The sequence below is a fragment of the Dicentrarchus labrax genome, unplaced genomic scaffold, assembly GCF_905237075.1.
Source record: "Dicentrarchus labrax unplaced genomic scaffold, dlabrax2021, whole genome shotgun sequence".
Lineage (NCBI taxonomy): Eukaryota > Metazoa > Chordata > Actinopteri > Moronidae > Dicentrarchus > Dicentrarchus labrax.
In genome coordinates this window covers 9,368,536-9,925,230 of record NW_026136701.1, presented here as the reverse complement: position 1 = coordinate 9,925,230, position 556,695 = coordinate 9,368,536, and the positions used below count along the sequence as shown (strand labels likewise).

Below are 556,695 nucleotides of genomic sequence, written 5' to 3'. Positions count from 1 at the left end.
TATACTGTGTGTTTGTGTGTGTATGTTTGTGTCTATTATGTTCAAAAGCTGTTTGAGTTGTGTCTCAGTGAATAAATGCAATATGACAGACTGCGGATAGATGATATGAGATTATTCTGCTATTATACTTTATATGAAATCCCCAAAAAAGTGTGTGAAGTGGGGCTGGCAGTTTTAGTATTTTGGAGATATTAGTGAGGGGGATTTTACAGAAAAAGGAGATTCACACTTCTATTAAAATTATGTCTCGTGTACTTGTATTCTGGTATTTGTTCCAAGAGAAATTTCCTCATTATCATCCTCATCCTCAGAGGAGACCCTGTCCTCATCTCTCTCTCAGTGGAGATGATGACTGGTTCAGCCTTTTCAGACAGAGTGCAGCCATCAGTGCTAATGGTCCTCCATACTGTGTTTTCACATCATGTATCAGGTGGCTGCAGGATATTAAACGTTTTTATCATGGGAGCAACCTCTAATACAACCACAAAGATGAACACACTGGCAACACAGAGCTATACACCCGCTCCCTTCCGATATGAGTTTTTGAATAAAAGATGAGATGTTTATGTTGTTGCAGTTGCAAGTCTAATTAATGTCTTCGTTCCTGGTCTGGGAGTGCAACGCAGTTCTGAGGTGTAGAAATACTCAAAATGTGTGTGTATGAGTGTAACTTTTTAAGTTTTAATTCAGTAACTTTGAAGATAGTTAATACTAAGAGCACAAGTTTTATAGTAATGTGAGTTTTTCAGCAACAAGAAGTGAACATTTCAAATTTAACAGGTTGGAAGGTGTGTGAACCTTACAGCTTCTTTGACTGACTTCAGGCTCGTTTAGACACAACAATGTCACTTAGCTCTGAAACACATTATTTCCAATGACTTGAAGTCTATGAGCGCAACACACACCCAGGGACGCTTGTGCCCACATAGGTTATACTTGCACTGTTTGCAGTGTGCACTGAACCCAGTGGCGAGGTCAGCTGTAGGGCCTTTCTGCGCTAAGGTTACTGTTAGGCTAAGCTAGCTGTTGATGTTCAGTAAATAGCCTTCCTCTCAACTGAAGCTTGACATCTCCTCACATTACACATGAAGAACAGTGTGAGTTCAAGCAGGAGGACTTTCTCATTAAGTCTCATTCATTCACAATTCTCTCACTCCTTTCTAATCATATATGGAAGTTTACTCTTTCAGTTAATCCAATCAGATTCAGCCACAATCTCCTCCAGCCAATCATGTCGCTGCTGTTAAACTTTAAATCTGTTCTTTAAATCGTTGCGACCCTCCTCCACCCCATTCACCGCCAGTTCATCATATCCAGTGACCAGGTTGAAGTCCACTCCTCATCACATCCAGATCTTCAGCATTCCCTTCATTCCTTCATCAGAGAGTTTCCTGTACTTATCACAGCTTCAGACTTTCTCATCTTCATTCTCCATATATCAATTAACTGTATTTTTTCATTCAAAAAGTCTCCCCATATGTGTTATTGACATAATCTTCTCTTCTGTTTTTATTATTTCACTTCATGCTTTGTAACATTTGTAAGATAGCTTTTGGGTTAACTCTGTTTACAGTATGAATGTGCATTGATCCTGTTATAAACCAATTAATAAATGAGTACATTAACTAATAATTTCAACTAAGTCGTGTCTAATATAAAACAGGTAGAATTGATTACATTTTTTCAAGTAACATGTCCAACACTAAACTGTGGGATTTCCTCAAAGAAAATTAAATTAAATTAAATTTGGGGCAAAAGATTCAAAAATCATGAATTAGTTTCAAAGGAAGTCCATCAAAGAAATTACCTAATGGGTTAATGTGATCTTGATGCCACATATAAAGAAGTTTCCGGTAACGAACAACATTGTTTTTTTTCCTTTTTTAACATGTAATTTCCCAGAAAATTCTGCATCTGTTATAATGGATGACAATGGACAACTCATGCTTCTGTTATCTTTCTGAAATCTTAGTTTTACCTTGAAAGTGTTAGACAATACATGTATGAGACTACAATACAAAATGCACAAAACAAAAGTTTTAAAAGTATGTCTTCAGTGTCATAATGAGTTCTTCTGTAAGAACAGTGAGGACTGCACACTTCTCGCTCAGATATTATTACTGTAATGTGACAATCACTAGTGTTATTAGCCGTCATCTCGCCTCATCATTCCTCCAGTGGAAAACAATATGAACTCCCTCCACAGTTGGGTCTGCATTATGCCCCAGTGTTTAATGTTAATCCCATTATGGTGTCTTAAAATATCAGTTTCACTTAATTCAAATTGGTTGAATACTGAGCTAGTGAGAGGAAGAAATCACATTATCAACATGATTTTGAGAGGTTTGTTGAAACCACAAGGTTTAATAAAGCCTGGCAGAGGAGGGATGAATATTTGATATCATATCTGTGTAATATAGCAAATGGTAACAGTCACATCATCTTTCACTGTGTGAAATGAAAACAATATTAGTATTTTTAAAAGGGCATGTCAACATTATAGAGGTAATTGCTGAAATATCTGTCTAATTCAAAGACAACACACACGCACACACAGAGATACGTTTAAAGAAGGTTAAAGAAGCTACATCAACAGCGGGCAGTGTGTGGGATGTCGGCATTGAAACATACAACATTCAACGCGAGAGTTGGAGGCTAGAAGACCTGAATTGTGGAAGAAATGTTCAGTGATTGTGTTAAGGTGAATAATAGGTGTGTGTGTGGGAGGGAGGAATATCGTCCCAGAAGTACTTGTTTTCACCCCCTGGGTTAAACACTCACATCTAATGAACAACAGACTGGGTTCAGTGTTTCTAAGTCATCCAACCACAAAATATCTTTTACAACAGGTACATTTATAATGCTGAAAACAACATTATTCATTATTATAGATTATTATGAACTTAGTTGTGACACTCACATCACAAAAAGATATTTAAAGCTGCTCCTTCCTTATATAGATAGATAAATAGATATATAGATCCATGTAGATAGATATAGATAGATATATATACACTTATTGGCTTTCGTATGAGAAGATTGATACTACTCTCATGTCTTTCCATTCAATATGAAGCTGGAGCCCTTTAGCTTAGCTTAGCATAAAGACTAGAAACAGGGTGAAACAGCTAGCTTGGCTCAAATTCAGCCTACAGCACCTCTAAAGGTCACTTATTATCATGTAAAAATCAAAGTGATTTTTCTGGCGTCTCTATTGGTTGCCTGGCAACAAGATTCTGAGAAGTTGCTGCGTCGTGTCCAAGAAATAGTCCGATACGATAACTTGTCGTTTTTACACCTTGGTTGTTGTACTGATAAATCAAACAAGATATATATAGTGTAGTATAGTGTGTTATTTAGAGCTGCTGCTGATGTTGTTACCTTAGTAACCTGGTTTCTAGTCTTTATGCTAAAGACTAGAAACTAAAACTAAGCTAACTAGCTAAGCTAAGCTAACTACATTGTCAGTACCTTCACAGACAGACTCTTCTCCCACCTCCTTATAAAGCTCACAGGTAGATAAATAACCTCGTTGTGAAGGTATTAAACAGACTTCCTAATTGGAAAGAAGTGATGTGAGTCGAATCAATTTCAAAGGCAATTAAAATCTATTTGAGACATCTATTGAACAGATTGAGAGAGTAACACCAGAGACAGAGATATGCTGCCACAGGCAAACTAATTAATTGATACAAAAATAAGTTGCTTATCTGTCAATAGGTGCGCCCCCCCCGGTGTCATTATCATCTTCACCACCAAAGCCGCCATAGAACCATTTGACTCAACTCATTGAAATATTTGAACTGTGAAAAACCACAAACGAGAGACGCAGTTTGACTTCTCTTTTTTATGGGGGGGTTCTACTCTTTGTTTTCCCTTCTAGAGTAAGTCAAACAACATATCTTGCTCTTCTTTTCCTAAAATTGTTTTAAGTGTTAAGGTTTTTCTGCCTAAGTGTGTTTACTAAAATCTTGACAACCTAGCAGCTCATTACTGCGGACAGACTGACAGCCCCTCTGACTCCTCACAGGCTGCTAAGCATGTGATGTGACAGCCATCTGTCATCAGTTCTTCATTAGGAGAGAAGAAAACACTTTGAGATCAACTGATCTTAAGTCACAGTTTTGACATATCGAACATGGTGCAACATGAGAGCACAGAGCTCTTATTGCAATTTATTATCAAAATTATATAACTGAATTACAATTTATTTCTTTTTTTGTGTCTGCGAGTCTAAATTGCCAAATGACAAGAGCAGGCCATTATTGCAGTTGCCATGGTGATGGTACAATGGTTTACAAAACTAAATGTGTATTTCACAGAAAGTAAGAGGGATATTTTTCCAATCAGGATTTTAAATGGGATTATAAAGTCAGAGGTCAATTAATTTTAACACCCTTAGAAGAAAATTAGTGTGAACGTCAATTCTTGACATTGGAAACAGTAGTTTGACACAAAAATCATAATTCTAGTTCCACTGATTTTGAGTCAAGCTTTTTGTGGCCGAGCTAAGTTTTTTACATGACAACAGGAATATATAATCATGTATACATTGTAATGTAAAATATAAGCCCTTTAAAATCACAGTCTGTTCAGAATGCCATTTACTAACTTTTAGCGTTAGCTGAATACTTCTGGTACAATCACTCTTTGCTATTCTTTGCAGTCCATATTTTTTTTATTATTTATATAGACTTTTGAATCTCCAGTTGCTTCATTGTGATGTCAGCACTAATGAGAAGCCTCCCTACGTCCCACAGGGTGAAATTTTACATGACAATACTTAAAGGCCTGGCATACCCAGCTGGGTCCCTGCAGCCTGGTGTCGGTGTCACAGTAAAGGAGGGAAGACGTGCCCCACTGACAGTCAGTGCAGAGCAATCAGTAAATAGTATGATAAGTCTGTGGGGTTAATGTGAAACCTGAAATGAATAAAAATATGGGGAAGTCACCTGTCACCGCATGCTGCACACATTGCAGAAAATGGCAGACATCTGCTTTTTCACCTATGTGAACCACAAAATCAATAAATCATCTTCACCCGAGTAATAAGTAAAAGAGGTGGATGTAGGTTCACTCGGAGACAGACTTCATAGCGTGAGCAGGGCTGGAGGTGAATACTTATATATATTTCTTTTAAAGAGGGCTGCCTTGCTGTTCTCTTGTGCTGACTATTATCATTTAGTTTTGGGAGAATTTAACAGTTTTATTTCCAGTCATCTGTACCTCAATAGGGTTATACTCCCCAAAGGATGCATCCTTTAGATTCTGATGACATGACAGTCGCTCCTCTGTTTTTACACAAAATGTCTCATAATATTCGAAAACAACAGACAATAATAATATTTATGAAAATTCAAGCTTCCCACAGGAACAACCCTTTTAAATTGTGTGGCTCATACTGACCAAGGGTGCTCTGGAGAATAAATACATCCAAATGTCATTAACCTCCTCTCAAAATCAAACGTTCATCTTCAAGGGACCTTTTTCAAAGGACCTTCAAGAGTTCAGTGGAATAGTTTGACATTTTGGGACATTTTCTTTCTTGCCAAGATTAAGATGAAGATATTGTTGCCACTCTCATGCATGTGTGTTAAAAAATTAAGCTACAGTCTGCAGCCTGTTAGCTTAGCTTAGCAAAAAGACTGGAAATAGGGGGTAACAGCTAGCCTGGCTCTGTCCAGACACAGTCCACCAGCACTTCTAAAGCTCACTAACACATTATACAATTGCTGTTCGACTGGCAATGGTGACACCAAGACTCCAGAGGTGCTAATGGGTGGATGTTGTTATTGATGGACAGATCGAGGCTTAACTTTTCATCTAACTATTGACAAGATAGTGAATATGTGTAATTCCCAAATGCCAAACTATTCCTTTAATCAGGTGAATAAATGACATCAAAACATAAATTATGAGTCTTGCTGGAACTTCAGTAGTGTTGTGACAAAGCTTTACTGTCCAGGTCACTGTAAATCCTCCAACAGTGCTTGGCAGCAGCAAGAAGTATTAATATCTGTCTGCTGTGTTTTATGGGCACAGGGGATTCAGCTGCTTACCTCTCCCCTCTCCCCCCTTGGAATTTATATGTACTGTATGTCTGTGCTTTTTGATATCATGGTGTTTGCTAGCGATATTGATCTTTCACTTGCGTTGGCCAAGTCATACGGGCTTGTGAGAGGTTCGTACATGTGAGTTTGGTCAAAATTACAGCCTTTCTTCAAAAATATAGTCAGATTTATAGTTTTAGAACTCACGTGAGTGATGTTGGTTTCAGTTTGGTTTGGACGTCATCTTCTACTGATACATCACCTGGAATCAGCTGCTTGTATTGTATTTTCTGTTCTTATATGAAGTGGCTCTCTCTGGTAGGCCCGCATCTTAATATCTCAATTTATCCTAATTGACATACCTTCCATCCCTTTCAAGAAATGTCCATTCCCTCAGAGAATCTAATTGCCTAACACAGTCCAAGATGTAAGTAAAGGATTGGGTTATTACTGCATCAGGCAGACAGACACAGCAGGGTGAGTCATAGGCTATATTGTCCCAGTTCAGAAATAATGAGCTGCTATTCTAAAGGAGATCTTATCTTCCTCTGGGCGTTATATCAAAGAGGTATGTAGGGTTTTAATGCATACAGAAAAATACAATATGTGCACAAATTGCATGTGTCTTGCATGCATCCAGGACCAGCTATATTAAATATGCAAAACCCAGTTTGAAGTTTAATTTTCAGGGTTATGTAGCACATTGTCTGCTAATTTGAAAGTGCAAATGCAAAGTCCATCTCACATTAAGTTTGGTTTTACATAATCTTGAGTTACAGTATGTTGTACACTATATGTCTGTTTTTGTAGTACGTTGGAAATTAAAAATCAGTTCATTTTATTCACAATAATCAGCTGCAAAACAGATTAAAAAGAAAATGTATTTGCCAAACCTCGACTGCCATAATGCAAATGCTTTATAGATATAACACATGCTCAGCTTCTAAAACTTAAGAATATGATCATTTCTCCACTCTTCCTTTCAAATTGCCCAATGAATACATGCAACGAAGCAGAAATGCAATCATTGATATAAAACCCTCTCCTCCTTTTAACTGCAATTTTTAGTTTCTTCCCTCTTTTAATTTCTGTTATTTAATTGCATTCAAGATAAACAGACTGTTCTCAGATCATTTACTACTAAGTAGAAATACCATCATATAAAAATACTCTGTTATAAGCAAAAGTCCATTCAAAATGTTGCTTGAGTAAAGGTAAAAGTATTCCTCACCTGACTGGCAGACCAAGTCTGTACTGCAGGGTTCGATTCCAAGCTGTGGCCATTTGCTGCATGTTGTCCCTTTCTCTCTCCCCGGTTTCCTATCTATCTCTAATGTATCACTATCTAAGGCATGAAAACCCCGCCCCCCACAAAATTAGAATAATTTCCCTCTGAAATGTATTGAAGTACTATTTTAAAATGGAAATACTAAATATATTTAAGAATAGTACCTGAGTAATTATACTTTCACTGCAAACGAGCACTTGATAAAAGCTGACAAAGAGATAAGCTTTAGACCCCTTTGTGGTCTCTGCCTTTGGCACTTTGGAAAGTGTGTGTTTTTATGTGTGTGATGTCTTGCTGAACCACCTCCATCCACTCACTTCTTCTCACTCAAAACAAAAAGACAAGATAGAGGGGTGGGACTTGAGTAAAACTGCTTGTTATATACAGATTAAATTGCATTCAAGAAACCACTTAGCCGACCATGAATGATCTGTATTGGTCGTACTTAAACCCGAGATCAGACAAGATCAACCTACAAGGAGTGAGTCATACAAGGAAAGACAGGAAAGTCATTTGATTTACTTAAGAAAATTCTTTCTTCTCTTTGCCCTCTTTCTGGAACATGAAGTGTTTACTGAGATAAGCTCTCACCGTGTTATCCCGATGCATAAATTAATCAACTACACACAAACTACATACAGTGAAAGCCTCTAACTAAAACCTGCTTCTTGGTTCGTAGCTGCTCTTTTCAGCCTTGTGCATATTAAAGTGCGACACGCCATTAGCTGTTGAGATTCTACACCCTACACAGACATTAGTTAGCGAGCATGTGTGTGGGTGGATGGATAAGTGAAAGGTTGGGTGGATGTGCCCTTTACTTTGACAGGATACACCTAAGGTCTTTTTCTGTCTGTAGCTCTATTACTGAACAGAACCATTCCACAACTAAGGAGAAGGAAAGAAAGGAAGGGAGGAGAAATGGAAAATGTAGAAAGAAATTATGCAAATGGTGCTCTCATATTTCAGCACCTTTGCTTTGTGTTTTTATGTTCTGGGCCAAGATGAAACCTTCATTAGCTCATGCCAGATGGGCCAGCAGAGTAATTCAATACACAACGTAATTGTCAAAATTATGTCAAGAACACAACATCACCCCAACAATGCTACATAATATTTATCTTGTGAATTATTGTTGTTAATTTTATAAAGTCTCAACATATTTCCCATGGGGCTCAATAAGGTCACTATGGGATTGTGGAAGGTGAGCGGCACCAACATTCACCATTTGTCCACTAAATGGTGAGAGTGTTAAAGGTCAGGTAGAAATTGCAGTGTCCTCTCCTGTGCCATCTCAATATATAACACAGTCAACTTTAATGAAAATGTATTAATGCGTATTACTGCAGACTGACGTTCTGTGGGCTCTAAAAGCATTTAACAGAACACTGTGCACCTTTAAATGCCCCTCCTGTAATGCACGTTAGATGTATCTTTCCATTTTCACATATTGCTGGGAAATCAATGTTGTTGCTGTTCATTTTCTGTTTATCAGGAATACAGAGTCTTAAAAGCTGTTGTGGTTTCGACAGAGCCATGTGATGTGTTGTGCTCTTACTGACCACATGGGCCGGAGTATCTGCAGTAACATCAGAGGCTAGTGTTTACTATAAATGTACCTTCTGTTCAGATCATACAAGCACAGTCAACTTTAAACCCACATGTTGGAATCCACAGCCCGCAGGGGAACAAACCACCTCGGATTACAACTCAAATGTTAACCAATTGAACTGTTGGTGACGCAGAGTGTGTTGCTTTTCATAACAGGAACGTTCTATCCCCATGAATTTTCTCTGAGATGGAAACTTTTTAATGCTTTAAAAAATCCTTCTGATTCTGCTGAGCACATTTTAACTGTAAATTTTATTACCAAGGTTGAAGGTCTGCCTTAGAAGAACACTGATTAACATTTTGCCTGCAGTAGAAAGACCATAGCCACATTTCAAGGACATAATCGAAGAACAGATTAATCCTTAGACCATCTCCAGTACTCAAAATAACAAAAAAGTATTAAACCACATTTTCTTGATGGAATGTAAGAACATGAACTGTATCTTTAATACTTCTTGGGCCAAAAGTATGCATTGTTATTCCATAAAGACTGGCTGAAAAGATAAAATGATCAAATATTGAGGGTAACATGTCTGAGGATTATTTTAATTCAGGGCACTGGAAGTCAGACAGGATATGATGGTCATGAAATGACTCTAGAAAATGTCTTTGAAGCTGCATTACTCAATATTTCTTGGATTAACACTGAATGAAATAACTAACGTGAAGGGGGGTTGCAGACAGACAAAGTTAGTGATTAGCTGATAAAGAAACTCTAGTAAGATGATAATGTTACTCTGTGTCTGGTCAGAGTGTGTAGGTACACAATTGCTTGCTAACACATTTTTATAATATATTATATTATAATATGTCAAGCTTGTGTCTATCAGCCTGTTTAGGAGATTTTCTGCCCTCTAGTGGCCAAACATCAATTCATGCGGCTTTAAGATACCATTACTCTTTTGAACAATATTTTCCACATAAAAAAGGGAATAGAAAGTTTTTAAATGACATTTTTATGTTATTTGTTTATTATTTCTCTATTTAAAGTTGGTACATTAGAATGTTTATAGTGCAGAGTAGCAAAATATGCAAAGCCTATACCGAGGGCATGAGATTATTATTTTATGGAACTGCAGCTGTAAACATAAGAACCTTTTTCTATTTATCTCTCTCTGCATGTCTGCCACACCGCCTACCAGTTCACCCGTGACAGGAATCTAGTGAGCAAATGACTCAAGATGCCAAAACTGTAGAATATTAATTGAAGCTTAACTTGTGATTCATACTTTAACACACAATTTTTGGTTCAAGAAAGTTGTCCACAAGTAGCCCACAGAGACAGAAATATCAATAATGCATTGCTATTGTTTTAAAACATATAAAAGTTTAGGGTAGGTCGTGATCATGTTTTATATGTATATATATTATATTTTATGAATCATCTTGCCTAATTACTTTTTCATCATCATCACCTTTTGGTTTTCAGAGACATCAGCTAGATCCTGACTGATGATTGGTGTGAATGGCAGTAATTTCTCCAGACTCACTGATCACCCTGCCTGTCACAGTTCATTGCCCCCCAGCTGAAATATCAGGCTGTTACATTAAAGTCACATTAGATTTTATTGGGTTTGGTCAACCTTGTCTAATGACAGCTGCTCGACTGTGGAGCTACGTTCTCTCCCTTATCAGGTTCTGGGAAGTATCACATGGTCTACAGTGTGAAAAAGATTTGTTTGTTGTTGTTGTTGTTGTTGTGTGTGTGTGTGTGTGTGTGTGTGTGTGTGTGTGTGTGTGTGTGTGTGTGTGTGTATTATTAAAAAATAATGAATGTGTGATGATGACTCATCGCTGGGTTTCGACATGAAGCAATTCAATGAAGGACAACCCACAAACATATCATCGTCTGTGACTCATTTTGCATCATAACCTCAATCACTAATAATTATGATCACAACTGAATGGGGACATCAGAGCTGCAGACTCTGGACTTGAGTCTCCAAAGACTTAAAAAGAAATATTCCAGTTTCGACCCAGTTAAATTAAAAAACTGTAAAAAAATAACCTTGTAGTTCTTCCTATTGCATAATTAATCATTAGTCCTTTAATCCAGAGTTGGCTGAAGTAAGAACATTAATAAAAGGAATTAAATAGTCATTTTGTAGTATTTACGGAAACGGCACCACCAGCACAAATTACTAATGATCCCAGAACAGGTTTTGTTCGTTGCAGATTATTAGTTTTTCATTTTAATTTGTTTATTAAACTGATACATTTGAAAAAGGTTTACATGCTGATCTAAAACAGCTCACTGTATACTGTAGGATATTAAGCCTTCCTCTCTTTCATCTGTCTCCGTTATTCTTTCCACATGGGCAGCAGCTGGGTAGCAGTGGATCATCACCGTGACCAAAACAGTTATTAAAAAATGATAATGTTCTTTATATGCTGAGTGTCCTCCAGCTGGATTTATATTATACTGACTAATATTGTACAATGCTGAATTTTGACTTTAGTTTTAACTTTACTTTGAGTTTTACTTCAACAGTCCGTCTATAGTTTATTAATTTAACTTGAGAAACGCGTTGTTATTGCGAAGTTGTTCTCCACTTCCGGATAGCCATGCGTATTTCACACAAATATGACGTCGCTCGTCACAATACCAGCGATTGGTCGGTGTAGCCACGGGGCGGTCCATTCTCGTCTTCCATTGGCTGCTGTGTTAAAGCTCCTCCTTCTGATTGGTTAGGAGCGTCGCTCAGCTATTGGCTGATTTCAGGCACCGACAATTTGAAAATCGGTGGTCACGTTCACACAGACGGTGGATCAGCAGCTGCATAGAGACAAAGATTACATAGTTATTTAAAAAACAAAACAAAAACAAAGGTAAGGGCTGAGTTAAAACGTTTCCTGTTCATTTAAAGTTTATGTCGATAAAGCAGTAAAGTTACATAATAGTTACATTACGGGCTTTGTGTTGATTGAATGAGACACAGCTGCGCCGGTGTTACATTGTTTCCGTTCAGGCACTTTTGTTTATTTTATTTATTTGTTTCACGCACCGTCGCCGTGTAATGTTTTGTCTAAACCTTCAGGTGAAACTGAGGTATTTATTCACAGATATGAACGCTTGTATTTGGTAGAAAGTTGCTGCGATGCAATCCGCGGATGACGGGGCCCAGCTGCAGTGCTGTGTCACGGTGGAGCAGCTGAACACCTCCGGTCAGGCCACCCGGAGGCAGGTCATCCGTAAAGCCTCCGTCATCCTGGGCCGGAATGAGTTCCAGGAGATCTTCCTCCGGGTCCACGACGGAAAAGTCCCGCAGAATTACCGCCTGAAAGAGTTCAAACTTTTTACCAAGTTCGCCAGAGACGGGAAGTGCACCGTCAAACTTCTCCCTGAAAACATCCAGGTGCTCATCTCCAACTGCCCTCCCGACCAGCTGAACCTCTTCCTCAAAACCCTGAGCATCAAGCACCAGGCCTGGCTGAGCAGCAAGCCTCTGAGCGACAGAGAGAAGCTCAAAGCCGCTCTGCCCCGCAGATTCGAGGCCATCAGTCCCCTGCAGCAGAAGGACATCCAGAAGGTCAACGAGCTGAGGAGTAAAGTGGCTCCCAAAGGGCTGACAGACCGCACCAATAAGACCACTGCTGCAGGAACAGGACAGCAGGTCAAAAGGCAGAGGAGTGATTGTAACTTCAGCCCAGTGAGTTGAACACACACATAAAACATCACAGTGTCTGTATCTGTGGCACACTGTTGCATCAACACTTTCCTCCCCGGGTAGAGGCCATGCTCTCTGTCTTTGGGTCTAATCTGTTAAATGCTGTGTGTTGATTATTTAGGTGAAGGCCAACCCAAGTAAGAAGCCCATCCTGTCTCTGCCATCACGTAAGCTGAATAAAGAGCAGGCGGCTGTTCTCAGTGCTGTGCTGAGTGGCAGGAACGTCTTCTTCACTGGAAGCGCAGGTAAGTTACACTTTGATAACAATTGTCAGTAACCATCTGTCTAACATTTCAATTTGGTTGATAAACAACTTGTATAACTGTGTGAAATTGTCTGCGTTATGCTCAATTGGATGTGTGTTTTTCAGGTACAGGAAAGTCCTTCCTACTGAAGAGGATCATGGGATCTCTTCCTCCAAAGAGCACCTTTGCCACAGCCAGCACAGGAGTGGCTGCATGTCACATCGGAGGAACAACGCTACACAACTTTGCTGGTCAGTCGTTGTGTCTCTGAGGAGATGGAATAGATTTTTTTTTATGCAAGACTGACACAAATGTGTCTCTGGAAATGGCACATAATCAGTGGTGAGAGAGGTTATTTCCCCCCAACATTAGCGTGTCAAATTGTTATAATTACCTAAATAATTGGTCAATTTGCCAGTTTCACCAACGGCCAATCCTTAAATAAGGCTGTTCTGTTCTACTGAGAGACGCCTGTCATAGTGAAGAAGAAAAGAATAAAGCAACTAACAGGTATTTTAATTACTGAATCATCTTTTGATTTATTTTCTTGATTAATCATTTAGTATTCAAACAAATGTATTTCAGTTCCCCAGAGCCCAAGGTTTCACCTTTTTAAATGTCTTGTCTTGTTTCATCCAACCAACAGCCCAAAAACCCAAAAACATTCAGTTTACAAAGAGACAAAACTCCTCAAAACTGAACCTGTGAATGTGATGTTTTCTTCAAAAAATAACTGAATAAATAATTCAGATAATAAAATAATAAATCACAGTACAAATATGAGTCGTGGTATCAAGGCACAAAAACATCCTTTTCACTTCATAAAATGAAATATACATTGTTTTGCACTGTTTATACCCAACCTCAGAGATAAAAATGGAAATTTAAGGATTCTATAAGTTGATTAAAAAATGATCTTGTAGATTTTTGTCTGAGAAAATCTTCCTCAGTCATAAAAAATATTTTTTGTTATCAAGTTAATTTTTCCATACTGGAGGTTAGTTTGAGAATCATCAGCCTTTGCATAATAGGCTGATAAATATGAGTCTACATACAATGGCTTTATTTGTCCCTCCCCACCCTAAATGGCACAGGGGTAAAATACAAAATAAAAATAAATTATATAAATTCATAAAAAAATCTTGATTAAAATGAGTTGAGTGTATTGTTACAGTCCTAAAAATGACAGTAAATGATCAAAACAGTTATTAACTATTATCAACTTAATGTTTCAGTCCTACTTATCAATGTCTTAAATAGAAAAAGGTCTTTGTATCTTGTATCTAGCTGCAGCCTTAGACTCTGTTACAATGTCTGCGCGATGGCGTATTTCAGATTATGAATCTTTCATATAATGAAGCAGGAGGTGTCTAATGTCTTTCCAAATTAATGGTGAGGTTGTTAATTAAATCTCAATATACAGTCAAGGGAGTAAATAGATTATTTGCATAGATGTTATTCATCTGTGTCCCCACTGACCATCTGTCTTTCCATCCTCTGTACTCTGTGCTCTTTCCAGGTATTGGCTCCGGCTCTGCGCCACTGGAGCAGTGTATCGAACTGGCTCAGAGGCCCGGGGTGCTGCAGCACTGGACTACCTGTCGACACCTCATCATCGATGAGGTCTCCATGGTGGAGGCCCAGTTCTTTGACAAGCTTGAGTCGGTGGCCAGGTGAGATGAGACTGAAACATAAATTACAATGAGATTTACAATAGTGTTGAAGCTGTGAACATGTATCATAGATTATCTAAACCAAAAAACAATCTTCATCAAAGCATAGTGATGACTGCATGATAAGTATTTTATATCCAAAGTTTTCCTGAAAAGATTTTCTATCATGTTTAGAAAACGGCGTTAGTGATTTCAATTGGTCCTAACCACAGAACCTAATGATGAATTTGACTAATTTAACATTTCTTGACATCTTTACATAATACACAAATTATACAAAGTGTAGTCGCTGGTGATTGATATAATTTAATTCATTAAAGCTCTGTCAGACAGCTGGTGTTGGGCATAGTCCTCCCCATTCATAATTCATACATCTGAAATCTGTTTTAAAAGGTTAAAGTAAGATTTGAAGGTTCGAACAATAGATTGAAACGTTAAGTAGAAGACTTGAATGTTTAACCTGAGTTTGAAATATCTAATAACTGATTCATACCATGTTTCAGCGCTGAGTTACAAAATCTTAAATTCAGTATGTCCAAACACACCCTGAGACACTTATAACTGAACACACTCAAATCACCTCTTTGATATCAGTTTAGGCATGGTATTCCTCCGACTTTTACTGACAGTGTCTGAGCACAATTGTTGATATCACTCCTATTGTGTATTATGGTTTTTGGTTCCAGCTAGAATAATCATTTCTGTGGTTTTCCCGCGCTGCTCAGCAGCACTCTGATGTGAGACATGTACAAATGGACCAAAACTAACAGGTTAGGGTTTTAAGAGGATGAAGGAAGCGCTGCATGGCTCTCATGGCCGATCTTACAGGCGCTCTTTAGTTAGGCAGGTGAAGATATACAAAAAACAAGAACCCAGGAAGTCTTGCTCAATGTCAAGTGGTGCAGAAAGATTAAGGAGCTCTGTCTATGGATTCATTTATATAATTTATTATTGGAGTATGGTCTGTTTTATTGCCCATGCTCGAATCTTACATTTGTAAATAGTCAGCACTGACTCATGAACTGAATCTCCTGTGGGTCCTAAACGATACTGAAATATTATGCATGAAAATGAACATATGGATCAGGTCTTATAAAGGTCATCATACATGACAGAACAATCAGTTATTTGATCGACAGAAAATCTGCAACTATTTTTGTGTAAACATTCATTACTTCCAGTTTATTCAGTTATAATAGTTGAATTTTTTTTTTTTTAAACTAAATGGTCAATTGAGAAAATAACTGGATGATGATAATAATGAAAACTGCCCTTAGTTGAAGAACAAGATATATTTTATTAATCCCCTAGGGGAAATTGTTCTTTTCACTTTTCACTACACACACACTGAAATACACACTTCATGCACTTGTGGAAATGCAACAGGGAGAGAGATGGTGGAGTGATGGCTGCCACAACAACAGCCCCATGAGCAGGTTTGGGGTTAAGTTGTACCAGTCCACACTCCATATTTTGTGGTCTGTGGGACTTGAACCGGTGACCCTCGGGTTCCCAAGCCAAGTCCCTACACACCACCCCAAGCAGCCATATAGAAGTTGTAATCACTGTTCCCCCACATCTCTGCACTCGTGCAGGTCAGTGAGACGGTCTACTGAACCATTTGGAGGCATCCAGCTGATCGTGTGTGGGGACTTCCTCCAGCTGCCTCCTGTGTCGAAGGGAAAGGAAAAGGCCAGTTTCTGCTTCCAGGTCAGACCATCACGGATGCAAGAACCTCTCTATTTGTTGACATAACAGAACATTTTAAGAACTCTAATCTACTGCCAATCAGCACTACTGCCTGCAATAAATCCAGTTTTGTGACGTGCCATTGGTAAAGGCAATCGTAATGTTTTGTGTACTCCGCGTCTAGAAATGGTTGTGTGAGTCAGCACTGTAATAAGTCATTAACATGTATTAAAGATAGTGTATTCTCTTCTCATGAGTCAGCATCTGCCCTACAGACTTATCTGCTTATTTCCTGAAGAGCATAAATAGATGTTAGACAGAAGACTCTTTCCCCTCTTCAGGCCAGGAGCTGGCGTAAAGTCATCCAGCTCAACATGGAGCTAACAGAAGTGAGGAGGCAAACAGACCAGTCCTTCATCTCCCTCCTGCAGGCAGTGAGGGTGGGCAGGTAAATCAGTGAACACTGTCCAGTTTTCAAGCACAACGTAATGTGTTTTTAAAGCTGATGTGATCAGTGTGCAAACTTTTTGTTTTATTAGTTTTATGCCAAATGTACATTATATAACGTTGTCCAGTTATGTATGTTCCATAAAAGCATTTAGAGCAGTTACAAGCTTTTCAGGCAGCAGACAGCAGGTCAGTGGTTTTTCTAAAGGAAATGTTTAATAAAGTTGTGTCTTAACACTGTTCAGGGTGACAGAGGAAGTCACTGCTAAGCTGATGGAAAGTGCCTACCATCACATCGAGAAGGACGGCATCCTAGCGACCAGGCTGTGCACACACAAGGACGACGTGGAGCTCACAAATGAGAACAAACTCCTGCAGCTGCCAGGTGTGAATTCTTCTGTTTTTGATTTTTGTTTTTTTTTTAGTTTGAAACAGGTGTTACCTCGTTTAACTTGGATTCAGGTGAAAATTGGCAAAACTGTCAGCTATGGCTTGCGTCACGTATGGCAACCTTGTTGAAACTTGTTTCCTCTCAAGGTAGTTTTTACCTTTGTTTTCTGACTCCTGTTGTGGTATACTTTTTAATTTGTAAGCTCTTACTCCATCAGGAAACAGTGGAGAGTGTGTTTTACCTGCTGTGGAACAAGGTTCAAAGTTTTTTAGACAGATTTTTGGGCAATAATGGCTGAACTAACAACATTTGTCATGATATACTTGGTTTGCCTGTCCTCCATCATATTTTATATATGAAACAGACCGCATTATTATTATTATTATTATTATTATTATTATTATAATCATAATCATCTGTTCCCTGTTCCTTAGGGTCAGTGCGTGTGTTTGAGGCACTGGACAGCGATCCGGCCCTAGTGAAGACTATAGACGCTCACAGTCCCGTCAGCAGACTGATCCAACTCAAAGTGGGAGCTCAGGTAGGCGTCTACTTCTGCTTCTATTCTTTATTCTCCACAATCTCTACAGTCTGGCACACAACATTGCACTTTTGATATGTATTGAGAATACTGCGCTCAGTTTGCTTGAAGACATGTTTTTTCTTCTTTTTTTCTTGATGATTCTTTTTAAGGTCATGCTGACAAAGAACCTGGATGTCGCTCGAGGTCTGGTGAATGGAGCGCGAGGGGTTGTGGTGGCTTTTGAGTCTGGAAAACATGGCATGTATTTTATTTATTTTTAATCAATTTGCTCAAATATTTGCTCAGAAAAGCCTGAATTAATTGAAAATCGTATAAAATATATTGAAAATATATCCATAGTGGCAAGAGCATTGCAGACGATTACTTAAAGGACTTTTTTGACATTTTTGGGAAATGCACTTTGTTTCCTTTTTGCTGACATTTAAGAAATGGGTGGGGAAATGGCTAGGTACAGTGAGCAGGTCAGACAAAAACAAAATGGCAGATTCCTTAATGAAATTTTGACAAATGTATGTCTTTTTCCCCAGGACTTCCACATGTGCATTTCCTTTGCGGAGTCACAGAGGTGCTGAAGCCTGAGCGCTGGGTGTTTAAGTCCGGCAGTGGGATCCACCTGAGTCGACAGCAGCTGCCACTTAAACTGGCCTGGGCCATCTCCATCCACAAGAGCCAGGTGAGTACAGGGAAACATTGTTCAGTGTTGCCATGGGACACCAGTGTTTTATGTGGGTGTCTTTTAAATGAACGAGTCTCTTGATGAACAGCTGTCTTAATTTAGTTGGTCGGAAATGAATTTGCACCTCTAGACTGCAAAATACTGTTTGATTGAAAACATTGAGATCAACAAGAGAGGGAAGAGGAGAGCAATGTCAGATATACAGACAGTGTTCGGATAAACGCAATCCTTTCCCTATAACTTATTGACTGACCTGCAAATAAGATGGCTTTCACTGATGTCTGATATTTATTTGTTGTGTTGCATCAGTTTTGGGTTGGGTTCCAGCTTTATTCTAGATCAGAAATAACCAGATTGGATTAAATCTCAAATTTGGGTATTGTGGGATGTGATCCTCATCCTGCAAAATTGGGATATGGTTTTGTTAACCTAACCCTACCCAGAATCCAGATCAAATGTTGTTTTGGGTATTTCAAAACTCTATGGATAGTTTTGATGCTAAAAATCGGGATGATCCTGATCCCACTGTAAGGGTGGATGGATTCAAGGTGTAGAGAATATTATGGTGAATTAAATAGGTGTGAAAAAACATTTTAGTTCACTGAAATAAGAATAAAAACTAGAAGAAATGATACACAACTGATTAAAAATAATAATAATATACAGGAATTGTCTCTAGTTTTAATCATTTGATCAAATGTGTCAACACAACAAGCATAAGTATTTGTGCGTATGTTTGTTGAGACTGACCTACATGGCTGAGAGTCGGTGTGTTTGTATTGTAATATCTACTCTGAACTTCTTAAATCTTGCCCCTGACAAACCCGTAACTATATACACACGTCACGTCGGTGTTAATGAAATGTTGTTGTATTACTTTTACCAACCGATTAAAGGCCTATCCGAACCAGATCAGTTTTTATCTGGGATAGCAAAAAAGTACAAATTACAAAATCTGTACAATTCTGATCTAAATTAAAGGTTTTGAAATGCTGGGTCCAGAGGATAACCCCTAAGATCATGAACATGCTAAACATTATACCTGGGTCAGTATTAGCATTGCTGTTATTAGCATGTTGATTTCAGCATTTAGCTCTAAGCATCACTGTGCCTAAGTACAGCCTCACTGAGCTGCTGGACTGGCAATTTCCTACTACATATGGATTCTAAGCAGGTTTTGAGCAGACAGCATGCATACTAAATGTGGTCATTTTTAGTGCGCTGCTGATGCACTCTATTATCCCATAATTCAATGCACAAATGAAATGGAGGAGTTGCTCATAGCCAGAAAATGATTGAGTTATAGGTTGTGGTTAAACGGCTCCAAAAGTATGAAAAAAACATTTTTATATTATATAATATTATATATTTATTTGATTGACAGCCCGTTCCTGTTTAGAATAAAGTGAGTGTTTTTCTGTACTAACTCATAAAACGGCATACTATGACGAGTGGGTATGTAGGATACTGTATCTAACTGGTTTGGAGACTGGATTCTGGACACAACATAGTCTTGTTTTAAGGAGTTTCTCTGTTCAGTGAGCACACTGCTGTTCCTAATCCTACTTTTCATTGTGATGGATGGCCAGGCACTCTCTCAAGCTGTGCCATTTAACAGAGCTAGAGCATGTTAATCTGGTTTCCAGGTGAACACGGGTTCCCCTTGTGCGGTATTTATCAAGCCGCACTGATCTACAATCAGTCTTTCCTTCTATATCTTAAATCCATCTCCAAACAAACACCTGTGGATGTTAAACTAGTATGTTTTTTACTGGTAAGTGATGAAAAAAGATGCTGTATTTATTTTATAAAACCTCTCAGGATGCTCAGTTGCCTCCTCAGTGGCAGCCCTTTAGAGAAATAAATAACCACAGATCAGGGCATCATTTGGTTTAAAATATGTTCTGGGGGCGTGCTGATGGTCTACAGGGGTTTAAAGATGCTGATCAGGTAATCGAAACATCCCTCATTCAAGTCTGGCCATTGACAACCCACCCTTTCTCTCCTCCCCACTTCCTGTCATCCATCTGTGTGTTATCTAATCAAGGCCGTCACCAATCACTCAGCTCTCACCAACAGCTCCCCCTCTGCTCCCACACAATATTCTATAGCCTGACTTCAGACTCTGGTTGGTTAGAGAGGAAAGCAGGGTCCCTCTAGGTAATTGAGTTCATTGGTCATGACCAATGTGTCACCAGTGTTTGATCTACAGCAGAGGAGCTAAAGCACAGGGAAATAAAAAGGAAATCCCAAACCTGCATCCCTTCAGAGGAAATGAGGGCATCTGAAGAATTACATGCCGGATTTGAGATATTACCCGTGTGGCTTTAAATCTTGAAATAATTGCCCTCATTCTCTCAAATGTATACGCTGAAAAATAATATTTTCTGCAGGAAATTGTTGAAAAAGCAGGTCAGTTGTGTTTAGTGCTGATGAACGGTTTGTGTTTATAACTCACACTTGCCATAAGCTTAATTGGCATCACCAGTACTAAAGGTGTTTTAATATACTAATGAGCTGTGAATAAATCCTTGTTTTTGGAGATTTTATGTCAAATACTGGAATATCAATCAATATTGAATGTTTTATTTTGAACCACAAAATAAATATAAATGAATAAATGCATGCTAGCCCATCAGTCATTGTGATCTGTAACCAATAATTTTTTTTTTTTGTTCATCGATTTTTAGGGAATGACACTGGATTGTGTGGAAATCTCTCTGGCGCGTGTGTTTGAGAGCGGCCAGGCTTATGTGGCCTTGTCTCGGGCTCGGAGCCTGGAAGGTCTGAGGGTCATGGACTTTGACCCCCGCGTGGTCAGGGCAGATCCAGATGTTCTCGTCTTCTACAGGAAACTGAGGAAGGAGAGGCTGCTCATGCAGGTGAGTGCGCAGCTCTTCCTCATGTCATTATCATAACCTGTAGACATTATCTGCAATAGATCTTTTTTTAATTTATTTTTTTAAGAAATACTTCGACACACTATTTAATCTTATAAAACTGCTTCTTCCAGGCCTCCATGGATGATTTTGTTGGCAACCGCAACAAAGAAAACTGTTGGTGAGAAGGTGAATTCATCTACACCTGTAACATTATGCACTGTGTGCATGAATGATGTGCAAATGATCGTCTTGTTTTATTTCTCTTGGGACTGTTTGGTTTACTGGAACAAATACAACCACAGACATCTACATTTACCATCTACCTCTTGTTTGCTTTTTTAACTGGCAGTACCAGAAGTCACACTGCCACCTTCTGATCAGTACTGTAATTTCATTTTTAAGAGCTTATTTTTATAATGACTTGATTTTTAATTTATTATGATTGCTGACATGTATTCCAATAAAGTTTTAGTCAACTTACATCTCTGCATCCTTTGTCATATCAAACATCTGTTTACCCTATTTCATGTCAAAATTGCAGATGTGAAAAAGGTAAATTTGTCCAACATGTCCATATTACCTAACTGTGTGCCTGTAACATCTCAGATCTTTAGATATTTCCTGGCCTTTTCAGTGGACAGGACAAGTGAAGATAGAGGGATGGGGACAACATGCAGCAAATGCTAGGACTCAGCCTACATTGGGCCAGATCAGATGCGGTTTCTTAGTCTGTCAGGCAATCACTTCCACTTGTACCACCGAACAATCAAAAGCTTTAAAATGATGCAATACAGGCAAATGGAAACAAAATAAGCTTTATTTTCCGGTGAGGACAATGAATTCATGACTGAAGCTGAGGTAAATTCTCCCTTATAAGAGCAGCATACTTTATTTTGCATATGAACTGACCACATTGTGAAGAATAGAGTCCTTTCTTTGCACAACCTTAAACAACCTGGAGGCGCCCATTATTACCTATACAACCAGTGACTCCTTTTACACACTGCTTCTGATCCTGTCTAAAGGTACTGTATGCACTGTATACAGAAAGAGTGGTGTTTATTTAGCCCATAAATTCACTTACATTAATACACAGGAGAGCAACAACAAAACTGTCCTGATTATTATTTTACAGTTTTAGCATTTAAATAGAATCTACAGCTGCAAGTGGTTGGACAGTGGTTGGTCATTTCACGTTATGGAACAGCTTGTGTGCTACCTATAAAGACAAAGGAGAACACAGTTAGCATCTTCATTAAAAGGCAAAACCAAAAAATCAATTCACAGGCAGTTTTGTTGCTGTTTGGGCAGTGAAAGGTAACAGAGGCACACACTGTATTTTCTTGACTTCTACCCCTCTTTGTGTCACTAATACACACACACTTACACAATGGTCCCGTGCATGCAGGAAGTCAAAGAGTTCTTCTGTGCAGTCCTCCAAAGTGGTGGATCTGGAGCTGACCCGGGCTTCACAAGTCTCCAGACGCTCCCTGGTGTGCACACAGTGTTCAGTCTGCTCACACTTGGCTCGTATTGTATCTATAGGGTCCTGGGTGGGACAAAAAGCAAATGTGGTATATTATTCAAAATGGTTCGTCATGAAGACTAACTTTAACAAAATGAATCAATCCCATATTTGGCAATAAATGCTGCTACCAGGAACTTTGCTCCAACATAATTCATTGTCTGATATCGAAGCCCAAATTTTGACTCTCACTCGACATTAATACGTTAAAGTCTGATGCACAAAGTCATGTTTGCTGATTGTGAATGTGATTTTGGATCCAATGGTGGAAGAAGTATGCAGATATTTTACAAGTACCACAGTGTAGATATACTTTGTTACAAGTCAAAGTCCTGCATTCAAATGATAAAAAGCTTTTAGTATTAATATATACTTAAGTATCAAAATCAAAAGTATTTTAGAATAATGTACAATATATTAATTGTAATTATTGATGCATTCATGTGCACAGCAATTCAGAGTTGAAGCTGGTGAAGGTGGACATAATTTTAGATACGACATTTTACTGGGAGGCAAGTTGTGAATTTCCCTCAGGATCAATAAAGTATATCTAATCTTAGCCTAAAACAACTGCAATGTTAGCCTTTGAATTGGAGTGGTATAAAGTAGCAGAAAATGGAGATACTAAGTTATGTATAAATGCCTCAAAATTTTCATGAGACAACAAACCTCTGTACTGTCTCATAGTAAGACTAGTAGAACTGTATTAAAAATAATGACTTCTTGCCCACTTCTGGCATTGAAAGGTGTATTCCTCTAAGGTTATCTAATGTGACTTGTGTCCATACTTTTAGAGTTTTCTTAAAACACTTTGTGTGTGATGGCAGTTAAGTCCCTTGTTCATACTTCAGGAATATGAGTAATAATGTATGAACAAACTTACCACCATATCTTCCTCTTCTTCTTCCTCCTCTTCCTCTTCTTCCTCCTCAGCAGGCGCATCTTCCTCCTGTCAGTGACAATAATGTGATAGGCATTTAATTAACTTGGTCTGAAAAAATATCTAATCATAAAGATAAGGGTTGCAAAAAAAATCCACTTCTGCTAAAAATAACAATACAACTAAAACTCAAATAACAAGCCAACACATATTTTAGATTTGAGGGGCTCACAGTAAAAAGTAGCAAGTTTAATGTGCATGTCCATGTTTGATGCTACTAGTAAGCTCATATTGAAACGTCTAAACCAGCTGACACTAAAGTCGACGTTACAGCGTTCAGAGTCGGGGTACTGAGCCGGGTTAGGTAAGCTAACTTGGCCAAACATACACAAAAAAGCCACATAAGAGACAAAATATCAATATTTTCAGTACCTCGTCGTCGGGGTCTCCGTATGTGAGCATTTTCCTCTCGAAAACCATGATTACGGCTCTGAAATTCACTAAACTCGGCAGAGGACAGGGGTCCTAGCTCGTCAGTAGCACTGCTTCTCGTTGAGGACGTGAGGTCGGTCACACGCAGGAAACGACTAGAAGGATCACCAGATAAAGCTTCCTATTGGTTAAAAGCGATTAGTGAAGTTGCTCTGGTCCAATCATCTGCCTAGATTCTGTTTAAGCCCCGCCCATTCGATTGGGCAATACGTGCGGAACCTTTGTTGTGGCTGTCGGAGTGAGAAGAAGACGGACCCAGAAAACTGTCGCACGGCAATGATGGCACTGCTCTTGGACGCCAGACTTCTCGTGAGAAAAGTGAAAGATTTAAGTTGTTTCACGCCAAGACGACACCGAGTGAAAGGGAAGTGGGTAAGTTGTCCGAGCAGTTATTGATAAATGAGTTGTTAACGGTCGTTATGTGTAAAACTGTTGCCAGGAATATCTAACATTAGCCACAAAGCAACATGGAGTAACGATAGGTATTACCAATGAATGTCTAATAAGGTAGACGGGCTCTGGTATTACTACTAAAGAGAGTTGCGTTTTGACAATAACTCTGTATATAGAGGTGTATGTGATTAATGAGAGCTAGACTTAAGAGGTTCGACATAAATTAACTTCATGATGATTCTGTTCTCTCATACAGTATAATAACGTTTAGATTTTCATTCAACAATATAAAATGTTACACTAGTCTTTGTCAAATCTTGACCCAAATTCCTTGTGTTTAATGTGACTAATTAAAATAAACATTCAATCTGTGTGTGTTTTGACCTCCCTACTTTTGGACAGGCTGCCACACTTGCCAAGCAGCCTGCCACCAGCCTAGCCCTGCAGCACTTTGATGCCACCTACAGCGGCCAGCTGGGAGAGCTGTGGCCATCAATCCGAGTCGCCTTGCTGTCAGAGAAGAAATACGGAGCCCTGTTCAATAACTTCTCCCACGAGTCTACTCTGGCACAATTAGAAGCCCAGGGATGCAGAGACTTCATCAGTGACACAGGTACAGAGGGTAGGTGTGCATCCAGTGTTTACGGTGAACCTGCCATTGTTGGCTTTCAGGTTTTGATACTGAGAGCTCACACATTGTTTCTTCTTCAAAAGATACATTCACATTGTAAATAATATACAGAATTAATTTTATAGGGAAAGAGTTGTGCAGAGGTTCAGGTAATATTAGGGTTTTTAAAATCAACATGCAGTAGGTAGATTGAAGAGTCAGTTATAGCCATTTGTATTATAATAGAAAACATAACAGAGCATAACATTTACTGATTGTGCACTTACATCTCCACACAAGGCCCTTAACTGAAAGAAACCTATTTGCTAATGCTATATTGAACATTGCAAACTAACCCAGAACATAAAAAATGAAGGTGTCATGGTATTGGTGTGGTTTTCATGAAATTGCATGTAACTGTCTAATGGCAGCCCCTTTATTTTGTGCATATTGATTTTTATTTAATAAAAAATCTTCCCCAGAGACCTTTTCTGATGTTCTTCCTTAAGATAAAGGACCATTGGTGCATAACACTTTATTTGTAACATTTAGGTTTATTTTGGTGAACAAGCCATAACCAATGATGCAGGGAGGTGGTGTACAATTTGAAATATATATTGACTCATATTGTTATTTAGTAGAATTATGATTCAGGGGGTATATACTAGTGATGCAATCCAGGTTGTCACACAACAATGTTTGGTTTTAATTACATGTAACTTGTACATTTTTTCCTCAGAAGTACTTTAAGAACAATGGTTGATCATTGTATGTACGACATTGTGTGTATGATACATGGAAGAAAAAAAAGCTACTGTCTGAAAGCCTTCTTATTAAACTCTTTTTTTTTCATGTAATTAAAAAGCACAATCTCTCTCCTCATATCAATTCTGTATTCTTCATTTCTGCAGCTCAGCCATCTGAGGTTGCAGTTGAAGAGGAATCCAACTGTGTCTCTATAAAGAAATCTGACATTGATGGTCAGCTACTATCTCCTCTACAGCTTAGTCCTCACATCAAGTGCTTAGTGTTTCCAAGAGGGGACATCACAAGATTCAAGCCTGCAAGGTGAGAGTATTTGTTGGCATGAGTCCTGTTTAACGTCTTGTACAAGTTTGATCATTTGTAACTATATTTTAAGTTGTTTTTAGAGGACCATTATCTTTCAAATGAAGTCCAGTTTGATTTTCTCTGACTTTGTGTTTCCTTGTCCTCGAAAGACCAGACATGTACGGGTTGTTGGGTTACTACCTGATGGACGCAGCATCTGTGCTGCCTGTTCTCGCATTAGATGTTCAAGAAGGTCACAGTGTGCTTGACCTCTGTGCTGCTCCAGGAGGCAAAACCCTGGCTTTACTTCAGACCCAGTCTATAGGTAAGAGAGCCGCTCTCACCTGTCTGTTTTCCACACTGCCGAAACCTTCTTGTCTTCCTCGTCTGTGAGAATTAGTGCTCTCAGTTGTAGTTAACCCTTCAAGCCTGTGTTTATGTCAAAGGTTTTTTGTGCGTGAATGACTCATCGGTGTCCCGGACGTTGCGACTGAGAAGGGTTCTCCGCAGTTTCGTTCCTAAGCAGTTATTGACGGACGAGAAACTACACATCAGCTCCCTTGACGGCACCAAGTGGGGGGAAGTCGAGAGTAACACTTTTGACAGGGTAAGCCAGTGTTGTCATTTCGTTTATTCTTTTTCGAACAGAATTTGCAGATTGTCAATGCCTGTATTAATGATACAGTCAACCAAATACCAACCCTTTGTCCACGTCCTCTTTTCTTTTGTGTATTCAGGTCCTTGTTGATGTCCCCTGCACCACGGACAGACATTCCGTAACGGAGGACGACAACAATATATTCAGTAAGAGCAGGACCGGGGAGAGACGGAGGCTGCCACAGCTACAGCTGGAGCTGCTACTGTGAGTTCTGAAGAAACTATAAAGATATAAAGTTTGGTTATTACAGTTCATGTGAAATACATTTTGTCACCTCAGTATACAGCGACACAGTCCACTTTACAGCTACAAGTGAACAAACTCCCTCTATCCTGCAGGGCGGGAATCGAAGCGGCTTGTCCAGGTGGGGAAATCCTCTACTCCACCTGCACACTTTCTCAAATCCAGAACCAGAGTGTGGTGGAGCAGGCCATCTTCTTGGCTCAAGAGAACCACGGCATCCGCCTTCAGGTCAGTCAGTACACACTGTAAACTGTGTATCAGAGATTCAGTGATAAACTCAAGAATAGTGCAAGTTAACTATTGCTAATGTTCTGACCACTGGGAACTAAATTACGAAAAAATAATTAACTCTTTGTTCTCCTTTTTCCCTCTTTGTCCTGATCAAATCTACATTCAGGTTGTTGACCTGAAACCGCTCCCACACATGTTTAGGAAAACCTTTCACTTCGCTCCCAACCTCCACCTGGGTGAGATGGTCATCCCACACTTAGCTGCTAACTTTGGCCCCATCTACATGTGCAAGCTAAGGAGGCTTTCATAGACTTGTGGACTGCTTTTCCTAAAAGCTTGTTGACATTTGAATGTCTGTGTCACTGCTTTATGGACTGGTGGAGGCGATGCTCTGGACTGGACTCTGGACTGTAGGAGCACAGTTGGAGAAGATTTCATTGTGGTGGTTGACGGTTGAAACACTGGACTACTGTTGGTTAAATGTGACAGAAAACACAAAGAATCCAGCTGGACCTGGAACATGACATTATAACTGGACAACACCAATAGAAACGTCAAGTGAACTGCTATCAGTTAAACCTCTGATTTGACTATTTATTTGGACTCTGTAGATGTGCTTATGATTAAATTATGTCTTTTAACTGTAGTTTCATTTTTGCCCTGTAGGTGGCAACATTAGCCAAAGATTAAAGTGTCCTGTATATTCTGTGTCCACTAGAGGGCACTAAGGGTGTGAGTAAAGGAGCTCCACTATGCATGTTCTCTTGCACTGTGTCAGATGCACAGAGATAAATATTTCAGGTTGGGGAATGATATTACTGAAACACAAATTTCCATCAGAATTACCTGCCCTCTTTAACTCTCCAGTGAAAATGGGTCTGGCTTGTTCTATGGTTATTCATCAGGTTTGATGTCTTTGCCTAATAACGCGATATGTGGGTATGTGGAAGGAGGGCATAATGAACAGGCAGGTAATGACTTATTTGACCATTTGGCTTCTCACATCTGAATCTGTGCAACTTTCATTATGATAGCTGGGATTGACTCCGTTTTGCATTGACATCACTCAGAGGTGAAATGTTTCCTCTTATCACAAGCTAATGTGAGCGCAGAGGTGCCTCTTTTCCCCATCACACCGCCGATGACCCTTTATGTTGTCCTGGCCAGGCAATGTAGCGTGAAAAAGGTGTGTGTGTATATGTGTGTGCCTAACGAGTCCACCATCCACATCCCACTGTCATTAAGCTGCTCCAAGTGCAGGAGCTGACTCCCATCCCCATGCAGGGATGGACGGCAGCCATGCGGCTCCCAGATGAACATTAAAGAGGCAGCAGAGAGCTAAAATGGGACGTCTCGCCCTGTTTTGCCCCTCCGCTTTTTTATTCCACAGATGAGTGCAGATAATTTTCTGTGCGATTGTGAGTGATTACTGCATTACTGCGGTAAAAGGGGGATGTATCTGGGAATGCAGAGGGAATTAATGACACATAAAAACTATTTTTGTATTGACTGCTTTCGTCTCCAGGGCCTTGAATGCCTCTTCGCACATCGTGTGATTACCTAAACGTATTGTAAATATGTGTTTCCTATGGGCTCTTACATAAATTTACATGTTTTAACACTCAGGAGACGGCAGACTGTTAGAGATGAGTTACTCTCTATTCTGCCTGTCTATAGACTCCACTGACTGTCTGCTTTATTATTGAATTAGCCAATGAACCGCTGTGCATTTGTGTCCCTGTGTGTAAGCCTGTGTTAGGAAGACGTATGCTGTGTATTAGAAAGATGAATCTTATGGATTTAACTACACAACCATGCTTCTTTTGTGTTTTCAAATATAATTTAAGTGTTGCTTTTTTTTCCTAATAAACATGCAAAACACTGTAATAGTGTTATGTTTTCACCTCCTACCTCAAAAGCTACTGTATGAACACTACAATAGGTTATTAAGTGACTGCAGAAGGGTAAGGAAACATGTCTTACAGGTTTAACGGGTCCCTGTTATGTCTAAATGAGTTGATTGTGTGTGTGTGTGTGTGTGTGTGTGTGTGTGTGTATAGAGTGTAGTCTGTGTATTTAAAGCAAATGCTGCTGTTCCTGCTGTGGTGTTTTCCAGCCCACAGGTGAAGATAAGACGTGTGTCCCAGTTGGCAGTGGGAGAGAGGATTTCACCGGTGGGGGTCTTTGTCGCAGATGCACTGTGTAGACTGAGCCCAGCAGGATGTGTTCTCTGCTGCTTTCAGCCACAGGGCAGATAGAAAATGCTATGTGGCCTTTTTTTTTTTTTTTTTCAGCTGTTCATATCTTGGCAGGTTGTACTTGAAGCGTATTTCTGTTTACCTTTTTACAAGCATCCATTGTCATTAGTGAAAGGATCATTTGTATCATGTGTTTCACTCACACTCGTATCACAGTATGACAGATGGCAGACCGAGGAGGTGGAGAGTGACTGAGAGCATGTGACATGCACAGGTTGACTTTGTCTCTTTTCATTCTCTTCAGGTTTTTTTTTTTTTTTGCATAATTCATAATTGATGGATGATTTCCAGGAAGTTGATCTACTACCACATCCATCAGTGAAGTTTGCAGACTCTCATACGATACGCTACAGGCCCGTTTACATTCTGTTATAATAGAACTTTTCTTCATAATGTGGTTGGGTTGGGCTATAATATGGAGGTAAATATTTATTTAGGGAATATTGTATTTTTATATGATTTTTGCCTTAATATAAAGATGGACCTTGATTTGTCAAGTATTTTAATTGCCGGATTACTCATTCATGTCAGGGTTTTCTTTTAAATTTGTTAAATCAAATCTGGAGAGGACAATCTGGTGAAACAGGCTTGAGGAGATATCATACATCCCATGCTATAGCCCAGTCTTTCTTTTATGTAACATTTAATGATATAAACACACTTTTTGTTGCAGCAGTGTTTCTACTCAAAACTACATACTGGCCTGTAGAGTTACTTCAAACAATCTCTGTATACCAGCCCATATAGTCAATATGTGATTTAAGCATTCTCCGATCGACTCTATGAACTGTCTGAGAGCAGTCCCGAGCAATGCGGTGAGGCCCACATTGGAAATGCAACCGTAGGTTTAGACTGCAGCCAGATTAAGAAGAGAGAGAATGGGGTTTTTCTTCTCTCTAAGAAGATTACCCGGGGAGGGGTGAGATGGCAGTCAGTGTCTAAGAAAAAAAGGACAAGAAGAAAATGGAAGATGAAGTGGAACTAAAGGAGGGTGGCCCAGGATACACAGTTTAGCCACCTGTTGTCTGCCTTTTGATATCACTCTTTCTTTGTTTCTCTATCTTTATAACATCTATCTTTGCTCTGTCTCTTGTTATTAAACATTAAGATAAAAGTCTGAGTTTTAAAGGTCTTTGGTATAAAAGGGAAAGGATTGTTGCCATGTTACATTTTTTTAAAGAAGTTTGAACCTCAAGCTTCATGTATGTGTTGAATGTCTTTCGAGGTAGTTTCTTTTTTTTTTTCTTCTTCTTTTTTTTTGCATGTGTATGTGCAGCTGTGAGCGTGATTGTACTTGTGCTTTCGTCTCTCTTAAGTTCCTGCTGGTGGTTTCCAGGAGGGCTTTGATGTGTATCTGGGCAATGCACTATTAGAGGGATTTCCCTGGGCCTGACAGCTCAGAGAATATGCGGCGAAATGGCAATGCCAGTGGGCTAAAAGAATGCTGGAAACAGGATTAGGATCATATTCTGGCAGACCCTGTCACCTCCTCAATGGGCCGAGGTTTCTAATGCTGGCACTTTTCATTCTCGCCATGGTTAAAACCTTTAAGAGAACCATGGAGAGGAGGGAGAAAAAAGCACTGATTGAATGGTACACTGTGATTTTTGTGTGGGGGTCTTGCTCCGTGTGTGTGTGTGTGTGTGTGTGTGTGTGTGAGAGAGAGAGAGAGAGAGAGAGAGAGAGAGAGAGAGAGAGAGAGAGACAAAGCAAGAGATCCAGGAAACCAATGAGCCTGTGTGGGTGAAAACTTTTATAAAATACCTTGTTTTTTTGAGAAGTTTGGACAACTAAAATCGGTCTGACCTGAGTTTGAAAGCATTGGGTTCATATCCTCGTATCACTGCTACAATTTATTGGGTGATTTTCAGACCTCTCTCTCTCTCTCTCTCTCACACACACACACAGTGCATCATCATCATCACTTGCTTAAAGGAAAGAAGATGGAGATGCTTGTGCAGCCATAAATAGGTGGTTATAGTGGTGAATATACAGCCCTGAGAGATGGAAGCACCTGATCCAGCATGAAGGGCTCAACACACTTGACCCTGCAGCAGTACAATCTAGCAATCCCTGTTCAACCCCCAGGGTGTGTGTGTGTGTGTGTGTGTGTGTGTGTGTGTGTGTGTGTGTGTGTGTGTGTGTGTGTGTGTGTGTGTGTTTTGGGGGGAGGGGGGATGGGTGTTAAGAAAAGAGAGAACAAGAGTATTGTGTTATGTTCTCTGGTCCAGATGGCCCCATGGGAGGAAATCTTGCCATGTACCTGGACAGATTCCTACTCTGGATAACAAGGACATTCACTGCTGCTGCATATCCACACCACAATCTTATCAGTCACACAATCAGGACGCCCTTGGTCGAGGACACACACACTTACTGAATGTGGTGTAATAAAAAACAACAAGGTTAGGGTGAGGTGTTACACCCACATTAACACTGCTAATCTGGTGAGATCATCATCCTCCTCTATCCGATTTTTGGATGGCGGTCATTCATAACGGTCGGATACAAACTGCTCAGTGCAGCAGCCGAGGTGCATTTGTTATTTACACACGCTGAGGGGGGAAAATATATGTTAAAGGGCAATTCAATTAACAGCAGAGCAATGTCACACAGCTGGGGCGATGCACTTAACAGTACATGTAAACTTTACTGTGGGAAGAGCAAGGGCACATTCTGGAGGAGGCGGCAGAGATGCACATTTGCTACGTTGTGTGTGTGTGTGTGTGTGTGTGTGTGTGTGTGTGTGTGTGTGTGTGTGTGTGCGTGTGCGTGTGCGTGTGCTCGTGCGTGTGTGTGTGTGTGTGTGTGTGTGTGTGTGTGTTGTGTGTAAGTGTGCGTGTGTGTGTAAGGGCAGGGTTGGGTGGGGGTCTGTGCGTTTTGACAAACCATGCTGTTAAAGATATAATAGCAGCATAATCACCGCCCCGGGCCATCATTCTTCAGGATAATGGCCTGCTTATTCATTGGGGATGGCTTATGTCTCCATGCGGCTTTTTTATTTTTCAAATTTTTCAGATTATGTTGTTCTTTTTCTGCCTGTTTTGCTCCCGTACTCTTTGTCTTCCTGCAAGTTCTCATACATTTAATTTTTTTTATTGCTCTCTTAATTTGACCTTCCCATCCCTGCATTGTCTTGATGCTTTTCTTCACCTTGCCGTTTCTTTTTCCTCTCACCATCACCTTTTCTCCCTTACACTCATTAGTGAGACAGAAAAAAAGCCAAACTGATGTCACCTTATATATTTTACTTTTACTTTTACTCATATTTTACATTTGCAAGTATGCAAACCAACTCGATCAATAGGTTTTCCTACTCACTGAAATTAACAACATTCAAACATAATATCTCTAGCTTTTCTCTACTTCTAAATTCATGCTGTTTAATCACATTTGTGTCGCAGATCTGAATATCACCCCTGTCAAGGTATCACCATCACATCACTGTGTAAATATGCAGCACAGATAGAGAAGTCTTCATTATAAACATCTCCAAGCAAGGTTTTTATTTGAGATTATTTTACAACAACACTATTTCAAGTCTACATTGTTAGGGAGGAGTAAAGAAACAACACTGCTGATGGTCCGCTCACTCTCTCCTCCACCATTATAAATCTATCTACCACTGGACCAAGTAGTTTGACAGAGACAGTGGGGGGGGGGCAGCATTAGAATAATAGCAACAACAGAACTCAAATAGAGTCAAGACAGCAGTACACAGAGGACTTGGGTCAATTATTCACTGAAATCACTTTCTTTGACTTCAGGCTTTTCAGTCTGGATTGCAAGATAAAGACGGTGGCAGTCTTCCTTCTTTCCAAATTTGTTCAATTGCTTCTTTCCAGACACTTCCAGAGAAGAAAGTGAACACATAAAATATTAATTCAACCCAGGACCATTACACAGACAACCAAGAGAGGAGGGGAAGACAGGGCTGCCGGTGAGCTCAGCAAATACAATCTTACAATCTGACAGCTAAAGGAAATTTTATCTGAGTCCATAATCAATTATACACCATAATAGGAACTTTACAATTACCTTACCAGTAAACATTAATAGATAGAGTTTTTTTATTTTACATACTAAAATAATGTGCTTTTTTTTTCATATGAAGACATTAGCTTCCAGAACACATTAACAGAAAACATCAGAGACGTGTGTGATTCTCCTCATCAAGTGCTAACAGTCAGTCTGACTTTCAATGAAAAGCTGCATGTTTCCTCAAGAGAATATTAAGGCGGGAATAAAATATGGGCCGAGACATTTATCCAAACGTCCAAATTTGTTTACCATATCATTTTGTATTCAAAGGAAATTTATCAACTCATGGTAAAGTGATGTCAGTCATGTTGCTACCTTAATTGACCGTTTTAGTGCACAGGCCTTTTGAATTTATAAAGGCGGTCTTAAATGGTATGCATGTTCATAATTGCATTTGCCCCAGCTCCCTCAGCCCAGGGCAAAATGTAATTAAAAGCTCTGAGAATTTAGTCACTGGAATCATTTTCTCATTATCAAGCCAGCCTCTGTACAAAGTGGAATATTGCTGGCCATTAAACTGGTAAATTAGTCACTTTTAATTATGCTGTTGAGGACAACATGGCTTGAAGTTTATTTTTATTTATGTGCTGTTATGTAGTACATGCTATGTACATAACCAGTGCTGCTTAATTGAAATGTCAGTGGTCCTGTGACAATAATGGTCTCTTTGCTGCACGACCGCTGCCTTTTTCTTCCTGGCCAACAAGCCTAATTCCGTCAAAAGTGCCTCATTTATTCACATTATCCTTGTAAACATTGTTTGTATTGTCTTTTAATCTGAGTGCATCCATCGTGTGTGTTTGTGTGTGTGTGTGTGTGTGTGTGTGTGTGTGTGTGTGTGTTCATTATTCTCAGTGATTCTTCTTTTTAATTATTTCAGATGTGAAGAAGGTCCAGCATTACATGTCTGTTGGAAACATCTTTATATGAGTCACTGTCTTCTGAGTCAGGACATTCAGTTGACCTGTCGCATTATTCGAGTTTAATATCTTGTGGGATTTCTATTCCCGAGGTTACACTTCTGGATGTTGAGCTGCAACTGAAGCTTAGAGGAGTCAAAGAAGCTGTGGACGTGTGGTCTGACTTAAAAAGCTGTTAAATGGAGTTCTGTAGGTCCAGTGCATGTTGTCATGTTTTATTTTTGGACATCTCTTCATGTCCTGTGCCCATGGCGTCGGGAAGGGCTCAGTATATGGTTCCTAAAGAACTATCACAGTCACACAGACACGCAGTAGGATGGGATGACGTGTAGGCCGAGTCTCTGGCCTACTTTACATTGTCCTCCATACAATGTGATGCTCAGTTAGACATTGTGTCCAGTCCCAGTGAGGCAGCATGCTGCTTGGCCCTCAGACGCAGGTTCTCGATGCTGGTGGTCTTGTTGTTGTGGCTGGTGAGGCCGCCTGCAGCCGACGCCTGCAGCAGCGGGCTGTTCCACACCTGCTGAGCGTGATGGGACAGGGACTGGTAGTAAGACTGGCAGGGCAGAGAGCCCAGTGGCGCAGGGGGCATGTTGACATTCATCCCCAGGTAGGGGAGAGAAGATGGGGCAGAAAGGTCAAAAGCAGGGTAGTGCACCAGGTTGTTAGTGGCGGCCATGTGCTGGCGAAACTGCTCCTGCAGGCGAAACAGGCTGAGAGGGGAGGAAGAGTAAGAGTGGCCCTGAGAGAGAGGGCCGCTGCTGGCCAGGCCACCGCTGGAGGAAGAGGGGGTCACGGATGGAGAGACCAGGGGAGAGTCTAGGGAGGGAAAAAAAGAGATACATTAATACAAAATTATTTATAGTATAGTATTATAGTCAGCACATGAGAGAAGACATTCACAAAGTTTGTGATGGATAAGGAAAGGAATTCCTTGTCAGAGTAAAAACCAAGTATCCAATGTTCTTACCTGGTTTAGGGCTGAGTCTTTTGCAAGCCGGAGAGACGTCCCCAGGAGTCATTGCTCTCTCACACTTCACCTCCTCTCTCTGAGATTTACTTTCTTCTTCCTTATCAGTCGCATTATCCTCTGTTGCTGACTCGCTGCCAGAGTGTTCTGCTGACGTGACGTTCAGCTCCATGTCCAGCGGTACGGGACGGACTACAGGACCCTCTGTCTCCAGAGAAGAGGAGGAGGAGGAGGAGGATGAAGGAGGGAGCTGGGTGTCAGGAAGGATAGTTGTAGAGGGAGGTGCATCCTCCTTCTCACTTCCTCCTTCCCCTGATGCCTCCTTCTGCTTTTGGAGCTGCTCCTTCTGGAGGCTGCGCTGCTTCTTACGGAACTTGGCTCTGCGGTTTTTGAACCAAACCTGATGGCAGAGGGATGAAGAGGGAGAGTTAGAGGGAGAACGAGCAGAAAAGAGGTACAACAGTGGATGAAAACTGTAACAGTCAATTTATTTCAGTGAGCATCAAATAATTAAGCAGCCAATGAAAAGCCCAAAAAGTCAATACAGCAATAACAAGCCTGTATACAAGGCTGTAACAGAATAACTTACAGTTTAAAATGATTAAATAAACTTAAACTTAAATCAAAAGCAGCATTTGAATTGATACTTTTTATTTTTTTGTATTCAGATGGATAACTTCCATTTTCTGTTTTGCAGGAATAAGTTAATCTTCACCAGTGTGACTAAGGCACTCCCTAAAAAGTTTTTTTTCTAAATAGTGCAAGCATCACTGTTTTCAACTAAAACAATGTAAGATTTTTTTATTAAAGCAGCAGACAATTAAAGTAGGCATATTGTTTTATTTTCTTTCTCTATTATTTTGATTAATCCCACAACTTTTTTACAACCAATGAAATAAGTGACATCCCAAAATAACAGACTAGTCCACCCCCATAAATATCGGTTGATACTAAACAAATACTAGCCTACATAAAACTGTAGCAGTTCCCATAAGATAGGAAAACTGCATTAAAATTGCAGAAATAATACAAAAGATGCACGTAATAAAACCACAATTAAACTAACTATTTACTGCTACAAACAAATATACATATCACATATATATATATCTGTGTACTGCACAGTGTTGTACCTGCACACGGGCCTCGGGCAGGTTGGTGCACATGGCCAGCCGCTCCCTCATCACCACATCCGGGTAGTGGGTCTTCTGGAAAGTCTTCTCCAGCGCTTCCAGCTGCTGTGCGGTGAAGGCCGTGCGGCTCCGGCGCTGTTTGCGGTGCTGAGAGCCGTAGCGAGCCTCCAGGATGATGTCTTGAAATGCGCAGCCGTTGGAAAGGAAAAACACACGGCAAGTTTATTTTACTGGGAATGATGGGATTGCTTTATTTGCATGAAGGTCAGCTGCACCTTGTCTGTAAATACTGACAACTGAGGACGTAAAATAGTACAATTTGACCGCAAATCAGCAGCCTATAACACTTTTTAATTACTTTCTTATTCTTTAATTATTATTTAATTAATAGATCGTCTGTTTCCAAGATTATTAGACATGTTACAAATACTGAACTACATACAGTCTGTATATGTGTGTGTGTGTGTGTGTGTGTGTGTGTTAGCGTGCACTCAATTACCAGCAAGTCTCTCGGCCAGTGTGAGCGCGTGCACGGATGGCCGGTAGTCTGGCGCGTGCTGCGCCTGTTGCGCGGCCTGCTGGTGCAGGTTGTACATGGCGCTGAGGGAGTTCATGGCGTGCAGAGAGTAGCCGTTCACCCCGTAGTGCTGCATGGTGAGAGGTCGCTGCCTGCGGAACGGGAGAGGGGATGGTTGTGATTTTCAGATAAAGGAGGGAAGGAGGTAAAGAGGTAAGGGGAGTTCACACAAGGACATTTTGACAGTAAGGGCGCTGATGGACCCGCTGTGACTGTGGAGATCTCCAACCAACCCTCAGTTCTGATGAGATGAACAACATCATCTATTTATGGTAAAGCAACTCTCGAGCTTTTTATTGGTACATGTCAGCAGGTCCTCGCGCTCAAGGGCCAATAGATTTTAATGTGCGCACTCAGACAAAAGTGTTATCCATTAACATCCAATTATCGCTTTGTTCAATCCATTAATTATACAAAAGACTTTTAATTGGGGTAATTATCACTCGTTCTCATAATGAACCGTGACGGATGCCTTATTCATAAATTTATTCACGTCGTTTCTGTGATCCCGGAGAAGCCAAATCCCCATTGAAAACGTTGCTCTGACAGATCAAGGCGTTGATGAAATGTGTTGGAAAATGAAATAAGGAGATTTGTTCCGGGTCTCGGTGGCAAAAACCTGCAACCGGATAGCAGGATTATTTTTAATAGGCAATGATTAGTCTATACGGGGATGTTATTCTCAGTAAGTGACTGACTTTCTTACTTCTGAAAATTCATTTTCTTGTAACATTTAACAGCAAAACGTCCTATTTATCCCGCTGTAATTTCATCCTATTTATAATTAACACATAGTCCTCCATACTTTTATATTCACACATAGCTTTTAATGATACGAACAGATTAATGTCAGGAAGGGAAACCACCATGTTAGAGTCTGTCAATTTCCCAAACTCTATTTCTCCTTCACGACCGAGATCTTCATAGATGAAACGCTTGAGGACACGATTAGATATGTATTAGTACGGAGGAGGCTGACAGGGGGGAATATCTCGGAGGCCCAAACAGTTATTATAACTATTACAGAGAGACCACCGGGAAAAGATATAAATCGTTCTGCTGTATGACAGCTACAGTATCCAGGGAACCGGCTAAGTTCTCGGACGTAGGTACAGATACTTTTGAGATAACTTTCAGGTTATCCTTTTACTAATTTGTTACTGTTTTATTTCATTTGACTAATTTACAACGATTTATTTGTGTATGTTGTAGCAAAAAATAAATCAATTAACATTGGTTGTTATTAATTAAAGTATCTGAACCGTTTAAATTGCTCTGTGCTCTATGAATGTATGCAGGATATTTGACCAAGGTAATGGCCTACTGTGACCTATCATTACTGGTTCACATCTTTTGATTATGGCTTCATAGTTCAAATGATTGGATTCCAGTATAATACTACTACTACTATTACTAATAATAATAATAATAATAATAATAATAATAGCCTACTACTACTACTACTACTACTAATAATAATAATAATAATAATAGCCTACTAATACTACTACTACTAATAATAATAATAATAATAATAATAATAATAATAATAATAATAATAATAATTAGGCTGTTGTAAACCTGTAAAACAGAAAAGACTGGGTGGTCGTTCTTGTAAAAGGCAGTTTTTTCCCTATGTCTGAGTGTGTGTGTGTGTGTGTGTGTGTGTGTGTGTGTGTGTGTGTGTGTGTGTGTGTGTGTGTGTGTGTGTGTTTATGCCCGCAGTGCCCATTCCCAGCCTATTAAGTGGCTGCGGCGGCTGATGAATGTGATCAGAGGGCAGTGGGGAATAGTTTAATTCGCCGGGACAGAAGGTGCTTCGCTAAACATTTACTTTACTCCCCCAAGTATTTGAGTTGAATGGGCCCCCCTCCCCGTCTCCCCCCCTCCTCTCCCTCTCTGGCGGCCTCTTATCCCATCGCCCCGGGGCAACGTTTTGGCTGAGATGTATGGCTTCTCCGCGGGTAAAAATATGCATGTTGATCCCCATTTGGCTCCCCGTCTAATGGAAGTGCAAATAGGTTTCGACTGCGAGGCCCTCCATTTATCATCAACGCTGACACGGACGGACGTACAGTGGGACTGGGTGGTTAGCTCTGGGTTGGCGTTCCCGCGCGTGCGTTTGCGTGCGCACGTGGGCTAAGTGTGCGTGCGTGCGTGTGTGTGTGCCAGTAATAGGCAATTTTTCTCATCTGCGGTCTTTCTCTCCTTTCCTGCGAGTTTTCTCTAAAAATAAAGGTGTAGATTTTAACTGGGCAAAGCCTCAAAATGTACAAATGTGTCTATTAACGTTTCTAATAATGCACAGATTTGTATTTGTTTACACCTGCCTGCAAGCGCCGATGAAAGTAAGAAAGAAAAATATCAGTCATTGATATTAATCTCACTTTTTGCACAATAAAGCTGCAGAGAAAAATGCGGCAGGTTTTTTTGCTCCCCTGTTTCGTCCACAAGTAAACTTTTTAGCTTGAAGCCTGCCCTCTCGCCAATACCCACCTTTTATATTTACCACTACATCTCTGGTTATAGCCTGTATCCTCCTGCCCATATCAAATTCAGCACAATAGCTCATCACTGTGAGCCTGTCAGCGCTGTTATTGTCATTCATAAGCCTCTCTCTGCTCCAGGCACTGGGCCCTCCTGGCAGCCCTGCTCAATGCTTCGATTATCAAACCGTCATTATGTAAATTGGCATGTACAGTGCAACTCTTTGATCCGACTAAATTAGGAAAAATGTTATTTGCTAACAGCCCCCAGGGGCCTGAGTCGACCTGACAATCTGCTCTTTGCTGTGTCAGAGTGTAAACTGTCAGAGGGCGAGCGACATGTATTTGATTTTTCTCTGAGCTGTTATTATGAAGAATATTTGTTATGCGGAAATCAGATTACATTTTATACGTATTCAATGTCTGATATTTTATTGTCAGCATATATTAAGTTTGTTAAAGCATTTTAAGATGTTAATATCACTGCGAGAATGTGTAGCTTTATTTTGTAAAAAGAATATATAAGAAAAAAGGAGAAAACCCCCAGTATGTTCCTCCGTACGTTACTATCGCTTTAGAATATTTTTTAATGTTAAACTCTTTCAGAAGAGACCAGGGTCACGAGTGAAGAACACGAGCTTTTATTTAGGGTAGGTTATAATATTTTTGGGGTTTTAAATTTTGTTTAATTTTGTATTATTTGTCATGTGAACGTTATGAATTTGAGCCAGGTTGCATTTTGGGTTGAAACTTCAAACTATACCAAATACATTTCCACCTAAATAAACTGCTTTAATCTCCACTCAGTTGAAAGAATATATATATATATATATATATATATATATATATATAATCATATATTTCAACTTTACAAACACAATAGGATCAACTTCATTCTGGCGACTTTACTTAAATTACTTCAGAGTATGGCTGATAAAAAAAAAGCGTTTCTCATAAACATTAAAGCATGTTTACACCGTTTCTGTTCAACACAACATGTGATTTAAAAAACAGAATAAAGAGCTGTTAGAAAGTTTTTACCTCTTGCAGAGACAGTTGTCACTTCGTATACGGACAGCTCAGACACTCCGAGCTCCTCCACCTCTTCACTTTCTCTTCTGCTCTTCCAGCTGTTGGTGCTTTTAAAGCCCACTGTCTCCCTCCTTTTGTCCGACAGAGAGATAAACAAGTCGGGCAAATGTAAAAGTCATCCAGTCTTGTTACTTCGCTTCAAGTCCGTCCGCTCGCGCTCCACCTGCTCCTCTCGTGATGAATTCGCCGCGTCTCGCGCAAGAGTGGGAAGCAGCCATCTGCTGGTGCGCGAGAGCCCGTTGGAGGGATTTTAAGGAGAGCTTCGCGGGGGTCACGCTGGCTTTCTATTGGCTCTCCGTGCTGTCAGTCAAGTCAATCAGCTCGCTGACGGTCCGGCGGCCGACTCCGGCGCACTGACTTCTGCAGTTATTTCCAAATATGATCAATTTAAGCTCATTAGGTCCGTTAAATCCCTCCGTGTCTGTCTACACGGGTTTCTTTTTTTTTCATTTATTGAAATTGATAAACATTCCCGAGTTGTTAAGACTGAAGCTTTCTAACTGATCAATTTTGGCCATATTTGCGGTCAGATTAAAAAATACTTTTAATTTCTTGACAAATCTGCTGTAATTTATTAGGTTAAAGATTGTTGTAGGTTAGCCTGTTTTCTTTAAGATTAAACTCTAGACAGTGTTATTTTCAATGCATTTCAGTGTAATATAAATTACAATCAAGGAATAATATATCACACGACAACACATTTTAAACATTCACAGCTATGAGGTAAGCCTGATTTCATGTGTATACAAACTATTTAGTTTTTTTCCAATCCACTATCCTCTGACTGCTTGTATGCACTTGGAGCATGAATCCAATTGCCTCTCCTTAGTTTTTGTGAGGCAAAGCAACCAACCTTTAGTTTGTTTGCTCTTCGGCTTTTCCTCCATGCCACTGGAGGAGAGAGAGACTTTAGAGAGATGGCTAATAGATGCCAGGGCGCTGCCTTTAGACTCTCTCCCGGCCTGGAAGGATTTGGGATGGGATAGGGAAGACAAGACGCCATCTCAGCCTCCAAAAACCCCTGTCTTAAAATGACTGCGGGTAAGAGGATTAGGGCAATAATGCCCTTCTCTTCTTGAAGGGTTTTTAGAGAAGATTTCTTCTCCCGGAGCAAAACCGTTTAGGTAGGGAATTAAGGGCAGCGCAAAGTAGCCTTTTAATGTAAAGCTTGCATATTTTGTTGGGAGATTCTTTGGGAAAGTGCTTGGCCTATAACGCAGCGTTATCTCTGACCATGTTTCTCACTCCGAACACATTTTGAACAGTAGACAAAAGATTTCATGGAATAGAGAATATTTATGTCCATGCTCACATTAAAACACAACTGCACTCAAATTCATATAAAGTTGAAAGTTATGGCTGTATGTGTGTGTGTGTGTGTGTGTGTGTGTGTGTGTGTGTGTGTGAGAGAGAGAGAGAGAGAGAGAGAGAGAGAGAGAGAGAGAGAGAGAGAGAGAGAGAGAGAAAAGAGGGGGGAGGTGTTTTTTTTATTATTATTCTATTTCTGGGGGAAAAAATATTTTATTTAAAAAAATAGTGTTTTAAATCAGTGTTAAGTAGCAGCCATTACAATGATTTTGAGTGTTGAAATACAAAAACGAAATGAAGAGCGGTGTAGCCTAACTCATAATACTGAAAATCACATCCAATAACGTGAATCCTTATCGCTGTTATTAAAGAGCCTTCTGGAAACTTGAGACGGATTAAATATTTAATGTATTTATTTGCACAAACTTTGAATTAAGTACAAAAATATTAATAAATCAGTGTATTTTTAACTGTGGTGTTTGGTTGGCTGAACAAGAAACGTGTTTTTTTTTAAATTTGGGCCTTAAAAGTATTATTATTATTATTATTATTATTATTATTATTATTATTATTATTAGCTGCTGTAATTGATGTAGACGAAATCCCATCTCCCTGATGCATCTTTCTTTAGAAATCTGTCTTTTTTCCAACCACCTAAAACTTTTTCCATGTGTCTCTTTCCCCTCGTAAAAACTCGTGTGCCTCTCTGGTTGTGTCGCCTTGGTGGAGGCTCCTATCACTCGGTTTTTCTGCGAGGTCTGAGAAAGAAAGAGGATTAACTTGTGAACCAATGGAAATAAGAACTTAAACGGGAGGTAAATCTGGCCACTGTCTCTTTGTGAGGACCGTCTCTAAAGCAATTAAAGCGAGAAAGAGTTTCTTCTCAGCGCCTCTCCACCTAAAGCTCCTTAGAGCGACTAGAGCTGTCCAGCGCATCTGAAGGGCTTAAACGCCAAAAACAGCTCCCCTTACCCCTGTATACCCAGCCATGCACTGCTGAATACAAGGTGCGTAAACAATGACCTCCAGTTGACGAACAACCCCAGAATTTAAAAAATGTTAATTTGGAAAAAGTCCCATGAACTCATGTAGATTTTTAAAAAGTGAGTAAACTCTTTCTTCTTGAAAAATACATTTCAGTTGTTCCTGTCAGGTTTAACCCCTTTTGGTCTCCTCTTTTTTTCCTCTTTTGTACACATATATCTGAAGTGAACTCTTGTCTCATATTTGAGGAACAAAATTATCTTTAATGCCAGTAAATTCAGCTTTCTAATAGCTAATTAATACTCTTAATGATGTTTCTGCAACTTCATGAATACATTAGGTCTGCAATCCAGCAAGCCTCAGCCTCTCCGGCACCATTCAAGGGTATTTCAGCATCTGTTCATCCCACAGCAATTAATCATTTTGATGTGTAGTTTAAAATCGACTTCTTGCAGGAGACCTTTTTGACAAGAATAACAAAGCAATTTGCCAGGAGCCACCTCTTAGACACGTTATTAGCAGCACTTCCACAGTAAGACCCGCTTTTCCTATTTATTTATTTATTTTTTTAGAATATATTAGATAAATGAATTTAAAAAGACAGCCAGAATTTTGCGGTTTATTGTCAGCACCACGCCTCTGAATCCTCCTGAAATCCCTTTTATTGGTGACAAGATCTCAGGATCTCCTCTGCAAATCCCTCCTCTAAAAGTTTTCAACCTGTCAGTTTCCTCTTAAATCTGTATAATTCCCCCTCTTTTTCTCTCCATCCATCCCCTCCTCTCTTTCTTATTGCCCTCTTTTTCTCCCTTGTCTCAGTCCTTCTGTCTCATTTCTTTTCCTTGCCTTCTCTCCTCTCTCTCGCTCTCTCTGGCCCGGATCCCTCTGCACAAGGGGCCCCATTGTATAGTCCTAATCCAGAGGCAACACAGCTTTAGGGACATGCAGGGATAAAAGGCCCATTAAGCCCACAACTTTATGGGGGCAAATCTCTCCCTAATCCTTCGCTTTATCTAAACAAAAGCCCCTCTGCCTTAATCCACCAATGTGTTGAAAAAAGGAGAGGAAAACTGGAGAGAGTGGCAGAGAAGGAGAGAGAAAGAAAAGGAGACAGAGAACAAGAGATTGTTGAAGAGAAAAAAAAAATCTCACACACTGCAGGATTGAACGAGGAGAGATCATACGGGGAGGGTCTAAGTTTCCTGGAAGAGCTAAGTAATACTGACAAGCTTTCACCTGCATGGAGGAACTTTCACGTGTTAACTGTTACTGCGGCAGAAATGGACCATGATCCTCTCTCACTAAAAGATTCACCATGTGTAAATGATACGAATGCGTGCACGTTGTTGAAGAAATTGTGAGTAATGTGATATTAAAATGGACAAATAGAGTTCTGGTCTTATGTGAGGTTTATTCGGACAAGCACTTAAAAAGAGAGCCTGAGGGTCTGAATGCCAAATAACAGGAAGGGCACAGAGTAGACTCACATATACAAATATATGCACATATATGTCATTTAACAAACTGGTAAAAAATTTTACTTTTCCAATCTCAATATGTTTTAAAATGTAAGTAACAGTTTGGTGATTTGGATTTTGGTTGTGGGTTCGGCCTTTTTGTTTACATTTAGGTTACACATTTTTAGTTAAAGTTTTCCTCATTTTTAAAATCAATCTGAAAAAGATCCTGTTTGTCTAACCGATCCCAGAAAATGTTCACATCCATGTTTGTACGTTTGCTGAAACACTTAAAGACTAACCTCAGCCTCAGTAGCACAGTGTAATTCAGGTTATTTCTGTCTAGATTGACTTGTACAGCTCTTCTGTTTCTCCTGGGACTAATGGGATATGTTGTTTTTGAATGCAAACAAAAATTCTAATTCAAATTTCACTCACCAGTACAATAGCTGCTACACATTTATCTTACAATATTGGCAGAAAGGTCCATTACCATGTTTCTCCATGAGAAAATACACATGCACAGTTTAGAACTCCTTGATCATTTAGTTTCATGTCTACAGTTTAATTATCTTTTATTTCAGTAGTTATATATTTAATTATGTCCTTGTGCTTTGATTTTTATCGGGGCATTAACAGTAAACGTCACAGTCAAAAATTGCCGTAACTATCCACCTGTGATAATCCCCACAGGTTCAAATCAGCCTCAAATCTAAATCCTGTTTGTCTCAGGTGCCCTCTCGTACTCTCTGCCAATATTGACACAGGGTGTGGCCGGCTTTGCCCAGACTCCAATTAAAGAAATGGGTTCATGAGGCTAAATCTTAACAGGGATAACAAAGCTAAAGCCCCTCTGTGGAATCAGAATCCCTTTACTTCTTCTAAAACATCTGTCTTTACTACAGAAAATCCCACTGTATCTGCTCCGCTGCGGACAATCGGACCCTAATCTGGAGCTGGGTTTAGCAGACTGAGAGCTCAAGTCTGATGGTTTTAGTCAGAGCTGTGAGGGATAGGTGGTGAGCCTAACTGATACCTGCTGCATTAGGAGGTAAATACTGACACTGGAATTTGTGTTGAATGTGGAATTATCCTGTTAGATTAGGAAAAAACATTTATTTTACTTTAAAATGTATTTTGTTCAAGATCCTTTCAGAATAAAATGCCCCACCAAACTGTCAAAGATGCCAAAAGCATCACACTTGTTTTACTTTTCCTCTCAGCATGGCTCTCATCATGTTGCCTTCATTAACACTCTCAATTACCGTCTCCTCCTCGGCTCCGTTCCTTCCTAATAGAGCTAACACAAAGTTAATGAAGCAAATAGTTGGGACAATTTAGTCATTAGAGACAATTAATACAATCCAATGCAATCCACCTCAGACCAGGAGACAAGCAGAGTACTCAGGGAAAAATCCAACAACCAGCCACCCAAACTAAACGCAGTCTTCTGCCGAGTCAGCCAGTGCAGAGAAAGCTTTAGACTGGATTGAAGGAATTTTCCCTCTGGTGGTATCACTCGTAATACTTGAACCATTATAAGGCTGATCAGCAGTTGGCTGAAGGCATCTCTGTTTCCTCCATGCAGGGATTACACCTGGCCTCAGGAGGAGGAAAATGTTTCCCAAAGAGGCACGCAGACGGAGAGGCAGACACAAGGCAGCCTGGATGCATTCCACCACAATAAAGTATAAATCCTCCTCTTCACAGCGTATTACAGGAATGAACATAAGGGATTGTGGCATTGTTGCCCTATAATCTGGCTTTAAACTCCTTGTTTTACAAATGGTCCTCTTTAAAAAGCTCTTTCTTTTTGTGTGGGTCTTTTCCCCCTCTCTTCATCCTGTATTAACCTGCTGTTTCCTCATCAGCAGTTTCTTTTTTTTTGTTCCTATGCATGAGTTTCGAGTCTTATAACTATCTATATTTGCAGGATTCCCAGGTAATGCTGTTTAATTGGACACAAGGAAGGTGGATCTACTCTCCTTCTAAAGGTCTTGTGTAACATCATATTTCTTATTAGCCAGGAATGATAGTATGCTCCTATTGTGTGTCACAAAAATAGAGCATCCACACTGCAAGATGCAGTACATGCTAGGATATTATAATTTTCCAAATGCCTTTCCATGTGTCCTTGCCCTCAAAAGCTAAGGGTAATATCCTATCCTGCTTTGGAAGTGGAGATGGTGGCACTTTTTTCTGTTCGCTGAACAGGCAGCCTGCATGAAATAACTCCTGATAGAAATACTCAAGCTGACATCTTCTCTTGTGTCTTCACCTCTTCTATCTTTACTGAGTCAGAATATATTGTATGTAATTGGTACCCATGACTGAAAGCAAAACATCTTTACTGTCAGGATGAGTAAAGTAGCATTCACTCTTCAAATAAAGAGAATTTTTGGTAGGCTGCCACTTTATTGCCATTTATAAAAGGTTCATAACTAATGGCTCTTTAACAGTTTGTAAATCAATACTTTATATGTCAATTATAAGCTATTAATAAGGGCAACTTTGGTGATACCGGGTTGTGTGTGTTTCTCTTTCTGGTAATAATCCAGAGTATTCATAGTGGATTGATTAACACTTTTTTTTATAGGTATTTAAGTCTGGAATTATAACAGTTAATAAGTAATTAGTGAATTACATTTTACTTTTACACATTTTTACAATAGTTCATCATGGAGGAGGATAATCAAGTGGCAAAATTCAGTATTTATTCAATGAATAGCTTATTAATAATATATAAAGCGTAAGTCAATTATTTATTAACCATTGGTGAAGGTTTTAGTTACAACTTACAAACGCTTTGAAAGGGCTAGCAACAAATGAATGAATTCCCATTAAACTGTGTTCATTCATGGTCTCCAGACGATTGTTGATCCCCTGACTTTTCATCTAGCACCATCACCACTCCATGTCCCTGTAGATATAACGACATTCCCATCAGCCTCAGCTGTAATATGTGTTTACTGCTATCTAGCACGTTTTAGCTTGCTAACATGCTCGGCTCAGACGGTGAACATCTGCTAAACATCACCGTGTTAACATAGTTAATGTATTAACATGCTGATGTTAGCATTTAGTCTAGTAACAGCTACTATGGCTGTAGACTCTTTTATTGTATAGTTAGCAGTTGAGACAGACAGGAAACATAAAAGAGGGCAATAAGAATGACATTGAACTGGGTCTCTGATATTTATGGTATACATGTTTGACACCACTAGGCCACAAAGATGGCCCTTACGTCTTCTTTTAGTCTGAGATCTTTCTGCTTACTTTGCCTATTAGGCAGTAATCAAGTTATTTTGACAGGCATTCAAGACAAAAGAAGCTCTTCATCAGTTTCTTATTAAGACGCGTTAGCTGTGGTGATTGAGCTTTTAGAGGAACAAGCAACTGTGACTGATAAGAGATGTGGCTCAGTGAGTGCCGACTGAAATGATTTATAGAATATCAATGTTTCGGTTAGCTCCAAGCTCAAGCCTCTTTCCTTAAAAAGAAATAGAAAATTAAAGTTTGATGACTTTGTTCTTTAAGACTGGACAGAATTATGGTACAAACTCAATTTAATCGCCAAATTAGCAGTTTCTTAGGGCAGTAATTAACAGTTACATCACTGTTGAAACACTAACGATTCACCCACCCACCCACCCACCCACACACACACACACACACACACACACACACACACACACACACACACACACACACACACCCTGACAGACTGGGGTGAGGTCAGGCAGCAGGTCTGGTTCCAGCCCGCTGTCTTCTTGTCTGTTCACTCGTTCTCTCTCGCTTGTTTTCTTCATCCTGCTCCTTATTTGAGTCTCAGAGTCCGCTCCCTCCTCCTCCTCCTCCTCTGCTCTCTTCATCGCCTCTGAAAGGAACCTTGCTGGGCCCAACTGTCTGTGTAACGAGCTGGGCAGGACTGTCACAGTGGGGTATGCAATTGTGTGAGCCAGTGTGTTTACACTTGTGTATATGCGTTTGCAGTGAGCACTTTGTGTGTTTTTTAAGAAGTCTCCCCATGAAAACATACTTTAGGCTGTATCATGCCTTTTTCTCATCTACACACACTCACACACACACACACACACACACACACACACACACACACACACGTTCTCACCTCTCAGTGATCCTCCAGCACTCTTCCACAGCAGGGAGCAGAGGGAGGAGGTGGAGCAGGAGCCTAATGGATATGTTTGTTTACCTATTTGTCCTTGACATGATCAATTGATCAGGAGGCTAATTCACTGCCACCATGGGCTCATTACATTTCCATTTAAATTGCAAATGGATTTCTTCGAGGCTTCATCTTCCATTCCCATTTCCACTGCGCGTGTGTGTGTGTGTGTGTGTGTGTGTGTGTGTCGGCGTGGGTGTACAGTAGAGGTGTGTTTCCATGGACACCTCTGGAGCTCAAACACCTCGCCTGCATTAATTTAATTGTGAGCATGAGACAAAAGTGAAGACCCACCTCGGGTCACCTGTGTCTTTGTACTCCTTATTTTCCATTTTATGTGGAGCACAACAGGGATAATTACCTTTAATGTGAAGTGCTTGTCAGTCATTAAGTGGCTGTCATCAAGTCACACACACACAGTCCCCTGGGAGCAGTGTGAGCTAATTCCTGGGCAGTAAAAGCCTGTGATTATGTGTTGCTGGGAAGATTACAGTGAACAATTACTGGTGTGGAATTTAAACAGTGGGGAATGAACAGCCAAATTGAGCAGCAGCAGGAGACTGACATTATCGCAGATAAGATTCTTGTAAAGCCGTTTGCGCTGCAAAGCTGCATTTTGATCACATTTAAACAACACTTCTAGACGTTTTAACACTGTGGGATGTAAAGTTTTATTTCTATTTCTTGGTGAATTTATGGTACTGGTCAATTTATTTTTTAAACTATTTTAAAGTAATAGATTTTTAAAGTAATAGATTTGTGCACATACACTTATTCTCTTTCTTGTTGAGAGTTAGACGAGATGATTGATACCACTCACATATTGTCCATTTAATATAAAGAAGGAGTGAGGAGACAGTTAGCTTAGCATAAGGACTTGGCCTACACCATGTGGAACCACCTAGCCTGGCTCTTTCTGAAGATTAGAAAATCCACCTACCAGCATCTGTAAACCTCACCAATTCACACACTGTAACAGTTTTTGTATGAGTTGAACATAAAACATTTGTTAGTTAGTTTGTGTTGGCAGGTGGGTTTTATTACTATTATTGTTATTTATTTCAAACGACCAGACAATCATGTCTGGTCATTTTCTGTGTTGGGAAGGGTGGGAAATATATATCTGGTCCAGATATATAGAAATATTTGGTAATTTGCAAGCTAGTGTATGTGTGATAGATTTTTGGGTGGGTTGTACCAATGCTATGATCTTCACTGGAACACTTGTCTGTCCTCACAGCCGCAGCAGCAGCCACTTTTGATAATGCTTTGCTTTATTGGGGAATGTTCCTGCAGGTAGGCAGCTGTCAGGCCGGTTGCCCCACAGCGGTGTGAAACAGCCTGAAACGTCTATCACAAAATGTGGAACTGTAACTTCAAGTGTGAGAAGATAAAATAAGCACACTTTTTTTTACACAATTTCTATTATTTTCTAATATCCTTTTGTACAGAGCTCTGGCATTATTAAAGTTGAGCTTTGACAGATAGACAAATGGACGGACGGATGGATACATGAACGGCAGGGTCTTTACTATGACATCTCTTGGGATTCATTTATTTCATTGGCTTGTTTGGCCATAATGGGCTTTATATGATGACTCCTCACCCCTGTCAGATTCCACTATGATCCAAACAAACACACACATTCATCACCATCTTACACACACACACACACACACACACCGCTCCGATCAATGGTCATAAATTTGATCCCTGACAAGCCTGACACTTGCACCCACGAGGCCTTTGGTCACTCTGTTTCTCTTGACCACTCCTTATGCAACACACACTCATATACTCTCTCTCTCTCACACACACACACACACACACACACACAGACACACACACACACAAAGACAAGCACTTTTTCCTCTCTCTCACTCCTTTCCTTCCCCTGACACACTTGTCAAGGACCTCGTTGACCCCTGACCCCGCCCCACTTGGCACCGTTATTGATTTTTCCTCCGACCCTCTCAATCTGGGATGAAGAAGGGTGAGAACGGGAGAATTAGTCGCCATAGTCAGGTATAACGGAGGGGACGCTGAGGATGAAGGGGAGCGATCAATGCGCGCTGATGGCTGTGCTTGCAGCAGCAGAAACGACAGTCAGCCATGGAGAAAATCAAAAGGGCTCGAGGCAAGATGTGGGAGCGACACTGATGGGGGTGAGAGAGGGGAGAAGGGGGAGGCTGGAGGGAGAGCTTGTTTGTTGTCTTGTCATGTTTGGCATTTTACAAAGTATTTATTGACACAAAAGAATAGCAAGAAATAAAGATGGAAGACAGAAGAGAAAAGTGACATAATTACAAAACTGTAGCCTTCCATAGATTTTACCATCAGTGGTGGAAGAAATACTCAGATCCTTTACTTAAGTAAAAGTACTAATAACACATTGTGAACATATTCCACTACAGGGCTGCATTCAAAACCTTACTTATAATACTTAATATCAAAAGTAAAAGTCTATGTGCTATTATATAGGATGTTTTCACTGCTGCAGTAATGTGTTTTCACTGTTATTTTACTGCTGTAGATGTTTAAGGTTGCACTAATTAACTACTTTATTGTTGGGTAGTTTAATGTATAGCAATGCATCATATCCTGTAAGATCAATTGCTATCCAGTGAGAACCACACATCGTCCTGTTTTCAGCTTTTAACAATGTATTTTCCAGCTAATCTAAGAGGGTTTGTTTACAAAGGAAACCTTCCGTTTATCAGAAAAAAATCAAAATCACCAAAATTGGAGATACATGTTTTCACTGGACAAGACGGGAATGGAAACTAAAGCTGTGAGAATTTAGTTGAACATGAACATTTTCTTTTGAGATGTAGTGGAGTTACATCGAAAACTCTACAGCTCAGAGTACAACTTTCCTAAATTACTGTATTACTGCACAGTTTTTTTCAGAGGATGGATGGTTTTCATCATTAAATTATGCACATAATAGACCTTTTTCAGTCATTTTGATATAATTGTAGGGTAAACACAGGTATTACCACTAATACTAATTGAGGTTCAGTTCCATTCATGTCAAACAGAGTCAGCATGCTGCTACTGTGCATGTTGGCTCACTGGAAAGGCTCTGCTACACTGAATGGAAAAGAACCTTCAGCAGTATCATCAGTAACATCGTTGTTTGATACTAAAGATCTATTTCCTTCTCCCTCCTTCTCCCACGCTCCTTCTTTAGGTGAGACAAAATGGTCACGAAGTCTGATTAAACTAAGGTCAGACTACAATACTGTCCAAAGTGACAGGAATGGACCCTTCTTGTAGTTCAGGCAGGGCATGAAATATGTTTTATATTTTACAATTACAATTTTAGAAATTGAACTAATAAAAGAATAAAACATTCCCGAATCATGTACATCAAATGATCTACATGATTTGAAGAAGTTTTGAGTTTTTAACTTTTTTGATGGCCTAATGCTGTTTATAGACTGCATAAATATCATCCTGTGACCTGATCCTCTGAGCATCACAAGCTGCTAACATTTCACTACCACTCATATTGTCGCTGAGAATGTACGGAAATGTGGAGTATCTTTGTGTTTAGCTGATCAGAAGTTAGATTCCCAGCAAGATGACAAGTTACTTCACTTTGTCTTTGCTTGTTTTTGCACACACAGACACACCATGCTGATGTCTGATATGTGTGTGTGCTCTCTCTCTTAGTGGTAAGCAAAAGCTTTTTAAGCAACCATGGGTCCTTTTTTAACGCGGCTTGCAATAATCCATTCTCGCTCCTCCACTCCACTACCACCTCCTCATGGATCAGGTTAGAGATTTCACAGCAGTGTTCGGAGGTGACACACTTAGACATAATCTTTTTTTTTTTCTTATTTAATTTCCCACCATCCTCTCAGCTGATTCTCCCCCTGTCACTTGAGACGCAGCTGAGAGACTGATTTGGCTTCCGTAATCTCCTCTTGCATTCCCCCCTCCTCTACTTGAAGAAACCTCGGAATATCATAAGGAGATTATTTCATTCGTAATTGATTGAGTGGCTCCTCACCACAGACCAAGATACTTCAAAGTGCCTGAATTAAGACTTGCGGTGGGGGGACTGAGGAAGGGAGGGGATGCGAGGCGGCAACGTGGCTCCATGAGGCTACTGCCGGGGTCGAGCAGCTGAGCTTCTTTGGCTGGCAAATAAGAGTTGAGTCTGATCCTGTGATGGCATCTAATTGGCTAAAGCAAAGACGTATCGGTCAGGGGAACATTTAGATGAGACTCCTCAGCTCCTACAGACTGGTTTCCAGGCTACAACTTGCTCCACTAAAGTAGACACTTATGAGGAAGAAGTTTGTAAACTTCAGATGTCTTTGGCCTTTTCCAGAAGAGGTTGTGATGCAGTTTTCAGTTTTTTAGCACATATTTTTATTTTATTTTAATGTTCCCAGATTTTGGGAAATATGTTTAGTCACTTTCTTGCCAGGGTAAAAAAAAATAATACAGCTCTCATATCTGTCCATTAAATATTAAGTTGATTTATTCAGATTGTATAATTCAGATAAAAACATCAAGCTGTGGTTTTGCAGAAGTTAGCGGTTCACTACTTAGCTTAACTTTGGAAACTCTGTAAAGGACCTCAGTATAACATTGTTGTGTGTTCAATCCTGGGCCAGTCAGGCTGCTGAGCCCAGTTCTGTTGTAGTTAAAGCTATCTGTTCATCAGGAAACTCTGTAAATCTTTTTATTTCATAAAATATGATCAATTTCCCCCCCCATATCCGTGAATAAAGTTATAAAGTGTTTTGTACAGACATCAGACTTTGCCAGATGTATCTAATACATCGGCCCCCAGAAACTCCAGCAGCATCATGAGCAAGAAAGCATTTTATTGGACATAGGATAATAGACCTATACACCTCTGAGTGTAGGATGGGTACACTTTTCAGGAAATTACAAACTCTAAGATACCATTAAGAATACCTGAACCTAAAAATTACTTTTTTTGTCCTTGTTTGGCCAGATACTTACGTATAAGTGACGTATAGCACAAGACATATGTGATATTAACACTTAAACATCAATTTTGACTTCACAGGGACTATAAAAGGCAGGTGGGGGCCAGGATGGGTCTGTTACTGACCACAGGAATGCAAACTCTGTTTCTCAATATCAAGTTATTTGTAAAAGATACATTTCATCCATCTCTATCCCCTTTAAATGCTCAATCCTGCACATTTCGGGCTTCCTGAGTGCTCAGTATTTGAACAAACAGCCTGCTCATACCTTCTTGCAGCCTTCAAGCCCTTCCCCTATCAGCGGAGATGTTGTAGACCCCCTGGAGTCAATCCAAGTATCAGGATAAGCATTATCTTGCCGGTCCCTATCAGGGGGACACACAGATCCCAAATGATCACTTATGAGTCTGGGACAGTTCCTCAAGTCTCCATTTCATATCTTTTCACCCCAAATCACCCACCTCTGGCTAATTTTCTCTACATCCCCCTTTTTCTTTCTTTCTCTCCGCTCCTTTTCCCCCATTTTCCTTTCTCTTCTTCTTATCCTTTTGTCCCTCCATCACCCCGTCCCTCACTATCAGTCCTGACCCAATGCTGATCTTAATCCTCTTACCTCACGGCTCCATTACCCACTTCAGCCATTTTTGCATATACACCAGAGAAAGAGGGGCTCCTCTGCTCTTTCTCAAACCCCCAAAGCTCAGTCCTCCAATCCCCCCAAATATAGATCTCCCAAACCTCTGCCACATATACCATCTCTTATTGTATATGATTTCATTTTCAATCAAATGTGGATGTTTCTAAATCTGAGGGGGCAATTTTATGGGGGGCAATAAAGCTTTGGAGGAAGGGGGTAAATTATTCGTGCCCCTTTTCTTCTTCCAAGCCCTCATCCAAATTGAAAATGGCGTAAGTCAGTTCCCAGGCGGGTGTGGCCGAGCTATGGGATTATCTCCTGTTTTGTGTTGTTTTTAATCCCTAAATGCCACTTCTGGTCCCACCACTGCTGATAGGGAAATGCAAATGTAGCGCTACGCTGCTCATTTGCTGTATAGTCATTTACATTTACAACGTCATTGTTGATAACATAAGTGAACAAGGAGTCGTCCTTCAGGCAATTTCTTTATTTATCTGAAACATGCTTTTTCATGCTCTCTAATTCATCATGTCAGCTATCTCCCTTTATGATCTCTTCTTTTTCTCCCTTTTCCTTCCTTTCTAATTTACTGTTTCTCTCTCTCAAGGGAGAGATTAACCCCTAATCCCCTGATGTCCCATGGTTAATTGATATGATTTAACTATTACAAGGCCCTGGGTGGTTCCACACTGCTACCTCAGAGAGAGCACACCCTCCACTGAGAAACACGACCTTCCCTCGTTCCCCCATCCGACCCTCCCCTAGCCTCCCCCCTTTCATTCCTCCTTTTTCTCTGCCGCCTTTCCTCCCATATATCTCTTTCATCTCCCATCTTGTTGTGCTTCCCCTTTCCCTCACCATGTCCCCAGTTCTGTTCTCCCCTGACACCCCTCTCCCAAGGGTCACCATTCAGAAGCAGTGAGCGGAGAACACTGAGGGTTTGTCTGCACCTTGAGACCAAAAGTTCAGTTGAAAGACTTTATTGCCCGAAGTGCCTTGGGATGGTATGTATTGTATACTGTAATTGGAATTATGTTCATGAGTAGGAAACGTTTCCCCTTCCATCCCCTTTCTACCATTTCTGTTCAACAACATGATCAAAAATTAGAAAATCTTTTCTTTGTATACTACATATTCAGTGTAAGAAAATTTAAATGACTTCCCTACATTCATTTTATGTATTTTTAAGCCTACTATCAAAAACATTTCAAAGCTCTAACCCTGGCAGTGTTTATGTCATAGCTTTACCAAATGAGCTCTCAGGCAGCTCTTCAAAAAATAATTAATGCTGAAACTTTCATTAATGTATTGCCACATGCTGTCCATATCCTCTGATAGCTTAAGGCCATGAAGGTAAAAAGTGAAACTGTTGTGTATCTCAGAATGGATTTAAGAGTTGAAAATCCCAGGATTTTTGAGCATTTCCCACAACAAATCCAGCGATTAATCTGGGTCTCTGTTGCTTGTAATCTTAAAATCTTGTTTGTGCAGTAGCAAGATGATGACATGAAAATCCCATAAAAAGAGAAAGACACTAAAAGGTTTCCATACGTCTTTTACATTTTCTTTACATTTTTTTGTTGTTTTAAATAAATAAAATAAATCACTTGTCTTTTGCCTCCCTCACACTGCTCTTTGAAGTTCTTTGTCATTCAATAACTCCTGATAAACATATGTTATTATGTTGTGCAATTGTGCCACAATTTGGAAAATGCACTTTCTTGCTTGGAGCTCAATTAGAAGATTGATACGACTCAGTCAATATAAGTCTACAGCCAGGAGATAGTTAGCTTAGCGTATCGTAAAGAGTGGGAAATAGCTAGCCTTGTCGAAAGGTCCAGTGTGTGGTTGGAGATTACAACTCCCTCGCCTCACCCTCCCATTTGAAGTGTGAAGGGGAAAATACGGTGGCCACGGAACTCACGAAAAATGCAAAAGCCCCTATCTGGAGCCAGTGTTTGATTTGTCTGTTCTGGGCTACTGTAGAAACATGGTGGTTCAGAATGGCAGCCTCCATAGAAGAGGACCTGCTCCCTTTGTAGATAAAAACAGCCCATTTGAAAGTAACAAAAACATGATTCTTATTTCATACACTTGTGAAAACATACCTATGAGTATTAGTTTCCAATTCTGCCAATAGATCCTGCTAAATGTTACACACTAGACCTTTTAGTAAACCAGCTGTATTTTCTGGCCACTCCAAGGTTTAGTTATAGTTACAATGTCTTGAAATTAGTTGAAAGCATCAAAGTAACTTTATGCTTGTGACTCCTCTTGTTGCCTAAAATGTCGATCCTATGTAGTATTCCTCATTATTTGTGAAACACAGTCATGGATACTGAATCCAACACTAATGTGTGCTTGACTCTTTTGTCTGTTTGAGTAAACTGTATTTGAGTGAGTGTTTGTGGTGAAAAAGAGCTTTTATTTGACACCCTTACATTCCTCATATACATCCTTTTGCCCCTAAACCTGTGCAGAGTGTGTTGACTCTATTATCAGTCCGGTGCTGAAATGTTACACCCTGACAGCAAATACGTAGCCTAACAAGAACTTCCTTTAACCACATCTCTCTTTCTACTCTCTTATTTCTTTCTATCCTTCCTCTCTCACTATATATATACATGTAATAATTTTCTGGCATTCATACGGACACATCTGTCCACACACACACACACACTCACACATCCCTGCCTACCTGCATTGAAACCTGAGAGTGTGTCGGTGAAATCACCGTCATATTTCTCAGGCTGATGGAACATTCTGCCCAGGTCCGAAAACATAATAAATAGAGGGCCGCACTGTCTGCTCTCGGCTTTAGCATGTATTCGTAATGTGATCATTCTCCAACCCACAACCTCCTCGTGTGCTTTTATCGTCGGCTCAGATCACAAAATCCTTCCCTCAGCTTTTAAAGAAGAAAGAAACATCAAAGACAAAAAAAATAATTAGTTCTCCTAATTCTGTCAAAGATTTAAAGAAAAGTTGTCTGCAACCTGCCTACGTTCAAAAGTACAGCATTTGCATTACATGTATGTTGTCATGTGATGAAACAGAAAGTAACAATATAATGAACAGGGCCCTTTGTTTGGGTGTGTGTGCGTGTGGAGACATGTATAACTCATGTTGTGGGGACATAAATCTGTTCCCACATTCACACTGTTGGGACTCGCCTTTCTTTTGGGGACAAAACGCAATATTGTATCATTACATTTTAGGGTGAAGACTTGGTTTAAGATTAGGTTGAAAGAGAGGTTGTGTACATCCCAGTGGTATAGCTCATGATTATATAAAACATACAGAAACTTAAAATAGAAAATTTTAAGAAGATGTTTGTTAAGCTTTATGGGTTTGGGGAATAAAGTAATGATCCCAGCCTGCCCTCTACAGTATGTTACCCTGTTATCCTGCTTAGTCTTGTTCACTTGCTTGTGAGCTGATGAGCCTATACGATGGAAAGACAGAGGGATTAAGGTGAGGCTGGGGTCAGGATTTGGGTTAGGTATGAGAGTGTAGTTAGGGTTAGGGTAAGTCTCCAGGAAATTAATGTAAGTCAATGTAATGTCCTCTGAAGTGATGTGTGTGTGTGTGTGTGTGTGTGTGTGTGTGTGTGTGTGTGTGTGTGTGTGTGTGTGTGTGTGTGTGTGTGTGTGTGTTTGGAGTTGTTGTGTCAGCTGAGGACTTGGCTGTATTTTCCTCGGGGAGCTCTGTGTAGGTGTTGAGGGAACATGTCATCAGAGGGATAGAGGCGTTTGGGGTTTGGAGTGTCAATGGGGGAGGGCTAAGACGGTATCAGTGTGTGTGTCCATTTGTGTATTTGGGGTTATGTGTGCGCATTGCCCTGCCGTTTACCTTTTGGCTCACCTAAATGTCTGCGTCCACTCGTCTTTCTTCTCCTCCCACTCATCCTCCTGCCCTGCTCCTCGTAGCCCCTGTAAGTCACTGAGGTATTTCCACAGCAGTGTGTCAGTGTTAATATTTACTCTGATCTCATGGTTGGACACAGGAGATACTCAGTTGTCGCCCAGCGTACACCTCTCATAACTCGTCGGCCATGTTTACAACACTGAATGCCAAAACTGGATGTATGAAAATAGAATTGGCTGAAATGAAACTCCTAAAATGAAACATTCACCTTCAAAATGAATTTAATATTTATTTTTTTTACAGTAATGTGCATTTTGTGGGAGTTATGTTTTGTTCCAGCTAATAAACAAAAAAAGTAAGAAATATGTTGCACTAAAGTTAGCAAATAGTGACTGATTTCAGCCACAGCTTTTGACCTTGATTTAGTCAGCCACATGTTCAACTAATATTAAAAACTATTGCTCCATTCCATTTTGATGTTTGGTCTATGTGCATGATTTGGAATGCAGCCATCATTAACATTATTGATCACACCTCCTATCACACAGGAAAACCTGCTTATTGCCAATCCAGGTCCATATTTCTTTTTGGCAGAATTTGAAATATGGATATAGAAACTAAAACATCCTTTATATCATTGTCGTCCTGTGAAAACCTTGTTTTCATATAACAGAAAAACAGCCCTGTTTTCAGTTAATTTTGAGATCCTCAAATGGTCTACAAAACAAAACAACCCCCCTGCTACTTTATACTTCTGCTCCACCACAGTTCAGAGGCAAATATTGTATTTATTACTCCACTACATTTTTTAAAAAACTTTATCTGTTACTTTACAGATTCAGATTAATGATACAAAATAAAGATTTATTGATTCACAGTCACAATTTTACAAGCTACCCAGCAGTAGTTGAATTAGCTCCACCTTTACCAGCTGCAATATTTAAGTGATGAACATATGAGTGTATCAATAATTAAAACAAAATAATGTATTACTTACTTTATATATATTTTTATTACAATACAAAGTCAAGTTTTACTCAACGGTTAATCAAGCAATTTCTACACTGTAGTACTTTTACTTAAGTACATCATAGATTCCACTTCTGAAACTGTATCGTCTGCTTCTTTAGTTAGCAGTTACTTTTTCCAGGATACCTTAAGAACCTGTTGCATTCAGCAGCTGTGAAATACTGAAGTAAAGCAGTTTCTAAAACCACTCCCCCATTCGCTCATCATTACTCACTGTATACGTTCTACATACATTCATCAAAAAACACTTCCAGTCATTCCTTTCACCCAGCATGCATTGCACAGACAAACAACGTTTTTCCACTGACATTAAATGTGATAGTAGTTAGCTCTCACTCAGTGTCCACTGAAACATTTTGACACAGCAGGAAAAATACTAATAACATTACCAATGGCTCCGTTCTATAGTGATGTTATCAGGACCCTGAAACTGAAGCAACTAAATGGAATTTTGACTGTGCAATGCATTGTGGGATATTTTGAGTCCACTAAGGATTTAATAATCCTCACTATATTTGGGCGACACATTGCTATTGTCAATACACTTATATGAAGTAGTAAACAATTTAGGACACATCATGTATTCAGAACACAACCTGACATTGTGACTGCAATGCATTGTGGTCCTTCAGCCTTTAGTAAAAAGAGTTTCTTCATGTATGATTGTTTAACATTGAAGTGAAATTGGAAAGATATAAAAAATAAAAAATAAGCCTGACATTCATATTGACATGTTTAGAAATTGAAAGTAGAACAAAAATCTGATATCTTAACCAAGTAAATCCACCATAACAGGTTTTGTGTTTTACGGTGATTTTCTTTCTTTATCTACGTGTGTGTGCCTGTGTCTCTCTGTGCAGTACTACGTGTGAAGTAAGAGTGTTTATCTTTTCAAAGCGGCGTCTCCATGGAGCTGAGTTGTCTCGGTCAAACCTCTGGGTCACAGGGTCTTGAACCCTGGGCAAACTTCAAGCTGCTGCCTCCCAGCAGGAGAGAGAGGCCCAATCAGTCTGTCCATCAGTTCAGCTGCAGATCAACTATAGTGCTGCACTGAACATGAAGGGAAAACTCACAACAACATTTTTTCTTTTTTTTGCAGCATGTTTTGATGTTCAGGTAGAACTTCATTCCTAGAATCCTGTTTTTATGTTTCATTCACAACTGGGCCTTGTCATTATTTTAACCTCGTATTCAGGCATAATGGTGGCAGACCTGTGGGTTGTAGAATTCATATGAAAGCCACAAATCCCTTGTTAATATGATATTTTTTATTGTTTATTGTCTATTATGCCTCTCTAACCCTCATCAGAGAGAGTTTAAAAGTACTTTATCGTCTTTTGGTTCTTGTGTTTGTCCCACTTCATTGTTTTCTTTGCTATTACAGCGGACTATCAGACTTTTAATTGGCCCCTGGCAACAATTTGACAGTCGATAGAGCAACGACCCTCATTAAACACCTATTTCACTTCCATTTGGTATCAAGAGAAAAGACGGGTAAAAAACATCAGCAGAGTCTGACTGTTGATTGAGAACAATGATGATTTAGTTAAACTGAGAATCCAATGCCTCCCTCTCCCTCAGCCCTGCGATCAGCAGAGAAAAACACCTTATCCAGTCGATCTTACAGAGAAAGGAGGAAAAAAAGAAAAGCTGGCTCCTTTTCTTTATCCCCAAAGCAGGATAACAGCCCGCGTTAGGGGAATATCCACGCCTGCCAATTGCAGTAATGGCCCCTAATTCCAAATTAATTCAGTCTAAATGAACTGTCAGAGGGAGATTGATTTGTTGGAGCTGCTGTCTTGATGAGTGCTGTCGTGGGAGGGGGTGATTAGGCGCTGAGGCCTGCGTTGCTCTCCCACAGCCTGAGGCTAGGAGGTTGGGGTTTTTTTTAGCAGGCTTGGACCTGAGCAGTGGCAACACCAGCTGTTTCTGGGATGACAGGTAAGGGGACATGTGGCCGCTTGGGGATGACGTCCACTGAGTAGGTGGAAGTGGGGACCGAGCGATCTGGGGCAAATGTTTAGTTTGAATTGATGGGCCAATCTGACACTGAGGGGGAGGTTGATGAGGAATAGCGTGTGTGACTTGTATAAAGACAGAACTTCCCAATAAAAGCTCAGAAATACCCCAAAAAGCAACCCCCATTTCAATTACTTGCACATTCTTGTGTGTTTCTTTGTGTTTCATCGATAAATTGAATTCCAGCCTCCTCCACAGCAAAAAGTTCCTTCTGCATATAGTTTCAGGCTTTTTCTATGAAGACAACCTTATTAATAGGCTCTCTTCAAAGTTAATTAGCTGTGGAAACGAGGCCAGGGGCACTGGCGTTTCTACCCCAGAGGACTTTGCTATCCCTGCTGATTCCCGGGCTAGGCTAATTATTTCCCAATAACCTTACTTACTGGCCATGCTCCCTCCTCTGGGCCTGAGCCTAACAAGCGTCACCCTGCGAGTCGATAGGCTGTTCTGCTTGGAAGTTTTTAGCCACCTGCCTCTCCGAATGCCCGCCACCCCGGAGATGATTTCCTCCTCTTCCTCCCTCTGAGAGGAGGCGAGTTCAGAAGCTCTTAGAGCCCCAAACATGTGGAGGCGAGAGGGTGGTGGTTTTCTAAAGGCGCTGCTGTTTGATGTTGAAAATTAAATTCCTTTAAATTCGCCATTAACGCTATTACTTAAAGTATTGGACACACTCCTAAGTATCCCAATGGCATTATGTCTGCTGTCATTAATTTTGCCCCCTCCTGTAGCTCTCTCTGCAAATATCAATATCAAAAAAAAAAACCTAAATAGTTAACCTTATTACTCTGGCTGTTTATTTTGACTGTTTATTTACTTCCTTATTTATATATTTCCACTCCCTCACCCTAACCAGAATTGTCGGCTCTCATATACCGCACATATGAATAAATATGGGCCACATACATATTCTGAGGGCTGAAAAGCTGTTTATCATGCAAAGAGGGAACATCAGAGGCTAAGAGGGGAGGTGGCTAAAATAGGCTGAGCTATTAGAATAGATATTAGAATATATTAGAATATTGGAAATTAAATGTGAACTTATGATCCTTTGACATACTTGAAGATGAAAGGAGAGAGAAACTAACTCTTTAAAGACCAACATTTAAGATAACAGTTCGGCTAACCGTATAAAATAGCATTTTCAAGGTAAAAGTTATGATAATTATTGAAGTGTAGCATCTCACCATTTAGAGCAGACATAAATAAAGTCAGTCTTTAATCTATAGCACATTTTTCTGACCCTTTATACTGTATTTTCGTATTGATTACTGCATGTGTTTGCTTCTACAGGAGTGTTTTTGTCATTCAGCCGTAGTGCATTAATCCCCCTTTAAAGCTGCCCCATTACAATCCTCACTAAGCACACAGCCTGAGGCACTGTACACACTCACACACCACACACTAATGGTCAGAGAAACATGTTTTTCTTCTTCATTGACACCGATCATAACAGATTAAATGCCAGGTTTCTTCATAATAACTGAAGGATGCATGACATGTGTCTTTGGTAAGTTGGTTGTTTTTTTCAGACTTGTCATGCATCCAGCTTTGAGTGCTGTTAATTCCCGTCAGCATCCAGAACAACACAATCTAAGAGATGTTTGTCGGATATGAAGAATATCTGCCTTAGATATGAGATGTTACTTTGTTGTTCTTGTAATCTTCTGCAACTACAAATATTTTCATCAGATCGAGCACAAAGTGGGTTGGGTGTCAACTTCTTTAGGTTTTAGTTGAATCAATATCAGATATTCTGGAAAAAAAAACACATTGAGATCATCAGCTGGTATCAGCAAACACAATCTAATGAAGATCTAAAAGGATCTTGACTGTTGGTGGCCTCTGTGAAGACTTGTGCTTTGTCCAGTGTACAATATCAAAATTATTATATATATATTTCTGTTCTTCATAATATTTTTTTTCAAGCAGTTTTATAATGTTTCTAATTCACACGATCATATTTCATAATCACAGTTACTGAGATGAGGTAAAAAGGAATTGAATGGTACATGTTGAAAATATTTGCTCTTGTTTGAAATGACCAATAAACATACAATGCACGGTTTTGAAATTAATTGGCTGAGACATAAGAAGCACCAGTGTGGTCCTGTAATGGTGGGCAGTAATTAACAGTCTAATCCTTCCTTATGGTTCTGTGGTTTGATGAGATCTCATTTATCTGTTTGACCTGTTTATACAACACTGCAGCTTGTGGTGAAAACGGCTAAAACATTTACATTCAATGGTCTGATGAAAGACAGAATGCACCTCAAGTAATAATCTTCAAAAAATAATTGTTCTGCATTAAAACTGTTTTCCCGTGGAGACCTCTGTGTGGTACAGGTGGTGTCAGCTGTTAGAGGACAGTTTAAGATTCACATCTGCAGCCTACTGCAGGAGGAAATGATTATTTTCTGTTCTTTGTGTTAAAGAATAAAACAGAAATAAATTGTCTGGCAGTTTCATACTAGTTACTTTGCAGTTCAGGATTTATGCGAAATAAATATGAAAAGAACATCATAAAATATGACGTTCTGTGAATCTACTGTACCTAATATACAAGATTTGATGCTTTTCTTTTTAATTATTTTAATGTATTTATAAAAACTTTGAGGTTTGGACTATAGGTTGGATAAAACAAACATTGAGAAAGTTACACTTTTATCTGAAGTTCTTCAAACCAAATAATCAATTGAATCGATTAATGCAGAAAATAATCATCAGATGAATCCATTATGAAAATAATCATTAGTTGCTTTCCAAAATAGTTCAAAATTAGCTCCACCTCAACCAACTACGACAGTAAAATTCAGCTTTTACATTAATTACATTACATTTTCATGATTATAATTTCATACTTTAACTTAACATTTTTAGTGCTTACTTTGTCATTTTACTTTGTGGTATTATTACTTTTAAGTTCCCCTCCATTAAAAAATATGCTTTTCTTGTTCCTACAGTGTGATGTTTGAATGATGTCTGTGCAGAATTTGACACTAGACGGATGTTTTTACATTCATCTGCTGAAAGTGGAAAGTTTCTCTGTAGGCTACTCATTGAAAAGCAGATTTTAAGGGGCAGGGCCTACTAGCATGATTTGTGACATCACAAATAGTTTGGAAGTTAGTCCTGGTCTAGTATGCAACTTGTACAGTGTGATGTGATGCCTAAAATGTGCATATTAATAGATTTCTTTATTTTTAATGAGGAAGAAGGAGTAGATGCCTTTTTAATACATGTCTAGAGGGGATTTGAATACTTTCTGTAGCTGGTTGTCTGTGTCGTACAGCCGGACACAGAAGCTTGTATGTGTTAAACTGCACTGCAGTATTGACTTGCAGTCTCAGCTTGTACTAACCATGGTGACGGCCTTTTGTGACGGTTCAACTGAATTAAAAAAGTGACGTGACCACGTTGTCTCCCTGATTTTGACTCACTGCTCTTTGCTTTCCACTTTTTAACAGAAAAACTGATTTGATTATTACATTTACTCATGCTTTTTACAGATGTTTCTAAATGAAAGTCTTCCAGGGAAGTGAATGGATTAAAACCTCTGAACCACTGTAAGTTCACGCCAACTATATGAGAATCTGTGATCTCATACTTTATACTCTATTTATTTGGCAAAAAAAAAACAGATTCAAGCATTATTTGTGCATCAGTTGCTTAAAGTTAATCATGATCATCACAAGACACCAGACTGTCCACTTAAAAACAGATTCAACAGACTCAACATGACACAAATCAGTTCTGGATCCATAGAAAGACCAAAGAGATTTTTAAATAGATTATTAAGTAATGGAAATGAGCAATTCAAAGAGACTTTTTTTCTAAATTGAAAATAAAAACCAACATCTTGGAATAAGATAAATACAACATGAATTCTCTTCTGTTCTTTTCATGGTCTATAATCTATTTCCACCAAAAATTTCCTTTTGTCTTCCCCATAATGCACCTGGGGCCGTAATAGAAGCCGGGCGTCTCATTTCCCTGATGGACCTCCGCTCTATCTGACACCACTGTCCACACACTCGTTAACAACTTTACTCCTCCTGTTGCCCCTGGCGATACGCTGGATGGATGGACGGCCCCGTCGTCTCCTTGTCCAACTCTCACTCCGTTTCTCTCCAAATCATTCCTCTTCCTACTCTTCCTCTGCCTCCTGCACCATAACACCATCTCTTCCTCCACAGCTCTACGCCATCGCTCCCTGCTGCTATTCTTCTGTTTCCTTGGTTTTTCCTCATTTGTTCAAGAACTCAGAGCTATTTTGCTTTAAGCCCGTTCTTTGATCAATACAGAGTGGGGCTTTCTGACTGCATACATCCTACACCATGGCAGCTTAGCCTATCAATACTATTTAAATTCTCCTTATGGCCCAAACAAGCCACTGCATTATTTAGCAGGCGTACGGTCAATTGCACATTATCTACACAACATTAACAGGTAAATGGTGTTCGTGTGGAATCTGTCTAACAGCAGTCATTGAGGGATGTGGCTACTTGCATCTTTGTCACACTGGACAGTCAATATGGTGGGTTTAGTCTCTGAATCCAATGTGTAGATCTCCTTATCTGTCTCTAACTTATATGACATTTTGTTAATTCAGTAAGACAGAGAAATACTTGTGTCTTTAAGAAGAATAACTAAGAAAAAAGACTTCAGAGTACAGCTATTAGAGCTTTTTTTATAGTCTCAGTTTCCTTTGTTGCATCCTACGAGATGGTACAACCTTGTTCAATCCAAAGCAGCAACACAACCATAAGCGTAATGTACTTCTAGATGTAGGAAAGAATGGGCTACAATAAAAGCCGGGTCTCATTTAGTGTGGAAATGTTTTCCCATCTCCTGAGTTGAAAGGGGAAATATTCATTAAGGAATAAATCAAATGAGCCGTGACTGCGACAAGGTTGCAGAGGAAATTCAATTTGTATTCATAAACAGCCACAAGCAAGGAGGTGATAATTCAGCGGAGTTGGGTTACTGAAGCTGTTAGCTACTTGTTATTTAAAAGACCCGTGTTGTGTGTGTGTATATATACAGAACGTCCATATGTGCGGTTGTGTCTGCCTCTGTGTGTATTGTGATGATCATTTTCCAAGTATTGTTTAAACTCTAAACTCAATCACGCTAAAGAAGCACCCAAGCTAAAGGTCTTTCATTAATGTAATGAAACAAGGTGTTTGTGAATTGTTTTGAAATGATTCTTCATTAATGACATAAACTGCACAGAGGTGCCGACTTCATTATTAAAACTATTGTAACACTGGTTTAAATGAAAGTTCTTCACACATGAAAAAACAGTTTTTCTTCTATTTGTGAAAATTAGCAATTAAGCACTCAAAGAAAAAACATTCATAACAGAAAATATTGGTGCGAAACTAGAAAAGTGTGTTGTCACATTGGGGGAAAGAAGATGTGGCTGTACAGCTCAGGTGCCTGAGGAGGTATGCTATTAAATACAGGGTTGGTAGATCAATCCCTGACTCCTTCTGTCCACATGTTGATGTGTCTTTGAGCAATAGCTTCATACCTCCATTTTATTTTTGTGAGCGAATTGCTTTCGGCATTGTCAGATTCCTGGCAATAGGAAGGAGGGGTCAAAAGTTGGAAACTTTTAACTGTATGCAATCAAAGTGTCTCAGCAGTCATTTGCTGACAGAAAAATGAATTCAGTAGTGGGTCAGGACGTGCTAATTGGTACAATGTTACATAAGTTGTTGGAGAGCATTGTAGGTTGCTTATTGAGACAATGTTTGCTCAGGCTAATGCTTTTGAGTTTTTATGCACCCGTAAGTAGCAATGAGCGAGTGGACGTGGAGGCGATGTGTTAACTTCAAGTGGGTGTTCATAATTTTCCTTCCACACTCCTACTGGGAGAAGTTTGTTCAATGGAAAAAAAGTTGGTTTGAATAAAAGCAGTCATTGATGCCTGCATGACCCAGAACTGGTCGGTCCTAGCTCTACAATAATCATATCTTCATCCCTCTGCATTTCCACATCCCACAAACAGGCCTGGGAGCTAAATACACTCAGAAGTTACATTATGGGGTAAAGTAAATGCAATAAAAATGGTGGTGGCACCACAAATAAATTACCTAACTGGGATGATACCCATATGCATTCCAAAACAACTATTAGTTAGATATGACAAAATAATAAAACTATTTCTTTGGGATGGAAAAAAAACACGAATTTGTTTGGATAAATTATTTGAGTCCAAGAAGAGAGGGGGTTTATCATTATCCAACATAAAATATTACAGTGTTGCCTTTGAGATGTCCAAGCTAACGGGACATTGGGATGAAGCTGGTGCTGATCTGGACTGGGTCCTGATTGAGCGGGAGCTGACCTCCCCCTTTAAACCTATGGAGGCTCTAGCACAAACAGCTAAAAATGAGAAAAATAAGGTGATTAACCCTATTCTAGGACATTCGACAATGGTTTGGCAGGAGGTACATAAGAGATGTAAAATCTCTCAGTATACTCAAAAATATTCATCCATATGGCACAATCCGAAAATAAAGATAGAAAGACAGCCTGTCTATTGGGCTCAGTGGTTAAGAAAAGACATCAGAATAATAGATGATCTATTTGAAAATGGCAATTTTCTTTCGTTTATTAGACTTGAAGAAAAATTTAATTTAGAGGGTAGAGGCCACTTTTGGAAGTACTTACAAATTAGACACTGTATTAAAGAGGTGGTTCCTGTTGGTCAGGACAGAAGTCCTATCGAATGCTACTTACAATTACCTAAAATACATCATAAGGCTTCAAGATGGTATGAGATGTGTCCTTGGACAAGTAATAATGGTTGTAGTAATCTCAAGATGATATGGGAGAAAGATCTGTCTTGTACACTGGATGTAAAAACATGGGAGGGGATTCTTTCCAACACTGAAGAATACATAAGAGAGGCCAGAGGCAAGTTTATTCAGTATAAAATAATTCATAGATATTATTTTACCCCATCAAGACTTAACAGAATGGGTTTAAAGTGACACATTTATACATGCATTATGGGAATGTTCTAAGATCCTCCCCTTGTGGGAAAAAGTTATAGATTATATGAGTAAATCATTAAATTGTGAGCTTCCCAGGTCACCAAGACTATGTCTCCTTGGAGACAGAACTATGGTATCCCTGTTGAACAAATACAGTTTTAGAATATTAAAAACTGGCCTAATAACATGTGAACGGACTATTCTGAGGTGTTGGAGGGAACCCCATGCTCCCACACTGAGTATGTGGAAAACACAGATGATGGGGACTGTGGCAAGCGAGAAGATGTTGGGGAGATTAAATTGTGAAAATGATATGATAAAAGAAAAATGGGATAGTTTTGGCAGACAGATGTGTCAATTTGCCTGCCTTGCCTACTCACCTGCCTGTTTTATTTTTAGTTAATTTATTTTCAGATTTTGTATTTTATTTTATTTATTTATTTTAGTTTTTATTTTATTTCATTTATGTGTTTCTTTAGGACCTCCATCCTGTCTGCTTTGTTCAATGTTCGTTTGTTGTAATAACGAAAATATAATAAAAACTTTGAATTATAAAAAAGAAAAATACACTCAGAAGTTAAGATATTTACATTGCTCAAGTGTCACACACACTAGATGGATTTGAAAGATAACATATTACACACTTCATAGTGCACACACACACATACGGACTAATCACTCTGCATCCTCTAATCCATACCAGCTCTGTTTTTCCTGTCAGATGGCTTTCTTGTCTAGTAAGCACCTTGAGTTTCTGTTTGTCTGTGTTGGGCTCAGTATAAATAAACCACGTCAATATCTTATTTTGAATTTTTACCCTGTGGCTATTTCTTTTCTTTTCTTTTGGGTTTGGGGAACACTGTGTTATACTACGAGTGTGTGTGTGTGTGTGTGTGTGTGTGTGTGTGTAGGTATGTGGTGTAGTGTGTGTGTCTGATTATGTCTGCAGATTATGTGTGAGAGGGATGAGTGTCAGAAAAATAAATACAATATTTGACTTAAAATAGAAAAAAACAGAGAGCACCTCGTGTAATGTAGAGCAATAGCAACCCCACACTTGGGTTTATATATTGTATACATTTACAGAACATAATCTTCAATGTATCTGCATTCATTTGATATTGATCTGATATTAGATTATATTGGCATGGAAGGAAGAAGAGTTTGATATATATGTTCCCTGTTAAAGATTGTCTTTGTTTGCCCCAACATAGTAGTTCTGTAGAAGTTCTTCTGCAGGTTAGAAGAACTGCAAATCCACCTACTAACACAACACTTAGGCCACCTTACACATAGCCTCAAAGCACATTAACCCAAAGGCCAAGGTCTGGTTCGTGCAACAACTCCTTTGTTACTTTTAAGCAAACCCCTCATCCTAAACAGCGTGAGCCTCCTCTGCTCTCAGGAAGTGTCTGCTAGAGAAAAAAAAGCACAACAAACATATTTAGAGCAGAGAGAAAGGAGTAGAGATGAGAGATGGAAAGAGGATGAGTTCTCTGCTGTGTTGGAGAGGCCGCCAAAATCCATTACCTAAGTGTTCTTTATCTTTCCCATATGCTTTTGTTGTTTAATCTATCTCTGCAAATCCTGGATTCAGAAAACAAACAAATGGATCAGTCCCACCGCTTGCTGCAACCAAATGCAAACACCACAGAGGCACACTGCTGCAGCGCTGCCCAGAGGCCGGGGGCAGAAGTGCAGGGAGATGTGAACAAAGTGATGGATGGATGAATGGATGGATGGAGGAATAGCAATAAGTGGAAGGGTGTTGAAGATAATTAGAGACAGCAGCTGCAGGACTTTGAGGACAGGAGACGGAGTTGCTAACGCTACTTTCTGCTCTGTCGGATCCTCTACTTTGGCCCTCGCATCCTTGATCCTCTCGGGTTTTACTCCCCTCCCTCAACACCTCCCCCCTCTTCCCAGCTCTCTTCTTTTAAGGAGGATTGGAGTTTATTCCAGACAATCCACCCCAGTTCAGGAAGTGGAACGAGAGGGACTCAGGGAAATGCAGGATCATGGACGGACTTCCGAGGGGGAAAATCGTATCACAATAGTGCTGGGACTCTTATCAGATTTAAGTGAAGGGGTTTGGGGTTTATAAAGCCAAGAGCTCGGGCTCAGTGGTAAACTTTTAGATTGGTGGGGGGGTGCACTGATTATTTAAATGGGTTTGAGCCATAAGGAAAAGAGAGCCTTACAGGCCTCTAAGTTTCTCAAGTGGACGGAAAACATAGAGGCACATCATGCGTCACTGCAGCACCCACATCTTAACCAACAGTGAAACAAGACAAACTGTGCTCTGCTACATGCAGACTCCATAGAAACAACATTAAAGGACGAGTTATTATGAATCCCACTAGTTGCTGGCAGAGATGGAAGTCCCTCTGAGATTCTTATGCTAACTTTAAATACAGCAAACCTCATCCCAGCCTTTAAAGAAACAGGCTAGAACAGTTTGTGGTTTTTGTGGGAGCTAAAATGAGGCAAACTGTTTCCACCTGTTTCTATTCTATATGATCAACTAATCACACCCCAGCTTTCCTGACTCCAACATTTGTTCAGTATTTTAGGAAATTCACTTTGTTCGCTTTCTTGCCAAGAGTTAAATGAGAACGTCGATCACTTTTCATCAAACATGAAGCTACAGCCAGCAGCCAGTTAGCTTAGCCTAGCACAAAGTGACAAACAGGGGAAACAGTTAGCCTGGCTCTTTCCAAAGGTTATTAAATCTGTCTACCAGCACCTCCAAGACTCAGTAACTCTTTGTCTAATCCGTACAAAAACCAAAGTGTAAAAACTAGAACTACTGTCTTAATGCAAAACATGAGTGAATAAGGTGACTATATTTCCTCATATGTGCCAAAAATCCTTTAAACTTAACAATCCTAAACATAACCATTTTTTCATCTTGTGCCTAAACTCAACCTTCTTGATTAGCACTGATGACATTTATGATTTTGGTTGCATGATGTCAAAACAGCCTATAGATGCTCTTTTTGCTGTGTTTAATATCAGTTAACTGCAAACAAATGACTTGCTGGAGCACAACCTCACAGCCATACACTTCTTTCATGCTTCAACCCTCCTCCAACCTCCCCCCGTCACGCTTTAGGCTAAACTAGCTAGTGATCAGTCCCAGTCATTAAGCCCAGCAGCAGCAGCAGCATGCTGTGTGAACAAACATCCCTAATCACAGCCTCTTAAAGACTCCTAATGAGTCTCTGCTAATTAGGCCTCTGTCTCTGAGTCAATCTTTTCTCTCTCTGCCCCACTCTGTTAGCCCAGCCTCATTTATCTGCTATAGATTAGTGGATGGAGGGGTCGGTGCGTGTGTGTGTGTGTGTGTGTGTGTGTGAGGTTGGGTTGAATCAGGCTATTGAAAATCATCAGTAGTTAAAGTGAGGGTTTAGGATGGAAAGTCATCAATAATTAGAAGTGAGGTTTTGTCATTTTAGAGATCTATCATCCTTAGTCAGTTCAAGTTTTTTTCCAGATCAGATCAGATCAAACATCTTGACATTGTCTTGTTTGGTTACAATAATTAAAGTAAACATTAGCTTTTTCAACATTAAGGCTTTATCCGTATAAATAAACTTTTCAAAAATGTATTATTTTTGCTTTGGTCTAGTGGAAAGAAGGTCACAAATCAGACCAACAACCAGTCAAAATTATTAATTTAAAATTGGAGCCAATGTAGTTAAATAACATATTTAATATATATAATGTAAAAAAGTAGATGGTAGTTCATGTTTGCAGTGATTGAGAACTGATGCACTGGGGTTAAAATACAGCTTCTAATACTTTCTAAACTCTAATATTTTTTTCTCCATACATCACCCAACTAATCAATTGTGGATGTAGATAATCAATAGATATTTTTATTCATATGAAGACTGCACACTTTAAAATGTCGTATATATGTTTACAAAATAAATCAGACAGATAACAATTAGAAGAGGCTTAAGTGCAGCAGACAGTCCTTGTTTGTTGATGAGCATCTTCTACACAACATGTCATACAGCAAATACATTTGTGCTACGATTACTACCACAGTGCCAGCGTATCTAACAACCCTGCATAAGAATCAGTTATACAGGTACTCAATCACTTTATGATTCATCTGGACATTTTCAGAAAGCGTAACTAGGTCATCATCAGCTCTCCCTCCACAGAGTGAGGGCTTCCAGCAGCTGCTGCTATATATCGACAGACTCCAAAACCCCCGGATTCACATTCAGACTGAACAATACAAATCCTGGCCAGCAGTCACTAGAAGAGAGACCTCATCATCTGCCAACCTATGAACCGTGTGTGTGTGTGTGTGTGTGTGTGTGTGTGTGTGTGTGTGTGAGACAGTGAGTGAGAGAGAGAGAGAGAGAGAGAGAGAGAGAGAGAGAGAGAGAGAGAGAAAGAGAGGGAGGGAGAGAAGAGATCTCAGAGGATAAGTTTGGAGATGAAGATGATTTGCCCAGGGCTGTCACTGACCACACTCTCAACTGTTCTACGTCTGTCTATTTTTTTCTTTCTCCCTTCATTCTTTCTTTGTTTCAAATCTGTGTCTGTGTCTGCTCCTCTTCACCAGCTGAAATGGGGACGAATGTGGCTATCACTGAACTAGCGCCAAAACCACAAACTTAGTCTAAGAACAACTACGTACAGAAGGTCAGAATTACTTTTTACCAGCAATCTTTAAACAGAATGAATGAACACGTTGTCACAGAACTCAAATCAGTTAAAGTTTGACTTCCCTAAATTGAATGATTAAATGATTTCATACCTGAAGATTAGCGTAACATTAGTAACAGTATATATATAATTCTTCTTCTGTGGTTTTGGGTTAGGGTTCAAGGGTTACAGCCAGCATTTGAAAGGATTTTAAAAGATATAATTATCAGGAGGCAGTAATGAGGCTATGGAGCTGCATTGTGGGAATTGGAGGATCTGCCGTTTTTAAAGTGACCCATTTTAGAAAAAATAGTTTTGACCAGTTTTGAATTATTTTAATCTTCCTCTTGCAACTCCCCCAACTTCATGGACACCAAAGCCCTTTTTGTTTCTATTTGTGGTCTGCAGGTTTTCCAGCAATTGCCATTCAGTGTATTTGCATGCTGTTATTGTTGTTGTAGTTTACTAGTTTTCATTGTTGTTGTTGGTGGATTCAGGAATATGAGGCTTCCACGTACTGAACATGAAGAAGAGAAAAGCCTGCGCGGGGCTTTTGAAAGAGGAAGCTCTTTGGCTTTCTTCTTTATCACAGTAAAACATTTTATTGGGTTGATATTGATGTGTGAGCTGCCAAACCAAACCGATTTCCTTTTGGCAGCTTTGAAAACACACACACAAACACACTCACACACTTTAGCACACACAAACCCTGGCTCTGCACTGCCCTGTGAAGGAAGGCGGTAATGGCTTGTTGAGCTGCTATAAGGCCGGGCCTCGGGGCTGGTCACAGCCATATCTCACACAGTATCGATCAGCTCAGAGCTAAGTGTGGCCCACAACCCTTCCTTCCCTTCCTTCTTCATCTCCCTCTCCCCCTGTTCTTGATCCTGTAAAGTTATAACTGTACTCATGTCAGCCGGGTAATTATCATTGATCTGCTGCTGCACAAGGTGACAAATTCCACTGTTGCTCTACCAGCTGATCTGTGATCTGTCACGGCCCACTGCCCCAACTTCACCACAGTGCAGATGGGCACTTGCTGCCATGACACTTCACCATAGGTGGATGGAGGGATGAAGGGGTTATTATATCAGATCCATCATTACCCAAACCCCTAATTTGTGCATGTTTTGTATTTTCATCACAGATTGATTTTATAATAACTGAATTATTCTTATTCTGGTACACTCAGACGTTAAAGTAAATGCTCCAAGAACACATCAGCGTTCCTTGAGATCAGATTCTTGTTACTTAATTAGATAATTATTGACAGCCATATACAGTCTATGGGGGCAAGCTCCTTATTTATTTTAATATTGGTAGGGGTTTTGGCTTCAGTGTATTATTATGTTTCTATAGATATAACAAATACATTTCCAGCCATATTATAAATACAAACTATGATGTATCCACTCCAGTCTTGGCGACCTGCGTTTCTTTGTCTCTCAATAATAAGTCATTATAGGGACAAGAAGGGCCGTAGCCACGACTGTAAAAGTAATGAGATCATCCAAAAGAAAAGTCTAAGATATGTTTTTATATATTCTGTTCTCTTAAGTTATATTGGTCACAAACTTTATTTCCCAACATAAATTTTGGTTGGAAAATATAAAGATAATTCATTGTTAACTTACTTATTAGCACAATGAAAGTAGACACATTTTAATATACCAAATCTTAAAAATACCTACCAAGTGTTGTTTTTTCATATTTATCTAGTATTTACATTTCTAGATCTTCTCACACTCCGGCCCAACAAGACAGTTGTCATGTTGTAGAACATAAACTCTTCTGAGGTTGCTAAAACCACCAAATATCCACAGTAAACTAAAAGGATGTGACCTCCTGACACCTCCTGTTCTTCTACCCTCTGAGTTCTCTCCATCATCATCAGAAGCTGTTCTAACTCCTTCAGTACCACTGAGAGCATAAATGAGCTGGTAGGAGCATGTTATTTCTTAGGCTCTGCTTGGGGTACATCACAGTTAACATAATCTCTGTTAACACAAGGTGGTCGTGGCAACATTGACAAATGTGATCAGGTGCCTCCAAAGTAGACTGAGATGATTAACTTCCACCTTCTTTACAACTTCACTTGGATGCAATCCCCCAAAACACAACTAGGTACCCTGAAGGGGGAAAAACAGCTTTGTATGGGGATGGGGTCTCCCTACTGTACCTGAGAACATGTTTATGGTATCATTTTGGTATCAAGTGCTTCACTGGCATCATATAGCACCCTGGCGTTTTCATCCCACTTACCTGCTGGTACACACTAGCAGCAAGTTCATCATCATAGAAAAGAGTCTAGAAGGTGTCACATCATAACAAATTAGGCGGACAGGGCAACAGGGCAGCAGATTGGTACATTCATCACGGGAGAAATAGATCATGTCACCGTTGTCTGTTCTGTGGAGGCCTATCTGCTGCTGCTGTGGGCCTACGGACGAGGCAGCCGAGGTACTACATCAAACACAACTGTAGGAAATGAGGCCTTCATGACAAGTAATAGGTTTTATTGAGTGGATGATGAGTGTGTTTGAAATATATCAGGACAGTCTGAGTGTGGCACACTTTGTACTTTCTCACAAAACACAAAAAGTTCAAGTTCTTTCTCTGGACAGCTGATGGATGACTGATTACTGAGGTGAGTAGAAAGATTTATTAGTGCTTATCCGGTCCTCTGCGGCTGAAAGAAACCAAGCAAAAAGTTTGAGTGTGCACAAGTATTTTAATCTGTCTCTAGTGTCTTTTAAAACATCTCCCTTCAGTCTGTGTAAGCATTTAAGCAAAACAAAACCAGCTAACAGCATTCTCAAATCAAAGTCCATTATAGAGAGAGTGTGATTGCATGTGTCTCTGTGTCCCTATATCCTTTTGTAAAACATGACTGATAAATTCCCTTTTTGTAACCTCTGCAGGGTTCAGTGGCCACGTTCAATGACTGTGAGAGAGAAAGAGACAGAGAGAGGAAGAGCGACAGGCAATCATTTCTCTGTGCGAGCGGCAGAGCGGGTAGGCGAGCAGATGAAAGCCCATTTTCCTCTGATTAAGTCCTCTGAAAATATTCCATTTGTCAGTGCCACTGCAGCTGAGACAGGCCCTGGCCTGCACAGCCAGCCGACTGTATCTGTTGACTATGTAGCCGCCGCGATTTACATCGCTCACTGACAACATCATCATTTCCTCCTCTAATGTCCTTCTTCACTTCTGTCTATACCTCCCTCCCATCCCTCTATCCCTCCACCTTCGCCACTGCTTTCCCTCCTTCATTCCCCCTCTCTCCTCCCATCCACAGTGCTCAGCCCCCACCACCTCGCCCCCCTCCTCTCCCCTCCCATGCCCCCCTAACAGCCTATTTTTGTTTGATCTGCCCTCATTGCAAGGTTGACTGCTACCAAAGAGGGGAGAGCAAAGCGGGACCTGACTCTGTCTCCGTCATAGTCATTTTCAATGTCATAAATTTCAATTTCCAATCTTTCTGCCCCTTTTTTCCTGTTCTTCAACCTCCCCTCCTCCTCTCATGGCATACCCATCATGGGAATTTGTCAATTCTGTTTCTCTCTGTCTTTTCTCTCATTCATTCTCACTCCCTCTCTCCAAACACCTATTGGCTATTATCCTGTCTCATGTCTTCCCCAGACTTCTGCCACACAGAATGCAATTTTCCCGCGGCCGCATCCGTGATGAGATCCAAATGAAAGATCATTAATATTTTGTTCAAAAAGAAATGGAGTTGTGTCTCCTATTTTAAATATTGTCATTTTCCCTCCCCGTGCTCGTCTGCCATTGAGATGCTCTTTCTCACCTCCACCACATCGGGGGGATGCAGATGATCACATTTTTTTCCTGTTACTGCACGCTCTTCCCCCCTCAGCCCTGATGAATGCATATGTGTGCATGTGTATGTGTTGGCCTGTAAAAGCTGCGGAAAACCCAACAGGCATACAAAAAGATATTTGCTCTTTGTCTCTTCAGAAGGTCTTTAACTTGGAGACACTGACAGGAGCAGATGAAGCAGCTGTGAGTGTTGTTGTGTCAGAGAAGACGGAGTGGCACTATTAACGCAGCCCTGACCGAGTCTCTCTGACAGACTGACTCAAGTATAAAGAGAATAACTGTTCAACTCAAGTTTATTTATTGATGGTATTGATGAGCAGGGTGGGCTTTGCTAGTTATTTCAGTTAAATGAAATAGAAAATGAAATACACTTTGTATTATATCGCCCTTTATGTCATGAACTAATAGAGTAAAAGGGTATCTCAATACACACAACATAAACTGTTTGGTATAGGCAGCATTAATGTTGTGTTACTATTCTGTTTTCTGTAAAGCGTGGTTCATTGTATGTGTTTGGTCCAGGAACTTGTACTTCGCAGCAGATTTCAACGTTTTTTTTAGTACTCCCAGGTGGGATGGGCTCTTTCAATGGTAATACGTTCTGTCATGTCAGCCCCAAATTAAAATACAACACTCTATATAAACAGATAACACACATAATGTTGTTTTAAACAGATTCGAGGACAACATACATGTGTTTATCAATGGTTTTGGTGACAGCTTTAACTCCTCATAACTGGTTAATGAACATTTGATGACAAATCTGTAAATGTGTATAAACTGTGACTAAATGCCCTAAAACACACATATATATTAGTGCTAGTATATAGTTTGTATACACTGCAGGAATATTACCTGGCCCTACATTTGATATATGGTAATATACAGTATGTACCATCTAAGCACAACCACCACAAACACCTCTTGAAGACGAGACCTTCAGTAACAAAGCAGGACTCCTGATGTCATGTCAGCTGATATTGTGCTTTAATGCTACAACATATTTTTCTAATAAATTAACACAAATCGTTTTACACGCAGTACGACTGATACAACAATAATAAGGAACACAGTAGAAGCCAACAAAGGAGGACGAGCTTCCCAAATACAGCAAACAGCAAGGCCAAGCTGAGGATTTCCGTTGCTGAATAGTAGTTGTTGCAGTATGATTGGGAGGCTACTGCCTGAGTTTAATGGGGCTTTAAAAGACAAGCAAGTACAAATTAATGAGTAAAGTATACAAGTGATTTAACAGACGGAACGAGGGTTTCGATGGAGAATGTGCACCACAGGAAAAAGAAAAGTTGTAAAATGTAAACTGGGAATTAATCAGCATTCATTAGCCCACAGGGCCTTTCCTCCGAGTCTACCTCCTCTCTCCGTCTTTCTATCGCTTAATGTTCCCTCTTTTATCGCGGCATCATGGGTAGCCCGCTCACTGCTCACCCAAGCATTGCCCATTTGCCTGCTGTCTCGCCAGCTCGCTCTCTAACCAAACTTTACCTCCTACCTGACACTCTCCCCCTCCCTCCCTCCCTCTGCTCATTAGCATCACATTAGCATTTCATTTGCATGGCTCCAATCTGATTCAATTCAATCTGCTCTGTTCCTCACCTCCTCCTCACCTTTTGTGTTTCTTAATCACTTCTTGGACCTCAGTAGAACTTGTTCCCCTCCTGTGTTGTGGATTGTCTTCTTCAACTTGTGTTTTTGTACGTTTTAGTTGTGGAAATTTTATATATGTTCAAAGGAATGACACCTTTTTTCGACCATACCAGTGTTTTGTCATGTTTTTCACACTTACTACAAACCATGCTGAAATGAGTTTTGAGTTATGACACCAGTTAATCAGTTGAACAAGACATGTCTATTATCAGCAATGTTTGTTAACCAGACAGCGATGAAACTCTTATAGTAAAATATCACTAGAAGGACGAACCTGCTGTACTGTAATATTACAATGTCAGTAACCTCACTTTTCATGCCAATGAAGCTTGAATGGAGTTGAAATTCATTTCAATCTCTTGGCTGGAAAGACACAGTAATTAGCCAGGTGAGCAGAGCGGGGCGGGGTCACACTCAGGCAATTAAGAAAGTGACAGCCCATCCAGCACAGTGACAGGCTGAGGCCTCACACACACACTCACACACTCACAGACATTCACAGAAATCAAAATGTATGCACACAACCAACATCCATGTAATAACCAGCTTCTTATAAAAGTCATCTGTGAGCAGCCTAATTAACATAAAAGCACTGGATCTCTGTCACGCATTCTTGTGTCCTCGTCCCGCTCAAAAGTGGAAACAGGAAATTCACCACTGAGTCAGGAGCCGGAGCCTATTTTCATTATTTTACTGGTTATCACTCGTATCACGTAGAAACAAAAGCTTTTAGCACATTTAGCATATTTAATATCACATAGGAACTGACACTTTGTGAAGCTGCAGCTAGAAGTAATACCACAATGTACATCTCAGGTCCCATTTTACTGATACCTAACATGTTCATTTCTGCCTGTGATGAAGCTAAAGAGGAAGATCCCAAGTTTTTCGGAGTTGTGCAGATCCTCTGATGATTCATCTGATACGATCTCTGAGTCATTTGATACAACCACTGATTCTTCCGGAGGAGAGGAACAAGAGGAAGAAAAAAGCCAAACATGAACAAACCTTTGGTAAACGAGGCAATTCATTGATATTTTATACTTCAGGTCCCAAATAAGCCTTTTCTGGCAGGAGGTTCCACGAACTGGTCAGTTTGCCAGTATATGTCAATGTGGTGTAGATACTCCTGGCTCCTACAGAATGAATTCTGTTGATTTTGTTGACTCTGTGAACTGTTTCAGTAACAAGGTGGTGCATCGGTACAAAACCTTTCTGAAGCATTTTCAGTCGATGAAGAACGTGAGAGAGAGTGCTACTCTGACCGTTTGCCTGACTGCTGCCACAGTGGAGATCACTGCTACCTCGCTGAGCAGGAGGATATCCAGACTTTAAGGATGGAATTACTTTGATGGGCTATGCAAGACTTTGGACTTGGTGGAGAAAAATGCAGGCCTTTCTTTGTCTTTCAGTTACTGTTGGGGTAATTCTGGTCAGACCAGGAGGACCCAAAGTAAACAGACTTTCCATTTATGTTATTGTATGTTAGTGTAGTCATCAAGTTGTATTTGACACACAAATCAAAAGTCAAAAGTTTCGATTTTACTTGCAGGTTTAGAAGCACTTAAATGCAACGTATCAGTGGGTCCATTCATTTTGTTTCACCTGTTGATTGTACAGATATCTTAAGCAGGGAAAGTATTAAAACAGTTGCGAACAGCTTTATGATTTTTTTTCCATTTAATTGGTAATAAAAGGCTTAATTAAGTTGAATTTCTCTAGTATTTACAAAATCCTCATTGGTCATTGGCAGTGACATTTAATGGTACATACCTTGACTTTGTTTACTATGTCAACATTACTTACATATTTCATCCAAATAGGAGGCTACTGTACTCTTTACAAGTCAAGGGAAAGTAATTACAATGAACGTTCTTATTACCATGCTTATTTATGTTAAAACTACCCATATGTTTCAAAGAAACAGTTTCCACATCTACCATTCACGTTTAGGAGACAACTGTTGCAGTGACTAAGTATTGTCCAATGTGCTCCAACCTTTCCACCAACTTCTTAAGTCTGTAAACTTAGTTCAATGTGTACACATGGAAATGAAAAGCCAGAATTACTACTAACAAAATAAAACATTTATTTTTTCTGCCACTTTAGACCAAATTTTGTAATTTTCTGTCTTCACCCCTTGTTCTGAATAAATTGCATCCAGCCATGAAAGTAACCAAAGTCTTTGAGATAATTAATGAGGGTTCTTCCAGCAAACAGCAAGCAGTTTGTTTACTGCTGTCAGAAAACACACTACCTTGTAACTGTGATAAATTAAGCAAATAATCATCATTTAGGAAACATTTTACATATAATATTAGATACATCTGCGCTTGCTACTTCTTGGTTTTCCCAAACCATGTAATAATATGTCCAAATACGACCACTGGAGCAAATAATAATAATATATAATAAATAATAAAATAATAACATAATGTTTCTGAAAGAAAGTTAAACTTTAATGTAGTTACTGTATTGTATCCTTTCTCCAAACAATACTAAGTGTTAAATGTTTGATATATAGAAGAAGATACATATATATAATGTACTGAATGAGTGAATCATTTAACCTGCTATGTGCATGGGGCCAAGTGGTTGCTCACAAATAAAAAAGATATTAATGTGTTGGAGGATAAACTGTTTTAGGTGTTAACCATAAGCACCCAAATGACACTAGACCCTTCAATCATCAAGGACCAAACCATGAAACCTTTTAAACCACATGATCTATCACACTGCGTATTTGTTAAGTGTACATGCGCTCAGTGTATGTGTGGATGTGTGTGTGTGTGTGTGTATCTGTGTATGTGTGTGTGTGTTGGGATGAGAGCCAAGTGTCGGACAGTCTCAGTCTGAAGAGCTCACCTCACCTGTCAATGCTGAGCATCTTAATAAATTGATGACAGTGATACGATGTTTGTTTTCTGTTATCAAATCAAATCACTCCCTCGTTCTGTGTACACACACACACACACACACATACACACACACACACACACACACACACACACGTCCCACAAGAAACACACTGTTTGGATGTGATGTGACACTTTTACGCAGTGCTCATCTGTGCAGTGTTAATGTGTTTGTGACATTTGCCAGGAGAAGGGTGCATTCTCCCTTTGTCTCCCATCTCTCTGTCGCCACTCCAGCACTAAACTCTTAGTGTGTGTGTGTGTGTGTGTGTGTGTGTGTGTGTGTGTGTGGTGGGATACAGCGTCAGGCAGTTATAAATGGCCATCATTTCCCAAACCACTCTGTTCTCCATTGTGGAGCGCATGTCGCCGTGGGGCGTAAGGGAGGTGATGTGTGTGTGAGTGTGTGTAGGAGGATGTAAGGATGTGTGAGGGGGTAATAGAGGAAGTGAAGGGGCTGATAGTCCCAGAGGAAAACTGTGACGGTAGAGAATAGCGGAGACGCACCACTAGGTAGTCTGGAAAGCTGTGCAGAAATCAGTGTGTGTCGAGGAAGAGACAATTGTCTAAATATAAAGACACAGAATATACATATTGTACCAAACATATGTCCTCATTTAATGACTTTGGAAATACTAAGGTAATTGCAGCCCCTCTAAGAAATAATTAACTATCCAACATTTGTACACTATTAGATTTTACATTTATTAATTCATGATCATCATTAATGTCCACACTGACAGGACTATAATTCTAGTGGAAAAACAAATCTGTTCATTTTATAACAATACATTTTTTTGAAGATATTAACTCTAAAGAATATGAGCGTCAGCCTTCAACACCAACAATTCATTTGTGTGTAATGTAAACACCTCCTCAGATTGTCTCCGAAATGCCCTGAAAAAATCACTAGGACATGACCTGAGTGTACTCAGTGGTAGTTACTGTGCAGCTATTACAGTCAGCTAATCCAGAGTTTCTCACAAATTCATGGATTTTTCCCGTCTTGTAGAGCCGAAATGCAACCAGAACTTTCAGGTTTTTTTTCAGAGGTAAGAACGCCTCATACCTCATATGAGTGAGTCGAGGACCCACAGTGAGTTCAGACATGGCTAATAACAGAGAGGACTGAACCTTGTAGAAGTTTTTAGACAGCAGATATCACAACTAAAGAGTAAAAATGGTATTTGAAGAGTTATTTTTTTTCATGGGTATGACCCATAACCCAAGTTAAGATCACATGAGCAGGTACATTTTCATGGGAGCTGTAGTTTTTTTCTGTGCTCACAAACTAATAATTGTTTAACTTTGTTAAAATCGAAGGTTTCAACTTACTGTATGTTTTCACAGTCTTTCTGGCAATCACCAACGCTGGTTTGGTAGAAACGAAAACCCTAATTCACTGAGTTAGATGTGAAAATATTTGTGAAAAGGGCTTTAATGGCCGCTACGTAAGCTAACGTACATCCTTGGTAACAAATGTACCTGTCAAAGTATAACCACCAAAAGTACTTGCTTTAGTGACTGACAGTGACAAGGATCCCTACAAACAAAGACATTTTGTTTCAACAGAAACATCCATACTATTGTTAATGCTTGGCACTCACTGTACCTACAAAATGAAACTCACCCAAACCATCTTTGTTAGTCTTTCTACTGTTCCAACAATCAGTAACTCTGATTTGGTTGAAATAAATCCTTAATTCACAGCAGTTTCAGTTGCTCTTCTCTCGGGCTGTCCCTGACTAAAGATTTTCCTGGTCGACTAGCCGATTTATAGTTTTCAGTCTATGAGGGCAAAACAACGTTATGGCGACTTACACTGAAAACTCTGTAGAACCGCAAAAAATACATAAAGAAACTTTTGGGCACTTGCCACTGAAAACAGCAAAATCCCTGCCAGTGCTCCAGTTTTCTGATATTTACATCTATCTTGTGGAGAATCTCTCCCCTTACACTGCCGCCAGAGTGAAAGCATACAAAACTACAGACTAGGGATGTCCTGATCCAATCTCAAAGCTCGGTGTCTGCGCCAATCAAGGCATTTTTTTAACTGATTGGTATTATATTGATACAGTTGGTACTATATTGAGCTTTATTGATCTGATCTGATCTTTTGTTTTATGTCAGCTGTTACACTGCTGCGTTTACTGGTGAAGCTCTCATGCACATTGCAGCTATCATGACACAGAGCTCAGACTGGAGAGGCAGACAGCGAGAGAGAGCAGGAACAGCACCGGAGAAACAGCATTAGAGATTCGAGACAACCACACACAACACGCCACTGCAAGCGCAACAAATGCCCCACAAACAAAAAGCCAATAAGAGAAATTAATTCATTAATTAATGTAATATGTAGACAGAATACAGACAGTTTCAGGTAATTTGGGTGATTCCGAGCAACCAAACACCAGAGAGAGAAACTCCCTCCAGTCAGCGACGAGGCAGAAAGATTACTGTTACTTTATTCTTACCATCTAACACCTCTCACACTCTCTACCCCTTCATGCCCCTCATGTGTTCATTTTAATTTGTTTTAAACTGGATGTTATTTAAGATATTTAAAAGCTTCTAAGACTGGATACTGTTACAATAACTGTTTTATACAAAACATAGTGAGCCTGCAAATGTCTATGCTTTGTTTTTTTTTTTTTTTTTTTGTTTTTTGTTTTTTGTACTAAATTATGGTTTTAATCTTTCTATGAATGCTTTGGTCATTGCACAAGTACCCCATGGGTTAACCTACCCCTGGATGGAACCATTAAACTGTGATAATAGATATTACCAGGTATTCTTAGACCTTCCTTAATTGATGTTGGAAGAAAATTCTGAGCATTTCATTTTTGCTGTATTTGAGAATAATTTCCCTGCTAACTATCTGCTCACTGCCATTGTTCAGCTTGTGTCAAGGGTTCATTTAAAGTGTTACTTTCATAATAATGCAGAGGCCATTTCTGGTGCCAGCTAAACCTTAGGATATAATTGTCTTTTGTTTTATTCTTATATCCCTCTTTTCCATCTTGCCTGGAACGCTCTCCAAGCATTTCAGTCACTCTACTGTACATCTGCATTCATTCTTATAACTTAAGAATCTTTTGTTAATGGTATTGTGTTTTCTTTTGGCAGTCATAAAGTTTAGGATTTAAAATTGTTAATGACGTTTGGCTGTGCTCGCCCATTGGGAGCTTATACTATCCTCTTTTCTTAAAGCAGTTTGGTTACATACTGCAAGTCCAACCACTGGGATTAAATTGGTCTATCAGAAGCAACTCTTTGAAAGATAAGCACTCGTGGCCAGGTTCATCCAGTGATTTGGATTGGCATCAGAGGATATAATGTAATAGATTCTAAGAGTTATTGTCTTTCTGTGAAATCTTTCTCTTTCCTCAAAGCTGCACTTTGCTTTTGTTTTTTTGCTTTTCAGTTTTTCTTCCTCTCTGACACACTGCTGTAGCATACATTTCCTTAGTGGTGCTGGATGTTAAATCATTAAAACACATTCACAAAACCCACTGAGATCCCTGCTAATGATTTATTTATTTTATTATTTATTTCCCCAGTGTCACTCTCAACCAGTGTCACTCAGACACTGATGATGCGACACCTTTCCTCTTGTTCTCAGAATTGTTATAAAGCACAAACACTCCATCTTTCCCTCTTGTCTCCGAAAGAGGTTAGAAATTAAGTGGCAAGAACAGCATGGGACACTGTGAGTATATGTGTGCCCCCGCCTCAGTATATTACAAATGTCTTCCACTTAGGCCTATTTCAACCGGGGGCCTGATATGGTTTTGATACAAGAGACAAGTGAGGAAAAAGAGAGGGCCAGTTAAGGAGGGGAAACGGCCAGTGTTTGACAGGAGGCCTTTCTAAATCCCACACTCATCCATCATAAGTGGCATTTGTGCACTCTGAAGGCCTGATAATAGCCTTTTGCATTTTCACACTGCGCTTTGCCTTCTGGATTTGATCGGGAGGGGGGTGAGATGGAGGAAAAAGAGGTGAGGAGTGTGGGATGGGGGACACACATATACTGTGGTTTCATTCATTCTCTCTTTTTTCCCCCAACCCCTCATCACAACACCCTCGCTCCTTCAAGGCTGCTTCTCTTCTCTTCCCCTCTACATTTTGGGAAAATCACTCTCTGAATTGGAAAAGGGACCCTGGGGCCACAGGCGCAAGGTCCGTGTTTTTTTTTTCTTTGGATAATTGACTCTCGTTGCCTGGTAATTCATCGCTTGCATATGCCAGCTAATTCATCAGGAGAAGAGAAGCTGCCGACCTCACAACCTTGTGTGCCCCACACGCCCCAAACACACACACACACAATTCATATCTTAACACTTCTCACACCTCACCTTGCTAAATCGCACATATGCATGCACACATATACAAACACACTCACACACACACACACACACACACACACACACGCCATGCAGTGTTGGGTTTATCCCCACTCCACCCCCACCAGCCCCAGAAGAGCCAGGAGCTTGGAATGAGAGGAGGGAGCAAGCGGCAAGTTAGCGGATGAAAAACCCGAGATGATAGATGGGGCGCATTGTGGCATTATGAATGAATTATACCTCCCAAATACCTTGAGCAGTGCAGACTGTCAGCCTGTATCTATACTAATCTGGGAGAAAATATAGCTGTTTCCACATTAAAGGCGGCCAGCAAAGAACGGGCCGCAGAATTAATTGAGCAATCAGGCCATTAGAGAGAAACATCATACTGAGCCCCATTTCTGATGTAGCAACATTTATCACTGCTGACCAGGAATCTGCTTCCACTCCTGTATGGGTTTATTCTTCTTTTCTCTCTCGTTCTCTCTAATGTGGCTCCATCTTCAAACAGATTAGGATTATTGTGACAAGACAAAGGTATCTTTTGTCTTTTTCCATAGCCGTGTCAGTGCCGGCTGCATTTATCACGGTTGTCACACAGTCTTAAGGCTTTCAGCTTGCACACCTTGTCCCATTTTTCTCCCAGCGGTGGGTCCATGTTAAATTTGCAAAGAAAAGTACATTATTGGAAAATGTCCCCAGATAAATTGTAGGCCTGTCAGATACATGAGCGTTTGTTTTGCACCCCCCCAACCTCAGTTTTATGTTTATCAGGTGGATCTTGAGAAAATGTGATTCAGATTTTTCTTCCTCAAAGTCGCTGTGACATTTTATCACTGTATTGGGTCTCGGGAGATGTTAGTAGGTGTAGGTGCTCAGTGATATCTAAAATGTGACATAAAGTTCAACAAACAGATAAATAAAAGTGAAAAGGCACATCAGTTTATTAATGTAGCACATTTAAAAACAGTCAAGGTCTCGATACCTAATGTGATAAAAAGAAATAGTACAAAAAGGCAATAATACATAAACTACTTTACCTACCACAGACACAGTCAAGATAAAAGTCAATGCAATCCTTTTGGAAATGTTTATGTAAATTCAGATATTTCCGATTAATGATGCATTTTACAGAATCATACAGTAATTTTTTTGTTCACTTTCATGATGAAGAATGACGTAATGGAAGCAAACTTTTGTAGATGAATAGATTTTTACTTGATTATTTATAATTTTGTTATTATTATTTCCTCTTATTGTCAAATAGCATTGTGGTATACTATATTGACCAATGCCAGATGCCATAGATGCAGGTATTTGAAGCTTTACTGACTGAATCTCCTGGGAAGTGTTAATTATTATTGTATTGTGTATACTGTGGTTTTTAAAAGTACTGCAAAGCACTAATATTTTTTCCTTTTTTTAAGGTTGCTTCTTTTGTCCCTCTGGCACAGTAAAGGCAATGTGCCAACAGTCTATTAATATCTGGCTCTAGAGGTGAAGTGAGATACTTTGTGTCTGTGGTTCTCAGTGTATTTGTGTGCTAAAAGTCCACCTTCATAAAAGTAGACCCTTTGGGAAGAATCTTTCGCATTTTTCAGCAAAAACTAAAATACTGTATATCTTCCCGCCGTTTACAGTAACATGGCTTTTGTTTTAATCCTCTAACATTTTTAAATATCTGTTTGTGTACAAGAAAACAGATAAGAACTACAGTGAATAAACCCAGCAATATGTCGGCTACTTCAATCAAAATAAACCCACTAATAAACCCACTGAAGTAGAGATCTGTGATAACATACATAATAAGATGTGTCCCCTCACAACTACTGACTGGATGGGACAGTTGCCTCTGTGATCTAATATCAAACATCTATCTCCCTCTGCTGGACAAATCAGAGAACTGTGCCAAGCTCAGTAGAGGCTGCAGATGATTTTTCTGAATTCAGCAATTGTTAATAATGCTGAATAAATTGTAAGGCAATTGTAAATATAGCAAATGTTCAGAAAAAAGCTGTAAAGTAGTTTTAACTGATTTTTTCCTGTAAAAAGTATTTGATTTTGTCAGTTATTTCCCTTTTTTATTCGAACTGCCTCATTTTTACCCACAGTGGACATGAAGTTAATACTTACATTACTTGATTAATTCCTTTCTTTGTTAAAGGTGAAATAAAACAATGTTTCTATACACATCTTCAGAGTACTGGTTGATATACTGGATGAACCAGTATACCGGTTTTAATGATATGAATTTTTCTTACGGGTACATCGCTAAAACAACTACTGTAAGTCATTGTTACCTAACTATCTGCCACGTCATGTTTCTTACTTGTGCAATAGAACATTTAAGAAATATCTGTTTGTATACTTTATAGTGTTTTTACAACTATTTTTTGAAAGGGAGGCAAAGTTGTTGGCATATCTTATTTATTATTTTCAAATTCTGTTTTTGCTATATTGCAGTTTAAACGTGTTTATATTCTGCTACCATTTCATGCATATAGTTATTTTATTGTATCATTTGGTTCGGCCAAGAAAACCATATAGTAATCAAAGCTTTCAGTACATACATGATGGCATTAAACTGTTTTTATAGTCTATGTACTCCTGACAGTAGAATAATCCACTATAAACCTAAATAAAGGTACAGTCATGCAAAAAAAAAAAAAGAAAAAAGGAATATACTGTGAAACTGTCAGAATCTTAAAAAATACTGTGATACACATTTTTGGTCATATTGCCCAGCACTAGTTCAAAGAACACAGTTCGTGTTCTTCGTTGGGAGGACAGGTTTCAGACCTGAGAGTTTTCGGTGGTGCTCTGAACAGTTCCTCTGCTGGAGTCGTTGTCACCTTCAGTCTCTGTGAGGAGAGAAAAGGAAACAGCCACCATTAATCCACCGTAACAGCACACCACACTGACAAAACAAGTTAACTATGTGTGGGATGTGTAATATTCATATTACCTGTCTCAGTGTTCCTGGAGTTACAGCCAGACTGTAGAGAACCCACAGCGGTGCCATGAGGACTGAAGAGAAAGAAAGAATCAGCCCGAGGACATGGCTCCACCAGGGGTACTGGTAGGTGTTATTGTAGCTCAGACGGTTGAATTTGACCAGAGAGAAGAGTAATATGCCCTGTGAAAAAACATACACAACTGTCAAATAAAACGGAAGCCACAGGAATGCAACTTAGTGATGCAAAAAAACGAGTAAAAGTCAGAAAATTGTGTACACGTTCATATATTTATGTATATGTGCACACATTATTAATTCATAATAACTTTGTTAGGCTTAGAGGAACAGAAATTCCCTTTATTTACTCACTGTAGCCACACATGGAGTGACGAACCTCCAGCAGTATTTCATATACGGCGATGGGCGGTAGTTAATCATGTCGGTAATATTATTGTAGTAACGATCAGCACCTTGGAGACAGATATTTATATTAAAAAGTATAAATGCTTGGTTAGAGCTGATTGACAGGATGACATAATGAATGTAGCTCACCATATACCCATCCTACACAAATGCACTCCAAAATGCCAAAAATCATCAATGGGATTCCACTGCAGGCATAGTAGTCAAAAAGCTGAAACACATAAAGTCCTCCCTGCAGGGAAAGAGAAGGTTCAAAACAGAGAGAGAGACAGAAAGTGAGTTATTGTGAAATAAATATCTGTTTAATTGTATCTGCAGCAGGAGACCATATTTTCTTTGCATTTACATTTGGGGCTGCAAACACTTTCAACACATGAAAACCACAGAACAAAAGATGTGAACATAGATAGAAGTTATTTTCTTTGCTTTTGAAATCACACAGAAACCAAACGACACCCACCTCAGTGACCATAGAGAGACCAACCAGAAAGGATACAACACAGATGAACAGCGAGAGTAGTTTACGTCGATGACCCATGAAAAAGAAGGATGGATACATGTCTGATATGGAAGTGACCAGGCCTTCCAGACACACAAACTGTGGGTAAAAAAAATTATTAATAAATTAAAGCTCCACATTGACACAGAATAAAATGAGTCATTGTGATGTCAAAGGTACACTGGCAGTTCTTATCCCACTGGGAATTAACCCATTAAAGTGTGAACCTATCGTTACGTCATCCATTGGTTTGTGGAATACCGATTTGAAGTCTCGACTTCGCCACCATGACAGTTAGACGGAGCCAGCACGAGCCAACAGACTGACGTTCTGCGAGTTGCTCTGCGCTCATTGGCTGCACAGTTTTGTTGTTCTCATTCTCCATTCGAGTGAATTGGATCCCTGTGTTATTGCAGCCAATGGAGCACCCCCTGCTGGCCTTTATATAGAATGCAAGTTTAAGACACTTCTGCTTTGGCTTCACTTTTCAGACCCGGAAGCTCTTTCCATTATATATATACTGTCAGTGGAATTAACACTTAACTCAGCAGCTCTACACAAACTTTTGCTGCTTTTAGGACATTCTTCTGCTTTATGTGTCTGTGCTTCAGTCTGTGGTTCAGTTTCCTGGCTCTAACTAATCTTCATGATCATTAATCAGGTGGCTTCAACATGGTGCCCATGTGTCACTGTGTCTGCTGGATGTGCAAGTAGAGAAGTAGTTGCTAAACATGTTAGCCATGCTGACTCAATAAGCTTGTATATCAAGGTTTTCTTCTTCTTTTTTTTTGAAATTCACCCTCAGAGGACTTTCTCTCAGCTTTCATTGTCAAAACTGTGTGGAAACGCAAAAGAGTTAAAAAAAACCTGCATTGCAGAACCGACAGAACTACGTCAAACAGACAACAACAGAATGTATTCCAAGGCAGTGTTTTACTTTAAATTCAACACAAAGAAACAGGTTTCTCTGGTTATGTTTCCTAATTTCATATCCTATCTATGATTATTTACCACAGTCTAATTGTAACACCTTTACCTCACTATCCAGTCCAAGGAAGATTATCATAATGAAGAAGAGCACAGCCCAAAGTTGGGGCAAAGGCATCATGGCTACTGCCCGAGGATAGGCAATAAATACCAGGCCGGGACCTGCAAGTGGTACAAAGATTTAAAAATACTTACTTACTTACTTATTTACTTACTTATTTACTTGTAATGGAAAATTCATTTTAAAAGTATAAGAAACCTTAATGTACAATAAAGCCCACACAGGTGTGTTATTATTGTGGTATTACGTGCAGTGTCACACCTGATTCAGCTACTGTTGAGATGTTGACACCAAACTCATGAGACATAAAGCCGAGGACAGAGAAGACTGCAAAGCCAGAGACAAAGCTGGTCGCACTGTTCAACAGGCACAGGGCAAATGCATCTCTGTAATTAAAAAGGGTTAAGATTTGTATACTGAGACATAAAAACTCATTGTATAACAGAGGGGACAAATATGTATTGTATTTACTTGTAGCAGTTGTTGTTGTATTTGTTGTAGCTTCCTAAGGCTTGCAAACAGCCTAAGCAGACAGCAAAGGAGAATAATATCTGGCTCCCAGCATCCATCCACACCTTTAATGAAGTTGGGTCAGGGTAATGGGGGGGGTATTGGATTGTTATATGTCCAATCTTTGTCAAGTATTGTTATCTTTTGTCTTCTCGTTTACATGAAAACAAAAAACATCACGGTTAAAAAACAACAACAAAACAGTTGTAACTGTTGCCATAACTGAGAATTAATTGAATTTGGTATTTACAATTACCTACTGTTATGTGAAGTCTCATCCTAAAGTATCTGGGTTGCTCTCGCATGACAGCACCAGCACTGGCAAGCTAGCAGTAAGCAGGGGCATTTTCACTTTGATGTAATGTGAACGAATATAAGGAAACCTCTGAAGACTCGAAGACTATTCCCTGTTTATAGCATGCTGCCAACAAGGTATTTTGTTTTGTTTGTCTGTATTTCACTTTATTAATTTATTTGTTATTTCATATATTATGCATGGCTTATGTTAACTTGGCTAACATGGTCTAATGTTATATTTTCTCATCAACACTGTGTGTTTAAGCTTTCATGGTGGATTTGAGGAGCAAGAGAAGCCTTCAAATAAACTAGTAACAAGAAAGCCACTTGTGTCTCTCTGTGCTTCAAAGGAATTACTGAAATTAGATTTAGCATGTAGTTGTTTTTTGTCTTTATTGTTTAGCTATAAATCTCCTTTATTTTATCATTTATGTACAAAAAATGTTAATAAAATGTCTCAACATTAGCTCAGCAACTCCCTCTAATGCCTAACTTCATTTATAAATAGCAGCTTTGTGTTAGCCAAACCTACCAGGCACAGATGCAATATTGTATTCTAGCTATAGAAACGCCTCTGTCATGAAAGTTTGGCTGTCTGACTATGGTAGAAATAAGCTGAATCTCCTTTACTGTAAAAAAATAAAAAAAAAAAAAATAAAAATAAAAGTCCCACCTGACTTTTCTTACAGGAACCCTGAACATGCTCATGTTAAACAGCTGGAGCAGTGGCAAGTTTAGAAATGTTTTTCCATGGGATGTCCTACCCCAATAATATGTGACTTTTGAGAAGACCCATTGCTAACGTAGAAAGTAAAGTTACGTATAGTAGAGTTTAGGGTTGTTGTTGTGAGATATTAAAATGTGGACAAATAATTTAAACAGACTCACTAAACACCCATACGTGTGCCTCACCTGAGGATCAGTTAGACGTGCTGGGTCAGGATAGAGGTAGAATCTAATACCGTCTCTGGCTCCTGGCAGTGTCACACCACGGATTAGAAAAGCAAATATCATCACATAAGGGAATGTGGCTGTGAAGTAGACAACCTGAAAGAGAAGCAGCAGTATAGATAAAATAAAACTGAAGGTTGACCAAACACAGTAAGAGGCTGCGCTCTACCTCTGTTGGGTCGGACAGCATCAAGGCTCCTCCGAGGGGCATTGATCTCTCACGCGACGGCATCTCACACAACTTTTATTGTTTATTGACAATGTGAACTTGTTCTAGGGGCCCAATTCGGAATCCATCCCAGCTTTGAGGGCATGCGTGCATGGTCAGCAAACGTTCTGCACCAGTCTGACCTTCCTCAGCTCATACAGTAGTTTGAGCTATTGTTGAGGATGTCAGACAGGAATTAATTCAGTCTCTCGTTGTCTCACTATCCAGTGTGTTACTTCTGCATCTGGAAAGGAGTCAAGTCTTCAGGAAAGGTGAGCTACCAAACAACGAGAGACTGACGGAGAACGGAGCTCAGCAGAAGACATCCTGCCAGGTCCCAGCGGATACTACCTACTTCTTCAATTCCTCCAGACAAACCTAGGATTCTCCTCCTAAACACAACATACTGTATGTTTAGAAACATTTTCCTTTTCTAAGTCTGTAAAATAACTGCTTTCATTTCAGTATCAAGTAGAGTATTTGGGAACACATACTGCCAGAATTCTTCAACTGAAGATGTTGCGTTCTGAGAAATGTGGCCATTAGATGAATGATTCAGTTTATAATCGACACAGTCCTCTGTGTGGAAAATAGGATTGAGAAGAGTTAGAATGGCATCTTGTGATACAGGAAACTTTGTATGTATTGGCAATTTCTTCCTATTTTGTTCAAATCTGCACAACAATGGAGCTCTATGTTGTGGCTTCACAAACATTACTAACAACTTTTGGTAGAATCTGGTCATTTTTTGGTAATTACATGGGATTGACAACACCAAAAATATAGGATATCACCCAAATTATCTTTTATTTATGTCACACAATATATTGTATAATTTTACTTGTGTTCCAGGTGTTATTACAGCTGGCCCAGGGGAGTATAGTGTGGAAGGTGGAGAAGAGGTAGCAGGAGGCCCAAGCCAAGATGACAATATAATACATCGCATAGTATAGCAGAATCACCTGACTGCCGTAGCCTAAGCCTGAGGCACAATAATGTTAGCGTCAGCAAAATTATTTATTTTCAACACAAAATTGTAACATTATGTCAAATAATTAATTGAGTTTGCAGTACCTTCAAACAACGGACATATTTTCCTCCAACATGTAATTCCACCCTGAGCAGTCAACTGGCCCAGAGACACCTCCAGAAAGAAGATGGGGATTCCACAGGTGAACAGGACCAAAACATAGGGAACCAAGAAAACACCTCAAGGGAAGAATTTAACAAGGTCAGGATTTACAATGAGAAAAATACGAACATAAAATGTTAATGATTTAAAACCTCTAACTTTCTGCTGTACAATACAGCAAGACTTTTTTTTTGTAGGAATCTATTGCATACACAATCAAACAAGGTAGACATAACATGCTAAAACCAGGTCGACTAAATACAAAAAAGGGGCATAACCCTTGCACCCACCTAACAAGAGGGAGAGAGAATAAATAAATAAAAAGGGGGGGGGATAACAGCTAACAATAAGTAACAAAGATTAATAAATAAAACACAGCTAGGGCAATAATCTCAATGATGTTTTCCAACTTACACTGCTTAAATAGAATAGGGTACAGAGTAGCATTATACAAAGAATGGATCGTTTTCTCGGTTGTTCACGTGTTGAAACCATATATACATCAATGGTTGAAACACAAGGTTTCATGCAGGGGTATGCACACATTTTTTAATGGGTGTGGCTCTTACTTGGCAAAAACACAAACATTTTGCCACCATGTTAAACCAGTTAGGTAAGATGGGTTCATGTGACAGCATTATATATGACAATGTTGTGCAAAGTGATAAATACCTGACAAGCTGCTGCTCTGAAGCATATGTGGAGATTTTTATTCACAGGGCATCCAGGGCATAATGTTCAACGTTAATCAGTCACACAACAGCAACAATACCAAGTTTAAATGCTACAGTGCCACAGACATTCTGTGAATTAACACAGCCACGACAACTACATTTAAACTTTAAAGGGAAACCCTACTGTAAAGTATGTTATACATACTGAAAGTCAAAGTCAATTACTACTACGGTTAAATAATAACTAAATAGGAGGGGGGGGGTATGGGATTAGGTCTTATTGAAACTTGAGGGATTCTTCTTTTTTTATTCCCCAATGAATTGCATTTTTGGTGGCGGCAACATGCTCTAAAACTCATAAAACGAGACACAAAATTTCCCATGGCAAAAAATGTCCACATTATGTAGGTCTTTATTGAATTAAAATATTGATTAGCTGTTGGGCAATATGGATGCAGATCTCTCAGTAAAAAATCAAGTATCCAGTCAAGCCATAGTATAAATAGTATTTTATATTTGAAAATGTATAAAAGGAAATCTTATTTCTCAAAAACCTCCTCAAGTATTGAATTCTCATAACTTGGCCCCCGAACTCAGTTGAAGAACAGACGTCTGCTTCATCGTGTGTGCTCAGCCCACCCACTGTCTTACCTCCTCCATTTTTGAAGCACAGATATGGAAATCTCCAGACATTGCTCAGACCAATGATTTCTCCGACTAATGCCAAAATGAACTCCCTCTTGTTGGCCCACTGTCCTCTATCATACTTTGCTGGAACATTATTTTTCATCAGATTCCTCTCCGGTTTGCTTGCTGGATGCATCGGAACAGGTTTTCTGTGCTGAAATGTCAGTTACATAATTCTTAGTGTAGGTCTGGGCAAACAGATACAGGAAAAAAAATGAACGTTAAATTGAAAATAAGATGATTAACAAATATAAAACTGAGGTATGGGAAAGGATCCAAGTGCAAACAATGCAGGCTGACTGTAAAAGTACAATGATTTGGAGACAATATACTGTCTCCAGATACCCTTACAGAATCGTGAGGCAGGTGAGGTTCAGCACCAGGAAGGCAGTTCAATCAGGTAAACAGTCTAAATCCAGGTAATTCCAGATAAAAAAAACAGGGCAGATCAGTTACAAATTGTTTATATAGGGTGTGTCACAGGAATCAAGAGGTGGGCAGGGGGAAAAGTTAGGACAATTCCAAGGGCCCATGACTGACAGGGGCCCCAAAAAATAGGTAAAAACTAATTTTTAATGAATTAATTCATTAAAAAGAAAAATTAAACCATCATCATTCAGTATATATATTTCAAATATAATAATAAAATTAATGATCTCTTTGTTTTTACTTGTTTTTGGCAGTAAAACTTAAATATCCACATTGACCAAAAAGTAAACATCCATATTGATCGAGCACCCCCCTGTATCTGCATGAAGTGGTTTGGTCCTGCCTTAGCGCAATTATCAGTGACAGTCATTTGATGCGCCAGAACTGGTTTTCAAAAAAGGAAAGAGAGAAAAGAGAGAGAGAGGAATGGATGTCAAAATGTAACCCAGTTTTTCACCAAGAAAGGAGCCTATAGTCTGTGAGTGCTATTAACCTGTTGGCTTAATGTCCATAGGGAAATAAGATAGCCAGCTACAGACTAGTGTTAGCCTACATTTAATCACCATTTAATCAGTTCAGGGAAATGTTTAGCAACATATTCATATTAAATCATTGTCCCTGCCCCTTTTAGCTGACTAACAGATGAGTCAGCAGCACCCCAGTCTCCCCATCACTGTACCCCTCCCAGTCCCAGTGAAGAAGCTGAGCAACATTGTGTTCAATGACAGGCCAGTTAGCATCATTGCAGGGAGTCTGTGGGGATTTCTCTGTCTCTCTTGCTCTTTTTACCATTACAAAAAAGAAAATGAAATATTTATTAATGACAGAAATTCAAACACATTAATAACAATTATTTTCTCACACAATGATCATTATGAAATAAATAACAAACAATTAACAAGATGCAGCTACACAGTATTTTTGGAGAAGTCTGCATTGCTTTACGTATATTTTGTAAGCTAAAACTGATTTTAAAAAAAAACAATTTGAGGTCCACTATATCTCAGGACAGGCTTTGCAGTCTTGCCATGTTGTCCATTGAAAGTCAGTTGGCTAGAAAGCTAGACTTCAAAGACTTATCAGTGACTTTGCTAGCAAGAAGGCTCGGCGCTGGGCTCTTGGTGAGTCAGGCTGAGCGAGGGCCAGTGATAGCTGCCAAATGGCATGGCTATGGAGATTGGATATTACTACAGACATAATGCCCACAGCCTAAAAAAACTGAGAACAAGATATATGGCTGGACTGCCAAAAAAGTTTGGGTTTCCAGGAGTCCTTTGTTCTTATTTATACCTTTTTAATTTGATGTCACTGGTACTGTCAGTTTGTCATGACCATATTCCAAACCTCGAAACCTTTTGATTTGGTGATCACTTGATCTGTTTTATAGCACTATAATAACCCTGGTGTGGAAATTCCATTTTACATGTCAACTTTATTTTCTTGTTGGCATATATGTGCAGCTAAGTTCAAGAATCTGATGTTTTCATTGTTTTGAGAGGATGATGTTAATTTATTTTGATTGAAAAGTTAATATATATTTAAGTTTGTTTGTTTTTCTTTTTTTAAATCTTTCATTAATAATTATAATAATAATTAATAATAATAATTAATGATTAATTTCACTAAGAGAATTTTCCATTTTGAAATTTTACAATAAAAATACATTGAGACTGTAAAAGATGGCCTTTAGCACATTTTTTATGGTTGCTTTTAATCTTGCATCAAATAGTAAACTCCATACTGTTTGCAGACTTGCATGCATGTACAAATCACCAGCAGTAAATATTGTGCTAGTACTAGTATTGAACTACTAGAAGCAAGACAGTTGCAAGCCTTTAATTACAGTTATGTAAAGCTTTTGATGGGACAGTTAGGTCCTAGAGATGTGGTGACAACAGCTGCACAGAGGGGGCCCAATTAGATTTTTTTGTCATGGGGCCCAAAATTCCTGGTTGACCTGTTCTCTTCCTTAACTTACTCACTAATATTAATATCACATCTTGCGAACACCTTTTGTCGTTCTGTAATATTGCACATACAACTCTTTTAAGATCTACCCACAGATTCTCAATGGTATTTAAGTGGACTGTGAGGACCATTCCTTCAGCTTGTGTCTCTTGAGGCAGTCCATGGTAGATTAGGAGGTATGTTTATGTTTATGAAATAAAAACAAACAATGCATGAATGTTTGCTGCATTGTGTTGTCTCATTCTTAGCTAACAAAAACACAACAATTCTTATTTTCAGGTGATTATACACTAATGAAAACATACTTGTTAACAGGTGGGAGGAAAGGGGTCATGTGGTTCATGTGCATGAGGTGTATAGTGCTGCCTCCTACTGGACAGTCCTGGAACAGATCGGTTCAAACATGAAGTCTATACAATGTACACAACCACAGAGGAAACATCCTTAAGGTAGTTATTATGGTTAATTATGGTTATTAAAATAAGTCAAGTCCAGGGGTTTCCAATCTTTGTCAAGTCAGGGACCCCCACAGTAAATGGGCATTAGACCACTGACCCCAAATTTGAAAGGATTTTATCTTAAGGAAACCCCTCTGAATATTTTTTTTTTTGTGTTATGAATGAATATTTGGTATTTTTGCTTAGGAAAATTATTATAGTTGCCGGTTTAATAATGAATTAATTGTTTTATTTTTTAGAGTAGATGGATTCAGAGAGCACAGTTCAAGAAGAAAATGCTACAGTGCAGTGAGTGGATGTTTATGGGATGTTATGCTGCCTCTTGGTGGCGGCAGTCAGAAATCCCTGAGAGAAGTTAAGGCTGCACACTCAATCACAATACATCAATAATTCATGATGATGTCTTCATAGTCAAACTAGGATCAAACTAGGATCACCATAAATTACAATCAATCAAGACTCCCTACTTTTTTCCTTGTTGTACTTCCAAATAATGTGATAAAAGCCACTGAACTACCCTAATACCCCCTCAGGAAGGTTGTAGTCTGGAGCCAAAGGGCCCGAACAGCAAACACTGTACGTGAAGAGAGACTTTCTGTCATGTTTGATGCTCTGTACAATCATGAATTATTGATATATTGTGATTGAGTGTGCAGCCCTAACTTTTCTCAGGGAGTTCTGACTGCCGCCACCAAGAGGCAGCATAACATCCCATAACATCCACTCACTGCACTGTGGCATTTTCTTCTTATCTTAGAATGAGAGTGATATGAACTGGCCTCTGTGAATCCATCTACTCAAGAATTAAAACAATCAATTTATTATTAAACGGACAACACTTTTGATAATTATTTCAAGCAAAAATGCCATACAAGAAATCACCTTGGACCGAATGATTAATCGATGAGGCTAATCAAGAAAATAATCATCAGATTCCGTGATTGATACAAAATGACTGTTAGTTGCAGTCTAATCGTCCTGAACTTCCAAATTTTAGTTGTTCCTATAAATAATATCATGAAAACTGAGACCAGGAAATAAAAAATAAAACAAAATACTGAGCGCTGCTGTTGAAATTAGCTTGTTTCAGTTTGTTCATCAGATAGGCCCACTGAAGAAACAGTAGTGTTCAAACTACTTTAAACATCTGCAGTGCCATAATGCAAAAATCACTCCAGTCAAATGTTAATTGTAAGGGCTCTGTCATAATATGCTCATCAGAAACAGCTGTTTTGACACAGACAAGACAAATATGTTTCAGAAGCTGGCATTACTTTCAGACACTATAATTTCACTGTTGTAACTGTTATTACAACTTGTCTCCTAGATTTGTCTCAGCCTACTGTTTCAGTTGATGTATATTGTATTTAACAACTTTAAATTATTCATGTTTGCATGATAATGTATATAGTATTCTAGATACTTTGTCTGTGCATCTGTTCTGGCCTTCTGCTGCTGGGGCACAATTTCCTGTGTGGGATCATTAAATTTGACCCTGTCTCGTGTTATCTCAGTTTATATTAACATTTATATTATATTTTTATATTAACTTATTCATGTTCATCACTGAGGCTAGATGGACCAGACCCAATCAGAGCTCCCAGCAACAGGAGTAAGTGCTATTATATTAACTTTAAGTATTCAAATGTGAAGTGAAATTAAAACAGCACTGAATAAACCCTATGAAGGGGAATATAGTGAAGAAGAGGAGGTACACTGCAGTAGTACAGCACGTTGGGGTTGGCTCCACGCTCCGGTCTTTCTCGCGCCAGTCCTTTGGATCTCGCGCGCGGTTTCGGTGTGTTTTCGCACGCTCCGCAGCGGACCAATCAGAGGGCAGCGTCCCCTAGAAGCGTCCCGTTGCTATGCAGTTGTCCTGAATCCTGCCCTGTCCTGTCCGGCAGCGAGGGTGAGCTCTGCAACAGCTTGTTCATTCATCACTTTATTTAATGCTTTGTACAAACGGAGATTAAGTCTCTTTGATGTATATTTCTAAAATGTGTATTCCTGTTTATTTTCAGGTGGTTGTCACATTGTTGTAGGTGTATGTTTGTCCGGGGGAGGAGGAGGAGGAGGAGGAGGAGGGGGGTTGTGGATGTTAGCTGTTCACTCTTTATAGTTGTGCATAAGTTATTATAACATGGCTGCGGTGCTAGAGATGTGTTGCAAACAAGCTACTGAATAGATTTATTTTTTTTAGCCCAACTGTGGAGGCCAGCAGGCGGCTGTAGCGACGGTAGTGACCCGGTCGGAGACGGACACGCCTGTTGCTGTGTCTCTCCAATCCCACTCGAGAGCACACCCTAAACATTAGCATACGACCAATGATCGCTGCTCTACGGACAATGAGTTGTCCAAGACGGTTTTAATGTGAAGTTGCCAGATTTATCTCTCTGTTGCAGCATAGTGGAGTACAGATAAAGTGTGTTCAGTCGAGAAGACACGAGGATAACTCGCCACTACTATCACGTTACCCTTCGCTCTAAAGTGGATTTGGATTTTATGTACAACATGACATTTGAGGAACTAAGTGGGGATTATTCTCAAGAAAGGTAAATAATGGATTAAACATTTATTCTACTATAACGTCGATGCATGTGTAATGTTAACGTTACCGGTGTTCAGCGACATTACATGCATTCAATAGATTAGTGCACGATAGACTGCGGTCAAGCCAGCCGTAACTTCGATCTCCGTGGTCAAACCAGCCGCACGTAAATTTACAAGTGTGTTTTTTTTTTTAATTTTAGTTAAAAAGAAGAAAAAATGTTTTTTCTTTTGGGTTTTCAAAAAAAAGGTATTATGAATATTAAGGTATAATTCGAACCTACATTTAAAATAAAATATGTTGCATTAATAATTTTTTTTTTCCCCCCTTTAAAAAAAAAAAACCCCCTTTTTTGAGTATCTTTACTGCGCCAGTGTGGATAAACGTAAAAATAAAAATCCCATATTTATGCCTCCAGAGATTGCATATTTAACTATATTTTATTTTTTAAAAAAATATTTCTCTATAATTTATAAATATATATAATATATTTGACTTCCACACGTCTAAAACTACACACACACTCAATATCAAGCACTTTTACTGCAGCAATTTGGAGAAATTCAACAATAAAAGTCCTTATTTTTACCTCCAAGTGGCACATTTCACCATATTTGAGCTACTGTAAAATAATATTGCTCAATATTTCATGGCTAAGGATGGTATATCTGACTTCTGCACATCTAAGACTACACACACACTCAATATCAAGCACTTTTACTGCAGCAATTTGGAGAAATTCAATTATAAAAGTCCTTATTTTTACCTCCAAGTGGCACATTTCACCATATTTGAGCTACTGTAAAATAATATTGCTCAATATTTCATGGCTATGGATGGTGTACTTGACTTCTACACATCTAAGACTACACACACACTCAATATCAAGCACTTTTACTGCAGCAATTTGGAGAAATTCAACAATAAAGGTACTTATTTTTACCTCCAAGTGGCACATTTCACCATATTTGAGCTACTGTAAAATAATATTGCTCAATATTTCATGGCTATGGATGGTGTACTTGACTTCTACACATCTAAGACTACACACACACTCAATATCAAGCATTTTTACTGTACCAATTTGGAGAAATCTAAGAACAAATGTCCATATTTGTACCTCCAAGTGGCACATTTCACCCTATTTGAACTACTGTAAAATAATATTGCTCAATATTTCATGGCTATGGATGGTATATCTGACTTCTGCACATCTAACACTACACATATACTCAATATCAAGCACTTTTACTGCAGCAATTTGGAGAAATTCAACAATAAAAGTCCTTATTTTTACCTCCAAGTGGCACATTTCACCATATTTGAGCTACTGTAAAATAATATTGCTCAATATTTCATGGCTATGGATGGTGTACTTGACTTCTACACATCTAAGACTACACACACACTCAATATCAAGCACTTTTACTGCAGCAATTTGGAGAAATTCAACAATAAAGGTACTTATTTTTACCTCCAAGTGGCACATTTCACCATATTTGAGCTACTGTAAAATAATATTGCTCAATATTTCATGGCTATGGATGGTGTACTTGACTTCTACACATCTAAGACTACACACACACTCAATATCAAGCATTTTTACTGTAGCAATTTGGAGAAATCTAAGAACAAATGTCCATATTTGTACCTCCAAGTGGCACATTTCACCCTATTTGAACTACTGTAAAATAATATTGCTCAATATTTCATGGCTATGGATGGTATATCTGACTTCTACACATCTAACACTACACATATACTCAATATCAAGCACTTTTACTGCAGCAATTTGGAGAAATTCAACAATAAAAGTCCATATGTGTACCTCCAAGTGGCATATTTGACCACATTTGAGCTACTGTAAAATAATATTGCTCAATATTTCATGGCTATGGGTGGTATATCTGACTTCTACACATCTAACACTACACACATACTCAATATCAAGCACTTTTACTGCAGCAATTTGGAGAAATTCAACAATAAAGGTACTTATTTTTACCTCCAAGTGGCACATTTCACCATATTTGAGCTACTGTAAAATAATATTGCTCAATATTTCATGGCTATGGATGGTATATCTGACTTCTACACATCTAACACTACACATATACTCAATATCAAGCACTTTTACTGCAGCAATTTGGAGAAATGTAAGAACAAAAGTTCATATTTGTACCTCCAAGTGGCATATTTCACCATATTTGAGCTACTGTAAAATAATATTGCTCAATATTTCATGGCTAAGGATGGTATATCTGACTTCTACACATCTAACACTACACACATACTCAATATCAAGCATTTTTACTGTAGCAATTTGGAGAAATTCAACTATAAAAGTCCTTATTTTTACCTCCAAGTGGCATATTTGACCACATTTGAGCTACTGTAAAATAATATTGCTCAATATTTCATGGCTATGGATGGTATATCTGACTTCTACACATCTAACACTACACACATACTCAATATCAAGCACTTTTACTGTAGCAATTTGGAGAAATTCAACAATAAAGGTACTTATTTTTACGTCAAAGTGGCACATTTGACCATATTTGAGCTACTGTAAAATAATATTGCTCAATATTTCATGGCTATGGATGGTGTACTTGACTTCTACACATCTAAGACTACACACACACTCAATATCAAGCATTTTTACTGTAGCAATTTGGAGAAATTCAACAATAAAGGTACTTATTTTTACCTCCAAGTGGCACATTTCACCATATTTGAGCTACTGTAAAATAATATTGCTCAATATTTCATGGCTATGGATGGTATATCTGACTTCTACACATCTAACACTACACATATACTCAATATCAAACACTTTTACTGCAGCAATTTGGAGAAATTCAACAATAAATGTCCTTATTTTTACGTCAAAGTGGCACATTTGACCATATTTGAGCTACTGTAAAATAATATTGCTCAATATTTCATCGCTATGCATGATGTACTTGACTTCTACACATCTAAGACTACACACACACTCAATATCAAGCATTTTTACTGTACCAATTTGGAGAAACCTAAGAATAAATGTCCATATTTGTACCTCCAAGTGGCACATTTCACCATATTTGAGCTACTGTAAAATAATATTGCTCAATATTTCATGGCTATGGATGGTATATCTGACTTCTACACATCTAACACTACATATATACTCAATATCAAGCACTTTTACTGCAGCAATTTGGAGAAATGCAACAATAAATGTCCTTATTTGTACCTCCAAGTGGCACATTTCACCATATTTGAGCTACTGTAAAATGATATTGCTCAATATTTCATGGCTATGGATGGTATATCTGACTTCTACACATCTAACACTACACACATACTCAATATCAAGCACTTTTACTGTAGCAATTTGGAGAAATTCAACAATAAAGGTACTTATTTTTACGTCAAAGTGGCACATTTGACCATATTTGAGCTACTGTAAAATAATATTGCTCAATATTTCATGGCTATGGATGGTGTACTTGACTTCTACACATCTAAGACTACACACACACTCAATATCAAGCACTTTTACTGTACCAATTTGGAGAAATTTAAAAACAAAAGTTCATATGTGTACCTCCAAGTGGCATATTTGACCACATTTGAGCTAGTGTAAAATAATATTGCTCAATATTTCATGGCTATGGATGGTATATCTGACTTCTACACATCTAACACTACACACATACTCAATATCAAGCACTTTTACTGCAGCAATTTGGAGAAATTCAACAATAAAGGTACTTATTTTTACCTCCAAGTGGCACATTTCACCATATTTGAGCTACTGTAAAATAATATTGCTCAATATTTCATGGCTATGGATGGTATATCTGACTTCTACACATCTAACACTACACATATACTCAATATCAAACACTTTTACTGCAGCAATTTGGAGAAATTCAACAATAAATGTCCTTATTTTTACGTCAAAGTGGCACATTTGACCATATTTGAGCTACTGTAAAATAATATTGCTCAATATTTCATCGCTATGCATGATGTACTTGACTTCTACACATCTAAGACTACACACACACTCAATATCAAGCATTTTTACTGTACCAATTTGGAGAAACCTAAGAATAAATGTCCATATTTGTACCTCCAAGTGGCACATTTCACCATATTTGAGCTACTGTAAAATAATATTGCTCAATATTTCATGGCTATGGATGGTATATCTGACTTCTACACATCTAACACTACATATATACTCAATATCAAGCACTTTTACTGCAGCAATTTGGAGAAATGCAACAATAAATGTCCTTATTTGTACCTCCAAGTGGCACATTTCACCATATTTGAGCTACTGTAAAATGATATTGCTCAATATTTCATGGCTATGGATGGTATATCTGACTTCTACACATCTAACACTACACACATACTCAATATCAAGCATTTTTACTGTAGCAATTTGGAGAAATTCAACTATAAAAGTCCTTATTTTTACCTCCAAGTGGCATATTTGACCACATTTGAGCTACTGTAAAATAATATTGCTCAATATTTCATGGCTATGGATGGTATATCTGACTTCTACACATCTAACACTACACACATACTCAATATCAAGCACTTTTACTGTAGCAATTTGGAGAAATTCAACAATAAAGGTACTTATTTTTACGTCAAAGTGGCACATTTGACCATATTTGAGCTACTGTAAAATAATATTGCTCAATATTTCATCGCTATGGATGGTGTACTTGACTTCTACACATCTAAGACTACACACACACTCAATATCAAGCATTTTTACTGTACCAATTTGGAGAAATCTAAGAACAAATGTCCATATTTGTACCTCCAAGTGGCACATTTCACCCTATTTGAACTACTGTAAAATAATATTGCTCAATATTTCATGGCTATGGATGGTATATCTGACTTCTACACATCTAACACTAAACATATACTCAATATCAAGCACTTTTACTGCAGCAATTTGGAGAAATTTAAAAACAAAAGTCCATATGTGTACCTCCAAGTGGCATATTTGACCACATTTGAGCTACTGTAAAATAATATTCTTCAATATTTCATGGCTATGGATGGTGTACTTGACTTCTACACATCTAAGACTACACACACACTCAATATCAAGCACTTTTACTGCAGCAATTTGGAGAAATTCAACAATAAATGTCCTTATTTTTACGTCAAAGTGGCACATTTCACCATATTTGAGCTACTGTAAAATAATATTCTTCAATATTTCATGGCTATGGATGATGTACTTGACTTCTACACATCTAAGACTACACACACACTCAATATCAAGCACTTTTACTGTACCAATTTGGAGAAATCTAAGGACAAAAGTCCATATGTGTACCTCCAAATGGCATATTTGAGCTACTGTAAAATAATATTGCTCAATATTTCATGGCTATGGATGGTGTGCTTGACTTCTACACATCTAAGACTACACACACACTCAATATCAAGCATTTTTACTGTAGCAATTTGGAGAAATTCAACAATAAATGTATTTATTTTTACTTCCAAGTGGCACATTTCACCACATTTGAGCTACTGTAAAATAATATTGCTCAATATTTCATGGCTATGGATGGTGTATTTGACTTCTACACATCTTAGACTACACACACACTCAATATCAAGCACTTTTACTGCAGCAATTTGGAGAAATTCAACAATAAAAGTCCATATGTATACCTCCAAGTGGCACATTTGACCACATTTGAGCTACTGTAAAATAATATTGCTCAATATTTCATGGCTATGAATGGTATATTTGACTTCTGCACATGTAAGACTACACACATACTCAATATCAAGCACTTTTACTGCAGCAATTTGGAGAAATTCAACAATAAAAGTCCCATAGTTCTATCTACAGATCTAGATATATAGAGCATATTTTCCCATGTTTGAACTACTGTAAAAACACATTGCTCAATATTTCCTGGCCGATATACTGTATACTGTATCTGTATTTTATACTTTCAAGAGTAAAATGTTTTTCGATAAATACATAACTTTAGAAAGTAACTTTTATTTATATAGTTGAGTATGTCTTGCAGATATCGTTAATAAATTACATTTATTTTTAAGCCATCCTATCAAAGATGGGCTAATTATAAAAGGTTTGGATAGACCTGTAATGATTTTTAACTTCAAGTGGAGCGACAGATCTTGGTGTTTTTTCACACCTACACGAGAAATCCCCCATAATACCTTGAGACAGGTTGTTGTTGGAGAAGACATCACACAAACAGAGTGATACGTCCTAACGGATAATTTACTGACCTGCTTGTGTATTACACGTTTATTACATGAAAATGCCTGGAAAGAGCGGGTAAGTATTGCTTTACTAATTATTTTATTTTATTTTATGAAGAAACTCTGAATTTGAACTTTTTACTTAGCTTTTAAATTGCTTAAACTCTGCAAGGTCATCGACGTCCTTGTCAGACATTGTTTTCTTTATGAGGCCGAAGCGTAGTTTATAATGTAATGATATAATATTGAAATATAAGACATAAGGCAACCACTAGGATCAAGAATGTAATGCTTACTTGTCGGTAGACGCTACATAACTTTGGGAAATGATGCCACATTTTAATGATGAACAAGCATGCATGGCCATTGTCAAAGGTCCTTTGACTTCTTACCTTAAAATAACAAATTGGTTCTGTGGCTATCCACCACTCTCATCTTTGTTGATATGACCATTTCACACTAATTAAATGCATTAAACAGCATTGAATTAGCGTTACATACTACGGGAAGCATATTTACAGCTAATCAATAATTAAAACACAGCATATTTACAGCTAATCAATAATTAAAACACAGCATATTTACAGCTAATCAATAATTAAAACACAGCAACGTTAAAGCTGTTAAATAAACTAAAACACAGCATATTTACAGCTCATAAAGACATTAAATAAAACAATTGATTAGCTAACTGCTCTTCTGTTGAGGTCGCGAGACAGTCTCCACTGTTCGATAACTAGCTAAAGTTAACACAACGCTGCACACTGGCTGAAGGTGAACTAAAAGGACCAGAAACCCTGACACGAGTCTTCAATATACCGTTTCACTTTCCCACAGCTGTCAAAACATATTTTTGTGTTACAGTCAGATTTTTTTTACGTGGCGAAACCAACTTGTGCACATCTGTCAATTAGCTAGCAGCCCGGCTAACGTTAGCCAGAACTACAAAAAAGAAAAAAGGACGGTGGAAAGTTTTCGTGGTAAAGTTGTTACGATGTTAACACCAAAGCATTTGTCTCTGTGTTGCAGAATGGATTCAGTGGCGAAAGCTTTGGAAGAAGTCCTCACCTCTGCGCTACCACAGGGCTGCATTACAGTCGGAGTCTACGAGGCTGCCAAATCCCTCAATGTGTAAGTACAAGGTTATATGTTAGTCACTGACCTACTGACAGTTGTTAGACATCTCTCACACATCCTCACGTCTGTTTGACTTATGTCTAGCAGGAGATATACTGTGCTTTGTTGAAATATAAATAGACTAAATATCTGTTTTCTCTTCCTTCCCTCCTCAGAGACCCTGATAATGTGGTTTTGTGCATCCTGGCCACCGATGATGAAGATGTTAAAGATGTTGCCCTGCAGATCCACTTTACTCTCATTCAGGCTTTCTGCTGTGAGAATGACATCAACATCCTGAGAGTCAACAACACCCGGCGCCTGGCAGAAATACTGGGTGGAGGAGGAGGTGGAAAACAGAGTGGGGGTGAACCTATGGATCTGCACTGTGTCCTGGTCACTGTAAGTATCAGATCAATCTACACGTGTTATACTTCAATGAATCTTGTAATGTTTGTGAGTTAAGGCCAGGGATGTTGCATGTGAGTGAAACTCTTATTCAAGGAAAAACTTGCCTGTACTTGTTCTTGTACATTTGGTAAACATGTGTATGACTCCTCCCTCATATGACTTCTCAGGAATTTCAGCAGAGGAAAAAACCTAGTAATTGCACAGACATACAGAGAGACTATTTGTATCTTACTGCAATGTATACCATGTAAATTGATATATTATATAGATAATTTATTCTCTTTTCTTTCATATTTTCAGAGCCCACATTCGACATCATGGAAGGACCCTGCTTTGAGCAAAGTAAATCGATTCTGCAGAGAAAGCCGCTGTATGGACCAGTGGGTGCCCATTATCAACCTGCCTGAGCGATGAACATCTAGCTGCAAAAACCTGTGAAAGGACTCTTCTCTGCACAGGAAGAGTGGTGTGAACCCCAATGGACACATTACCATCCAGAGATCAAATTCCAAAGCGCTGCTGACGGGAAAAGAAAAATTTGAAGGAAAAAACCGACCCCGCTGTCTACTTGGGGTGTATTTAAAAGAGAAAAAAAGAGCTGGGGGATGGATTTCCACTTTGGACAGGACTGTTTGGAGTTGCGTCTGTCAGCCTCAGCAACCAAGATGAGATAGCGAGGCACTTGTATTGTCATAAGGTGGAAATTCAAAAAAAAGCATTTGTGTGCTTTTTAATGTGAAGCCGGACTCTGTACAGAAGGATTATATCATGTGTGTTTGGTTAAGCCTCTGACGAGTCAGAGAAGTGGGGAGAAACCAGAAAATGGAGCTGTTGAGTGGACCAAGGCCTCGGCCTCTCTCTGCAGAAACAAAGCACTTGTTGAAACACTGGACCTTTTGCAATTTCACTTATCTGATTCAAATTGTTAATGTTGACGTTGCTACTGTCATAATTTAAAAAGGGAAGGGCTACACATCCAGTGAAGACATTCTGTGTATTTAGTGTTTCCTATGCCAGCTGGTTTTTTGCCACAAGTAAAATAATTCATTTGTTACAATTTAAGTTATTTCGAATGATATTTAAGTGTATTTATGTTTCATTTTTTTACCTTAACTATTTGCAAAATCTGAATACATATGTATTGCTGTCAATAAAAAAAGTATTTGTTTTTGGAGCCAGACCTGCACGTGTTTTCTTCTTTCATTTCTGGAAATTTTAGCAAAGCCGAGCCGAATTGTGACCTTTAGCAGTTGCAGTTGTAAAGAGGAGTCACGTGCGGATCACAGGGGTCATGTTGGCCTCTGTGGCCTCAGTGCCATCTCTGAGCTGAAGAGAACAATAATCCTCAGCGCTCTCTCTGCACCGGCTTCTGCCTCAGTCAGCAGGACCATGTTCATTCATCCAAACAGGTTCCCTTTTCACCAATTCTCAGTGATTTGTCGGACAGTTAAGTTTGCATTTTTACCAGCTGACTTCATAGTCATGTGACAACTGCACACGCTGCACAGTTCATAGAGGGAATAAGGTCACAAGATTCCTACATTTATTGCATTACACATAATATTCATAATAGAAGTGAGGTGTCATCAGGTGATTCCATGCTATTCGTGTTGCCAGCTGCCTCTGCCCTCGGGACCAGAATGCGGGATGTAGCTTATTGACAAGCACATGACTGGAACTGCTTGGAAAATTTTGTAAAGAAGGCATTGACATGCAATCTGTTGTGCAAGCCAGTCTGAACTATTGCCTCCACTCCCCGCTCCCTTCCCACACACACACACACACAGGTGATCTCTCTGGAGTTGAATGCTGGTGATGTCACTGGGTTGATGTAAGGCGGGCAGTCCCCTCTGAAAGTGCAGAGTCATGATCACGAGAAGAGAGAAGGCAGAGTCTGTCCTTGAGTTGCACAACACGGTTCAGCTTTACATGTGAGAGGGATCATGTGACATTATTTAATATTGCTCAATGAAAGGCTTAATAAAATCTGGCAGTAGTAAAATTGTTTGTACAATAAAGCAGCATTCATCTTTACTGCGCCCCTGTGGTTATTTAATGTTGTTTGCTTGGTTAATCTAGTCACAGTGCATTTTCATTGGTTTCCAGACACACGCAGGTTAAGTGACCCAGAAACTCAAAACCCTGAACAGGATAGGCAAGAATACAAAGTGGATGGATGATGGATGGGCGCAGCAGTGTAGAGGTCCAGGACCTGGTAAAGATTCAGTGTCCCACTCAGCAGATTGGTTTCCCTACTCACTACATTACCCAGAAGCCCCCACTACAGACAGTAACACTAATAAGTTAAAGGCAAACTAAATGCACTTAAACTGTCTATTTCTCTGCCATAATAGTATATTAAACATAACATAACCAGGTTTATTAGGTGTACTGTAGGAAGTCAAGAATGAATGAAGGATGCAAACTAAAGAGTTTAAAACACACTGATACATTATGAGATGATGTAAAAATGCTCTTGAAACAGCCAATGTACCTGAAGTGTTCCCCTGCCCAAGGAAAATCCTCTTAGCCGTGGTGGTTTCAGTTGGCGCTGTGTGAAAGGTTATCTGGCGTGTGACTGTGGGGTGTGACGCTGACTGATGTAATGTGGCATTGTTGTGATCGAAGGGAAAAGGTTATTTTAAGATTGGTGCAGTGGAGGGCTGATGTAAGTGTTAAAACGCCACTGTGGCCTCCCAAGCCCAAAAAAGGTTTGAGGTTTTGCATACCCTTATTAGAGCCTGCTGGCTGTGCTCTGTTGTGGGTCAAAGTTCAAGTGCAGCATTATCTATGTGTTTCTAAAATAGAGCAGAATTTGATGACCTGGTAAGTCAAGGTGCACTTTGAGTTTGTAGTGCAACCTGGGGAACATATATATAGAACTGTACAATACTCGCTCATTGTGCCAAAGATTAAGAACATACAGAAAGCTATGCACTAAACTTGGTGAGAGGTGAAAGGTAAACATCAGGTTAAGATAACAGTATTGCAGAATAAAGAGGAAATCCACCATAAAATAGAAGTTATACAGTGTGATATTCAACAAAATGCCATCTCTCTTAATAAGCTGCAAATCAAAGACATGTTTTGTAGTTGGTTCATTGATTAAAAGCTATACATTCATTGATTAAGATATACCTAAATCAGGTTGATTTTAATGCAGCTGTAAGATGTCATTCAGAAAATGTACCAACAGCTAAAATGTAAATATTCTCTAATTAAATGCTCTGATCAAAACTGAGCTGAATGTTACTGTAGAAGTAAAATACACATTCTAATTTAGGGTGAAACTTCCCTTAAAGGTTGTAATTCATAGCTGCAAAAAGCTCATTTACGGGCATCAGTGGACTAATGATTAAAATCCTTTACTTAAGCAGCAGTAGCAATTTTATTATTGTGTATGAAAGAGGACATAAGTAATAGCTAATTGTAAGTAAAGTATAAAAATGAAAGTGCTTATTGTGCAAAATGGCCCCTTTCAGACTGTACACCAGGTCACAAAAGTTTATATTTTACAAAAACCCTAAAATGCTTTTTATTGCAGGACAAGTTACAAATGTATAATTCTTATTAGCACATGGTGAATACGTCTAATCAGTTGACTCTTAATAAAGTTGCAAAAAGTACAAGTACCATGGACTTAAGTACAATACTAAATGTACTCAGTTACTTTCCACCACTAGCTCTGGGTGGAAAATTTAAATGAGGTATTTAACTGGGAATCGGTGGCAGCACTGGTTGCAAAGGCAGTTGAAGAGTTAAATGAGCTCAAATGTCTTCTTTGTATATTTCTATATGCAGCTGAGTCTACCAGAGGAACCAAGGTGCCACTGCGGTCCACCCTGTCAGCCCACACCCTCCACCCTCACCCTCCGCTCCTCCCTCCCCTTCCTCTCCCCCACATCAGCACATTCCAACACACTGACACTGTAACTGCCAGGACAGATTGTCACAGTGAGGCACATGGTCAGTGAGCCGGCCTGCCAGCCACTGATCATATGCCCCCCCAACCCGTGAGTCTCTCATTGATGCACAATGACTAACTGGGATTACTGCATTACTGGAGGGGGGGGATGCTTCAGGCCTTCAGGGGCAGTCATGCTTACAGAGAATACCATGGCTGTCTGTGTCATATTCATGCATTAAACAGGAATGCCTCTACAAAAAGTTAGCTAAGAAGCATGCATTATGATTGATTTCACTGTGCGTCCCATCTTTGGGACTCAATGAAGGTGTTCTTCAGTCGACACAATGCAAACGCACCTGGCACTCCCTGCAGCGACATTTGATCTTTCAAAGAAAACAGCACAATCTGTGAGAAAAAGACATGAGGAAAAGCAAAGCCTGTTCATACTTTAGACCTTAACAATAAATAATAGGTGACAATGTCTATTCATCATTTGTCGGTTTCAAGTGTGAGAGCTGTCAGGTCCAGTTCAGTATGTTTGCAATTACAATAGGTGACGATGAGTATTATTCCTGTCTGATCTTCCTATTGTGTGTGTGAGAAAATTAAACAAGCTGTTTATCCACCAGCTGGCCAGAATCAAGGTCAGACAGACCCGAGCGGCCACCAACGGAGAGTGAAAAAAATAAAACAGACTCTCACAGACAAGCAGACATTTACCCAAAATAGTTACTCCACTCTCCAAGAGCGGAAATCAGGGTTTGTACTTTCTATATTTAGCCCTCTTGTGTTCTCTGGTTTCTGACAGCCATGGTGAGAGGCCCGAGGTCTCTCCTATCCCCAAAGAGATATAAATAAACGACTAATGACAGGAAATGGCTCCAGATACACTGTGGGCAGATCCATCTGAACAATAAATGAGCAGCATCAGGTTTCTATATTAAAGACTGTGGATCTGATCACAAGTTGCAATCTTCCGACTGTGCAGCACAACACATCTTTATTGAGATATTAGTACAGTATTGTACTGTAGGAATGCTTCACTTTATTAATCTTTGTTAAGTCTTCATACAAAGGTTGGTATATTAATAAAGACATTTATCAAAAATGCAGATTCTGACAGTTAAATTAATCTATCAATGGTACAATAAGGCCGTTACAGAGTTGCTGAATGGACAGAAATTATGACATGGCAGTGGTAATCTGACCTTTTCCTTAAGAGGCATATTGGAATGATTTATTTCAAGTAAGAAGAACTGATGGCTAGAGACAATCATAAAAAATACAACTGGATAATAACACCAGATCTCGCTGATTTGAAGACCTGAACGTACCCTTTGGAGAAGGCAACAATACCAAAAACTGCTGAAAAGTGGAGCACCAGGTAAGTGAAACACGGTTTAACATTTTCTGCATGTGGACAAAAACAGATGGCACAATATTGTTACAAATCACTTTCATCCCACAAATAAAAACATTCGACAGAATCTTCTTTTTTCTTAAAGAAAGCACTCCCATTCAGAGTTGTCTTCATGATACAAGGCAAACATAAGTAAGGCTTTAGAGTGAAAGAAGTGTTTTATTTATCTATTCTGTTTTTGAAAATCACAACATGAAGGACATGTTAGACTGAAGATTGAAGACCCGCACCGACACCAACGTTATAGTGAAAATTGAAAAACGTGAAAAAATTTGAGAGCAGTCTTGGGAGACTGGTTTTTATCATCAATGCACACTACCATTCACACCTGTACCTACAACACTTGTGCCAAAAACACTTTAAGACAACGAACCATGTGCACATTCGCTCAACTAAGACACTTGTGATGAGCAAGTAGGCGTGGCTCACAGAGTTGCGTAACACTCGTGGCGCACATTGTGCCGTCAGTTTCCTAAAAATAGCGTACCACAGAAAGTTTTCAGTAGGAATGGCTAAAAATAGTCTTATTCAAAAGCATATTTAGATGTTTTGCAATGTAGTCCATTGGTTTAGCTTGGTCCCAGGGTCTTCATTACACAGTGTTGCCCAACACACAATGGCAGCTGACGCTTTAAGTAAAAAAAAAAAAAAAAAAAAAAACATAATTCTGCACTGCATTCATGTGATAAAGCATTTTCATTTTCGCTTCATTATCTGTATTTTACATGTACAGCTGACAGATTTCCAAAAGCATCACAGCACTGGGGTCATATTGTCCCAATGGCTTGAATCTGAGCAAAGATCTTGGATTTAAGATGCTTATAAGGAACCCTTCTCAACATGATGGTTCATTAAATAAGCTAAAGACAACACTGTATTATGGTAATCATACTGCAAATACCAGACAGGAATACAATGAGTTAAATGGCATGTGGATTGTCATGGACCAGTGGGTTGCACAATACTTTGAGTATCTGAATTCTAACACCAGATAAGGCGACATTACCGCCCCAATCAAAGATACATTGTGGTAACATTTGAGTAGAAGCTCAACGTAAACCCAGACCCCTGAATCCAGTGATCTAAACTGCACAATATCTGGAAAATACCGGTGGAAATTAAGTCTGAAGCCACATGATAAGAGCCATTATTATCCATCTTAAAACTTATATGCTTTTAAAGGACTGAGGGGTAACTTTGGCTGCATGAATCCACTTAAGGCAAACCAGCGAGACAGTAACAGTCACAGCCCAATGGAGACTGTTTACATAGGAAGGACCAAATCATTGACGAGTGCCAGTGCTGTTACAACATATAAACAATAACATCTGCTCATTATTATTTCAGGAACATCATGTACTTGATGCCATCACTACTCATGCAGCCAAAGTCTTGTTAGTGGTCGGAGCTCAAACTGAACAGTGGCACTGCCAGGGGAAATATCAGAGAATAGTACAGGTTGTAGGTTTTTTTTTTTTTTTTACTCATTACAAATTGCTGTTTTTAAAGAAAATGGTGGTTGGATTGCTGAATTGTTAACAGAACAGGTGAACACATGGTAATAATACGATCACAGTCCACCCCTTACTCCTCCCAACAAAAAGAATACAGCAACATTAATAAGCAAAAAAAAAAAAAAAAAAAACACATAAAGGCTAAGTGGCGTCCACTACAATATAGTGCAGGGTTTTTTGTCCTTGAAGGGATTGTCTGAAGTGGGGATGCCCATAAGGAGAGGGTCGTTTCTGGCGTGTGCACTGCAGTAGTTCATAAGGTCCGCAGAGGCCTTGGATACCTACAGAAACAATGGAAGACAATGACACGGGGGGGGTTTATCCAGTCCAATTTTGTACAGGGCCTGTGTTTATCAGACGTCTAAGAATTAGGTTCACACTGCACAAAGGGGCCCAAATCAAAATTTTTTGCTCATATGTCAGTGTGAACAGCATAAAACACATAATTCTGATCAAATCATTCGGATTTAAGCCTCTTTTTATATGCAGTCCAAATCAGATACCGGTCTGAATTTTTGCAGTGCGACCTCAGTATGAACAGTCACATAATAATTCATGTGAATATTAATGTCATTATAGATCTAAGTTCATCATGAGGGTCTCTTTAGGACCATGACCTGTTCACACTGGAATCTGAAATGGGCCACATTTAACAAATGCTGTGAACAGTCAAACACACAAAATAAATCAGATCTGAGTAATAAATCAGAATTGAGCGATAAGGCTTGCAGTGTAAACGTACATAAAGTCACGTGTATGCTCAGAGCAGGGGCAGCCAGTCACATGCCACAATTTCAACATCTGTCACATGGTTTTAAAGAAATCCTTGTATTTTCTCAGCGATATGTTATTCTGCAAAAGCAGAAATGTACTTATTAAACAAATGAATTTTATATTTTAATATAAAATAATATTTAATAATTTAGTATCTCCAGTACCATTTAACACATAACATTTACAACACTGTAATTTTTATATCTATTATATATTAGTGGGAAATAATAGGATTTTGACTGAAATGGAAAACAAAAAACCTGGAGCAGGGATGAAATTCTGCTGCTGGTAGATAAGGTGTATCACACAAAACAGATTATTTAGTATCACGATGACAAGTGCAGACAATTGAGATTGATGGGAAGTAGATGCACTGCCTGGTTTCTTGTTGCACTGTACCTTTATCCTCTCAAGGCTCGCCTCTATTCTCAGCTGCTGCACCGTCCGCCGGGCATGGGCGATGTTATTGGAACTGTGAGCTTTCGAAGACATCCTGGGCAATACAACACTGTAATGAAGAACAACAAAAAGAAGCTTAATACTACTGAAGATCATTATTTTTCTTAAGAACAGATAAAACATGGACGTAAGCCTCCTAAGATCAATCTTTGTTTTCAGCCCCTTTCAGGTCAAACTGGAGACAGGCAATAATGCCCACACTTGATTCAGATTACAGTTTAAGAACTTGGCTGTGATGATGACAGCTGCTTGGCAGATCACAGAGCAGCTATGTGCAAAAACCACCTTGTGTATCAGATAAAGGGGACAGAATGAATAAGCAGACAATATAGGAGCCTGTGTCACGCTGTGCAGGGAAGAGTGTCATATTAACATTCATATAACTACAGTTCCTGCAGGTAATAAAACTGCTGGTTTAATAAGGACCAACGACTCCTCTTCCAAACTTCCTCTTCCTCTGCAGGGTTGTTCCCAAAAGTGACATCACCAGCTAGGCCTTTTATCAACAAGTAAACATAAAGCTGAGGTACATCCATGCAAATTTTTCTTTTGCCTTTGTGCAAACATGTAGCGAAACACTCGAGTGGATTTAGATTTTTCATTTTTCTTTGGTCCATTTGCACGCTTTTAGGCAGTGCGGTATCCCTGCTGCCAGACATGGCCCAATAATGCCACATTGTGTCAGTGTGTACACTATGAGCTCAGCTGATAGGTGCTTAACTACAACAATGACTGAAAATCTGACACTGCAAGATATCTATATTTGAACAAAAAGTTAAAACAATATAACGATTTCAGTGTTGAAAAGTGTGTGTGAATGAGGGGCTGCTGTGTAGGAGTGAAGTGTCTGGGGGCTGCAGTGGGTCGGAGTTGTGATTCCACTTCCTGCTAATCATTGACAGACTGGATGGGAACAAGCCTAGACACATCCTACAGTCCATGTGGGAGCTCTGGCTCCAGTGTCTCTCCCCTGCACTCTTAGTTCCTTTTTAATGCCATTTGTCTGTTTTTCTCATACAAACACACACACGCATTTCCCTTTGCAACACACACATGCCATCTTGTGACACACCTCGCTTTTGCCAAAACTTTTCTCAGTAGGGAACAGGAAGCTTCAAGTACAGTTTCTCAGAAGTTTATTGTGAAATTGACAAGAAAAGCTCAAAGTTTATTTCTTTTAAACAATAAAAATGAGGAAACGCTGAATTTGTCTGTTACATGCCTTAGCAATTAAATACCCATTTTGTTTAATCAGCATATTGTCATAATAATGATTAACTTCAATATGGTGCATAAATGCTTCTAATACTTTAGTGTACAGTACAAGTGTGCAGTGTTGTGTAATCAGGCCTCAGTAACCGTAAAGAAAAGGATAATACGGGAAGGTGCAACAGTTATTAGCCAACAACTTTATGCTTTCTTTGTTCAACCCTATCTGCACCCCGCTCACCCTGCAGGATGTAGCCCCCCCCAGACGGCCTCTGATCCTGGATCGCACTGCTCTTCATTCGCTTCAGGGACAAAGAGGGAGGAATAAAGACAAATAAACGGAACTGGGAAGGGAAGGAAAATCTCAATTTTCTGACTTTTTGTAGGGAGCGCCTGATTAGAGAGTTTTTCCCCCGAACTAATCACTCCAGGAAACACGGCCAGAGATGACTCAAAGAGCTAAAATGTTATTGATAACATGAAAGTGAGACATGAAAGGGCCATGCATTACAGTAGAAAGCAAACAATCTTACTAAGGAAACATTCTCAACTTAGTCATAAAGGCGAGGCACCACAGGTGAAGAGGGCAAAAAGATTCTTTTATCCATACATGATGAGTGAGGGCATTTATTTCTATAGTCTGGAGGAGGTCTTTAGATGGAACTAATGCGTGTTTATGTTGCGTTTGCTCCCACGACAAACATCAGTTAAGCTTTAAATGACGTGGCGCAGTGCTTGAAAATGACTACATTTTCATTACAGTGCAAGAGGGGTTTATCACCTCTGGTAAGTAAAAATAGTGTCTTTTGAAAGAGATGTGAATTCAAGCAGATCACATAAACTTTTTACAGCCACCTGTCAAAGTCTACAGGAGTTGGGTTTCAGACTAAAAAGATAGATTTCTGATGGTATCACCTTAAATAATCATGTCAGTGACAAGGTCAGTCATTTGTAACCATAATGAACTCTGCTGCTTTCTTGGCTGACTAGCAATCAGTATAATAAATCTTATTTGTGGCAATCCCTCAACTGGAGCACAGAGTTAGTCACCAAGTTAGTCTTTGTGCTCTGCTTCAAATGCTTCTCCAAGCAGATCATTTACTGCTGCCAGGTAAAAACTTGGACCTCCTGGCGCTACAGAGAGTACCAGATTGCGTAGTTTATAAATTGTGCAATATGCAAACACAGTACAGAAGCTGCTGATCAAGTACAACAATGAATAATGAGATAACATGAGAAATGCAAACAGCCTTCACACGGCAGGGCTGCGGTAACAATTCACTTAGAGAACTCCCTCTTCTTGAAATCCATCCATTGAGCTAATAATCCAGGACTTGAATTTAACACTGCAATCTTAGCTGACTTAAACATTCTGCAAATAAAAACAGAACAGAGTAATTACACCTTTATCAACTGAGAATAACTATGAGCATATAATGTATATAATGTTTTTTTGTTTTTTTGTTGTTGATTACATTCAAATCAAATGTATAAAGGTGCTGCTTTCTTATTCTACTAATTGCCTTTTTACAGTACAGACTGACAAGCTAGCAAGGCTGAAAAGCAGCCTCCTGATACCTGTCCATCCGTCACGCGATAAAGCGAGACATGCTGAGACACCCACAGTTAAGATAAAGTAAGGACAGAACTAATAGCCTACTACTCTCAGGTGCTGAAATATCAGTTCAACCAGCATGTGGAGTAGAAGAAATAGGTAGGAAGAGGCACTTAAACCCCACTGGCATTCAGAAGTGATTTTTCCCGACCTCACCTCAGTCAAACTGCAGCCCCTGTGATGTGATGCCAGCTACTACCAGCAGCACCGGTCTGACTGAAACTCTATGGGAGGGCACTGATGTGTGGCATTAAGCACCGCCATGTACGCATAGGAGCCTTGGAAAAAAAGTTACCTCCAAGGATCAGAAAAAGACCACCCCCTTCACAGCCCACCCTATCACACCACACACACAGACACAGACACAGACACACACAGACACACACACACACACACAGCAGCCAGGACCACCTACTGCACAGAGCAGCCCCCAGGCTCTACTCTACCTTATACACACAAATACACCCGCACACATGCAGTTCATTAAGACGGTGTTCAAAGTGCCAAAAACAGGGAACCATTATGACTCAGTGCCATTAACACCAACACTCAGAGATGAAAAACTGTGTGTGTGTCTTACACTGCTACTATACTGCAGCTCAGACCCAAAGAAAACTCTTAAATTTGCAGCTGACGAATAAAAACGACATCCATTAAAGGCTGAAAGAAGAGTCAGTCCTGTCAACTGTACAGTATGTGTGGTCCCTTCAGGGGGTATCTGAGGCTTTTCACACTCAAGTAGCTTTCAGGGCTTAAGTATTGCCGGCTGCACTGAAGATTTGACACAAGGTGATGAGAGGTAGGCCAAGGTTATGCTTTTTCCACATCCAAAGCCTTCTATTTAGTTCACCCCTAAATGACAAGTCAGTCATTCTTCACCCTCTCTTTTGTGGTTTGTAGGACTATAAAAACACAGTAAGTTAGCACCTACAGTTCACTATCTGAGAAAAAAAAAAAAAGATTTTATAATAGACATTGTAGAGGATTTCGCTGCAGATGTTAACAGCTGGCTTTATTAACTTCAATAACTTGGAGAGGTCTTGGGTAGAATTTATGTAGACTAATGCTGAAATTATGTATCTGCAGGCCTACTTAGAGGGCATTATGGGTAACTGTAGGTTGAAGGGGAGCTGATACACACACCTCCAAAATCTCAAAAACATTTGTCAAGCAAGCTGACTGGTTGATTCACCTTGGGGACACAAATTTGAAACAACAATACAAATAAACAAGTAAACGTCATACTCGAAATGTGTACAGGTACAAAACAAACAAAAGCAAATGTCTGAAAACACTCATTCGTTCACTTACACACAGCCCAGAGAAGAAGCCTTAACTCAACATGTAAGTGGTGCTCTCACAAACCTGCACTGAAGTTTATCACACAGCAGTGAGAGGATGTGAGAGATTATTCATTTTGCTGTGAACACCTTTAATGTGATGATGGGTGGATGAAAAAGTCTTCACAAGATACAATGTTCCTCATACGGTTGTAGTAGTCCACTTTGGTTCAACTGAAATATCTCAACAACTGCTGGATGGATTGGTGTTGACTTTGATGCAAACATTCATAGTACCCATAGTACCCCACTAGTAAAAACGTTGGATATCTCCTGACTTTTCATTAATACCAAATAACTACAAAACCTATGGCATTATCATCAGCCTGAGTTGCCCTTTGTGTTTACACACTAAACATTATCCCTGCTTAACATCAGCATGTTTTGTCATGTTTGGCATGCTCGTTGTCATTGTGACCATGCTGATGTTAGCTCAAATCACCACTGCTGTTTCTAAGTACAGCCTCACAGAGCTGCTACCATTGCGGCAGACTCATACGTTTTCCTACTGAAACAATGGTCTTCGTGCACATTTGCAGATGTATGCAAACTTTACTTTCTTATCGGCCAAATTAAAGTTGACATTTTATTGCCAGTTACACTTCTGGTGATCATGTTAAAAACTCCCTGACATGTCTACTGCCTGGCGTCTGTCTGATTTTATATTACCAGCTGAGAAGTGAAGAACAGTGAATTGTGGAAAGGCGATATTTGGAGTCTAGACAGATGTCTGCTGCTTTGAACAAAAGAGAGTTCAAAGACTTGGGCCCCAGCCACAAGCGAGTATATTGGTTGTTATCCCTTGTGTACTTGCACACATACACACACACACAACTCTGTCATTTGTCTCATGTACCCCCCTCCCCCTCGCACTCTCTCTCTGCAAGCAGGAGTTTCCCAGTCTGCAGGCGAAGCTAAAAGTAGCCTTCTCATACTCTACTGCCACTCAGCACTTTTCCAGCTGAATGAAAAACCGTCTCTTGCAACACCTAAAACATGACCCCGCACTAGAGTTTGGTGCTGATCTCAGATCTGATCAGTGCCACTTTGCAGCCCCCTCCTGCTTTACTATAAACACTGGCCTGTTCTCACTCGGTTACTGTGCTTATCAAACTCAGTAATACTCAAGTCATCAGTCCTGCTGCTGAGTAAAGTGGGATTGTGTTTATGAGCCAGAGGCTGGCTGAGTGTGGTCTGTGAAAGAGAAAGGGTGAGGCAGGGAGGAGATGGTGAGGGCTCCCACTTGTTCATTCTGTGAGAACCATCAGAGTGACATCACCACTTTCCCACCAGAAAAAGAGAAAGAAGCTAAAAGGCCCGGCTTTCTTTGGCAGTCACTGTCATGCAGTTGACACTGAAAATATCACGATGATTTTGTTTACCAGGATAAACAGAAACCATAGAGACACGAGGACCCTGAAGACATGACAAGTCATCTGCACCACAAACTCTATGGAATTAGCCCTAATTCCTAATTCTTAAAGGCCCAGTGTGTAAGATTTAGAAGCATCTATTGGCAGAAATGGAATATAACATTCACAGGTGTGTTTTCATCAGTGTATAATCACCTGAAAATACGAATCATTGTGTTCTTATTACCTTTGGATGAGCAGTTTTTATCTACAGAGGGAGCAGGCCCTTTTCTACAAGATCTGTCATTTCTACAGTAGCCCAGAACGGACAAACCAAACACTCCTCCACGCTCGAAAGATGTTTTCAAGTTGGTTGCAGTCTGCAACTTCATGGCTAGATTCTCATAATCCTACACACTGGACCCCCCCCCACACACACACACCACCTTTTTAATATAAGAGCATTTATGGGCCATGTTGTAACAGGCCAAGAACCATTGCAACTCCACTTTATTCTCCAACACATTGATAATCTCTCCAATTTAGTTTGCCTGAAAAAGTGAAAGTGGAGCTGTAACAATGAATGGTTTCAATTTAATCAATTGTTCAATCAACAGAAACAACAATTAACAATGGCAACTATTGATTAATCATTTCAGACTTTTCATCACTGTCAGCTTTGGGTTATGAACTGGTGAACACACACCACGAAAAACATAGAGTTAAAAAAAAAATCAGAAATCTACAGTGTGTGCTTTAAGAGGAACTATGACGAGACACAGAGCTGCAACACCACCCCAGAGCTGCAGGTATGGCCACTGAGATAAGGGAAGCTGACAGGACCCCGCCCAGGCCACTGGCTGCACACTCAGTACAAATACTGGGAAATTCAGGCCCCTCTACGCTGGTCTGCAAGACTGCTTGCCTGTGATTGGCTGAAGGGTATCCATTATTCCTGTGTAAGCAGAAATTTCCAGGAAAAAAGCTGTGCAAAGGTTAATGGAAAGTTGTCTAGATTAAACATGCGGTGCTACAAATAACACAACTGTTTTGTCTGTTTCCCCACATTTCAGTTAAACTCCCAAACAGTAGCTTCTCAGAAACTGCACAATCCTATAAATTCTGTGGCTTGACAGGATACAAAAAAAAAACAATCCAGTATACTGTAACACAGTCCCACAGTGTCTAGACAGAAGACTAGACTGGACTCATTTCTGCAGCATTTCTAAATCCTAAATTCATGCGCAATTACTCAGGGCTCATTCCTGTCCAAATAAACTATGAATGATTCCTTGTTTCAAGCACAGGCTAGATGGCTGACAAGTTATGCTTTTACAAGTCAGCCCAGTTTATTATGAGCTCAATCCAAAAACACTTTGCCACAAAACAAAAAGCTGTGCATGTCAAATTAGATAAGGTGAGCACATCCATGTGATAGATAGCTAATCATCAGTGTTCTTAAACATGATGATATTTAGAACAGGATTGTGTGAACATGCCTGACTGCACATACAGTGTCTGTTACTGAAGAGGAGCAGCATGTGTGTCTCAGGGACTTAATGACAGATAACAGTGATAACAGTGGAGACAAGGCACTCTATGTAAGAATTAAGCTGGGGCGAGAATTCACACGGCGGAATAAGACGATCCCTAGCCAGGCAACCTCTAATTAGGCTCTACTTCACACAGGGCACAATTCACACACTCATCTAATGTTGCCCAATTTAGACTTGCAGAGTAATGGTGCAGCAGATTCACTGCGTCATAAAAAACTTGATGGTTGTCCTTTTATCCTTTTTTTTCGGAGCTAAAAATGTGTTTAATTTATGGATGAATACACACGGATGGTCACTTGCTTTTGCAGAGGGTCGCATTTTCACAGCATTAAAAACTACAGTCAAAAGTCTGTCCTTGACTTATTTCACCTCCCTCTCCTCACCAGAGGGACAGCTGGTGAAATATGTCTCCTGAACTGCTGAGTAGGACATTTTAAGCAAGCGGGGTCAGCCATCCTGTTAGCCTATTGTTGAGATTGCAAATGATTGGTTGTGTAATCCTAAATGTGGGTGCAGAGTGGTTTAAATGTTATGGGGAATGTAGTGTAAGTGTAGTGTAGGCAAGCGAATGTCTAATGGATACCTGCAGCAGGTGTGGGGGGGGGTTGTTTGGGAACCAGAACACTGAACAACGTGAGTTTTTTTTAAATATAAGCATGGCGCCCATTTAATATTAAAAGCAACATTAACCTATCTCCCGTTCTTCCAAAAGCATTGTTAGATAGTCAGTGTAGGGATTCATGAAGGTTTAGGAGCACAATGCATTACATTTGGGGCATTGTGTTGGTCTATTGGTTTAAGGGCCATGTAAGGTCTCCTGTCCAGCAGAGGATCTTGTGTATGAAATTTTCATCTCTATCTCTCTCTCCTCATTTCCTGTATGTCTCCGTCATTAACAACTAGTGTCTAATGTAATGCATTGTTTGTTATGCCTTATTAGAGGGCAGTCTTGGGTTTGGGATGTCAGCAAGTTTCGTATCAACAGTCCAATTAACATCATACACAAAATGACATAGACAAAATGATTAAGAGGAATCCGGCTAACACAAAGAGACATGCGTTATGAGAAACTGCAAGTGAACAAAGAGTGACAACAATGGCTGAAATATTTCTCCTTTCCATTGATGTAACTGTCAACTGAGCTCCTTGCATTCTTTCCACGGGAAGGTCGGGACGTAATGAGCCAAGTATGTAAAAGGGTTTGTTGATGCTCAGCAAGTATTCTGACACAACTCCATGCTTTACACACAGGATGCAAAACGTCTGAGACAGACACAAAAACAGACACAGAGGTCAGCCAGCGTCTCAGTGATATCATTAGCTGCTAGAGTATGCACTAAAAATAGCCAACAGGTCTGTGTTGTTGCTGGCTGCAGTTGAGCTGGTTTCAACTAAAAACTACTTCAACTGTAGCTAGAGTTACCAAGCTGAACGGCAGCTGGGTTTCAACCAGATAAGCAAGGTTTCTGCAGTTTCCACTGAGGTGCCTATGAGCCTCTGGTTCCCTAGTAATGGGCCATTATCAGGGCCAGAGCAGCCCAAAACAAACAGAGGCCTATGGCAGATAGTGCCCTTCAGACGTCACTGCAGACGCACAGAGGGTGACATGCAGGAGACACGGGCGACCTAGGCAGAGAGGCTGCCAGGCAGCGTCTCTCTGCTCTGCCCCTCGGAAAACAAACAGCATTGTTGTCAAAACCTGCACAAAAGAAAGCTTAGTGCAAGCCGAGTCGAGTTTGCTGGAAATGGATGCAGAGAAGGAACGAATGAATGGTGGGGCAGAGGGCTGTTAGAAAAAGACGTGTGGTTGTGGCTGAGACCGAGGCAGAGATAAGAGTTTGTGTGTGTGTGAGGGAGAGAGTTCAGCTGGGGAAGGCAAGCTGTGCAGCTGTGTGTATGTTGCATTTGGTCGCATGCCAAAAATCTGCTGCCGGCGACAGGAACGCCATAAAACTTAAAGCTATTGTGAGTTTTTTGCCTTTCGTCTCAGTCCCTCTTGCCTCTGAAAGCTACTATTCATGACGAAGGCAGGGACATACTACACAATGGATTCTCCATCTCTCACCCAACACTGCCCTGCCTATATGGAACAATAAACAAAGGTATTCAGTCTTTCCAGCCTCCACCCCTGAGCTGACTCGACCACATGTACGTTAGTGCTGCAGGGAAGGTGGAAAAGAGAAAGCCAAAGGTCTACAGTGTCGCTAGTTGGCCATCATACAGCCCCGCCTAAAGTGGGAGGGGTTATATAACAGCATGCATGGATGGAAGCATTGATAACAGCTTGGACGTCACACAAACAACGTAAAGGTCGTAAAGGAGAGTTTGTTTTTCATGTAAAGAGGAAATAGGATTAGTCAGAAGGTGACATAAATGGGGGTGGAGTGTGTGTGTGTGACAAAGATCGTCTAATTGTGTGTGTGTGTGTGTGTGTGTGTGTGTGTGTGTGTGTGTGTCAGAATGTGCAAAGTCCATTTTATGAGTGGATATTTGCAAGTGCCTTTTATGATATTTAGGGATACACATATTAGTATTTCATGATGAAAGGTTCACAATCTTTGTCTATTAAATCCTGTTTAAATGCATGCTTAAGTGAGGGGAAAAAAATATTAAGAAAAATACAGTCAGCTCTGAAATCAATAGCACCTACCAACCCAGTTAAACAGGACAAAGGGATTAGTGGTGGAAAAATGCAGGCTGCATGATTTCCTCTGTCAGGAGAGAGAGAGAGAGAGAGAGAGAGAGAGAGAGAGAGAGAGAGAGAGAGAGAGCAAACCGAGCTTTCTATAGCACCAGAAAAGAAAATTCCCTTTTCATTTCATATAGTGGTGAAACTGAACACTGAATTCACTAAAATTCCTGTTTGAGACGTCTGCAGGAATGTCCCAAACAGAGCATGTAGAGCTGAATTCGGAGGAATCCCTGTTCTGCTGCCAAGAGCAAAGAGACACAACGCTGTTTGACACATTGTGAGACTATCATAAAGCATTTCTATCACAACAGCAGAATATTAACAACAAGCAACCTTAGGAAAACAGAATGTCTTTAACATGGATTTATAGTTCTATGTGACAGCATTGCATAGATTAGAGCCTACGTGGAGCCACTGTAGCTGACGTGTGCCTCTTCACAAATCCAAATACATGTCAGGCTCACAGCGGCACCAGAGACACCGTGTGGAAACCCCAAGAACTGATTCATCAGCTTGACCTGATTGTGATTTCTCTGGCAAGTTTCGGATGCCAGTGGAGACTCTTGAGAGGGAACGCAGCATTAAGCGCAGTGAAGAAAGGCTCAGGAATTTACTTCTTCTCAGCAACACAAGTCTGGAAAAACCAGAACGTAAACGCAGCGACTACTCTTTCATCTAGTGATGAGAGAAAGAAAAGCTTCCCTTTGTCTCTGTATCAGTGATTTGGTGCCATCAAAGGGGGGAAACCAGTCATGTATAAAACTGGCTTTCAACTTTTGCACACATGATAAGTTGATTAGTCAACCAACAAAAAATGAATCAGAAACTATTTTTAATATCTTTTGACTTTTTAAATCATGTTTTAAGCAAAAATCGTCTGAAATATGGATATTTGCTGCTTTTCACTGTCACATATTGTAGGATGGTAATATAAATATCTTTGGCTTTCAACTGTTGATTGGACAAAACAATCAATTTGAAGATGTCACTTTGGCCTGTGGGAACTTATGATGGGCCATATGTTCTGATATTTCATTTGAAATGATGATGACATTAATGGATAGTAATCGACTACGTGCTCACCTGCCATCAGTTCAGGTAGAACACAGCTCTAATAAAATAAGCTATAAGTGGAATAAGCTCAATGTGACTAAATGTCATGATGCATGAGTGTGTATGAGCAGGTTTGTGAGTTCATATATGTTGTCTATAACGATGTTATTATTACAGTTTGTCAGATATTTGGTATTGCAACAACAGTGACCACTGATAAATGCAAATCAAGAATAACTGCAACTGCATCCACATTTCAGAGCACTCCTATTTCCTGTTGCACGAGACATCAGTCAATGTTTTGGCACCGCGTCGTTAAATCAGTGGATATTTGAGAAGCTATGCTTACTCTAGCGTGTCGCTCTCAGGGTGAAATTTACTTTCCTACAAACTGCTGACCTTTGTCCACACAGGTCAGGGTTCAGCAGGCTGGCTGGGACAGTGTAGGTATCGTTTTCTTTCCAGAGTCTGAGCAGTTTCACTTACTTGTGTGTCATCTCTGTACTAAACTTAGATAAGATGCTAGGGTTGCAGCACAGAGGATATAAGAGAGGTAAAACCTGAAACACCTTAAAAAAAAAGGAGGGCCACTCCAAACACAACTGTAGCGGGTTAGTACTATTGTACAGCCTCTCAAATGTGAGAATTTGTTACTTTTTATTATCATAAACAAGCAGCACAATGCTGAAAAGGAGCAACTCTAAAACACCCAAGCCTTCCTTCAGCCTACAGGAAAGCATGTGATAACTGTATGAGGAATGAACGGTGAGTCACATGATCTCATAGGGTCTTTATCTATAGATTGCTTATAGTTCAGAACCAAATGATCTACATTATCAACCAGAAAGGAGGGACATTTCTGAACAAACAAGAACAGGAATGACAGGCATGAGATTAGTGCACGTGACCACGCAAGACAAGTTGCATGGCGAGTAACCCACACACACACATACACACACACACACACACACACACACACACACACACACACACACACACACACACACACACACACACACACACACACACACACACACACTCAAAAAACAGGAACAAGTTGGAGGAAATTGTCTATAAAAGAAAGGGAAAAGTGCTGATGCTTAAATCCCCGAGTTGCAGTTAGAAAAATTCCACAGTCATTATGATAAATGGAAAATACCCAACATTAATAGGGTCTGGAGACAGGTGAAAGCATTATTATTAGAGTTAATATCTACTGATGAATTGCCAAACTGATTATCAGGTCATGGCTAAAACCCTGCAAGCATTGACTGTGCTACAGTTTCCAAGGCCAGGTGATGGGTTTTATGAACGCTTTATGACAGAGCTTTATCAGTTGAAGGCCTTGGGTTAGTGCTGAGCGGGAAGAGGGACAGGGTGGGGACAAAAGAACAGAAAGAATGAGACTCAAAAAGGGAGTAAAAGGACAGTTAAATTGACTTTCCTGTTATTGTTAAATCTTTCAAGCATTCATTGTATTGTCCTGTATGGAAAACCCCACCTGTGTGACAACTGTGTAGATTGGGAAGAGAATGGATCTGCTGGAACATTAGTTATTTGTTGAGTCATTTATATTTATACTAATTCTGGAGTACACCAGTGATTTAGTGTTAGACTTCCATATAGTCAGCAGACTCAAAAATACATTATTAAAAAACTAAAAAGACTTTTAGTGTCAAGCTGAGAAAATGACTCTTCCTTTGCTATAATGCAACTGGGTGGAGTTTCATTCAGACCTTCAGATGTGAAAGAAGCAGGGAATTTAGACAGCAGCCATGCTAGCTGCTCTGTGAGGCTGTACTTACAGCTAAATGCTAATGTCAGCATGCTAACATGCTCACAATAACAAAGTTAACATACTGATGCTTATATCACGTTTACCATGTCAACCATCTTAGCTTAGTATGTGTGCATGCTAACCTTTGCTAATTAGCATGAAATACTAAGTACAGTACAGTGTTTGGAAGGTCAGTAGTTTTGCAGGTAATAGTCAGTCCTTCCAGGAAGTTGCAATCGCGACAATTAACGCCAATTCAACCAATCCCTCTGAATTCTGTGTGACCTTGCAATTTTGTCCAATCATCGCAACTTCAATGCAAATTTGACCATTTGTAGTTTTCTGCACAAAACGTTGATACTTCACTCACTTCCTTGTTTCTAGGAGTGAAGATGCAGAACATGCAGTCTCACATTTACCCTCCAAACAGTGCGCTTTTATTCTCACCGGAACCAACTGCCTTTTTTTATTTACAATATGTATCACATTTTCTAAAAGGCTGCAAAAATCGCAGAAAATTCTGCAAAACCCTGGATGGATGGATGGATGGATGAATGTGTGTCAAAGAATGTCATCATTGCATAAAATCCCTATAAAATCCCCCAGAAGAAAAGAAACAACCCCAATGTGACTCTCACTCAAGTTGTTGCATGATTGGAAATTCAATGTGACAACACAGCAGAATTACCAGTCATGCTGATTAAGGTCAAAAGTACTTTTGGTTTTGTTTCACCAGCAGATTTACAGAGAAGGATACAGAGAGGGAAAGTGGAGATGAACAGAAATGTCCATAGCTGCTCTCGCTTCACGTCTGCTGGTGTATTCCTAAGAGAGCGCAAATCAAAAGTAATCAAATTAAAGCAACTCAGATAGATTAAGAGTATTCAGCATTGCTCCGAGACATTTAAGACAGCAAGGCATGGAACTCGAAATTATTAGTTAAAACACATCAAGAATAGAAACAGACAGCCTCTCAGACAGACGCATTGACTTACACACCGCCAGATTGACTTACAAACCCCCACCCCTACACACACACACACACACACACACACACACACACACACACACACACACACACACACAAAGGGGTCTGAGTTACTATTAATCAGACACCACATGAATGGCGGCTCCTCCCTCTAACCACTGTGACTCCGTTCATCTACCAGTTTCAAAGACATGTCGGGTGGAGGAAGAGGCTCACACTGTGGGTCACACTGAGGCCACTTCCTCTGCAGCCCACCTCAAATCCCTTCAAACATGGTGTTTGCCTCCTCCTCATCCTCCCTTCATCTCCCTTTACTTCCTTTCTCTTCATGCTCTATTCATCAACCTCTAAGGTCACTAGGTCCACCTGTCTCATTCATACAAGCAGTTTTGTTTATTTCAAAAGGGACTTTGGACACTTTGGAGTTAAAATCCAGTTAATGTCCATAGTCTGTGCAGAAGAAGGAACAAAAACAAATAGTCAACACAGAATAATACACAGAAAGTTCAAGCATAAGGTCACAGAGGGAAGGTAGAAAGTAGAAAATCTCAAACAAAACTGTACTGTGGTTGAAGTCCTCCACATATAGGCATGTGTGTACACAGAGATGTAATCATTTTTTCCAAATGGCGTCAGTATGAAATGTCTGAATTGCAGATTCTGAGGCTGATTGCTCTTGGTGAGGAAAAAAAAATGTTCCACACAATCAGATAACTGTCTAGTTTTTTCTGTGGCCCTTTGCTGCATGATATCCCCTCTCTCTCTACCCCCTCTCCCGTCTATCTTCAGCTGTCCTATCTAATGAAAGGGGGAAAAAGCCCCCCAAAAATATTTTAAAAGTCTGTGAAGGTTAACATTGCCTACTTGTTACAGTTCAGAGAGGTAACTGCCCCACAACCATTCCTGGCCTTGTTCCACCGTGCACATGAACAGGGAAAATGACTATAAATCAAGGTCTAACAAAGCCTTGCAGCCCTTTAAACTTGACAGAGTGTGAATGAGGCACCTGATTTCTGCAACTGAGGAGGCACTGAGACTGTGGAGAGGGAGACAGGCAGTGATTGTGCATCTCTCAGACACCTGTTTCTGCGGGTTTTAAACAGACAAACTTAGTGTGGAGTCGGACAAAAAACTTTGGGGCCCCGGGGGGCCTTTAAGGCAACAAAAAGGGGTGCGGTTTCTCCTCTCAAGCACAAACAAGCGCAAGCACAGACACTTGTGGATGCGAACCCCTATGCCACAGGTGTCAAGCTCCTTTCCAGAGTCCCGACTAAGCGAGGAAGCACACACACTGGCCTTTGTTCAGGATGCCAGCAAACTTCCCCACGGACTCATAAAGGGTGCTAAAGAAATTAAAGAATCCATCAAAGTGACACTGTTTCTCCAGCCCGCTCTCTCTCTCTCTCTCTCTCACACACACACACACACACACACACACACACACACACACACACTCTGATTCCACTACACGCATTATGAATGATTAATGTATGCTGCAGCCTTTAAGATGAGATGCATGCTTCTGCTGCATCTAAAACTTTCCAGTTAGTTTAAAGTACATGCTGAAAAAACACTGCATACTGTCAACATGTACATATTCGGGATTTGTTAACAACACATTACGCTTCAGAGGAAGTCATATTATGCTTCCTTACCTGTCTGACATGAAGCGTGTTTATGCCGATTGGACTCTCTCCCGCACAGGATGTGCCCATATTTGGGCTATGGTCTTATGAAATGTCTGTGGAAATAACTTAAGTGTTTGAGTTTTGAGCGTGTATCCTTACAAAAAGGTGTGTCTTCCTGTGAGTGGGAGTACTTCAAAGCACTTTGCCCATTCCAAACAGACATTAACATACACACAACATACCATTCAACTAAACAGGAAAACGTGATCAAATGTGCAACATCCAGTATTTGTTGAATAGAGCAAAGCCTTTTAAAGAAATTATCCATTATTATTGGTATCGGGTGCAAATACTGGATATAAGACTGATGTCACCAATCCACATACCGATCCAGATTCCATAGCCTGATGTTTTTATGAGAGCGATCTGAGGCTTTTCTGGAGTCAGGATGCCTTATATCACATCCAAGAAAGGCAAAAAGCCCCAAAAATAATATTTAAAAGTCTGTTTTTTAAGTGTGTAATTGTTTTAATATTGCGTCAACCAAGACATCATCTATTATCTTTATAATAATATTTAATTTGTCAAACATATTTATTTAGAAACATATTACAGATGTGTTTTTATCTGTTTTAATTAGCTTTATTTGCTTTATCCGGCTTCATTTCTGTACTGGGGTAGTGTTTGATTGTATCTTAATTCCTTAACTCTAAAAAGCACTGGTCTGGAATATTCAAAAGGCATATTATTATTAATATTACTGTTACAGTACTGTAACAGTGAGTCTGCTAATAATAATAAAGTATTATTACAGTACTGTAAAGTACTGTAACTACAGGTGAACCTTGACCTGCGGGCCCGGTGTGTTAATGACACTCTGCTTGTGTTGGTTACTATAGAGTCCTTCCAGTAAATAATACAGTCAGTAACATAATCTACATAGGGTGCACACACACACACACACACACACACACACACACACACACACACACACACACACACACACACACACACACTAACTGAGCTGTCAGACAAGACAAATAACTGAAAACTGACTCACGTCACAGGTGCAACACACACACAACATGCAGGAAAAGGCCTCTTTAACACACACTCACACATTTTATAGCTCTCTCATGGGAATAAACAGAAATGACTACGTGCAAGGCATCGTTTAATAAAGGCTTACAATACGTTTGAACACCACCTGGCAGTGCCAAGGTGACAGATGGTGTGTGTGTGTGTGTGTGTGTGTGTGTGTGTGTGTGTGTGTGTGTTAACAAGAGAGAAACAGATAAAAGTTAATTGTCATTAGGGGGAGAATGGGTGACACAGGAACGTTGGCTTTCAGCTCAGCATCATGTGGGCTTCTGGGACTAGTGTAAACACTTTTACATAGATTTACACTCTTAGCTGAAAGCACACTGAAGCACCTTTTTGTAGTTGTCTAAGTGTGGGACCACTGAACCTTTTTTAAACAGGCAGCAGCCGAAAGGAGGTAATATGCAGTCAGAGTGCACCACCATGTGGCAGAAAGGAGGTACTGTACATTTGTGGATTATAACTCCCATGTTATTTAACTTTAGATCCAAATCTGAACCTGTGGTGCTTTGTTTCTATGACTGCTTCAAATATTACAACGCTATAACCTTGTTTAGCTTTTGTCTACATAAACCTGCCTATTATTCATACAGTTCGTAAGCACCAAAGAACAAGTTTCATGCTGAATATATTGAAAACTTATAACAGAGAGCACCAGTGTTTCCTCACCATTACTTGAGGGTCTGACTTCAAATTATGTAAGGCATTTAAAAAACGCACACGCACGCACATGCACACACGCACACACAGCTCTCAAAGCAGAACCCACAAAATGTGCTTTAAGGTCTGATGTTCAGTGAGAGAGACACTATTCATTTGTTCCTACTGATAGCTGTTGGGTGTTAAGACATCATTCCAAACATCATCCCCTCCTGACATTACCACTTGGGAGGAGGCAGAGCATCAGACCACAGAGCCAGAGACGTGTTATCCTGCTGATCACTCTTAGGACACTCAAAAGGTTTTTCATACTGGTGTTTTTGTTCTTGAGGAGCAATAATCCCCAGTTATGATTTGGTTGCAATGCAAGGCAAGAGGGAGAGAAACTTGTCTTTCTTTAAAATCTTAACCTGTTAGCTTGCAGCCCCCCTCCCCAAAGTAAAGCTGGACAGCAGGTGGATGACAGAGAGATCTCCCTGCATGTGGCAGTTTGAAGATGACAATGGGCCTAAAAATAGACTTTCTGTTGTCTTCACTGATCTTTAAATATCATCCTTCTCACTCATATACACATTATTCTCCTGTCTGTCCACAGCCCTTATTAACACACCCACACACCCACACCCACACACACACACCTTTTATTATAAATGAGATGCTTATATGGTTGTAATCCTCTAATCTTTATTTCATATTTCTATCATAAACATTTTCTAAGTTAAGCAAAAATTGAATGCTACGATATGCTTGTTACCCAATTATTCATTAATATTTCATAAATACATTTTTACTTTCTTTTCTGTTTAGTTTCAATCTTTTATTTAGCATGTTTCCAGACCACGTTCAGCGATTCATATAGTGATTCATATAGTACCAACACATCTCCTGCAAACACTCCCTGCTCCCGTCTGTAAACGTTGACTGTGAAGTCCTTCATGAAAGCTGACAAGCTGTGAGCTTCTCGGCTCATTTACTAACCTTGACAGTTTGGGGGACAGTTGCAAATCTAACCTCAGATCAGTGTCTGCAAGGAACTTCAACCTTGGACACAGTTTACACTCTAAACACCTATCTTATCTGCTTCCTTCTCTCTGTCCAATCAGAGTTGAGGATGAACAGCCGTGCACAGCACTGGCAGCAAACTGAGGCCTCATGAACAAAAAAAAGTCTTGAAATGTAAATATGTAGGTGTGTAATTATGGAGGAGATTTTAAGGTATTATTCTGTGATGCAAGGGGTTCGTTTTTTTCTTACTGCTCCACTCATTTAAGTGTTGAATCTAGTAGTTTTATGCAGTATTACAAAACTCAAATCATGCAATGTGATGATGATAATGCACAACAGCTAAGATGTATAATAAATAAAGTATAATGCTTGTGCACAATTCAGTATCGCTCTGCTCTGTAGCCAAGAAAAAAAACTCTAAAACAAAGAGCTGCTCACCTGCTAAAACTACACCAAAAAGACAGACTGAAGATGGCGGTGTTGAGTCGACTTGTTAACTCATTCTCACCATAATCTGTTGTGTTGCACCTTTAGAGAGGCATTTTGGACTTCTGTGTTAGCTCCTTCTAACATGCTATCACAGGCCTCAGCACTGGGTAGGCGACGGCAAGTCACAACATACCATAGGCTGTCATGAGTTATAGCTTCAATGTCCCTTTTTTCCCAAAAGCCAGTAAACATAACACAACTGAAACTAGTCTTCATTGTTTTACCTCATTTAAAATAAAAGAATTTGAACAGGAAGGTTGATTAAGTCATTGAGCATTTAAATCACTGATCTAACAAAAATGCCATGCATTGATTGGTTCCAACTTCTCAAACATGAGGATTTTCTCTTTCATATTATTGTTCATAGAACATTTTGGGGCTTTGGGCTGCTGGTTTAGACAAACAAAGCTATTTCAATCATTTGGCTCATAAAAAAATAGTGGTTAGTTGAAAAGTAGCTGTTGCAGCAGCACTAGCTGTTTCCTTGTTAGGATTGAGCTTCAAATCATCCGACATACACCTTTAACCAAACCACATTTATTTGCAAAACATAAAGAAGTGTGTTTCTATCCTGAGCCACAGTACATTGATTCTATAATAAAGTTTTAATAGCACAGCAGCTTTAAGACGAGCTCTGCAGCTGTGAGCAGGAAGCTGTGGTAATAAAGCATTCCATGGTTTCTCCTCCAATGTGGTTTTTAGGTGCTTCTTGTTTGGTTGGGGAGGGCAGTTTCTACTATAAATGGTCTGTTACACTACCTTTCTTACCTATCTGAGATGGTTGCTATGACAACACTTCCTGCTTGACGAACATGTATGTGAGTTTGATGTCAACCTGATTAGTACATGAGCACTAACAGCGGCTTACTTCCTGAAGCCAGCAGTGAAGAATCTACTATCTATCACCTCTGTGCTGTAACATTTCACTCCCTGGAGGCTGTAACCGAAAAAATGAAAAACAATATCTTGGAATTTTTTTTTGGGGGGGGGGGCTTTAAAGTAGATTTCTTGCTGAGTTGGTCTTTTTTGAGCCAATAAAATAAGGATCCAGTAACGCTTGGTTGTTCATGAAAGCAAGTAATTCTGCTGCCAAACCAACAGATGGGTGTGACTGTATATGTGCAATGTCACCACCACTCCTCGCAGTACATCTGCTCCTGGGTAGGGTGGAATTCAAGCAAACCACTGTAGGCTAGGCCTTGTGACTTCTAACATGCACAATGCAGCACGCACAGACAACAACAACTCCTACAAGCCTTTAAGGGCTGCAGTACAGCTTTGCACACCTCTGAACTACATAGGTGTGTAGTTCTGTTTATCAGTTACTATAACAGAAATGCCTGTTTTTGGCTGACCCAGCAAAATAAGTCACAGAGCTTAATCATATTGATACAAAAATGACAGAAGAAAAAATCTAACCCTGTCCGGATGCATTCTTGATCACTGACTGCCAGCAATGGACCGATATTAAAGGGACCACCATATTAATACTTATTTGGTATAGTTAGTCATATTGCTAAACCATTACTAATGCAGTTTACTTATTCTTCGATAATAAAGTTACTTATTGAAGTTTTAGAATGTTTTATTTAGGTATTTAAGAAAGCTATTGCACGTCTGCTTGTGTTTAGATAATATTTTACATTTGAGGACTTCTGCTTGGCTTGTGAGATGAACAAAAATCCAGTTTAGAAGCGAACAACAGCAACTGCAACTAATGATTATTTTCTTTATCGTTTTGTCTACAAAATGTCAGAAATAATGAAAACTGTTCATAACAAAGTCAATTCATGAAGTCAAATGTGATGCGAAGATATCCAGGTCGCTAGGATGTCTTTGAGAGAAAAGCAGAAAATATTCATGTTTGAGAAGCTGGAACCAGAGAATATTTGAGATTTATTCAAACAAATAAGAAAGTTAACCAGCTCTAAACATGTTTACATCTCTTAAACCACATGCTCATCAAAACACTGGCATTGAATTCTAACCAAGGGCAAACTTCCAAAAAACCCTAGAGCCAGTGTTGGATTGTCCGTTCTGGGCTACTGTAGAAACATGGTGGTTTGACATGGCAGCCTTCATAAAAGAAAGACCCGCTCCCTCTGGAGATAAAAACGGCTCACTCTAAAGTGACAAAAACACAACGATTCTTATTTTCAGGTGATTATACACTAATGAGAACATACCTATGAACATTATATTCCATTTCTGCCAATAAATCCTCCTAAATGGTACAAACTGGTCCTTGATGATGAATCTGCCAGTTATTTTTCTGACCTATAAAATGCCAGAAAATAAATGAAAAGTGTTTCGAAGAGCATGTAGTTACAATATTAGTACGAGTGTAAAAAACAGAGGAGTGTGAATGTATCCCTTGATGAAGCAGAAACATATACTCTCTTGCTTTGTGTGTGTGTGTGTGTGTGTGTGTGTGTGTGTGTGTGTGTGTGTGTGTTCACATGTTGAGAAAATATGTGAATAACAGTAAGGAAGTAGTAAGAACACTCAACGCAACACACACACTGATGCAAGCACACACAGGCACGTACTTTAAAAACCAATGAAAGACATGCGGGGAATCCACAGACATGACAATGAGGAAACAGATCCTGGCTGATGGGAGGCTCAGACGGCAGCCACAGCTACGTCTTCCTCCTGTGCCAAACTGGCTGTTTGTCAAAAAGTCGCCAACAGAGCTGCCGATCAAGTCGGGCAGCATTCTGTGTCAGAAGAGATGCACGGCGCTTCCAGAGCAGCCTGTTAGGCGATGGGGTATTACAGCATTGGTTACAGCTGTGTGTGCCACTTCCCTCATGATCCCAACAGTTCATCCATTGTTCCAAAAGTTAAACTCATATGGAGACAGAGGAAGGAGAATAAAATCTCCTCAATCTCAAGATGCAAGGGGAGTCCCTTAACCCGGACCTTCTTTTTTTTTTTTTTAAATCTAATCCTTGCATTGGGCAAGACACTGTTCCCCTCCCGACCACCGAGCCCCCTCCTCCTGTTACTAATCAATTTACATGCATCACGCGTCACGTTAAATCCTGCCAGCAGCAATCCGGGCTAACCTACTCACACTCAACTCCAAATGGAGCCCATGCCACCAAAGCTGGTAGAGCGAGAGAGTTTAAAAACTGCAGTCCTTCATGTCAAAGGTCACTTTTCTTTTTTTACTTCTACATTAAACACAATTCTCAATAAGCTATGGCTGCAACCTACAATTATTTTCATTATTTAAATGGGAGAAAATTGATGATCACTGTTTCCCAAAGCCCAATCTGACGCCCCCAAATGTCTTGTTATATCCACAACCTGAAGATATTCAGTTTACTGTGAGAGAGGACGTAAGACACCAGAAATATTCATATTTGAGAAGCTTAAATCAGAGAATTTGGAATTTTTTTCTTAAAAAATGACTAAAATCAAATAATCGATTATCAAAATAGTTGGCGATTGATTTAATAGTCGACAACTAATTCAATTAATGAAACTGACAATGAAAGGTTCTTGTGAATGTACAGATTTTTGTCAATACAGGGGGTTAGTGTTTGTTCCAAGGAATCGCAGCAGACAGCCTTATGACCACATCTGACAGCATTAGACAAGGCAGCTGTTCATGGACGTCACCATCTTCATTTCTAATAAACCCATACAGTGAGGCTGCATATTCCTGCTATTACCAGTGACACCAGTGTACGCAGGTCATGAGCACGCAAACCGCAGTGAGTACCAGGAGGTCCTCTCATGAGAAAGACACTGACACAGATGTTGATGTGTGTGTTCATATCTGAACATTTGTCATTTCCTAAATCTGAATTCTGACTCTCTTGGCTAGTGTCAGTCATAAAGCTGTTCCTCCATAATGAAACTTAATGCACGTTACACCAAACCAAACCCCTATCATGGCGTGAAGGCAGGAAGTGTGTGATCCTCAGCTTCCAGTGTGTGGTGCGGACCCACTCATGTTGATGGGCGTTGAGAGGAGGCTTTGATGGCGGTGAATGGGGTACTAATGAGTTGGCCTTATCAATGGCCGGTCTGTATTCTGTCCTCCTAATGGCCAGGGGACATCAACAGAGCTGTTGATGCTCCATGTAAACATCTCAGCCACTTCCCCGTGTGGGGGCCTCCACTTCAACCATCTCACCGGGTTCATAATCTAATTGGTTCATGTTGGACTGCACTTGCAATGTTGCAAGCGATTACCTATTGCATAATCGACTAATGTGAAGGAAGTGGTTGGTTTATATATCTATAAAAAGTGCTATTCTGTTCTGGAAGGAAAAAAAACTATTTGCTTTCCAAAATAAGTCATTATGTGGCCAACACAGTAGGTGGGGCCTGTGGGGAATAATCAGGGCAGGAGGCCCAGACAGCACTGTGCTGAGTAAACCTTGAGCTGAAGCTATATCACCTGTTGAGTACTGTATTCATGAGGCGGTATGATACTATATGTGTGGTCACTGGACTCACAGATAACAAGAAACATTGTTAGGGATAAACTGTCTGTGCTGCCAGCTAACTAAGTGTTGCACAAACGGATGAAGACTGTGAAAACTGGCAGCAGTCAAAGTCAATATGTCTGGTAGTAGATCAGACTGAGAGCAACTGTTGCTCAGGTAAAAGCGCGGTTATGTCCGCTGTTAATGTGACAGTTTATCGACACATGGCAGTCTTACCTGGCCGGGGTAATGTACAGTCAGGTCTAGCCGTGTCTCCTTTCACTGAAGCCAAACTGTATCCGTCAACAGACTGGGAGGAGACCTTTCCCTCTGCTCTGTCGCTCACGGCGCAATGTCACAACTACACTAATGTGTTTACACCATAGACTGTGGGAAACCAGCTACCTCACTGGACACTTCAAAGCTGCCGATCCGTACCGCTTCCACTTTCCGCTGACGGTTGCTTGTTAATATTCAATTGTCGTTTACTTTTTTTTTTTTCTCTTTCCCAGTACGGCCAGTCTCCCCCTCTCTCCTTTCCTTTTCCTCCGCCACTTGGACGCTTCTCGTCGAGAACAGCCGAGTTTAGTCGGGAGGAGAGAGGCGGACCAACCGACACAGTGGCGGATGTTCACCAGCGGAAAGCTAGCTGCTGTTAACAGGCTACTTCCGGACGAGATTTTCAAAATAACACCGCCGTTGAGGTTTATAAAAATAAGCCGAGGATCCACCACGAAGAATATAAACAAATTTTAAGTTATTGAAAGTCAGTAAAATATGTGAAGAATTAACCCTGATAGTTCTTAAAGAAAGTTTTACATGTTAATTAATTAAAGATTAATTAAAGGGTTGTTTGCTCTACAAGTTGAGAAAGGTTAAGTTAAGGTCTTATTTAACTTGTTATATTATATATATATTATAATCATGGAAGTACACCGGCCTCATTAAATATGCTGAACTGCCTCTAGTGCAACAATCATCTACAATGAAGCACAATTCAGTGTGTAATTATATATGGATTTTATTGTCAAACTGAAACAAGGCTGAAAACAAAGTTGAAACAAGCCTGAGATTTAGATTAGATTTGATTAACCTCAGAGCAACATTTAACCTAACACTCAATGAGCTGATTTTGTATTAATGTAAAGGATTAAATGGTAACTACAGTGTCAGTTATATGCATTTACAAATGCAAGATATGGATTTTTTTCAGCCAATACAATAACCGATAATTACCTGCTTGTAATGGCCGATACCAAAAACATAACCGATAATTTTCATTTTTGTATTTTAAAAAGAAGTTTATAACCTGTAGTTTATGCACACACAAGGGTAAGAAAGGTTGCAAGAATGGATGATTTAATATTCCACAGCTCTGCTTTAACTAAATCTGACATCACTATAACAAACAACAGTGCTGAGTTTGTTCATGTCTCTTCTTTTGTAAAGTTCATCAAACAACTTCAAATCAAAATTTAAATTGTATTATGATCATTATTATTATGGACTATTAGTTTATTGGCTGATAATGTATCTGCCCTGATAATTGTTCATCGTAAGATGTATGCAGTGGGGTTATTAGCATTTCCCTCTGAAATGTAGTGCAGTAAATGCAAAGCGCCCCACAGATTATATACTAGTAATATTATATGAAAAGTTGTATTTGCTTTATTAATACTCTAATACCTTTTGATGAAGTACTATAAATGCAAAAGAAAGTCAAGTTTGTCTCCCAAATAATTCTTATTCTGAAAGTACTTAAAAACAAAAATAACACAACTTCCTGTTCCACACTCGCTCTCTCTGGCCAGCTTGACTGATGAGAAAGTGAAAGCAGGTCTTGTTGTTCTGTTATGAGCCTTGCAGAGGCGCCCTCTCCCTACATGAGTACATGTTCATGTTCAGTACATGACTCCATCATTCAGAGAAACACTATGACAATACACAAAAGGTATTAAGTAAAAGGTTTTTTTATTTAAATTAGCATAAAAACCAAAACCAAACTAAGAACCATGTATAATGGGTTACAGTCAACTTCAAAAACATTGATAGAGCTTGATGCATATATTTTGTGAAGTTGAAAATAAGCACTTTATAAAAAATAGATATCTACATTGTAACATAATGAACGTACAATAGGCATTTCCCAAAGTGGCTATGTGGCCTGTACATTTCCCCCAATGATATAAAAAAAGATCTCCATCACTTGAAAAACTCAAATTTAACAGCAGTACTCAACATGATCTAAGTTTTATGGAGTAATATGTATGAGTGAAAGGCTCTAAGGCCTTGACTTAAGTAGAAAATAAAACAGAAATGTGGCCGACCATCTTACAAAAGACTAAGTTTCACCACATTTTGCTTTAAAACAGGAGTGTGACAGCTGCCAAATGCAACTTTCTACCACCAAGAAATGGTTCTTTACACTCAAATCTCAAAAGCATTATGCAACATGTACAAACACAACACAGTTTACATAAAGTATGAAATGTAAGAACAAAATTCTACCATGAAATGAAAAGGAGTGTTGATAAGATTCAGCCTTTAGAGATACAATTGGGAACAGGGAGGCACGTAACAAGTCACACAGCTGAGGGTTTGGTGCTGCAAGAGGACAGTAACTGTGGGACTGGTAGGTACATGCAAAGGTGGACTGTTGATCCCGTTTTAGGGCCAGGGGGTGTAAGGAGAAAAGCCTGTTTGATTACATATGCGAGGGAGGGGATCATTGGAGCAGTAGGTAGTGGAGGGGAGTCTTAAAGTCTTACAGTGTGAAATCTACTCCTGGGCCTCTTTGCCAGTCATCTTGTAGATCTCAGAGGGGCCATCAACGTGGGTGATGGTAGTCGTCAGCTGGATGTCCTCTCCACTGTTTCCTCCAGCATCTCCTGCACACACAAACATCACACATCATCAACACCAAAACTACCAGTAAAACAAAGTGAATACAAAAACATGTTACGAACGTATATCTTCTTGTTTGGGTTTTTTTGTTGTGCACATTCCTTCGTATTATTGCAGGCAATGATCCGTAACGTATCAAGTTGGTTCAGCTGAATTTCACTCACATAAATACTTTCAGCTCATTTGAAACAGAAGTGAAACTGATAAAGTAAATCAACACGCTGACTGAAACTTGGAGAGAGGCGCCCCTCCCATGAGACTGGTTGACGCACTTCAGGGAAAGCTTTCAGAACTTCAAACCCTCTTTTTCTCTCCCAGTGTCACTGACGTCAGGAGATGGATGGATGGTTTTCATTACTTCCCTGCTCTCCACCCTGCCTCCCCTCCCCTCCCCCACCCCATCTTCACTGTTCCCTTCCTTTCTGTCTGGAAGGAAGCCTGGTGTCCATTAGAATCACCCTCTTGGGCCAAAGAGACCCTTCTTTCCCCTGGGAATCTGGGTCCTTCTGAATCACCCACCACCTCCCCCTTCCCCCAAAAACAAACTTTGGATGAATAGGCAGCTTTACAGACACTTACTCCCCATCAAAATGAAGTGAGAAGTCCTGGGACACGTATGAAATTTAACCAGTAACTGTAATACAATAAGAAGGCTTATTTATGTAAAACTTATAACTGACTAATACTTATAAAATTATTAATATAATTATAGTACTATTGAGCTGGTTGCAAAAACATTTAGCTATATCTATCTTTATATTATCTATGAATTCTTTGTATAGCTTATAACCGAGACTTAACTTCTACAATGGATGAACATTTTAAATTTCATCCTCACCCACTATAAATCAATAGAGAAACTAGAAAGCTTGTAGAAATATGTAGTTACCAGTGATGCACTGACCACTCGACTGTTCGTCTCCATAGCGTTTGTGAGAAGGTGCGTAGAGGAACATGATGGCGAAGACGTAGAGGTTCCACATGCCGTAGATGCCGGTGAAGAAGGCGCTGTTTACCTGCACTGTGTGCTCTCCCCAGTGCCAGTGGCCTTCATTAACCTGGACACAGACAAAAGAAAAATACATATTTTTATAATCACTGAAATAAAAAATTTGTCCCATTAGTCCTTATTATGAAGGACATTACTTCTGTTTTCATAACATTATGGCACTCACCTGACTGATGATGAAGAAGATGACAGTCATGGCAGCGCAGGTCAGAGTGACCAGCATGAGGAACTTGAACCTAAAAATCAAACCCTAAAGGACGATAAAGAGGATAGGTAAGTAATAAAAAAAAAAAAAAAAACATAAAACATACTCTGTTCAGCAGAGGAATCCTGTACTGTCATGACCAAATGTTTTTTTATTGGCAGAAACACAAGCTTGCCAGATGAAAATACACACCTCATAATGCAGCCGTCTGGCTTTGGACATGGCAGGCAGGGACGTCCTCTTACCGCTGATGTTGCGGAAGACTTGAAAGACCATGAAGCAGAGGAAGAGGAAGTAGAGACAGGCACAGATCCCTGCCACAATTATGAATGCCATCTGAGGCAACAGCAGTCAAGGAAATCACCAAGTAACACTCTCCTTAAAGAGAGTCTGCCAGCAGAGTGGTGGTGCATACAAAGATTACCTAAATTATTTGTTCACAAATACAGACTGAACATCAGCAAGTATAGTTTGTGTGCTGGTAAGCACATTTAGCCTTATATATGACATTAAACAATATATTCCAGACTGAAAAATGAGCTAATAAGTGAGAGGAAATAGACCTGGTTCAATAAATGTAATTGTAAACATTGAAAAACTGTCATCTTATGTGCTTGTATCTACACTTTAATCAGTAACTAGAAATCGTAAAAAAGAAACACTCATTCATAAAACCTTAACAGACTTTACTGCAGTAGAAGGCACGACAGAAACATGTCAGCGGTGGACCTTATAAAGATTTGATGACCCTGGTTATAGACACTGTACCAAATGTCTTCATCAAACCGCTGAGAGTCAGGAACACTGAGCAGGCTTCTCCTTTTGATGGGACTCAGAGAAAAAGAGAAGAAAAAACTAAATAAAACAGCAGGCTGTTTGGCAGTTGTTTTTGTTCAGTGTGCTGATGAATCTTGCATTGCTCGGCTTTGCGAGCGAGACAAACAAACTGTTACACACACATAAACACATCATCTAGAGACCCTGGAAAACGCTTTCACATATGGCATTACTGAATTATTTCTCATCGTATTAGTCTAGAGATCAGTTTCCAGTTCATGCTAAAGCTAACTAGAAGAAGCTCTAATATATGTACTGGAAGAAGGAGGGCGTTCTGTCATGATAACGTGAGTATTGGTTAAGACACAGATTTGTTCCAACAAGAAGAGCAGAGGAACAACCATAAACATGATTATTGGCTGCTAAACTGAAAAACATAATTTAACCATTCACACTTTATTAGCATCATATGTATCCAACAAGTTGTTGGCTCTTTTTCTGAGACAGTCGTCAAATACAGTTGAAAAAGGATACAGCAAGCTCAGTTCCTACATCCGACGCCCAGATGCTGTAAAAGGGGTTCGTCAGCTGGACCCCTCTGGTGACGCAAAAAGAAAAACACCACATTTACACAATTCCTCTTTTTAGGTGTGTCACAACAATTCATTACAAAAATCTGGTAATATACACAGCATGTTAAGCATATAAATAGAAATAAAAAATCTCGCTCTCACCTCTCACACATGTCAAAGATAAAAAGGCAGAAGGAGCCAAACACGATAGGGCCAACCTGCTTCCAGTAGACTGAGAAACGGTTCCTCTCCATCTGGTCCTGAGAGAAAAAGGACAAAAACATTTAGAGATGGGATTATACTGTATTACATTTTGTAGATCATATATGGTCCATTATCACCAAAATCCTTCTCAATCAAAGATAGATAACATTATTTTTACTTTATGGAGCTTTCTTATGTTTCCAGGTACTGAAACCATTCAAATGGAGAAGTTGTAAAGGGGCCTTGACAACAATTAGAAGAATGGTAACAGAAAACTGACTCTCCCACACTTAAGAGCAACTAATTATAATATGCAATGGTCTCATTTGAAATGCAGCGCGGTTAAGATCCCACCACAGTGTACACACCTGACATTTACTGCAATCTGGGTTGATTGGATGAGCCAAAAATGGGTGTAAAATAAGAGGAGTATAAATACAGTCATAAACCGTGGGTCTGCTTTTATAACACATTCTTCAGTGCTGCTAATGTTAGCCATGACAACCATGAAAATACAGTGACTTTGAAGGTATTCAGCCCCTTGGAATTTCTTAATGTTTTAGGGTTTTTAAACTCTACATCAAAGCATATAAACAGCATATAGGAGTCAACTGCTGGGTAGTCGATGTCCTGTCAAACTACATAAGGACAAAAGAAAAATACCAAACAAAAAATGCACAATTATCCCTTCGATTACGTTGCCAATAATCATTTAAAAACAGAAAAGAGAACATTGCACAACTATAAATGCTTCAAGCGCTGCAATGATTAGTTGATTAATCAATTAGTTGTCAGCTATTGAATTAATTGCCAACTATTTGGATAATCGATCGTTTAAGAAACTAAAATTTATATCCATGTCTGTACAGACTCATAATATGTGAACTGAATACTTTGAGAGAATTATATATAAATAAATTAGGTATAAAGTGTATTGTTATGCTATATGGAAGTTATCACTGTACTGATTATATGTATGAGTTTAGTGAATATGCATGTTGGAACTGATTGATGAAAGATTAACATGGATGTATTGGCTGAACAGGTGCACATGTACTTGATAACTATGTAAAGATGGATTCTCATAGAATATAACTATACTAAATGCAGTGCTTTTGTTTTCTCCTGACATTTTTAGATGTGACGTCACGTGAAGATGAAAGCCCATACTGAGCTAGTTATTGTTTACTAATTGTGTGAAATCTGGAATCTGCCAATTCATTGACTTTTGAGTCAAACGTGTCACCAAATCAACATGATCACAATCTTCCCTTCTGTTCCTGAGTTTAGGTCTTAAATAATGGCCAAAAAAGTTGTTTTTTTCCAGGACATCATGATGTGACAATGAAGTTGACCTTTAACCCTAATGTCGTTATCCCATTAAACATCTGTGTGAAATGTTGTCTTAATTACCACATCACTTCTTAAGTTATGGCATAAGACATGTTTTGTGATGTCAGTGACCTTGACTTTTGACCACCAAAATCGAATCAGTTCATCCTTGAGTCCAAATGGACGTTTGTGTCATGTTTGAAGAAATTTCCTTAAGACTTTCCTGAGATAATGCATTCACAAGAATGGGATAGATGGATGGATGGATGGATGGATGAACCACCCAGAGACATAAAGCCTCCGGTCATTGCTATAGCCAGTGCAGAGGCATAAAAATGTCTGATTTCAGCTTCTCAAATGTGAGTGTGTGTGTGTGCTGTGTGAAACTTAAGGAGGTCACCTTGTTTTGTTTTTTTTACCATTTTCTGACATTTGACTGACAATTGTCTTGAGATGATGATCAAGAGATTAATTGATAATCACAATAATGGTTAATTGCAGCCCTACAAATGCACAAAAAGGACACTAGTGAGGAAGGCCATGGTAGAAACTCTGAAAGCTGAGATGAGAGAGACAGCAAACAGCAACGGTTGTCCTGGTGCTTCACCTGAATCAGTGTTGTAAAGAAACAATGTGGAAGGAGGTTCTATGGCCAGATGTGTGCCATTTTGTAGCATAAACAAATGCCACATAGCACAAAATGTATAGCCGAAGCCAATTTGCAATGCCTGTCCCTAGATGGGTTTTTCCTAAATGTCACAAAAGGTCTACTGCGCATACATGCTCTCTCTCGTGGCTTTATGAGACACCTGAATGGAACAGAGCCATCATTCACGTCATTAGTTACACCTGCTGTGAGAATTCAACATGTCAGAAGAAAATGTATGTTAGATCAAGCTTTCTTTCTATTATTGGGTGACCAAAGCAAAAACAGGACAAAGCTCAAGAGGGGATGAATACTGTAGACTGTAGTGTAACATGACATCCTTCTGTGGTTTATTAGCCAGTGGCTCTAATGACAGTAGCCAATTACTGACATCATTGTTCTACTTGTACAGAATGTAAAAGATCAGTGACTCATACTGTAGTGCAGCTGAGATTGAGAGTGAGCTCTAGTGCAATATATCCAGCAGGCAGCCTGTACAAAATGTACAGGCTATACCCATATCTCTACACTTTATAAGAGAAGAAGTGACAGCTACACTACATGTCTAAAGACTGGGTGATGAAAAGAAACTAGAGTGTACAATGAAGCATGCAGGAGTTTATCTCGGAGTGTGTGCCGGGGTGGGACCTTGAGAAAAAGCCAACAGGTTTAGAGATAATGCAAGAAAAGTGTTACTAATCGAGGCATCAATCAACACCAAGAAGCAAATTAAAATAATTTTTGCAAGTGTCACAAGAGATAAAGCCTGCAATGCAGAATACACTGCTTTCCAGAGAACTGAGTAGCAGTAAAGCGACTGACATCCTGTCTGAAGCAGAAATGGAGCTTATCAAAGAGGTTATCAAGTTAATGGTCCCTCCGTTCAGTGAGAAAAATGTCCATCTCCACGACTGCCCCAATCCAGGCCAGATAACAGATGTCACATGAGAATGACCTGTGAGTTTTTTGTGGGATGAAGGTCAGGTTCAGGGAAGATTTTGATGACTGACACACAGCTCTCACACATCTCCACTTCTCCTCTGCCCAGAACCAATGCTGTAAAGAACTGCATTTCCTGGACAGAAATGACACGAGATAAGATGGGCAAAAATATTTTTCCATAAAACATCTTTTTTTTTGTTTTTATTTTAACATTTTAACATTAACTCATAATGGCAACATTTATTTTTTTTAATTATCCGTATTTATGCCTCATTTGGTTTGACAGACAAACACATAGTATAGAAAGAGTTGCAAAAAGCAAAGACAAGTGGAGGTATTGGTGCAAAAATGCTTAGTACCTAACAAATGTATGCCTAATAAATGGGCAACCAGGAATAATTGAACTATTCATAGCTGAGTTCACACAAAGACACAGTCTGTCATAGTTCTCATGTTTTCTGTTAATGGCTTTCTCCTCTCTTCATCTTAGAGAAGAGTTTCTTTTTACATCCACTGACTCAAAACAAAACAAGAAAAGTCCAAAGGGGGTAAATACCTTTTGAAGGCACTGGATATTTGCTTTACAGATTGATGAGTGAAATGCAAAGTGATCTGCAGATATACACACCCTTATCCTCACAAAGTGCACTATGCGGGTATTATGTTTTTTAGAAGGTTGAGAAGTGGTGATTGCTGGGTGGGGCAGCTTAAATACATATGCATAATGGACACAAGCTATCTTGGTAGCTTGTATGCCAATCCACCCAACTCATGGATACTTTTCAAGGTTTTAAGATGTAAAAGTAAATATCTCAACTGCCTGTTTGGTTAAGCTACTAGTGCGCTACAGTTTTTATATTAACCAGGATTAAGGAGGAGAAAAAGACACACAGGCGCTGAAGCATTGCTCTAAGAAAGCAAGTCATTAAGTAGTCCCTGCCATAGGACTAAATACTTTCAGCACGCAATGGCTGCAAGTGAGAACGCAATTAGCGGGCAAGCCTGCAGGTCAGTCAGAAAAACATCAATCATTTAGTTAAATGGTGCCGGGTACAGTACCATGAGGTGCTCCCCGCAGAAGATGATCCAGAAGGACAGCAGCATGGAGTAGAAGATACCCTGCCTGATGTCTCCAAAAAGCAGCATCCAGGTCCAGTTGAAGCCAACAGAGAACCACTCCACTGGGATATTGATGAATGTCATAGAGATACCCAGAGCGAGAATTACCCTGAGAGAGAAAAGAAGTCTTAAAACTATAATTTTTCACCCCCACTACCAACAGTTGAGGGTTGCAGCATATTACATTTGGGATATATATTTTAAAAAAGGAACATAAATAACAGCAAAATTCCTTCAGAATTAGCAGCAATAGTAATATGTTCACAAAAGATAAATGGATGAGAAACTCCTACGTATAACCCTAAGGAAACTTTTTTTTGGCAAAAAATTCATTTTGTGTTTAAACAATGTTGGCTGATAAAATTTAGGGTCACTTTAATTGGAAGGCTTTACACCTGAATCTGGACGACATCTTTCACACAAACACAATTAGTGTAGCAAGGCTACATCTGCGTCTGCTGCAGCAGGCTCATTAGATTCTTGAGACATTATTGATTAGATTATCCATTCAGCTACAAGCACAGTGTGTCCCCACTGACCTATCCAATTCTACATAATTCACTACCTTTCCAAATAAGCCTCATTATTACAGCCAAGCTCCCTCAACCTTGAAATCCAGAATGAATTAAGCACAATCAGCCTACAGAAAGACAGAATAGAGCTCATCTGCCAAGCGTCTGAAGCAGGTCCCTGCATGTCGCCAGTAGATGAAAGGATGATCGTAAAGGGCAAAACAGAGTCTCTCTCTCTCTCTCTCTCTGTGTGTGAGAGTGAGATACAGAGAGAGGAAATAGGCAGAAGATAAAGGTCACCTGAAAACATGTGGATACAAACATTTTGGGTAATAGAAGCAAATCCACTGCAGCTTGTCAGTGATGTTAAGTAAAACCACATTTGACTGGTATGCAGGGAATGTGTCCTCAGTACCCCCATCACAGACAAGAGAGCTGGTATCTATCTGTCTGAATGTGTGTGGGGAAAGACAAAGGGCTAGGTTTGAAAACCTGTTAAGTTAATGAGGTAGAGGTCCTAAATAGACCTTTTACATGGGACATTTTGACATGTGATGGCAGGAAAAGCCCAGGTGTAACTAATAACATTAATTGTGTCTACGTTCCATTTGGTTGAGCCAGTTCCTGGATCCTGTTATTGTGCATGCTAACTCACTGACACATCATTTATGTTATTAATCCTAACTGTGCTTTTCCTGCTGTCACAATGTCTGTTGTATCTCTGCTTCTGCTGAGGACAGGACATTTTTCAGTTTACAATTTTAAGAAAAGATTCTAATGTCACAAAAATAAGATGAATTTAGTGTAATATGTCAGGGTTTCCCAATTTTATGAATAACATCACCCTGGGCCATTTTCCACATTGAGAGTTCCCACTCATATCTGTCCTCTCTGTTCAGTGGAAGTCTGAGGTTTACCATTCTGACACCTCTGTGGACTAGCATGACAAGAGACTCTGGTAAAGCTTTTACAGCATGAAAAAATCATCCGCTGTCCACAAATAGGGTACAAGTCACACTTCCTGAGACCCCGCTGGTCATTTGGGAATAAGAGCTGTGAGCTGGAAAATACAGAGGGAAGGAGAGAGGCATTGAGAGTGAGAGTGAGAGTGTGTGTGTGTGTGTGTGTGTGTGTGTGTGTGTGTGAGAGTGTGTGTGAGTGTGAGTGTGTGTGTGAGAGAGAGACAGTGTGAGTGTGAGTGTGTGCGTGCATGGGGCGTCTCAGTGAGCTGGTGTGCATGCCCTGAATGTGTGTGTATGCAGCATGTGTTGGTTGAGTGCTAGCTTGCAGATTTTGTAACGTGTTTCACGCTTCGCCAGGCGCTTCCTGTGGCTCAGAACGTTGCCTCTTACTGATCTGTCTTCCCAGCATGGCAGGGGGTTAGACAAACACTGGGCTCTCAGCATAGCTTCCACAGCATGGCGTTCAAACTATCTGCTCCAGGCAGAACTACCTGCATTGGCTGCTCTAACCTTCATGGCGTTTGGTCAAGGAATGAACACAAATATCTGCTGTCGACCTTTTTTTTTTTTTTTTTTTTTTTAAACCACGATATAGTAATATATACTCGAATAGAAAATCTGGGAAGAGGAACGTTTGAAATCTGAAACTATGTAACCCTTTCACACATTTGTTTGATTACGCCACATTATTGACAGTTTTACATGCATTCACAATGCATACAATGAGTGTGACCTGCTGATGGTCCTAGATAACATTCCTCCTCAGACACTTGATGAACAATGCCTTCTGATGTCAGTGACCTTCACTGCACAGAGTTAGCATGCCCTATTTCATCCATAGTTAATATATGCCTTCACCCAGTAGACACACTGAAGCAGAGCCTCTGCAGCGTTTAATGACACCATTACTGTAGGTCCTTGCTGTGTTTTGTCTTATCATTAATCGTGAATGTAAATCTGAATTCTTATTTTGCTCATTTTAGGATTATAGCTAGAACTATGTTGCCAAAACATATAATTTTCCAACATTAACAAACAGATATAGATGATGCCTTACTTCTCCAGCAGCACAGGAGGTCTGCTCATGAGGGTGATACGTCTCCAGTACCAGATCATGATAATGAGGATGCTGGGAGTGAGGAACGTCTTCATGGCAAACCACACTTTGGTGAAGCCTCCATTCTGATGGATGCTCTAGCAGGAGAAAGAAACACCATCAGTGTCAGATATTTGTGTTGTGTATGTTAATTTATTGGGAAACTATACACTCTAAATCACTCAATGGTCAGATAGTTGAAAAAGGACCCTTGACTACGTGGGTCAACATGAAGCAATATTCCAAAAAGACTAAAATACGAAGGTCCCAGTCAAATGCCAACTTACAACAAGACGAATGTCTTTGATTTCTCCGATCCCCACGTTAACCTTCTTACGCTCATTGACAGGCAGGCGGATGTTGAGAAGATAGTACTTATGGGCCACACTCCCGACCTCCATGAAGGGCAGCAGGTCACATTCATAGTAACGTCCCTCGTTCTCAAAGGTCTGGAAAACAGACAGCAACACACTCGTTAAAACACATTCATCTGAAGACAACAGATACTTATTAATTAAATTTAAGTGCATTTCTTTTTTCTCTTATCTACCATATTATATCTGAAGCTGCTGTAACAATTTCCCCAGTGTGGGATCAATAAAGTCTATCTTATCTTAAATTTCTTTAATACAGTAATATCAAAAAGGCACAGCCAACAGAACTCAGAGAGTTAATTACTCCCAGTAGTAAAGGTTAAACAGACTTGAAATAGCAACAAGACCTTTAAGATAAAAAAAAACTGATGACGAACTTACAGATTCACATCTGAATTTTAAACATATCAATTATTTTATCATCTGCAACAGCAATAGCATCTGTGGAAACTGATAATCCAGATATACAGACAAACAGACAAAAACCAGGTAATATTATTTTTGCAGTATACTGCATTCCCACACCTTGGAAGTAGTGAAGTTGCAGGTGAGCTTCCTATGTTCAAAAGAGTGAGCCATCTCTGTCCACTCACTGACTGTGTCGTCTCTGTAGGCCAGGCCCACATCAATGGTGGCCATCGATCCATCCTCTGAAAGGAATTACCAAAGTTAAAATTCTTTAACTATGTCAAACTTTCCAAATCAAAGTATAGTGTAATAGTATATGTGCCAAAATCATTACATCCAAAGAATTATACATAAAATGAAGAATTTCTGTCTTCAAGACGGAAGAATGCACTCATTAAAGATATTCATGTGCATCTGTATTTCAATGTTATACCTCCTCACTGCAATACTCTGCTGGCTGTTATTATCCCAGTGACGGGATAAAATTAAGTCCTGATGACAGACAGCCATGGCCTTTTAACTATAAGACCAGAAAAGTGGCAACACTACTAGCACTGACATGGAAACATTTCCCGCTACAATCTGAAAACGTACAGTTCATCATCTTAAGTGTTTCACATGCTTATATACTCTAGAGTGGTACAGCGTCAAGAAGAATAGGACATTTAAAATGCCGGACAGGCTTACTTAAGAATCTGTGTGGCAGTTCTAACTGATGTCTATCATAGGGATTATTCCGTTAAGAAGGCTGTATTTTGAAACTACACAAGGTTTTGGTTGGTATATTCTCAAAACATACATGTTTATACAAGGCCAAATCATTTGAGAGTTAATACGTGGTCCTTTCACCTGTTAACAGGATTATTTCTCAGCATGTAAACATATTCAGTGATTCAGTCTGCTCTCCATGGTGGGCCAAATCTAGGTTACTTCCTACTTGACATAAACTCCAACAGGACTTTGAGCTGGCCTCCAACAGCCCAGCCCAGAGAATCCAACAAAAACATCCAAAGCCAAGCTATTAAAACTGCATCTTTAGATCACATTACAAAGCCAAGTGTTCTCTCCTCCAGCCCTCCAGAGTACCTCTTGTACCGTTATGAAACAAGCTGGAATGAAGAGAAAGAAACCCAGTGGCCTGTGCTGTGAGAAAAAAAAAAAAACAGTAGTGGAGGGGGAGAGGGAGCCAGATGAGAACTGGCAGCCAACTGTCTCTGTAATGCCCTCCACTCTGCCATTGGTCGAGCCAGACGCCCTCCAATGTCAGCTCACTTCATGCAAACATTCCACTTCAGTCCAGCGGCCATCGCCACGGAAACTAAGCCTCCTCAACAGCTGTGTTATTGCTGGACCCTGGCCAAGGGGTGCCTGGTGCCGGGGTGGAGTGGGGCAGGTGGGTGGAGTGGTTAATAAGGGCGAAGCTCTTCTCTGGGACGCACATTGTTACACAGATAAGGTAGTCAAGGAAGAAATGGCCTTGTGTTCATTTGTCATACAGCTGCAGAGCAGAATCCGCCTACCTTTGGCACAGACAGTGTTCTGGTCAAGATCTAGACAGACGAGCAGACGCCATTTTGTTAATTATGGAAGACCTGGCTGGTTCCATTGTTTTGGGGTTTGGATTTAGCATTTGAAAATATCTGAATTCAGTATCCACTCAGTTCAGGGATTTTAAATCCTATCCGATCTGTTTACCAAATGTAATGAATTAAATTTATAATTTATTTTTTAAGAACTGATAACAAAGACTAAAAGTTTTACCTAAGAGAATAAAGTAAAGTACTTTAGCAGATTCTAATTTCTAGCACACCTTGTAGGTGTCATAAAATGTGTTTAAAGTGGCAATCCCACTTCTTCAGCACTAAGCGCATGCAGCACCTAGTGTTCAGTTTCCTAAACATCCGCCTCTTCTCACAGCAGCTTGTGTAGCTCAAAAAGATCTAAATGAGTCTGTAACAGCTGGCAGAGACCTGTCTGTGGTCCAGGCTGATTCACTGACTTGCCTTTCTGGCAGCCAGGCAGTAAACAACCCACAGCCCCCGAACACATTTCCGCTGAGGCCAAGAATGTGAGCAAGCAAATGATGCTGATGACTAGGCTATCATGGTAACAGGACTGTTTAGACAAGTCAGACCAGAAAGGTTGCGTTGTACAGAATTGCGCCACAAACTTTTTGTTTTCTACAGTATTACAAAAGCCTCTTTTACTTTTCCGTTGACTACAAATTGGACTAATGTGGATGTGTATCAAGATTTACAAACACTTCTCAGTGTAGACATGACTTTATGTTGCACAACTTGTTATAAAGCTCAAGTTGACATTAGCCTGCATAGCCATACATTGTAAGTCACAGAGCATAAGATCTAACACAGTCAAAACCTTTCCTGAACTCTACTACTGATCCAGTCACTTATTAGACTCTCGTCATCCCCTCTAATCCCTTCTTTCAGGATCCCAAGCCCCCTACCAGGATACCAAACCCTGTCTTCTCCGAGATACCAGTTATAGCCCTTCCTACATTCCTCAAATTCAAGCATTGAGATGCTGTAAGTCTCTTATTCACCGATACACTTCACAACAGTGTTGTAACACTGGGTGGAGATGCAAAATGGGAAAAGCACTGGTGGAAATTCCCTTAACAATGAAAATTGAATTGATTGTAGATATTTCCTTTTTTCCTTGGAGCTTTAGTGCCACAGTCTATAGATGTAAGTGTATTGTGTGCAACATTCTTAGTAATCTCTATTGCTGATTCATGCAATTCTGTTATTGTTTATCAGGATCCATAACAACTGGATGTTTATACAGGAACTAACAGTACCAATTACTGCTGAAATTGTTATAGAGTGAAAAAACACAAATGTTGAAATGGTGAAATCCACTAAACTGGGATAACCTTATATCCATAGTAAATAAATGTTTGCGGGTCTCAGGATTGGATGAGACATTTTATTGCTCAGAGGCAACCAATAAGAAACGGGTCCAGATTACCTCTCGCTCTCTCTTTATACCTGTCTCAAGGGTGTCTAACAAGCAGTCTAAAAAAGATCCCCATGGGTCTATAGAGAACAAACATCAGGACATCCATCATTGTTTGCTGCCTTTCAGCGTAACAGAAATCCAATCTGCTGAAGAAAAAAAACACTTCTATAGGTTCCTCCAGCATTCACCATGATGGAGTGAATACACAACACAATATCCTACCAGCATGTCTTGCAGGGAAGGTAATATAACAAACATAACAGCGAGTATTACTGGTAAAGGTGGAATGACTCTTCACTTGGATTTATGAGTGATTAGAAGTGACAATGGATGTGAATATTTCAGAGGCTAGCTGGTCACATTCAGCCTCTGCAAATATTTGCCTTCAGATTGTGAAGAAATAACAGACAAAATATTGACACAACTTGGATTAAAAAAAAGAAAAAGAAAAAACACACACAGAAAAATGTTTTGCTAAAGAACTAGCAAGGCATAGTCGATTACCCAAACTTGTACAATTTACGAAGTAATTATAAACCTTATCACCTAAATGGCTTTTGACAACATGGCATCTTACAAGCATGTGCACATTAGGTTAGGCTTTCTTCCCTCTCTGGTTCCTTGAAAACCATATCCTAGGGGAGAAACATGAGTAATGTTGTCCTTTTAAAACCAATAAAGTCTTGACTCTTACCTATCTGGTTGTACATCTTAAATGCAATGTCAAACTGCAGAATGACCACCATAAACTGAAACCAGGGGCTCATCTCCTTGTTGGGCAGAGGAATGTGGACAGCGAATACAATGTTGTTGGCCTCAATCTTCTTGGCCATGGCATCATCGAAGGTCCGGATCTTGTCACACTGGTTAGGACCCCAAGGCATGAACCATTTTGTTTCCTGTCGGTGCTTGGTTGTGTCCACACACTTTGTGGCCAAGTAGTGGACCGCCGTGGTGGGGCTGGGAGCTGGTGAGACAAATGCAAAGTGGGAGATTTTAGACCTGGTGTCATACTGATATACTGCAGCAAAGTGTTTCAAGTTCCTGCCAAGGCAAATTTCCCCTCAAACCAATAAATCACGCAAAAAGTTTGAGTAAAAATCAATAAATAAAACTTGAGCCCTCTGGATTAAACTGTGCATGGACAATATTAATATCTTAGCAACCATTAGGAACAGTCAACAGACTGGGTTTAAGCCAAATCTAGTCCAAACACTTTGGCAATTACTTTTAACAATGTTTAGAAAATGCTTGGTAGCAAGGCGCTCTCTCCCTCTGAAGTGATGGGGAGGGAAAATTCCCGAAAGCTCTCAGCCACCAATTACACTGTTTACGCATTGAGATTCATGAGCTTGACAAGACCGAGTCTCTACTCACAGGACTTTAGCTGTGCTTGGGAAAAGATCTATCATTATCATGCCGGCACAAAAACTTTGGTCTCCTATTGTGAAAGCTCAAGGTCTGATGTGAACGACATCCGAGAGGTCTGAGAGTCGAGGTGTAGCCCCAAGGCGAAGAGCTAAACTCACAGGATTTTTTAAACATCATGTAGTGGCGATGATGTCAAACATTTTGATGATCGGCCGATTTGGTCGACTGCGGGCTGGGATTTCCCCATTATTCTCTATCATCAGGTAGAACAAACAACATGAGGTCAAGTCTTTATGAGTAAAAGCACCGACATATTAAACAAAGCCTACACTACTTCAAAGAGTATTCAAGCCACTTAGTTTTATTTGAATTAAGTTACGACCACAATTCAACGGTAGATTCTCTAAGATTTGGAAGTGACACAAAAATCCATAAAGCCACAGCAGTTATTCTCAGTTGCACAAATTATTGTGATAGTGGTGGCAGTTAAATGTCCAGACTGGGTTAGGTACATAATGTTTCATCAACTATGACTGGACCCAGTGTTGGACCCAGGATGATCACACAAAGGCATAAAAAAGGTAGCACACACAGATCTGCGGGAAAAAAAAGTTTACCAATCTGAATCACATCAATTTATTTTGGCCATGTCAGAAAAATATGCAAACGTTTTAGCCTCATGGCCTTCATCAGGGCACTAAGAGCTAACAACTATGACTGGAATGAAATTATTGTTTTATGTGCAAGTTCCTACAAGCTTCATGTCAAAGCAGAAACTCTACAATAAACTGTGCATGGATCAGCTGAAACAATCAGTTAAACTAAAGAAAACAAATTGGCTTTTTTTGTCAATCTAAATTTAATTTGTCAAGCAAAAAATGTCAAACATTTGATGGTCCAAGCTTCTCAAAAGTGAATATTTGCTGCTTTTCTTCATCAAATATATAATATAGTATATAAAGTATACCCTTCCCAAATAATTCAAATAGACAAAATAATTTGACTGACTTGGATCTATTTTAGCACATTGGCCAATCTTCCAAGAGTCTACAAGTTGCAGATGCAGCAGGCAGGCACAGGGTAACTTGGTCAGTGAGAATACAGAAAATTAAACTGAATCTCAAAGCCAGGGTGGAAGATGTTAGAGCATCATTAGATAGAGTAGATAGTGTTAGAGTCTGAACTGTACACACAAAGACACAGGCACCTGGGATATGTAAAGACAAAAGGTTATTTAGTCTGAGGAAATCACCTAACCCTCAATCATACCCCATTCCTACTGTATGTAGATCTAAAAGAACATACAGCCACTTGGTTCTGTAAAAGGTCTACCTCAGAGGGCCAAAGTCCTACAGTCAAACAGACAGTTATCCTAATAGTACAACAAAACCAGTATACGAAAGTCCTCCTGTAGCCCAACCAGCCTTGTAGCCCACTAAACTTCAGTAGAATGACTTGAAGACAAATTTGCAGATACTTTCTAATTAGTCTGAGCAAATCTCCAACAAACACCAGGAGATATACCATGCCATTTGTCACATATCTAAGAAGACTCCATAAGCTGTAGTTACTGTCGAAGGTGCTTGTGGAACAGTGATGGAAATTATTACCCAGCAAAGGCGGGTGATTTTGTGTGGTGGGTGTGATCTCTGAGACATGAGCATTTACTCACAAGGGATTCTCCAAGCTAGGAAGATCCTGCAGATCACTGTGAAGGTATGTTGTTTAGCATATAACTCAATGATGTCCACCTTTGGCATCAGGCTAGCATCAGGCCAAGAAAGCCAGGATTCATGGAAGAGAAGAGGAAAATTCAGGAAAGCGACACTAAAACTTAAGAAACTGATTCTGACGAGCTAGTGACATTAAACTGGAATTATGGCTTAATTAATCAGCCTATTCATGGTTTGTGTGCATTTTATTTCCAGTATTTTACTTAATGGTTTAGATATTTACGTAATGGAATAACACAGGCAATAGGCTATGTTATTCCTTAAATATTCTAGCTCTAGTTTTATTATTATTTTACACATGCAGTTACACAGTGCCAGTTAAAACAAACTGAGTGTCTGGTAAATTTAGCAATCCACCAGCCACGGTGGGGGTGACCATGAGAGAGTTTTCAGATTTAGCACGTGAAAAAGATTAGTGACTTATCTGTGAAGACTCAGAGCTGTTATCACTGTCAAAGGGGCTTCTAGCAAGCACCAGCTCCTGAGAAGTAATACGTTTAGAGTGGATACTTTGGCATTTCCTAGTTCCCATAAACTAAAAGGTATGAATCAGACCAGTTTGTTAGTACAGAAGGACCCTGTTACTCACCTGAAAATCTGATCATATCACTTGTAACAGAGAGCTTAAAGGCCAAACACCACAAACACTTTGAGTAACAGACACTGCACCCAGTCATAAAACTGAGCCAAGGCCATCTTTAAAGGAACCTTCAAGTGTGTGTTAACAGCTGTGTAAAAATAAAAATAAAAAGCTATACACACACAGTGTGACAAAGAAGACACACCAAACTGAATTAAACCCAGTTATCTGGAACCCCTTGGAGTTCAATTATCTAGTGACCCTGTGAGTCCAGCAGCACACCGGCTCCTCCAGTCTCCATCGCAGTGTGTCCAGAATAATGGCCGTCCCCTCAGCCTGCTGACCCCATGCCGTGTCCCCGGGTTTGTCGGGAAACAAGGGGAGAAAAACCCCTTTCTACTCAATTACCCCCGCTGCCCTCGGCCACTGAGCAAACACAAAGGAATCTGGCTTCATTAAAACCATCTCAGCCAGGAACGAACCAAACAGGCTAATTTATCTCCAGTCATGTAGTGAGTGAGAGGGGACACGGAGACAGACCGACTGGTGTCTGGAGGAGGGGGGCTGTGGATGGTTTCCAGGTTCAGCCCATAGGAAAGATAGGCATCTTTCACTCAATTTCAAATGTGTGTGTGTGTTGTTCATGTGCGAGTGGGTGGATTTGAAGAAACTTGACAGCAACTCCAATACAATCCTAAAGGCAAAATGCAACTTCGACAGCTGTGTGCAATTGTGTGCTTGTTCTCTGTGCACCACTGTCTGTCTCAATGCAAATGAAACGGGAGGGAGAGAGGGGAGAGGAGGAAACATGAAGGCTATGCCTGCAAGGCGACTGGGATTTGGGGAGTAAGGGAAGGCTTCACACAGGGGGGAGAGGAAGGAGTGAAAGGAAGGTAGAGATGCTGCCTGGGGCCCCTCAAAGCAGACAGACATATCTGAGAGGAGGGAGGAGGAGGAAGAGGAGGAGGGGAGGCATAAAGGAGAGAAAGAGGGGGGAAGGAACATTCGAGTTTGGATCAAAGAGGTGAAAAAAAAAAAAAAAGACACAAAAGGTTGTATGTGAAGCGAAGATCTGAAATTAACCCACAAACTATGGTGGCCCTGTGTTGTTTTTAGCCGCAGAAATGAAGCCAGCGGCTGAGGCACGCAGGCAGCAAACACCTTGATACAAAGCAGTGATTTAGCGGAGGTGCACTCCGGCTGCTTTGGTGTCGAAGTGACTGTTTCAAAGCACCGCATTGTTTTCGGCTCGACTCGGTCAACCCTCGGCAGGTAAAACACAGCTAAAAGTTAGCTCCTGTCGTCTTTTCTTAACGTGATAACAGTGATTAACGCTGGTAAAAGAGGATTTTAACCAACTTTAAACTTTGTGCTTTTGCCGTTTAGAGCCGTTAACGTTTAAATCCCCTACAGGCACGCGCGCACAGTCAACTGTTAGCTAACAGAGAAAACAAAAAAGTAAGAGCATTAAAAAAAATGGAAAAACTCACCAATTAAACCGCCGACCATGAAGGCAAACGCCTGGAACAAAAGCAGAATAACTCCCACTATCACCAACTTTTTGGTGCTCATATTTTCAATAATAGCCCCCGCCATCGTGGAGGAAAGGTTGGAGTGAAAAATATCACACCGAGCGAGAAACTAACAATAATGTGGTGGAAAAAAAGGGGGAACGAAAACGTTGCATCAACAGCCACTAGGAAGACAAGCTGGGCCCCCTCCACCGCGCTGCTCCTGCCTTTCAACTTCGGAGGAGGAGGAAGAAAAAAAAAAAACAGGAATCACATGACCGAACAGCACTCAGCTTTATCCCCGAACAGCCTGCACAAGAGCGGGGAGAGATGTGTGGAGCGCCACCGCATTGCAATAGAGGCTGGTAATGCAGGTTACCGTGTCATTGAATGCCGGTAATAGCGTGCAGGGGCTATTTAAAGGAAGGTTTTAGAGGTCCTGTGTTATATGTTCAGTTGCTCAATAACCGTCAACACATTGTCCTTCAATGCCGATTCTTGATTGTGTGTGTCATCTGCTAAATAAGCAGAGACATTATTTTAACAGTGTTCTGCAGTTTTAGTTTGACATAGTGCACATATAAAAGTGTTGTTTTACATGTGTGAAAAGAAGAGGAGATTTAGACTTTTTCACAAATAAGTCTCACCACAAGGTCCATTTATTAACAGCTCTGGAGCTCTCTGTCTCTTCACATGATCTTCATTAACACATAGGGATCACCCAGTTGTCATAGAACTGCAGATGTTTACATTGTTCTGAGCATTTAAGACTTCTTCTGGTCCACATTGGTTCAAAAGCTGAGGTTCTGGGAACAGCAGTAGACAAAACAACCTCTCTGCAGGGTCCATTTAGTGGTTGCTTTTTAGCTTTCAGTCAAACGGCATGATCTTCATCCGTAGATTGAGTATGCCCTGTTGGAGATGCACAGTTTGTAGTTTCTATGATTGATCTCCTTATCGTGTATTTTCCCAAATCCCCCAAAAAACTAATTTTGAAAAAGCTGGAGTTGTCTCACCCCAATGAGGTTGTTTTTACATTTCCCTAAAACTGATGATGTTGAGACTGAATATTATTGTAATATTAATATTAATAATATTTTTGGCATGTTTAGATGAACTCTTTGTCTGTATGTGGTAATTCTGTCTCTTTAAAGTCCTTTTAAGTGTGTTTTAATTACACAGGTAAATGATTAAAATGCTCACTTAAACATCCTTTAAAAACTGTTGCCTGGATTGTTTTCTGTCCCTCACAGAATGGATTTAGGTCATCGGGTTTCCACAAATTACACAACGCTCAATGTCTCAATTCACAAATTTCATTGGAGGATATATAAATATCCTGGTTGTATTTCTGGCTGCTGTTTCTTCTCAGAGAAACCGGTGTGTCTGCACAGCTGTGAACTGAGCTTTCATGTCTTCTTCCTACTTAGACAGATGCTCCGAGCTGCACCAACATCCCGTCCTCTCTTCCCGAGAGAGAAACTCAGTGAGAGCTGGCTGATAAACCGTCTGACAGTTTCTGTAGATTGGACTCAGATTATAAATGCTGCTGGTGCACATTCAGGATTAATTGGATTCCTTTACTCACTGAAAATGTGCAGATACAAAACACAGGTTTGAAACACTGGGAGTTTTATTTAAAAGCCATCCATGTGAGCATTTCAGGGTCAAGTAATAAAGAGTGACACACGTACATACCGCTGTACGCCTTTTTAAAATTCACAAGCACAGAATATGATAAAAAAAAAAGCAGCATGCAGCTTCTAGTAAGTGTACAACATTGTAGTACCAATCAACAACACATGTAGACAGAGCATAGTAATGGGATAAACTGTTCATTATGAAACAAAGACTGAAGACAGACAGAAAGGAACGCATGATGGTGTCTTCTGAACAGTGAAAGCTGTGAAAGAGAGGAACCGGCTGTCTAAAATGGCTTCCTTTCCTAATATCCTGTTTATATGAGGGGCTTAGATAAAGAGCGAAGGCGACAAGCTGTTGGATGCAACAGATCAATCAACCACTTCTATCAATTAAAGATAATGTTGCTACAGGAAGCCATGTGACTACCGATGTGAAGCGTTCCTGTTAACAAAGTCCGATGCACTGCACCGTGACCAAGGCATTGAGGCAGCCATTCAACCTGATAACAGTGATAACATTGGTTTTGGCACTTAGGGAATCGGAGTTAAGATAAAAGACAAAATGGCAACAGGAAGTGCTGGGCAGGTAAGGAGTCAGATTGGTAGAGAGAGCCTGGAGGTCTGTGTTCAGAAACGTGCTCGGATTCTGTCCAATGGGTCCGTCTCCCACATCTTGGGATCCCAAGCCTGGAACCAGCCGGTGAAAGTTGGAGGTTCTGCTCCCTGTTTGATGGTGGTGATGGGCAGTCCTCTGCGACCAGACGGGTCTGAGTCCACATACTCTTTTGCTGCACGACAGGAAGTAGACAGAGGAAGGGATGGATAGAAAGACAGACACACACAGGAGACAGGAAGTGAGAACATGTAGAAATCTAACAGAATAACTTTGCAGGACACAGACTTTGGATGGAAACATAAACATTTTTTGCCACTTGGTTGTAAATAGCCTTGTATGCTTATATGTTGAACACATGGAGTAGTGGCCACTTGGCAAATGCAAGTCTGATATTCACTTTCCCTTCAGATCTAACTCCTGAAGGAAATATCTATAACTCTTTAGCTGCTAAATGCTCCACTGTGTTCACCAGCTGGTCACCACTGTGTCTGATGTTTGGTGCTGGTCGGGTAGTGGTTCTTTGAAAGTGCTTTTATTTTGAAAACAGCTTTCAGCTGCAACTAAAATGGGGTTTATGAGAGTGAATCATAGTAAAGTTGTAATAAGCAATAGCCCAATAAACCTAAAGAGGCTAAAAAGCAACATATTATTTGGGTTGGTCACTGCAAGGGTTTTTTTGTTGATTGTTGATATAAAAATATTGATTAGTGCAGCTTTAGAAGAAGAAGAAGAAGAAGATATACTTTATTAATCCCCAAGGGGAATGATGCTGTAGCTGAATGTGCACCTAATGAGATGTAAATAGATTAATACTGCCCCATCATACATACAATCCTGCCATGTATATTCAGTAGGTGTGAAAAGCCCTCATTAGTGTGTCTGTGTTGGATGTACATGGTTAATACTGTGAGAGTTTCCAGATTAGTAAACATATAACAACATATTTGAATAAAAGTACTCTACTGTCCAGGTTTGACGGATCGACAGCCGCATTCACTACTACTCTGATAGTGTGATGTGTCATATTATAGTGCTAGTGCATTTAAATGGCGATCTTAAAGAAATAAACTGTATTTGTACTGTAAAGTGAAGTTGTGACTGATTGCTTTGGGATTCACATTAAACAGTTTATTGTCATTCTGCTGAGGATGTAGGACCCAACAACTATGACTCTATAGTGCTATCTGAAACAAGACAGTATGATCTTGGTGGTATATTGGTTTCTTTGTGTGGGGTTACCTATTTTGGGAGCTCCAGTCCTTTCCTCTGCATTAGCATCGTTACCGACCCAAAGGAAGATCTGCAGGGAAGAGAAAAACACTCACCCAGTTATGCAGAGTTTTAAGAGTATGTATCCATCTATCTCAACTGTGGAGGAAGCACATCTTACCTGGTCCCAGGTATCCAGGAGCATGACATCATCAGTGGCAAGGTCTGACTGAGTGAAGTCTCCTGGTACTTCTTCAACCTGAGAGACAGTGCAGGTCATTTTATATTACAATGTTAACATAACTGTGTTGATAATCCAAATATCACATCTGTAGCATTGACGGGACTTACGACAAGTCTGCCAATTTTGTTGGAGCAGCCGAACAGACGTGGGGGACTGACCACATTCTGCAGACTCTTAGAGGTCTGGTATTCCTTCTTGCCACCAAGAGCAGACCAGAAATCACCTGGGCAAGAAGAAAATACAACAGTCATCAGCTCCAGGTAGCTTGTCCCATATTTGGTGCTTTGTTTGTCTGAACAGGAAGTCAATCACATCCTCCACTGTGACTGATGCAGCTGCTCTTTGGCCCAGTCTGTAACAAGCTGCATCACGTTTCCAAGGTTAATTAAAGCCAGGCCAGAAATGCAGCAGTTATGTCTTATCAGGCCAATCAGTGTAATTAACTTGAACTGCATGGCAACATACAGCATGTAGTAATTAGATTGTGTAACTCATTTACATATAACTTTCAGCTTTAAATTACAGCTCAGCCATTAGGCTAATGAGTATAATGTTCACACAGAGTGAGGATGCACCCTTCCTCTCTAATTGCATAAATCAGACCAGTGTTGTCTACGATATCCCCTAAAATATCACCTTTGACAGATAAATAAAGGAATAAATACTGTATTATATGTATAAATGAGGGATAAGTAAGTAGTAACAACCATTATAACCTAATAATTTGTCCTCTCCCTTGTTATATTACATTAAATTGCCCCTCAGAGAACACCCACCTGGCTCCTTGCCCTCAGAAACCTGGCTGGCAGTGCCACCCAGGTAGCCTACCACATGTTTGGCAGCCTCCATCTCCTCATCACTGGCACCCACGCCCCGCCAGACAAACAGGGCGTTCGGGGATTTCAGCACAAACACGTCGTTGGTGTTCAGATTGGAAGCAGAGGCCTCAACCTGAGGAAACATGTAGACCGGTGAGAGGTAGAAATCAGTTTCCCACAAGGATTTGACAACAACTGAAGTTCATGTACTGGCAGACAGCTCACCTCCACGGCCCGGGTAGCGCGGGAAGAGCTCTGCCGGATGTGGAAGAGGCGAGTGCTGGCGGCCTGCGACTGTCCACCTTTGCGTGACGTTCCTCCGCTGTGGATGATCATAGGTTTGCCCTGGAACAGGCTCATCAGGTGTGCAGGTTCCTGGCCCTGAGTCACTCTCACCTATGTCATTAAAAAAACAGCATGAAGGTTGGTGACTATTCTAGTTTAGAGCATATCCAGTAATATCAAAAGTCTGTGCGTCTAATTAACAGTCAGCCTGTGTGAAGATTTAAAGGACCGTGCCAATATGTTTATAAGTTTTAGCTCTTTGACTATACATTTTGTATACTTTACATCTCTGATGAACAACAGTGAATGCTTTCTATGTTTTAGATTTTCAAATGTATTTTTCCTTTCTTTCCAGCAACCATTGATTCTATTAATTTCTGTTAAAGAGTTGTGTGATCAATCACATTGAAAAGGACATCTGCATGGACTTTGACTTAAATTAAGGCAGACTTGATGTTACCTGTTACACAACTCAGTCAAGTTTCAGAAACCAATGGATGACCAATGAATCAGAGTACATTTACACAGCAGAATAGATCATGAATAAACGTATCTAAGTGTACGTAATATGTAGTAAAGGGGCCTCCATACGGGTAGTTATGGTATTTTAAGGAAAGAAAAAAAGACATGTCTGATACTGTTTGATGTCATCATTATTGGTGAGGGTTTGTTTGGATGCCTGGATCACTCAGAGTATCAACAATTAACAACATATTAAATTAAACTCTACATATGTCAGCAGGACGCAAGGTAGCACTTGTTGGACAACTCAGTTACGACCACAAAGACGTTGTAAATCCTGAAATTATTATGTGGCATGTCAAATTATATCCAATTCAATTTTATTCGTACCAAATCACAAGAGAAGTTATGTTTGGACACTTTTCATATAGAGTAAATCTAGACCGTACTTATAATATTATTTAGGGACACTCAGTAATTCCCACAACAATTATGAATGGAAGTGCAGTAGTTTGAGTAGAGCGGTATCAAATTGAACATTACAGTGATACTGCCCTCTGCTGGTTGTCTGGGGTTGGTTGTTTTTTTATTTTAATCCTATGTAATAATGAGGTTTAATAGATCTGAGAAGCTTAAATAAAACAGCAGCAGCTTTCTACAGCGCTCCTCTTTCTCTTTGAGCTACTAAACTCATCATTTATAACAGTGGTTTCCAACGTTTACTTTAAGAGACCCCTTTTTCTATTATTGAGTAAACTGATGACCACTGACTAAGTCACATTTTTTCTGAATATTTCATATCCTATTCAATACATAACAACAACTGATAAACTGTCAAATCAACCCAAACAGTGAACACAGTAACTGCAGGAAGGAAATTTGTGTGCAAAGAGCAATTTTTTTTGAGTAGATTATATCCAACCTTAAATACAATTTCCTGTCTGAATTATGTTGTTTTTATTATTATTTATAACATCCATACTTGCTTAATAGGCTTCGATTTTGACAAATGCAGTGTTTTCTTTCCCTGACACTCCCAGCTCTTTGGTTGTTTTAACTGCGTACTTTTCTAACGCAGGGCGGGGCTGAGAGTCTCTGTGAATATAGCTTGTGTTCAGGTCTTCAAAGTTTAGATCATAAATGATAATTTAAACTTTCATTTAGTTTTTTGTTTTTATAGAAATTAATGAAATGCTGAGATATATATTTCTTACACCCCTTAATCTAGAAAGCTGTGTAACCCCCTTAAAGCTTTGGCAACACCAAGTTAGGAACCCCTGATTTATAGCACCTAAGAAAACAACTTTATGTACAAAGCTTTGTGAGCTAATTATTAAGAAGGTAAACATAATGATGATGTTAGCTGTAATAGTGAGAGTTGAAGCTGGTGTGCTGGTTCTGGTAAACTGTCTCGTCCTTTCTGCATGTTAGCTGTGCAGCAGAAACTTTAGCAATAGTTTGCAAACCCACAATATGGCTAATGTTAGTTACATTACTTGTGATGTATTGTTCACTTTATATCACGGTATTTGTCATTATATTGGATTTTTCCACCTTTAATGCTCTTGAGTCAAAAAAACAAGTCCAATGTTTGTTTTATCAAATACTGGGGATTACTGTGTGACTGTACAAGAATCTGAACTTGTTTTTATACAGGATGTAAAGATGAGTAGTGTGCCAGTGTCAAGCTCTGACCTGAACCGGGGCTCCTCCCATTGAGTCATCAAGCTTCACAGTGAGGAACGCTGAGGCTGCCAGCTCATCCTGTGTGCACTTCAGCCCCTGCCTGACACAGAAACACACACACAGTCTGTATGTCATTTGCTGGTGTGTATGTGGTCGTACACCGGCTGTGGTGGGGTAATGTTAGCACACACTCTGCACGTAACTCATACAGTATTACACTGTACATACATGTTTGAATGGCTATTTCTTTTTATACTCACCAGGTGTATATGATGTGTTGCTCGCGGCCACCCACTCTGTAGCTGTAGAGGATGAGGTAACAGTCTCCACCATAGAAGTGACCATAGGAGGAGGGATCCACAGGAACCTTCTCACCGTTGTCGACACGCCAAATCTGAAAGCCAGTCTACGATCTGTTTTGCTCAACTTTACCACAATGTTGTATCCATCTGGCTTTTACAAAGCATAACTCAAAACTTGAGTAGGCTTACTCTTACCTGGACCTTGCCTTTGCCATCATCCACCATGCCGTGGTGGGCTGCCATGGCCTTGTTAGAGTGCAGGCTTGAGGCATCAAAGGGCACTTGTTCCACTTTGGCTATGCGGCCAATGGCGTAGCCCTTGCTGGGGCCTGTAGTCTCGTCTTTGTCCCTCCAGTCGCTGAAGAACTGCTTGAAGAGAGTCGTCTCAGCTCCCGCAGGAAGAACTTGGATCTGCGGGTGAAACAGGTCAGGGAGGGATATTAGCCTTTGTTTAATTTTCTTTACCAATTTCCCAACAGAAGGGAAATTTGCACTAATCGCACTAATTATCTGGAAACAAGATGACAGTTTTACCTGTGTCTTATTGGAGTAGCCTTTGTCTTTGATGAACTGCTGACCTGCTGACATTGCTGCTTTACGCTCTGACATGTTTGCCTTGGGACCTGGGTGGAGTCAGATAAGACATGACATGATGAGAAGGCGATTTGTCTCTCCTTTATGCTACTTAGAGAGAGAACTTGTGTAATAAACTACCCAATGAATATGTATAAGTACAGAGGTTAGTGAAGGCAGGCATGTGGTCGGATTGGCAACAGGGCTCGTCCCATTGCGGATGTTTTATTGAATCTCATCACACCTCCAGACTGATCTCGACCAGAATTACTGTAAATTTGTCCGTTCTAGCTCAGCAGTACCAAAACCAAATTGTGTAAATGAATGCAATATCATCACATCCAGAATTTAAAAAAAACATTTGTGTGTGTTTGAACCGGCATGTTTATAATTTTATGCAGTACAAAGGTGAGGGTAGCGAAGAAAGCTTGTTGGGATTTTGTTTTAAATCATTTTCCGCTGTGTTATTAAGTCTGTGATGCGGTCAGCACCTTTCCAGACAAAGATGTTCTTGTCCACCCCATTGTCCAGGATGTAGCACTCCTCAGGAGACAACATGGCCTGTTTGAAGGGACTGGATGGAGCCACGGCAGACACCTTCATCGAACCAGATGCATCAGAGATCTACGAAGCAAAGCGACAGCATCAGCTACCAGCTCTGCTCGTAACATCCTCAAAAGATTTTCATTTGTTACAATATTCAAACTTGTTTTTCCCAAATTATATATACGTATATTTGGTAATTGTAGAAAGTGGTAGTGCAGACTTTATCATATGAGGTATATACATGGACTCGCAGTGTGGAATTTTCTTTAATCAATGCAGCCCTAAAACCTGGGAAATAGTCTAATTTTCATGTCATATTTAGTTATTAATAACTCAATGAACATCTGAAATATTTGGGCATTTTTGTAATTCATGTGGACTGAATCCAGGCTATAATACTTCAATACCACAAGATTGCAGCACTATTTTTTTTCATAATTAAGTAAAATTTCAATCTGTTAGTGAAATATCCCTTTGTAATCTGGGTTATGACATTTTATAATCCACCCAGAAATCTAGGTCACTTATATATAAATTAAGTTTAATTTTCAGTTTTATGACTCACCATGTAGAGGGCACCCTTCTTCCGGTTGGAGGTGTCCACCTTCTCATCATCGGGAGTACTGGGTGCAATGGCGGTCTTTGGCCCCAGAGCCTGTACAACCAGAGGAATCAATTGTTGTGCTTCTTGTTTTTTTGTCATAATTATCACCTGTGCTAACAGTTACAATATTGTTTTTCATATGCAGATAAACACACAACATATTGATAGTGATTTGTTTTTTAAACTGTGTTCTACAGCTTTTCTCAGATTAAAAAACATCTTGATTAATATAAAATATATTCTGTAAACCGACCCCCTCCCACTCTCCCTCATTAGGCCTCTCTCAAGTTTACCCTCCTCTCTAGTTGTAAAGAGAGTTGTCGTGTTTATAATGCCGCCTTGGCACAGAGTTGGCACATTAACAGCACATTACAAAGGACAGCATTGTGTCCACTCGTTCCCACGATGACTAACTCACCAGCCGTGAAATGCATCAATAACATATACAGCTTCTGCTCACAAGTGGTCACCTTTGAGGTGCAAACTTCAGTGTGTGGGTGAGACAGGGAAGGAAATGAGCTCAGGAATGTGTGTGTGTGTGTGTGTGTGTGTGTGTGTGTGTGTGTGTGTGTGTGTGTGTGGGTGGGTGGGTGGGTGTGTGTGTGTGTGTGTGTGGGTGGGTGGGTGGGTGTGTGTGCATGTGCGCGCGTGTGTGTCACCTCTATGACTGCTGCCGGCTCATCCCCCTCCTCCACTATGTGCAGTTTTGCTCTGCCGTTTCTCTCATTATCTCTGATGCCAATGGCGACCTCAGAGGCCTTCAGCCTCTCAAAGCGGTTACACTCGCTGCCACACCACTGATAGACATCCTGCATGAGATGGAAAGACAAGAATTGGATATCAAAGTTATTATGGTATTATAATTAATACTTAAGAGTTCAGTCCTGTTTGATTTGATGACAACTGTGGTTACTGGTGGTAACCGTTTCTGAATATTTGTGTTTACAGTGCAGCCAAACTACTGAACTACTACCAGCTGACTACAAAGAGAGGTAATTACATGATATAAATACATTTAATGGCTATTGCTGTTGACAATAATTAGTATTTGGGGTGGGGTTTGATTCACTACATGTCACATTCACCCATTCACACACATACACTAATGGCTGCCATGACAGGTGCCAGCTGCTCACCAGAAACAGAAACTGTTTAATGTGTTAACTCAGTAAACAAATCTATTACAGTGCAGATAAATGAGAGTATAGTAGGTGAGCTATATGAGTATATGGATATGACATCAAGCTACATAAACCCACACATGCACCCACAGATAATAAAACAGATCAAATCCAGCTCACCTTGCCCAAGTCAACAATGAAGCAGTCTCCCTTGTTGAAGCTGCTCCAGGACATGTCTACCTCTGTTGCTCTGATGGCCCTCCGACCCTTGATGTGCAGCAGGCGCTTCACGTTCATATCATTGGTCACCACATGCTGAAAACCTGAGGCCACGCCCCCTTTCTGTGACAAAATAATAATAATTAAAGTGAGGTAATATTCAGAGAAAACATTCCTAAAATCTCAGCTCCATTTGAAATGTGTACATGAGCACAGTAAAGGGAAAAGAAAGTCACAAATTGTACATCATGTGCACAGTTTTGGTTTACAACCACTATATGTAGGTCACAGTGAGAGGTCTGAGGGAGGATGTGAGGACTCAGATGATTTCATGAGACACAGAGCTCAACATTTGCTGCACAGTGAGGGTGAAATGATTTTTACACAACAAAAAAACCTCGAAGGACAAAAAGCTGTAAACTGTGCTGCCAAATATTGAGTTTAACATGTACTATAAATCACAGCAAAGCCAATAAACCTTGTCAAATGGGGAAAAATGAAACCAACATGATGCCTGCTTCTGGAAACGGGATCATGTCTGTTCTGTGAAACAGTGGTGTACCTGTGAGGCAGGACTGTCTCGTAACGTGCCGTCCTTGGTGAAGCCATTAAACAAAACAGGTATTTACTAGACATGCAAATAAAATGCTGCAAATGAGCAACAGACACACTTTCTGCTGGAGAACAAACAATGTGGCTGCTATGATAGATGATGTTTCATGAGTTATTCAACATGTAGAAACTCAAGCTGTGATCAACCTCAGTCACGTCATGTGAGCAAAAACAAAGAGGGACTTCCTTGTTCTTAAAATGTCTATTGAGGGCTTAGCGTTTACCCACAAAGGCACAGGGTCTTGTTAGAATCTGGAGGAGTGGCTAGGCCTCAAAATGGAAACCACATTCATTTCGTTCATCTTTGTGATTCTCAAGAGAGAGCCAGTCAAATTTTCCATGGCAACAATGCAGGCTCTGTTTATTCTAATGGAAGGATTGTGTCCTTACAGCGGAGTTACCAAAACTATGAAGAGATAATGAGGTTTAGTTCGGCCTCTTGCTCCTTTTCTGTAGAACACTGCAAGTGTGTGTGTGAACTGTTTCTGCACATGTGCAGAACAAAGTTTCCATCCTCCAACTTTGCAAAAGTAGTAAACAAGACTAATTACATCCAACTAAAGCCAGAAGGGGGTTTGGATGGTTTTCCTGGCAATGAGAAACAGATGCCTGGTAAAAACGTTGCCTTGCCTGAGTCTTTCAAAATGCCCTCTTTTGAACAGGGTGGTTTCCTCGGTTACAGTCAGTCAGACACACCCTAGGATGTGTTGTGGGGAATGTTGTGTCTCCTCTGAACTTCAGACTCATTAGCTCAACTGCATGGCAAAGTTCATGGGATGCAGACAATCATTAAACCCTGTAGATATATTTTGGTCAAAGAGAGTTCTGAGACTGTTGCACCATTTTTATGTTTTGTGTCATCATAACTTTCAGTGTTTATGCTGTGAGATATGTACTGTAAGTGCAACCTCTTCCTATATATTTTATAGTGTATATTTAGACCACAGACAGAAAACACAGTACAAACACATTGCTTTAAAGTTAACTTATTCATGCAGTCATTAATCTAGAGCAACAGTCCCCAGCCCTTTTAAACATTAATACACAGACATGTCTACTCATGACCACTCAACTGTGTGCTGTTCATTTGGAAAGAGATTTCCTCTCTCAAATTGATCTAAAGAGGTAAAACTGTGCAATGTTAGTTCTGTGAAGTTCTGCGAGCCTGTACTTACAGCAGGGCTGCGAGCTGAATGCTAAATTCAACACACCCACAATGACAATGCTAACATGCTGGTGTTTAGTGCATACAATGTTCACCATCTTAATCTGGTGCGTTGGTGTGCTAATAAAAGTTACCAAAGTTTATCCTGAAGGGGAAATTAAATCAGGTGGTGACAATGACACTCCACTTATACCTGGTATCAAAATAAGATCTGTGTTTGCCTTTGCGTTTACCCCTGTTATTTTTAATGTGCTCTCATTTGCCTGTCAAACCAGAGCACATTAAAAAGATCAGATCTCTGTCCACCAGAGCAAAACCTGCGCACAAGTAATTTGACAAATTTTAAATTATTTGTAAATTAAATTAATGAAACTCGTAAATTTGGCAAATGTAATACATTTAGTTATTACTTTCAGTTTGTCATGGTGTGTTGCAGTAGGTAGGCTACTCTACACATTTTCTGCTGTACGTCATTCATTTCCCACCTGTATTGCTTTCATTTTTCATGCAGTTCTGTTGAATAACACATCTTTTGGCACTTTTATCGCACAGAATAGATGTATCAATAATTAGAGGCGTGTCTCTTTCAGCCTTCTCACTGGGTCGCTCTCTATATTTGAACTGCAAAAATTTGCTTCTTATTTACTACCCATGAGATCATCTTGCAACCTCTTAGATTCATATCGCAACCCCTGGCCGGGGGCCCGACCCCCGGGCTGGGAACCATTGGTCTAGAGTATTTTCATTCAGGTAGTGACACCACCTGTTTGAAGTTATTCTACAGTGAAGTTCACCTGGTACTTGATTCCCGACTTGAAGTAACCAAGTAGGGTGTTGGATTCGCAATTCTGCACCTCCCTGTACTGCACCGGCCCACCACCCAGGAAGTCATCCAGCTGTGTGGCAAAGATGGCCGCCGCCCCACTCTCATCCTGGGAACACTCGTCCCCTGCAGGAAACAGACACACAGAGTCAAACTGTCTTTTTTCACAGTTATTTTCATAATTACATCACATCAATGCACAAGGATCTGGTTTCTCACAAAAGCTCAAAGTTATTTTACATTAGCAGAGCAAACTGCAGCTCTTTAGTTTCAGCAGGGACCTTATGGGACCTCTGAGTCAGGACTGGAGGCTTTGAATCACATAAACCACATCTGCAGCAGAGGCGTTTTTGTATCCTGCCATTACCGTCAGATGGCACAAAACATGGATAAAACTATTCTATAATTCTGCATGACTAACATCGATCCCAGACAGAGGGATTAATTATATTCTCATGTTATTTCTTCTTCAACTCACAGATGGTTGCAATGGCAGCAGAGAACTAAAGGAACTGTGTCTGTGTGCTGGCACTGGAGGAGAACTGGCATGGAGAACTACAAACATGCAGGGACTGGTGCCTGTCTCTTGTGGCCTGCAGGGGTAATCCAGATGTGAATCATGCAGTGGTTTCTTTTTTGTTATGTAACTGAAAATTTACAGTGCCTGAGAAGACTTTCCCTTCAATTTTGGAGTAGCTAAAGTTGTATGTCATCGTTCGCTCTGTACTGGCCTGAAGTGAGCCTACAATGAGAGCAGAGAGAGAACTGTGTGGTGGAGAGGAATTTCACAACCTGGTCTCACTTTTAGAGAAGAAATATTCAGCGACTCATACGGCAGAGGATGTTTCAGCACTGAGATCAGATACCTAATTTGATCTATACTCCCTTGAAAAACACAGCTAGAGTGAAAATAAAGTTTTAACTGCTTTTGTTAGACAGAATACAAATAGAGTTTTAGTGCCTTTGTTTGGGTGTTTGTATCAGTGGAAGTATCACAATGCATGGATGTTTAACATTGTATCATGTATGTGCATGCATGATATGTATATAGGCTTTGGGGGAACTGACTTTGGTTTGTAACTGACTACAATAAGGAACAACTGTATGTTTTCACACTTTAAGATCCAATACTTTATTGCCATTTAAACAATAGGAATTTTCTTTGGTGAGCTCATATAATACAAAGCAGAAACCTCAGGACATCACATAACCACAAAGAGACAAGTGGTGAAACCGTTAAATGGCAATTGTTAAACAATAAAACCTTGCATAAAATAACAAACATGGACAAAAACAAGGAATAGCATTTAGGGAACATGCTGCAATAAAATGGTTTCGGCTATCAAGTGTGCTGTTGGTTATTTCTCACAAATGCAATGCGAGACTGTTCCTGTTTTGAAAACAGCCTGATAACAGACTTCATAAAGCAAGATAAACAGGAAGACTTAAATTAGCATCATGTAGTTGAGAAATATCGTTCTGAAATAGTTTCAATTTGAAGTAGCTAACAAACTGGATTATTAACATGTTACCCCATACAGAGGTGCACAATATGAGTCCATGTCTTACCCAGCCACATGTGTATGTTGTATGAGGGGGCTGAGGTGGTGAACAGCAGCAGGTAGGCATCCCCAGTGTAGAAGCTGCCATGCAGGGCCTTAGGAACCGGCTTCAGGTCCATGTTCTCGATACGCCACACCTGTAGCCCCGGCTGCTTTCCTGCACCCACAAACTCCTTATGGGAAACCATGATGGCTCTGAGCGAAAGACAGAGATGAGAGACAATGAGATGAAGAAAGAAAGGAAGGTGGAGAAAGACGGAGATGTGATTTCAATATTTTTGCCTTGCAAAACATGGAATCTTGTAAATCCCAACCCACACAGCAAACACTAAACCAACATACTGTGAGGAAGTTGTGTTTTTGCATCAGCCTCATCATGTGTTTCCTAATGCTATTGTACAGTTGTGGGTTTCAGCTGAGAGACTAACCAACAGTGGATATAAATACATGTGTAATCTTAACAAGAGGCCTCTTTACCATATTAGGCCTTTCAGTGTATAGACCTAACCAGACCAACTAGTTTTTCAACCTGTAGTCTCCTATTGCTGCTGCTGTCACATCTGAAAATTACCTTTGATGCATTAATTGTTGGATGATTTTCTTACATTAATTGTATCTGACAATTACTGTTTGTCACTCAAGTTTTCACATGATGGTCTTTCATGGGCAGGGACATTTCTCCTACTTAATGAACCAGTGTCATAAACAATGCTAGAGATACATGGTTCCAGGTTGCTTTGAACCTTGTTCACGTCAAAGTCCAGAATATATGGTCACACATGTCACAGAGAATAAGCTTTTCATAACATCTTTATTTCTGAAAATAAAGCTTATAAAACCAATAAATTGTCTGAAATAAATTGTGTTTTTAACTAAAACCAGACTAATGCAAGAACTTTGAACCATTATCAGTGGATATATAATCAGTAAATAATAAGCCAACAGAGAGATAACCACTGTACACACAGTGAGACGTGCATGACCTAGTTTTTTAACTCACATATTTGATGTTTTAATAGCTGATAGGTAGTGAAAGCAAAACTTAATGTTATTCTATTACAACTGCCTCAATAAATTAATTTATGAACTAAGTGAGCTGCAGTTACACTCTTCAGTATCTCTGAACCTGGAGTTCAGAGATAAAGGAAGTTAGAATAAATAAATAAAAAAAACTTCACAGTAAGAGTGAGCCTTTGCACCACTGAAGTTGGCAGATTATGGAGATTTACGGTTGCCCCCGATTACATAAGAACCAGATTACAAGTCGGTGTGGCAGCAGGATTATTGCTGCAGCAAGGCTGACGTCAACTTTAATGGCCCAGGATATGGCAATGTCCACTTTCTCACTTGTGTTACAGCTTACACTCACACACAGTGCAGGCTGTGGATCATGGCCTGCACTGTAACATCTGCTCATGGTGCACGGTGTATCATTTACAGTAAGATAATAAAAGATTACACTGTACTGTTTGATTAAAAACAATGAGAGCCATACCAACCACACACAAAGCAAACAATCGCACATCATCACCACCACCTGAAGTCATATTATTATTACTGTGTGTTAGCTGAGTGGCATGCAGCTCAGATTACAGCGCAGAGAGAGAGAAAAAACCACCAATGGACTTCCTGTAACTGGCTGATCAATAAATGCTGCATCATGGACAGTTTTCAGATCGCTTAAGAATTATGGGCTTACTAACACTGGTGTGACACAATACTGCAGGTCTGCAGGGATAAATGCAGAGAGGTCTGCTGGGAAGAGCATCTCTAATGAGTGACTTCATCTAATCTGCTGCCTCCACCAGCTTCTGCTGACTGGTCAGACTAGAGGCTGATGGGATGTTTCTCTTATTTATTTAATCGGGAAGTGCATGTAGAAAATAAAGCCATGAAGCCTTCATGTCGATTTAATATTATGAATCCTAATATTTACACAACTCCATCTCTCTCTTTTTTTTCTCTTTTTTTTTTTTAGTATTACATAACATCCAAGCTACTACTTCCTGCACTTCTATCGCAGGTTTTTGCGTTTCATTTCATTCACAAGATAACAACAGACATCAACAGAGTATCTCCTCCATAATAAACAATGCAATTACAGCCTGTGTTACCATAATAAATCGAAACCTCTCCGTTCCCTGTTTTCGGTTCTTTTCACTGGCTGCTGTGACTCATGGCAGAGAAATGAACGGAGACTTTTTCCACATCTGGAAATCAAATCGCCTCAGACTTTACAATCGTGGGCTCAACTGTCCCCATACGAGCACACAAACACAAAAACACAGCGATCATTAAATCTGTTAACGAGAAACCATCTGCGCAACCTTCATCTGAGCAATCCTGCACGGTTTAAAAGAAAGAGATTTATCAAAGTCCGAAAAGTGGCAAAAAGGGTGCATGCATGTGGACTGGAAGAAGTAAACTCACAGTTTGCAAGATGAATCACACAGGAGAGAGGAACAGAAGCGCTGATGTAGGCTGTAGATGGGGGAGTGAGCTGCGAGGGGAGCGTCTTTATGTTTTAATGTGTAGTAGAAGAGGAGGAGGAAGAGGAGGGAGTGTTCAGGCTATTCATGGGTCTGGCTGCAGAAGGGAGTAAGTACTGATTGGTCGACAGTAGCAGCAAAGATAAAGATGCTTCTGACTGTAAGAGGATTTCCTCAAAGATGAGTCTGAACGGTGTTTGGGCTCATTCAGGAACACACTTGGTTTCTAAAAGAGTTTCCTTTCAGTGTTGTGCGACTCCTTCTTATTCGTTCAGGGGCAAAGTTCATGCAGCCCATAATGTCTTCTTGAAGCAGCAGTTGAATCATGAGTGTGTTTGCTTGTCATTTGCTGCAAGGAATCGTGTGACTGAAAGTAATAACAGCAAGGAAGAGGTGCCTCCCTTTAATTTCCTGGAAAAGAGAGCCAACAGGATTTGAAAAAAAATCTCGGAAAAGGTGGCACAAGAGAGCTGATTAGATTAGCCGAGATGTTTGATTTCTAAACCTTCTCCAGCTTCAAAAACCTCCCCTGCAGACAGTAGACACCTCAAATCCCACTAAAAAGGATGCAAAATATTGACTTCAATGACTACTGTCTCATTACACACACACCAAACACATCATTTACTACAGCTCTGCCCTTTGCTACCACTTTATACACAACCTGCAACGCTGCAAATCCCAGTTCAAACCTTAAGGCAAGCCCACACAGGTCCCACTCAGCCTCTACCTACTGTACCGTACTGTTTCTCTCTCTGCAGACAGTGTGTTTATTTACATGTGGACAGGTTCTTCTCCCGGGGGGCGATGAGCGACATGGCTGTTTATACATAAATGTTAGACACGTAAAAGATGACAATGTGTGTACAACCTGCAGAGGCAAAACCCAGGCAGGAGCTTCAACATGAAGCCACTGCTTAAGGCTACAGGTGGTCATTAAATGTAAGAGGCCCTCCTGGTTTTGCTGTCGGTGGATTTTCTAAATACATAGGGTGTGTTATGTTTACAACTTCTCATTATGCTTCCCTTGAATTCAGAATGCTTTCTTGAGAATTCGGCCCATTGAGAATGAGTAGCTCTTCCTGTGTGCCTGACTCTAACATCTCCAGCTGCCCACTTCTGCTTAAATCTGATTCTAATCTGCATGAAGGTGCAGTACATGGGAAAAGAACAATTTGAGGATTCTCATTAAAGCTTCTGTACATTTTGCAGTTTAAAGGGAAGTGGGTTGGGATGATAAACCTTTCTGACTCATTGCATCATGACCATTTTTGCGAAACAGCTGTGAAACCTTCCTAAAGTTATAATTGACCTGAATGAGGAGTCTGTTTGTCCATAATAACAGCACAACACACTGGAGCAGCTTATAGACATGAGCATGAAAGTCCCACTGTTTGTAATTGATTAGATAGAGATGACTCCCAACAGCTGGTCAGTAAGTGAATCCACATCACAACCACAAACATGTGACATTTGCCTGTTTGTGTTGATGTTGATGTGTGTGCGTGCCGCAGTAACCCAAATAGTCAAATAAAATTTGACTGAGCCATCTGAATGGTTCATTGTTGACTCGTCAGAATTGGCAGTTCACTTTCCTCCTTTCATTTTTGCTTGTGATTACTTTTATTTTTTATAAAAACAGACATATTATGTTCACCATGAACTCAGCTGTTTATCTGTGGACAGCGGGACAACACTGGTGCCAGACTGGGGGTCGGGTGAGTCATCAAACAGGATGTGGCATGTAGGCCGAATAGCCGGAGCCCCATTGTCCCACACACTGACAGCTGACTGATGCACATCCTCAGTGACAATACAGACAACCCAAAATGGATTAGATGCTTAAAATCAGAGGCTACACCGTGAGAAGTGACTCTAGAAGCAGAAACGTTCAACCACTCTTCCAGTGAATTATCAGGATGTCAAGTAAAACTTAAATGAGCAAACAACACGTGTCCCTCTGTCACATCTCAGTGTTTGTATGCTTATAACAAACTTAAAGGAGTGGTTCAACATCTTTGGAGATACATTAACTTCGTCCCAACAGTTAGATGAGAAGATTGATTCCAGTTTCTGATCCACGAGTTGCTGGAGCAGCTTATAGGTTAGCATAAAGACTGGACACAGGGGGAAACAGCTCGCCTGTCCAAACCTCATGTGATGGAAAGTCTCCAGGACGTTACTGCACTCAGCTGTGAAATCCCAGTAAAAACATTTTTGATTAAACAAATTAAATATGTTAATGAGTGAGCTTTGGAGGTGCAGGTAGGTGGATTTTGTTACTTTTAGATCTAGCCAGACTGTTTCCCCCTGCTTACAGTATTTGTGCTAAACTCAGCTAAACTAGTAACTGTAATATTATTACTGAAATGTATTAGTAATTAGTTACACTACTAGTTACTGGTTAAAATAATATTGTTACTGCCCAACACTGCTCCTCATCGCATCCAGATCTTCAGCAAGCCCTTCAAATATGATGATGTCAGGATGGGGTCTAATCGCCGAAGACTTCAAAGACTCATCTTTATCGTCAATTAAATATATTTGTTCATTTAAAATAAAGATTATAGTATTTATATTTTATTTTATTCTAAATATTTTCTCTGTGTGTAGCATGAAGGGGCTACAAGTACTACCCTGTGTTGTAAATGACTATGGTTGGGGCAGAAAAATGAGTTATTAGCTTTCTGTTAGACTTAGATTACTGACTGACTGACTGACTTACTTCTTACTTTTTTGGAAACTCAAATATGTCAAAACATTAAAATATCTGGTCAGATTTGTTATTCCCAGTTCTTTAAAAATTATAAATTTAAAAAAGATTTAAAATTAAAATCTATATTTATTCAAAGTTCTTGTTTTTAGACTAAACTTTACATTTGAGATTTCTTTTTAATTGTGTTAAATTAAAAACATGTTCATATTTCTCAAACTCAGGTATCACTTTATTGACATTATTAAAACATTTAAACAATAAGCAGCCACAGCCAGTCGCTGTCAGACAGAAATGTGACTCCAGCAGGTTTGTGCACAATCACTCGCTATCTTGTTGCTTGTTAGAGAAACCTTCCACAGTGAAGACGTGATGAACTGGTTTGGACTTGGAGGGTCAACAGTGTCACAGATGACACTGAGCATGAACTGTGGGGTTCAGTAACCACTGACCACAAGTGTTAGTCAATCCAAACCAGCTACAGACACAGAGGCAAATGTCTAAAACCTTGGGTTGTCATAAAAACAGTAACTAGGATACAAACTCCCACCATTTCTGTATAAAGGCTCAGTTTAACGAGGGAAAGGTCAAAACCAGTGAGCTGCAGCCTGGTGATTGTGGAGAGCTGTGGGAGGAGATAGCAATGACCTTTCATCAATGTCAACCATTAATGGCTGTTCTGTCAATCTGCACAGCCCCTCCCAGTGAAACAACACTGGCCCAACTCCATGAAAACTCCACTGAAAGAGTTTGACCAATTTGTGCTTCAGATACTGCAGATCTCTGCGCCTCCTCTTGAGGAAGAGTTGGCCTCCGGATTGTACAGCATCATGAATTTTTCATCTTATGTTATGACTGCCTGTAAAATGGAAAAGCTGTCCATAAGTAGCTGTGACCTGAGCTGACTTAACACTGGGGCTGCATGTTTCTACTGCACTGTGGAAAGACAAGCACAGACCAGATTTTTTCCCGGGAGCTCCTGCCAGAATTGTCATTAGGTCACGTGGGTGTGTGGGCGGTAAGATAAAGATTGCACAGCTCCTTGGTGACTGGTATAGAAAGGCATTTGTCACTTTAAATGCTCTGAAGTAAGCTGTCAAGGACATGAGTGCAGATAACCTACTGTCCATCAGTCTGACCCCCACGATAAAGACATCTGAGGCAGTTAAATATTACTTTAAAACCAAAATCAAAGAAATTACATTTTGTGAATCACTAAAGTTGATGGAGTTTAATGACTTTAGATGGTGACAACTAAGGTCCAGAAAAAGGGAATCAATCTCTTGAACCTGATGTTAATCTGCCCGGTTGCATTACCTCAGCAAAGCTGCACAACCCACTGAGCCAACATCCTGATGTTACAATGAGCAAACAAGGATCTTGTTGGTTTCATCATAGTATTATCACTTTATTGTACAGTATATCACTCCTGTGGTATATGTGATGAATGCTGCTCGCTATGGCACCGCCAGCTGTGGTTAACTCGCGTGCCAGGCAACCTTTCCGAGTGAACCCCCCCCCACAGCTCAAGTGTGTGTGTGCACCAGTGTGGTTATCATCTGCATGATACAACCCTGGCACACAGTCTAGATTCTAGTATTGCAACTGTTCTCAGTGGTTTGTGCAAACCGTGCAAATAACTTCTACATTCATCATGAAACTGCTACTTCTTCCAAATCAACCAGCAGTCAGTTTACTTTAGTGTTGAAGGATCCTTTACTTAAGACAAAGTAACATCAGAATTTAAAATATTGCAAATACTATTACAAGTACAGATTTTACTTAAAGGAACTGTTAATAGGGAAATGCACTTATTCACTTTCTGGTGGAAAGCTGATTATCTTCGCTTCACACAAAGACTGAAAACAGCTAGCCTGCCAGCACAGCTCCCTGATCAATAAATTATATCTCGTATATTTAATCTATTAAAAAAAGTGTACAAACAACAAATGGCTGTTTTATGGGGGTTTATGTGTTTTTCTATTTCTTTGCCTGGAGCAGTGACTTACTAGTGTCTGAGTTATAAAAGAGAGGGGGTGCCATTTCCCAAAATGTTAAACTATTGCTTTAAAGCAGCTGTAATCCATAATAATAATGTAACAAATGACAAAGCAAAAACAGTGGGACAATGTGAAAGGGGGTCGCTCGTTGTGATGAACGAACAGAGAATTAACAGCAGAATCTGCAGCTCCCCTCGGCTTTCTAGTGTGTTTCAGCTCGTTGTTTATTTGCCTGTTTTGGTTCACTCTTACAGTGTTGTGTTTGGCCGAGTCAGGCAGCAGCTTTCAGTGAAAAAGCTCTAAGAAACCACAGTACACGACCTGCAGACAGACAGTTATAGTTTTTTTACTTTTCATACACATTATTTTGAAAACTGCAGAGATTGTGCATTTATTCTACTTTCTTTTTAATCTATTATCTGTGCACCTTTTACAAAGTCACTGACAGTACGCCTTGAAACAGGCTGGTGTGAGAGCCTCTACCATTTCTATCTACCAGATTTATCTCCAAGACTGTCAGAATGAAAGTTAAACACAAAAATAATCTGCCTGAAATCTCATCAGCTGTTTCCACACAAAAGTGAGAACTGCTATTTTTTGTGCAAAAACATACGTCGATGTCATGCAGACATATTGCAATAAGGAAGTTCCCTGGAGGAAGTAGAGCTCAGCTAAATGGCACGCAACACACCGCTGATTGAACCACATCCTCAAAGTCAAAAGACAAAAGTTTCTTAATATAAAAAAAAGAAAAAGAGAGCAGGGGGACAGAGATGCTCCTAAATGAAAATGATCAGTCACAGCAGCTTGGACCAAAGTCACACAGACCTCCACTACATCACAGTGTAGGACACACAGGTTGGTGTGCAGAAACAAATGATTGCAGTCTCCAATGGCAACACACACCCCCCCCCCCCCCCCACACACACCCCCCCCCCCCACACACACACAAAACACTCACTAGCTATTGAGGCCTGTGGTGCAGAAATGTAAATATGAACAGCCCCCTCCGATGTAGGCAGGAAATCACTCACTGTGACATTTATAGCATTCAACCTGCCTACTGATGGTCTGGAGGCCAAACCAAACACTTTATATGATCTGCAGGAGATGATTAAATATCAGGGCTGGCCTCTCTTCTTACTTTTGGCATATGTGATCCAAGTAATGTTGTAGGCTCTAATCTTAAGAGGGCACAGACCCCACCCTTCCTATTAAACAGCAACTTGGAAAACAAACACTGAATAGAAATACTTTACTATACTAATACTATACTCATTTTCTTTCCTAGGAGAAATGTTATTAACAGTCACATAAAACATCCTGGGTAATCCATCAGTGTGAAAGACAGTTGTCTTACATCTATAAACCTTCATACTGGTGCTTAATCTGATGAGTCTAAAGAGCCTAAAGGAGCAAACCCGTTCTAAAACTCTGTGCAGACCAAACATGTCTGATGTTATGTAAACCACAGGAGAGTGCCAAATCGCATTTAACCAGCTTGAGTCTGTATTAGATTTCAGCCTTTGCAGTCCTGAACCAAAAAATTCTTCTCTGCCAGTTGTTCTGGTAACATGACCCCGCAGTCTTCAACAGCATGGGAACATCCAAACAGATGTTAGTGAAAGCAGAACTTCACATTTCCCTGGAGAATAACTAAAGATCACAGTGCCAGACAAACTACATATGTAAGGAAACGAAAGTACTTGTATAAAAAAACATATTTTATTCACTTTGAAATTGTGTAAAAATATATAAATATTAGTTAGGAAAAGATGAACACATGCTACATTTATACTACGAGACAACATCACAGTAGATGATCTACAGACAGTAATGATCATCTAGACTGATTTTTTCTCTTTTCCTTGACAGACAATACAGCTTGATTTCAATAACAAACACACCAAAGGGACGGACCTAATGAGGGATGTTAATGAATGTACAATTACATGTGGAGTGACACACAGGGATGACACCAATGTAAATGGCTCTTCTCCTCTCTCACGTCTCCTTGGCAACACAACTTCATGTCTCCTTGACGTCCCCCTAAAAAGGGAAAAAGAGAAATGCATCAGTGTCAAAATCCCTGAAAGAAACCCCAACTCATACATGTGTGGTCCATACTGATGCATTGAATCTGTTTTCTCAGTCAGCGTCTTACTATGAGCGATGAGTTCCAACATTCTGTGCACCAATCAACATTTCACTCAGATTGTGGTGTCAGTTTCGGGGTTGTTTGATGAATAATGACTTAGTATGTTTCTTTTAAAAAAAAAAAAAAGAAAACTTAAACCACATTTTTAAGAAAATTTTATCATGAATGAGTAAAACTATTTGGCCGCAGCAGTGACTGACTGTTCTGACACGTGGGTTGGTAAACTGCATGAGTTTGTGAACGCAGATGCTAACAAAGCTGCACCTCTCCTGTCTTATTAGAAAAGAGCAGTGAACAAAACACTCAGCTAATCGTTAATGGCTAAACTTTCAGCAGTTAAAGGACCAGCGTTTAGGTTTCAGTGGCATGTAGTGGAGAAGTTGCAGATTTCAACCATTTGAATGCAGCTAAGCCTTCCAAACGTGTAGGAGAAACTACGGTGGCCTGCAAAACCCGTGAAAAACACGAAAGGCCCTATCTACAGCCATGTTTGGTTTGTCTGTTCTGGGCTACTGTAGAAACATGGCGGTTCAACCTGGTGGACCCACTCCCTCTGTAGATAATAAAGAATACTTATGAATATTATATTCCATTTCTGCCAAAAGATCCTCCTAAATGTTACACACTGGACCTTTAAAATAACAAACATCCCAGGCAGCAGTTCATATCAACTGTCACTGATTAAAGTTAATGCCGTGTGTAACTTGATGGCAGGTCATAAAGTGTGACTGTAGTCTCTTTGTGGTTACTTGTTATTAATTATTATTATTATTATTATTATTATTATTATTATTAGCTATTAATGCTATTCAGTCTTTAAAATTAATAAAATAAAAAGGTGAAGTGACAATATTTAGATGCTGCATGTTTTTGTTTAGTTTAACATTCATACAACAGACCACCACCAAAGTGGTAACTGAATACGGTTTAACACCGTGTCTGTGCTCTGCCAAAGATCTATATGTGCCGATACCGAGTCCTGATCCGATACTTGTATTATTTCTTTGATAATACAGTACACACTTCTAGTACATTAAAGTTGTTGAAATCAATCCAATGTATATGTTTGACGATTAAAAAGCTCTGTATTGCATCAAGAACAAAAAAGCTGTTCCTTAATGTTTTGTTGTGTTGTCATAATAAAGTCTAAAAATACACCCTGTCTGTAATCTTCCTGGCCTCGCTGCTGTCCAGAGGGAGTTTCTCTCTCCAGTGTTTGATGCTTTGGGGGAAAGCCTTTGCCTGAATGTCTGTGTTCTGCTGAGTGTTTATTTTCGTTGTCTCTTGATGAGTCATTTAGTCAATAACTGTCAGATACAATCATATAAAAAACAGAAATGCAGCAAATCCTCATTAAACTAAAGGTTGCTTAAAACGATTGAAACTATTGACGATCAAAACATTTGCAGATGAACTTCCTGTAAATTGACTAATTAATGAACTGACTGATCATTATATATAAATATATATATCAGACGGGAGTGGGAATGTTACCTGGAGTGGGAGGCTACGTCTGGTGTCCGATAGCCCTGTGGTGCTCCATAAGGAAGGGTCCTCTTGCATGGCTAACGTCTGATTAACAAACCTCAGCATCCCTGTGAGTGAACTCATATCCACCTCCTCCTCCTCCTCGTGACCTACCAGGGTGCACACAGACTCCCTCCTCGACTCACTCATCCGCTCATCGTCTCCCTCCTGCATCGAGGTAGCTTCCATGTTGAGGGTTCTGCCATTTTCCTTGTCCACCATGTATGTGAGGGGGTTGAAGGAAAGATCAGAGGTTGCTGTGGCCTCCATGGAGCTGAGGCCCTGCCAGCAGTCGTCCACTGTGTCCGAGAAAGAGGAGATGGAGGGGGAGGAGGACTCCCAAGGCTGCTTGCTCAAGGCCTCCCTTAGTGTGACTTTGAGGCTCAGAGGGAGGTCCAGGGAGGAGTGGATACTGCTGCTCTGCACCCAATCGCACGTTCTTTGACTCTCGGTTTGGTTTGACAGCTGAGGGGCTGAGGTGGGCTGATAGTATGTGTGAGCAGGGGGTGATGAGCAAGCTCGTGTGTGTGTTGGGGAGAGGAGGTGAGTTGAGTGAGCGTGGTCAGAAGAGGGGATAGCTGTCTGAGGTTTATTGGGGGACGAAGGAGGGGAGTGGGCGGAGGAGTAGCGCTCTGGGGAGTGTGTGAACTGTTGCTGAGCAGGGAGGGAGAGTGTGTGATTGTACAGATGCTGGCGGTCAGCAGCTCGCTCCAGACTGGAGATCCTGGCTTGGAGACGGGTCACCTCAGACTCCTGCAGGAGGACAAGAAATATTGAAGGAAATTCACTGATACGCTTCCCTAATGCAGCTTTTATCTCACACACACACACACACACACACACACACACACACACACACACACACACACACACACACACACACACACACACACACACACACACACACACACACACACACACACACACACACACACACACACACACACACACACACACACACACACACACACACACACACCTTGATGAGCAGGGACTCGTTGGAGGTCTCCATGGACTTCTCAGAGGCCTGGAGCTGAGTCTGGAGCTGGGTGGCCTGAACTCTGGCTTCATTTAACTGGGCACTGAGCTGTTCCAGCTGAGTATGCAGGTGGCTGTTCTGGGCTTTGGTCTGCTCATACAGATTCCTGCTTTGCTCCAGCTGGGTTTTACTCTGAAGGAGCTGGGTCTGAGTCTGGTGTCTCTGCGTTTGCAGGTGACCGACTTGTTTCCGGGTGCGATCCAGCTCAGTCTTAGTTTGGTCCAGCTGTGCCATAGCCTGCTCAAGCTGGTTCTGGCTCTGCTGAAGTTTAGCAGCGAGCTGCTCCTGGGAAGAGCGCATGGTGGAGGAGATCTGCTCAGAGACTTTGAGGAGCTGGCCTCGAGTCTGCTGCAGGGACTCCAGCTGGGGAGGGAAAACAGACTAGATGAGACTAGTTGGGTTGTTACGAGCTGATATGCAGCTTGATATGCTGCTCTGATAAGAACATGATCCACCTCCTTTTGATGTGATCAAGTAAGCCCAAAGGTTGTATCACAACAAAGAAATAAACAATTTGAGAATTAAGGAATTGAGACGTTATCAGCTGCGGGTGGGAGAGATAAAGAACAGATAGTGAAGACAGTAAAACAATAAGGAACTCACAGAGAGAAATCAGACAGGACTCTGGTCTTTCCCTCTTGGTGTCAGTTTCTGAGACCTGCAGCATCAGTTTCCCTCTCATTGATGTTTTCTAATCTACAAATCTACTTTACGGACTTCCAAACTGAAACTTGACCTGTTTGGTAGATTGATTTAGTGCGTTAGATGGAAGAAGGTGACACCTGTCTTGAAGACTCAGTAGTTACTGTACCTCCTTGCTGTGCTGCTCCCTCTCCAGCTCCAGCTCCTGCTCTAAAGAGGTGACCGTGCTCTGCAGCTCAGCCTCCAACTGCAGCCAGCACGCCTCCTTCAGAGCCAGCTCCTCCTCCATGTCACACAGCTGGACCTCCTTCAAAGACACACACACATACACCATGAGCAAATAAGTGGTAGTAGTAGTGAAGCAGAAAAATGTCCACCATGAACACATTGAACACACAAAGCATCCTGCCCATGGTGTGAGATGTTTCCTGTTGTTTCTAATGAAGTCTAACTTATCCTACATACATCTCTAGAATAAAAGGGCAGAATGCTGAAACAAGTCGTAGTGTTTCATAACAGATGATGATTAAATAATAACCTTACCTTCTCTTTGGTGTGCTGCTTGGTGGCGTCCAGCTCTCTGGTCAGAGCCTCACAGCGACATTGAGTTTCTTCAAGCTCTTGCAGTACAGTCTGGAGTTTCTGCTGACAGGCACGCAGCTGCTGGCCGAGCTCCTGCGACTCCTGACACCACAAACACATATACACGCACATATATCAGCATACAGTTCAATGATCTACATTATAACACATATCATTTCAGGTAAGTGTCTTAACTCATTTATTAATTCTAGCAAATGCTCTGAATAAAATAAGAACATCTCTTTAGCCTCTAGGCAATTTGCTGCACTGGTTTTGAATGCACATTTCCAAACCTGCTTATATGACACCAGATAATGATACTGATTAGATTCAAATTATAGGAAAAATTAGGGGAAATAATTTTTTCACAGACATTTTTTTTACCCAAGTGCAAACATTTATACACCCTTTGTATCTTCAGGACAATCAGGACTCAACTGTGATAGTGTTTGATTAACATTTTATAGTGTGTGCTCCTCAGATCTCATATTACAGCTGACAACAACCAGGGGCAGAATGATAAATGTCTACATTTACATATTCTACCTTAATGGACAAATCCCCACAATTTTGCTTTTACTTTAAGTGCATGTACTTTGAACAGTGTTTTGGTCGGAGATGTTATGCTCTAGTGCGACATCTAGTACCAGTGAATTTAGTAGGTGCTTAACAATCTGCACAGCATACACTCTCTGTCCTCAGACCCTTGATTTGGGTAAGAAAAAACTCCCACCAAAACCCTCTAACAAAAAAAAAAAAAGGAAAAAAGGAGTAAACCTCAGGAAGAGCAGCAGAGGACGGCTCCCTTTCTAGATCAAGTATATATACAAATTATAATAACAAAAATACAAACATAGTGTTTGTAGATTGTAAAAAAAAAATGAAAAGTGTGGATCCAGGAGGACACGAACACTGCACTTTTTTTTACAGTAAAAGTTGCTTTCAGCAGCTTTGTGAAAAGCTCGACTATGAAACTGCAGAAGCACTTTAAGACACTCCCACAGTAATAGTAAGATAATCAGTGAAAATGGCCCCACATAAATTGGATAATGGAGATTGTGAGGATAAAAAGATGGAGGGTAATGTGAGTGTGGTGTCTTTTCTTACTCTGTATGTTGTGAAGAAAGATGAAGGTAATATTTGAATACATTGTATATTTCAAAATGTTTGAAAATGAGCTTTGTCAATAAAGATATTTTACTTTTGTTGTCATTTATTTTGAAATTTTATAGATTTTTATTATTTAACATTTATGATTATGTTGTTTTCTCAGTGGTTCCTTGCAATGTCTGTGACGGTCGAGATGACTCAAAGTGACACGTGAAAACATGTTCTAATATGTTCTCACATGTTTGGCCCTCTTATTCTGTGACTGCTCCTGACCTTCATGTTTTTGTCTGTGAGCTCCCTCTGTGTGTCTCTCAGCTCTCTCTCTCTGGCTTCCAGGCTCTGCTGCAGAGACTCCACCTTCCTCTCCATCTCCTGCTTGTGCTCTCTGATGGCCACTTCCAGCTGGCCCAGCTGAGGACAATGGAAACGGCAGTCGGGGAAGAAAAAAAAGGAAATTTAAAATGTGAAGAGAGACAGCAGTAAAACATATTCTGCAAATTAAATGAAATAAACTAAAACATCTGTTTGTGAGAGTTGTACCAGAGTCGCTCTCTGTTGGAGCTCCTCCTGTCTTTCCTTCAATGCATTGTCCATGTCTAAGACCTCGTGAGTTCTCTCCTCCAACTCCCTCTGGGTCTCACTGCAAAACAACATACACACACACACACACACACAGACACACACACACACACACACACACAGACACACACACACACAGACACACACTTTTATTGAATAGTTTATCAGATACCCATCTATTGAATTCATTTTTTTTTTAAATCTAAATAAAAAAAGGAACTGGGAGTATCCTTTGTGTGATTATTGTAGGGGCCATAATACAGGCAGGGAACATGATTTGATGACTTTCTATGAGTTTATTGTTGAACATTTTTAGATTGACCTTTAGTTTGAGTACTTGCAACGTGCCTAAGGGTGTAACTCAGTTCAGTGCCATTTTTGTGTGTAAACACCACTTCAACCTAGATCTTGACAACTGCTGTTGAACTTTTTTAAACATCCGTATGTCCGCACTAATGCCTGTGTTCATTGTGGTCTAAAAAGACAATAACAGCAAAGAAAACTTGACTGGAATGGTTGGAGCGACTAATGGTTAATGAACTAAAAACATGCAGAATGCTGATTTTTTTCCTTTATGTTTAAAATAGTTACAAATATTACATCACCAAACAGAGCATGTGTAAATTAGTCACACATTAGTCAAGAAAACAATGACACATTACACAAGTTCCACCTAAATAATAGGAAAAAACCTTCATATACATATTATTACAGGATTTCCTCAGTAAAAATGCACACATTCACAGTCATAATTTCATTTGACAACAAAGATTAGCCACAACTAGAGAACACACAGTGTGAGACTTGAAGTGGGACACTGGAACAATAACAGGCTCCATGACTGTGTGTGTGTGTGTGTGTGTGTGTGTGTGTGTGTGTGTGTGTGTGTGTGTGTGTGTGTGTGTGTGTGTGTGTGTGTGTGTGTGTGTGTGTGTGTGTTGGTGTGTTTGTGAAACACATGTACAATGTGGATATTGTTTCAAACAGAGATGAGTCCAATACAGCGGAGGATCTCTTATCTGAGCAACACCATGTGGATGTTGTCTCTATCTGGGTCTTGTCTCTTGTCCCTGTGTGCAGAAGGATATTTCACATGAGGGCGTGTCCTCACCTAAGTTGAACATTCAGTTTTTCCACCGAGGCTTGCCGTTCGTCTGCGATGGTCTGGGTTCTTTGCAGAACATCTCTCAGTTTCTGTAGTTGCTCCAGAGTGTCAGACAACTCTCCCCGCACCGCCTGAAGCTGTTTCTCCATGATCTGGACCTGCTGGACGCAGTTGAGCTTGTCGGCTTCACAGCGATGGAGCGTCTCTTCCAGATCCACCACTGGGAGGGACAAGATGGAGAATAAAACAAAAAGTTAAGAGAAGGAGAGCAAGTGATGTTTGTTACCGTCTCTTTTCTGCAAAAAATAAATAAAAAAGAAAACAGAAACTGTGCAACATACCCATGTCAGTCTTGCTGTCGAGCTGGCTCTTCAAGTGTTGCAGGCTTGCCTCCATGCGGCTGATCTGAGCAGTCTTGACGGCAACCTCCCTCCTCAGACGCTGCAGCTCCGACTCTTTAGACACCAGCTCCATTCGACACTTTGTCATCTCTGATGTCAGATGGCTGCAGAAGGCACAAGGAGAAAAACAAAAAAAACAGTCAGCATATTTGAACAACAATTAAAAGTCTTAAATGAACCAAATATGTTTTTAAACAATGTGCTGCAATAAAGGGAAGACATGCTTCAGAAAAAAAGCATTAAGCAGTGTATACATTGCATTATTTATCATTTGAGTGGCTCGGGACATGCAACATGTCCATTTCCTCACCTCAATGTGAGCACTGCTCCCATCGTAGACTTAGAAGGAAAACTCTCCAGAACTGTTAAGAGTAGCTAAACTGAGCTAAGCATACGTGCCTTTTGACAGCACATCTAAAACAACCAACTTGCTTTTGCTTTGGAGCTTTGAAAATGTCACAAAAATTAAACTAATCAGCAGCATTTACAGATGCACATCTGGCTTCTATCTCCCAGTCTCAAACAAGTAAGATCTCCTTTTATATACACATATTCGTGGATCCTAGGGGAGGGGAGGGGAGTGGAGGGGAAGGGAAGGGAAGGGAGGGGATGGGAGGGCTGCTTCATGACTACAGACAAATGGGAAGTGGTGGAATCACAAGACAAATCACTGCCGTTGCTGCAGGTCAAGAACAACAGTATATTTCTTGGCCTGCTTTGTCTTTGAAAATAACCACCAACAATAAGCCCATTCAAATGTCATTAAATAGTTGCAACAGTGAATCATGGTAAACTACAAAACTGCAAAATATTGTCATATTGCCATAAAAAAAACCCTTACCAATGTCATTTAAAAATATCTGGCACTGAATGTAATATTTTGAATGATTCTGTCACAGCACAGGTGACACAATTTTCCTTTGCTCCTCAGAGTCTACATGAGCAGCCGTTTGTGTGCAGTGTTCTTACCTGACAGACTCAGAGAGTTGTGTGTTCTGCTGCTTTAACTTCTGCAGGTCCTTGTCTTTCTCCTGAACGTCCTGCTCTCTGTTCCTTACCTCATCCTGCAGAGAGGCCCGGGTGCGTTCCAGCTCCTGCTCCAGACTGGATACCTACACACAGACACAACATCAGCATCCATCTTTATTTATTTATTTATTTACTTACTTACAACAACATAAAACAAACATCAATTTCATGCACATGCACTCTATTCTAAAGCACAAAACTAGAGACCTGACCTACAACTCAAACCAATAAAAGAACATCTTCCTGACAGTTTATCCCTACAGGCAATCTGATCAGACCTTTATGTACAATACAAAGAAGCTCCATGTTACTGTCCCTGTACAGCTCTGCTCGCCGAATGGGGACAATTGTGCTCTGTTTGTTGTGAAGGACAGAAAGTACAACCAGCTGCTAAAATGTGCTGAATTATAAATGAAATCACAAGCTCAAACTGCTGTTTCCCTCAAGCAATGATGTAGATTTACCACAACTTTGTAATATGTACAGGGTCAGTCAGATTGCATATCTGCATATTAAGAATACAACCACACTTGGGCGCCCAGTTAGCTTAGCCGGTAGAGCTGGCGACCCATGTACAGAGGCTGAGTCCTTGCTGCAGCGGCCCAGGGTTTGAATCAAGTTTATCTTCTGTTCTTTACAAGTCATCCTGTCAATCAGTTCTAAAAACATTTCAAAACAATTGCCACATAAACCCCAGTAAACCTGACTTATAAGACACTTCAATGCCAAAAGCAGACAAAGCTTCTGGAAATGTCTCAGAGTTCACTCAATCATTATCAAACAGAAACACACATATCAAAACTTATTGGAAGGAGATATAAATTGATTATGCGAACACTGTGACTGAGGCTCAGAAAAAACTTGGCATTGCGGGCGCCCAGATAGCTCAGTGGGTAGAGCTGGCGACCCATCTACCGAGGCTGAGTCCTTGCTGCATCCCCTCTCTCTGCCCCCCTTTCCTGTCTATCTTCAGCTGTCACTACAATGGGGGGTACACACAGGGCTTCCTGTAGGGACACCTGCATTATTACCAAATCAAGGCCTTGTGGTGTAGAGGGGCCTCAAGTTAAAATCTACTTTTTATCTATTTTATCTATACTGTGCTTATATGGTGTATTTTCCTAGATGAATGCATACATTGTACAATTACCACAAACAAATTACTAACTAATACACAATTCACAGAAAGTGGGATAAGCATCAATAGCGACCCACAGTTCCTTTTTTAAAATATGACTCAAACACACATCACATGACCACACGTATCTTTAGTAATTAATACCATTAGATATCTATTCTTGTCTATTTTTTGCTTTGGCAACAAAAACATCTGTATTTGCAAATAAAGTTTATTTCAATTGAATTAAAGTTAATTTCTTTATTTCTTTTTGTACACTAAATATTATGGATACATTTTATGTCCATTTTCTTGTTAATCTGGTATTTGAAAACCTTTTAAACTGTCTCTAACTTACCCGTGTCTGCAGCTGGCTCTGACTCTCCTCCAGTTCAGAGATGTGAGCAGTGCTCTCAGTCAGCATTGTCTGCTGCTGATGGAGAGAAAGCTGCAGCTGTAAGTTCTGCTCGCTGGAGCTCTGACCGACCAGGGTGGCACTGTGGAGCTTCTCCTGCAGAGAGGACACCTGAGGAGAAAGAAACAGATAAGATAAGCCTCGGAAGTGGGCTATGCATAAACAACAAAGGGACAATCATCTTGTCTTATTGTATGTAACACTGTACTTGGTCATTCTTCTTCTGCAGCTCGCTCTGATAGTTCTTCTCTACCTCCTCAATCTGCTGCAGGTACACGTTCAGCTCCTCTCTGCACGCTGACAGAGACGACTGCAGTTCACACACCTGATGTGCAAACAGAAGTCATGGATGGTTCATACAATTGTTTATGGTGAATTCTGCCAGATGTTTTTGTAGAGTTATTTGTGTTTGTCTATGGTAACCAGCTCTTTGTACAAACCTTGGTGGCAGACTGCGCCGCCTGCTCTTTGAAACTCTGCAGCAACTCCTCACTGTGTCTTGCTTCATCCTGCTTTTGCTGAAATTAAATCAGTTGTTGTACCTTTAACTTAAAGGGGAACTTGGCAACTCTAGCCATTTCTTCGCTGGTTTTCACTTTTGTCGTCGCATGTTTTCTCAACGATCTCCCCCTACAGCTCTGGGACGCATATTTCAAAACACTGTCATAAAAAAACTCACTTGCGGCACCCTCCTCCCCCTTTCTACCGCTGCTGATGTGCATTTGTTGCCGGGCAACTTCTTCGTGTGGAGCAATGTCTACCGAAATGGGTAATACATTCATCGTCGCTTGTTCTTATAGCCGGCGTAGCTAACCAGTATTGAGGGGGGCATGTGCGTTTATGTGGAATTGCCGTAAAGCAGTTCGTGTTTCTCGCTCGTTCTCACTTCTCACGATACTTCCTATTTCCAACTTAACGGGACGGTAGTCCCAAAGTTGCAAGCTTGGTTTTCTGCCTGGAGACGCTAGGGGGAGCGGGGACAGTCACCATTAACACCAGAACAGGCCATTTAACCATCCAAATGATTTCTAAACGGGTTTATTAAGTTGAAAAAGTTGCCAAATTCCCCTTTAAGTGGCTGCTGTACTTTACACAGTAAAGGTAAAACAAAAAAATGCACATATACGGTCCTACATACTGTCCTGACCTCTGTGAGTTGGTCCACAGAGTTCTGCAGCAGGAGAGCCTCTTTCTGAGCCTCGTCTCGCTCCCTCTGGAGTGAGCTCAGCTCCTGCTCCATCTCCAACAGCTGAGACTGAGCCTCCTCCAAAGACAACTGCAACTGCAGAGGAGAGACGGTTTCTTACTACAGGCAACATCAATTCTGCTCTTTTAAATATATGGTCACAGCCAGTGTTAAATGTAAATGAACTTAAATTATACTGGACATAAATTACTTTTTGAGGTTGGTTTAACAGAGTTGAAATGAACTACAACAGGGAGGTGTGGAAGAATTACAGTGTGGAGGTTCAGTGGAGAGAAAGACAAAGATGTAGTTGTAGATCACCATTTCTATTCTGTGCTGTTGCTCTGTGAATTGCTGAGACTGAGATTTTTTACACTTCTCCAAAGACTGCTGGTACTCTCTTTGCTTTTTGGTCAACAGTGACTGGTAATGCTGAATGGTGCTGTTATTCTCCTGTAGGAAAATTAGAAAAAGGAAAACATAAAATAAAAAAAGGGATGCTATAAGGAGTGTAAATGGAGGACAAAACACAAAGCTTTCACAAAAAACATGACAAACGTGTGTGTGTGTGTGTGTGTGTTTTACCAGTAGCTGATTCTCCAGCTCAGTGTTTGTCAGTGCAGAACGGCTGTAGGCTGAGGTTTTCTCCTGTAACTGTTTCTCCAGCGAAGCCACACGTGCAACTTTTCTTTTCAACTGAAGTGAAACAGAGATGCAAAACAAGTGCAACAATCTGTAAGAACCAATAATTAGCTCTCAAGCTCTGTCAAATATCGTTTATACCACACCAAATATATTTAAAAACTCAAAGTATATATCCTCACTTTTAATGACTGAGAAACATACCCATGATCAATATTCTGATTTTCATTTGAGCAGATTGCTTCAACCAATAAGACAGTTGAGTTCAAAGAAGGAAAGAAAGAGAGATTAAGAAAGGGGAAGTCGGAAGAAAACATCAGAAAAGGGACCTCTTTTTCTGTGTCAGTGGCTTGGCTGACTTTGTCCAGCAGCTCTGTGTGGAGGCTCTGGTAGTGGGAGGCTCTCTGGGCCATGGAGCTCTGCAGGGAAGAGATCTCCTCCTGGGCTCTGGTCAGTCGTTCCTGCAGTCGCTCCACCAGGCTGTTCTGTTTGGTCTGCTGAGCCTCGATCGACTGAAGCACTCGCAGCAGCTGTTGGTAGCCTTCACCTGCAAGGGTTGAGCAACGGGGAAAGAAAGGACAGGAATGCTTCTACTTTTTTAAATCATAGATAAGGGAAAAGCATATGGCACCTGCCCTCTGATATAACTTTTTCTACTTTGCTGTGTAATGAACTAAATTACCACAAACGTACCTAAATGATGTTGCATTACATTTATTGTAAATAATTTGGTCCCACATTTATGTTTGCCTATTGGACTGAGACACCTAAAGCACAAGAAAGGATGCAGAATGAGTTCCTAACTATATTAAGTTTCATCAATCCCAAAAAAAGAAAGATAGGTAGGAAAATTGTGTATAAAAATAATATACATATAAACGGTTACATATAGATAACCCAGGGTGTAATAATGAAGGGGTGAGGTTGATTATAATGAGGTTTGTCAACATACCTGGCTTTAGCTTCAGTAGGTGTGCTGTTCCTGAAAGGTCCATATGGGGTAGCATGCAGGGCCTGACACACAGCTGCCCCACAGCACCCTGAAATAAAATAACATATGACAACAGTAAACACAACTTGCTTTAGACAGACAGTTACTGTCCATCAGACCTGGGCAAACAAATGATGTAACAATCCCTTTGGTCACACATTGTGGGAGACTTAAAACCATGTGACATGGGGATATAAACGACAATGTGACTGTGTGTGTGTGTGTGTGTGTGTACACATTATATATATATATATATATATATATATATATATATCCACCTCTCGTAGATGCAGCAGGGCCAGTATGGCCTCCAGGCTGGCCAGCTCCGCCTGGCTCTGTTGAGCCTCTCTGTTACTCTGGGCCACCCTCTGCTCCTGGTTCTGGGTCAGAGTTCGGACATCTTCCAGCTTTTTGCGCAGAGAGTCCAGCTCCCTGCATTCTGCTCCCCGCTCCATAAGCTGCCGTTCCATATGTAAGGCCGTTTGTGTGGTCTCCTCCAGCTGAGCTTGGAGGCCAGTAGCTGCAGATTTGGCCTGCCTCACCTCCTCCTTCAGCTGGCTGGGAGGCAGACGACACCAGAAGGGAGGCAGGGGGAAGATCAGGGATAAAAATGTATTGATGTGATTGATAATGATAAAATTAGAAATCCTCCAATTTATTTCTGTTTCTACCTACAAACATTAACAAACCAACATAAACAATGATATAAGACAATCTCATGTGCGTACCTAATTGTTTGGCTCTGTTCTTCCTTATCTCTCTCCAGCACAGTGCACTTCAATTCCAACTCCTCTTTTTCTCTGTCACACTCAATAAGACTCTCTTTTAGTCTGCTCTCACTCTCCATCACCTTAAAAACACAAATGCTTTAAATAAGTTATTCAAAATAGATATATATTTAAATAATGAAATTATTCAAATTAATAAACTTTACCCTGTTAAGTTTAATGGAAATGGTAGCCTTATAATCTTTGAAGGCTTCTTTGAGTTTCTCTGCATTTTGAAGTGCTTGGTTCCTTTGTTGCTCCGCCCTGTAAGAGATGAGGTAGTACGTAAGTACTGAAAAATAACTCAATTGTGTTGTGAGTAAATTAGACATGGAATATCTTCTTGTTTCAATTTGAAGCCCAAGGTAACAAACACAATTATAAGACAAAGACATTGGAGATGTAATAAACTGTACTGTAATGAAATACAGTTGTGTGGGGAAGTCAAGCCCAGACAAAGCTATCACCGTTTGCCTAGTGCTGTCTTGGTGTCCAGATCTTCTCTGAGTGTGCTCAGCTGCTCACTGAGAGCCGCCACAACAATCTCACTGTGAGCTGCTGCTTCCTGGCTACACTCTGCCCTCAGTTCTGCTGCCCTGGGAAACACAGACAAGGACAGGTTGTTAGGGATATTAATGCTAGGTTCAGTTAGAGGTTAGTGTAACAGTTTCAAGAAAAAGAAAAAAAAGCAACTATCAAGCCTCCTCAGTAGGAGTCCTAGTATCATGAATGACTGGCCGTGCCCCAAGGCACATTATATATATACACTGGATACTGAATCGGTGTGAAGAGGATTCAAATAGGCATGTAATTGCACACATTACAATTACATAAACAGTGACATCTTCAGAAGTATAAGATGAGGTCACAAGGTTACTTTAGTGCCTTTGGCTTGAGCCTCCAGCTCTGCTTGAAGCTGACGAATCTGCTCACTCATGACTGCTACATTGTTTTTAACTCCAACCTTTGGGCCCCTGAAGCTGGCCTGAAAAAGAAAACACACACACACACACACACACACACACACACACACACACACACACAACATATGTACCCAATACAGTTTTGGTTGGTTTATGTCATAGATTTGTATTATTTATTATCATTATTTTATTATTGTTGACATTTGAAGTAACAAAAAAAAAAAAAACTCAACTAAACACTGAAACAAAGAACACTGACTTCACACTACACTCATTTGCAGCACACAAAGATGCAGTGTTTAAAGATTACAGCAACTTTATCTACACAAATTATCCCCTACACAACATGATGTGTAGGGGATGCTTGTCATACCTGCGATTTGAAAGTGGCCAGCTCATACTGCATAGCATCAAGGTCCCTGATGAGCTGCTCATCCTGTATGGTCAGACAGGCGTTCTCTTGACGCACAGAGCCCACCTTCTTCCTTGAAGAAACCGACTCCATCTCTACTGACCTGGCTTTGGCTGAGGCGGACTGAGCAGGAGGGTAGAAAACAGGTGTGGATGAGAGGTGTGTGTTTATCATGAGGGGTTTACTCCACTAATTTACCTTTTAGATATGATGTTATTCTGGCCTTTTCTATTACCAAGTATCTTGCATTAGACTTATTTGTATTACATGTACAGCTCATTTTCCCTAAAAAACACAGATTGCTGACAGACATTTACATACTTAAAAACTGTATCTGTTATCTATACATGCACAACAATATGCAGCTTTAGACAAAGTGATGTATCTGACTGGTTGTCGCACAATCTTGCCTCTCACCCCACAGTTGGAAGAGGGTGGACTTAAACTACCAGCAACAGCGCGTCTCTCAGCCGTCCCACTGAGAGGCCTCTCCTGACAAACACAGCCCGACAGGGATGGAGGACCATCAGGTCTCTGCAGGTCTTGTATGGTCAGGCGATCAGGACCCGTCTGCTCATACTCAACCCTGTCATCATGTCCTTCTGACTCACCGTAGAAGGTGTACATATAATAATCTGTAACAAGGGTGTCAAGAGAGGAGGATAAAGGGTCAAATACAACATTTTACTAACTCTCTGTAATGTCCTCAACTGGTGGCTGCAGGTTTACTCTGTAGTAAGTGTCACCAGAAGTGGTGTTGCAGCCAACAAAAGCTAGTGCAGACTGTGTGTTCATGTCATGCAGTTATCTCACCTCAGTTTCTGTCCCACACTTTGCAGGCTGAGATCCGTCAATCGAAGCAGATTACTCAAACTGACCACAAGTAAGGTTAAACTCTTCTCGTTCTCAAACATTAGCTAGACTAATGAGAAGTACATCACCTTCAGCTAGGTTTATCAACCACTTGTTTTGCCTTGCTGAGGTTGGCTCAAGCAACATTTCCAACATGTGTGAATGTTTGGAAAGGAATAAAAAAAAAACTATTTTCAATACAACGTTATGTTTTAAACATATGTGCCTATAGTAGAGCACCGCATACTAGCAAGCATAGCTACGCTCGCTAAATGTAAACAAAGATGCTCCTCGCTGTATCAACAGGTGGCTAACGTTAGCTCGTTCACGTTAACATTACCGTTGTCTTCACAGAAAAAGCTAATTAAAATCCGCTTTAAATTAAATATTAATTTTGTCGATTTGGCGCTACCAAAGCATAAAAAACACGTATGTGGGACTTATAGTTAAACAATACTTTCCAGGTTTCCCAGTGTAGATCTAGTAAAAGGTAAAGGAGCCGAACAATTTGTATTTTTTTGTCTCCGCCCATATTCCAACAACGCGGTTTGTGATTGGATAATAGGAAGCTGTCTGTGACGTGATTGGTGGAGAGGGCTGCCAACGACACTGACCGCGAACATCGGCGCGTGCACTGGAACTGTCAAAGTAACCGGTAACTAGGCAGAAGAGGCTCGTGCCCAAACAACGAGGGGCACAATTAAAGCTGCAGCAGGTAATTTACATAAAAATAAAGATATTAACTTGGAGGAGCCTGATATTTAAACAGATTATCAGTCAGGATATAGTGAACATTTCAGCAATATGACATAAAGATATTTTATAGAAGTTACTTTAAACATCGAATACATAAAACAGTTCAAAATATCAACTTTTATTTATCCTTTAACTAAACAGGTTCAGAAGTAACACGTCAACCTATATAATGATGTATAAAAATGTAATAAGAAGAATCTCAAGAGACAAAGCAGACGTTACATGTATGTTCTTTGGCTACAGAAGCCTGCTGGAAGTCAGTGGTAGCATCATGTAGGCTGAGACACTGGCTGAACAGAGGAGAGAAGCTTCAAATGCACTGACTACATCCGCACAATTAAGAGGTATCAATGTCAAAAAGGTCTGTCCATTTCAACAAAAACAGAAACATCTCGAAAAAGAGACATACTAACAGAATAATTACCTCTTGCAATGACATACAGCATATTAGTTTTCCAGTGATTGTTTTCTGACTCATTTTAAACAAGCGAGTGTTGCAGTAAAAATAGACTACAAATGATTTTGCTCATAGAAAAAAAAAAGCGTACATGCATACATATGGTCAAAAAGTAATTGAGCACCTGATATAAAAATACTGACCAACAACACTGAGTGAATAACTTATATCAAGACCTTCAAGACCTCCTGTTAAGCTGCAAATGCTGGCCTATACAATACAGTGAAGTTTATGGGCATATCCTGAGTGTGTAAACTACGAGGTGATTTTAACTGTAGAAGCAAAAATCCAAGAGCATTGTTTGTTTTGTTTTTTTTGCACCGTCACAGGAAATATTTAATGACATGGTCAAATTATCACAATAATGCTGAATCTCCCCATTATCAAGCCACATGGTCCAATTATATGGCTCAACATCTTTATCCAGGACTACTTGCATAGGCAGCACAGAAAAGCAAAATCATTCTGAACTCTAGGTATGAGGACTGGGTACACAACATTCATCTTATGCAGCACTTTATTTTTCTTGAATAACTATCAGAAAAAGTAAAAACTAAATAGGTCCTTAAAGATTTCAGAGTTAACAGTCATTTTATCAATTTCAAATCAAAATGTTATTTAAAAAAAAAAGGTTACTACAAGTCATCTTGGGTTTGGGCTTCTGATCATTTATATGCTGAAATTACACATGATTTAGGGATGTTATTTTTCAGAATCTCCATTTAAACAGAGTTATCACCACCATAAAAGAAAAGTATTTAAAAAGAAATGTATCAATTGCTTCCATGTATGAGCAGAAAAGCTCAAATGATTTGTTCAAAATGAGATGACAGTCTAACCTAACGGATATCATTTGTGAAATTTATGTGCAATCCAGAATTTAAAAAAAGAAAATCAGTGAACTCTTTCCCGCTGAATAGAAAAAGGCATATGAGAAAGTACAAGTGGAAAAGATAATAATAAATGTAGTATAATTCTATATAAAATAATAAACATTTGCAGCAGCACATCTCTTTTTCCTCCTGAACTGCTCACAAATGAGCACACTTTCCAAAACACAACTGAAGGATATGTCTGCCCAAGGCAACAAGAGGTACTCATAGCTGGGACTAGAGAAAGAGGGGACATCACTGTAAAGGGACATGTATTTATTTACCAAATCTGGTAAGAAAACAAATGTTAACCAAACGTATGTAATTGTTCACTGCATGATTACAGTAGTGAAATTGATGAAAATTCTTTAAACAAAACCTCCCCTCTTTCTCTTATCCTCCAAGATTCACCATTTAATGCATGACATACTACATTCTGTCAAAAACACTTACAGTTTCATACTTAACTGATCTGGAAATGAAAAGCATATCACTGGATTAAAAATCAAACAATAAAGAGCACTGAAAGCCTACGGGTGCAGTGCACTGGTCAATTATTTGCCCCTGAATAAATGGGGATTCTGTAAACATTCAAAGCAGGTAACACAAATATGGCGGTGGTACAATGACAATGCCTCACCCTTATTAATGAACTGTAATCTTTAAAACATGAGGAAAAGACATGTTTAACCCTAGACAGCACTGAACCAGTAGGCTTTAAACAGTAAACTTAATCTGCTCCTGTCTTAACCAAATAAAGGCATATACCAAATAATGCTCTGGATACAGGCTGTGTGCACATGTCCTTAGCACAGCCATAAACCTCTTGTAGGTGCTGGTTAGAAGTTAGAAGTGACGTCGACATTCGTCTAGGAGGCAGTGACTCCTTCCCACTCCACCAGGTACTGCACCTTGCCGTCAAGGGTGACCCGTCGCGCCAGGACTTTGTACTTTTCCCCACAAGCCAACCGCCCTGCTGCTCCGAAATAGCTGCTGATGGAGCTCTTGAGGTGGGAGAGCTGGCTGTTGGGGTCCATGCCATGAACTATGTCTGTGGAGTGAAGCCCCGGGAGCGGGCTCAGCACCTCTGTAGCTGAAGGATTTGGGTCTGAAAAGCTGGGAGGGGGGATTCTCTGGGTTGGGGGCTGCAGGGCCCGTCGTGGCCGCCCACGTTTCCTTTTTAAGGGTGGAGAGGAAACAGGCATGATGCAGGCTGTGGTGCGCGTCTTGCTGGAGCTACAGAGGCTGGACGGGGGTTCGATAGGAAAAGAGGAAGTCAAGAAACTGTTTTTAATTCTGAGGGCAATAACAAAAACTAATTATACAGAGGAGACAAAAGGCTAGACTAGAGTCTACAGACATGCTAGTGGCTCTGTATTTAAGCACAGTGCTGCTTTGAGCTAAAGGCTAACTTCAGCATGAAACAGTGAAAACGCATCGCTGGAGCTGATGGGAATGTCAATAGTTTTTCCAAGTATGTAGTAATAAAGTACTGGACTAACCGGAATTATGACTTGGTAGCAGCAGAGTTTCTACAATTCATCCTGAGAGGAACATGAATGTCTGAACCAAATTTAATGTCAATCCGTCCAACAGTTGAGATATTTCAGTCTGGTCCAAAGTGTTGGACTGACAGACTGACAGACTGAACAACACTGCTGTGCATAGAGTCGTAGATTTCAAAGTGACAGAGGGTAAATGTCACAGTTGCATATTGTGCATACCTGGACTGTCTTGAAATGCTAGTTGAGGTAGTTTCTGAGGTGCTCAGGGCTTCTATGGATTCCACATCTGAGGACAGCAGAGACCTGTCACGCCTGTGGAAAACAAGAAAAGGAGAATGGAAAAAAAATATACACAGAATAAACAAAAATGCTGCAGGCAGTTATAGTTACTACACATTGAAAAAAAAGAAAATTAATCAGCAAAACCATTGACAATCCTTTTAGTCAATCATACAAAAACACACAATGTGAGGATTTGCTGATTTTCTGTTGTACCATAGTAATTAAAAATATTTGTTTTGTCCAACAGTCTAAAACTATGGGCTTACTATTTGTATACATTATCTAATCTATAGATTCATCAAAAATGAACGGTTGAATAGAAATTCTGTACCCCAATTGCTCACTTACTTGATAGAGGTTAAGTGATCCAATGTGTGGGGCTCTAGTGGCAGAGGCTTTCTTATTTCCTGTCAAAGAAAAAAAACTGTTAGCATTTCTCAGTGGGTTTCCTTTTAATCTAACAGTTTCTCAATATCCCCAGCAAAAGTTACAGTTTGAGAGAGTGTGTGTGTGTGTGTGTGTGTGCGTGCGCATGTGTGCACACACACCTCTCACAGCTATGTATACACCCAGTTCACGCCCACTAATACATAAACACAGCTACATACATGCACACACACACCTGGGATAAGAGCTCACTGGAGCGTGGTCGTTTAGCCAGAGTCTCCAGAGAGCGTGATCCTTGCTTCCTCTTTTTCTTCTTCTTTTTCTTCTTCTCTGTGCCATTGGTCAAAGCATTGCAAGTCCTAGAGCAACAACAATATTTTACAACAGTTGTGCATTAATAACACTGACTGTTAAGCAAATTACAAGATTCAGGACAAAACACTTCTTTTTTGCATGTTGTCTAGGAGGTGAGACAGAAGATTCTGCATCAATGCAGCGACAGACATGAGATGACATTTTCATGTCATAATCATCTTGGCCAAAATAGCTGCGATACATGATATTATCATTATACCAAATATACTCATCCTTTTAAAATGGCACTAAAACATACTGGTATCACTTTATCTTTTTGTTAAGAAACAAATATACTGTATCACAGATAGGCAACTGTATTTTATTTTATTTTATTTTGTTTATACTATTTCCACACATCTGGTTTAACCTTTTTTGCTCCCCCTTGTCCCTTTGTTCAAAATAATTCAGGAAATAAATACAGATCTTAAAGCTGGCGAACTAGACAGCTTTTTCAAGTCAAGCCTTGTGAAGACAACAATGTGCCGTCGTTGAGCATTCGTTGACAGGTGAACTGTAATTGAATAAAATTGTGAGGTCAGTTAAGATTGACACGTCTAATGATCACTTGATCATTTTATGCCCTCAGTCCAACACAAGCAGTTTGCAAATAATTCAAGAGCTTACAATGAGTGTTGAGAGATACTGGCAGGGTACTGTGCCATTAACAAAGACTTGATTCATATGAGGTTTTTTTTCTGGATAGTGTCCCACCCAGGAATATCAAAACATTTAACTTCAAACTCAAGTTTCCCTTACCTCATGCCAGATAGAGCTTTGGTGGACTTGCATCCCTTGATGGTGATCTCATGTGAAGCCCTCTCCATCACTCTGCTGGTTGGCTCATCAGAGTTCGGGGGAGCAGGAGGGAAACGGAGCCTTAGCCCAAACAAGTGCTTCTTTTTCTTTACCTCCTTCCCTGACATGAACCTGAACGAGGCAAGGGAAAGGAGTGTTTCTTTCATTATCTTCAAAAAAAGACATAGCATAAAAGAAACAATCAACCATTAAAGGAATAACTTACATGCTCCTGTTGCTGTTTAATGCCTGCAGAACACATTCATATCGCTCTGATCCCGGAGTGTTAGCAAGCTGCAGACACAGGGGCGGGGAGTCACCAAACAGGAAAGACAGGGTGTAAGACAAAAGTGGATCTTTCAGAAAACCAACACCATATGGTTTCAAAACCTAATTTGGCAGCCTGGAATAATTTAAAATTAATTATCCCTCTATGAAAGGCTACCAATATGGTTCTCTTCTCCACTAAACTTGAGAAGTGAGGAAACTGCTAACGTCTAACAGGTTGCCAATCCCCAGCATTCTGTGCCAAATCCAGAACATGTAACATTAAGCTACACAAACACAATGTGTCTTTATGTTCAGTAGAAACTTTACATTGAACATAATGTGTTTGTCTGTGTTTCCAGAATTGGCCACTGGTGCATTATAAATGAAAGTTAGTGAACAGTCAAATGTAAGTTGGTTAGTAGTGTCCTTACCTCCCCCAACTGCAGCAGCTCCCAGTTCTCATTGATGTAAGTCATCAGGTGCATCTCAGAGTCAAAGTACTTCTTCTTGTGGATCACGCTCAGGTTGTACAGGCTCAGGTGTGTCACATCGACCCTGAAACATTTGAGTAAAAACGCTAGAAGATACAGGAAGGAGGTACTACAAAGTATCAATCGCTTTTTATTGCCTTTAATCGATAGTGACAGCTGAAGGGTGACAGAAGAGGGGGGAGAGAGGGGATAACATGCAGCAAAGGGCCAAAGGTCAGAGTCAAGGACTCAGCCTTGGTATATAGGGGCCTGCTCTAGCAGGTCAGCTATCAGAACACCTAAAGTCTCTAGCATTTGATGTGAGGAAGTATTGTGTCTAAAAAAGCACTACTTTGGAAAGAAGGGCAATCACACGTGTTATTTTATCAAATAATATAATGTTTTAAAGGGAAAAATTCACTCACCATCTGAGAGAAAGTCGGCTAAGGTACTCTGGTCCACCATTGCAAACAGAACAGATAAACAGGTAAAACCTAAAGTCAAACAAACAAAAAGTACATGAAAGAAAATTTTACACAGGCAATAATATCAAGTGTGCATATGGAAACAGAAAGTGGAGTTTAATACCACAACACCAATCATTTATTTCACTGAATTCATTTCCTGTAGTAGGACTGCTCTGAGTAAATAACTACATACTACTGGCCACACAAAAAAACACATTTGAACATGATGTTTGATCTGAATCATAATTTATTCTTTTAAAATGGTTGTCTGCAGTAATTGTAACCACAATCAGGTTGGTTTCACCCTGAAGAATGAATTGGTGTCGAAGCATGAAGTACTGTTGTTACTCTAAGTACTTTGGTTAAATAAAGGATAGACAAGCAGGGGCTCTTCACACTCATTTTACATTTACATTTTCATTATTGTACGCCTAAAGTGATTCCTACATTCTCCAGTTGTAAAAATGTGTGCATACATTGCGTCCTGAGCTGGTACCGTTTTCTCTATATTTTGCTGAACCTCAATATAGGCGGCTACTAGTCTTGAGTCTCCCTATCTAGGCTAGGGATGGATTAAAATAAATAAAAAAAGTCTCGGAGGACAATCGAGAATTTAATAGTGCGTGGACAGATTTGTTTGCTTTCACCACCAACGCTGCTGACTTCATAAACTTCATATATGGTTTTTTTGTGGGAGGGACCAGCCACCTATGTTAAATAAACTTTGCAACTCCTGCCAGCCAATCAGAAGCTGTTTCCACAGCCTTGGTATAAACATATATCGTAATACAAGTATGACACATAAATAGTGGTATTTGCACCTATCTCCGTAGAGCATGGGCATCTGTAAGCAATGGAGACAAGCCTCGTGGAACCACTGCTGACACCTGTTACACTGCAGCATCTTCAGGTACCAACTTCAAGGAAGGAGAAAGAACGAGGTTAGCTGTACCAGGATATGTTATACATATATACACACACACGATATTAAAACACAGGAAATTGGTTACCCATATTATTTAATGTGTTCTGTAAACTATTTAACCTGCTACTCACTCTCCTGGACCTCCACAGTAGCAGTAGCACTGCTGCATGTTAGTCTTGTGGCCCTGATCCCACACCAGTTCATCCAGGGCATACGGGAAGGACAGGTGCAGCTCCATGTGCTGCTGCTCATGCTGCAGAAAGCCTTTGGCAGACACTCCCCCCCTGTGCGCACCCCCCCTCTGTAAACCACACACAAAAAGCATGTTTACCCCAACATAAAACTACAATATACACAGTGTGTACTCCATATAGCTACCCTACAGAGTCTCTTATCTCCATTGTGCTTCACAGTTAAAGCAGAGCAACTAATGAGTCATGTAAATACATCTACTCAAACAACGTATATATTCAACTAAAGGTTTTATGCATTTATACTCAAAACAAAAGATGTACCTTAGATATAGATGTGAGCTCACACTCTGAGCAGAGCCACTTGTCATCTGAGTCAATGACAGAGGCATCGATGATGGGGGAGTGGCACAGCTGATGGTAACCTAAAACACAATGAACACATTTACATGCAGCTGCCTCTACTGCATCATTCTTTGAAGAGGTACAAATGTCCTTGATGACCAGAGATTAGATCCCAATAGGTAGATTGATAAAGAATGGACAAATAAAGTAAGAAAAAGAGGATAAAATAAGAGAACTGCTTTGATTAATGATAGGTATAAGAGCACCAGAGACGATGAACAGTACCTTGTCCACACTTGTCACAAATGACAATCTCATTAGGCTCCTCTGAAGTTTCATCCTGGCATATGGAGCACACAATGTCATCGTCCTCATCATCCTCATCATCTTCATCCCCTGAAATGGACAAGAAGTCAGGGCAAATAATCACAAGTCTTCCACCAGTAGCTGTTATGTAAGCTAGTTGTGAAAAATAGTACATTTAAAAAATATTTTAAGTAAATTTCTGAATCACTGCAGCAAATTGAGAATTTCAACCACCGGAGGTCAGCAGAAAACAAGGCTTTTAACTTTTCCATCAGCGCTACAACACTGTGTACACAGCTGTGGAAGAAGATGTTGATCAGCTCAATTTGGAATTAGTCAAGATTAAAAGACAAATATACAATTAAATTGTGGATATTTGTCAAAATGTTCCATTTTTAATTAATTACAAATCATTTAAAGCTTTATTACAAAGCACTTCTGGGTCACATTTGGGTTTTAACTGACTGATCTAGAAGTGGATAGCCCCCAGCCTCTCTGTGTATCTTCCCTATGCTCCTGTTCACATGTGGGCAGTGCACTGGTGCTGTGCTGATGATAGACACTGTAGTCCGTTAACTGTCAGCCACAAGAGTAGGGAGATAAGTAAGGCAGAAGGAAGCAGGGGCAGAGAGCACAATCCTAATCCACCAATTCAAGCAAAACCATTTACCTTTATAGAAACTAAACTGCAGAACTATCAAGAAAATAGCAATAATATTTTAGATTAACCGCAAATACTCAAGGATTGCATTTATATTCAATAATAAGATCCAAATATTTAACATGTAAACCTTGAAGTTGAAATAACTTACCTGTCTGAATGTCCTTCCAGAGAACCCAAGACTTCGACCGATCCTCAAAAACCACAAAGCATCGCTGCTTGTACCGATCTATCTGAAGAACAAAACAAAAACAGATTAATGTCTTCTTAAACAGCACATTGATTTAAAAGCCTAAATTTACGGCACAGACAGAGTATCTGGTCTATGTCTCTTGTGTACTGCAATAGAAAACCCATTATAGTACCAAACAGAGTGTTTCCCTCCCACTAACCTTGGTGATTGTCCCCAAGTAGAACAAGCCATCTGACCACCGGGCCAAGACGTCCTGTCCCTCTGTAAACCTGTCAGACATGCTGTCTTCTCCATACTCTCCCCTGGCAGAAAGGCTTGTGGGGGACAAGGACACAGCCTGCTGCTGCCGCTGGGGGTGAGCTCTGTGATGGACCGACAGGTGATGCACAACCCCTGAGTCTCTGGAAAACATTGAACAACCAATAATTACATATATTAGTATAGATATAACAACACATTATACTGATATTGAGAGGGTAAAAATACAGGTACAAGATGAGCCAAGCTTTCACACAGGCCCAAGTTATTTTTTAATAAAAACGTGTCCCCTCCAGTGGATACAAACAGGTGATTGTACTCATAATTAGCCTAATTGGTAATTAACCACAACCACGCAGACTGTTAACATGGCTGCAGGACAATGCTGAGATTTTCTATATACATATTCAACGTTTAAAAATAAATAAACGCATAGGTTACTATTATTATTATTTTAAACATAGTTACATATAAACTGACAACTACATATCATTACCTGTTGTCAATGTACAATTTTAGGACTTCACTTTTTTTTTTTAATCTTTTGCAGCAAAGCGTTACTCATTGAGTTATATTAGAAACTAACGTTAAATTAAATGTTTCTTTTCCCCCTTTATCCTCTGTCCGTCAGACCTTCCCTTTGTTCGGATACTGGGTGAACATGATCAGTCTGAACCAAGCACAGAGGATAAAGGGACAGTTTGGAGATAACGCTGCATGCTGAAATAGTAGTTCATAAAGCGGCTAGCAGCCAGGCCCGGTTGTTGGCATTAATAACCCACATGTAAAGCTTTAACCCCGGACAGGTCGCTGACCGTCGGACCCCCCCCCCACCACCACCACCACCACAGGAGGAAAACATGATCACAACAATACCTCATTCGGTCACCTCCGCTTCTACAAACGACTCGTACTACAAAATAAGAGGATGTGAAGGGCCGCTTTTATCCCGCTCCTCCTGAAGTTGAGTTTATTTCAAAAGTGTATCGCGGAAACTGGCGGGGCTCGTGGCTTCCTCAGAAAATAACAAACGGCTCATTTTCCCCCAACACATTCGCCATTTTGGTTTCCCGCTGATGATCGGGGAGTGCATTGTGGGAACGACTGCTGCTCGCTGCGTTCACCCTAGGTTGGGTTTTTTTTTTTTTTTTTTTTCAAACATTTGAAATTGTAGGCAGGGCATTTACTGAACAGGATACATCCGCCCCCTAAAGTATGCACCCGTGGTTTTTTTTGGTCAAACACACACATCTTGTTCGGCGGAGTTTCCTCTGTCGGTGTGGATGAAAGTAACCTTGTCGCTCTTATTCATTAAAAGTCAGATATTTTCGCAGATGAAAACCTAGCCAGCGTTATGTTTTATTAAACGTTAATAAAAGTTAAACGAGGCAGTGTTTTATAAACGTATACATTGTGACCGCTCGCTGGCGCTGTAACATCATGTGATGTTGTCGCTTTTAGTTTGGATGTTATGGCCGGAAGTCGTGTCGGGCTATCGCTTCAATGCTGCTTTTATTGTGAAAGGTTTAGCGGAAGTGTATTTTACTCGTGTGTGCCAGCTTGACCCGGTGGTAGCTTCATAGTTTATCAACCACACAACACTCTGGATGACTTTACGATATTACCTCAGATAATGCGGCGCCACTAAACACACACACACACACACACACACACACGTCTCAGTCGGTTTGTTTGACCACCGGAAAACTCAGAAACATCTTTATTGTATATACGTCTATGTTTATTGTAGAGGAACACGCTGCGCCTGCGCCGTGAACTAACGTTTTTTTTTCAGCTTGAGGTATGTTGCTTTAGTTGAAAATCAGCAGCTGCTGCAGGGAGCAGGGGCGCAGGCAAAGTGCAATAACGGTGCGGATCACAAGGACAGGATACGAGCTGCAGTCCGGGTCGGGGATCATGGTGCGGTAATATGCAGTCATTTCTGGCTGCTCGGTAAACGGAACGAGTCGTTTTCATGTGGAAGACGCTTTCTCCCTCCTGGATGATCTCCCACAGCCAGGTCCACGTATTGAGATGAGCTATTTTTGTGATGGCGAAGGGTCTGTTTCCACGGGCCTGGGTGAAAAAGTCTTTCTACTTCCAGGTAATATCACTGTTCGATCATTTCTCTGTAAATTAGCGTTGTATCCAGCGGGGTGTGTTTAAATGGACTGTGCGCCTGTGTATAATGGGGTCGTCGCGGTGTCACATCAGACTGACAGCTGGCTGTAAACATACCTGCTCGGCCTGTTCTGATGCGCTGCTTCAGAGAAGATGAGGAGTGTGAGTGCTCATGAAACATTAAGACCATGACAGCCTTTCTGCTGATCCTGAATGGTTTGGTACAGACCAGAGTACAGACCAGAGTACAGACCAGAGTACAGACCAGAGTACAGACCAGAGTACAGGGCTGCCACTCAGACTCTGTACAACATGGGAGGAGAAATTGGTAATCCATGCCAGCATTTATTACCCAGGGCCAGGGAGGAATCTGGATCATTTTCATTCAACCTTTATCTAAATGTAATGCCCTCATTTCCAATGAGAGTACAACAGAGTGAATACACACAAACAACAACAACAACAGATCTAAAACAGCTATATTGAATGTGGAGTAGTTTGCAATCATGGTTTTAATCTCACTTCATTTCAAGTATTCTTCTCCTCACTGAAAAGCTGCCAAGACTTTCAACAGCTCACAGTAGTTTCATCACCTCCAGAAGTGCCAGAGCAGCAGTAATCCCTTTGGTTGGATCATAAGGGCAATCCTTCTGATCTGAGGACCAGTGACCTGCTGCCAGCAACAACCTAAACTACCTCCAGTACCTGTTAAGATAGTGTTTACTCCACCCTCCTACATACATATATATTTTTGGCCCCACTGGTCTTGTATGTGTTTATACATTTAATTGTCATTTGTCCTGTTCCTGTTTTTGTACAGAGTTTGTATGTGTGCAAGTAGCGGAAACATTTTTTTAAAAATACATTCAGTGTTTGTATGATATTTCAGTAAATGTGTGAATTTATTAGTCTACTGATCTTACTTCCAGTTGGTGCCTTTTTATATTTAGGCAACACAACACACCAACATAATGCAGACAGACTGATAACAAATCTAAAAAGAAGTCTTGTTTTGGGACCTGCTTGTTTATGGCGACACACCAAAAAGTGTGTTGGCAGAGGCAGGTTATCCAGATCGGTTACAGGACGTGGTGTTTGGTTTGTACCAAGGTCCACGGTGCTGTTCAAAGAAGCAAGTTTAGAGAGATATCGGAGTAAAATCCAGTTTTTCTTGCTTCAACATTCCATTTTCCAGATTTGAGGTGGTTCCAGGTTTAAGTTCTCACACTCACTAAACCTGTTTCATGTATTACACATCTACAGTAGCAAACTAAACCATGCAGCCGTGTAACATCTGAACATCTGTAGACTAAAGTAGGACAAATGGCTTTTAAAAGGTCAAAGGTTTTTTTTTTAAGTACCTGAGTTCAAAAAGCCACATGAAAGCCAGTTTTAGATTTTGTAGATTTCAGTCTTACCTGTCAGGTTGCTTTGATACCAAACATTACAGTTCTTAAGTATCTTTGTCCTGTTTTTGTGGACTAGGAGGGAATGAATGAGTCTGTAAAGATATTGTTTCATTCTGGGATTTTGTGGCAGCACAGAGAAAGTAGGAGAGTAAAGGATGATGGCTAAGATACTTGGCATCATGGGAAACACCTCCCTGTCCCTGTGAAACCCTGACTGCAGTTTCAGGCTGCTCCATCCACAGTATATGAAGACGTGATCCTGCAGGTCTTTTGTCCCTGTTGTTGCGACTGGACTATAAGAGGTCAATACTTCATGAGGGGTAATGCTCAGTAACTCAATCTAACTGATGGCAGCTGGTAAGCCTACAGTTTCCACTACAGGGTTTTTGTACTGCGACTTCACAGTTTGAACAGTTTTCCTGTGACTGCACTTTTCGTTACCAGCTCCCTTTATCGTCAGTATTATCATCAGTATTTTGCACTGTTGTTGCCATGTCAACTGTGTTATACTACTTTACATCTTAAGGACATGTTGAGCCAACAATGTCTTTTTTGATTGATTTTCAACACTTACATACGCATACAGAATATGCATGCATGAACAAAGTCTTCATACATCAAATAACATAGTAAAAACTATAATAAATAAAAGTGTTGGGGATTGCATTAGAATGATATGCTTTAGTTTACCTAAAGGTTACGTTAATGCACAAATGCTGAAAACAAAAAGAGGTTTTTGTTTGCAGAAGGCTACTTATAAATACTTATAAGTCTGTCTTCTCTAGATAAGATATGCAGGGGCCATGTTGTGCTTTTTTAAAGGTGGATTAGGGTTTTTATTTTATTTTACTGTACTCCACTCTTCTTCAAGTATAACATTTCTATCTCTTCTTGTATTCTGTTTCTCACTCAGTTCAACGTCTTCACCGTTTTACGTACTATAGTACATTTATTACATGTACATTGTATATAATGCCTCTATATCACACTTTGTTTTATACATAGTATTCAGCTCCCTTTTGTCACAATTGAATTCCCTGCATGGGATCACTTAAGGTCGTCTAATGTTATCAGCCAAGGCAAATGCTGCATATGTGGTTGCAGTGAAGAGGAGACGCTGGAATAGACCACACGAAGTGTGTGAAGGATAAAACTCTTTACTGCTCAGGTTTCACTTCTTTAACTCTGAGGCTTCATCATGTGTTTGCACAGACACGTTGAGACAGACGGCGTGCCCACATTTATTCTTTATAGTCCCACCATATTGTCTGTGTGTGTTTTAGGCACATGCATTATCTACGTGCAGTTCCTACATGCATGCCGGAGGAGTCAGATCTAATTGTGATGTGTAGTTCCCTTTTTACTCCCCTGATACCTCCCGTTTCTCCCTCGAGGCCCACTATCTGTTTGTTCATGTCTTCAGGACATAGAGCAGATCTGCAGAGGAGACGTCTCTGCAGCTCTATCATGAAGCTGCTGGTAAAGCTCTAACCAATGGACAATTTGATGAAATGCACCAAAGAGAATGAAAGGCAGGATGATTATGGTTTTCCTGTGTCCTCCCTTTGCTTTTCTGTGATGTCTTGAGCTCAAAGTTGGACTGTGTTGCATATTTAGTTTGAACAAATTCCATGAAAAAAACATGGACCTCATTAAAAATCTGAGACGTTATATTCCTTAATCTGAATTTATGACAGTAGTTAGACGTCTGTATGTACTTGAAGGTGGATCTGATCTCAGTTCTGCTGCACTTTGTATGGACAGAAAACACTTCTGTCCAGATCAGAGCTGTTTACCAAGTACAATAATCACAGCACATCAGAGATAAAAAGGCTTGTGTTTGGTCCCTGCCTCACTGGGTGCATATTTTGTTGGGATTTGGAAACTGTGCTGGAGCTGAAATGAGAGGAACAGCGCGCTGCCAAAACACACACAACATAAGCTGTTCCTGCCATGTGATCAGAGTGAGAATCAAAATCACTTTATCCTCCCCAAGTGCAGTTACAGTCCTTGGAGAAAAACTAAACTGCAAAAGTCACATACTGTGGCTTACATAGCAAATTTGACCTAAATTCTTCTTCACTGCTGCAATGTGCCTTCCAACAACTTGCTTTTCTTCGTGTTTTTAACTAGTTTGCATTGCAGTAGTCACGCACCACTAAAATGTTTTTATGTTTTATAACATAAATGGAAGATTTGAATCTTGTTATGTTCTGTTTTGGCACTGTAGAGTCTATTAAGTTAGTTAAAAAGTACAGGCTGAAATAAATCATTAGCTGCAACTCTTCTATGGTTGTATAACTTGTTCTGTTCTTTTCAACTATGTTGTGTTGCCTTTAGATTCTGGTGTCCAGAATGTGACCTATAGAAAATGTTTTCTCCTAAGTGAAGAATTCTGTTTATATCACTGCCTTTTTGTCTTTTATCACTGTGGAAAATAAGTTACTGACTGCATTAACTTGCACAATGTCACAAGGTGCATTGTGAGACATGTGATGTGTGCATCCTGTGACACGGGCAGCAATTAGATTTTCTTTTAACAAGCCATAACCAGAATGGTACGCTGGAACAACTGGATCGGCACCCCCTAAACCATCCAGCTAAACGAGCCATTGTTGGTGACTTTTCAGTCAGACAGCACCTTGTTATGGGACACCCTCATGCAGTCACCATGGTAACCTATTATGTGATCAGGTTTGATTAGGGAGTGCAAATGTCTTGCTTGGATTGACACCCTCTTGGTGTATTGTGCCTGTGTAACGTTAATACAGTCTGGAGGGTGGATACATAGATTAATAATTTCATAACATGAATGGACTTTGAAATAAGATATGACAAGACATGAGACACTTTCGCAATAGCACAGTAGAGTCAACTGATTCAATATAGATTGTAGTGCAGGTGTATTTTAAGGTTCTGGTGTTGAGAGTTCCTGTTTCTGTTTGCCTCTCGCAGGCTCGGATCTCCTTTGTGCGGGTGAAGTACCTGTTCCTCACATGGCTGACTGTGCTGGTGGGGAGCTGGGTGCTCTACGTGCAATACTCCGCCTACACAGAGCTGTGCAGAGGACACGAGTGCAAGAACGCCATTGTGAGTAATGGCTTATTTATTTGTTCAGACCCTGTTTGGAATGATTTTTGTAATGGGATTTTATTTTGTAAAATAACTGCTGTATGAGGAACACCTAGCCTGTGGATATACCTGGATATAATCTGATTTCTGTGTGTTCTCTGCTTAAGAAAAATAATATTCCTGCAGGACCAAACTAATCTGATGGAGGCTAAACATTAAATCACACTTCTCTGCATTTTCTCCAAGTGTGACAAATACAGGAAGGGGATAATCGATGGCTCTGCCTGCAGCAGTCTGTGTGACAAAGAAACACTCTACATGAGCAGGTGTTTGTCTACACTGCCAAATAACCAGGTAAGTACCACATTTTATTTTCTGTTGAACCTCTAACTCTGCTTCTTGTGTTCACCTTGTTAAACATTTGTTTGGCCTTTCTGTTCGTCAGGTGTACACAGGAAGCTGGGGAGACCACGATGGGATTATCCGCTGTAAGCTGGGGGAGGTTGTGCACTACGAGCTGGGCGAAGAGCCGGAGCCGCGGAGAGAGGCCCCCGTGTTCGACAAGCCCACCAGAGGAACATCGGTGGAGAAGTTCCGAGAGATGGTCTTTAATCACCTCAAGGTAAAGGACTTGCGTCTGAGAGGTTCACACAGAACCAAATATTTTAGTCTGTGACAATCCCCTTTAAGTCCCTGTCCCTCTCTTTCCTCCAGTCCAAGCTTGGAGAGCAGGCTAACCTCGCCAGCCTCGTCAGCCAGATCCTCTCTGTCGCCGATGGCAACAAAGATGGACGGGTGTCCCTGCCGGAAGCCCGCTCTACATGGGCCCTCCTGCAGATGGATGAGGTATAATAACAAGCCTCTGAATAAGAAAATGAACGGGTCTGACCAGTTATCTGTGCCACAAATATAAATATGAAATCATTTGAGTCTTTGGTGAGACACATCTGTTCTTTGTTGTTTTTTGAGGTGCTGCTGGGCCTACTGCTCCAGGACCGTGGACACACTCCTCGCCTCCTCGGTTACTGCGGGGACCTGTACATGACAGAGCGAGTTCCTTACGGGCCCCTGTATGGTTTGTCTCTACCCTGGCCACTAGTCTCCTGGGTGCCCAGTGGCTTGCAGCGCACTATGGACCAGTGGTTCACCCCCTCATGGCCTCGTAAAGCTAAGATCTCCATGGGCCTGCTGGAGCTGGTGGAGGACATCTTCCACGGCACGTACGGCAGCTTCCTGATCTGCGACCTCGCCGCAGCACACTTTGGTTACACAGACCGCCACGAGATCCGTCTGACTAACACCCGAGCGGTGGTTTCTGAGGATGAGTTCAAGCGCACCATGCGGGTGTTGAAGTGTGAGACGGATGCCGACTGTGTGTACGGGGTGGACTGCCAGACGTCGTGTGACGTGTCAGAGAAACGGTGCAGGGAGGAGCCAGTTCAGCCAAACTTGGCAAAGGCATGTGGCGCGCTGAAGGACTACATCCTGCGTGGGGCGCCTTCAGGGCTGAGAGAGGAGCTCGAGAGGCAGTTGTACGCCTGTATGGCTCTCAAGGGTAATGCTGGACAGATGAACATGGAGCACTCGCTTATCCTCAACAACCTGAAAGCTCTGCTGTGGAGACAGATCTCACACACCAAGGACTCGTGACGAGGAGAGGAAGTCCTTCTGAAGTCATGCCAGTCTGCACCTCACTTGGCGCTGAGTATTGATGATGCTGTGATTTAGGAATAGCAAATTTAATGAAGTAATTTTTATCAACTCTTTAACACTTGGAATGGTCAGACATAAGGAGACTCTACCTCCTCTATCCCAGTCTCAGAAGTTCGGGGCCTGAAACACACACACAAGATTTAAATAAACTGAATGATTGCATGATGCCATCAGTCACACTTAAAACAGTCCATGCAACCACATTGTATTGTATTGTTCACCACAGAGGAATGTTATGGGGGGGAACTGCTGGAAAAACAGACTTGTAAACAGATTTGACTGTTTGTCTCAAATAGCTGAGAGACCAAATTGCTGTTTTTACCACATAATCATGCTGATATGTGTGAGCTAACAAGGTTCATCAGAAGAGTTTATTCTGTTTAGACGTGACTGTTGTACAAAGCACCAGTTTAAAGTGTAATGATATTGAACTATTTTAAGATCAGCTCCTTAATTCTGTCAATGTTGCTAATGAGCACTAAAAAATAATCAGGAAGTGTAAAGATAAGGTTGGTGATATTCAAAATGTTTGCTTTCTAGCAAATCTAATGAAAATCCCCAAACCAACAGTGCATTAGTTCTTTATACGTATTGATTTTACTACGCTGTCTGCAGCCCCAAGCCTAGCAAAGCTTGCTCAAACAGGAGTAAATGGTGCATTTGTTGGACACGTGATGAAGGAACATGTCACCCAGTGCAAACTTTATACAGTTTTTGGACTAAAATGGAGAATCTGAAAAAATCCATTATTGTAGGTTTTGGCTACAGGTAGTACAGTAAGACACATTCTTTGTTGGTTTGGGTATTTTCAAGTGTAGAGTTGACTATAAGAGAAACATAGAATATCACCAGACGTTACCTTTAACAAGTGCAGACTAGTGAGAAATTTAAGAAAAAACCTTAACAGCCAGAATAAATGCCAAGGAGCATTGAAGCTGTTCTGGAGGCTCATTGTGGATTCCCCTTTGTCACTCATCTGCACAACACATGATCTACAATGTAATATTGGTTTGTCAGTATTCCACAGAGGTCATATACTGAATGTCAGTGTACTCTGCTGTACTATTCTCCACCTGTAACGCTAGTGATGTCGTCAATGCTGCATCAATGACACAAAGAGAAATGTTGTATTTAATTTGGTTTGTGAATGTTATCTACTTGTATTTTTCACTGAAAAGAGCATTTGTTGTAATGTGCTGTATCACATTATTTTTAGATTTCGTCTCAGTGCCATAGAGATCATGCTGAAATCATTTATGAATGTTTACCATCTCTATAAAATCTTGCAGTCACATTTGAATGCTGTATAGGAGTGTATTTTCCATGACCCCTTTCAGACAATGCTGTTGTGTAGTTACTCAGACCGGACCGACAACCTGACTTGTTTAACCACTTTAAATGAAGAACAGACGTGACCTGTAAAGCATGTCAAGCTTGTGGTCGATGCTGCTGTTTGAATTTTGAAAATGTAAAAAAAAGTGTTTACTTATTGAAGAGACCAGCATGATTTTTGCACAATTAAACTACATACCACTTCACTGTCAACCTGTCAGGTTGTTTCAGGTCTTTCTTAACACTGCACCCTACACTTCATTCATATATTCATATCATACATTGAGTAATTTATGTTTATCTAAGATTATCAATGTAAATATTAGTCATGGGTGTCATTAAGCAGAAGTCAATACATACACCAAACACATAAAATTCATTAAAGAAGGCAGAGAGACAAAAGCTTGAGTTTGAAATAAATTTATTTGTCTGTGATGTGTGTTGTTTTCTCAGCAGAGCGACGTGCCGAGCCCCTAACCGTCCCCTTCTTCTTGTTCTTGTGCTCGTAAGAAGCTGGCCTTTTTCTGGGCGACGCGGTCCTTCCTCTGTGCCAGAGATAACTTGGCGCGATTCCACCTGCCCGGAAAAGAGGCAACAACAACAACAGCTCCATTAACATTCAACACAATGTTTGTCCGCTCAGCACTGGGATCTTCCCAGTGCAGCTATTCAATCCTTAGAAAGGAAACTCACGTTTAATGAGGACAGTTATTTCCCCTGGGTATCAATAATGTGACATGGCTATTTTTAAAAGGTTTACAATCAACCATAAAATGCACCTTTCAACAAAAAACAAACAAAGAAAATATGGATATTAGGAACGCACCTCTTCTTCTTGACGTCTTTTTTGGGCTTCTTTTCGTGTACGGGATTTGCTCTGATAGTGGCGTGTGCTTTTTTGTACATTTCTTCTACCTGAAAAGAACAGAAACAACATACGTGTTAGTGCACCACGTCAAAGCGTTTCACTCTGTGCACGATGGTTCGTCTTGCTTCTCTCAGCCCCGTCTTGAAAGGACATTAAACATCAGCCGGTGCAAATGAAGGACCAACTACATTTTGCTCAGCATGCTTTGTAACATCATCAAGAAGCAGACAACCACAGTGAAGGTATTTTGGTACATTTGCTTGTTCTTTGTCGTTGTGGTCAGGCCCCATATAAATGTGCATAGACAGCCACGTTAAAATTAATATAGTAACAACTTATTGTCTTTTTTTTTTTAACAAATACCTTTCTGCTAAGGTGCCCTTAAACTTGGTATGCGATCAAGATGTGTACTGAGCAGAACATGTTCAAAATGAACTCGTCACTGCTCTCTGGTGGACATATTACGCAATAGAACCACTGTTTCTAAATTACCTCTAACACATTGTGGGCATCAATCTGTACAACAATTTGTTACCTATTGAACAAAGTATATGCTGATAGATATATCTGCAATAAAATAATATCAACTATCCATTAATTCACTTATGTGCCTTTAAAGATTACAACTTTTCAGCTCCACGTGAAGATTACAGGAAATATAATTTAAATATTTTCCTCTTAATGCAGTGTGTACATCCTGACTACAAGGAACTAGGAACCAATCAGTGTTTTTTAAATTTAAGAATTAATTACAACAACTGTTTTTCATTGTCTGTTACTGAACACTCGCAAGTGTAGGTTAAAGTGTATTATTCTTCTGTGTTATTGGCGTAACAAATTGAGAATTTTAGATTAGTGTGACCAGAGACGCTTTACTGTAGTCTCCAATGGTCACATGTTGTCTGTTTACAGGTAAAGAGCCTCCATCTTACTGTGTCTGGCGTGACTCCGTTCTTGATGAAGCGAGAGAACTGTTTCTTGTAGGCATCCTCGTCCTCCTCCATCAGGTACGACATGTAGTCTGCGACATTCATGCCCATGATGTGTTTCCGATGCACCTCCGCGTTGAACTCTTTACTCTCTGGGTCGTAACCGGGAAAGCGTTTTAGACTGGAAACAAGGAAGAGCAGAGATGAGGTTTAGTGACACAGTCAGACAGTCCAGCATTTCCCAACACAAAGGTTCTGGTGTCTTGGAATTACGATCAATCTGCTACAGTGATGGATATTTGCTCTGGTTCATCTCAACTCTCTCAGCCCCGTCTTGAAAGGACAGTAAACATCAGCTAATGCAAATGAAGGACCAACTACATTTTGCTCAGTGTGCTTTGTAACATCATCAAGAAGCAGAGACAAACCAGCAGCGCACAGAAATTATGATCAGCTAATGCAAGAGGAAAAAACATCTCAATGGAAACGATGGCGGTCTTTCTCAAAAGTGACACCTTTCTGAGATACACGAGTGTAATAGTGTGATCACTAAGTTAAAAGGGTCGTCACTTTGTGCAAAGCTGCAAAAAACTGCAACTTCAAGAAAGCCATCTTAAACTCTTATCAGACGGCATGAAAGTAAAACTATTTTTTCATTTGATCCTGTTTCTGCACTTTAAATTACAACCACACATCTGGTGCAGAGGTGAAGTTGCCAAAATAAAGGACGAAATACCCATAAAATAAAAACAGCTCTATACTGTGAGTGTGCATTATTCTCATACTGACCTGTGAGGAATAGCCAACCCTCCGTCGACCGCCCCCTTCAGTGCTCCGAACACCTTGTTTCCTGTGGTGGTTCTGGCCAGGCCTGCGTCGAGGTAACACGTGAAGGCGCCCGGCTGTCCGTCAATGCTCTCTACATTGAACTCATCTCCGGTCACCTCCACCTGGCCCTCGTACACCTGGTCCATACCAAACTTGTGCAGCAACTAAGAAGAGGAGGAAGGTGAAAAAGAGGACGTGAGAAAACTATTACAAAATCTGTTCATGCAGTAAAACACCAACTCTTACAGATTTTGAAATAAGGTGATTCAATAAATCTGACCTCTGAAATTGCTAATTCAGCAGTTTTCACTGTCCTATTCATGTGCAGGCTGCTGATATCTGCAATTTATCTGTCTCTCTGTGTGTGTATGTGTGTGTGTTCTTACCCGGCGAGCCAGCAGCAGCCCAGTGCAGTAGGCCGCAGCGTAGTTAGTAAGGCCTACAGTGATACCATATTTGGGCAGCTCGTGAGAGTAAGCAGCACACACAATCTGGTCTCCTTCAATCTTTGCATAGGCAATCTGAACAACACAGACGGAGAATGGTCAGTCGGGTCATTTTCAAACACGTTGCCACATGACTTCTCTCACAGTCTCTCACAGTCTCTCAGTCACTGACCTGGCAGCAGACGTCCCTGTTGGAGAACCTGACGATCATTCGGTACTTTGGTGTGTTGTACTTGTTCTTGTCCTGCACAACCAGGCGCTTGCGGGCGTAGAAGTCAGTCTTTCCCTCTGTGGAGTTAACATGAGCCAAATGTTTACTGAAGCACTATTTTAATAAACTTAAACAAGCTTAGCGGCGCATGCTCAGTATCACGCTGGGCTGTAGAGAATAAAGTCTTACCTCGTCTTCTCCTGAATTTGACTTCATATCTCTTGAAGTAGGCCTTGTTCTTCACCACTTTGACGAAGCCCTGAGAGGAAAAGAAAAGTCCAGCTGTTACCAAGCTAGCAAGAATTTAAAAAAAAGTTATAAATACAAATAACTGTCAGCTGTTATGTTTGTCCCGATGTTGACAATGCCACATACAGGTGCTTTAATAGGTAAATAAACGCTCGGTGTTAGTGTCCTGAGCTGCAAGCTGAGGTTTCATCAGCCATGGAGGCGCCACGCTGGAGCTCAGCGGCTCACCGGCCCGGTGCCACCGAGCAGCCGCAAACATCCGCCGACATCTGACTCTCAACCCCGCCGGAAACACCTTCACACCGCCGGACACATCTCTACACACCCGGACTACCAGCAATGGATGAATATCGATATATTTACTCACCATTTTCGTGGGGTTTTTGCTCCTCTTCCTCCCGGATTAAGAAGAGGCGTCTGCGCAGCGGAAGACTGACTTTGCAATGTGTCTGTATCCGGATGAGTCCGGAGCAGCAGCGCCCCCTGCTGCACCGGAGGACGGCCGGGAGCCAACAGAGGGCAGCAGCGACACAGACACAGCAGGGCTCCACTCATCTGCTGCGACACTGATTTAATATCTCTTTATTAAAGGTTAGAACAACACAGTGCAATATAATACACGTTGTTACTTAGCTCAATTATGTGTTCATGTCAGTGGAAAGTAAAATGTGTGTGTAAGCAGCTGTTAAGAAAGAAAATGTGTGTTGTTGCCCTTTTGAGTTGCTTTATTTTTAATGCTGAATTCTCTGTGAATACTATTAATATTAATCATTATCTATTGATACAAGGATTATGGCTCTAAGTGATTAAAAAAAAAAAAACACCAAAGCAGACAACAGTTAAATATTTAAAGGAAGTAAAATCAAAAACAAATACAATTAAATAATAACAAATATTAAAAACAAAGGATCATTCCTACAACGGCCATCATCATTCGGATCTTGAATATAAGAATTTAAATTCCTCTTTTACTGGAAGATGATGCGGGGACTTTAAGTTGAATGATTTAGCAATAGTCAGCGTAAATTAGAATAAATGCTTTGATAATCTAATTTGGTGCAGTATCACTCCCTCCAGGAAATAAGCGACACTAGTTCTTCATACAGATGGATTTATTGCTCTCTCAAACTCCACTTCATCGTCATCAATCCACCGTCGAACTGTTACAGGACAATATACAAATATACACGCATTCATTTAACATAAAATTGACACGCAGAAGACTAATTAACATGACGAGCAACGTAAATAAACATACCTCGCTGGCTGCATACAACCCAGGGGGAATGAGTCTTCTTGAACAAAAAAACTAGGAAATACCTTGAAAATTAACTGCGTCCCTTGCGCAACAGTCGACAAACATTAGTTCCTACCCAGTGCACAATACAAATAAATATTCACAAAATAAACCACATAAATAATATATGTAAACAAACACTGAAATGATTGCAAATTATATTTATGGCAGTTATATGCAGTGACGAGGCCGTCGGCTTTCAGACAACCTCTGCGTGTTTGTGAGGCCAGCCCTGTCGATGTATCATCCATGCATGTTGTGAAATTAAAATACTCATGGAAATTATGATTTGGGTTGGAAAAGTATAAATGATGTAACCTCTGGAGCTTGGGTGGATTTTAAATATATATAGAGAGAGGTCATAATATTTGACAACTGAATCAGAATCTGACACAGGTTTTTGTCTGAGCTGGCTGCCCACCTACGCAAAGCCGTCCTGGACTCATATTTGTACATTTCGTAACTTAGACAGCTGTGAAAAGATCACTCAGGATCTTCGCAGTCCACCCGTTGAACCCTTGTATGTGTGTTTGTAAGATTTAGACTTACACTCAGCTCCTCTGACCTCTGCTGGTGTGTTTTAGGGGCGAGTGGGTAGTTTAATCCACATTCTGTGACAATGCTGCAGTAAAGTGGACAGAAGTGATTGATTCAGTGTCAGTACTTATTGATATTAATCTCTCACTTTGTCCTAATGTTTGTTGGGGTCTAGACCTGCACAGCTGTTGTCCAAAAAACATATAAAACTCATCATGGATTTGTTGAATTGGAGGCACCATAAGCCCCAATGTTTTTCAATAGATAATAACTGAAGTGCCTTTCAGTATAACAAATGATATGACCAACACTGTGACGCCCTCACCGCAGACATAACTTCTTTTTCTTCTTCTTCAGGTGTGTACCTGAGGGGATTTTAGAACTTGGCTTCCTGTACACATCAGGAATATCACCCATAAAGAACACAGATATACAACTTAGTGTTTAATCGTGTGGTTCTCTATTGGTGTGTTGCCCTCACCACTCTAACAAAGAGGCAAAGTTTGTCCTAAAATATGTCAGGAAAGCTCCAGATCAGCTAATGAATGGATCAATAATGGACGGATAATCCTATATGAATGATAATTATTTTCTGCCTGAGACACTGCAGTGAGGTCTGACATGAGAGAGAGAAGATAAAGATTGAATTAATTACCTTTAAGATGGCACAAAAAACACATTTCACATTGGTGTTGATGAGGTAATTGTTGTGAGTTAGGCAATATGCTCAACACTTGTCAAAAGCTACATGTGGCCCAAGTGTATAAATAGAATAATGAAAGTGGAAATGTACAACAATGACAATGGCTGCTCTAAATTCTACATTTGGTCACACATCTCTATTTATAGCACAATCGTAGTACGAGCACAACCTGTAAAGATATAGGCGACCAGTATGACTAATACACTGACTGCACACCCTAAGTGAGGTGACCTTCAGAAGCAGTTAGTAAGAGTGACATGAGTAACAAAAAAGTGTAGTAACAGTAAAAGTAACATGCCTCTCTCTCACTGTAGATCCACCTATTTCCAAACAACAGCCCGGTGCTGCTGCCGACCCACCCATGAAGCTCTGCTGTGACTAATGTGAGCGGTGAACGTCACACTGGTGGTGACTTTCAGAGGGCTCGTCCACAAATCCCAAAAGTCATGGACAGGAATGTAATTCGGACGCAGGACGGCACAGATAACGGTCCTGATATCAGGAACGGCCTGTTTCCAAGAAAATTCACACCTGACAACAAGAGCCACATGAAGCATCAAATCAAAGCATTTGTTCAGTGACCCACAAATTATATTTATTGATTCTATTTTCCAGTTTTTGTTGTTTTTATTGTCTGTTTTACTAAATATCATAATCTTATCAGCAGATTTTATTACTTTCACTGTAAAACACACTGCAACTTTGTTCATAAAAGTGCGACAAAAATAAAAAGTATTATTTTTAAATGAGTCCTAACAATGTTAAATAAAGGCTACTCCACATTAATACAGAAGAATATTATGTTATCTCAGTTTGAACAGGAGAAGACTGATAACACTCATGTCTGTGAGCTAAAAATGAAGCTTCAACCAGGACACAAACAGGCTAAAACAGCTAGTGTGGTTCTGTCTAAACGTCTTACGAATTATCACTGTATGTGTTGTTTGTTTCATTTTTTACAGAAACCAAAGTGTAGAAATGACAAATTGTGATTTTTGCAGGGGTGTGCAATTTCTTGGCCCGGTGCAGTGACTAAGCTAACGGCTGTAGGTTAGCGTAACTTCATATTTACTGTACGAACATTAAAATGATCTCCTCAGCTAACGCTTGACAGAAGTAGACTCCAGTAAAACCACAATATGTCAGTTTGCAGAAGTAACACTTTGTTACTGTTCTTAAGTAGTCTTTTCAGGTATCTGTACTCCAGTATTTCTTGTTCTTTTTACTTGATATCTCTACTTTCTACTCCTTACATTTTAAAAACAGGTTTATTACTTTAGTTTTAATGCACTTGAGGGGAACTGTCCATTATTATAATTTTTTGCATCAAGACCAATGCATATCACGACTGACAGACGTAACGTGACTTAAAAGACTTAATGACATAAGACGAAACAGAGAGAGAGGGAGACTCGACCCTGTTTGAAGTTTCAGTTGGTTTTGAACAGAAACAGCAGGTAGAAATGTCCTTCAGAGAAACCAAGGAAGTACTTTTTACTTTTACACTTTGAGTTACATTTCTGAGCCTGTACTTCCAATCTTTTGATTCTACAGATGTCGCTATCTGTACGTCTACTTGACTAAAGAATGTGTGTACTTTTACTACCTCTGTCAGTTTGTATATCAACTAAACAAACATGTTAATTAGTGAGCTTTTGAAGACAGATTTTGTGTCCTTTAAACAAAGCCAGAATAGCTGTTTCCTCCTGCTTCCAGCCTTATGCTAAGCTAAGCTAACCGGCTGCAGGATCTAGCTTCATATTGACCTTACGGACATGAGAGTCATGTCAATCTTCCCATCTAACTCTTAGCAAAAGTGTGTATTTCCCCAAATTCCTTTAAAGTAGCATAAAATTGAATGAATTGAATGACTCAAGTAAAGAAGAAGTACAAATGTGCATAACTACAGGACATACTAGAGTTAAAAGTTAGTCTACAAGCCACCAGTGATTTAAAAGCTAGTTATTTGTTGAGGGGATGTAGTTTAGACCTGAAATATTGTGTGATACATGCAGTTTGAGTAGGACTAACACAGCAGTTGGCTGCATTTCACTAAGAACTGTGTACAATTCTTCATTTCATAAAATGGTCAACTGTCCATTTTCTATAAATTTGCTGTGTTTAAAATAATCCTTTAACGATTACTTTGTCAAATGATGAAGCAGTTGTTCAGCGTTAGTCTATCTCTTAACTCTATCAACAAGCACTGAAAATAGGGAACCAGAATCTTCTGCTTTTCTGTTCAAGCGAGATAGATAATATCCCTCACTGTCACTCTCGGTGCAGATGTTCTCAGTGTTAGATAAGAAAAGTCAAAGTCACTATTGTGGACAGCTTTAACGCAACCGTTCACGCTCTGTTTCTGCAGAACTGATTTCACAATGAAGAGAAGCAACTGTCCAGTCATCCCTCGGCAGCAGTGGTCATCGGTTAATAAGGGTTCACACTGGGGGTGGAGGGTGTGGTGGGTGGATGAAGGGGTGATACTGGTAGCACATTTGTCTGCTCTACTGAAGATGGTGATTTCCTGAGTTCATTCTGAGCTTTACTTTCATGTCCTAAATTTTGATAATTTACTTTTTGATGTAATACCAACAAGGAGGTCCCTCAGTAATCATTTCCTGTGCTGCCTGCCCATGTTTTCATCCGAAAAGTCACAAAACAGAATTGACAGAAGATCACTTTGAGGTTATGGTGGACTAGAAATGACTTGCAGAAAGTCACACATCAACAAATGTGTTCACAGGCACACCACAGATAAGAAGCCAGTGCTCTGTTAACAAGCAACACACTTGTCTTTCCTGCCTGTTTTTCTCACTGCTGATTGCATTTATTTTAATTTGCATACAGAGACATTTTGAAGTTCAAGAAAGATAATATCTGCAGCATGCATATACTTAATTAAACTATCAATACTTTTTTTAATCACACATTTCAGTGTTAGATTGATATGGATACAGTGTTGTTAAAAGTTCTTTGTGCTGCATGACATACAGCGACACATGCTCAGCAAAACCAAATCAGTTCTGCTGAAGCTAAATTGAGTTCTGCTAACTTTAACACCAGACAGAATATTTCAGGAACAGCATAGATGGTGCTGTGATGAAGCTTCTGTGTGAAAGCCCAGCCTGCATTTTTCTCCACCCATGCCACCAGTATTTTACACCCCTTGTAGAAACAAACAGAGTGGTGTTTTCTGTGTGAAAAAATATGTACAACAGACAGATTACAGATTTTAGAGCATCAGCTAAAATAAACTGGCGCTCGTAACAGTGCAAAACATGGGGGATAAATTTGGTTCATTCGGAGTCTGTTGGAGTTGAAAGTGGTCTGAAAGCTGTGAAAGGTAATTACAACACAGGAATTAAATAAAAGCATAGACACATATGAACCACAGGCTTATTAAGGCTTGACTATGCCTGTTGAACTCTGACCTTTCAAACTGCCGCTTCAGCCCCCAGATATGCACAGAGACACAATGACCAGGAAGCACCGAGCAGGTTTCTTCACATCCATGCAACAAAGTCCCTGATGAGACTCTTACTATTTGAGAGGGAAATTTACAACCAGAAGCAGGCTGGTTGCAAACAAGGGGAGCTGCTGATCACAGTGATGGATGAGGAAGGTGATTTGTGGAGTGTTTACAGCATAAATCCAAGCATCTGTTTAGTAAAACGTGAGAGTTTCTTTTCAGTGCGTCTTCCGTTTTTCACACTTTTTTTTTCTTAGAACTTGTAGCCATGCTGACCCTTGACCAAGGTTTTAAAGATCTTTTGGCTACATGATCATACAAGCGGAAGTCAGAGTTAAAGCAGAATAATCACCCTAACAAATAAAAAACATTGACATAAATCAAATCAATCTACAGTAACTCAAACTGCTGCAGGATGACAAGATTTCTAAGCGAGACGAAGCAAGAAAAAAACAAGATGTTGAGGACCCCATGTGTGAAAGAAGAACTGTCTTGCGGTCAGCAGCGTCCAGTAAATCATTCATTGTGTTCACACTCTGGCCCTATCTGGTGGCTGCAGTTGGGGCCAGCTGAGAGCTCGATGAGATTCGGACAGCCACTCCTGCATGCAGTTGAACCCGAGGAAAAGGAGTGAAATCAGATTAAAGCTGGTAGGAAAAGGACGGAGATAGTTAAAAGTGAGAGGGAGGGGGTTGTCACACTGTGGTTTGAGTACTGGAGCCAAAGGAACCTGTGAGGGGATGAGATAGCATGATGTGGTTTTCATTGAGATGCCACAGCAGAGTGGAGGTGAAGAGGTGAACACAGAGGCTGAGTGCCTGGCACTAAACAGAGACATGAACCAGTGGAAGTCAGTTTAGCCACAATTAGTTATTATGGCATGAATCCATTGCACGCAGTATATTGAGCAAAGAAATCTGCTGTATGGCAAATAAAAGGTCAGCGGTTACATTTTTTTTTCTAAAGTCAGAATTTCTGGAACTACAGAAAACTGGACTGAATGACTTTTTATACACATGCTTTTATTATTTTAAGAACAAAATCTGCTTTAGTTCCGCTTTGTCAAGTCTGACTTAAATATACTAGAAGGAGTTTGTAACTGCTTATGAAACAGTTTCAGTTTATTACTTATGCCTCTATATGGTTAACATAAAAAAACAAGAGCCTCAGTGAGAAGAACAATGAAAACACTACCGCTTTTGTCCACAATGCCTTGTTGCTGCTGTTCAGTGTGTCAGATTTATCTAGCGGTATAGTTGCAGATTTGAACTCCCTCGCCTTACCTCCTGTTCCAAGCGTGAAGGAGAAACTATGGTGGCTGCAAAACCAGCGGAAAAAGCTCCCGCTGTAGATAAAAACTGTTCATTCTAAGGTAACAACAACCCAGCAATTGTTTTATTCAGGTGATTTTACACTAATGAAAACATACCTATGAATATTCAGATTTCTGACTCCAATTACCTTTAAAGTGAGACTTTTTATGTTTTCGCAAATTAAAAGTTGAATTCATGAGAAATAAAACACACCTTTGCCCATTTCAATACACTTTATAGCTTTTGCTGCTATAGCCCTATCTGGTCTGGTATGACTAGTAGCTTATGGAGGCTAACGTTAGCTCAATATTGTTATGTAACAGTCATCAGTGCACCAGTTTCCTGTATGCATTTATCACTGTCCCCTTCTTGTCACATATAGACACATTGGTCACCGTTTAGCTAACGTTAAAGTCTCGCTCTGAACTGAATTGCAGCGAGTCAAAAATCAAGACAACACATTGACAAGTTGCCGCGCACTCTGCTCCCCTTGTCAACATTCACATACATGTGGTATGAAAGCTGCAGCCTCAGGTATATTTAAAACTACGAGGAGTCCCCACAGTCTCTCTCTATCCTCGCAAGGGCTGAAAAGGGGCCCGTGTTGAGCTTGAGAAAATAACCTCATGGCTCACCAGCACAGGTCTTTATTTAACACTGTAACTGTGATCTGCACCTTTGACAAGGTAGACAACTGCTGCTGTGAAAAGCAAAAGTACAAGACCACCACCACCCAAAACCTCTTCACCTTCTCCTCTGGTCTCCTGTGATCGCTGCGATTGGGCTTCTATTTCAATCACATACTTTCTGTAAGACTTAGAGAGCGAGAATCAAGGCCTGTGGGGGAGAGGTGGTGGAGGTGGTGGCTGAGGAGGAGGAGGGGGGGATACACAGAGACAAAAGAGGAGGCTGTGGCAACACTGATAGCGTCTTCTCGACTCTGCATTTGGTTTCCTGTTCTGAGTCAGTGTGTAACCCTGAGTTTGAACGTTGTCACATCGACCCTGTCCTCCACGGCGTCTCTCTCACTATAGTTTTTTTTTCTCTTTATGAGAATAATCAGAAAGCTGTCAATCCGCCGCTTGATTAAAGTAATAACTGAAAGCATTTACTGAAATATCTATTTCATAAGTAGTATATTTCATAAGAGGTGACTGGGCAACCATGCTCTATGGGGAACATGTTGAATTTGTTTATATTTGCATACTGTATGTTGCCATATTTTGTAGAGATTTTTTTGTCCAGATTCTCCAAATTCTTCTAGGAAAACTAGGGATGTTTTGTCTTTGCTCATACTGTTTGAGAGATCACTGCTGTCTACTCATTGGTGGGAGGAGAGGTGAGAACTGATTCTTAGAAATTCCAGTATTGTCAACTTTTGTGGACTATTTGTGAGACATTTCAAAATTTCAGAATAGAAAGAAATGAAAGTAAAGTGCAGGCGTGATCAGAGTCATCAGAAAAGTGCCAATCACAGATAATAAATGTGGTCTTACGTTAAATGAGTCAAAGATTGAACATTTCTGTTTATAATTCCACCAAGAGTTAAGAAAATGGCTTCACATGGGAATGAAAGCTCCTAATGAAAGGAGATAAATTCTACAAGGCAACTTTTGATCTGATGTGATCTATTTTTGTACAATGCAAATGTCTAGAGATTCTAAACTATTTTATCAAAACATGAATCAGTGTTTTTGTTTGATGTCACGGCTGACTAACTGAGCATTTCTCAGAGAAGGAGGGAGGGGAAGGAAGAAAGAAAGAAAGAAAGAAAGAGAGAGAGAGAGAGAGAGAGAGAGAGAGAGAGAGATAGTGTGTGTCTCAGTATGAGGGACTGAGGCTTTTGTGGTGTGTCTCTCTGCAGCCTGTGACTGATATTCTGACATTCAGACTAAATGTGGACAGAGTTCAGGACAGTGTGTGTTCTGAGAGCCCGGGTGCCTGCAGCGTCAGTGCTGTCTGTGTGAGTATGGGACATGTGTTTCAGCTTTATGCCTCAGCTATCTGCGCTTTGCTTGTAGGTCTCTAACTTGTTGCAGCTGCATCAAACAAACTGGGTTCCCACATCGGGCAAAAATCGATACCGCTTTGCTTTGGTCCGACCTTGAACAGAGCCCAAATCTTCGCTATGATTTTGAGCCTGACAGATTTCTACTCACAACTTTTTTTTGTTTTTGTTTTTTGCTGTATGTGGATTTAATTGACCTTATTAATAATATTCCACTTGGCACTAATCCTGTATTTCTTTCAGTGGATAGCCTAATTGGGCCTGTGTATGGGCCGGGAGGGGGCTTTAATGATGTAAAACAATAAGGCTGAAGTCAGTGCGGGTAAGCTGAAGCAGTGTAACTGTAAAGGGATACTTCGGCTCCCCACCGGCAGGCTGTTGTGCAGAGCGGCCGTGCGCGTCTCATTAACAGGATCACTTTACAAGCAGTCAAACAAATAGGTCATTATCCATCGCAGCCTGCACAGCCTGCATGGGACCATCCGCAAACACACATTTTATGTCTCATCACACTCAAATCATATCACTACAGGCCTGTTTTGGAATCACCTGCCTTTATTTGAGTCCAAAATGACCACTTTTGTGTAGAGATTGCAATTAATTTAGAGTTTAGGCTTGTTATACAAATCTCAACCATTGTTACAGACTGGTAAACGCACGAATCCAATCTCGGTAGTAATTTCATTTCTTGCGATGTTTAAACGACCTTTAAGGACTATTTATAAATTAATATAAAGTAGAAAACACTCTTTATCCGAATAGAAACATATGATTTAAGAAATAATCTTAGTTTCCTTGGTTTCATCATAGTATACATTGTGATCATTAATTATCAGTGAATTAATATCCCACTAATCAATGTAGATAATAAACATTTAAGCCAACATAAGTCTTTTAGCAAACTCTATAGGTTGTAAAACATCTCGCTAAACTTCTTCTTATGTGATTCAGCCGCCGTCACATACAGCTATACCATTAAGGACACACAATATGTCCTCTCCAATCCCAATCCGATCTTCGAGGGGGGGGGGGGACGGTGGTCTGGCTTTTGGCCACCTTCCCCGCGACACCTGGTAAACGATACAGCTTCTTTGCGCATGCGTAATAGCCTGCCAAAATCCTAACGCCGTCTCGCCTGTCAACCAATAGTGTTCCAATCTTTCCAGAGATAAAGACGGAGCAGCGTGGAGAGGAGTGAAGTGAAGTGGAGGATTTCAGACCTGAAAGAAGGAAAACATGCCGAGGTCTTTCCTGGTGAAGAGTAAAAGGGCCCACAGCTACCACCAGCCCCGCTACCTGGACGATGACTACAGTAGACTGGACACTATACTAGCTCACGTGGGCGCAGGTAGGTTCATTTTTGCGTAATTACGCACGGAGATGGATGAAACAGCACTAAGAAGGATTTGTCCCCAAGGAAACTATTCACATCCTATCTTCTTAGTTAAAATTGAAAACATTTCCTCTACAAATAAACACCTGTTGCACAGTCAGTCCGTTTTATTGCAATCCTCTGTTGTTATTAGAGAGCAAATCTCAGGCGGAGTTTGAGTCCAACTTGGAGCCACAGGAGGATGTAAGCGCCGGCGCTGACAGGCTGTCCCCCGGGTCCAGGCTGCTGTCCCCGGGGTCGCTGTCCTCCAGCTCCCCGCTGAGCTGCGGAGGCAGTGTGTGCGACCGATCCTCCGACTGTGATTTCTGGCGTCCCCCGTCTCCCTCCTCCTCACCAGGTCTGTTCAGATAGATTTACATATGGACTTTTTCTATTGTTGTTTTCAGAAGTGTCACAGGAGTATTTAAAAAAAAACACTGCACAGTACAGCGTTAGGCCTGTGTGAACTGTGTCGTTATTATTAGACCAGTGAGCTTAACTTCAACATGTAGTTTTCAACAGTTGACATAGATCGGCTTTATGAGTTGGTAAAATCATTTTCAGCACTGTTAACACCTCCAGTAAATTCTGATGTTATAGTTTGGATTATTATGAAGTGGAACAAAGATCGAGCAAATTGAGACAAAACAGAGGCATCCAGGGACAGGACATAATGTTAATTGATAGGTAGACTTCCTGATCTGCATTTAATTATTGGTTTTATTGAACGAAGTAAAAAATCTTCCATCAGACATTTTACTTCTTGCACACAACAATCAGTTTAATATATGTAAGGCGCAACATTTTGATGCGAGGACCTGAGAGTTTCCGTTGTTTATTGTAGTATTACGCAGGTCACGTAGTCATTTTCAGTAAGGCCCAATGCAACTTCCCAATGATCACATTTAAAGACACGCCATGAACTGCAGACCGCACTCATACCCACTCACACTAACTCCTAATCAACTTCCAGATTCAGAGAAATGCTCCACTCCAGCAGCGGAGGACGGTCACCACTTCAACATCCCGCTCTTTCCTTACTCCTGGACGGCGTACTCCGGCTCTGAGCTGAGGCATCTGGTTCAGGGACCGTACCATCACCACCTCCAGGGCCACAGGGAGCCTCACTCACCCGGCAGCATCTACGGCGCGGAGGACAGCGGCACCGAGCCGCTTTACGCACAGCGGGGCCCGGTGGCCAGATGCCACCAGGACTATTCTTCAACGGGACACCAAATCTGCAGGATGCGGGACGGAGACGAGCTGTATCGGGATGTAAAGCAGAAAGCCCGCGGCGCGGAAATCAAGACTGAACGTGACTTTATTTGTTCTAACGTCGAGTCAAGTGGATCATTTAAGTGCATTAAATGTTGCAAGGTACGTTCACTGACACATTATTGTTTGAGTTTGCAGAGATACAAAGGGCCTGAGTTAGATTTTATTGTTGATACAACATCAAGTTTAATTAAAATGTGATTTCAACCATGAACTGGCAATGACATATTTGTGGAGGATCGTTCTCAAATGATATGATTACTATATATTTCCCCTCATTTTGAGCTTAATTTTGAAGTAAAAATATCATCCGTCTATTTTTCCAAAGGTGTTCTCCACGCCTCACGGGTTGGAGGTCCACGTGCGGCGGTCGCACAGTGGGACACGCCCGTTTGAGTGCGGGATCTGCGGGAAAACCTTCGGACACGCAGTGAGCCTGGACCAGCACAGAGCGGTTCACTCGCAGGTAACAGACTGTTGCTATATAAACCCACAGGCCTCCGGGCCCACATCCTGGTGACAGAGGCCCCAGATAGCGTGCACAGCCCTACCAACCAGTCCGACATTTTAGGCCCACTGTATTTTAATGCTTTAAGACCTTCCACGTTGACACTTTACATATTTTACAGGAGCGAAGCTTCAGCTGTAAAATCTGCGGTAAAAGCTTCAAGCGCTCCTCCACGCTGTCCACGCACCTGCTCATCCACTCGGACACGCGGCCTTATCCGTGCCAGTACTGCGGGAAGAGGTTCCACCAAAAGTCGGACATGAAGAAACACACCTTCATCCACACAGGTGAGACACTGCGCCGAGTGAAAGTTATCGATAAATGACTCACCGTGCGTAAACGGACATTTCCAACCGTGTGATCTCTGCAGGTGAGAAGCCGCACAAGTGCCAGGTGTGCGGGAAGGCGTTCAGTCAGAGCTCTAACCTCATCACGCACAGCAGGAAACACACAGGCTTCAAACCTTTCGGCTGTGACCTCTGCGGGAAAGGTTTCCAGAGGAAAGTGGACCTGAGGAGACACAAGGAGACGCAGCACGGACTCAAATGAGCACACTCGGATGCTGGAATCCTGCACTTTTAATGTACTCCGACTGTACATATGGACGGTCGTGTTTTATTCTGTTCTATGGTTTTATGCGTTGACCTTCTTTTTCCTATTGTTGAATGTAGTTAAATACTTAGCCTGAAATATTTTGGTTGATTTTATGGAAATGAAAATTTATTTATCGCGTTTGTTTTTACATTATTATAATAATAATAAAAATGTACCTATAGATAGTTCACATGAATTTGCAACGTTGTTATTCTTTCACTTTTAAAAGCCCAAATTCTACTTTAAGACAGTAGAAATCCTGCTTTTTCAATTTAGTCAATTGGTTATACAGTCAGGGATTAAACATTAACTTCTGGAGCTCAGTTGTCAGTTTTTTCAGTTATGAATTGACAAGCCTTTGTTTCAGTCCATCTACATTTAATTACTATTTTAAATAAAACATTTCTCATAATTTCTCATTTTCAATCCACAATCTAGATTTTTTCCCCCCACTTTTAATCCACAATAACAGATTTTAAAAACTGAACACATTTCTAAAAACATCCTCCTCTCTGCCTCGACCCACTGATTGCTGGTACGTTGTTAAAAACGAGAAGCTGTGTTGAGCCACGCAGGCCATCAATCACGTCCCCCAATCTGCATGACAGGTCAAAGTTATATCTCCACTATTAAATAGAAAAACGTTTTGTTGCGTGCGCCACCTGGTCAAAACCAAATATTTTCACACACGCATTGTTAACATACCCATATAACAAATGACATTATGGTGCCATAAACCTGCATGTGAAGGAAGTCGGGAGAAATGGCGTCACTTTTATTACAGCAGAAGCAAAGCAATAAGCAGCGTGTCCACATGGCGTTTTTAACTGGGAAAAAGCTGGGTGTGATTTGTTTGGCCCTGCAGAGGTTAAACACAGAGGGCCCTAAAACTTCAAGGATGTGATTTGCACATATCTCGCCACAGATTGTGCACATACAGTAACACTGCTACACAATATCAACAGTAAGAGAGCCTGCAGAATCCTTGGAAATCCTAGTTAACTCCCATAAAGGCACACTATAAAATGACACAAGCTTTTGTTTTAAAACTTATTATAAGCAACTTTATTTGTGGAAAACACACAGACACACAGACACAGACACAGACACAGACACACACAGACACACACAGACACACAGACACACAGACACACACACACACACACACACACACACACACACACACACACACACACACACACACACACACACACACACATTTATTTCATTCAGTCCGAGATCCTGAGTGTATATTCATTATTCATACGTCCATGTCTGGCTGTGTGTGTCAGTGTGCCGGGGTTTTAAACAGCCGGACTAGGTTCAGAAGGTCCTGCTCCTGTAGGCCGAGCTCCTCCATCAGTGTGTTTAAATACTCCACTGAAGCTGGCACCTTCAAGGCTTCTCGCACCACCGGACACACCTCTGACAACCTGAAACACAAAGTTAGACACAATCACACACACACACACACACACACACACACACACACACACACACAGGCTGTTGTTAGAGATTCCTATAAACGCACCAGACGCAAAAATGGAAGTTGTTTTTAAGCTTTTCAGTTTATAATCAACATCACATCTGTCACAGGATCCACTCTATGGTGACGAGTGCTGACCCGGGTTGCTCTAGAAGTAAAGGTTTACTGAGTCATATCGATAACTTTGTTGGGACAAACATAGATTCGAGTGTGTGCTTGTTTTTACTCAACAAAATTAAACAGAGTGTGTGCACATCAGTATCCATGAGTCTTATTCAGCATTTACATGGAACATGAGAAACCTTGTTATTAATCTACCGGTATACATGATCATAACAGTATCCAGGTTTCTGATAGTCTGTGTGCAGTTGTGTCTTGGTTCCTGAACATCTCAGTTCAGAAACCATCTGGATCATGTGTTTTATCTGTCGCAGCACCATGGTTTTATTTCGGAGCACTCCAGCTACAATATCCAGGTTTCGGAAACACTCCACGATAAACCGAAGGATCCAATAATATCTCAATTTAACGTAAAAACCTGTTAAACTGAGATGAGACAATCTACAATCTATATATTTATTTCTTAAGATGTAAGTCCTCATACAGAGTTTTTCTTCTTGTTCCTACAGTGTGATGTTTGAATGATGTCTGTGCACAGCTCATTGAAAATCAGATTTTAAGGGACAAGGCCTACCAGCATGAACTGTGCACATCCACCGAGAATGGACTTTACAGTGAAGCATGAGACATCTTGTGTCCAGCAGAAAACTTTAGAAAGCACGTTTTTCAATACTTGAATTATACATTTTAAATGAGGTAGAAGGAGTAGATCCCTTTTTAAAAGGATGTTAATGTGGAAATTTTTTGTATCAGACACACATAATTGTTCCAAGTTGATCATTTGTATATACTGTATATATATATATATATATATATATATATATAATATGTCTTAATAAATGTTTGAAGGGGATTCTTTATATGAATCATCTCTGATAGCCTTCAACATTTTAAAAACGCCTCACACACGACATACAGCTAGCTACACTTTCACACATCTAGCCAAGTGTGTGTTTTAGCTGTGAGTGCGCTTTTGGCTGCACATACACAGTAAGTCTAAGTACAAACAGTTCCCACTTTATTAGGTACACCTAACTGTAATGCAACAGTCGTGCAGTCAATCCTACCTTTGACCTTGAGGTTATGTTCAGTTTTCAGTGTTTTAGAGGGGTGTTGATCTGATTATTTTGGAGGCTGCAGTCTGTGGTGTTGTTGGTAAGACAGTTTCAACAAAGAGTGGACATTATAAACTTCATTGAGGTAGGTTGTTGTATCGGACTGCTTCAGCTATGTGTATGTGTCCCTGGTGGTTGTGCCTGCAGTAACATGGCATTTCACATCTGTAGAAACTGTGTCAAGATCTATCAAATCCAGCACTCTTACATAAAAAGTGTTTACCTCCAGCTCTAAATCCACTGTGTCCAACCTTCGAGCTGATCTCCGTCACCTCTCTAACCCTCTCCTCCTCCCTCCCCCCATCCCTCCTCCTCTACCTGTCCTGTCTACCTGTGTGGAGGTGCACTGCTGGTTAATCTCCAGTTCACCCCAGGGTCTAGTGTTGCAGGGGGGGCATCCATTATTCAGCTGGCCTGAACAATAGAGGCCAGACTAGCTCCACAGCTGCCATGCAGAAGATAGATAAGACAGCGCACCAAATTATTCATGATGGAGGAATGGAAGGATTGAGAAGCTCGAAGTTAAATGGGAACTAATGAAATCATAGAGTACCAGTGGGACATGTGACAAAGAGAATAAATGTTTCCAAAAGGGCCGATTATCAAAGGTGGATCAAATAAAAGCCAACTGTCAAAGTCCATTGATGATAAGCTATTACACGCAACAAATAAAGGTTGTTCAGTGGTTCATCGGTTAGATAAAATCAAATCTTAGAGGCAGTGGTTTTAAATGTTTATCTCTCAACATCAACTGTCAATTTTACAAACACCTACAATCAGGTCAAACAGTGCACAGATAACCAATCTCGTCTCTTTTTTCCCACATGGATCAAAGTTTTATCATAATACCTTTTTTGTTTTTCATCCAGAGATATGTCAAACAATTCAAACTGCCCTACTTTTTAGAGATTTTCAACATAATTTAGGTGAAAAGCATCTCACTTTTGCAGCCTAATAATTTCTACGTAAGACTGTTTTAGGGAAGAGTTTGCAGCCCTTATTTTAAGAGTAATCTGAGTCAGTCAGGAATCAGGTGTAAGTCTTCCCAGCCGGGGAAACTGAAAGCATTTATTTTGCTTGGATGTATACAGAGAAATGCCTGTGTGTGTGTGTAACTTGAATGTGTACAGGTCTGCTTGTGTATGCCTTCTGTCCTGTATCACGGATCTGGAGAGGGGCAATCATGTGGAGATAAGGCCATGAGGCGTCTGTGTGTACTTAGACGGGAGCAGCACGGAACTGTCCATGAACTGTCAGACACACACACACACACACACACACACACACACACACACACACACACACACACACAAGACCATATGGTGCCACACCATATAGCATCTTGTCAAATCCAACAGGATCTTCTGAAGTTAAAAGAGAATTTCAGGTGACAGTTGGGAAAGTTTACTTGTTTTCTTCTTTTAATGCAGACCAGAATAGTTGTGCACAAATTTACAAAGCTGTTGTGTAGCTTTGATTTTAGCACAATATGAATCTGTTAATACAACAGAAAATTATAGCATAACATAGTTATAGAATATATAACACTAATATAATGATTTAATGTGGAGTTTTTTCATCCGATCACGTCCTGCATAATAGTTTGGCTGCTGTTTATTTCAGCTTTATTTATATTGGTTTACTTAAGTTTAGCTTATCCTTTATAAGCTACAGTTGATATAAGAAACCCACTTGTGTACTCACACACACACCCAGGAACTGAAAAACTTGAAAAACTGTGGTTTTGAGTTTGCTGACAGGGTGTATTTCCTGGGAAACAATGGTCCTTAATGTCCTTGTCATATAGCTCATTACTCTCTCTCTCTCTCTCTCTCTCTCTCTCTCTCTCTCTCTCTCTCTCTAACATTGGGCCAGCTGAGGAGCAGACTGTCCAGCTGTCGTGGGGCATCCTTTTAACTCTGAACTAACACATTCACATACAGACACACTGTAGACTTACAGATGGAGAAGCACAACGGCTATGAGGGTCCACTCGGGAGTTTTGTGGATGATGTTAGTGTTGGTGAGCCTGTGATGGTAAGAAAAAAAAACAAAGTGAGTGACCTCCTCCAGGCAGCTGTCAAACATCACTTGCTTATGATGATAAGTAAACTACGAAAATAAAATGCATAAGGCTGAACCAACCACTGCAAACCCTGCCTGCAATAGTGCAGTGATGTATGTCTGTGTGACAGCGCTGTGTATATTCTTTGGTTTAAGCCTCTTGTCAGCGGGGCCTCTGACAGCAGAATTCCTGGAAGCAGGTCTGTGGAGGTCTCACTCACAACACAGTGATTTAATAGCACTCCTGTTGAAAACATCCTAACCAGCCAATGGGAACACAGAGTATGTGTATGGCAGGAAATGTTTAATGCTGGTGCAAGTCTGAATGGTTTTTTTAATAAACCACTTTACTGACTTACTACTGCGCAAGGAAAATATGTATCATACTTCTATTATGTAACACATGTTAAATTAAAATGCTATAATGTAAATAATAGCACAAAAGACCCTCGGTACCCCCACACAGGTGTTTTCACTCGTTTTGTCTAATTAGCCTCCTCCTCTGGACCTTGTGGGCGTGTACAGACTGAGCTTGACTGACGTATCACTGACCCTGTTAGTTTTGTTGCACCTCTATCACTGTAAGAAAATCAATGGTGGCTGAATTCCATTTAGCTGCTACAGTTTCAGGGTCATGGTGTTGTGCATGCTGGCTCACTGTCACACTGCGATGGGCTACAGGGACATTTAAACAGAATGGAGCCATCATCAGTATTAATATTTGTAACAGCTGTGCTTTTTCTGCTATGACAACTCAAACTTTCTGTTGTGAAATGAGGACTATTAATGGTTTGTGAAGTTTGGTGACCTTATATAAGACTAATTCTTCTTCTTTAACCTGAGCTGAGGCCTAATCAGTAACACCTGTGTGGGTATACAGAGCCTTTAAACAAAAACAAAAACAAAAAATACAACAAATACTGTTTGTAATGTATGCAACAACACATCAACACAGAGTGCGTGTTTTCTACATGTATCTATATCCAGATATTATATTTATCTCAAGCAGATCGGGCCAAAGTTTTACTGAATTGCATGTTTTTTTTAGATAGTACGTAAAAAACCCACTTGTAGAATACATCTATGTCAGCAACGCATACACCAAAAGTTACCATTCAGTCAATACATGTGTAATGGCACGTAATAAATGAATATGTGTAAGACTGTGGTGAGCATTTTTCACAGAAGTCATTTTGACACGTCAAAATCACGAAAAAGTGTCATTAATCACGTTAATGTTGGCTCTGTTACAATATCTAGGTATACAGTATACAGAATATACTGGTATCCATAACTAATGTTATTAACTTCAACTGTGTTTTTCCTGCCATGACATCTCAAAATGTCTGCTGTGAAAAGGGTCACACAGTCAATAAAACTCCTGTTGTCATGTTACATGCCGACCTGTAGGGGGCACCAAAGTTCTTCATCAAATCTTCCCACATTCCATTAAATGGAATTTAAATAAAATCCATTTACTTTGTTCAACACTCTAATTTCATTTAGAATATAGCAGTGATCCCAAGAATGTATGTATGTTTTAGTTGTTATTGCTAGCAGATGGTTTACAGATCACACAGGACAACAGATGTGTTGGTTTTCTCTGTACCTAGAAAAAAAAAAACAAGAAAGCACAGCAAATGCAATACTGGGGTTTACCTTACTAATCTGTTATTAAAACGTTACTGTGTATGATGTCTCTAAACACTGCAGACATGCAGCAGTAGTGAAGCAGGATACTCTCATTCTGTTACATGCAGAAAGAAATCATGTGTAGTCACTGACTCTAGTACTGTGCCTTTAAATGCGTTGATGCGTAAACCACGATGCCCCACCAATAGTGCTTTTTGCCTTCCCGAGTCGTTAAAAATGACAGTTAAAAAAAAGACTGTAAAAAAAGCACAATTTAGTGACACGTTTTAGACCACGTCAGCATGCTAAGATGATCACACCAAACAAGGAAACTGTGTGTATGTGTGTGTAACTGTGCAGCTTTATGCAAGCGGGCCTGCAGAGACGAGTGTGTATCTGTGTGTGTGCTGCACTGACCTGAATGTTCTGACCAGGTTGTTCAGGTCAGTGGAGACGTCACTCATAGCGAGACGCAGAGGGCCGACAATGTTTCTGAGACTGCACACGGAGAAAAAATATGAGGGACAAAGAGACAACAAAAATGTGTCGTTTTAACTGTCAATACATTTATAATAATAAGGCTAGCTATAAATATAATAAAATATGAAATAAATACTAAGGATATGAATTTAAGTTTGTCTGTGTAGCGTTTATAAAACCAAAACATAATCCTGTAACTGGAAGCATCAAAGGAAAAGAATGACACTTCCAGGAGCAGCTTCATTCACACTTTGCCCACACGTGTTAAGAAGCACATAATATCTAATAAACTGTGGCCAGTTTGAATCTAGTATCAAAGATACAAATATGACGTATGTTCACAGTTGAAAAAGCACATAAAGTGATAAAAGGTTTTTTGGATATACATGTAGGTAGGTGTCCACAAAATGAAACACATTAAACATATGCAAAGATATTTAGAGACACACACATACCAGCTGGTGAGCTTCTCCACTGTGATTCGTTTCTGGATGAGGTGCTGAGCGTGAGAGTCCACGAGTGGCAGAACTGGGTCCTTTGTGCTCTGGTCCTGGACCGTCACCTGGTGGGGGAACAAACCAGATGTTGGAGAGCAAACCTCAGGACATCATAATGTCAATATAGTGGCCATTGACTCTCACAACAAGTCACAGGCCTCCTCTCTTTTCTCTTGGTCCTGTAATCCCTCCTTCACTCACCTCGTCTCCTTTCAGCTCCTCAGGCAGAATCCAGGTCCCCTTATAAAACTCCCTGACTCTTAGCTCCAGCTGCTGGCCCTCCTTCCGCAGCGTTTCGTAATCTGGAGCTGCAGCAGACGCTCTCTTCTGCACCCCAGCTTTAACTCCTTCTACATCCTCGCCATCGGTCACCTCATCATCAAGGTCGTCTTCATCCAGCTCCTCCTCTTCCTCCTCTTTTTCTTCTTTAGCATCAGCGAAAGGAGAGACTTGTGAATGGCCAGCGCCGTACAGGAACTTCAGGGTCTCGTCAGTGCTCCAGTCCTTTAACGATCTCCTCAGGCACTCGAGGAGGTTCAGCCGGATGGATTCGGGTTTGGCTCCAGCAGTGTGGTTCTTCAGTAGATCTCGTAACCCCGCTGCGCCTCTCTTGCTCATACCCACCTGGGTGATATTGAAGTCTGGCTGGCTGGTCGATGCCGTGTTGTGGCTGGTCAGAGTTGAAGGAGGGAGCTGTTTGCCTTCTGTTGAGGAGTTTGAGTCTTTACAAGGTGCAGAGGTGAGTAGATCTGCTTGTAGGGGAGCAGTGTGAGAGACTGTCGCAGATAAACTGCACAAATTCAGTTTAGCTGTAGCCTCTTCCACACTGGCTTCCTCAGGTAAGCCTTTCTCCTCTGGCCTCCCATTAGGTTTAGAGTTTAATGAGTGCAGCTGTTTGGAGTTTTCAGCGTCAGTTCTGACTTCTGTTTTACATGAAACTGAATCCTGTCTATTCTCATCTTCTCCCATTTTTCCCTCCTTCACTTGGTCCCGACATCCAATCTCCTCCTCCTCCTCCTCCTCCTCCTCATCATCTCCCTCTCTCTTCTGTTTCTTTCTCCTCGCTGTCTTCCCTCGCTCGCCATTCTTGTCTTCATCTGTACGTTTAGGAAGGTCGCCCCAGTGCACCCTGGGTCCCTGTCTCTGGGTGACCATGCTGGAGACGAAGTCCTGCTCCTGTTCGCCGTCACTGCTTTCACTGTGGCTGAGGTCGCCTGCGGCAGAACGCTGCAGAGAGCTGTTAGGGTCCTCACATTGAGCAGCCAGCGGGTCCTCGATGTCCTTTTCCAGGAGACGCCTCTCAGACAGCATCACCTCCTCACCAAACCTCCCACTGGACGCACATGGGTTACACTGAATTAGTCTATTCACCATAAAACCTATATTATACTTAGAACATCAAACATTTAGAAATATTGAATGGAATATAAACGCTTAAGCTAGTACATACCCATCTCCTCTCTTCATCAATTTAATTTCTGGAGGGCTGAAAAAAGAAAAACACAGTCTTAATATGTAGAAAATTATCATATTCAATAATCAGTTCATAGTTATGAGCAGTACACATACCTCTCATACTGCCTGAGCCAAAGAGGTGTATTCGATATTTGTAGCTCAAACTCTTTGGAGGCTTTGTAGCAGAAGTTACTGCAAAAACACTAATCACAAGAAAGAGAGACACAAAAATAATCATTTTACAGGCTGTTTTTTCAAGAATAGAAGAATGTTTAAAATATTTATCTTTTTAATCCACACAGAGCAGCACTTACTTTACGCTCAGTGATGTCGTAAACCTTATTGGTCTTAGTAGAAATCTTATACCGTTGAGTCGGGATCTATAAAAATGAAGAGTAGCATTCAGTCTTGAGAAAAACAGGTTAGAAGCATAAAAAATGAGACTCAAGGACATTTATCATGTGCATAGGATTGTAAGACAGATATAAAGGGTCTTACCTTGCCCAGTTTATTTGGACATATGGGATAACCACACATTTTAGCAATGAATCGCTCCTCTATTGCATCTTTGTAATTAGCAAGAGTTATGAACCTTGCCTGTGAAGAGAAGAGACAGAAAACATGTTGTCCACCACAGAAACTACTCAACTCAAATCTGAACCTAAACAATAAAAACAGCAAATGTGACGATTCCATCATAACTAAACAAATATTTGTCTGCCTCTCACTGAGTAAATTATCAGTATTTGATGGGTTGCTGATCAGAAATAGTCCACTTTACAGTGTCTCAAAGAAAAGGAGGTGAGAAAGGGTTGAATTTAAATATAAAATGTTGTTGAAGCATCACTTCAGTTCAGCACAGTTCTTATCACTGTTATTAGCATTTAAAATGTAGACCAACATTGGAAATGGCTAATTCAGGATGGATTTGTATTGTATGTATGTACATTATTTCTGTTAGAGGGGCAACGCGGTGGTACAAAAGAAAGCAAAAACACAGGACCAGGACCAGCCTGTAGTCCGACTGCAATCCATGGACAATCCCAAACCTTGTGCCATGTCTAGAAGATGTCTCACTTATGTTATGATACATACACAGTCAACCAGGAAGTCTTCAGCCACACGGTCCTCCAGCAGACGCTCCACCACCTTCACGGCTCTTTTCTCCAGATCCAACTTCTCCCTTAACTTCTCCTTCACAACCTCTCTCCTGACACAGGACACAGTAGCACACACGTGTTTAAAGAACTGTTGCTACTTGTTGACATGTATTACTAGTTAATTATCTCTAGAAAATGGACTGAAGTGAGAAATATTCAACAACCAAACTGCAATCTTTGATAAGTATTAGTGTTAGACAGACTTGAAGTATTGAAACCACTGTAGCATCCAGTAAAAAGATGTCCTCTCTCACCTTCTTGCTTCTTCTTCAGCAGCAGTCAGTGCTTTGACTCGTTTCCCACCTGACACTGACACAGACAGACAGACAGACAGACAGACAGACAGACACACACACACACACACACACACACACACACACACACACACAGAGAGAACAACATGGTTAAAATGCTAACAGGTCTGTGAACAGTGTGAGCAACCACACTCTGCTCTATAACCTTTTTAAACTCTCCTCTGACATCTGTTAGGATGTACACATATTAGGAAAGCCTCCTTTTTACGTTAAAGAACAAATTCATTCGTGGAAACTAACCTGTTTTAGGTGTTTTAGGTGTTTTAGCGGTCCTTCGTCTCTCCTCTGTCTCCATGATGTTTCTGTTTTCAACTTTGACCGATGACGTATTTCTTTCTACGGCGAGTCCCAAACGGACAAAAACCCCGCCGTTAGCGCAGTCGCCGGTAACGTGGTACTTTCTACCGGGTTGTTTTGGGACATGTAGTTAGCTGAGGAGGGTATCTACCTTTGTATTGTCCTGTGTATGGTTTTTGTGTATTACCCGCGTTTATAGCTGTTTGGACGGAACATTATTGTTTTTAAGTCTAACGGCTGAAAGCTAACTCTTAAACACAAGCTAGCATTCTTTGTAGTCTCTGTTTACAGCAGACTGTCTCTTGTTAGTGCCCACACAGGATTATCTGACTCTAACTCTAACATAACGCACTCATAAACGATAATAAACTCATGTGAAGCCAGTTAGCTCTTCAATTATGAACCACTTTATTATCGAGCAGTGTGCTGTGCATTATATTGACCTGAAGTCTCCTGTTTGTTGTGGAAGGACCACCGTGTGAAGAAAGACCCCAGCTGAGGACAGCAGGGATGGCTCTGGAGCAGCTCAGTGATGTGGTCCAGAGATGTGTGAGTGCTGCAGGGGGACTGGAGGAGCTTCAACCCCTTTACATGCACCCACTGCTTCCACCTTTCACCTTCATGTCTGGGTTCTCCTTTTGATTTATTTGACACAAGTAATCTGAGCAGTGTAGTGGTAGCTCTATACTGGATTTATGCCCCTCTGTTTTAGCTGCGCTTTGACACACACCTCTGCCCTCAGCCGACCCAAAAAATACAGGAGGTAATGTCAGAAAATTGGGGGAAATGCCTGTCACAGCTTTCCAGATCTTTCATTTTGTTTATGTCCAACCAGCAGTCAAAAACCTCAAATGTATTAAATTTACACTGAAATAAAAGCAGCAAATTCTCACATTGAGAAACTGGAAACAGGCATTTTTATATTCCCCCTTTTATCACCCCTTTCTTTGTCTCTCTTTCACACAGCAAGCCCTCCCTAATGACAGCTACACCACCGAGGATTATGACGTCTTCACGATCGCTGGGCGAACCTGCATCGAGGAGGGAAACAGCGCACAGGTCCTCAGTATTGTCCTGGATGAAAAGAATCAGGTATGTTGCTCAAAGCTGACCATTGTTTTCAACTTGTAGACGTGTTCATAAGAGTGCTGCACACCAACGCTCTGTCAACCCCTCTATCCCTCTCTCTGTAGGACATAGTGAGATCTATGGGTTGGAACCTGCTGCCTCCCCTGATTCAGGTTCTGCTGAAGAAAGAAGACAAGAACCTCTCTCACTGTCTGGCCGTTTTCAACCACCTGATAAAGGTCTGTTCATCGGCTCGACAGTAAATGTCACACAGTGTTGATCACAGGGTTTGATATAAGATAACGCATTAGTTAAAATTTAATATGATCCACTGATAAATCTCGCAGTGTAGATGCTCCATGTCTTGAGTGTTCGGATGACATTTTTCTATTAAGGGTCACATTTGTTTTTCCAGACCTGCAGACCCAAAGAGCTGCTGATTGGCCTGTTGGAGCAGCTGGAGCAGGATGACCCTGAACCCATAGCAGAGAGCCTCCATCTGCTGTTGAACCCTCTACAGAAAGGTAAAGAACATTTATTTAAACTTGTAATCACATGTCGGCTCAAACAGAACCGTTTCCATTGTTCCACTTCCTCTGTCGTTTGTGTCTTCCTCTCAGTGCTGCTGTGCCTGGGCAGCCGCAAGGCGTCGTCGTTGGGCATGAGCCTGTCCTCTGTGCTGGACCAGGTGGCCAAACTGCCTCTTCCTCACACCAAGGAGCAAGAGGAGGATGACGTCTTCTCACTTTGTCGCTGCTGCACCGATCTGACAGACTTTGTCAGACCCTTTGTCCATGAGGCCAGGCAAAACAACCTGAACAGCCAAAATGATAACGCAAACAAGATGGCGGGTGACCAGGACAGGGGTAAAGAGGACGAGCTGCGGACAGAACTGCTGAAGTTGTGAGTGACACATTTAAAAAGGTTTTTATGTCAGAATTGCATTTAAAATATCTGCATGTTGTGTCACATTACATATTGGTAAAGAGCCCAACACTGATCCCGAGGTCGACTCCTCTGGTTCTTCTGTTCTGCAGCTGTATGAAGACTCTGAGTCACCCTCTGTTGGAGGTACAACTCAAGGATCCGGACACTCTGGCTGTGTCTCCCCTCAGGAATTTTGCCACAGAGATTTTGGTATTAATGCACCATAATATTCTGGAAATAGTTAATGCTGTCCTGTAAATGTAGAGATTTGACTGGTTTCCACAGTAATATGTCAGTGTGGTTGTTGAACTACCATTTACTATTCTTACCAAATGTTTTCAACCTTTTCACTTCATCATTACACAATAAGTTGATGCCGGACTGGATCTGAAAGACCTGAGTCTGTTTCCATGTGTGTGTTTTGTACAGAACACCCTCAGTGCTATCGGGGAGCCCGTCCCCAGTCTCGTGTTCCAGCCTCTGCTGAAGAGGAAACAGGTTCCAGGCTTTCTGGAGGAGGAGGTGCGTTATCCTAAAGAGTCTTTGGCCTGCCTGGCTCACCTGGTGTTTGTCCACCACCTGGCCGCAGACACATTCCCCAGTGTTTTCAGGTAAGATAGGGGGGAAAAAAATTATATTATAATAAAGTACCAAGACTCTGATATGCTATATGAGTTTTTTCAAACGTGGCTAGAAATTAGCACTGAGGAATACTGATGATGCAAATAATATTCAGGATTTAAATAAGTTGTTAATTCTGCTGACTCTCCCTCTGTTTACAGTCCTGTGTTCTCTCTTCGGTGTAATATGGAGCACATTTGCCTCCTCTTGTCCAGGTGAATATATGACATCTGTTCTCTCTCAGTTGGCTTTAATGAAATAGCTAATATAAAGGCACAGTTTCAGAAACATTGCATCTGATATACCATGTCATTTATGTTGGATACAATTTATAAAGACTTTTAAATGAAAAAAAGAGCACTGATATGTTGTCCACTGAAAGCATATTGTTGTTTGGTGAGTTGTGTATTGCCGCTGAACCCCTCATAAATTATTTCTAAATCATTTTATTGACAGAACTGAGGAGTCCAGGATCCAGAAAGGACTGGTGAGTCAAACTGAAAGTACTTCAGTATTTGTACTGTGGTTTTCTCAGGTGATAAAGTCACAAAAGACAACATACATTTTCCAGCTGTTATGAAGAACTGACTAGTAAAATGAACCGGTTTATTTCAAAGCTTTTGTAGTCTGCCTCATGAAAACTTCCTCGGTAGCTCATAAACTTGGTTTTGATCCTTGTTTTGACTGCGGGTCCTCAGAAGTAGTTGAATGTCACTTTTCCTTTGACGTATGCGTGTTTACCATCATACAGGAGCTGTATGAGAAGAGTCTGGTGCGGGTAGAGGATGGCAGTCTGCCTGCAGATCTGCTGGAGATCAAAACCTTCCTCCAAGTCCCTCAGGTGAGCACACTTCCTCGTACAAACCTCAGTTTTTACTGTGCACTGTGTCACAGTGTGATGCTTTACTGATGTGTATTTATGCCGGGCTCAGTCACTGACTTCACTGTTTGTCTGCAGAACTTAGTGAAGGTCATGACGATATGTTCCAGGCATGATTTGGTAAGTCTTCACATTCAATAGATAATTCAGCAACCTGGACCTTTTTTTTCTATTTTATTTTAGCTTTGAAATTAAATTTACATGTCTTTAATTTGCATCTTTTATTGTCTACATGGACTTATTTTTAAAAATAGATGTACTTAGACATTTGCTTCTTTGTCCACAGAGAACCAGAGGATTGAAGGTGTTCCAGCTGAGCGTTGATAAGTTTGACACTGAAGCCAAGTACAATTTTTTCCAGTGAGCTCCAGCTTGTTCTTCTTGAAAGTAATCAGAAATGTCTCTTTCTGTTCCGCCCGCTCCTATATTGACTTTGTCTTGTTTCAGGTACATGCTGAAAACAAGTAATCACTCAGGGGTCGAAGGCTACGTCATCAAAAACATCAAGAATCAGATCGACTTTGCCCTGCGGGTGAGATGGCATTTTAAATTTCATGGTGTGCCGTTTGCTTTGTCACCATTTTTCACAGGTTGTTGACACAGTAACTCAGAGCTAAATGACAGTGTCTGTGCAGAGTGTGGGCTGTAATTCAAACTCTAAAAATAAAAGTCTGTGTTTGTCTCTTTCTGTCCTCAGCCAGGTAACAGTAACACCTGGTTTGAGGGAGTTCACCTGCTGCCTTTGCTGCGTAAGGTTCTCACCCTGCCAGACGGCCCAGAGACCGACCTCCTGCAGTACCTGGACAGGTCAGGACACATTCCTCTATTTTATAGACTCACAAGTGCTACATGCTTTGCTCAGTAGAGACCGAGGGCTTTTCTACCAGCTTTAGTTGCTAAAACCGTGTGGAAACAATGAAAGAGTTTCCAAAAAACATTTGGAAGCTGTGTGCTTGTAAACACTGTTGACGTTGCTGGGGACGTCCATTTTCAATGTTTTAAAAAGTTCTCTCCATGTTCAAAGTAATTCGCTGTATCTGCAGTGTGTTTCACCTCGGAAGAGAATTAAATAGTACTAAAACCCTGCCTTTTTATTTTGGAGTTTTCCCTTAAATGGATGATTTATGTTATGTTATATATGTTTCCTCTCACACTTAAAACATTACAGTAAAACTAAAATAGAATAAGTAAGTCAGGATTGTTTTGCCAAGGTATTCGTTCCAACGTCTTTTTGTGTCTTTCTAAACAGAGTTATGGAGTCTCTGAACCTACTGCGTTATCTCATCATCAGAGACAAAGTGACAGAGAACCAGGTGAGTTTTACAGCGTTGGTTCCTTCCAGCCAAAAGACCAAAATCAGTGACAGCAAATGATCATTTGATTCATCTTTCTGGGATTAAGTTACCTGCCATTATCCCATGTGGTCAGAAGGACGCCTAAACATTATTATACACATTATTTCTGATTTCAAGAGTTAACTGAACTCCTCGTGATTTTCTGCTGCTGTTCTTCCAGACAGGAATCTGGACTGAGTTGTATAAAATAGAAGATGCGTTCATAAAGCCGCTACGTGTTGGAGTGAACATGTCGAGAGCTCACTACGAGAGAGAGCTCCATAACACCATGGAGACCAAGAGGAGCAAGACCAAAGGTCAGCGTCAACGCTCCTTTTAGAATTGACCCTCAGGTCTATTTCAGCTCCACCTTTCTCAAACCCCTCACTAACTTTTCTGCAAAGATAGAAAACCTTTTTGGCGTTCCTACAGACGACTGGAAAAAGTCCATAAAAGTATTTTAACAAATTTTAGAATATGCACAAAAACATAAGCAGGAGAAAAATATGAATGCCACATATTTGGTAATCTATCTGGTTTCATTCTCATGTACTTTGGTATTTGTTGTGATAAATAAAAATAAAAAAACCTTCTGATAATTAGTTTTACAGGTACAACAGTATTCTGACAGCGTGAATGTGTTTTCCACAGAGGAGTCTGTGCTTTCCGTGTCCGTTGGTGACGAGAAGCTGCCAAACATGACATCGGAGTCGCAGATTCAGGTCAGCGACTGTTTCATGGTTTGATTTCATGTGACAATCCAGTAGCACTTAAGTGTGACGAAGAGCAGCACCTGGTTGAATGTAAATGTGTCCTTTCAGGCTCTGCACTCAGCCCTGCACACGTTTGACATGATCGAGAGCGTGTTGGTGCGAATAGAGGAACTCACCGAGGTGAAGGAGACTCATTAGACGGAGCCCAGGAGTTCTGCTGCCAGAGATCCTCGTGGTCTCAGGACCTAGCAAACAAAAACAAAGCCTTCAACTGTTGATGTAGATTGTTTAAAGAATGAGCCGCAGCAGTTGTGGATGCATTCTTTAAAATAGTTAACAAATCATGCACTGTTAGTGTTGTTTTTTCATGTTTCCATGTCTGCTGCATAATTTGAATTAAGTTTAACTTTAAAATATTGCATACAGTGTAAACATATAAATGACGGCTGTGAAGTTTGTATTACTTCTGTAATAAATTTCAAACTTTTGTACACAGGGAAATTAGGTGCTGTACTGTTTATTCTAATAAGTGTGATATTTTATATTTGTGGTAAAAATCATTAAGTTGAGGTTTGGTCAATTCTGGATATGAAACCTGTAATTTGCCTCTACTTTAATTAGACTCAGTGGTAAAATTAATTTTAAATGAATTAATCCATTTATTAACATCACACCTATCTAACAAGTACTGAGCTATTAGCAGAAAGAGTGATAAAAATCTCAACTGCAAGAGTAATTTGTTTCATTAGTATTAAATGATTGTTATTTTTACTGTCAAGACTTTATAGACGCTCCTGAACCACTGCCCATTGTTGGCTGTCGACCTCACACACACAAAATCTTTTTCAATGATTTTACATCTACATTATTTGATCTACTTTTAAAATTCAGTTCACATATTTGATTTTACACAATCTAAATGTGAATTAATGTAACCCTTTATAAGAGATCTTATTTTGTGAATTATAATACTGAGTATATGTAAGACTACACGGTTTGCTTCGTTTTTCCCTTTATTAGAAAATCCAAAGTAGAGAGGCAAACATCATTTAGTGTTATAAATTACAACAGCTGAAACAGACATCACGTTTATACTCACATTCTTAAAACACAGATGGAATTCATATGCACCTTCAAAATAAAAGCCCTTTCATGCCTCAGGAATAATACAGCAGTAATATGGTGTCATGGCAGCAGGGACAACAGTAAATGACACAGACTGTTCCCTTTTGACAAGAACCAATTCATACAGAAAAAACAAGGTGTTTTTGGAAGTATAAGACAGAATACACTTCTGTAATTTTCCTCTTTTGGTCTTTGAGGTAAAAAAAGCAACATAACCAGAGTGCACAGCTGTAAGTAACTCGGAGGAGATCAGGAACCATCATAGGTGAATATTTCACCAGACAGCTTGTATATGGTTCATTTTAAATTACTGTAAAACTGTCCAATCATTGACACAACAGCCAACAGTCTTCCAATCTAATCCTTTAAATCAATACATTTCCATGCTTCTCTTGGTTATAGCCACCAGTGCACATCTGGAGCCCTTTCAAATGCCCATTTTCACAGTACTTTGTACCATAGCTGCCACAGAATTTTATTTTACTCTTTACTGAAGGCCTGTGAACCAGAAAGCCAAACCTGTCTTGAACAGACACTAATAGTGAAATCTATGAAGCATTTAACGGATCGATAGGAAAGAAAATTGAGAGAAAACTTTTTTCCCTACACAGAAATGGACAAGATCTCTATTCTGTTGTTCAGGCAATTTCTGTACACAGGGATGTAAACCTCTCTCTGTTTTTATGGATTAAAAGATCCTGTGTACAGCAGCAGAATTCTTCAGTCCTCTGCTGGGTTACAACTTGTAAGGTAAATATTAAGTATAACACCCTTTTATCTTTGCATCATCCAGTCTCTTAAGTCTGAATCAAAGCCTAGGAAGCTGGCACTTCCTTTTATTGGTAATGTTGGATCTTGGTCTGGTGACAGTCTGTGGTGTCACAGGTCTTTGAACAGTGGGTGCTGCAGGGCCTGAGCAGCTGTGATTCTGGTGGCAGGGTTCAGGTCTAGCAGCTGGTCCAGAAGATCGTAGGCCTCATCAGGAACTCTGTCCCAGCCCCGCTCATCTTCCTCCACCTTGCGGTCGGTCTCTGAGCTTTGTTTAGCAAGGCGAGTGTTTGCTGTGCTCCCTGAATGTTCCTGGTGGTTTGGGTGAGTCTGGCCTGCTCCGTCTTTGTGTTGCTTGAATGTTCCCTCTGTGGGACGATGTGTAGGCGTATCATCTTGGATCTTGTGACAACCAGCGGTGGTGGTGGAGTCTTTGTTGGTTTCAGGAAGTGGTGTGACTTCATCTCCTGGTGACGGCTTCTGCCCTCTTAGCGTCTCACACAGTATCCTGAGGTCCTGTCGAGGCAGCTCCCGACTGCACACCACTGCCTTACCTGATTGAAGTTCAACACAAAAACAGGTTCATTATCTGCACAGAGCCTTCCTCCTCTATGGCAGGGGTCAACAACCTTTACTATCAAAAGTGCAATTTATGGCCAAAAATATGTCTGGAGGTGCAAACATATTTGAGCCTTATAATGCTAATTTCCCGACACAGATCAAGCATATCGGTAAGCCAGCAACAATGTTGGTGAAAGCAAACAACTCTGTCCACACACTATTAAATTCTCTTTTTTTCTCTGAAACTTATTTTGGGTTTGAATCCATAACTAGCCCAACTAGGGAGCCTCAGGTCTCGTAGCCACCACTATTGATGTTCATGCACATTTTAGCTGACGAAATTTTTTATCTATGGAGATAAATGGTGGATCAATCACAACACAGACGATTGGTTTAAAATATGTATACACACCAAATGCCTTGGCAGCCAGGATGGTCTCTCTGGAGCCGCGTATGGTCATGATCTGAGTGAGGGCGATCAGGTCATCGCTGGCTTTGAAGAAAGGATAACGGCCACTGAGCAGCGAGAGCAGGATCACACCAGCTGACCACATGTCTATGGCTGCAGGACAGGAAGATGAGGCAGGGGGAGGGTACAACAGTGCATATTAGTTTGTCTTTCTTCAGTTTAGGAAACCCATTACAGGTGCCAAAAATACCTCTTACTCAGTGGAGGGAAACACATTTTACTGAAGTATTATTTTGGGATGTCAATCAATCATGTGTAACAGTCATGGTTTGAGATACCAACCTGTTCCTTGGTTGGGACACTTTGTGAGGACTTCTGGTGCTCTGAAACCTGGGGTCCCCGCCCTGGGAGCCACCTGCTGCTTCCTGTAAAGGACACACAAATCAATTAAAGAATAACAAAACTGAAATTAAATGGATCTCTTGTATAAAAGTGGCGTTTAATCATTGGTTTAAAAAAAAAAGGAAAAAAAAGAAGAAGTGTTTCTTCCATCTATTTTCTGATACCTGGACATGCAAATGTTGCAGACACGGTCAGTCAGGTAGCAGTTACAGGTGAGGCCCTGCTGTACGGTCCTCTGAGGTTTCTGACTGCTGCTCTGGATCCTGACGGGTAGCGGGCCCCGGCTGGCTGAAGAGAACCTTCGGCTGGCTGGGTCCTCTGTTTTGCTGGGCTTTACCAGCTGAATACAAGATTGTATCAAGAAAAAATACAATGATTAGACTGAGAAATAAACCTGCCAATGGGTGAAACTTATTTTTAATTTCAATGGCTTTGAGATATACTGTCTGCAGTAACAGAGATCACTCACTAGAACCAAGCCAAAATGTCAGACAAACATATCAACAGACCTACATTTTTAAAACAAAAAATGCTTTTGGGAATCAATACTACACTAAAGATACTGCAATATTTGGTGTTATTACTCCGTGTTCTTATCCCCAATATTAAAAGAACAAGAGCAAAATCTCTTATTCTTCCAAAACTTTACTTTCCACCTCGCCTACCTCTGTCGTTATGGCAGCTGGTTTGGTGGCGGATGGAGCTGGAGCGCAGCTGTTCAGGTTCCTCTCTCCAAACACAGGCCGTGGCACTTTGCGTAGTCTTGTCAAATCCTAGAGAAAACAAACATGGATAGCTGAATTTAGCTAAAAAAACCCCAACACATTAGTGCAGGAAAGTAGAAGACAAACGCAGAGACTTTAACATATCCATACAGGAAATTCTTAACCCAACTTCAAGCTTGTGATGCAAAATAAATCCTAATTGCACTAATTTACAATTCTGCTTCCACCGAACAAAGAAAGAACTCAGAAACACCACTAAAGGTAGAATATTGACACCTTTGTGTGCTTTGTGCGGGAGGTGGAGGTGGTGATGGTGGTGCTGACAGAACGTGCTTTCTTAACCAGTGCTTTCCGAGAGGCTGAGGAGGATGTGGTGGTGGTGGTGGTGGTGGAGGAAGAAGAGGAGGAAGGTGGCAAAGTCGTGGACTGTTGCGGGGGCAGAGGTAGTGAGGTTGAAGCTGCAGTGGTTTTGGGAGGGAATTTAGGTGGTGCTTTGCTCCGGTGTGTGGTGTCTTGTTTCCCTGTGGACCCTCCACCTTTTTGCAATGGCCTCTGCCTCACCACCTTCAGCAGCTCGATCTGAGTGTCTGCTGTTCCCTGAGCCAAGCCGAAGTCCACCAGCGCATACCTACACACATTTTAAACAGGGAAATTAGTATTAGTATTAGTAGTTATACACCATGGAAACAACCCTGGAACTCCCATCAGTTCCCTATCCACTATCACTCGGCTGACATCGCACCCAAATTACACAGGGAGGTGAGAAATTCCCCGTTAACAGATTAATTTAATTAAGTTATTGGTCACCAAATCATCCGCAGAGTAAATGAAACAATGAGGTGAAATTATGCAGCTGCACTTATTACAGAGGGATGTGATTACTCACACTTTGTTGCTCCTGTTGAAAAGGAAATTGTTTGGTTTGATGTCTCTGTGAATGATACCAAACTGGTGGATGTGTCTCAGTGCCTTCAACAGGTGATAGATGTACAGACGGACCTCTTCAAAGCTCAGTGAGCCAATGATGTCCTGATAAATACATTTTGATTGGATCATAAGTTTTCAATAACATTTTAGCAAACAAGGAAACAACAGTTGCATCTAAGCTAATTAAAGATCTATGTTTAGGGGATTACATTATAGATTGTGTCCATGCGGAACTCAGTAGGTCACATACCACAATAGCTTGATGCTCCATATAGGGCATGACAATCACCACATGGTCCTCCTTCCTGAAGCAGTACGTCACCCCTATCACATTCTCTCTGCCTCTGTAAAGAGAGAAAAAACAAACCAAGACGCAGTGAGACGACAGGACTCATTTCAACATGATGTGTGACTTCTCTGTGATATAAATCTTGGCCTGTCACTTCCAAGAATCATAAGAGGAACACACATACAAACATAAATGCACATTAATTTATTCAAATGAGTGTCTTACCAAAACCAGTCATCAATGTATTGAGGTGCGTAGGTTCAGCTGAGTAATCTGTTAGACAAATGAGGAACCCACGCACCAATTTGCTACGGCATGAAAATAACTTTTAACGAAAGAGATGAAACAGTTTTGTTTTTTTTTAAATGACTATAGCCCTTACTATAGCCCTGTTTCCACCAAGCAGTCCAGTTCAGTTGGTTACACATTAGAACGGTTGTTTGTGAGTTTCCATTGTTAAAAATAGTGGATGGTACAAACAGAAAGAGTCTATTCCATCCCATTTTTACATTTTTCCCTCTGTTGAGGTCCCTAGCACACTGAACCAGCACGGTGAGGTAGAGCTAGAAACACTGCAACACACAGAGAATCGGAGCAACCAGAGTTGTCTTGACGTCTGCCCTCTAATGTAGGATTTCCCACTCTCTCCTGTTTTTTTCAGCAGTCTTTTGTCTTTCTGCCTGCAGCCTTTTCTCAACGTGTGTGTCCCAGGTTAATAAACAACCACATCTCGGGTATGCGAAGCGAGAAGTGCATGAGAGACCCAGTGGCAGAGTGACGGAGAATGGAGCAGAGGAATGAGTTAGCAGTAAGCCTGGCAGTAAATGTGTGTAGTTACAGTGTGTCATTTAATAAATGCTCTAGTTACTAGACCAAGAAAAGGCTCTGTTGTTTCCCCAACTGCTGTTAAAGTGAGTAGGGTTAGCCCCAAAGCCCTAGTAACATTTAAGAGTATTGTCTTTGGTGGAAATGCAAAACACATCTAGGATTTAGGTACATATAGGTTAAAAATTTCAAGGGTATGATACTCAAAGTATGGCTTATGTGTCAGCATGGTAACACGTCTGACTGTTGTACATACAGTAGGTCTCTAAGGGTTTTAAACAGCCAGATAACACAAACAAGGACAAAGAATAACTGCAGAGCAGATAAAAAGCATACAAACATAAACCAGTAAAACATATAAATCCATTTTAAGATGTGATTTAAACAACAGTATTCTTACCCAGCAACAGTGAGACACTGAAGCTCGGCAGCGATGCGTGTAGGATGGCTGGTTGGGATGAGGTGCTTCAGGGCAAACATCTCTCTACTCCCATCCCGCATCTGAGCCTCGCCCAGATACACCGAGCTGAACGTACCTGAGGCACAGATACACAAGTCATGAACACATCACCTCTTCTGTTCCAATAAAGTAAATGAGTGATTACCGTATTGATCTATAATTATAAACTCTAAGGGTGTGGAAAACTTTATGCTAAGCATGTACCTTCTCCGATTTTGTCTATGATGCGGAAAACCTTTCCCAGCTGAGGGACGGCTTTGTAGAGAAACTCAATGTCTATCTCCACATCCCCTGGAAGAAAACAGAAAAAACATGCTGTCATATATATGCGACACACTTTTTTAATACGATACCATATTTTCTCACTCATTCTCACTCAGACCAGCAAATGACAATATGTGTTATAGGCTTTCATTTAAGACAATTATTTTTTTCCAAAAATGTATTTCTAATATTAAATGTAAAATAAAGAAATCCACACACTGACAGTAAATAATACAATAATAGGGACCTGCAAATAATAATTCTTCAACATAACAGTACCCATTAACAATAATACACTCACATAATGGTGCATCTATAGTTCAATATTGCATTAAGTCATAAAGTGTCCAACTTACTTGGCACTTTGCTTCTCCTGTGTCCTCTGTCAGATTTAATAATACATCCGTCTGTACTGATACTTTCACTGCAGACAGGAAACAACTCCATCTAAAAGAAACAGGGAGAAACATTTTAATCACTGATACTAAACAGTTTTAATCACATAGTCTATGTTTCTTTTAAACTATACTGCTGTATATATTATATATACACCATTGCCTCCTGATGTGACCTGTGATCCTTATCAGTACAGTTTGTATATAAAAAGCTGAATGTAGTGAACATATAACTCTTATTCTGTTTTATATCTTGTATTTTTCTACTCTATTTTCTTATTGAAGGTGTATTTGCTCATCTATAGTGCTCTGTTGTATCTATTATTATTATTATTATCTTATAATAAACATTAACATCCGGTTAGTCGCTGTTACATTAACTTTAGAAGTCATGTTAAGTTGGACAGTGTTTGGACAGTAAAGTTCCCTTGATAGAGACATTGGTTATTGGTAAACTATCAGGTTAAGTTGGCAGATGGATAGGAAATGTGTACAGCTAATAGTTTGTCTTCTTTATTACAACAACACTAGCGTGCTAGCTACTGTTAGCTACAGTCTGTCAGCTAACTAGAGTCAAACAAAAATAAACTCACCGTTTTAATTGGTCGTCCAGTGCAACAGTTTCTCAAATTAATATTTAATAAAAACGTCGCAGCAATTAGCTAATTCTCCATCGGCATAAAGCCTAAATATATAAAGTCTCATTGAATACTGAATACTGAATACAATCATTAGTTCAGACTCTCAGGATGAAACTGTTCCGCCAACAAAATCCCCGCTAAAAGTGACGTCAGCGAGATCTCGCGTTACATCACACAGATCACGCGATATCAAGAGATCTCCAACCAAACCGGCCCGGAGCACATGGTCGGGAAGAAAGGGACTGTGGGATCAAAATATATAGAAAATTAAAGCGACGCCAACGTCCTCTTGTAACATAACAGGGGGTTTATTTATAAAACATCCTCAAGTAGCTGATAACTGGGACAGAATTTAAAATAACAGGCGTGTCGGTCCCGACTTTAGGACTCAAATAATTCACAAAGCAGACTCAAGAGTCAGTCACATGCTACAGATTATGTGCCTCATTGCGTCAGTGTTTTGGAAAAACATCACAATGAATTTTTAGTTTATATGAGCTCACCAACAAATAGAAACCATAAGATAAGAGTTTGCACAACTCACCACTATTTGAACACTGGAAAAATGTGGTGATCCACATTTGTTTGACAGAACATTAAGAGTAGATTAAATAATATTTTTTTTATCATATATGAAATTTGTGACACAATTTATACAATTCTTCAAAACATAAAAAATCATAACATATAATCAATTAATTTGATCGATTTAATTTACTTAAATGATTTAATTAATTCGATATTTAATTTCAATCTAAGTTTATTATATATATTACTATAATTTTTTTTTTTTTTACTTAATTTAATTATTGAATTTTTATTTTAATATTTTTATAAAAAAATATACATTTATTATAGTCTAATCCAGCCTAGTTGCTTTTCACACTTTTCTCTGTAGACATAAGGAGTAAATGAATATGACTTATTCATAGTCATGTGAATAAGCTTTATTTATAAGTTCTCTCAATCCAATCAGTCAAAGTTGCTCCCAGCAGCTCTGTGAAAAGCTCTTAAAAGGAAACTCTTAGTTAACACGTTAAGTACCATTTAGGAGGATTCCTAATGGTAAGATACAACATGTTATAAATACAGCTCCAGATTTGTATACAGTTGTGATAAATACCTATACAGTATAGACAATAGCTCAAAGGATGCACCTCTCATCTATTTAAACACCTAAAATACTCACAAGGGTACTGATATTTAAACTATGAGCTGATTTACTCCCCAATACTGCACTGAATTATACAATAAACAGAGACTTTATTAAATAAATAAATTACATTGGTAACAATCAAAAATAGAACAGTGTTTCGTTTATACAGTAAGATTACTTTAAAACAGTCTTTTGATGTAAAGCTGAAATATTCACAAAACGTGAACACAAACATAAATAAAACACTTAATGTTTATAACGTATTAATTTCACAGTTAGACAAGCAGTACTTCTAAAATATACCATCAAATATCCCAACGAAAGCTTCCTCTTCTTTGCTGTTCAGGCTGAATATAAAAACAGGGGGAGGGTTAATCAGGTAAAAAAGTATTCTTTATGTATTCAATATAGGATTATTTTCATTGTACAAAGAAAATAATATTAGTAGTAGTAATAGTAATGAGTCAAATAAAAGTATGTAATTATATTTTCCTCTACCATCTGTTGACAGATGAGCTGGTGTTGTCTGGGAAGCTCATTGTTGAGAAGAAATCAAATCTTCTGGTAAGTGGGGCCACGCGGGTCTCAGTCTGTTTTGGGAGATGTTCTGGTGTTTTTACAGAGATCACTTCACTGAAGATCTTTGGTCTCTGCACAAGGAGGGAGAGAGGCGAGCGTCACATGTGCCATACACCATATACCAGGTAAGATTTTAGAAAGGTTACAGGCACCTTTAATTTAAGCTGGGTGACAGTGACCCTTGTGCTATTAATAATAACTAAACAGAATATTCCTGTCCATAAAGAGAAAATCCCATCAGAAAATAGCTACACTGATAGTAAATGCTGCTTTCTGCCATGTTTTCTGACATCTAAATGTATCCATACAGCAGACTGGCCTGTAATACTGTACATGGCCCGGCAGCTCCATTGTATGAGTCTGAGATTTACTGGGTTAAACAAATTAAAAACAAGTGTACGTGAGTAAGCATGTAAACAATATGAAAAACAGTGTTCTCCCTGCATGTAAATGTAGCCACAAAGCTGCAGAAATAGCACATACTCTGATCTCTGAACGCACGCACACACGCACACACACACACACACACACACCCACACACCTTTTTATTCCAGTCCAGTGTGATTCTGTTTTGTGGTCTCACTGTTACCGGTGAGGGTCCCATTTTTCTGATTTCAGGACCTAAAGCTGGTGAAGTCAACCTAAAATACAGAAATATGACAAATGTTTTCAAGTTCTTAACTACAATATTAAACCTTTCACATTTCACACTGTTTGAAACAAATAAAACTGTATGTGCATAATTTTCTGGCCTTACCTCAGTGGTGTTCCAGCACTGGTTATACAGGGTTTGACTTGTGATACTAACACTGATGAAGCAGCTAAACCTACACATAAAACAAATGTATACATATCAAAATCATAATAACCAAAACACACAATCCACACACTGATTTCCAACCTGTGTCTCCTGAACAGAGAGAAGCTCAAACTTCACTCTACCTGGTGTGTTGTAGTCAACAGATGGCTGGACTTGAGGTTTAGCATTAGCTGTATACAATGTCTCGCTAGCACGCACCAAGTTCTCATCATCAAAGTCGTCCCATTCATTTCCAAGGTCAAAGCTGACAGTCGGTATTTGTGAGGATGAAATATTTTTGTAGTGAGCACTCTGGTTCGATACAGCAGTGGACCTCTCTGAGTAAGCCCAGTTGGTTGTATTGATCTGGTTCAGTAGTGGTTTATGGTTCTGACTCACTCCAACACTGCTTCCTGGGTTCATCCACACTGAGGAACCTAAACACAGATTAATTAAATTAGAAGGCGGACAATGTCATCAACTGTAACTGTACTCTGCAGACCATAATTGGTGACTTTGCATGTGTTCTACTATTAACTATGAACTTAAGTAGTGCTTCAAAGTAGTTTTTATATACAATCTCATTTATTGCTGAAATTACATAAACAAACTGTGTTCAAACATGTATTTCCATTTTTCCATGTAAAACATCTCTTTCCATTTTGTGTTCTGTATGTCAAGTTAATTTTGCTTTATTTACCTTATAAAGTTAAATGTTTTCCTCCTTCTACAGTGTGTTCCATTAAATCTTGTCTATTAAATTATGTAGTGTCTTATTTTATTATGCTGAACTTGTTTTTTTCAGGAATATATATTTTACAACAAAATATTTTTAAGTTTTTTTACAAAGTATTTTTGGGGGGGATTACTGAGGCATTGCTACTGTATTTTATACTGTTTATGTATCGAGTCCTATCATGAATTGTACACATAATGAAGTCAGAATGTAGTAATAAATCTGGTGTCCAATGATATCCTGCTCTTTGTCATGTTGTTGGACATTTTCCCGATGAAGACCTCTCCAGATGTGTACTGATGATGATGGTGTCCTCAGTGTGTGTGTGGAAGCAGGGTTGGTCTTCAGTTATTGCAACAATGAAAGTAATAAAAACTAACGTAATGGGTGCCCCGGTTAGCTCAGTGGGTAGAGCTGGCGACCCATGTACCGAGGCTCAATCCTTGCTGCAGCGGCTCAGGGTTCAAATCCGACCTGCGGCCCTTTGCTGCGTGTCATCCCCTCTCTCTGACCCCCTTTCCTGTCTGTCTTCAGTTGTCACTATAATAAAGGCAATAAAAGCCCCAAAAATATACTTAAAAAACCCCCAAAACTAACATATTATGTTTATATATGTAATATAAATATCCTGATACTTTCAACTATGAATATTCATCACCTTTAATTTTTCTATCAAACATGATTTCTCTCTTTGTTCATTCGTGGATGCTCTGACCCCCAAAATAACCATGTTTACATTATACTTTTCACATGTTCATGTGTGCTTGTTGTTTATCTCCTGGGTTTGTTCCTCTGAGAACATGGATTATGAATGCAATGTAATGTGCTGTAAATGTATACAGCTGTATGTAAATGTAAAGATGATTTACTGCTGGTTTACTGAACTGAGCTGATAACAGTGGCTAAGTAATCAAACATATATAGTATGCACTGAAAAATAACTGGTAGTATGTAAAGTATATGAGATTTGTAGTTAATGAACTAAAACATTCAAAACCACCAGTATGGTCTGTCTAGTAATGACTTTGAGTTAAGTTGTTAGATGTTACTTTGTTGGTGAGAAGAAGACGCAGCAGATGTTTGGATAGAGTCCTCCGTCATCCTGCTCATGTCATAGTCATCATAATCTCAAAAAGAGAGAGAATGAACAGAGTGTTAGAGAGAAAAAGCATTTGATTGATAAACACTGCAATGTGTTCATCTTCTTTACGCTGCTTGTTTACCACAGTCAACATCATCCAGATGAACTATGTCTGGCAGGTGAGGTGGGTCTTCTTCTGTGAGATCCACAGTCTCAGTGTGAGGTCTCACTGACGGTTCATAGTGACTCCCTCCATACCTTCATCACATCAAATAATAGGACATGAATATAATTAAGCATCAGACCGTCAGATTTATTTAAAACTAGGGTTATTTTCAAAGATTTTACTGTCACATTTTTAAAGAATTTAATTTTGCAGCAGTTATTATGGGATCTATTCTGATATTGAATCAAAGTAAGTCTATGGTGAATACCTGGAAACAGTAGGTAGCCTCTCTTTGGGTTTGTAAGAAAACTCCTGCCTCATTTTCATCTTGAAATAAAACAAAACATCAAAAACAGACTCATTCAGCTTAGTAATACAGAAATAAAGGATACTTTTACTGTCTGTCAGAGAAAAAATGAGCATAGAAACACACACATTGTATCTAATCTGCATATTCTACACCTAAATATTTGTGATTAATAGCTTTTCTAAGGTACATATCTACATGCTTAAACTATTTGGTATATACTGTATGTTTTGCACATACTTAATGCAAGCACAATTTAATAGCATTTTCATATCCTAATAATATACAGTATAGGACCTGTATGTGTATAATTACATGTATATATTACATATATTGTGCTGTTCCCTTTACTTTTGCTGTTTCTCATGCCTGGTATAGTTCTTGTTTTACTTTGCAGCAATTTAACTTCCCTACTTGTGCCATTGACGTTTCTTAACAATAGTGACTCGTCAGCATTTTCTGCAGACTCAACATGAAGGGTTTTTTTGAGAATTTATGTCTTATAGTCACTTTATGTCACAGAGAACTATTCATTGAACAGTGAAATCTCAATTCAACAACGCTTAGTGCATACAGTATGACGCAGGCTTGGATAGACTCTACTCTGTTTTTTTCCTCACCTTGAGTCGTTTGACAGGAGTCTGCGTGAGTGTGTCACACCTGCTCCTCAGGTCATTCAAATAGGAAGAGAAACTGGATTCTTGATTTGTTGACCTCTTCCGTGCCACAGTTACACCTACTTTACCTAAAAGGAGTAGGAAGACACACATAGTGGAGGAAAAAGACTTCAATAATGTTGGCAGGCAATCAAAGTAATGCACAGGTAGGCACATAGAGTGAAAGATGTGACTGTACTTACAGCAGTCGTGGCCACAGAGATCCTTATTCTTGCAGAAGTGGTTGCACTGCCTTTTATTGTCTAAATCTGATCACATTTGAATAGAGATAAAAAAAATAAAAATAAAATATTAATCTGCCATTGAAAAAATACTATCTCAATACACACTATTTCAAATTTCAGCATGAATAAAGCTAAAGTGTAGTGCCTGGGTCTGTAGCAGATGTTTCCCTCTGAGCTGAAGTCTGATCTGTAGATTGTGGTTTCAGTGCAGAGGGCTGCGGTCTCTGTCCAGTACGATCATATGACACGTTGTATGGATTTTCAGTGTCAACCCTCCTGCCTCCAGAATAGTACACATTGAACTTCTGCTGGATGTCCAGGCCCACTGTAGGAGAAGAAAAAGGCTAAAATGTAAAGCAAATACACTCCCTACATATCACTGACAGTCCAGTCCAAGAGTTATAGCCAGGATGTGCAAAAACAAAATGTACATTATCTATAGAAGTATAACAACTCCAAAATCTGTTTTGATTTTATTGATTGATTTATTAATACGGCAAAAATGCCTGCATATATGCTTTATTTTTCCATTTTCAATGTATTACAATATTGATCTTTATATAAAAAAATGATAAATAATTGCATTATTTAGCTTGACAGACATTTTTTTCTCAGTGATATACTCTATATATAACAAATAGTGCTTTACAACATACTACCAGATGAGATAATTGTTGAACAAAAGGCACAGTGAATTGTTCAATTTATAAATACAGAAAACCTGTACTGAACAACACATTATTATTCCCTCCTATAATACACTGTAGGTGATATACAGGAGATCTGTACATATTGTGGAAACATTTCCATGTGAAATGGAAAGGTATTTTATGGTTTACCATATTCAGAGCTGATGAGGTTGACACTGATCTCCTTTCCTTTTGAGGCCTTTGACACCTCAATTTTCTTCGACCAGCTACCGCTCTTCAACAGCACAAAGTCCCTGGAGAACAAACAAGAGGATGCCTGCTGAGACTCAATATATATACTATAATATACTATATGTATTCAAATTATGTTCTGTCTTTGATACATAATGGTGTATAACAGATAGAGAGGAGGAGCGGGCAAGTGGAAGACAGCAAAGACAACACAAAATTGGTGGGACCCTGGGCCTGGGTTTTGTTTCTCACGTGAGTTTCTGTAGGAAGACCACAGTATTGTCAGAGTTTCCGATGATCAGAGAGACATAGTGGTGGTCAGGGGCTGTTCTCCTGGACAGCAGTTGTGCTTGGTTTTTTAGGTTCACCTTCACCACAATCTCTGCTGTAGCACAGCTATACCTCGGGAGCTACAAAACACAGAAATAACTTTAAAGAAAAACGATTAAGAATAACACAAATACAATGAAACCTCTGACCAACAAAAAGTATTTTGTGACATAATATAACACACTTGACGCTTTGATAATAAAACTCTGCAACATCTTTTACCTGCTCCAAAGTAACTTCATACTTCGGGAGATGTATGACAGATTCTCTGATTTGGTTGCCAAATGGTGGGTGTCTGTTGAGAATCTGAATAAAAAAAATAAAGTTAGTTATCTGAAAATCTTTTTGACATAATATTACCCAACCTATTTCAGGTCAGCAGTATCAGCTGTGAGACATGGTGATTAAAGCTGAAGGATGAGAGCCTGGTCTCTACATTGCGACTGATCCAGCTCAAATAATGGTTAAATCAAATGCTTTGGATAATTAAAAGGTATTTCCTTTGTAAATAGTACACAAACTGACCAGCTCAAGCTCTCTGGGGTGGGTTTGCTCTATTTTGCTGAAAGTGGTGAGTCCAGCGTTCACCATGGCAGTTGACAAGGTCTGGCCTGAAACACACAGTTTAGTTTGACACTGCATGTACATCTGATAGGAAGGAATTCATCATGTGCAATAATCAGTTTAAGGACCACTAAAATTCTATTTTAGGACTATATTTACATTGCTTGGATAAAAAGTGTGCTACTATATGTCTGTATGTATGGAATGTGGACATAGCAATGCAGCCACCTATCTTCTCCAGCTGTTTGGAAACATAGGGCGAGTTTTCCCAAAGCTTGGCCCTGAAGCACTTGGCCAGGATCAGGGAGTTGAGCAGAGCAGAAAAACCTGTCTTGGATCGCTGACTCAGAAACTCTGACAGGCCTGATTGGGATCAAAATACAATTAAGTTTAAAATATATATATAGTCAGGGAGCACTTTATTTATTTATTCCTCATTTACCCAACATACATCTGCTTATGCGCATCCCATTCCTGAAGATCTTTGCTGTGTCCTGGGTAAGTCCAAACTCTTGAATTGAGATGGAACCCAACTGAGCCTGAATCAAGCTAAAGACAAAGCAATAAACACATAATATTAATAGTGGTCAGTCCTTAAGAAATCCATAAACCAGTATTACTTGTATTTATTCCTGTTCAAAAAAGCACTGAAAGAATAAATCTACCAGTTCACTTTCATCTCAGTGGTTTTGATCTTTCCATCAAGGGAAAACCTGGAAAAATACATAAACATCTCATTTACAATGGCTTGTGTCTACCTCCACCATTATGTATTTCCAATCCAAAAGTCAAAATCAGAGGTTATGATATTTGTCAATCTTACAAATGTGTCTGACCTGATGGTGATCCTGTTCTTGTCCCTGTTCAAAGTGTTCAAAGGCCTCTTCTCATTCATTCTCAACTGAATGTCACTGAACTCTCTGCTCTTCGACACCAACTCAATCTGTGCATACAACCACTTTTAATCTGTATGTATACAGCATCCAAATAATCAAAATGATTCCCGTATGCAGGAACCCAGTCTAACCACAAAATGTCACTATATCTGCATTGAGATCACAAACATTAGTATTGTGCAGTCTTATCAGGAAACCTACCAGGTCAGACAGGTTCTCAGTGCCAGACACTTTGCAGAACTGTTTCATAGTGTCAAAGGCAACACAGTACCGCGCCATCGACCTGCCGGCCTCTACGAGGAACAAGAACAAACTATTTTACAGTTTTATTTCCTCAATATGTGGTTCAGGTGGAAAAGAATCATCCACTAAACGTAAGATAAAAAAACTAAAGGGGAGCACATTAAGCTTCCTAACAACTAATTTCCTCTCTACCTGTTGGTTTGATGTTGATATCTTCATCCATGTCAATCAGACCAATGGAGGACAGAGAGTTGAGGTTCCTCAGACACAGTTCTATGAGTGGACAAGAGAAACAGCAACCACCTCAAACTACAATAGTGGGATAGTGTTAGTAATGTGTACAGTTAAGTACAGACAAAAGGGCAGCTTGGCTTCACTATAGGGGGTTAAATTCATTAATGGAGTCCTACTAATATCAACATGCTACTTTAGTGACTTCAGATAGAACAAAAACAGCTGTGGCCCACCTTGCAATTTTGCTTCGATTCCATATCTGTCTAAGTCAGCGGAGAAACCTGAAATTGAAGTTCAGGCACTGATTGGTTTAACATACAGTAAGAAAGAAGCTCGACACTGTTTGTGTGTTTTGATCTCTGACCATAGTGTGTGGGGTTCTTGAGGGCTCTGATGTAGAGGAGGGTGGAACGTATCCAATCCAGAGCCATGTTGACATCGCTGATGGTTTGGAGAACAATCTCAGCATTCAGGTGCTCAACCAGGTGACTGTGTAAGCTGAGGAAAAGAAGTATACTGTTACCTTGCATAATACTGTATAATCCCTCTCATATGAGAGAGCAAGAGTCCAAGAAAGACAGACTGAGAGAGAAAGAGAGAAGAAGAAAAAATGTCAAATGACTGGGCGGTAATACCTGCTCTCAATGATTTCCATCCCATTCATTAGATTCATGTACTTGTCTTTGGTTTGGATCTTGGTCATAATCACTGCAGTAGCTGACGTGTCGAACTAGAGGAAGAAAGACACGTTATTTAGTTTGTGCCTCATACTACAAATAGCTGTTGCTACAACTACAAATGCTATTTCTATAACAGCATCTGATACCTGCAAGTTAATGGTACACTTCTATAATTGCTTAAATCTGTTCCATGTTTTTCACCAACCAATACCATCTTGCGCTAACGGAGGTAAGAAAAGTACTCATTTATAATTCTGCCATTACTTGCGGTCTTCCAGCTCGGCCTATCATCTGCAGCAAGTCGGCCTCGCTGTACTCCTCACAGGAGCCTGCCACATACTGCATGGTGGACTTGATCACCACCAGATGAGCTGGCAGGTTCACCCCCATGGCCAGAGTCCTGGTGGTAACTAGGATATTAAAAATCAGACCACAAGCACAAATTCAGAACCCATGAAATCCAATAAAACCTGATTTCAAATTGTGCCAACAAGTGGTAAAGGTTTCTGATTGCTTTGCACTTAAGTGTGGTAAATGTTTCCTTATTTTCATAGATGCACCAACAAGACAGTTTCACAGTGTCATTTGTTACTTATGATAAGCACAAATCAGAATCCGTTTGCTTCTGCATTTTAGATTCCACTAGGAACTGGTGCATATCAGTCCAGTCAATGTGGGTAGGAAAATGACTAGAATAGGATATTTCCATTAAACAGACATTTACATTACATTTTCAACATAAGCCTGGAGTTATAAAGCTTGTGCTGAGGCCTTGGCTATAAAATACTGTACGATCCAGTTGCTACAACCTGTAACTTGTCTTTCCTGTTTATGTCTGCAGCGTTACAAACAAAATAAAAACACAGGATCATGTTGCACACTTATATAGACACATATCCATTTACGGCACAGCATAAAACTGTATTGGTGACAAAGTCTCACAGAGGACAGGCAGGTCTGCCAGAGTGAAGGCCTTTTCTATCAACTTCCTATCAGACAAATCAACTCCTGCATGGTGGTAACCAACCCCTAACATCACCAGATCTGGATCACAAACAAAACACAAAAAAATTGTTATACAGTTGATAATTAGAGCCACAATCAAAACAACGTGTTTTTTACGGGGTCTTGCAGTGAAACAGGTTTCAGATTCTGTATCTGGTCTTGACATTTCAGAAGACAACTCACCTCTCAGTTTTGAATCCAGAATAGAGTTTGCATATTTCATCAACCTAAACAGATTACAAAGCAACAAAAAGTTAAGAAGATAAAGCTTTCGGTGAAATTAACTCAACTGAACAACAAAATGTTTTGATGATGTGAGAACATGTAGGTGAGTAAGAAACATACCTTTGCTTGTGCTCAATGCTCATGATGAACCGAGCATCCTTAGCCAGAACTGTAGCTGACTGCTGGACTCCTTTCCTTGTAGAGCAAAACTACAGAATAACATGATTATTAGACCATGAAGTACTCTAATCCCACCATGCTTTATTAACTCTCAACCTTGTTCAGGGATTTGAGAAAACAAAAAGACGGAAAACAAATACACAAGCAGAAAAAGGACATACAGTTTGGCCCAGTTTTCCCACCCACTCACCACTAGTGCAGGCTTCTGGTTAGAGTACGTTTGTATGATGTTGGCCATCTTGTAGTTGAGTGACAGGTCAAACTTGAACTCTGTTTGGTTAGGGCTGCAGGGGAATCCCAACACCACCTTCCTCAGCTTTACTGGACGGTGGCTCTCGTCCATGTCGAGATATGTGGCTGGACCACTCTCGTTAGACAGCCAGTCTGCTATCTAACAACCGGCAGACAAAACAAAGATACAGTTCAATCACACAATTGTGTCTTTGCGTTACAGTGCAGTGATGCAGTGAAGTACCTTTCTTAATTTTTTCACTATTATGCTTTTTTTATGTGATAGGTATGCCTAGACGGGGGGCTTCAAACTGTTTCAGTGAATGGAAGTGAAAAAATATTACATTACTTATTATATTAGCCATCAAAATGGAATCCCATAGAAAAACCTAAATGTATGTGATTTGGTTAGAGAGTAGAGATACAGTTTGGGGGAATTTTACTGTTTGTCCCACTTTGCCAAAGTCAAAACTAACAAATATCTTAGATAGAACTTTTCATGTATTTGGTGCTGCCTGAAATTATGGCAAACAACAATATTAGGCTATCTTGGCACAATTTTTGATTTGATGTCTATGGGATCAAATAACAAAATCATGATCCCATAGGCATAAGCAACTAAAGGGGAATACAATAATTATTGTATGTCATTCTGAAGGATTTGCCCAAACTGCCTTTTAAATTCTCATGTCCTTAACTAATTACTGCTGTGCTCTTTCACTAACTCTGTTTCTCAGCCACTTACATCAGAGACATTGGGTATGGTGGCTGATACAGCCACAAACCTCATAGAGAGGCCTGTCTCTGGATTCTGTGCGGTCCTGTAGGCATGTACGGCCTTCATCCTGCTCACCACCACTTCCAGAGTGGCACCACGGGTCGCATCCTTCACCACATGCACCTGGGAGAACAACATTTGTCATCTTAAACTTGGCTTTAGAAACATCTTAAGTTTCAGCACAGATGTTGGTATGTGGTAAAATAAAATGTCCTTGATCACTGTATTCCATTATTAACATGAGGAGGTGCATCTCATGCATAGCAGGTGGTATGCACTCTCATTCTACATAGGACCAGAACATGATGTACTTTTTAATAGCTAACCTCAATTGAAAGAAAGCTGAGGGTAAAGGCTAACAATGTGCGATCAAGCAATGTGGCATAATTAAACATAATGGGAGTGAGTATCCTCCATTACGTAAGCACATTATTAGAGACCGTAAACAAAACGTCTGACAAACCTGACCTCATCGATAAGGAAGAGCCTGACTAGCTGCAAGAGACAGTTGTCCTTCCATTTTCTTGTCATGCTGTCCCATTTTTCCTGAGAAAACGATAAACACAACATTAACTATTCAAGTAAAACTTCAGGTCACAATTTTATTTTGATTATTCTCTTTCTTCTTTCTTCATTTGTGTTGTGTCACACACAGGAGTAGTCAGGATGATGTGGGAGTCCTGAATCTCAAAGAAGTCATCGATCTCTGTGTCGCCCGTCAGCTCCTTACAGCTCAGCCCCAGAGGACCAAACTTCTTCTTCCAGCTCTCAAAGCACTGACTGCAGAGAGCTTTGATAGGGGCCACTGGCAAGAACAAACAGTGAATCCCTTTTACAAGACAGTTCTCTGTACCTCAAAAAAACCCTAAATCTATAATTGATTCAAAAATCAAGACACACTCTAAGGAAGTCAGGAGAAACATGTTTAAAGCCCCAGTGTAATTTTACAGTCAGGTTTATAGTGTTGAAACATTGATGGTCTTCACTGATTTTAAATTATAGTATTTCATAAGGTCTAAGATTTCTTCCTCCTGATCAGCTCATACACTCAATATTAGTATTACTTTATAGATTTTATGCCATATATTTTCTGAATATAAGTAATTACTCTACTCAGACTGGAGCTTTATTGATATATTAATAGGGTCAACACAATATTATGCTCACTATAGACCGCTTTGACATCTCTCCAGGGCTCTGAGGTCTCCATTAGCAGACGAATGATGGCCAGCTCAAACAGCACTGTTTTACCAGATCCAGTAGGAGCACATGCCACAAAGTTCTTACCAGTGTAAAGAACCTGTGAACAAACCAAACATAAAAGCACTGCCAGGACTCAAAGTTCAAGTTTACTTCAAACAGGTTCTAACAAGACAATGAAAACTATGATGTTATTCATGATCCTCAGCATTAGGTTTATAAAGACCTTAAAATAATGCTTACATCATCAAGTGCTTTGGACTGAACGTAGTTGAAAAATGGGAACTCGCTGAAGACGGATCGGAACTTAGATGCTGTGTTAGCATGGTTCAGGAAATCAAACCACATCACTTGTGAAATTGCTTTCCAAGCAGTCTAGCACAGTTTAAACACAGTATAAAAGTTCACTTACACAACAACAAAAAGGATACGGATTTCAGAAACTGGTCGCAAAAGTCCAGACCCAGAAGACCCTAAAATGTGCACAATCAAAACAAAATATCACACATTCATTTACAGTCACACTCTCACGCTTTTTCCCACCTTGATGTCAATATGAAATGTTCCAACATTTCTGTAGTGGATAAATCAAGGGATTTTATTTTGTAGTGACTAGAAACTAAAACTGCAGACTGTAGACTACATGTGATTGCAAAGGTTTCTGCTGTTACTGTCTACAGTGTCTACTATTCACCACCTAGTGACCAGCATGTTTCATTACAATGGAGCGGTCAATGGGGGGAGCTCACCTCAGTTCACCTCATCACACCCAAACACATTGTGGCAGCTGCTGCCAAGGCTAGACATGGGCATGCTCATTAGCTGCAACACTTTACAGGAGCTACATGAGTGTTACTCGGTAAACCAGTCACCAGACTATGAGCACAGCGCCTGTCTGTGACTGTGTCAGTGCAGTGCAGCACCTTGTATGTGGAGCGGCTGAGGCGTCATGGGCGGAACGAAGGCTCTCTTTGTGCCCTTGTCCTGCATCTCTGCAGGAGCCGCCTGCTGCGGGGGTCGGCCGCTCGCTGCAGATGAGCCCAGAGGAGGGCGGGTTGAGAAGGGGGGCTTTGGGGAGAAAGGAGGAGCTGGCTGGCTAACTGTCGCCCATGGCGGCTGAAGAGGAGGAGGCACTGTCGCCATGGTAACCTGACTGAGAAAAGTTTGAGGTCTGGATGCTGTCTGGCTGCCGCTGCGACTGAGGTCATCTGTGTTTGACGAGTCACCTCCATTGTTCAACACCTGAACCTTGAACAAGCTGTTGTGGGATGCAGAAGAGGATATGTAGAGAATAGAGAATTTAAAACAGACGAAGGTAAAATGAGATGGGGGAAACTACTGTTGCTGCTGCAAGCTTGGAGGCTTATTTGAAGAAGGCCAGGCATTTGGCCTCTGGCAACAAGGCTAACATGGGGGATGGTTTAGCATCTTTTCATGGTCTTATCAGCTGATGTAAAAATCAAGCCTCTTCAGGATCCACTGTAGCACCATTTTAACTAAGTGAGTTGTGGATTCCAGCAAGTTGAGGGATTAAAGAGTGAATCAGCACTATTATACATTTCTGGGCAAGGGGAAAAAAATTAAATATGGCTTTTATATAGTGAATAACACTAATCTTGCTAATTTTAGATTTTTAAAAATTGTATTCTGCATCTGCCCTGCTTTTTATAGCCTTAAATTCTGTGTGCACACACTCATGTAAATGTCATCTTGTTGAATAACTGACACTTGCCTTCTTCGTAGCGATGGGCTTTCGCTGCGCCCCAGAGACAAACACCTCTGCCTGATGGCCACATGACCAGAGTCCTGTGGGGTTTCACCTCCACCACTGCCACTCTGACAGGCACACTGAGAGTAATCCCTGAAACCTTCACCTCCCCAAAGGCCACCACATCTGCTGGTGCTGTCGCTGCCACCCTGAGTTTCAATCTCTTTCTCGTCATTGTTATAACTATAAGGACGGATTTTTGATGGTAAGACCTTGAGGCCAGCAGATCCTTTATAGGGAGGCATGAATGTTTTGGGTTGCTGGGAGAAACCTGTGAGTAAAAAGAGGAAGAGTTCCATCAAATCAAGTTGCTAGTAGCTGTAAGTTGGTGTCTATTTTGCTTGCTGATGAAAATAATTTCCAGCAGCGGATTTACGATTCCAGTCATACTAATGACTATGAGAATATATCATGAGGCCCAGATTCTTGTTTACGCAAGTCAAAGAAAATTGAGAAAGCTTTCAAGCCTATTCAAGCTATCGTGTCAGTGAGTCATACAGTTAAATTTAGTAGAGCTTCAATAGGCCAGATACTGAGCAGTTTACTCAAGTCAAGTGAAAAGGAATTCACACTAATCCTGAGCACAACATACTGTATAGGGTAGAGAGAGACTCTGCTTCCTCTTGCATATCCTGAGTGGCTGGAATCTGAGAAAGAGATGGAGGCACTTCCAGCTGCCATGGACTGTCCTCCTGGTGCAGTGGCTTTCTGTCAAATACAATCCAGGGGGGACAAACATTCATTCAGCTAAGAGAAGAACAAGAGAGAGGGATGATATGGGGCCTCTCTTGGTACTCACACTTTATGGACAATGGGTTTCTCAAAAAACAGATTGTCCAGGGACATGGTGAAGTCATCCGAATCCAACATCTCATCAGATCATGTAGGCACTCACACTTTTGAATGCAAATCCGAGCAAGCTCAATCGGTCACTACAGATCTTGGTTGGGGACATCCGGCTAAAAGTAATAAACAAACCAGAGACTCTTACATGGATGCAAAAATGAACCAATAAATATATTTGTAGCTATGTAAATGTACAATTTAACTACAACTGATCATAACAGGTAACTACTACAATATATGGCTTTTGTGAAGATTAGTTTTTCATGACACTTGGATGCACAAATGAAGCCCTTTAATGATGTAGGCTATAGTTAGTTACATCAAACTCAAGGAGGATATTTTTACATAGTTTATATAGTCACTGCTGATTTAGTTTAAGCTTTTAATAAAACTGTTCACTGACTTAAAACAACTGAATGCTCTCTCTGCTGAACAAAGCAGTATGAAAAGGTAACTGGCTTTGATAGCTTTAGCTTACGGGCTAGCTAGTGACGAACAAGCAAACAACATTCACACGAGGCATTTTTTTGGCCTTTGTCATTAATAAAGTTAACTGTACAGTCTTCTGTTTCGTTGTGTACCCACCTGTGATAATGGATATATATATTTACTCCGTTAGATATATGATAAACCTTGTCTGAGTCAGGCCAGAGTTTAACCCTTGACCCCACATCTGATGTTTGTTAGCGCCTCGTTATCGTGTGTGTGTGTGCACGAGGCCCCACCACTCACTGTAACAACTTTATTAACACATTTTCATCCAGACTGACAATTCAACGGCTAGACTAAAATATTAGCTTGTGGGTAAATATTATTATCAAAAGTAGAAGGCCAGGTGTTTACTGTGGAATTATTATTATTTGTTTTTTAGACTATGTGTTAAAATCACGACGTGTTTTCTCTAATAAACACAGGAGAGGTGGAATAACAATAACTGAACCGGCTAATCTTCGGCTATGAAAGCAACAAAGCCCTGAGAAGACAACCGTGAGGGCACAGTGGCAACATTTCTCTTGGCATACAATTCTTGTCTGTGCGTCTATGGCAACTTTAAATAGCTAAACCAAATGTGCTATTTAAAAAAAAAAAAAAAAAACAAAGCAAATAATAACTGAAGTTTAAATTTATGTTATCAATTAATACGGTGATTAACCGCCATCAGCGTAAAAAAAAAAATCTGCTACCCAAAGGAGATGGTCATTAACTCAGGTCTTTTATTCCTCCTATTTGGAATGAACCATTGCAAATCTTTCGGGGGAACATGGCGCCGACTCGTAACATTACGTGACGAAATTATACGAGACAATAACTTGAGTAAGTGTTTAACTACAGTTGCTTTATTATATAGTAACATAATCAAACGTAATTATTGGAGAATGTCTTTGTTCTGTTGCGGTTTAGCCAATTTTATGTACGGTTACCCTTACAAAGGAAATGATATGTCCCACACCAGTCCACCACGGAAAATGGCGACTGTGAAATAGATGGAAGACGAAAGTAAGAAATTATTCAATGCAGCGTATAAATTGTGTCCTGTCTGCATCCGCACCGCTCGGAGGTAATGTCTGTTTGTTTTTCATCATTTTATTGATATCTGTATAGTGAGTAGCGAGGAACGATTGTCATTGGCTATAGTTTAGGAATAGGTTTTGGTATGGAACAGCCTTAATGGATTGGTCTGCAGCTCCTGCAAGCAGCATCCAACAACACAGCGTGATTAAACGCCAAAGAAATGCAACGATACCCTTAACGGAACATAGTATAAATAATACAATTTGATGTGTATGTAGGGTACCTTTGGAAACCCATCGCAACTATAGTGGGATGGCATATAACTGAACTACTATGCTGAAAGTTTTAGCTCTATACAAAATCCACAACCGCTCATCAAAAGCCATTTGCGAGGTCCATCTCTGTGCAGTTTCGGTGCTACTGTGTAGATATTATAAACACCTTGCTCTGCCCCAGGAGCATTTGCTAGATATGACACTTTTATTGCCCTTCAAATCCAAGACCTCTCACTCCGGCGACCTTGTAGCGTTATAAATGGCCACAATTAATCATCTAAGCGAAGTGTCATGTACATTTTCCTATATTTACATTGTAGTCAGTGGATGGTGATTGAGTCAGGAAGCTAACTGTGGTGACATTGTAAGTAACTAAAATGTTTACTTTTCACAGCAAACAAGAACATTCTAACAAACAAGAACTACCTATGGCAAACTCGAGCTCGTAAAACATACACAATATTAAATATTGGACTCTATAATCAAATGTCACTGTGTTACGCTTTTGACATTTGATTGTACATCCTAAAAACTGCGAATAATTATCATCCTTACCAGATGGTTGAACGATTTTAACTATCACTGATTTACATTTGCATTCAGGGCTGATTTTTTTCATTATTCATTTAGTCTGCCTTTTATTTTCTCAATTAACTGCTTGGTTGATAAAATGTCAGAGAGTACACAATTCTTTCACAAGAGACACAAGAAAACGTACAATTTCCTTAAACCCAAAGTGACGTTTTCAAATGACTTGTTTTTTCATCAAAAAAGCTCCTAAACATCTGCAGTTTTTTATCGCATAAGACAAAGAAAAGCAGCAAAAAATACATAAACAATTATCAAAATAGTTGCAAATTATTTTTCTGTTAATCGACTAATCGTTTCAGCTTTATTTGTATTTTAAATTTGACTAACATTTTTAAGCCATAGTAGCAGCCTCTAGTGGCAGCAATGCTCATCACACCCTGTGGACAAACAATTTATGGACAATTTTGCTGTTCTGAAAGGTGCAGTGTGTAACATGTAGATCGATCTTTGGTCAGACAGGGAGTATAATATTCATAGGTATGTTTTCAATAGTGTATAATCACCTGAAAATAAGAATTGTTAAATTTTCTTTTGTGCCTTTTTTTTAGAATGAACCTTTTTATATCTATATCACAGGTCGCCCTCCATGGAGGCCACCATGATGAGCCACCAACCAAACACTGGCTCTAGATTGGGCCATTCTTTGTCATAAAATACAGGTTGATGAGACACATAAACAGTCAATAGGTCCAGTATGAGTTGTAACGTGACGTGTGTTCCTCAGAACGCAATTGGTTGATGCCTTTATTTGCAGTGCAAAAGCTCAGAAAACCTTCCCCTTAAACCGCAAATTGCACCTTTCTTTTTCGCTGTGTAATATTCGCGTTCTGTGTGAAAGAATTCACAACAAAAACAACAGTTCGGAATAGTTTACTGACGTGCAAATGAATTGCCCGAAAAAAAACAACCCAAGTTTAAAGGCCTTAAATCCTACACATTAGTCCATTTTTAAGTCTAAATCCAGATATTCCTCTGCAGTGAAGTGTTGCTACATGTGAGGGTTACTAGGATTGTCCCTGACGTTAAGTCACTTACAAATTAACTTGCTACAAACGTTTCATGCCTCTCCTGTTGCTGCCTGAACTCGCAGTGTCTTCATTCCTTGAGTCACGATAGTCCTGGTCAAAGCCGCTGTAAATCAGCTGGCATCTTCATCTCACAGGCTGTGAGTCGATGTACACTTGCCCCGCTGTGGTACTGTCACTCATTCTGTTCCTGCTCCCCAGCAGCATTCCCAACTAGGTTCCCCCAATCCTACTTCTCTAATAGTGTTTAAACTCCCCCCTCCCAATTAGTAGCTAATTGCAGTTAGTAGTTCCTGCACTGGTAAGTGATTCCCAGTGTTACAAGAGAAAAGGTCTGTGTTGCAACAATCCCCTGATAATTAAGTCCTGGTGACAAGGCTCAGCTTTTTCTGGGACTATCCAACAAATGAAAAGTGCGTCAACTAAGACTTCACATCGACTAACGGTTATGTATGTCAGCTAGCACTATTGTGCAAAGTTAACTAAGTGTCGACTGCAAAATTGTTCACCACTGATGAACCTTATTCTTGGTGCAATCTTCACTCCATCACAAAGTGAATGAAAGAATACAAACTCGATCGTTTTGAGTTTATAACTATGTTCCTTACCCGCTTGACCCCCCACCCCAACATGTCTTTGTTTTCTGTGGAGTCAGAGTCCTGGTTAAAGCAAATCACCTCGGTACTGTATTCCCTCTCATCAGGCTGTGTCCTGATCTGGCTGTTTTAACTAGCGGTTATAAGGAGAGGATGTAGTCCTGACATGTTCTGTTCTTACTTGCAAGCGAAGATCACCAAGCTCTGTTCACAAATCTTAGAATTTAAAGTTCCCTTGCTTCCCAGCACACATTCTTATGTCAGAGTCCTTGTCAGAGCTGCTGTAAATCACCTTGGTACTGTATTTCCCGTCATCAAAACTGGCCATCCTTCCTCCTTTGTTGGGTCAGGGCCTTTTCACTGGGAGGCTGCTGAGCTCGGTTCCGTTGCCTGCTTGCCCGGCACCATTTGTGGTGCCCATTACAGTGCTCCACATCAGCATTCCTTCCCTGTGGCCCTTTGCTGCATGTCATCCCCTTTCTCTTTCCCCTCTGTCTTGTCACTCTTCCGCTGTCACAAAAGCAAGAAAAGCCCCCCCAAAAAGAAAACAAAAACATTTGATTAATCAATTTATTTAACATGCCAGAATTTAATCCGCCTTTCAGTATTATGGATAACCCCACTCGGCCAGACATGCCAAAACAATTATGATGGTGTCATCTAAATTAAATGTAATATTTGGGATGTAACAGTGTTAATGGACCAGTGTGCAACATTTAGGAGGATCAATTAGCAGAAATTGAATACCATATTCATAGGTATATTTAGTGTATAATAACCTGAAATAAGAATGGTTGTGTATGTGTTACCTTATAATGAGCTGTTTTTATATAAAGATAAAAGGTCCTAATCCACAAAGGCCGCCATGCTGAACCGCCATGTTTCTACAGTAGCCCAGAATGAACAAACCAGACAGTGGCTCTAGACAGGGCCGTTCGCGTTTCTCACGAGTTTTGCAGCCACTTTAGTTTCTCCTTGGAATAGGAGGGTGATGGGAGGGGGTGTAATCTCTAGCTACACTACTAGATGCCACTAAATCTTACACACTAGTCCTTTTAAATGTGGATTTTGCAGTTGCATACTTGTGAAAGAGGAATATCTAAGAAGGCTTTAATTTTCTTTTCAGGTCATGGCAGCTGAAATGTCATGTCTGACAGGTGTTGATGAAGATGACAAAGATGCAGATCCTGAGATCAATGCCCTCACACTCCTGCAAGAGCCTGTGAGAATGGCGCAAGAATCCGCTTCTTGCACAGATTCTTTCAGCAAGCCTTCTCTGAAACAAAACAGTGTCCTAGATGTTCTGTCAAACACAGATATGTTGTCTCCGGTTGGCCTGGGAAATGGACCCTCTTCGCATCAGGCTACACAAGCCCATGAACTCAACAGCATCTCTACAGAGAAGGAGGAGGCAAAGAGCATCACCCCACTAAAAACTGTGCAGGAAATTGACACAGCAGGAATTTGGGGTTTTGACGCAGACTCACCTGAGAACTCACTAGATAATTTTAGTGGTGCTAGTGACCTTCATTGGGACCCTCACAAAGAATTTATGCAGTTTCTGTGGGACAACCATGGTGATTCCCCTGGTGAGGAGCCTAAAGAGGAAGTCCCTCCTACCAACTGCCAAAGGAGAAGGAAACGGAAAATGGACATGGTTGTAATGGTGGATCCCTCAGAAGACCTTTACCCTGATCTGAGCCACAAGTCATCTGAGGAATTGTCTGATGCTGAAGGCCAAGAAGATTCTATTCCTGTCAGAAAAGTCAGAAAGTCAAGGAAGTTCTCCAAGTCACAGTCGTCACCAACAGTGAAAGTTTCCAAGTATCCCAATGGAACAGTAAAGGCCATCAATCTTTACAATGCACCTGCGAGAAATTCACATGAGAACAGTATAAGTCATGGGCTTACACCATTAAAGAGGAGGCTTACAATAAATTCACATTCAGAGGAAAGGCCATCATGTTTCCCTTGCTCAAAGTGTAAGCTCATTTTCAAGAAGGAGCATCATTTGCATCGTCATTCGAAGTCTCATGTTGACCCTTCGAATATTTCGCCAAAGCCTTTTGTATGCCGAGAATGTGGACAGTCTTTCAGACAAAGTCGTTCACTTATTGAGCACATGTCTATCCACCAGGAAAAGCGAGAGAGACTCACTGAAGAGATTAAAGGCGTAAATGATAAGAAGAAAGAGGATAAAAATGCGAAGCTTTTCTGCCCTCAGTGCCCATTTGGAACCAACTGCCCAAACACTTTTGTTCAACATGCGAAAACACACGAGAAGGACAAGAGAAAGTTTAGATGTGACAAATGTAGCTTCAGGACTCTGATTGAGAGTGACCTTAGGAGACATAACATTATGCAGCACACTGTTATTACAGTTACAAAGCAGATCCAGGATGATGACCCTGACATCTTCTCATGTAACATTTGTTCTTATAGAGCTTTTAGCAAAAATGTTTTTAAGAATCACCTGTTGCGGCGCCATCAACAAACCTTTGAGGAATACCAAGCTGAACAGCAAATTGAGGAAAATGCACATCCATCTAAGGAGCAGCACATACCTACTTGCAAAACTCATGAAGATGCAGAGTTTACATCTAAAATCTTGATAAAAAATCAAATCTCTTCTAAAAGAGCCTGTTCACCTAGTGAGTCCAATGACATTTCAGACTTGTTCAAAAATAGCAAAATTAAGAGAGGTCTCAAGTCCCAACTAACGGAATCAAAACTTGACAAATCCATTAATGTTCTTCTGTCGCGACAAAGACATGGAAAGAAAACTGCAGAACAGAAGAGGGAAAGCAATAATTGCAGCACATCTGTTCACGATTCCAAAACTGACAAAGATGGCTCTGACCAGTTGCCAGGAACATTGACTGTCAAGGTTGAAGATTCAGTTTTATCCCCAAATGGCCATGGGATTCCATCCAGTGCAGCCAAAACAGATCTTAGCAGCAGTGTACCCAAGTTGAGCGAGGATCAGTCAGCAGTCAAAAAGTCGCCGTCTAAGAGGAAGATGTCCACCCCATATCGCAACACCTCTGACCAAGACTCATGCTTCATCTTACCAAAACCTTTGCCAAGTCCCAAGAAAATAAACCAAGAAGAAATGTCGGACTATGACGAAAAAGACATTTTTCAGTTTAATGATACAGATGCCAACGCTGACCTTTTTGACAATGGTATCAAGAAAGAAAAACAAAACATCATTTATACCTATAGTAGAAGAATGTCCATGAGGGGTGCTCTGCAGGCATCTAAAAGGCTGTTTGAAAAAATAAAGACTGAAGAGCAAGAACAGAACGACCCTGAAATCAAAGAAGAATGCATAGAAACAGAAGTATTTCAAGAAACCTTGGAGTCCGACCAAATACCATTGAGGGAATCCTTCACAGAGGATGTGTCAGAGTTGGAATCGGACCGCAAGAACTGTCCATACTGTCCCGCAGTCTTTGAGTCTGGTGTTGGATTGTCCAATCATGTCCGAGGGCATCTTCATAGGGTTGGACTGAGTTACAATGCACGCCATGTAGTGCCTCCTGAACAGGTGGCTTTTCAAGACAGGAGGCCACGAATTCGACGGAAGATATCAGCGTTCCGGAGATTGAAAAAAGGTAGTTGCGCCCTCATTGCATGTTCTTTTATTGAAAGAAACTATCCCTTATTACAACTTGGCTTTTATTCTTGTGGCTCTGGCCATCAGTTCTCTCGGTGATTAATGGACATTGAACTTACCAAGTTATTGCTGAATTCTTTTAACGTCATCATCACTAAAACTGAGTCTCCTGGGACAGCTTGTTTACAACAACCTGTATGATTCCTATTGGACAGATCTCAGCTGAGATACCAGGAATAATGTTGGTGAGTTCATTGTTATCATGACTGGTGGAACCAATGGAAAATAAAACCCAAGTTTTAATCTGGGTTTAAACTGTAATTTCTGTTGTACTTTGATGTGACAAAGTTCAGGTTTATCATATTGTGCTTGAATTGTTCATGGTTCTGATTTTGTTGTCTTGTTTTTTTCCAGCATTGCAGCAGGAGTCAGACTCTGAGACCGTGAAAAGCATTCACTCCTGTCCATTATGTGGGGACTCATTTGATAACAGGACTGGGCAGTCCAATCACATACGAGGCCACCTCAAAAAGCTCGGTAAAAGCTTTGCATCAAAGAACAAATCCCCATTATTATTACTGCGGGAGTTGATGCGTGACAAGAAGGAGTTCCAGCGGGCACTTCAAATCCTGGGAAAGAGAAGGAACCATTTCCAATATGGTGCTTCACCAAAGCTGTCCAGTGTTGATTGTTTCACACCACCGCCCATTGGAATCCCAAAAAATAATTCTGTTACAAGCGTTTGCACTGAAGCCAGACCACTGATGCCCATGTTTTCCTTAATGGAAATGGAATCTGAAAAAAGGCAACTAGAGACTAAGCTGGATGTTAAAAATTCACTCTCTGGCACAACTGCCTTGATAGGAATTCTGAAGAAGAGAAAGTGTCAAGAAGATGGCAGACTAAAGGGGTCCTCCCAGATGTCAAGAAACACATTAGCAGTTTCTTCAAACAGTGAGCACAGTTCAGGATCAAGAGTTGCATCTTCACTGCCAAAGTCAATATCAGGTGAGTAACTTACTCATAGCCAGGCTTGGGATGTAACCGATTACATGTAACAGTTTTACGTAATCAGGATACAAAAAATGCTGATTGTAATCTGTTACAGTTAGAGACAAAAAACCCATTTAAAGTATGATTACAATAACATTTAATAAAAATGGGCAGAATTACAAATTTAAAATACATTTTAAAATAAAGAACAATATAGTACCATGCACATGTGCAATGTACACACATTACAAGACTTTACGCATCTCACCATTCTGGTCTTGAGTGAAACCATAGCTAATATTACATTTTACAGGTCATTATCATGGCCTGTAGTGAAGAAGGCTTTCTTTGGGTGAAAATTTCACCATTATTTTGTCTTTAAAGCTGAAAAGAAAACAGCATTACACCTACAGTGGAAGTTTTGCCTTCCAGTTGTGAAAATGTATTTGCATATTTGGTATTGAGGTAATCCAAGAGTAATGGAAAGTAATCAAGGTATGTTACTTCAATATTGTGATACTTGTATTAGGTTACTGACTACATTAGACAATTAGTAATTGTACTGGATTACTTACTGCTTACTACTACTTACTAAGAATCCCATAATCCGAAAAATCAAAACTGTGTGTGTGTGTGTGTGTGTGAGACTTCACATTAAGACATTAACATCTAGAGCTGTTGTTTTTAAGCAGATATCTGAGCACTAAACATCAGATCTTATGTGATGTAGAAGAGAGGTGTCATCAGCATAAAGGCGTAGAATGATATTGCCAGATAACCTTTAGATTATTTAACCAAAACAACGGAGCATGTTGCACATAATAATGTAGAAGATTCACATTCTTCTGTCTTGTTTTATAACCTTGATTGCATTAAAAGTGTCTATAGACTTTGTAAGATAAAACAGAGACAGAACATGTTCCAATACATTTTTGTGATTTTGACAGTGGGAATTTTCTGACAAAGGCTTGTTTGCTGAAATGTGACAGCACAAGAAATGAAATGATAACCTGAGGCTGTAGTGCGATTTTTGTGTATTTTTGCTATCCTAATTCATAATGTAGACTTTTGTCTGTATTGTCAATTTAATAATAGAATTTGGTTCAGAGATGTAGCGCACTCTTCCTTTACTGCTAAGAACTGAAATTATATTATATATATATTATGTAATATCATTGGGCATCATAAACCATATTCAGCATCCTGTGATTTGCCTTTAAAAAAGTGAAAAGGTTGCACTGCAGGCATTATAAACTTGCTACACAAAAGAATGTGAGGACCTGTTGTTATTAGGTCCAGTCATACAACTCCTCAGCACCACTAACAAATAAGCTTCACAATATTTTGTTTTCACTTATTTGTTTGTCTTTGTATTCTTTGTCTTTTTACAGAGAAAGGTGAATTCAATAGGAAGGTGTGCGTCCATTGCAATGCAACCTTCCACAGTGGAGTTAGCTTGTCTAATCACCTCCGGGCATATGCAAAACGAAAAAGGACTGCCTTACTTGATGGAACCAGTAAGTGCCATCAGCAGCAGCTTAAGTCAGGCACAAAAGACACAGTCTGTGGAATATATTCTCCTACAAGCAGTGGTTTAATTGATTAATTAGTTTTAGCTAATTAAAACACATTTATTTCTGAACACTTTGGGCCTGCATGAAGGGGTAACCATTGCTCAGCAAATTAAAACTACCAGTTTGTTGTGCAGAAGTAAAAGTTCTTGTTCACAACCACAGACCTGACAGTTGTGGTCTCTCTGGCTTGGTTGCGTATTTCAGTGAACACAATCTGCAGTATTTGGGAGGTGGGGAACCAGTTAAGGTTCCCAACCTTGTTGCTGCACTAGCTACAAGTACTAGTTGATACTTCTTGCTCTTCAGGATATACTTAGAATGGGATATGTGTGTTGTTTTTTGTCAGATATTATATACTCGTGCTGCTCAACAGTAATGTGTCAAAAAAATAATATCTTAGTTACTCAGGACAAACCACATTCCTCTTCCACCGTTACCTAATTTGCTCCATCTTATGACCAAAAACTATAGATCTGATCAGGCATGCAGGATGTAAATTCTGCCTCCCTAATTGTACCTGAGTAACCCGTTCACTGTTTCTTCTGCTGTTCACAGCAGTTTTTGAAATCCATTCACCTCCACTGTGTGGGTATGGCAGCATAAATCTCACACTGATATCTCAAAACCTTACCAGATAAAGCCAAAACTGTCTGTGTGGCTGGATACCACAAGAGGTTGTGACGTCCAAATCATATCTATAATTAGCATACCAGTGGTTATTTGTATCCTCCCCAAGGTAAGGATCTAGAAGGGCATCAGGAAGTGAGATATTGCAAAGATTTTAATTGTGGAGCTGGGTGGGTGCATCTGTGGGAGGAACAACCTCTTCATCACAGGAAGCCTTCAGGGCCTAGTTTTCCTGCAGGCACAGATCATCACACTTATATCTTGGGCGTCGTGTTTCTTGGCCACGCTGGATTGGCTAAGGCGATGAGACCAAAAGCCAGATTGTTCACCTCAGTGGCACATGGCCAAAACATGAGTTTGAATGAAGCAAGGGCTAATGATGTCCAGACTGACTGGTTCACTGAACTAACAGAATGAACATCTCTAAACAACATCCAAACTTTCCAGAGCTCATCATAGGCTTTGTCCATTTTAAAATGTTAAATTAGCAAGACTGTGCTGCAATCTCAATGGTAGTTCTGTAAATGAATGAAGTAATTTCTGTCTTCCAGCATTTGACTGTAAAGCAAGGAGGCAACGCTCAAGGCCTGGCTCAAAGAAGAAGACACTGCCCTTACCACAAACTCCAGAGGAAATGTACAGACTCACCTGCAGGTAATGTTTGTATTTTCTTTTATAATATGCTTATTATACTCTTTCTAAAGGATGGATAATATTGCATCTGCAGTTCAACAGACTTTTAGCAGTGATTGTTGCCCTGAGCACTTGCATATGGACCACTGTCAAATGTCTCTTGTACTCCAAAAATGGTGAAACAAGTGTGCTGCAGGGATGACGTATTTTTGTAGGTTAATCAAAAATCAATGGGATTTTTCCATATAAACAAACTACACCACAGTTGCATGACTTCATGTGAACCACCACTAAACTTCCAACTTGTAATTAAATTGTGTAATTAAAAACTACAAGTTGAAAATAGTTTGCAATAGCGCTAGTATAAACACATCAAGGCTGTAGAGGCGGACTAGTGAGTAGATAAGTCAGTGTGCTGATGTTTAATGTCACCGACCACTTAGCCACTTGAAACCCATTCAAAAATCATATTGAATTGAAGGTGGGTGCAAAAACGCTAACTCCAAGTTTCCAGGTTTTAGGACTCATTCCTGCAGCACTCTCTAACAACTAAATCTAAAGAGACTGTTATAGCAAGTGGACAAGAAACAGTTTTCAGTATGAACACAGTACATGCTCATGAACTGCATTTATCATGTTCTCACAAAACCCTAGTCAGTCAGTCTTCTTATTACAACAAAATCTGACGTGCACTTACTCTCAAAGACCAAAACTCTACATCCTAGCAGCTCTGTGAGGTGGAACTTAGCAGTGCTAAATGCTAACGTCAGCATGTGTAATGTTCACCATCTCAGTTTAGTGTTGGCATACTAACATTTGCTAATCAGCACTAAACAAAATATAGCTGAATCTGTTGGAAATGTCATTAGTTTTTCAGATATTCAATCATAAACCCAAGTAAAAATTCCAATTCATGTCTGTACAAAATTCAATGGAATCCAATAACTTTAGTCAAAGTGGTGGAACATCTGGCAGACCCACATTTTTATCTGTAGACATAATGTTAGCATGGCTCAAAAACAATGTGTGTCAAATATTACCATCAGTCTCCTCTTCTCTTCACAGGTTCTGTGACCTCGTCTTCCAGGGTCCCTTGTCGGTCCAGGAGGACTGGATTAAACATTTACAGAGACACATTATGAACACTAGTGTCCCTCACACTGGGCTAAGCATGGTAGAGGTCACCTCGCTGCCCACGACCCTCAAGACTGACCAAGACAGCTCTCTGACAGCCACACATGCTGCCTCATGAAGCCAATGGGGACCTTTTTAGATTTCACTAGACTGTATGTGTATGTACATTGGATGTTCTTTCACTTTTTTTTAGTCAATGAAATACTGGCCAAAGTACAATATTGCTCAATGATGGATATTGTACATGTTTGGACATTTGGACAGATTAAAAAATTAATTATTTTGGATATTGTTACCTTTTTCTGTTTTTACATGGTCCATGTTTTGGAATTCAATTCAAAATGGACAGACTGTTTTTTCTTGTTTTATGCAGTAATGTAGTGTGGAATCCATTTCTAATGAAGACAACTTTTACCTCAGATTTCTCATGGTTTGAGTCCGTTTTTGTCAAAATTTGGGAGCACCTCTCTTCTGTATCAATATTCACATTTCCAAAATACATAGAATCATGTTTATTTTGTATTGCAACATGTTCCAGTCCAAGCCCACAGTCTCTCGCTTTCTGGCCAGAGTTAGTGAGAAGAATATTTTGACTGAAAGTGGCTGCACCTGAAAGATCATGACAAACAACTCCAAGAATCACAAGTGGAAAAGTGAGCGACTATACGAGAACAAAAAGAAAAATGTCCAGAAACTTGTTATGCATAGAAAGTGTTTTATAGTATTTCAGCATTGTTTCTAATACAAATACAAAATTAAAACTGAAGGTGGTTAAGAAAAAAAAAAAAACCTAACAAGCACAGCCAGTGCTGACAATGCCCTTCATACATGTCACCTATATTTAATGTTTAAATATACTGTTTTGAAATAATTTAATTTTAAATGTACTATATCACAGATACAATGCTTAAAACATTTGTGTTGTTCTAAATAAAAAAACTAAGAAAACAAGTTGACTTTTTCAATTATTTTTGCACACAAATCACCTGATCTGTAAATGTGAAAAACATACAAACTTTATGTTCTTAAAGTGACTGATGACCTGGGAGTACTGTAGCTAACGTCAATATGGACGGAATGGGATATGATGAACCATACATGAACAAAGATACAAGAAAATCAATATTGACTCAAGATGTCTCCATTTATTCAGGCAAATTAACAGTATGTTAGCAAAATGCTGTATGAGTGGTGCCACAGCATTTATGTGTAGTTGTGATTTAAGTGGTATTAAATCCATAGTTCTTCATCTGAAGCGAAAGCCATCTCAGTGTAAACAGTATTTTGGAGACTTTTGGTGATTTCCGTCATTCAAATGGGCTGCCACCCTGGAAGAAAAGAAGGAGTCTTAAAGCTGCACCTGTAGAGCTCAATCTTCACAGTAATTACTAGTAGCCTTGCAGGCTGCTATTTGCTGGTGCTACTAATAAGATAGACAAATGCATTCATTGAGTTAATCCATACAATATGTTTTACTTTAATACATTTTTGGTAGATTTGGAAAGAGTTGTTTGCTGTCCTCTGTATTCAATGTAATAACCACATAGAATAGAGGAAGAAATGCAATCTCACCTTACTTAAGATGTACCGTGTTACTTTAACCTGTTATAATGTTTCACTTCATACAACAGTCTGTTCCTCTTGAGACACAAGAGCACAAATGGTTGATGTTTGCTTTCCTTATCCACACAACAAAACAATTTGTGTTGAAAATGTTGACAGTAGTGAATTACCTAATAATATTTGATTATTGATTATGTTTTACTAGTTATTATCAGATTGTGTACTTACATTGTTATATTTTTGCGTTGGTGACATATAAGAAGTATCCGTTAAGAAGATGTGTTAATGCTGCATGTGACTGGCCATTGGCTACAAACCCAACCTCCCCCATTTGGAATAGATTTTTATTTGCATTAGTAAACAGATCCAATTGATTAGAGCCCGACCAATATATTGATAATGGCCTGTCGCAGACATATTTGTATTGTATTGGTGTATATGTCATCCTATATGAGCCAATATGAAAACTGTTCCCGGTAATCAGTGAATTCTTCCCCTCTAAAATCGGTATTATATCGACTTATAAGAAGAAGAAGTTAATTATGTAATTCTTGAAATATTACTTAAGAGGGAACCAAATAAGGTGCCCAAATTAATCATTCAAGGGAATATTTATTAAGAAAGTTCCTCCCTGTGTTTTGATTTACTCTGTTCTTATAAACATGTTTTCCATGATGCCATTAGTTGTGTTCGAATACTTTTGAAATGTTCACTCTTGCAAAATACCTGCAGGAAGTGTTCAAACTGAGGTTTCAGCTCCTTCATCATGGTTTCTGCTTTGTTGAGGCAAGTACGTCTCTGCCGCACTTCAAACTCCTTCAGGAAATCAATCATTCAATCATCATCAACACTTGAGCTTATTCCATCTAGGGCCAGCTGTTACATTTACAAATACTGACAACAGAGATCTAATTACCAAAATCCCATCAATAATGTTATACTACTATACAGCAGTGTTACCTTTGTGTTGGAGAGGTGTTCCTGAGAGGTAATGTGAGTCTGCACTGAGGATGCAGATGTGTATAAGTAGACGTTGCAAGCTGCACAGTGGAACATTTCAATCTTTGTCATGTGGTCATTTTCCTGCAGAGCTGACAAAACAAAGGTCAGACTGTATTACTGTAGTAAGATAGTGGATGTCTTTTACAGTTGTTGACAATTGAAAGTTATTCACCTTGAAGTACACTATCCTCTATGGCTCGGCTGCACTGACGACTTTTATACAGCATGACTTCCTGTAAAAATGAAAATGTCTGTCACCATCCAGACCGACCAACAAGCCAACATTTGTTTCTATGATTTATTAAAGATTGAAAAAAGGGATTCAACCCAGAAACTGTCAATAGGATGTACAGTATTTAACCATACTATGTATTATCTTACCTGTAGAAAAGCTATAGCCAGATCGTCGTAATTATTCTCCTGTTGGATGTGCTCCAGGGTGTCCCAGTGAGTCTTGCTCTCCAAGTGATCCTGCAGCTCCTGACCATTGGCTAGCTCAACATCACAAAGGTCACAGGTGATGGGGTTCCTAAAAGAAAAAAATAAGACATTAATGCAGAACTACCAACAGTCCTCAATTTTACTCAGCTATCAAAATGAATGAATGTGATATGGATATGCAGCATCTTTAAACAATTCGACATCCGTATCCTTGGGTCTTACTTCTCCATTATTATATTTTGGCTCCTGTTTCTTGTCACTTCTGTGGAAGGTGTGATTTCATCAAGTCCTGAAAGACATTATACACAAAATTATTATAACATATATATATATATATATATATACACACATACATAAGTACTGCTTTACTCACTCAACAATTAAATACTGTCAAGATGCCGATTTAAAAAATTGTATCCATGCAATCATGTTTCCTTTTTAAATTTTCATATTTATTTGGAATGGTGGGACAAAAACAGCAAGCTGCTTCATTTACTTCATTAAAAAACGCCAACTTACCCCTTTCCACGTACCCCAACTGATGTTGATAGTCCTGCTGTAACCTGGGTGGAGATAGTCTAACAGTAGTGGTCATCTACAGAGGAGAGAAATGGCTCTAATTGGTACCATGTATCACAATGTCATCACTGCACATACAAAGGAAACATTGATAGTTTAATTAAAGTCTAAGTACAACAAACAGATCCTGTATCCTGTTTAAAGGGTTAGGGTACACAACTGCATAAATATTTACCTTCAGAAAACACACTTGACAACTGTCTTATTGATGATACCTCTCTCCTGTATTCTGAGATGGTTATCCTCTCCTCCCCGTTGGTCCTCTGTCCTCCATAAGGTGCAGAAAACCGCTGGTTGGAGGAGCCTTGAATAAGTCTGTCAGGGCTGCAGACCCTGTGGTCCAGAGGTCTACTCATGGAGCCATAACCCGGTGGGTCAAGTGATTCAGTGTCTGGGCTATAAGCCCGTCGCTCAGGCAGCCTATGACCTGGACTGAGACCTCGACTCTCGGTGGGTCTGGTTTCATGGCTGAAGTCATGCCTGTCGAGGGGTAGGCTCTCTGGCTCAGAGTAGGGTATGTCCCAGTGGCTTGTGTTATGGCAGCCCTTACTTGGAGACAAGCGCTGGCGTCCCAAGTTGTTATCCTGATCGGGTGGGGAATGGTTGTGATCTTGGCGCTGTGGTATCTCGTGCTCAGAGTCTGACGAGGCGGGATCGTAAGGATTATAAAGCTCGACCCTGAGAGCAACGGAAGTGGGATTAGTGTGTTACATGCAGTTTACTATTATCAGATCATCTGTTAGGACATGATACCATTAACCACTGAATGTTGACACACACACTATAAATGTGCTAGCACACTACATGAACTGTTGGGAAAAAAGAACAAAAGACATTTTCTGGAATGAGATAAAACTAATTAGAAGCTTTAACATTTAGTGAAATGTGTCTATTTGTTTAATCACTTACAGCCTCACAAGGTCCAACTGGAATAATACATAATGAGGTCACCTTCAGACAGCCCATATTTCAACATATTAAGTCACCAGAAGACAAAGTTAAAGGCTAGAATGAGGGACATCCTGGATCTTGACTATGGGATTACCTTTCTGGACTGCTGGTGCTCCTGTCCTGAGAGCTGTCATCTTGATCTCCTACTGGTTTGAATGAAGACCTCCATTTAGGAGCAGAAGATTGCACTGTATATTACAAAAGTTAACAGAATAACAACAAAGACCATTTATATGGAAATACTAGATGCAGTCAGATCTGTGATCTACAGTTACATCTATTAACAATGACCTGAACCAAGTTGTGTTTGGTTGATTTCTGTTGACTAAGACAATAATCAACACAATAATCCACAATTATGACCCAAAAAAAGGGACACAGAGACAACAGCAGAGACGGTTTCCATTGATTTCTGTATAGTATTAAAGTCAGCAGACTCATGAAACTCCAATGTCCCTGGTTTGAGTCGAGGTGGGGAAATTATTTGCATGTCACTCCCATCTCTCCTCCTGTTAAGTCTCTAATAACAAAAATATGGAAAAAGATAACAGCGTTGAATTACTGTCTGCAATTGATGGATTTTAAGGTTCTTTTATTTGTTTTTAAACCAATACATAGGCCAGCACCCCTGTACATCTCAGACCTTCTCTGCAAACAACTCCAACTCTAGGCCTCTCAGATCCTCCGAACAATTGTTTTCAACAGCTGATGGAGGATAGTGGGTACTGGAAATTGTGCCTTTGTGTTGACAGCTTTGGTTGCTCTATTAATAGTCTTGTTAATGTGCCTATTACTACTATTTTGATGTAATTTTGCTGTGTACTTTAATCTTTACAGCACTTTGAATAAACTTGACTTGCAAAAAGGCTTTCACATCATACAGAAATGAATAAAATCAGGGAATCCCTTCAACAGTAAACACAATGCAGCAGCATTTGTTGTGATGTTAGAGGAATTTGAAGTAAAAGATATCAAACCACTGGTATGGCAGTGTCTGGGAATGTTGTGTGCTTCAATGTGTTCACCTCTCCGGGCCGGTGGGGTCTTCGCAGATATGTCAGAGGACCTGATGTTTGAGTTGTCTGCTGGTTTCACTGAGATGTGTTTCATAGCTTCTCTAAAGTCTTCAGGTATTCTGTTTATCACAAAAACATACAAAAATGGTCGCAATGCGACAAGGCAAGTACTTACAACTCATACAACACTATCTGGTGAGCATGGAAGGAGCAGGGCAAAGTGTTTTACCAATGCTAACAAACCAAGCAACCAAACTTAGCTGTGTCTGCTACTAGCTTTAGATAGCATACACAGCTAACTTACATAGCCGTAGAGTTCATTGATAATAATATTTGAGTTAGCGGTCAGTCTAATGACATGTGTATACCCTCAGTATAAACAAACATTAAAACAGTGTTAGAAACTCATCCGACAGCCACTTTTCTCGACGGTGTTGAAACTTTCTCACATAAATAATCGTTGAACAGACATTAGCTTCATGCAGAGACCACACAGGCTCTGAGCGGATGGTACCTGCCGGGCTGCGGGGGTCCGAACCCGGCGGCTGCTCCTCGGAGGGCCGCTGGAGGGCTGAACGGAACATTATTCTGTCGGTTCATTGTTTGGTTGTTTTACAGAGCACGTAAGGAAGCCTGTGTGAGGAGTGAAGCTAGTTCACCGACACAGAGCTGGTTCACAGATACTGACAGCCCCGACAGAGGGCAGCACACTGCTACACATGATGGATGCTGCTCCAGAGGTGTCAATTAAATGCCATTGATAGGGGTGTCAGATGGATTTATTCACATTGGATATGCTTTAGTTGTTAGTAACTGAAGTGTCAGAGTTAAATTAATAGCTGCATACTACAGGCAGGGTTGGATGAACCTGTCAAAGGGACAGAATTAGCTGCTGGGCCTATAATAAACCCAATTTACCTCACTCTTCCTTTGTGCACTGTTTGCAGTTTTTCTACACTGAACATGTACTGTCCATTTCTTCGACACTGACACTCAGAGCCTTAAGTTTAGGTAATAAAGCAGGACCCTTAGTAGTGTGTAGCAAACCAGTTGACCCATATAAACCATCAGATTTACCCAGATGAAGGCTGGTTTGTTAAATGTATTAATTGCAAAGGGTCCTGTTTTATAACCTATTTTGCCAACCTGTGTGAAAATGTTCAGCCTGCACAGCACCAAATTAGTGGGTTAATCTGGCCAAGTATAACAGCAAAGTTACATTAATCCTGATTTTTTTTGCTGACACTAAACTTAGTAAATAATATAAATAGTGTCATACATGCTCAGTTATACTATAGTACGGTGTATAGTGACTTCACAATGGGCAAAATGTGCACCCTTCTGTTGAGATCAGTGAAAAAACAATAGTCCTTATGTAAAGGTGAATTAGTCTAAATAAAGTGTATGAATGTAAACAGACAGTTTGTGCTGACGCCTTTAAAACCAGGATAGGATATCTCAAGGACATTTACATCATGATGGAAATTCTAAGAAAAGCTGAGTTATTCCGAATATTACTGCAAGGCCATCAATTAGACTGCTGAACAGAAGGTCACATACATGCATAACACACATGACCTCTATGAGACGGTCAAGATCTACACAGTGAACCGATTGTTCAACCCTCAACAGGACTCACTGGCTCACACTAACAATGTTACTGGTCTGCATCATGTTCCCTGTAAAAGCCAACCCATGTCCTGGAAAACTCAATGGCCTGATGGGAATTAAAATGTTGGCAGAAATATCTTCTGTAGGATCATATGGATGGATGAACAGAAGACATCCATCTTTATCATATTAACATTAGACATCTGGTGAAAAAGATTATGGATTATGTGGGTTAAGTCTCATAAACCACAAAAAATGTCAAGACAAAGCCGACATCTTCTTAACTATCAGTGATCTGGAAACATTATGTGGACTGATTGTCTTCAGGTTGTACAACCTGTAAATGTTTGGGATCATCCCACTCTGTGTGAATCTGTCTTTTGATAACATGGACAAAAGGTTCTTGGTTCAGGGGTCTTTGTAGAGAGCCGCAGAGGGGGACATGAAATAAAACTCTTATATGTAGACAGGAAACAAACTTGTGGAAAAGTTCCTTTTTTCGTGAGAGACAATTTCAAGGTTCATTTCTGAACATTCCACAACACAGAGTTGTACAATGAAATACACGTATATATACATAAATATAATGTATATACAGACAGACACACAGAGTGTGGAGGATGAATTGAGGAGTCTGTCTCAGGAAAGAAGCCGCCCTGTTAGTCTGATGGTGATCTGTGTCTAAAATCATCCACCCTCATTGGTTACTTATCAAACACAGGTGTAACCAATAAGATAATTAATTGCTTCATTGTAATAATTGCTATGACAGAGGCATCATTAATGTTATTAGCTCCACCTGTGTTTCCTGCTTCGACGAGTCCAAATGTGTGCTGTAAATACGGCCTGTGAATCTGAAGTGTTGTGATGTCTGCTCAAGATTTGTGAGAGAAAAGCTATTTAACAGGAGAGCTCATGTCTCTCGTGTAAAATCTCTGAGAAATGAAGTGTAACTAGTGAGAAACAATCAGTTCCTGTTCATGATAATGTTACTTCAATAAAAAGATTTAAGATTGCTCCTTTTGTTACAGTTGATAAAAATAAATTTCTGTGTAGGTGGAGGGGCGTGACATTTCTTCAGCTTCCAGCTGGGGGCATAATTCGAATCTTATAAAATTAAAAAATCAAGTCTAAACTGCCCAAAATTAATGTAAAACTATATAGTTTAAATGTAAGAGATCTGCCTACCCAGTTTAACATTAAAAATAGAGTAATTTGTGTCTATTTCATTTACAGCACCCTGAGAGCCACAGTGTTCAGTGGAGTACAAGAAGTAAATGAATAATGATTAGACATTCATCTAAAACCTTGTTTTATTGTGCCATAAAGTTGTGAACTTTGAGCGTAGGATCACCAAGATGTTACAGCAGCTCTGAAGAGCACACACACACACACACACACATATATATATATATAATATAGGCCTACACAGAAATACATTGAGAAGAATGAAGGCAGACATGTTTGTCGTCATTACACAGTTCTAACATGTAGAATAATCAGTCCTACCTGTGACCAGATTTATTACACATTTCAAATTTTAAAGCATGATTAAAAAAAGATAAGTCAACAGATTTCCCTTTTATCGGCTCACGTTGGCCTTATGACTTGTTATCACAAAGGACATTCACCAATCTTTAAATCATTAAGTTTGTGCATGTGCAAATGAATTACTATAGGCCTTAGTATACAATCTCTACAACAGTAAGGTAAAGGTTCATTTCTGGTGCTTAGTCTCCACCTGAGTTTTACAACTCTAACTCATTCTGTCGGCTACAAGACATCAAGGAAAATAAAGGTTAAATAATTTCAACAAAAGTTAAAAACAAAAAAAAAAGAAAGAAGAGTTGCAATGTGTCCTCTTCCATAACAAACAGAAATTGCTCTCTGGACATGTCTGTATGAAAAGCTTACGTGAAAACGTGAAATATTCATTTTTGGCCTTTTGTTCGTGAAAGCCCTCACTGTAAAAAAATAGCAGCAGTTAAGGCAAAAAGATTGTTCCCCATGGTTACAATTATACCTGAGTACCTAAAAACAGTAATGACAAAACTACATACTGTGTCATTGAAGGAAACAGTTTTGGTCTATAGAGTATAACATAGAGAAGCTAAATTTCTAATGTTTTATTACTCAAAGCTGTGAAAAAGCTAAATCCCAAAATGTTGCTGAATTGTATACATACTCAGCAACAAGAAAAGCAACCTGTACCATTTATAATTACATAAGCAGCTAAGACAGCCCATTAAAATAAATCAAGAAAATGCATTCATTTTTTGTGGATATTACAATAATAAAAAGTCTACTCTTACATCCATTACACAGGCTTGTTACGAACCACCAGAGGTGTCAGCCTATCCAAGTTGTGGTTTTTGTGCTATAAGCCACTCGTAAAGGGCGCGTTGTTCTCTTGGCTTATGCTCTCCTTAACTTCCACAGGCAGTGCGTCAAAGAGATGGTCTTCCACGACCAGGCCGTTCTTGCGCAGCAGGCGGCAGTTTCCTAGCTGGGCAGGCAGTCTGTCCAGGCAGTTTCCTTTCAGCTCCAGCTGAGTGAGCTGGACCAGTTGACCCAGAGCCTCTGGCATCGCGGTGAGCGCATTGTTGCCCAGACACAGTACCTTGAGCTTGGTGCATCTGAAGAGAGGCTTGGGCAGCACCTCCAGCTTGTTGGAGTTGATGGCTAAGTGCTGGAGGTTGTGCAGAAGACCCACATCTGGAGGGAGCACTGTGATGGAGTTGTGGCCCACGTCCAAGTACCTCAGTTTAGGCAGTGTGAACAAGGCTGGAGGCAGGGTCTCAAGTTTATTGTGCGAGACATGGAGAGACTCCAGAGACTTGACCTGGCCGATGGAAGATGGTATAGTGATAATTTTGTTGTGCCACAGTTTTAGGCACGTCAGCCTCTTGAGGTGCTGGAAGCTGATGATCTCCTCTATGGTTCGGATGTTGTTAGATTTCAGGTCAAGTTCCTGTAAGTTGGTCAAGCTGAAAATAGCGTGGGGAATCCTCTCCAGTTCGCAACTGTGCAGCTCCAGTTCAATAAGATTTGTCATTTTTTTCAGACTATTTAGTACCATAAGTTTTGTACCATCATTGTGCACCACTAACTTAATCAAATGTGGCGATAGCTCTGTGATGTTGGTGGGCATTTTTGTAAGGTTGCTCTTCAAGCATAACGTCTTTAAATGCCTCAAATCTCGCATGGACTCTAGACCGATCATTTTGTTATTTTCTGAGCTCAAGTTGCCGATTAAGTTAAGCTCCCTCAAACTCCTCAGCAAATACACCCACGTTGGGATCTCGGCGACGTCAGTGAACTTGACATGAAGGCAGCGGAGATGGTCCCGCAGGAAAGCAAAGCCTGTCTGCTCTACTTTGGCCGGACAGTGGCAGAGATGCAGCTCCTGCAGGCTGGTCATTTGGGAGACCTTTGCAGAGAACCTCACCTCGGGAATCAGCTCCAGTTTCAGTACTTCCAAATCTGTGAGGTCAAACACTGCATTCGGGAGACCAGAGAGCATGAAAAGGTGAAGCTCCTGCTGGTCCTGAGCATTACGGGTCACCAGCTGCCTTAGTTTTTCAAAGGTCCACTCGTGGTTGAGACTGATCTCCCTCAGCTTGTTTTCACTGACCTCGGACAAGAAGACACCAAAGCGTTTGGAGTAGAGTTGGTCGTATTGGTCAACCATGTGTAAGAGGAATGCAAAGTCATTTTTGACATCAGGAATGTCACTAAAGCTGCTCTCTTCCCGGACCTTCTCGAATGAGTACTCTTTCAGGGGTCGTCGAAACACCCAGAAGAGAGAGTACACACAAGCCATCCCGTAGATCAAAATCAAAGCCATGTAGCTAATGAGCAGCTTGTTTAGCATGAAGGCCATGTTGTGCGTGCAGAAGAACTTTTTGTACCCCGTGAGCTGTTTAATATCAGGTTCACAATCATGCTTAAAATTAATTTTAGCAAAAAAGGTTGAAGTGTAAGATAATATCAAAATAAACTTGACAGTTTTGACAATAGTCTGTGCTACATAAAGCTTATAGATGAAATCACTGTCCTCCACATGAGCTCGGAATTTTCGTACTTTCTCAAACAGGGCTTTAGCCTGTTCCCCGTCTTTTTTGTCCAGGATTGTCATACTACTTGGCACCTCTGCGATAGGCTTATCCGCAGAGAACTTCACCCCGAGCATGGGTGTGGATGAGTTGACATTTGTGCCTTCATCCTTGCCCTCTAAAGATACCTGCTTTGGTGCTGAGGAGGTGCCGGTCAGCCTCTGTTTGTTCTCCTCCGAGTCCTCACAAGCCGTTTCAGACAAAGCCTTTGTCGTCCAGGGAGACTCAAAACATCTACCCAGAATAGAAACAAAATGCTCAATCTTTGAGCTCGTTTTGGGATATTTGAACCAGAAATTGCTACTGACCATGAGAACAAGGGTGTGGATGAGGGTGAGGTATGGAAAGTACTTGGAATACCAGGGCAAGGCAACATGGTAACATATTTGGTTGATGAAGATATATTGTTGATAGTCCAGGTTGGTTTTTACCCCTGTTGGTTGAGGTTGATTGGCATATTTCTCTGCCACAGATGTGTGTTGGTGTGTGACGTGTATCTCATGGACAGCTTCGTCCGGTAAGTCCTTAGTGACTAGGGGGATGGAGGATACAACGGGGGCCTCGGTGGCTGCTGATGAGGCAGCTGCCTGTGTGGTCTGCTGGGGGAACGAGTTAGTTTTGGCTCCTGTGGCCTCCCCCGGCTCCTCCAGACACGGAAGGCAGGCCACCTGGTCCTTGGTGATCTGCATGGTCATGGCGAATATGGCCAGCATGAGCATGACCAGCCCCAGGTAGTCCATGAAGACATCCCACCATGGCTTTAGGATGCGGTACGTCGGCTGGATGTCGTTCAGGGACGCAACCTCAGTGAGTGTGAACATCACTGCAACAAGAGAGGAGAGTCAGAGGAGAGTCGGTTTATCTACTCATGTTGTTTTAGAATTACTTATTATGTATGAAAAAGGAAAAAAATAGAGTAGTCTGGAAGTCAGTATGGTCCAGTATGCAACTTATACAAGTGTGATGCAGAAACTTGAAGCCGTTAGTGCACTTACAGTGAAGTAGGAGATTCTTTCATTTTTAATGAGGTTGAAGGAGTAGATGCCTTTTTATAGTTTTTAATGTGGAAATTTTTTTTAAAAACATATCTAACACAAATTATAGTTTCCAAGCATAGTATTTGAATACATGTCTTGAAAAGGGTCCAGTGTGTAGCATTTAGCGTAAAAATGTTAATAGACTACTGAAAACATAACTATGGATATTATATTCCATTTCAGCCAATAGAAAATGTTACACACTAGACTTCTAATCAATTTGAATTTAAACTGTCCTTTAAGACCGCTTTTACATGGTGCCCTTGAGTAATACTTTAAAAATAACATTCAACAGGAGTTTGTGGTTCTAGAGCACAACCCTACACCAGGAAGTTAAAGCTTTCTGGGTCAAATCCATAGCACATTGCCAAAAGTAGGGAGCCGTGTTGTGGACCCTGCTAAAGCTGCTGGAGTAACACATTTACGCCTCAGCTGTACAAGGTGTGAATATGTAATGTGAAGGCACTGCTAGGTGTTAAGGTGCTCCATCACTTTATCCTGGTGTGCTAAATTCAACTCTGACTTCCGCTCACTTGTCAGTCTAGTTTCATTCAGTAATGTTTTAATGATGTTTAAGCACAGAGCCAAGGTTGTGCTAAATCCAGACTTATCACAACATGTTGTTACTGGAACAGTGCAGAGCCCTTTGATGTAGGCATATTGTAAGTCTACCAACTGTTCTGACTCACTAAGACGTTTGGCGCTCGTGTGTTTCATTAAGTGTTAATTATATAATTAAATTAAGTTCATACTGTGTTTTCTTAGTTAGAAGATGTGGCACTTTCTGTATCACATGAATTGCTTGCATCATCTTTCATCCGGTTCCTGATTCTTGTGCAAACAATTACAACTGAAAGAAATGTTTCTAAAAGATTAATGAATTAATAAATAAATAATGTTCTGTTCATCTTGATAATGTGTTGCTTCTTTAAGGCCTGCGAGCTGCACTGAAAAGCAGCAGTACTGTGACATGTTTTGAATATTTCATACTGTACTTTGCACTGAGGCAGAGGACATCCTGAATGCCACTGAACTGCACTCCAGAAGGAAGGTATTTCTAGCAAGTAATGCCACTGAACTGCACTCCAGAAGGAAGGTATTTCTAGCAAGTAAGGAAGGTAGAGTTGGAACATTTCTAAGAAGTTAATATATTTTTCACTTTATCCTGTGAGGATGGTATTTTTTGCCTGTTTGGCAATAAATAAATCAAATTTATTTTTCAGACATTTTCCTCATTATTATATCTTTTTTGTCACAGAAATTGGACTCTGGTTTGAGCGTAGTAACAGGCTGTGTATCAAACTTTATTTCAGATCAGTAAAGTTTTAGTTTACCAATGAAACCGTCAGCCGTCAGAGAAGCAAATAAGATGCATGAGCACACAGCTCCAACACAATAGTCATTAATGTCTGAAGCATGAACGACCATGTCAGGTCTTTGTTTTTCATTTTGGACTCTACAGTAAGACCACCCCTTCAGAAATTAACAAAGTCAAAGCAGCTTTGCTATTGGCTGAGTTACGCATGTGAAGTATTGGTGTAGCACGAATGTTAAAAGCCTTAACAATAAATCAGTAGGTCATTATTATCAGCTGATATAAGTTTATTACAGATATGTTGTATCAGCATGTATAGAACATGGTATAGTCAATGCTAAGCTGTGAACAATCAGTGTCCTGCTCAGTCATTATTTGGTCTCAACTCTCGTTACCAAATTTACCAGATTCCTAAAAAATGTGCTCATGTTTTGTAACAATTATCGTATTTTTAAATTCTCAAATATTGACATAAGCGTCAAGTATCAGCACAATATCTGTCAGACTATAGCACTACTGAGGGTGGGTTATACCAAGTTACCTTCTTGTGGAACTTTAAAGTCATGTCTCCTCTACAACTATACACTAAAACACTTGGTGGTTAGTGTATTGTGTAATTATACATGTAATGGGTGCAAATAATCTAATTAATTATGGCTTAATTCCATTCAGCTGCTTCACCATCAGAGTCCTGGTATTGTTCATACTGGCTCAAAGCCACACTGTCATGACTCACTGCTGACACTTGAACACATCAGAGTAATTGTTAAAGTTATTTGTGACACCTGTACTTTTCTATACTGCCCCCCCCCAGTCACATCTCCACGTTGTTTATTGTTATTTCCATATTCCTATGAGCCTAATAAGGATGTTGAATCAAACTCAAAGATAAGGCAGTTGCTAATGACATCATGTGGCTATGCTATGACTATATTTTGGCAACGATGATATGCACCAGTGCATGATGTTTATGTTCCGTAACAGTGACAAAGTTGATAGGGGCAGAGTTGTTTATAATTATCAACCCTCCCACAGTCTGTGCAAACAGGACGGAACAGACAAACTCAAAAAGGCCATGAAAAAAAGAAAGGAAAATAGCTTAGTGCGTGGGGGCCCCCAGGAAAGGGCGCTGCCCGGTGCCACAGGCGGGCCCTGGCAGCAGGAGCAGGGCGCTGAACAGTCCCCCTCCTCTGATACTAACTAGGTTAAACCTGTTGAGGGACGTGCTGCCCTGTACAGATAAAACAGACCTCACCATGTGATAGTGGCCACTGTACTGCAAGTTAAGTGTAAGTTAATTAAGGTAAATTATAAGTTTAAAAGATGGCTCCCAGACAATTTAGAGTAAACTAACTTATAGGGAGGTCTGAGGGTCAGCCACGGGCTCCAGGCAGCGAGGAAATGGGTCGCAGCCCGGTAATGAGCAAAACTGACTGTTTCCATAAAAAAACAAAAAAGACAGACTATTCGACCACGAGAGGAAATAAGACATTTTCTATGGTCGGATGATGAAACGTTTGACTTTTTCTCCCCCTCACGTGAGGAGTTCTTGCGCAGTAAGTTATCTGTTGGTGTACCGGATCAGGTGACTTGTTGAAACATGTGAAATTGAGAAGCAGCATGTACGTTAAACATTCACACCAGGTAACCAGTTTCTTATCTGGAAACCTATTATCTCCTCGGCCGCGCGCTAAAAAAGTATCATATATAGTTATTGATTATTAGTATGCTTTTTTGGAGAGACTCATTTTTACAAAGTAGACATTTAAAAGATAGTCAGATAGTAAAGTAAAATATACTTACTGCCTGTGTGGCGTTATCTCAATCCAATTATTTCTTCCTCAGCCTGCATGCCACTTTTCACTCCGTTCCTCAGGTGCGCCTCTAACCTAATTTCTCGGCCCCGTTAAAAAGCAGTGGGAATGACGCCGATGTGTAAAACAAAGCTCTCAGGAACATTTGTTGGTGACAGCGCGGTGTGTCGGCTGCGTCCCTCATACCTGAGCCCGGGGAGCAGAGCCGGCTGCCGGGGGCTGAGCGTGAGACAATATGCGCAGACAGACCTCCAATGTAATGTATTTCTAAGAAAAGGCAGATCCAATATGGAGCCGCACAAACCGCTGTTGTGGGTGCTACGAGCGCTTCTCATTGGTGGATGACATTACAGCCACTTCCCGAAGGCACCGCCTGCCAGCTTATCTCAGGATGCATTCAAGGCGTGTGGGGAAAAGCAGTACGGCAGTGACACGCAGTCAGCGGCTGGGCTGGAAAGTTTACGGTTGTGACCACACGTAAACCTTTCAGGGATAATCTGAAGTTATTGTGTTACGTATGTGTGCTGTGTGTACTCGGAAACATTTAATGTTAAAAGTATCATTTATATCCAATATTTCCACGAACTGATCCGGTTATTACCGCGACCTGCAGCGGATTTAACCTTAAGTACCACGTAAAAAAAAAAAAGGAACAAGGCGGAGAATTTGTGAAAATATTGGATTTAAACGTTGGTTTCGACGTAGTAAATATGTTACCGTTGTCTACCAGTACGTAGACATCTGTGAGGTCCCTAAAATAGCTGTAAAGACGCAACTGCTGCAACATTTTCTGTACAGTAGGCAGCAAACAATGTGTTTTAGCAAGTATTCATCATGTCTTTGAGAATGATAAAGTCTGGCTTATAATAAATAAAGTACATATTCATCAAGTGGAACAAATGGGCTGTATTACAGACAAAAGCCTGAAGTCAGTCCTATTTTAAATAAGCTAGTTAGTCCAACCAACTGAAAACTGAGCTATCCTGTCGACAGTCTTCCTAACGGTGCCTGAACGCAGCACCAGTTTCCCCTTCTTTGTTTCAATCTCAGGCACCACAAAGTGCTTCATGATGTTGGCTGAAATAACTCAGCTGACTAATTAGAACTGCTCACATGTACCTTTTGTGCACATGACACGTGTTTTGACATGCTGCATTGAGCTGGTACAGTTAGACTAAACTGTAACATATCTCTCTATCTATCTGTCTATCTGTATATCTGTCTATCTATCTATCTGTATATCTGTCTATCTATCTGTCTATCTATCTATCTGTCTATCTATCTATAGCCTATTTTTGGTATTGACAAACTCAACAGTCAATAGGACCCTGAGTGCTGAACTCATGCATCAGTTCCAGCTCTTTCTGGATTTGGTTGATGATGCACCCGGTGGAGGAAGTGTTTCCTCAGTTGCAACCCATACAGGTTTCAACCGGTCCTGAGCTGCTCGCTGCTGGCACTCTGCTCTCACTCACGCTACCCTTGTACTTTGAAAGGAAGAGAAAAAAAAACAAGAAAGAAAGACAGAAAGAGAAGCAGCTACTGGGGTTTGTAGTGTGATAGTCTGCCAGTGTACAAGATCAGATGTGGAGGTGGTGCGTGACCGTACATAACCGCATGCAGACTTCTGCTTCATTTTATCTGTGTTCTCTGCAGAAACCAGGTAAAATGCTGGAGGTGTATCAGATGTGCTGTCTTTGCAGTAGAGCCAAATGTTTGCTCACAGTTGAGTGAGGCAGTCGAGTGATAGCTGAGTTTATAGTGGACCCCGAAAGAATCCCAGACAAAGACAGTGGACAAAGTGAATGAGAAAGTAATGGATTAGTGCCTGTGAACTCACTTAACCTTCTGACGTGGGTCACTTGAATCCTCTTTATACAGGTTTCAGTAATTCCCACCACAACTTGTTGTCAAGACATTATTTGTAATAAAGTTTTTATTTGATTTTAGTGCTGATATTAATTTGGACAATGTCCTTAACCTGAGATATATTATCTGACTGTGGTGGACATATGGCTGGTGTGGTAAGGGGGAGGAAAAAGGTATGAATATGCTGTAATGATTTGGTTTGTTGTCACACAGGGTGGTTGAGGAACAGTGGTTGGACAGTATGGGGTTTCCTGTCTGCGGGCGGTGATGGGGCCAACAGCTGAGGACCACCCTGACAACCAGTTCGGTGTCTTGAGAGATGGCTCAAAGAGGTATAAATTATTCAGCGTGGACCTCCCTCTCTGATTTGTAAAGAATACACTGGGTAGTATCAGCTAGTGGTATGACTGCACATCAGATACACATACATGTCGGCTCTCTGTGTGGAAGTAACAAAAAATGAACAGTCATTTAATCTTTTTGCAAAAGCCACAAACCAACAACAAACCCAAACAAACATGTTTCTATAGTAATTAATTTCCTGTAAACACGGTAAACAGTGGATTATCTCACACATACACCTAATGGGGTAGGAAATTCAGGATTAGTTTTGGGTAAGTGTTGGGCATTTAGTGGGGAGGGTTAGGAATCTGGGAATGTAGTCTATAAAGGTTTCCTGAGTGTAGTTAGACAAAAGAGTGTGTGTGACATTACATACACTGTTTCAGGTGTGTGCACACAGGCTGTCTGCTCGTGGGCTGATCCTTTGTTATTACTCAATATAGAGTAACAGCAATGAATGATAATGTGGTTTGATATGAGAGGGAGGGGAGTAAAGGATTACATGTAACTGAGTTACAAAAAAGGTAAGTAATCCATTACAGTTACATAAAAAAGATGTAATCAGATTACAGTTATATTTAGAAATAAATGGGGATTATGTAGGAGGATTATAATTTTAAAATACATCAGTTTTTCTCTAGAAATACACCAAACAGAAGACACATTTTTCAATGTTTTTTTCAAAGGTTGCATTTTTCTGTTGTCTTATAGAATACACTTCACTTCTTATTGACATTTCTTTTCTTTTTTGTTTTTTGTATATTTGGTGTTCAGGTGATCCAAAAGTAACGGAAAGTCAAGTTACGTTTTCTTTAATAATGTGATTCTTAGATTAGGTTACTGACTCCTACCAACAGGTAATGAGTAACTGTATCGGATTACATTTTCAAAATAACCCTCCCACCCTGCGTATGATGTGGCAGTTGAGAAATAAAGAATAGACAGCCCCCGAAGCAGTAAATACACAGTGTGTATTTGCATGTGTGCTTGAGACAAAGAAACACACTGAGAACACGTGCCACCACTTTTTCTTCTGCTCTGATACCTGCATACTGGTCTCACCATTAAAGATATATGAATGCTCAAGGACACTTTTCAGACAAGAATCAGTTGCAAAAGCATAGTAAAAACTTTAAATTCCTCATGGTGCACACATGTTCTCCACATTGTACCCTAATCAGTAGCAGTACACATTTAGAAGTTACTTATAATTTAAAAAAAGGTTTTTTACCAGGTCAGAATCAGACATACACATCACTGCGAGCTGTCCGGTGTTGGATTAGATTACTGAGCCCAGATAATGTGACTGTACTTTTGTGGCCTTTTCATTTTAAATGCAGGGTTGGGAGGGTTACTTTACGTAAATGTAATCCGATACAATTAATTACTTGTTAAAACATTTAGTCAGTAATAAATACAAGTATCACAATACTAAAATAATGTCATTTGACTTTCTGCTAGGTAATCCAACCTCAACACCAAATCTGCAAATAAAGACAAAATTAAAGAAATATTAATAAGATGACTTTTACATAGACAACAGAACAATGAAATGAAAAGAAAATAGAAAGAAGGTGTCCTCTGATCAGTATATTTTTTAAAGAAAAACTTCATTTAACAAATTCACGCAATAGCCTAGAGTCTAGACCATTTTCACACATGGAAGGCAGAACTTGCGCTATACTGTGAAGTTGTTTCCTTTTCTCCTTCAACTTTAAGATTATTTGGTTTCACTTGAGAATAGACTGGTGCTTTGAGACGTGTACATGGAACTATGTTGTTCTTTATTTTAAAATAGTAATCCTGTTGATAATCCCCATTTTTACTAAATGTAACTGTAATGTGATTACGTCTTTTTTAATGCAACTGTAGTTGTAGTATACCTTTTTGTATCCTGATTACATAAGCAAGTTACATGCAATCTGTTACTCCCCAAGCCTGTTTATGTGATTGGATATGTTTGACCATTGAGTGAGAGATAAGAGCATTTTAATTATTCATAGTTAACTTCAGTTTCCAAATGAGTTCTGTAAGAAATTGTATATTTCATTTGTAGATAGATTTGTTTTTCACTTTCCACCAAATCAATGACTCTTTGTGGCACACTGTGGATTCTTCAAGGGCCTGAGAAGTGTGACGTAGAGGAGAGCAGTCACAGATTGGTACAGAGTCAGAGACACAGACTGGCACAGTCACAGCAGACAGTCAGCAATGTCACAGGCCTTTTTTTTTATCAGTAGGCTCATACGATAAATCGGTACAGTTTAGAGATGTGTAACGTCCATTTATATCATTTTGTCAGAAAAGTCATTTTGTTTTTACTGGTAAGCCAATAGGCTTATGTTCCTGTGTAGGGCAACCACACTATTAATGACAGCTGATCTCACAGTCTAGTGAAATATCAGGTTTGTATTTTATACCATATACCATGTATTTTATCACCTATCCTGGTTTGACTGGTGACACTTACAGGTCTGTCAATTCGGAAGAATTTCCAAGGAAGTCTCCTGGAAATAATTATATATTTAACACTCATCAGAGAAAATAGAAACAGTGATCAGTGAGTTCACCTCTAATGATTCCAATAAAGTCAGATTAGTTTAAAGTAAGTGTAAGTAAACAGCAGCTTAACATGAAAAAAATGTAATGAAATTCTAGTACTTTCCCAATGACACTATTCAATAAAGTGTTACCGATTTATATTTCTGTTGCTGTTATTAAACTGGTATTGTATATGTGTGGTACTGCACATTGGTATTGTACTGTTTCTTTACCTGTTGGTCTTTGTTTTGGGAGTCTTGGGTGTCGCCTGATCTCCAGGACTTGTAGGCACATTTCATAGAAAACAATTCAACATGAATCCATATTAATACCATGTAAACCTCATGTTATCATACGGTATAATCACAGACATCACAACTGTGCTGTTTTTTTCATTTAATAATTGACGGCGGTCTGGTAAGGAAACCGGGAGGATATTTGGACTAATTTGCGCCTATCGGCTCTCCGTACTCCAGCAGACACGTGACCAGAGGAAGTTATAAATAGAGGTGCTGCGTTCAATTGTTTCTTTGACACACAGGCGGAGTGAAGAAAGACATGGCGTCGACAAGCCGGTGCGTAGCAACTTTAACCAAATATAATACCTTTTTCTCCGTGTGTGTGTGTGTGTGTGTGTGTGTGTGTGTGTGTGTCGTGCGTGTGTCTCTCCGGGTGTGGTTTAGTAAGAAGCGACCGAGGTACAGCCGGTGATGAACGCCGGTGCTATCTCTCCACGGTAGCGCTCCCGTGATGAGCCGTTACATGTATTGTGTTGTGCTAGGTAACAGCCGTTAGCTAACGTTAGGTTGGGAGACGTTACCAGAAGTGTCGCCGTTACATCCTCACTCTGTTGTGGCGTTCAATGGCTTCGGTTCAGGATCACGTTCACGTCGCTTTGCATCGCAGACTTGTTTTTTTTCCGCCGTTTTTTTTTTCCTCTTTGTCGTTTTAACTCCTCGGTACAGTTGTTGTAGCCTGAAGCTGGAAGTTGTGCTAACGTGATAACTTGTACTAACGTTAGTGAGCCGCGCTGGGTCAGTCGTAATGTAAACACCTTCAAATGTTAGTCTACGTTTAGCCTTTAACAACATTAGGCACTGAATGAACACATAGTCGAGCACACTATTTATTATGAGTGCTTTGCTCGTCTTCCCTCTCCGCTGGTGTTTGTGTTGCAACCACTGTCAGCTGGAGGAAATGTTTCTCCTCCCAGTGTGTGTGAAGATCTGACGTTCAGGGTTTGGATCTGTTGCTTTCGCCACATCATCGTGACCTTATGATTTGTTCAATTTAGTCCAGGATTCAAAATATGCCTGTTATTTCGACAATTGATTAGGTTATTTCTTAAATATTCTCTGAATCCTGCTGCTTTTATATGATGATTTTGTGTTATGTATAATTGTAGATTTAATATCTTTGTGGGGTTTTGGCTGAACAAGTTTGAAGACATCACTTTACCCTCTGAGAAACTTTTATTGGCATTTTTCCACAAGTTTTGTTGTTTCAAAGACTAAATATTTAGTCGAGAAAATAATTGGCAATCAGTAAACTTTGCCTTCAGGTTGTTTGATGTTTTCTTTGTTCAGTTAAGATATTTATTGTCCCTCGAGGACACAAACACAGCATACAAGGGGACATGGACATTAATCACAACAGTTAACGGCAAACAGCATCTGTTTGTTAAAAGAATCAAACCATTTAAATGGTGCTGTTGACGTATGTAATCATGGATTATTAATATGATGATGATCCATGTTAATGTTTGATATTGTTTTCCTTTATGGCACTTCTCAAACCAACCACAGACAGTTTAGTGCTTTCAGCCTGCTTGGATCAATACGACCATTATAACAGAAAGCCGTCACTTTGTGAGAGTTGATGTGGAAGAATATTCCCCCAGCACGGGTATTTTGTCTCCGTAACAAAAGGGAAAGTGAAGTGAAAATGTGAAACACATCTGGACTACGTAACGCAATGTATTTGAATTTTCCTCCCTGGGGTATAAGAAATGGAAATTAGCCTAGCTGTTGTTCTTCATTTGTGGTTTCCTCTGAGTGATCTTTGACAAGACGCACTCTCTGCCCCAACCTGGCGTTTGTATGTTCCTGTTTTCTTCCCATATTGTCTTTTTGTAGCTGTTTTATCACTTAACTGTTGTCTATTTCTGTAGCGGAGATGCTCTGGCCCTTCCAAGAGTTCAGTGTCCCAACCACCCTGATGCCATACTGGTGGAGGACTACAGAGCGGGGGACATGATTTGCCCTGAATGTGGCCTTGTAGTAGGTCAGTATGTACACTGTCAACACACGCACTTTTGTATCATACAGTTCTTATTGTTAGAACACATGCTTCCTCTCCATTTTGGTTTCGTGTTTCTTTATCTCTTCTGACAGTTAATCTCTGAGTAGAAACTAATTTCTACACGCGAAGGTTCCTCGGCACACGTCTTCCTGAACCTGTTTGTTTGGTTATAAGGCCACCATATTTTAAAAAAGTGCACATTGACGTCAGCTGAGTTGACAGGCTAAACAAGGCCACATTTTCTACAGCGTGAAACTAAAATCTGGAAAAGTTAGCCACTATAATGCATTTCTCTATAATGCCATTCAAACTGCATTTACTCTGCAGGATCTAGAAGTGCTGCCTCAGTTTATGATTTATTCAGCCAGATCACAAAAACACATTATTGCATTTTGTCACACACATACAGTTTTTGGCGTTGTTTTGACATCTATGCTTTTTAGCCTCACGCTGAATTTTCAAATTGAGCAGATAAGTGACGTGCAATAGGCGTGGCAGGAATGAAGGAAAGGCTATGAACAAATAATTAACAATTATTTGTGCAATTTTCGCCTAGTGTAGGGTTTGTTTCAGTTTGTCATTTGCTGTCAAGACACAAAAGACACAGATACAAAGTGTATGAAGCAAAAATCCTGTTAACATGTGATGCAGACTGTAAGACAAAGCTGTAAGGGAACACAGTGTTCTCATCTAATGAGCCCCTTGAGCACAGACCAGGTCAGATGGGAGACGAGAGACGCCAGCCACTCTCTGATGCAAGCTAAACATGCCCTCTGTTCCTGCTCCCATAGCTTTGGCTGGCCTCTAAGGAGATGAATGTCACTTTGCCTCTAGATATTAGAAAGACTGATGGGTGGTTAAAAAAAAAAAAAAGCCTAACAGGATTAAAATATCAGAAATCTAATCCTCAACGCTGCTACAGGGTCCCAAGAACAGTCATAACTGGATAAATATAATGTATTGACAATATTCCTGCCTTGTCACAGTTTGGATCATATTTTATTACGTATTTCCCAATAAGAAAATGGGAAAGAGGAGATGGGGTGTGACAATCATTCAGAGACACTATACTGAGAGTACGCTATAGTAGTAAAATGTAAGAGGTGTTGTGGACAAGCTGAAGGAAGACAATACTCAAAGTATTTGAGACTTGGACGCATGAAAATATATTTGCATAAGGAAATTGTGCTCAATGTGGCACCATCTTCTGGTTAATTATTCTACAGGGATGTAATACAGACACACAGAAGAACACAGTGAATGTGTTTTGTGGGCACTTATGGTTTATGTGTGCAGGTGATTCACAGAACTTTAAACAAAATCACACATTGATCACATTTAGTGTTTGTATTTGCGTTACATGTCGTGTGTTTCTATCAATAAAGGAAGGAAAAGAACCTGTTTCAGAGCACCATCAGTGCAAGTTTGAGAAGCTCGCCTCAAAAAACAAAAACAGGATGAATGTTGGTTGAAATTGATGAATACAGTGTGACTAATTTCTGTTTTTGAGGATATTGGAGAATCAACCGTACCAGTTAAAGGTTGTTACAATGAACGTGTAAATATTGTCTTACGTCGCCTTTTTGCTTCTTCAGGTTTAGGTTTAATTTCTTAAACATTATCCAAACCTTCTCTCCTCAGGTGACCGTGTAATCGACGTAGGCTCAGAGTGGAGGACGTTCTCCAATGAGAAAGCCCTCAAAGATCCATCCAGAGTGGGAGATGCCCAGAACCCACTGCTCAATGGAGGAGACCTAACCACCATGATCAGCAAGGTGAGAGACGGTTGAGCCCGTTGTTGAAAAGCAGCCTCGTTGTGTGCCTTCTGGTCAAAAGTACAGTTGTTCCAAGATGTTGGTATTTGCAGCTCAAATTGTTGGAAAGATGTCAAAAGATATTTAAGCAACTGTTTTACCTGTGTTCAGATGTCCATGTTATGGTATTCTAAACATTAATGGCATTGAAAGCAGCATTATATTTATATTACCTGATACAGAAACTTCATTGTGACTGTCTAGTAACATCTGCTGCACCAGAATACCACAATCACAGTAAACCACATCCTCAATGTTCTTATGGAACAATAACACTGAATTTTACTGATAAACATTCATTGTTCCCACCACAGGGGACAGGCGCAGCTAGTTTTGATGAATTCGGTAACTCCAAGTACCAGAACCGGCGGACCATGAGCAGCTCTGACCGGGCCATGCTCAACGCCTTTAAAGAAATCAGCACCATGGCAGATCGCATCAACCTGCCGAGGAACATCATAGTAAGTTCTAAAGACATCAGAAATATGATTCAGTGATAAATCATCCTAACCTAAGTCTGATGATGTACCAGCATCAGTCTCTACCATTGACATTGTATATAAGGTCTCCACCTGGTTTGGTTCATAAACATTATTTGTGTTTGTGGGGAGATTGTTACCATTACTAGGAGGATGCAGATAATTTGCTTGATGTAAATAATGTTTTTGCTTTGCAGGACAGAACAAACAACTTATTCAAGCAGGTTTATGAACAGAAGAGCCTGAAGGGGCGAGCCAATGATGCCATCGCTTCAGCCTGTCTCTACATCGCCTGCAGACAAGAAGGTGTACCAAGAACATTTAAAGGTCAGAATGAACCTTTTTATTTCCTTCTGCCATCTGCCACATTATTGAAGTAACGACTGCTCGATTGACGGCATAAAATCCACCAAGTGGTGGTACTTTTTAATAAATGGTACAGACAAAAATCTGCTCATTTCTGATAGTGACTGATACGTCTAAGAATGTTTTTTTATTTTATCGTGTTAAATCAAGAGAATTTAAGAAATGATTTGTTCAAAATACATATGTAACCCTTGGACATGAGATGCATTGGTATTTAATAGAATATCAATGAAAAAAATAATTTAGTTTGCTAAATAATATATTATTGTTTGACTAATAAAACATTTGATGAAATATGTCTTAATTCTCACACAGTACAGGAAGAAAGTGTTCTCACCTTTTCCTGTGAAGGTTACACACAGAATCCCTTAAGTGTTTCTCAGTGGGATTTAATATGTGGTTTGTAATTTGCCACCATTAACTAAAGGCAATTAGATTGTTGTCCCTACGGTTTTTTATAGAAGACAACATCCTATTTATAGACGTCACATCACTCAATCGTTCTCAAAACTTTCTTCCCCTTCTTTCTCCTTCCACAGAGATCTGCGCTGTCTCTCGGATCTCCAAGAAGGAAATTGGCCGGTGCTTCAAGCTGATCCTGAAGGCGCTGGAGACCAGTGTGGACCTCATCACCACTGGAGACTTCATGTCCCGCTTCTGCTCCAACCTGGGCTTGCCCAAACAGGTGCAGATGGCGGCCACCTTCATCGCCAGGAAGGCCGTGGAGCTCGACCTGGTGCCCGGCAGGAGCCCCATCTCAGTGGCGGCGGCAGCCATCTACATGGCCTCCCAGGCCTCCGCAGAGAAGAAGACCCAGAAAGGTGAGTGATTAGTGGAAGTGGAATAACAACTTCTACTAGTTTATATACTTATTTGTACAGGTTATACACTGGCAGTAGGGGTCTTCATAGGCCAGTAATGTTGCACCCAGTCTGACATGAAGCTCTGGAAAACCTACACAAACCCGGTGTGTACGGACAAGTCAGACCTGATCCAAAATGAAGTCGACCCACAAACAGAAAGAGGACACCAACACAGGCAGCGGCACCAGTTAATGAGCAGTGACGAACAGAGCAACAACAGAACAGAGAGATGTGTCATTTCTTTCTCAGCACAGCTCACGTTCTACGTCTGCCTCAAAAAACACATTTTCTCCCGTGATGACTGTGAAACACTACAGATCTAATAGCTAGTACACTGGGATCCGCTCTGCTTCTAGACATATTGTCACGCAGACCCGGGGACATTTATTAGATTGAATATCATTTTGAGCAGGCCTGTCCCAGACATCTTGACCTGAGTGGAACCATGAAAACCTCTACTGGGTAGAAAGATCTTGTTTGATACTCAGTTTGCTATAAAGTACAGTATTCCCGTTGTACTCGTGTGTTAACAAACGTATCTTAAACAAACCTTAAACAGATTTTTTAAAAACACAGATAAAAGGCTTTAGTTGTCTGGTTTTAAAGACCTGTTAATCTTTTTCTGGGTAATAGAGCCCCAATTCCTGTTTTGAATTTAGATTGTAAGGCCACCTTTTTCTTTTTACATTTGGGTCACAGATTGTGCCTTTAATGACATTAATGTACTTAAGTGAACTTCATAAAATTCATTTGAGTACATGAATATAAACGGTAAAATCAGTGCTAAATAGTTGAAGCTTTAATATGTCAGTTTTATCGTTGGTTTGATTACCCATAAACTACAAAGTAATTAAAGCCAGTAGATAAATGTAGTGCAGTACATAGTACAAGTATTATCAGTGGAAGTAAAAGTGGAAGTAACTGTTAATTTTACACCTGTTGTTCAGCCTAATAAAAGGGCAATGGGATAAAGCTGAATTGGCATCATGTCTTACTGGTCTGATTAAAAAATGTGCCGTCTGTCCTCCGCCCTGTTGAAGTGTCCCTGAGCAGGACAGATGTATCCCTCTAGCTCCAGATGTGATGCTTTTTTAGGTGGATGTTTTCCGTTTGAATAAAAAAACTAGAATGTTTTATTTCCCCTTTGTATTTTTGAGCTGCAGAAAATTTCTCCCAGTTATTGTTGTGAAAAAGCAGCAAGTTTCAGATTCAAGAGTTGAACCTCGTCTCTGATGCCTCCACAGAAATCGGGGATATTGCCGGTGTTGCAGATGTTACGATCAGACAGTCATACCGACTCATCTACCCACGCGCTGCAGAACTCTTCCCTCCAGACTTCAAGTTTGACACACCCGTCGACAAGCTGCCACAACTGTGAAGACAACGCTCCCTACACAGTGATGATATTTTTCTGCTGTACTTACAGGATTGTATTCTTTTTTTTAAAATCATATTTGTGTTGGATTTGGAAGGTTTCTCTTGTCCCTCCTAAGACTTCAAGCCTTTGTTAAGGCACTCTCACAGGAATAAAACGGACACATTCCAGTGCTTAAATAAACAGCTCTGCAGACTGTATTTACAGTATTTCATTTGAGTGTATATACTGTATCATGTATATATGTCCAAGTGGGAAAATGTAATTGATGCTTGCAATTTTAGGCTGGTTTCATACTGTATACATAAAACTTTGTTTTTTTTGTAGAAAAATGACCAGGTTCTATTTTGTTAGTTTGTTTGAATTGTTTCAAGTAATTTAAAAAAAAATAAAAGATTTTCATTAAAGCAGGTTAATCTCATGGTTTGAATAACATTTGTTTACATAAAAGTGCTTTTACTATACTACCTTACTACAGTAATAGTTTATAAATTGAACGTCTTCAAAGGAAAGAAAACTCAACAAAAGGCAGGTACAATTCAAAATAACCCATTGTGTACTATTAGGGTGTGTTCAATGTCAGGGCTAAAAATAAGAGCAAAACCACTATTACAAATGTTTAATTTGTGCATTCATGATGGGCAACAAACGACTGCAGAAATGCCATTTCTTTTTTACACCAGGCTGAACAGCAACAGTTATGTGACATGAGTATTGGTGTACCATCCATAGTTTTTGTCTGTCCTGGAAACAACATGCACAAGCAAAGAATAAAAAAAAAAAACTTTGTACAATCTATTTTCATCATTAAGAAACGTAGATAAACTATTGATAAAATTAGTGCTTTCAGCTTAATTGTGTACATACAGTATGTATATATAATATACCCTGCCCTCCCCTGTAGTGATTCATATCAACAGGTCTCCAACATTTGAGTCAGTTTATATATAACATGCAAATTGACAAAGTTATCAGCTGGTTCCACTGAAAAAGTTAAATGATCACCCAACAAGTGTGGTAAGCATTTAGCTGGAGACCTAAAATAACTTGAGTTTAGTATGTTCCCAAGAAACAGCTCCTCACTCGGAGTTTGCACAACACACCTTTGCTTCGTCGGTCAATGGATTCACCGTCAGTCAGTCAATCAGAATTTAGTTCAACCATGAAGAGTTGCTTGTCTGCTGCTTCAAGAGGGACAGGATGAATTTGGTTTTGGTAGCTGTAACTGTGCAACTCACTTTAGTGTTTTCACTTTGACTGAGGTAACAAGAAAAATGCTGTCAGGTCCACCACAACCGGCTGTTCACTGAGGAATGAAACAGCACAAAAATAATGTAATCCAACTGAACTCAGCTCTGAAAAAAAATAAATTTAATGTTAAGGTTTGATTTTATTGTTCCAAAAGATACTGCAACACCAAGCAGCACTTTGATCTTCAGAACTGAGTTCAGCTGAATATCAACCTCAAGCTATACAGCCACTAGAGGGCATCAGACAAAAAAAAATATTCTGCATTATTTCTTCTGGCAAAGGGGATTTTTAATTATCAACTCAAATTGTGGTTATTAACCTAAAAGCTTAAGCAGCACGTAGCACTGCATGGACTGCTATTTTATACTGTTATTGTATGCAGACATGAGAGCTTCAGGTGAGCAAAGTGAGGTTGAAAAACAGGTTGTGTTAAAAAACTGGGCCCCTAGACAAAAATAAATGTAGTGTGAAGACTATTACTTGTATTTCAAGTCAAGAAGCAGCAGTAGTAGTCAAGATGTTTGCTGTAGTTGACCATTCGGTGATTAATGCTTTGAGCACTTCCAATTCACCGAACACCAGTTTCAGACATGATTGTGGATCGTTGTCAAACTTTACAACGAGATAAAACGTCCTTAAGCTATGGCGAGGGCTTGTAATTAAAGAAAAACACAACAATAAAATACAGGACTGAATATAATCTGTACAGATCAAAAAAACTGAAGACAGTGACACTGAATAACATGATTGTGATGTTGCCGTCTTCTCAGAGTTCATATGAAACATTCTCAGTGGTCAGACAATGGACACGACGACGACAACGTGTGCAGGAGGAGGAAGCATCCCTCCTCCTTCACTCTCCAACAACAGAGTTTCATTTTTCTTTTTCTTAAAAAAAAAAAAAAAGAAAAGTTCTTCATGTGGATTAAAAAATAAGTGGGGGTCCTCAGGAGGTTTCTGGACTTTCTTCTCAATGGCACAGAGTTTTTGCCCGAAGGCTCGGGGAGCCACGCTCGCTGCTCCTCCTCAACATTTTGGGCAAGGAAGAGGAACGTTTTAAAAATGATGTGAGCTACAGTCATTGCTGTGTTGGTAGGTTCACAGTGTGTGTGTGTGTGTGTGTGTGTGTGTGTGTGTGTGTGTGTGTGTTTGTGTGTAGACAGGGGTCAGGTGAAGCTAACACCAGTCAGCGATATAATCAAAGTCAGAGAACATGTTCTGCTCGTCGGAGTTCAGCGCTCTGGGTTCCCTCGGCGGGGTTAAGATCGGAGCCTCTGAGGTAAATTCATCATCAAAGTTGCTAACGTCGTTGGTGCCCTGAATAATCGGCACGAACGGCGGCTTCACCTTCTTAGCCAACAGTCCGTTCCAATCCATGTTCTGCCAAGAAACAGAGGGTCACCTTTATGTTGAGTTTCTTAAAAGAATAGCTCATCAATTTGGGAAATGCTCATGCTAGATGTTAGATGAGAAGATTGAGACCACTCTCATAACTTTCTGTTAAACATAAAGCTAGCTTAGCCTAGCATAAAGACTAACAGCTAGTCTGGGTCAGACTCATGTTAAAAAAGCCAATTCATTAAGTTCAGTGTAAATTGTGTTTTCATTGCTTACCCTGAAGAATAGATGTTTCTTAACCTCCTCCGCGTCCTTTTCTCCTGCTCCCAGTCGTCGTTCTGGACTCCTCCTCAAAAGCTGAGCACAAGAATAAATAAAGTAAAAATATTAAACGGATACATTACGTGGACAATTACTAGATGAAATCTAGTCTGTATAGACACAGCGAGGGTTTGTCAGGCAGAGTGATTATTCAGTAGTTATGAATTCACTCATTTAAGGCCAATCCCTTCGCTCTCAGTCTAGCTACACACCCTTCTCATGATGGAGATGGCCTCGGTCGAGAGGAACCGTGGGTAGCGAACTTCGTCGTTGACGATGCTGTCAAACACCTCCTCTTCATCGTCACCAGGGAAGGGCGACTGAAAAGAGACGTGCCAAGATGAGAAAGATGAAGACAAAGCCAAAAAGCTGCTGAATATGAATCACTGACATTCAGCATGAATTAAATGGCACAGCGTTATGCAAGTACTGAATGTTTGTGAACATCTCGAGGGAACGTGCACTCACCTCCCCAACCAGCATCTCAAAGATAAGGACGCCCAGCCCCCACCAGTCCACAGCTCGAGTGTACGACGTTTCTGTCAAAACCTCAGGAGCTAAGAACTCTGGTGTGCCACAAAATGTGCTGGTGCGGTCCCTGAAACCCATTCCTGAAAGCATGACAGAGACTGTTAATGACCAACCTCACTCCTGCCTAACTCTTGTTTGAGGATATTCAGGGCAGTAGTTTTATTTTGAAGCTACATGATATTGATCTAGTGACCCTATTTCAATCTGTTTTATCTTTAGCTATGAAGCCTTCGGTATAACATGGTTTCACATTTCACCTTCTTTGCAAAGACCAAAGTCAGCAATCTTTACATATCCCTCCGTATCCAGGAGCAGGTTATCCAGCTTCAAATCTCTGCAAATTAAAAAAAGGAAAAAGATTTTTGAAAACTCCTAACAGAGGTGGGGCTGAACTGAATGACTTAACATTACTCAAACTGCTTACCTGTACACAATCTTATGGTCATGTAAGAACTGTAATCCCAATACGACGCAGGCTGCATAAAATCTGCATCGGCAGGAAACACACAGTAGATTAGATGGTTACATGAGAACATGAAGAAAACAGAAAGGGACTTCCCCTAATGAGCTCACACTCACAAATATCAGTATTACATACAGAGGAAGTGGAGTTTTTTATAAAATATGTAAAAGCCAGTTCTGTCAGAATTCCCATTAAGAAAATATAAAGCGGACACATGACCCCCAACAAATGAATTCACAGTGAGAGTGTACAGAGTTTACAGTTGAAGCTCTGGTCACTCACATGGCCCTGGGCTCAGAGAAGACGTCAGCGTGGATGTGCATCATCAGGTCGCCTCCCGCTGCGTACTCCATGACAAAACAAACGTGCTCCTGCGTCTGGAAACACGCAAACAGGTTGACCAGGAACGGGTGGCGGACGCTGTTGACCGTTTCAAAAATCCTCTTCTCACACATCAGACTGGCAAAGACAGGAGGAGACGGAGTTACAGGCAACAGCAATTTGTACTCATCCACTCAAAGAACAGGAATGCCACATCAGCACCTGTAACTAATCATCATGTTCTTTATGTTTCCAGCCTTGCACTATTTTTGGCACACTGCTGAGAGCGGAAACATTAAAGGTTTACCTGTCCACCTCATCACGAGCCACAATGTCTCCTTTCTTCAGAGCTTTGATAGCAAACATCTCTCCTGTGCTTTTGTATTCTGCCAACAACACCTGAGGAAGGGAGACAGAGGAAAGAGACACTTCAGGGAAAATACATTTCAGCTTTCTGCCTTCTTTGTTCTGTTGGACAAGAGCTGGAACTATAAGTCAATAAATCAATCAAGAAAACTATTTTTAGCATTGACAAAGTAATGCTTCAAGCACAAATGCCAGTTTTCCTAGTTGTGAGGATTTAATGCTTAATTTAAAGATGTCACCTTCAGCTCTGGTTAATTATAATAAACTAATCTTTTTTTACTATTTTCTGGCATTTCTATAGACAAAACAATTGTGGAAAATGACAGAGCTGCAGCTGCATTATTTGTTATTCTGTCTATGTTGGACAATCAAATGAAAGCTACCTTTCCAAAGTGACCACGTCCAAGGACTGCCACACATTTGAAGTCTTGGAGACTGAATTGGAACTGCTCTTCTTCCCTGGAGAAAGATCAGAGTTTACATTAGCATCCGTGATGAATACAACTAGAGAGTGTAGTGCAGCAGACAACCTGACAAAAAGAAGATTCAAAGCCAGGGGGCAGTGTTTACAGCCATGCTACTAGTTCAGCTCCACTGAATGCTTGCATGTCAGGACATAACAACAGAACATACCTTGAAAGGCGTCAAGAACCATAACTACAACAATAAAAATGGTGAAAGGCAAAATTTGGGTTTTTACAATCTTTCTGTGCTTTTCAAATAAAAACCAGACCCTTCACCTCTCTTTCATTTGACATGTATTTGACACTTTAAAAGTAAGACAAACCAGACAGGCCCATTGCTCCTAACCTTATCTCTGTGTCTTTCTGGATGGCGATGAGCTCCAGGTCTGGATGCTGGATCTCCTGCTCCACTACTCTGTCCAGGTCTGGCTTCACCGCTATGCTGTTTCTCTTGTTCAAGAAGTCAAACGAGGCGAGTGCGTCCTGCAGAGAGCGAACACAAAGCAGGAAGAGAAAAAAGTGAATAAACGTTAAAAAAATGGGGAGGAAACTATTATTATTATTATTTACTACTGGGAAATGATAGTTACATTTGTTATATCTTAATAATAATCAGAAATATGCTTTAGTCTTTGATCTGTATCTTCATAACTGTGCTGGACACAACAATAATGGAGATATGAAACTATATAGTTCAGTTCCTGGGAATATTACTCCACTAAGCGTTTCTTATGGGAATGTATAGCCCTACTTATGAGCACAGATTACAACCAGTGAGGTGCACTCTTATTTGAAGTTTTTTGTTTTTTTCAAATTATAGCATGGTTACACAGCATTTGAATGGGCTGACTTTATGTGGGGATTTGACCCTTAATGCTGCAGACTATACATTTTGTGTATTTTGTGTGCTCTTTGTATGTTTTTTTTCCACTAATACTGAAATTCCTCACAAGCCACAGCAGTATGGGGGAGTATGTGTGTCTGTTTATTTATATAAATGTATAGATTTACTGATCTTTTTACATTTTTAACATGTATTGGATTGGTACTCTGTATTGGCTGATACACAAAGTTCAGGTATCGGGAAGGAAAAAAATGGTTTTGCAACCACTTTATGAGAACACACTCTTTGCCTTTGCAGAACTGTTTTCTTGTTTTAAACATAAAGCATGGCTCTATTGTCTTCTATCTCTGATAACATCAAAACATTGCTGCCATATCAACCATACCAGTGATTCCTAAAGCTCCGTACCTGTACTTCCTCCTTGTCTGGAATCTTGTGCTGCACCAGTGGTTCTCGGATGTCATCGGGTGCTGGGTAGTGTTTGGGTCCTGGGGTGGGCTCCTTGTCAAAGTCCAGCTTGGTCACCAGCGGATCACTGTGTATGGGCAAAGGTAAACAGTTTTTAACACCTTGTCCTTTTTATAGTTTTAGTATGAGTTAGTAACTACATTTGGATACCCTTCGTCCATGTATGTATGAGTGTGTGTGTGTGCTTGAGTACCTGCTGGGTGTGGGTGAACCAGGCAGGCTACTGGGCCCAGTCTCAGCCGCCTGTGGGCTGAAGGAGTTGGTACTGACGGTCGGTATGGCTCTTCTCACCAGGCGGCCCCAGGTGGCAATGTTGATGTTCATTTGAGGGGCTCGCAGGAAGGTCTTACCTGATGACAGGGAGGCAGAAGAGACAAGAAGAAGAGGAGCGGAAGAAGAGCAAAGAGGTGATGATGTTTGTCAAGAACAGTGAAAAACAACAACGAAAAAACCACAGAATAGTTCTATTATTATTATTACAAAATAATCTCTCCTTTTCTTAAGCAAGCTAGAAAGATTAATACTGTATTCAATGAATATCAGACGCACTATCCTGTTTTAACAAATGTATTTTTCTATGATGCCTGTCTGAGAATCACAATAGTACACATTGAACAAGTGTGAGGTAATGTTTATATATATATATTTTGGGGTGGGGGTGCGGGGTGTATTGCCTTTAATTGCCACGGCAGCAAGGACTCAGCCTTGGTACATGGGGCACCAGCACAACCAGGTGAGCTATAAGGTGCCCTTAAGTGTGAGGTAATGTTGACTCACCCTGCTGCTTCGAGAAAATCTTCTTTTGTCTTTGCAGCTTTGGTCGTCTCTCAATGACAGGATTGAAAAATGTAACCTAAACAAGAGAAATTTAAATTTAGACCACAAAGAAAACAGAGATTGAAGTCAGTGTGTACATGCACATTTTAACAGTTTTTAGGCTCTTATTGTATTTTCTAATTGCTGTCCATCACGGCTACCACCAGCTGTTTCAATGTCCAGTGACAGTCAATAATTGTCAGTGTGTGTGTGTGTGTGTGTGTGTGCACATACCTCAGCAAACAGCATCCCCTGTGGCTCTAGGTACAGACACATCCCATGACGCTGGTTGTCAAGGAAGTCCTCCAGTCGCAGGAACTTAACAGCGCAGAGCGAACGCCAATCACGCCAATACACCGAGATCTCCAGCTCACGAGACTGCAGGACAGAGCCACACACACACACACACCAAACACACACGTACACAACAAACAGATGTGAAACACACAGACTGTGTTGTCCAAACACAGCACTGAGTCAACAGCACAGATGTAGGTCAAGGGCACAAGTGTGTGTGTGTGTGTGTGTGTGTGTGTGTGTGTGTGTGTGTGTGTGTGTGTGTGTGTGTGTGTGTGTGTGTGTGTGTGTGTGTGTGTGGTGTGTTACCCGGTCCAGCTCTAATGTAAACTTCTGGTCCCAGGCCTGGTTGCTAACCGGCCTCCAGCTTGTCTGGCCGACTACCGTGTTGTCCAGCTTCAACACTGCACTGATCTCATCTGAGGAAACACACACGGTATTTGTTAAGAACTGATAAACTAACAATGCCCTGATTTGGACTGTAATTCGGTTGGTATTACAGACAAGGTCATTTTGTTGGGAAATTTTTCAGGTGCATCATGGTCCAACTGTGATTGATTGGTAACTTTGGGGAAACTATTGTAGTAACTAATGTAATCGCACAATTGGTTTTCAATGTTTTTATCAATCTTTATTTGTTTCCAGTGTAGACAGTGTATGAGGTCAGGTCCACTTACTGGAGAGCTCCTCGCTCTTGGTCAAGTTCCGTGAGCTCACACTGCGGTTTCGGTTTGCTCGGCTAATGAAGGAGGAGCGTGTCTCGCTGGGGCTCCAGCCGGGCAGTGGTACAGATGCAGCTTTGGAACGACCGGGGACATTTTCCAGAAGGTCCTGACAGCCCATGAGCCTGACGTCTAACGTGCCTGGAAGTGATGTGGGACGATACACATTTCACACAATCTGTTTTGTTCCAAGTTGTTCAGTTATCCCATTTTTGCACATTATAACTGGTCTATGTATTTGAATGTACTTTATTTACTATTGGCTGCTTAAAGATATTAGGATGGTTTATAGAGTTAGACCAGGCTTTGGTTTTCTGTTAGACTAGTCTAATTCAGGTTTGACAGTTGCAAAACTCGTTTTATGTTTGCTCTACCTGCAGAGTCTAATACACACAGCATGTTCTAATAACTACACTTAAATAACTAAATTTTTATTCTTTGGTGGTTAAGAAAAATATAATGATGCTGGGATATCAGAGTGTGAGGATATCATATTTGCACTGTGTCCAGTTACCTGTGAGTGCGGCGGGCTTAGTCACGGTGCTGTACTGGTTCTGTGTGGAGATAATACTGGATCTGGGACTGAGGGCCGGTGAGGACAGCAGGGACAACTCTTCCACGATGCTGCTGCTGCGAGGGTGGTTTTTTGGTAACTCATTGAGGCGTTGCTCCAAGGAATATCGCAGGAGGTCGAGCTTTTGACTGGACTCATTAAAACGAGCCTGGGCCTGGAGAGAGAGAGAGAGAGAGAGAGAGAGAGAGAGAGAGAGAGAGAGAGAGAGAGGAAGGAGGGAAGGAAGTACAGAGGAAGCAAAGGAGGGTGGGATTAAAGGAAATGGAGGTGGAAATGAGTTGGAGAAGGATGGAAAGAGAGAGAAACATCAATTACACGGTCCATTTTACTTTAGTAGAGCACAGCAGCAGTGCAGGGATCCGTTTCATTTAAGGCCCACAAAACTGCATCAGATCAAAAGTGATCTTTGTATACGTATGGGATAGAAGATGTGAATTTTACAAAGATATAAACTCACACACATGCAAACACAAACATCTACCTCTGAATGTGCTCTTTTTTCTGTGACTTTTCCCGATCCCAGGAGTTTCATGACATTCTTGGCTCCCTCGGCCACAGCGGACTCTATCTTGGCGTGGTGACAAAGCTCCTCCACCCGCAGGTCCAACGGGCTGATGATGGGCTTGTCTGCAAGACAAGGAAGGGCGTGATTTTTGAATTCAGACATAATTGTTTATTTTACAATGTATGTCACTTGTGTCACATTAACGAATTCTAAAATCATTCACTGAATGCAAGCAAAGTCTAACCCATCACGTCATTGCTCTCGAAGCTCAGCTCGCTGGCCTGGCTGGCCTTGAGGATCTGCATCCTGATGAACTCGATCTTCGTCTTGCTGTCCTGAAGCATCTGCTGGGCAGTCGCTAGCAACTTACGATCCTATAAACAAAATAAGAAATGAAACAATCACTGTCTGTTTGTGGGGAAGTACCACTATATCAACATACTTTGATATAGATTAATAAACATTCATGTCTGAATTAGAGGTTTTAATGTTTTGTCTTTCGAGTAAAAAAAACTGGATATCAGGACTTTACAGATGACCCCAACCGCACACCATCTTTCCACACTTATTGTGTTTTGTTGTTGTGAGAATCCAACACAAACAGCAGGGACGCCAGTTCATGCCCTTAATTGGAGCTGAAGAACGAGTGACCACATGGAAAATCTTATTCATCAAAAAAGAAGGTGGAATCTCATTGTGTGTTGTAATTGCTGACCCTCTAATGCACATGCACACACACACGCACACGCACACACACACACACACACACACACACACACAGTGGAGTAAGCAAACTCCACCCAGAATTCCTCTGAAGTTTAAATCCTGGTCGTCGATGGCGCCGCACGCAGGAAAGACCTCTGTCCAGCTAGCATTTCCTCTCTGACATCAGGACAGGACTATTTCCAACTGGAAAGAGCCTCTGTCTGTCTGACCTTCGGGAGATTGCTTACAAAACACTGTGACCTCCCCTGTCAGACAGACAGTGGGGGTCATGTGGCAGTTTTTAGTCCTGTCTACTGTACTTAAGTTACACACTAAGGCTCTGCAAGGACCTTTTGTTTCAAAACCACACTTACTTGAACACTTTTGTATCTTGTTGGGTAAAACTGAAGGACTCATGTCAGTACTACTTTAAACTTAGACATGCCATTAACTCAATAATTTCAAGGCAAATTATTTAATTTCAATAAAGTCGAGGCAAACTTTTATATATTTATGTGAGGGACAATTTCTTGGACATGACACTCCTAAAACAACTTGATGTTTTTTATACTTCCAATTTCTCAAACAAACATGTATAAGATATACCATGTTAATTAGTGAGGTGCTGGTAGGCCAATTTTGTTACCATTGGACAGAGCCAGACTAGCAGTTTCCCTGTCTATCCAATCTTTATGCTAGGCTAAGCTAACCAGCTGCTAGCTGTAGCTTCATATTTAGAGTACAGATATGAGAGTGGTATGAATCCATGCTACATTAAATAACAACTGACATGTGCACAGAAACATATGACGAAGGCAGAAGTATATCACCGGCAAAGTAGAGATGACACTACTGAAACCTCACACTATACAAACAGTCTACTACAAAGTGGTTTCAATTACTACTGACGGACACAGGAGCCACGATGAGCATGAGCGGTTCTCTCTGCTCCAGCTGTTATTAGTCCTGGTGACTTACACACACCTAACAACTAAATTATAGTTTTTCTCCCTCTGAGCATTAGAGGAGCCACAAGGACTGTAAGAGCTTTGTGAACAAACAGCGGTGCATATGACACACAGTATGTGTCAGCGCCTTCTCATGTTTCCTCCCCCCCTACAGTGAAGCTGTAAAAGCAAACATGTATCATTCTGCAAACTGGGAATGAGACCACTAACTCCAGTTTAATGTGGTTATGACCATGGTACCTTTCTAAAAACAGACTCTTGTGAGCACTGACGATAATGACTGGAAATCCTTTACAACCTGATGTACAGGTGGTGCTTTGCAAAAAGACCACGTGCAAGACTTAAAAGAAAGCCAGTAAGTGAAGAAGTAAGAATAAGTAAGAAAAAAAATCCAACTGTGGCAAATAAAATAAATTCAAGCTGAAGTTCATGTAAGGCAGGCTCACCTTTAAGCTGTTGAATACAGCCAGATCATGTGTCATGTAATTCCAATTTATCAGAATGTCAGAGGTGACTGTATACCTGATGATGGTGATCACTACAGTATAGTACCAGGGTATAACCAGTGTATATTTAGGCAGTTTGTGAACAAGACAACACATAAACCAGATTATCTAAAACTGTGGTTCCCAACCTGCTGGATTATAAGATCAATCTAACTTACTTCTAAAAGGTCAGGAGATGATTAACAGAACAGGAAAGTAGTTTTTTAGAATCTTGATCTTTTGGTCGAGCTGGTCACGTGGAGATTTAATTGACAAGGGGTCACAAGTGGACATGGCTTTGTTTTAAATGGTCACAAGCCAAAAAGGTTTGTAAACACTGATCTAAACCACTTTACTGGGAGGAAAAAAACTCTAGAGTTGCACCATGAAGGTTGATTTGTAAACTGTGACTTTGTAAACTGAAGGACTTTTACAACTGTTTGGATTGTATTTTTACCCTCATTTTCTTATGCAAATAAGCTCGGCTAACGTTAGGGTATGTTTCAAATCTATGATTGTCTGACTGCTTGTGTTTGTTGCCTAATTGATAGACCAAACTACAGAAGAGAGAAACCCAGTCTGTGTAAAACTGGAACTATCCATTAAATACAGCACAACCGATGTGCCTGACTTTACACACTTGGCAGCTTAACGTGAACTAGCACAAACCTGAATGTCAGGTGAACCCTCCCCCTCTCCTGCTGAATCCTACCTTGGAGGGCCCGTTGGAGTACATCAGAATCATGTTCTCGGCACCCTGTTTTACTTTGAGCTCGATGTCATTTTGTCTTTTCAGGGCGGCCAGGCGGCTGCTGCTGGTGCACATTCTGGCCTCACTGTTGGGGGTATCTGGGGTCAAAGGGCATTCTGGGTAGACAAAAAAAAAAAAAAAAAAAAAGTACAGTTACAAGTTAAACCTTATGGCCCTTTGGAAACAACCACAGATAAACGACTCTGTATGTGCTACTGGAGTTTGTCACAAATATACACTGACTGTGCTATTTTTGGCGGCCAGCCATTTTGAAGTTAGCTAAACAGTCCTGCAGCACAGTAAAATGACCTATAACTTTGCTTACAAAAACACGTCAGGTAGCCACTTCAGTAGTCACATAATGTATCCAGAAAAGTCTGCTGTTTATAATTTGATGAGGTTTGTTAGCACAAGTGACTCCAACCGACTCACTCTCTCGACACATAAAGAACTACATATACATAGTTAACTACAGTAAGTCTTGACAATTTCAGATCAATCTAATTAATCTAAGGTGTCTTTTACACAACTTTATTGCTCCTTAATGCGAAAAAATTACAAGGCATCAAAAAGTGAACCCAGAGCCCACAAATGTTCAGTATGATTTGATATTCAGGAACTATACAGAGGCAATCAAATTCTGTTATCTCATTGGCTCTCTGCTGAAGTACTTTCAAACTTCAACAACAGAGGCATCCTGCGGCCTCTCTCCTGAACAACTGAAAAAAACCCAACAACAAGTGTGAACTTGCAGACAACTACTACACCTACACTACTACAACTACAGTGACATTACTGCATATGCAAATGTTGTGTAAACACTTAACAATAACACATCCTAAGCAATGTCAATTTTAAAACTTTTTAAAATATTGCTTTTTGTTCACACAGCGCTAATGGACCCATATATATTAAAGCTTTTGAGTTTCTCATGCATTCACACACACACACACACACAGAAAGTGAAAATGAAAATAAGCGTCTTCTATGCCCTGAGCTGGACCACAGTTCTGGGCGATGAGCTCAGTGTTTTGTTGTGTTTTTTTGGTCATGTCTGGACTCGAAGGTGCAGTGGAAACCCCTCCCCAGACTGATCACAGCAACGCACACACACACACACACACACACACACACAGAGACACACACAGAGACACACACAGAGACACACACACACACACACACACGGTGGGCAAAAAAACCTGCCTGACTTCTCCTGACTTGACTTGCAAGTTCAGTTTCAGAGTCTATGGTGTCATAGAGGAACTCCTGTTAGAAAGGTAAAGATTACACTAGAGTTGCCACATCAGAAACAATGTAACAAACAGTGGCCTATAATATATATAACTGGAAATCTTTTAACTCAATTCTCTTCTCTTCTCTTCTTTTTCAAGTCCCATGAAACAACATTCAAATACTCCAAGATGTTACAAACTGATTTCCCTGAAGGTGTCCTGAGTCCATCTAAGTGAACCCGACTGGCATTAACTAAAATAACAGTGGTTAGAAAAATCAGTTATTCTGGAAGACGCTGCCAAACACAGATAACAATAACCAGCAGGCGGGTCTGTGATTCATTCACTCTGAATGTTTCATCAAAACAGTGTCTAACAGATTCCTTTGAACACCTGCGGGATATAAGCAAAAAGGAAGCATGTGATTCTTTGAACTGAAAGTCTAAATGATTCATCTAATGACCCTTAATAAGCTGAGAGACCATCACTGCTGAGGTTTCTGTTTAAGGGCAGCAGGGGAGGATGTTAGCCTTCCCGGGGCAACCCTCTTGTATACAGACACACACACACACAGACACAGTGAGAGAGGGAGGGCTAGATGGGAATAACAGAGTGGGCACTTGTAGAAACCACAGACCTGTAAAAAAAAAAATTGTGGGGCAAGGTGACAATTTAACAGGGGCTTGGGGCCAAACCGACTTTAGTGTTCAGAAAATCCACATTGCATAATAAGAGTCACAGTGACCACATTAAGATCACGTTAAGTTGGTGTCATGAGAAAGTTGTTTGTGAAAATGACGAGGCACACGTGCAAAAGTACATCGTATGTCATCCAGTTTACGTTCGGGGCTTTCCTCTCTGCGTGGGGGGGTGCGGTTTGGTCAAGGTCAGATCGAGCCAAGAATTCAAGCACCCCCGCCCCTCCTTCTCAGTGTGGTTCAGCCCACGCTGGGCCAGAGGACAAGATATTGAGCTACTGAATAGCTCTAGGGCTGATGTCACAGCTGGACAGCTGACAAGGGGAACCCTCCCTCAGATTAACCCCATCTCCATCTGATGAGAAGGCGAGAAGGCAACGGGAAACCTGCTAACAATACTTTCTAAACAATTACATCATCATTTGGAGAACTGGACCCAAAACTGCTGTGGGGGCTTGTCACTGGAGATATGATACGATGACTGGATAGAAAACAGACCGGACTTGTATTCAGGGAGGAAACTGCTGATTTTAGGGCAAGTCTCTTTATGAATGAGATAATATGTGACCGAGGGACCTGACTGGTGACCCTGCGTCAGAGCTGCTGCTGCCGCTGCTGCTGCTCCCAGACGGTGCCTGAGAGCGAGTCGGTCCATTTCTGGATTCAGCTGAGTGGCAGAGAATAACCAGAGCCCCCTCAACTTTCTCCTGGAACAAAAACACATTCTGGCTGCTCACAGAGGCAGAGCAACTCCTTCCTACTAATTCAGGAAACAAGTGCCGTCTCTTGCGGAGTCGAGAGCTAATCTGCAGAGCTGAGATGCCCTCAGTCCCCTCTCCATCATTTTGCGATAGCCAGCGACATTCCGCTACCATCTCGTCACTTAAAAAGAAAGCCCTCGTTCATCAGATAGAGTCACTGAGTCAGGCTAAATTTGTTCCCACTTAAGATAACCATTTACCAAGACAACCTCCCTTCCCTCCCCCAACACGCACACACCCCTCCTCATCTACTTCCTAATGTCAACTGAACCAGGGGGATGTGATGGTAACAGGCAAGACAAATACCATTGCGTCTCTTCCTGAATTCACCCGGACACTCGCCACCAACAAATACTGCACAAGGCAACCACTGTAACAAAACTATACTGAACGCATCACCGCTGTTGTGGTTAACTCTCTCCGAATTCCATTGTTGTCACCAAACGCACAGGAGCAGGCTTTCAACAGCCTCAGAGGGGAACAATCGACGGCTCATTGTAGCTGTCGGAGGAATGTGGAATGCAACAATGTCAGCCTCTGGAGAGTGAGTCACCTCCGAACACTGAGCGTGCTCTGTGTGTTCAATAGGTACTGTCCTGACACATCACTGCCAAAATGATTTACTGAGCAATACTTTGCATTTGCTATAAATCAGTATTTTGGAGAGTATGCTAATGAGATAACGATAATGTTTGGAAGAGAAGTCGATTGCAGTTTTGTCACATTGTGCCCGGACAAAATCCAAGATAAACTTATGGCTCAGGATGAATTGCTCTTTTTAAGTTATTTTTTTGGCCCTTTATTGCCTTTATTGGATAGTGACAGCTGAAGGTAGACAGGAAAGGGGTGTCGAGAGAGAGGGGATGACACGCAGCAAAGGGCCACAGGTAGGATGCGAACCCGGGCCGCTGCAGCAACTCTGTATATGGGTCGCCAGCTCTACCAACTGAGCTGACCAGGCGCCCATGAATTGCTCTTTAAAATAGTGCTAGTCAGAAAGCCATCACACAGAAAACCCTCCAACCAAGGACAACTGGGCTACAATGGTCAATTAAATAAATTGCATGAAGAAAATTAGCTTTTTATAAACAATATTATTATGATCTGAACATGAACAATGTAAAATACCACATCCATCTTTCTATCCGTCTATCTATGGGTTACCCATTACAAATGTCACTGAAAGACCTTGTCTCTGTCCCATCTCAACTCATTTAGCTTGAAAATATCTATCAAAATAAAGCTGCTAAAAAGTAAAAGTAAAAAAACTCTATTTGAACTACAAGTATTTAAATCAAACATAGAGAACAATACTATATATATTTTTATATCAACTTTAACTCACATTACACATTTTTTACGAGTGTTTTAATTGTGTTTACTTATGTCTAATGTTTTATCTTTACACTATCTACATATAGTGTCAAGATAAAGAAATGTGCTATAAAAATAAAGTTTTACTTGCTATTTGTACGGAAGGTGAGTACAGTATAGCATTAGCTTACATCAACTGTCTTTACTACTTGGTTAATGTTTACTAAATCCTCTGGGGCTACTTTGCTGAAGTGTTTCTGTTGTTACCTAGCAGTTCTTCGGGATCTTTGACCACAATGTGGGCGTTGAGCTCTTGCAGCTCCTGGTGAAGCTCCTCGACCTTCTTGTTAGATTTTTTCAGCATGTTGTCAACATAAGCCAGGCTCTTCTTGTCTGTGGTGACCTGAGGAGAGGAGAGTGGAGGAGACTTGAGATATTTTTACAATAAATCTCATAACAAAGATTTCAATTTTAATCATAAACATTACTGTACAAGTCATGGGAAGTCCTACTACTTGTGAAGTCTTTGTCAGCTTTGCCTTGGAGACTACAACCTGGCAGAAAGGGTCTAATAAAATATGCTATTGGTTGCATTATGGGAAATGCAGTGTTTCTGAGGACTTTCCTTATGAGTGCCCCAGCTTTATGGAAGTGACTAAATGGCCAAAGTACCCCTTTAAAAAGAAACACATTTATACAAATTTAGTGATTTTACCTTTCGCAGGTTCTCTGCACCTTCTTTGATCTTCAGCTCCTTGCGGATCTCGCGGCGGATCTGCTCCTTGATCTCGTCTAGTTTCTGTTGGACCATAGTGTCCGACAGGTCTAGGTTGTGTCCCAGACCCAGCCGCTCCGCCACCAGTTGGCCCCTGGCATCCCCCTGAGAGAGGACAGCAGAGGAGGAGGAGGAGGAGGAGGAAAATGAGGAGATATGAGGAAGAATGCAATTTAGAGGAGGTCAGTGAGGGAGGAGGAGAAGGAAGAGGGAAATGGGATAGCAGAGAAAGAGGAGGAGAGGACAGCGAGAGGTCAGTAACTCAGTCAGCAAATAAGACATGTGCATACTTGCATGTTTTTAGTAGTGTTTATCCAACAGGACCATCAATATAAACTGGCAGAACAAAAAGTACTGCACCAACTTGCAATGTTTCAGAACAGCTGAAGCTATTGCCTCATAAACGAATGCATTACCATTTTGTCATGATTGCCAACTTATGACAGCAGTAAGGAAGCGATAAAAACCCGAGGACATACAAACTTAGTCACAGCTGGTTTCATTCCAGCAATCAAGTTTCTCATAATAATAACCAAAATGTGTGTAATCATCAGTTTCCTATTTACAGCTTCTACAATGAACAAATTTCAGATTTCAAAAAAATATCTTCTGACCACACATGAGGTTCAGAGTTTCAGTACTGGCTGCCCAGCCTGAGTAAGGTGAAGGTCAACCCAGTGTAGTGTTGTGTTTTGAACTTGAGCGGCCTCTGTTCTTGGTGTTTTCACTGCTGCTGTCAGTCACTATTTACCTGCATGCTTAAAGTCACCACCTTAACTAAAGAGGGATTAGAAGTCACTTCCTGAAAGGCTTCAGCTTTAAAGTTCATCATGAATACAATGGTGATGTTCCACTGGTTGATCACGGCATACGTCTGTGAACATCTGAGTGCGACTGTGAAGAATCAGTTTATTCCATTTCATTACACAGTTGATCAATCTAAGATCTTTGGTTTGAAAATATATTCTGATTTTAAATTTGAAGTTAGACAGCATAACCTTTTGTGTTACATTGTTACAACTCTGAAAAGACAACATTTCATTTCAACCCTTGAGTCATCACAGCTCAAACAGGCCAAATTACAACCAAAATATAGGCTCTGTACTTTGGTACTAATAATTGCTCAATTAGTTATGCGTAAGCATGGTTATTCAACATCTGTGGCCTCCTTTGATGTTATGGAAAAACCCTCATTACAAAGTGCACTCACTCAAATCAAACTCTGTATGCAGCTCCAGATAACAGAACAAGTCAAATGTAAAGGTAAACCAGAACTCACCACTCTCTGAAAGCCTCTTAAACCGTGCCAGAGTTTAAGCAAGTGGAAATGGGCTTATTCCGTTCATAAAACCAGGGCATAATGAGATGTGAAAAACAGCACATCACCACTCTGTGACTACCACGAGATCTGCGTCTCAAGCCATCATTCAGACTTTACTATTAAATTTTACTTTAAAAGAAAGCAGTCAAACCAAACACTTGAATCACTTAAAGCAAATCGTTTCAATTTAGTGAGGTGCTGAAACTGTTAACTGCCTAAAGGAGAAGATCATAAAAATATGCACCAATAAGACAAAACTTCACTAATCCTTCTGCCTTACCATAACTTCATCAGTTTCAGCCAACTCCATTTCTAGATCAGCTGAAGCAACCAGTCCATGCATGTTCCGCTGACCAGTTAAACTATCATTACATGAACTCCGCTGAAGTTCTGTTGTCAAGTAGGAAGATATCCTCAAAGCCACAACGGTTCGGCACCGTAGCTGGCAGAGGCTCCGTCCAAAGCCAAACTCATTGACTCCACTAGTATCCGAATTTCTATAGCCCTCTTGTTTAGTGCTTTCTTTCTCACACAGACCATTGACATCAACAGGGAAGATAAACCGTCTGAGCAGCGACAGCCAAATCCCTCTTAGCTTCTAACTCTGTGAGGTCAGAGCAGACCAGAATGGGACCTAATCTCACTCCAGGGAGAGGACTGTGTCTAAAATTAACCCAAGTTAAAAACACAACACTGGCTGTCTATTGTGGCCTCCCCCCTGGAAAGCAACTTGTGTGGTGGAGGACAAGCTTCACACCCCAACAACTGTAAGAGGGTTCAAATACTGTAAATAGAAGTGTTCAAGTCTCATTAGGGATTAACCCTGCACGGTTGTCACTGTAAGACACTAGCCAGTAAAGCACCATATAGGCTGTTTTGTTCTTTATTCATGCTAGTTTTACAGAAAAAAGGCCACCATATTCAGTGCTTATTATTTAGGCCGTCATTTACTAACTCAATTGATCGTGAGACAAGCTGCAGCTAAACAGTTACCTGGGGGAAACCCTGAAATCATCTACTCTACTTCTGACTGATTTATGTTGGGAAAATACATTATATTTCGTAAGAGAAGGGATTTCCATGGTGTCAGTCCATGCCTTCATCCAGCCCTTGTGAATCCCCCCTCCCCACTCTCCTCTATAGGTGCTCACTTCAGAGGAAACTATAGTTTGCACATATCCTGGTCCAGAGGCTCCTTGATGACTCATAGGTAAAATGGAGGTCACAACTCCTGGAAGTGAAAGACTGGTGTGTGTGTGTGTGTTGGGGGGGCTCTCTTCTTCAGCTCTCTGCCTTGCAAAACTTGTTTGCACTGAAGCCTTGTTTGCCCAACTTGGTATGAGGACAGCATGAGGACACCCAAAAGGGCCTATTTTACTGCACAACAATGCAAGGAAATCCATGAAAGGCCGATCAGATAAGGTGGAAATAAATCAGCTAGTAGACCCACAAGGTCTGCGTTTTAATTTGAGATCAAACAAAGAAACTATGACCAAAGAAAGAGAGCAGGCACTCATTTGCAGGATTGGTTTCACCTCTTGTTTCTCTGTAAGTGCAATACTTCCTTAAATTGCTCTTTTACCTGTAAGGCCCTTATCATTTCTTGCTGCATGAATGTATTGCCCTGTCAGGGGAATGACGCCGCACCAAGACTCGAGACTTATTAGGTTCAAAGACGAGTGAAGCAGGAACTGTAAGCAAATTTTTCCACTCATAGCACAATGCATACAGTTTTTGATGGATGGAGGGAACTTGTTCTTGTCAGTGTGGCTCTGCTAGCTGCTCTGTGAAATGTTCAAGGCTCACAACAAATGAAAAGCCTGTATCTAAAACCTTTGCAGCTACACGTTTTGTTCAATGCTACAGAAAAGGAAAAAGCTTCTTCATTTATTAGATAGACTGTTCGTTCATACAAAATAAAACAACATTTACAGCTATAGCTGCAATCTAGGACCTGTATTTAATAAAACTGTTCATAATATTCTTATGAAGGTAAAGCATCTGTTACCTACACATGTTGAACTTGTTAAAGAGCTCTTTTAGTGGCTAAGACATGAAAGGAAACTGTGACGTAAAAGCAAACATTAGGTCTGAGCCTCAAGTGTGAGCAGGTTAACTTGCTCTTTAAGCCTGAAAGCTCCAAGTCCAACAACAAGAGCTCCATTCAGACAATAGGACAATGGAAAAGTTGAGGGCACTATCCCGGCTCACGCTTAAAAAGCCAAGCCCTTGCCATTTCTGCGCAAGGCCTATCTCAGCCTACAACCTGACACCCGGCCGTCTCACCCCACAGCTGGCTGCAGAGTGTTGTCCGCAGCCTGGTGCTCTGCTGCGACCAGAAATAGCAACACAGGCTAATAAACACAGATCCTACAAATGCAGCCTTCACACGAGCCTAAGACATATCCCACGCCAAGTCAAACTGTAGGTAATGTCTTGCACTTTAGGTCAATGTTAATGGTCGTTTCTGAGCTGGACAGACAGTGTATTTTATTGTGTGTCCAGAAAACTGATGCTGCTATTTCACAAGGGAGAATGAGCAATAAACTGCACTGAAGCACCTGTTGCTCTGCTGAGTCGATCTGGTTCCACTCAGTATCAGACACCATAGCGATACGTGTTAAAGTTTAGCTGGTTTGGTCCACCACGGCTAAACATAGATGCATCTCATTTTGGAATACAGCATAGGCCTGGGCTTGTGTTATTAGCATCCATTATATGTCAGTGAAAACAAAAATAACCCTAACAGTCACCATGCAGAGGTATTGAGCATGCCAGTGAGTTTAACTAAGACCAGTTCAAACTATAGATGTTAAACCAAATATTAGTCTATTCAGTAAATGTTCTTTTGCATTTATATTTGTCAGACATGGACAGAAATTAATGAATAATTATTCCTTTTTGCACCTAAATGTAGATTGTGAGCAGTAAGTTTATTGTTGTTGGCAGCTCTGGTTACTGTACTGTGCTGATAATTCTGTATCCTCATTTATCAACTAATAAATATCATATAATTAATTGTGAATTGTTTTACAATATAGTGATATAAGACAAAAACAAAATGTGTTACAGACACTTTACGTGTGTTAGGAACAAACGCAAATTGTGATGCTTACCAGTGAAACACAGTTAACTGTAGTGGTAAATTTGATTATTATAAATGTGGTTTTAATCATTATATTCATCAATATCGGTAGAATATTCTTGTAACTAATGATGATGTCAACTATTTTTAGCCCTGATGGTAAATTAATTAAACTTTACATCAACCAGTCTGGCTTAGGGACTAGCTTTATTATAAACCTAAATACCAATAATGTGAAGAGAGGACATCTTTATCCATTTATGTCCTCATACTAGAGAGGAAACAGGTGTTCTAGCCTACACCTGTTTTGCTTTCAAATGACTGTTTTCAGACTTCAGACAGTTTAATGTGACTTACTGTGACAATTTAATTTCATAAACCCACAGTAGTAAATATTGTTCATCAGGCAGGGTCATCTATACACTGATAAAGCATTCGAGTATGTGCTGAGTGAATAAAACAAATGTTAACATAAAGTAAAATAAGTTATTTTACTATAGAACTGCTTCAGCAAAAGCATCGCTGACATTAAGGCTCCATAATTAATCAAAATATCAAAATCCAGCAGCAATTTTGATAAAGGTAAAATGTGTGACAAACAGCATTATAATGAAGTACTGTAGTGATGCAGAGACGCCCTGGCCTACAAATCTTATTCCCCAGATGTAAGAAAATAAGTTTGTTTGACACAAATCCCCAAAAAACATGATTTTAACAGTATTATCAGTAAAGAAAATAAACGTGTGGTGCAAAAATGATCACCGCAATCACAAATCGTGCAGCCCTAACTGACATGACAACAGATGATCACCCCCTGTTGCCTCAGCGATCAGTTTCAGTCCGCACCAGGCCCAGGAATAAAATTATTAACATTTAATCTAATAAATCATCTAATATGTCTCCCAACTGTTAGCCTCGTTATCTGCTGTAACTCCTGCTCTCTACCAGCACTCCCTGTACATATTAATAACAGTGTGGGAGTACTCACACTTGCCCTAGACCTGACAGGATGACTGTTTGTGGAGGATGTTGCTAAAGTGATTCCTGACCGCACTTTAAACGAGATCAGATGAAGTTGTGGATGACTGGGTGAATTTCTGTCAGAAAAATGGATTTCATGTCTGACGTCACTCAAGTGAAACCACATAGTGAGTGAGTCACAACTGTCCATAGAGGATAACGAGACATGAGTTAAATGCTTACATTCACTTATATTACTCTTTTTCTTTTCTTTTTTTAAACATAAAAACCTTCTTTTGCATGTTACAACAGACATTTTATGACTTGCTGGTGACAAAGTTCATCCGGTCTGTAACGTGTTTGAAAAAACTTCACGCCTTTATGATTCCTCTTTGCAAGAGATAGAAACAATGTTTACATTATTCCCATCACGGATACACATATTAAAACCGGAAAATGTATCTTTACCGGTAACCAACACACGGCGGACACTTGTTTATTTTCCAGAAAGCGAATGCAGGTTAACTTGACGTTAGGCTACAGACCTGTACGTTAACGTTCAACTGACGTTATTTAACCTGGACTACAGCAGCACTAACGGTAAAACGTTAACCGTTAATAGCCGTTACATTGATTACCACAGCAGCTCCCGCACAAAACCAACCGGTTTGAAACTTTCAGGATAAATTACTTTGGATAATTGTTTCCCAGGCCTCAATCCATGGATAATTCCCAGACAACCCTTCAGGATCTGGCAGAAGCCCCTTCACTTAAATACAACACTACCGACTCACAGCGACTCAACTTTAATGAAATAAAACTGTTTGCTGACTTATAATTGAACCTCTGGAGTAAGTTTGCGCACTTTTCGCAACAGTTGTCAACTTTTCCTACCTGCACGGAATCGGCGGCCATCTTGGTTTTCGCCTTTGAATCAAATCCTACGGGGAGAGAGGAGGGGAGGTGGAACTCCAAAAACAAGCCTTGTTTTAAGTTTCCCTCTCTGGCGACAAAAAGAAGTGGTTATTTGGACCAAATCATCGCTCATCTCGGGTACACGGGGCTTCCCATGCCGTCTTCACGCTTCATTTACGCGGTCACACCGTCCTAGAGGGGTCCTGCGGGGTGGACTGGTGCTCATAAATAAGAAAGCTGTAGCATAAATCTGTCCCAGTGCAGTTGGAGAAAGAGGCGGTGGTTACAGTGGAAGAGTCCGCCCAGAGGAGCTGTAGCGCTGCTTGCTCCTGCTGCTGCTCCTGCTGCTGCTCCTGCTGCTCTCACCCCGGACAGTTAGCACACACGTGATCCACAAAACTTCATATAGGCCGGTCTGAACCTCATGTTAGTGCCCTGATCTCGTCCTGGGGTAAACACCATGATGGGGAAACATTCATTTCACGTCAGGTTGATTTTAAATGGAGCCAAAAAATATGTCAAAATGTGCAGAAAGGAGGACATCCTTGAGCACAGATGGAGGGTCCTAAATACAGAAATACCTCTATGAGAAGTTCTGATAATTGTACTGCTCTTAAGTACAGTATCAAAATTTAAAGTAAGATAAGAGGTTCCTTTATTTATAGAAATTCAAATTAGACACAGCAGCATAGGGGAATGTAGTGCAAAAGGTACATAGGTACATAATCACAAAATAAGAATATTAGAAAATATAATAGAAAATATAAGACTATATAATAATAAAAAAAAGTACTCGTGCAGAATGGCTCCAGCAGTGATGGAGCAGCACTCAGATCATTATGTAAAAGTATACATTTATGTACAAATAATAAAAAATAATAAAAACTTGAAAACATAATAAACATAATAAAAAGCCAAAAGTATAATTACATATTATCGGCAAAATATACTTGAATTAGATCTCTCAAACATAAAATACTGTAATTATCCTGTTTGTATTTATAAATACTGTATTTTTATTTGTGTTGCATTCACATGTAGGCAGCATAATTCCTGTTGGTCTAGGTGGATATAACTTCAACTGCTTAATGCTGGAGAGTTTATTCTCCAACAACACATCATATGAGTTGATAATATGTTTGATATGATATGTGTGATAACTGTCAGGTAGCTGTAATGAGGTAATAAATATAATATTTCCCTCTGAAATGTGGAGTAGAGGCATATATACTCAAATAAAGTACCCCAGAACTGTACTTGACTCAAGACTGCACCTCAGGAAGACTATCAACAATTTAATATTGATCAACTATATGTCACACCGTAAGGGTCATACTTCAGAAAAAAGCTGCTATACTGTATATTAAATAAGAGTCTCAGTTTACTTTTGCATTGCCAAGCCAGAGACATCAGGAGGAGCTGTGATGAAGAAACCACAGGACAAACACTGAGTTCTTCTCTACTGGGGCCAGTGCATTACATGTCACGCCTCAGTGAGAAGACTTACTGCTGCGTTACATAACCTACAGGGACACAGTCGCCACAAGACATATGTCTCAGAGACTGGGCACTCTCTATGCTTATGGCATAGTGTCACAGATATTTATTTGTGTGGACAACAACACCGGTTCCTCATTCATAAACTGAGCATTGTGCACATAATAAAAATGGCAGAGGCCTTGTTTTGTAGACATATGACTGATGTGCTCCTGTTAAATTCCCTGTAGAGGTCCAGTCTTTGTTTCTGTCTCCACGGTGACGCTTTCTCCAGTGGCTGACTGCAGACAGGTGCTTCAGACAGGACGTGATAGATCAATATATCCCCAACCTGCACTTAATGTGTTTGGCGTGGGAGGGAAAAGAGTGGAGATGGTATGGTGTAATTCTGTTTCTGTACCAGTGGGTTAATCAATGTCTAATGTTACCTGTCTTTATCAGTAACATACATATCTTTGATGTCCCACCTTCCTCCTGCTGTTATTCTGGTTTTTAGAGGTAAATGAACACTATACTGATCTGTGGGTGTGTTATTACCCATAATAAACATGATAATCCTCTGATTTATGGGATGTTGAAAATTTTTATTGTGCAGGCTGGTATTAGGTATTGTTCCACAAGGTTGTAAAAATCCTCCTAATACATATGCAGTTACATACGTTTTCATATCACATATTATATTTTGGTAAAATATGATGAAAAATACCTAAAGCTGACGTGTATGGTGTTCGTACTGTAGTGGCCTAAACAACACAGTAGAAATATAACTGAAAGGTTACAGAATTTTGTATAGCCCCATCTGTTGCATATTGCCACCCCTCTTTCTTCCCATCCTCCTTTCTGATAAGCTCTCCACTGTACTGCACTGTACAGAAATAGGCCTATTTAAAAGATCTCCTCCAGATATGTTTTTTAGATACAAAATATCTTTTGGATCACGACTGGTTTCCAAACTAGAAATTATTTAAAAAAAAAGTACAAGTGTTAAACTTCCCCCCTTCAGCAGATGAATGTGAAAACCACCTCCTAGTGTCAAACATACATCATTCTGCACAGAGAAGGCCGAGCTTCCAAGAAAAATAACAAAAAGCAAAACAAGTTTCTGAGAGATGGGCCACTTTAAAAATGTGTGCATTAGTTCAATTTGACTCGTCTTTTACTGTTTTTTATGCACTGTAAAATATTGCACTGGCTGAAAGTCTTCTCAGGTGTCGGTTGTGCAGGGCAACAACTTTGGTGGTTTACTGGTTCATGATATCCAACACTCAGGGATCAGAGGGAATTAGCAGCACCATCACATGTGAAACTTCATCACATGTAACACAATGGTAAACACATTTTGGATAAATAATCTGGTAAAGACTAAAAAGCTAACTAAAGATGTTAAGATGTGCAGTTTGGGTGTTTAGATATAGTTTTCAGTAGCAGCAACCCCTTGTTACTCCCTCATAAAAGGCCTCAGAGGGTTTAACGCTGAGTCCTAAATCTAGTGTTAAATGCTCCTTGTCAAACTTTAAAAAGCAGCCTGTAACGGAGGCTCCAACGTAGACACCCTCCATGTTTATCTGGGTCAGAGGGCCAAAACCAGGAAGCAGTAACCAGAGAACAATCTGAGATTAATGGAGATAGCTGATGACTGTTCAGGGATTATCTGAGAGCAGGGATAAGTAACACTGAGTGGCAACACTGGATCATATAAACTTTGTCTGGCCTCTGGTGACTCCTCTCACGTCTCACGTAACCACGGTCCTATTTTAGTGCTCGCAATACATTTCTTTCAGCAGCAAGAGAGCAACAGAAAATGATGTTACATTCTGGTTTGCATGACAAGTACCACAATATATATGACAGCCTTCTGTGTTTTCATAACATATTATAAAAATATAATTGAGTTGTATGCCAGATGCATATTTAACTCACTGCAATCACAATATCAAATATTGAAAAATGCCCCAGGAGGATTGGAAAGGATGTGAAAATGGATAAACACACACACACACAACGTTAGAGGCAGGAGCAGACCTGGCAGCTCTTTATCTCCCTCTGCAGGATACCAGCCCTGTAATAATCCAGCTTTCATTTCCAGAGTAGCAGCTTTATCTGTCTTTACCACTCCCTACCCCGCTGTACCTGTTGATGATGATGTACTAACATTTGTTAAACAAAGGAACACACGCACACAGATCTTCGGTAGTGTTTGGAAATGTTATGTATAGATATTTTTTGGCAATCAAAAGATGAAGACAGTCATGGCAGCCATGTTGTTTTTATGTTCCATCTGACAAAGCTGCAACACAACAAGGAGAGCTGAGTGTAAAGAAGGCACACAGAAACTGAGAGGTGAAATATAGTATGTCCCTAGATGAAAATGAGTAGGTACTCATATGTAGATTTAAATACTTAAGAAAATGTGATCCAGTAGAAACATTCTGTGCAGCTCTTCCTGCTGAAGCAATGTGTTGCTTTACATTAGTACAACTTCTTGATAAGACAGAGGTGAATTAGTTGAGGGGGTAACATTATGTCACTTTAAACTTTTCCAACTGTTAGTTAGAAATGTATGAAGGGGAGAGGAGATCTTTAATTGGCCAGTAAAAGGCTATTAAAGCTGCAATAAAGCCAATGAGAGAAGAAAACTACACAACCAAATTATTACCAATCTCACCACCATATTTTATGTGGACAATTGCAAAAAAAAAAAAAAAACAGCAGATATTTTAAGAAGTAGTTTGACATTTTGAGCTTTCTTGCTGAGAAGATCCATACTACTTTTTCATCAGTTCATAAAACATAATGCTGCAGCTGGCTGGCGTAGCATAAAGACTGGAAACAAGGGGAAACAGCGAGCCTGCTTCTGTCTAAAAGTAACAATTCACCCAACCTCCTCCTTCTACAGGTCATTAATTAACATGTCTGTCAACACACAGTTCACAGTGAGGTTGGGGAAAGTGACAGGTTAGCTGTCACTTTCACAAGTGACAGGTTACCCCCCCCCCCTTACAGTCTAAAGGCTAAGCTATATATTTAAGGGACTGATAATAGGAGCGGTAGCAATCTCCTCATCTGACTCTTGACAAGAAAGCAAATAAACATATTTTCCAAAATGTCAAATATTCCTTTAGGCAATACAATACTGGTTATACAATGAAAAGAACATGATAAAAAATAAAATTCAGACTAAAAAGGGAAATGAAAGAGTTGAAAGAAATTTACAAACATGATAAAATACAGACTGCAACTTTAAAAGGGCGTTAACAGTATAAATGGGTTGATTTTATACTGTAGCAAATCTGTCTGTGAATGAAACTGACTGAAAAAGTAGTAAATATTTACAGCAGCAGCATCTTTACCTTCATGTTCTTACACACTTCAGTAATATCATGTGTAAAATGCTTCCTTCATAACCGAGGAAAAGCCCCCGGGCAAAGCTGCACATCTACGAGTCTTCCAACAAAACATATCAAGTACAGTATAAAACGTACGCACTTGGCCGAGTAAATAGTCCATGGTCACAGGATTTTTATTTCATAAAAACCTCAAAAGTTCTCATTCAAGTCCAATAATACAGCACAGTAGTCAGTTTCTTACACTTAAAATCTCTTTAAGTTAGTAGTAGTGGTGAGGCATGGGCATGTTGTTTCACCATGGAAAATGTCACCGTCTTACATACAAAAAGACAACCATAGTAAAGAGTTAAAATACAATCAAACACAACCAAACAGTACAGAGCCAATGAAAATGTTTTGTCTGGATTGGAGAACAGCGAAACCAATCAGGAGACGAGCTCTGACCAGCTGTTGGACAGGCTGTCTCCGGACATGTGTCGGTGGAGGCCCTCGGCGCAGACGACCTTTGAAATGGAAGTGAAAGGGAGTGGAGGCCTGGAAGGGGGGTGGGGCTGCTAGGAACACAATCTGCTGACGAAAAGTGAGCTCCTCGTCCAGTTGGCTGGCGTTGATGTGAATAACAGAGCTGTCACCAGTCTTATTATTCTGCAGCTCCACATTATGTTCTCAATCACACGTACAAACCAACCACACAGTCACCAGTAGTCTATTAGTCTCACTTTTCTTCTTTTTTTTCATCATAGGCTGCACATCTGAGCCCCCTACCGAGTGTCCTCTCCACACTCTTCTACGGACACGTGTCGCTTTAGTTTTTGGGGTAGATTTTCTCGTAGAAGAAGTTCTGTGCCAGCAGGTAGAGTTCCCCATCCTTTTCTCTGACAGCATGTGCCCTGACAAACTGGAACTGCTCCAGTGCAAACTCATAGAACTCATTCTCCATCTTCCAGATGGCCGACTGCTGCAGCTTGGCGATAGACTCCTTTGTGGGCGGCTTTTTCTCACTGGTCTTCCTCAGGTGGGATTTCTTCCCTGTGATGAGAGAAGAGCAGGATTAAAGGGATCCAGATACACAGTGTCAGTGATTAAGTTTTTATATACACGTCATCTTGTTTAATGTTAATGTAGGCATTACTATGATTTTATTTTTATTGTAATAGTTCCTTTTCTGTTACTGCATTTCAAAGATTCAGTGGCACCATTTATAGAAAACTTAAAACTAATTTCTTTCCACATGTCACAACTAAACTCTTCACAAAATGAAAACCTTTATTTATCTTTAAATTATCAGGTTTTCTTGACATTAACTACAATAACCTATCATTGTTCTGACATGCAATGCAAAGTCTTCCCTGCTCTAATCAACTTTAATCAGGACTGACATTATATTCATATAGGCAGTGTTTCAGGCTTAATTAGGCAAATTATCTTGCTGTAAATATTATATCCTTAATGCAATAGTTTGTTTTTTGGGGGAAATTTGCTTATTTAAGAGTTAGATGAAACGATCAATACCACTCTCATATCTATAGGATAAATATAAAGCTATGGCCGATTAGCTTAGCTTAGTATAAAAACTGAACTGAAACTGAACTCAAGTTATTTGCAAGACTATTTCTTGGTCAGGCGCAGTAAACTTCTTGGGGTCTTGTCATCACCCTGAGGTTACCAGGCAACCAGTGGAGACACGAGGATGTTACCGCAGCCAAGAAAGAGTCTCAACACATAACCCCATCCAAAACCAAATAATCAAACAAGATGTAACGTGTTAATTAATTATCTTTAAAAGGGGGCTGATGTTGTTCCCTTTGGACAGAGCCGGGTTAGCTGTTTCCCTGTTTACAGCCTTTATGCTAAGTTAAGTTAAGCCAAGCCACAGCTGCTGTAGCTTCATATTTACCATACAGACAAGAAAGTAACTGTCTGAAATAATTATTGTGGAAATATGGCAGCGCTTCCATCCTGTCCAATGTATTCTACATTTCTCTTTAGGCCTATCTTTAATTTTGCTAAATGAAAGGCAAACAGATCTCTTAAAGCTTCTAGTGAGATTGCCAGTCAGCAAAAACGTGATAACCGAGACTGCGTGGCTTCTGAAACAGAGGCTCAGTCTTCAAATTCATTAAATATATACCTGATTAACTTGAGTACTTGGGTTTATCTGCTGCTAAAAATGATGAACAGCATACTTTCATCTACATCACTGTCACATTTCATTCTTCTGTACTCCCCATTATTCATTCTGGCTGCACTCATTGTAACTAATCTGTAACTACATCAGTGAGAGGCAAGAGTGCATATTGATCACAATTCAATTCTCAGAGGAGCAATTCAAATGACTAATATGCAACCACAGCACAGACACACACACACTTTAGCTTTGCAATGTGAGTGAGCCATTAAGCTGCTTTTCAGAATATTATAATATTGATGAGGGAAACAAAGGCAGCAGCAAATGGCACCTGTTTTGTACAGCTCGGTGGCTCCTTTGAAGAAGCGTGGCAACGCGGCCTCCAGCATCATGACGAAGTCCTCCAGCTCTTCTGTTACTCCGACCAGCATGTATTCATTCACCAGGTTGTATTTGGCCTGCTCCAGAGCCCACTGGCTGCCCACGTTCCTGTGCAGAGATCACGTTCATTGTATGTGGTTAGTGTAAGTGTGGTCGGTTTTTACTGGATGTAAAATGATCGCATCGTTGCAAAGAGAAGAAATGGGGGAGGGGAGGAAGAGAGTGACAGAGGAGCAGCAGAGGAGAGCTGGAACGGACAAAGAAAGTGACAGGAAAAATGATTAAGTGAGATGTGAACAGAGTCCAGAGTGGGTTGAAACAACAAGAGGACCAGAGGATGGAGGAGAAAGGACAGGAAGGAATGGAAAAAAATGAAGTCAGTGGCAGGTGTTGTCATAGTCAGGATATTAGATAATAAAGGAGGAAGTAGATTGTTTAAACCTATAAAGTAAGTTTCTGGCAAAGCCTTGTTAAACACAGCATTAGAGGACTGGCAGCACCTTCACCTTTTATCTTCAGTATTTATTTAAGGTTTCCAAGGTGCTTTCCACTACTTTAATATACTGCTAGTGAAGTAAATCCTATAAACTCAGACCTTTAGTCAATAACCTGCATCAGAAGGGTAGACGGTAAAAAGATGGAGGGCAGAGAGGAGGAGAGACTGAGCCGGGTAAGAGGGATGAGTGAGGGCAGAAGAAAAGATTGATACAGATCATCATCTAGTAAGAACGGATCAAGGCTGAGAGAGCTATCAGAGACCTTGAGAAGATCAGTGTAGCAGAAACTACAGAAAAGGACTACAGAGTGGTACATTATGAAACAACACTGATACAGCATCTCTCCTGAACTGTCTGAGGACGAGGAAACAATAATATTGATAAGATCAAAACCAACAATCAGTTATTCTGTCTCTCAATACTTGGTACTAATCCCCTCAACCAATCAACCATAAGATGTTAACCTTAAAAACTCAACTGGGCACAGTAGCTTTTAGTAAATGTTACTAAAACAGAAGTAAATGTGTGCATTTGTTGGTGGGCTATTTTCAGCTGTGGATTAATACACATTTAGTGCACTAGGGAGTATTTAATGCAGCATCCGTGTTCATTGTAATGAAGGAAGATGTCACTAAATTGCTACACACACAACACTTATTAGCAGGATCAATTCGTTGTTGATTTTGGTCTTTTCATGGGATCCTTTGTTGACGATAAGAAAGCTCTAGATTATCACCAGCCTTAACAGTTAGAAAAGTGAAAACATAACTAAAGATGAGCTTAATCAAGCTTTCTTCCTGTACAAGAGAACCTAAAGATTACTCAGTGCTGTCTGAACTGGGTACAGCATCAGGGGTTTGAATACTTACCAGCATTCAGAGTAGTGACCACAGAAAAAGGGAATCTGGAGCCAGAGCTTCTCAGGGGCACAGTCTGAGCCGCCAGCTGATACACATTCATCAAACGTCTGAAACACATGGCATGAGCATTTGTGAACAAAACAAATGTACTTGTCAAATTGGTTAAAGTTTAAAGATTGAAGTCTGTCTGACAAAAATAGTCAGGTGCCTTTATATGCACATTACAATGGGTTTTGCTTTCTGTTCTCATACCTCCTGTTCATCTTTATGTGCCTCTACTATAAGCGACCAGGCACAAAACCTAGTCATTGTTTCATGCAACAATGTATTCCAAAGTTTATCTGAAGCTACTATGAGACTGAGTTAGTCGAATAGAGAGAATACAATGTTTTAGCAAGATTCTTTTGCGTTGCTATTTCTCCACTACAGCTCATCAAGAAACACTGACCAAAAGTGCTGTAACTTTTAGGACATATTCTTGTTTGGCCAAGCCTTGTACTACCTTCAGGTATACTTTTGAATATATTTTTGCACAGAACAAGGACTGTAGATCTTGTCTCCCCTTCACTTCCATTTTAAGTGCATTGAGAGGGGATATTTTAAGGGTCTGTATGAACAGGAGGAGTGATTGTTCATTGAGTGATGTTCATATGAGCACCTGACTTTTGTGTTAAGACAGACCTGAAAAGTTGTGCCCGTATCCTTTAAACAAAAGAATGAGTTTTAACCTTTTTGTCTCCTTGTTTCCTGCGTCTCAAGCCGGGCCGGTAGTCGTCCCCGAAACGCAAAAAGTAATAATAGGACACCAGCCTTTCAATGGGGTCCCGGATCACGTTTATGTAGATGGGCTTTCTCTTCACCCCAAACCTGACAGACACGACAGTCATTGGATCGAAGTATTCAACAGGATTTTGAATCCAAGATTAAATTTAAAGATACACACAGTTTACACATTTAGGAGCTCAATAATGTGCTTTTTGTGAGCATCAGCAATGTTACTTTGTGCTACATTCACATCACTGCGCTGCACAGTGTGAAAAAAAGTGAAAAGCGGTAGATGACCACAAGGTGGAGTCACCTGCACAAAGCCACAGCAGGGTGAATAACTGTGAATAAGCGGTGTTGTCATTATAAGACAATTGCAAGACGACATATTTACTTGGTGAAGTCCAGGAAGGAGACGTGTCCGTGGTAGAAAGCTGGCTTCATTTCCCTCCACTCAGTCACATTCTTTACAAACCGCACCTGAAACAAATATTTATCATCATCATTATAATGGATGAAATGCTGTTTTTAGTACACAGTTAACCAAAGAGTCAATAACAAGAAACCAGGCGTCTGCAAACAGGCCAATTATAAATAAAAGGAGGAATTCATGTTAAACTTGGAGGCAGCTCTGACCTGGTCCTGTATGGACATGACCGGATTGTTCTTGGTGGTGTTGATGTGCAGGACGTGGTAGTGGTTCTTCCCGCACAGATCGTAGGCGATGTTGGTGAAGGAGGTGCTGGCCGTCTTGGGCACGCGGTTGTAGATGATGACAATGTCATCATCGTTGTTGGACGGCAACGAGACCGATGATTCCCGTTCCCGCAGACCGTCCTGCGTGTGCCGCTGCTCGATCTCTCGTACCTCGTGTCTGGCGATGGCTCGTTCTGGGGGGGGGCACAACAGAAGTTACATACAGGTGAGTGAGGACATACAGGTAAGGATTTTTAGTTTTTGGTATACTGAAGTGAAAATGTCCTTCAGCGAGTTACTCATTATACAACTGCAAGCAGCTCCAGGAGTGCTGCTCTGGAGCTGAACCTGACCTCTGCCCTCTCTGTGGAGAATATGTGAATAGAAAACTCCTCTATAAAACAGAAAGTATGAAAGTATTACACACCTATAAATATTGCATAGACAGGCAGCAGGGAAGGAAAAAAACAAGTTAAACTCTTTGGTGTCACATTGGTTTTCCAAGTAAAAATACTACCATGGCCAACTCCCACATCCTTAGATCTTTGCTTGTATAATGGTCAATGATTAACATGTCTAACTTATAGAGCTATAGCTTATTTGACATCTACAAATTTAGACTTAAATTTAAAGCTGAGCCAGTTAACATGAAATACCCCTTAAACTATGATTCCATCCTTGTCAGAGGTGTGTGTGAGAGACTTAACCATAACTTCATTAAAAATGGATTTCCATTTCATTTGAAATGTCTTTTGGAGAGCAGATAGCGGAAACTCCTTTCCGGCTTCACACCAAGGATCAAGAATAATGTCAAACAGGAATATTAGTTAATCATTTTGTGAGCAGCCTATTTCACGCTATGGTACCACCTCTCTTGTTCGCTAATCAGATTCAACTTTAATATCAGTCCTCTACCTTTACTTTCACTGATTTAAACGCAGAGTGAAGTGTCTGTGTGCTCCCGTTTTAGATCAAATAAATGAACTGTCATATGGCCATGTACATCTTTGCGTGCTTCAGACAGACCCTAGATAATGTGAAATGATTAATCCAACATAGTTTTTTCTTCATCTGAGAAAAGCATCATGTAACAAGGGTGAAAAGGTGAAGAGCAAGAGGTGACAGGCAAAGGGTTAGAGGTTGGTTGTTAGACCGTAAAGCTACAGTTATGTGATAGCTAACTGGACGTTTACGGGACATCAATACGCTATAAATGAGGAGGGCAGAGGTTGGGAAGGGGGGTATCTCAATCCAAACACTGCATGAAGCTGCAGAAAAGCCCGACCCTGGTGCCTCAGTGTGAATGGATTCAACACAAAGACGCCCGGGCCTTTGTTGCCCTCTGGCTTTTCTTCGTCTGAATTCACCTCAGATAGACTGGTGTTGACAATGCCTCAGAGTGCTCTGCAGGAAGGATGGAGCGAGAAGAAGAAGGGTGTTTGTGTGTGTGTGTGTGTGTGTGTGTGTGTGTGTGTGTGTGTGTGTGTGTGTGTGTGTGTGTGTGTGTGTGTGTGTGTGTGTGTGTGTGTGTGTGTGTGTGTGTGTGTGGAGGGGTGGCAGCACAACACTGGAGCACCTAATACCCGTGGGAGCACACAGTGGAGCCAGCGGGCTCCTAAAGCCCTGCCTAAAGCCCTGCCTGGCTGCTGAGACACTGTTACAGCACGGACTGGCCTGGCCGGCTTTAGAGCCTGGCATCTGGCACCGGAGGCCAATTAAGATGTCATCTGTGATTCCGCCGCCCTCTCCTTCATCTGTGTGAACACACGTGGGCACACAAACACACACAAATACTCTCACTGCCCCCTCTCTTACACCCTCCTGAGCAGCTGTTAATGTTCCACTCATCAAAGCTGGATCTGGTTACGTACGGAGCCGTGCCGCTTCCGCACGCTCGCAACTGGTGCTCCGGGCTGATGGAGTGGAGACGTGCCAGGTGGTTGTAATGGCTGAAGGCTGTCAGCATGCAGAACAACTGTAATGGAGACATTCATTCACGCGCCCATCCAAAGCATGCATTAGCCAACAACAACAGCAATAACAGTTGCTATGTTGGAAATTTATAGCTTGGGCTCAAATGTCTTTTTAGGATTATTTTTGTGATGGTGTACAGAGACGGAGAGAAATGGTGACATTCGAGTCAGAGTGCAACCCGTGACAATGCAAGTCATAAATATTAGGAGCCTTTTTAGTCTGATACACAGTACCAGGTGTCTGAAGAAAGAAGAGAGTCTACTGCAGTCCACTGAAAGGCCTTCTCTCTATGAGCAATGAGGTCTTATAGGAACACAAAATTGTCTTTCTTTCTTCAAAGTTAGAACAGTTGTGTTTATTTCACGTGTAAGATTTCTGTATTTGTGTTTTTATATGTGCTAAAAGGAAAAATATGATGTCATGTACCTTTGTGCACTGATCAGAATTGAGTTGAGTTGTTAATGTTGACATATCCCTGTCAATCAAATATGATTAAACCACTCCCACTTAGTCACGATGAAGCAAATGAGTAGTCTTCTTCCTCATTTATCTTAAAGCTGCTCTAAATCAATATTTTTACGTTATATCAATCATGGTCAAATGAGTATGTGTAATGTAAAAAAAAAAAAAACAGAAAATTTACCCCGACTCTGCAGTTACCTTCAGCTCTATGGCCCTTTTTAGTGTCAGCTCACAGCTTTGGTTTTCTAGCCTTTAATGTTTTTGATCACTCTAATGGCTCTCATCACTGTTGTTTCTAGCAGCCATCTTAGCCATATCCACTGAAAATGTGATGATATGTATGTAGAGCCTGTTTCACTAGCCCCTAAAATGAATGAATATTTAATATCTAATGAGAATTTTCACAGGTTTTAAATGGTGAAAAAAACATGTATTTCTTGCTTACCTCTAGTGGTTTGCTGAGGTTTTAAAATATCTTTCTAAGATTCCTCTCCCAGAGTACAACGGGGGTGAATTAAATTTTGTTTGTCACTTTCACTGCTGTGAGCAACACATTATAAAAAAAACCAAAAAAAAACAACAGCAATGTGTTTTTCTTTTTTTCCAGAGACACGGTCATTGTAACTCTGGATAATCCACAGACCTCACTGTCAACAGTTTTCACTGGAACTACTTTCACTTGAAGAAATGCTTACAATGAAAACTGTTGACAGCAAGGTCTGTGGATTATCCAGAGTAACAGGGACATTGTTTCTGAAAGAAATCTTGCTGTAGAGCATTTCAAGTGTTTTGTGTTAATGCTGTCAGCACCACAAATTCAATTTCATACACCTTCACTGTGCTGGCAGAAGACTCAGGTAAGATGGACCAATAAGACAACAGTTACATAGCTGGATACCATTAGAGGTAAGTGAAAATATGTTTTAATTGAGTGACTTGATACTTTAACCTCTGTTGCTACAGACTATCTGAGTTCTTGTCCATATTTTGAACTGCGGACATCGTAATAAGGTCCAACAGGAGAACATACATCATCATTTAAGCTTTCCCCTTTTTGCTTAGCAATGGCATAAACACACAAATGTAAGCTTTTGTGTAGCTCAAGACTGCAAGGAAGGCTGCCAGTCTTTTTTCAGAGGAGGTGAGGGAGAGGGAGAAAAGACCGGGGGCTACTGTGTCCCTAACTACAACGTCCTGAACTATGCGAGGGGACCCAGAAACCACTTGTTAAAAGACATGGTGTTTTGTGGCAAATTTCCAACAACCAACAAGGAGGCGAAGCGGGCACGGAGAGGGCTTCTTAGGCTTTGTAGTAGACGCCCTATTCATTGCGAGACTGAATACACTTGGCACAAACCTCCATATCAGAGGGCGCCACACACACAAACTTAAGCTCAGCGCTCCCTTCTGAGGTCATTTAATTAGAGAACAAAAGCCTGAATTACTATGGCCACACAGCAGGCCCCCTTTCATTCCACATTTCCGTCAGTTTCCTCCCCTCAAGCCGACTCTGTGCATTAAAGACTAATTATGAACCGTGAAGCCAACACGGGTCTTAAACATTGTGACAACTACAAGCCTATTACTCTAAGTTTCATTCAAAGTGAGAGACAGGAGGAAGACAGAGCGCTGGTAGTTGAACATATTTACTGAAGCAATTTCGCGGCTGATTAGACGCAAGCATTTGAAATCATCATTCTTATTCTCTGCCAGATCTGCAAAATGTGACAGGCCGTCGTGTATTATTGCTATCACGTCAGATCTGATGGGATAATAAAAGTGGGGGAGAGAAGATGATCCTTTCTCCAAGCAGCTCATAAATCCATCATCGCTCCAATCCGCCAGTCGGAGCTCTCTCCCTCTGTCTGCTTCCCCTGAGAGGGTTAGCCCCTCGAACCGAAGCCTTGGGCTAGGTGGGTAATAGAGATTGGCTATCAGCGGCAGACTGAGGTGTATGGCTTGTATGGTTCTGCTTGGATGCCGCTGGATTGCAAAATCAATGAAGGATGACAGGGAGGAGATCTCGGTTGCTGCTGTATAAAAATTGAGTTAGTCTGCTGCTGCTGGTGCTGTTTCTACCTCTTCCCTCTGTATAGGCTTGGATGCACGCTGCTGTTTCGCAGTGCCAGGTTTAGGGGGGACAGTTATGTCACCACTGCAGCACTCACGAACATTTGAATAAACTGTGCACTTCCAATTTTCTAATTATTTTAATTCAGTCATCTAATCCGTTTAGCAGAGGAAACAGGGGATTTTTCCAATACCTAGAGGAAACAGGAATAAAGTCAGGCTGATGGGGAGATTCAGGCCTGACTGAACAGAGCCAGAACCTGCTTTAGCGTTGTTATTTAAGTTATGACAAGGAATATGAAACATGGCGTGAGAGGAATCTGTTGTGCAGCTTTTCCATGCTGCTGGCAGCTGCAGAGAACTGAAAAAGGAGACGGATAAATGAGAGCGCTTTCATTAAGTGATTGTGAAGGTGTTCGGTACATTCAAAACGCCTTCAGAGCTTTCAAACAAGCTAAGTATGACAGCAGGAACAGAGACATAGATAACTGCACACACAGAAACAGAAAACTACCTTTAAACTAGACATGAATACTTTTATGCTGCATGCAGTATTTCACAGATTTTCTCATTAACACTTGTTTTAGAGAAAGATTAGACGGAAATACATTTGAGTTAAAGTGCAATTGTTTAGGTGGGCTTTTTGAAAGTGGGAAATTGCTGAAGCTGAGGCATTTTTTCCCTCTGGCTTTGACACACAAGTGTGACATTGACGCTCAATGAAGGGTCTCATTCACTGGTCTGTCCTCCATAGTACAGCTGGGGGAGAGAGGGGGGTGGGGGGGTGGGGGGGTGGATAGAGGGAGCAAAGAAAAGGCAAGGGAGACAAGGACAAGGGCCGGGTTAGATGGACACCGACAAAAATGTGGTCAGACGATCGATCGACAAAAAGATCCCTGTTTGTAACAGCCAGGGAAGGGCCGGATTAAACTGTTAGGGGGCCTGAGGTAATAGTTTGCTGTTGGGCTCCTACTGACCCCCCCACCTCTGGTCCTCTGTGCATTGTGTATGCACAGGTTTTCAGTATCTCAAATTAGTCTGTAGTAATTTGATTAAAGCTGCACTAATGAATATTTTTTATCAATGTGTCGGACAACTACGTGTAATATGGAGGGGGCCTCTACAAAGTGACAAACCTGGAGAATTATCAGTTGACGCTGTCATCAGGTCCACATAGCATTTTAGCTTCTTTCAGCTCATTGTTTTGGTTTTACAGCCCACAACAGCAGGCAGCTGTTTTTAGCACAAAAAACCCCACTACACACTACATGCTCAGCACTAGACAGCAGACAGATTTTTTCCATTGAGAAAAGCCTTTAGTAGCATCTACGCTAACTTCTTTAGGAGCCACCACTGTTGTTTAACGGTGTCTTTTCACTGCATCACACCTAGCACCCACCACGTAGATGCTAGTACTTCAAAGAAAAGCTGATTGGTCCCATACAGCTGTAGTATGGCCACAAATGCACAGACTGAAGCCTGGCAAGATGGATTCTCACATTTCAGGGCCACAATATGAATGACAGAGAGCAATGTGTTTAGGACATACAAAAATGTTTTGTCTACAGGAAGATCTGGGGAGTTTCTATTTGTTCTGTCCTTTAGATTTATCATAAAAAGGAAGGAAAAGCTGATTGGGAATGCTAGAAACGACGCGGGACAATGCATCAAAGTCAGATTGCAATATAAGCAACAGAAAGGCTTCACTATTAAAATTCAAATCAACAGATGCACCCAGTGAGGTGAAGTAGTGAAATCAAAATGTCTGGCTACATTGCAGATTCTCATAAATAAGAGGTTTCACGGTGACGTAATATTTCCTGTCCTAGACTTGGCACTGCTGCTTTGCGAGGCTCAATAAATACAGGCCGAAGAGTTTTTCATTGTTATGACTTTCCCGGTAGTTCTGCTTTTACTAGAAGGCGTGGAGGGGAGCAGGAAAGGTGAGGAAAATACAAGGGGGGGAAGCGTGCTGTTAAGGTCATGAGCCGGATTTCCACCCACAAGGCGGGGTGCGCGAGTGGGGCACTCCATCCTCCAGAGAGATGCTGCTGCTGCTGCTGTGCCCTGGTGTTTAATTCAGCAAAAACAATCCACGTAAAGGTCATGAATCCTGAAAAGTCTGGAAATGACTTTTTCCTGACGAAGTGGCATGTTGAAAACAAGCATGTATTTGTCAGAGGATGCCGACAAAGCATTCCTCAGATACGGAGAAGGAACAAAACTCGCCCTTGTCAGCGCTGACAGACAACAATGTGCAGACAGTTTAAAGTGGTTAAGTGGTTTGGGGTATTGGTCTTGAGACCATAATTACTCCACTGAGTGTCACTGAAGAGGAAGATGTTAACACAAGGAGCTTCAGAAATGATCTTTCAAAAAGTGCAGGCCCCAGCTGAGGATGGGGTTTTTTTTGCTCTGTGGAGTTCATGAACTATGGATGAAAAACAAGCAACTAAACACCAGGGTACACCAAGTAAGCTCCAGACACATGTGGCCCATTTATAATTCCTAGTCTAAATGCAAGCCATGTCTCTACACTAATGATAACAATCCGGTATATAGATGGAGATGATTATTGCCATGGTTCAACCTGCCACTTTCTCCCCTAATATGTCTTTTGTGCGATCGAAGCCTGTAGTGCTGTCTGACAGGTGAGCCAATAATGTCTGGGAAAACAGAAAGAGTGAAGGGCGCCACGTGCTGTCTGCTTCATCAGAAACAGCCAGTCAGATGAGATTATGAAGCAATTTACACAGATGGCAGATCCCATCATTCCCCTGTCTTGTTAAGTAAAGGCGGGTCTGACAGGTTGTGGAGACGGGGGTGGGGGGATCGATTGGAACGGATCTCATCTTGGCACAGATTGTCAGTGACTAAGCACTGGGAATTAGCCAAAATTTTCAGAGGCATTTGTGCTTCAAAGGAAGGAGAAAATATCCGAGTAACTCTTGTCAAGAGAAGAGCTATTAAATGTGTGTGTTAAGAGGAAAAGAAACCGCAGCGGGAATGTCTCCATCACTGCTAAATGTTTCAGCCACAGCCTAACAAAGCTGAATGCATACCGATTCATACTGAAATAAAAATCACTTTTAGTCAGAGCCTGCACATCCTCATTATGGTAGAAATTTATTGGGCATAAAGGAATGTTTAATTTATGCTTTGGTAGTTGACCTGTGGGGCCTCTGGGGTCCTTCACACTTGGCATACTTTATGTTAGGAGGCTTTGTCCAGAGGTTAAGATAAGATGGAGACCTTGTGGATGTTCCAGACTCCCTTCATAATATTGAAAGAGAAATGACATTGACCGAGGGTTAGCTACATTGTTGTGCCTCCTCCCTGGTGGTGGGATTATACGCGATTCAGTATGACGTGGGGCATATTGCATAAAGCTGAGAGAATGTAATGGGTTTTTAAAGGTCTCCTCCAGACATGTATTAAGACATATATACAAATAGTCTGCTTGGAACAATAATGTGTGTCTGATGTTTTTTTCCCACATTGAAATTACAGAAGATGTCTCCTACTTCATTGTAAAGTACATTTTGAGTGTATGTGCACAGGTGGCTTCAGGTTTCTACATGACACTTGTACAATACTGGACCAGGTATGACTTCCTAACTACCGTATATGTGATGTCACAAATCATGCTCGGAGGCCCCGCCCCTTAAAATGGGATTTTCAGTGAGCACAGAGAAACTTTCCACTTTCAGCAGATGAATGTGAAAACATCCCTCTAGTGTCAAACTCTGCACATACATCATTCTGCACAGTGAAGCTCAAACATCACACTGTAGGAACAAGAAGAAAAATACATTTTTGAGAGGAGGTTTTTTTTTTTATGAATTGTGTCTGTGTATACAAGCCGTACCAAGATCTTTTGACATCAGATTTGTGTTGTAATAAACTTTCAAGTAAGGAAAACTGAGGCTCATTGAGTTATTCTTTTTTTTTCATAAAAGTGAAGATTGACCAGAAGTTTTTCCACATCACCAATGTAACAACAATATTTATGTAACAGTGCAGGTCTGGTTGCAAGCTACAACCCAGATATCTGATGTTCTCTTTGCCTCTCCTCCGTCTCTCAGCCCTGTAACAGATAATTAATAATGCATGTATGGGAGTCCGGGGAAAACTCCACACTCTATTAGACAGAGCAGACGACAGCTATTCATAGCTTTAATGATGAGTGGGAGGGACAGGTGAACGCCACAGAGAATCTGTCCCACACAGAAACGTGCAGTACAGAGTGAAAGCAGCGTTAAAACAGAAACAGAACATATCTGCCACGAAGACCAGTTCAACTTGTTATCACTTCATCTCTGCAGACTTATCGGTGTGCCTTTCATCTCTTCACTTCTCTGCGTCTCTTCTTTCATCTAATTATATTTAGCATCTGTAGGCCATCTATCCAGTGAGGATGCTGTACTGTGTTTGCCATCAGAGGATCACTATGATACGCTGATGAACAATAGATACCAACACTAGTCTAATATAAAACACTTAATCAATCCACCTTGTGTGTAAGCATTACTGACTGAGCAAAAGCCAATGCGTGCTTGTATTTGAGAAAAAAAACAAACATGAATACCATAGAAAAACAGATGCAGACACACATACATCTACTGATCCTCACTCAGCAGGGGACAGTCTGAGTGTGGGAGCTGAATATTCAGCAACCCAGATACTTCATTATTAAGGTGCCACAGACACAGACACACAGACACACACAGACACACACAGACACACACAGACACACACACACACACACACACACACACACACACACACACACACACAGACACAGACACAGACACAGACACAGACACAGACACAGACACAGACACACACACAGACACACACACAGACACACACACAGACACACACACACACACACACACACACACACACACACACACACAGCTGTTTGCTGTGTACTTATTTGTATTCTGTCTAATGAACTTCAAGTTGAATTTCAGGCAATTTGGCAATGCTGCTCACACCATTTGGCACACCAAGGAGAGGGAAAGAGACACATGCAAGGAGACAACCAAGAGAAAAAGAGGCACAGACGGGGAGGAAAGAGGTGGAGAGTGGAAATTGTAGTAGCACCCCGTTAACAGTTGGCCCCCGAGGACGCCTGGTGTTAGACATATTGTAGAAAAACAAGATAAAGGCAGCTTTAAGCCAACTTTACAGCTAATAGGAACCAAGTTGAACCAGGGGCTGAGAAAGAAGAAGGGCAGCGCTGCTCGACCACCTTCCTTCCTTCCTTTATCCCTCTGTTCGCTGATGAAATTGGTTGTAAAAATGCTGCAGGCGTCTTCGTTCCTTTTTTTTTTTTAAGGGGCTTATGATTTTCACAAGCCGGGGCTTTAAATATTTCTGTGTCGCAATGAAAATTAAATCATCTTTTTCATTTCAACCCCCCCCCCACACACACACATACACACACACACTTCCTCCTCCTTTGATAGCACCTTATTTCCGAAGCCAGAAGCGGATATTCTCCTTTCAGGCGCTCATCCAATGGAGTTAGTAAAACACAAGAGGGATTTGAATATCACAAAAGAGACTCCGCACGCAAATAAAGAAGTTGTTTACAACTACTGATCCAGAAGGCGCTGGATGAGAGCACTGTCATTATAAGTTATAATCATGACAGAAGTTTATTAGCTGCTCGCCGTTTCCCCTGTCAGAGGAGGAGCTGAATGGTGTTGGAGAGAAAAAGAAACCCTGCTAACTCATGTGTCAGAAATCTGCAGGCTTTAAGTACCTATGGCACAGAGTGAGCCCCGGAGAGTCTAAATTTCATCATGTAGCTTTTATCATCATTAAAATGTAGTGTGAAGAATGAAAAACAGATTATTTCTGAGAGCACAGAGGGAAAAGTCACATCAGCACAGCACTCAGGATCAATGTTCATTCTGAGCATCTGTGCAGGACGGTTTGCTGACCCACGTCTGATTTATCACTTCAAATAAATAATATCTCATCTGCCGTCAGTCAGAGCTGTCCTCCTGAGTTCAGTCAATATAATCTGGCCTGCAGTGGTTTTAGTGCCATGTGATCTTTGGAGCACATTTCTTCGAGTGGAGTGAACTGACACCTCCGTCCGACAGTGACACAGGAAGAAATGAAGACGAGGGCAGATGAGGAGGAGGAGAAAGTGCTTCTGTGTGTAAGGGTGGTGAGGGAACATTGGGGAGAGGCCAGCTGAGGGGAGTGATGGGTGGTATTGGAGCAGGGTGTTCTTCTAGAACGGCCTGCAATTACATCCAGGGTGTGAAACCGTCCATAACACCCCGATTAGCCTGTCTGTCATCCTGCTACAGCTGCAAACGGCGTGCCACTTTGCAGGAACACATTCCCTGTCAGATAAAGTGCGCGCTGGGGGCCATAAATCCTCCGCCCTAATCAAAGCCTGCTTCTAACAATACAGCAAAAGCCCAGTATGACCATTAGCACTCTTCCTCCCCACCTCCCACAACAAATCCATCCACGACACCTACGCCCATCTCCGCTGTGGGCTCCTCTCCATTAGCCGCTCAAATGGCAAGTTTCAGAGAGTGACTGAGAAGGCAGGTCCAGGCGATAGACGCTACCGGCTGCTTACGGTAGCAGATGCCAACGTGCAGAGTGAAACCAAATGACTCATGCACCCCTTAATACCCCTTAGGGAAGCTAAAAACAGAGATGTGGGGTGTCAGGGAGAGTTCAAAGGGAATCTGAGTACCGTGTCCACAGACAGGATAAAGGAACAACGAGAGGAAGAAATGCTGGAGGTTGAGGTTTGCACCTGCAGTTGTAGAAAAGACACGGGGCTCAGCCTAGCTTAGTGCCATAGATGTGTCACCAATTAGCTTTAAAAGAAAGCTGCCGTTTGGTGTTGCAGCCCTCTGAGTGAGTCACAGACACCAGTTGACACACACTTGACAAATGTGTAGGAGTGAAAGGAACCAGATAGATGCTTAGATCATCAATAAAAAAAAAAATGTTCAAAAGCAAATGCAGCCCTAGGTCTTATCAGCGCCGGGTGAAAGACATGCAGCAGGGGGTCTGAGTGAGTGGCAGGCCAGCTCCAAGGTATAAAGTCGTCTCATCAAAGTCCATGCAGTGTGCACATGAGGACAGACAAGCGATGCCTAACCAAAGTCCTTTCAAGAGCAAATTCCTGACCAGATCCCCAGGTCCCTTGGTGGCAGAGCGTGAGGGTGGGCTCGAGGCAGCGAGTGCCTGGCATGACAATCAAAGTCAAATTCAAACCCAAGCCTGAGGGCGACGGAGCTGCAGTGACAAATGAATGCTTAAAAGTCTTGCGTCAGGCTCTGCAAACACTTCGACAATGAGCGCATGCATCCCCGTCCTTCTTCTGCATTCAACAGCACCTCTCTTCTCTCTCAGAGCTCATCACAGAGCCGCTTGTGTCTGGAACTAAATATCACCACGCAACAGATGGAAATTGAATTCCTTTAATCAGGCTGAATAACGGCCAGTGGATAAAAGGCAGCAATGCTGAGGGAGAAAAAAACAAAAAAAAAAAAGTCTTTGAATATCTGTCCAGCTAGGTGACACACAGCACTCGCATGGCCTGTGGGGCAGCGAGGTGAAGAGGTCGTTTGCTCCGGTTACGCAGGCCATGAGGTGACAGTTTAATAAGCAACGTTTCTATTTACGCAGCTCTCCATATCACATAGATGACCCCTGGAATTAACCTCCCACCTATGGCTACAAGTGCTGTTACTGACTGATTTTTTAAGCATGAAAAAGGGTCAAAAAGCGGCTCAAAAGCTGGGATTCCTACAATGAAATGAAAGGTTTTCTTCGTGTTTATGAATATTCTCCCTGAGGAAATAAGTGCAGCATGGCTTCAATCTATAAAAGCAGGTAGCAAGGACAGATGTTACACAAATAATGATGCACTCAACTGTGTAATGAACATGCTTTCAGACAGAAAAGAAAGGAATCATTACACTTCTTTGTTTCAATCCCTCTTTTACTCTTTACTGAGTTTATTCTGAAGGGACACGATAGCTCATCCTACCGTCTTGAGTTTAGCTTCATCAAGTGTCAGCTTTGCACTTAAAAAAAACAATCAGTGCCAAATGAATGTGCACATATAAAAGATTAAAGGAGGAAATTCTATTATTTGAATAAATTTCCCAGGAAAAGTCCTGCAGATGCCCACACGATACCCTGCAGTGAGATATTCATCGTTTTGGCAAGTACAAATTATTCAACCGGGCCCTAATTCTGATACAATTTACATACTTTTACTTTGACAGGACAATAATTTTCCAGAAAATCCTTCTGTTTATAGCCTTTTAAGTGCTATTTAAAAAGTACAGCCTTGAGAAAATTAATCTGGGCTCACTTTTAACCAACTGAATCAAATTTTCTCGGCTGGTTATCTAATCGCCATTAAATCTAAATCAGGCATTCATCTCCTGTCTGATGTCAATGAAACCTTAGGCAGAAATGTCAGTCTCAAACTTAGTCTCAGAATAAAGTAGCCAGAAACTCTTCAAGGTGAGAGTCTGAAGTTGCCTGAAGTGAGAGGGAGCTAATGGTAACCCTGACAGGGAAAGTGGCCTTGAATCCCCGTTTGTGGCTCTTTATTAAAGAAACTCTATTTCCCTCCATCCATCCCTCCCTGCGCAGTCAGCCTGCATTACTGTTGACCCAGCCGGCAGCAGTGGCGGTGAGCAGCCGGAGAAAAATACTGTCAGAATAATGGATTAGGCCCACAGCAGGACACACAGCTGCATCACGGCGTGATTGTAATGCAGGAGACTTCTCAGTGAAACCTTGGGATGACGATTAGCTTGGAAGCAAATCACAGCTTGTCTGCCCTGCGGGAGGTGGCTAATAGGGGAAGTGATTCAAACGCGTGTCAGGCAATAGGATCCCACGCTGCGAGGAGAGGGCGACGGTCATTCCAACCCACATGAAGTTAACTGCGAAACATGTGAGAACATGATACAGGAAGTTGACATACAGAACTTCTTCTCTTTTGTCACATTGGAGTCGTTCATGGAGATCTAATTTGGGTTTTGGACACCTACTGTCATTGTTATGGTTGTAATGCAGGTTTTTATGATTGCACAGATGGACCTGCAGCAGGCGTACCTGGTAATGTGACCGGCCCTGCGGCTGTCTGTCAGCATCGTGCCTGTGAAAGCCTCAGTCACAACTATTTGGCTATGCAGCACATAATTCAGAGCTCCAGTATACAGACGTCTGCTCAGTCCAGTCATCCATCAGGGCGCTTTTTGCCAAGTCAACAGATTCTCGTGGTGGTGGGCAGTCAGGGGAAAGGCCTCTCAGGTTCTGTTTCAGCATCGGGAGAGTGTGTGTGTGTGTGTGTGTGTGTGTGTGTGTGTGTGTGTGTGTAGCTCAGGAGAGTTTGGATTTTCACTGGGTGTAAAGTATAGCCCTTTACAGCAGCAGTAAAGCATGCCACAGGCTAATATAGCCATCTATATCCCCAGGACTCCTGATTGTTCCAACATGTGAAAACTCAGCTGGGATGCTTTATGCAATTAAGATGGTTGTTAACTATTTTATTTACAATCTGGTCTGGAAACTTCCCAGCACAGTCTCATCACTGACTCATCTATCTATTACTCGCCTACCGGTAAGCCTCGGGATCGGTGGTTTTGAACTTAAAACAATTAGCTTCACAGTTGCTTAATTTGCTGTTAGTTTAGACGCTGAAAGAAAATAGTGAAATCTGCATTACCCAAATTATAGCTGAGATATTCGAATTCCTTGTTTGGCCTGAGGGACGGTCCAAAACCCAAAGATATTCAGTTTAATAACGTAAAGAAAAGCAGCACATTCACATTTGAGAAGCTCCAACAAGTCAACAACTTACTGTCATTTCTGCTTGAAAAATGACAAAAACAATTACTCAACTATCAAAGTCTTGCCAATTTCCTAATCATTGCAGCTCCGTATAGTAAATGGCATGACATCAACTATCTGAGGTCCTGATTAATCGTTTAGTCAGACAGTCGATATATAAAATTAAGCCTTGTAATCGATTACTCATTCAAGTTATTTATCCAGTCTAATGCTGAAGAGTCCATTCGTCATCAATCAATTAACAGAAAATGAATCGAACAGTTTTGATCACCAACATGGTCATTTATCTTTGATATCACTGTAAATTTAATTAGGCTGCAACAAATTATATTTTCATTTTAGATTAAACTACCAATTATTTTCTCGACTGTTCGATCAATCGTTTAGTCCAAAAAACCTCCTAGATGCCTTGAGGATGTCATCAAATGTTTTCTTTGTCCTGCAGTCTACTATTTCATTTATTATATATTTATTATGACAGTTTATTATTAATTAAGGTGTTTTCACTTATGTTGGTTAATCAGAGCACTTCTAACTGTTTGAGTCTGTGCAGCCGGTGTTTGATTGACAGCTTGCTGACTCTCCAGTTAGTTTTGTTGCAGCTTCGTCATTCTTATCAATACACAGCATTTGATGACCTCATATTTCCGAGCACAGATAGACCCAACATCACCGAGAATGACACTCGTGTGTGTGGGTGTGCAGAGGCTTTCAGAAAGGCAACAGTTAAAATGTGACAGACCTCTTTCACAGCAGACATTTTGACTCGTCATAGCAGGAAGAGCACACAGGTGTTACTAATAACATTAATGATTCCTCTGTCCCATTAAGTGTCCCTGTAAGCCATTTCAATAACAGGGCTGCCTCACTTAAATGGAATTCATGGCAGCAACATAATGTTATTAACTACACCTGTGCTTTTTCTGCTAGAACATATCAAAATGTCTGCCTCGTTGCCTGCTGGCTGCCTCTGTTCAGTGCCAGGCTCCCACTCTCGTCAAATGGTACAAGAGGTGGTGTGTGGGCCCCTGAGGTACGCCGGCTGCACCCTCAGGTTGTCTGCACCGCTCGGCTGTTCCTTAAAAAAAATCCCCACAGTGGAGGCACCAGAGAGATAATCCTGCAATGTCCCAGATCTTTATTGGGACGGAGCCCCTGATGGGAGCTAGCAATGAGATTTGAACGCAGCACCGGCCACGATTCAGTCAGTTTGGTCAAGGGGCGGGAGAGGATTTGTAGCAGGGTGGCGTCCCCCAGCATGCAGAATACCACTAACAATGCACATCAATATACCGCACATTCATCATCAGTGACCTTCCCACCGTTCAGCCCGACTCCAGAAGCACCGGCTCCAATATTACATGTCCTGCTTACTTACAAATGAAGTTTACTAGAGCTGAACAAAATGAGCATTTTCATCAATTAATCAACTGACAGAAAGTTAATCTGATAACTAATATTTTTATGATCAGTTAATTGATATCACCAAACATGCTCCAGCTTCTCAAATGTAAGGATTTGCTGCTTAATCATGTGCTGGTAGTTCAGCAAAAAGACAAAGACTTCACCTTTAGGCTTTAAGAAACAGTGGTTTCTGACAGTGAACAGACCAAACAATCTATCACTTAATCCAGAAAGTCTTATTAATCAATAATAAAGCCCTAAAGTATACAAACACTCACACTATCACAGGGCCACAGGCTGAGGACAGCAGCACAGATCAGAATGACAGGTTGACACTATCTGTGATCTTCTACAAATACTCACAATAATTCAAAATTGTGTCCTCACAGTCGTGAAGAGTTCAGTAGAGCGGCTCTCTGAGCTTTACATATTTCATGACTGAGTGCCATTGTCCATATGAGGAAGCATGAGTGGTGGATGAAGTGCTGCTCATCTCAGCACACTGCTTCTTATTGACTCAAATGCACAACAATGGTGGTGCACATTTCTATATTGACCCAACACAGAGACCTCACACACAACCCGCGGTGCTCCTGGAGCGCTGTGGCGGGGACGGGATCGGGCTGCAGCCCCTTAAACTTACCGAGCTTTCCCCGGGACTCCTCCAGCTTCTGGATCTGGTTCTCCAGGAAGAACATGGCCACTGCGAACGCCAGCAGCGCCAGAAGCTGCAACTTGGGCGGCATCATGACTCTGAGCAGCCCCATCAAATCATCCAGAGAGAGATTTGGTCAGTCCATGCTCGGAGGAGGAGAGACTGAAAAAAAACACACACACACACACACACACACACACACACACACACACACGGCGACGACGGTGATTACAAAGCGGCTGAGTGTCTGTGCATGGCCCTCTCTCCCTCTGTGTGTGTGTGTGTGTGTGTGTGTGTGTGTGTGTGTGTGTGTGTGTGTGTGTGTGTGTGTGTGTGTATGTGTGTGTCTCCCACTGTTCAAATCCTCTGGTTACCTCAAATGCGATGCGTTCATGCTCGGTTTGGTTATTTCATTGAGTTAATTCCCGATATCGGAGCGTCGTAAAGCCCTAGATTGCTCCAGAGTGCGGGGTTGTCTCTCCGGGGTGTAGGAGCGTTGGTACCAGCCGCTGTCGCCTCCGTCCCCCATGTAGCGCTGTCCTGTCCCATCCAGTGTGTTCACCACCGCACCGCGGACAGGCTATTACCAGTACCACCCTGTCCATTGGATGTAACAACAGTCCACAACACAGTGAAGGCTCTCTATTCGTCGACAACCACTGTCTGTTCAAACCGGATTGGACCATTTTCACAAACAGACCTGAAGTCGAGCAGCAGATGTCGCAGTTGTTTGGAAACCACCTCAACGGCAGCGGCGAGGAAGAAAGTGGGAGTCGACCTTGGGATATGCCTTAAAACTCAAGAAACATGCAACTAAATTAAATTCTTCTTCATGTTCCACATATTTGTAGGAATGTTAATACAACCCATATGAATGGCGTTATGTCAGGAAGCGTTGAACATTAAAAAAGAAAATAAATAGTCAGTTAAGAGGGTTAACGGTCAGGCGCAAGTGGGCAGCCCTTCTGTAAATAAAGGGGTCCTCGGAGTAGCTGTCTCTAATAAAGCAGGATCCAAAATGTCGGGAGAGGTGTATCTCCTGTGGCTCCTCTCGCTCTTACAGACGGTGAGTTTATTAACGCTGAACAGCTACTGAGGGATTTAAACTGCACATAGACGGTTGGAGGAGCTATCAGCTGTCTAACGTTATCTTCTGTGTGTGTGTGTGTGTGTGTGTGTGTGTGTGTGTGTGTGTGTGTGTGTGTGTGTGTGTGTGTGTGTGTGTGTGTGTGTGTGTGTGTGTGTGTGTGTGTGTGTGAGAGCCGCATCCCGCTTTACCAGAGCGTCAACATGACGTGGCTTATCACCAGACCTCCTCTGTGGTTGTTTCTGAGCTGATTTTTTACCTTTTATAAACCCATTGGTGTGTCAAAGCGTGAGAGAGAGAGGGAGAGAGAGAGAGAAAGGGAGAGAAAGAGAGAGAGAAAGGGAGGAAGAAAGAAATACAACGTTAAACCAAGACTTCCGGTGTTGTAAATGGACTTATCCCGTCTGTTCCTTGTTCAGTAAAATGAACCACAAACACTTAAAACTAGTCCAAATATTAATACAATATTGAGTTATATGGGAACCGTATTGACGAAGGGTGTATATTACAGGGTGTCACACTGGTTTCCTGATAACTGAAAGCGAAAACAGATTATGTTAAATCTACCTGGTAAAGTCTTTATTAGCTTGCGTGTCAAGAAAAAGCTGACAAAACAAAGTACCTTGCTCCAAAAGCAGCTGAGTCCTCTGTTATCCACCAGGACTTTTTGTTACAGCAGGGTTACATTAAATCTTTAGCAGTTAAGAGGATGAACACACCTCAGACTGAAACATCCTGTTAATGTTAATTAACCTGTTTACTTACATTCCTACCAGACAGTAACTTCTCCTGTACCTCAAAATCATGCTGAAATTATTTATGTATAATTAGGTCAATCAGCAGAAGGTAATTGAGTCAACTTTTTGATAAATAAGATCAGTCATCCAGTGAAAATGCCAAACATTTGTTCATTCCAGCTTAATAGCTGCCAATAAATAGTTTTTTCTCCTACATCCCAAATCAAATTAACACCTTTTCTTTCTGTCTGTAGGTCACACTACTTAAATACTACAGTAACTGAGGCCTTCAGTAAATTGGGACTGTCATAATATTTATTTTTTTATTAATTCAACACACATTTTGTACATTATATGTATGCATTATACACTTCAGCATTATGCTTTCCTCAGGGAGTTGGGTTTTGATGCCGTAATGTGTCTGAATTTGTTATTAGGTCTAACTTGCCCATGCCGTGACAATACAGGCATTTGTAGATAAGCTAAAATAAGATATACCTTTATTAATCCCCATAGCAGCATTGGGGAATATAGTGCAGTAAAATGAGTACAGTGTACATAAATCTTATAACAATAAGAATATTACAAAATGTATTGTATTGTTTAAAAGAGCGTTGGAGTTTTCTTCTGATTTTTTGTTTGTGTCAGAATGTATCCTTATCCGGAGAGCACCTCAAACAAACTGAGATGTCACATCACATAATTCAATAATAAAGTGTTTGTTTCAGGAGTTTATTTCTGTTTTAAAAAACAGTTATCCACAATCTCCATTCATAATTTCAGGCTTTTTATCAGTAACATGATACTCTTTTATCCTCATATGAGAAGTAAGCACTTTATAAAGTTTTTTTCTATCTTATCTTTTTCCTGTCTTATCCCGTCCTTCCTCTCTCCAGCTGTCAGCGTACGGCGCCGACCTGTCGTCTGAGGCGTGCAGGGAGCTGGGCTTCTCCAGCAACCTGCTGTGCAGCTCCTGTGACCTGCTCGGGGAGTTCAGCCTCACCAAGCTGCAGCCCGACTGCCGGCAGTGCTGCCAGCAGGAAGCCCAGATGGAAGCACGCAAGGTAAAGACAACAACAGAGCTAATGGAACTGGCAAACAGGAAGTAATTCCCTGTCTAGATTCAGTCACAGCAAGGGGCTTGTTACAAAGACCTTCATAAAAGGAGATTCAGTGAGAACAGGAAGTGTAACCAGAAGCAGGGCTTACAAAAGGCGCATGCAGAAAGTGATATAATTAACTCACTGTTTTGTGCTCTATGACTGAGACTTGACAAATTTGATGACGTGCAACAGATAGTTTATTGTGTGGTCTTGAGCTGATCAGTCGGCTGTCTCTAGTCATTTCCTGAGCTTCACAGCAGACAGGCTCCTCAGTGGATAGTTGTAGCACTCAGAGGACCTCCGTGTCAGAATGTGTGACATTTATTGACAGGATAACATCTCCCAGTATTTGAACTGCCACTAAAAACAACCTAGTTCTAGCCTCCTTGTCACTGGGTCTGTTGACACTCTTTGCAGCTGTGCATCAGATCGGAGCTGCCACACACAATCTCTGTCACTAGCTGTCTGTCTCAATCTTTCTCTCTGATCTTCAGAGTCGAGGCTCCTTAACCCCAGTTTGACACTCCCCATGGGGTCGAAGTGTCATGTTTTGCATTAACAACCTCTCTATAACCAGCAAGGAAGTGTTACTGTGCGCTCACTGCTCCGGTGATTACAGCAAATTCAAAAGGAGTCCCTGCTGGGCTCTGACGGATAAACACAGAGTCAAGTGATGGTGGAAAAACAGCGTAATTTTTCTTTGATTAAGCAAAGCCCCCTGAGCGTGTTTGGTATCCTAGCAACAGCACCTTGGAAAAGGGTAGCGCACACCTCATTACACCTTGATGATAACTCTGTTTCAGACAGACACTTAAAGGAAAGATTACTCCTCTTCCTCCTCACAATTTGAGTGAAAATGTCACTTAGAAGAGCAATTGGCTGTCTCCAGCTGCACTCTGAGGGTACCAGTAGAAACGACAGTGTCACTAAGCACATTTTCTCCTCAGACAGCAACAATTATCTGCCTTAAAAATTCTTTCAGTCTTGCAATTGACATCAGTGCCGTGTCATTAAACCTTCTGAGAAATGGCTTATTGCGCAGCCTAGTCGATTAGTATGATTCAGTGAGCATGGAGGGCATTTCAGTTATTCATTTTCAAACGTGTGCTTCCCTGCAGAGCAACCTGCACATATCAGCACCTTAACTCCCCTGGGTGCCACCATACAGTGTGTCTCTGTAGAGCAGAAAAAAACCTTCCTGGGAGTCTCTCAGGCCAGTACAGTCGAAGAGAAGAAAAACAAGAGACGCTTTTATGCCTTACAGAATAAGTTTGGTTTTTCTTAGTGTCAGCAAATCCAATGAAAATGAAACTCTAACATGTGTGACCTGTTTTTTAAAGATGTACCAGTGGAACCAGTGGGCATTATTGAGATAGGCCAGCACATTGTTAGTTTAGGTGTTTTCATGGTGACAAAAAAATGTAAAATTCCCTGCCTGCCTAATCCTTTTAATCTTACACCAAAAATGTTGTTTCATGATTTTGGAAGAAAGAAAACCGCTTAAACCAACTTGAATTGGCATTTAAAGTCGTCGTTTTCTAAAGTCAATAAGGATGTAACCTGTTGATTAAATTTCATCAGAACCATTTATCACATTTATCTTTTATTAATTATTTTATTGACACTCCTACATTAGTTATAAATTTGTGCTGTCAGTTAAACGCGTTATTAACGGCGTTAATTTTTTTTATTGCGAGATTAACGTTCTTTTTGGCCTAGCACACTTTGTAGTTTTTTTCACATGTTGTTGCAACAACTAGTAACGTTAGAAAAACTACAACACCACACCAGATCTATCTAGACCGGAAACAAAACAACAGGCATGCCGTACACACTTGTTTAAGAGTAGTAGACGTTACGTTTTGAGTGGATGGTGAGCGCGAGATGCCGAAACAGATGCCAATAATATTCTGAATGGAAAGTTTACTTTTAAAAAGTTTCCAAATGGTTCCATTGACAAGACCAACATGATCTGTGTGTTCTGTCGTTGTGAACTGAGCTATCATCGCAGCACGTCCAGTCTGAAATACCACTTGATGGCCAAGCACACAGCTGATGCGAATTCTCCGCCCCCCATGTCAAAGCCAGGCGACAATGGATGATTTTTCAATAAAAACAACATTTGCACAAAGCAAGCCGATCCACTTTTCCATGTTGATAAGAGCATTAAAATGTGAAAAAAAAGGGTAATTGATAGGGTAATACTTTGCGTGGCCACTTTTGGTTTTGAAATCCTTAATAGACAGGATTATTAGCTTATTAGCAGCATCTTGAAATGTTAAAATGCTCCAGTGAGTCCAGTTAGAGTGGCCTTTTCATTTGTTTCCTAGTTTCCTGTTCTCAGCAAAGCCGTGACTTGTCTCTGATCTGTGTGGTCAAATGAAAAGCACGGAAATTTAATTTCAGCAGTGCTGAATTGTTTACAGAAGACAGGGGAAAAGAGGAAGAGGATAGGATCTTAGCTTTGCATGCGTAATTTGATTTGCAGTGTGAACCAGCCAACCAGGCCTTTTACCACTCTCCTCCTTGAAATGGCGAGCAGAGCATGGTCTTGAAATACTGCTATGACACTCCAATTTCCTCTAACTTATTGTATATTGGTGCTGGAAGTTTGATTACAAGTGAGCCCTGCACAAACCGCCATCCATCAGCCCTGCTCCATATGCACAGGCTCACAGTTTAATGACCCACAAGGAGTCGCCTGGACACGTTTATGAATCAGCCTGCCTGAATCAAATTACTCAGGCCAGTCGTCTTACCACCAGCAGGGCCACGACCCATTCTGTCTCTGTGTGCGGGCGTTGAGGTGTGTGTGTGTGTCCTTATGGACTACCTAACGTTGTGTTTCTCTGCACACAGCTTTATGCTGGGGCCATCCTCGAGGTGTGTGGATGAAAATTGGGGAGGTTCCCCCAAGTCCAAGGTGAGTTCTCTATCGGGACGTGATTATACTCTCATATTTATCATCTTGTTTTGAAATACAGCTGCAATTCTTTCCTTAAACTGAGCCTGTGCTCTCTGTGATTCTGTGTCTTAATCAATCATCGGTGTGAAATATATCCCTTTGAATCACTTTTAGCAGTAGGTGGTCTAAAATGCCGGAGGGCCGACTTTCAAACGAGCTTTTGAAGTTTTCCTATCCTCTGTGTGTTGGGAGTAGACCTCCCATCTCTGCTCAGTGCAACATTTGGTTAATTCAGTGTCAGGTTACAGTGATGGAGATACTGCAGCTCGCCTCAGTATGGGGGTAGACTTCTGGAGGCCCCGTCTGTGCCATATGGCTGTCGTTTGTTTACTTCAGCTGTAGCCATCCCGTCTTCTCAACTGTCTCCGCTGTTGTTAACGCTGCATTCTCAGGAGGTTTTGCAGTTGTCACTAATTACAGACCTCAGTACTAAAATAGGAATGCTAATTTACTGATTCATTGCCAGACATTTGTCTTACTGGTGTTTTTATCTCCGCAGCTTTTGTCAGGAGTGAAAAGCCGAAGCTGTTCAAGGGTCTTCAGATCAAGGTAGGGGTGATGAATTGTGTTGACGATGTAGTGGCATGATGACTGCTATTATCTCATAATTAGACACATTAAGCTTCATCTGGAAAAAACATAAATCAGTTCACTCACAAACATTTCTCTGAATGTTTTTTCATTTGTATTGAGGACAAACCTGCCATCCTAACACTCCTCCTCTTTTTCTTTTTCCCACTCACCCCCTCCCACACTGCAGTATGTGAGAGGCTCAGATCCTGTACTAAAGCTTTTGGACGATAACGGGAACATCGCTGAAGAACTCAGCATCCTCAAGTGGAACACAGACAGCGTGGAGGAGTTCCTGAGCGAGAAATTAGATCGGATATAGACACGAGAATCCAACGTTTTTTGTTTTTAGTCTTTAGTTAAAGGGTAGGTTCACCCAAATTACAATAGCTCTAGTGGGATCTAGCCATGCAGATATTTTCAGTTCTAGTGCCAAGGTTGTGAGATATCTGTCTCTGATTTCTGCGTCACCCCTTCAGTGCAGTTTTGTTTGTGGTGATCAACGTGCTGAAAAATGACATTTACTGTAAATTAACCAGCTAACTCATTGGGACTATTTCTTCTCTTACTGAAGAAATGGTACCAATGGAAACTGATCAACAGACACTTTTTCGGAAGATCTGTAGCTGTAAATCAAATTGTTTCCAGTGTTTTGACCACCACAAACAAAAATGCGCTTACCTCCGTTGTATTTAGGTTGTGGCCTGAAATGGTCAGATCTTTTTAAAACTTGAGCAGATTAAAACAAACTATCTAAGTGGCTAGAGACTAGTATGGGAAAGTGAGAATTCATTTTTTGTAGTTTGTGTGAACTAACTGTTTAGTTATATACCAATTTGTACACAACTTGGCCTTGATAGATGGTTGTTAAATCACTGCTCTATATGACTGTTTTTGTATCTGAAAGTCATGAATTTCTTGTCTGAATTTTACCAAATAACTTGTGAGACTATGTGAGGGTGTGAAAAGACCTTCACGGAGCCCAGCCGGGCAGCACATCTGAAATAAGGATCACCATTACAGATTAATCATGGCTCAAAGTGGGTCCTTAGGTTTTAAAAACAATGCACATCATGACCTGTTTTGTTGTCCACCCTTTGTCCGATATTCTTGTATAATTGTTTTTTTTTTATAACGCTCAACATTGTGACTGATGGGATTAGTGGTGAGAATGAATCCTAGTTGCTCTCCGAATGCAGTCGTCTTTGCTGTGGCACACGTTGGTGAAGACCTCACAGTAAACCAGTGTTGGGATGTGAGGTCTGATGTATGTTTGTGGTTTTCGGCATCTTCTGCTTTGAAGAGAAACTGGATTTATTTTGAATGCTTGTTTTTGAGCGAGTGAGGTGACTGTTTAAATATGCAACAATAAACAAAGTCTCTGATGGTTTTTCTGTCCATAGTTTTTTTTTTTTTTTTCCTAATGGAAAATATAAATGTATGATAACACATTCATCTTTTTTTTCTTCAAGTGCATATGAAGGTTTGTACTGTAGGTGCATTGCCTCAGACTTATTTAAAACCAAAGAGATGAATTTGCTGACATCTAGTGGTTTGTAAAGAAATTGCAGCTCAGTGCTGTGACAGGTGAGATCCTTGACTGCAAGTTGACAAAGGGAAAAACACAGTAAGTGGTTTGTTCAAATTTGTATTGTAGCCTTAAATTGCAAGCCGTATCGCTGAAACTAGCCCTAAAATATATCTCTGTGGTTTATTACACCAATATCAATACTTGCAAGAAATATTGACCCTGTTTTCTTAAACTCTGTTCCCTTTAAAATTAAAAAAACATTCTTTAAAGTTCTCCTTACCTTATTACATTTACCTTTGGACAGTAGGTGTGGTCCATTTCTTTATCAGGGATTCTCTGAAAGGGGAGAGGAACTAAATTCTTCTCTTTTTGCAGCAGGAAAGTTCTGGATACAAAATTACATTGCAAAAATATACATGGTATCACCTTAAGTGACACAGTGGCCTGGATTTACCATCTCTGGCTTCTTTTCTGTTTTTTTCATGCAACCACCAGACTGGATCAACACTGTGAGATAGTGTAACTTTTGTTTTTACTTTGCATGTTGAAGCTTCTTTCTGAGTAAAATAAATATATTTAAGTAGATAAATATAGCAGACGTTGGCTACAGATACAGTAGCTAGACTTCAACCAAGGGCATTACTATATAACTGCATCTTCCTTTGAAATGTCTTTAATTCTATATATATATATATTCATATATACACTTGTCAATAATGAGGTATGTTCTCATATACAATTTATATTGTTAAGAGTAATTCAAACCACTTGGAACCCATATTTCATTAATCACAATTTTATTAACATAAAAATAAAATGATTTAACAAAACTCAAGTAGAAAAAGATTCAATTACATACAGCATCTATAAATATCTAGTAACCACTGAGATGTACACATGAAACTAAATATTTTGCCACAAATCCTTTGTTATTACACCTAGTGAACTGCTGTCAGGATGAGACTATTATTGACTTCAATATCAAATAGTAAAGAAGTAGTATTGAATCCGTATATAAGGCAACTAAAAAAAAAAAACATCCCACAAAGCATGCTGCATGTGAAGAGTTAAAAGGACACGCCTTAGCAAACACAAGTTGTTAGACATAATTCTGCTCTTTCTTGCCGCCCTCTGAATGGCGATCACTCAGGTCGGTTTTGGTGCGGGTCTGAGGTTTGTAAACAACCCCTGGGTAACTGAAACACAAGAGGCAACACATGGAGTTAAGGTAATTCTATATGATGGTGTATCTTCGGTATCTTCTTCAGTCCAAAACAAATCAACAGACACCAGTAAATGTGGGCCTTCAGACTTTAAGACATTTAGATCTTTTTAAATCATTATTTGGACTCACCTCGGTTTTTCATCTTTCACCATTTCTCTGAAAGCCAGTGACTTCAGGATGCCTCCAATGAACAGGACGCCTCCTCCGATCCAGGCTACAAACAGTGCAGGGCCGAACGTGTATCTGTAAGGACAAACCACACAACTCAGCCAAAACAAGATGCAACGTAGGTCCAGCACGGTAATAATATGGAGAATATGAATGAATGAAGCAAAACTAATAATAAAAGTTATATCCTACGTGGGCATTCCTCCCATTCCTCCTCCCATTCCTCCCATTCCTCCACCCATTCCTCCACCCATTCCTCCACCCATCCCTCCATTGTAGTTGTTGTAGGTGGACATCCTGAAACTGGCCACAATCTGACTTGCGTAGATAGAAGCTCCTGCGATGCCACACACACCTGAGAGAAGAGTGCAGAGACATTTTTTTATTTACTTTTCTTTGTTCCACCAACTCACAAATGAACTTCCTGTCTGATGTGCTCATAGATTTTGTTATTTCTAACCATACCAGCGATGATGAACATGATGCCAGCGGTGAGGCTCATCTTGCCCTTGGTGGACTCTGCCATGCTGTTCATTGTGAGGCAGGTCAGGGAGAAAACTGATATCACAGCCCCGAGGACGCCCAGCACCACGCCCACGATCATCAGGGCTCGCACCGCCTGGAAGGCACCTAATGGACAGAAAACACATACTCAGAGACATTTTCTATTGAGTCTGATACTTCTAAATGTACCCATCAGTTCATTGTATCTAATCAGCCTCAAGTGCATAAAAATCTGCATCACTAGTGACATAAATCATGCGTCTGACGATAGCCTTTCAGCTCATGTTGCAAGACTTCAATCCTCTTAATCTTCCAAAGAGGATCATATCAACAGCTCTTAATCTAATTCAGTGATCTGTGTTCTCCTGCAGTAGGTGAGCTGTAGGGAACCTGCCCTTTGCTTGTTGTTTGTTCTGTTTGTGATAACTGTGTTGACTAAGTCTCGGCCCGGTTGTCCATTATAGTGACCAGAATGCACTGGTGCTAATGCAAATACTGATAGGAGAGGGCTCGACACTGGAACAACAGTTTGTATGTATAAGGACAACAGAAACTGAGAGTAAAAATGATTTTAAAACATTTATTTCTATCATACCCCCCTTTTAGAAACCAAAAAAAGTTCACACCCCACACCCAACAATATTTAGTAATAATTGACATTGATAGGGCAACCAAAATTAATAAAAAAAAGGACCCAAGTAAATTTTAGTGCAATAAAAATTAAAGAAGATTCGCATCACCAACCCGTTTTGTTTATTTTCCCTAAATAAATCACATTCAATCCACTTCTTTTCCACATATTCCCTTTCCTCGGTCATCCACGTCCCGCCTGCAGTGACTCTATGCCCCACAGTTGGGGAATCTCTTCATTAGATAGTCATACCAAGGAGAGGCTTTTTTCTTTTGGCTTCCCTTTCTGAAATCCTCTGATGTATCCCTTCAACACCTTAATGAGTTTAACTTTTAATTAGTGCTTAAAAGTGTTGAAATCTCTTTAATTAACACTAATCTCATCATCCTTTTTGTAATATTTTTCAAATATATAAAGGACAGATAGAGAGAAGAGTTGACCTCTGTCATCATGTACCCCAGAGACTCATCTCCTACACCTTAACCAGTAAACCTGTTTTGTAATTTGAGAAGAGCTAGTTAGGCGATCTTGGATCTTGACAAGCAGTGAGAGAACATCTTTCTAACCCTGGTACTGGACAATCATGTTTAGTCACAACTTCCTTAATCTTCTGCATCAATGTTCCTGTGATCAGAGAAAGTTCAGCAAACATCTAACAAGGAATCTTATAAGAGAAGAAATGAAATGGGAGAATTTGAATTTCCTAAAAAGAAAAACTCATGAGGGCTGAAGCCGTGACCGTGAAGTTGGCTAATTCTGGACACAGTTTGGCCATGTTTAAATATTAAAGCAGTAATGAACTAAAACTAATTGAATAGATGTGAGGAAGAATGATTTTTCCTACCTGAGAAGCCCAGGAGGCCATAGAGCGGGCGGCACTCGGTGAATCCTGAGGAAGCCGTCTCACAGTCCTGCCACAGACCCTTGTAGGTGTAAACAGACGTCACCACGTCCCCCTGCCTGTCCTTCACACTCCATTTGTTCATGGCAGTAGCTGCGATGAGGGCCGCTGCACCAATCAAGCCCAAAATGAATCCACCGTTCTGGAGAACTGAAGGCGCCATTGTTGCTTGCTCCTTCAGAAGTTAGGAAATGTACCTGAGAACCCCAGTGTGTGTGTGCAGGATGGTTTGTGCCCAGTTTAAATAGATAAAGAGCCTAAAGCTTGAAGTATAGCTGGATATGTAAAAGGTGAGCAGGTGTGCGGAGTGTGGGCAGAGAATGAAAATGAGGAAATGTGGCACTTTGTAGTGATGGTGGCTTTGGGTGGAGACGGTTGAGTTTCAGCCAGTGGGTGATACAGCTGCATGGGTTGGGCCGTCTTGTGTTCAGAGGTGTAGACACAGTGGTGATAGGCGCACCTGGTACCTAAATGAGAACTAACTGTTTAAAAGTAAATACGAGAAACTGAATCACTGACTCCACTGCTGCTTTCGATTAACCGCCAACGGTTGGTCAGTGAGTACGTGATGCAGTAATTTACCTCATCAACATCCTCACAGACAAACATGCAAACACACAGAGACCCGTCAGAAATGAGTGTGTCGCGCAATCAGGTCTAATGTAATGAACTACCAGAAAGCAAGGAAGACCAGCACAGGAAGAAAATAACACACTTGACAAGTGAAGATTCTTGATTAAGACGTGATACTGGACAGAAAAGTTCATACAGTTAAATGTAAAACCTTTTCTCACATCCACAGAGAGGCCAGAGGTCAAGCTCAGCTCAGCACCTTTGGGTTTGGTGTTTTGCTCAAGGACACTACAGAAAGAGGAAATCTCAACAACATGCTGGCTTTAAGCCTTTCCATTAAATCTTAAGAACTGTCTCCCCTCCTGGGCTTTCCAGGGTGTCAAGTGAAAGCCCTCTGACTGGGGGTCCTGGTGGCCGCTGACCATTGTAGTTACAGCGTCCCCGGATCATGTCCAGCCAAGGACATCTGTTGCATTTCTACTGGGTACTATCTAGTAAAGCCCTGTGGTCAGTTGTATGTTTGATAATGTCCTACATCGAGACTGAAACCCAGTGGTTTCAGTGAGAGGACTCATTACCTCTTACTAACTTTGAAACAAACAGCACCTCATACGATTCCCATGATTCAGTTTTTCAGCTTATCACTCTGTCAACAGCGCGGGAGGAGAGAAGTTTCTATTCTTCTCTTATCATGAGGTTGGCTTACTCTCTCTCACTAACACGGACCGACACACAACAAAACTCATACAGTAGTTACCAAACACGATGGGACTGGAAATTTTAATTTTGTTTAAGTTTAATGTAATTGTGTTGTTTTTTTGTTGCATTATATCTATATGTGTTTTTTTGTGTAATTCTTTGATGTGCCCTTTATCAAGAGATTAGCTTGTTTAAATAAGAGCGCTCAGGCAGCCAGGAACATAAAAACAAACTTCCCCCAGTTATTATTACAACTGGTATCTGACATAAAATGACATTTAACAAAAAACATTTACCACATTGACAGTCAGTAAATATTAAGAGTTGATGTGGATCATCCCAAATACAAAGTATAATATTGATAAAATGATCACACCAACATTATTCACTGAACAGCAACTGACTTTTTATCCAAAACTGATGTGGCTACTTATATAACATTTTTAGACATTCTTTACACGATTATTTTGAAAGAAAAAAACTCCAGTTATAAGACAAACATTTATGGAAACATTTATTACTTCCACTTCCAAATAAAAACCAGGCCTACATACTGAGGAGGGGACAAACAGGTGCTACTGTCCAGATGTAAGACTGTGTGAATCAGAAGTGCAAAATATAGACTTAATGCCATTTTTGGTAAATAAAAATGTCAGGAAACACTTTGGCTCTTGCAGGCTTCCTCTGCCCTCTTATATCCATAAGAGCTGTATGTGTATCTGACTTTAATGTGGACACAGAAGTCAGCACCCCTGTTGATTTGGATCAATTATATAGAAAAGTTATGCATTGATTTCTTGCATTGTATTTCTAACTGTTTTAAATGTATGTCTTTGTCAAAAGAGTAACAAAATAGCATCTGCACATTGTTCTCCAAGTCCTTACTCTGCATTAATTAAATAACGAGTAATATAGAGACTTGTAGTGTGTTTTTGGTGCTCAGCATTTTATGGCATTTTAAAATGTATTTAACTTCTGCGGAAACACTAGCCTATAATACTCAGTTTTGCTGTGATATAGGATAAACAAATGTATTGTAGCCCAGTTTTTCCTTTTCCTTTTGTGTTACATGGGGAGGTCCTGTGCGCAAACTTTTCCCGTTCCGTCTTCAAGTGTGTCCGCTCTGTCACACACTGGAGCTGGGTGAAGTGTACGAGTCCATGCCGCTCTTGGCCATCCCTCCAGGGAAGAGAATATAGGCTACCTGAGGCTGTAAACTGGCAGCAGACCAGGCGCTGCAGTTACACGGCACCACGTATCCTGGGCTGGAAGGGGACGGGTGGGTGTGGGTGTGGGTGTGCTGTCCGGGGCAAGCCAGACCCCCAATCCCTCCAGTCTGGTATCCAAACGTGTGCGCACTGAAGGGCAGAGCCCCGGCGGCCAGGGCGTGCGGTATCTCCGCCATCCGCTGGACAGCTCCGGTGCTGAACTGCGCCACCGGCTCCAGCAGCGAGAAGGACGAGGAGGAGGAGGAGGAGGAGGGAGCGAGTAGAGCCCTGGCTTTATCTCCGGGGACAAGGAAGGAGTCCATGGCAAATCCCTTCAAGTGCTCCGCTGCGTCCCCGAGGAAAGACGGCAGCGGGAAAACGAAACGGTCCCTCTTCAAGAGACTCTTGGGTTTGCGCCGGGGTCGGTACTTGTAGTCCGGGTGCTCCTTCATGTGCTGAGCCCGCAGCCTCTTGGCCTCGTCAATGTACGGACGTTTCTCGGAGTCGGAGAGCAGCTTCCACTCCGCGCCGAGTCTCTTGCTGATTTCAGAGTTGTGCATCTTTGGGTTCTCCTGGGCCATTTTCCTCCTCTGGCCTCTGGACCACACCATGAAGGCATTCATGGGTCTTTTGATGTGATCTAAAGGTTTTGCCATATCAGAATGTGACACATTAATTAATAAAACACACACCGGTCCTAAATTAAGTCAACCTCTCCAAGAAGCGCATGCTCCTCTCGTGCGTAAAAGGAGAAGTGGCGAAGAAGTGTCAAAGATAGATTCAGTTAACAAATAATTTCTCTCTTTGGTAAGAAAATACTAGAGACTGTTTCTCCAAATTGACTAAAGTATTTGCACAAAGTGGACCGGAAAAGTACATAAAGCGCAATGCCTGGGCGCATGAATGGGAGTCACAGAGGACCAAGTTGGAAGCTTGTTATGGATGATGCTGGTCATGTCAACCCCCCATCACCACACCACTGTCACGGCGGGCCAAGCCAATGGGAATGAGAGACAGCACTGTAATCCCTTCACAAAAAGTGACTGTACAACATTTCTGAGGGACTCCCTCCTTCTCCCTCTAGTTTAGTCCCTGCAAATGTCTACGGAGACAAGTGGAGGCAGGCAGGAAACACGTGAAGAAAGTCATCTGCTGCACAACACAGAAGCAGAAAATTAGAAATTAGAAGGTTTTTTAAGGGCTATGGAAGTAAAATATGGGAATCATTTTGCACTGCTGCTCTTCATTGCCTTATAATGAGCTGTATGGCTCATTTCCTTAAAAACGATTATTATTTAAGAAGATCTCAGCAGAATTTGTAGTATGTTTTAGTCATGTGAAACCATCTCTTTAAACAAGGGGTGTAGCCATAATTTAAAAAATACAAAGGTCATGAGTCAGTGACCCCCTAACGCACCTCACACCCCCAAATATAAAGTCTATAAATGTTGGTATTACTTGGATTTTACATTGTTAACTGTTTTTTTTTTTCTGCATGTTTCATTGTAACGGAGCGGTTCTTTCAAGGGAAATGAAAAACAGCATCACTAAATCAACTGTCAATTCCATGGTTACATCATTTTTTCTGATAACCTCCAAGGAAATTATTAGGAAATTACTGACCCAAAAAATAAAATGTTAGATAAAGGTTTATTTCCCAACATGAAAGTCTAAATGTTGTTTCAAAGTTACCAGAATAAAATCCTGGGGAGAAATTCTGAATCCTGGTGGAAAACCGGTCAAAAAGTTGTGGAACCAGGGGAAAAAAAGGTCTCCTCCAAATTGCTTAAACTGCTAAATTCCCCCCAAAATACAGAAGAAGTGACCCTATGTGGCCCTGCATGAAACAGAATGAAATTAAATAGGTTAAAGGTCAGTGAGTGGAGACTCTACTCCAAACTTTGCCTCCATCTTTCTTGCAAAATCACTCCCAAATTTTACTTTTTTAAACCTTGTCCTCAAAACTGACACAATCACTCATTTAAATTCTTTCCCACGATGCCATGCAGGTTTCTTATCCATCAATATGTGTGCAAGCGGCTCACCTCTCCCTCCTCCATACTCTACAGAATCAATATTAATCACAGCCATAATTCACCGGCCCTGGGTGACTCCATTGGTTGTTACAGTTTTCATAATTACTACACCTTATCTGATCAAATATATGCTTTAGCCATCTGGTCTGTTATTGAAATGACATTGACGGAGAAACGCCTGAGCAATAACTTAACTATATAAATTATATAGGGCATACTGTATGTGTACGCTGCTACTCAGAGGAATATGTAGGTGCTTATAGGTAACAACAGGGGATTACTTTATGGAGTATGTACTCAGGAAGCTCATTTTACAAGGAGGAATTCAATACTATCTTTCTGGGCGTCTAAGTGGAAGCTTCCAGGCTGCCTCAAAGGCACCAAAAATGGCTTCTGCAAAAAGGATTATTACCATGACAGAAGCATGATGTGTTTCTCCGTAGACAAACCTGTGACTGTTAGTTGGAGCTCTGGGTTTAGGTTTTGGTAGCTGCGATAAACTTAGATATCAGGGTACCAGTGAGGAGGGGGGCTTTATTTCATTTACCTCCCACAATCAAAGGCACTGCGGGCCTCTTCAAAGGCAAAATAAATGGACATAAAAGGTCCAGTGGTGCACACACCGTTTGGGGTAGAGATGATAAGACGTTTTCAGGGAGTGTTTTTCTCTGGGTTTCCTTGAAGCAGACGGGCTGGAGGGATAAGGTGATTGGCAGCAGGGGTCAGACAGTTGATCTGTCTCCTCGTGGCTGTGCTGTTATCTACAGTGCTGTAGGTTCAGGCGTCGCACACAGGAGGCGAACCACCGCCACACAGAGACAATGATTACTTCCACAGAGGAACCATGTTTTAGAGTCTTCGACAGTGAGAAGAAATATGGCAACATGAGAGTATCTGAAGGGCAGTATGGAGAAATATGTTTCTTGCAAACTGTTACTATCATTTTTAAAGGTTTATTTTTATTCTTTCAGCTGTTTCAGTTCAGAGAGTACGTGTTTTTGTGTACTCAGTCAGTGTTTGGTGTGACTTCTAAGAAAGGGCAGCATTTCAACTCTGGAGAGATGAGGGGGGAAAAAATGGGTAATAAGAAAAACTGCCAGCAGCACAAAATGGCTGTCGTAATCCGGTTATCCCCTGGGCTCTAAAGATACTGTTCCTCTCCTTAGGAGTCTATCTTTTCTTCTTATGTCAAAACTGTCCTCCATGCACTCAGGTGGATTAAGGAGTCACACTGTAGAAAGAAATTGACAGGTACAGAAAGACCTGGGGGTGAAAAGGAAATGAAAGACGACACAGAGATGCTGGCCGGGGCGCTCGGGCAGAGAGAGTGCGCCAACGTCTGACAAGAAAAGAATCTATCAAGTCAACCCCACCCTGGAGAAAAAATGCTTCCTACTAATTTACTGTATTGATTAACTGAATCATTTTTGGCAGAGCTGATTAAGTATCTTGTATCTTGTGAAATGTCTTTTCTTTCTCTGAACGGCTGAAGTGTTTGACAACAGTGTTGTTCTCTGATTCTGCTGCATTATCTGACTTAAGTTATATTGGGTTTAATGGCTGCTCCTCAGGAGGGTCCAGCAGTAAAACTCACTTAGAGTAGATTACATTCTGAATAGATTATTTGCATATCATCTTCTATTGTTGAAAAAGCCCTGAACAAAAGGCTGTGGTAAGCGTAGGCGAGGCTGCTGGAGAACATGCCATTGTTGACCCTGCCCAGATGGCATCCAGCTGTAATGATAAATCCAGCGAGGGGAAATTGACTTAATGATTGTTTAATCATATTTTTAAGCACAAGTGCCAAATATTACCTGGTTCGACCTTCTTAGTTAGCTGCTTTGCGGCTTATGTGATCATAAACTGGATATCTTTGGCATTTGAAAAATACAAGCATAAAACAAGGAATGTGCAGATGTCACCTTGGGCTTCAGGGAAACAGTGATTTTAACATTTTATACACAAAACTATTGATTGATTAATTGAATTAATTGTACAGATTACTTGTCATAAAATAATTGTTAGTTGCAGTCCTTTCTCATTTTCCTTACATGCCTTACTTTGTTTTTCAAGAGTTAGTTGAAGAAAAAATGAATAGAATAATTCACAATGTTGATCTATTATACTCACTGTACTACCAGAGCCATCACTTGTCTTATAATATCCAGAGTCAAACAGAGAGCAGCACAGTGGGAAAAAATAATGAATTATTGACACAAATTTAAGTCTACAGACTCTCATAACTGACAGATAAGATCTTGAGACAGACTTGATGAGATGAAAGCCAAGGTCTTTATGTGGACATGTGGCCCACAGTTTGTCGTTTTATAATATTCCCAGTATGAATACACACTTTCATTACACCGAGTGCACACTCCACTGTTGTATACTAGTGAACTGGTGAATGGGTTTCCATCTGATTGTGTGGAAAGTTCAGATGCACTCATACTTCAAATTTTGTCATTTCAGCTCCAAATACATGCACTGAAATCCGAAAACTACATTCAAGTCTAACAAGAGTTTCTGACACTTCTGAGCAGTCCATTAGGAAACATTTCAGGGGGAAAATCCCCTAGATTTTCAGTGCTCTGGGGGGGATTTCACAAAATCTTGTGCTTATTCTCATGATACTTAGGAAAAGTAAAGCGGTTTTAATAGCTTTCCCCTGACACATTGATGGTGGAATATGCTTTAGCTGTGTGGCAGATAGCTTCAATCCCCAGAGGTTGAGAGAGAGATAGATCTGCTCGTCTCTGCCTGCCAGTACACTTTCATAAGGCTCCATCTAAACTAAATTAATACACTTCCTCCAACATCTGAGGATAAACCTGAGGGCCACATTACTGTGGCAGCCCCTATCAGCCAGCTTGTAATACAACCGAGTCAGCAGTCAATGAGATACATTTGCAACCAGGCATTTGTCAGCGACTCAGTGCCACGGAGGCAGGAGATTTAAAATGTCCTGCAGTAAATTAAGTGCTGCTTGAAAAGTGAAAGGTGCCGGCTAAGCAGGCGGCTGCTTACTTTAAATGACAGACTGGTTAAGAGGGTGATGATGGTGTGGTGATGGAGGGAGGAGGAAACTGAACCGGGGGCAAGACATGTTTTTTTTGTCTGACCAAGGCTCCAATGCATTTTACACATTTTATGTCTGAATTCCTGATTTTAACATTTGGATCGAACATCATCTTCACACATGATCATATTACTGCTAGTTTTTCTTTAGACATTATAACCATTTTCTACATTGTACTATAAACCGTAGACTCTTTTACTGACTGTGTAACACACAAATATGATTCAATCTGTTATGTTCCTTGAGGGACATAAATTGAGCTCAGAAGAGAATGAGCCATTTTTAAGTAGAGAGTTGGATTGATTATCTAGTTAAAGCACGAGTGTGTAGGATTTAGTGGCATCCATCACAATAATTAGGAAGCAGAGAAACTCGGCTCTTGTCTTGATCACTGGGGAGAAGCGATTTGCTGTGATTCAGTGAGACACTGAGAGAAATCCGATAGTCCCTTCAGGTATAAAGAGGATGACTTGAGATTAGAGCAGTTAAAGTGAGGAATCAATTTGTTTGGTGAATATTCTCTGCTTGCTTTGCCTTTTAAAACTGCCTATTAATAAAACTATTTAATAAATGTGACTTGCCCATAGTTATACATTTCAGTAGGTCATTAATGGAAGTTTTCAACATGGGCTGATAACCTGAAAACAATTATGAGCTACATCTATATTACTGATCTATATGCATTATGTTCAATTAACCATTAACAAAGTATTTAAAAATTAAGTATTAAGCATTTGTAAGGTGGTGCGGCCATTAATGTGTATATACAGGGACTTTCTTTTCTTCTCATATTTAAAGGACCATATCATGGTTTAGCATTTTTAGGGTATTTACTATTTTTTTTTTTTTTTTTTTTTTTTTTCTCCATTAAACATTTTTTTTATGTGGTTTTCAAACAAATTCAGCAATGAAGACTTGGCCTTAATCTGGATGTTATTGTTGTGCAGAGCTGCAGTGCATTTGGCCATAATGATGATGTAAATATGACAACAATACAATAAAAGCAGAATATGTTGTCTATTCACATTGTGGTTAACAGCAGATTTTTATAACAGAGCTTGTGAAATGAAAGGAAACGTGTGGCTGCCATGAAAGTGGAAATAAACAAAAGACATGAAAAGACGTGTCTAATGCTTTCTCTCTGAGGAATGGGATAAATTTAAAAACGGTGAATTATCAACAACTTCCATTCTCATTCATAGCAGAACAGAAACTGTTTTCCATATTAACAGAGCACAGAGGCACTTAAAATATATAAAAACTCACACACTTCACAGTGTGAATCCAGTGAAAATGACAGAGCATGGCGCCACTAAGAGGCTTATGGAAATAATGAAAATAGTGTAGCTCCTGCGGCGATGATATGCCCGCTGTAACCGAAAGGGAAAGAAACTGGTATTTACCGAGATATCTCCTGGACTCGTGTTAAGCAGAGCAGTGGCTGTCCTGAGCCAGACTGGAGGGAGGGAGCAGAGATGCTGTCACAACAGCAAGCTCAGATAAGCCCCAACTGGGTGAAGACAGAAAGGCATTAAGTGAGCATATTTTTAAATAGTCTGATGCTCCTCATACGGCACTGAAGTCAGATTGTGCACAGAATAAGTATAGGCAGGTGATTTAGACCCAGAACATATGACTGTGTTTATCTGTAAGCATGTATTTTAGCTCTTCAGGTGATAAGCTTCCCTGTTCACAGGGAGAGAGGAACTGAAAGAGGCCTCAGGCCCAAATAACTTCAGTGCGTGCATTACTTTCCTTTTTCCATCCTGTATCTAAACTGGTAACATCTTGTATTCAGGTAAATCATATACTGTATATAAACATTAAAGGGGGAAACTATACTTTACTGACACAATATCTTTGACATATGAAAAGGTTGGCAACCATACTACAGCTTGGATTTATGGGACTAAAGGATCTGTTTGGTGTAGATGAAAAGGCATCTCGTGCAGAAAATAACACATACAGCAAATAAATTATTACATAATTACATATTAAAGAATGAAAGAAATAAACACCCCTAAGTGTAGTACTGCCAAAGTCCACAAGAGGTCAGTATTACATAGACAATACCCTTTAAGCGGTTATTCTATTGTTTGCAACAAAACAAGGGTGAACATACGACAAGGGTGCAATAAAGTATTACGTAATGTACAAACAATATGTTTTAAAGCAAAAAAAAAAACAATTGGGCTCGTCCGGGATTTGAACCCGGGACCTCTCGCACCCAAAGCGAGAATCATACCCCTAGACCAACGAGCCACATGCAAAACGTAAACGAGTCATAGATTATATCCCTGTGCTTACATGTCCGCAGCACTTATAAACACATTAATGTTACACCTGTACAGGACTCAGGACATTCACCTTATGATTAACGCCAGATAACAGTTTAACTAAGTTAGCAAGCTAACCGGTAACCAGTGAGCCCTTCCTGAGCTAACGTTAGCATTATAGCTAACTTCAACTGCAGTTCACTATTTAACCTATTTCATCGGAAATAAACAAGCCTGTCTTTTATTTGTATTCATGTACAGTAGCTACCTGGTCGGTTATTTGTTTTAAATAACATAGCATGTTCAAATTAGCAGTATAAGCACTGTAGAATTACTTTATTATTAATAATATTAGTCCCAGTTGGTCAGAGTGCGCAGGTGCATGGACTAAATAAAGAGTACAATGGTTGTAATGGTGACCAGTGAGCTGGTTAATTATGAAGAAGTGTTGGATGTGTTCATTAATCACAGGTTCTGTGTGTATCTAAATGTATTAGAGTAGAAAAAGTACAATGTATGCCTCTGAAATGTGGTGCAATAAAAACATAAAGTAGCAAAACAATGGAAAGTACCTCAAAATTGTAACCGTACACCACTTAAATAAATGTACACCACTGATATATTCAGATCTTCAGTAAAACTTCCATTTTGTGTGAATCCAAATATGTAAACTATAGCTAAATGTAGTGAACTATAAGAGTGTAGAACATACAATATACAATACAACATCCCTAAAGGAGTATAATCTAATGAAAATATAATAATATCATGTGTAAACCAGCTAACCATTGTTTGTCTCCCCCCCCCCAAAACACCTGAGCTGCTGCTGTTCAAAGACTGGACAAAGACTTGTAAATCAGATAAAGTAATTGTTTAAAAATGTATTATTTATTGAATGTATGTATTTTTAATCATGAATGTGTTCACTAATTGCTTTTAAGTATATAGCCTTAATAACAGTGTTTTCCTTTCTTTTCCTATCTGTTGATCTGTGGGGCAAACTGCTGCCTACAATTACCTGTACTCCCAAAACTTGAAGTAGTCATGGTTTACTTTGGTTTACTTTCCTACATATTCCGCACATCTTTAGTGTAACCTCCACCTTCATATAATAACAGCCAGGAACACTAAGTAACAATTATTTTTGAATAATGGTTTCATCTAATTAAAAGGGGAAAAAAATGCAATTTGCATTTGAAAATCAGTGACTGGCTGACTTTCTGCAGTAAGATGGGAAATACTTGGAGATGCCACTAATCCATTTTATGTGGGAGAACTTCAACGCCAACAACCACTAACAGATCAGCTGCTTCTTTCTGCCTCTATAAAATGCCAGTTGACAAGTTTCTTTTTTTGTTTGTGTGTGCGGTTGCTTAATTTTTCTTCATTATCTTCATTAGTATGTTTATGTTTATGTACAGTTACTTCTAAGTGATAAATTGTTGTTTTCTTTTTTCTTACTGTGCATGTATGTTACTGTTCTGGGTCTATCAGTACCTAATGCTCACTTCTTTATGAAAACACATGTTTTTAATTCCTCTATGGCACGTTATAAAAGGCAGTTGCAGTATTCCTGCACTGTTTTACTCGAGTAAAAGATCTGAGTACTTCTTCCAACACTGTAACCACAGTGATTGTGACAATTCATCCTGAGGAAAAAACATAAAAGTTTGAACCAAATTTCACGGCAATCCATTTAATAGTTGTCGAGATATTTCACTGAAGACCACAAACAATAATCTCCAGAATAAGTCCCCAGAAACATAGGATATCTTGCCTGGGAACCATGAATGTCTGTACAGAATGTCTCACAGATGAGAGGATTCATGAACGCTCCAGTTGGGCTGTATAATAGACGGCTATATAAATAATTCAGCATACCCAAAATAATCTTGTTTCTGGGGGCACAGGATTGCTATCTACTGGATCTAGAGGGCTGGAATAGGGTGGCAGCTACCTCCAAATTTAACACATTAATAAAGATTAATTTTAAAAACATGTTAAAAGATAGAACTTAATTCAATGTCTTAAACTATTATTTCCTCGTTGTTAGTGAAGTTCAATGAAAGACATGTATTTGGAAAAATAAACATTTGGTTGATCTTTAATGTCACCTTTAGATATTTATATTCAATGCTTCACTAATGTGCCACAATAATGTCTTTAGTTAAAATATCTTCATTTGGAGGCTTTTCCAAGTAAAAGTCTTCATGCCCCCCTCTGACCACCCCATTAATATTTCTCTAGCTCAGAGGTGTAGTGCAGGGTATATACGGGTATGTGCAATATACCCACTTCTAAATCCCCTCTGATGCACACAGCAGTGTTTAATAGTGTTCTGCAAGTTTGTTTCCTAGGATGGTGAAGGCGTTAAATAGATTTCATGAATGGATGGAGTAAGGCATAAGGAATACTAAACAAATCCAATCCTGTTTATTGACCCTGGTATGCAGAAATATTCAAATACACTAGGTGAAAAAATAACTGCATACAAAAAACTGCATGAGGTTAGTAATAAGTGGACACGTCTGTAAAGGGGAGACTCTTGGGTACCCAAAGATTTTCATTCAGATTTCTGGAGGTGCCAGTTTTTCCATCACCAAAATGTAGCCTCACTTTGGGTCGTTACTTAGCTTACATTCCCAACATGCTACCAAGACATGGTCGGTACCAATGGATGCGCTGGGTCTTCTAATTTCATATAATACCACTCTAGCTTTAAAATGGAGCCCGCTACAACCTCTGAAAGCCAGTGCAGCTTGGAAGAGCTAAGGATAATGGGGTGGCACTTGGGGTGGCCAATCAGATTTCAAGGGTGGCCAGTGCCACCCTAGCCGCCCCCCCCCCCTTTTGGGTGAGCCTAAATATGCAAGAGTAGTCTTACTTGTCATTGTTTATAACACATGATGTTTATCCTTTGCAGGAGAAAAGTTTTTGGTCATAAATTATTAGTATAACGCGGCTCCACTTCACCACGGCTCTAGATCCGCCCCTGCTGATTAAAACCATTATATATGTGCCTTTATAATATCACTCACTGCTGATAAAGATGGTGTTAATGAGCTTATAACAGCTGATACAGTGAGTTCAGACTTTCAGTGCCTCCATGTGCTGTGTTGGCCCCGCTGCTCTCTCTCGCCCGGTGCATTGTGGTCTGTGTGCTAAAGGAAGCTGCTGCACCGGAATCTGGAGAATTTGAGGTGTCCGCCAAGTCTGCAGCTCATCGTCGGCTCGTCTCTCTGTCTCTATATCTGCACTATACTCTCTGCGGACACCCTGTAAGGTAACTGATTCATCCGTCTAACTCATCACTCATTCATCTCCCTCGCTGTGTAAATGGCGGGGTTGCAGTCGATGCTAACATTAGCTGTTTAAGTTAACATCCTGCAGGAGAAGCTACTCGGCTACTTAGTAGTTATCGCCATGCTAAGCTCGTCCTGTTCCACTTTAACGAACAGCTAGCCGGGGGGGTTAGCTTGGTAAATAGCTTCTGATTTTGGGCTCGTTTAGAAAAGCTCTTCAAGAACAATAATGAATATAAAATAAGTGTTTTCTCTGCAGATGTCAGCATCAGCACAGTTCACACCCACTGGGTCGGTACCGCTGTGGAAGTAGCCGCCGCTAATTAACAAGCTAATAATTTCAATTCCTTCTAATATGTGACAAACTGAGCTGGTAATGTTGGTTTTAGTTCACGTTACACGGTTGTAAGATTAGTCTAAGTGGGGAAGACTGGTCTCAAACTAGCTTTTTAAACTATCTTGGACACAATTGTTCACATTGAGTTGTACACACACAGTCGTCTTCATCCAAACACTGAGTGCTGTGGGTGTGTTTGAGACAGAGAGTTTAAATAAAACGATTTAAATCACAACCAGGTGGTAAACATGATATCAGCTCTAGAGGCGTTAATAGTATAAGCACAGCATAATCTGCTATCCACCAACCATGGCGCTGTAATGCAGCTATCTAAGCAGGAAAAGCGTTTTCTTTGTGGTGAGACACAGTTCTCTCTCTCAAACCTTTCTGAGCTCAAACCAGACTTCCTGTCTCTAACACACAGTCAGGCCTCAAAGTATGTGCCTGTATGAAGTACCTCCATTTCAGAAAAGGTCCACAGAGGCTAGAGTTGTAGTAAAAAAACAATAGATTTTCATTAACAGTTGTATTTGTGAGTTTTCTCGGTATAATGTGACGCATGCAGTCGGTCTTTTCTTTCAGGTTCAACAAGGAGAGAAAATGTCTCAGGCTGACAAAATGAAGGTGAGTTGAAACCAGACATTACATCTGAAGCCGTACAGTACGCAGTAATACCAGATTCCTACTTCCGCTTCAGTGACTGTCTCTCTAGAGACCAATAGCTGAGCTGGAATAGTGATGAGAAAGTAAGCTGCGTGTGTCATATGCTCTTATTCTCTGAGTTAAAAAAAAAAAGCCCTGAACTTTTTAAACTGCTCATTACCATTATTTTACATGGGCTATTCTGTGCTTCCTGCTCTTTACTCACACTATTTTTTTTTTTATATTACTTGTTAAATGCTGGCCTGTGCTCAGTGTGCAGCTCACCATCCTCATGACTCACTGCTGTGGCTTTATGCTGGTTGGCTCAAAGACAGAGCAAGAACACGCTGCTTATCAGGCTTATCAGTCATGACCTTTGCTGAAAGAATGGGGAAGAGAAGCTTTACGAATCCTACAATGCTGTGAGGACAAAATGAGCAAACTAAATAAGGAACATATACCTTTTTTGTGTTTGATTTGAAACTACTTATGGTTGTCTAGCATTGATACAGAGGCGGTTAAATGCTGTCCCATTGCTCTGACTAGCTAAACACAGGGCCATAAACACTGGAATGATGGGTGGAAGGTCTTTTGCAAACAGAGTGCAGAGGAGTCACTGTCCTAAATATCCTGGCTCTTTGTGAACAGATGTCTCCTCCTGCAGTAATAATTGGCTGTCATGTTATTGCTAATTATAGCCAAACTACGTTTAACTTTAACCTGATTTATATTTGTGACAAAGTAATAATAAGGTGCAACGCTACGTTCTTTGATCTTGAATCTTAGTGTCACCAAACATGTTTTTCTTTAAAATGATAACTCTCCTGTCTTTTTATTTATTTATTTTCTACAGCAGGGGCAGTTCAACAACCCTGAGACCCCAGGGTACGTTGGATTTGCCAACCTGCCTAATCAGGTTCATCGCAAGTCAGTAAAAAAAGGATTTGAGTTTACGTTGATGGTGGTAGGTGAGTGTATCATCACTGTTTTTCACGACTTTTCTCGTTTTTGTCCTTTTCTTCTTGTCACTATGCAATGCTGATTTTATTTAGTTTGGAAAATGATATTGTATCTCAGTGATAACAAGATTCATGCTAGACAGCTAGAGTAAACACTGATGTTTGAGGAATGTGTTATATTTTTTTGGCTCATGTGAGTTTGTTTTTGTGATAAATTTATGGTGGGACTTTGGCCATTAGCCTATATATACACATACAGTTGTTGCTGTCCTATGCTTTCTTTTCATAATGGCACAGTTTCACCCCTCTGTAGTTTCTTTTGTTTGTGTGCTAAGATTAAAGAAAGTTGTTTAGGTGTATTTTAGTGTGCATGAAGGCTTTTGGTGAGTAGAAAATGGCAGCTGTCACATCAGTGCGGTTGCTCAGCTGGCGTCAGCAGTGTGAACTCTTGATGAGAGCACTGTGACTGTGTGAAACTCCCTGCTTGTTGGTAAGGGGGGAGGGTAGAAGCTCCCCTGAACACTGCTCATCCTTTTGCTTTAAAATAAACCAGAGAGGAATGTAGCCAGTGGGCCTCGAGGGATTGATTCACACAGTGGACAAGCCCTGTTGGTCCCTCTACTGCAAGAATACTCATTGTGTGCTTATTTAACTTTCTGTGTGACCTGGTTTCTTAAATAAATCAGAGGTTTTCTGCACATTTAGATGGCTGCAGTTCTCCTGCAGATAGAAATAATATCCTTACTATGGAAATGTATAATTTATCCTATGTATGCATCACTTTTTAGACTTACCCTTAAGCACTGGTACTTTTAACTCTTTCCACATGCACCTGAAACTGTAGTGTGTGTGTGTGTGTGTGTGTGTGTGTGTGTGTGTATATATATGTCGATTTGGATTTTCCACACAAGATGTTCTGGAAAACGTCCAGTTTAGGATGTAGGAAAGACTTCTGTAAATCTTTTGTCACAGCTCTGGTGGGAACCATAGTAGAAGCATTCTTGGATAAAGCACACAAGTTTTAGGTTGTTTATGTCTCAGCATCTGTAACTCTGTGACCGAGAGACTTAGGGAACATTGTTTCTTAAATTTCTTACAAAATGTCTTGTTCACTGCTGTTGCTTAAGAAGTAGTCTTCTGGATTTCCCAGACAGAAATGAAGCATACTGCTTGACTAAAACAATGCTCAATGGGTCTGCAAAAATCAGTAGAAAGATATTTTTAGTCTGGTACGAGGCTTGGAATCAGGCCATTAGCTTTTATTTAAAACTTAAATCACTTAAACTGTGGATGTTTATTGTCTTATTGTCATTTGCTTGTAGCAGCCTAGCACCTGCTGTTGGTATGTGGTAATTAGTCTAAATTTAATTGAAGAAGATTGTGGGTATGTTCAAGATTATACCCTTTTTGTCAGTTTAAAAAGCAGCCAATTGAGATTTTATTAGCTTAGCATATACAGGTTCTTGGTTCTTCCTGTTAATATTTGTGAGAGTGAAACTATTCAGTGGTCTTCCTCTTGACTCCAGCTGACTGATTATGAACACTTGACACTCCTTCCTCAGGCACTAGGGTTGTTTAATCTGCCTGGTTCTGGTGCTGAAGTCAGATTTAGTATTTCCGTTAGAGCGCGGCCTGCTGTGGATCACAGGCAGATGTCTTGTTTCCTGTCGCACAGTGAGGATCTCCTTTGTTCTATTCATTGAAACTGAACTCTGGATTAGAAGAGATTTGCACCAACCAGAACCCGACTGTGGTTTAGTCATTTTAGCAATTATGTAACATTTAGACATTTTCTCATTTTGATCTTGATTTCTAATTATGATTATTTCATTTCTGTCTTGTGTCAAAAGGTGAATCTGGACTTGGAAAATCCACCCTGATCAACAGCCTGTTCCTCACCGACCTTTACCCTGAGAGAGTCATCCCTGGAGCAGCAGGTAAAGCACACATGCACTTAATGATCCTTGTTTTAAGTTTTTTGTAAAGCACTTTGTGAAAACCCCTGTAATAAAAGCACATAATTAACAAATTTAACTTAGTAGAGAGGTATAATTAAAATCATGGATGGTGAGTGTCCTTACATGTTGTTATGAATGCTCTTTCAGAAAAGATAGAAAGGACGGTTCAGATCGAGGCGTCGACAGTAGAGATTGAGGAACGAGGAGTGAAGCTCCGTCTCACTGTGGTAGACACACCAGGATACGGAGACGCCATCAACAGCCAAGACTGGTATGAAATCTTTTTAGGGCGTATGCTGATGAGAAGATGAGATATTTTTAAATGTAAATTACCCGATGTCAGTCCTGTGATCTTGAACAGTGATGAGCCGCTACCCTCAGACAGTTAAAAATAACTGTTTAAATATTTTAAATCATTAGTTAAAATAAATCATAAGGACTTTTCATCTGGGCTTTTGATTTTAGTATTCAGTAAATGTGAAACATGCCGTTTGTTTAATGTGTATATTTTTCTTATGCAGTTTCAGCACCATTATCAGCTACATTGATGACCAGTTTGAACGCTACCTCCATGACGAGAGCGGTCTTAATCGTAGACACATTGTTGACAATAGAGTTCATTGCTGCTTTTATTTCATTTCCCCGCTCGGCCATGGGTGAGTCCTGCAGACATACAGAACTTTACAGTTAGTAAAAGTTGCACTGAAGTTCTTTTTTATTTTACTAACCATATTTGTCATGCCCTCTTTTCATAAATACTTGATTCTTTTGTCTCTCTGTTTCCCGTCCAACCAGCCTGAAACCCCTGGATGTTCAGTTTATGAAGGCCATTCACAATAAGGTCAACGTGGTTCCTGTCATTGCCAAGGCAGACACGCTCACTCTCAGGGAGAGGGAGAGGCTCAAGCGCAGGGTAAGAACAACAGAGGCACCCATTGTTCAGGATCTTTTCCAGTTCCTGAAATAAACAGCAGCTATCATGTGCTCATGGTCCCGTCTTTAGCCACCCAGTGTATGAAAGTACAGTTTGTAGCAAAAGCATATATATTGAAACTGGGCTTTAGATTAAATATGTAAAAAGGTAGATAAACTACAGTTAAAACAACATAATAATGTGATATAGTAATAAAAACCTGTGTTTTGGTTTCTTGGTAAGATTCTGGATGAGATCGATGAACATGGTATCAAGATTTACCACCTTCCTGATGCTGAGTCGGATGAAGATGAGGACTTCAAAGAGCAGACCAGGATCCTCAAGGTGGACTCTCTATTTCCTGCAGATCTTTTCATCCCTGAATGAATATGAATTCCTTTCTGCCAAAGACAAGTCAATGTTGTTGGGAATTTGTCAAGGATCAAAGCAGTCGGCTTTGTATCATCATCCCATTACTCTAGGGATTTGTTTTAAGTGTCATAATTATTTATGTGGGTGGTTGAACCATGACTTCAGACGCACAAACCACTCCTTTTTTCCAGGCTAGCATCCCATTTGCAGTGGTGGGATCCAACCAGCAGATTGAGGCCAAGGGGAAGAAGGTGAGGGGCCGCCTGTACCCTTGGGGAGTGGTGGAGGTGGAGAATCCAGAACACAACGATTTCCTCAAGCTGCGGATCATGCTGATGTAAGTAGTAGAGGAGGCCAAAACCCACTCGTACCTATTTCAGTGTTAAGAGAAAAGTGGTATTGACAGTTACCGCCTTGCCAAACTGTGTATATACTGTCTGTTTTTCTACTAATGCTCTGGAAAGAAAATGTAGTCAGCTGGGAGAAATTGTTAACTTGCCAGGGTTCGCCTTCAAACACAATGAGAGCCAACTCAGCCCGAGCCAAAAGCTTTTTTGTTAAGGTGTAACAGTAACAACACTAGTCGTATAATGTGGTTCAGACATGTTTCGGCCTCTGAGAGGTAGTTTTCAGTTTGTCTGTACAGGAGTATTTATTGGTTGATGACTTTTCTACAACCCCACAGAACCCACATGCAGGATCTACAGGAAGTGACCCAGGACCTTCACTACGAGAACTTCCGTTCAGACCGCCTCAAGCGGGGTGGCAGGTTGTCCTCCCATGGTTACATTCTGCCTCTGTCTCCTGCGTACGTACTTGTCTGTCAGCTTGCTTCTCTGCACCTCCCCCCCACCTCAAACAGCAAACCTTTAGTTAGACTATAATCATATATAATAAATACAATAGTGTTAAAAAAAAAAAAAACAGCCAGGCACATGCACACAACACACACTACAGATGTTACAGTAATAAAACATCCAGATGTGTGTGTATATGGAAACTGAGTTAGTAGATTAATTTCTGTATAATGGATCATGTACCTCCAGTTATCCTTCTGCTGTTCATTGATGCAGTATAATGTCGATCTAGTATCATTCTGTAGTTCAGTAGCTCTAACTCATCATTCTGCATGTTAACTACATCAGTTAGGTCTTGGTAGCAAGGCAGAATTGAATTTCCTGCTGTAAGCTGTTGTGGTTTTACACGGTTAGTTGGTCGCTAAATTGGCATAAGTAGAGTATCTGTAGAGGTTGTAAACAGGAGTACTGTGTGTTATTTAACATAGTGTGGATGTCATCATTTAACCCTCATTGTAGACCAGAAAGAATCTTTTAGACTTTCTTCTAAAGCCAACCCAGGATAAGGCAGTGGCTTTACTGCCTTCTCATTGCCTCGCCATCTGTCCAATGATGGCTGTCTGGTCTTGATTTGTCCAAACCCATGAGTGGACTGTTGGAGGTACCGTTTTTTTAATTTTATTTGGGGGAGGTAATGCTGTTCCCCTGACTCTCGCACTCACTGCTTCTCCCTTGAGTCTTACTGCTTTCAACTCTTTGTAGTTATTTGTTGTAGCCGCCCACTTTTCTCTTGTGAGCTGTTCTATCTTTCTGCAAAGAGAAACTCCACTAACCCACTGACCCCTTCTTCACTTACTCAATGTGGCTTTTTTTCCTGTTTGCCTAATGCTTCTTAAAATGGTACAGTGTGTGCACTCTCAGGCATGCACACGCACACACACACACACACACATTCCTATGATGCTGTCAATCATTGCACAAACTGATTTTACATGCGTAATCTAACTCACTGCATTTAACTTAATGATTCTTTTGTTAATTGCAATACATTTAGCAGAAATATTAGAGGTTGCAGCACAGTGACATTAAAGTTAACTGTAGTTGTGTTGTTGATGCAGAAAGGGACCGGAGCCGGAGGAAATGGACAAGGATATAATCCTGCAGGAGAAGGAGGCTGAGGTGGGATATTTCACACACTACACTACTTTGAGCATATTAACAAGAATTTCATTTTTCACACATCGTCCCTTGCGATTGTCCAGATTAAGGGACTTGCGGGAATAGTTTCACATTTGTAAGTACATTTATTAGCTTTTTGCCAAGAGTTAGATGAGAGGATTGATACCACTCTCATGTCTGTACACTAAATACAAAGCCACAGAGTCCACAGGCAGTTAGCTTGGCATACACTGGGAAGAGGGTAGACTATTTCAGAGCTTTTTCCTTTTATTTAGGACAGAGCTAAGCTAACCGCCCGCTGGCTGTAGCTTCATAGTTAGTGTTTAGACATGAGAGTGGTATTGGTCTTTTCGTTTCTTGGCAAAAAAGTGTGTGTGTGTGTGTGTGTGTGTGTGTGTGTGTGTGTGTGTGTGTGTGTGTGTGTGTGTGTGTGTGTGTGTGTGTGTGTGTGTGTGTGTGTGTGTGTGTGTGTGTGTGTGTGTGTGTGTGTGTGTGTGTGTGTGTGTGTGTGTGTGTGTGTGTGTGTGTGTGTGTGTGTGTGTGTGTGTGTGTGTGTGTGTGTGTGTGTGTGTCCAAAACGTTGTTGAACTATTCCTTTAAAGATCTTTCACTGTCCTAGAAGTTACAATTTCAATACTGGGGACAATTAAACATTTATAAGAATCGTTTCTGTTCTGTTCATGTATTCAATGTGGGACCAGTTGCTTCTATTCAATGATTTATAACTGGTAGATGGGTATTAATGATAATACATTTAGAGTGAAGGACGAGGGAAATCTATAAATAAACTAAACTAAAACCGATATCGCTTCAAAATCTCAGCTGTCTAAGGAGAATGTGCCCTGTTTTTGTTTTCAGTGCCGTTGTTGTTTTTTCCCTGTCATAAATGTTGATGTTCTGTGTCGTACAGTTGAGAAGAATGCAGGAGATGATTGCCAAGATGCAGGCCCAGATGCAGAAGCAGGGAGACGGAGAGGAAGGCCCACATGCGTGAAAAGTCCATGGTAAGACCCATGGACACACACACACACACACACACACACACACACACACAAGAGTATTTCCTGAACAGTGGGACACCCTATTTCCTGCATTTTTTTTAAGTTCAATACATAAATAAGACTTATATCCATCCATCTGTAGATGGTAGTTTTATGTGAGGCCAGGTTTGGTTGTAGTTGCAAATGACAATGTGTAACTTTCTTTTCCACTGTAGGTGTTTGAGCCACTGCTCGAGTTTGACGGATGATAGCAGAGAAGGCCATCTGGTTATTGACTCGTACTGCTTGCCACTATTTTTTATTCCAATCCTACACAGGCTCTGGAGTCTTTTTTTTTAAAAAAAAATATACATACAGTAAAGTATATTCAAACAGTGTTATGTCTATATATTTACACACAGTTCTATTTCTTCATTTTTTATTTTGTTTCATTTTTAGTAAACTTTTGCCAGTTACTCAAATGAAGTCACGTGACCCATCTTTTAAAATGGTGGAGCATACCTTAAATACAAACCCTTTGCGACATTCTGTTAATTTTCCATTTTTGGTTCCCTTTTTGTTATTAAGAAAACCAAAGTATCGCTGCTTGTATTCAGTGCTTTTAGTCCTAAAACATCTCTCAGAGCACACGCTAACCATTTCTCTGTGAAAGAGCTTCATTGGGAGAGTCAACTATGCGAGAAACTAGTAGCAAAAATAGCTTATCACAACATTGTTACGCCATCGTCTCACTATTCTTTTTGTCAAGAGAAAACGTAAATTCCTCTCCGGTTCAGAAGTGACCACCCAAGCTTCCTATTAAATAGGTTCCACCCCGATCAGTGTTAATCATATCTGCATGCAACTCTCGACCATGTCTGGAAGGATTTCAGGTGAATTTTCCCTCCATTGCCGTGTTGGGATCAGCTTCTCCCTTTCTTGTCCAAATCTTTTCCATTAGTGCAGTTCTCAGATCAGTGTCTTTAAAGTACAATGCCATTCAAATGTTGTTTAGCTCCTTTATGAGTTTGATAGGAAATTAATAAACTGTGACCCCTGACTTCTTAGTCTTCCTGTAGACCTGACAAATGAAGGACGAGCAAATGAGGTGCGATACCTCTTGTTTGGTGCTTTCAAGCAACTAGATGTAATTACTCCACGTCTTCTCCACACCATAAAGTGAAGTCATGTGCCAGGGAGCATTAACTGTTAAGTGTTTTTACTGATGCAGTGAGATTTAAGAGGTATAAACTTTTACCTGTCTCAACTGCTGAATACTTTGTGGTTTCCACGACCACAGGGATTAAAGGTGACCCGATAAGGTCACTGTAGCCAACGTTTCCCTCACCAGCCAAGATGAGAGTTCTTGACATTCCTCTTTGTGCTGTTTTTATCCAATATTAAAGTACCAAATATTGTTTTTGATGCATATATTGTAATAAAAATTGTATTAAACTTTATTAATCTCTTGTGTTATTTGAGACTTTTTCCTTATCTACCTTAATATAACAAATGATCAGTGAGTGTTTATTCAAGGTTCATCACTGTCCTATAATACATTTGTATCTAGTTACACCCTGAGAAGAGCTTGAAGACTCTCCACATACACAACTGTTACTTCCTGCTCCCTTTATGTGATCCATGTCGGTGAGATTAATTGCCCCTGACAGACAAAACCACATTGAACCTGCCCTGACTAACAGGGCATCAATAATTACAATACGCTGTTATTTGAGAAGAAATAGTAATTCATAGTTTTAACCAACAGAGGAAATAAACAGACTTGTTCAACATACATAAATGTCAATTATATGAATTAGATTTAATTATTAATATAGTTATATGGATAGATACTCAACCACTGAATCCATTATGTGGAGCCTTAGACTGAAGTGTTATTGTAAAATGTCTATCTGCATCAAGCAGACAAAAAGTAAGCTCTTAAATCGGCAACATGGACCAGCTAGTAATTTAAAATGACTACTGACAACTATGATAACTATTTGTGCCTACGATGTCACATTCCTGCTTGTGAGGACACCAAACACTCAGGACAACAGAACATTTTCCATAGACTTTATTATAGTTTTTTTCTTCTCAATCTAACAGGTATACACAACGCTCTAAATGTCATGGCTTTTTTGTCTTAAATACTCTCCGCTCTTAAAGAAAAACTGTAAAAATATTTAATTATAACTAATTAAAAGATCTCTCAGGGGGGCGGGACTGGGAAGGGTGCAAAGATACGAGGGGTGCGGGGGTAGGGGGGTCTTCTGTGGTCCTTATCTGAGGTGTTGGGTGGGTCTGGGAGACAGAAAAGGGGGCAGAGTTAAGTTACATCCAGCTGGGTTTTCACCGCGAAGACGGGGTGGTGTTACCATTTAAAGAAAACCTGAAAGAATGACATGACACCAATTAATTAAAATAAATGAGCGTTTTCTGCTGCATAAAGGACATCCCAGCTGACAGTGGTGATACTGGTTGGTACCTGCACACTCTCTCCATCATGTGTGTGACAAGGCGGTCGGAGATGCCCGGACACGACTCTTCCGCCAGGTTGAAGGCGTTTTCCAACTCCTCGATGGCTCCTACGCCCCCGCCACTCGCCCGCCGCTTCTCCTTCAACTGGTGGTAGACAAAAATCAAATAGGAATAATTTTGGGTGTTGTGCAATAGGAAGCTTCAACTAAACAATATTAAACAAATTTCAACAGCAATATAAGCAGTTTCTAACTTTATAATAACCAGATTAGTCCCATGCTGTTTCCTCTTGTATTCTTACTAATACGTACTACTCTAGAAACGACAGACCTGTACAGACATAATGATTCACTTTTATACATTCTTACTGGGGTAGTAGGTATAACAATGAAGCAAAAGTGAGGCAGAGTCAATTATAAAGACCTGGTTTTGAACAGGCTTGCAAAACTAGACCAGTTTCCTGAAGGAAGATTAGAGCTCCTGTGGGATTAAATGAATGCTAAATTAGTGACAAGAGGAGCGTTCTCAATAAATGTGATGAAATCAGTTTCCAGGACCACTTTCACACGCACAAAGAAAGTGCAGTGCAGATCATATCACTTCCGCAGCCAAGACTTGCATTGTTATCTAATATCTATGTAATTAATGTACTAGGAGGAAATCTTCCGCCTATTTTCTATCAGTGCTGATAGCTTCAATGTTTTTGGTATCGTCTTTGTAGAGCTCTTCTTTTTTTCTGGCTATTTCTCTTCTACTCAACATTAGTGGTCTAGGGTTGCCGATGGCTGATATATAAAGCCAGTATCAAAACAAAGAAAAGTCATGTGTAATTCCATTATATTCTATTCAGTGGGAGGTTTGAAACCAACCATCAATTTCCCAAAACTCACAAGGGGAAGCACTAACATTGTTAGTGATCCAGGTCTGTTATCATGATGAACCTCAGTGCTATGTCCACATACTGTCACTGACAAGGGATCACATAGTTGTTTGAAATTAACTTTTGTTCAACTTTGTCCAGGGTGCAACCGTGAAGAATGAAAAATTAAGATTAATTAATTAAAAGCCACTTTTTATACAGGATTTACTGTTCTAGATTGCGGCCTGCTCTTGGTTTAATTCTTCCGTTCAGATAATTGTCCCCTCTCAAAGGTCCAGTGTGTAACATTTAGGTTGATCTATTGGCAGAAATGGAATATAATATTCATAGGTATGTTTTTATTAGTGTATAATCACCTGACAATAAGAATAATTGTGTTTTCCTCACTTTAGAATGAGTCGTTTTTATCCACAGACGCTGTGGTCGCCTTCCGTAGAGCCTGCCATGTTGAACCGCCATGTTTCTACAGTAGCTCAGAATGGACAAACAGCTCTAGATAGGGTTGCTAGTGCGTTTCTCCCCCGTGGTTGGAATGGGAAGGTGAAACGATTGAGCTGCAATCTGTAACTACACCACACGATGCCACTAAATCCTACACACCGGAACTTTAAGAGGTGATGCCCTTCTTTACCAAAATTTTTGTTTTTACTGCGCTGCAAACAATGTGACTTTGCTGTAGTCTGTACTGTCCTTCAATTTAGGAAAGGCTACGCATATTGTGCGTGTTTGCCCTTTTATCTAGAACCACAATGAATAGTATTATTCAAAGTTATATAATCCCCATCCCCAACGGTTGGGCCTACCTCTCTGAAGATGGGAGTTACCAAAGCAGATAAGCATTGTGACTTGGGTTGCCTTTTCACCGAATCTCCTGACTGGGTAGATGGGGGGAAAAAAAAGTGTAAGAAAGAAAATACATAAAAACATTTGTCTCTGTGTCTGCGTGCTTTGTGTGTCTTACCTCTGAATCTGTGTGTGTGTAGCCCTTCTGTAACTTGTTCAAAGAGGTTGGTCTGACTGTGGGGAAGGTCCACATGGGACACGTATCCACATCACCATCAGCATCCCTGAAGGAAGGACGGAAAGACGCATAAGAGAGGGAAGAGGGAAATTAAAAACATGACGGGCACCAACATGGCACGACATTCATATCAACCAATGACCTCATTTTTGTACATTCAGAGATTTTTTTTTCCAATGAGGACAATTTGGAGAGTGGATATACGTGTGTGTGTGTGTGTGTGTGTACACGTGCATTTATATTATCCTCTTTTTTTTCTTTTTTTGTATTTTCTTTAACTGTTCCTATTAGGATGAAGAAATGGCGACATGCCTACGTGCTCAGTCCTGATGCTGACAATCATTTGTCATAAGCTTGTATACAGCAGTCGACACCTTAAGGTTCACTGCTGATGCTACTCGGTGGGAAACCAATTCTTCTAGAAAATCATCCAGAAATAATCCTGAAGTTCTGTAATGGGTCAGTTTAGTATCACAAATTTAACAAAGTGGCTAAGAATAGATCCTTTGGAAAAGTTTATAACTGGAGGTTTGAATGTGTGTTCTTGAGACTCACATATCTGAGTCATCAGAGCTGGATTCCTCCCCGTGCCCCTCCGACTTCCAGCGGCGGTAGCGGTCGATCAGCTCTGTCAGATAGGCCGTCTTCTTGGTGTAACGTGTGATGAATTTGTGCTTCAGGAGCTCTTTGGCTGTCGGCCTCTGTGCAGACATTGCAGATATCAATAGGATCAGTCGTCTAGTTATAACGTGCAACAAGAAGCTTCAGTATCGAGTCCACCATCACATTACAGAGTTAACCAGAATGTGATTTGGATTGGCCTTGAATATTTGAGAAAGTACAGCACAAATTATAATTCCTATTAAGGACAAGGTATGCTAATCCAATAACAAAAATATGTGGTAGGATAAATGACCAAAGTTTTACACTCTAAACAGCAACGCCAATCTGGGATTAGATTCCAATTGTCTGATGTTATTTAGCCCAAAACAAGCATGTCTGATCCCAGTGTAGTTCTGATACAATGCTTGCAGATGGACGCAGGTGTATAACTTACAAATCGAGGGTCTTTATTTAGACAAGCCTCCACAAACTCTTTGAAGGGCTTGCTGTAAGGTCCCTCAAGTGTGGGTGGAGTGTTTTTCGGGATGAGGAAAAGGACCCTCATGGGGTGTAGGTCCGAGTTGGGAGGTTCCCCTTTAGCCAGCTCAATGGCAGTGATTCCCAGGGACCAAATATCAGCCTGAGGGGGAGAGTGAAATGTGTAAGTAAGGTGTGTTAACTTCATAAACAGACAGTGGAAACTATAAGGAATTAAAATCCCTAACTAAAGTGATGTGGATCAAATAATTCTCCCCATGCTGAAAACTTACAGTACTGTCTACTTATCAGTGCTTCCACCAGTAACAAAACATTATCTCTTTGTGGGCTTGATGTTCTACCAAAGTGAACATCTTTTCACCTAAAAGTGAAAGAAAACAACAACAAGCAAACCTTAAGACAGCATTCATTCAAAGCAGTGGCACAGGGTGTCTTTTGCCCACTCCACAGACTCTGGCCTCACCTTGAAGTCGTAGGCCGACTGTTTGATGACCTCTGGAGCCATCCAGAAAGGTGTGCCAACAAATGTGTTTCTCTTAATCTGGGTATCTGTCAGCTGTCCCGCCACCCCAAAATCTGCCAGTTTCACATCGCCCTGCTCCGACAAGAGCACATTGGCAGCTAGGAGAGAGAGAGAGAGAGAGAGAGAGAGAGAGAGAGAGAGAGAGAGAGAGAGAGAGAGAGAGAGAGAGAGAGAGAGAGAATCACAATAAAAGAGCAGGCAATAGATGTAATGCTAAAAATAAGGTATTAATATCAACGTCTCATTTTGAGATATTGTGTAATGCAGTGTTTTTATTATTTAGGACAATCAAGTGTTATTTTTGAAATTCCAGAACAACAATTCATTGGGCTAACATGCATGAAAGATGGATTGACAAGGGGACAAAGGACACTTTGCAGTCTCTTCCCCAGTTTCATTGTGGCACAAACTGCTTTAGATGAATGGAAACAAACTATATGGACAGAATTTAGGTGGTTTATCAACCCAATCTTCTTCATTATTTCCCATCTTTGTTGACTTGTCATCTGGATGTCGTTATTCTGGTGTCTCTCTAATGCTCCACACACAGATATATAACACTTACAGTATGTTGTGGGCTCACAGATGGTGTTAATACATGTATGCAGCTTGGTAGCATATTTCAGTGCGTGGACTTATTCAGTCCAGCATCTGGTTAAAACTGGATATACATGTTGTTACTCAGCAGCTTCCCCATCACTGCTCAACATTCAGTGTCTTGCTCAGTGCCTCGTTTTCTTTCTGATAGGAAGCTTAAATCTAATAATTTCAAAGTTAATGTATAGTCTCTCCACTCAGAACATCATGCTGCTGCAAATTATCTCTGATTTACGAGTATGATATCTGGCTTTGTAGCAGGACAACACTGACAAATGATATTAACTAATATCTATAAGATGCTGAATGAAAAAGAAGACAGTGCTTCGTACCTTTGATATCTCTGTGGATCTTCCTTTCAGAGTGCAGGTACTCCAGCCCCTTCAGTATTTCCCTCAGTATAGTAGCAATGTAAGTCTCTTCAAGAGGCCCTGGACGGAGCTAGGAAGGGGAAGGGAGATGATAAAGACATGACAAATTTATCAGAAAAATGTGGAAGTTGGGAGAAAGAACCAAGAACAGTACAAGTTTTGCTTCTCAAGTATAAAAAGGGGCCACTTTGCAAGATTTATATAAAACTTTGTAAGCTGTATAAAAATATAAATCTTCTTACCAGATCCAGAGCAGATCCTCCACCTAAATACTCCATGATAATCCACAGCTTGGTCCCCTGAGAGGCAGAAATAGTTGATGAAAGACGTTTTGAAATTCATGATTTCAAGATACTGCTTTGCCTTTGCCTGTATGCCAACTGAGCGTCTGTGTGTGTGTCTTTCTTTGTGTTATTGCCTCACCTTCAGGTATGATCCGTAATACTTGGTAACAAAAGGGCTATCACATTGGCTCAGCACTGTGATCTCCTGTTGAATATCTTCGATCTCATCCTCTGCCTCCTCCAGATCTATGATTTTAATCGCCACCACCTCCTTCGTGCGGTTGTTGATGCCTTTGTAGACCTCTCCGAAGGAACCCTTCCCAATCCGCTCCTGCTTGGTGAAGTACTCCTCCGGGTCCAACCGGGTATTCTGATCCGGTAACAGCAAAGAAAGCATTGAACTGAGTGTATGTCGTGATGACTGTGCTCGGAGGCTTATTTGTGTGAGTGTCACTTGACCAGAACTTGTGCGCTAAGAGACTTGTTTCCCATTTGAATGCTGTTTTATAAAGGTTAATTAGACGTGACAGTAGGAGTTACATCTGTATGTTCTCATGCCCTGCTCAAATATAAAAAAGATGATGGATAATTAACCTTTCTTATCTGTGTCAATACCTATCAATTCAGCCACAGCCCATATAATTACCTAGACTCAAGATTGAACTTTGTGCCAGAATGTAATTCAAGAGGCATGACACTTGAAAGTTCAGTGGTTTTCTGTCTCCACAACAGCAGGAAATAAGTGATGATTTGACTGAGTAGGAGGCACATAAAGAAGTCATTACATTTAAAATATCTTAGCATGTACAGTATGTGACTCAGTATGTGACTCCTTTTAAAACAATTTATTTTTCAGTTTCTAATCACGTTAGTATCAGCCTGTTGATTTCTTCAGCAATGTTTCCCCTGATGCTGAAAATGGCAAGGAGATGGAAAACAAATAAATTCATTATATTTGTGTATATAGTAAGTTTTATCACTTGCACTGGGGGCTCAGATCCCCCCACCACCCACCTATTCATGGAAAGCCCGGCAGTCATGGGGGTTCGCCTTGTCGTGGACAAGAATAAGGGAGGTGACAGTTAGTGAAAAGAGGATTTCTGTACCTGGTTTTGCATGTTTTGAAGGTGTGCCATCCCCTCTGCAGGTTGGACGGGAAAGAGACAGCCACAGCTCTCTCCTTCCGAGGTTATCAGATGGTCCTTTCGGGTTTTTAGCCCCCTCTTAGCTGTCTAGGAAGCTAGCTAGGTCGCTAGCCAACTAGATAAACACCCAATCTGCTGGCTTTAACGGGGCTGTCACTCCGCGTACTGTTTTCGGCCTCCAAGTCCAACGGAGGACTGAAGAGCCCGGCGAGACAACAAGCTACTGACCGAGAGACTCCATTTATGTCAGCGGGGATGAACAAGTAGAAAAAAAATGCTCCTTCCGTGTATTAATATTTAATTCATTTCAAGGAACGCTTAGCCTGTTCTTCATTTGAAGCTTGAGGAGGACAAAATAATGGCCCAGACGGAGGACGCATGCGCTTTGGGTTTGAGGAAGGCGGGATTGTGGGAGTTGTAGTTCTAAGCTTTGTTAATCTTATCTGTTGAGATACCTGAAAACCTTTTCAGTGTAGGTCCCCGAGGAGAAATCCAGGTGTTGCAGCACAAATAAGTTCAAAATAATTAAAAAAGTAAAGTAATTAAATAATTAGGCTAGAAATAAAAATAGAAACTATACATATATACAATTACATGGCAAGAGTGACATAGTTGTGTGATTAATAGTAGCAAAGTCAGCAAGTACTGTGTAATATAAACCAGCTATTGAATATAGTTTGTATTTTTGTGCTTCAAATAATATGCAACATATTCTTTGGGTATGTCTTTATTTAAGTTGAATCCCATAATAGACTGCAGTTGTCCTGTAAACATACATTAATAACATTGATTTAAGCACAATGAACAATGGATAATGCAAATTGCTGGCGGCCCATACACATTAACTTTATATTAGAGCTATTTTGATGCACCTGAACTGTTTTGGATGTATGCATAGATTAAGTGAAACAAGCTGTACTAGCACAATAGCTGCTGGCTGAATTTGTACCTCTAAATCTCTCTCTGTTTTATATTATGCGTAAATTGACTCATCTGCTTATAGGCCACACACATACCAAAACACTGTCATGCTGTTTTAACAAAGTCCAAAAAAACTAGTGGCCAGAAAACATATAGCACAATTAACTACTGGTTAAGTTGCAATTACTGTCACCACCCAAAATGCAAACACAAGTTCAGATGCAGATGTCCTCTTACTCTAAGTTTACAAAACAAAATGATTAATTTACAGCTAGTGAACCATGTGCAAGCACATAAGTGTGAAATATCCCCATACTTTATCCCCATACTAATCAGTGAAACATGGGACATTACTTTATTTCTTATTCTCTGCAGTTAAACATGATTTCCAGCCATTATTAGAAATACACCCCATTTGGATAGAATATGATTTTCATGATAAAAAGTCATTTTTGACAATCATTTTAAAATCATTCTCAAAGAAAGTTTCTTACTGAATGTAGGAAAAATAATTGTGAAAACTATTTTCTCTGTAAGTAAGGACATTAAGTCTGATTATAAGAGGTACGTTGACTTACAGCTGCAACAGACGACTTAACGTCAGTGTTAATAGCAGACACATCTCAACAAGCTTTGTATTAAGGCCAATTACATAAACTGTGTGTGTGAACCAACTAATTTCAGTGTGATAATTGTGTGCGCTCGTTTTCCAACCTGGGTGCCACCTGCTGCTGCGGCTCGGTTGGACTGATGGAGATCAGATAGGCTCCGCCCCCGCGGACACACACGGGTGATGTTAGGAGCGGCTACACACACACGCACGCTAGCTTGAAGCGGTGTGTCTGTCGGTTTTTACTCGTCGTCCGTCCCGGTTGATGCTGTTAATATTACATAACGTTTTGACACATGACATTTTAAACTCCGGGGCTAAAACCATTACGGTAAGTAGTCATAGAAGCTAAATCCCGGTGAAGCGTTGGTTTCCTCCGGTTCGCCCGCCTGTTCCCGCAGATAGTCGGCGGCTGTCAGCGCACTGCTCGGCTAACGTGTTATGATAAAGATAACACTAGCTAATGCTACTCAGACTAGTAATATTAGCCAGACAGCAGCTAACATGCTAGACATGGCGTCTTGTGTGGATTTTGTTTCAGTGACATTGAAACCATGTGTCAACAGCAGCTACACCTCATGTCTACGTTATGTAATTTCATACAACACAACGTGAAATGTCATTTCTGATATTTATTATTAGCTTTAGCTGATAAACCGTCTACCCTCCACCTTGTGGTCGGGCTGTAGTTTGGTCCTCTGCGGGACACATGTTTTAGGTAGTACTCCAAGCTACTGAGCCAATTAGCAAGGACTAAATTCACCATATTTGTCATTTTAATTTGAGGGAGATAGCAAACATCCAGGGCTCACAGATGGGAGCTATGGTGGGATTATCACATATTTTGACCCTCCTGTCTCTGTGATAATGCCATCACTGAGGTGTAGCTTATATGTCTACAGCCTAACTTGCACACCAGTCCTGTCTGTACTCTGTCCAGTATTTTTAAAATGTTTTTGCATTTGATGTGTCTACAGGCTGAATGAGTGGGCCAACCTTCACCTCCCCCTCTGCAGAGGCGGCTGAGATGAACCGCATTCATTATGAGTTGGAGTACACAGAGGGCATCAGCCAGCGCATGCGAATCCCTGAGACCCTCAAGGTGGCCTCGGAGAAACAAACAGGGTCTCTGCCACTTCAGCAACCCCTGCCCATTCACACAGCTCTGATGCAGGTGCCAGAGAGGATCGTGGTAGCAGGTGAGGCCAGCAGATGGGGCTTTAGTGAAAGGGTGCATGGCAAAAAATAACCTGCACTAGGCATGAGACGATATAAACACTTCATGTCACGTATCCTGGGCAGAAAGATTGCTATTCATGATATTATCACGATAATCATCAAAATATACTTGTTAAAATGGAATCACTTTACGTTTTGTTAGGTGACAAACTGCATCACAGTTATGACAGCTCAGATAGGAACCTCCTCTCCTATTGTTCTGTAGTTTGGAATTAGTATTTCCACACATTAACTTATTTTTGTGGGGGATTCTCAACAGGCAAGCCAAACCTTCAGCCATGGTGATAGAATTAGTAGGATTGTTGAATAACTGGACAGATGTCAGTTTATCAAAATAAGTCTTTTTTGTTTTTTAACTGTCCCTCTGTTCCTTACTTCCCCACAGGTGATGATGGGGACCCTCTATTTTCTCGACCAAGAGACTTGGACTTAATTCAGTCCATCCCTCCCGTGGACCTCCTGAACATGAAGGCCCCACCGCGTGTCCTCACCCTTACAGAACAGCCACTGGACTCCCTTGAAACTGAACAAACTGCCTCTTCACAGAGTAATCCCAGCCAGCCGGTAAGGGTCAAATCAAGGTTTTCATTCTGTGTACTTTGTATTTCTCATTACCATGAATTGAATGTCCTTAATTTATTGAACTTGACACCAATTCCATTACTGACGCACTATTACACTATCCTGTGCATTATAAAATGATAGAAAGGGAGCAGCCTGGGGTCACACACAGTCTCATAAAACATGGCTCTTTAGTGCTTGTATATCCACAATAATACTTATCACTTATGAACATATTGTAGATGCAATGACATTTTAGGTAATAATCATATTAAATAGAGGCAGGTATAAGGCTGTGAAGTTAGAGTAGAAAGCTGATGAATTGAAGGTGATGGGTGAAAAACATAAACCAATATGAAAATTTGAGGTCAAAAACAAGCTAACTTTTCAGCTCCTTTTTGTTCAGTTGTTTATGGGTAATGATGATGTGCTATAGAACTAATCACAATGCTTGTTTACAATAACTTCCGGGTAGGAAACATGTTATCAAAATGTATACATCTCATTCATCTAAAATGCAGGTTTTATGCTTTCGTAACTCATTAATAACAACACTCAACACTTTTACTAACGTTAGGTAGGAGACTTAATTTACCTGTTTGGCGACAGAAAATGAAAGCTTGAGCTTACCCAAAACTAGTCTGACCAGCAGTGAGTTGTCACTGTTAGGTAGGTTTATTGAAGACACAGAGCAACAGAGTACATAACATAAACACAATGTATATTAAAGTATATATCCTTGAATGTTAAAGTTACGGCTGAAAATGACAGAAACTAAATAATTTGCCGATTTTACACATCTCCGCAACTGAAATCAACTTCCAGTTGTCTACCTGGAAGTGACTGTTAGTGCGATCATCACAGTGATTCAGACTTATATAAAGTCTTATATATGTGCATCCTCTCGCCCCTTGATGGTAAAAAGAAAAGTGTGGTCACGTTTCAGTTGTTGACCTCTTGTCTTCATGGTACATCAGCTGAGAACAAAATTACCTGCAGCAAAAGCCTGGGATTGTCATTACAAGAGGAGATTGTGTTACACACATGCTCATTCGCACCTAGAGTCCGACTCCTTCCATTGGATAGTGAAGCTGCTGAAGCTTGAAACAAGGAAGAAAGACTATAGGGAGATTGAATGATACATTGCCTGCAGTGGTGCCAACAGAAGAAACCAAAGACATTATTTATCTGCAGCAGTTACTAGGATTGTTAGTTGGGTAAGTTGCTCATGCTTGTCATGTGATTTGCGGCTCTTACAGTACAGTAAGCTTGCTTTGAAAAGGGAGTAAAAACAACATAACACGTTAGGTTTTAAGCTTTAACTTAATGTGAGCCTAACATCAAATCTTTGTTTCATTCATAGGCCCACTTTCATGCTCGGTCTCGAAGGGAACGCAGTGCGAGTGAGAACATATCTGGCCGTCACAGCAGTCAGATCGTCAGAGGTGACTTAAGGTAAGCACACACTTAAGGTCGGGATACCTGTCACAACACTGCTTCACTGCTGCTGCCGTTCCATTCTGAATTTCTTATCTATTATTATTATTAATATTGTTATTATTATTATTATAATTATTTCACTCTTCATTTGTTTAAAAAAAATCTTATTTTTTTTTTACTGTTTCTCCCCATTTACCTCTCTGCCAGTGTAACCCCTTCCCCTTCTGCCCCCCCAGTCCGCTTGTGTCCCCCTCTCTGTTCCCCTGAGGATGCAAACATCAACCTGTTTACAGCTGCGGGGTTCCTGTCTTATATCCAGTCAACAACACGCCGGGCATACCAGCAGGTCCTCGAAGTGCTGGATGACAGCCACCGCAGGTGATTTCTCTTTTTATCCCTGAAAAAGTCACTGTATTAACAAAGATTCTTACAACAAACAGCTAGAATGAATGAAATAATTAAATTATTTTTTAGAAAATAAACCTTTAGAGGAGGTCCTCAGTTGACAAACTGTATTGGAAGAGGAAGTTATGGAGTGTAGAAGTTTCTGAAACAAGGAGAAAAGCAGCGCTTAGAAAACAAAACAGGAGAAAAAGTTCTTTATGAAATGCACAAGGTAGTAAAGTGATGCACAAGAATATCGTGCTTGGATGGTGTCTTATTTTGTTAATTTTATAATTTATCATAAAGCAATTAATGTTGTTTCACAGCCTCAACTTACATAATGTCTCAGCCTGTGCTGAGCCAAAGACACTGTTTTAGTGGAGGTACCTGGAAGAATCCTGATGAATCCTGAAATCATCAGGATTGTTCCCTTATCTGTCAACCTTATTTGCTTTGGCAATGCTGAGGAGAAATTATACAATGTAATTGTCACTTAATGTCACCATAATGTCGCCAGTGGAAATAGAAAATTTTCCCCTTTTCAGGATCGTTTCTGTAGTTCTGCAGACAGACCCTGTTACTGTTACTCTAAATAAAGATATGTTGATCTCCTCAGGTCACACCTGGACTTGGCCCTGGATATAAACCCTGATGAGTCTGGCTTAGTGGACGCCTCCTCACTACGACGACAGGTAATGTCTCACATGCCTAAATGACTGCCTGTGTCATTGATTTACATGATTCTCCACTGTTCTGGTCCAAATATTGTACCTGTTGTGAGTGTTTTCTCCTATTTTTAGGTTTGCAGTGTATAAGTGCTACAGTGTACATTGAAGGCATGCTGACACAACAAGCTTATGTAGCCCAGATCAGGCTGCTTATGAAGGATGCTGGCAGAGCAGCACACAGCCAGGGATAAGTGGCAATAACTGGCATTTTCAGATACTCAGCCATAAACAAACAAAAGACTCAATGGACAAAAACTTAACATATAAGTACAAATACAAGCATTAATCACACCCTGAGCCAGTAAGAAAGTACTGAAAGATTTTCCTTGAAACTAACAGTATTGTTGAACTGTTGCTGCTATGCTGTTGTGTTATTTCAAATTGGATAATCCCAGGAAAAAAGTCAAAAAGGACTTCAAACTTAAATTGAAAACCAGATCGTGGTAATCCTATGTATATGCTAAACTACATAGATCTTGCCCAGCACAAGTAAATTATCACGTTTTTAAAGTGTTGTATTCATGTGTTCATTCAGATTGTGAAGTTGAACCGGCGTCTGCAGCTGCTGGAGGAAGAAAACAAAGAACGCTCCAAGCGAGAGGTCATCCTGTATTCGGCTACTGTGGCATTCTGGCTTATTAACACCTGGATCTGGTTCCGTCGCTAAAATGGGACAAGACAGATGCTCCCAAAACACTGGAAGCCAAAGCAATTCCTTGTTAATGATGCAACCATTAAAATACAGTGAGTCTTTACTGCATCTGAATGCAACCACAGGAAACTACAACAGCATTGGGAAAAGTCATCGACTACAATCTTTTGTTTCTACAGCAAATTCTATATTGGGATTTCACAAATGTCAAGGTGAGACATGAGGCAGTAAAACATAACCCATGTTTACAAAAGTTTAGTAATGTTTAGTTAGTCAACCACTTGTTACTAAATCTCACATTGAAACTAGAGGTAAAGCATATCTCACATTCGAAGATTTATCTGTGTATTTCATTCCTTTGGCAAGACAAAGCACAATGACACTACAGCTGGAGTTTTACAAAATACTAGCAACTGCTTTGATGTGGTGAGCTGAGGTTTATGTTACAGCAACAACATACACAAGTTACCTTATTCGGCTAAAACTAGCTACGACATAAATTGCTGTCCAACAGCTATAATCTCTGAATCACTTTTAAAGTTTGAGCTTTTTCCACCTTTCAAATACTAGACCAACGTTAACGTGAGTTTACAGTGATACAGATAATATAGAACATGAGGTCTAGTTTAAAGTAGCAAACAAATAGCTAAGAAAATATTACTGATTGCACTTTTAAGCTTGATAAATCCTTTATATGGCAACAACAGATGTTAAAGTGATTCCTTGGGAGAGTAAACTACATTTGTAAATTAGATTTTTTTTTAGCTTCAGGAGAAGAATGATTAGATGTGAAACAAGGATTTACTTAAGCGACACATGTTTTGGGAACCTAACCGAGAGCTGGAACTACAGTTACAGGACCAAGCCTCAGACCTGACCTGTCTTGTCTGTTTAAAAATGAGATTCACCAGTTTTGTCAAAAACTACCATTCTTTAAGTGTCAAAGTAAGATGATTAATTCTAGAGATGCCATAACATTTACCCCGAATGTCTTTCTCAGTTCTGCATTACCCAAAACACTTATGTACTCTACTTGAATAGCCTATTGTCGAAATGTTGTAGTTTGTCCTTAATGTACTTTTTTTTTTTTTTACCTCTTTGGCAGTGACTTGCCTCAGGATTCTGTTATTAGCTTGAAGTGGCAATACAAATACAAAGGGTAGGATACTAAGGTCCAGTGAAGTGATAATGTTTTCAAACTACTGTTTCTATAATTTGAGCTTGTTTTTTTTTTTTTTTTTTTTAGAATTTGACCACTTATGTTACTATAAGACTACAAGCATGGACTCTGTGGTTTTATTCATCATATGGTGTGATATAAATCTTAAAACTACTGTCTGTATGATCATGTGTAATAGATGGCTATGTATATTTGAAGTATTTATGAGATGATCATGTATTTCATGGAGGTTTGTTAATCACATATAATGCAGGGGCATTAACAAAATGTTGCAGTGACCTTTCTTTTCTGTTAAGCGCTGTATGTATGACTTAACGCTGGAGTTTTAAGTTAAATATTTGACTTCCTTTGTAATATATGAATACAATAATTGTTATTCTTTTTGCTGTAATAAATGATGGATGTTAATTTCCTCCAGAGCCCTGTCTCTGTGCAATGCTGACCCCTACTGATCTGTCAGCACTGGGAAGAGGTACATGGGAGTTTAACTGGCCGTCGTTGTATACAGAGGTATTATTTAATATAACTCAAGTCCATTTGTACGAGCAGACATCCTCCACAGACAGCAGCTAGTTTGGATCAAATCTAACCTGAGCTGTTTTTGTCTCGTCTTCTACCGGAAGTATTAATAGACGGACTACCAGTGGTGCTGGCTGTACAATGGGGATCACTAAACTGGCAGATTTGATCCGTTCAGAGGCTCCTGCTGCCATTTCTTATAAGGATATCAGTGACTACACCGGTAATATTCCCGATCTTCCACCAGTATCTCCTCCTTTGTATTGACACGGTTAATGTTGGTCATGTTAAAAGGCGGAGGCTAATCGCTAACGCTAGCATCACATCCATGGTTAGCATACAGCCAGCTGACTAACTTACAGTAGTTATCTTAACAACTCACACTTCTTCATAAAGTAACAGTGAAGTATAGAAATATTACCAGTAAGTAGCAACTCAAGTGCAATAATGTACACTAACGACATGGACTCTGTAGGACAATATTGAGGTACTTGTATTTCTATTTGTTGGCAAACACTAACTTTACTTTCTCTTGTTAATCTTTCAGTACTACATTGAACAGTATTTAATTACACTGTATATTAACTGGTCTCACTGTTTCCTGCTGGTTTTGTATATTTAAAGGACTCATATGAAAGGACACAAATCTCTACTACTGATATATTAACCCTGCTGTTAGAAACGTTTCATGATCAAGGTCTTTTAAAGTAAATGCTTTATTCAAAAACTACTGCCATGTAAATTAAGTACAGTAACATCGTTTAAAATAGTGGAATATATTGGTTACAAAGAAGCAACCCTACTTCATAGACTCATTTCTTCAGTGATTGCAATCAGTTAAATTTGACCTAAGGTGTCTGTAAAAGTGTGGGATGTGATAGACAAGCCAATTATGACTGCATAGAAACTATATGATATGCTGCTGATGCTGATGCTGATGCTGTGTTACACTCCACAGGAAAAGTAATCGCCCTGGATACCTCTATTGTTGTGAACCAGTTCCGCTCAGTGACGCCTTCACTGAGGTGAGGCCCCTGATGATCAGTGACCCACTCTGTCTCACTGAAGTGGAGCAATAGTAGATTTATTTACCCATGTGTTCCACTTCTTTTCTCCGACTAGTGAATAATATATATGGATTATCCATTTCCACCCAGTACAGAGTGTCCAGAAAACAGAAACAGCTGTAAGATGCAATGGTTCAATATTATATTCCAATAACTTTGCTGAAAACACTTTGAGTATGTTTGTGTAAGACACTCATACTGGTTTAGTTGTTTGTGTGTTGATTCACTTTGTGGTGCTGTTGTATTGAACTTTATTATATTGGACAATGTTTCTAATATCTTTATCATCTAATATTAGAAACACCTTACAGAATAATGCTTTCAACAGCACCACCACAAACTTCAGCCATAATGTTGAGTCAAGACCTCTCTGACACAGTCTCTGCCATATTAAAAAATAAGTTTATTTAAATTATCTAATTGTAAATAAGCTTAACAATGTGCAGGGGTTTCTATTCTTTGAACGGTTTATTTGTGTGAAATATCCTTTATTTCTTCTCTGTAGCCCCCTGACAGGTCTCTTCTTCCGCACGCTCACCTTCCTGGAACATGACATAAAGCCAGTCTTTGTGTTTGACGGAAAGCCTCCAGGCGAAAAGACAGCTGTTGTAAGTGACACCTTTGAGTCTGTATCTTCTGACTCAACTTGAGACTAAACATGTCCTCATGGTATGAGTAGGACAGTCACGGTTCAGAGACCTTTGCGTAGAATGGTGGTCTCCTTACTTGTGGATTGAAGAAAATATCTAAAACAAGGAGGTTAGAGTGACTTTTAATGGGCCAATGAAAGATGATAGAGACAGCACACATCTGTTGTGTGATACAGATGACTGCCACCCGTACTGATGCAAGCTCCTGTTTTTCTTTGCAGCTTAAGAAGCGAGCTGAGGCAGCTGGTTGGAGCTCCCCCAACCGCACAGGCGCAGGTACATCTATACTGATTGATAACCACAAGCACGGGTTTTGAAGTTTAATTAGTTATTGAACAATATTATCTAAATGTAAAGTTTTTTCAAGTGAATCTCGACTCTTTTGTGCCCCATGCAGCATCATCCCAGACCAAAGATTGCCTCCACCTCCTGAAGCTTCTGGGTGTACCTGTCATCCAGGTATGACCTGCTAAACATATTTTTCTCTCATTGTCTCTTTCTTTCCTTCCCTCACTTCAAGCATTTTAATTTTATCTCCCTCTCTTTCTCTCTTGTCTTGTTCTCAAGGCTCCAGGGGACGCTGAGGCACTGTGTGCGCGGCTGGTGAGAGAGGGGACAGTGGATGCTGTGGCTTCAGAGGACATGGACACGCTGCCGTTTGGAGCCAATATTCTCATTCGCCAGCTGAATGCCAAGAAGGACAGGTAAAAACTGTGTAATTGTAGCTGTGCATTGCTTAAAGGATTGTATTAGAGTTTTTGACATAAGTTGGTGTTTAGTGATATTGATGCACTGACATCACCTTAGGCTGTGACAGACACCATCCTGTCAGCTGGTGGCTTGCCAGTCAAAAATGAACAGCAGCGAACACTTTTTCCAAGCAGCTCACCTGCTGCTAACTTCTGCCTGACAAGCCACAGACTGGCTGATGAATCACTGATGATAGGACTTGTAGCCTCAACCAATGTTCATGTATTGATGCCACTACATCATGTAGTCATGTCACTTTATTTCCATCAATCACTTTAATTGAATGAGGCACTGGGGGTTTCTAAACTGATCTGTGCTCTTTTCCTTCCTCACAGTGAAGTTGTTGAATATTCTTTACCCAAGCTGTTGGAGAAACTCCAGATCAGTCACGAGGAGGTTGGACTGCAACTGTCATTAAAATGTCTTTGAAAGCATAGAATATGATAATTTGTAATACCATTTGTCTGTACTCAAACTCTTCTTTTCCACTCTTCTTCCACCAGTTTGTTGACCTGTGTATTTTGTTGGGCTGTGACTACTGTGACAAGATAGCCGGGTTGGGGCCTAAGAGAGCTCTGACACTGATCCAGAACCACCGTACTATCGAGGAAGTGGTTTTGCATGTCAACAGAAAGGTAAGCTGGTGGGCAACTGGGGGTGTTTGTTTTTCTGCTTTAGAAAAGTAAGATCTAATAAGACACTACTATCTACTGCCCTTCAGACCCATCCTGTGCCACTTTCCTGGAAGTACAAAGAAGCACGGAAGATATTCTTGGAAGCATCACAAACTGTAGCTCCTGAACTCACCTGGACTGAGCCAGATGAAGAAGACTTGGTTGTGTTCCTCAGTCACAGCAAACATGTTAAGTACGTATTAATTTCTATATTTTCATTCAGCTTTCACTTTACATGCTTCCACGTCTCTCTTAAAGACAGTATGACTGTATTCATGCTGGTGTGTTTTTAGGGAGAACAGGGTCCGTCATCGAATGGAGAAGTTCCGTCAGATACGGGAAAGTAAGCGGGAGGAGAGGGAAAAGGACAAGGCAGCAGGACGCAGCAGGCAGACTCGCATGGAGAACTACTTTAGAGTTACCAGAAAGAGGGATCAGGTGAGCAAAACATAACAATCATCGGCAAAAATAATACAGCTTATTTATTAGATGAAAAGGTATAATGATTAAATTAACTTGAACTATTTAAAGGTTCTAGGTGTAAGATTCTTTTGCATATTATTTTTATGTATTAATCACGTTTTATTGTCAATGTGTGAATGGGTTGTAATGTAACTTAAAAAATTAGACCTTCCTTAACTTTCTCGGTAGCCTGTGGACTGATTGTCAATGCGTTCCTATGTAGATATGAAGGTCGGATTTTCCGCAAAAATTCAAAGGATGTGATGTTCCAAGTGGCTTCTCTCTCCATTTACCTACAGTGTCAACACTGTGCAACATGGCCGTAACTGGTTGCTGCTGGTTAGTGTTGACTGTTGGAGTGATTTGTAAACGTTGAGCTAGTTAGTACCATGGACTTATTCCCAAATAAAATATAGGAACATTGCAGATAGAAATGTTATTCTAAATATGATTGTAATTTAGTTTTCTGCATTCAGTCTAGTGTATGTCCCTTTTGGCTGATGCCCACGATGTTGCTCACTTGCGCCTACAGACTGTGTACAGAGTGCGGGCAACCGGACGCTTGGATCAGTCATGTTTTCTACCCCAGTCAGGCAGTCAGTGCTGAGTAGTCACAAAAGTGGTGTGTTGATTTGTCTGAATAGTTCTCTCTTTTGTCCTCTAGCCCGTGGAAGCTGCAGACTCTTTGAGCAGCAGCAGAAAGAGACCAAAGTCAAAATAAGGCCGCCACCATCTGCTGCTTGGAAGTTGGAAAGAAGTTGTTTTGAACCCTGTCTGCCTGCTGAATATCGCAAAAGAAGACAAAAACATTAACATATGTGCAATCCTGATCTTGAGTTACTGCTATGAGAAGATTTTGTTCTAACAAACTATCATGGTTCATTCCTGTACTCATGAGAAAGCCGGTCATCTTTGTAATTCATGTCAGTGACTAAATGGCATTCCATTCATTTTTAGTTTATTTTATTTTCATTAATAATTGACTAATTTTAACAATTTCAGAGGCAGCAGCTTTACATGTTGGATAATGGCTTTGCTTTGGCAGAGGACTGCTCTTTTCCCAAAGGCCTTCCAGTCACAGCCGAAATTAGAAGAAGCCAAAACAGACATCTATCAAGACACTGACTTTAAGTCTTTGCCTCTGCATGGGGTCAACACCCCCACTGACGATGCAATAATCTGACCTTGTCTTAACAGCAGTGTCCGCAACAATGCAATCTACTGAGCAGAGCTTCAGTGTATCCAGCAGTTTCCTGCAGAGCCACCAAGAAAAGCGGTGCAGGCGGCGGACGGCTATGAAAGAGAACAGTGCAATCACTGTCAGGGAGGCCTCTCCTCAAGCCAAAACTGGAGACAGGGGATGTCTCATCTCTAGATATTCAATGAGCACCTGTTGTATAAAGGGTGCCAAGGCAGGGACCAAAGACTTGAATTTTAAAACATGCACAAAAAAGGGATCATGTCTAAAAAGAGAAAGTGAGATGTTTAAATCCACATTAAGATTTTTTTTATTATACTATTTTTAAAATACTTAAATACAGAATACACAGAAAACAATGTATGCTATATATTTGTTTTTTATTTGTTATGGCGTTGGCCTCTCTTAAAATAAAAATAATGTGTACATTTGTTTGTTTGTGAGGTGTTCTTGTGGTGACGTGTGTGTGACTCATTTATAGTTATCCTTCCTGAAATGTTTCCAAATCACTCAGTTACTCTTCATTGAGATACGAGGCATCCTTCCAAACCAACAGATGGCGCCGGTGGCTGTGAAGCGGCTCTGTCTCTCACTCTCTCCGTGTAGAAGAAGTAGTCCGCCAGTCGCCCAGTCTCCCTGCTAGACCTCTCGGCAAGGTGTCTGCCCGGCTACCGCCGTCGCACGCCACAACTCTGCCCTGAAGACACCCGCCCTGCCCCGGGTCCCTTTGACCAAACTTCCCCCCCGGTGATACCAGCCCGATCTTTTTTTTCTGCGGCAATGGCGACCAGTGCGAAGCGAAAGCAGGAGGAGACCCATCTGAAGATGCTCCGGGAAATGACTAGCCTGCCCGCGAATAGGAAATGCTTCGACTGCGACCAGCGCGGCCCGACCTATGTCAACATGACAGTGGGCTCCTTCGTCTGTACCACCTGCTCCGGCATCTTGTGAGTGTCCCTTCGGGGTAAAGTGTCATCTTTATGGGTTACAGTGTCCACCAGGCACCGCTGTCGGTCAGGGGTCCGCCACTGACTTGGCGGTACCGTTAGCTCGTTAGCTAGCGTTAAAGTCAGGACAGGTAACGTTGAAGCTCCCCTCGGTTCTTCCCCGAGGCCGCTGGGTTGGGCCGGGTGGTGTCGGCAGTTTGGTTTGTTTACAGTCCTCCTTCAGTGAGATAGGATGTGGTGATATAGAGGTGTGTGTGTGTGTGTGTGTGTGTGTGTGTGGGGGGGGTCTCAGAGGATTATTGTCTGTGTGGTCAAGGTTAGCTCGCCCGACGTTAGGTTCACATAACAGTCAAATATTTGAGCACCTTGTTTAAAAACAGCACGTCACTGGGAAACCTCCTCTAGCTGAACTTTAACACACACACACACACACACACACACACACACACACACACACACACACACACACACACAGATCTCTTGATAAGCAGGAGCTGCAGGGTGGGTCTCTCAACTTGTGAAGTAGTTGAAAGATAAAGTAGGGCAGTGGGTCGTCCATAGCTGCTGTCTGATGAAATCACTTCTTGTTCCTCTAAAACTCTAATGGTTTTGAAATCATAACCAGGATTTAGGCAATGAATCTGATTCATGCAATATGTGACCTGCCCACGCCCATGGAGTTGCTCATATAGAGGCAAACAACATTTCTGCTAATCCTGCTGTCAGTATGTATATGTATGTGTTTTTCTTGTCAGGGAACATGTAAGCCTACATCTACCCCAGTCTATTGTAGGTGGATGTATAGTGGTTACCCTTTAACTGTGTGTGTCTGTGTGTGTCTGTGTGTCTGTGTCTGTCTGTAACTCCTCTCTCAGGATCTCGATACGTTGTATTGTATTCTGTATGGGTATGCAATACGTCAGCTACCCTGACACAGATAAGATCACATGGTGTGTGTGAGTCTGGGGACAGTAGCACAACTGTTAGGAAAAGTTATATTGGGGAAATTGCTTAAACTAATGTTTGAGTGCATGGACATTAAAATAAATAGATAATAATAATAAAAGTGAAAATTTAAATGTTTAACTTTTACCATGTCATCTGAATTAAGTACAAATATAAGCACAATATAGTTAGTATAATAGTAAAGTATAATAGTGCAGCCTTGGGTTTATGTGGATAGGTCTGTATCAGCTTTACACATCAGTTTTTCCTCATTCTTTCTTTCTTTGCAACACTGTGAAAGCTCTGTCAAGTTGCAGTGAGCAGCAGTTTTCAAATCCTGCCATAAATTCTGGTGTGGATGGTTGTCTGGACTCTGACTTGACCAAACCAGTGCATTAACATTGTTGATTTTAAGCCAGTCCCATTACAGATTGCATCAGGTTTTGGTCCAGGATGTGTTTTGAGACTTCATGTTACCCTCAGCCTCAACAAGCCTCCCATGGCTTGCAGGAGCATCCCCGGAGCATGGTGCTTCGGCTGCTATCACAAGCCTTCATGGTGGTGTGTTTTGGCCTCATCAGACCATAGAACCTTATTCCACTTTGCTTCAGAGTCTCCCACATTATGCTAAATGCTAGCCCCGATGTCATGTGTCAACAGTGGTTTTGTCTTTGCCAATCTGCCATAAAGCCGCAACTGGTGAAGCAACAGTTGTTGTCTGAACTGTCCCCCATCTCTGCAATAAAAGCTCCTCTGAAGTTGTCGTAGGCCTCCAGGTGCCCTCCCTCGCTGCTGTCCCTCTTGCACAGACCCTCAGATTTTGAGAACAGCCGGTTCAAGGCAGACTCACAGCCATTTTACATTTTTACTGCACTGCACAAGTGTTTGTGGATGTTTTCCTCATCAGCGTTCAGGGTTTAAGGGTGGGGGGTATAGAGGGATATAAGCCCCCTGGTCACAAACATGTGATTTAGTGATCTATAAACAAGTAGTAATTTAATCTTTAAATTGAATCGTGTCACAGATTCGTGTGTAAAGCTTTTTTGTCTGAAGGATTTATCTTTCGCCATAAAACTGACCAACAAGCTGTTGCACCTTCCAGTTTGTCACCGTGTGACCGTGTGTCACTTGTCATTTGGCCATTTCAGTTTGACTCATCATTTGACCCTTGAATAAAACAACTGGCTGCAGCTGATATTTGTAGGTCACAAACTGCAAATACTTAAAGCATTAACTATCTTGTGTTTTTATATATGTACTTAGTTTAGATCAATTTGTATACGTTTTAACTTTAACACGTGTATTTTTTCTGTGGGTCCATGTAAAAAATGTTAATGTTTTAAAACAAAGGATAATGAAGTATTCTGGCACCATAAATATAAAGTAGGGATGGCATCTGCTATAATTCCATAATAATTGTGAGCACAATTCTGAGTTAACTTGTGTGTTTATTCTGAATTCAATTCATTTTACAATCGCATTCCTTGAGATTTAAACCAAGTCTAAGACCTTCAACAATGTCTAGCTGGCAGTAAATCCTTACCTCTGATGTTTTGTTGGTTTTCAGTTACACCCATGTCCGAAACGTAACATACTCATGCATGTATTCACTCTGAAAAGTAAAACGTATCAATGCATCTGTTGTCGGGGGTTTCGTTTGCTTCTTCATATCACATAAACAGCATTGTGTTGCATCCTGTTCTCTTGTTCTTAAGCTAACATATACCCTATACCCACAGGCGAGGACTGAATCCCCCGCACAGAGTGAAGTCCATCTCTATGACCACATTCACACATCAGGAAATTGAGTTCCTACAGAAACACAGCAATGAGGTACCAAGCACACACACTTGTGACTCAGCACCCCATTTCCCATTGTTAAACATGATTTTTATAGTCACGGCTATCTGGTTTCGATTCAGAAGTGGTTCATCTTGGCATTTTTCTGAATCTTGCTTACTCAACTTTATTGGCATTCCTCTCTCCCCACTTTTTCTCCCATTTCTCGTCATCCCCTCCCCCTTGCATTTACTTTCTCTCACCTCTCTCCCGGCTTTGCCACCACCCCCACCCCGATCCCCTCCTTACCTCCCACTCTCCTCATTCCTCTGCCCCCCTGTAGGTCTGTAAACACATCTGGTTGGGCCTCTATGACGACAGGACATCAGTTGTTCCAGATTTCCGAGAACCACAGAAAGTAAAAGAGTTCCTTCAGGAAAAATACGAAAAGAAAAGATGGTAACATAAACTTGTAGATTTGTTTGTTTGTTTAACAAAATAAAGCCTGTTGTTAAGATCAGATTGGGCTCAAACCAACATTCATAACCATTCTTATTTCAGTTCTTCACTCTGTGGATACATATTGTATAAATCTGAATTAAGCAATATTTTATACTTGTATACTGTTTTAAATAATGTAGCCAAAAAGGTAGTAAATACTTAAGAATGGTAAAAAGTCAATGTCAAAAGATCTGCAAGTCATTCAGTAATGCTGGCTTGTTACTATCAGCTGTAATGCAGATGAAAGAGTGCTGAGAGTTCAGTGCTACCTCTGCCAAAAAACATTTAGCAGTTATGGATTTGGTCAACCATATGTTTTAGTTTGACAGCATGCTCATCATTGTCCAGGACTTATCATGTCTACGTGTCACTTTCTTCTTTTACTCCAGTGTTGGTGGAAAGAGAGCACAACCTTTAAACACATGAAGGAAGATCCGTTTGATAAGATTGAAATACTTTCTTTATCCTAATCAGATCAATGAAATTGATAATAATTTCCCATTTGTTTTACTATGTTGAAAAAAAAGTGCCCAGATGGGATCAAATTTATAAAAGCTGTTTCTATTTTCCATTTTTAATATGTCTCTACATTTGTGTTTTTGTTATTTTCTGAATGTCTAGGTATGTTCCTCCTGACCAGGCAAGGGCAGCAGTAAGTGTCCAAGCCTCTGTGTCCGGCTCCTCAGCCAGCAGCACTGGTAGTACCCCAGAAGTCCAACCCCTCAAGACCCTGCAGCTCAACAGGACCCCACTGCGCCAGGTAACAGAAATGAGACACAGAGCCTCCTTTTGTCCTTTAGACATCCCTCTAAAATGTGTTTTTGAATGTGGTTGTAGAAACATTTTAACCCTCTTAACCCCCGGCTGCTGCCCAGTCTCCAGGGGTAGCTCGTTCCCAGGCCCACAGCGCTGCTCAGGAGAAGAAGTTTGACTTACTCTCGGACCTGGGAGGAGACATCTTTGCTGCCCCACCCACTCAAACTTCCAGCTCTACCAACTTTGCCAACTTTGCACATTTTCCAAGCCAGTCAGGTAAGATAGCTTTCTCTCAAAGGTCAAACCCTTGGCTCAGACTAATACTGATTAATAAAGGCCTTTAGCAGTAAGTAGCCTTTGGTTTGTCATCATCCCATGCATTGCCCTGCCATTGTTTTTATTTCCACATTCATTGTCTGTGTTAATTTTTCCTTGTGTACGGCTGCAGCACCTCAGGGTAATTCAAATACCAACTTTGCCAACTTTGAGGCATTTGGAAACACTGCAATTTCATCCCATCTGAGCACGTCGCCCCCCTCAAAGTCCTTTTCATCAGGTACCCCCCTCCCCACCATTGTCTTTCCTCAGCCCTGACCACAGACACTCTCACGCTTACCTCCAGTATTTTTTCATTCATTCATTCATTCATTCATTCATTTATTTCTTACCCACTGGGCAAGCCCTTTCTATGTCCAGCAATGCTCTATAGATGTTTACTACTGTTGTTGCTAAGCAACTGTTGAAACACTCAGCACAGTGATCACTTAAGACTTGCTAAGTTGTTAGCAATGTTTGGAAACACACCAATACATCCTTCTGTTTGAATTAATTTGAGAAAGACATCTCAGAAGCTTTGAAGGGAGAGACCCAGTGGACATTAAGCCCTTAACTTCACATTGTGTATGTTACAAAATAACAAGCTTTCCCCACTATCATTGAGTTATTTCTTTCTCTCTTAATTATTTGAGTGTTCATGTGTATGCATGTGGCACTTGATCTTTAAGTGTCTTTTTTTTGTTTTTGTTTTTTAAAATTTGTCCAAAGGGGGAGGTGTGCCAATCCCGTCAATGTCTAGTGCCGTCCCCGCCCAGTCACAGACAGGGAGCCGCGCAGAGGATCGCTATGCTGCTCTGGCTGAGTTGGACAACGAGCTCAGCACCACTGTCTCCACAGGCAGCAATGTGCCAGGGTGAGATACTGGCAGACGCACATCTCTCTCTCTTTCTCTCTCTCTCACACTCACACTCACACACACACACACACACACACACACACACACACAAACACACACACACACACACACAGAGGCACAGACACACACACACACACACCTGTGATGTGCGGGCTGCAGTTATAAACGCAGGCACTGTGGTTAATCCGTTGACCGGGTGAACATGGTCGTAAAAATTACCATTCTGCACAAGGCAGAGCAGCATCTTCATGCGGAGTTGGTCAGGATCTAATGTTAATTAAAGCGGCTCTGCACAACACACACAGTAATATTGTAATAACACTGCTAATAATGTTCACCAGAAAAAGTTTCCTGTACAGGGTTCCTCTGTACACCTGGAAAAATACTGTTTGAATACTACATGAATTTGATTAATGCGGTGTGCAGTGTGTGTTGTTGAATAATGTTCCTCACATGGTGAAATTGTCTAGTTGATTATATTGCTTAGACACTATGAGTATACACACATTTAAATCTGATTTCTGAAAAACTAAAATCAGATCAAATCAATATCCAGTCAATATTTTCCACTCAAAAGTCTGTAAGAGCTCCTTTCACAACTAAACTGCTAAGAAAGGTGGCTAAATGTTTACACTGTCAGTGAATCAGTGGATTAATGCCCATCATGCATAAGTTAAAAAGATGAAAAAAACTTTATCTGAGCAATTTCGTTACAGGAACATATTCGGACCAGTTCTTGGTTCATCGCCAGCCCAGAATCCACCCGTGTTACCCAGCATGCAGCCTGGCTTTGGAGGTGGTGATAGTGATTACTACTACAGTGACGCATACAGAATGAAAATACATTCTCACGCGTATCTGGAAGACTCATTTTGCAACTTACTGCCTGTGTTTCATCTAGCCGTCCCATCCACCAATCCCTTTGTCGCTGCAGCCGTTGCCCCGGAGATGGCCACCAACCCTTTCCAGACCAATGGCAGAGCTCCAGCTGCAGGTGTGTGTGTGCATTTTAAGTTTAGTGTATTTGATAAGCCACGTTTTTTTCTTAGGCATTTGTGTTACATTGATGTAACCCAGTTACATTGCCAAGTAGCTTTGTGATTTGCCAAAGTGTATAGAATTTACTCCTCCTTGTGTTTGTATGTGTGTGTGTGTACCCATTCTGCGTGTGTCTTGTAGCCTCATTTGGCACTGGCTCTATGAGCATGCCCGCCGGCTTTGGGAATGCGTCTTCCTACTGCCTCCCGACCAGTTTCAGTGGAAACTTCCAGCAGCAATTCCCTGGCCAGGCTCCCATCCCTTACACTCAACCTGGGGCCTACCACCCTCAGTCTAATGGTTAGTTGCCTTTCACATCCCTCTGTCCTCCTACCCTGTTCCACCTGACTGTGCAGTACCTGTCAGAGATTTAGGTCACATGCTGCACTTTCCTTGGCATGAATTGTATGTAATCTTTATCTACATGATGGCTCTCTGCATGGGGAATGACATTTAAGTCTTGCTGCAGTGTGACTTGTCAGTGGCAGCTACTGCACAGAGATAGAAGGTTGCATTCAGGGAACTAAGCTTTAGGGTACTGCGCTGTACAAATCTCTGGACCAGAAACACAATGAACAAATCTGACATTGCTCATAAGGCTCTGTTCACACCTGAATGCAATCTGACATGCTAGGGTTTGGCTCTCTTGTTATTTTTCTTTCTCCTCTCATAATTTAGTTAATTATAAAAGCATTTTATCTTTGACTCTTTATAGCCTGCTCTTAATGACCTGTTGATGTAACTGTTGCCATTAAATATTATTATATCCTATCTTATTGCTTAACTGTTAGATAAAGCGGACTCAACCTGTTGTAAATTCCCTCTCCCTGTATCACCCCTAGGCCCTGCATTCCCAGTCTACGGTCAGAACAAGCCCTCCATGACGACCTTTGGGCAACCCATGGCTGGCCCTGGCATGTCCAATAATCCATTCATGGTGAGCATGCTTTGTCTTTTGTTTTCCCAACGTTTTTTAAGACTGAATGAAATAAAGGATGTACTGTGGAATAGGCTATATCAGCTTAAGAAGACATTTGAACTAATGGATTTAACTGAAAACATTGCTATTTATACCATTTAATATGAAATGTATAAATATTTTCTGTTGTCTTAAATCTTAATGTCGACTCCCTCACTTTTCAGGCAGGAGCTCCAGCTGGGTCGTTCCCTTCAGGGGGTTCATCCACCAACCCTTTTCTGTAGCACAGCTCCCCGTTGTCGCCACCAGAGGGCAGCATGCAGCACATATTCAACGCACCAGTTCCCTCATGCAATTAGAGGCAGTACATTTTTTTAAAAGACTTACATTTTTCTTTTGTTTTTTCCCCCCCAAAAAAAAGTTTACAACACTATGAAGGAGTACAAAGGACTTTATTGAAGACTAAGGGACTGTTATGGGGGGAAATGTACTGTTTGGACTATATTACAATACATTATATGCTTTTTATTTTTTGTTTATAACTGTAAGCTCTGTGCATATCATAATTTGTAATCACAATTTAAGTACATGTTATGTATAACAAGGACTGAGTTAACAAGGGTGAGTATACACACACCTTGTGGAAAAAAACCCACTGCAAACTATCTACATAGGTAACGGTATACATGTTAAGATTATTAACAGGGTTCCATCCAAATCTATGATCTGTGGTTTGAATGATGATGCAAGTATTTTAATTTTCAAAAGGGATTTTCTTTTGTTATTTTAGCATAATTGCTACTATACTGGCACTACAAAATGTGCAAAATATCCTTTATGAACTTACAGCTCCAAGTTTCCTATAACCCAAAGCAACCAAACCCACATCTTTTTATAATAGTGTGAACAGATGGTGGATGGGACACAGCATCGATCCTGGACTATTAGTCACCCTTTTAAATATTGCCAATATCTGTGAAATTGTGAAAAAGGACTAAGGGGCAAATTTTGGTTTGAAACCAAGGGCAGCTCGTTGAATATGAGGCCAGCAGAGAGATGTTATAGCCCACCAAGTAAAGGGACAGGGTGTCTACTAGAACACAAATGGAGAACCAAGAAGTGCAGCCATTAAGATAATTTTACAGAACCCTACCTGAACTATAAAACACTTAAATTTGTTAAATATACTCTAATTTACCTCTCCTGTTGGTTGAAGATGTCCGAGAAGCAAATTTCAGATATTCACTATATTTTACAAATATGGTAAAGGCAAAAGGAAAGACTGTTAAGAAAGCTTCAGGGTTGTAGGTGTGACCCAAATTGGGTTGCCTCAAAACACTTAGTTATTCACATGGTTGCCGGTGACTTACCTAACCTCATGACAGGGAATGACAGGTTTACCAGACCCTGCCTTGGCAAAAAATATTTACATTTGAAAACAAAATATTTATGAAACGTTAGTTATGTTGTATTCACCACACTCCTTTCACATCTGTCTTCTTCTTTGCCTTCTAATTAAAGCACTTTTGGAGTGAAGAACAGGATGAGGAGAGAAATTGTGATCTACCTTCAATTTGATTTAAGATGAGGCAAGGGACAAGAACAGATTAATTTAGGGATTATTACATTACTGGATCAGCCAGGGTCTCTATTGTGCCACCAATGACTAACAATGAATTTGACAATGTGTTTCTTGTCTATACAAGAATAGGTAAGTAAATGTGTACATATATAAATAACGTTATATGTATAAATAAATTAAAAGATTTTTAACTACAATTTTGAATTTGTGTTTTATAAGTATTTAATGTTTATTCCAACAGAGTGCAAGTTAATTAGTTACACCCAGTTAAAACTACACTGATACAGCAGCTGTGTAATTAATTGTTTCTTTGTGGTAGAAAAAATGGTCATTTCTCAGTCTAACGTTTAGCTGATAGGTTATTCCAAATGTCTTGTCCATCTAGTTTCTATCAATAAGAGTAGGCTTAAATATTAGCATCCTCTGTTTAATACAACCACAAACTAAGGTTCCCAAATAAACAATCACAAAACTAAGCCTTCAAAATGAACATGAGTATGTATCTGTGCATTGTAGAGTTAAATTATAATGTCTATTATTTAACAAACTAGTGAACCATGTCCTGTAGTGTTCACTGTTGTGCTACATACAGTTTGCTTAAAGCTATAAACGTTTCACTTGGTTAAAGAAAACCTTGTTGCCATGACAACGCGTAAACTTTGACATGGCGTCTCTTTTAACAGACCCGTTGTTTGAAACCTCTGGACGGGGTCCTCCACCCAATAAGAATTTTTATTATTTTGCTGTCACCAGGTCAGGTGTAAGTATTTATATTAAATATCAGAGCTGGTATTACTATAATGTATTATAATAAAGCCGGGTTTAATAGCGTTGCTAACTTAATTAACGTTGGTTAGCTAAACTTGCCCTAACCACAGAACTCGGATTAACGTTAGCTGGTGAACAGTTTAACGCCGTTTCTGTTTGCTGCTAGCGTTAGTAATTTATCTCCTGTACTTCTGAAATATCTTCAGCGGTGCTTTTAATAGACTAAATAATGAAAAGTAGAATAAGAGGGGGGGAAAAACCCATAAAATGATTGTACACTGGCCGTTTACACACGTAAATTAACCTCAAAGTGAAGTTTAACGTTAGTCTAAATCAGTGTTTCGTTAACGGTAGCGTTGCTGTTAAGTTAATTAACGTTAGCTAACTCAGGTCTTCACATGTCCATTAGGAAACAGTATTGTAACTATTATAAATAGAGCTCACTGATATATAACGTTACATCAGGCTGTTTTACAGTTCCTTTGTCTTTATTAGCGTTATATGTAACGTTAAATGTGTGATGATGATTTCTAACACCAAGGATCTTTTGAATGGACATTTACAGGTGATATGGAGATGGTGGAAGATCTCTCTGAGAGCTGTAGACAGGTACTCCAAGCCGGGGGAGATGAAGGAGTCTCACCAGGACTTCTTGGATGACACTGGGCTGCAGAGTAAGGACTTAACTTCCCAACCATTTAGTCTGGCATTTGAATCCACCTCTATTGGGGGAAGGAAGGTGCAGTGGAAAGTTTTAGATGTAACTTATAACTGAAGAGGTTAATAGGGCTTTGTCATAGAATATATTTTGACATGTCATAACAGGCAAAGCACAGATGTAGATAATGAAATTAATGAATTAATGAGGTTGAATTCCATTTAGCGGCTTTACTTTTATTTCTCTGTCTTTATTGTGCATGCTGGCACACTGTCATGGCTTATTGGTACACTTGAATAGAACAGATTGGTAGTGTGATTACTATGATCTATAAACTGTGTTTGTGTGGCTCCACATTGGTATATGGTATGGGTAATTAAAACAGGGACCACTCACTCCAGTCGCAACTGCTTTTGAGTACCCTCAATTGTGTGGTGCCTCTATAGCGTCTTCGTGCCAGTAAGTAGTTCACAGGTTTGTGTGTGTTTTACAGCGTGATGTTAAAAAGACACATACTCAATTAAGTTTTGCTTAAATGCATTAAATATTTTTTAAATAGTTACTGTCCAGCTCTTATGAATAGATAGATATAAACAAGGCCTTAATTAGCCTACGCTTTGATGAACCCATAAGATTATATTTTGAACAATTATCATTCTTATGTTGCCAGTAGACCTGTACAGAAATGTATACTTTTTATTATACAGTGCTGTAGGTGTTTATCACTCTATAGTTTATGTATTGTGAATATTGTATGTGAGAGCAAACTAACTGCTCAGGGTAATGGGCTTTTTTCCAGGTGAGGTCAGTATGGTTTTTGGTCGTCACATCTTGCAGTACACCAAGGCTTTGTGCCAAGGCCATTATGATTATCTGGAGCACCTGTCTGACTCCTTACTTCTGCGGATAATAAATTATCTAGAACTAGAGGATGTGGGTCAGCTTGGACGAACGTCACGCAGGTTCAGGCAGGTGAGTTCAAGAGACACACAAAAAGACATGCTGCTAAAAAAAACTGTATGCTGAGTTCAGAAACATCAAGTCTATTATTTTAGGTTTCCCCATTGCACATTTTGGCTTGTCTGTCTCATGTAAATACATCATTATAAATCATCAGTTATTAAATCTAGAGTAATTTTCTATTCTTACATTTTTCAATAAATAGGAATTATATCAATGCAATGCAACAAAATCGGCTGTTATGTGTATTGTAATACATTACTTATACTTTTCACTTCTGCTCCTCAGCTATGTGGGTCAGAGGAGTTTTGGGAGCAGGCAGTGCGGCGGCGCTGCAACACAGTTTCAGCTGAGGTGGCTTCACTGGCACTTGAAGTGGGTTGGCGCAGCATCTTCTTCACCAGCAAGTTACAGCTGCAGAAGTTGATCAGCCGCAGAAGGCTGAAGACGGAGGAGCAACAGGGAGAACAGGTCTCTGACCCAGATACAGAGACAGAGGAATCTCTCGATGAAAGCATAGATTCAGACCAGACATCTGGTTGTGAGGAGGAATCTCACCCTGTCTCTGTCCCCGATCTGAGCCTTGGCACCGATACCGGTATTGGCTTTGACACCAGCTCTTGCTGTGATGTTGAACCTAGCCCTAACCCTGAACCCGAAGCTGGCTCTGATTCCAGTGTGCTCGTGTCTGGCCAATGGTTGGAGGAAAACTGTGTGGTGGAAACAGTAGTGCAGAACAATGCACTGAACGATGGTAGAGGAGACTGTGGTGATATCCCAGACGAGACACTGGGTTAATCAAATGTTGCACAAGTCCTGTAGGATTACTGTTATATTGATATGCCATTTATACACATTCCTTAACTTAAAATGAGTTGTGTATTGATTATCTGAAGATAATCTTTTATTTGTCAAATGTAAAATTATTATTTTTAGTTAGTTTGATATATGTTAATCCTCTACAGGATATTTGGGGACATTTTAGTTAGTATGTTCATATTGCCATGACTCTTCTGACTTAGTGTACATTAATAACACCAACAAACAAACCAATAGGACACTGTAGTATGTAATAATTGTCTATGGTAATATACAAGTTGTTATATATCATATTGTAAGTTGTAGATTTAATATAAATTTGATATATAGTTTACAATTCTTCTGTCTGTGGCTTGTCATTCATAAACTAATGCTGAGTAAAACCTCAGTAACTACTTGCCAATTTTGGATGACACGCAACATTACTTTAGGGGACACAAATATGGTAAGTCATTTTAAGCTATGTTACAATGCATGTTTATGATATGATACTACACTTTAACTGGGTGGCTACAAGTAACTATGTAATTAGTAATATGTATGTACTGTAATACAGCAGTAATAGTAAGTTATGGTTTTTGTTACATTTCACAGGTAATTCTAAGTTAACCAGGAACAAATCATTAAAAAAGTAATTACATTGCATATTCACAGATATATGGGAAATGAATCAATGAATACTGGGCCATTGGTATCTGTTGGTATCTGTATTCTCAAATAACATTATCTGGATTATCATTATTCAGGAACTGCTATTCATTAATAAGCAGTTATTTATTAGCTGTACCTTACTCATTCCTTTGCAACTAGTCAGGATTCGGTGTGCCTTATTATTACATTTGACCCTTTTACTTAAACATATTTCCATTTTAATGTTTTTTAACCAGGTCAGTGTTGTATTCTTTAAAAAGAGGAGTTGTTCCAGTTCCTGTGAGATCACGATGTGTTATCAGTCTAGCCAGGAGAGGTAGTCCCCAGTTGACCCATCAGCCAGTGCCCACATTACTGCAGAAGGGAAGTTCCCTTCATCCGTTCCAGGTACCAAATCCCCTTTATCTAGCTGCTTTTTTTTTTTAGTATGGAGGAGTAGCACTTTAAAACAGACAGTTAATTAAAAAATACAAGTTTATGTTTTTAATTGTTTGGATTGAAACAACATAGAAGTTCCAAATGTGATATTTATAAAGTACATCAACCATTGCACAACAATTTTATTCTACAGTTAAAATGGTAATAAGATAGTTATTTAGTGTGAAACTAGTTCACAAGTTTGAGTGTTGAATAAAAGTTGCTTTTGTAATGTGACTACTGATTGAATTGAATACAGTGGATGTCTATGATTTCTTATGTCAGTTTGATACAAGTAAACACTAACCCAGTACCAATATTACCGATCCAGTAGTTGAATTTACACTTTCTGACCAACCAGAAAGAAGTATTTATCTAGAACATGGTATACATTTTTTCTAATAGAATATAGCTACTATTCATGTACACTATAAACATTAACATTTGATGAACTACTGCCCAAATACATGTAAACATGTGTTTAGGTAGATTTACCCTCCACAAGTGCTGTTAATAGTAATGATAATTTATTACTAGTTAATTAATTATTAATTATATATATATAAGTCAAGGTCGATTCTGTTACAAAAAGGTATCTTCAAGGCGAGAAAAAGAAAGAAGATTTGCTTTGTGAAAATTAAAACATAGAACCGTCATTTTATTTGCATGCATTGCTGTTTATTTGGTAAATGGGTTAGTTGCACCTACATCATGATCTGGATTCCTTTAACACACAGATAATGTCTGTTAGTTTTGATAGGATTATGAGTGCAGTACATACAGAAACAACAGTCCCCTAGGGGGCACAAGCTGCTAGTGCTAATGGTCCATTCTGTGTACTGTACATCATCAGTGTCTTTCTTTCTGTGTCTTTCTTTTGCTTTATGTTGGTAAGTGTCTGCAAATATGTTGAGTGGAAGTGGATTATTTTGTCCTCAGTGATGGTTGGAAGAAAAATCAAATTCAAAGTCTATTTTATGAAATGCAAAAAAACCCAAAACCATTGATTAAAGACATTAATAAAACTGGACCCTGACAATTTCCCCAGATATAACCCAGAATCAACTGGAGTGCTGCACTTCTAACCCAAACTTAAATTGTTTTAGGCAGAACATTGAGAGCTTGAGTTTGAGCAGGTATTAGCTAGAACTGAGTAGCAGCCACCTGTGCTACTGGCCTGTACTGTATCTCCCTAAAGGCACCTTTCACCGCTAATTCTGATCTAATTCTTCAGCTCTGTGTCCTTTTGTGTCTAGAGAGCACATGAAAATATCTGGATCCTGCCTGGTGGATGAATAATTACTGAAGTCCATTTAAAAGTCCTCTTCCACTGCCTCAAGCTATCTGTATCAACTTCAGTTATTGACTTTTTTTGGCCTGTAGGTACTTACCTACTGAATCTGGGGTAACTGATGCCAGCCAGACGTGGACAACATCCTCATTCAGCTGGGCAGCTTTCCTCAGTGACTTCTTGGGTTGCAGACAAGCTTCCACCTTACCACATATTTTGCACAATGTAAGTTTTGAAATCCCATCTGAAACCTCTGCCTGATGTTTGGGACATGGTAATTGAAATTATTATGGACAGAGCCCTCTAACCCAGGTATTTCTAGTAAACCATCACTTTACCACTGTACAACTCCAGAAACAAGGAGAGGCACCGGCAATAGCAATCATTTATACATTTAAATGGCTTAGTAATCTAAATCTAAAATTGTCAGCATTATTTTCATATCTATAGGAAAATGTATTTCTACTGCATAGTGGGAGAGATTAGTGTTCCTGCTTGAAGTGTTGGAACCAAACTATTTACTGTATATGTTCACACAGTCTTTTATTTACCTCATTAATGGGATAGTTCAGGTATTTTGAAGTGGGGTTGCATAAAGAACTCATCCATCATCAGTGTGTTACCTACAATAGGCGGTAGGCATCGCACCCCTAGGTAAGAGAAGCAGACAGGAGTCCCAGTAGGGTAGCACAGCAGGGGCTCACCTAAAAAAACCCAACCTCAGTTTAAGCGTAGGCTATATTAAAACTATTTTCAGACACTAACCGGCACTAACTATAGAACTCCGGTATTCCTGCATCAAGTCCATCTGCCCCGCGCACTGTATTATGCTTCAGATCAGCTGTTTAAAGTGACATGGCTAGACTAGAGAAAGAACAGAAACCTTGAGGCACATTGCACACTGCACCAGACTGTTTTTGAGTTTTAGCTGCAGTTCTAAGTACTTGATTTATAAGCACCCCCTGAAAAATCCCTGGTTATTGCTTTCCCATTTTTTTCTATTAAAATCTCGTTGCTCTACTGGAAAAACTACTTGCTTAAAAGCTTGACAGAGGACATAAGAGGATGGAGCCAGACAACGTTAAGACCACGTAGCAGACCATGTGGGACATAGGATGAGAATGCTCTGCACATATTAACCTTTACTCCCTCCTCAGGCCAGGCTAATCCCCCCATGGTTAAAGGAGCAGGCTGCTCAAAGAGCAAACATCTAAATCAGAAAAGATCAAACATCTGAAACAGAGGAAATGAATGTATCACTAAATCACATTTATTCCTACAGTTTTATTTTTACAGTTTGTTTAAGGCTGCTGCCATACACATTATTTGAATGAATACATTAATTTGTGATAAGTCCCTCAATGACAGTTACACAGCTCGCCAGGGATCCACTGTAGAGTAAATGGGGAAACCCATAGAGTGACGTGTGAGCTCTCAGCTTGCCTCTCTTTGCCTTCCCTGACCCAGTTAAAGATGAAATCAATGGCTCCTTTTTGATCTGCTCAGGAGACTTAAGTGCCTTACTCACACTATGATCTATTTACAACATGATTGACTTTGAAATATTAGACACCTCTTTTTCTATAAAATTTGAAATTATAGTTTGGTGAAATATTAGTAAATTTCGCTTGTATTAAGCACTTATCTATTTTTTAATTCCCTGGTGTAATCAGTCACTACGTGGTTTCCTTTTGTGACAAATTCAACCACTGGTTGCTCTATTCTCTAACCTTTCATAAGTCAGAAGAGTCTGGAGCTCTCTGACGGCAAGCAAAGCCCCTGATCTTGTGCAGGGCACTGAGAGGTTGAGACCATTTGAGAAAGGATTAGCTAATATTATCTGAGGTTTATCTTACTGAATTAGCCTACATCACCATAGCTGTAGCTTAGGGTTACTGCCAAAAGCAACAAAGGAAAGAAAAAGCCAATTCATCACATTACATGTGTACAAATGAAGACCACATGTCTGTATAGACTGATTGTACAGTATATATTTATGTAGTCTATTACCAGAATTGTAATAAGATGAGACGACAGGTTGACATAAAAAGCTAATGTACCTTTTAGCTCAATCAGAAAAATACCTGTATTTGCCTAAAAACCTTTTGGCTTTCCTTCTCTGGGTGTTGTATCACTGTTGGATATCAAGCGTGTCACAGGTCGTGGGTTTAACCTGTTTTAACTTTAACCTCAGTTCTGTCACATGACTGAGGTCATACTCCTCAGGCTTTTTATAAACCAGCTTGTAGAAAGAAGCTCTGATGCCACATTGATCTGATCCCCTGAGTCTCTGTGTTGACTCTTGATTTTAACAACCAGTGCTACATTGTTACCTGCCATTGGAAAGATATGTGCTGTAGCAATATGGATACATAAATATAAATTATTGGCCCATGGTTTTTTTGGTAATCCTTAGTTCCAACTTTTTCACTTGCTGCATCCCACTGAGCACCTAATGTTAGTCATTTGACTAGATTTGACACAAAATATAAGCTACAATCTGAAACAACATAATACATACTCCATGACTGAGAAGAAGCAGGCAGAAGAAAAATACATATTATATTACCTGCCCACTCAAAACAAGTAACATAAATGGTCTACCACATATCGTTTGCCAATGCCTTTTGACAACCGTTTGTGCATGTGTGTGCCACTTTGCCCACATAAACACGCACACACATGCACAACTAATGACAAAGTTGTGTGTTTATTCCCCAGAGAATTCGACAGATTGACTCCACACACTGAAAAACACATCTGCTTTAAAGGTTTTTATCTACTGAAGGAGCAGGTGTCCTTCAATATCAAAAACATACAGCAGAGATCTTCATATTAGTTTAGATAGAGTCATTTTAGATGTCTTATTGAACTATGACTCCATGGAAAATTACCTACATCTTCAATCCAACTCCGTATTTTATTCACAGTTCACTCTGTAGTGTTAGTCTTTACACTGCATGTACATTTTGTTATAACAAGATATAATTATCATTGTAGTAATGTTAGATTGAATTCTTTTAAATGCTGGTGGTCACTGAAGAATTAAGTTAAAATATGAGAATGAAAGAAAGGGCCTGAGGAGAAGCAGGAAGATTAAGAGTAAGCTCTCTGAAGTACCTGTTCTTTTGAGACTGGGAGGAGGAAAGAGAAGAAGAGGAGGATGCTGATGGATGTTCTGCTATATCGTAGAGCCATAGTTCACCATATTGACTGCCTCAGTGATAATCATTAATCTGATTCTGTTCTGATGGCTTCAAATACAATCTTATTTTCTATCCATATAAAACAATATCATATGTAAATACTCAACTAAACTTTACTGTGTTACCCCAGTTTCTTACAACGTTCATAAGGAGGACCCTCCAAAAACTACTATGACATTTCTTTAAAGGTGTCTTGCTCTTTTGCTTATTTTACTGTTTCACCATTTAATTCATAGTCAACATAACCCCTTGGACCACTGTTAGAGACTACTGAACACCATGAGCAAATATAGAGGGCTACAAAGCCTCTTAGGACAGAGCCCGCTTACGATTCCCTTTCTGTGCACAGCATCCTTGAATAGACCACACAAAGATCCTTAAGCCAAAATCCCTCCCTGGTATTTAATTCTAAATGAGTAATTACTGGGTGTGTCAGTGTGTCTTAGGTTTGCAGGTAGGCTGGGTGAAGGAGCTCATTTGCACACTGGCTTTGGAGCGCAGTGCACTCTCACACAGACACACACATTCTGCAAGACGCTGCATCCCTGGGGAGCCACTGAAGAAACCAGTCACTTAGGGAGGACAGACCACATACAGCCGCCAAGATGTGTGACATGGCGGGACTGGATAACCTGGTGGCCAACACGGCCTACCTAAAAGCCCAGGGTGGTGATGACAAGGAGATGAAAAAGCGCCGTCGCAGCTTGTCTCTCCCCAAGCCTGAGCAATGTGCTACGGTACGATCTTCCCTTGACAAGGACTTTACATCACTTTGTGAAAGGCAGCCTGTTGGCAAAAGGTTTTTCCGTGACTTCCTGGTAACTAAGCCTGAGTTTAAGCTTGCTGCTGATTTTCTGGATGAGCTGTATGACTGGGATCTGGCTGAAGGTGCAACAAAAGACAAGGCACGCACAAACATCATCAACAAGTATTGCAAGGCTGACTCCAAGAACTTCCTGGCCTTTCTTACTGGGGAGCCTGCTGAGAAATGCAAAGCTGTGACAGATGCCACCTTTGACGAGGTGATGAAAAGCAAAGTCCAGGACGGTGTAAGAGAATTTCTAAAAGGAAAACCTTTCACAGAATACCAGGAAAGCCCATTCTTTGATAAATTCCTCCAGTGGAAAGAGTTTGAGAAACAGCCCATCAGTGACAAATACTTCTATGAGTTCAGAACTCTGGGAAAAGGAGGCTTCGGAGAGGTAAGCATGCAAACGCATTTACACAGAATTTTATGAAAGTAGGAATGAAGGACTCCCCCACAGGTTTCTTAGGTATGATGGTGTCAAAAATATGTATTACCCTCATATTTGTATGTATGGTGCTACAGAGGTAGTATGGTGCATTATCAGCGTTGTTCAGTTCTTAGGAAAATCCTAGGTATATTAGCTTTGAAGTATAAGAAAGTATATTGGACTTGAAGAGATCATACCTTACATAATCATTAGGATTACCTTGTGTCAAGGTGACCATGAAGTCTTGAGGCATACTGGCATACCTGTTGAATTAAAAAAAATCATGGCTTATGTTTCACAATGTAACAAATATAAAGCCACAATGCAGGAAGCAGTAATCTTGCATTGATAGAACCAGCAACAGATCAGCTATTATCAAATATAGACTTTTATTGGCTTATTGAGATCAAGATCTCTTTTTCAATACAGATCTGAGGATGACAGTAGAGTGTGTAAATCACAAGTCATCAACTAAGAATATAAAATCACATCAACAGAAAACTGTTTCAGGGTTGTTTGTTTTAAAAGAAAAAGTGCTACGTAAACATAATGAACAAACAGTAATTGCAGGGACCGAAAATAACAGTTCTTGTGAATGAAATACATTGTTGTGATAATCATTTAAAGTATTAGAGATAGATGAGAGATATCTGAAGAAATTAAAGACAAATTGTAAGATCTTGTGGTGAAAGTGACAAGATCTGATACTGATACTGATAGTCACATGAACATCCAGAGGACCCACAATCAACCATCGTTTAGATATCTAAAAATGATTTTAGTTATGTACAGTATATTGTTATTAAAACAACAATGAAGGCTGCTATTATAACTTGGAAATCTGCTGTGACTAAAATACGTTTTTCTTTTAATGCAGCACATGCATGAGACATGATCCTGGACAATCATTTTGAAACTGCTAAAGTAACTTTCTAAGCAGTGCAATGCAGTGAACAAATCTGATCTATAGAGAAAGAATACCAGAAGATGTGAATGAGACGGGTGGCAAATTAGATGCCAAGACACAGTTGGCAAGGGTCAAGGATCAAGCAAGGTTGTCTTCTTGAACCAATTTTCTTGCCTTGAGTCCTCAGAGTCAAAAGAAGGAAGGCATTATTTGTGATTATATCAACATTCCAAATCATGAAATATGTGATGGTAGGATTGATGATTTAAAGTATCCTTTTTTATTTTTTCAGCTTTCCTAAAGGTCACTTTCATTCCCATCACACTTTTCTGATCAGTGTAGTGCAAAGGTTCCTGTGCTGTCAAGAGGCCTTGTACCAGTAGACCATGCTTAGTTTCTGTGGGAAATGGAGTCATCATCCTCATTTTTAACAAATGATGTGTCTTTCTCCAGGTATGTGCTGTTCAAGTGAAGAACACAGGCCAGATGTATGCCTGCAAAAAGTTGTGTAAAAAGCGACTGAAGAAGAAGGGTGGTGAGAAGATGGCCCTATTGGAGAAGAAGATCTTGGAGAAGGTTAACAGCCTGTTTCTGGTCAACTTGGGCTACGCTTATGACACCAAGACACATCTGTGCCTTGTCATGACCCTGATGAATGGAGGAGACCTCAAGTACCACATCTACAACATAGGCTATGATGGCAAGGGTGTGGACAAGGGCATTGAGATGAAGCGCATCATCCACTACACAGCGCAGATCTCCACCGGCATTCTTCATCTGCACGAAATGAATATCATATATCGTGACATGAAGCCGGAGAACGTGTTGCTGGACAGCCAAGGCCAGTGCCGACTTTCAGATTTAGGTCTGGCTATAGAGATTGCTCCAGAAAAGACTGTCACCCAGATGGTGAGTAGATTCACACAAAGGAGTGACATTTTGGTTGAAATGGCTCTCTCTTCACTTTTGAAACACAATAAAAAAATGTGCCAAGTTGCGATCTCTGAGACTTTAGGGTGCTTTTAAAGAATCTAGCTGGATGATGTCAGCAATGATGGGAATCATAATAAGATTTTACATCATGATGAAAGATGTCTACTCCTAAAAGATCATTTTATCTATTATTCAAAGCCTTTGAAGTTGCGTACACCAAAGGGCAGGCAAGGAACCTCCCCTGATTCTGTTATGTGTTGCTAAACTTTAAATCAGCAAGATTAATTAATTAATCATCTACAGGGTTGGACTGAGTTTAAGACTCCACATACTCGCACACAAACTGCAGCAGAAAAGAAATACAGAGAAAAGGAACACTGGCTGCTGGGTGATACCTCATCTTCATATCCACCCTGTCCATGTTCACTGACCCAACAATGAGGACAAAGCTAAAACCTGGACTCTTAGTCTTGGTGAGGTTTTCACTTTAAATCCGGACAGGGATTACTGGATTGCTTAAAGATCTGTGCAATGAGAGTCTCTGAATCCATTATATAACTCATTTGATCCTTTAGCAGTCAGATTATAGCCTGGCCATTTATAGGCCACCATTTTGTGTAGGAGCTATATCAGAGACCTTGGAGGTCCAGTGCTGGTAGCAGTAGGAGTCAATACATGTAAGGGTTCCTTCAGCAGTTTGGTTGCAGAGATTTAGTTATTTCTATAGAGACATTACTTTGAGAGAGTTGCCTAAGCTTTACAAAGCCTATAGCCTGTATTTCTTCTTGCCATGAAAAAGACTAACACAGATAGCATGTCATCAATGAGTTCAGCCTGATGTTGGCTGCACAAGGGCAATATTGGTCCAACTGAGGATAACCCTCAACAACTTACTGACAATATGCAAAAGAAGAGGTTGTCAGTGACAGAACATCATGATTGCCTCTCAGATCAGTCAAGCTTTAAAAATGCCAGGTGCTGACGAAAATATTATTATGCAGATGGTGCATAACCACAACGTAATACAATTACTGTCAGAATAACGTGACACATCTTCCAATACTTACAGTATATTGCAAGGCTTTTCTTTTCAGGCTTTCTTCTGGACTTACTTGCAGCAGCAAAGAGTAAGCTCTTGGTTCCATGAAAGTCCAGTAAGCTCATTATCCAGTACTCTGATGCTCCTCAGCCAGCCAAAATGAGTGGACTAACCTCCTACAGACAAGGCTGGCTTTGGTCCCCTAATCCTCTTAGTGGGCATTACACAAGTCTGTCCCTGATTAGATTGACAGATCCAAGTAAAACCTACAGTATGCTGAATATGTTTAGACATGTTAGTTTGCAAACAAGGTGACAGATCTGTACCTTGAACTGAGATGTTGATCATTACATTAACAGTTTTTCCCATTTGACTGACCAAAGTGTGAAGGTGTTTATTTGTTAAGTTGAATTGATTACCAACAGATATACACACGTCAGATGAACAGAACATAGTTAGAAAAAGCTATCAAGTGAAGTTTAGTAGATCTGCATGCTAGATGACACGGCAGTAAGTAGGAGGACAAAAAAGTCTTGCATGCAAAATTTGGTCACTGGAGTTGTAGTATCATGCCTTCAGTTAATAAGTCAGAAGGGCAAAACCAGGCACATCTGCAGCCAAGTTCTGTCACAGTTGTTAAAGGAGAGATCTCAAAGTAGTCTAGTGATCCAAATCTATCATGCAAAAAGAAAAAAACAACATTGTTTTTACAACTTTAACAGTAGCAGAAGTTTTAAGAGCTTGTTGAATGACACAGTGTCTGATACCTTTATCAGTGTAAAACATTAATAGGAATTCTCTAAGGTCATGCTAATTGTCTTTAAGGTGTTACTACATTTAAGTGGCTATAAAAGGACAGTGGATCCTGCAGTCCTCATAATACCTATATAACACTCCATGTGCTAACACAGGGTTTTCCAAAAAAATATTTTTGCTACAGGGTTTCTTGAGGACTTCCTTGCAGTAGCGAGGATAAAGCTATCAGATGCATGCCAGTTTGTGGTTTGCGTGCATTAATTATACATCAGAGGCATGGCTGCAGGTTGTCTGGATCTTACACATTTCTGCTGGTGGCTATAGTGTCCAGAAATGTCCTGCCTTTATATAAGAGGCTGGACAACTCTGTCAGTGTGTAGACACACATGACTCTTGACAGGTAGTAGGCTTAACATTAGGATTAAGCTCCTGGCCTGCAGGTGAGGTCATAGAGGGAGGGGAGCATAGGCATAGGGAGAGAGTATAAGCAAGAGAGGGAAAGGTCAAAGTTACAGAGGGATACAGATAGAGAAGAGGACGAGGACTAGAGTAAAGCTTTTAGTAACCCAGGCAACTGACCTGTAACGCTTGTCAGTGTCACCTGTCAACTTGTATGAAGGTTATGTTTCACAGTTTTAAAGTTGTTTACTTCCACAAGACCCTCTTCCTGATCCCTGTTCGGGAACCAGGTTACACACTGTTTTCTCATTGCTCATGTCACTGTTGCATCACAAGTCTGTAAATGTGCTCAGACAGTACATTTATTGCTTCCATTTAGAGAACTATAAGAGAGGCAATCTCAGTTTCTAAACATATAAAACACACTATGCTTTCTAACAAGTAAAAATATTGTGATTTATAGATGTAAATCATAGTCAATATTCCCCACACCCTTCTCTTTCTCCACCAGGCTGGTACTGGAGCATACATGGCTCCTGAGCTCCTGAGCAAAACTCCGTACAGGACATCAGTGGACTGGTGGGCCCTGGGCTGCAGTATCTATGAGATGGTGGCTGGCTACACACCTTTCAAAGGTGCTGAGAGCCAGAAGGTGAAGGTGGAGAAAGAGGAGGTACAGCGCCGCATTCTCAACGAGGAACCCAAGTGGGAACACAGATGCTTTGATGCTGATACCAAGGACATCATCCAGCAGTTCCTCAAGAAGAAAATTGAAGAGCGTCTGGGCATGAAGTAAGAGGTTCTTCTACTCTTTTAAGCTATAATTAAGCCATGGGCTGTTAAGGGGCAGCACACTGTGGCGTAGCATATCTGAATATTTGGTACATGGTGTGTCAATTCTTTGTTTATTGGAATTAGTATATTAATTAATAGTATATTTTTCAAAATGTAATCTGAAATCAGTTCCAACATAAAAATATTAATTTGGTAGATGTTTATTGGCATTTTGGTTCAGGAAACAGAGATTGGAGTAACAAGCTTGTTATGAATTACCTGGATTAGTAAGGTTCAACTTAACCGTAACCAGTTGTTGCATCAACCTGTGCAGCCACTCTGTTCTTATTTCTAGTCTAATGTTGTTGTTTTCAAACACCTCTCCTTAGGAACAACATGGAGGATCCCAGGAAGCACTCGTGGTTCAAGACCATCAACTTCCCCCGTCTGGAGGCAGGGCTGGTGGATCCTCCTTGGGTTCCCAAGCCCAACGTTGTCTATGCCAAAGACACCGGCGACATCGCAGAGTTCTCCGAGATCAAGGGCATTGAGTTTGACGCAAAGGACGACAAATTCTTCAAGGAGTTTAGCACAGGTGCTGTGCCCATTCAGTGGCAGCAGGAGATGATTGAAACTGGACTGTTTGACGAGCTCAATGATCCCAACAGGAAAGAGGGTGGAGGAGGAGATCCTGACGATGGGAAGAAGTCCGGCACGTGCATATTGCTGTGAGAATCCACGTGTGATATCATATACCAGTAATAACACTCAATAATTAGTTTTCTCAGTCAGGTGCACATTAACATTGATGTAAGAGATGGATCAGGTTGTATGAAAGAGGCAAGCACGAGCATCTACGTTGAGAAAGATGTACCACCCCTCTCCTGTAAGGATGGTCTTGGTTTAAAGATCTACTGCTTTCAAGCAATGTTCAATAATTTATGGAGGATGTGATGATGTATTTTCAGCATCATCTCTTTGGTTCACAGCTTCTCTTGCAAACATACCTATCTAATGATGTAGAGTTGCAACCACATTGACCATAAATAACTGCTAGAGTTCATTTTTACAACCTTTTAATTAAGGATGCTAGTGTAAGATTAGTATGTTAGAGGCCTTTGTGCCAGAAACACTGTATTACTTTATGAAGAAAATGTCCAAACTGTAAAAGTATTTGCAGTAGAATTATATTCTGAAGCACTGCTGTTGCATTCAGAATTACGCTTTAAACCAACTGGAACAAACGTCTTCAAACCCTGGAAACTGTTTCGTTTGTATATCTCCTAGTGGACTGTGTAAAAGTTGCAGCATTTCATAGCACTGCCCCACCATTTTATGCCCTTTATTGATGCCATCATAAGTGTTTCTACAATGAAGAGTGCTTTTTAAGCACATGTGGAAGAGATAGTTCTAGTGTTTAATATTATATGCTGTGATCATAAACCTCATAATTAAGGTTGATCACTGCATTGACATCCTACATATTTTAGTTTTATATAAACTATAAAAGGCATCTGCAATTGTATTTATTGTATATAAAGAAATGTATCTATGCACTGAGAGAAAGGCAAATATGTAAGTAATTTAAAATGTAGGGTTTGTTTGGAAGAAAATGAAGAATACTCTTCACCTCTTCAGTCCCTCTACTGTTGGTGCTATGAGAAAAGTCTATAGCCCTGGGATGCTGGGTGAGAGATGAGTGCAGAAACAGCAGTTAATTGCTGCACATGAAGGAGGAAAAGTTAGAGGAGTTGGGCAATAAATTCCCGTACCAGGACTGTACAGGTTGCCCTGTCCATGGCCCTGAAACACTGTGATACATCAGGGCTCTTTTCTTAGTTTGAGATGAGTGTGAATAACTCAAACTAGCCAGATCCTGAAAAAGACTCCACTATTGTGGTTGTTAAGCTGAGTATAGAGACTTGGGTTAGTTCAAAAGAAAATCCTTGTTATTCTTGTTCACTTGTCTCAGGGTAATTATTTGCTTAAGTTTTTAAATTTCCAGATGTTGGGCAGAGTTGAGTTTTTACAGTTAATGTTAATATGATATAAATATATATGATACATGTCCTTGTAAATATAACATAAGAGCAATTGCTACTATAGAAATGTGAGATGTAAAGCAGAAACTTCCTTGAATCTTGAATCATCTGAATAAATTAAAACATATGTCTTTTAAAGTGTGTGTGTGTTCTGTGAATATGAATATTCACTTGTTGTAGTCTTGAGGCTTAAAAAACGCCTTAAGATCACACCTACCACCAGCGTCAGAGAAGCTCAAATTGTGCCATGTTACGCATGTTCTCTGGGCTAAATATAACCAGGGAGAAAGTGCTGCTGAGGACGCTAGAGTAAAACCTAAAAATATCAGCTGCAGTAATCCCGTTCAGGATGCTGACTACAGCCAGGCTATGCTCCAGGCTGCCACAAATTGGCAAGTTCAACTCTTAGCTGATAAGGCGATAACCAGTGTTATCCTTGCGCCTTCTTTGCTTAAATCAGCTTCAAATCCCCTCAGGTTCTGAAACATCTTTATGTTACTGACGACTGACAGGTCTGAGCAGAGAACAGCAGCTACAGTGCTCAGCTGAAAAACGTTATTTCACCACATTTTGACATTAGCTTTTAGTTGTTTTTTTTAAATAATGCTGCATGAATTAAATTACTGTAGTACATCAGTAAACCTACTGATGAAAAATAATAGTCAAAAACGGTTAAACACTAACATACTAAAAACAGACACATTCATATATGTGACATGATGTTTACAGCTCAGACTTTCCAATACTTAAAACATTTGTCAAATTATTTTGCCACCTGTCCGAGAAAGAGACAGATAAAAATACATGTTTGGTATTTTCTTTTACGCCACTTGTTTACAATGTTCTTACTCAAGGACGGTAGGAGTTCAGGAGACGCTAAGGTGGATTCGTGCTGCAGCTAAACCCCAAGAGATTATCTCACATAGCAGGACCTGGGGACAGGCTGCTGCTGACAGTGAAGGACATAGCTGCTGCTGCCTCGGGGCACTGTGGAGCTAGATGGATGGGGGTGCTGTGAAATTAGAGCAGACAGGTGTGATCAGACTTCTTTTAACACTGACCTGATGTACTCTGACTTCTACAGCCAGTGCTGTGGGTATAGTTACAGGTATCATCATTCACTCACTGATTAAGTCACAGTGTTTAAACTTTACCCATAATAATTAGAAATATAATGAGTTGATATAACAACTGGTTTAAAATCATTCAAAATAGAACAAAGGGTAGCTAATAAGGTGTTACCTCCTTTTTTTTAGACACATTATAGTACAATTCAATATAAGTTTATTGGATATGACATTAATGGTGGAGGTGAAAAGGAAAAGAAGGATCTACCCAGCGGCTGCCTCCTGATATTGTGGAACCCACTGTGATGTTAACTGTGTGGATTTCTCAACATCTCTTTGTGTATCTGGTGCAAACATAGTTAATGTAAAATGGCTCACTACTATCTTCTCTGCAGCTGCCCAGTAGGCCCAGCACCCACACTCTCACCAACAGCTCGCTCTGCCCCTCTTGTTTCTGGCTCCCTCCTGTGGCTGCAGATTTGTGCTGCAATGATGGTGAGAATGGGACTGAATGGTTACTGATTAAAAGACAAGACACAAGTATTATGTAATTTCATTTTACAGTCCATAAAGATGATTTTATTGACTATAATTTTCAAATTAAATCTTCTGTTTGCTGTTTTGGCCCATTTGAGTAAATAACACTGACTTTGCTCAAAAACAGAGATAAACTGTCAACCAGGCTAAAAAAACCCAGTAATTTCCGTTTGAACCTTATGATCCAATATTTCACCAAATAAAGCAAAGATTAGAGAAAAGTCCAAATAACCTTTGTGAAGCCGAACTTTACTACCCCATTAATCATCTCATGACCCTACGGATTTATCTTGTGAGCCTTTAGAGGGAGCCGGACCACCAGGTTGGGATCAATTACACCTCCAGCAGCTACATCATTAAAATGCAACTTCCACATTCATGCATCACCATAACATATGTATATAATGATATAATGTAAAATCTAACTTTTGACGAAGTATATTTTGCTGACAACACTTCAACTTTTTGAAAGCAGGACTTTTACTTTACCACTGACTAAAAGCTACAGTCCAAATCAAGAAATCATAAAAAAGCAGACGGAGAAAATAATTTTTTTCTTCAAAATCACTTTTATTCCACAATTTATTTCATCAGGTCTTAAGGCACCCTGAAGAGATGTTACAAGTTGTTCTTTCAAATGCGGGTTCCTTTTAAGACTGTGTAAACATAGCTTTGAATAAGATAATTTCCTGTAAATCTTTGCTTAAATTATTTCTTTACAGTGCACAGACATTGTGTTTTGTGACAAAAATACAGTGTGAATTAAGTAAATATGGTAGATAGTGTATATATATACATTGAAGAGTAATAGATTGGCAGACAATCAGATCAACAGGCTGAAGAAGAGAGAAAACTAACAAACAATCTTTGAGACCCAGATAGATATACAGATCACGTAAAGATATACAGTACATAGTTACAGTGAACTTTTTATTTTTGCAACGTTTCTCCAGTGCCTCTCCGCCTTAACAGCAGTTCTTACACTGTACCTTCTGTGTACGTGTGTGTGTGTGTGTGTGTGTGTGTGTGAGAGTGTGTCGCCTCAGCCACCATCAATACGCAGCACCCTCGCGAGGTGGAGCGAGACAACTTATCTAGTCCTGGAGGGCTCACCCACAATATTGGCTATTGCAGTGGAGAGGTGAGACAACAGGAAGACGAGCAGACAGACAGACGGACATGCAGACAGACAGACAGACGGCACAAGACTGGGTTGTGGCTACGTGGACCACAACACAAAGATCTATCTATAATTCCCTAAATATGGTAAGGATCACAATGTATTTAAATGTAGAAAGGGACTTTGTAATTGGCATTTCATATACAGGGATACAGTGGCTATACTTGATTATCAAGGTACGTTCCTATGAAGTCTTTGTGATGTGATAATATGAATACTCTGGAGATATGTCGGAAATGTCACTTTCTCAATTGTACTATACAGCAAGATAAAAATCCTCTCAACACCAGCGCTAACACAGTCGTTCATACAGCTTGGAGAGATGAAAACAACACTCTAAAAAACATTAAAAAAAAGTTGTTTCAGCAATTACACAACAGCTCCAAATGGCTTGGTTGCAATGGCTATAAATTATCTAATCACATCAATGCTAAAAATAAAATAAAAAAGATTAACTGTGTGAGGAATGAACAGTGCAACAGGTGAATGAAGGGTGGATGGATGGGGTCAGAGGAGCAGAGCCTTTTTCTTGTTCTTGGAATCTTTGAGGAGGTCAGCAAGGAATCATGAAGGAAAGAAGGGTCAGAAATGTCATCAAAGCAACATTACATTTCTGCATCTAACTGGCTGTCCTACTGGAAACCAAACCAATCTGCATCAAACAGTTTGGCCACACCCCAATAATATATAGCGTCTTTGTGACGTATTTGACACTTCCTTCCTCTCTTTTTTGTTTTTTTTTTCCAGATTTTTAAACATAAATCCTTAGCGAACGTTGGCAGCCTCTGCATCAGGTTTCCTTTATACCGCCGTCTTCTATTTTACTCGACAACCTTGATCCTGAAGGTGATGCGGCCCAGGAACTTGTCCCTTTCGTCGTTGTTGCGAAGGTCAGAGCCCTCTACCCTGCACTCCACTGACAGCTCCTTGTTGAAGTCCTCCTTGGTGAGCAGCAGCTTCACAGCCACCAGGGGCTGCACGTAACTCTCCTGCATTAGGAAAGAGACAGCTGCCTGTCAATAATACTTCCACACAAGAATGTTAGCGGACGTGATCTGACCAGGGGGATTGATACTTACATGGGCTTTCTTGCCGTAGTAGGGGAAATACATCTTATCAATACGCCCCTCACTGGGGAAATACTGCATTTGGATTGGGGTCTCTCTCTACAAAGATGAACATGTGTTAGTCAGAGTAAATTTTACATTACATGCATTTTATTATCTTAAATTAATAGTTTTCCAAGATCACATGAGACAGGACATGAAAAAAAAGGAAAATCCATGACGCTTTCTTGTTAGTGAAGAGATTTAAATAAGGTAGGAAACATGTCGTGTTCTGCTTCAATCTCCAAAAAGGACATTTGTGGCTAAAATTATGCCTAAAATGACTTAGAAAAGGCACTAAGATGGGTTTAGAGGCACCTGCATAATGATGTGTTACATAATATAAATGTGTTAACACCCCTACTGGCCTTATCCTCATAATTTACATATTATCTTACCCTAAAGCCGTCAGTGACAGCATGCAGAAAGAAATCCGACACAAAACAAACAAAAAGAAGGAAGAAATGAAAGATCAACAGAAACAAAATATTGAGACTGTTATGGTCATTTTTTATGAGAAATAAAAAGAAAAGAACACACATACAAGCAAATAGAACATGTACTGTATAGTGTAAAAAAAACATGTTTACTTTTACTGTGCAGTTGATGTAGGGATCCCCACGGGGCTTCAGGCCGATGATCTATGAGGGAGGGAAACAGGAGAGGTTCAGACTGCTGCATGTGTGGAACTAAAGTTAGGAATTAATCAAATTAATCATTGGACTGCTGTGAAGGATGAAAAGGTTGAAAGACAGAGGGAGAGGAGAGGAAGAGGAGTGCTCAGTGAAAGTGAAAGTGAGCATTACCCTGTTCATTTTCAGCAGCACACAAGGTTTTCCCTCAGAATAGCCAAAGTTGGTGTCAGAGAGGCCGGAGCAGAGACTCAGGAGGCTCCTCTTGAAGCGACAAGCTTCCTTTGTCATTTCCTCGTTGTTGTTCTGCTCAAAATACTCTCCCTGTATGCAGTCCTTGTTCTTCTCCTGCTCTGTATCGTTATATCCTGAGAGAGACAAAGAGCCGGATATGATCAGAGATACACTCAGATAAACGGAATTAATCACTGGCTAATGATCTGGGAGTAAGAGAATCGAATCTGTTTTAATATTCATTTATCTTTGCATAAGGAAGAAAGTGCACTTACTTTGCAAAAAGGACTCCAAGGTTTTGACATACTGTTCATACTTTAACGTGTCAGATTTGTTAAATATGATATCCAGTGAATTTGGGCGAATCATCAATCCTGTAACACAGACAAAAAGCAAAGTAAACATAGAGTAAAGTAGTAAATGACCCCGACAAGAGAAACTAATGCACAGCCATCCCTGTTGGTTCATCTCGAATTACAGCTGGATGGAAAACCTTCTCGACCCAGCAAACAAACTGCACTGCTGACATCACACAGGAACAGACTTCAAAATAGATCAATAACAAAAAGCAGCTATAATGTAGCACATTATTGTGACAGCATCTTGCTGATGCATGTATAAATAATGAATGTGTTCAAAGAGAAAATGCTGCCAGTTACAGTAGCTGAAAGCCCTGTTTCCTCCCCTGTACTCGTATGTTGACAGACACTAACCTGGATAGGGGACGCGGTCTCTGTACTTTGGCACATAGTCATCCAGAGTGAGCAGCAGCACCCACATGGTCAGGGCGAACATACCAGCCAAGAAACAGTAGAAAACCAGGTAGAACAACAGGATGAGGCCTGGAGGGAGTTTGGAGAAACACAAATAGAAAGGAGACATAATGAGGGAAAGAGACAGAGAGGGGTCATGTATAATTAACCACACACGAGCTTGGACAGCAGCCTCCTGATTCCCCGCATCTTTCCTTATCTGTGAGGTGAAGGAGATTGTCTTTTGAGTTTAAGATCCCTTTGAGAGAAACCATTTTGGGTTAAGGGGGTATTTCTACTCATTGCTAACAAATCAGAGGCCACAGTTAGGGAAACATCTGACTCAAAATGGTTCACAACCATCCAGCTTGCACAGCACGGATGCCCTCTAAGTTGACAGGGAAAAAAAAGAAAAAGGATGGACCCCTCAGCTTCCTGCTGTACACCCCCCCCCCCACCTCATTCCTCTCCAACAGTATCCCACAATGCACCTGCCCAGTGCGTGAAAAGGAGAGAAAGAGGAGAGAGGGAATCCCATTTGACCTTGACAGGCATGCTAATGTGGGCGGCCATGCAACTGCAATGGAGCATCCCACTGCACAGCAGCACAGGGGCCCAGGCAGCCTGACAGCCTGTGCGCTAGCCTATAGGAACTGGCTGCTGGAGGGAGGGTGGTGTGTTACTACCTCACTGTGGAAATAAGCGGGGATCATTACATAAAATGTATGGCCTGATCAGTGATGAATGCTGTAGCACCCTCCTCAGATATGATTAGGTAATGAGGGGTTTTATCAGCTGGGGTCTTCACTGTGAATTTCCTGATAATCCTGTTAATGCAGATGATAAATATTCATTAAAAAAAAAATCTCTGCTGCTGTGACTGATCATCGCCTGTATTGGTAATTTCTGCCTATGCACCAACGAGAGACTGGTGCACACCTTTGGTAGCATCATTCATCTTGGTGAGCCTCTTGGTACAGGCTTCTCCTTTACACCTTCACGTAGGCCTATGATGGCTCCTCCGCTAATCCATATCTATACGCTCATTTTAATCCATCCATGCACATACAGTAGGCTACATAATGAGGAGGCACGCGTCTGTTAATGCTTTGAAAATGGGAAGAGGAAGGCACCAGATTAGGTTTAAGCCCCGTGAATGTCAAAGCACATCTACTGATTGACTGCTGTGTAACGGGGATCCTTACCCCAGCTGCTGGCCGTGCGACCCATCAGCTCCTTGGTCCTCGGGTTGTAGATGGAGTCCTTCCAGCTGGACGTGTTCTCCTTGTTGGTCGGTTTATCCTCGGTGCTCGCCATGTTGATCTTTCTATTATTATTATTTTTTCGGTGCAAAATGTGCGGTTTCTTCTCCCTTAAAAAAATGCAGAAAAAGGGGCAGCGGGCGATGTGGTGAGGCGAAGAAGCCGGCGAGGCGGCGGTGAGTGGAGTGGGCGGTGAAGAGAGGGAGAGAGAGGGAGAGAGCAGAACGAGAGAGATGCTCTGGTAGAACAAAAAAACGAGAAGGGCAAGGTGAGGAAAGGAGAGAGAGAGAGAAAGAGAAAGAGAGAGAGAGAGATGTGTGACGTCCACACAAGCCCCGCCGTGGCAGCTGATGCAGTGCGACCAGATGGATGCACATTGGCTAATGACGGAGAGACGCACGGAGACGCACCGTTACGCGCACAAATTATAAATAGAGCGCACACTATCTTTCTTATCATCAATTATATTCTAATGGCTACATGCGTTTGGGATCTCCATTTTATGTTAGGTGTCTACAGGCTGTGGGGTCCTTCAGCAAACGCAAGAAAAACGCAAAAATGTGACATTTCCAGTGTGAAAATGAGAGGATCACGGTGCGTCTATGGCACTCAGTGGTGAACCTATAGGTCCGATAAGGTTTTTTTTTTAGTCATCTATGGCATCACGCTAATATTCTGATATGATGAAATGAAATTAGACATGATTCGTTATAGGTTTACCACAGCGCCTCTGGTCGTATGAGTCACCAAACCAGTAACCAATCGCACAGGCTAGAGTGGATTTCGACATCAATTGATGCTCTAATCACTGTATAGAAAGCTCTGGTTCAGCGTGCGCGCGCACACACACACACACACACATATATGTAACCCACTCCCACTGCACGCCTGCACCTCTCTACACCCCAAGCAGCTCTGCCTGATGGGGTTTTGTGTGAAGAGAAAGGAAATTGTGGTTGAAACCTTAGATTCACTTTAAAAACCTCTTGCTGTATCTCACAGTCGCGGCTGGCTCCTCCACCTTACGGGCCATATACAACAAATATTACACAATAACCTCATTTGACGTTAAAAACAACTTACCTTATGGGGCATGGCAACACAAAGTTTGGACAACATGGCGTCCAACACAGAGAAAACCTATAGCGTGCCATGGGGGATAGCATAAAAGACACCGAGTGGCCCAACCAGCCATCCTTACATACACACACACACACACACACACACATATATATATATGTACATAAATGCCTGTGTGAAGCCTGTGAGGATGTTATTTGTGACTGACTGGTTGAGCATAGATATTTGGAGCATTTGCCAATCCTTGTTGCCATGGCAATTGAGCACTACTGAAACTAGTTTGTGTGTGTGTGTGTGAGGGGGGGAAGACACAGAGAGAGAGAGAGAGAGAGAGAGAGAGAGAGAGAGAGAGAGAGAGAGAGAGAGAGATGAAGACAGAGGAAGATGAAGAGAGAGAGGAATACAGAGAGATGGAGAGAGTGAGGAAGACCAAGATAAAGACAGAGAGATGAAGGAAGACAGACGTGGGGGGTTGAGAGAGGTAGAGAGTACATAGAGAGCATGATTGTAAACAGATGTCTAGAAGTTAACAGAGAACACTTTTTTGGGGGGGCGGGTAAGGAAAAGGATGCCGTCTCATTCCAGCATTGTTTTACATTGACATTAATACATTAGCTACAGCTGCTGAACAAACATATTTCATCTGATCAATATCCAAGCCTCTGCTTTGCCAGCCTCTGTACACATGTATGCTGTGACAGTGACTGCTGAAATGAACAGAACTGAGAGGAGTTAGGGTGCTTAGGCAGCGGAGTGACAGGAAAAAAAGAAGAATACAAAAGCTTAACTTCCAACCCCGGCACTCCACCGAACAATCCCAGTGTGTCACGGAGACAGAGAAGAGAGAAGAGGGAGTTACATAATGACCCTTGATGCAGGGTTCAGCTCGTATGGGGGAGGGGGACTGGAGTAGTGGTCGCATTGCATCCAATTCCTGCTGTCAGATTGAATTTGTTGCAAGGCAGGGTCCACCACAACTCGTACAATGCGGTACCAAGCACAATACCAGCACACACACACACACACGCACACACACACACGCACACGCGCGCACACACACACACACACACACACACACACACACACACACACACACACACACACACACACACACGCACTTTCCTGATTAGTGTGAGAGCCAGCAGCACTGATTCATGGGCTAGTCCTGTCTGTCTCACTCACTCTAGCACATTTTTCTCTGTGAAGGCACCCCACTGAAAGCCAAGCCCACTGGCAAATATCTGCCCATGTTTGAGTGAGAAAGCTGAGATTGACAGCTAGACTAGAGGAAGTGTTTCAGTGGAGGAAGGGGAGGGGGTGGGGGTGGGGGTTGGGGGTGGGGGTTGGAGGTGTCGCACAAAAACTATACTGTACGGGTCTATGCGATGTACACAAAACTCACTTCTGCTCTTCCTCTGAGGGGACAAGCGCACAATCCTCCCATTGTTTAGGAAAACCCCCTTTCTGTGCACTCAATTAGCGCCCCCTTCACCATACCAGCACCATGAGCAGGAAAACACACCCCATTTGTTCTCAGTCATTCCATCCGCAAGCTACCATAGCAACCATCACAGTGAGGTTGGTTACATCAATGGGAAGCAATCCCTACACTCATCTAACAGCCTGTGTTTCTGATAATTCCCCAGACACAAGACAACGGCATTTCCCCAGAGTCCACATGGAGGTAAAACCCTTTAGGCAGCATCTGTTCAGCCACCATGTCGGTGACACCCATTGAAGGACACTCAAATCACCACAAACAACTGCTGATCATTCATGCTTTTAATACTAACCCTTTTGCATCACACAAGGTATTTGATATTTCAATGCAATTTGGTAACAGAATGTATAATTACACAAACGTACAATACGTAATTCCTAGCAGCTCGGGAGGACATTTGCCATTCAAGAACTGAATGAAGTACAAGGGTTAGAAACGGAATGTCATTTCTTGAGGTGTTAATTTCTGCTTTGCACATAGTGTTCACTTTGCATAAAAAATATTTTAGTATAAGTAGAAAGAATTATATTACAGTATAAGCAATAGGCAAAAACATTTACCAATACCCAGCAAGTGCAGCACATCCAGAATGATATTCACAGTTTACATTTTCATTGTTAGTTGTGAGAATTTTTTGAATCATAACATGATATTATTTGTAACTTTGTCATCAGAGTTCATCAGGTCAAATAAAAGACTTGAGTCAAAACATTATCATATGACAACATAGCTGTCCCCCATGGAACAATTCAACAATAAACACAAACTAATAAACTGAAATAATGGCTACACAACATGGATTGGCAAGGAATAAGACTAAGTACATATTATATACGTCCTAATTCATATTTATATCCCTGATCAACGTGAGCATGCAGGTTCTAGTCTGTGTTGGAGATCTATGTGGAAGCTGACATAAAAATCTATAACAGCTGTTACAATGCCACATATACCTCTAAACATCTCTCTCACCGCCAACTTTTATTGCCCCCCCATTATTTTTGTAGTATCAAAGAAGCAGAGAACCACTACTAACAACGAGGTGCTGAAATACTAAAATCCAGTAGGACTCCCATGTGCAGAGCAAAACATATACATTCAGATTTTGTTCCAGTCACATTTAACATTATCATCACATTTAATCATAATATGTAGTATTAGTGCTGTGTAAAGTGTGCAGCTATAATTAGGGCTGTTCGATATGACGATATACATCGTACTAGGTACTAGTTTTGTCACACTCTTGACAATATTTTTCGTAATTTGGACGACGCACTTAGTTACTGCATGGCACGGATTCAGGCAAGAAATCTGCATGAAAGCAACGCAAAAAAGGGGGTTAAGCAGAACGGGCTAATTCCGAACAGGAGAAGGACTTAAAGAGGGACTACGTCTATCACATGGATGTGGACCAGAAATCTGTACTATATACTCCCAACTGTTTACCTTTTATATTGTAGCCATTTATATTTTATATTTTGTTACATGCTTGATTGAACCTTTGCACAAAGGCTGAAATAACAAAGTTAAAATACTGTTAAATCTCGAGGAAACAGCTACGTCAAGTATCAGCAAATACTAAACTGTGTTTGTTGAATGTCTGTAACAATTTTTAAATTCTAGCCCCTATTCAGAGCATTTTTAAATCTCGAGGCGTCATGAACAGAAGAATCAGTGCTGGGTTTTTTTTATTTTTTATCTGTGGCTCCTTATTAACATATCATGTGGTTGCTATGGCAAGTTCCTAAATGAACATGCTGTAAAGGCAGTCATTAGTGCCCCCATCTGGGAAAATGTACAAATGTGATTCCATCAGAATAAAATAATGTAATATGAAGAGGCACCAGTGGCTTGAGATCTGGAATGAATGAAGGATAAACCTGATAAGGCCGCAGTGTCACGAAGAAATCAAGTAAAAGGTGAAGAAACAACTGTATGTGGATAACAATTCAATGCTGTGCAGGTGGTAAACGTGGCTGTTGGCACTACGGCTTGGCTCAGACCTTTACTGGACCCCTGGACAAAACAGTCATGTTGTTTAAAAAGAGTCTACTTTCACTTATACCTAAAACTCTGATGATGTCTCCATCTTCCCATTTGATCTCTGTGTGTGCATCCAGTGTCAAGGCTTGTTGTACCAATGCATGGAGCGTCGGAGAGCTCTCTCCCAGCTCTGGAGGACGGGGATATATTCCCCGCTTGGACTGTAAGCACCCTCCCTGGGTATTCCTCGGGGCAAGAACACCTCGTCAGTGCTCTGCAGCTTCTTCAGCTCGTCCCTGGTCCTCCAGAAGCCTGCAGTCACAGTTGAAGAGAGAGGAAGATTTAGGTACAAAAACATTAATATAAAACCTTTAAATGACACATGTATGACACAGGAAGACCTATAAAAGCAGAATTTGGCACTTTGAGTGATACAAATGATTCTTTGCACCCAAATACACAGCTAACCAATGAAAGTGGTGTATCACCCAACCCTACTGGCCACTAAGAACTAATGTTTCTCAAACACGTGATTCACATAATTATTCAGTCATAAGCACCACCTGCTTAAGCACTGACTAATGTATAATAATCTAATTACATAATGTGAATAATTAAATGGAAAACAGGTTACATAACAAAGAGCACCATTTCAGAGCGCTTCGTCTGCCACTGCCAAGAATAAAAATAGGATTTTTGATCATAACTTTTCAAAGGCAACTCAATGTCATGACCAAGTGTTGCAATATTTTTAGAGAAAAACAAAGAAACACAGTGAAATTAAAGAGTAACGTTGAAGTGTCTAACTGCTTTAAAGAGCGGCTTCTCATTTCATCTCCACATTATAAAGTTTATGCTGAGCAGCATCTGTAAGACACACAGCTTCACAGAGACCTCAACCCTCAGGACATTTTCCCTCCTGCCCGAAAAGTATCGTTTTGTTATAAACTCACTTTCAACTCATAGAGCAGGGCTTCTCTTAGTCAGGACCACAGTCTGCATCCGTACTGGACGGCAAGTGAATATGAACATAGCCCATACCTTGCGCTATGAATACAATTAAGTGTAAAGTTTTCTAACAACATGATGGGTGCGGAGTATGACGTTTATTTTTTCTGTTTCATCCGTCCAAGAGACTGACACCATCCACTGATTAACTAGTGAAGAGATTGTCTCTTAGGGGATCTCTCCTCACTCACAATCCCACAACATCTCCAAACATTCCTCTTGATAGTGTGTGATACAGTGTACTGTGGCCAAGAAAACCACACTACTCAACGGGAAAGACAGAACAAAATTATCAATTTATTATCAGAGAGCTGATCCCTCTACACACCACCTCTTACACTCAGATCTTCTCAAACCCAGTATTATAACTCAAACTGACTAATCAACCCACACATAACGTGCATCCCCAACACTACCCATCAAGACTTGTACTCACACCCCCCCCTTTTTTGGTTTTCTTTTTCTTTTATGCTTGCATTTTATCCACAACCTCATGTCCTTGTATTTTTGTTGTCGTTTTGTAAATTCTTTGGTTTCATAAATACTCTTGTTATCCACTTATTAAATAATAAAAATCCAAATTCAAATCCAAATTGCAAGTTGAGTTTTTTGGGTGACTTTGACAAAGAAAGTCAACAGCGCATCCCTATTTGATACTGCAAGAGAGAAATATAAAGAGGCAGGATGGGGCGGGCCAAACAGCTGTGTGTACAGCGGTGTGCAGTAAGAGACTGCAAATATCTGAATCCCAACGTTGAAAACTGATTATCTACTCAACAACGTAATATTCAAAGAGCTGAATAACATTTCTACAACCAGTATAAATGTAGTTTTCTGTAAATGTAGTTGATTGAACATTATTTTTTTTTCCAGACCTCTGACCTTGCATTAAAATCAGATGTGGATCTTGGAGTTAATATGATTGAAAACCACAGGCATACAGCATAATGTACATGTGTGGTAGTGTGTGTCTCCATACCGATTCCAAGTCCAGCGACAAAAGCAGCCCCTAAACAGGACATTTCATGGTGCTGGGGTCTGGCTACCTTTCTGCCAAACAGGTCTGCAGTCAGCTGCATGATGAAGTCATTGGAGGAAACACCACCGTCCACCCTGAGACAGAAGCAAAGAAAGATAGAGCACTCAATTACACTGCAACTTACTTTACCGTAACAATATCAGAGAAACATACACCCATAATGCATTGCCAATAAAACCTGAACTGCATTAGTAGAGGCAGGGTACACAAGAGTCCATTCTGTTACACCCAGTATGCTGGCTAAAGTCCAGGTCCTACAATCAGATATTGCACTGTAAGCTGGGATATTAAAGGGTTGTAAGACAACTATGATGAGAGTTAAATGCCTATTTTTTTTAAGACAACTATGGACGAGATTTAAGGCCTATTTCATGTCCATACTGGAAAAAGGGATGATGGATATGAGGACAAATAAGTATCGGTTCCATGTCGAGTACTTTTTGTAGTTGTTACAGCTTAATCAATACTAATATTTCCTGAAAACACATTAAAAGCAAGACTGACAAATGCAACTTCAAACAATCTTCGTTCACTTTAATAATCCAATTACTTTCTGTCAAAATCATATTTAAGACATTTTTAGACCTAAAATTCAGATAATTAGATTTTAGACCCTGTTATGTTGAATCTTTTCACCTCTAAAGCAACCTGACATTACTAGAATCAAATCACAAAGTGGATGAGGAAAACTGTACCTGATCTTTGTGATGGGAATGTGAGTTTCTCTCAGCATTGTGTCATATAGCTGCTTGTTTCTGCAAAGAATAAGAAGAGTACAAGGAGACAAGATCAGTTAGTATGGATGAGAATGGTTTAAAGTTTAAACTGAAGAAACCTCTTTAAAATGACTCACCTGAAGGCAACAGACTCCAGAATGGCTCGTACCAGGTGGCTCTTAGTGGTGGAAGGTTTGAGGCCCATGAAAGAAGCACAAGCTTTGGGATCATTCAGAGGAGCCTTTGGATAAATAAAGTATACACACAAACATGTCAATAAGTGAAAAACAGACTTGATTAAAAAAAGTTTAAAAATGGATGAATGGTCATGGTCCTCTGGGGTAGCAGCTACTGTTTTACATGGTTACTGTCTCTAACTCTTAGAAAACAGGTTTTATCATTGCATATAAATTATAAACACTCAGAACACACACTTACAAAGGCCAGTTCATAACGGAGGGCAGAGGAAAAAAAAGAAACACATTGGTTAAAAATCTAACTATATGTGCTGGAGGGAGAACACATTGTTTTGCTGTGGGTGAATGGGGTTGTGTACACATTATACCAAATACCATCGGTATATAAAAGAGAATTATTCGACACAGATACACCGACAGATCCACATTGTACCTGCAGGCCACTGAAGGAAGGGACAAAACACACTCCGTCTGAGTCACTGACACTGTAAGCCATGGCAGTGGTCTCCTGGACATCAGAGAAGAGCTCTGCAACACACACACACACACACACACACACACACACACACACACACACACACACACACACACACACACACACACACGACATCTGAATCTGTCACTAACATACTCAGTGTAATCAGTGACCTCATTTTCACACTGTCATAGAACATTTCCACTACCAGCAACAATTTCTTGCAAAAAGCAAGAAAAAGAAGCAATCACCAGAGCTGTTGTATACTACTCGTGACTCACCGAGCTCCTGAGCCCATTTGATGGCAGTGCCTGTGTCTGCGGCATTGCCCTCTGCCAGATACACCACCTCTGAGCCAATCTTCCACCCCACCAGAGGATACAGACCTACAGAGGACAAACACTGGCTTGTAATGTGCCTGTGCGGACAAATCTTGGTAGAATTATCTTAATGTGTGCGTATGTCGCTTAACCTGCTACGGATGTATGTGGCTTGTTCCCAGTGTTGATGTCCATGAAGGTGCCCGTTCCCATGGTGATCTTGACATCACCAACATCAAAGCAGCACTCTCCAAACATGGCTGCCTGCTGGTCCGCCATCTATGGCAGAGGAAGTCATTCGTATGTTATGCAAACAAAACCCCTAAACAGGTTTAGTCTCACCTGAGCAACACTGGAGAGGTCTAAAACTCACACGGTTTCCTATGGTGTCCAATAAAGGACAACCCAGGTTTGACTAATATGAAGATCCTGTGTCACTTACAGATTCAATACCTCATTACGGCAGACGACCACCCACCTAGAGCCGAAGGGGCTGTCCTAGGTTACTGCCTTTTAACAGGCCGTTTTTTCCTTGCCCCCGTGGCCAAGTGCTTGCTCATGGTGGGAACTGTTGGGTCCCTGTAAATAATGTTATAAGGAGTTCGGTCTAGACCTGCTCTATTTGAAAAGTGTCCTGAGATGACTTCTGTTATGAATTGGCACTATACAAATAAAATTGAATTGAATTGAATTATACTTTCTATAGTTTCTAGTCTTGAGCAGAAAGTTCCTCGCCGCTGATTATCTGGTTCCGTTTCTTTTGACAACATAACGGCGGTGACACAACTTGGACATGCTGGCATAAACGTAATCAGAGGGTTGCATTGAATGTTTTTAATTGTAATCACAAAGATAAGAGACAATTGAGAGAGTGTGACGCCACAGACCTGGACAACTCACCACTGACATGATGGGAATAGGCACTCCGAAGATGGATATGTCTGTTGAACCAAAGTCATGGCTGCAGCATCATGAGGGAGAAACCAGAGACAATGCATCATCTCACACTCTTCCTCAGTTTTCTAACGGCTGACAGCAGGCCATCACAGATTGGGAATGACAACCATACATAATCCATGCTGAGATCCCAGTGAGCTGCGGCGAGGATGGCAGCTCCACCAGGCGAGCCACCAGTGGGCTCCTTATGAGGTTTTTTAATGACATAAATAAATGGGACTTGTCCAATCGAACAGCTTAAAAAGCAACTCTTAGTGTTTCATAAAATGTGAGTTTTATATTCACTTAAACAGTGCTTCTTTTTTCATATGTGACCCCTGAACAACAGATAAAATATTTAATTTTAGAGGGCAGAAGAGGTAAAAGGGTACAATATTTCAGAGAAACAGAAGAAAACAAGAGAATTGTACAAAAAAAACAAAAACAATCACAATTTTGTGTAGCAGAATACTTATTTCCTACCCTAATAATCATCTTTCAACCCCTTAGATCCATCTCACAACCACTTGTGTGGATCCCGACCCCTAGATTGGGAATCACTGATACTTAAAGTGATATATAATTTCTGACATCTGGATAAAACAAAACAAAACAGTGCAATACTGAGAAAAGTACCTTTGTGGTTAATGCAATAACATGTATACTTTTATATTAAAAGACTTGAAGTAAATATTAGACTCACCCTGTATTTTCTACTTTGGGGAAAATGGAATGAGGCAGAGACACAAGAGAGCAGAGCAACCCACTCCAACACATCTGTGAAAAAAATCAAAATGACAGTGATGTGGAAACAACCCAAAACAGGAAGAAACAGTAAATAAACATGACATACACCATACCTGATAGGAGTCGAAAATTCCTGTTGCACTGGCATTAGAGTAGTCTGTGGCATAAACGCGTCCTGAAACAGATTCAGAGACAGAAATTGATGCATCAGGAAAAGTCAATTTCCAATAAAAACTTGTATGCCGGCCATTTTCCTCAGCTCCTCCTGTCTCAAACATTTCTGAGGAATTTCAGTCAGTGACGCAATAGGATTGGGAATAAAGAACATTCTGTCTGGGTCTTAAAATCCAGTTTGACACTGTATGAAATGCAATCCACTGGACAAATTATATATTACTATACTGCTTTCAAAACAAATTGTGCTCATAGGGAGGGGCCATTCACATGAGCCAGACCCACCTTTTGTGAGTTTGAACAGGAGCCAGGTGTCTATTGTCCCAAAGCAGCAGTTATTTTCATCTGCTGCTTGACGAACCTGGAAGAAGAATGAAACACGATGAGGCTGAAAAGAGAAGTAAGGCACTTCTGATAATACAGCCTCTCCCAGTTTGCTTTTGTTTTCTTCTTCTTTTTTATAATGAACTTTTAAACTCCCACAGCCTGCAAGGGTTACAGATGTATGCTGTGCCTCACATTGTAACGAGGATTAGTCGTAGGATAGGAAGTTTGTTCAGAAAATTTCCACGTTTTAACTTTGAATATTGCCAACAGTCCAGTCCAAGTTCTACAACAGTGTTAGTCTCCTGCAGGTAGAAAAGTGGGTGGCAAAAGGCAAAGAGCTGAAACAACTGGTTGATTAATTGATTTATGGAAAGTTATTCTACAACTATTTTGATAATCAATTAATCATTAAGGTAAAGTAACTTTTCAAGCTGTTTTATATGATTGGAAATGTATATCTTTGAAATTAGGACTATTGGTTTGTCAAAACCTGAGCTTAAGGAAATTGTGATGTTCTAGTTGGAACCGCATCCTAATTGCCTCTAAGTTTATTAATTCCTTTTATAGATGCTGACGGTTCAGCTTGCAAAAAACAATGACGTCAAACTTGTGCGTCTATGCTGCTGGAACCTTACAACAAGAAGGAGTCATAGTGGCGAGTAAGAAACGGTCCAAAGCGTGGCTTTAGTAACACTGAGAACACCAGCAATGAAACATCTTTCTACGAAACACAGGCTTAAATTCCAAGATTTCCATGTCTTTGACAACTGAGCAGCACATCCACTACCGAGACTTATGGATACTAAATTATAATTAGCGCCATGTAGTTGAGAACTGGTTCCACATTAAACAGCAGTTAAACAGGAGTAACAGCTTACACACACACACCTGCTCGTAGTGTGTTAAGGCCCAGACAAGGCGGAAGGTGACATGTTGAGTGGAGAAGACAATAAGACTTGCTGCAAGCGACCGCTTCTGTCTGGTCAGGAAGTAGACCACCTTCATCACGCCTTGGAGTGCCTAAGGTTGTCATAACAACAATCAAAGCCATACTGTAAGAAGGGACAAACTTAATGTTTTACCAATCATTTCGAAGTTCTAGTATTTCATCTATTAACTTCCAAATTTATTTAGTAAAAGTACATAAAAGGTAGAGACACACTTTCATTGTGCAGGATCTGTTCCAGGACTTCACCAGGTCTGCAGCCCTCTGATCCTGCCAGCTGATGAAGTTATGGAAAGGAACCCCAGTTGTCCTGTCAAAGTAAAAGAGAGGAAGTGAAATGAGATGGAACCAGGATGCAAAAGAACTACATGAACAGGTGTACTACAGTGGTTCTCTTCAAGTTTGCCTACAACTTATATTGACTTTTTTTTTTTTAGAAAGGTAATAAGATTAACTGTATTCATTTTACCTGTCCCATGTTGTGAAGGTGCCTCGTTGAGTGGAGATGCCAAGGGCCTCTATCTGACGCATTTGTATTCCTGCATCTATATCATGAGCACAGCAGCACAAGCACACATGTTAAAGCGCTTATGGTGAGAAACAGGAAGTCCTGAAATTTGGGACTCACACACAGGGATTATTGTACTTTTTTTTTTTTCCTTTTACATCTGTCTTTACAAAGAGTTCAACAGACTTTCACTGGCGATAAAATCACATCAGTCAAGTCAGCTGTTCAAATTTGTTTGTAAAAAAGGATACCAAAGTGTTTCTAATGTACTGTGGTCAAAAGAGCCTTTCACATTTAAATGTATTGTAAACCAGTAAAACAACCCCACAGGGTACAGCCTAGAAAATAAACACCACTGAATCAACATCTAATCAAAACAAAATATGATGCGCTTACTAAGGCTGTTATTTACTGTAGTACTGCTTACTGGATTGTAATGAATGTACCTAAAGCACTGGCACTGGTGTTTATTGATCATGCTATATTTGTTCTCCTTCAGGAAAAAAAAAGACCAAACTGGAAATGTTATCATGCACTGCAGTATCAAGTGTTTCCTCAGACATTCATTTAGTCAAAGGATGTGACCATTATCATAGAGAACCACTCTCATACGGTATAGATCCATGGTATGGTCCCTACGTGGACTGGTGCAACTGTACCTTGCACAGCTCCCTTGACCACAGTGATAAACCCTCTCCATAGTGCATCTGGGTCCATCTCCACATGTCCTACCTCTGGATACAAGGGAACAACCTGTGCACAATAAGAAGAAGCATAAAGATCCTAAAGAGTATCTAAATACTCTACTAAGTGTGTGTATATGTTGTTGTTAGATATAAAAAGCCAGTGAGCAGATGAATACCTTGGTTATACATGATCCTCGTATTTTTGCCTCCTTGTCATAGACGTGACACCTGATAGATGTTGTACCGACGTCCACCGACAGAATGAAGCTTTCCTTCTTGAAACCGTTCCTCTGACTACCCATTGCAAGAAAAAGGTTGTTTGTTTTTCAAGTGTTCCTCAGTTCAGTCCCACGTCCTCCATGGTCAGCTCATATTGGTGTTGTTTACAGCCTGGGTATATGGAGTGACCCGATAATACCTTATCTGCCCCGGGTGAGCCGTAGCGCGGAGCCTCGACCTTCGGACCGTGGGTTCTTCGAAGACCAGTTCAAAGTGTTTGAGTCAACACATTGCTACAGTTCAGTCCTCACAACGAACAGGAATACACACAGTGTGTAAGAAACACGACGAGGTCCAGTTATCCTGCGAGTGAAACTGAAAGTCAGCTAACGTTATATTAAAAGTCGTGAAGCTCTCCACGCTGTCTGGTGGAGAGCTGGAAGAGTTCACCAACTCAATAGTTATCAGGAAACTAACGTTATCTGTGAGTGGATGGTAGGTTTGAAAAAAAACCTCCCAATAACTCTCACAGCAGTGAAATCCTACACTGTAGTATGTACGTTGAAAAAGAGGTTCTCGTAGAATCGCTTAAAGCCCGAAACCCCCTAGGCACCCGTAGTACGCAATCACGCATGCGCAGTTTGTAGTTTCGAACCGTCGCATGTGGATGTTTTTAGCCGTCCACACGTGTTTTTACCGGCTAGGACATCCCGTACCAGCCTGTGATTGTGTGCCGTTATAACACAAAATATGGCGAAGACAGACGTAAGAACCACGTTACGATACATTTATATTAACGAGGCTTCAACCAAGTGGATTGTTTTAATAGCGTTGTTTGATCTTATTAGCTGCAAACTAACGTAGCTAACAGTTGGTTAGCTGTGTGGTAATCACATGAGAGACCAGTACGAGCACTGCTTTATCTTTGTACAACCAGTCAGTGGGATGTTTTAGGTGGTCATAGTAACGTTATTACATTTAACTCTGAAGTAAATGGTAAATGACATCCATTTTGATTATCAGTTAAAAGTTTTAGACATGTTTCTGGAGAGAGTACCATGGTTTTCTCTTAGATGTGAGGTTTTACTGCTTTTATTTGCTATAGAAGTATAATAAATATTTGTGGGGTTTGGACTCTTGGACTGACATCCACCTTGGGATATTCCATCATAGTTGACAATTGACCATTACTGGAAATAATTTTTGGTCACACATTGTCATCATTTTCTAAATGTGTGTGTCTTTTTCAGGCTACAAGACGTAGCAAAAGGCAAAGCAAAGTTGTCACCAATGAAGTTGTAGAAGGAGAGGACAGTGTTAAAACTGGTAAGTCATTTCTTTAAACAATTTACAGTAAACATGATTGTTTGGACGTAAAGGTGGTACTAACATTAAATTACCCAATTAATGATCGTTTCAGAAGAACAAATAGTGGGAAAAGACGAGGGTTCTCCCACTGAGATGAAACCGGAAGAGAACCAGGATGAACAAGGTACTGTGAATGCATCACACTATATGTTCGACTGAAATTCTGAGCTGTGCCACTAACAAAGCTGCATCTTTAGATTCTCCGATGGATGCTGTCATTGAAGTAAAGGGAACAAAGTCTACTGTAACTGTATCATGGGACAAGAAGAATGAGGAAGGAGAGGTGGATGATACAGAAAAGAGAACCGATGAGAGTGGTCAGATGATGGATACTGGTAAGGATGTTTACAACAATAACAAATAGTATTGCATCATATTTTGTTTCAGAAAAAGGAAGAAGTTATATATTGTTTTGAACTTGTTTTGAAGCTCAAAGTTTCGTAAGTGATAAGGTTATTGCGTCTGTTTCAGGCCACATCTTCACAAAAAGAATTTTAACCATCCATTGTTTAGGCAGAATTACAACACATGCCTTTAGAGGTACGAGTCTTACTCATTGTTCCTAATCAACAGATGTGATTCTTGTCATTCAAGTTGCAGGTGTTCTATTAGTTGATTGGTTAAATATGGGTGTCCACCCTTTGTTCAGTTTTAAAGTGATCTATCTGAAGTCTGTAACACTCATTCAAAGTTTGTCACTACAAGTTTTCACTGTCTTTAAATTACATCATGCCTTTTCCTCCCCAGAAGAACAGACTCAGATCATCTCTTCAGCTGATGCAGTCGGTTCCACAGAGGACAATCCCGGTAAAGAGACAAAGATGGAGAAAGAGGTGCAGGAATCTGGAGGTACTGCAAACACGACAACACACAAATGTGTCTGTGAAATTCTAAACGGTGCCAATAACAGAGCTTCCTCTTTAGAAACTCAGGTGGACGTCGTTGCTGGAGAAGATGAAAGTACACCCACAGTAACTGTCACCTGGGAGAAGACGAGTGAGGAAGGAGAGCAAACTGATGGAGATGAACAGATTGTTAAAGAGACAGCAGGTAAGGATGTTTCCAGGAGTTAATGTGTAGTCAATGATAAATGTTTTCAGTGGTTCTTTCTTTCTGTCTTTTATTCTTTTTCATTTGCTCTCTTTCTTTTCACTGTCCTCACACTTTTTCCACAGTAGTCTGGTCACAAATTACATTTAATAAAAAAACGTAATCTAAACTGCTTGTAGTACATTTTTAGACCTTTAATTCTGATCAACTGTACCTAAAATGTGTAAAAATATGAAACACAAAATTAATATTTAAGGCAGTTTTTATATGATCTTTGTGAAATTAATTTTAGACAACGATCAATGTGGTAGACGATGTATGAGATCTTGAGATTGTTATATAAGTCTTAATTACAGATGTGTAAGATCAGGATAACTTACATTTCTATCGGTTGCAGTAAATGGGAAACGGAAGGCACCCCCTAGTGTTGAGACCTCCCCATCAAAGAAGACTAAGCTCATCAATGATGGTATGAACTCAACATGAGATGGACTGCTAAATGTTTCGTTCTGTAACATGCTAATGTTCACACTACACTGTCTTCTTTTGTTTTAGGTTTTTGTCTTTTTGTTGGAAACCTGAACAACTCTAAAACATTTGAAGAAGTAAAAAATTCATTAGCAAATTATTTCATGACACAGAGTCTCCTGGTTCAAGACATCAGATTACATCGGTCCAAGTGAGTGTGCTGCCCTCTAGTGGTTGCATTTGAGATTGTTTCATCCACTTGAATGCATACATGAATACTGCTGCTACTTAAAATACAAAATTAACTCACTAGTAATGTTTTGCTGTTGTAGAAAACATGCATTTGTAGATTTGGCCTCACAAATGGACTTGACAAAAGCCTTGACGTTAAACGGAGAGATGATACTCGAAAAGCCAATGAAGATCGCCAAAGCAAAGGTCAAAAGTGAGGACATGGTCAAAGTGAAAGCTTCAGCGGAGGAGAAGAAAGGTAACTCAGATAAATGTAATTATTTTGTTACACATGAATTTAAATTGTGTGTTACTTGCTCTGACTTGAGGACTGTCCTGTTCTTAGCTGCCAAAGATGCCAAATGCTTGTTTCTGAAGAACGTCCCATACAACGCAACAAAACAAGACATTTTGAAAATCTTCCGCAAGGCAGTCGGCGTCAGGTTTCCTGGTGGATCTGTAGGCCCAGACAAAGGGTGAGAGTATTAACAATGGTTATGTTTATTTAGAAAACATTTAATATTAGGGGTGGGCCATATGGCCGAAACCTCTGTCACAATATAAGAAGTTTTATATCACGGTAAGGACATATATTACAATACAGTGAATACAGTGAAACTGAAGAATTGAATCCCTTGTACTTACTTTATCTATGGTACTGTAGGAAAACGAGTACCGTCATATTTTCAGAACTTTGGCATTGACGTGGTAGCGAAGTGTTGGTTTTCGTGGTATCACCAGTATATATCGTCATATCGCCCAACATTTAATATGATAGATATGAGTAATCCACTCTGAAAGAAATGTTCTCCTTTTTCAACAGTATTGCCTTTGTGGAGTTTAAAAATAAAACAATTGCTAAGAAAGTACAGCAGAAAAAACAAGTAGCCAAGATCCAAGACCGAGTTTTAATTGTGGACCGTGTAGGAGAAGCAAATGCAACTGAAGTCACCAAAGCTAATGACGACAACAACAACAACAACAACAATGACAACAACACACAAGGTAAATAACTGGGAATGTAGAAATGTACTGTTCATAACTGACAATTACATCTGAACTTAGTGATTTGTTCTGTATTGACTAAGAATCTTTCTTCTTCCTCACAGCTGCAGCTCCTCCGAATAACACCTTATTTGTGAGCAATTTGTCTTACAATGTGAAAGAAAAAAACCTCAAGAACGTCTTTCAGAAAGCTGTTAGTATCAAGATGCCTCAAAGCAAAGGCAAATCAAAAGGGTATGTACATGCACACTGGCTGACTCTTTTTTTTTCTCTCCAATGAATAAAGTATTTTAATAATCTCAAGAAACATGTAATCCTCTGCAGATTCGCATTTGTTGAGTTTGCAACTGTAGAAGATGCTGAAAAGGCTTTGAAGTCAACCCAAAACATTAAGATCTCCAAAAGGGAGGTCAGAGTAAAATTCTGCGAGGTGAAAGAAAAGACTGAGAAGGCAAAAGGTATGTGGCATTGTTATCGTTGTAGTAATCATGTAGGTGTTACCTGTTGTCTAATATTTGTGTATTTGTTAGCAAAACAATTTCAGCTATTTCTGAAGTCGATTTGAGTCACAGTGAGTAAAGAAAACAGTGATACTACAGCTGTGTTTCTCCCCCCCCTCTTTAGTCCTGTCAAAAACACTGATTGTGGTGGGCCTCGCTGAGAAGACGACTGCAGAAACTCTTAAAAGTGCTTTTGAAGGGGCACTCAGTGCAAGAGTCATTGCAGATAAAGAGACAGGAGTTTCAAGAAGGTGGGTGGCATAAAGTTATTTTTTAATTATTGTCATAATTGTCTAAACATGTTTAATGTTTTTAAAAACATTTCTGGAAGTCTGCTTTACACCCATACATTACATTTTCCTCAGGTTTGGGTTTGTGGACTTTGAGAGTGATGAAAACTGCAAAGCTGTAAAAGAAGCCATGGAGGACTGTGAAATAGACGGCAGCAAAGTGACAGTGGCTTATGCAAAAGCCAAGGCTGAACAAGGCGCCCCGGCTGCCAGAGGACGCTTGACGGGGCATCGTGGCGGAAAGCTTGCAGGTCAGAGGAGTAAAGATGTCCCATCGTCCTGGGAACAATAAAAATAGCACCTGGAACACAAAGATACAGTGTCCAGGACAGTAGAGACATTTTATCATTACATATTAAATGTGTTATGAAATATATAACAGTTTAATTGTTAGGTGTTCAAATTCGACTTGCCTCGCTTGGAGCATCAAATTTAATGACTAATACCATCAGTGAAAATAAATACATTCAAATGTATATTGTAATTCATTCCCATGCATGCTGATCAGAGTAATCACAGTATTTTCAGTCTTCGGCCAACAGCTCTGGGGTCTCTCGCTCTCCTCTTGGGCTGTGTGCAGGCAGTCACTGTGGCTCATTTGAACTTCTCTGTCGCTAATTCGCTCGAGGAAAGATTAGGGTTTTTCTAAAGCTTGTAAATATTTATATAGATGTTTGATCGTCTCCCTCCCTTTGTAGAGACGATGCAATGTACTGTTAAGTTTGTGATTATTTGGCTAAAAAAAAAGAATGAGCAGCAAAATGAGAATGAAGAATCAAAATCATGATTTATTGATCAAACAGTTAGAAATAAACAAGAGACAGTAACTCAACCAATGAGTAGCAGTACCTGGCAGACCAGAGTGAGTCTGTGAAGTAATGCAAGTTACTGAAACTGTATTGATTATGTAGAAAGGTAACACCTGAGTTTAACTGGTTTTAGCATTCTTGCCTAACATGGTTTATGATATTGAGCTGTTTATATTTTACTTAAATACGTACGATGTTCAATACAGGGAGAAATGAGACTGGATTATTATACTATTATATTGGGTAGGTTTCAGAAAAAGGACAGGGTTGTTGTGCTACGTCATTGAGTTTATGGTCTTACGTTTTTTTTTTTTGTTGATAGATTTGGTTTGATTTTGATGTTTTCTGAGTAAAAATAAAACATTGTCTTTCCTTTCAGGTAAAGGACGTGGTGCTGGAAGGCTGCAGGCTGCTGTTAAAGGAGCGGGAAATAAAAAGTAACTCTCCTGGGGAAAATTATCATACAAAGATTTCTTCTTTTTTTTTTTTTTTAAACTTTGAGTTTGGTTGAATGTACCGACTGCAAAGGTGTGAAATTTGTACAATATTGTTACATTTACTGTAACATCTTGTAATTTCAGCTGTTATATTTTGTACTTTAACTGTAATGAAAACATTAACTAATGTTAATTAATGGACTTATTTCACCTTTTTATGTAGTATTTTTCTTACACGAAAAGTTAAGATTTCATCCATGTATCATTTTCTAATGTGAAGATAAAACTATTTAAAAACCAAACCAGCTGTGTTTTTGAGTTTTGTTGTAACATCTGTGATAAAGACCCAAAAGGTTATCCCGGGATTTGCTGAAATCTCAGCCAAGTCACAGAGTATCTCTTCTCTGGCACTGACCTGAAATAACACTAGTCTCCCAGCTCAACGTGCCATACTGTGCAGCCCCTGCACCTCCTAATGATTAAATACCGTGTTAGTGCACAGATAGAGGCACTTTAAAGGAGACTGGAGGATCTGTCCAGCACTCTCCACTTGCTGCTTGCACATTTTTTCCTGCAGTTCTCCGGTTTGTTGCAACTTTCAGCCCAAACCCAGTGTCCTCTAATGACCTCACATCCTGTTTTCCCACTTCCTTCTGAATGGACCGGTTTGGGACGGTCCGGTCAGCGCGCAGCGTGGATCCCTGTTGTATCGGCGCGTGTCTCCACGCACACGTTGTTAGATCCTCGGTGTCACAAGGCTGCAGAGGACCAGAGAGCAAACTTAATGCCACGATCGTTTGACGAGTTACGCACCTGACTATGAGCCGTGTGTTGCACTGACAGAGAGGATAAGGGGCGTCGGTAAGTCGGTAGTACGCATGAATATGTGCTTATTTACACGGTATTTGTAGTTGAGCTTTATCACAGCTCAACGGGGACTTTCGAAACGATTACATGACTTTGTAACACACGATACAGCTGCGACTGGACTGGCTTCACAGTCACCGTTTGGTGCTAAAGGTTTTGCAACAGTGGGGATCTAGTTGAGGTCTTAACTAGTGCAAGTTAATAACTGGAGCTTATTAAGTCTAGTGTCTATAAAACCCTTTCTTAGACTTTGTTTTATTGTTTTACGACTTTGAATTCCGTTGGATCAATCGAGATTTGGTGACACTTGTCTGTCCTATATTAACGTAAAATCTCTCATTTAATTAAAGTTCCTAAAGTCAGTGTTTAGTGGAGGCACCTTTTGCGTCTGTTACAGCCCTGAGTTCAGTCTATAGGTTTTCGCATCTGCAATCTAATTTCCCCCCAATTTTCAATGCAAAACGTAAAGTTCTGTCAAGTTGCAATGGGGACCCTGCTTGAAGAGAGAATTTGAATTCCTGCCACAAATCCTGGATTGGATTGAAATCTGGACTCTCGGGTGTCTGCTGCAGGGCATGAAGCCAGTCTCGTGTAGCGTTTAAGTTTTATGTTTGGGGTCTTTGTCCTGCTGGAAAAGAAATCTTATCCCATGTCGTGGTTCACTCTCAGACTGCCAAAGGGTTTCAGACAGGATCTGTCTTTATTTTTGTTGCATGATTTCACTTTCTCACCATGTCCAGCCCTCTATGATCTTTTTGCATAGAAGCATCCTCACTACATGATGCTTCATAGTGTGGATGGTGATGTAAGGTGTTATGTTGTTTTTACTATGATGGACCAAAAGCTCAGAGTTTGTCCCATCAGGCCATGGGAGCACCTTACACTTATTATTGTAGATGAGGTGATGCAATCATTGTGTGTCTTACATTTGCACCTGGATCAATGTATTGGCCCTTTAAAAAGATGTTACAGTAATATTTCTTCTGTGGATGGAAGTACTAACATGGTGCTTATTGAGAGGTCAGATAGACTGCCAGTCAAACATTACTACAAGAGTGACTGTTATTGAACATAAAACATGTTTGCAGGGTGCAAAGGTTTATATGTATTACAACCTATCCTGCACTGGATCATTGCTTAACACTATATCACACTAATAGCCACATTCATTGCAACATATTGCACAACTTTATGTCAATAGAGTTGTCAATAAGTTGACAGGTTAGTGTGTCGCGAGGCTCAAGTCAGATGTGTTAATGCATCTTTTAATACACTCAGCGACACCCATCAGTTAATATGAGAGATTTGATACAAGCTTTGTTGAAGTGATTAAAAAAAGAAACCATCTGCAGTCAAGTCAAAATGAGGCAGTTGATCAGTACTTCAGGCTTAATCTCAGCTAATGTTTCAGGAGAACGTGAGTCAAGATTAAGAAACGCTTCAGTGCAGGTAGCTGTTTTCTCATGCATATCACTGTTATTTTTATGAGGCAGGTACAGTAGATGTTGTGGTTCAGCCAGGTTGTTACATGCAAGAGAGATATTTATCTTATTTATCTTAGTACTCAGAGTTGCATTTTATTCAGTTGACTTAAACCTTATTGTGTTTCTATACAAACACATTCCACTTCTTCTGTTTGCCTCCAGTGAGGATTAGTTACTTTATAATAGAAAATAAATGAATCACTGACTTTGTTTCCCTGATTGGGCTGTTATTGCTTCAGAAGTCATAAAACTTGTTCCTTTAATGCCCTTGACCGATATTGAAGATTGCAACATCTTTTACTGACCAGATGGAGCCGAAGACTTGTGTGATAAGAAAACTTCTGCAAGTAATGCAGCTGATGGAAATATAGTAAAAAAGTAATATCTCTTTGTCATTGTAGCTGTTGCACTTCTGACAGAATGAAGATGAGAGAGGGGAAGATTATAAACCAGGGCCTGGAGGATGAGATGGTAAATATCAGTTCCCACCTTAATGCTACTTTTCCCATATAATTGTCTTTTCTATTGAACAGTGCATCATGAAATGGTAACTTTTTAGATTGTAAATCAACACAATCAACAGCTGGATCAAGTGTAATGACATAATAATAATAATAATAATAATAAAACATTTGTTGTCTCTAAAGGTCCAGTGTGTAACATTTAAGAGGATCTATTGGCCCAAATTGAATATAATATTCATAACTGTGTTTTCTTTATTGTATAATCATAATGTTTTCATTACCTTAAAATGAGCTGGTTTTATCTACAGACACCTTCCATGAAGTCCACCATGTTGAACCACCATGTTTCTACAGTAGCTCAGAACAAACCAAACACTGACTTTAGATAGGGCCTTTTTAGCCACCATAGTTTCTCCTCCACACTTTAGAACACAGTTCTCATTCCCAAGTCGTCAAATATAGACGCCAGCGGTGTTCAGTTAGTTGCAGTCTGAAACTTCACCGCTCCATGCCACTAAATCCTACACACTGGTCTTTTAAAGGACATAGATTATGTATCAGTGTGGATTAAAATTAACGTACCTTTCAATTTGATTTGAATTGCCCCTGAAATCACTCTAAGTAAAAAAATATTGAACTTAAACTGATTTAGACTGTAGAGTGACAGAAGTTATGGCAGCTACAGCCAGCAGCGGGGTAGTTTACCTTAGCATAAAGACTGTAAATGGGAAAACATCTGGCTAATCAAATCAGCAGCTCCAAAGGTTGTTCATTAAACTAGCGGTTTGCATTCATTGTCAACCAGTCAAATGAAAAGACCCCGCCCCCCCACTACATCACTGGTCCACAGTGTTGCACTTCACTGACTAACATGTTCCTTTACTACAATAAACATGGGCATTGTATTTTTTTTCTTCAATCAATCCCAGATACACTGTTGTGTTGCTGTAAATATTGTCTGAAGCACCGAATGTGGATTATTCTGCTGTTAAAAATAGTCCCCAAACAGTTTACTCCTGTTTGAGTGATGTTTGCCAGCTGTTTTAGGAAATGATTTAGCTTTTTTTAAAAACAGAATGCTAAAATGTAAATAATGTAATCAGTAATGGCTAAATTCCACTTAGCTGTTGTTATGGCTGATGAATATAACTGAGCCATCATTAATGTTATTTTAAAAAAAAAGGAAAAAAAAAAAGGATTAATTGTCTCACTTCACACAGCCGCTCCTAACAAAATTACATAACAAACCCCGTTTATACAGCAGCGTATATTACAGGCTGTGTCTGTTATTCCATATGCCTTCAACAACAAGTCACAGCGCACTGTATTCGTCCCGCCCGTCTGTGTGTTGACATGAGTGTCTGCCCATGCAGGAGGTGTGGGGCTACCAGCCCTGTCTGTGGAAGATGATCCTGGTGGGTGTAGGCGCTGTGTGCTCCGGGGGTCTCCTGCTGCTGCTGCTCTACTGGCTGCCTGAGTGGGGCGTCAAGGGCACCTGCACACACACCTCGCTGAGAGACGCACAGACACTGCTGCTCAGGACCACGGTAGGAAAATGGAAAACTTGCTTTCTGTTTTTCATACAATTCACATGTTTGACTTTATTTGATTTGTTTCTTTTGTATGTTGTACCTTCAAGGAAAATAGTTATATGACGCAGTAGATACTTGTCAAAGCTTTGTAAATGAGACAATTATTGTGTTCACCTGCTAAAACAAACAAACGATTATATGTACTGTACCTTTCATTTGTGTGAATCTGCTTCTTCTTTCACAGAAACATGAGTTCACTGTTGTGTTGCTGCTGTTCACAGATCATCCTGACACTTGTTACATTCTTTGGCACACATACTGTGTTACACTGCAAATGAAAAATTCAGCGTAGTCTCACAGCCAAAGGGGAATGTAATTCTTTATGTTGTTATCACAGGATGAGTTCAAGCAGTGGTTTCGAGCCAAAGTACATGTGATGTTGGTTCCAGGGAAGAAACCTTTTGACAGCATGGATCTGCAGTCTCAGCTGTTGAATGGAGACGGAGACCACAGCATCAGTGCTGTGCACAAGGAGCATCATGGGAAATTTGCCCATGTACAGCCAGCTCAGGTACCTCAGTGGGAAACTTTTGTTTTCATCATTTGTTGCTCACCTGATGCAAATTCCATATTTCATATTCTCAAAAACAAGTTTAAGTTTTAAGTGTAGATTGGCTGGTTTTAAGTGTGTCTGTAAGGCTGATACAGTTGATATCTAACCACCTCCTCCCCCTCTGCTTCCTCCCTCTTAGATCCACTACTTCACCCATCACAGCACTAAATACTTCTGGAACGATGTGATGCAGAACTTTGAATTTTATAAGTAAGAGACCCACTAAAGAACAACAAGCTGTTAATAGTCTTGTGTTTAGCGGTTTCTTTGCTAAATAAACTAAATTTCTCTTACAGTTTAGTTGTATATGTGTCGCACATGTATCTGTATCTGCTGCTCTGCACAACTACAGTAGAAATGAATGTGTGTGACTTTTCTAGAGGCTTGGAGGATGTGAAGGTGAGCTGTGCAAGCATCCACTCTGACCACAGCTCTGGACTCTCTAAAACTCTGCAGGAGTACAGGTACACACACACACACACACACACACACACACACACACACACACACACACACACACACACACACACACACACACATTTCATGTTTTCCTACAAATTATTTTCATTTACTTATTTTAAAAAGTTTTATATAAAATTTACAAACTTTTTTCAGGATGCTGTTTTTTGGGGAGAATGAGATCGCTGTGAGGGTGCCCTCTCTATTCAAGCTCCTCATAAAGGAAGTGAGTTTAGAGCTCTTTGCGTAATATCGCTTCCTTCTTTTAGTATATACCAATAATAATATCATCAGTGCTATCTTTTACACACTACATGTCTCTTTCTCCTCCTCCATCAGGTCTTGAATCCTTTCTACATCTTCCAGCTCTTCAGTGTTATTCTGTGGAGTGCTGAGGACTACTACTATTATGCTACAGCCATAGTTTTCATGTCTGTCATTTCAATAGCTACCTCACTTTATACCATTAAAAAGGTGAGCCACGTCGCATCCTAGTGATAAATGCAACACTAGTTTATGGTGAATAATCTTATTCCAAAATAATTTATACAGAAAAGTCAGAAAGCATCTGTGTTACTGTGTGTTTCCAGAAGTATTTTCCAGAAGTATTTTCCAGAAGTATTTTCCCCACTCTTTGACACGGTGTCTCTCTAATTCCAGCAATATGTGATGCTGCATGACATGGTGGCTGCACACAGCGTGCTCCGTGTTTCAGTGTGCAGAGGAAATAAAGGCATGTTGTACTTTCTGAATATAATACAGAGCTACAGGAAATATTAGTGACTGTCAATCCATTCATGAAGACTGATTTTTTCTAAAAATCTTTACTGTGTGTGATGTTAATTTGTGTTAGTCCAATTCCTTAACTATCTCGCTTTGTGTTTATTCCTCCCCGCCGGCAATAGCCAGTTATGTTTTTGAGTTGCCTGTCTGTCACATTCTTGGAACGTGATATCTCCTCCTTAAGGGAATTTCTCGCCACAAACATTTACTGGAACTAAAGGATGAACTGATTAAATATTGGTGCTCAAAGGTTTTGTGTGACATCACAAAACAGAATTTTGTCCATAACTTAAGAATTGAAGATTGTATTTCTCTACTGGTCGGACAATTAATAGGTTACACTTTTCACTGTCATAGGTCACTGTGACTGTGTTAAACTGTGTTTAATGGGAGACAACTATGACATAATTTACCAAAAGGTAATCACAATGTCACTGTGACATCATGATGTCCTGGAAAACACTTTTTTTGGCCATTATTTAACACCATAATTCAGGAACAGAAAGGGGAGATTGTGACCATATTTCACAGTTTGGTCAAACACTGAATTGGTGACACTTTTGACTCAAAGGTCAAAGTTCATTGTGACCTCAAAATAGGTTTTTAGCCATAATTTAGGAATGAATGGGACAATTCCAGATTTCACACGTTGATTGGGACGACACAATGAGTAAACAATAACTAGCACAGTATGGGCTTTAATCTTTCCATTTCATCCATTCTGCCTTAAACTTACTGCCTCATTCTGAATTTTGAGCTTCATCAGAATCACATGACTGTAAACAACATATTGGACTGTGCTTATCTAATCATGACCCTGTGAGTGAGTTTCTTCTACAGTTCGTATGGAGGCTTTGCATCTAAAAATAACAGGAGAAAACAATACCACCACATTTATTTTAGCTATACAAAAATCCATTTTTATATAGTAATCAAGTACATGTGCACCATGTTTAGAAAACACATTGATAATAATCCTTAACTAATTCATATTCACTGAAATCATACATATGTATCATCAATATAGGGATTACTTCCATTTAACCAAAGAATACACTTAATACCTTTAAAGAAAAGTATTCACCACATATGTTATATGAGTCTGGACAGACATGGATGTAAAGTGCAACTTGACTGGTTGGTGGATGCGTACAACCGCGGTGCAGTAATCCTAGTTATATGATGCTGTAATACATGAATCACACTATTGATCTCTAATAGCCTCCTCGTGATTGCCTGAGAGTGCATGTGAGAGTGTATGATATCATTTTTACTGTTCTCTTTCTTAATGCTGTTCCTAGATATTGAACAGGCCATGTCAACAGAGCTTGTGCCCGGTGATGTCATTATTATTCCAGCCAATGGGATGATTATGCCGTGCGATGCCGTGCTCATCCATGGAACCTGCATCGTAAACGAGAGCATGCTGACAGGTTGCATTTCCACATACCTCCTCATACGTAACACTTCTAAAGGAAAATCTTAACCCAGTCTGTGTTTATTAGCTCTTTCTGTAGCCTTTCATCATAAAGGCCTTAGTGTAAATATTTATATCAGTGGCAGCTTATATATTTAGTGCCATATTCATGCTATTACTCTTGTTCTGCTATCGCTCTATTTGAGTTGTGTTTTTACTTGAATGTCTGTTTATTTACCCTCCATCTTCAGGAGAGAGCGTGCCAGTTACCAAGACCAATCTGCCCAGTTCAGACGAGGAGGCAGCCAGGAGCTACGACATGGAGGAACACAAGAGACACACCTTGTTTTGTGGTACCCAGGTTATCCAGACCCGCTTCTACGCAGGTGAACTGGTGAAGGCTGTTGTGGTCCGAACAGGTGAGAGTAAAACTGAGTGGGAATAACAGCTTGCAGCCTTATCTATTGCTGCAGCGTACAGACAGTTAATCCTCAGGGTTCTACATATTTTACATATTTGCCCTTTTCAAGTTATTACAAGAAAATGTGTGTTCCCGCAGGTTTCAGTACTGAGAAAGGCCAACTCGTGCGGTCCATCCTCTACCCTAAACCCACAGACTTCAAGCTGTACCGCGATGCTTACCTGTTCTTGTTGTGTCTGGTGGGGGTGGCAGGGATCGGCTTCATCTACACCATCGTCCTCAGTATCATGAACAAGGTATCATGGCTCTTATAGAGGAGAGGTAACCTGTTCTTCTGAGAAGTGAAAGAAGAAGCTCAGATTTTAGTGTTTCACGTATGTACTATGCAGCGGCTGTTTCTGTTAGGATTCTGTCATCCTATAGATATCCTTCTTTAAAGTGGGTCAGCTGTTGACATTTTCCTTCTCGATCTCATCCAGGTTCCTGCTAAAACCATCATCATCGAATCTTTGGACATCATCACCATCACCGTACCCCCGGCCTTACCGGCAGCCATGACAGCTGGTATTGTGTATGCGCAGCGGCGACTGAAGCGGGTCGGCATCTTTTGCATCAGTCCTCAGAGGATCAACATGTGTGGTCAACTTAACCTAGTCTGCTTTGACAAGGTAGTGTAAACCACAGCTGTCAGTTCTTGCAATGTGATTTTGTTTTCTTGTTAAGAATTCAGGAAATGTAGTTTATGTAGTGGAATCTCAGGGTCTGTATTTGTCAAGTGATAATTTCTAGGAACCGTGTTTGATTTAGTCCTGACTCAGAATGCATGAAATGTAGTTATGAAGCCTCCAAACCCACTTCCAGTTCAAGAGTGTTCTAGTTCAAGACCTTCATGGTTTTATGACCATCAAAACCACAAATTAAAATGAATCCTAATGTCTTGAAGCACAGCTGCAGTTTATGCCATTTAGCCACAACATCAAGCATGATGCTTTTAAAATATGTTAATGCTGAAATTAAATACTTTACAAGCTTATTGTGACCTATGTAAATTAAAACTCCTGATAACAGGAGATCACATCTAGTGAGCAGCGAGATAAGTTTGATGCTGTTGTTGTGTGAAAAGAGCAATCAGAGTATAGCTGGAACATGAGTTGAATAGTTAATTTTAAGCAAAAATACCAAACATTCACTGGTTCTCGTGAGGTTTTAAATGTGAATATTTGCTAGTTTCTAGGTTTCTTCTATAAAAATAAAGTTAATATCTTTTGTTTTGGGGCTGATGTTGGCTTGGGCTCTGGTGACCGGCATTTTTCGGTATTTTTCTGACATTTTCCAGACAAAATTATTGACTGATACTAAAAATAACAATTAGTTGCAGCCTTAAATCTATGTTTGCATTTGTAAGCAGTGAAGGATCTAAATCACTGTCATAGCTGCCTGAAAGAGTCTTTTGCACATTGGACAGATAGATGTTGAAGCTCATGGTTGTTTCGGTTCTTAAGTTATAGTTCTAAACTTCTCAGAAAGTCTGTGTGCATGTTGTTGAACACTGCTGTACATTAAGAAAAGAGTTTAAGAAAGTGACAACAAATCATCATTAAATGATTTGTTGCTCTGAGGCATGATTAATTCGGTTTTGGTTGATCCCTTTAAATGCATTAACTGTCTGTGTTTGTTTTCTTCAGACTGGTACTCTGACTGAGGATGGTTTGGACATGTGGGCTATTCAGAGAGCTGAAGATGGCAGGTAAGAGAACCTCTTGGATTCAGGTTTGTTGTCTCTTGCAAACACATCAGTTTCCTGAGAGTAACCGCATTAGATAAGAATCAATCAATCAAGTCCAGAGGGATGTGACAAAAGCAAATATTATTGTAGTGATCTCTAACTGACTATAACAAATCTTTTTTCAGTATTCTGACACATTATTTGCATGCAAGTTGTTACAAGTCAAGACTCGTAGTTGGGCAATGTGACTACTGTTGTGTCAGATTACTTTGAAGTGTAGTCAGTTACTGAATACAAATCACATGGCATTTTTTATAATCAGTAACGTAATCCATAGTACAAGAGAAATTGTCAGCTAATCTGAATATTTTTTGTATCGCTTCAAAATTAAACATTGAAAATATTGCAGACCCGAACTTTCAAAAACATTTTAAATGCAAATAAAATTCAGTTGGTCAAATCAAATAACGCTGAATGTCCTCTGTGATTATTTATCCCTTTAACCGGATACCAGAATTTTTTACATTGTTGTCGTTGGTTGTTAGCCATCCAGTGGCAGTCCCACAATGTGTTGGGTTGAGTCTATCTACTATTCAGAGTCTGTGTGGGTATGTGTGTGGCAGCTCTGATCTCAAACGGATTTGCCCCATTCCCCTATCAGGAGAGACCCCAGAGGATTAATAGAGCATTATCATGACAAAAAGTTTCATAATTTTCAAAATTGCGATATTCTGAAGATGGAATGAAAAACTTTGTTCTTGACAATGTAACTATAATTTAATTACACATTTTTTAAAATGGGATGATAATTATTTTTTTCAATGTGATTGTTGTGGGACATTTTGCAAACCAATGAGCAGAACCGCTTTATGGCAATATTTGATTTTTGCATGAATGTGATGATTTGTCAGGTATTTCACTTGCTATATTAGTCAAAAACAATATTAAATGTTGTCCTTTTTATCTATTCAGTTCATTTTTGAGAAAAGGTTTACACACCTGAGGGATCTAAAAGGAAAGATAACATGCCTTTGGCCTACTCATACTTTCCGAGAACAATGGAGAAAGAAATATATTCAGTATATCAAATATATTTCAGAAATACCAAAATGTAGTGTTTTTCTGTGGAGTTGGTATTAACATTTCCCACAGGATGTTTCCATTCTCATATCTCTCTGCAAAAGGATACTTCAGTATTATAAATGTATTTAAAATGTATTGTAATCTTTGACAACCTCCCTCTCGATTACAGCTTTTCTCCTCCAGAGTCTGATGCAGCTAAAGAAAGTCTGGTTAACTCTACATTTGTGGTTGGCATGGCAACCTGCCACTCACTGACCAAGATAGAGGGCGAGCTCTCCGGCGACCCTTTAGACCTGAAGATGTTCAGCGCTACGGGCTGGGTAAGCAAAGATTTTCAGTGTTTACACCCAGCATGCTTAGTCACTGGCACCAGAACGAGCATGGATACCAATCTGTTCATGAATTATGCAGCACCGTGCCTGACGCCTTGGCAGAGCAACTTCTTGGCTAAATTGGTAAAAGTCTGGTACCATGGATACTCCAGCATGAACAGCAGAAAATGCCTCTTCCTGTCAAGAGGAAGCTGGGACTAAGGCTGATTTTGTCACATCAGGCTTAGTGCAATGGAATCTATAAGCTCAACACATTATTAAAATATTATATGATTTCATTTGTGTCTAGATCCTAGAAGAGCCCACAGAGGAAGAGACTGCACTCCACAATCCCATAATGCCCACAGTTGTGCGACCTCCAAAGCACAACGTCCCTGAAGCCAATCAGAACAATCCGCTAACTCAGAACATGGTACAGTTACTCTCCATCTTTTTACTTTTTGACCAGTATATTTGTTTATAGCTATAAAGAAATATTCTGATTTCAGAGTTATAATGTTATTCATCCTTATTTTCTTCCAGGAGATGTCTGAATTATCAGTAAGTTGTTTTTCATGAAAACTTCATAATTCTTAAAGCAAATAGTTTGACATTTTGGGTAATACCCTTATTCACTTTCTTGTCGAGAGTTAGATTAGAGGATTGATACCAACCTCATGTCTGTACACTAAATATGAAGCTACTGCCAACCACTGGTTAGCTTAGCTTAGCATAAAGACTGGAAACAGGGGGAAACAGCTAGCCTGGCTCTCTCCAAAGGTAACAAAATCTGCCTACCAGTACCTCTAAAGTTCATTAATTAGCATGTTATACCTTGTTTAAAAAGAGTAAAAATAACAAGTTGAGTTTTTTAGGGTTATGTGCTGGACTTCCTGGAGTCTCCACTGGTTCCATTATTATTATTTGACAGAGCCAGGCTAACAGTTTCTCCTTGTTTCCACAGAGAGTTATAACAATCTTCTCCAACTCCTGGCAAGAAAGTAAATAATTATATTTATAAAATATCAAACTATTCCTTGAAACTGAATGTGAAATAAAAAATAATTTGACGTCTATACAACTTGTGTCTTTTGCTCCTCAGTCCTGTGAGATTGGTATTGTGCGTCAGTTCCCGTTCTCCTCGGCCCTGCAGAGGATGAGTGTTGTGGTCAGGAAGTTGGGGGAAAAACACATGGACGCTTACTTGAAAGGAGCACCGGAGGTTGTGGCCAGCCTCTGCAAACAGCACACAGGTCTGACACTTCTCCTGTATGTTGAAGGTTTGGGAGGACAGTTCCTCTCTTAATTTGACATTTCTACAAAGATACACAAAATAATTGACAATAAAATAAAAACATTCTGTCTTTAGCTACGGCCTCTATATCTCTGCCCTGTCTATTCAAATTGCGCTTGTCTAAAAAAGGGTCAGACTGACATGTCTTTCGCTTCAGTCCCACAGAGTTTCACAGAGACTCTGGAAACCTACACCAGGCAGGGCTTCAGGGTTATTGCCCTGGCACATCGACAGCTGGAGTCCAAACTCTCCTGGCACAAAGTCCAGAACCTCAGCAGGTACCTCTCCCTCCACGGATAACACTGTCCATGGTACACGTAGCTACTGACGGAGACATTACAGAGACATCCCACCCTGAAACACTGGAACTCGCTGACATAGCTTTTACTTCCCATTTTGATGTCTGTAGGACAGACAGTTCCACTGATAACTGGGCAAACATAGACCATTTGACGCAATGTCCAAATATTTACAATGCTGCTACAGCAGAGAAGAAAATGTCCCAGTTATCTAAAATGTGTGCAAATGTCAGGTTTTGGTGTCAGTAATCTCTGAGTCAGACTGCAAGCTGTTTGCTGGACTGTAGGGAAGAAGCATTAAAAACATCTGTTTTTTTTCACCAACACAGCCACAAGATATGATGCAATTGAAGTTAAAGGGTTAACTTTAATCACAGATTGGCCCCAATATGAATGAGCTGTTTTGTTATCTTGCTAGATTTACAAGCCCTCAACAGTTTCCTCTCTGCATGTTTACAATCACTCTGATAAATCATATGAGATATCATTAACTGAACTTAAAGTGAACCAGGCAAGAAATACAACTCCTGTGATTCAATGAGCAGCATTTATGATGTCTAATAATACAAAGCCCTTCGTTGTCTGTTACCTTCTCTGATTCCCTGAAATCTGGTTCTGTAACATGACTTAAAAGATTAATTTTGTTTGGTGTAAATCATATAGCTAGTGAAATATACAATTTATTGCCTTTAGGGACCTGATAGAAACAAACATGGAGTTTCTCGGTTTGATCATCATGCAGAACAAAATAAAAGAGGAGACTGCCGGAGTTTTACGTGAATTACGGCAAGCTAACATTCGTACATTGATGGTTACAGGTAAATGAATTTAATGACTTTATTCACTTCTTATTGTCTTCATGCTATGTCATTATTGCATTTATGCTAATATGCTATGTATCTTGTGTTAGGTGACAACATGTTGACGGCGATATCAGTAGCTCGAAATTGTGGGATGGTCCGTGCACATGAGAGAGTCATTATAGCAGATGCTGTGCCTCCTAAGGATCTCAACCCTGCTAGTATCACCTGGCATTACACTGAAAACCCCAGTCAGACCATCAAGGACAATCAGGTGGGACAGAAAGCCTCAGAGCCACTGAGTAACAAATAAATCAGTATATATAACCATAAATAAACAATATCTACGTGCACTCACTGTTCATTTTAGATAATATTTGTAACCTACTATCCAAGAGGGGTAGAGACTTCTCGCTCCTGCTTAACCACTTCACTGTTTGCTTTACACAAGTTTGAGACCTGCATGTTTGGGCATGTGTTTTCACTCAGTTCAAATAGAAACATTCTCAGTTAAAGTAAAGAAATAAACAGAGCAGAGTTTGATGAAAGCACCATCCACACTGAAACATGCTCGATGTGAAAGTCTCCTGAGTCACTCAGTATTGCCCAATTTGTTACATGTATTTACACATCTATCAGTAGCCCAGTTACTACACGCAGGGTTCATGTTCAAGTCATGAAAGTTTTGAAAATGCTTAAATTTGACCGTTTTAATGGCCTAAGCCTGAATTTGAATATACACATCCACACAAAGGAAAGAGGAAGTTTAATATTTCACAAGTCATGCAAGATAATACGATGTGGTAGTTTTCTTGTGTTCTAGTAACAACCGACTCATCCTCTGTCCTTCAGACAGTGAAGATAAACCTGGAGGAGGGAGTGTATGACAAGCAAGTCACTCTGCAGGAACAAAGCTATCACTTCGCTGTGAGCGGCAGAGCCTTCGCTGTTATCACAGAGCACTTCCCTCAACTCGTCCAAAAGGTACAGACTCATCTTTGGACACATAAACACCTCCATGTTCAGATTGAGTTAGGTTTACATCAACTTTAAAGCTATGTCTGAAGTCTGTTTTACAGATACATAGTTGTAGTTCAGGTTGGCATCATGTCATTTGGATTTTGCTGTAATTATTTGTCTCTCCCACATGGGGGCACTGCAGCTCGTGCTGAGAGCCACTGTGTTTGCTCGGATGGCTCCAGACCAGAAAACTCAGCTGGTGGAAGTCATGCAGAGCATCGAGTGAGTCTCGTATTTATTTGTTTGTGGGTTCAGTTTTACTCTGTTGATGAGCTGGAGATTATATGATTTTATAGATTCATTGTCACTTTGTTTCCCTTCCAGCTACACTGTTGGAATGTGTGGTGATGGTGCTAATGACTGTGGAGTAAGTGTGGAATATATTTATTTAATATGCACAAATCAGAATATTCACTATCAATTAAAATGTCAGATTTGTATATTCGGGGCAGAGAACTGTAAACGATATACTTTGTCCCATCTCATACCAGACTTATCCCACCTTTGTAAACCAGCTCACATACCAGTGTTTGACTGGATCAGTGCGGAAAAATAGATGTAACACTCTTAAAGCAAATCCTTTAATAGTAAAAAATGTCCGACAATTAAATAACATTTTGTGTGAATGATGACATTCTTGATACGTAGAATTAAAAAGTTGCCACTGGTGTATGTAGGCCTCCTCCATATACTTATTATACATGGATTTACTTCCACCTGAAATGTAGAGGAGTAAAAGTCTCAACAATCCAATAATTAACATAACTAAAACCGAACCCTTCACACCTGTGATTTATGAAGTTCTCTCTTTGTCTCAGGCCTTGAAGAGAGCTCACAGTGGGATCTCTCTGTCTGAGCTGGAGGCTTCTGTTGCTTCACCCTTCACCTCCTCCACCTCAAACATCTCCTGTGTCCCCAACCTTATCAGGTAGCAACTCTCTCCTAAATGACCTGTGAATTTCAGGATTCATGCAGAAATAAACTAAATTACATGCTGTTACAAATTCTTTCACACGTTTTCCTCCACATCAGTTCTGCCTGAAACCACTGGGGTTGTAACGATACACTCACAGATAATACTGAGCTTTCTGATTCTGTTTATCTCTCATTTTCTGACCTTCCAAAGGGAGGGCCGAGCCGCCCTCATTACATCATTCTGCGTGTTCAAGTTCATGGCTCTCTACAGCATCATCCAGTACCTCAGTGTCACGCTGCTCTACTCGGTAAATACTGTTTCTCATTCTTACACTTGGCATCACCAGAATATCGCAACGATCCACATGTTCAACACCAGAAATTATATCTATATTTTAGTGAGACAATTTATTCTTCCTTCTCTTCATTAGATGTTTCCAGCTGCATAAACATGATCCATGGTGTTTATTTATGTCCTCGGTTTTAAACTTGATGCCAGGCAACATGATTTTGACATGTTACTGAAGGTCCTGCATTTGTTAGTTGAGTAACAGACACTGCTATGGTTCCCATGTGAGATACAGAGGGTTCATGAGCAGGATAGACGTGAGGAGCAAGTAGAAACAGGTTGGGGTTTAGAAAGACGTGGGGGTTTCCATCCATTGGCTGTGAAACAAAGACAGCAACCACAAAGTGACGCTGTTTTGTTTCTGGGAAAGTGTGAGTGAATGGTGCAATCTCATTAATTAGAGCTAAAGTTAATCAGTCTTATAGATTTAGACATTGTAGATCCAGTCCTCTGCTACTGTGTGACTTTTCTGGTATTTGCAGATTCTCAGCAACTTGGGAGACTTCCAGTTCCTCTTCATTGATATTGCCATCATTCTCATCATTGCCTTCACAAGTAAGTAGCATGAAGAGAAGCACCAAAAATGCGATTTTGGGGGTTAAAGTCAAATAAAATAACTTACATTATTAACATGTTTGTCTCTGTCCTCAGTGAGTCTGAACCCGGCGTGGAAGGAGCTGGTGTGGCGTCGCCCTCCTTCCAGTCTGATCTCTGGCCCGCTGCTCTGCTCCGTTCTGACCCAGATCCTCACCTGCCTGGTCTTCCAGGTCCTGGCTTTTCTCTTAGTACGACAGCAGAGCTGGTACGAGATGTGGACTCCTCAGTCAGAGTGAGTAACGTGTCTGAAATTACCGCCTGTAAATCACTGCTTGGTAAATATATGTAAATGCTACTATAGTAGAGTATTTTGTCTCTGCTAACCTGCTGTGTGGAAAACCTGAATAAAACAATGGTTACAAATGATGTTCACTCTACACTTTAATATCTCTCATTTTATTTACACATTTAAATGGTGGACAATTCAGTCTGATTATCAGGCTTTGTTCACATAGTGGTACTGTTATTCTCCTGTTAACTTGGCTAACATTGAAAAGAAAAAGGGTAAACGCAAAAAAATCAATCAATTCCATCCAGTAGACTTTTTTAACAGCAGGTATTTGACATGAAATAGTAGGGTAAACACAGGTAATGATACTAATTAAAGTTCAGTTCCATTAAGGTCAAACAGAGTCAGTGTGCTGCTGTTGTGCATGTTGACTCTCTGGAAAGGCTTTGTTACACTAAATGGAACAGAGCCCTAATTTGTATCATTAGTTACACCTGTGTTTGCTCTACTATTTCATGTCAAAATGGCTGCTGTGAAAAAGGTCTATTAGTTTTAAATTCCAACTCTGAGTTTTCTACTGCCTGAATTTAATTGTGTAGTAACTGCCTGTCAAAGTGTAGCACATGCTATATAATGACAGCTTTCCAGTAGATAAAAAGAAGAAAAACAAGTCTGCAGTGCAAAAAAAGTCTGAAAAGATTTAAAGATTTTAATACTTTGGCTTATTTGTTCTGTGTTCCTGCTTTATGAATGCAGAACTTTCCAGAAGATTGTGTTAACTCTCTGCTTCCTCTCTCCTCTGGTTCCCTGCAGTGCCTGTAATGTTTCCAGCTCCAGTTTCTCTCACAGTCTGAATGTAACAACCCCTCACGACCACAAAAACATCAGGAACTACGAGAACACCACCCTCTTCTACGTCTCCTCCTTCCAGTATTTGGCCGTGGCCATCGTTTTCTCCAAGGGAAAGCCCTTCAGACAGCCAAGCTACAAGAACTGTAAGACTCATTTAGTGCTGTTGGCACAGAGCGAGATTAAATTTGCAATTATTTTTAGGTTTTCTGTCTTTTAAATGTGTAATGTAATGTATTCTAGACATTATCTTGTAGCTATCATTTTAAATTAATTCATTTTCCTAAATGCATCCAGTACTTCTCTAACTCAGTTGTTTTTACTTCATACTGACATACAACTGTGGACAATTACAATCTCCGGAACTACCTAATCCCTTTTCATATATATGTGTAATGTGCTTACAAGTCAAAAATAATTTGATTTAATTTGGTGTTACTGAAATTCTGTATTTTTAGGGCCGTTCATGCTGTCCTGCATTGGTCTGTATACTTTTCTCCTCCTCATCATGCTGTATCCTGTTCCTGCCATCGACAACTTCCTGGAGGTAAACTTAGTTTTCTTTGATTTTCTGGATGCTGTTGTTACACTGGCTGCTCTAAAAGATATTATTAATGTCCTGGCTTTAGATTTGAACAGTAGAAACAGAAAAAGATGCTTCATTTGAAACAAGACTTAAGGTATAAGAGAAGCTGGTAGGTTGCATGAAGTTGGTGGAAACCGTGTGTGTGTGTGTGTGTGTGTGTGTGTGTGTGTGTGTGTGTTGCATTCAGTGCTCTTCTGCTGCTCTGCCTCTACTCAGATCGTGTGTGTTCCCCATGACTGGCGCGTTACACTGGTCATCATTGTCATAGTGAATGCGGCTGTGTCTTTCATGCTGGAGGTATGCTTTAGAGACATCACACCCTACACGCTCCCTGTGACTGATCTCCCTTTTTCATTTGAAAACTATGATTTGCATGCATTGGATTTTTTCCTACTGAATCAGTGCTCAGTAGTGCTTCACCGCCTAATGAATGAAATCAATGAATCATTTTAAGTTTCCATTTGAGTTTTTTCTCTGTGCATTTCTATGGCTGTAACCCAATCTACACGATCAGCTGATTGTCAAGTTTCCACTGAAATCTCCCGTAGATTTTGATCCTTGACATCATCTTGTGGAGGCTAGTTTTCAGACGCAGTCAGGGGGTAAATCGCCCCACAGAGTGCCCCTCTGCTGACACACCTCAGGTTGGGAAGCTTTTGACTTCACTTTTTTTTTTTCTTGTTTATTTCTATCTTTATAGAAAGAGTTATGCATATTCTTAACTCAAATTCTCTTGCTTTGTTGCTTCATATTTTCCTCCAATAACTTTAATCAATAGAGACTAAATCTTACAGAACTGAATATTAAAATGTATATTATTCAATTAGTCATATTTTATTTCACAGGTTCTGGGTCATCTTATGAATCCATCAGCAGTCTTTTGAAGATTTATTTTCAAGCAACAGATCCTCCCTAGAAGCAGGAATTTGAGTTGACCAGTTACTGCAAATAACACGATTAATACATAAAAGCTAAAAAAATAATAATGTGTAGTACAATTTCTTTTGAATGGCCATGATCATCAGACTTACAAATGTTGCCCTCTTGACTTAAATTTGTCCCATTATTTTCTGTAAAAAAATAAAAAATCTGTGGATCATGTTGCAATGTGAAAAAATAAAAATCTAGATACACGAGCAGCTTTGGTCACAAAACTATAGAAAACCAGATCCTGAAGAGGCTCCCTTATGCATTCAGTACAAGTTTTTTCTTTCTAATGTTCATATTTTATGTGTCCCCAGGTGGCCAATGACTGCTGGGGCTCGTCCTTCCTCTCCTGGTTGTTCTGTCAGAGAAACAAGCCCCCAAAGGTGCGCTACATGCACCTGGCCCTGGAGCTGCAGGACGATGCCGACTGGCCCCCCAAACCCTACTCTGTCACCTGCGCCAGGGAACCACAATCTCACATCTCTGCCCCCCTCTGACACCAACAAGTAAAACTATTGCACAGACTAAATTAAAAGAACCCAACAACCCTTAATGTTGACTTAGCTTGGGTTAAGCTCAGAGATGTGACGGATGCTCAGATAATGTTTATTGGATGTCGAGCCGGCTGGATGCCAGCAAACAATCCAGGAGCCTCATAAAGGCGAGGCCTCCTACTGCAACAACTGACGGACACTGTGAACTGCTCATACATATCTTTCACTTTGATTCACCTCGTCAGAACGGACAAACTTGAGCCAGAGGCCTCTGTTAAAGGAATGGTTAAGCATTTTGGTAAAGGCCTTAATTCCAGTCTTAGGACGGTGAATATGTAGGTAGTGACAGTTGTCAGCTAACTTAGCTTAGCACAAAGACTCAAATTAGGGGTAAACAACTAGCCTGTCTCTCTCTTTCCAAATGTTATAATCTTTTGAAGCTCACTAATTTTTTAAAAAGTTTTTATCTTATTTGGTTGAATCTGTACTTCACTGCTGGCTACCTGGCAACCTCACGGTGATAAAGTCCAGCCTAGCAGTTTCCCCAATTCCAGTTTTTATGCTAAGCTAAGCTAACCAGATGCTGGCTGTAGCTTCATATTTACTGTACAGACGTGAGAGTGGTATCAATCTTCTCATCCAACTCTCACCAAGAAAACAAATAAGTATTCTTCCCCAAAATGTCAAACTATTCCTTTAACATGACTTGATGTTTCACTAACTACACTGGACACGGAGAATGACCTTTTCCTTGTTTTAAACTGTTGTTATTATTCAGAGTCAGAATTTGAAAGATCTGAACTAAGTGAGATGCATTTTTCTCACACTGAACAAAACATCAGAAATATCACCAGATTCAGTATTCAGTCATGTCTGACACTAAAAGAACTGGATAAATCTTTCCACTTCACTATGAACAAAAACATACAGTCGTCCACTAACGTTTGCTGCTCCTAAAATCTAAAAGTTGAAAACTGTATTAGGTCCTATGGATTCAAAGAAACATGAGAGACGAATGCCTTTTTGCAATTTCATGAACACAACTGGTACTGTTGTATTTCTGAGACAGAAAACATTCCACTGCTGCGTTTCTGTCAGAGTCACTTCAGTCGAAATTCTTCCTGTGGAAGAAGCAGAAATTTCTGTGTCCCTTTTTAATTTTTTTTTGCCAGTGCCGCTGTGTGTGTGTGGTTGTGTAAAAGAGAGAGCAAGAGAGTGTGTTAGTTAATAAGATGATCAACATTAACTATTTCTGTCTTTATGCTCTTTTTCTCAAAACATGACTTTCTTTTTGAATCAAATGTTTAAAAGGAAAAATTACAACATTTAACATCACTAAGGTACTGTACACAACTGATAATGTTTTAATGAATTAATTAAAGCAATTCAGTTAATCAAAACAAATCAATGAGACACTTGCTGCTGTGTCAGTTTCAACAGTTGATTTTAACATTTAATTTTTATATCATATTTTTATGTAACTTCACAGCTGTTGTATACATATTTTTCTAGTTGAGTTTAAAAATGAATATGATGATGATAAATGTGAAATTTAGTCACCTAAATCCTTAAATCTTCTTCAAGGGAATATGTTTTTGAAAATTGTAATACAGTATTTGTACTTATTTTCTTATTTCTAAAATGTGACAAAAGTGTTTCTGTGTCAGTCAACAAATATTCCCCTGTTTGCTCTGCAGAACTCCTATTACATTTCCCAATAAATCTGTATATTAAGCCACTCTTGCGTGCTTCGTGGGGGGCTGACCTTGGTCACACTTTTTCAGCCAAGACTTACTGATCAATTATGGGCTTTCCCAGCCTCCTCGCTGCCTGGCATATGGGCGCTTAAAGGCGCGAGAGTGGAGGAGAAAGAGGGGTATCATTTCATGTGGAGATCAGGGCCTATAGGCAGTGAATGGGTGGATTTAGGGGGGACTGTGAATAAGGGAAGGGGGTCCTCGCTTGTACCAAAAAGAAAAGAATCTCCCACAGATCAGGGAAGAGCCTTTTTGGGAATATTCATGATGAGGATGAGGAGGCATCATGAATTCATGTGTGTCTCCCTGACTTGCACGGATCATCTTTTCAGTAAACACTGATGTGTACAGAGCTGGGATGTCTTGCTTTCGATCGGTGTTTGCCATGTAGTTTCGTGGATAGTGTTGCCTCTCCACAAAGCAATATGGGTTTTTGTGTACCCTCTGCTGTATTCCTTTTGTATCGTTAGAGCAACAGATGGAGAGTGGTGGAAAGACATAAAGAAGCTAAAACACACAGCCTTTCTTCCTCACAGCTAGCTACTCGCTCAAAAAGATTTTCTCAAGCTTGCGCTCAGACGTGTGCTATTTCAAACATTTTGGACTTCATCTCCTTTCTCTTTTACCCATAAGTTTTTTTGTCTGAGTTGTGTACTTTCAAGATTTGGGCCTATGCACACAGTCTTTGTTTACTGTTTCTTTGCTCCCATCAGTCCCCACAGAGAGATAAGACCTGCTTAGAATAAATTGTAACGTAACGGCCACAGTAACACACTTTCTGCACCGCAAATTGTCATTTCACGTGCTTTCTCAATATGTCTGTTAACACCCAACACACACATTCTTTTACTTATTCTTCCACAAGCAGACGTCAATCTGCTGCAGCTTCCCTGAAGGTTGCCGGACGCTCATAAGGCCCTCGTCATGATTAATAGTCAGGACACAAGGCTAACCTGATGCTCACTTACGGTTGGCCTCATTTTACAGATGACACAAAAGCACCCACGTCTGGTAAAAGGTCTGTGACCCACCAGACAGTCACAAAGCCCTTCTCCTCCCTCCTGTCCCCTAAGCATGGGCTCCTTCCCCTGGCCTTCATGGCGTCCCTGTCCCCCTTCCTTTATCAGACCTTCCAGGCCTGAATGGGCTCTGTGGTTGGTCAATAAATTCAGTGATTCAGGGGGTGGACAGTTGCAGCCGTGTTAACGTTTGTTCACAGGCTTGTCGGAGGGACGGGCCCCGCCCTGCAGCTCTTTGTCTCCTGTGGTCCCTCAACAGGTTAGAAGTCAATGGAGGGCCTTGTGCGGAGGTGGCAGGGGCATGGATGGAGCCGCCTCTCACATGGCATTCACACAGGGGGAGGACCGGCCCAGATCACTGTGACACTTGTTAGTGTGGGGCCACACAGCATTGCCGGGTTGCCTCTCTGGCTCTCCCTTGAGAGGGCCCAGTGCGATATTCAGTGCTTTAAACAAACTAATGCTTGAGGCTGCGGGGTTTGCATTGGGGTAAAATGATCTGCACTCAGAGGCCTGGTGTGACCACACTGAAAAGAAGTGCACAAGTGTATCTTACAATCTCAGTTTACAGATCAGACTCACAATAAAATGAGGTCAGGCCTTCATTTGGTCCACAGTGTGTAGTAATGGTGAATCCAGTCTTTAAATGTATACTAGAATAGCATTAATGCACCTTTGTGGCCCCTGAGGGTGCCACACTGTTGCTGAGTTATAGCCGGTTTCTCAGACTCAGCTGGGCCAAAGCATGTGAACAGCCAAACCGGGAGAAAAGAGACACAGAGAGCCATAGATAGAGCAACACACAAACAGAGGAGGGCTTTAGGAGACAGAAAGCAGCGGACAGAAAAAGACGCACAGAGACTGAAGAGGGACTTAGAGCCATGACTGAAGCCTAACTGTCATGAGAAGATGAGAGTTGCCATGGCCACCCAGGAGCCACCCAGCAAGCATGTGAGCAGGGGAGGCTCGGGGGCCAGGGGCCTGGGCCCGGGCTGGTGGATCACATGCACTAACCAGGGATTATGTGCATAAGTGATGAGCACTAAGCCGGCAGGTGAAGAAGGGAGGCCCTGGGACAAGGAGAGCGCCATCCCTCAGGACAGCTCTGGACTTTTTCCCAAGTGAGGCTGATCTCCCGTGTGAAGGGGACTCAGCCAGAGGTCCTCGAGTGCTGAAAGGGCATCCCCCAGGCTGCTTTCACAGCGTAAGTGGCCAAAACGCTGGTCTTGTGAGTCATCTTGAGTGGCAAGAATGGGCCATCTTCACATTCATAAATCCCAATACAAACACACTCATGGATATGGACTAAGCATGGATAAGGATAAGCACCACAGGGCAGTGCATCAGCGGGGCTCTTTTTGGCTTGGCGCTGATGTAAAAGAACCAGTTCTACCATCTTTAATCCATCAGAAAGAAAACCAGATCTAGTTTAAGCACTAGCTAAGTTAACTTTACACTATATTTATGGACAAGAGCCACATCTTACAGCCAGGATCAACAGGTTCATAGGTTGTTTTGCTGCAGGGAATCAATGCTCGTAATATCCATGGCCTTACAGGAATGTGTTTGAACCTTGATGGCACAAAGAAATCACATTCCCATGGTCCACAGAGAGAAAATACACGGTTAACCAAACTCTCTCTCTCCCCCCCCCTCCCCAATACCTTTTCAAGACGTTAGTATCCCTGAACATATTAACATGTAAATACACTTAGATACTTTGACAATGCACTGAAATGCATATAATCTACATGCTAACTAGTCCTTTAAAGAGTTTCCACTGCTGAATGTGGTTTGGGAACACTTTCATGTCTGGGTTTTAAAAATTAAATGTGAGGCCTCTCTTAGAATCTCTAAAAGCGTTTTTCAATTTGATGAGGGATAAGGCGATGACTGGGTTCCCTTTTCAAAGGGGGAGACCCAGAGTTCAATAAGACTTCAGTCTCATTGCCTTTGCCTCCAAGTTGAAGATCTAAATGCTGGCTTTTTTTTAAGAAAGAAACCACCACGTTAGGTGACAGATGGCAGGTTGTTATGCTGAAATACCAGTTGCTATGGTCCCCTTTTCCTCCGCAGCTTCACTTGCCATAGCTAAGCATCCTCTCTGCTGGTGTACTGACTTGGAATAAGCTGACTTGAAACTGCTCAGGTTGTTGTTGACAAACATGAGCCTAGATGAGTCTGCTAATCTCCCGCTCCTTTATCCGCTCTTTATTGCCGTATAAACAGGGCTGAATACACTAGAAAAACTAAACCTCTGTTTTCAGCCTTCTCTTATCTCACGCAGGGTTTAATCTAATGCCCTCTACCCTTTTTACATCTCTGCCTCCGCTAAATTCGACCATATTTTTGATTCAGCACGTCACCATGACAACCAGTTATTTCCCATCCTTGAGCCCCCCCCTCCAGCTCCTCTTCTCCATTGAAACCGCTACCTCCCCCTACTCCTTCTTTTTTTTTGTCCAAATAAAACAAAGCGCAGAGTGAATGCGCTCTGAGGTAGGTAAATGTATTCAGTGACATCAGCCAGGACGAGTCTATTCTGCCGGATTCCTGTACCACTTGTTTCCAGCCTTGTCTGGGGGCCGGACACTCTGTTGGGCCCATTGTCCCACGTGTATTCCACACAGGCCCGCAATTAATGGAGGCCTTGTCTAAGGCTTCTGGAGCAGAAACTGCTGTTGGGGAGGGGGACAAAAGGCGGGCAGAGCCGGGGGCTGGGAGTTGCTATGGGTGGGCCCCCCTTCCCTCTTTAAGGGGGAATTCAAAGGGAGAAGGAGGGACGGAGAGAGCGAGCGAAGCGCTGGATGAGATGTTTAAGTGATCCCCTCTGTCTGTGCCCTCCCCTCCTGGCCTGAGATGTTTTCATACCAGCAGTTGAAAGAGAACCTTCGCAGTATTTGATGATGAGGATGGTCATTTTGCTGCCCACATGGCGGTCCCGTGGCTGGGAGAAAGCAGGGGCCACTGCTTTCAGACCAGGTGAAGAGAGGAGAGGAGTGACTGGTCACTCTGTATGGGATTTGTACCCACTGCAGAGACCTGTTGTCTCTTCTGGACAATTTGTTAATTTGATGTTGCAATCTGTCAACTTTCAAGCAACAGATTTTAGCCTAGAAATTCCGGTCTCAGGTATAAGAGCTCATCTTATTCACAATAAAATGACTTGGTCATGTTCTTTGATTTTATTTGTGTAGATGATTCAGTTGTCCTGGTCCCTCATAAACACATACAAGAGTTATTAGTTGATGAATGAAATAGAATAAGGACCTGACTATCTGAAAGAGGCTTCTTTAACAATTACGTAAGACTGGGTCTGTTTAGGCTAAGAAAGGACTCTGACCCAGACAGTTAATTATTTAGGTTGCTTTCCTAGAAGGTGAAGCTATGGTTTAAAAAGTACTGGACAAAGTAAATGCCTGAACTATATCTGATTTAGGAAGATCTGAAACTTTTAGCCTCCTGCTTGATCCAGTGTTGTTTTGTATGCTGTCAGTTCATGGCACACTGTTATTACAAAAGCTTTGAAACACAAAACTATCTGGTTAAAGTGATCACAGTGTTGTTAGCTTTCAGATCTCTGGCTTCCAGTTCAATTTTAGGATTTTATGTGGAAGTGCTCTCAGCTAACTCTAACAACTATTTTAAGAAGGTGGTGCATCGATGACCACATTCATAAAGTCATAACACCAGAGCCAATATAGCAAACCTAAATCTTGATATATTTAAGTGTCTGACAGGTACAGATTCCTGACTTTCCTTTGGTAGGAGTCAAATCCTCTTGACTTTAAGACAAAGGCTTAAAGGACCAGTGTGTAGGATTTAGCCGTGTAGTTGCAGATTGTATCTCCCTTGTGTCACTCTCCCTTTTCAAGCGTGAAGCAGAAACTACGGTGGCCACGGCACTGTATGTTTGGTTTGTCCATTTTGGGCTACTGTAGAAACACAGTAGCGGTTCAACGTGGGAGACTCTTTGGACGGGGACCAACGACATCTATAGATATAAACGGCTCATTCTTAGGTGATGAAAACACAACAATTCTTATTTTATTTTATACTGATGAAAACATACCTATTAATATTATATTCCAGTTCTTCTAATCTTCTAATAATTTATAATCTACCTTCTCAAACTTACACCAATCAGCCATAACATTATGACCACCCTGTCATCCTGACTGGTCTGCAGCTTCGCAGTCCCATACCAACAAACTGTGTGTTCTGATACCTTTCTATCAAAACCAGCATTTACTTTTTCAGCAGTTTGAGCTACAGTAGCTCGTCTGTTGAATCGGACCACACGGGCCAGCCTTCACTCCCCACGTTGTTTTTAAATATATCAGAATGTGGTCAATAAACCAAACCAAACCATTGTCTTCCCGCCTGTTTCCCTCAGCTTGTGGTTATCAGTCACAGGCTGGACCTTGATATCTCTCTCCTTCTGTCTCTGGAGCCTCCCATCCCTGGCTTCCCACACTGATACAGATCAGGGCTGTGCTATAAACCTCATGTCTACATCACCGTGTGCACAATAAAGGGTTGTTTGTGGCCAAGCGGCAGGCTCACTGAAAACAGTACTGATGGGATGTAATTTATTGTTGCACGGCCTCTTCTACCGAAACCCTATCATCTGCCGTGAGCAGAACCTCGGCTATTTTAAAGGAGCATCTTGTTAAAACATCCAGTGAGAAGATTAAGTGAGCACTTTAAGTGATCCCAGGAGAACGGTAGCAGAGTCTGAGGTGGTCATTGTATGTGAGTTAAGTGTATTAGTGAGAAATGGGGAAAAAAGAAAAAGCATTCATTTGTGAAAATATTTCTACGCGGCTAATAAACACAATTGCATCGTTTTTCATCTGTGTTATCCTGCTCAAATCTTCACTGGAGAAGATGTAATAAGCTATTTTGTACTGTTAAGATTTTATTAAAGAAAATACCTCCACTGATGGTCACTTACCTTTACTAACGTTATTATTAGCTATGTAAAAGGTCAAACCCAATTTGGCTGGAGGTCTGACTTGATGTCATTTGACTTAATTTAATATTGACTCAGGTCAAGAAGCCGGTGGTGCTTGAAGTCATCTTGCTCACACAGCGAGGAAGACGTGGATACAAAAACTGACCTGGCTTTTAGGGTCATTTCACCTCTGAGGATTTAAGAGCTTCACAGAGAGTGTTTGAAGTCTATCAGGGAGGACATAGGCGTCTGATGATAAACCTGGACCAGACAGAGATGTCTGTCAATGAATCAATGAAACTATGCGGCATGTGTCTCAAAGGTGACACATGCTGCATAGTTCTGAACAGAATTATTAGTGGGAAGGGTCTAATTTGTAATAAAGGATGAAGATGCTAGACCAGAGAATGTTTTTATGTTACTGCAGTTTATAAAGATCAGAATTACTTTTCAGTGCATTTTATACTTTAGACAGCAAAATGCTTATTTTGAGAAATTCCACAATCAACTATTCAAAGCAAATGAACAGAAAGTGTACCTCCTTTTAAAGTTTCATTCCTTCTACCTCAACAAATGTATTATTCTATTATAAAACACATTCCTTGTATAAAAGGCCTTTTCTATACATACATTTATCCACCATTAAAAAATGTTTTAGTGGTGAATAAGAAGAATAAATGAGAAAATGAAAAATTATTTTTGTTGTGCATATTGGGCTCTTTATAATTTCTGCATATGGATTTTGAACCCTTGTAGGATACCATCTTATATGAAACTTTAACTTTAGGTTGTTAAGTGCCTCATATTGTATTTCTCATTTGTAGAATAATAAGTGACAAACAAATAGCTATTAATGAATAAAATTAAAAGTTGAAATTGTGCCATGGTTACAGTAAGAATAATAATATTCATTTTATTTTAGATACACAAACATTATAAAACATGCCCTGAACTCTATTGGGTCAATATGTACTAGATTAGTCTTTATCTCATATTCAATAATATATCCTAAAAGTTTTAATTATAGAAGTGACATTATTGCTGAATCAGTTTAGTCATTTATGGACAAAAGAAAAAAATAAGTTTACTTGCAAACATTAATTCAGACAACAGATGCAGTCGCCTAAAACATTTTTCTCACATCCATTAATATATCACTAAATAATCTATAAATTAGCCGTCTTCGTGTAGTTTGAGTTAACTCTTTAACTTTGCTTCCTGCCCCTAGTCTGTGATAACAGTCAGAGTTAGTGGCAGTGAGAGAACAACTGAGTGTGTCAGAGATTTTCTTCTTCACTGGACATCAGGCCTGGAGTGTGTCAGAGGATTGTGTGTGTCCAACCTCAAACTCTGAAGCACTCAATGACCCCTGAAAGTGTGTGTGTTCAAAAGATAGACTCACACACAAAGATAAAGAACCTGTACAACTGTGTCGTGAGTTAAGTCATTTTACCTAAACAGTTTTTAAAATATGAAATTCTAACATAATAGTAAAACAGTGTTTGTGAATGTTATGACGTCCATATACATCAGAGTTTGCTTTAAATGTGGCTTCTGTGTTTTCTGTCTATCTGATAGTTAAGACGCTTTAGGCGTATTTGAAAAAATATGCCAACTGATGACATGCAAATATTACAAAGGTGTTTTGGTGATGAGTAGTTTTTTAAGAAAAAACAACAAAACAACAAAAAATGTAATTTGTCAGTTTATTGGTCAGAGATATGCGCAATGAGTAGAAGATGATCTGTTGTTCAACTTTTGGTATTAACAGATAAATTTAATAATAATTTACTGAATAAAATAATAATAAATGCCCTTCAGAGGGACATCACAGTGGTGTCTTAACTCAGTCTGACCACGACCGACACATCGAAACAACGCAATTAAAAAAATATGAATGAACTAATTAATAAAAGGAGAAGGAGAAATATGTTTGTATATGAAGCTAAAATCAGTTGATGTTCCAGCTGTTTAAAGGCGTTTATTAAAATTCCTTTTCAACCGAGGTGTTGAAAATATCATCATATCATATTTGTTTCAGCTAAAGTGTTATCGATATATTAAATTCATTAATTACATGACGCACTGTACAACAAGCACTCTTTGTTAAAGCGGTTCATCTCATCAGAGTCAACACACCTGATTTGCAGCCGTTTTCTTTCCACTTTAACTATAAAGTATCCTCTCTGTGTAAACCAGTCTCTCAGCATCCTGACAGGTAGCCAATGGCAGCGCCTTGTCGCACGAGCACGCCGCCTCCCCGGCACCGTGTCCCGCGCGCTCATTGGACGGACTCATGAAACCCAGGAAACTCGCACACGAGCCGCTCGCGTGCAGCCCCGGGCTCTATAAATAAGACCCGAGGCGCTGGAAACAGGAGCGGACTGGATGTCAGCTTGGCGAGGAGACAGAAGTCACTTCTGACATTTGTCATCAGTAAACTGTGGTCCGCCAGGAGAAGGCGGGACTCACCGCGCTGGACTGACTTTTTATTGTTGAGCATCGTCCTGTCATTGATAAAGCATTTGTTTGGACTTTAAACTGTGAAGCTGAAGATGCCAGCCGGTACTTTAGAGAGAACATCCCCGTCCGCTGTGGCTGCCACACCGGCGAGCGGGGACTCGACCCCCGAAAAACCCCGGACCCTGTCAGAGAACAGAAAGGTATATGAACTGATTGTTTTGCTAATATTCGTCTGTTTACCAGCTGCTATTTTATCCTAGAAACCGCCATCTCAACAGTTGTTTCTCCTGTTTTAAGTCCTCCAAACCAATCATGGAAAAGCGGAGACGTGCGCGCATCAACGAGAGTCTGGGCCAGCTTAAGACCCTCATCATGGACGCGCTCAAGAAAGATGTAAGGAGATGAACACTACATTTGTACTTGCGAGATAAATTGAATCTAAGAACCAAATTAGTTAATTGAGTACTAAATGGTCGCTTCTGTCCGCTCAGAGCTCCAGACACTCCAAACTGGAGAAGGCGGATATTCTGGAGATGACCGTGAAGCACCTGAGGAACCTGCAGCGACTTCAGATGACTGGTATGTAACTACCATTTCTGGATTGAGCAGGTTTATATACATGCAGTCCTTCTTGGATGTCTAACTTTAGATGGTAAACATGTTCCCATGGTCTTCAAGATTTATTGCCCACTCGCAGCTGGTGTGCTTGCACTTAAGAACTGATTTCAAAACTGCAACTGCATGAATAAAATATGTTTTTACATTATTCAATTAAGCTAATTTGTCAATTATTTAACAATATTCTTTATACTCATGAGCTCTTAATCTACAGTAGTCATATCTATCTATCTATCTATCTATCTATCTATCTATCTATCTATCTATCTATCTATCTATCTGTTTATTAATGTATTTCTGTTTTCATCTGCAGCTGCTGTGAACACAGACCCATCCGTCCTGGGAAAATACAGAGCCGGGTTCAGTGAGTGTGTAGGAGAGGTCACGCGTTTCCTGTCCACGTGCGAAGGGGTGAACACAGAGGTGAGGACTCGTCTCCTCAGCCACCTGGCGGCCTGCGTGACCCAAATCAACGCTGTGAACTACTATACACCTCACCCAGGTGCACTGGGACTTGGACAGACCGGTGCACAGATCCCAGCTGCTTCCGCTCCACAGATGCCCTGCAAAAGTGGCTCAGTGATGCACGTCACCCCAGAAGCGATGAAGCTGTACGGTGGCTTCCAGGTTGTGCCAACGCCGGATGGACAGTACGCTTTTCTAGTTCCCAGTGCGGCTCTTATGCCTCTGAGTGCACAAAACAGCCATCACATGTCACCTGTTGCACCTCCGGTCACCTCAGACTCTGTGTGGAGGCCATGGTAGGAAATCAGCTCAAGGACTGACAGTAAAACACATTTTTGTACATTTTGTAAATGTTTTTAAAACCTACCTGAGAGGGATGTTTACACACATTTGTGTCTTTTTATATGGACGTTAGGAGATATTCTTGGCCTCATTGCTTGCTGTTATTTTCTCTGTTTTTGATATGGTCACAATTCCTCAGCGTCAGGAGGTCAAGAAAATCCTTGAAAAGCTCTTGAACAGCACTGTATTTTTTGAGATGAATAAAACAATTTCTATGATGTTTACTACAATATTTGCTGCAATGGTGTCTTTGTTGTTTCCTCAAAAACCCATCAGGTTGTCATACTCATGTCCATTCACAGACAATGCAGGTTGCACTTTAAGTTAATCTCAGACCTTTAAAAAGTCAACATCCCTTGAACAGCAGCCATTTAAATATAGCCCCCCTACCCCTGCCTCCTGTGTGCCTTGTCCACACCTTGTTCACATCCCTTTTGCAGTGACAGGGAGGAAACCTGCTTTCTGGCTGGAAATAAATACATAAGGAACCTAAGAGGTTGTGCTGTCAGTGCAGGGAGGCGGGTGTGGCAGCGTCTGTTGCAGCATGCAGGCCTCCCTCTGCTCCTGCCAGATGGGAAGTCATGTTGAAATAGATAGGGCATGATCGTAAACCCAGTGACGGGGTAAATTAAGACCAGACCAAATAAGATACTGGTGTTACTCAAGGATTAAATAGATGTTGTTACTTTCTGGTGTCTTCTCTGTATCATCTGAGAGATCTAACAGAGATAACTGATCTACATATAACAACACAACCTTTTGACAAACCAGACTGTAAATTTGATTTAAAATGATTTTAATGATATAAGTGCATGTTTGCACAATAGCTTATCAGCAGCAGCCCTGTGGAGCCAGTCCAATCGCAGTCCATTTAGTGGACAGTTGAAGGGCTGACGGTCCCAGCGTGTGTCCTGAGTGTGGTGCTCACACAGTAGGACACAAGCACAGAATGGCCAGAGGTCACAGGTGCCCCTCATTCACACTGCAAAGACAAATGCAGCTCCAACAGCATGTTGCCCTGAATCTGGCAAGCCATCAACAGACCTGGCAGCTCATCACCAGAAGACAGGGCCCCTCTTTGACAGCATCAAACAGTGGTACCTCGAGAGGCAAACACTCACACACAATCCATGACCATTGGGTTATTCCTGATTTAATATTCATGGAATTTAAGGGATTAGGTCATAACAGAAATAAATGTAACCATTTTGTTTCTAAGTCGTTCTTGTTTCTCAAAGTACTGAGAAACAGGTATTCTGCACTCATGACATGAGGATATATTGTATGTTTATGTATCTTAGTGTTAGTTAAATGATGATATAGTGATTCTTTATTCAGCATTTCAACAGAAATCAGTGTAAACATGAATCAAATCACTTCTCTGTCACTCTAAAAATTATTAAAACTCCTCACTTTGTGCAAATGATACAGTCAATTAAGTTTACATCTCTGTTTTGGCACAGCTGAGAGAAGACTGGCAGTAAGGAGGACTTAAAGACAAAAATAGAGCTCCCCCTCCTATCGGAGCATCCTTTGGGAAGACCCTCCGAAACACAAAAACAAAGACGGGCCTCTCAGTGGCTCAATGGCTCCTCTCTTTGTGACCCTCTCCATCTTCATAAAGGGCCTTCCCCTTGTTTATCCAGGAAGAGGTTTAATGGCTGGGAGGGGGGGAGGACCATGCTGTCACTTTCACCGTGCTAAAGAAGGCTTATTGTTGCCCGCTCCCAAAGGTCCTGGTCTTAAAGGCTTTTTGAGAACTCCTCAGGCCAGGCTGTTCTCTTCAGATAAGAGGAGCTGTGAAGTGCTGACAGGTTGCTCCTATCCATACCTATATGTGATGGAGAACCTGGAGTTGTTTTGCTGGAGGAGCTTCAACACAGATGGCATTGTTGAGACGATTTGCGCTGTTTACCAGTGTTGGTCCCCTCCTTCCATCTTTTGTCTTATTGTTTCTTATCCCCTCTCCCTGCCCCTCCCTAATCGAAACCCCGGTTTTATGTAGTATTTTCCCAAACTTTGTAAAGCGGAGAATAGTAAACATGAAGCAGGGTAGGGTCTGCCCCTCTCGCTCTGCTCCGTGATTGATGGCCTCCCCTCACACACACACAGTGACAACAGTGACAGGTTCCCTGCTTGTCTCCCCCTGACACTCACCGGAAACCTTCACTGCCTCCGCCTTTGGGTGAATTGGCGTAGTATTGTTCTTAGGGTTGTTATGGTGCTTGATGGGGGTTGAAGTAGTCAGCGGCGGTTCACATCAAGGCTAATGAATAGATTATGCACTCGATATCAATAGTGAATGAACAATACTCTTTGTCCCTTCACTTCAATTCATCCCTTTTTGATTTAGCTGGTTGTTTTTGAAAAACCCAACAACATACTGGTGGAAGTGTAGCTTCCGGGGGGGGAATTTAGTATCAGCATGACACGATAACACTGGAAGTGGGAAATTTATTACTTTGGACCCACACAGAGTGATGACGGTGTGACCATTAAAACCAAGTAACTCTGGTACGAGATCACAAGTCATCGCATCTTCAAAGGAGATGTTGTGTTGGATGTCGGGGAGGGGGAGTGGAGGTCTTGTTGTCTCTGTAGTTATTGGCCATATGCCCACGAAGGCTTATGAAGACGACCATAAAGATAGACTTTCACTGCAGGTGGCCCTTGAAAGCGAGACATCCCAACTTTTTGGCCTGGAAAGGCTGAAAAACTATGTGTGAGGCATCAACCGAGCCAACCTGGAGGGAATTAAAGAGCTGAAAGGATTATTCTAGTTTATTACGAATCGGGTCTTACTTTTGTAATGTGTCCATTGTTCTTACAGGTAATAATAATATTGTACTCACCAACTTAATTGAAGACATTACTACAATGGAATTCAGTAGGGCCAGAAAACACAAGCAGTCAGCTGATGAAATCTGGCTACATTGTTGGTCAGATGATCAGACAGTTTGTAACCACTCCCTCAGCAATGACTTGAGTTAAACTGATAAAAAAAACACAAGTTCAGTCACTTTCATTAAGGAATTGACCATTCGAAGCAAATTATTCTACAGTTTTTACAGGTTTACAGGTTTGGCGGGAAAGACAAAAAATCTGTCCAGCAATCAGGCTTCTGCTAACTGAATTATTCCAGCATGTACCTCAGGGCTGAAGGTGCTGGCAACTGCAAGCTGAGTACATAATCAGAAAAAATCTCACTAGCGTTTGTTGAATAGACGGCACACTCAACCTGCAAAAATAAAATCAAGTCAAATTTGGTTGTTTTTCCACGCTGGGCCAAGCTGTGTACCTATGAATATGATTGGACATTACTAGTCAGCTGAGAGCCAAACAGCTGATGAATGAGCCAGTGACTGTGAAGCATGAATGAGACTTTAGTGCTCTGCCTGAATAACACATTTTTTTTCCATTTGTAATATATCACCCTTAAATTTAAGCATGTCAAGGCAATTCTCTTAAAACCTGGAACCAGGACTTGACAAGCTTTGGACCTCTTAAAATGTTATGTGAATAATGCTGCTTAGAAGTGCTTTACTAAACCATAATATGTGAAGCGCACTCGAGCAACATTTTAATACGTCTTACCACTGGGAAACAATGGCCTCTTCAGAAATTACTTCTGCTGCTGGAAGTTGGAGTGTGGGAGGTATTTAAATTGTTTTGCAGCAACAAAATGCTAAGTTTTGCAGTGACTCTTCAATATACAATGAAATGCTGCATGCATGCATAATAAAACCTCCCTATCAGGAGAGCTGGAAACAAAACAAGGATAGCAGTATGAGAGCAGGGTCTGCAGGGCCATAGCTCCTGATTCATCCTCAATAATTGTAATGTGATGATAAGGAGCTTATAGCCTCTTGTTATCCACCAATAGGGACGGACAAGACAAAAGCCAGCGTACCAGTATGCTAAAAGATTACCATTCTGATGACATCTCTGCGTCCACTTAACACCCACATCAGGTCAGCTGTTCATAATTTGGTCAGCAACACCAATTTAGCCTCCACCCGGGGGTCTGGGTGCACTGAGGGGTAAATATTGACCCTTGTTTGTAAGCAAGGCTCACATTTTGAGTGTGCAAAATGGCCCATTTGTGTTCTCAAGATGTTTAGGTCATTGTGTCATAGAGGATGTATATCAGCCTCTCATAGGGCTGAGAGAGAGGATCTAATGGACACCTGCCCACATAATGGCAACTGGTTGGTTATCATTTCACGAGTGACTGAGCTCATTTAAGTGATGCTGAAAAAAAACAAAACAATGAACATGATAAGTAAAGTAGAGATAAATGTTCCAATAATTTATATGATTTTGAGACATATGCCCCTTGTTGTTATTAATACTGTATAATATTATCAATGATAACACTGGTGGTAACACACATACACAGCAACCTGATCTGAAATCAATTTACATTTTCAGATCAAAAACCCTCCTCTTGAATTCTTGCCCCGGGCACTGAGTCTTAGATGACCTCTACTCTTTGTCCCGGGGACTCTGGCCTGCCCTCGCCACCTCCCTCCTCACCGGCCAGTCTAAACTCTGTGGGAAACCCCCCAGTGCTTTGTGTTGTTTTGGACATTTTGTGTCTCACCAGATAATGTCTGCACCCCTCCGTTTCTTTCCTCTCCGATCTGAGGAACTGCTGTGTGGAGCGTGGTGTCCGGTGCTAACTGCCCGGTAGAGAGATGGGATCTGACCATGGGGGTTAAGAGCTGCTTTTCATTGTGCCTTGAGACAGTGCTCACACCCTGCTGCTGTTAGTTTGCCAGGCAATGAGAGTAAGTGGCAGTGATGGATGCTGACAGGTGGTTTTGGTATTGATAATTATATTAGCCTCTGAACCTATGCTGTACCAACAAGTGGTTTCATCTTTACAAACATTTAGTTTTGTTTAAACTTTAGAGTCAATTATGAAAATACTAGAAGATACAAAATATACTCAGCACAATTTAGGCTAAATTAGTATAAAATGATGCATGAAACATCTAATTTATTCTGATAACTGTGTAGCTATGGTAGACAGAATACCCTGAACACACCATGATTAGACAAGTTTATGTTTGCTTAGATTTTAAGAGGCTTAAACCTACATTAGTTGATTTTGGCCACTTGGGGGCAGCACAACAAGAAGTAAATACAACATTTACATATTATCACCTTATATGGTTAATATGGCTAATGTGTTAGCATACAGTCGCAGAGCAGCAAATATTTTCATATTCAAGTTTCTGTTGACCAGATAAATGTAGGTCCAGTCATCGTTCTCCTTTTAGCTCAGTGCTCCACCAAGTCTTAAATATATATATTCCCATTCTGCAGCATACCTATGTAATGAACAACACATGTCTGGCCCTTCTTCCGAAATGTTCTTTCATCCCCGGGAGATATTGTCTGGACTTCCACACCCATGTTTTTTTTTTTACTGAAAACAGTCGCCTGTGTGTTGTAGCAGTAATGAGGGTGAACAATAAATTGTAAAGCTGAGGGCTGTAAACGCTAAACAAAGTGCTAAGAGAGGCTAAAATTCTCAGTAGAGCTGAAAGAAACTGTATAGCGTGGAATATTACTTCTTGTCCTCTTCACATTGCACTTAGTTATTTCAGCGATTGTTAATATTAACATTTTGGTTAGAGCAGCTTTAAGGACAAACGTGAAAGGTATATGAAGTTGTTAACCCTGACGTAACAAAACCATCTCTGGATTAAGATTGTTTGCCTAAGGGAGGCAGAAACTTTAGATTGCACATCTGTAATTCTGCAGTTGGAATTTTAACAAATTTTAGAAATTTCAAAGAATAATGCAAAAACAAACAAAAAACAAAATAAAACAAAAAAACTTCATAATAAATATAACAATTTAAATGGCAACATCACTAATTTCCCTAAATGAGTTCATCACTATTTTGTCTGGGACAATGTGGTTTGTTTTGACTGTCACATATCCTATTAGTTTCTTCTTTTAGCAGTTTTAAATTATTTATATGAACCCCAGCACCCTCATTGAATAAAGATATGCATTTAACGACTTCCAAATGTCTTGTTGCTCATTAACTAACAACCTTGTACTTTAAATGTTTTCTCCATAGTTTTGGTCAAGTGAGGATTACCTCGAACTTAAGGACATCCCACCAAACTGTGGAAGTAAGACGGCCACCAGTTTTTGTCATGTGAATTGTGATGTCATTCAACTCGGACCAAGGACCCAATCGACCCCTTGGCCTTTGACCCTTATTAACCCTGGGTTAGAGTGCTGCATTCAAGGTGTAGCCATCTGTGTGCCTTGTTGTGTCGAGGCTTCCCTCCTCCCTCACTCTTTATTATCCCTCCCAGTGTTCACGAGCAGTGGAGTGATCAGAGGAAACCCCTAGATGACAGGATGATTCACTACTGCAATCCTCTATAAGTTAGAAATATATGTGAGCCAAGGCAGTGGAGAAATGTAACTAAGTACAAATCTGAAGTACTTGTACTATAATTGAGTATTTCAATTTTTCCATACTTTATACTTCTTACATTTCAGAGTGAGATATTGTACTTTTTACTGCACTACATATATGACAACAGGTTATGTTGCAGATCATGATTTTATATACAAAAGCAATGATGAGCTAAACTGCAGTTATACTACAGTATATAAAATAGCCAGAATTGTATATAGCGTTCTACTTTTAAGTCCATTTAGCTGATAGTACTTAAAATAACATTTTGAATGCTGGATTTTTACTTGCAAAAACTTGAAGGATCTAAATACGGAATACATTTTCAGGACAAACTATATATAGCCTATATTTCCCAATGTGTTGTACTCTGTTTAATGTTTGAATCATGATCATTTAAAGAAGTAAATATGACATTTTATTGATATTTGTCAGTGGTCGCTGTTCCAAAACTCGCCTGTAAATGGACACGAACAAGTATTCAACACTTCATGCCCTCATGCTTGTTCAGACAACATTTTCAGTCAGACTTCAGTGTAGTGGTTCTCAAGAAGTGTGAAGGCAGTCAACCACAGTCAGTGCACATCAATAAGGAAGCCAGAGGCACCTACTGAAGATTTAACAGATGATTGTTACTCATACTTCCTTTTAGCAGTGACAGGATTTTAAAACGTTGTGGATTGAACTTTGAACAAAAAAAAGGGTTCATCCACCCCTCTTATCATTCAGCTGGAGGCATGTAGTTATCAGCTGCTGAGTTAAAGGTTTGTTTACTGTATTGACTGTGACAGTCCGAACATATAATGTGACTCTGTATGAACCAAATGCATGAGGACGAATTTGCACAGAGAACAAAGTCTAATTAACATAGAGAACTACTGAATGGGGCTCTTGATCATTGTCTCGTTGCTACAGTGAGAATTTTTCAAAATATGCTCCTTAATACCACCGTCATCTTCCTGAAACTGTACCTTCACTGTTAGTGGAGAGCATTTATCCACTTTACACTTGATGATAACAGTGTCATTGGAAGCTTCTTGGCTACAGCGGGTGACATCAGGCATCTCATCTTTGGACAACCGACACAAAAGCTGGTCCTTGTCGATGGAGACGACTGGCAGTCTGCTCAGATAGCCCGGGCTCTCGCAGAGCATCCTTTCAAGCATCTCTATGTCTTGGCTGTTTCTCAGCACCCAGTCATGCAGATACCACATGTGGCAGTCACATTTCCAGGGGTTTCCGTGTAGTCTCACTGTGTGCTGGAGGACAAAAGGGTCTAAAAGGCCTGGTGGGAGCGTTTCCAGCTGGTTTTCAGACAGGTAGAGCTGCTGGATGAGCAGCTGATCCTCAAACAGTTTGGCATCCACGTTGGTCAGGTTGTTGTTGTTTAAGTGGATTGCCTTGATGCTAAATAGGCCATGAAAGATCATTTCGGGCAGTGAGGTGAGCTGGTTTTCAGACAGGTCCAGATTCTCCAGGACTGTAACATTTCTAATAATGTCTTGAGGAAGGGTGGAAAGCTGGTTACAAGACAAGATAAGGTCCGTAAGAAATGTCAAACTGCTTAGAGAGGACAGCTCAGTCAGTCTGTTGCCTTTTAGGTTCAGCTCCTTCAAATTTGTGGCCTCGAATCCAAACACTTTATCGCTGAAGGTTGTAAGAAGGTTTCCACGGAGGTTCAGCACCTTCAGTTCGGTTAACATAAAGAAGATGCCGTCAGCAAGCTCTGATATCGTATTTCCCTCCAAGTGAAGCTCTGTCAGCTGAGAAATATTGTGGAACGTGTCAGATGCAAGAATGCTGATGAGGTTATAGTTCATTTTAAGGGTGTCCAGTCTTGCCAGACCAGAAAAAGGTTTCGCTTTTCACTCCTTCAAGCTGATTTTGTGACAAATCCAGGACACGCAGATTGTGGAGGTTCAGGAAAAGGAATGTAGGCAGATCTGATATGATGTTGCCCTTCATTTGCAGCGTTTCTAGCTGTTTAAGAGAGTCAAACATACCAGGAAGCACCGTCTTGAACCTGTTGAAGTTAAGCACCAGTTTAGTCAAGTTCCCCTGCTTTGCAAAAGTCCCCACATATAAATCCTCCAGTCCAGGGTTCCCACTGATTTCCAGCTCCTGCAGCTTAGCCAGATGCTCAAAAGACTTAGAGTGAATACTTCGCAGTGCATTATTTAGGAAGATAAGCTTGGTGAGTTGGGGGCTTTCCTCTAAAGTGTGGGAGAACAGGTAGGCCAGGGATGATGACATTATAATAAAGTCCTTGACCTGCCTGGACGTGTTCCTGGGTAAAGATGACATTCCTGCATCAGCACATAGTACTTGGACTGGAGTGAAACACTGGCATTTGTATGGACAAGAGGTTTGTATGTCTGTGTTGCCTTTGTGACAGAGAAGCAGCACCAGGAACAGAATCAGGCTGCGGTCTTTGTCCATTTTTCACTGTCAAATCATGAAGAAAACTTGTATGAATTAACAGGAAATCAACAGTCAATGTTGCTTTGATTTAAGAGAATTGTACATTGTACTCCTGTTTGTTTTTCTAGCTGTCATTAAGTCACAGAGAAAAGAATCAGTAACATTCAAACTGTATGTTTCCATTTAAATACATTTAATTCAACGTACCTCTGTGTTACAGGGATCCTGTAGCATTGAATTTCCTTGTGGATCTACAAGCCAGCTGAAACAAAGTGCAAATGACAACAAGTCTGAATTAGGCAAGACAAAACCTTTGGTCAGTGGCCATGCAGCTCCTGCCATGGTTTCATTTGCTCACGACAAAAAAAAGGCAGACAATCCTGTAATTTCGTAAAACAGCTCCCATAGCAGAATATAGTTTAATTTTATTTGTTGCTGTAATACACAGCGTGATTAAAAAGCAGAGGAATTTCATGTTTTTAATGTTAGTTTCAGAAAAAGTTTGTCACAGTTGAGTCACTATTTACCAAAACAAATAGATCAGAGAGTAAATGTGATTTCAAAAGTAGATCATTCTTTTTTTCTAATTTTCTGCCAGAAATAACAAATACTACTACTGATAATACTACCACATCTACTGCTCCTACTACTAATGATTCTATTGGTTTTATACTATTTATTATATTTATCATTCTTTTTGTTTATTTTTGAGACATTTCCTTTACAAGAGAGACCTGGCCAAAACAGCAATGCAGACTAGTTAACACAGAGTCAAAAAACAAAAAACATTCACATACGGTAGAGCATAATAACACCGGACCAGAGAGGCTTCAAGGGGAGAACTTCAACCTTTATTTCTTATTCATAAAACATGTTTCTGTGTGGTGTTTAAATGCCTGGTGAGAAGTCAGTGTTTCCAAATGAAGTTTGTCATGTAAATTGCTCCATGCTTTGGAACCTCAGCTGTAGTGTGAATACCAATTGTGAATATTATAATGTCTTACTGTGTTTGAGAGTAAGTACCTTATACAATCTACCGTATCTACCTGCGCTCCTTGTATCAGTGTATTTTTCTATGGAGGTTATTTTGTGACTTTGCTGTACATTTAGGAGCAGTTTCAGTCATTGCAGGAAACCATCACCTCCACTAGGTGTCATCCTGCTCCTCCTGACCTCAGTCAGAGGCGATGGAATTCCTGGGTCCTCCCTCTCCTCCAGGGTGTGATGATGCACAGGTAGACAGCACTGTTTGGGATCAGATGCACCAGCCAAAACCAGCAGGAACTACATCAAGAAAGCTTTTGGAACTTTTTCAATCTTTTGGAACTTTTCTTTTTCTCCTTTTTCTTTTTTTAGGTTTCTGAGGTTAAACGATGGCCAATGCAGGTATGCAGCTTCTCGGCTTCACGCTGGCCTTCCTGGGCTTCATTGGCACAATAGCATCCACTGTTATGGTAGAATGGAAAGCTTCGTCCTATGCAGGAGACAACATCATCACAGCTCAGGCGATGTTTGAAGGGCTGTGGAAGAGCTGTGTATCTCAGAGCACTGGTCAAATTCAGTGTAAAGTGTATGATTCACTTCTCCAGCTACCAGGTAATGTTGTTTCACATATCTTCTTTTCATGATACCTTTTATAAGATTAATTTACAAAGACAAACACTTATATTATAGCATAAGCCAATCACTCAGTATATTGGTTGCTAAATTTCTTCTTCTACAAAAATATGAGTGTGGGAAGAGAATGTGTCAATGAATGGTATATTTATTAACAACATTTTATCTTTTTCAATAGTGACTTTATGAAATTGTAATGAAATCTCTCAATTTTAGAAGATATTTGGGCTGTCTCCTATAAAACAGTAATCTGTATAGTCATTCAAACTTTCTTAGAGGTTTAGGAAAGTGCCCCCTCCTCTCCCTGTAAGACCTCTTTACATGTAGAGACATGTCAGTCAAATACCAGCAGCTGAAGAAACTCCTCCTTCTTTTGAAATCAATTCCAGAGAAATAGTTCAAATGCATCTACGTGAGTGGGTTTTCTTTTCTTTTCTACATCATCAAAGAAAAGCTGATGCCAGCTCCATCAGATAAAAAGAAAATCCTGGAGGGCATGTTTTCCAGCACTGCAGCTTTCCTGACTGTAATGTGACTTTTGGTAAACAAGAAAGTGAAAACTGAGATTCAGTAAAGACATAGTTAAGTAACTACATACAAAAGACGGCTTGCTGGATGATTTTGATCAGATTTAATTTAAGCTTTTATTTTAGATATACTAGAAATAGATGTAATCGATGTAATAGCATAGAGGAAGCAAGCAGGAGTAGGGAAGACCCAGGGGAGTCGACAGGAAATACAATCAACTGCTCAACTTTATAAAGTCAAAACTCAAAGCAAAATAAATAACAAAAACATGTGGAAACATGCTCACATTGAGTGATCTTGTACATGTCTTTGTCTCCAGGGATTGTACAAGGCACACGAGGGTTGATGCTGGCCTCCGTCTTGCTGAGCTTTATTTCTATCATGGTGGAGGTGGTGGGCATGAGGTGCACCACCTGTATGGCACAAGACCCGAAGCAGAAGGACAAAGTGGCTCTAGCTGGAGGGGTTATCTTCATTATCGCCGGTCAGTGTCCATTCAGTTCAGACACAGTGCAACACAGTGATTGAACACATTGAATATTTTTTTCACTAAAGAAGTTCCATCACACCACTGAATATTTCCCTTTGACCACAATAATACAACCACTTTTAAACATGATTTGACTTGTAGGGAATTTGTGGGGTTTTCTTTACCTTCATAAAGATAATACATGAAAGATAACACACTCCTGTATGTTTTAACCTGTATAATACAACAATACAATATGTTCTTCTGCTCATGGTTTTCCAGGTCTGCTTGCTCTGGTGGGAACATCTTGGTATGGCCACAGAATAGCACAGGAATTCTACAACCCATTGACTCCCACTAATTCCAGGTGAGCTCTTCCTTCTCTGCCATTCAGTCTGGAATTCACACTAATTATCAGGAATCAGTGTAGTGTAATGACGCAGAGGAGTCTTTTATTATGCTGTCATTTGTTATTACACACCTATAGGAGAAGTTTAATTTTTTAAAAGTATATAAGTAAAAGCACAATACCGCTCTGTAAAAGGCCTTCCTTCTAGATTTATATTAAAAAATATATATTAGATATATTTTCATTAATGTAAGACCGTTGTGTTTTTGTTACCTTAGAATGAGACGCTTGTATTTCCAGAGGTCTTCTTCTAAGGAGGCTGCCTTGTTGAACCGCCATGTTTCTACCGTAGCTCAGAACGGACAAACCAAACACTGTCTCTAGATAGGAGCCTTTTCTGGTTTTCTTTTGTGCTTAGAAAGCGAGCAGTATTCAGCTGGTGGCTATCTGCAGCTTCACTGCTAGATGGCACTAAATCTTTCAGACTGGTCCTTTAAAAAGTCTTATTAGTCAAAGGTAGGCTACAAATGTATCAAACATAAACATATCTACTGGGCACTCCTAACTAAGTACTTTGTAAACTGTTGCATAGTTTAATTTACGGCACTGCATCACATTTTATAAATTGATTGAAAATTTAATCTGCAAAGTAACTAGTAACTGGCCAATATCCGTCAAATAAATACAGTATAGTATAGAGTAAAAAGTATACTATCTGCCTCAGAAGTATGTGGAGCAGAAGTATCAAGTAGCATAAAATTGAAAGACTACTTGAGTAAATGTACTTTACACCCCTAACATGGTAAATGTGAAGCTAAAAATGGGACAAACGGCTATAGCCTGGAGTCTCATCATCACTGTGAGTGAAGTGGTCACTCCAGGAAGTCACTTCAGCCAGCCAAGAAAACATAACCCCCAGTACAACCAGAATGTGTTGTGTTCTCAGCCAGACTTGTTGTTTCCGCCTGTTTCCAGTCTTTATGCTAAGCCAAGCTAACAGGCTGCAGACCATAGCTTCATATTTAACTTATAGACATGAGAGTGGTATCAATATTCTCATCTAACTCTCAAAAAAAGCAAATAAGCTTTTTTCCCAAAATGTTAAAGTATTCCTTTAATTTTCCAGCACACTCTTTCGTGCTCATGTCGTTAACTTTACAATAACGTCTTGAAACCAAACGTTGTGATGCTTGAACCTCGCTGCTGTGAATCAGACATAATTGAATATAATATAAATAAATTTGTGTGTAGACTTCAGGACTTGTACTGCTGCTAAATCTGTGAGAAAACTCACTCTTCCCTGTCCTTTCAAAATGTCCAGATAAGTAATGTGTGAATCATTCACAGGTATGAATTTGGAAGTGCCCTGTATGTTGGATGGGGAGCTGCCTGTCTCACTGTTATTGGAGGAAGCTTCTTCTGCTGCATCTGCTCCAACGAGGGCTCAGGGAAATCTCCGCGCTACCCACCGTCCAGATCTGCAGGACAGCCGGGCAGGGACTACGTCTGAGACAATCACTGCATCCAGAACGCTGTCTTACACATGTCATTCACATTTGTTTGATGTTTAGCAACATGTATGTTTTCAAGTGTTATATTTGGTGTATGTTTATAATTGTTGGGAAATAGACTCCATTCTTTGGTCGAAAATGTCACATGAAATTAAATATTATACATATAAAATATCTTTTGATGCAGTAATAAAACCCTTATTACTTCCCTATTATTGTATGTTTTTATATCATTCAAGTTTTATTTGTTTGATGTGTTTGTCAAAATCAGTGTCTGTCTCTAATGTCTGGAGCTGGATATTAACTCTTCAGAAAGTAGTTAAGTAAAGAATAAGTTGTAGATACAAACAGGGACATATGCTTCACTAGACAGGAAGGGTATGTGATAAAATGTAATTTGAAAAGTAACAAGTAATTACAACGGTCAGATACACGTACTGGAGTAAAAAGTACAATATTTGCCACTGAGATAGTGATGGAAGAAAGTATGCAGTTGTAATAGAAATACAAATAAAAGTACCTACAATTTATACATAAGTATCGGACTTGTGTAAATGCTCTTAGTTACATTTCACCACTGCAAATATAGAAACTAAATTTAAAAAAAGACGCAGTTATTTCCTAAATTGGCCTAACACTGTCATTTTAACAAATATCCCAAAGAAGAGTAAATGTTGAGAAATAAGTTACAGCTTTGAGAACCGTCAAAATACGTGTTTGCAGAATCAGTGACCGTGGTGGGTGGAATTTATTATGAACAATGAACAAAAAATATTTCTTATTGCTTTTACACATAACAATGACCAGAGTCACTATGATACTGTAAAATAGGGACACCATTACTCATGTGAGACCTGAGTTAAGGGAGTCCTGTGTGTATGTAAGTGTGTGCAAGCATGTATGTGTGTGGGGGAGGGAGAAAATAAATCCACCATTCACTTCCCTCATCCCTCCCAAAGTGATCCATTACAGCACATCCCTCAATGCAAGAGCTAAGACACAGTACGGAAGACACGGAAAGTATCACGCAAATCCACCCTGTGGAGAGGTAACAGCGTGGAACATGGAGAACAATCTTTTAGTTAGCCTGACTGTTAAGAAGCATAGGAAGTTTAACTTTAAACAATCTGTAAAACGTTAAAAAAAGGAGAGTTTTCATTGTCCAACATGTAGCTGTGACTGCTCCAGAAATGTGTCACCTCAGGGAAGGCAAAACTAATCCAAACAGGGAGGCATACCTCAGACCATCGGCTCCTGTCCCAACATGTCTCCTCACAGAAGAAGATAGTCATCACAGTTCATGGAAACCAAATTCCACAGAATTTATACCCACCTACCGTTTAGCACATTAAATCACACTCTTGAAATTCTCAGAATTTCAGGCCTGAAATGTAAGACTAGGATAGCACTCCCAAGATACTGATATTGTTATCTTACAAAAAGTTAAATGAGAGTGCTGTCCTAGTCTTTTCTTCCATGATTTAACACATTTAGGATCCAGCACCAAGTACTTAAAGTCTTACTGGGAGTTGAACATGTCGTGTTATTTCATCCTACCAGCACCTGCACATGCACAACATGATTGTATGAACTCACAGTTGTTTCCATTGTCTCACTTCCAGCACAGTCAGGGTGCAGGGATTCTGCAGCAGAGAGCTCCGCCATCTGGTAATGCTGCAGTCTGCAGCTCAAACATCAGGCAGCTGTAGATCGTTTGGACTCATCGAAGACAACAGAAAGTTTGCGTATTGTGTGAAATGATGAATATCTGACAATCGAGTTCAAGTTTATGTTTAACTTGTTTATGCAAAAAGGGAAAAAAACAAAGACAATACACAAATAAATACACAAATACACTAAAACAAAACAATAATTTAAAATAAATTAAACTATATGACAAGGAAGATGACATGGTTTGTTTGTTGTAGTATCAAAAAGCAAAAAAATACAGAGAAAATAACAATTTGTCATTTGTCAATTGTCTATTTTTTTCTTGTACTTCCAGGAACTAATCTGGACTCATATGACAGTGTTTTGTCATTCTGATGTACACCAGAATGAAAAGCACTGAAAAACTATATGAACCTACAAGGTAATGTAAAGATATGATTGTAAGTACAGTGTTAAACAATGTTAAGTTAGGACAATCAGACCAGGTGACCTACGCCTTTATAGAAAGTATCTTTTCCATTCTATGATTTTGTAAAGAGTAAAGTGAAAATATTCTATGAGGAGTGATAATGTGTGGCCACTAGAGGACAACAGAGGCCATGTTTTGGATCAATTTCCACTCCCAACACTTGACATAAAACAACAAACTAACTACAAATCAAAGCAAGAATACCAGTAAAATATTGATTTAATGTCATAATTAAATGATATACATATAAAAACTCCATCAAGAGTTTGATTTATAATTCTTACTGTTAGACAAGATTCACATTATTGAAGATGGCTCTGGTACAGATATTTTAGGGTTTATTCTGAGCCATTTAATACAACGTGGAGTATATGACATTATGTGCACCAATTTTTACAACCATTTCCCTTTACATGTATTGTTTAGGAAACAATGCAATTTTTACAATAATCAAATATTTCAAACATGAACAGGAACAGAATAAAGCACACCGACCACAACAATCACCATGAATTTATAATTAAATTACCATAATTAACAAATAAACAGTAAACCTCATTTTTGATACACTTCAGTACGGCTCTGACTCTTGTACTACTTAATACTAAGATCTTTAAAAGCGTTTCTGTTGCAGCACTGTTGCAGGTCTGAAAAAGAGAGTCAGAGCATATCAAATATAAATGTCTGGTATCCATGGCATCGCAGGCTTAAAGGAGAGGAAGTTTACCAACAATAAGTGACCACAGTGACATGCAACATCCCTCAGATTAGACCTCTGATCTTACGAGGAGCTCTAAGAACCTTCTTAAATTACTGTAAGCTACTTGTCCAAATCCTTTTTCTTCAAAGTTACAATATACACTCAAGGCATGTTTGCATGTTACTCCTCAGCACCAGCACTATTATATCTTATCTGTATTTCAGCAAATAACCCATAAAATATGCTGCAATAAAAGCCATTCAGATTGACATTTTTTATGATCTTAGTAAAGCAACTCGACATTTAGGCTGATGAAGTGCATCAAGAGAGCAGCACTCGAGGGCTTCCCCCTCTTCAGTCCAGTATTGGATCTGGAGCTGGACCAGACTTTAACTCAAACTGCTGTAATCAACAGAGTGCATCTGGCAGACATCACAGAAAAATCAATGAGCGGGTAGGAAATCAAATGGAAACCTAAACTGCTGTTAAAATCATTTCTGTCTTCCATGTGTTGTTCTCTTGAATGACACAAAAAAAACTCCCCCGAAAGTGCAGAATAAAGGAGATGTGTTGGTGTGTCAGCTACAGTCGACACTGGGTACGGATCAGCTTTATCTCACACTGCACAAATACAAACCTGAGTTATCAGAGCTGCCCAGACCATCAGATTGATCTATTCACCGTTAATGTAGAAATAGTTTTATGCGTGACAAGCGAGTGTAAAGCAATATAGTGGAAGTCTGATTCCCGTGTCCTCCTTGAATAGTCTAATGAGTTCCTGAAGATTTGGCAGCTTTAACTGGATTATACAGACACACTGACAGTCAAAGTGATGTTACTGAAATGTAAACCTTACTGCCTAAACTCTTTCCAAACATTGTAGATTATAATTTCATTGCTGCCTTCTAATATTCTATCTTTGACTGTAAATCTAATAAGGATCAGAGGCATTTTGTCTGATGACACTGCAGTTATTCCCTGCAAAGATAGTGACCCTCCTATCTTAATATGTACAGAATATATATTAATACCATCTTTCCACCAAATTATTGATTAGTCGAGGCTCTTATAGAAACACTTCAGCTCATTTGATCTACTTTAAGTGGCCTTTATTTTATGAACCAACATCTTTAATCACAAGTTAGTTTAGACTTTTAAATATATGATACAGTGTTACAATCTAAAAACACTGATTTGCATTAAAATTAGCTTCAGTAAAATGCTGCTTCCACATTACTGGAGTGGAGACAGTAAATATATACATAACAATATAACAATCACAGATGCCATTTGTCTGCATAAGAAATTATTTTCTTTAAATATTCTAAGCTTGTTCTGCTGATAATACTTCTGATAGATAGATAGATTGATAGATAGATAGATAGACAGATAGATAGATAGATAGATAGATAGATAGATAGATAGATAGATAGATAGATAGATAGATAGATAGATAGATAGATAGATAGATAGATAGATAGATAGATACTTATCCCTAGGGAAATTCAACTTCTGCACGTTTACTGAAGTAAGATTGCATGACCTAACTTTTAGTGGAGTATTGCTCTTCTTACAGAAATAAAAGACCTGAATACTTCTTCCACCACTGCTTACTGGAGCAGAGGTTTTCTGCAGCCTACCAGCAGAGGTGCCCTCTCACCTGATTTGAAACTCCCAGTCTAACATTCTGAGCCTCAGTCTGGGCAAAGATCCACCAGTGGAAGCTGTACAGCATGCCCCAGATCAAAATAACCTGATCTATGGATCCACTCTGCACTCAGGAGCTGGTATACCAGCTGCCTGTTAGCCAGGGAGCTGCAGAGACGTCATATCTTATTATAGAATTAAAATATTGTGTTTTTGTTTTGCAAGTTTGAAGACTTTTATCAGATGTGATGCATAGTTTATTGCATTGGCCATCAGTTTGATTACTTCTTATGTGATTTTGTGTACATTTGCTTTATTATCATATATATTGTAAATAATAATTAAAAAAAATACCTTCACCCTGTATCTGACATATTAAATATACAATAAGAACTGCTTCCCTCCCTCTGATGTAATCCATGGGGGTTCACCTCAGGGGTCCCACTGCTGGATACAGTAGATGGAAAGAAAAACAACCTGCCTGCTGACACACTTATTAAAATCATCAATGTACTTTGTTAGATATGAGTCCGCTGCAGGGGTCACTGTGAAAGCAACTGGCCTCCTGGTGAAAGCTCTTCCTGTGCATTTATTGTCCTCATCAGCCTCTTTTTCTCATTGTTAAGTTGTTTTTTTTTTTTTTTTTTTGAATTTGGCACTTCATAAGAATAAAGAACACAGAGTGAAATTGATTGAGAAGATGCACACACACACACACACACACACACACACACACACACACACACACACACACACACACACAGGTACAGGTACATGGATCTATACAGAGACCAGATAATCCTTGAAGCTTAACTAATGAGATCAGCTTGACTATAAGACGTTTCATTCAACTTGGCAGGAAGTCTAAATCTTGCGTCTGCGGTAGCGTCCACACTTCTGTGTGCAGCTGTGTGTGTCTGAATTGATCAATATGCATGTGTGTGTGTGTGTGTGTGTGTGTGTGTGTGTGTGTTATCGACTTCATCAACTCTCACTGCATCTAATAGTGCAGCTCACAGTTCATTATCACTCATTCAGACTCTGCTGACCTCCTCCAACACCTGGATCACTGTCTGTACAAAACAGATGAGTGTCTCCATGGGAACCAGGGTCTCCTCCTCCATACTTGTCAGAGGTAAACACGAGCAGTACTTTTAATGTCTGCATCCAGTGCATCACATGGAGAACAGGAGGGAGACGGATATGTGATGCATGCTGGTGATCTCGTCTATGATTAAAATTAGGACATTATTTTTGTTACAAATGTGCCAAATCCAAGTTATTTTAAGTATGATAAAGTTTGGTGATATTACACAAAAATACAGTATAATTAGATACCAAAAGAGGGCAACACTAATAATGGAAATAGTTATACGTGTAATCTTAAAACTTTCACTGGAACACATCCACATGAATACAAAAAAATGATATCAAGCTGTAAGGATAAAGTGCAACTTCCTTAAACCCATCAGCAACAAACTCAAGGTCTTTAGTTGTGGTTCCACAAGTCCAACATTTACACAAATCTTCCTGCAAGAAAAAGCCAGCAGTCACTCAACTTTTAATTGCAATTTAAACCTTCTGCAAGCTTCCTTCTCCTTGTATCTTAGGAGTGTTTCCAAAATCTCTCTCACTCTGGCAGAAGCAGATTTTGGATTCCTAGGAGTCTCCAAACTCTCCAGAACAGCACGGCCAAGACGTGGATGTAAGTGATTTAAACACAGAGACACTGGCAGGCGTCACTGCACTGGCTCCCTGCCTCCTCCCATCTGAAGGAGAGCGAGAGGGAGCCAATTCAACAGTTCACCTCTGCTTTCCTGAGTCAGGCCACACCCTACCTCAAGACACATATTCAAGGTATAGGCCTAGTGAGGTATTCTGGGAGTAATCTTTTGCCGTTATATACTGTGTATAATGCCTTTAAATTGATCGTTTTGTGCCTGAAAAGAAAAGACATCACTTCCCTTTAGGGGCCCAAACAGTGAAAAAAACTGAACTGGATTTTCATTGCCTTGGTTTTGAAACAGAGTTTGGTTCATATCTTCAAAAATATTACAAAATATTAAAATAACATTTGTTTACTGCCTACATGATTTTTATTTTGCTCTCTGGGGCCTGCTCTAGTTTCCTTTTTGGCATTTTTCTTCTTTTATTGTACCAAACAATAAAAATGTGCCTAATGTTTTTGATCTAGGTTAAATAAACAGATCAGATCTGTCTTATTACTGTGTTCTATGTATATCTATTTTAATGCAAACTGTGTAATAAATGTAACTAAGAACATCTTTTTCTCTACATCCATGAGCAGCATACGTTATTTCTTGAACACTTTAACATTGTTATGAGTTGGATCTCATCTCATCCCTCCGTCTTTTGTGCCCAGCAAGAGACTTAAATGTTTCTCCTTAAAGGATACAGTGAATTTTGGCCTTGGTAACCGAGTGGTTACATGCATGCCAAGTGACCGCAATATCGACAGTTCAATTCCAGCCGACAACCTTTGTTGTGTGTCATACCCCTGCTCCCTCTCTTCCTCCGTTTCCTGTCTGCCTTCTTCACTGTCACTTTCCAATAAAGGTAAAAATGCCAAAAAAAATATCTAAAAAAAAACAAAAACACAGTGAACCTTCCACGTGGCTGACACATGGTTCTGATCATGGGACATGGACAGCCAGAAATAATTCTCTGGTACAAACAAACACTGACTTTACTGCTGTCACTAAAGTGAACTGTCAGCTTGTGCATTTAAAACATGATTTGTCAGTATTTAGTATTTTTTTTTTACAACTGCTGCTTTATTCCAAGTTGAATTTGAATTAGATGTTCTGAATGTCTCTTAATGTTTGAACATTATTTGTTTTTTCGGATATACAGAGTCACAATAAATGGAAATGGTCACAGGTGGGAAGCCAGTATGGGATTGCGTAATTTTTTCTGCACTTTGCACACGTTACTCCCACTTGGAAGTGATAATGGGAAGCTCTGGGTCCAATGTAACTTCAAACTGCCCATCACCTGTGGCCTTTGTTGCATACCCCTCTCTCTCCCCATTTCCTGTCTGCCTCTTAACCATGCAGTACCATGTGTTCATTCCAAATGACTTACTTCCATAGGCAACAATTTTATGGACAGGAAGTACACAACAAATCTCAGGTGTGACTGTTCAATGGTTAATAATCAATACATTTCATGTTTACACTGATTCAAATGAATGACGATATGTAATGTGACAAAGCACAAAAGATTATCATCAAACTCTACAGCTCTACAGAGCTTTTTAGTTTCTTTTCAGCTCTTTGTTTTGGTTTCACTGCACATTTAATCTTTTCACTCTGCTGCTTTTTAGCAACCAAGTTTCTATCAGCAACAAGCAGCAGTTTTCAGCATTTTGATGTCAGGGGTGGAACTAACTGATGCCCAAATTGGGGAGACTTAGAGTGAGTAAAAAACCTTGAAGCTCTCAGTGAAAAGTAAATTGTGTGTATTGGAGGAAGAGTGGCTGTCTACACCAACCAACAGAGGGAGTTCACAGTGACATGGATGGTAGAACAAGGGAATTGCCCATAATTCAATTCCTTTTTTTTCTTTGCAGTCATCTGAAATTCATTCATTCATCCAATTCATTAATTTGGTCTGCTGGACATACCTGGCATCAGTGAGGATGGAAATGAACTCAGTATGTCTCTTAATTACTGAAGGCCTACTTTTAGATCAGTTTAATTTTAATTCAGAGTGTTCTTTAGAAACTACATATAAAATACGTATGGTAAAAATAGGCATTTCAAACATTTTCAAAATTCTTCCCTTTGACAGCTGTCAGTGGTCTCATAGCCTACACAACAAGATTAAGCACTAACATGTCTCTGTGGCTCAGAGGCAGAGCAGGTTGTTCCTTAATTGCAAGGTTGTGGGTTCGATCCCTGGCTCCTGGTGCCACATGTCGAAGTATCCTTGAGCAATATACTGAACCCCAAATTGCTCCCGATATCGGTGTGTGAGTGCGTAGGCATGTTAGTTTTCGTTCGATGGACTTTGCCATCACTGAGTGAATGTGTGTGAAAGGGCGAATGTAGCATGTAGTGTAAAGGCGCTTTGAGTGGTCGGAAGACTAGAAAGGCGCTATACAAGTACAGGTCCATTTACCATTAACATGTGTATATATATATATATATATATAACATACATACACACATACAACAACAAGATATGTATATACATGTATATATATATATATATATATATATATATATATATATATATATATATATATACACACACACACACATACACACACAAAAACAAAAAAAAAAAGTTCATTTTATTTCTCATTAATGTACACTCAGCACCCCATCTTGACAGAAAAAAAACAGAAATGTAGAAATTTTTGCAAATTTATTAAAAAAGAAAAACTGAAATATCACATGGTCATAAGTATTCAGACCCTTTGCTCAGTATTGAGTAGAAGCACCCTTTTGAGCTACTACAGCCATGAGTCTTCTTGGGAATGATGCAACAAGTTTTTCACACCTGGATTTGGGGATCCTCTGCCATTCTTCCTTGCAGATCCTCTCCAGTTCTGTCAGGTTGGATGGTGAACGTTGGTGGACAGCCATTTTCAGATCTCTCCAGAGATGCTCAATTGGGTTTAGGTCAGGGCTCTGGCTGGGCCAGTCAAGAATGGTCACAGAGTTGTTCCGAAGCCACTCCTTTGTTATTTTAGCTGTGTGCTTAGGGTTATTGTCTTGTTGGAAGGTGAACCTTCGGCCCAGTCTGAGGTCCTGAGCACTCTGGAAGAGGTTTTCTTCCAGGATATTTCTGTACTTGGCCACATTCATCTTTCCTTCAGTTGCAACCAGTCGTCCTGTCCCTACAGCTGAAAAACATCCCCATAGCCTGATGCTGCCACCACCATGTTTCACTGTTGGGATTGTATTGGGCAGGTGATGAGCAGTGCCTGGTTTTCTCCACACATACCGCTTAGAATTAACGCCAAAAAGTTCAATCTTGGTCTCATCAGACCAGAGAATCTTATTTTTCATAGTCTGGGAGTCCTTCGTGTGTTTTTTGGCAAACTCTATGCAGACTTTCATATGTCTTGCACTGAGGAGAGGCTTCCATCGGAACACTCTGCCATAAAGCCCCGACTGGTGCAGGGCTGCAGTGATAGTTGACTTTGTGGAACTTTCTCCCATCTCCCTACTGCATCTCTGGAGCTCAGCCACAGTGATCTTTGGGTTCTTCTTTACCTCTCTCATCAAGGCTCTTCTCCCACGATTGCTCAGTTTGGCTGGACGGCCAGGTCTAGGAAGACTTCTGGTCGTCCCAAACTTCTTCCATTTAAGGATTATGGAGGCCACTGTGCTCTTAGGAACCTTGAGTGCTGCAGAAATTCTTTTGTAACCTTGGCCAGATCTGTGCCTTGCCACAATTCTGTCTCTGAGCTCCTTGGGCAGTTCCTTCGACCTCATGATTCTCATTTGCTCTGACATGCACTGTGAGCTGTAAGGTCTTATATAGACAGGTGTGTGCCTTTCCTAATCAAGTCCAATCAGTTTAATTAAACACAGCTAGACTCCAATGAAGGAGCAGAACCATCTCAAGGAGGATCAGAAGAAATGGACAGCATGTGAGTTAAACATGAGTGTCACAGTAAAGGGTCTGAATACTTATGACCATGTGATATTTCAGTTTTTCTTTTTTAATAAATTTGCAAAAATTTCTACATTTCTGTTTTTTTCTGTCAAGATGGGGTGCTGAGTGTACATTAATGAGAAATAAAATGAACTTTTTTGATTTTAGCAAATGGCTGCAATGAAACAAAGAGTGAAAATTTTAAAGGGGTCTGAATACTTTCCGTACCCACTGTATATATCAATTTTTAAGCACTACAGTGCCATTTATATGGCAGCCCTCCTAAATTCTGGCTATGAACGTGGAAAAAAAGAACAAATTAACGTAGTCAATGAGCAGGATCTTGACATTATGATAATAATAAAAAACAAGCATATAAAAAAACAACCTGATAGGCCTACAATGATTGAGGTGGTCCGAGGTTAAAAAAACAGCTTTTGCATCCCATGCGCTGTGAACAAACTGGTTTCTAAACAAAAGGGTATGTGTAATGACTTGGCCTGACCTATAGCATTGCCCTCTGCTATCTAACAAGCATGTGACACAACCCCCCCTCACTTCTCCATGTGACTCTGGGCAGTACTGAGGTTCCCTGAGGCACTCATGTTGAAAAGATGCTATATAAGTGTGTTATATAATAGTCCTGGTATAAAAGATTTTTTTGTTTCAGTAGTCTAAATCTAATGAATTCTGTCGAGTCAAAGAGCTGGATTTTCACCACTTGTTGAGATTTAACAGATATTTCCGTGTATGAAGTGGGGTTTCTCTGCTTTTGGCAACCTCCATTGTCATTCTGTCTTGAAATATGAACAGACTTTTCCGAGAAAAAGATGAGGGTGATAGTTTATCATCAGTGGTACCATTACCTAACTGTACCTTGACCATGTCTCAAGTACTGTATTTAAGTATCATTCTAAAGTACTTGTACTTTACTTCAGTATTTTGATTTCATAGTACTTAATACTTATACACCACTACACCTGTGAGGAAAATAATGTACTTTTCACTCAACTACATTTATCTGACGGCTGTAGTCACTAGTTGTAGACTTTGATTTTAAAAGTCTTCAATTCAATTCAATTCAATTTTATTTGTATAGCGCCAATTCATAACAGAAGCTATCTCAGGACACTGTTCCATTACAGCAGGTCTAGACCGTACTTATAAAATTATTTACAGAGGCCCAACAGTTCCCACCATGAGCAAGCACTTGGCGACAGCGGCAAGGAAAAACTTTTAACCTTTTAAGAGGCAGAAACCTCGACTTAAATTCTATTCTGAATTTTACAGGGAGCCAATGTAAAGAAGCTAATACAGAAGAAATATGATCTCTTTTCCTAGTTCCTTTCAGTACTCGTGCTGCAGCGTTCTGAATTAATTGGAGTGTCTTAATGAGGAAGCCTGATAATAAGGAATTGCAGTAATCCAGCCTAGAAATAACAAATGCATGGATTTGTTTTTCTGCATCCTTCTGTGACAAGATGTGCCTAATTTTTGTAATGTTACGTAAATTAAAAAAGACAGTCCTGGAGGTTTGCTTTATGTGGGAATTAAAGGACATATTCGATCAAAGATAACTCAAAGATTTCTGACAGTGGTGCTGGAGGCCAAGGTTATACCATGTAGAGTAACTATATCTTTAGAAAGTTGTTGATCATCATAAAAGAATCTCATAAAGTCATTACTACTGAGGGTTATGGGGATATGTGGCTCAATAGAGCTGTGACTCTGTCAGCCTGGCTACAGTGCTTTTCTTCTATTAGTGCTGAATAATGGGCTTCTCTGGCATTATGGAAGACTATTTTGCCAAATTGAGCGATATTCTAATAATTTGGAAGAGCACCATTTCCTTTCAGATGTCCGTGCTTTTTGTTTTAATTGGCGGGTTTTCTGGTTGTAGCATGGTGCTAGTCTCCTATGTTTTAATAATTTCCTTTTTATAGGGGCAATAAAATCTAATGTTGTTCGCAGTGAGCCTGCAGAACTATCAACAAGATTATCAATTTGAGAGGGACTAAAGTTGTTACAGGACTCTGTTATATTCAGACATGGCTTCAATATCAATGCCATATAATAGAACGAGGTCAAGAGTGTGATTAAAACAATGAGTTGGTTTACTTACACTCTGACAGAAGCCAATTGAGTCTGTTAATGATATAAATGCATTACTAAGGCTGTCACTGTCAACATCCACATGAATATTAAAATCACCTACAATAATTACTTTATCTGATTTAAGGACTAAACTTGATAAAAACTCAGAGAATTCAGATATAAAATCAGAGTACGGTCCAGGAGCGCGGTACACTATAACAAATATAACTGGCTGCAGTGTTTTCCAGGTCGGATGAGAAAGACTAAGAATGAGACTTTCAAATGAATTATTATTTAGTTTAGGTTTAGGGTCCATTAAAACGCTCGAATCATATATGGCTGCTACTCCACCTCCTCGGCCAGTGCCTCGAGGAATGTGAGTATTAATATGACTGGGTGGGGTGGATTCATTTAGGCTAACATACTCCTCGTGGGACAACGAGGTCTCAGTAAGACAAAGTAAATCAATATCATAATCTGATATTAATTCATTCACTAAAACAGCTTTAGAGGACAGAGACCTGATTTTTAACAGTCCACATCTCATTGTTTTATTTTGTGCTACTGTAGAATTAGTTTTAATTTTTATCAGGTTTTTATGTTTAATTTATATTTCTTTAAATAATGTAGGTGGTCGGGGGACAGACACAGTCTCTATGGGGTTTTGGGTGGGTGACTGTTCTAAAGAAAGCGCAGAGAAGTGTTTAAGACAGCAGCTCTGCTTCCTGGTCCCAACTCTGGACTGTCAGGTTTTAGAAATATTCCTAGATAAGAGAGCCGCTCCATCCAAAGTGGGATGGATGCCGTCTCTCCTAATCAGACCAGGTTTTCCCCAAAAAGGCTTCCAGTTATCAATGAAGCCCACATCGTTTGCTGGACACCACCTCGACAGCCAGCGGTGGAATGACGACATGCGGCTATACATGTCATCACTGGTCACATTGGGCAGGGGTCCAGAGAAAACTACGGAGTCCGACATAGTTTTTGCATATCTGCACACCGACTCCACATTAATTTTAATGACCTCCGATTGGCGTAATCGGGTGTCATTACCGCCGACGTGAATAACTATCTTACTATATTTAAGTTTATCTTTAGCCAGCAGTTTTAAATAGGATTGGATGTCGCTCGTTCCCGCCCCCGGGGTACATTTAACTGTTGTCGCTGGCTGTTAAACAGGTAAATGACCGCTGTAAGGAATAAAACAGTAAGTTTCAGCGTTCACTGGACAGAGCTACAGCAGAGGAGCTGTCAGTAACCGGAAATTACACAGTACGCTTACTGTTGCACGTCAGCACGTAATCCTTCCTTCACTTCACTCTTCATTATAATGATGTGTAAAATAAGCTGCAGTTGAATTAAATTACCCAACAGTATATGAAATAGCTAGAACCAACTCAACCAGCCAGAACAATACGGTGCCGTTTACATGTTAACGCACCACTAGTAATTATCCAACAGTGCAATATAATGTATAATGAAACTTTAAAAGAGGCCATTGTGCTGATAGTGTGCACTTCACTTTTATACTTAATACATTACATTTTATATTGCAGATAATAATTTTACTTTTACTCACTGTACTTTTACTTAAAAACAAGACTTTTGCTTGTAATACATAAATAATAATAACCATTACTTAAAGGACCAGTGTAGGCTTTGTGGTGAAGTTGCAGATCGCAACTAACTGAACACTGCTCACGTCTGTATTTGGCGACCTGGGAATGAGAACAGGCTGTAAAGTGTGTAGGAGAAACCATGCAGAAAAATGCAGATAGACCCATCTACAGTCAGTGTTTGGTTGGTCTGTTCTGGGCTACTGTAGAAATTTAACGGTTTAACATGGCATACTCAACTGAAGGCAACCCACGGCTTCTGCAGATAAAAAAATGCTCATTCTAAGGTAATGAAAACACAATGATTCTTATTTTTAAGTGATGAAACACTAGTGAAAACATAGATCCTCCTAAATGTTGCATACTGGACATTTAATGCAGTACAAGGAACTTTAATTTTGTGTTGATTCTGGCGGTCCCTGTGGCGTTTTCGTCACTTAGCTTCGTCAGATATGAGGGGAATCCGACCAAATCCAACCCAGTAGCAGACATTAAGGATAACTATATAGAAATAACCAATTTTATCACTGATGGTCTTGTTTGTTTATGTAGGTCACATACAGTAGAGACATCAGTATTGAATTGAGACTGTTTTAAAACCAGTTAAACGCTCCTTGTAGTAAGATTAATTAAAGGATCTAATACTTCGTCCACCACCGTAAGTATATAAAACAAAGGGCACTCTGATAGCACTTTCATTACAGTGCATAGTGTTAAAATGACAATTTGTTGTAGGGAAACTGCCACATTTTAAAAGCAAATTGCAGTTTCTGTTCAAGGACACTGAGTGTAACGCTTTAAATCCTGTCGATTACAACAGCTAGAATAGTGGTACACAGTACGCACTCAAAGGTCAAACAGTCGTTCAGGTTCAGGTCATTGATGGATTAGAGAGAGGGTGTCTTAATGCAGATAATATCGTTCTGCTTGCATTCCAAGGAAAATTTAACAAGTTACACGGTAAGGCTTACGTAAATGCATAATGTGGCATAAGTAAGTGTCTAAATTAATCCCTCCCATAGAGCAACAAAAAAGAATTAATGGTGGTCTGTGAACACACAAAGTCAGAACACTGTAGACAAAACCATCAATTACAATTAGTTCTAAAGTAGTCATGGGAACCTCATAGCATCTAGATTCAAGCCAGGCACAGTGTGTACGCAGTGTTCCCGTCTGATTCAATTTACAAGGAACATGTGAGTGTCACTCAGAGGACAAACAGAAAAGTACAGGACGATGACAACAGGAAGCTGTGAGGGCTCAGCTGCTGTTATTTCAGTCAAAATGTACTTTCCGTATCTGACACTTTGATTTGACTCCCCCAGTATGTCCTGGGGAGACATTCAGTATAGACTGTATACAGTATGTCTCTCTAAAGCAATTTCACAAAGACTACAGAAGACAGAAAAACTAACTCTCTTGCTGAGATTTAGATGAGAAGATCAATACCACTCCCATTCACTAAATTATTTTCACTGACCCTGTGCAACGTATTAATTTGCTCACACCACTAAAATACCATAGGTTTCACATACAGAATATACCATCACTCAGTGCATAAATAAGTGCACACTCACAGGAAAAGAGAAGAAAGAAAATAAAAACAAATTGTTCAAATTATGAGAGAAAAGGTTTCCAGAGTCTCTTGCTAATAGAAAACGGACTGCTCCATGTCAGCTCATACTGGTTCTTGGTAAAAATTTGAGTAAACAACTTTGTGAATGTTGGAAGACCGTTACAGGAAAGTCGGCTATTTCATAACTAGCATAGATTTAAGAGTGTGTAATAGTGTCTTCTCATCTAACTGAAATTAATAATGTCAATTATTCTTTTGATGTACAGTCTGCATCTTCATGAGCTCATCTGACTCTCCAAATTTGTGTTTGTTACTGGTTGCTTTGTTCCCTGCTGTGACTTGGATAAGACGACCAGGGGAGAGAGCTCAGGTAAACAGCAGGATGTTCAGCCCCCAGAATTGATTATGGACCCCAGAGAGCTTCGGTTGCTAGGGCTAATCTTGGCCTTCAAGCCATGGGTCACTAAGTGTTCATTCGAGAGTGATTCATCCATCTATGGAAAAATCAAAGCGGTTGCTGCTGTGCTGGCAGTCTGTCGTGCTGGTTTTGCAGAGCCAGTGGAGATATCGCATTAAGAGACCACACACACGCAGCATGACACACTGACTAGTCAGGGAAGGAACTTGTGTAAAGCAATACCCGCAACCATTTGGGGATATGAAGCCAATGGCTCACTTTGAGGGGTGATTAATGAAAATCTGTGAGCCTGTTGAGATGTGATGGTGTCAGCGAGACTCGACTCCCACAGTCTAAATTCTAGCAGCCATCCATCCTCAGGTCTTCTAACATCCAAATGCTGACTGGATCTCTCTGTGGAAAACAAACACGCAAAAAGGCTTCTGGAGTCTGAAATAGAGAATAGAGTTCCTCTATGGTTAAAGAGGCGTGAATGTTCCTCCAAAATATTTTGTTTTTCATCTTTTATGGAACAGAATTCAAGCAATATTATGTAAGAATTTTTTTTGTGTGTGTGATTTGGCACCCCCAGTTGCCCCCTAAAGTGCAATTCGCGTAACTTGGTAACATTGGTTATGATTACATTACTTAAAACTACTGAGTGGACAACTTTGCTAACACAGCCAAATATCAATCAATAGTGTTTTAGCTTTTTTCAGCTCATTATCTTGGTTATACAGACCACAACTTTACTGTTTTGGTTAATTCCTAATCCTGTGGTCAGCATTGTTTCCATCCAAAGAAGTCAGCTTCTGAGTAAAAAGCTCACTGTTCACTACTTTCACAGCACAAAACTATTTGTTGGTGAACATGAAGTGGAGCATTTATCCAGTATGGAGCCAGATATTTCCCTCTGGAGTTGCTGGAGACTAAAACAGAACTAAAAGGAGAGTGATGGTAAATGGACAGTACTTAAATTGCACCTTTCTAGTCTTCCTTCAACTCAAAGTGCTTTACACTGCATGTCACATTCACCCATTCACGCTTTCACACACTGATGGCAGAGGTTGCCATGCAAAGTGCCACATGCTCATCAGAAACAGAAACTCATTCATTCACACACATTCATACATCGATGGCACAGCATCAGGAGCAATTTGGGGTTCAGTATCTTGCTCAAGGACACTTAAACACGATCAAACTGCCAACTTTCTGATTAGCAGACACCCCGCTTCACCTCCTGGGCCACAGCCGACATTTGTCAGGTGGCCAGAAATGATTTCAAATGAGTGATAATGTTATGCTGTCTCCAAGTTGCCAAAAAATCAATTAGTGCAGATTTAAAGTTTGGTTAAGGTTAGGGCCCAAACCACCGCATTCTTCCTAAGAATTAAAAGTTCAGTTCCTGTCACGAAACAAGCTTTTACACAAACTTAAAAGTATATTTTGGTCAATTTTCCATATAACATTTAAAAAGTGAGAGGTATGCTTGTTGAGAGACAAAAGCCAAAGCTCTATAGAACCAACTTACCACCAAAACCAACAAAACCCACCATGCTGCTGCAGGTTCACTGTGGGCTTGTGATGGTGGGCTCTGTTGTCAATGAATGAGTCAGCAATTGCGTCTGACATCAGAGGGCTGGGAAGTTTCCACAAAGACAAACTGAAAGAAGCTGTTTTAACAGCAACAAAACTACCATACATTCCTGTGGCCTAATGCTGTGTTGTTGATCGGGTGGATGTGGCCAGTAAATGTGACACATGACGCTAAATTCTAAGTGAGCCTTACGTAGAGGTGTTAAGTTTAAGATAACCGTTATTTCAACCATATAAAACGTGTGAGGTGCATGGGTGCAGCAAAAACCTGATGTTGTTTAAATAACTCTAGTGTTAGAGATATTTGGAACAGGGATTACTTTGCATGCCCCTCTCTAGAAGTAGTGTTTGTTCAGTTGCCAACATGTTACAATGCAGTAATGAATATTGTGTTTGTACATTTGTGTCATTTGCTCTCTAAAGGCAGATTGGGAGCTTTAGCTTACAGTAAAATAAACATCTTGCTGGTGGATTTAATGGAGCGGATAAACCATGAAAATGTATCCCCTTAACTAGTGTTGCAGCAATGACTTTAATGTGATTTCACATTGCAAATTGCATTTTCTCTCACAGTTGTGACATTGGGTTCAAAGGAAAAAGTGAAAGAAATAGATGAATAACACCTATAACTGACATCTGCTGTGATCCCTTCAAGTATCTTGCACTTCATGCATCTCATATCCACATCACAGTTTGAGTCAATGGTGACGACTAAACATGCCTTCAAAGATAATACAGGCAGCTATTGTTCCTATAGTCTTGATTAGTCTGTTTGAATCATCTTGTCTTATCTTATCTTACTTCCATGGCACTATCAATATATTGAACCAGACTGACACAATAGTATGAGGTCAGGGATAAAGTTGTGTTGGTAATGGCAGTGTGAACCCATCATAGACAAAATTATTTAGCAGATCTTTTCTCAGATGAAAACTTTTGCCTGCCTGTTTTGTGACTCTAGTCTTTGGTGAAGTCTTATAAAAGTGTCTTTTTCCCAGATTCTGACAAACACAGATCCCAAACATCTCATCCCTCCTCTCTCTGTGTACCTCCTTCTGAAGCAGTGAGCAATATTGAAATCATTTTCTATGACTGTAACATATAATATATGCAACCAGAATAAATGCCAGTATAATTAAAGGGTGTTATCAACCCAATGGGCAAATGAAACAGGGCTGTATGTGATGGTTTCCATCCTCTCCTGTGTCCTGGCAGAGGAATGTGATCTCTCAATCCACCCGGATCTCCTGTGTGCAGACTGTGAACTGTGTGTTTGACCTGGTTCATAAGGTCTCACAGAACATGTGCTAAGACTGGACCAACAAATAGAGACCCTTATTCCTTGCAAAAGTTAAGCTGCGATGAGATTGCTGTGTACCTGTTTGTATGAAGACAAACGTTCAAAGAAAGAAAGAAAAAAATTATGTCATTTTGTAATATTGTATTCACCCTTTTTTGCTTTTGTTTAAAATTAATATTTGCAGTCAGGAAATAATTAATTAACAGCGGAAAATGTCACCTTCTGTGATGCCTTCACTCACACAGTAGTGATCAATGTGGATTACAGCCAGGGGCCAGTGTCTCTAGCACAAGTGTGATGTTATTATGTTTCTGTCCTCTTGTCTCTTGTCCATGTTACTGCACCTCTGAGTAAACTGATCCAAGCAGGACACTGACTAGTCCTGGAAATCTGTCACCTGAAGGTGTCAAATGCACGGCTGAGACAGCAGGCCCTCCTACGACATTGCTGGTACCCAAATAACCTCTGATGATTTGTCTCACGTACAGCACTACCCTCTTTCACACCTCCCCGTCACTCCCGTGTAGAGCAGTTGTTTACCTCTAGCTCGGGTTACACTTGTGGTTGTGCCTTGGCGAGTCTTGTGAAACCAAAGAGATGACCTGGAATTCTATCCTTTGACCCCTGTGTGAAAGGTACTCTTGTGACAAGGCTGCACTCACATGATTGGGTTCTTTCTTGAAATTCCCAAAACTATCATCAAAATAATGACATTGGAGTACTCTCTGAAACCATTTATGCACATGAAAGACATGCAAAATCTACACAGCCTGCAAAATACAACCATACCTATATTAGGTATATTCAACATTCAATAACATAAACATGTCTGTAATTAAGAGAGAAAGCTTCCATTCAACACTGCAGGACAAAACAGTGCAGCACGTAGCACACATTATCATATTTCAGGTCATAGTCCTCAAACCGGATTTACCATCTCAGTGTATAGCCTGACCTTGAATGGTGGGAATGTGAGCCATAGTTGACACAAGGCAAACAGAGTATATCATGGTGGCCTCCAAGGAAAGGGTTATTACAGTTACATAAAAAGCTTGTTTACAGCACAATAAACAATGTGCTACATAATGGGAGAGCACAGCGGCAGTAGATAACAGAGAAAAGGATTCAACATTTGCAAATTTTTATGACCACAACAGTAAAAATGACAATAATAGCGTCTCCAAGTTACTTTACAGAGGAATAAAAATAGACTCAGTGCTTTGTTTATACGTCTGTGTGCAGGAGCCACTCTGGACAGAATGAACAGAGCGAAGTGTTAAAGGACACAAGGTCAAGCTACCTCACTGCCAAACAGCACTGATGCAACAATAAGTATTTGTTTATCTGACATAAGTTCAGTAAATTTGATTTCGAATGCAAACTGTTTGAGTTTTGACTTAAACTGCAAGGAAATTTCATGTCACACTAAACAATAAGTTAATGAGCCAGGCCTCCTATCCCAGAACATGGGACCACAGCTTGCATGCTGCACAAGTTGAATTTTTTTGGTCAAGTTTTGTTTCATTGAGGTTTTTGGTTGCTGGGATCCAATTCCTCAAAGTGCTATGTTGTTATCCATGGCTTCACTCTTTTCAGATTTCCATAGATCTTATGGACCTCACTTATATTTTCTTCATGCTGACATGATTGTTATTTTGGCTTTGCGAAACAGTGGACTCACCACATCACTGCAAAACAACTTCAAGCCTGGTACTCTGATGATAGTTTGCTGAAAATTAATGTCTTGATGATTGTGTTAAATGAAACACTAAAATATAGAAATAGCTGAGTATTGAGTTTAAGTGCACCTCAAAATACAGCATGTTTAGAGGAATAGCTCAACATTTTGGGAAAATACGCCTGTTCACTTGACGAGATTTAGATGAGAAGATTGATACCACCCATGTGTCTCTCTGGTTTAAAGTTTTAATGCTAAGCTAAGCTAACTGGCTGCTGGCTGTAGCTTCATATTTACCATACATGGAAAGAAAGCAATTTGCCAAAAATATCAAAATCTTCCTTTAAAGGGGAACTTCGGCAGATTTTTACCCTAGTCTTGATCACTAGAGGTCACCGAGTACTGTCGATAGGAAAAAGAACGACCGGAATTGGTTCTAGCAAACTGGAGATCCTGCAGCTAATGGCCAGAGCTCCCAGTTAGTTATAATACACTTCTTGGGGGCATATCCTAAAGAGTGCCTTTTGCTCCTCTTAACTGACACAAAATGCAATTAAAATGTCTGTGCAACATGATCAGGGCCCTTACGTGACAACAACATGCCTTTTCAGATCATACGTTGTGCAGAAACCGTACAAAACAGTACTGTCGCCTACCTGTTTTTCCACCGCTCGCTTCACCGAAAGCCCAGAATAATCGATCACGGAGATAATGCCTTCACGACGAAAAAAAGTTTATTTCCCCACAAAAATGTCCACGTCTTCACACACTACTCTCCGATTTGCACACTTCCTGCAACAATTTCTTCTTCTGCATTTACCTGCAACAAGTGAAATCCCACAGGACTTCAGCGCGAACCGCGATTTCACTTGTTGCAGGTAAACGCAGAAGAAGAGATTGTTGATCGGAGGTGTTCACAAGTGAAGAAGCTTGGAGTAAGAATAACGTGTTGTTGATCTACTGTGGAGAAGAAATGGTTCGCGTTTGTGCCTTTCCAAATTGTGGCAACAGAATGAAAAGGTACAAGTGCCTACACTTTCATCGTCTACCTTTCCATGACCATGAGATACTGCAGTTGTGGCTAGTTGTTCTTCAGCTGGATGTGCAAACTCCCATACAAGTACTATGCGATCACGGAGATAATGCCTTTGCGACGAAAAAAAGTTTATTTCCCCCCAAAAATGTGTTGCCGCACATCCCTTCTCAAGCTGTGTCTGCCAAAATGAAGCTAAATTAAGTTATGAATATAACACTCCACAGTGGTTGCAGCAGTCTTCATCCTCGGAATGGCGTTTCTCTTCAGCCGGCCCCGCTGTGTTGTGTCTCTGTAGTCATCCTCCTCAAAATGTTTGCTGCAAATGCGGTGATCATTTTCGCATAGTACTTGTATGGGAGTTTGCACATCCAGCTGCAGAACAACTAGCCACAACTGCAGTATCTCATGGTCATGGAAAGGTAGACGATGAAAGTGTAGGCACTTGTACCTAGTAAACAAAGGCGGCGTGTTCCGGTGGAAGCGCCATAATAAAAACAACACGTAGAAAAGCTATGTGCGCATGCGCGACAGTTTTTAACTTTCTTAACTTTTATTCTCTTTTGTTCGTTCTTGTTTCTTCACTGTAACTCTGTGAAGTCCTGTCCTCTCTAACGAGGTCGTTTTCAGAGAGTTTTCATGCTTTTCTACGTGTTGTTTTTATGATGCCGCTTCCAATGGAACACGCCGCCTTTGTTTACTCCGGAGAACAGCTGATCCCGCTAATGCTTGCGGGCGTAGTGGCCAGACCAGCTGATATACCACCTGAACTCTGGAGAAAAACACATGCAGAGGAGGGAAGCAACGTCGGGGAATGAGAGGAGGGTCGAGACGGGACGGGCTTATGGAGAGGGTCCCTTAGCAACAAAATGGACGAGCTAACGGAGCCACCCGGAGTACCGTGAATGCAGTCTGATGTGTTTCACTGAGACATGGCTGCACAGGGACATTACGGACCAGATCGTGGATGGCTTCTACACCGTCCGGGCTGAAGTCCTGTGGGATTTCACTTGTTGCAGGTAAACGCAGAAGAAGAAATTGTTGCAGGAAGTGTGCAAATCGGAGTAGTGTGTGACGACATGGACATTTTTGAGGGGAAATAAACTTTTTTTCGTCGTGAAGGCATTATCTCCGTGATCGATTATTCTGGGATTTCGGTGAAGCGAGTGGTGGAAAAACAGGTAGGCGACAGTACTGTTTTGTACGATTTCTGCACAACGTATGAGTTGAAAAGGCATATTGTTGTCACGTAAGGGCCCTGATCATGTTGCACAGACATTTTAATTGTATTTTGTGTCAGTTAAGAGGAGCAAAAGGCACTCTTTAGGATATGCCCCCAAGAAGTGTATTATAACTAACTGGGAGCTCTGGCCATTAGCTGCAGGATCTCCAGTTTTCTAGAACCAATTCTGGTCGTTCTTTTTCCTATCGACAGTACTCGGTGACCTGTAGTGATCAAGACTAGGGTAAAAATCTGCCGAAGTTCCCCTTTAATCTGTTGTACAGAGAAATTGGTGGAGACGATTGCAAAAAAACAATACAATAGTAATTATGAAAAATTCAACAAATCAGAATCAGAAATACTTTATTGATCCCCGGGGGGAAATTTGTTTGAAAATGTTAAACAAATTGCAAGACAGCACAATTTCATTCTCATATTTTATTGTAAAAAGTGTATTGTAACAAAACAAGCTTTGTTTTACTGAAAAATATAGATAAATAGATGCAAGGCAAAACACCAGAGGGGATTTTTCTTTACGACCATAGTAACGTAAAAGCCTATTTCATTGATAAATTAACTCAACTTCCTCTGCAGTTGTCCCAGAGCGAGTTGGATGTTGAAAACACAATGGCATTTGGTGTGTAAGGAAGAATCCAAGTACTAAAACATCAAAAGCTTCAGTGCAATATGGATGATTAAAAGCATAACATCTGCTCTTAGTGACACTCCCTTTTTTCCAAGATGCAGCAGCATTCCTGAAACTGAAAGCACATATATTATAACTGTCAGGCAAAAAAACAAGCCACGTGAATCCCCCACAGAGCCCTGCAGAGAGGGGCAGATATGTGCTGCTGGGAAATATCGTATTTTCTAAACAGCAGTATAAGATTTTAAAATACCCATCTGTCTAGCATTGACTTAGGTTATACATTAACCCCATTTTCAAATACCTCCACTGCAGCGCCTGTTTGTTCCTTCACCTGTTTTTCAAGGGCAGATGTTTCCCTTTTAGAACGTGTAATAAATCACAAGTTGTTGGAGCAACTGAAAAGACCAAACAACACTCATATTCCAAACGTGCTTTAGTGAGAGGATAATGCACCTTCTTGTTTTCTTCACTTGCCAGCTCTTATCTCAGGTGCTGGTACTGCAAACACACACAGAGAGAGAGAGAGAGAGAGAGAGAGAGAGAGAGAGAAAGGAAACTAGAAACTCATAGTCAGAACCTGGACGTCTCTGTTGGTGCTAAAGCTGCCATGAAGAAAAGGATTCATGTTTTGGATAAGAGATTATCTCACCCCATCACAATAGCAGTGGGTCATTTTGCACCAGCTGGGCTCAATGAATCACATTTAACTCTCAGGTTGCAAAGTGATAGACATCAACAGGGGTAACGAAGAGACAGCCCTAATGATGCATTTGTCCACCATTAGCATGCTGCTGGGCTGATCTCCTGGAGACATCCAATGAAAGAGACGGGATAACATGCACATTACCAGCATGCGATGATGTCGTATGGCTCATGCTTCAAATGCAAACCCCTGCTTAAGGTCGAGGCTCTGTGGCTTGAACATGCATGAAATGCTTTTTGGTTACCAGCAGGCAGCCGGACCTGACAGCAGTTTCCACTGACAACATGAACAGGGGAGATGTTGTCAGCAAGATGTATGATAAAAAGTGGAAATGTCAGACATCACACAGAGGAAGCCGTGAGGGAACGATTACTATGGTTACAATGTAATTTAATTTTTTTCCTGCTCTTCTCAGCATTTCAGAAGAAAAGCAAATCATTACTCTGTGATTATTGTTATTTCCTCTTCTATGTCAAGGTCTGCAATCAGAAGGGTCGTGCGTTTACCATTTGTGCAATTTCATGTATTTGATAAAGAATAGCATTTTATTTTGTGTTATAAATTTACTTTTTTAAATGTGGAGAGCAAAGTTCATTGACACTTTAGGGACTGTAGATAAATGATTAGGAGAGGGGAGGGTTCAGAAATATGCAAAAAATAATGTAAATGTGTCATATTAAATGACATCTTGTTTCAGAAATAAAAAGGCTGGAATATTCTGGCATTTGTTCATTTCCATTAGGTGATTTGCTTTCTATGTGAAAACGATTACTCCATTCACATATTAAGGCTTAAATTTGAAAACACCATCTAAAATTCTTTGCACGGTTCTAGTTATTAATGCAAAATGAACTGTAATGGTATTAATGATTGTAAGTATTTTGAGATATTGCGGATATTCACCCCAATAATTTTCATACAGTCCCTTAGTTGAAATTACCTGCTGTAATAATGGTTTTTGACTGACAGCAAAAGCAAGAATATCTCTTGAGATATCTGTTGTATAACCTTAGCAAACAGTAACAATGTTTGCCTGTCCTTAGAGCTCCATGTTTCCACTTCACTCTTCTTTGGTATGCAGACTTTCCTCCCTCTTCCAACCCCATTTAGATTGTCTGCTATGAAAGACAGTATTTCTTCACTGACTCACCAGCATGGGACGAGATTGAATTGCCGGCTTCTTCAGAGTTCACAAAGGTTATGTAATTCACACATCACATTCGAATTAGCTGCTAATAAGTGTATTGGTCATATGACAAGTCCCTCAGTGGCTATCAGCTAATGGTGCTATCCATTTGTCTCGTAAATCCCCCGCCCGAGTTGCTCTGACGCGAGAACATGACGTAATTGCCTGGCTTGTACCACTTATAGCGCTCCAGTTTGTCTTTGGGCATTTGCTACACAACGAGTCAGAAAGAACATGGACGCCACCAGTGCAGCAGCTGTCTTGTTATATTTTGTCTCGAGCCACCAGGGGCTTATTGTTAGCTATATTAGCCTATTTAGCAAACCAGCTTGAAAACAAAACTTTACATTGTGTTGCACGCACAGCAACACCATGCAATGCATAAATTGGTGACCGGACTAAAGCAGCAATGTAAACAAGTGTGTAAGAGCATTTAAAATCGACATTAAAATGACCAACGTAGTACAAATACAAAGAAAATACATCTCAATATGGGCGCAACCATCTTTGTTTTGCGGGTCGTACGTTCACCCTCATTCAGCTCGGTGTACTGTGAGGAGCCCCGAGTGGAACGGTCGATATTACGACCAAAAGGGGGTGTGTCTCGGTGAAATGTCGCGACATTTCTGCCCTTTGTAGGTTCTCACTTTTCATACAGTGGATTTTTTGAGCCATATGAACCTATATAATGATAATCTAAATAATGTTACTATTACATACAGTAAGTCAAAGAAATCCAAATCTCTTTGGGCATAAATATTTTATATGAATGAATCACTGCACAACAATTGCTGTATTTCCCAAAGGAGGTCACCTGACTACAATTACTCACAGACGAGCAGCGATCATTTGCACTCTGGTGAACTGCTTAGGGAGCAGATACAATAATAACATCCCAACAATATGGAGCAGGAAATACAATCCTCCCTTTGAGAAGCCTATCAGCCTATTTTTCTGTCAGAAAGGAGTTGATTCATCATTATGGGATTCTTTGATGACACTGGTGCATTATTGCTGGTTAAGGGTCATTATATTATTAAAGGCAATACACTCAATATAATTCAATCCAATATAACATCACAAACTATGGCCTCATTTCACTGCTCAGCTGCAATACAGTGGAACATGTTTAAGCACTCTTTTTGACATGTGACCCTTTTTATCATCAATGACATGGTCTCATACCATGTTTTGCTTTGTGGTAAACCGCATTTAATTCCTTTGTCTAAATGACATTACTGATTTAAATACAGATTGAACAAAAACATGGTGCTGAATTACAGCTCAGTTAATCTATATCCTGTAAATATATATGCAGCTTGTTAGTAAAATAATGCCAAACATGTAGGTGAAAGGGCATCTCAGTCCACAACTGTACAGTATGTGGAATATGTAAAGGAAATAGTAACTTTAATGTAATCAGTCGCTCTCTGAACAAAGTCTTGGCCATACATCATTAAATGCCCTCAATTGTATTTTTAATTCATTCACAATAATTTCAGTCAGCCTAGGATTTATATTCTTGTAATTTTCTTCCTGCAGTCCCACATTAGCATTTCCCGTGTGTAGTTTACAAAATGCAGAGCAAACATGCACAAAAACCAGCAGGCTGCCCTCCAACATTATCCAGAGACACTGTTTAGATTTCAGTGACATTCACACAACTGCCCACTTGAATTTGTGTTGTTCTTTTAAACATATCTCTGGGAAGAAGAGAACAAATCAAACTGGTTTTGTTATCACAATGGGCAAAACAGCACAGTGTTGGGGAAACAAAGAAATAGGGAAACAGCGGAGTGCAGTGAAATTCTGCTGTGTAACATCGTATAGTAACACATCTGAAATCAAGCTAGATTGTATGCATTGGATGTGCATGTGACTAGTTGGTTGACTGTTGGCACTCCCTTATCTGCTACAGTATGTAGCAGTATGCAGCAGATAAGGACGGTGTATAGCGGATACACACACAGACAAACGTACATTTTTTTTTCTCCTTTAAAAAGTGTGCAGACTTTATTATAGAAGAATTTTTAAATAACAGGACTACAAATGACAAATTCCAACGCTTTCATGACTGTGAATGCTGCAATAGGACAGCCTTATCTGCACGTTTACAGCAGAAAACACACATTTTCAGCACCTCCATACACTTCCACATTGACCTCTGGGAGCTGCCCGGTCATCTTCTGTTGCCCTGTCGGTAGCCGAGGTGCTGTCAGGACACTCTGAACCACTTGTTGAGGTTAAATCTGATCGTAGTCATTTTCCTCATCCAAATTTTCCCATCTGCTCTGTTGTGAAGGTAAATTTCCAAAGCTAAACGGCTGGAGATGCACCCAGGATCAAATTATAACCTCCCCTCATTCTATCACATGCATTCACACACATATGCTCACACAGACACACTGACACACACACCACTTGTTTCTATACAGCCCTGCCCCTCCCCCGTCCTTTTCCCCGAGGCTTTGCCATAAAACAACAAGGGAATCCGCCATGGTGACACGGTGTACCCTGGTACTTTTCCACAGAAAACATGTAGTGAGAGTGTTGCAATACTTGTTTGTATTGACTTTGCACATTTATTTCCTCACATTCCATATAGTCACGTTAGATGATGCTGAATTCTTCCCACAGTGAAGCTGTTTTGCCCCCCCCAAGTAGGAATTGGCTGCTAATGAGCGTCAGAACTTTTCCATCCTTGGTATCATGGTAACAATCTTCATTTATACAGCTCATATTCAGAACAGGGTTACAAAACAGGATCAAATTGTGGACATTAAAGTCAAGTGAGGATTAAAACGAAAAAATACAATATGGCAAATGTGATCTTGTTAGGCCGGTGCTAACTTTAATCTTTGTCATTTAATAAGTTTTCCATTAACTTCTACTAAGAAGTGCGTGTCAGACAGTGACACATCACTTTCTATATAGCTGGATACATGTGGTGATCCTTAGCCCATAAGAACCCAGACCCATTTTTCTTGAAAGAAAATGATGGGGGATATACCAACTCATAGAACACATTTCTGATGTTTTTTCTTTTTAAATGTCAAATATTTGTTTTGTGACATATAAGTCACAATGGGTGTTTTTGGTAAATAAATACCTTGGTAAATAAATACCTTAATAATTTGACATTCATTTTTGTTTATATTTCTTCAAATATACTTTAAATTGAACAACAGGGCATATATTAATTCTAAATAATTGAAACAGTGAAATTAATTGAGAGGCTTATTACCTTTTTTGTTATTGTGACACAGGCGTCACATCAGATTTTCAGTTAAAAGCCCGATGTGACGTATACGTCACAGCAACATTTTAGTAACTTGTTTTATATTATTTTGTTCGGGAAATATGGTCAGAACAGATTAAATGCAATACAGGACATACTATTAAAGCATTAGAATTGTTAAATGGGTTTAAACTTACATTAGTATCAAAAAACAAGCTTTTTGAATTCAGCCATTTCCTTTATTTCTGTCATTTCTGTCATTTCAGTCACACCCACATTTTGGAGGGGACACTTTCCTGTCACAGTCACATGATTGTCATATGACCACCATACCAGGATGTTTTGTAGATGTCACTTAGGGACTTAATGAGTTAAAGTCTAGCATAAAGCTGTATATGGAAGATTCAAGGACATTTAAAGTGTTTGTGACACACGTGTCACCATGGGTTCTTATGGGATTTATAGTTGACCTTTCCTCTGCATGTATAATCCATTTAGCCACTTACAACTGAGGATGCATTCTGTGCTTTTGTGCAACAAAGCCACCATTCATGTATCCCCTTTAAGCATTTTATTTGAGGTTGGACCACGAGGACATGAGTTGTTGTCCTCAAATGATCTGAAACCAATGAGACGATCCAATATTGTGATTTATATTTTGGTCGGTGTTGAAGAACATTGCAGACTGGCCTCATTTTACTTCAGCAAACACTGTCAGGAACTCATTGTACAGTGGGAATGTTGAATCTAAATTAATGTTTAATGAATGTTTTTTTTTTTTTTTTACTTGCCTGCAACATATTTCACTAACTTTGCTCTTGCAAATTCATTGCTGTTATGATCTTGTGCTCAGATGAACCAGGATGTAACAGCAATGCTCTGACATCCTTCCAGTGCTAAAATTCCCTGTGCACCTGTAACAAAAACAAAAGCTCCATAAAATGCGGTTGACCCTTTTAGCAATAAATAATTAAAAAAAAAACACCCAAACATACAATACAAAGAGGGAATACAAAACGCAGGGTTTATAAGTCATATCAGAGAGAGAACTCAGTAGGCTAATGTCTGCACCAGAGAAGTACAGAGCCAAGCTGTCGAAACCACAGATATGAAAGTAATGAAGAGCAGGGTTCCTATTTGATGTTGAAGGAAAAAACTGTACTTTTCTCTGCTCTAATATAAACTTATCTTCAACTGTAGAACGCCACATCAGAGGATATGAAGATAAAATGTGTTCTGAAATACTGAGAGATAGAGTTAACCAAGTTTCATTTGACCAGAGCGCATCTTAAAACATGTTTAATTTTACCACACGTGGTTAAAAAACGTGGTCAGAATGCTGCTGTAAGCATAATGGTAGCAGCCGTAGGGCTAGCAGTAAAAGGGGTTGTTTGATTTAGTTCTGTAAGCCAATTTAGGTGTCTTAGTGAGGTAACTAACAATTGTTTTAATAAAAGCCACTTTTTTTGCTTGTCAGACAGTAGTTAAAATGTCCGTTACAGTTTCCTAATGTTTTCAATTAGCAATCAGTATTTTTTTAAAACCCAAACATATTGATTTCAGATATGGGTATGTTTACCTGAAAAATGACTCAGCCCTACTGTGCTCTCAGATTATCCATACTCTCATTGAAATTAAGATTCAAGAACACCAATAGACAACTCACACACACACACACACACTTGATAATACTTGTTAATCACACTTCAGGTAAAATATTACCCCACTATCTGTGAAGGACCATGGATTATTGGCAGTTTGACACCGCAGTGTATTTGGTGAGTCAGGGTCATATGCAGTTCAACAATTATTATGCAAAGAAGGCCTACCACCTGCAGTTTAAATATATACTGCTCAGTAAGCCGCACACAGACAGTTTGAAAGCAGTTCAAAGTTCACTATGTTTAGCTCACATGCATTTTCCATATTCAGTGTTTCATGGGTTATGCAGTGTAAAGTTCATCAACAGCTGCTGAAAAATGACACTGAACTTTGAGCTATATATAAATACGGGTCAGGTATTTTCAGGCGTCTCGTTTTACCTCTTATACGCTTTGATCATCATAAACAAGCTTTATATTTTTAGGTTTTTTTGCATGTCTGTGGAGATTTTATGAAATCTTGCAAACACAGGTACATCTTGCAAGACTTTTTTCTGTCGTGCATGCTGCTCCCCAAATTCAAGTGCATGCTCCTGGTTGAACTGAAATGCCTACTTCCCTCCTCAGGCCACATGTCAGAGAAGACTGAACTAGTTTAAGACTCATATTTTACTGATGTGACCTTTGATCCTTGTCAAGCAACCATGTGCCTGGGTCATGTTTTGGGACAGGCACGTTGATATCCGTCTGAGTCTAGGGCCCCCAGGTCAGCGGAGTTCATGTGAGGAGGTGGGGAGAAGGAGACAGGAACAGCAACAAATCTTTTCCAGGGTTGGCTGGCAAAATCCCAGTCAGTGTTGTTTTCATGACATGCATTCTTTAGCAGGGCTACGCTGAAAATGAAAAAAGGATGTTTGTTTGATGTATGGGAAACAGACACACACAATCATAAATAAACAGCATGTTTTTATGTGGATCTTTCTTCAACTTTTGTGGTTTTAAAAAGCTGTTTAAATGGGCATTTCATAACTATTAGTTCACTTGTAAGTGCTACTCAGTAGCCATGTTTCCATCAACGTATTTTTATGCGAATTTTGATGTATTGCATTAGAAAAGGTTGATGGAAACGGCAACATTTGTAAAAAAAGAATGAATAAGCCTAATGGGACATGGATCTGACACAGTGAACATTTAACTCACGGCTGCTCATTGCTCCCATGGCTCTATAGTACATCCATTATCGCTCCACACAGAGCTAATGATAGCTTCCTCACATTAATTCATGAAACAAATGCATTATGTTTTACGGGTTGGGGTTTGATTAGCGCACTTTTTATTACATCTTCTTCTTCTTCTTCTGGTTTCCTGACTGGACAATTGACGCCGCCTACTGCTCATCATGATGAACCAACTCCTTTTGGGTTTAAATTTGCTAAACATTTGGATGGAATGACGGCTAGTGAACATATTCTCTAGCTTTTGTGGCACTTCCTAAAGTTTTTTAAAATAACCCTGATGATGTCATAGTGATGTCAGAGTTATTTTGTTGTGGGCTTGGAGACTACAGATGTCTAAGAAAAATAAAGACTGGACTTTGAAAGAAGTCATAATTTATCTGGAAAGGAGAAGCACAGACTATCAAGTTGCATCATGGTATATGTAGGATCCAGTATTTGGTACTAAAAGTCTGGATATCTCTTCATCGCTTTGACTGTGACTGTTCTTTTAAAAATCTGTCTCTTGAAAGCCCCACAACATCATGGAAGTGCAATAATAAATCACTGGAGTGCCCCTTTAATTCCTCTTAATCAACTATTTAACACAGAGTACAAAACCTGTGTTTATCTCTGTTAACAATTGCAATAACAGATTTTTTTTTCCTTCAGCAGATTGAGGTGATATTTTTTTGTGGTGCAGAAAAATCAGGCTTCTTGCAAGAAAAGCACAACAGACTGGCAGACAGTTATTCTGCAAAACCAACCAGAAGCACCATGTTTGTGTGATTATGTTGATTAGACTCCTAAATGTACGACATCTACCACAAACGGCAGTTTATTTGCTCCACATCTGCTTTGACTTATCTGCTATTGCACTGCACTAAACCCCTAATGTGACTTTAAAGATGCTGCACTGATACAAGCAAGGAAAAGGCTGACTGATCAAATCTATGCATCCTCTTGCCTGCAAATAAACAACTAAACCAGGAAATCAGACGTTTATTTTCTGCCAGGTTCGCCTACTGACTGAACAAGTTTTGCCTTTTCTCATTCAGAACAGAAAACATCGCTTCTCTCAAAGGATGTGAAGATGAACAACCCACAGAAACTTGGGCCACTAAAGATAACCGCAGGGGAAAAACATCTAGAGTGAAAACATTAACTAGAAATAGACCTCTTTGTTGCCATAGCCACCTGTACAGCTGTAATTTAGACCCGTTGAGCTGCTCTGCACATTTATTTCATGTGGAAAGATTCAGTCTGAGAGAGAGAGAGAGAGAGAGAGAGAGAGAGAAGGGTGATAATGTTGCATTAACATAATATTTGGGGAACAATTTAATCTAATTTTAACTCTTTTCTACTTAATGCCATCAGTTGTTTGCTGTACCAACATGAGCATCTGATCATCATATGCACAAGCCCTCTGTTGGCTCACATATTGACAAGAAAGTGTACAATGTACTGTATGCAAAATAAACATGAATGAAGTCCACACTCTATGATCAAGCCTAAATGTTTTATTTCATTGACAGACATGTTCAGTGAAGTCACAATTACTAGCTGTAGTTCTCTTTCTTTTCCTCCCACTGGTCAAACCTGCTTGAATATTTGTTTAGCAAGGTCTCAATAAAGCTCACCAGTGAGAGTGAAAGGTTATTCTATACATTCACAAACAACAACAACCTGAAAACACAGGGTTTGTGTGGTTTACATTAGATATAAATCTGGAAGTGAAATAGGGATAAAAACTGTCATGTTATATGTGCTTGCTTATAATGTGCCATAATTAAACACAAAGGGAATTTAAAACACAAAAACAACGAGTGACACTTAATAATTTGTAAGATAAGGTATGATCATATGCACATATTTTTCTATAAAAAAGCCTGCTCATCATATTCAAGAATTAACTTTAAAACATACTATGCAGAGAGGAGCTGATGTTAACATAAAGTTAACATAACATAATAATAGGTTATAGATTAGATTATGCTAACACTTATAAAACACACAGGATATTGAATAATTTCTAAGGAACTAGTAAAACACATAAAAATAGTAACAAAAATACGAGGACGTCACAATTAAAAATTAGCAATGCTGATTTGTGCCATGTAGCAGCTGATTTGAAGTTAGTCGTGAGTGAGTCATTAAGAACATGTTCCACACAGGCCCAGTTACATAGTACACTAAATATCAGTCTGTTCTCCATTATCTCGTTATTATCATAGATGATTTACTACGTACAGTAGTTCTTGGTTCAGGGTTATTCAGGAAAGTCCTGTTAGCTTTTCATTAAATAGCAGTTTGTTCTTGATTTGTTGACTCTTTCATTGGTAAGTACTCAGGATTTTGCTACCCAGAATAAAAATATAGCTGCAATGGCGAGACAGGAAGTGGTGGGAACATAGATGAGTGCAAGTGAACCTTTAGGAGAGTTCAGGACTTTACACACACACACACAGACACACACACATTCTATAACCTATATGCCTGACATTAAAAATAGGCTTCATAGCAGTTACTGTATGTAAGACAGGACACACACTCACACTCAGCTGTGAGATCACAATAAATCATCAGTACTGCAGAATTTCCCAGGCAAATCAAATATTCTACTTAAAGATATAAATAAAGTATATACATAAATAGTCCAGTATAGACAAAAGTGTTTCACTCATAAGTGTTCTTGATCAGTTTTATACAGATGAAGCTACACAGTTTAATCAGCATTTCAACTTTAACTGGCTGCTGAAGTGCAGCTATTTAGAGCGGGCAAAAAGTGAAATTAAACACTTGACTCAAACATGTGGTGAAGAAATGTTAAAGAAAAAAACACTAAAAGGGGGATATTGTATTTCGAATTATTAGAAGATAAGATGACTGACTTTTCTCAACTCTTCGTGGCACCTCGGGCAGGTTTACAGCGACAACATGCTCTCATATTCCCCACGGTATTTTTAACTCGGTCAGCTGACCTTGCACTTGGGTCCATCCACCGCGTGGGGAGATAAAACTCACCACGAAACAAACTAAATAATTAATAAAACCTCACTAATCCCACAGAAATATTTAAGTAACAGTCGTAACCGAGCCGCTACGGGTTACACAGCACAAGACAGACGGCGCAGGGTTGAAATAATGTCTGTGGCGGTGAGCGGCTCCCCCGCCCCGCAGATAATGGTACAGTCCTGTGTTGAAATTCCGAGAATTGAGCTGCTGTGTTTCTTAGAACTGGATTCTCAGAACTGGTGATGCACAGAGTTTCGAGGAAACTTTTACAAGGTGACTTTTTTTCCTTCCTATTTTCTCAGCATTAGGTCAGAAGTGTAGTGAAGTAGCAGATGCTCATGTGGCCGCCTCGGCTGCTCATGGGCTGTGTTGTTGTTGTTTTTTACCCATTATTATGTGATTCCTTGAGCTAGAAGTGAACTAATGTTAACAGATTTGAAACACTGTTTGATTAGATATTGACAGCTGCACTGTCTTTGACTGGTTTTTGAGACGGAAGTACGACTTTAGGCTGTGTGGGGATTACATTTCATAAGTAGGATTTAATGTCGACTGTAAGACTGAAACAACCTGCAGTTTGGCGACGTTAACCTTTTTTGCCAGAGCAGCTGTTTTTACTGACATCCTTATTTATTTCACTTTTTATAGTTATATTTGACACAGGGCTTCCTATCAGACGGGTAAAAGTGGCTCAACAGGCTCGACCGGTCTGCTTCAGACAGCTCTTATTTTCTCTTTGCGCATTTCTTTTTTTTTTCTCGACATACACATACACATTTTCACTTCACTCAATGTCTCGAGCGCAGAGCCGACAGCTTCTCGACATTAGTTTCTAACCGGGGAAACACTTCCAGACAACCAAACTCCAGACATGACAGCTTAAACACTTTTATCTAAACTTGAACGGACTTGTGCTGGCCTGCTCGGTGTCTCACAGCCAAAGTTCCGCAGCAAACAAGCTAAACCACTCCTTGAAATCACGTCCTACATAAAAAACCATGCTCAGTCTCAGTCTTGATATTTTGCGGTTTAGAAAATAACTTGAGAGATTTTTTGGCTTAGCGGGAGGGGAGTAAATGTTAATGGGTTAAATGAGATGAGTTCTACTTATGTCGGGGGAACAGGAAACCTCTCTGTGTACTGGCAACCTAATCTGAGCAGCCAGGACGGAATGTGCTCAACGTCAAACACGTTTACAACCTACAGGCTGCCAGGAGCTGCAGTGTGTGTGTGTGTGTGTGTGTGTGTGTGTGTGCAGGCTGACAGCGGAGCACACACACACACACACACACACACACTGCACTGATTTACACTGTTATACTCTCATTTTATCTTTTAATGTCTGTGCTTCACATGGGCCTCCGAAATAACGAGACAGTTCTCAGTAATAACATGTCGATTGTGTAATAACGCCGCCATTAAGGTCCCATAAGAAGTAAGGCAAGGATCAAAACAGGTTTAGTCAGCCTACCTTTTACTTTTCGCTCTGCAATGCCGCCGCCTCTTGATAAAACACAGGCAGGACACTTGTCAGGTTCAAAAGCTTGTTTTGATTATAAGGCCTGAAGGCAGGTGGCTTGTATTAGCTGAGAGTATGAGCCGGACGGAGGTGATGAAATATCATTTATTATTGATTATCTTGCATAATTAAACAAATTGTTCATTTGTGTATAACTTATTGCATTTTAATTTATCTTGGCTTGTTGTGTGATTTTGCTTTTGCAAAGTTAAAGTCCAAATGTGCTGCAAATTAAAATGTATCTCTAATATCACTTTTTATTGTGCATATGTTATTATTTAGAAGTAAATTAATGCAACTTTTAACTTGAAAATATGGTTGATATTGATGGTTAGTGAACCTCTCTTATGTGCCTTTAGAGTCACTCATAATGAACACACTATTTATTGTTTGTGCCTTTGCTCAGATTTGGACAACATGGCCACAACTGCAGATGGCTGCATTCAATTCACACGCCACGCAGGTGACGTCCTGCTCAACTTCAACCGCCTCCGCAGCAGGAACATCCTGACTGATGTCACCATACAGGTGGACGGACTGCATTTTTATGCTCACAAGGCCATCTTGGTGGCCTGCAGGTACGCACCATCATGATATGTGACACAGTAGCTGTACCTAATGAAGGGATTCTAATTCTAGACCATATTTAATATTTCTTAGTTCAGTGAATCACCGCCCCTGACGCAGCCACACCATATAATTTTACCAAATAAATTAATTTTCTGTATTTAATGACTCTCATCTGTGCACATGCTCAACACTGTCTCCCCCTCTCTCTCTCTTGTTCTCTTACAGCGGCTTCTTTTATTCTGTGTTCATGAACCCTGAGAACTCAAACCTTAGTGCCATCAGCTTAGACCCCAAAGTGGACCCCAAGGGTTTTTCCATTCTGCTGGACTTTATGTACACATCCTGTCTGAACCTTAAGGACAGTCTGGTCCTGGCCACCATGAACACAGCCATCTACCTGCAGATGGAACATGTGGCCGACACTTGCCATAGATTTATCAAGTCCAGGTAAAGGAAAATAGAAAATAATGACAAGAAGCACTCTAATGTCTAAAGAGATCCGAGTCGGAGGTACTAACTTATTGAATATGTTTCTGCAGGCATCAGTCTGTTAATGTTGAAGAGGTACAGATCAACTCGTTGCATCTGGCTGAGGAGATCCCTGCTTTGAAGCTTGTCGATAAAAAAGAGCCAGACTTTCAAAACAACCACACATCGACCTCACCCCCTCTCCAGGATTGCAAGGGCTACATCCCCAATGTTTTCAGGGGGATCAACACCTCTGGCTCCTATCACGTCTATGGAGACCTCCATGCCCCTACCGGGAAGCTGGAAGCCTCCTATGTGGTCAGCGACCTTCCCAAAGGTGGCGCTTTGTCCCAGAAAAGATGCTCACAGGTACCCAGCACCAACATGGCTCACAATGAGTCCACCACCATCATCTCCCACGCTGTGCCATCCCACCCCAGTTTCCCCACCACTATCATCCGACCAGCAGGAGCCCGCGGGAGCCTTCAAAGGCCCGATACTCCAATGGAAGAAGACAGCATTCAGCATCCACAAACCAGCTGTCTAAGATTGTCTCCAGGTTTTATCAAAGGTGTGATTTGTAGCCCTCAGAGCCCCCTCAGATCTGACTGCCAACCAAACTCGCCCACTGAGTCCAACAGCAGCAGAAATGCCACACTGAGCCTCAAACAGCTCTCAGACTGTCCCAAAGACGCCAAGGCCCGCAACTGGAAGAAATACAAGTTGATCGTTATGAACCAAGCTCCCGATGAGAATGTAAAGGAGGCTCAGGGAGGCAGCGCTAAAGCTTCGGCCATGTCCCCTACGCCAAGCCCCTGCAGGAGTGGTGCAGCGGGTAGACACTGTGAGGTCCAGGCAGAAGAGGGAGCCAGGGAGCACAGAGAAGAAATTCTGATGTCGCAGAATAACGACAGCTGCAGCAGCAGCACCTGTAGCAGCATCAGGTAAACCTTCAGCTCATTTTGAGAACAATAAACTTGATAGAAAAGAAGAACTAAACTTTATATTAATCGCTGGTTGTGTTTCTGTGTGCAGCAACCGCAGATGCTCCTCCTGTGGCTGCGACAGCCCCCGGTGCATGGAAATGGGTCACCTTTCTCCTTTCTCATACAGCAGAGATGACATAACCAAACTACACTCAGAGTACTCCTCCTCCAGCTGTGGTAGGTGGACTCACACAAGTCCCATACTATTATCCTGTATATAAATTAAAACCAGTGATTTGGGAGGATTATTTTTAACAAAATAATTTAATTCCCTTTGATTTTATTGCTTCTTTCTACAGAAAACAACACCTACTTCTGCAACGGATGTGACTCCAAGTTCATAGAGGAAGACTCCCTAAAGGACCACATGGTCCAGGTCCACAGTGACAAGCCATACAAGTGCGACTGCTGCCAGGCTGCCTTCCGCTACAAGGGCAACCTGGCCAGCCACAAGACCGTTCACACCGGTAAGATTAAGCATTCCTATAAGTGGCATCAAATTAACTTAATGGATGTGACTGTGTCATTCATTGCACAACCTGCTGCTCTTAAGGTGCAAAGCCCTACCGCTGCAACATCTGTGGTGCCCAGTTCAACCGACCAGCCAACCTCAAGACCCACACCCGCATCCACTCTGGAGAAAAGCCATACAAGTGTGAGACATGCGGCTCCAGATTTGTCCAGGTGAGAAAAAAAAAACCCATAGCCACATCTTCAGGAGAGCGTTGCAGCCTTTAAGTGTATGTATTTTAATAAATCATATCATTGTCCTCCAGGTGGCCCATCTTCGTGCCCATGTGTTAATTCACACAGGAGAGAAGCCGTACCCTTGTGAGATCTGTGGAACGCACTTCCGCCACCTTCAGACGCTCAAGAGCCACATGCGTATTCATACCGGAGAGAAGCCTTATCATGTAAGCTTCGTCAGTCCTACATCCTTATCCACTGTGGCTGCTGGCTAAAAAGAGAGTAATCCCTTCCCCCCTATGATCTGTGTGCCTATCAATAGTTATAAGTACTGAGTAGTAATCCTGGAGTGCTATCAGCTATAGCTGTGGGGGCTGGTGCGTCACACTGTCTATTTGAAAAGTGATTCTGAATTATTTTTTCCTTTTCCTCAGTGTGAAAAATGTGACCTCCACTTCAGACACAAGAGTCAGCTGAGGCTTCACCTGCGACAGAAGCACGGCGCAGTCACTAACACCAAGGCTCAGTATCACAGGACGCCCAGCAACATCAGCACAGGGCTGGTGAGCTCCTGTTGAGCCCGTCTGCGGTCCCGTCTGCGGTCCCGTCTGTCAGTTTTGTTTTCCTTTTGCATCGGCTGCCATGTTGTCAAAAAGATTTTAATTTTTTACTGAAACATAAATACTATATATATGTATATAGATATACATATATATATTTATAATATATGCCCTTTATGCATTTGTATATGATGCATATTACTTAATGTAAGCTCTGTGGTATTTCAAAGGTTGTAGAAGTTTATGCTTTCGTTATGAATGAATGTCTAACAACAGAATGTATATTTTGAATGTGAATTTGAGCTGGTATTTCTCTGTTTTGCAAATCACTTAACAGAATGTTAGCATTGAAGGACATTCCTCTTTCTCATTTGGATCGAGAATCACTGTTACAGTTTTGCTTTAGGTATTGGTTTGAATTTGCCCAGTAATGTGGTCACACTATATGCAGTTATTTTTCATTAGGTTGTTTTTTGTAAATAAGATAATATATATTTTTAGATGGCCATCTGCTGGCAGAGTACAAATATATTTACGTTAAGTTTGTTTTTCTTACGTGCAGTGAGCCTCACTGACTGTCAGTAACACAAGGGCAAGTTATTTTGCCATTTCAAAGTTTGCGGTACGTATTGTGATATGTACAGATTGTTATTCATTTAATAATTGCTATGTACATATTTTCTTTTTTGCAATCATTTGTAGGGTCTTGTTGGTATTTTGCACATACTCATGCTGTAATTCATATATTTTCATACTTTTCACTCAAATAGATCTACTTAAAATGTTGTTGACATGTTGAAATTGTTCATTCGACCTGTATTCTTATTTATATTCTAACTTTCCTTTGCTCTATTGTATTACAAGTTGGTGCTGCAATGATCCATTTTCCCCAGCGGGATCATTCAGGATTGATCGTATTGTATCTCACCTTATGTATTATAGTGCACTCGTATGAACCAGTATATTCATAGTGCCTTACATTCACACTCTTCTGTTGGTGATCTTTGCAGACTATCAATACATTATAAGTTTGATAAAACAAAAGCCCGGTAGTTAAAAGCGGTTTTGTGATGCACATCACATTTGGTACGTTGCTCTATTGTCATGTGTATGCATGTCAGGTACTGTTTGTTTTGGAAGCTGATAATCTGTTATGTGTAGCTCTTAAAATGCAGATACACCAGGCCTCAAGCTAAAAAATGCTCAGGAATATTAGTAATATGTAAGCAAAAGTCTTTGTAATTGCAGATTACATATATATTACATGAAAATAAAATGTACATAATGTAGCACTTGCAACACTTGTGTTAATTGATTTGAAGTGAGATGGTTCTGCAGGTATATGGGAAGAATACATGCTAAACCTTCTCTTTGGCTCTCCCTGGTGTCTGACTTGAGGTGAGCATTTTGAGGAGCACGGATGGTTAAATCATTTTCAAGTGGACAAAAAAGGACTTACTCATCAATAATTACATGAAAAAAATTTTAAACTGAAAGAAAAACTCCAGATGAACTAATCATATAATCTATATAATATAATAAGTGTTGCTGAAATATACTGTATAATTTAAAAAGTAAGATTGTAAAACTATAACAATAAAATGTAGGATTTGTAGAAATACATCTCCCCATTAATTACCAATATTTATATAAAGAATTATATCTGTATATATTTTAGCACTTATTTACCGTAGTCAAAATATTTACTTCATCACTCATTATTTATTTATTGATGAATAAGACATTTTTCATCTTGCATGAAATATCCAGTTCAAGGTGAATTAAGAAAAAAA

General features: G+C 40.3%; 43 protein-coding genes, 4 long non-coding RNA genes and 1 other non-coding gene across 88 annotated transcripts; 22 read left to right on the top strand and 26 right to left on the bottom strand.

Annotated features, from left to right (window-relative positions):
* The first annotated feature begins 11,661 nt into the window (after window positions 1-11,661).
* On the top strand, window positions 11,662-21,641 carry pif1 (PIF1 5'-to-3' DNA helicase homolog (S. cerevisiae)). 2 transcript variants are annotated; one of them, XM_051408687.1, is made up of 13 exons: window positions 11,662-11,775; window positions 12,033-12,596; window positions 12,736-12,859; window positions 12,985-13,110; window positions 14,379-14,532; window positions 16,128-16,242; window positions 16,563-16,669; window positions 16,914-17,053; window positions 17,494-17,600; window positions 17,753-17,840; window positions 18,131-18,276; window positions 20,970-21,161; window positions 21,293-21,641. In XM_051408687.1, exons 2-13 carry the CDS (start codon window positions 12,045-12,047, stop codon window positions 21,341-21,343), a joined length of 1,902 nt encoding a protein of 633 aa, XP_051264647.1. In that variant the 5' UTR covers window positions 11,662-11,775; window positions 12,033-12,044; the 3' UTR covers window positions 21,344-21,641. The 2 variants fall into 2 exon arrangements, with proteins under 2 accessions (XP_051264647.1, XP_051264657.1); XM_051408697.1 differs by lacking the exon at window positions 11,662-11,775 and having other exon boundaries at window positions 12,012-12,596.
* A 319-nt stretch (window positions 21,642-21,960) lies between these two features.
* Window positions 21,961-24,149, bottom strand: LOC127367991 (cytochrome b-c1 complex subunit 6, mitochondrial). Its single transcript, XM_051408358.1, has 4 exons — window positions 23,999-24,149; window positions 23,570-23,635; window positions 22,549-22,710; window positions 21,961-22,380 (listed from the first exon to the last, which is right to left on the bottom strand). Exons 1-4 carry the CDS (start codon window positions 24,044-24,046, stop codon window positions 22,348-22,350), a joined length of 309 nt encoding a protein of 102 aa, XP_051264318.1. The 5' UTR covers window positions 24,047-24,149; the 3' UTR covers window positions 21,961-22,347.
* A 149-nt stretch (window positions 24,150-24,298) lies between these two features.
* Window positions 24,299-29,130, top strand: nsun4 (NOP2/Sun RNA methyltransferase 4). 2 transcript variants are annotated; one of them, XM_051407287.1, is made up of 8 exons: window positions 24,299-24,430; window positions 24,854-25,064; window positions 25,973-26,129; window positions 26,282-26,436; window positions 26,558-26,718; window positions 26,849-26,973; window positions 27,108-27,240; window positions 27,410-29,130. In XM_051407287.1, the coding sequence occupies exons 1-8, from the start codon at window positions 24,335-24,337 to the stop codon at window positions 27,551-27,553; spliced, it is 1,182 nt and encodes a 393-aa protein (XP_051263247.1). In that variant the 5' UTR covers window positions 24,299-24,334; the 3' UTR covers window positions 27,554-29,130. The 2 variants fall into 2 exon arrangements, with proteins under 2 accessions (XP_051263247.1, XP_051263240.1); XM_051407280.1 differs by having other exon boundaries at window positions 24,854-25,073.
* A 3,862-nt stretch (window positions 29,131-32,992) lies between these two features.
* Window positions 32,993-40,930, bottom strand: dmbx1a (diencephalon/mesencephalon homeobox 1a). The gene is made up of 5 exons (XM_051409632.1): window positions 40,670-40,930; window positions 37,065-37,234; window positions 36,566-36,744; window positions 35,433-35,832; window positions 32,993-35,281 (listed from the first exon to the last, which is right to left on the bottom strand). Exons 2-5 carry the CDS (start codon window positions 37,216-37,218, stop codon window positions 34,842-34,844), a joined length of 1,173 nt encoding a protein of 390 aa, XP_051265592.1. The 5' UTR covers window positions 37,219-37,234; window positions 40,670-40,930; the 3' UTR covers window positions 32,993-34,841.
* A 45,608-nt stretch (window positions 40,931-86,538) lies between these two features.
* Window positions 86,539-95,440, bottom strand: LOC127368152 (sodium- and chloride-dependent GABA transporter 2-like). The gene is made up of 15 exons (XM_051408661.1): window positions 95,355-95,440; window positions 94,968-95,157; window positions 93,585-93,719; window positions 93,352-93,492; window positions 93,005-93,089; window positions 92,818-92,902; window positions 92,264-92,467; window positions 91,016-91,119; window positions 90,806-90,930; window positions 90,533-90,645; window positions 89,458-89,595; window positions 89,127-89,229; window positions 88,944-89,044; window positions 88,584-88,754; window positions 86,539-88,479 (listed from the first exon to the last, which is right to left on the bottom strand). Exons 2-15 carry the CDS (start codon window positions 95,137-95,139, stop codon window positions 88,366-88,368), a joined length of 1,791 nt encoding a protein of 596 aa, XP_051264621.1. The 5' UTR covers window positions 95,140-95,157; window positions 95,355-95,440; the 3' UTR covers window positions 86,539-88,365.
* A 4,304-nt stretch (window positions 95,441-99,744) lies between these two features.
* Window positions 99,745-109,386, top strand: gadd45aa (growth arrest and DNA-damage-inducible, alpha, a). 2 transcript variants are annotated; one of them, XM_051397232.1, is made up of 4 exons: window positions 99,745-99,767; window positions 107,715-107,816; window positions 107,978-108,203; window positions 108,513-109,386. In XM_051397232.1, exons 2-4 carry the CDS (start codon window positions 107,716-107,718, stop codon window positions 108,624-108,626), a joined length of 441 nt encoding a protein of 146 aa, XP_051253192.1. In that variant the 5' UTR covers window positions 99,745-99,767; window position 107,715; the 3' UTR covers window positions 108,627-109,386. The 2 variants fall into 2 exon arrangements, with proteins under 2 accessions (XP_051253192.1, XP_051253185.1); XM_051397225.1 differs by lacking the exon at window positions 99,745-99,767 and adding an exon at window positions 100,226-100,410.
* LOC127361972 (uncharacterized) lies at window positions 101,066-102,253 on the top strand. Its single transcript, XM_051397212.1, has 2 exons — window positions 101,066-101,526; window positions 101,704-102,253. The coding sequence occupies exons 1-2, from the start codon at window positions 101,066-101,068 to the stop codon at window positions 102,251-102,253; spliced, it is 1,011 nt and encodes a 336-aa protein (XP_051253172.1).
* On the bottom strand, window positions 101,388-104,019 carry LOC127362002 (uncharacterized). The gene is made up of 3 exons (XR_007884372.1): window positions 104,005-104,019; window positions 101,704-102,765; window positions 101,388-101,526 (listed from the first exon to the last, which is right to left on the bottom strand). It is a non-coding gene; the product is annotated as an uncharacterized LOC127362002 (long non-coding RNA).
* LOC127362007 (uncharacterized) lies at window positions 104,437-106,178 on the bottom strand. Its single transcript, XR_007884376.1, has 3 exons — window positions 106,119-106,178; window positions 105,244-105,420; window positions 104,437-104,535 (listed from the first exon to the last, which is right to left on the bottom strand). It is a non-coding gene; the product is annotated as an uncharacterized LOC127362007 (long non-coding RNA).
* Window positions 109,387-113,085: 3,699 nt separating the features above from the next.
* Window positions 113,086-139,822, bottom strand: gng12a (guanine nucleotide binding protein (G protein), gamma 12a). The gene is made up of 3 exons (XM_051397239.1): window positions 139,434-139,822; window positions 116,227-116,335; window positions 113,086-115,334 (listed from the first exon to the last, which is right to left on the bottom strand). Exons 2-3 carry the CDS (start codon window positions 116,317-116,319, stop codon window positions 115,209-115,211), a joined length of 219 nt encoding a protein of 72 aa, XP_051253199.1. The 5' UTR covers window positions 116,320-116,335; window positions 139,434-139,822; the 3' UTR covers window positions 113,086-115,208.
* A 1,328-nt stretch (window positions 139,823-141,150) lies between these two features.
* Window positions 141,151-160,687, bottom strand: wls (Wnt ligand secretion mediator). Of its 5 annotated transcripts, none has more exons than XM_051405945.1 (13): window positions 160,415-160,687; window positions 155,935-156,207; window positions 152,376-152,500; window positions 151,764-151,925; window positions 151,438-151,574; window positions 148,847-149,015; window positions 147,801-147,920; window positions 144,826-144,923; window positions 144,626-144,689; window positions 143,507-143,650; window positions 143,276-143,359; window positions 143,005-143,158; window positions 141,151-142,084 (listed from the first exon to the last, which is right to left on the bottom strand). In XM_051405945.1, the coding sequence occupies exons 1-13, from the start codon at window positions 160,518-160,520 to the stop codon at window positions 141,975-141,977; spliced, it is 1,746 nt and encodes a 581-aa protein (XP_051261905.1). In that variant the 5' UTR covers window positions 160,521-160,687; the 3' UTR covers window positions 141,151-141,974. The 5 variants fall into 5 exon arrangements, with proteins under 5 accessions (XP_051261905.1, XP_051261896.1, XP_051261913.1 ...); XM_051405936.1 differs by having other exon boundaries at window positions 142,990-143,158; window positions 160,415-160,682; XM_051405953.1 differs by lacking the exon at window positions 160,415-160,687 and adding an exon at window positions 158,284-158,386 and having other exon boundaries at window positions 142,990-143,158.
* A 1,363-nt stretch (window positions 160,688-162,050) lies between these two features.
* scinlb (scinderin like b) lies at window positions 162,051-177,515 on the bottom strand. 2 transcript variants are annotated; one of them, XM_051405848.1, is made up of 17 exons: window positions 177,356-177,515; window positions 174,933-175,120; window positions 173,335-173,489; window positions 170,725-170,886; window positions 170,083-170,232; window positions 169,385-169,474; window positions 168,765-168,897; window positions 168,235-168,323; window positions 167,896-168,111; window positions 167,659-167,804; window positions 167,408-167,498; window positions 165,191-165,361; window positions 164,924-165,098; window positions 164,255-164,370; window positions 164,085-164,162; window positions 163,934-163,994; window positions 162,051-162,866 (listed from the first exon to the last, which is right to left on the bottom strand). In XM_051405848.1, exons 2-17 carry the CDS (start codon window positions 175,111-175,113, stop codon window positions 162,706-162,708), a joined length of 2,175 nt encoding a protein of 724 aa, XP_051261808.1. In that variant the 5' UTR covers window positions 175,114-175,120; window positions 177,356-177,515; the 3' UTR covers window positions 162,051-162,705. The 2 variants fall into 2 exon arrangements, with proteins under 2 accessions (XP_051261808.1, XP_051261817.1); XM_051405857.1 differs by having other exon boundaries at window positions 167,659-167,792.
* On the top strand, window positions 170,164-174,709 carry LOC127366767 (uncharacterized). The gene is made up of 3 exons (XR_007885392.1): window positions 170,164-170,277; window positions 170,372-170,415; window positions 173,844-174,709. It is a non-coding gene; the product is annotated as an uncharacterized LOC127366767 (long non-coding RNA).
* Window positions 177,516-183,830: 6,315 nt separating the features above from the next.
* Window positions 183,831-200,113, bottom strand: ccdc18 (coiled-coil domain containing 18). The gene is made up of 26 exons (XM_051406025.1): window positions 199,566-200,113; window positions 199,170-199,387; window positions 198,714-198,875; window positions 198,287-198,402; window positions 197,885-198,013; window positions 197,585-197,681; window positions 197,379-197,500; window positions 196,929-197,208; window positions 196,612-196,699; window positions 195,989-196,206; window positions 195,603-195,713; window positions 195,339-195,470; window positions 194,979-195,113; window positions 194,272-194,349; window positions 194,040-194,156; window positions 193,775-193,942; window positions 192,240-192,382; window positions 191,211-191,374; window positions 190,876-191,089; window positions 189,726-189,825; window positions 189,459-189,596; window positions 188,037-188,177; window positions 187,663-187,800; window positions 186,792-187,214; window positions 185,780-186,565; window positions 183,831-184,176 (listed from the first exon to the last, which is right to left on the bottom strand). Exons 2-26 carry the CDS (start codon window positions 199,377-199,379, stop codon window positions 184,156-184,158), a joined length of 4,431 nt encoding a protein of 1,476 aa, XP_051261985.1. The 5' UTR covers window positions 199,380-199,387; window positions 199,566-200,113; the 3' UTR covers window positions 183,831-184,155.
* A 349-nt stretch (window positions 200,114-200,462) lies between these two features.
* On the bottom strand, window positions 200,463-210,211 carry mtf2 (metal response element binding transcription factor 2). Its single transcript, XM_051405885.1, has 15 exons — window positions 209,978-210,211; window positions 209,043-209,244; window positions 208,802-208,883; window positions 207,969-208,079; window positions 207,663-207,763; window positions 207,279-207,448; window positions 207,044-207,139; window positions 206,181-206,249; window positions 205,717-205,840; window positions 205,242-205,309; window positions 204,977-205,147; window positions 204,099-204,222; window positions 203,825-203,883; window positions 203,414-203,506; window positions 200,463-202,934 (listed from the first exon to the last, which is right to left on the bottom strand). The coding sequence occupies exons 1-15, from the start codon at window positions 209,980-209,982 to the stop codon at window positions 202,559-202,561; spliced, it is 1,851 nt and encodes a 616-aa protein (XP_051261845.1). The 5' UTR covers window positions 209,983-210,211; the 3' UTR covers window positions 200,463-202,558.
* A 165-nt stretch (window positions 210,212-210,376) lies between these two features.
* dipk1aa (divergent protein kinase domain 1Aa) lies at window positions 210,377-218,961 on the top strand. The gene is made up of 6 exons (XM_051405986.1): window positions 210,377-211,205; window positions 215,587-215,721; window positions 215,950-216,057; window positions 216,149-216,325; window positions 216,418-216,549; window positions 216,673-218,961. Exons 1-6 carry the CDS (start codon window positions 211,152-211,154, stop codon window positions 217,351-217,353), a joined length of 1,287 nt encoding a protein of 428 aa, XP_051261946.1. The 5' UTR covers window positions 210,377-211,151; the 3' UTR covers window positions 217,354-218,961.
* Window positions 218,962-219,152: 191 nt separating this feature from the next.
* Window positions 219,153-222,783, bottom strand: rpl5a (ribosomal protein L5a). Its single transcript, XM_051406013.1, has 8 exons — window positions 222,647-222,783; window positions 222,220-222,289; window positions 221,992-222,107; window positions 221,760-221,894; window positions 221,335-221,537; window positions 220,549-220,726; window positions 219,575-219,663; window positions 219,153-219,324 (listed from the first exon to the last, which is right to left on the bottom strand). The coding sequence occupies exons 1-8, from the start codon at window positions 222,647-222,649 to the stop codon at window positions 219,222-219,224; spliced, it is 897 nt and encodes a 298-aa protein (XP_051261973.1). The 5' UTR covers window positions 222,650-222,783; the 3' UTR covers window positions 219,153-219,221.
* An 8,676-nt stretch (window positions 222,784-231,459) lies between these two features.
* Window positions 231,460-235,548, top strand: gfi1aa (growth factor independent 1A transcription repressor a). Its single transcript, XM_051405999.1, has 7 exons — window positions 231,460-231,564; window positions 232,776-232,957; window positions 233,136-233,339; window positions 233,955-234,358; window positions 234,585-234,722; window positions 234,886-235,051; window positions 235,135-235,548. The coding sequence occupies exons 2-7, from the start codon at window positions 232,846-232,848 to the stop codon at window positions 235,311-235,313; spliced, it is 1,203 nt and encodes a 400-aa protein (XP_051261959.1). The 5' UTR covers window positions 231,460-231,564; window positions 232,776-232,845; the 3' UTR covers window positions 235,314-235,548.
* Window positions 235,549-236,112: 564 nt separating this feature from the next.
* rpap2 (RNA polymerase II associated protein 2) lies at window positions 236,113-246,033 on the bottom strand. Its single transcript, XM_051405861.1, has 12 exons — window positions 245,922-246,033; window positions 245,622-245,676; window positions 245,303-245,417; window positions 244,706-244,804; window positions 244,522-244,587; window positions 244,322-244,410; window positions 244,203-244,238; window positions 242,954-244,085; window positions 242,711-242,817; window positions 242,193-242,273; window positions 240,040-240,108; window positions 236,113-236,791 (listed from the first exon to the last, which is right to left on the bottom strand). The coding sequence occupies exons 1-12, from the start codon at window positions 245,974-245,976 to the stop codon at window positions 236,647-236,649; spliced, it is 2,049 nt and encodes a 682-aa protein (XP_051261821.1). The 5' UTR covers window positions 245,977-246,033; the 3' UTR covers window positions 236,113-236,646.
* glmna (glomulin, FKBP associated protein a) lies at window positions 245,972-252,022 on the top strand. Of its 4 annotated transcripts, none has more exons than XM_051405907.1 (19): window positions 245,972-246,067; window positions 246,448-246,527; window positions 246,945-247,070; window positions 247,172-247,285; window positions 247,462-247,570; window positions 247,667-247,949; window positions 248,084-248,183; window positions 248,403-248,584; window positions 248,756-248,809; window positions 249,051-249,081; window positions 249,346-249,435; window positions 249,553-249,594; window positions 249,761-249,834; window positions 249,922-250,006; window positions 250,172-250,281; window positions 250,724-250,787; window positions 250,990-251,125; window positions 251,412-251,530; window positions 251,630-252,022. In XM_051405907.1, exons 2-19 carry the CDS (start codon window positions 246,489-246,491, stop codon window positions 251,717-251,719), a joined length of 1,848 nt encoding a protein of 615 aa, XP_051261867.1. In that variant the 5' UTR covers window positions 245,972-246,067; window positions 246,448-246,488; the 3' UTR covers window positions 251,720-252,022. The 4 variants fall into 4 exon arrangements, with proteins under 4 accessions (XP_051261867.1, XP_051261859.1, XP_051261872.1 ...); XM_051405899.1 differs by having other exon boundaries at window positions 246,045-246,121; XM_051405912.1 differs by lacking the exon at window positions 245,972-246,067 and having other exon boundaries at window positions 246,074-246,527; window positions 251,460-251,530.
* Window positions 252,023-252,516: 494 nt separating this feature from the next.
* Window positions 252,517-259,472, bottom strand: cdc7 (cell division cycle 7 homolog (S. cerevisiae)). The gene is made up of 12 exons (XM_051405876.1): window positions 259,265-259,472; window positions 258,633-258,723; window positions 258,217-258,303; window positions 257,953-258,088; window positions 256,689-256,782; window positions 256,398-256,540; window positions 255,788-256,139; window positions 255,452-255,559; window positions 254,951-255,126; window positions 254,727-254,809; window positions 254,388-254,537; window positions 252,517-253,968 (listed from the first exon to the last, which is right to left on the bottom strand). Exons 2-12 carry the CDS (start codon window positions 258,721-258,723, stop codon window positions 253,526-253,528), a joined length of 1,863 nt encoding a protein of 620 aa, XP_051261836.1. The 5' UTR covers window positions 259,265-259,472; the 3' UTR covers window positions 252,517-253,525.
* A 748-nt stretch (window positions 259,473-260,220) lies between these two features.
* On the bottom strand, window positions 260,221-275,808 carry hfm1 (helicase for meiosis 1). Of its 5 annotated transcripts, none has more exons than XM_051399707.1 (40): window positions 275,684-275,808; window positions 275,052-275,211; window positions 274,845-274,960; window positions 274,217-274,523; window positions 273,408-273,742; window positions 272,916-272,957; window positions 272,728-272,798; window positions 272,452-272,584; window positions 271,938-272,089; window positions 271,753-271,830; window positions 271,252-271,407; window positions 270,466-270,666; window positions 270,216-270,304; window positions 270,054-270,097; window positions 269,808-269,909; window positions 269,130-269,275; window positions 268,821-268,915; window positions 268,550-268,683; window positions 268,419-268,466; window positions 268,144-268,224; window positions 267,910-268,001; window positions 267,649-267,755; window positions 267,478-267,525; window positions 267,255-267,361; window positions 267,041-267,175; window positions 266,774-266,859; window positions 266,471-266,554; window positions 266,171-266,328; window positions 265,877-265,980; window positions 265,183-265,362; window positions 264,996-265,061; window positions 264,757-264,881; window positions 264,098-264,156; window positions 263,806-263,921; window positions 263,632-263,709; window positions 261,990-262,283; window positions 261,805-261,874; window positions 261,589-261,688; window positions 260,967-261,118; window positions 260,221-260,815 (listed from the first exon to the last, which is right to left on the bottom strand). In XM_051399707.1, the coding sequence occupies exons 2-40, from the start codon at window positions 275,120-275,122 to the stop codon at window positions 260,761-260,763; spliced, it is 4,617 nt and encodes a 1,538-aa protein (XP_051255667.1). In that variant the 5' UTR covers window positions 275,123-275,211; window positions 275,684-275,808; the 3' UTR covers window positions 260,221-260,760. The 5 variants fall into 5 exon arrangements, 4 of the variants coding, with proteins under 4 accessions (XP_051255667.1, XP_051255677.1, XP_051255686.1 ...); XM_051399717.1 differs by having other exon boundaries at window positions 260,222-260,815; window positions 267,264-267,361; XM_051399726.1 differs by lacking the exon at window positions 269,808-269,909 and having other exon boundaries at window positions 260,222-260,815.
* A 520-nt stretch (window positions 275,809-276,328) lies between these two features.
* On the top strand, window positions 276,329-288,628 carry znf644a (zinc finger protein 644a). 4 transcript variants are annotated; one of them, XM_051399753.1, is made up of 7 exons: window positions 276,343-276,412; window positions 276,500-276,595; window positions 280,224-282,714; window positions 283,131-283,724; window positions 285,101-285,226; window positions 286,462-286,564; window positions 287,609-288,628. In XM_051399753.1, exons 3-7 carry the CDS (start codon window positions 280,227-280,229, stop codon window positions 287,793-287,795), a joined length of 3,498 nt encoding a protein of 1,165 aa, XP_051255713.1. In that variant the 5' UTR covers window positions 276,343-276,412; window positions 276,500-276,595; window positions 280,224-280,226; the 3' UTR covers window positions 287,796-288,628. The 4 variants fall into 4 exon arrangements, with proteins under 4 accessions (XP_051255711.1, XP_051255713.1, XP_051255706.1 ...); XM_051399746.1 differs by having other exon boundaries at window positions 276,344-276,412; window positions 276,500-276,656; XM_051399751.1 differs by lacking the exon at window positions 276,500-276,595 and having other exon boundaries at window positions 276,329-276,412.
* Window positions 288,629-288,802: 174 nt separating this feature from the next.
* Window positions 288,803-293,944, bottom strand: LOC127363214 (uncharacterized). Of its 9 annotated transcripts, XM_051399757.1 has the most exons (11): window positions 293,744-293,938; window positions 293,239-293,348; window positions 292,308-292,401; window positions 291,478-291,940; window positions 291,203-291,278; window positions 290,906-290,972; window positions 290,624-290,771; window positions 290,415-290,475; window positions 290,201-290,331; window positions 289,967-290,056; window positions 288,803-289,005 (listed from the first exon to the last, which is right to left on the bottom strand). In XM_051399757.1, the coding sequence occupies exons 1-11, from the start codon at window positions 293,827-293,829 to the stop codon at window positions 288,985-288,987; spliced, it is 1,347 nt and encodes a 448-aa protein (XP_051255717.1). In that variant the 5' UTR covers window positions 293,830-293,938; the 3' UTR covers window positions 288,803-288,984. The 9 variants fall into 9 exon arrangements, 8 of the variants coding, with proteins under 8 accessions (XP_051255717.1, XP_051255715.1, XP_051255714.1 ...); XM_051399755.1 differs by lacking the exon at window positions 288,803-289,005 and having other exon boundaries at window positions 289,012-290,056; window positions 292,308-292,359; window positions 293,744-293,943; XM_051399754.1 differs by lacking the exon at window positions 288,803-289,005 and having other exon boundaries at window positions 289,012-290,056; window positions 293,744-293,942.
* Window positions 293,945-296,135: 2,191 nt separating this feature from the next.
* Window positions 296,136-303,406, bottom strand: lrrc8da (leucine rich repeat containing 8 VRAC subunit Da). The gene is made up of 2 exons (XM_051377618.1): window positions 303,111-303,406; window positions 296,136-299,778 (listed from the first exon to the last, which is right to left on the bottom strand). Coding segments are annotated over exons 1-2 (2,562 nt in total). The 5' UTR covers window positions 303,112-303,406; the 3' UTR covers window positions 296,136-297,217.
* A 1,836-nt stretch (window positions 303,407-305,242) lies between these two features.
* Window positions 305,243-315,487, top strand: gtf2b (general transcription factor IIB). 2 transcript variants are annotated; one of them, XM_051397368.1, is made up of 7 exons: window positions 305,243-305,322; window positions 310,044-310,156; window positions 311,816-311,949; window positions 312,303-312,449; window positions 312,665-312,794; window positions 313,373-313,654; window positions 314,941-315,487. In XM_051397368.1, the coding sequence occupies exons 1-7, from the start codon at window positions 305,258-305,260 to the stop codon at window positions 315,072-315,074; spliced, it is 1,005 nt and encodes a 334-aa protein (XP_051253328.1). In that variant the 5' UTR covers window positions 305,243-305,257; the 3' UTR covers window positions 315,075-315,487. The 2 variants fall into 2 exon arrangements, with proteins under 2 accessions (XP_051253328.1, XP_051253421.1); XM_051397461.1 differs by lacking the exon at window positions 305,243-305,322 and adding an exon at window positions 308,334-308,448.
* A 188-nt stretch (window positions 315,488-315,675) lies between these two features.
* pkn2a (protein kinase N2a) lies at window positions 315,676-338,659 on the bottom strand. Of its 2 annotated transcripts, none has more exons than XM_051428733.1 (23): window positions 338,302-338,659; window positions 331,982-332,146; window positions 331,534-331,669; window positions 327,223-327,377; window positions 324,597-324,726; window positions 324,329-324,474; window positions 323,788-324,001; window positions 323,229-323,414; window positions 322,861-322,970; window positions 322,489-322,632; window positions 322,216-322,291; window positions 321,632-321,788; window positions 321,379-321,505; window positions 320,473-320,609; window positions 320,046-320,121; window positions 319,604-319,695; window positions 319,258-319,434; window positions 318,937-318,999; window positions 318,770-318,846; window positions 318,450-318,592; window positions 318,194-318,301; window positions 317,937-318,017; window positions 315,676-317,702 (listed from the first exon to the last, which is right to left on the bottom strand). In XM_051428733.1, the coding sequence occupies exons 1-23, from the start codon at window positions 338,320-338,322 to the stop codon at window positions 317,499-317,501; spliced, it is 2,925 nt and encodes a 974-aa protein (XP_051284693.1). In that variant the 5' UTR covers window positions 338,323-338,659; the 3' UTR covers window positions 315,676-317,498. The 2 variants fall into 2 exon arrangements, with proteins under 2 accessions (XP_051284693.1, XP_051284019.1); XM_051428059.1 differs by lacking the exon at window positions 338,302-338,659 and adding an exon at window positions 333,643-333,818.
* Window positions 338,660-342,069: 3,410 nt separating this feature from the next.
* hs2st1a (heparan sulfate 2-O-sulfotransferase 1a) lies at window positions 342,070-365,618 on the bottom strand. Its single transcript, XM_051397130.1, has 8 exons — window positions 365,297-365,618; window positions 364,911-365,084; window positions 348,434-348,687; window positions 348,192-348,277; window positions 347,761-347,899; window positions 347,042-347,139; window positions 345,626-345,783; window positions 342,070-344,195 (listed from the first exon to the last, which is right to left on the bottom strand). Exons 2-8 carry the CDS (start codon window positions 365,032-365,034, stop codon window positions 343,972-343,974), a joined length of 1,083 nt encoding a protein of 360 aa, XP_051253090.1. The 5' UTR covers window positions 365,035-365,084; window positions 365,297-365,618; the 3' UTR covers window positions 342,070-343,971.
* A 221-nt stretch (window positions 365,619-365,839) lies between these two features.
* On the top strand, window positions 365,840-372,774 carry selenof (selenoprotein F). Its single transcript, XM_051399425.1, has 5 exons — window positions 365,840-365,988; window positions 367,643-367,810; window positions 370,709-370,772; window positions 371,314-371,363; window positions 371,575-372,774. Exons 1-5 carry the CDS (start codon window positions 365,941-365,943, stop codon window positions 371,704-371,706), a joined length of 462 nt encoding a protein of 153 aa, XP_051255385.1. The 5' UTR covers window positions 365,840-365,940; the 3' UTR covers window positions 371,707-372,774.
* Window positions 372,775-373,753: 979 nt separating this feature from the next.
* Window positions 373,754-376,720, bottom strand: cldn18 (claudin 18). Its single transcript, XM_051398318.1, has 5 exons — window positions 376,288-376,720; window positions 374,774-374,938; window positions 374,501-374,663; window positions 374,270-374,383; window positions 373,754-374,111 (listed from the first exon to the last, which is right to left on the bottom strand). The coding sequence occupies exons 1-5, from the start codon at window positions 376,505-376,507 to the stop codon at window positions 374,015-374,017; spliced, it is 759 nt and encodes a 252-aa protein (XP_051254278.1). The 5' UTR covers window positions 376,508-376,720; the 3' UTR covers window positions 373,754-374,014.
* Window positions 376,721-378,143: 1,423 nt separating this feature from the next.
* On the bottom strand, window positions 378,144-385,389 carry LOC127362662 (transcription factor Sox-14). Its single transcript, XM_051398733.1, has 2 exons — window positions 385,340-385,389; window positions 378,144-379,464 (listed from the first exon to the last, which is right to left on the bottom strand). Exon 2 carries the CDS (start codon window positions 379,445-379,447, stop codon window positions 378,743-378,745), a length of 705 nt encoding a protein of 234 aa, XP_051254693.1. The 5' UTR covers window positions 379,448-379,464; window positions 385,340-385,389; the 3' UTR covers window positions 378,144-378,742.
* Window positions 385,390-386,126: 737 nt separating this feature from the next.
* Window positions 386,127-386,198, bottom strand: trnap-ugg (transfer RNA proline (anticodon UGG)). Its single transcript has one exon. It is a non-coding gene; the product is annotated as a tRNA-Pro (tRNA).
* A 3,143-nt stretch (window positions 386,199-389,341) lies between these two features.
* On the top strand, window positions 389,342-399,111 carry septin2 (septin 2). Of its 2 annotated transcripts, none has more exons than XM_051396899.1 (13): window positions 389,342-389,495; window positions 390,434-390,475; window positions 391,347-391,461; window positions 393,303-393,389; window positions 393,558-393,681; window positions 393,932-394,066; window positions 394,206-394,323; window positions 394,567-394,668; window positions 394,887-395,032; window positions 395,381-395,503; window positions 396,611-396,671; window positions 397,582-397,675; window positions 397,888-399,111. In XM_051396899.1, exons 2-12 carry the CDS (start codon window positions 390,452-390,454, stop codon window positions 397,663-397,665), a joined length of 1,119 nt encoding a protein of 372 aa, XP_051252859.1. In that variant the 5' UTR covers window positions 389,342-389,495; window positions 390,434-390,451; the 3' UTR covers window positions 397,666-397,675; window positions 397,888-399,111. The 2 variants fall into 2 exon arrangements, with proteins under 2 accessions (XP_051252859.1, XP_051252944.1); XM_051396984.1 differs by having other exon boundaries at window positions 389,343-389,495; window positions 395,381-395,464.
* A 602-nt stretch (window positions 399,112-399,713) lies between these two features.
* Window positions 399,714-406,447, bottom strand: stk25b (serine/threonine kinase 25b). 2 transcript variants are annotated; one of them, XM_051395752.1, is made up of 11 exons: window positions 406,016-406,447; window positions 405,049-405,279; window positions 404,868-404,924; window positions 404,587-404,695; window positions 403,598-403,755; window positions 403,091-403,276; window positions 402,589-402,734; window positions 401,974-402,079; window positions 401,816-401,887; window positions 400,140-400,276; window positions 399,714-399,955 (listed from the first exon to the last, which is right to left on the bottom strand). In XM_051395752.1, exons 1-11 carry the CDS (start codon window positions 406,043-406,045, stop codon window positions 399,934-399,936), a joined length of 1,254 nt encoding a protein of 417 aa, XP_051251712.1. In that variant the 5' UTR covers window positions 406,046-406,447; the 3' UTR covers window positions 399,714-399,933. The 2 variants fall into 2 exon arrangements, with proteins under 2 accessions (XP_051251712.1, XP_051251174.1); XM_051395214.1 differs by having other exon boundaries at window positions 399,714-400,043; window positions 406,016-406,446.
* A 1,200-nt stretch (window positions 406,448-407,647) lies between these two features.
* On the top strand, window positions 407,648-414,181 carry LOC127362211 (mitochondrial fission factor homolog A). Its single transcript, XM_051397712.1, has 7 exons — window positions 407,648-407,916; window positions 408,563-408,784; window positions 409,210-409,388; window positions 410,749-410,840; window positions 411,033-411,203; window positions 411,826-411,901; window positions 412,473-414,181. The coding sequence occupies exons 2-7, from the start codon at window positions 408,568-408,570 to the stop codon at window positions 412,602-412,604; spliced, it is 867 nt and encodes a 288-aa protein (XP_051253672.1). The 5' UTR covers window positions 407,648-407,916; window positions 408,563-408,567; the 3' UTR covers window positions 412,605-414,181.
* Window positions 414,182-414,210: 29 nt separating this feature from the next.
* On the top strand, window positions 414,211-419,517 carry zgc:110269 (probable flap endonuclease 1 homolog). Its single transcript, XM_051397247.1, has 12 exons — window positions 414,211-414,279; window positions 414,393-414,511; window positions 415,247-415,313; window positions 415,861-415,963; window positions 416,227-416,281; window positions 416,403-416,464; window positions 416,573-416,709; window positions 417,091-417,151; window positions 417,259-417,390; window positions 417,477-417,622; window positions 417,723-417,867; window positions 418,556-419,517. Exons 2-12 carry the CDS (start codon window positions 414,430-414,432, stop codon window positions 418,610-418,612), a joined length of 1,047 nt encoding a protein of 348 aa, XP_051253207.1. The 5' UTR covers window positions 414,211-414,279; window positions 414,393-414,429; the 3' UTR covers window positions 418,613-419,517.
* A 156-nt stretch (window positions 419,518-419,673) lies between these two features.
* On the top strand, window positions 419,674-428,945 carry agfg1b (ArfGAP with FG repeats 1b). 2 transcript variants are annotated; one of them, XM_051393778.1, is made up of 12 exons: window positions 419,676-420,036; window positions 422,721-422,814; window positions 423,104-423,219; window positions 423,883-424,021; window positions 424,137-424,293; window positions 424,466-424,573; window positions 425,062-425,206; window positions 425,926-426,005; window positions 426,111-426,203; window positions 426,389-426,547; window positions 427,090-427,184; window positions 427,391-428,945. In XM_051393778.1, exons 1-12 carry the CDS (start codon window positions 419,870-419,872, stop codon window positions 427,448-427,450), a joined length of 1,413 nt encoding a protein of 470 aa, XP_051249738.1. In that variant the 5' UTR covers window positions 419,676-419,869; the 3' UTR covers window positions 427,451-428,945. The 2 variants fall into 2 exon arrangements, with proteins under 2 accessions (XP_051250351.1, XP_051249738.1); XM_051394391.1 differs by lacking the exon at window positions 424,466-424,573 and having other exon boundaries at window positions 419,674-420,036.
* A 376-nt stretch (window positions 428,946-429,321) lies between these two features.
* On the top strand, window positions 429,322-432,290 carry fbxo36b (F-box protein 36b). Its single transcript, XM_051397591.1, has 4 exons — window positions 429,322-429,508; window positions 430,082-430,190; window positions 430,974-431,146; window positions 431,423-432,290. The coding sequence occupies exons 1-4, from the start codon at window positions 429,413-429,415 to the stop codon at window positions 431,930-431,932; spliced, it is 888 nt and encodes a 295-aa protein (XP_051253551.1). The 5' UTR covers window positions 429,322-429,412; the 3' UTR covers window positions 431,933-432,290.
* A 5,668-nt stretch (window positions 432,291-437,958) lies between these two features.
* grk7a (G protein-coupled receptor kinase 7a) lies at window positions 437,959-445,741 on the top strand. The gene is made up of 4 exons (XM_051388430.1): window positions 437,959-438,720; window positions 440,114-440,569; window positions 443,299-443,579; window positions 443,951-445,741. The coding sequence occupies exons 1-4, from the start codon at window positions 438,124-438,126 to the stop codon at window positions 444,291-444,293; spliced, it is 1,677 nt and encodes a 558-aa protein (XP_051244390.1). The 5' UTR covers window positions 437,959-438,123; the 3' UTR covers window positions 444,294-445,741.
* Window positions 445,742-447,756: 2,015 nt separating this feature from the next.
* atp1b3a (ATPase Na+/K+ transporting subunit beta 3a) lies at window positions 447,757-452,699 on the bottom strand. The gene is made up of 7 exons (XM_051398064.1): window positions 452,317-452,699; window positions 451,073-451,201; window positions 450,635-450,733; window positions 450,300-450,493; window positions 450,084-450,134; window positions 449,467-449,553; window positions 447,757-449,376 (listed from the first exon to the last, which is right to left on the bottom strand). Exons 1-7 carry the CDS (start codon window positions 452,426-452,428, stop codon window positions 449,209-449,211), a joined length of 840 nt encoding a protein of 279 aa, XP_051254024.1. The 5' UTR covers window positions 452,429-452,699; the 3' UTR covers window positions 447,757-449,208.
* A 2,521-nt stretch (window positions 452,700-455,220) lies between these two features.
* On the bottom strand, window positions 455,221-465,854 carry gk5 (glycerol kinase 5). The gene is made up of 16 exons (XM_051389491.1): window positions 465,193-465,854; window positions 464,990-465,083; window positions 464,292-464,367; window positions 464,039-464,132; window positions 463,765-463,896; window positions 462,835-462,910; window positions 462,489-462,550; window positions 462,332-462,405; window positions 461,593-461,653; window positions 460,845-460,971; window positions 460,654-460,758; window positions 460,331-460,425; window positions 459,838-459,941; window positions 459,680-459,739; window positions 458,925-459,058; window positions 455,221-457,249 (listed from the first exon to the last, which is right to left on the bottom strand). The coding sequence occupies exons 1-16, from the start codon at window positions 465,316-465,318 to the stop codon at window positions 457,077-457,079; spliced, it is 1,593 nt and encodes a 530-aa protein (XP_051245451.1). The 5' UTR covers window positions 465,319-465,854; the 3' UTR covers window positions 455,221-457,076.
* Window positions 465,855-465,863: 9 nt separating this feature from the next.
* LOC127352215 (nucleolin) lies at window positions 465,864-471,695 on the top strand. Of its 5 annotated transcripts, none has more exons than XM_051381615.1 (17): window positions 465,864-466,000; window positions 466,486-466,561; window positions 466,656-466,727; window positions 466,801-466,938; window positions 467,075-467,143; window positions 467,354-467,452; window positions 467,528-467,653; window positions 468,051-468,122; window positions 468,209-468,332; window positions 468,454-468,611; window positions 468,699-468,828; window positions 469,176-469,357; window positions 469,462-469,591; window positions 469,682-469,815; window positions 469,982-470,108; window positions 470,223-470,398; window positions 471,336-471,695. In XM_051381615.1, exons 1-17 carry the CDS (start codon window positions 465,986-465,988, stop codon window positions 471,395-471,397), a joined length of 1,890 nt encoding a protein of 629 aa, XP_051237575.1. In that variant the 5' UTR covers window positions 465,864-465,985; the 3' UTR covers window positions 471,398-471,695. The 5 variants fall into 5 exon arrangements, with proteins under 5 accessions (XP_051237575.1, XP_051236785.1, XP_051239946.1 ...); XM_051380825.1 differs by having other exon boundaries at window positions 467,351-467,452; XM_051382447.1 differs by lacking the exon at window positions 465,864-466,000 and adding an exon at window positions 466,214-466,231 and having other exon boundaries at window positions 467,351-467,452.
* A 212-nt stretch (window positions 471,696-471,907) lies between these two features.
* LOC127376950 (polyamine-transporting ATPase 13A3) lies at window positions 471,908-492,650 on the top strand. 4 transcript variants are annotated; one of them, XR_007887804.1, is made up of 33 exons: window positions 471,908-472,254; window positions 474,146-474,215; window positions 475,582-475,755; window positions 476,138-476,311; window positions 476,493-476,563; window positions 476,734-476,817; window positions 476,969-477,038; window positions 477,152-477,286; window positions 477,473-477,545; window positions 478,897-479,028; window positions 479,264-479,431; window positions 479,572-479,729; window positions 479,913-480,101; window positions 481,119-481,180; window positions 482,412-482,562; window positions 482,864-482,986; window positions 483,097-483,114; window positions 483,656-483,806; window positions 484,005-484,125; window positions 484,840-484,964; window positions 485,057-485,220; window positions 485,799-485,930; window positions 486,109-486,188; window positions 486,291-486,333; window positions 486,785-486,894; window positions 487,093-487,189; window positions 487,713-487,785; window positions 487,882-488,059; window positions 488,870-489,051; window positions 489,364-489,452; window positions 489,679-489,788; window positions 490,040-490,135; window positions 490,733-490,774. XR_007887804.1 is itself a non-coding variant. In XM_051424841.1 (33 exons), the coding sequence occupies exons 2-33, from the start codon at window positions 474,165-474,167 to the stop codon at window positions 490,913-490,915; spliced, it is 3,738 nt and encodes a 1,245-aa protein (XP_051280801.1). In that variant the 5' UTR covers window positions 471,909-472,254; window positions 474,146-474,164; the 3' UTR covers window positions 490,916-492,650. The 4 variants fall into 4 exon arrangements, 3 of the variants coding, with proteins under 3 accessions (XP_051282865.1, XP_051280801.1, XP_051281643.1); XM_051424841.1 differs by having other exon boundaries at window positions 471,909-472,254; window positions 489,708-489,788; window positions 490,733-492,650; XM_051426905.1 differs by lacking the exon at window positions 490,040-490,135 and having other exon boundaries at window positions 490,733-490,867.
* An 8,375-nt stretch (window positions 492,651-501,025) lies between these two features.
* Window positions 501,026-502,763, top strand: LOC127362603 (transcription factor HES-1-B-like). Its single transcript, XM_051398602.1, has 4 exons — window positions 501,026-501,308; window positions 501,406-501,501; window positions 501,600-501,687; window positions 502,040-502,763. The coding sequence occupies exons 1-4, from the start codon at window positions 501,201-501,203 to the stop codon at window positions 502,489-502,491; spliced, it is 744 nt and encodes a 247-aa protein (XP_051254562.1). The 5' UTR covers window positions 501,026-501,200; the 3' UTR covers window positions 502,492-502,763.
* Window positions 502,764-509,376: 6,613 nt separating this feature from the next.
* On the bottom strand, window positions 509,377-511,760 carry LOC127357811 (carboxypeptidase N subunit 2-like). The gene is given in 3 exon segments (XM_051390721.1): window positions 509,377-510,834; window positions 510,836-511,426; window positions 511,610-511,760. Coding segments are annotated over 2 exon segments (1,563 nt in total). The 5' UTR covers window positions 511,421-511,426; window positions 511,610-511,760; the 3' UTR covers window positions 509,377-509,856.
* A 140-nt stretch (window positions 511,761-511,900) lies between these two features.
* cldn1 (claudin 1) lies at window positions 511,901-516,088 on the top strand. The gene is made up of 5 exons (XM_051399169.1): window positions 511,901-512,637; window positions 512,759-512,998; window positions 513,867-514,031; window positions 514,299-514,383; window positions 515,713-516,088. Exons 2-5 carry the CDS (start codon window positions 512,776-512,778, stop codon window positions 515,873-515,875), a joined length of 636 nt encoding a protein of 211 aa, XP_051255129.1. The 5' UTR covers window positions 511,901-512,637; window positions 512,759-512,775; the 3' UTR covers window positions 515,876-516,088.
* A 22,764-nt stretch (window positions 516,089-538,852) lies between these two features.
* Window positions 538,853-550,221, bottom strand: LOC127363443 (uncharacterized). 2 transcript variants are annotated; one of them, XR_007884867.1, is made up of 3 exons: window positions 549,989-550,221; window positions 548,295-548,360; window positions 538,853-546,776 (listed from the first exon to the last, which is right to left on the bottom strand). It is a non-coding gene; the product is annotated as an uncharacterized LOC127363443 (long non-coding RNA). The 2 variants fall into 2 exon arrangements; XR_007884869.1 differs by lacking the exon at window positions 548,295-548,360.
* Window positions 550,222-550,293: 72 nt separating this feature from the next.
* bcl6ab (BCL6A transcription repressor b) lies at window positions 550,294-556,191 on the top strand. 2 transcript variants are annotated; one of them, XM_051378823.1, is made up of 9 exons: window positions 550,294-550,385; window positions 552,038-552,209; window positions 552,427-552,648; window positions 552,741-553,613; window positions 553,705-553,832; window positions 553,955-554,122; window positions 554,209-554,339; window positions 554,432-554,569; window positions 554,777-556,191. In XM_051378823.1, the coding sequence occupies exons 1-9, from the start codon at window positions 550,355-550,357 to the stop codon at window positions 554,918-554,920; spliced, it is 2,007 nt and encodes a 668-aa protein (XP_051234783.1). In that variant the 5' UTR covers window positions 550,294-550,354; the 3' UTR covers window positions 554,921-556,191. The 2 variants fall into 2 exon arrangements, with proteins under 2 accessions (XP_051234783.1, XP_051235621.1); XM_051379661.1 differs by lacking the exon at window positions 550,294-550,385 and adding an exon at window positions 551,604-551,721.
* Window positions 556,192-556,695: the final 504 nt, after the last annotated feature.

Coding starts and splice junctions, on each gene's coding strand:
- pif1 (XM_051408687.1), top strand. CDS start 12,045: ATGCAATCCGCGGATGACGGGGCCCAGCTGCAGTGCTGTGTCACGGTG. Junction 13,111..14,378: donor AACGCTACACAACTTTGCTG/GTCAGTCGTTGT, acceptor TGCTCTTTCCAG/GTATTGGCTCCGGCTCTGCG. Junction 17,054..17,493: donor CAAACTCCTGCAGCTGCCAG/GTGTGAATTCTT, acceptor CCTGTTCCTTAG/GGTCAGTGCGTGTGTTTGAG.
- LOC127367991 (XM_051408358.1), bottom strand. CDS start 24,046: ATGGTTTTCGAGAGGAAAATGCTCACATACGGAGACCCCGACGACGAG. Junction 22,711..23,569: donor AAGAAGAGGAAGATATGGTG/GTAAGTTTGTTC, acceptor TGTCCCACCCAG/GACCCTATAGATACAATACG. Junction 22,381..22,548: donor TGCATGCACGGGACCATTGT/GTAAGTGTGTGT, acceptor TTGTCTTTATAG/GTAGCACACAAGCTGTTCCA.
- nsun4 (XM_051407280.1), top strand. CDS start 24,335: ATGATGGCACTGCTCTTGGACGCCAGACTTCTCGTGAGAAAAGTGAAA. Junction 26,130..26,281: donor ACAAGATTCAAGCCTGCAAG/GTGAGAGTATTT, acceptor TGTCCTCGAAAG/ACCAGACATGTACGGGTTGT. Junction 26,437..26,557: donor ACTTCAGACCCAGTCTATAG/GTAAGAGAGCCG, acceptor TTTATGTCAAAG/GTTTTTTGTGCGTGAATGAC.
- dmbx1a (XM_051409632.1), bottom strand. CDS start 37,218: ATGCAGCACTACGGGGTGAACGGCTACTCTCTGCACGCCATGAACTCC. Junction 36,745..37,064: donor ACTGGCCGAGAGACTTGCTG/GTAATTGAGTGC, acceptor GCGCATTTCAAG/ACATCATCCTGGAGGCTCGC. Junction 35,282..35,432: donor AAGACTCAGCCCTAAACCAG/GTAAGAACATTG, acceptor TTCCCTCCCTAG/ACTCTCCCCTGGTCTCTCCA.
- LOC127368152 (XM_051408661.1), bottom strand. CDS start 95,139: ATGCATCCAGCAAGCAAACCGGAGAGGAATCTGATGAAAAATAATGTT. Junction 93,493..93,584: donor AATATGTCCGTTGTTTGAAG/GTACTGCAAACT, acceptor ATTGTGCCTCAG/GCTTAGGCTACGGCAGTCAG. Junction 89,230..89,457: donor GTCTCTCTATGGTCACTGAG/GTGGGTGTCGTT, acceptor CTTTCCCTGCAG/GGAGGACTTTATGTGTTTCA.
- gadd45aa (XM_051397225.1), top strand. CDS start 100,361: ATGTACAACATGACATTTGAGGAACTAAGTGGGGATTATTCTCAAGAA. Junction 100,411..107,714: donor GGGGATTATTCTCAAGAAAG/GTAAATAATGGA, acceptor TCTGTGTTGCAG/AATGGATTCAGTGGCGAAAG. Junction 108,204..108,512: donor TGCACTGTGTCCTGGTCACT/GTAAGTATCAGA, acceptor TCATATTTTCAG/AGCCCACATTCGACATCATG.
- LOC127361972 (XM_051397212.1), top strand. CDS start 101,066: ATGGTATATCTGACTTCTGCACATCTAAGACTACACACACACTCAATA. Junction 101,527..101,703: donor ACAAATGTCCATATTTGTAC/CTCCAAGTGGCA, acceptor CCTTATTTTTAC/CTCCAAGTGGCACATTTCAC.
- gng12a (XM_051397239.1), bottom strand. CDS start 116,319: ATGTCTTCGAAAGCTCACAGTTCCAATAACATCGCCCATGCCCGGCGG. Junction 115,335..116,226: donor CGAGCCTTGAGAGGATAAAG/GTACAGTGCAAC, acceptor TTGTTTCTGTAG/GTATCCAAGGCCTCTGCGGA.
- wls (XM_051405936.1), bottom strand. CDS start 160,520: ATGGCGGGGGCTATTATTGAAAATATGAGCACCAAAAAGTTGGTGATA. Junction 149,016..151,437: donor CCTCCTGTGCTGCTGGAGAA/GTAAGGCATCAT, acceptor TTTCTCTCTCAG/GGTAATTCTCGCTCTGGGTA. Junction 144,690..144,825: donor ATCTTTGACATGTGTGAGAG/GTGAGAGCGAGA, acceptor TTGCGTCACCAG/AGGGGTCCAGCTGACGAACC.
- scinlb (XM_051405848.1), bottom strand. CDS start 175,113: ATGGTTTCCCATAAGGAGTTTGTGGGTGCAGGAAAGCAGCCGGGGCTA. Junction 173,490..174,932: donor CAACATACACATGTGGCTGG/GTAAGACATGGA, acceptor TGTTTCCTGCAG/GGGACGAGTGTTCCCAGGAT. Junction 169,475..170,082: donor AGCCGGCAGCAGTCATAGAG/GTGACACACACG, acceptor CTGGTTGTACAG/GCTCTGGGGCCAAAGACCGC.
- ccdc18 (XM_051406025.1), bottom strand. CDS start 199,379: ATGTACACCTTCTACGGTGAGTCAGAAGGACATGATGACAGGGTTGAG. Junction 197,209..197,378: donor GAACAGAGCCAAACAATTAG/GTACGCACATGA, acceptor TCTGCCTCCCAG/CCAGCTGAAGGAGGAGGTGA. Junction 194,157..194,271: donor CGGCGCAGTCTGCCACCAAG/GTTTGTACAAAG, acceptor TTTGCACATCAG/GTGTGTGAACTGCAGTCGTC.
- mtf2 (XM_051405885.1), bottom strand. Junction 205,310..205,716: donor AGCTGCTGCAGTTGGGGGAG/GTAAGGACACTA, acceptor CTGTGTCTGCAG/CTTGCTAACACTCCGGGATC. Junction 204,223..204,976: donor AAAGCTCTATCTGGCATGAG/GTAAGGGAAACT, acceptor TTGTTGCTCTAG/GACTTGCAATGCTTTGACCA.
- dipk1aa (XM_051405986.1), top strand. CDS start 211,152: ATGGCGAAGGGTCTGTTTCCACGGGCCTGGGTGAAAAAGTCTTTCTAC. Junction 211,206..215,586: donor AAAAGTCTTTCTACTTCCAG/GTAATATCACTG, acceptor TGCCTCTCGCAG/GCTCGGATCTCCTTTGTGCG. Junction 215,722..215,949: donor ACGAGTGCAAGAACGCCATT/GTGAGTAATGGC, acceptor ATTTTCTCCAAG/TGTGACAAATACAGGAAGGG.
- rpl5a (XM_051406013.1), bottom strand. Junction 221,895..221,991: donor ACAGGGACGTCTGCTGCCAG/GTCAGTGACTGA, acceptor TGTGTTGTTCAG/ATTGCCTATGCAAAGATTGA. Junction 221,538..221,759: donor GGCTGCTGCTGGCTCGCCGG/GTAAGAACACAC, acceptor TCCTCTTCTTAG/TTGCTGCACAAGTTTGGTAT.
- gfi1aa (XM_051405999.1), top strand. CDS start 232,846: ATGCCGAGGTCTTTCCTGGTGAAGAGTAAAAGGGCCCACAGCTACCAC. Junction 233,340..233,954: donor GTCTCCCTCCTCCTCACCAG/GTCTGTTCAGAT, acceptor ATCAACTTCCAG/ATTCAGAGAAATGCTCCACT. Junction 234,359..234,584: donor AGTGCATTAAATGTTGCAAG/GTACGTTCACTG, acceptor ATTTTTCCAAAG/GTGTTCTCCACGCCTCACGG.
- rpap2 (XM_051405861.1), bottom strand. CDS start 245,976: ATGGAGACAGAGGAGAGACGAAGGACCGCTAAAACACCTAAAACACCT. Junction 245,418..245,621: donor GCTGAAGAAGAAGCAAGAAG/GTGAGAGAGGAC, acceptor GTCCTGTGTCAG/GAGAGAGGTTGTGAAGGAGA. Junction 244,805..245,302: donor AAGACTTCCTGGTTGACTGT/GTATGTATCATA, acceptor TTCTCTTCACAG/GCAAGGTTCATAACTCTTGC.
- glmna (XM_051405907.1), top strand. CDS start 246,489: ATGGCTCTGGAGCAGCTCAGTGATGTGGTCCAGAGATGT. Junction 247,950..248,083: donor CGGACAGAACTGCTGAAGTT/GTGAGTGACACA, acceptor TCTGTTCTGCAG/CTGTATGAAGACTCTGAGTC. Junction 251,126..251,411: donor CAAGAGGAGCAAGACCAAAG/GTCAGCGTCAAC, acceptor TCTGATAATTAG/TTTTACAGGTACAACAGTAT.
- cdc7 (XM_051405876.1), bottom strand. CDS start 258,723: ATGGAGTTGTTTCCTGTCTGCAGTGAAAGTATCAGTACAGACGGATGT. Junction 256,541..256,688: donor TGGAGCATCAAGCTATTGTG/GTATGTGACCTA, acceptor TGTATTTATCAG/GACATCATTGGCTCACTGAG. Junction 253,969..254,387: donor CCTGGCTGCCAAGGCATTTG/GTGTGTATACAT, acceptor AACTTCAATCAG/GTAAGGCAGTGGTGTGCAGT.
- hfm1 (XM_051399707.1), bottom strand. CDS start 275,122: ATGTTGGATTCGGATGACTTCACCATGTCCCTGGACAATCTGTTTTTT. Junction 272,799..272,915: donor GCGACCAGTTTCTGAAATCC/GTATCCTTTTTG, acceptor ATGCTAACACAG/CATCTAAGTTCCGATCCGTC. Junction 267,362..267,477: donor ACTGAGATGAAAGTGAACTG/GTAGATTTATTC, acceptor CTTTGTCTTTAG/CTTGATTCAGGCTCAGTTGG.
- znf644a (XM_051399751.1), top strand. CDS start 280,227: ATGGCAGCTGAAATGTCATGTCTGACAGGTGTTGATGAAGATGACAAA. Junction 282,715..283,130: donor GTTCCGGAGATTGAAAAAAG/GTAGTTGCGCCC, acceptor GTTTTTTTCCAG/CATTGCAGCAGGAGTCAGAC. Junction 283,725..285,100: donor ACTGCCAAAGTCAATATCAG/GTGAGTAACTTA, acceptor GTCTTTTTACAG/AGAAAGGTGAATTCAATAGG.
- LOC127363214 (XM_051399754.1), bottom strand. CDS start 293,829: ATGAACCGACAGAATAATGTTCCGTTCAGCCCTCCAGCGGCCCTCCGA. Junction 290,772..290,905: donor CAAAATATAATAATGGAGAA/GTAAGACCCAAG, acceptor TTTTTCTTTTAG/GAACCCCATCACCTGTGACC. Junction 290,476..290,623: donor TGGCTATAGCTTTTCTACAG/GTAAGATAATAC, acceptor TCATTTTTACAG/GAAGTCATGCTGTATAAAAG.
- gtf2b (XM_051397368.1), top strand. CDS start 305,258: ATGGGGCCAACAGCTGAGGACCACCCTGACAACCAGTTCGGTGTCTTG. Junction 312,450..312,664: donor ACCTGCCGAGGAACATCATA/GTAAGTTCTAAA, acceptor TTTGCTTTGCAG/GACAGAACAAACAACTTATT. Junction 313,655..314,940: donor AGAGAAGAAGACCCAGAAAG/GTGAGTGATTAG, acceptor ATGCCTCCACAG/AAATCGGGGATATTGCCGGT.
- pkn2a (XM_051428059.1), bottom strand. CDS start 333,705: ATGCATGGACTGGTTGCTTCAGCTGATCTAGAAATGGAGTTGGCTGAA. Junction 318,847..318,936: donor GACCATAAGATTGTGTACAG/GTAAGCAGTTTG, acceptor TTTAATTTGCAG/AGATTTGAAGCTGGATAACC. Junction 317,703..317,936: donor AGAAACATCTATTCTTCAGG/GTAAGCAATGAA, acceptor GTTTCTTGGCAG/AACATGGATTGGAACGGACT.
- hs2st1a (XM_051397130.1), bottom strand. CDS start 365,034: ATGGGGCTGCTCAGAGTCATGATGCCGCCCAAGTTGCAGCTTCTGGCG. Junction 348,688..364,910: donor GGAGTCCCGGGGAAAGCTCG/GTAAGTTTAAGG, acceptor GCCCCCCCCCAG/AACGAGCCATCGCCAGACAC. Junction 345,784..347,041: donor GGTCACTACTCTGAATGCTG/GTAAGTATTCAA, acceptor ATCTCTGCACAG/GAACGTGGGCAGCCAGTGGG.
- cldn18 (XM_051398318.1), bottom strand. CDS start 376,507: ATGGCGCCTTCAGTTCTCCAGAACGGTGGATTCATTTTGGGCTTGATT. Junction 374,939..376,287: donor TGGCCTCCTGGGCTTCTCAG/GTAGGAAAAATC, acceptor TCTGTCCATTAG/GTGCCTTCCAGGCGGTGCGA. Junction 374,384..374,500: donor GGAATGGGAGGAATGCCCAC/GTAGGATATAAC, acceptor TTGTCCTTACAG/ATACACGTTCGGCCCTGCAC.
- LOC127362662 (XM_051398733.1), bottom strand. CDS start 379,447: ATGAATGCCTTCATGGTGTGGTCCAGAGGCCAGAGGAGGAAAATGGCC.
- septin2 (XM_051396899.1), top strand. CDS start 390,452: ATGTCTCAGGCTGACAAAATGAAG. Junction 391,462..393,302: donor GTTTACGTTGATGGTGGTAG/GTGAGTGTATCA, acceptor TTGTGTCAAAAG/GTGAATCTGGACTTGGAAAA. Junction 396,672..397,581: donor TGCAGGAGAAGGAGGCTGAG/GTGGGATATTTC, acceptor TGTGTCGTACAG/TTGAGAAGAATGCAGGAGAT.
- stk25b (XM_051395214.1), bottom strand. CDS start 406,045: ATGGCACACCTTCAAAACATGCAAAACCAG. Junction 404,925..405,048: donor ATTACGGATCATACCTGAAG/GTGAGGCAATAA, acceptor TCTGCCTCTCAG/GGGACCAAGCTGTGGATTAT. Junction 400,277..401,815: donor TAACTCCCATCTTCAGAGAG/GTAGGCCCAACC, acceptor GTCTACCACCAG/TTGAAGGAGAAGCGGCGGGC.
- LOC127362211 (XM_051397712.1), top strand. CDS start 408,568: ATGAGTGGGCCAACCTTCACCTCCCCCTCTGCAGAGGCGGCTGAGATG. Junction 410,841..411,032: donor ATCGTCAGAGGTGACTTAAG/GTAAGCACACAC, acceptor CCTCTCTGCCAG/TGTAACCCCTTCCCCTTCTG. Junction 411,902..412,472: donor CCTCCTCACTACGACGACAG/GTAATGTCTCAC, acceptor GTGTTCATTCAG/ATTGTGAAGTTGAACCGGCG.
- zgc:110269 (XM_051397247.1), top strand. CDS start 414,430: ATGGGGATCACTAAACTGGCAGATTTGATCCGTTCAGAGGCTCCTGCT. Junction 415,964..416,226: donor CAGGCGAAAAGACAGCTGTT/GTAAGTGACACC, acceptor TTTTCTTTGCAG/CTTAAGAAGCGAGCTGAGGC. Junction 417,868..418,555: donor TTACCAGAAAGAGGGATCAG/GTGAGCAAAACA, acceptor TTTGTCCTCTAG/CCCGTGGAAGCTGCAGACTC.
- agfg1b (XM_051393778.1), top strand. CDS start 419,870: ATGGCGACCAGTGCGAAGCGAAAGCAGGAGGAGACCCATCTGAAGATG. Junction 425,207..425,925: donor ACAGGCAGCAATGTGCCAGG/GTGAGATACTGG, acceptor ATTTCGTTACAG/GAACATATTCGGACCAGTTC. Junction 427,185..427,390: donor TGTCCAATAATCCATTCATG/GTGAGCATGCTT, acceptor CTCACTTTTCAG/GCAGGAGCTCCAGCTGGGTC.
- fbxo36b (XM_051397591.1), top strand. CDS start 429,413: ATGGCGTCTCTTTTAACAGACCCGTTGTTTGAAACCTCTGGACGGGGT. Junction 430,191..430,973: donor GGATGACACTGGGCTGCAGA/GTAAGGACTTAA, acceptor GCTTTTTTCCAG/GTGAGGTCAGTATGGTTTTT. Junction 431,147..431,422: donor CGTCACGCAGGTTCAGGCAG/GTGAGTTCAAGA, acceptor TCTGCTCCTCAG/CTATGTGGGTCAGAGGAGTT.
- grk7a (XM_051388430.1), top strand. CDS start 438,124: ATGTGTGACATGGCGGGACTGGATAACCTGGTGGCCAACACGGCCTAC. Junction 438,721..440,113: donor GAAAAGGAGGCTTCGGAGAG/GTAAGCATGCAA, acceptor GTCTTTCTCCAG/GTATGTGCTGTTCAAGTGAA. Junction 440,570..443,298: donor AAAAGACTGTCACCCAGATG/GTGAGTAGATTC, acceptor TTTCTCCACCAG/GCTGGTACTGGAGCATACAT.
- atp1b3a (XM_051398064.1), bottom strand. CDS start 452,428: ATGGCGAGCACCGAGGATAAACCGACCAACAAGGAGAACACGTCCAGC. Junction 450,135..450,299: donor TGCTGCTGAAAATGAACAGG/GTAATGCTCACT, acceptor CCTCCCTCATAG/ATCATCGGCCTGAAGCCCCG. Junction 449,377..449,466: donor ACTACGGCAAGAAAGCCCAT/GTAAGTATCAAT, acceptor TTCCTAATGCAG/GAGAGTTACGTGCAGCCCCT.
- gk5 (XM_051389491.1), bottom strand. CDS start 465,318: ATGGGTAGTCAGAGGAACGGTTTCAAGAAGGAAAGCTTCATTCTGTCG. Junction 462,406..462,488: donor GAATTTTCGACTCCTATCAG/GTATGGTGTATG, acceptor TTTTTTTCACAG/ATGTGTTGGAGTGGGTTGCT. Junction 459,740..459,837: donor CTGGAGTCTGTTGCCTTCAG/GTGAGTCATTTT, acceptor TATTCTTTGCAG/AAACAAGCAGCTATATGACA.
- LOC127352215 (XM_051380825.1), top strand. Junction 466,728..466,800: donor AGAGAACCAGGATGAACAAG/GTACTGTGAATG, acceptor CTGCATCTTTAG/ATTCTCCGATGGATGCTGTC. Junction 466,939..467,074: donor TGGTCAGATGATGGATACTG/GTAAGGATGTTT, acceptor CGTCTGTTTCAG/GCCACATCTTCACAAAAAGA.
- LOC127376950 (XM_051424841.1), top strand. CDS start 474,165: ATGAAGATGAGAGAGGGGAAGATTATAAACCAGGGCCTGGAGGATGAG. Junction 475,756..476,137: donor CACTGCTGCTCAGGACCACG/GTAGGAAAATGG, acceptor TTGTTATCACAG/GATGAGTTCAAGCAGTGGTT. Junction 479,730..479,912: donor TCCTCAGTATCATGAACAAG/GTATCATGGCTC, acceptor GATCTCATCCAG/GTTCCTGCTAAAACCATCAT.
- LOC127362603 (XM_051398602.1), top strand. CDS start 501,201: ATGCCAGCCGGTACTTTAGAGAGAACATCCCCGTCCGCTGTGGCTGCC. Junction 501,309..501,405: donor CCCTGTCAGAGAACAGAAAG/GTATATGAACTG, acceptor TCCTGTTTTAAG/TCCTCCAAACCAATCATGGA. Junction 501,688..502,039: donor GCAGCGACTTCAGATGACTG/GTATGTAACTAC, acceptor TTTCATCTGCAG/CTGCTGTGAACACAGACCCA.
- cldn1 (XM_051399169.1), top strand. CDS start 512,776: ATGGCCAATGCAGGTATGCAGCTTCTCGGCTTCACGCTGGCCTTCCTG. Junction 514,032..514,298: donor GGTTATCTTCATTATCGCCG/GTCAGTGTCCAT, acceptor ATGGTTTTCCAG/GTCTGCTTGCTCTGGTGGGA. Junction 514,384..515,712: donor TTGACTCCCACTAATTCCAG/GTGAGCTCTTCC, acceptor AATCATTCACAG/GTATGAATTTGGAAGTGCCC.
- bcl6ab (XM_051378823.1), top strand. CDS start 550,355: ATGCACAGAGTTTCGAGGAAACTTTTACAAG. Junction 552,210..552,426: donor GCCATCTTGGTGGCCTGCAG/GTACGCACCATC, acceptor GTTCTCTTACAG/CGGCTTCTTTTATTCTGTGT. Junction 552,649..552,740: donor CATAGATTTATCAAGTCCAG/GTAAAGGAAAAT, acceptor ATGTTTCTGCAG/GCATCAGTCTGTTAATGTTG.